Source organism: Manduca sexta, chromosome 28 (assembly GCF_014839805.1).
Source record: "Manduca sexta isolate Smith_Timp_Sample1 chromosome 28, JHU_Msex_v1.0, whole genome shotgun sequence".
In the NCBI taxonomy this organism is placed as follows: Eukaryota; Metazoa; Arthropoda; class Insecta; order Lepidoptera; family Sphingidae; genus Manduca; species Manduca sexta.
The window spans coordinates 3,170,607-3,747,322 of record NC_051142.1 but is presented as its reverse complement, the minus strand read 5'-3'; the positions used below and the strand labels follow the sequence as shown (position 1 = coordinate 3,747,322).

The window sequence follows — 576,716 nt, the reverse complement described above, 5'->3', positions numbered from 1 at the left end:
GCTAACCTCTATAGTAACTCCACATCTACAAGGCTTTTCTTGCATTCTACTTACATATTATTTGCTAATCGGGTGTAACTATAAAATCTTATCACCCGTGCCAGTTAGGAAACTAAGTTTAAACTGTTTGATAAGGATATTATATTTTAGTTGCATTATAAATGCTTTTTGTATTTGATTATGCATAAATAAAAAAATAAACTTGACATAAAAAATCAGTAACTAATAACTTCTGAGTGAAAAACAAAATTATGATATTTTTCGTAGCTAAATAATAATAAAACGTAAAAGCATTCAGATTCCACTTTTGTTTAAGAAAACATTGAGGTCATTGGCGTGTCATATGTAGAAAAATAGTTATTATCATTTATAAATAACGTATCGATTATTCTTAATATATACCTAACACAAATAATATGACATTACAAACATGTGATATTTCATAATGGGTATTATCTGTTTGTCTTGTTACGCGGAGGTCAGGACGGGATCAAGAAAACAACCAGATATCTCTGGACAAGCAAGAAATTTTACAAAAAGTTAAATAAGCTGTAAACGGGGCCCACCATGTGAAAATAATTAACGTCAGAAATGCTTGGTAATATGCAACGGGTGTTATGAAATACCGATACTTTGTTTTGACCATCAAAAAGCTAAAGATAAGATTATTATTAATATAACATTTTTTTATTAGATCATTATTATAACAGTCTCCAAGGAAAATTTTAAAGTAGAGATTTATTGTATGGAGGTAGGATATATTTTATATCCGCAGAGATAACGACCACCGTTTCAATACTGCGGCATAAATTGCTGAGGGATAATCATCTCTCATCAGTTGACATTCTATTGGACTCCACTCCACTTACCATCAAGTGCAGTGAGGTCATTTTACTGTGCACGCATAAAAAAATCTTGAAGTCTAATATTTGCCTTGATTATAAGTCAATAAAGCAATGTAGATTTATATTTAATCCAATTTATCTCAATTAAATAAATATAAATCACATGCTCTTAAAATTGCGCAATCTTATGTCGTCAATCAATAAATTGGACGAATAAGTGTCAGAGATCATAAGCGACGTATACTGTGTGTCGCAGGGATTTAAACGATTAGATTAGATGGCATTGGGATGAATAAATAATACAATATCCTACTGTTTGTATCTTATGATTTATCTGACAATGCCGTTCATAAACCAAGGCTCGTAACTACAATAGTAAGGTAAATAGTATACTTTAAAAGGTTTTAAATTAAATGAAGTCATACTTTTCCTGTTTTTCTTTCAACTTAAGAAACTTCAATTTAACAATTGTGTGGGGCAATTTTTTGACCCTATTGACCATTATTATGCATGTACGCTGCTGTTTGGCGCAAGAAATAGTTATCGCGGTGATAACTAGGTAGCCGTCGAGAGATCTGCTATATGCAAAATAAACTCGTTCATATATTTACCAGCACTGTTTAAGATATTGAAGACTTTAGCGTTGGTCTGGTTAGAGATGGCGGCTTTTCCCTCCATGTCATGTGCTTTAACTCCATCTCCAGCCGTGATCCTATCTTTGTTGATGAGCATGCATTGGTTGGGCACATCTGGCAAGTCGAAAACTTGCTTCGTCTTGCCTTCGATGATGAGCTTACCAAGCTTGTAACCTGCAACTGTTATAAGATAATTGTTAATCACCTATAAAATGAGATACGCGTAGATTGAAGCTATACAGATGTTTTTCGTAAGTATTTTTTAGATTTTTAAGATTGGAAATATATAAACAAGTAATATAAGTAAATACCTCGGTACGAATTACAACGAAACGCATCAATACTACTATTCGCATAGTTACATTACAAGTGTGTGAATAAAAAAATAATATTCTGCGCGTATAGCTGTCGTAGTCAAGTGATTCATTAGATTTAATTAGTATATACGAAAATACGTAATATGTTCAACGCGCTAATGTGTCTTCAACAAGAGAATTGTATTGCTCATGGAAGAAGATATTCGACCATCGACGATTCCTGAGAGGGTAAGACTACGAAAAATGTTAAATAAATTAGAGTTAGTGTCTATAATACTTACGACGGTTTAAATAATATTATCAGTATCAAAAATTATACTCATAGAGTAGAATTTTAAAAGAAAATCTTACAACCCTAATGTTAGTGTCACGTATTATATTCAAATGCGAAAAGTGTCGTGCATTGCGTTTGCGAATTACGAAGTAATGTTTCGAGCGCTGCGTAGATACTGTGCGCGCATGACACCTGTATCCTATATGGATAGGCAATACTCCTTCCTGGTAATAATTCATATTAGTTTATGATTATTTTATTATGTTTTTTTAGATTGTATGCAAGAGAATTTCAAACGACAAAGAACGCGAGAATTAAATTCTTTTTATCGTTTTATAAAGAGGGTAAGTAAAAATAATTATCTGTCTACTTATATTCGTTCCATTAGCAAAAGCAAAAGAGCGAGGGCCACATCGAATAAAATTGTTCAACGTGCAGCTTATTAATAGTAATATTTTTATTAATTTTACAGCGTTTAAAGGAGTATACTAAATAAGTTAGGTATATAAAAACCAAGGTCACAAAAGCAAGGTTACAAGCGAGTGTCCGAAAATTGATACCAACAAAAAGGTGATGATTTAAAAAACCTTCCGTTAGAACTTCATTATTTAACTAACCGCAAACTTAACTTAGCATTAATTAAAAATGTAAGTAAATATTTATGCAAAATAGTTACCTTCTTTCGGAGCAGACATACTTGTAAACAAATACACGTGGTTTCGTTAAAATGCTTGTAAAATACAATAACTTCACATGCTCATCGGCGAACAACTCTGTGGCGTACTGTGGCGGAGCTCTGTCAACTTATATTTTAGCTGATAAACTCCGTTTAAGGCTGTCCACACATTGTAAGATTTATTAAACGCATACCAGACACTTTCCGCATATATCACGCATTGCTTTTGGAACTCGACCATATCTTTAGAATTAATGTCGTTCCGTGTTGAAAACAGATTAAATGCACTTTAGAGAATCTTGAAACTCCATCGACACGAACCGGTTTATTGTTTAGTAATAATATCAATGCACGGACCGGACCTATAGTTTTATTACTCGGTCCAAAGGGACCAGCGCGGCGCGGCACAAATTTGGGAGTTCAATACACTCTATTTTTACCTGGACATTATATTTCTTCTCCGGAGGCTTTGTTTAACAGTAGAGATCTAACAATACTAATAAACTCATCAAACGTTGCCAGGCTTGAGACTGGAAAAAGTGTGATGTTATATATTTATGTAAGAAGTAGAGTAAACCGAAACTCAACGCAAAAACATAACTATTACGTGTTCGCGCGCAGTACAACTATCGCGCTGAAATGTTACGCCTCTGTCTACTCCAGAAAAGGAGAAACGGTGTTTTTAACATAATCTATGGGGACCAACTTGGAGGTATATTCTTTTGTATAAAAAAACAATTTTCCAAATCGGTCCATAAATTACCGAGTTCTGAGGTAACAAACATTTAAATTTTATTCAAAAAGAAAAATGAACATGTCGAATTGATAACCTCTTCCTTTTTTTTAAAGTTAATTAAAAAGAAAAGAATCGTTTTGTTAGGTATTTAGGTTTGATTTTAGAAAGATTTATTTCTTTCTGGAGCATTATATAAGAAGCGTATACTCCATTGAAAAGTTACATTTGGGGTTGCGTTTTTTAGAGGACGCAATTTTATTTTTTTGAAGTGTAGGGGGGGTCAGTCTAAAGCTAAAACCAAGTTTGTGGGGTCGCCACCCTTGTCCCACGGCCGCCATCTTGAAAATAGGGGTTGAAATGGTTTTTACGATGTATCTTTTAAACTATTTATCTGACAAAAAAAATGTACAAACATTTTTGTTGCAAATTAAATTCTCTACAACTTTGGTCTAGTAACTTTTGTCGTAGAACTATAAATAAAAAAGTTATAAGCGAAAATGTTAAGAAATTCAATGTTAAGCAATGTCCATTGCAACGTCATCAGAACGTGTGTTTATAAGGTTCATAATACTTTTTTGTACTTTCATTAATACCCAAATACCCAAGGGACCATTAGGGAACAAAAGAACATCTGCCTGCTATTATTATTATTATTTCTAACCTCTCTTATTGTAAGAATAGCTGATAATATTGTGTTGAAGTTGTCGTGAGTAAGTTTTTTATTAGCATTTTGACTTTTAAAAGTCTTTTAAAAGTCAAAATGCTAATAAAAAAAAAAGTTTTCACTAAAGTTAAAATCGTGTCTAAAATCATTCGAAATCGTCTTCACAATTAAAAACAGAATAAAATACATCCGTACGTACAGTAATATGTAGCACAACTAAAAGATATAAGTTGAACGACAACTTCCGAACACCCATATCCCCCAATTAGTTCATTGTTAGATAGTAATCGACGCTCTACTGTATTACATCAAAAACTTGTAACATATTAACCGTAACTTATCCGAAACTTTTGTAACAGATACGGTTACGGTTATGGATTTATTTTTATTTCGGGTATCCGGTAGTTTCGGTTATGGTTACGGAGCTCCATAACATCCCTGCTATTTTTATCTATTATCCGTAACCGAAACTATCCGAAACTAGCGGATAACCCGAAATAATTACATATCCGTAACCATATCCGAAACCGATATAATTTTATTCCTATATCCAGATTGAAAATTTCATATCCATAACATCCCTGCTCTACTCTTCAGGGGGTTCCAAACCGAGATATTTTTGAATTTGCCGCCAAATTTTTGTGACACGACACGTTGGCCAGACTAGTTAGTTTGGGAAATAATGTCCTGTTTTTCACAAGGAGCATCATGGAATTTTATGACACAAAACGAAGATATTATTTCGCGGTTAGATATGTGTAGGTACCTATTATATTTTGACGGAATTTCATATAAACAACAGCGCCACCAAGCGGGCAAAAGTTTTAATTAATGATTCTATTATGTCAAAACTGCGTCAAACTATAACACGCATTTGCGACTCGGGAAAACATTGTTTTGAATATACATTAGCAAAAGACTATAGTTCTGCGCATAAAAATCGTAACCTAAAACGGAATATTTGTAGCTGACCTTCAACGTCAATTTAAAATAATTCAATGATTACTTGGTATTTAATTGACATCGGGCTCGTTGGTCGCCTCGCGACGTTCGCTACGCGGCCGTGCTGAAATAAGTTTTGGATTGTGTTGTATTTTTGTGAATTATTTACATAGATATAAATTTTGAAATCCACACAACGGGTGAGTAAATATTTATTTAACTTTTAAATACATTCTTGTTCTAGTTTTGTGTGTATACGATTAATAATAAATTATGAAACGTTTGTTTGCTACGGAAAAATTGGTTCGTTTTATTTTATTACAAGCCCGCGTGTTTGCCATGCTTTATATTGTTTGTGGTATTTTTTATGCTATTTCGATTTGAATTTTTAGTATTGGCTATTATAGTTTATGTAAAACAATCGGGAAACTGTGTGCTGTTACAGAATTCTTTATTATTTGTTATTTCTCATGTAGCACACTCCGCATCCGTGCGTAAAACGTAAATAGGTTATATCATGTAGTACCTATTTAGTAAAGATTATTTTATATTTTATTTGCATTTTAAACACTTAAAAAAAAGTTGTGGGAGAAACATTTAATTATCGTAGACAAGTTGTAGATAATAGACAAATTCTATTTTTTTAATTGTTTGATAATTCTATTTTGTTTTCATCTGAAGAATTGTTAAAACATAGTTATTAATTTAACTCATGTTTATGTAAATTAATATGTTTTTCAGCCTTAAAATTTGTTAATTAATTTATAGTTATACCATTTTTGTCTGGTTTGAATGTTAATTTGCAAACGGGAACAATAAATAATAATTATTTACATTATTTTTATTTTATATGAATGAAATCAAATGATTGTGATGATTTAGAATATGGATTCTTGGACATAATTAGTATAACTAATCAAAATGTTTCGTTATAGATGAACACCGGCACCATACATTAAATAAATTAACAATAAATTCTATTCATGAATTTGAAACAAACCAGTCTGACAAGTTGTCATGCATAGACTTCCAGCTACGTACTTGTGTTTTTTGTAAAAAAAAAATATTGGACATGTACTGTCACTCAAAAATAACTAAACATACTTGAATTTAAATATGTTTGTAATATGGTGTCCTTACCAACTTTTTTGTAATTAAATAAGCTTTAAAGGGTTTAAGTACAAAATATTGAAATAAAAAAAATGATCAATAATAACACATATATTATACTTATGTGATTACACATTTTAAATTTTATATTACATACAATCGGCCAGAATGTTTTTTCTGGCTGACTGTATGTAACGGTTTGGCTAAGGGAAAAAGAGCAAGAATATATTTATTAAATGTGGTATTATTAACCTTTATAAAAATAACAAGTGCAAATTGGCTACTATTTCATTAAAGCTTATCTCAGATAGATGACTGCAGAATGTAACCACATCAAAAATTATTATAATTGAAATTATTGATATTAAATGGTACTTTTTAATAGCTAAAAATATACTAACAAGTAGGTGAATCACTTTATCGTAGATTTAACACAATACAGAAGGAATTGTTAGTGTTATTATGGTTTGCAACAATTTGTTAACAGTTTAACTGTTGGAAAAAAATAAGGTATAACTCTTAGTAAAAAAAATATTGCCTTCCCAAGGTTAAATACCCCTGCCGTTTCTCACAATTGTAATATAGTATATATTTGTGTAATTTATGATAAGATATATATTAAATTTATTTTTTAATTAAGCGGCCAAGATAAACTATATATTCATATCATATTTTTTATTTAAATAGTTATAATTTTTAATTATTCAAATTTATATTATTGAAATTTATTTTATGTAGTTATGTAAATTTCTGTTTCTGGTATTGATGAATGAATCCGCTGGATATATACTTTTCTTAGGTACAGGGCAATCAGTTTGTGCAGTCAAGCATGTCACGCGTACGGGTTCCTATTTCCCGGAAGAAAAAAAAGGCGTGTATCTTATTTTGCTGACCCTACTTTTAATATGATATCCCTAGGACACGGCCCATATACTATATTGAAAAATCCGCCACCGGCATAGATATTTACTAAACATGTAGACAAAAAACTCACACCAATGGTATCAAATCGATTGTTTTTTTTCCGTTTTTTTTTATGAAAATCTGATGACATTAGTAGTTTCAATGCATAATAAAAACTCTGTCCTTGAGTAACGTGTCACACCCGCACAATATAACAGTGCGATGCAAAATATATATCTTTTGTAAACATAGGTAGCCATGATGATGCCATGCTACTACAAAAAATTGGCAAAACATCGAATTGGCCTTGACTCGTTCGACTGAGAGATTTTTAGCGGCCAGTTCCTGACTGTATAACTCAGTATATATTATTTGCACTGAGCGAAGCGTGGTGTTGATAGACGTATCGTGATGCATTTCCGGGCCCTTAACAGGAAACTTGGGTAGACGGCCATACCTGCATATCTAGTTGATGGCTTGGAATTCGATGTCAACTACAGTTATCAGTCTTTAAGGCCTGAAATAAGTTATTGCGACTAAAGTTAAGAAACGATGTTTAAATAGGGCAAATAGGTAATCTAAGGAGTTTCCAGAAGACCATAAATGCATTTGTTGAAAGTCCTCTTTACAATGGCAAAATCTTGATACTCTTCTGTTGCATTGTCACCTATCCCATTAGCATAACCAATAAATAAATTAGTACACACAAAATATCCTTCGTGGGTTCGCAAGCTGGAAATTCTCCATAGATAGCGTATGGTCGTTTTTTGAATAAATAGTTACATTTTTATTCACGCATAGAGTAATGTAACTATTTGCTTATATTGTATAATATATTTGCAAGTAAACAACAATAGTCTGTCGTCATTGGCCCAGTTACATTTGGCCCGGCAGTCAATAGGTCTCGGGTACACAGATATTGTCCGGTAAATAGAAAACATGTCCGTTATCAGTGGTGTGACCACGTGTTGATACCGCGCAGGACGGTCCTTTGGTCCTTCGAACCCAGTACTAAAAATAGCCAACATTTTATTTAATAGTTCACTATCAACTTTTCTAAATTACTTCACTCGTTATGTGGATCTATTCCGGAAAATAAAGATATTGATTGGAAGTAAGTACTAACATAGCTTATATTTCATTAAAAATGTTCTTTAGACCATAACCTAAATTATGGAAACATAGTTAACATGAACTACCATATTTATGGAAACATAGTTGGTAGATGAGTGGTCTGCATAGCTTATAAAACAGTTTATCAGGAGAACCAAGTATCTCGTTAATGTCAAATGTCATGAGTAAAGGGATACAATGGCGGGGCAGTCTCCGGATCAAGCTAGCCCATTCATGCTGTAGACAAGTATGTCTATATCGTGGCTCCATTTTATAGAGTCCGCGCAAAACTTCACCCACCAGTGGCGAATATAACTCGATTCCTGCCGGCTTTTCTTCAGTAATTTAAGTAAAGTCTACCTATACATAAGTATCAGAACGATTTGAAGGCCGCATATATGTATTTTATTAGTACTTCTAAATCGAATCAGCTTCCCTTTCAGAAAAAATGATCTGTCGCGACTGCTCCCCACAATATAACAATGATTAGGCTACGTGGGTCGGTAATATCGAAGTTTCGTCACTCTAATAAGATACAATGATGCAAATTATTGCCACACTGTAATAGAAACCTTATTATTTGATACAGATCACGTTTGGTAACAGTAGCCATTCGCGCTGTGGAACGTAGCTATTTCGACAGATTAAATAAAACATATTTAGAGAAGGAAAAAACTAAACGAAAACACATTATCAACCCTTTTATAATAGCTTTTTTTCTTCACTAACCATTATCATTAGTGACAACGCAACGTGCTCTGAGATTGATAAAAAAAAAATCAAATTTATTTCAGACAGCTCGTAGATATTATAATCTTAATACTTTCATTCGACAGTAAATACCTTTAAGTATGTAGAACAATTTGCTGTCAATATCCTACAATAACTATTATTTATATCTGTTTAATTTCCAATACAGTTATCGTCGTTGTTTATGCACGACCCTTTGTGGAAATGTACTCCGAGCGGTGTCAGCCGATAACTGACCCCCTACGGCTCAGTATGACGACATGACGTCGTATTATTGCTATGTTTACATTTTCACTATCGTGCGTACCAAACTTTACATGTTTGTACATTTTTCTAGATAGTTTCGTCATAGGTCCCCATTTTGTTATTGTGATAGCGCGATCTCAAGACCCCGCGATAAGTTTTATGTTCTTCGCTGGGGTGATATGCGAATTGTGATTATTCTCTATACTATGTGCGTCATTTAAATAAGAAATTAGTTTCGCGAGTGATATTTCGGTGAGATCGCTATCCAACGATGTACTTAAATAGCCTATATGTCAGGGATGAGTTAGATCTTAAATCGCATTCCTCAAGTTAAGCTTAACTATCTGTTGGTGTACTGCGTTCCATCTTATTGCCTTTAATTATTTTTAACTCGAGGTATGTACTGGAAGATGAGAAGCGTTAAGTAACTTTGTAACTCAACGTTATCTTTAATTCAATTGCAGTTTAGAAATGGATTGTTGATAGACCGATCTGTCTTCTTATAAAGGAATTCTTACTCCTGTATTTAGTAGTAACACGAAAAAGCACCTGATAGTAAGTATGTAATTTACATTTTTGCAACTGCCATAATTATGCTGGCCCGTCGCTGGGGCCAATTTTATTTCATTAACATGCTCTGACAAAAAAAGTACAGTTCGGCAACTTCATTTAGCTGAGTTCGCGACGCTCTCATTTCAACTCGAACGAGTTTGAGGTAACTCGAATAAAAAATGAGTAATGATAAAATAATTATTGCTGAGCAAGATGAATGTTGTTAAGTTGTGGCGTCTAGACGTGTAAACGAGGATATAAGTGGATTTAGTTAAACGAACATAAAAGATTACGGCCGAATACAACAAAGGTTGAAAAATATAGCTATTAAGAGTTCAGTGTTAATAATATTTTTATAATTACCGACGTTTAATAAACACATGTTATTTTTTTCGTTTTATCGCGTGTTTATAATAAATAAACTAATTGCAGGGAAAAGTACTGTATACGAGCGATGGACGGTCGGCGACAATCTTGGACCAGAGAATAACATTTGGCCTAAATATGACGTCATGAATCTCGCGTAATAATAATATTATTTGACATTATTCGCACATAGCAAAATATTTTGGCTTTAAGTACGTCATTTTGTTTTTGCAATACGAGATTATTTCAAGCGATAAGCACAAAAGTGAACTTGTGTTACTGTGCCATTTTCCTTGTTTGTTTCTTAGGAGTGTGTTAAGAAGGGAAGGAAAACTTTGCTTAGTTAGGTATGTAATTCGGGATTCTCAGGAATTTTTACCTGTTTAGTTAGGAGTGCTGCCATAACAAAGCTCCAGCATGTAGAGGATAGTATCAAAGGCGAAAGGTGAAATTTTCCGAAAGGGATTCCGACGCAACATACAAGTACTAATTCATGAATGTGGTCTACAAATCGTTCTAATGATAATTAGATAGAGATTCTACATAAAGGGAAGCCGGTAGGTATCGGGTTATTTGGATCTTTCGCCACTGGATACTGTATTGCGTTCTAGTATATTTGTAATAATTGCTTAGTAAGTTTAATGATTTTAAAACTAATCGTGTTTCCAAAATGGCCAATGATCCATTTTATAGATTCGGTATTTTAGCCAATGAATGTAAGAGTTATCGTATCTTTAAAGATTATAATGACATTCGAATTGTCTCTTGAAATAGATTAACATGCATTACTCTTTCGATTTCTTTAGAATGTATGAGCAGGCAAGCGTCCGTTTCCAACACCTGGAATTCTCAGTGTGGTCCATAGAAGCCTGACATCATTATGACGTGGGTTTGTAATGTTAGGTACGCGGAAATTGACATCCTTTAATCTAACTTTCATTATAAAATTTCCTATTTTCCTCTAATAGACACCTAGATTTTGTTTGAAATTTTCGAAGCAGTCCGTCTATATATAATATTTGGATGATTTGTACTGCAACATGCCTTCAATCTTGCCTCACGAATTTTATTGTTGCGTAATATATTAATGACTGCACTTGTTTGTAATAATTTACTAGTCAAGAATTCGTGTATGAATTGACCGTTATCGATTGTAAACTCGTTATGCAACTGCATGATGGTAATATGAAATTCTATGAGTTATAAAAAATTGCCTTAAAACATACTCCGTCACTTCTCTAGCGGTTTGGATTATCGTATATTATTGCAGAATGCAATCTATGATTTGGCCAGTTTTGTCGAAAATACGTCAATGTTATAAAGTACCTGGTCTTATAGGTGTTATCTGACTATTGAAATTACCTCGAGTTATAAAAAGGCTAGGAATTTTTCTTTTTTTAACAGTTGTATCAAACATCTTGGTAATAAAGGAATATGAAATGTAAATAGACATGTCGCTTATCGTCGCGTGTAAAAGTATCGTGTGAATTAGGTGATTGTTTTTTTATTGCAATATGCTTATCGAAATCTTTTTATAGATGTCGGTCTAAGGTCTAATTTTAACTGCATGATCAAGAGGTGCATAAATTTGGAAATTGTTTCGCATTTCTCTTTTCCGCTTCTGCGTTATCAGATAACGATGTATTTAAAAAATCCATATAAATAGGTCGTATAAAATTAAAACTAATATACTTTGTACGATTTATTAGCGTGTTTTAATGATTTACGATGACATCGCAATACGCCTGCGCGTAATGTTATGCGCAACTGTGACGTCACTTCATTAATTCATTGAGGATAATCTCAGAAGGCTAAAGCTGTTTGTTGATATTTGCGCTGATTATTCTAGCCACGAATCTGTGAGGCCTGAATACTCATTGCCAAGCTCTAGCATATCTTACGACAGTTTCATCATGCCGTGTTTACAAACAGTTAAAATTAAACATTTTGACCAGCGTGATATCTGCCGTGTTTGTTCGTTTATCAGGCAATTGTAATGTTGTTGGCACGTAGTTGTCACGCCGCTCAATATAACGCTAACAGCTGATGGATCGTGTTTAGTTTACGCTTAACCTCCTACCGGACGCAGTGCTTGTTTTTTTTTTAATTTTAATAAGTGTCCACGACTGTTATGAGTTAATTTTAGTTCGCAACCATCAGTTTATATCGGTATGTCCTTTATTTATCTATTAGGTTATTAAGAAAGTAGAGTTCAAATACGTCTTGAGTTTATGAATACCTGAAAGTTCATCGGAGTTAAAATATCTTTTTAATTATATTTACGTATGATAAGGGAATATCTTGTTTGGATTACGTCAATTTAATCAAAATGAAAATACAAAGTTATAATCTTGTACTTAAACCAGCTGACCCGATAGACGTCTTGTCTTAATGAATTTGCAGCGGGCATTCTGTCAAGCTGACAGTTATTTCAAACACTTGACAATTATGTAAGATTAATACTGTCGTTTAGTTTTCTTAAATTTTCAAATGTTCTGCACAACTTTCTTTTTTCTTTCATAAGGACCTTTTGACAATAATTAACATAACAAAAAAAGAATTAGCGAAATTGCTCCATTCGTTCACGCGTGCGATGACCAAGGGAAATACGAGATTATTTTTTATTTTATTCATTTTACCTTTCGGAATACGGTTCCCAGCGAGTAGATGTTAGTTTACTTATAAATTATATATTACAATTAATGATTATTATATTTTTATGAATGCGGTAGATGCTCATCTGATCACAACTCTTAAAAACTTCCCGAATTTGAACCAAGAAGCCGTATAAAGGACATAGAAATTAAACAGCATGAGTAATACAAGTTCTACATGCAACGGCTTGGCTGTGTCTCTAGCATTTAGTCCATGGGCGGCGGATGCTGCTTAAATCGGCGGACTGTTGGCTCATTTGCCTACTAAGGCAATAAAAAAAGCCTGCTAACTTGTCAAATAGATACAATGAAAAATAATTATAATAAAAATATAAATTTGCATGCTGTGGTCTTCTATAATTGAAGAGGCACGTCACATTGTTAATTGTACAAATGCTACGACATTGTATTTATTATATGGCGTGTACCCTTCGTTGGAGGTCCTTAAATAAATGAATGAGTTCTTCTTGCACCTGCTGCTATAAAGTGGGGTTGGCGCTTCGCAGTTTCTGAAACATGTTCCAAAAACGATTTGGATTATTTTTACGATCGGCACCTGCCTGCCGTCATCCTGTCTGGTTTTTTGCTTTTGAGGATGGAGTATAACTTGATATATACGTAGTTATAAGTAAGTGCGTTGTGTGCCTACATTTAAACATGTTTACCTTTTACTACTCGTTGAACTATTCTCGATATCCCGAGACTTAGAGTCTGATGAGACTATTCATAATGTCTTGCGTATCGATTCCCAAAGTGGTCCAGGGCCCTCAGGGGTCTACGGCTTGAGTAGTGTCTATTGGGAACCTTTGGTCTAGAGTCTTAACCAGCTATTCTCAATCTGTTGCGTGCGCGTGCCATGCGCCTTGTCAAACTCTTGCTAGTTGACAACCAGACTTCAAGCATTTCACTGAAATAAAGAAAGAAACTTTACCGAATACAACTTGAACTGTCATTTTAAAGTATAAAATAATTCAGTTAATTGTGAGTACTTTATATTAAAATATAGAATTTTAATTCGTTTTAGACATAAGCAATGAATTTACGTTGGGGCCCCATGGTACTATAACTAAGACTTGTGTGGCCTGTTAAAGAAAATGTTGGGTATCTACTACTGGTATTATACATAATTTTTCCAGTAGATAATTATTTCTTATGTTTATGCGAATGTTGACGTTGAAATAAAACTAGTACTTGGACTTTATCTTGGTTTTTTATATTATAATTTTCTTCTGACGTTTCGAAGGGTTTGCAGCCTTTATCTACCTACATTTTACAGTTGTACATTTTTTTTTTATTTAGAAAATTGGCTATTTACGTATTATGTAGAATGAGGTCACAATGTTTTGGACTCCGATTTCCGGTAGTTGATTAATTTAGTTAATGCCTGTGAGTTATATTTATCGTTCTATTATGTTAAAATGGCACATGTTTAACAAATGCATGCATATTTCACCAACGCAGCGGTATTTCCGTTCGATAATGTGTCGCCCAACTCTATCACCATATCGAAAATGGAAAAAAATTAAGAGCGACAGATGTCTGATATTCTGTGTGAGACATAAATTATTAATATCTTTTAAAGCGTCGGCAATACGAGATAATTTTATTTAATTCCCTAAGTTCTAATTGTATATCGATTTATTAAATTTTTATATGTGATTATCTACTGTTTTAGAGAATTCCCATTGATGCTAAATAATATTTTGTAAATTCTTTGATAAGTTTTGATATTACTCGAAGTGATCATAATACCTACTGAGGAATATATTATGCACGAGCTGTGTACGCGACTGCCGAGTTTGTTATATTTCCTTACGTATATTCTTGGAATGATTTCACGCATCACGTAAAAACTGCTAAATGTATTTTCATGCATATTTCATTGTTATGTTAAGTAATCTATAGTAAATATTTACTGGCATATATATTATGACCTATATTGTTATATTAACGTTCTAGAAATTTCAAGGAGAGGCGGAAATTACGTATTAGTAAACAAAACTCCTTGCACGTAGTTGCGACAGTTATTAAAAATATCAAATCTTTAGCATTGTTATTTTCATTCAACCGTTACGTATATGTATTGCTGGCTCACTATTTCAAGGCTTTAGAAAAAAATATATAAATAGCATAATAGACAACAACTGTAAAAAAAACATAAAAAAATATGTATTTGTGTAATTGTAAGTACACATACATACATAAAATTTTGTGTACCGTTGAAATGGTGAAAAAATTTGCTCATGTAATCTATTGAACATGATAATTTGTTGTATGTTTTTGATATGGTCTATGTATTTTTAGGTAAAAAATCCCGAAAGGTAATTAAATGGGGAACTATGAATTATTGTCTTCTAATTTCCACCAATATACATATTTTTAAACTAATTTTTGCAACACAAATACCATAGGACCTTTTAATAGCGAGCTCGCGGTATGAATCTATAGTGGTTTATTGGGAATTGTTTTGTTCCAGATCTAATATGGATGGTCCCGCAGGACCATCAGCAAGCGTACATGATGGTGGCGTGAGCAGCAACACAGAAGCCATGGACAGGCTACGGATGGATGACAGCTGTCAGAATAAGACAGAAGTTAAAGTTAGGAGTAAGAGATATGGCAGGGGAGCAGTAGAGTCAGGTAAATAATAGTAAAGAAAGAAAAAAGAAAAAGAAAGAAAGAAAAAACATTTATTGGCCGCACATTGGGTGGTAAACATAATTTACAATAACTTAAACCTATGAGCTAGGGGATAAAAGACAAAAAAAATAAATACAATTGTCTATGCTATTTATTAATATGTATAAATTTAATTCGTATTTTTTGCGTATGGACAACACTTAAAGAATCCAATTGTTGGAATTACCCAGTAGAATGTCGATTTTCGGCGACGTCCATAAAGCTGTCGTGCCCACACAAGTGTCCAGTGAGCGGACTCCGCGGTAATACTAACTGAATATAAAAAAATAAAATATAATATTATTTTAACAATTACATGGTAAAAATTATATATTGTTACGTACCTAATATGTTTAATTCTACGAAAATATGGATTTAAAAAATATATGATCGATCGGTCAAATAAAGATGACCTTATTCTTCTCCACGGTTTCATAACTTATTTTATCAACACAATAAATAATATCAAGACAGAATTCTTACGTTTATCATAATATAGATACCATGTATTTCTAACAGTTTGAACCCAATAATCTCGAGTCGTTTTTAGTAAGGAACCACTATTCCTTTAAAGCATTTAGTGACCATCAAATGTCCACAAAATATGTTTTAAACAGACAGAATAAAGCTGCGATAGTCTAGTTGGGTGTAGAATGGACTGCCGAGACGAATGTCCGTAGGTTCAAAACCCAAGGGTACATGTCTGACTTTCTAAAATTGTGTGTATTCTTTGTAAATTATCTTGCTTTAATGGTGAAGGTAAACTTCGGGAGGAAAACTGTAAACCTGAGTAATTTTCTTTAGAAATTTTGAGGGTGTGTGAAGTCTATCAATCCGCACTAGGCCAGCGTGGTGGACTAAGGCCTAATCCCTCTCAGTAATAGAGGAGGCCCGTGTCCATCAGTAGGACTGATATTACTTTTCAGAATAATAAAAAAAATTATGATCGCAATGTACGAGGCGGACTCTAATTCTCCTAAAAATATACTCTAAAATAATCTAATTACTGTGTGTATTATCAACGCGCAGTTTCACGTGTAGTGTCATGGTCGCGGTTAAGATAATATGTATACACTGACGAAAATAAAATCTTTAGGCGTCAATGTCGTCGCTTGACAGTGATAATTATTTGTTTGTTAATCACAGTGGCGAGGGGTGAATCTTGAAAATGAAGCTTATGCTTTTGGTATTAGAGTATCTTCTCTCTTTTACCCGGGGCGTAGCTATCGTAGTTTTTATGGCCCGCCGTCCGCCTGATATCATGCCTTAATCTTTCAGGACTTGGACCATGGCTCCATATGCTGATGTAATATAAGGCGATAGTTCGAGACTCGTCTGTTGTTCAAAAGTATCTGAATAAAACGTAACTAATATTTGCTTTGAAATCGAACGTACACTGATTGGAACAAATTACTTTAGAGTATATAATCAGAAGATTTGTTCCACGCATTCATATTTAAGAATTATAATATGTATTACTAGATTGCTTGCAACGTTGTTCGTCTTAGAGTTCTTTTTCAGATAAAGCCTCTATTCACCTTCTCGGAATATAAACTTTTAGACCGGATATAACTTCCAATTATAGCTTCGAAGTGTCATAAGTATTCGCGTATACAATGTGGACGATTCACGAGTGCCTTCTCAATGGATTTATATAATACGTTATGATCCCCAGAGGTCGTTAGAGATAAACATCACGCGTATTGCGCCTGCGCACTCTATTGTTGCCGTTAACCTAATATTTCATTTTAAATGAGGTCAATATGCCAAAAATTTGTAATCTTTTTGATAAAGCCAGTTTGATTGACAGAAAAATGGTATATGTGATAATGTTTGAGAAAAAATGTATATTATGAAATAACTGGTTATTATTAAAAACTATGTTGACTTCATAAGTTATGGAAATAAGTGTATTTAATATAGCGATAGTATGGAAAATAAATTTATTTATGTAATGTTTTTTATGTTAAAAGAATGGCCAAGAATTCCTAGTTTGCACAAGTGTAGATACTGTCATGCCAGCATAATATTTATTAATATATTTTTGTAATTATAATAATTATGTTGCCTCGGTGGTGTTCTTGTACTGAATGCGCGGTACGGTAGTGCTCTGAGGTCTTGGGTTCGAATCCCGGTTCGGGCAAAGTTATAATTGAGTTTTTTCTGCCCGGAGTATAGAATTTGTGCGCGATATGGCGTTAGGCTTCTCCCCTATCACATCATAGGACGGAACACACTTGGCGAAAAGTGGGTGTTCTGGTTGCGCCTCTGCATATCCCTTCGGAAATTAATCCGTGTAAGTTTTAATAATGATGTATTTTTTTGTTCCAGGTTTGACGCACGAGTGCGGTGTGTTCGGCGCAATAGGCATGGGAGAATGGCCGACCCCGGTCGACATACCGCAAGTGTTAACGTTAGGATTGGTAGCGTTGCAGCACAGGTGGGTGGGATTTACATAAAGAGTAGGCGCGCTCGGGCGGTTACTTGCCTGTCGTATAGCCGGCTAAGCGGCTTTATCTACTGACCCCCTTATTCATAGACGTTTTTTATCTAAGGTCGGAGTAAAGCTGTAATAACAAGTCTGTTTCTCAGTGCTGACGGCATGGCAGCCTTCGCAGTGCGTAGACATAGGGCCGTTGTGGTTGGCTTATATTGAGATACAACGATATTAGCCAACAACGGCCCTATGGCTACGCTAACAGACTTGTTATCACAGCTTTACTCCGTCCTTAGATAAAAAACGTCTATGAATAAGAGGGTGAGTAGATAAAGCCGGCGGTAGATAAGTTCGTGCGGTAAAAATCGAGGCTAATCGACCGCATTTTTAACCGCCCGTGCGCGCCCGTCTTAAAATTTTGACAGGCTTGCAAGCATAGTTTAAAAGTATAGAATTAATGTTGAACTTGTATACAGGGTCATTTTGACATTGCGCTACTAAATCAAACCACATACTCGGCTTCACCTTTGCTAACATTGCGCCAAAAATCATCCATTATTAACTAATATTGTCGCGAAAAAATCTTATTTTAGATTTCTAATTTTTTATCATTTTGTGGTTTAATGCGAATATGACGTGTGCGTATATACGTATTTCTGACTGAAAGTATGATGTTGCCGCTGCAACGAATTCTGTTAGACTAGTAGTAGAGGCTTTAGGGCGCGTAAAATTAAAATTCCTTTTTATTAATATTTATTTTGTTCGAAACTTACACTTTTTTATTTTACATCTACGGCTCTAGTAACTTATGGTAAAATTTTATTTCCAAGTAGATAAGTATGTGGTTTCGTTTAGTAACGCGATGTCAAAATGACCCTGTATAGAACGGGTTAAAAATCAACAATTTATATCCTTTGTATGTTTTACCTAAAGTAGGCAGATATAATTGTTTTTATTAATAAACAGATTAACCGCGCCTCTGTGCGTACGTTGATACGCCCACTAGAAGGCACGTTTCAAACCAATTTGTTCAACGTAGGCATGAAAGAGTGCAAACGGCAGCAATATCAACGTAGGCATTTTCTAGTATAAATGTAATACCACGAATATAACAATAATATTGTTGTTTTATTGTAAGCGTTTCATGTATCAAGTTTATTGTGTTTACTTTGTGTTAGAACTGTTTTGTAAAACTTTGACTACGTCCGCTTAGATGATTTTGCTGACTGTATTTGTATAGTTTGTTATGTCGCCGCACTGTTCTGATTATATTAAAATGTCACGTAAAAGTATTTAAAAATGTTTACTTTTTCTGCAGTCCGTGTATTCATATTATGTTGCTTGTTACATGACTGCCTCGGTGACGTAGTTGTACTGCGTGCACGGTGTGGCAGAGCTCTGAGGTCCTGGGTTCGAATCCCGGTTCGGGAAGTGATATTTGAGTTTTCTCCTCAGTATCAGCCCTGAATCTGGAATTTGTGCCTGATATGGCAATAGGCTCGCCCCCTATCAAATCATGAGACGGAACACACATGGCGAAAACTGGGTGCCCCTGTATCTCGGGGATAATTGCGTCATGTGTGTTTGTTTGTTTTTTTGCTTGTAGATAAAATAAAGATGATTTGTTACAGAGGGCAAGAATCAGCGGGCATTGTGACGTCAGAAGGCAAAAGCGCCCGCACGTTCAACACACACAAAGGCATGGGTCTCATCAACAATATATTCAACGATGACGCCATGAAGAAACTGAAGGGCAACCTCGGCATCGGACACACGAGGTAGGGCCTTCGAGGATTTATACCTTGACGATGCTAGCTTACTTAGGGGCCGTTCAAGTATTACATAACGCAATTTTAGAAGATTTTTGACCCCTCCATGTAACGTGTCGTAACATTTTCCAGTACGCCCCCGCCCTTCCAAAAGTTATGTAACTTTAAAGCTAAAATTGTTTTCTAATTGTGGTGTCCTCACTTTATGTGTTCTTTGGTAGTGAAATAAAATAATAAAGTAAACAGTAAGTACAGCACAGCACACCGGAGACGTCCGCCCTGCGCCGCCAACGGCCCGGAAGTGTTGCGTTACCGTTGGGCTGTGCTGATCTTTATTATCAATACATCAAAATAATATTTATAATTGTTTTACGCAAAATACCGGACAGTCGTTAAAATACCTTTGATATTGTTTTAAAATAAAAAAAACGATGTTACATAACGTTTTGTGTGAAACCCCCTCCCGCCCCTGTTACGCATCGTAACGTTTTACAAAAAAAATGCGTTACGTAATACTTGAACGACCCCTTACGAAAGTTCTGTAGTTCTTTGCTTGTGGTACTTATACTATTTATTACTATAATAATATATGGATCTAGATAATAGACAATCAAAAATGACAATAAATACTTCAAAAAATTCTTAAAATATATGTTCTGTTCTCCTGTCTCAGTAGAATAACGGTATTGCCTGCCATTGGGGATAAGTTTATTTTTTTTATTACTGCTTGGATGACGAGACGAGCTTGCCGTTCGTCTGATGGTAAGCGATACGATCACTCATAAACAGTAGAAACACCATCTAACACCTTAAATTACAAAGTACTGTTTGGCATTCCACTGCGCTCACCATCCTGAGACATGAGATGTTAAGTTTCATTATGTCCAGTAGTTACACTGACTACAATTTCCTTCAAACCGGAACACAACAGTGACTAAACACTGCTGCTTGGCGGTAAAAATAGACACTGCGGTGGTACCTACCCAGGCGAACTCTTACATGAGAGACCTGCCACCTATCCACCACCAGTACCACCAAGTGAGTGTATGTGTTCCCTCAGGTACTCGACGTCGGCGGCGTCTGAGGAGGTGAACTGCCAGCCGTTCGTAGTGCACACGGCGCACGGGGCCCTCGCCGTGGCGCACAACGGGGAACTCGTCAACTGCAGCAGTCTGAGGAAGATGGTGAGCATCATGCCATTATAGTTCTTATCTATATTTCTATACTATTATATAAAGCTGAAGTGTTTGTTTGAACGCGCTAATCTCAGAAACTACCGAATTGAAAAATTCTTTTAGTGTTGGATAGCCTAGCTAGTATAGCTAGTATCTTTATATGTAAGCTTGAAACTCCTAATATTTTTACGACTTTCTTAGCTAAGAAAAGGGCTAAGGAGCCCCATCACCTTACATTAGTTTAGCGTGTTGTCGTAGCTGCTTTCAACAGGACCGTCTGGAAATCTTTGAGAGAGGCATATGTTCAGCAGTGGACTTTATGTGGCTGATGATGATGATGATGTATTATGGTCCAAATTAAACATAATTATAAAAGAAATTTTTGTCAATCAGTGAATTTTATTAGTATGAAGAGTAGGTACCATTATCATCTGTGAAATATATTTCCATTAATGAAGACTAGCTTTACTATATTTTCTATATAATTTGCCAGGTGCTAGGTCGGGGTGTCGGTCTCTCCACGCATTCGGACTCGGAGCTGATAACGCAAGCTCTGTGCCTGAACCCTCCAGAGGGCGAGACCAACGGACCCGACTGGCCCGCCAGGATCAACAATCTCATGAGGTAACACTAGTCTAACTTATAAACTTGTTTTAGCGTTAAGAAGTGGTTAAGAATAGCTGTTAAAAATATCACCGGTTTCCTAGTTTAAACCTTATTAAGAGACAAGATGGCGGGTTTTGATTTACAGCTGATCGAGTAAATTCGTGTTTTAAGTAAGCATAGCTTTGTGAAATTTTTATAAGACTGTATAACTCGAATAAAAACTCCTTTTTAAAATCTATTAATTATATACAGTCAGATATAAAAGTAGCTGGCTAACAATCGTTTTATCTTTAAAATATAAATTTCAAAGATTTAACTTTATTTTACACACAGAAAAAATAATATTTCAATGTTCAGGGTTATTTTCAAGTTTTGATTTTGTTCGGCTACTTTTGTGGTTAATGGTGTATCAAAAACATTTTCTATATTGAATTAAATTGTAAAATTAATATAACTGATCCTGGGTCTATTTAGTATCTAACAGCCACAGAAATTAATATGAAATGTCCGATATGTTTAATTTTGTCATAAAGTATCCCACATTTGAGCCGTCATGTCACTTTCATAATTTAGTAGTAGCGAATACATTATTGATCCTGAATGCGTTAACTGACGATAATTTTAGTAAAATCTTAAATACAATTCGTGAACAGGCTGGCTCCTCTGAGTTACTCGCTGGTGATAATGCTGAAGGACAAGATATACGCGGTGAGGGACCCGTACGGCAACCGACCGCTGTGCCTCGGCAAGATTCTGCCGCTCGGCTCATCGTGTGAGTATTAAACATTCAAAAAAACTATGGGTGTAAAATGAGAATGATAAAAATAGGAAATCTACTAACAATATATCCTTTTCGATGAATACCGAACAAAAAAAAAGGAAAAAGATTAACAAAACATAGTTTATGAGGGTAATAAATACTTTTAAGCATGCTGGGATTTAAGTTTAAATTATATTGCAATAAAAAAATTGTATGGAACATCCACATGTTTCCTCTCAAATATTAAAAGAGTTTGGTCCTTCAAGCACGTTATGGTGTTTTTACAATATTTTCAATCTACAGTATAATATAGATATCGTTAATATAATGTTATATGATACTCTTTCATGCATTCCTAGGATATATGTAAGTAAAAAAAGTAATAAAAGTAAAGATAATATATTGTAATAATATTTTTTCAAAATCCTTTTTTTTATCGTATTTGAGTTTAAAATTTAAGTATAGACGACCTTTTTATGAAAAAAATGGTAATCTGACTTTTTAAATATTTTCTCAGTATTTTATCTGTGTTACAACAACATCGAAATGGCAAAATGACTTTTTTCATATTTCTTAACTTTTTCATTTGTGTTACAACATTGGTGCACACACGTTTGTTAATATTGTGTGTGGTGACTAAGCCCCTTGTCGCAATGTTCCAGATGTCTACAAACAGTCGTCCTCGCAGCATGCCGCCGGTAACTCATCTTTCGTACCACATCGGTAATTGCACTGTGGAGCGCTGTTGCGTAATCAATAATCGATTGACTTATTGAGAATCGATTGATTTATCGATTGTGTTAAAAAAAAGTTAGACGTGCTTTTTTATTATTTTCATGGTATTTTACTAAAAGAAAAATTAAAAAAAAAGTTTTTTTTTTCAATAATAAATTTGAAAATGATCGATTTTTTTAATACCAAATACATAAATAACATCGCGTCCATCACGTGCGATTACTGAGTAACTTATTAACAGTCATAAGTTTCATCGATATTGATAAATGTTTAACAGAAAATAACAAGGGTAAAGTGGATTATCTCTTTTGCATGATATATAGTCTGGGTATAAATTACTAATAAGGGTTTTGATTGTCAAATGACAAAGTAATATTTATAATGAAGTGCATGGCTTTATGGAAAAACATATTTAGTAAAAGCAATAATTATATAGTATATTTTTATTTTTAAATAGTGGTATTTTTTACTTTTTATTCGGGTGTTTTTTTTTCTAATTTTCTTCTTCGCTGAGTGATATTTGCGTGTAGTTATAATGTTAGTTTAATGTTGCAGTTTTGATGAACGGCTGCGCGAAGAACGGCATGGACGACAAACCCGAAGGTTGGGTCGTTTCCTCTGAATCTTGCGGTTTTCTTTCTATTGGTGAGTATTTTTTTAGTCATTAACATGATAAGTGCGCGAATGGTTCGAATATGATAGATCAAAGAAATAGGTAGAATTATGATTCTTACCTTGGTGGTGAAACAAAATATATTTTGTTGCTGGAGTGAATTATTTGAGTGCCTCGTCGGGAGACTAAAGCCAAACCACTGAGTTCTAAAAATGACTTAATACACTGAACACTAGGTACAGCATTAGGTAAGAAAAACAGTGAAGGCTCAAGCCCGCGCGCGCCTCCACACCGGGAGAGAACTATTTGGACACCGAGGGAGCGCGGGGCGATGTGCGCGAGCGCAATCCCTAGGCTTTGAGCGAGGTGCGAGGACTGGTGGCACATAATGTCGCCGTGTATTAGGGCAGCGCGCTATAATTTTTTACTATATAATTCGATTATTGTATGTGTTTTGAATGTTACTGTCTTCATATTTGTTTTTCTTTTTCGCATCGTTTGCAAGAGGTTAATACCTAGAAGTGATTTTGTGGTTCTAAAGAAACAAGAACACTTAGGTATATCCTATATAGAGGTTTTGTCTCCTGCCATTTTTGCGAGAGAATCATTTACAAAGACACTGTGGTTTAAGAAGTTTGATTTTTTCTATTTTTTTAAAGGGGTAGACTATAGTCACGGGTAGATATATAGCGTATGGGGCATTCCACGTGAAGCGGGCACGAAAAAAAACTCGATGTCTCAGATTTTCGTAATATTTCATTATGTTATACCTGTATATGTCCTCGATCCAGATACAAAATATTATTAAAGTATAAAGCCTGGTAAGCGAGTTAAAGGACTTTGAAGTTTTGACTGGCCGGCTGGTATACGCCACTTCGAATCCAATTATCAAGTTTTTAAATGTTACAATAAAATAAATAAAGCAATGAAATAAATACTTCATTTAATGAGCTTTTTTATTGTATTTTTGGAAATTGAAAAATGATTTTTTTTCTTTGAAAAAAATGTGTTTGAAAGTTTCAAACTTGAATTTCACAAAGTTGGCATATTTATATTTTTTTTTTTCTAAAAATAGCTACTATTGTATAGATAATCCCTGCGAAGTTTCATAATGGGCTGAAAAGTAGTTTAGGAGCTAGACCGATTACAGTGCCGAAGCGCGGCGGTCGCCAGAAAGAGCGAAGTAGTAATAACTTTCAATTAAACGAAATACTTTCGATTAGAGTATTTTATCATGTTTTGCATCGCTCTAACGATTCAATTACATGTGATTATAATATAAAAAAAATATATTTATATTACTGACGGTGCACAACAACATTTGAAATTTGGCAAGGATAATATATATATACAATATTGGCTATTTTAGTAGAAAAAAGTTACTATATAAATATGCCAACTTTGTGAAATACAAGTTTGAAACATTAAAATATATATGAATAATAATAATAAATAGTAGTAGTAATAATAATATGAGTTTGTGGCATTGATGTTCTAGCCTACATGTATAAGCGGTCGGGTATCGTGATGGCTTTGTTTAATGCGTTATGTAAACTAGCCTGTGTCTCCAGGCGTTTTAGGTTACCACCGAGACCGTCAAATTGCCCTTCTGCCATGTGAAGTGGCACGAAAATGAAATTCTGCATCTTTACCACAATCCTGTTTGAAATATAACAAGTTAATACAATTAAATCTTTTAAAATGTTGTTGTGCACCGTCAGTAATATAAATATATTTTTTTATATTATAATCAGATGTAATTGAATCGTTAGAGCGATGCAAAACATGATAAAATACTCTAATCGAAAGTATTTAGTTTAATTGAAAGTTTTTACTACTTCGCTCTTTTTGGCGACCGCCGCGCTTCGGCACTGTAATCGGTCTAGCTCCTAAACTACTTCTCAGCCCATTATGAAACTTCGCAGGGATTATCTATACAATAGTAGCTATTTTTAGAAAAAAATAAAAAAATATAAATATGCCAACTTTGTGAAATTCAAGTTTGAAACTTTCAAACACATTTTTTTCAAAGAAAAAAAAACATTTTTCAATTTCCAAAAATACAATAAAAAAGCTCATTAAATGAAGTATTCATTTTATTGTAACATTTAAAAACTTGATAATTGGATTCGAAGTGGCGTATACCAGCCGGCCTGTCAATACTTCAAAGTCCTTTAACTCGCTTACCAGGCTTTACACTTTAATAATATTTTGTATCTGGATCGAGGACATATACAGGTATAACATAATCAAATATTACGAAAATCTGAGACATCGAGTTTTTTTTCGTGCCCGCTTCACGTGGAATGCCCCGTATGTTAATAACGGATGAGCTGGTGCGTGGTCTCGTGTTGACGTTGCGTGTTGCGGTTGCAGGCGCGCGGTACGTGCGCGAGGTGTTGCCGGGCGAGATCGTGGAGATGTCGCGGCACGGCATCCGCACCGTGGACGTGGTGGAGCGGCCCCACGGCAAGCACCAGGCCTTCTGCATCTTCGAGTACGTGTACTTCGCACGGGCGGACAGTATGTTCGAAGGTATGTGCGGACTGCGGATACAATAATCATAATCTATTTTTTGTTACATCGATACGAAATTGTTTACTTATAATTTTCTTCCTATCAGATATTTTTCAAATATCCGATAAATTTCGGATAATTTTTGCAAATATCGGATAAATTTCGGATATTTTTTCAAATATCCGATATATTTTTTTAAATATCCGATGCATTTCGGATTTGTCCGTTACATGTATACATAGAGTTTGTATGTGCGTGCAGGTCAGATGGTGTACTCGGCGCGCATGCAGTGCGGGCGCATGTTGGCGCGCGAGTCTCCCGTGGACGCCGACATCGTGTCCTCCGTGCCGGAGTCCGGCACCGCCGCCGCGCACGGATATGCGAGACAGGTAAAGTATTTATTGCAACGACAACCTTATTCGTAACTGCACAGAGTGGAGTTTAGGTGAATATACGTACCCCCTTATTCATAGACGTTTGTTTTGTTTATCTGACAGTCATCTAGATTCAAGTTGTACTTCAATATTAGCCAATCACAACAGCCCTAAATCTACGGATTGTGAAGGCTGCCATGCCGTCAACACTGAGAAACATATGTTATCACAGCAATGCTCCGTCCCTAGATAAAAAACTTCTATGAATAAGGGGGATAGTGTATATTATTGTGCCAATTGTTGACAACTATATAATGACGTCGTCAATCACAGTAACCGTAACGTTTGTGTGCAGTCGGGCATTCCGTTCATGGAGGTGTTGTGCAAGAATCGGTACGTGGGCCGCACGTTCATCCAGCCGTCGACGCGCCTGCGCCAGCTCGGCGTGGCGAAGAAGTTCGGCGCGCTGTCCGAGAACGTGAAGGGCAAGCGCATCGTGCTCATCGACGACTCCATCGTGCGCGGCAACACCATCGGACCCATCATCAAGCTGCTGCGCGACGCCGGCGCCGCCGAGGTAATGCGCACGCGCACACCATGTTACCAAATCTAATTTCTATATTGACATATTGATATAAGTGTTACTAATAAATTATATAAAATGATTTTTATGATGGTACCTCATTCGTCCTCTCTTTTATGTACCCAGGTACACATAAGGATAGCATCTCCGCCGCTCAAGTACCCTTGCTACATGGGCATCAACATACCCACCAGGGAGGAGCTCATTGCCAATAAGATGGACTCGTTTAAACTGGCCGAGCACGTCGGTAAGTTCGTTTTTACAGTATTCGTATTTATTATCTTCGTTCACCTTTAAATATGTGAAATGAAAGAGTTACTATCGTTTGCGGAATTTTCTAAATGATTGGCCCAATAATAATTTGTTCAACATTGATAATTGTTAGTTTCGCAAATAATAAAGTTTTGAGGGATATAGATGAGTTTAGTTTATTAAAACGTTCACGTAATGTATGCAGGCGCGGACAGTCTGGAGTACTTATCCGTGGAAGGTTTGGTGAGCGCGGTGCACTACAACATGAAGACGACGCCGTCGGACGGCGTGGGGGGGCACTGCACCGCCTGCCTCACCGGCGACTACCCCGGCGGGCTGCCCGACGTCGACTGGTGAGCCGCTGGTCGACTCACCACCGACACTAGAGCGAGGCGACCGCTTGGTCGACTCAACGCGAGGAATGTACTCAGCTTTTATCGAAGTAGAATGAGACTTTTTAGACTTCGGAATTAATGGCATGCAGGTATCAGGCATGTTTTAGTCGACCTATCAGTGAAGAGAAGTGATTCAAAAGAGTAGTGGTATAGGGTTGACTTGTAAATCAACGCCCAAGCATTTTCATCACCAATTAAAGAAGTTTCGGTCAAATGAAAGCGCTGAATCTGATGGTTCCAAATACCACTTCTCTCTCCGTCCCATGCCGGCCATCGAACTTCAACACCACAGCAAACTACGTGAAAACTATTAATAAGTCTCAGGAGTCCTAAGGCATTTATTTAGACTCTAAATTCTAGAGCATAAATTACAAAATAGATGTAGAAGTGTGTGATATTTTTAATAATGTTATTTGATATTCAAATTCTCGTAATAATAGATGATATTTATAGATGTATCTATATTTCTTTATCAGTGTAGTGACGAGACAGTTCCAACTTACAATAATTTAGTAATCAAATTGCTCAATAGATGGATAGTTTTAATGAAAGCTACCTGCAGATTTACGCCCGTAAACGTTATGTATCTAAGGACGGCGCATTGCTGTGATAACAAGTCTGTTTCTCAGCTTTGTTTATCTGACAGCTTGCTATTTGTTCAGCTATGTTTATCTGACAGCTTGCTGTTTGTTCAGCTTTGGTTATCTGACAGCTTGCTGTTCAGCTTTGTTTATCTGACAGCAAACTAGATTCAAGTTGTATCACAATATTAGCCAATCACAACGGCCCTATGTCTACGCACTGCGAAGGCTGCCATGCCGTCAGTACTGAGAAACAGACTTGTTATCACAGCTTCTCTTCGTCCTTAGATAAAAAACGTCTATGAATAAGGGGGTTAGTCTGTACGTGAGTATGTAACTTTCATTAACATTACCACGCCATTTTTATATAATGTAGTTGTGTACTTTTAGTATCTAATGTACATAGAATTTACCTCGAAAATGTTTAAGCACCGAATCTCAATATTCGAATATAAACTTACAAGCCAAATAATACTACAAAATATAACATAACTTATACAAAATATAGCTTATCACTGTAAGAAAACTCGAATCATTCAATCTGTGGCTCACATATCCAATCGATATGGTAACTATGATATTATTGAAGTTCTCGAATGTTTGCAACGTGCATTCAAATGTGCACTCTAATCGTCAAAGATATGGTTGTTCCTAGTCGACTGTTGAATTTACCTTTATCACGGTTAAAAGACGTCCAATACACAATATTTAGCTTTGGACCGGTGTTTTGCCATAGTTATTTTGGTCATTCACATAAGTTTTTGTAACTGTAAAAAATAAGCTCAATGTACAGTCAGCCTGAAAAATAGCTGAACGAGTTCGAATCACCTTTAAACTTTTGTGTTTTACCAAATATTTTTCACTAAAATAATTTATATGAGATTTAGTTTTCGTTAAACAAAAGAAATAATATTGAAATTAATGTGTACAAATGTACAGCTATTTTTATGCTGACGGTACTGTAATGCATTTTGTATCGAAAGGGAAGGCGAATTATTATTTTTCCATACCTATACATTAGTTTATTAGCAATTAAAATGAAATTCCTAATAAAAGAAATGTAATGCAATAATGGAGAAGCGTTTTAAGCATTTACTGATTATATTATATTTATGTAGTAGTTAAAAATATTTTTATAATATATATTTCGTCTCGATCAAACACAGCAGGAAACGTCGATGTTTACGTGTGGAAATATAGCCTAACTAGGATCATAAAACAACTGCCTTGTGGGCGCCACTGTCGCCTTTTTGTTTTAAAGTTAACATTGTCAGTACAAGAATTTAGTACCATAGTTTATCTCAAGATGGCGAGGTTTTTTATTTTTCTGGTCAGGCTATACTTATTTTATTGCAATGTCTTAATTATGAAAATTAATTTATATTTTTTAAATATGTAGGGTTGTGGTTTAAGCCGAGGTTTATAAATCATAACAAATTAGATAGGTATATGGCTATTACAGAAATTAACTGTCCGGAATGAAGTTAGTCACTTCTCGCCTGTCACAGTCTTGTCTCTAAAAATATGACTCGTAACTAACTTCCGACAGAGTGGATAGATTGGATTAATTATATTGTCTCTCGAATGGCACGAGTTATCATATTTTATATGAAAGTGCTTCCCCTAGCACTAATATAACGTTGTACAATACGGTATAACTGTTTAAATACGGACGAATAAAATAAGATAGTATGTTATTTACACAACTATATGTTAAATTATGTGTAAGAGTACTTTATAAATAAAAATAAGTTGAATTTTATGCATGTGTTAAGAAGCGGCAAAATATTTTAAAAATACAATATTTAAAAGAAAGAAAATTATATTTTCCCTGCATAGAGTCAAAATGACCTTGTATACTTTGTTTAAAATAACATCTTATAATGATTTCTTATATTTACGCGAATGTTAGACATTGACATCTATCGCGGTTTTAGTATTTTATTTTTCAAGACACTGTGAGCTCATTCTGCGTAGATCGGACCACCAACAGCTAAAATTTTAAAAAAGTTGTATAATTGTAAAATGTAGTTAGATATTGTAACTTTGACTTTACGGATGAACAACACCTCAGTCCCCCCCGTGACCATGAAGGCTGCAAAGTCTTCGAAACGTCGGGAGACAATAAAATACTAAAACCGCGATAGAATCCCAAAATTAGTTTAATTTCAATAACATCTTATTTTATTTAGTTAAAGAGTAAAATATATATTTTTTAAATATTTTACTTTATACATTGCTGAAAGAGTAAGGGATAATAGGGGACCGGCCTATGCTTGATTTTGTCCATTATTTCTATATATAATGGTTAATAATATGAAAAAGAAGTCCTCCTGCGAAAACTGCATAAAAATTGGTTAAAAAATGAGCGAGTAATTCATATTTAAAATATTGTAATGTGCAGAAGTGGGCGCGATGTGGGGGTATCGCTACATCTCTTTCTTACGCACGCGTCGTAATTCCCGATGACGTCACATGTGGATATTTCGTCTCTTTTCTGTTTCTTGTTAATTACCCCTTCCACCGAAATTCAAAGACTTATAACTTGTTGATTTTTACCGGATTTTAAAAATTCCTTCTGTGTTATAATTTATATTATGTAAATATTTGATAAAAGTACAGAACAAAAATGAGTCCGGTACCCTATTATTATTTATTTCAATCTGGGTTTTCTGCTCTTAAAAATACATAACGAATTACTAACCCTTTGGTTTGATGATTTTCTATGGGACTCCCTATGACACTTTAAATCTTGTACAATATTAGTCATAAATCAATTATTGCGAATACACGGGCGATGTTATGCGCATGCGCAATAAACAAACATAGATTTAAGATACAATATTTCTCAAGCCTTTTTGCCCTTATTTTACCTCACCAATAATGATTTTTCTTTAGCCAAACAATGTTTTGCTTCTTCTAATATAAAATGCTTGTCAAAGCGTTAAGAAAAATGATTAATTGTTATAGTGGTATACAACATTTATTAGTAGGCTTTAGATGTTTAAGAACTTATATCCTCATTGTTGTAGCTACTGATTTTCTTTATGGGAGAGAGGAGTGTAGTTGGCGTGAGTAACAAGAGCACTGCCTACACAGGTGTAGGTTCATACCCCTCTATCTCTCTGTCTCTAGTTACGCCCATGCACATCTTTTTTTTAAGTTATTTTTTAATATATGAAGGGACTACGTTTTATATGAGATGAGAATTTTCGAAGTGGAATTTGTTATATTAGCACATCTATAGCTGTAACTGTGCACTTTTATACCGCTTTTATAGGAGAGTAAAAGAGATGAAACGAACTTGCGGCCAGTATTTGTCTCATATAATGCTCATTGGTCGACGGGAGCCCCTTGTAGAAGCGAATGCGTTCGGCCCCAGCATAATCAGTGCAGAAGCATAGAAATAAGGCAATTACTAGCTGCACATTTTACAGTGTAAAATTCGCTCTTTCTATAGAGTGGGTAATTTTATGAAAGTATAGCTCAGTTCATTCTCTGAGTCTGTGTTTTTAAGAATATTCTACATTTGAAACCAGTGATTGTGACTTTAAAAATAGGACAAATTAATGTTGGATGATTATATATTGTGACGACTATTTTATAAAAAATTACTGCCTGTATATAATATGAAAAGCCTGTTTTAGTTTGAATTTTATATATACCTGCAATATTTGGTCCGATCCTAGTACATTCCAAGCTAATCGTATAAGTTAGCGATGTAAGTAAATTAACGAAACGTTTGCGTATGTAGTGGAAAGCGAATTTTGAACTAACGTAACGTTTTCTAAGATATATTTGCTGATTGGTCGTTTTCGAAGCTATACTTTTCTAAGATATACTTGGTGTTTGGTGTTTTGTCTTACTACTATATACACGAATGACTCATTTCGCTAATATTGCTATTATTTGTAAGACATCCATTGTATGTAATTATTTGTAAGATTTTTGTCCAGTAGTGCTGGCGACTACTGTTTTGCGACCTATCTCTATATTAAAAACATTTATTATGATGTGTTCTTTTTATTTTTATGTCTGCATCCGGTACTATTTTTTTCGATTATAAGGGCCTGTATTACGAATTTCAAGTGATATTTTCTTGTCAGTTATCGCTAATGAGTACTAATTTTATTTGTATTGTCTCATATTTTGATTTTATAAAAGAGTGTATGATAAATATTAATACCGGTTTTTTGGCTGTCAACTTAACTGACTTGGAATTTTTGCCTATCAAGCAAAATTTATATTTACAATGCGATCGATCATTGCTATCAGTGATGCGATATACCATATCTATTTATTTGAAACATTATTTTCTGCACATAACTTGATTTTTAATAGAAAATGCATCTAACCAATGCTTAGAGAAAAAAAATCCTCATCATATTAAAAGAATTAAGATTCTACTGAACCATTAAAACAAAGGATATATTATTAGGTAGGAAAAAAATAAAATTGATGTATAAACGTATATTTACAACTTGTTACACTTATGTACAAAGGAACAATAACAAATCGTACAGCAACATCGAGTACAATAAATATCACAATATTACAATGCTAACACTTCATTCAAATTATAACCCAATCTATGCCTGTAAATTTTGCTAATTTAAAATGCTTTGACAATTACACTGCACTTCGTAAATTAGAAAATGTTTAATTGATTCGAGATAAACTTACTCAATTACAATTTTATAAATTATACGTAGTAAATACTGGTTTGTTTTTAGGTTATCCAGCTCGAAGGACCAATTTAGACGATTACAAAAGTGCTAACGTTACACGCATAATGCACATTCACAGTTATAGTAACATTGACGAAATGAAGCATTTAGGTATCTAAACCTTTGCTTTACCATCATCTCCGACACTGTATATTTTCATTTTACTGAAAAACTACCTTTCTATAAACGAAAGCATACCCACGCTTTGTATACAGTACTTAATGCGAAACACTGCACTGTATTTGATCACCTTGATATAAATGAATTTTATTAGCACTTCTCAAACTGTTTCTTTCGCCAAATTACGTAGAACCATAAACTCCACACGCAATTACCCAACTACTTTAAGATGTTTTACGTATCTATAGTGTTTCACATCGCCTGCTTGCCGACTATCGCTTCAATATCCCTGACTTCCTTCGCACAGGCCTCGGTGAGAACTAGAGGCTCTCCATCCGTGATGAGCACGTCGTCTTCAACCCTGATGCCGACGCCGCGGAACTCCGCCGGAACTGACGTGTCGTCAGGCCGAATGTAAATACCTGGAGATGGTTTATTTTGGTTTTTAAAGCGAGTGTATATTAGAACAGTCTATAATCCTTAAATTGTCTTTACGTGTGTTGTAATGTGCCAATAAGCAATACGAACTCTTGTGATAGATAAGTCGAATACGGGGTCATTTTGACATTGCTTTAATATTTAAATCACATACTCGTCTTTACCTCTGCTAACATCATGCTACAAATCATACACGAATAACGAATATTTTCACTAACAATTCAACTTTTACTTTTTTGTATTTTTGATCATTATAAATTTGATGAATGTATAATGAAGTCCCGTTCGTACCCGGCTCGACGGTGACGACCATGTTGGTGGCGACGGGCACGTTGCGGCGCACGAGCGGCGAGTCGTGCACGTCCAGCCCGAGGTAGTGCGACACGTGGTGCGGACACAGGCGGTACGCTTTCTGCAACACACATATACCTCATTCCACACGGAGGTAATGGGGGTGTTTCGTGTGCTTTGGGGTGTTTTAGGATAAGGGGACTGATGTAAGCTCATTTCTCGACGCTTTCAATCGTAGTGTGCGTGTGCATTTATATCACTCACGCACACTATAAGTGATTAGGGTCAGTAGTGGAGCGCGTCTTTATGGATGAAATGCTCTATACTATCATGTCTTCTAGCCGCTTTAGGAGTAAGGTAGAGGTGAATCATATCCTTATTTCGTCAGTTACCTGGGGTGTCGTTGCTTCCTTCAAGATTTGTTTCGATATTTGCTGATTTGGAGAATTTAGTTTTTTAAGTTATCACTAAAATTTACATATAACTATTGGGTCTTTTGATTTGGTACTTTTTTGTACTTGTCCAGGCGGATAAGGTTTTACTTGGACCTCCATTAGACAGAAGGATCCAGTTTTTCTGAACGATTATGGTATGGTATAGAAAACAGCTTATTAGAGTGACTCATCGATTTGTTATTTTTCCAAAGCTCTTACCCCGATAAGGTCGTGCGAGTCGATGTTCTTGGGCAGGATGCCCTCCTGCTGCAGGTGGATGCCGAGCAGGCGACACATGCTGTCGAACAGCTGGTCCAGCGGCGGACGGTGCTCGCCCAGAAGTTCTATTAGGCGTTTCTGAAATATCAATAGTTTATATATAGGCCACTATTTCTCGTATAACATCTTACATATTAGGATAATATGGAATATAATGCGAACTTAGAATAAACAAAATGATGAATGTCCTGGTTGCACGTATGCCTATTCCCTTTGGTAATAAAGGCGTAAAGTATATTTTTTAAAATAAAAAAATCTAACATTGAATCTTAGATATACGTGTGGATATCTGTGCGTGTGCGCATGCGTGTAACTATGTGCGTACGCTTGCGTGTGCGTTACCTGTACGTTTAACACCAGCTCGTACAGTATCTTGTGATACTTGGAGAACTGCCCCGAAACGGGCCACGTGCGCGATATGTCCGAGTTGTACAACCATCGCTGACTACCTGCAGGCAATAGAAAAGTATAAAAAATGATTATTTTAATTACAGGTGTTTTCTAATTATGTATCATCATCATCACAATCAGCCCTGTATCATTATATACTCTCCTACTGCTGGGCACCGGCCTCCTCTACTACTGAGAGGGATCTACTACTGAGAGAATTATGTATCAACTACATTTTATTTAAAGGTTGTTTAATTTTGTATATATCTAATGTCTCGTTTCGAATATTTCACACAATTTTGTATTAAAAAAATGTTGCAGTTAAAACAATGGTGGTTTAACAGAAATAAGCATTTAAAGCTAATAGTAGTTTTGTCTCTAGTAGTCACGTCTTTAGTACTGCACCTGAATCAATGAGCACCATCTCCCCGCCCTGAGCAGCTGGTTGTTGGTGACGTAGTGTATGTGCGTGGCGCGCGCGCCGCCCGCCACCACGGGCGGGAACGCGAGCTGCTCCGCGCCCGCCTGCTTGCAGCTGTACTCCAGCACCGCGTTCAGCACGTGCTCCGATACACCTGCACATACAATTCATTCATATTATTAACTAGCTTTTGCCCGCGGCTCCGCCCGCGTTATAAAGTTTTTTAAGGCTAAAGTTTTTCGTTATAAAAGTAGTAGTTTCCCGGGAGCCTATGTTCTTCCCAGGGTCTCAAACTGTCTCCATACCAAATTTCATCTTAATACGTTAGGTAGTTTTTGAGTTTAACACGTTCAGGCAGACAGATGCAGCGGGGGGCTTTGTTTTATAATATATTTTTTAGAACTTTTTAAGAGGAACAAACCCGTCATACATCATTGTTGCATAACTTTAACCGTTTACGCAGCGCACGCAACGGAAGCTCTTAAAACTAATACATTGTTCCCGTTTTGCAACATGTTTCATTACTGCTCCATTCCTATTGGTCATAGCGTGATGATATATAACTTAGAGCACTCCACAAACAAAGGGCTATTAAACACGAAAAGATTTTTTCAGTTCGAATCGGTAGTTCCTGAGATTAGCCATTACTGCTCCGCTCCCATTGGGTATAGCGTGATGATATATAGCCTATAGCACTCCACGAACAAAGGGCTATCCAACGCAAAAATAATTTTTCAGTTTGGACCGGTAGTTCCTGAGATTAGCCATTACTGCTCCGCTCCCATTGGGTATAGCGTGATGATATATAGCCTATAGCACTCCACGAACAAAGGGCTATCCAACGCAAAAAGAATTTTTCAGTTTGGACCGGTATTTCCTGAGATTAGCGCGTTCAAACAAACAAACAAACAAACAAACTCTTCAGCTTTATATAATAGTATAGAAGTATAGATTATAATCAAAAAACTTTATTTGTATTATTTTTTAGACCTCTTTTTAATAGTCATGAAGACAACACCGTTATTTTAACAGATCAATGTTTTTTATGCATTGGGATTGCATTAGTTTATGTTATGAAGACTGCCAATGGTAAAGTATATGCGCTTTTGCAGATGCGTGATGTACGCTAAGTTCAAAGACATCTAAATTCTGAATAGACAAAATCAATTTCAGAAAATTTTTTGAACCTTCAGAGTGACCAATGACTCGTAAAATTAGTACAAAAGTATTTCATACTCCTTACCTGGTTTAGTACACGCCATAGCCATATTGACACTCTGAGAGCCAATGTAGCAAGTTTCCTTCATGAGTTCAACTTCAGCGGGTGACTTGATGACTCTCATGAAGTGGATAGTCCGCTGTGGGTCTGCTAGTGTCACTTGACCGTCTGGCCGCAGCACCGACCGGACAGTCTGGTGGATCTCTGGATTCGCCGGCGCATCGTTGTGGTACCACAGCACTGATGGCTTCGATGATGTTGTTATTCTGTGTGTAAAAATTAGAGAAAATAATTTAAATGAAAAATATTAGATATATCTTATATGCTTTAAAATTGATATTGAAAGCCTCGAAATGATTCTTTCGTGATTAGTTTTACTGTGTCATTGTATTTATCAAATTGATTTATATAAATATTGCTTTTTATTGCTTTTATTGCTTTTTACAGATAGTATAAAATAGATTTAAATTATCTCCAAATGCTAGATTTATCTCTTGCGAAACAAGAGCGGGAAATAAGGGAAATATTAATAGCCCACTTGTTCATGAAGCTGCCGAAGCTTTCGACGGGTCGCGCCTCGTCCACCGCGAACAGCCTTGTGGCAGCCGAGCAACCCGTCCGTGGGCCTTCCCACAGCTCAGCATGGCTGTCCTTTTCATTTACGAATAATATACTCTGTGGAATGTTGTTTAATATACCTGTTAAATGGTAATATAGACACGGGACTTCTTAATAAGTGCATAATTTTAATGTCGAAGTATTTATTTAATTACAGGTATAAAAAAATCATTTTCATTCCTTCATGCTTATTTCCTGTATTATAAGTGTATTTCGATTACCTTAAAACTATCAGTTTGTGCTGGTTTCACCATGACCAATATAGAGGAGGGCTCTAGACATCCTGTAAGGTAAAAGAAGTCAGAGTTCTGTCTGAACACATACGGTATTTTGTCTGACATGTATTGTTTGCAAGCTGCTGGAATTACTATCTGAAACAAGGAAGTACATTTTATAAGACGGTATTTACATCTGATAAATAGTATGAATCTGAAAGTTTATAAGGATGTTTTGACGCATATCCACCAGTAGCAAAGATTCCATTTAACCTGATTTCTTCCGGTGTCCCTTTCATAACTTATGTAAAATATAATTATTATTTAAACAATTTATAAACTACATTTATGCATATTAGTAGTATCTATATGTTGTCAGGTTCCCTTTAGAAAAATGTTATTCTTCGCTACTGATAGCCAGAACAGGTTTTACATACATATTGATTAATTTATGAGGAAAAAGTCCACAGTAGGACTTTTGTACACTTTAACATAGTTATCACAAGCTAGGCTATGGGTCAAGGCTGATAAATACTGAAATAAATATAATAATAATCGAAAATCGCTTACAATATGACTTTTGTGCATGTTCTCAACTTCAGCAACTAACCGGCTGACCAACGTCTCTCTTCGTTCCCTGTACTCCATCTGAGTAATCCCACAGGTCAAGTGGTCTTGTTGTATGAGGTGTGGGTGTGTGTGGCACGTAGCTTGTCCCAGTATGCCCTTGGGTATGGTGAACTGCGGCCGCTGGACCTCTCCGGGAGGGTGGCCCATTGATGATGAAGACTGAGCTCTGATGAGGAGTGGGCAAAGAAGTTTCCTTTCTTTAGTGGCTAGGGAAATAAGGATATTAGTATTGTTTTTTAAGTATTGAAAGTAACAAGGCTCAATGTAATTATTTAGGAAAAAAAATTGTATACACAAATATATTTATTTTACTTCTTTGTGTTTAGATAAGTTTAAAAATAAAACTGATAAGATATTTTATAGTCTAATTAGTTCTTTTTCAGTTTTGGAGCCATGAAACAAATACTTATTAACGTGTAAAACAGAGTCATGTCCATATTACTAAATGCAATCACATACTCAACTTTACCTCCATATTGATATTAATGCAATGTTAAAATGGCCCTGTATAATAAAAAAAATGATTTATTTAAACTTATTATTTGAAATAAAAATATTTATGTGACCAACACTGAATGAAGTATGAAGTTTATATCAGAATAAAAAACAATAAATTGTTTATGATTGATATTATGACTATGCATTATCTCAATGAAAAAGTCTAATAAGAAATCTCTAAACAAACAAATACTCAATGAATTCGACCTTGTATTGTATTTAGTTGACCGATATTATTGTATAAGTATTTGAGTATAATTATATTGTATCAGTATGTATAATATAACCTGAAAACTTACCTACACTAGTTAGTAGTTTCCTGAAATTATGCATTGTATTTCCTCGATGACCTCACTTAATCAATTTGACCAATATTATAATACTTGGATAATTCAAAATAAGTTAATTTATAAACACTTGGCTAAATAAAACACACAAATTTTGACAATTGACAAGTAACAATAATTTGGCCTTTGAACATGTCATCGCGACATTTGGCTTTGACAGCCTTTAGAATGTTGTCAGGATTGAATTAAATTCCTGCAATTCGTGATAAATCAAATATTTTTCATGGTTTCAGGATTCAATGTTGAGTACCAGTATCATTCCACTTATTCTATTAGGAGATAGGTATATATATTTCCAAAAGTTTTATTTAACATTCTGTGTAACTGCTAGCTTCATTTATATTGCCACCATTAGGTAGTAGAAATAATGCATTATGGTTTAAGATCCAATTATTTCAAAATATAATCGTGCAAGATTACAAATGTAATTTATTGTATAATAACGATTATACCTATTTCGCGATTGTCAATTCTTCTAACATTCGAGTTAATTTTAATTTCCTTGTGGTATTACTGGCATTTCTTTTTACGCAACATTTTTGTATTAATGTTGTCAATTGGCGTTAAAAATTTGAAGCTTTTATAAAATAATTCGGTTTCGATGGCGTCGTTTTTTTTTTTTTTTTTTTTATAATTCGTCCTTATAGGACAGGCTATAGTCTTACGACCATACTGCCTAGTCTTACGTAATTCTTTTCTTCAAATTTAAATTCTTAATATATTGTCTTTCGTAAGTATTCCAATTAGTAGTTTTCGTAAGTATAGTCAATTCCAGGTAAAGTATAATCCATTTTTCCAATTGTCAAATCCAGAGTAAATATCAATTCAGTACGATTTTCCTCGTCAGTGAATATGTTTCATACTATCCGTAAAATATGTTTTTACTATCCTCTTCTTAATTTAAAGCTTCATTGAGATATAGAATTTGCAATTCCACTATTTGCTCTTTGCTCCATGTATTGAGCGTGCTTCAAAATTTCAAAAACTTAGAGTAAGTACTTCCTCTAAGTTCAAATATAATCAATGGCAGATATTATCTGTCAGACTCAGCTGTTAAAGAACTGATTATAATACATTTTATAATATATGTCTGAAACCAATATCCTGTAAAATAGTTAATAAGTAAGACTTAATAACAATATTTACAATATTACTACGTAATAGAAATTTCAACGAAACAAACAAAAAACAACTAAATATCATTTACAGTGTCTTTTATAAATTTATACAAGTAAACATAAGTTGAGGCATTCTTAAGCAACTCTTTTAAACATTGCGGGACCTGGTTAGGCTTCTTATAGATTTTAAAAGCTCATCCGCCAACACAAGGCGCTGAATGTTGAAAGATGAACATTCGAAGAAAATGTGATGTAGTGATTGAATTTTTTGTGATTGACAATATTCGCAATAGGGAGAATTAGCCATTTTAATACGATGAAGATGACAATTTAATCTATAATGACCAAAACGCATACGACAAATAATTGAATAAAATTTTCTATTGATAAAATTATTTTTCTTGCAAAACCAAGGAGTGGAGTTTATTTGGACATCCATACTAGCAAACCAGTTTCCTTTATTTTCATGGTGTGTGTATTGATATGAATGTCTCCCCATGCTTGACACATACGCTGTTTTAAGAAACTAACAGCGTCTGTGTGTGGTATGGATACAGTCATATCAATATTGGAATTAGGAATTAATTCTTGTAACTCAACAATTTTTGGCCAGGTAATCTGCCCTTTCATTTCCTATGACGCCAATATGTGAAGGAACCCAAACAAAACGAACTACTATATCTAATTTGGACAGTTCGACCCATAGTTCTTTTATTAAATAAATGACATAATTAGTGTTAGCATGAAATTGATTATTTGCAAGGTTTTCTAATACACTCCTGCTATCACTAACTATTATCCATTTAGTATGGTCAGAATTACAATTTTTATGTGTTTTAAAGCACTGAAAATGGCGACAGCTTCAGCTGTGAAGATACTAGCAGCTTTATCAATTTTTTACCGATGCCTATATTTGATGAGGGCTCATATATGGCAAAAGACACAGCCCTATCATTTTTGGAGCCATCAGTATATATAAATTTATGGTCTGAAAATTTTAAAAGCATATTGATTACTTCTTCTTTCGAGGGCAGGTCCTTTTTTGATTTAAAATTATATCAATAGATGGAAACTTACTAATGTAAGATCCTTCATAGCAAGGCAAAATGTGTTTTGATTGATAAATGTTCATGTTTTTAATAAAGCTCATGAACTCTTGAAGACCTTGTAAAATATAAATTGGTTTAGGGAGAATTGAGTAACAGAATGCAACAAGTTGGCCAAAAGATTATTATTAGTTACACTAAAAAGTTTTAATATGAATCTTTCTTTCAAGTAATTAAATCGAATACTTAATGGTGGGACATTACATTCTATTTGCATTGCATTTATGGGAGTGCTTCTGAATGCCCCGGTAATAATACGCAAACACTTGTTTTGCAAAACATCTAAACTATTTACAATTCTAGCATCTGCAGCAAAGCAATAAAACCATATTCAAAATGACTACGAACTAACGATTTGTACAATAACAACAAAATTTTGGGGTCAGAACCCCAATATGAACCAGACAAGGACTTTAAAATGTTACATGCTTTATTTGCCTTATTAATTATATGTTTTAAATAATTATTCCAGGATAAATTATATGAAATATGGACACCCAAAAATTTCACTTCAGATGTAGTGGGTAACAAACAATTATTATATTGCACAGCAGGTGTACTGTGACAATGTTTACCAAATACAATAACTTTAGACTTGGATGGATTCACACTGAGATCAAGGTAAGAAAAATAGTTGTACAATTTTGCTAATGCATCATTAATTGTTGAAACCACTTGTGATACATTAGTTCCAGATGTATAAACAACCAAATCATCTGCGAATTGTAAATTTTTAACATAAGGGCCCAATATTAGATTTAGTCTACGGATATACAATATGAATATTAAAGGCGACAATATACCCCTTGACAAACTCCTTTTGACGAAAGTCTAGGACCATAAAGGTGTCTATTAAATTTAGTAAATACTTCTCTGTTCATTAAGAAATTTTTAATCCACTTTATAATTTTTTCAGGAATCCCTATTTGTAATAACTCAAGGCATAGAATATCTATGTTTACACTATTAAAAGCACCTGCGATGTCAAAGAATACACCGACCAAGTTTTCATTTGCGGATATAGAGTTTTGTATATCCAGCTGTAACTGGCAAACGCTTTCTAGCAGAACGATTTCTACGAAAACCAAATTGATTGGAAGGTAATATATTATATTTTTCTACATAGAACTCTAAACGATGTTTAAGCAATTGTTCAAATAATTTACCAACACAAGAAGTAAGTGCTATAGGGATGCATAAGAATCGGGTGTAACTTTGGCTTATCAGGTTTTAAAATTGGTACAAGGCAATCCATTTTCCAGTCTTGTGGTATTATGTTATTATCCCAAAGAAGATTCAAGATTTGTAAAAATATCTCTAAACTTGTAACACTGAGCTTTTTGAATAAAATATATGACATTCCGTCGAGACCATAAGCAGAATCTCTACGAGATGAGATGGCTGATATGAGTTCTTTTATCGTAAAAGGATTGAGGAGAAAGCTATTGTTGGTATTTACATTATTGGTAAAAAGTAATTCTGGAGTTATATTGTACAGAGTCCGAGTATATTTCTTTAAAAATCAGATACCCATAAGTCATCTTCATGATTATTAAAATTATAGGTTTTATTAAATTTTCGCATAAATTTCCATATGATAGACAATGGTGTGCATCTATTAAAGGTTTCACAAAGAGAGAACCAACTTTTTCGCCTTTCTATTTTTAAAGTTAGTTTTTAACTGCTCTAAGCCTTTTGAACTGTAAATAAGTTTCCTGTGTGGGATTATTCTTGAAAGATATATATGCAGTTTTGAAATTTGATACAGCCTGTGTACACTTTTGATTCCACCACGGAAGTGTAGGGCTTTTCCTATTGTTTCTCTGACATGAATGAGTTGTAATATTTGAGTTCTCATACAAATATGATCTATTACAATTGGGAATAGAATTCGCAGCTGCAGTGCGCAAAATTTTGCAAAAAAGGAGATATGAGTCAAGAGGAGTTGTATCATCTATTACAAAATCTACTAATAAAACATCAACTTGTTTTCTATACATTTGCCAATCCACCAGTTTGTAATTTGGGTAAATGGGCAAATGTACAGAATTAAAAAAATTTCCTTGAGTGTGAATGTTGGGTTGACTAATCATTACTTTTATGATTATAGGAATATGATAACTAGTACCAAGAGGACAATCATGTACAGACCAGTCACAGTTGAGAGCCAGTGATGAAGATACCAATGATAAATCCAAAGCATTGGGTCGCCATGTTGGAGAACCGATAGTCGTTGCTTGCCCATCATTAAGGAGAACCAAATTATTATCCTCAATAACCTCTAGAATATTTCGACCACGCGGGCTGTCGGAACCACAGCCCCAACAAGTGTGATGAGCGTTAAAATCGCCCGCAAATATGAAAGGACTAGGAATAGACTTAACCAATGTATCAAAATTGTTTTTGCTGAAGACTGGGTTAGAGTTTAAAGGACTATAGAAACTAACTATACATATATCTTTATTATTAACTGTTATTTTCACACATACATTTTGTAAGGAATTATCGAAATAGGTGTTAATTCTAGAATAAATAATGCTTTTATGTATTATAATTGCAACACCATTGTGTTTGTTACCACAATCATTCCTTTCAACATTGTAATTTTTAATTTTAAAATTTTGTTCAGGTTTTAACCAAGTTTCACTGATTATAGCAATATGAATATTGTGTGTATAAAGAAAATTAATAAATATATGTTTGTTACTATTCAGACTTTGGGCATTCCATTGTATTATATTTAAAGTTGATAAATCCATTATGAAGATGAAGGGAATTTATTACTTAGCGTTGCTTTTAAAACTTCTTTAATGGAAGTAGAATTAATAGGGGCATCTTTATTACTTATTATTTTAATAATTGTTTCAACTAATGTGCTTATAAATGTATCCGATTTCATTAAATTATTAATTTGCGTATCTAAAGTACGAGCAGAAAGAGCTGGAAATGCATTGGAGTCAAAAAGTTCTGAATATGTGGCATTTCTAGATTTTATTTTATTTTCTTCAACCTTTTGTTTTTATTGGACATGTCGACGAAATAGCAACGTGATTGCCTTTACAGTTGACACATGTGGCATCTTTAGAGTCAATTTGGCAATTTTAAAATTGTGATTTAATGTACAAATCGAACATACTTCTGCATTACGGCAGAATTTAGCAATATGTCCATATTTCAAACATTTAAGGCATTGCTTAACGGGAGGAATATATTTACTTACCTCGTGTCGCCACGAGTCAAGATATATGTAGTTAGGGAGGATGGTGGAGGCGAAGGTTACAGCCACTGCCTGGGTCGGAATAAATTTTACCACACCGTCGTTCCCTTTCACCCTGCGCATAAAGCGCCTGACCTGCACTACGTTTTTGGAACTACCAATCAACGAAAAGACCTGTTTATTGGACATATCAATAGGAACCGAAGTGAGAACTCCAGTGACCTCTGTATCTCTAGCGGGTATAGTTGCGTTCAGAGACAGTTGGTCGAGCAATTTTTATTTTGTATGAACATGTTAGCATTGTTAGGCAAATCAAATGTTATTCCAACCTTGTACTTATTGATGGAGCGCAAATGCATAACACCTGATACTCCATGCTCCCGTATACCTTTTGAAAGGGCCATGCGATCCCTATCACTGAATACTTTGTTCTCGTCCAGGTGGTTAAGGAAGACTATTAGTTCGGTTTGATTTGTATCCTCGGGATACTTACGTGTGTACCCTTTTACCTTGTATATTTTATATTTGTCTTTGGGATCTTTATGTTTTGATCCTGCAGCTCCAAGAGACTCCGACGAATCCGTGTCTGAAGATCCGAAGCTCGATAGGTCTGGATCCGGAGGTTCAAGTTCATCTTTTCTCCGTCTCTTCCTGCCCATTTTGATGGGCTAACTATTTATGTAGACACTTATTTAATAAATATGTGAAGGCTAATGTACAAAATATACTAGAAAAGCTTTTTTTTAAATAAATAATTCAAAAAGGGCGCCTTTGCTTATTCACAGTTTCCCGCCTTTTTTCCTCGATGGCGTCGTTGTATTGCGTGATTATTGCGCGCTAAAGTCTCAGCTTGGAATCCTGGATCAAGGAAAATGATTTTGGGTTTTCGGAGATAAACGGCATAAATGTAAGTGTATGAGTAAAATAACGCATAATATACGAAATTAATAACTACCTACATAAAATAGTTATTTGTGGTGCCACGTATTTAATTTGATCTTATAAAGCCACTGAATTCCCTTATTCTAAATTCAGTAGATGATTCTTTTAAATCATTTTTTGGGCCTTGGAATAACTGAAGGTTTAGGGTCCAACAGTAAGTCTAAGTAGATAATTATAATTTAATTGCAACAAAATATACGCAGTACTTCAGAAGCGGTCTATTGGTTCGATCGACGTATAATAATAAATTGTTTGAATATGGTTTTTTTTATTGGCTTAATCAAAGACAGATGAGCTCACGGCTCAGCTCGCTAGGTCATCGTCCCCTATGGACGTCGGCAATGCCGGGAGTGTGCCCCAATTTGCTGTGGCCAAGCGGCTACCTACCCTAAAAAACAAGGTACTCCTCATAGCTTCTGAGACATAAAACACAAGACTCAAACATAGTACGGAGATAGGTACTACTTGTGTCATTCTTTTTAATAACTGTTGAGTGCTGTGGCGATTTGGTGTCGGCCGCTGTAGCCTCATTGTACCATCTGCGGTCTGTCACTGCCGACCTTGCTTCTATTTAGTAAACGTCGTACTGTGGTTAAGGCTCATTTTCAATATCAATTCTTATTATATAGGGGCGGGTGGGGTCGTAATGCTTTCGACACGTTCAATGTAAGTAATTACAGCCCCGGGCTTATTTGTCATTAGAGAATGTCCGCTACTGGTTGAGCGTATTTCATTATATTCTTCAATAAAACGTTGTTTAATATAAAATTAGATTCCAGAGTGTCGTCTAACGCTATGATATTGACAGGATGTCGTTAGTTGAAGGATAACGCAGAAGCGTGAAGTCATTTGTCGTGATTACATCGATCATTATGTAGATATTATTATATACTAGAGGAAATACTCCATCTATGAATATAATGTTGTTATGGCATATATATACAGTATCTAGGTAATACAATATTACGTAAGTACTAATTATTAGATGTTGTCCATCCCCTAAGTTTTGTGACGAAGTGAAAGAATAGAGTTTTTTTTTATTTTGTACTTCTAGCTTTTTTTAGGTAGGCCTTGTATGCGAGATTTTCTCTGGATACTTGCCGCCAAACAGGCTATAAGGACATTGCAGCTATAATAATTACGGAAAGTCGCGAGCTCTAGTGTCCATTGGCGTAGCGTGACTTCTTGCCGCCCCAAGGATCCGGGGGAAAGCAAAAAAAGAAAAACATAAACTTTCGTGAATAGGTCGATAGAGTGTTTTAAAGTTTAAAGGTTGTATTTTTGGATCTGCTACCTTATTCATTGGGACGTAGCTTAGTAGGTGTGTGTAGGTGCACTTAAAACCCACAGCCACAAAAAAAAAAACAAAAAACTATAAGTGCACTCACAAAACCAGCAAAATTATAGGATATTCTTTGGAAAAAAACTACGAGTTCAATAATAATATTTATTTATAAATTGTAGTTTATTAATAATATTCCCTATACTGAAGATGCGGAGAAAGAAAACAAAAATTTAAAATTATTTTAAGTGTCATTAGCAAGCACTCATTTAATATTTTATCAATGGCGGAATAAAAGTGGTAGGATGAGGAAAATGGTGACTGGTCAGCGATTTTCGGGAACACGCCGATCGTGAGTGCCTCGGTAGGGTAGTTCTAATGCGTACGCAGTGTGACTGCTGCGTTAAGAGTTCAGATCCAGGGTCGCACCAAAACAGTTGGCGGTGTGATACTCCCTTGGCTTGGAAAGTAGGTAAAGGTCCTGCACCTGGTCTCTCACCAGTCATGTCGGATTGCAATCACACTGGTGACTGAACTATGAGTATACTACAACTCATCCACAATTTCTTTAGCTGTATGGAAGTTTTTGGGATTTGACCACAAATTTGCTACTTTGCATGTTGTGTTCCGGTGTTTTAAAAAGAAGAAAATTCTGATCTCTGTCAGCGATAACGTAAGTAGATTTTGCATTTAGTTATGTTAAAGTTATTTTTAAGAAAAGAAAAAAAGTTGTCTATTTATTATGGGATATTCTATAAGATGGCATAATCCATCTACATAATATTTATAGCAACTTATTCAAGTTGGTTTTGCGTTCTATTCGTTTACTTCTAATAAACAGCGAAACATCTTCACAAACTTTCAGAATATTAGTAAGGTTTAATATAATTTATATTCTTTATTTATGTTTTGAAAACCTCAATGGCGTTGCGGGCGAAGCAGCTATGAACTGAGAAGCCGCGGGCTTAAGTCCCGCATCGTGACAAATGTCTGTGTGTACCGCGAATACTTATTCGCCTCTGAGATTGAAAATATTCTTGTAGTTCCTGAGACAAGGAACTATAATCTTAGCGTGGTGTCAAAGCTTTTAAAAATAGAGAGAAAACTTATATATTTTGTATTGGTACTAATGAGCCAACTTTTTGTTTGGCGGAAAAACTGAAATTTGGAAGCGTGTAGACTTCGTTTGTAAAAGGAACGAGTAACTTTAGCTTGTTGTCGTTACACAATTCTCCGCTACGAAATCTATTAATCAATACAGGCTATTTTCCTATCCAATAAACGCTGCAGTAACTAATCACTGCTACGGTAGCTATACCGCTTTTTTATTTCGCTAAATAATTTACTATCATATGTTTACGCGAATGTTAGACATTGAAATTAAACTAATTTTCGGATTCTATCGCGGTGTTCGTCGTCATGGTCCCCCCCGTGGCCATGAAGGCTGCAAAGTCTTCGAAACGTCGGGAGAAAATAAAATACGAACACCGCGATAGAATCCGAAAATTAGTTTAATTTCTATGTTAATTTACTATTGCTGTCTCGTCGGGCATCATATTAAGTAGAGTAAATATACCGTAGTAACAAGAGAAAATATTATGTCTAATTGAAAATGTTCTTACTATTGAAGCCTTATGAACTAGCATTTTAGCTATTGTAAGTAATGTATCACATACGCGTTACATAAATTACATATCGTCGCTTGAAAGGCAATAATATCTAAGCGACAATTAGGTAACTTTTGAGTAGAGTGCTTATAGTTTTGATTTTAATAAGAAAATTCATAATAATCAAACCATTAACTTCATAAAAATATAGTCTAATAACGTTAAATTTGTTCTAAAGAAAATCTAGACCAAACGACGCACAAAAATCTGGCGATTCCAATTATTTATGTAACTCATTTTTGGTATATTTGTCGCTTGTATATGATTTCCCATCAGGCGTCGATATGTAATTTTCATTTCATTTAACGATTTTTTCCGAGAACAAAACTTTGGATCAATTAGACACACTATACGCATACAACACGTATTTTTTTCAACAGATTACCGGTTCACATGTTCCTTCACAATATTTGGTCGTTTAGATTAACCGTGAAGAAGTAATCAAGCGGTACATAATTATATCGTCGAAAGATGGTCACGCATGTCGATTGATCGATGTCTTCTTTAGATTGTGATTACGGTCTGTTGAGGTTCAATTCTCACGATGTGGACATTTGTCACAAATACATTATGTTGAATAAAAGTGGCACTAATTCCTTAAGCTCAGCATGTTTAATGTGTATTATATGCAACGTTTTTCTAGTACCACCCGCTCCCGATTTTCGATTATATCCTAAGTATTCTATTCACCACAATTCACATTTTCGATATTTGTCGCTTAGGCATGAATATCTACGAGTTGAGAATTACGTCCCTAGTGTACTATATCTTGAATTGTCCATTTATATTTCCAAAGCAGACGCTTGATAGGTAATATAGGGCTGCCAACCAGCCTAATTTACCTCGCTTTTTATTTGCAACGCGGCTTAGCACCTTTCATTATCTCCGCCTTAGATCTGAAGTTTTTAGAATAATAAAAATTTATATATTCGATTTTAAACACGCCGGCATAATTGTATAAACTGGTGAGAGATAAATCACTCATCAGTCGCCACTCTATCTCGAGTTCACCACCACTTAAATTAATGCAGTGAGGTAATTTTATTGTGACGGTATAAAAAGATCCCGACACCCTACATGTCAATTACTTCACCATTTATTCTCTAACCTCTATAGGCGATGGTAGAAACCTTACCGGTGACCCACTTATTCGACTGTCGACTTTCAGCTTTAAAACACTAAGTTCCACTAATAGCATATTACGTCCAAACATCAGGCGACCGCTAAGAAGTCATAACGGGTCTAGCTGAGGTCGACGTCTTTGGCTTTATGTTGTTATGCAGAGGGAAAAGGAATTCCCTTAGTGATTAGTTTATGGGAATTCGGTAGAGGCCCTTTTACGTAAGATTCTTTTTTTTTAATTCGGTGCCGGCTTGGCGTGGGTTTAGTATATTTACAGCATCTTGATTGGTTTTCATAGAATTCTTAATAAGGTATGTATAATATATTTCTTACAAAATATGGAAGCAGCTCATTAGAGAACATTCATGTAGTTTTTTTATGCCAACACATTGTTTTTCTAGAAACGTACATAAGCATTATATAAGGTAAAATTCTATGGAAATCATGATAATTTGCGCTTTCTTTCCTCCAATTTGTAGAGAATAATGAAACGCATCGATGCAAGTTACCGCATTGCTTGCAAAATTGTATATTCTTCAAAGGTCGCATTTTGGGACAAGTGTGTAAAAGGAAAAAGAGGTTCTATTGCTAGGCTCTGTGGGCAGGAAGGTCAAACGACGTTCACCCGCGACTCAACAGTCCGCGCGGAACGGCCTGCGCACGCGCACGCTTCGAACCCGTCGATGCGACGATCGCCCGCGTCGTAAATACGTGCCCGTTACGAACTGTGTTTCATAACTGTGATTGTTTATTTTTCTAATTTACACCATTTCGGACGCACACGGCCAACGACTCTGCATAGAGGTTTGTTTGTTTTTCTAATATTGATCTGTGTTGTGGTCTGTGCTAGGTCTATGGTCGATAGTATCGGCCGGACCTACTTGCCTTTCATTTGCATCGTTTTGTACAACCATTGATTAGCTGTTACGGTCGGTTGCAAGGATTCCTTAACGCGACCTCGTCTTGCAATGTGTTTGCTGTTATATTTTATTTATATGTATATTTTTATATGTAGAACCGTCTTTCCGTAGATATTAACAAATTTTAATACCTACTTTAAATCAAGAACTTGTTTTTAATTAGCATGCTCTAGCAATAAAAATATTTAATGTGGAGAGACATCTATAAATAAACGTGCCCAAATAAATAATTATCAGCCATTTTTTTTAGTCATAGACAATATTTATTTTCAATTTAATTTGTAATGCGGGATTATTTGGAGACCTTAAGATAAAGTCAAAAAGAATTATAATATAGATCAAGTTGCGTGCATTGTATATACTGGCGTTTATTTTCACGAAACGGCAGCCGGCGGGCTCACTCATTGTTTTATTATGTTAACAACCTTCTTTAACGTTATTATAGTAAATAAATATGTTGGATCGCTTATGGGCGGTACCTGAAGTCTATTATAACTTATTTTATTATTTTTCTCGTTGATAATATATTTTCTGCAGGCGACTTTTGATTGTTGTTTGACCTTAGTTTGTTTGTCATATTTGGTCACCTGAGTATGAGATCATCAAGGTTTTATGAATTTATTTTACACGTTGGCAGTATGTTCTGACTGTAAATGTATTTTGAACGATTATTATTTGGTCTCTAAGATCATCATCTGCATGCGGTGTAGTCTCCTCTACCATATTGTCACCCAGCGTGGTGGGTTTTATTTTTTGGTCAAAACCCGACTAGTATTTTTTTATAGTTACGATGTTATCTCTTTTCCACTATATAACCTCTTTGTCGTTGCTAGTAATTAGTTGGTAGCGAATCAAAGTGTTCATATCGGTTGTTTGATCTGCAATCATTAATTCAAGCTATTATGGCACCAAAAATCCATCGTAGTTTTTTATATCCCATCACGAATCAGGTATTAAATAATAGCAAATTAAATAAACCCTTATAAATGAAGGAATCAAACCTGCAACCTTTCATTTCACATGATAAGTTCCACTGCCTTTCGCAGACTCAGCCATTTGGTTTAATGAGTTTGGAACATTAAGTCCATTTTCATCGGAACTGATTCTGGGTTAATAACAAGTTACAACTATCTCATCGCAGAGATTGCATAATATCCCCCGTATGTAATAGCTTCCGATGTGGGTAACACGAGGTTAACTCAAGTTCCACTTTTTAATCATTCTTTTTTCATTGTGGTTCCTTGTGTAGGAATAGGAAATTGTATAGTGTAGGTGTGTATTTTGTAATCTGCAAAATATGACCTATGATATTACGACCAGTTAAGAGTTAAAAACAAAGAAATGAGTTTATTATAATAATGAAGTTCAATTAGATTTTCTAAAATAATAAAGAAATCTTTGTCAAATAATTTCCAAAGTTGTTCTTATTGTTGTAACGTATTATCTTGAGTGACGATTTACATGTGATAATTTTTCAAATAATCAGACTTGTACAACCATTGAGGAATATAAAAATTATAAATAAGAACTGAGATCGTTTTCCAGTAAATGCCACCGATGCATGACACCTAACTAGTGAGGATGTATACACGACACTTACGTGTGAGATCTTTTACTACTTAAAATGGTGTAGTCTCTCACACAATGATTTTAAAATCAATCACTAAAAACAACAACAAAAAATAACAAACTAAAAATTGATCACTATATATCTCATATATACCTTGAAATAAATATTATAAATATACCTTCGGAGAGTCCATGTTTGATAATGAACTGCGATGGTCTGATGATGATGATATATGATTTATCCCATTTTTTAAAATCAAACTAAAGCATTAAGCGAAGACATAATATATTTTACTCATGGCTCTCGCACACAGAAGGTATTTTACTATGAACTTAAAAATAGTGTGGTCTGTCGCATCATAATTCCAATCAATATCTGCCACACATAAGTCTATTACTACGTATTCCATCTCTATCTCAAAAAAATAAAAACACCTCAAAGCTAATCGCGTTTAGGCGATAAACAAAGCCGTATTTCACTGATGGGCATCAACGAAAGGCCGTTAATGGCCGGCCGGCTATTCCGAGAGTTTGACGCGTTCACAGGGCCCACGGTATGCGCCTATTACTTGAGTTCCGGATGCGCCGGAGAATGGCGGGAATCTTCGACTCGAGGTGATGGGATGTGGCGGGGAATTAATTTGTTCGGAGATTGGCTTTAGAATTAGGGAAACGTTTAAATTATTCAGAAAGTCATTACGTCTAAGTTTTATGCTCGTTTCGGTTCTAAAATTTTATAATATTACCTTAAATTTTTTTCCTTGCTATCTTCGTAGAGTTCTAGTTCGTCTAGTTTTAGATAATAATATGGACAATTCCTAAAAGGTTCTGTACCTGTGTATAGGCGTTTCCGTCTTTCCTAGATGCTTCAATCTTAATAAAAATTGTGATAAAATGAGCTTCTCGTGCATACATTTGTATAGTACCGCACTAAATCAAAAATGTTATAAGTTTTTTAACCATAAAATCAGCTCTTATGAATTTTATTATAACTTAGTTTTAAATGAATATTCTACAGAATTAGCAATATATAAACTTGCCATTTATATCTTACGCGGCAATCTGTACAGTGAAAGAGATGCGAACCTATTGTTACTTACCTTAGAGCATCGCCATTAAGGTTTTATTGGTATTAAACCATGTTTGACCGCCGCCCGCTCTAAACTTGCGTTATAAGGTAAAACGTAAAAGCCTCACTATTCCCTCGTTATAACCAAACTAATTCCGAGAGGAGTGAGCCGTTAACCTGGGATGGTAATGAGATTTTTCGGTCCTCTTTTTAACGTGAAATTACTTACAGTAGCTGGTCGTTTTTATAGCCTTTCAGGCCGATGTCAAAGCTTTTTTATTTTATAAATCACTGCACAAATAACTTTTGTAATTTTATTATGTTTAAACGGAACGCACAAGGATTCTTTCTTGGCTTTGCCGTAGTCGTAATAGCTCATAGTTATGAACGGCGGCTTGTGTACGAATACATTTTTTTACCGATGACTTATTTTTATAACACCCGACGTAGGAGTTGTTATAATATAATTAGAAACTAATTAACACAGATCCATTCAAAATATAAACAAAGAGTTTTGAATGCACTAATATCAACAAGAGTATTATAAATGTCCTTTGGCAAAAAAAAAACACACATTTCTCATAAACACACACATACATAACTAGCCTGAAGAGAATTTGTATTGACATCAAATTAACAAGCTTATTTTTTATGTCTTCATAATTATATCATATATCACACTGTCAACAACATTAATAGAGTCCGTAAATAATAGATCAAAATGGCAGCTCGCTCTAATTTTACAAAGCGAGTGCATTCTCACATAAAAGCGTAAAGAAAAATGGAACAACCCGACATGGGAGCCAATAAAAACATGTTTATTATTCCTGCGAATATGATAGTTGATGCATCATTAGGCGCTCAAGAGTTATCGTGCAGGCGCCCCGCAGGGATCCATCGATAGCTTTTTTGTCACCTTTTTTTAGGCCGCCATCTTTTTTAGTTTAGACATCTCACTTCAACGCATGATTCGGTTTGTTATGTTTGTGTAAAAATAATGTCATTGAGTTCTGGCTTTATAAGGCTTTTTTCTGTTGAGACTTTCCAAATTTTTATAGTGATATTTTGCAACGAAAATAAATATATTAGAAGCATTATTGCAGTTTGAGAAATTAATATTTTGAAATATATATCTGAGATAAGTTTTTGCAATACTATTTTATAACGCATAATTTTTATTAAGTATGGTTTTTTTCAATTTAATTTGAAAAATTATGACTTTCTAAACTTTCGGAATGATAATATTTTTTATAAAAAAATATACTTTACATCTTTTTCTTTTGGTAATACTTTACAAACTTATTTCAAATATTTTTCTTGGCAAGTATGACTTATATAATTTAATTATTTGAAGAGCTGAAATCGGCTTTTACTTTTATTCGTGGGTAAAAATTTAACCGATTCATTGTCAGTATCGGCTAACTTGTTATCATAATTATCATTTTAAATATGAAATGTATGAATACCTGCATTTTATTTTTCTTTCCCTAAATCCATAATATCTGTACCTCTTACTATATCCAACCCGACATTAAAGCGACATCATTGCCTCCAAACTTTTTCAACAGGTGGTCGTGGACTTATGCCGCTCCAGCCAAAAGGAACGTGTGTTAAATTGTTATAACGTAATTTTTAAAACTTAATACCAGGGTGGGCAGCGGACCGTGTCGCCGAATTCATTGCTAGAACAACAAAAAACGAGCACCGCGCACCTCACTTCCCGCCTTTTTCAATGTCATACCTAAAGATATACAATAATTGAACATGCGGATTTACAATTTCGAGATATTAGTGAATATTGTATTGTTTCCTAAGTTGAATAAGATTTGAAATGAATATTAGCAGTCTATGTTTGATAACTTTTAATTTACAAATAGGATTTAACTTAAGAATAAAATACGTGGATATGAAGACTTAGTACACATAAGGTCGAAGTTCTCAACATTTTTTTTATACTGGGAAGGTAAAGTGACTACACTGGACCTGATGGTAACTGATGGCGAGAGATGATTACCCCTCAGATGTCGACACAATTATGCCGGTCTGTTGAAACCGCATATGTACACAGGCTGATCTCGAAACACCACTATGGCGGCTTTTAACACCTTGTGAACGGTGTTTGCTATCCGGGGGATATAAAATATCTTACCACCAGAGAGACACTCGCAAAGTTCAAAGTTTAAACTTAACTTCACCATACGGTTCCAAGCAGTACCGGTGGAAGAACAGTTGAGGACCTCAAGAGAATTTACTCACTTATTAGCACATGGTGCGCGGTGTTGCATAATTAAATGGCCTGTGATATAAGTCTTTGTATGGACTGTGTCTGCTATGTAGGCTAGTGAAGGGCATTCGAGGTTTATAAGGCGTTCTGTTGTGTAAGGGTTATGAGCAAGAACAACGAAGTATTTGAATGAATTAACTGGTGAAACAAAGGTGTTTATACTAGAAAATAAAAGGATATATTTTAAACACACGATGAAGGAAAACATCATGAGGAAACCTACATACGTGAGGATTATCCATACGAAATTCAAGGATATGTGAAATCTGCTGATCTGCACTAGGCTAGCGTGGTGGATTAAAGTCTAAATTTTTTTAGTAGTGAAGGAGGCCCGTACTCAGTAGTGGACAGTATATATTATGAAATATAGGGCTCGTATTATTATTATAAAACAAAATGAATAGGACATAACAGTGAATAAGAACGACATTTTTACAGTAAATAATTACAAATCTAGTAATTGTGTTGTAGATAACAAACTACGTTTAATCTAAATCTATGTTTCGCTATTTAAAATAGTACTTTTTGTACTTTGATGTTTTACATCATTTCTGAGGTATTGAATTTGCCTTCGGCATGCGTATTGCGTTCCGTAGAACAGCTATCATTGTTTCGATTCGTCTTATGGCGAATGTATTTATTGACGGCCTACATTCTTCCGATCACCATCGCGCGAGAACCTTCTCTGACATTTATTTATTACTAACTGTGCTAGCGATTCCATCTTTGTGGAATTTACCTCGGCATATTCTTTTATAGCCCTATGTATATTGAAGTTTAGTTATACATACCTAAAATTAAAACTATGGAAATTCGGTCACATAATTTTATGATTAGCTAACGAATTAATAGAATTTACTGTATTATTGTATTTTTAAAGTGTATAAAGTAATACACGTAGTTTATTTATTCCTTCATTTATTGTCTAGTTCAAAGAGCTGTCTAAGGATTCTCGGAGTTCCGAGAAGTGATGTCTAATAACTAAGTTCCACAACGGCTTAGCAATTAGGAATGACTTAATTCTAATCAACTTTTTGTTCCAACAAACTAACTATCGCAGTATAATTATAATGGAATTCCAAAGCGTTTGTCCGATGGCCTGTGCCGATAGTAATTCGAGGCTGAGATTAGACCACGTTTTAGCCCCGAGGTGTCGTGTCCGCCCGACAGCCTGTAACCTACGGCTATTGTTCCTAATTTTGCCTGGGATGGAGTTGGGGAATGAAACGGGGAACTTATTTTTTTTTTCTGTGGATTTAATATTAACATTACGTTTGTACTTCTACCCAATATTATGCACAACAGAATAATAAATCAGTTAATAAGTATAATCTCTTTATAAGTTAACTTATTCAGGAAAATTTGTGTCAGCCAAGAGTATGTAGTCAGGAAAATTAAACACTAACAAAATGTAGAGCTTTACTTGTTCGCGTTGAATTCTTTTATACCACGCGGGCTATAATCATATTATAATTTTTTTATAGACTGTAAAGTCAATAATACCATAATTATTTCAAAACATATAGCTTACAACACATTGATAAAATTTGTTGAAAAAAAAAAAAAAACGGCAATACATGAAACAAAAAAAAAAAAAAAAATTTGAATGCAAACGATTTTACTAAAAGCAATTTATATTCACCATACAGATATTGTCATAGTCCATAAGATCTATAAATAAACTTTGACAGTGTATGACGCGGCTCTTATTAAAAGCGAAATTACACATTTTCAAAATATTATTTTAGGTAAAAAAAAACAAAAGTGTGTGTATTTGATGTTCAAAAATTCAAAACAAAACGTAAAACTGATAAAAATAATATTTTTTGACTTGAAATTAGACTGTAAGCGGTTTAATTGTTTTATGACTTGGATTTACTCTGTTTATAGTTCTCGCCTTGAGTCCGCGCCCGTCCAGGTCATTCTTTCTAACTTATTACCCCGCATCGAACCACTTAGGCAAATAACACGATGTTGCGGGGTAATGGACGGCGATGTGTTTAGTGATTTGTGTGGCTCCACTCTAGCCTTTGTTTTGTATAGGCAGGGGTCGTCAACTATTGGTTACCAATAATGTAGAAGATTGTAGTGGTTTGTAATTTTGTAAGCATTGGTAAATTACTTTGGTACATGGCCCGGTGCCCATAAAATGTCGGCGATGCATAAAAACTTACGAACCCTTATTTTTTAGTATCCATAAAATCTATCTAAGAAATATATGCTAAATACCCAGCCTGAAGCCAGTTCATTTTTTTATGAGGAAATTTTGTTGAGGATAAATAGACGGTTTTATGAATTTCTTTCTATGAAGATTTTTAGAAGAAAAATTTTGAAGAAAGAAAGAAAAGAAATTTTGATTTTTTCTTTAGTTTTATGAAGTTGATGTGTATAATCTCACGTATCAACTGCATTTGGTTCGTAATTTTCCTTAGAGTTATTTGACGTCATGTCTTAATGAGCATGCTATTGTTAATCGTTATAATACCTATAGGTGATTCATTAGACAAAACCTGGTGCCTACCACACAAATATAGTCATAATATCTTTCGGGGTAGATATATTTTTCTAACATATAATAACCATAAACTTTTATCAATTTTTTTTCGTGGCACAGTTTATTTTATATAAATTAATATTAACATAATTATGCATGTTTTTATTCAAGTGTTTTCGTGTGCTACATAATACTGAGATTATTAAGTAAAAAATTCCCAAACGCATAATCCTTATACCTATAACAATAAAATAAATTGATTTATTATAATTCTAATATAAAACAAAAAAATGTTGCCGATCCCTATTATAAAGGGTGTAGCGATCCGCTTACGGAATTTGTTGGAGAGTTTTCGCTCTCACGCACTGAGCTGACTCGGATCGAAACTCGCTGTGAAACGCGAACAAATCTGCAAACGAATGTTTAATTTTACACCGCAATACGAGTACAGTGATTTGAATAAACACGTGTATTACGAGGGAGTAGGGTCTTATATATACTTTGTTAAACTGTTTACTATTAACATGCTTGTGTTATTGTTGTGCTTAGTTGTATTATGGAGATGTATTAACAGCAAATAGTGATTTACAATTGAATATTTTGAATTGTCTTGAATGTTTGATACTGCCAATAATTACAATTAGGTTAAACTAATCGATGTTTTTTATGGTTTCAAATTATTCGACTTAATAAAACTGGTAAAAAATTAGAACATGGTAAACAATTCCATAATCATAATATAATTGGCAATTTTCAAACGACATACTGTGAATTTCGCAACATTTAAAATCAATATCTTTAATACTTCGTGAAGGATTGTCGTAAACCCTAATTAAACATGACGACATGACTCGCCTGTTACTTACGGTACGTGACTTTATATTATACCAGTGGGTCCGGCAGACCTTGTCCTGCCATGGACCTCCTTCTGACCGTTCCGTAGACCGCATTTTATATGGACTAGCCTTTTGTTTCCAATTTCGATAACAGAGCCACCTATTGGGTTCAAAACTGTTATATCTTTCAAGCATCAACTATATTCATAAAATTTATTTGTACAAAGGCCATAAAGAAAAAAATGTATATATTTGAAATTTGTTAGGTGGTTTCTGACATTAGTGCAGACGACAGGCACGTCATCTACTGTAAGTTAATAGGGGACCGGACTCATTTTTGTTCTTTATTATTATCAAATATTTACGTTATATAAATTATAACACAGAAAGAATTATTTAAATCCGGTAAAAAATCAACAAGTTATAAGTCTTTCAATTTCGGTAGAAGGGGTAACTAACAAGAAACAGAAAAGAGGCGCACTACCCACGTGTGACGTCATCGGGCATTACGACGCGTGCGAAAGAAAGGGATGAAGCGATATCCCCACTTCGCGCCCACTTCGGCATACTAATATTTGAAATATGAATAACTGGCTCATTTTTTTACCAATTTTAATGTAGTTTTCGCAGGAGGGTTTCTTTTTCGCATTATTAACCATTACATATAAAATAATGTACAAAATCAAACACAGGACGGTCCCCTATTGTACTATACAACTTTCCGCAAGTGCAAGTAATAATATTTAACGAAATCGAATCGAAGATTTATTGCAAACGCACGAACGGTACGGCAACGCATATAATACGAACAACCAAACATTGATTTTTATATTATATAGTATTTGCCTCCGGCTGCGCCTGCGTGAATTTATTTTTCTGGAATAAAAAGTAGGCTCTGGCATTCAAGAGTAATGTAGCTTCCTGTTAGTAAAAAAAAAATCATAATCGGTTTTAGTAGTTCCCTAAATTAGCGCGTTGAAATAAACTCTTTAGCTTTATTATATCAGAATAGATAATATATTGACGTTTATTAATTACATTACAATATTCTAGATGAATATAATTTAGGGGCTACTTTTTATCTCAGAAAAGTGTGTGCAGGATCTTTTTTAAATTTGTTCTCACATGAGGAATTACCGCAAGTAAAGCCGATCATAGAAACTAAAACACAAAAAAAAACTATCAATTTTTTGTGATATAATTATCAATTAATTTACGCAATGGCCCAGATTATTTTTATATAATTGCACCTACAACTATATATAATAGCTGTTAGTAGAATTTATCCCTTAAAAGGTACGCGTATAATATGTTCATAATGCAACCGGTCGAATGTAGAACAGACTAAATTAGGCAACGCTGGCCACTTGTGCACACACTGAAACGCCTCACATGCTCTCGTAACACTTCACACTATACCACATACCACCTTTATTTGGCTTTGGTCGTGTGAAAGTCCTTAGTATAAACGATTCCACAGAGTAAAAATTATCTTTTTCGGAATAAGTACAATTGACATAAAAAAGTTGTATAGTCTATATTTGTTCCCATTTTCGTCCAAATCTATTCAACCATTTATTCGTTAACTTCTAATACACGTACAAACATCTTTACAAGTTTTCATGTTTATAATAGTGGGAATTGTAAAGAATAGAAAGAAACGTGTTTTAGCGAAAATCCATTATTAATGGACCATTATTCCGTATGAGATTATGATGAACGACCTCAATAAAACTCTGTTAATCTATGCGCGATTAAGCGTAGTCTATGGTTATAGAGGCGTCACAAAAACTACGGATTACTTTTTATAAGATAATGTTTATGTTGTTATTCGTTTGAGAATCTTTAATTTTTAATAAAAACTAGCTTTTGCTTGCGGTTTCAGCCGCGTGAAAAAGTTTTTCCGGAATAACAATCTTGTTTTGTATTTTCGGGGTAAATGGACCCTATATTTTAAGTTAGATCTCTAGCAATACATCGGTAAAAACTACATTCAATTTTGTGCAGTAGTTTTTATTTGATGTGTGTACAAATATGCAGACAATTAAATATAAAGCCCCCATATCAGATATTTTTTTTTGCAAATATACAGACATCCGCGGGTTAGAATTTTATTATATGTAAAGATATTACATGCAATGATGACCCTATGATTGTAAACAAGGGATTGTATGCGATTATTCTATTGACATAGCTATATTAATTGTCGAAAATAGCTCCAATAATTGAATAATTGTAAGTACAATAAACTCCAACCCACGTCCCTACTTATGACATAAAGATACAATTTTTATTTCGAAACAATGCTCAGGGCCTAAATAGTACGATCTCATTGACTTGAAACAGTCTATTCACTGCTAAATAACTTAAATAACATGCAATTATAAAGAACGAATGAATTATTTATGAGCGAATACAAAAAATGCCTGTCCAAAATACAAGGCTGCGCATCACTCGTCTCGCCGCGCGGTGTATACTGAAACTAGAAATTAGAGATTTCAAATATCATATTATTGTTGCCTCGGGCTTTGCTTACGACGTAATTTCTAATGTAAGAAAAGTATTGTCAGCATAGAATACGTTGTTTCTAATTTACGCGTGTCCTGTGTGATTCATGTGTATTCCTGACACTATAATACAAGTTTTGTGTTTTGGTATCAATGGCGTGACTTTCAGCCACAATCATAATTCTAATTGAGTCTGGGATAATCTATAACAAATATTTTTATGGAATGTATTATCAAGTGTTATCATGCGATTGTCGTACCCGCAGCCATGCGATATCTAGTTGGCTGAACCACCGCTACGCTACCGACGCTATCATTATAGCCTGTAAAAAATATAATTCACAAGCAAGACTGACGTCAAATAGACAGTTCGTAAAACAATGGGCCAAAACTTCAGACAGTGTTGATAAAAACATACTGTTGACTCCAAAGAGTGTTTTGAAGTGATTTAAGGAACAAAATAACATTAGCTGGCTGAAGGGAACTGAGCGTGGAGAGTTAATTATTTTTTTTTACAATATTTTTTCTGGCTAAGGTCGCAGGAAGTCGCTGGATGCAGGCCGCTTCCAACAGGTCGACGTGGAGATCCTTGGGGGAGGCCTATGTTCAGCAGTGGACTTCCTGTGGCTGAGATGATGACAATATTTTTTTATAATGCTTGGAAAAAATGTGTGATGATTGTTAACTGCTTGTTTTAAAGGCAAAGGAATATTTTGTTATGAAGCTAACATTCCTGAGAGTTGCCGTTGTTGATAAGTATTTCGAAGGAAAGTCGCACTTATTCGCATTAGGTCTGCGTAGAGCCAAAAGCCATGCCAAACAGGAGGCAAGTCAATATAATCCCTACTTGCCAGCCCGAGCTGGTTACTTCGGTTTGTACCTTGTCTTTAATATAAATTTTATCCCTAATTTAAAATGTCCATAGTTATATAAGTAATTTTAATAGTCGTTTAGAAATAATAATAATTATTCTTATGCTTTGTTTTGACGTATCATAAGTTTTTTATAAGGTTTATTTTATTTCTTTATAATCAATGATTTTTATGTTTCCCCTGTCATCATGATGTCAGGGGAAATATAAAATAGTCTGTTATTTGTAAGCATTACCTCACATAGAACATGCAACTTGAAAGCCGTGTTAACCAAAAAAGACAACTGACAGTCAGCTAAAGTGGCGGATAACATCTTTGTCATAAAGTTACGTTGTTTTTTGGTGAATAAAATATATTTGTAGGAACAGCTATGGGGAGCGATGACCGGGCGATTAGCCGCACCGTTTTTGTACGCGACGCGACTGGCGACCGACGAGCGCCGCCACGTATTGCAGGATGTTGCGACGTGACTTATTCGTGGACACCACGGCTACTTCATCGCGTTACGTGATATCGATGTATAATTGATGGTGATAAGGATTCGTTCCGCAGTTAGATTTTTATGCCAGGGAACTAGAAACGATTTCCCTGGGTTTGGTTAAGCTTGAGATATTATAAGTAAATAAACGATTTGTCTTAAGAAACTAGTAGCTGTTGTTATGCAGCTTAAGTTTTATACATTATTAGATAAGTCTATACGAGAAATTACTATGGGGTTTGTTTTTCATTCTAAATTTGAGCACGTCTGCCAGACACCCGCTCTATATTTTCTGCGCCATGCACTGTAGTAATTCTGTTTGAGGGACTTTGTAGCTAGTGTTATGAACGTTCATTTTTAACACTTTAATTCATAATATGTCTAGAGTATTATGTTGACCAGTGGTGCAATGGACCCAATGGGTTTGCTGTGCCGAGGAACCGGGCGAGACGGGCGATATAATTTTTTTGGTCTCCATTTTTCAGACAACCTTTTATTTTAGTTCCCAAGTGTATATTTGGGACATACGTCTATGTCGCAGAATAGTTAAAAGTTTCGTTTTTCGCATCTTGCCGCCCCCCTAAAAGTACTGCTCGTCGCAGATCACCAAAACTACGCTAAACACTGTGTTTTAAAAAAAATGGCGTAAAGGTAAAGTCACCGGTTTAAGTTGTGCGTTGCCTGTCAGTCAGTATTAAGTAATTTATTATCTTATATATAGATGGAAACGTAACACGACATTACAAAATACGAGACCGCTAAATGAACAGGACAAACACCTACGAACAGAACACCTGCGTTACACAATATACGAGGCAAGGTTTTGGCGCGTTTCGTGGGCGACTCGGCCGCGGCGGCTGGCGCCCACATCAACCTCCATTTTATTTAAATATTGGCGGCAAATACCGCTGAGCGGGAATTATTGTGCCGTTCCGTTTAACGTGCGTCGTAAGCTGTAAAGTCGAAGTTTTATTTGTGTAAGTATTGCGTCGATAAAATCATTTTAGTATTCAGAAGCGGAATGGAGACGTCGCGTTGTAAAACTCCACTTTTGTTTTTTATTCTGTAATGGCATTATTTATTATGTCCCATTGTGTTCTTTGTGAAGTTTGCAAACGGTGGTTTTAGTCTGGAAATGGCCAAAAAATGGGGTGAATGCACTGGTTGCCTTTGTGACTGAGTCCAGAAGGATGAGTTTTTTGTATTCAGTGCTGCCATTTCGGTAACAGCCTACAGCGAATAGCTATTTGTTTAAGATTATTTTAGATCAAATACTTACTAATCTATAAAAATGGCGATAAAAAAATTATTTATGATCGGCACGTTTCTCGAAATGATGAGACTATAAAAATTTTGATAGCCCGATCAAACTCAGGATATCACCTTCGTAGCCAATGCAAGTTGTCAATAGTCCACTGAGACGACATATGCAACTTATGATGTAAATAAACAAATATGTTCGTCTATGTCGCGGACCTTGCGTGCCAGTAACAATGAATAATAAGTGAATAAATAACGCATTCGTGAACTAGTCACATCCGAGTGGTTAGCGAGTTGCTCATGGAATCATGATGAAGTGTTTTCTTATAAATTTGTATTTTAAAAAGAAACAATTAATTGAAATATAGGTAATATAAATAGACTAAGGAAGCTGTATTTTGATGATTTAAGCAATATATATGGAATGTGTTTATTGATTAGAAATATAGTGCTGTTTATACGCGGTTTACAATTTTCGTGAACTAATTGATTCTTATAAAGTTTTGAACTAATCGAATCCTATAAGCCTTTATAACATCTTTTAGAAAATTATCATAAAAGCTATATTATCCTTTTTTTAATTAATTAATCACCTCCATCAATAAACTAAAAAGAGTTATATCCTATTTCGTAGAACAAATTCTTGTTAAAACTTAAAACGAAACATAAATCAAGCTCATTAAAAAATATCCGCGCTAAGCGACGGAGACAAACGTATACCACAAACAATAAGGACAAAAAATAACTGGCCTGTAGTCTCATGCCAATTTCATAGATTCGCTATTAATCGCGCGTATAGGGAGTTGTCGCAGCCTTGCTTGGCTGGTTGGCATTTGCGGCGGTGACGTCATGTGTCATGATTCAACCGCGCGCGAGCCTCCGGTACTTATCTGACATTGTATTTTATATGTTTTAGATAAATAATTGCAATTGTTTTATGCTAAATAGCTTGTTAGTGCAGACTTTGCTGTTCGTTGTTACGAGTTCATTTAAAATGCAGTTTGTATGATATTTCAACTGGCTGTATAGTTTATACCTGTTTGCTTTTTGCAAAAGATAGAACTAAAAATAAGTATTTTATCTCAACCTTGTTGGGGTTTAATATATCCGATGTATTAATATTATTTTCTTTTACGTGTTTTATTGGAAATCTGGTATTTTGAATCTTTACAAGGTTTTTACCTTCTTGTTGGCAGACCTTCGAAATATTCTCGATTGTTAGCGCGAAATGTGGAGACAGCACTGTATTTTTTAATGAGTTATTTTTAACTAGTATTTTTAGGAGCGTGTCTTAGTTAATAATTATATATTGATTTATAAGAGGTTATAGTAATATAAATGCGCTCCCTTTTAAAAAAAATAAAATTAAAATAAACGCTACGAGCAAAGAAAACAAAATCATTCAGCCACATTCAAACAAAAGAAGACACTACCATCAAATATTCAAAATCTCATTGCATCTGATTTATAATTAGTTATACATCTGATAACCGAATCGGGAGATGACTGCGCAGCTTCCTTTCAGTTTATCTCTCGTCGATTGTCTGATCTCATAACGTGATAATCGTTGGTAGCGAAGCTTCCATGATCGTGGCTTTGTGACAATGAAAATTATATTCCAGACATCATTTATTGGTTTGAGATAATTTTAATTGCATTTTAGATATAGATGTAAAAAATGGTTATTATAATATGTTGTAAGAAGTTGATACAGGATATTTACTTCCGTAACAATTAATTTAAATAGATATTGCATGAGTTCAAGTGCGAATGTTAATTAAAAGACAATTATAATGATACATTATATTATTTATTTGTTCATAGATTCTAAAAGTGTTTGTGCAACGATAACCCTTTTTTATTAAAGCTAATTATAATAGCTGAAGATACAAACTTTTAATGTAGGGATATTTTAATTAATTGCGTGGTGTGTCTTTTGTCTTCCACTATTCAATAGTATTAGAATGCTATTAATGCACAGAAAACTACAAATAATACAAACACATTTCATGCTTTTCTCTCCGTAGAGGTAGGCAGAGGTGAAACAAAGGCACTTACTTTTCGCCTGGTGTATTGCATCCCATGATATGATATGGGGCCTATCGCCGTATTGGACACAATTTCCAGACTCTGGGTTAATACTGAGCAAAATAATTCAGCTCGACCCGGGACTCCAGAGCCGTGGTTGTACTGCGCACTCAATATATCTGCGCCACTGAGACATTCAATATTTAAAATAACTTTCTTTATAAAACTTATTTTTGTTGGGGAGGCGTGGATATCGCAGAATATACAGTCTAGGCACCAGTCATGATACCTTTTTTAAGTTTTTTCATTTTTAAAACAGTCCTGTGACTATGCAAAAAGAAATAAACATGTTGCACTCGCGCCAGGCGTAGGGCAGATACTATTGTATTAATACGATAAACCATTATTAAATTAAAAGGAAAAAATATAATGGAATGTGCGCGGTAAAATTTGTTGCCAATCTCGATGGGTTCGTTAGTTTTTAATAAATTTGAATATGGAATGAATACAGAAACTTGGTACTCAATGCAGTAAAAAAAAAATTTGCCAAGCGACAGCTCATATATGAGACCACATCATTGTATATGGAAATAAAATCCATTAGCCAACTACTACTTTATTTAAGTTTAAAAGTAGGGGAATAAAGCTCATATTCGAAACAAAATTCAAACACGCATCAAGTCTTTATCCCCGATGGGGTGGACACAGGTGCAACTAGTGTACTACTTTTCGCCGTGTCATTTGTGTTTTGTCCTGTGATGCGATGGGGGCGTGTCTATCGCCATATCGGGAACTAAGTCCATACTTCGGGCTGATACTGAGAAGAAAAACTTAATATCACTTTATCCGACCCGGAATTCAATCTCGAGACTTCGAAGTGGAAATGAAATAATTTATTTGAACCTGTAAAATGTAAAATTATTTAGATTCCGTCAATATTAACTCTACCACCATTTCGGACAGCAGTTCTCACCAGAGAAAAACGGGCAAGATACTCTGGAAGCAAAACAACTACGTCATAGAAGCATTCTGAGATTCGATGAATTTAAGATTGTAATTTCCTCAACAAGTGCTGAAATTTTGAAAAACACCGTAAAGGTAGGAGCATTTGTTAAATAATAACTTACATAAATAATTCCAATTTCTAAGTAAAGTTTTAGTAATTTACCGTAACCTATTTTATGTGGACGCTGCGTTATTGTCGCGATTGGAATTATTGCGAAGTTGGACGAAACTGGAAACTAGTTTCGTTGTTAGAACGTTACTTTACGTCCTGGATCTAGGTCGATAGCAGCGTCGTAACCCGTGGGGTGTTGCTCAAATATTTGTCTTAAATTTATCACGTAATTTTGAATCATGACAATTGTACATTTATTTCTGTCATAGCGTTTAATGTTAACGTAAAATTGCCATCATTAAATGGAATGAATAAGCATCGGTACTCATCTCACAAAACTCGAATGTTTCGATAAGACGCCTTAGATTACGACTAGGAAGCGAGACTATTCAGCTTATTTATAATTCTTACAACGTTTTAAAGGTTAAGGGTTTACTGCCTTCATAAGAAGTGTTGTGTACGTCTCTAACAGTTATACCGTGTTTTATATTACTATGTTGAGTATCATTTATAGCCCGAGGAAGTGAGAAAAACATTGTATAATATGACTGACGTATATAGCGTTTATTAGTCCCTTAGACTTTGGGCAAACCAAGAGCATTGAAAATCGTACACAAGCATTTTAATGTAGCCGTGTGAGCGAAGAACGTTTGCGACTCTATAACAAATTTATGTTTCACTTGACATGTCGCTAGTAGTCATACAAACACTTTACTATTTCCATTGAACTTATTAGTTCCATTACTTCCACACCCGCATTCACTAAGTTTGCCGCATGAGAAATAGCCTTTGTTACGGTGAAAGCAGGAAGTTATGCAAGTATTAATGCTGGTGTAATTACGTATACATTATACATTTGTCTTTTGTCCGCGATGCTAAATACTGTGCCTTCTAACAGAGGTTTTAAAAGTATGAACGTTTTTAACCATATTGTACACAGGCGGCACTGACGTTACATTTAAATATTCACATAAATTATTTTATTTAGTTTAAGTGAAAACGGTTTTTGGTTATGAGTATATCCCTAATTTAATAAGTAATGCAATAATTGTAGGATTTGTTAGAGACTTAGTCATAGGAAAAAATATTAATAATGTACTTATACCTAAATAGGTTTAATATATTTTGTCACAACTACGTACTTGAGTTTCAAGAATTGCGTAAATATACACACATATACAACATCACGCATTTATCCCCGAAGGGGTATGCAGAGGCGCAACCAAGGCACCCACTTTTCGCCAAGCGTGTTCCGTCCCATGATGTGATAGGGGGCGAGTCTATCGCCATATCGGGCACAAATTCCAGACTCCGGGCTAATACTGATCAGAAAAACCCAAATATCACTTTACCCGACCCGGGATTCGAACCCAGGACTTCAGAGCGCTATTGTACCGCGCTTTCACTACAACTACGCCCCGAGGCAGTCTGCGTAAATATAAATACGGGTAATTATCAGAATTTGTAAACATTAGTTAAATATAAATGAATCCATATTGAAACCGCTAGTGGAATGCAAAATATCCGTGTGCAAGCAGTTTCCTTATAAACCAGCCCCTTTATACCCCTTCAATAAAAGCAAAACCATCTCCTATTCAGAGGTATTGAAAAACGCGCACAATTAGATTGCTTGCTATGTGAATGATCGCGGAGATCAGACGTCATTTCAAAGGGCGATGAATGATGTTCAGAAAGCGGTTATAAACTATCGTAATCTTATTGCCGTGCTAGACGTTTAGAAAAAAACTTCAAGACCCCACACGGATGTTTCAAGGAAAAATGATTATTTTCCCACGAGTATTGATGTACTTAGTAATATATTGTCAAGTTTATTAATGCCCGAAATTATTTCGCTATTCCGTTATAGTGTCTAAAATGTGTCTTACCTAGTAACCGTATAAGTCGTAGGTTACATTGAAACGAATAACTTGCAGTATTTCGACAAATCTATTTTAGTAATGAATAAATGTTCGTAGATTTTAGTATTGCAAAGATTTAAAAAAATCAATAGACAATGATGTCAATTTCTTTGTCGGAGTTCTTTGCCGCGCCAATTTATAATGCATTTTTTTAGTTTCAGTCTGTCAATTCTTTCGCGTAAAGGCGGCTATTTATTGAAGTCATCGATTTAACTTGACCACAATCGATCATTTCACTCGATCGCACCTCCCCACATGTTTTTCATCGTGTTTTTATTGATGACAAGGCTTGGTGTTTTTTATCCCTGCAATGTCTTGTCATGTGGTTGACTGCAGATTGACTTGTAGGCTTATGCTTTTGAAAATAAAAATAACAAATAAACGTGTTCAGATACATGTAACAGGTAGGTAATACTTATGTTGTGGTATAAGTATATCTTTTGTAATCCCTATACTTATTTATGTGTAAAATGAAAATTACGGAATATTTAAAATAACCTGTTTTAGAGTCGTAGAATAAGTTATTTATAAACACAAGTCATATCTCTTTGTTTAAGATGGGAGGAATTTGCGAAATATGAAAGGTCAATGTATGTCCCTCTCACATTTACGGATATGGTTACAATGTGGGTGTGTTGTGTAGGATGGTGGAGGTATCAAAGATGTTTTTATGTACTAAAAATATCCTCTTAAAAGGTTATGTATTTTGTAACAGATAAATTAAATATATACATTTAAATTTATTTACATTGGAACACAGCGATCCAAATATATTTCGTGAAACGGAACGTTATGTTATATGGCGATGTCAAATAAACAGCTGAGAGGAAAAAACGTCAAAAAACTGCGGCGAGTCCGAAGAAAACACGTCAGTTTTAAGTTTTAACAACTTTATTATTTGCCAACGATCAAATAATAATCCCATTTGCATTTAATTATACACCGCGTGTGATACCAACAAGATTTTAATTCAGTTAAGTGCCGCGTGTCGAGAATTATCGGAGATCGATAGAGGTATATTATGTCGTCAATAATTGATTAATTTTATTGCAAAACGACAAATTTATGAATGAAATGTGAAGTGCGAGCGTTTTGTAACATACTTCTTTTAATTTCAGGTGTTTATAACAATGGGATGGTTTAGAAAAAGTGACCTTAAAATTTTAGTAGTGTTTGTAGTTTTAACAACTGCGTTATGTAGCGTGCAGCCACCGGCCATTAATCCGGGGATCCTAACCCAGTCTAAACAAGTCGGCGACTGTCAGGCTTGTAAGATATTCATCGAATCTTTCAAAAAAGGCTTGGAACGTACAGCCAGAGGTAAATATGAAGGTGGGGATGCTGCGTGGGAGGAAGAGAAACTTAAAAAGTCGTACAAACGGAGTGAGATGCGTCTCATAGACATACAGGAAAGTATATGCAAAGAGACTAAGCACTCTAGCCAGTGCCACTTAATGGCAGAGAAAGCCGAAGAGTATATTGAGCAGTGGTGGGCACAGGATCCTGACGAATCAGACGATCTTTTTACATACATTTGTATAGATAACATGAAATTATGTTGCCCAGAACATCACTATGGTAAGGACTGCACACCATGCCCAGGAGACCATGAGAACCTCTGCAACGGCCATGGTAAATGCAGAGGAGATGGAACACGAAAAGGAAACGGTACTTGCCTCTGTGATGCAGGATACACAGGAGAGAACTGTGACCAGTGCACTGTAGACTATTACATATCAAATAGAGACGAGAAATCTGTGACATGCTGGCCATGCCATGTGTCTTGTTCAGGAGGATGTCGACAAGGCACACAGAAGGACTGCGTGGCTTGTAAGACTGGTTTCATCTTTGACGTAGATGAAGGCTGCATAGACATTAATGAGTGCGATGATATAAACAAATGTACGAAAGACCAGTTTTGTATGAACTCTCTGGGTTCGTTCATGTGCATGGCGTGTGATAAGTCTTGTGCCGGTTGTCATGGCGATGGACCGGATGGCTGTCGAAAATGCGCTAAAGGCTATTCGAGGAAGGGAGAATTTTGTATTGAGGACAGGGAGGATGAATATCAGTCTGAAAAGTTAGCCAACACAAGGTAAAGCCATTCATACAATTCTTTTTTGGTGGTTGTTATGATTTTTGTTTAATGTGTGCATATTTTTTACAGAAGTGAGGAGTTGTAAGGATTAACACAATTGCTAGTTGAGTAGGTAAATCAGTTTTTTATTGGTGGTGGGGTATTTTGTACCTAAAATTTAACGTAGTGCTACAGGGGAAGTAAATAACAAAATATTATTAAAATTTATATAAACAGTATATATAAACTTAATGAGGTATTTTGTGCATACATCTTGTGTCCTAACGGTGGCTCTTTCATTAGGACATGTATGTATCTTTTGAGTATGAGGTGTAATTATGAAAATAGGTGCATGTAATCCGAACTATATATTGAATATCTAATAAATAATATGAAAAAAATATTTTCTTGATGTACATGATGTACTTAGTTCTACATTTAATGCTAATAAAGATTATTTTTATTATATTTATATACAAAAGGCAACAATCATAAAATTTATATATTACATTTGCTTTAAGTAACAAATATTTTGTATATATATATATATATATATATATATGTATATTATGTATTTCATACAGTTATAGGTTGAATCTAACTAATCAGCTTTTATAACATGACTTATTATTTTAGGTACATGACCTACGTGGGCCTTCTCATTGCAACAGTCATTCTACTCCCCATGTCCATGTCTCTAGGAGGCATTGTTGGAGGAATGGTACTTGCCTACATTGTGGGGGCTGAGTATTACTGTATGATAAACGGACACAATGGCCTTGTGGACTTAAAAGACTATGATTTGATGCAGTTATTCCGTACATAATTAACTTGTAGAAATTTTACGTCTAGGTTCTGAATAGATGTAGTATTTATTGTAGAGTAAGCTTAGAATTGTGCTCAATTTTTTGATAAGTAAGAAGTGTGAGGTGTGTTTGAAATGGATTTTAATTATCAAATTAATAAAGGCTGCAAAAGCTTGATGTAGTCTGAAAATTTTGGTATGAATATTCATAATTTCTTAATTGGTATTTAATATTTATATGGAGTGTTTTAAGAACTAACATTTTGGAAGACCAATAAAAATTATTAATAAAAAAATTTGAATATATGGAATTAAAAGTATAGCTAATGTTATTTTTCTTAATCACACAGGAAAAATAATTTTGAGGATAAAATAGTCGCCATTTTAGCCTTTAGAATCGCATTTGTTGTTTTCTGAACAGACATTGAAGTAAGTAATTTAATAATGCACGTAAATAAGTATTGATTTGTGGTATCAGTTAAAGAATGAAAGGTAATATGTAACAGTATCTGAATTGATTCTTAAGTTATAGATGAGACAAATATGTCTACTGTTACCACTTGTGAGAATTGTAGTTTGCGAGCTATTATCTCGTCTAAGATCAAAACCACGGTAAGATTGTCATGTTAAAAATACTTAATGGCGCTCTCTTCCACTTTCATATGGGAAATTGCGTGACTAAACATCAAAGTGGTGTTTGTATTTCTAATTTCCTTCTAAGCATAAAAAATATTGCAAGGTATTTAATTATATAAATGCGAAAGTTCTTTTGCCTATCTATTAGACTTTCATGGTTCACACACCGTTGAACTGATTTTGATGAAATTTGGTATGAAATAAGCTCGAACACCACGAAATTACATAGTACAAAGCTAATTTTTTATGTATTTGTCACCAACAGAGTTCTGAAGTGCCAATCGCGATCAAAACATTGTTTATTTAAAATACATTTAATGGTTAGTCAAATTTCTATTTATTTTTATTAGGTAGAACTATTTTATAACATCGATATTTATTGTATATTATTAGGAACATTAGAACGAGATTAAAGACAAGGAATTTAATTATACTTAATTATATCTATTGATTAAAATGGTAAAACTTGTGTTGATTATTTAAATGTTTAATTTTATTGAAGATGTCTGTTTTTATTAAAGCATTGTTATAGAATTTATTTAACATTCTGTTTTAATATTTTGTTCTTATTGAGATTGGTCGCTGCGCAGTGGCGAAAATTTAGCTAGGAGGAATTCATTGTATTTGTATAAAGTTGTTTTTGTTAATTTGTTTTAAGTGTAATGTAATTTATATAAATCATTTTTCTATCAATAAAATAATTTATACGTATTCGAACTTAGTAATTTATTATTAGGTGAATTACGTACTGTAGAAAAAGAAAGCATATTTTAATTATGTCATCCTAGTATCTAATATTTATTTTAAATATAAAACTATTGCAGTCATGACGTGAAAAGATTTCGTTAAAAAAAATGTAAAAATGCAGTGAAATAGATAATGTATAAACATAGTAGACAGTAATCGGGAAATGTAAAGTTTGATTCCTTTACCACGTGGTAAAGGAATCAAACATTGTAATGAAAGTGAGGAACATTAGAATAAGTATAAGACTTAGAATTTTCTTATTAGTGCAATTAGTATCGAAAGTGGACGATTTGTAAGAGCATTGTATTTGTTCACAATTATTTAACTAATCTTGTGTCAAAAATAATTTGTAAACATGTGTTTTTTGCCTGTTTTAAGAACCATTGAAAATTGTGTTTGTGTTGTCTATAGGCGTTTTAAATTCAGTTAGTTTTTTGGACACTTTAGAGATTGGAGATATAACGAAGATTTTATTTAAATAACGATTTTTAAATTTAGAATTGTGTGTGATTTATTTATTGAATTTGTTTTGTTTCTGAAAGTGAATAAGATTCTTACCAATACATGTATTTGGAAAATAACTCGTTTTATTATTTTCTCATATGACGCATTCTTTAAAGGCATTTTTGTTTTATGTACTGAAATGGATGATTTGAACCTTATTGCAATACATCCGATTATTACCACTCATAAGGCATCTAATGAACACGTTACACGACATACATTTCCAATGCTATACACAAAGCCAAAATAGCTCAACGTGGGCATTGTCAAGGTCGACTTGAATAGACTATGTTTTTTTGCCAAATTCAATTATGAAAAAATACAAATGAAATAGTTACATACTCAATTTAGTGTCATAATGACTAGCATGCAGATTTCTTTATACCGAATTAAATAGATACTGAATTAAACAGAGAGTTCATTTGTTTATATTTAATTTTCACGTTACTTGAACATGGCGTGGGATGACATTATCTTACCACGCCGCGCCAAAGCGTAGCCGAGGGATCGGAGCGTCACCCCCCACTCCCGAAATAAAGTTTGTTCAACCAATAATTTAAGATTGATTTTAGATTTTTTAAGCTGAGTTTTTTCAACTTTTTTATCGAATGAATATAAATGTCATTCAATGCACATTTTTGTTGATTTATTTTGTGACATCCTTCGATACTAAAAACTAGCTAGGCCATTGTACCACGCACATGAATTACTGATAGTTGACGACTTCTGCTTTTTGCATCAAATGCGGTGACATACATGACATCAGTTCCAAATAGTACATGAACCGGTGATGGACACTACGCGTCACAGCGCAATTTACATGTAGTCACGCCTATCGACGTATTATGTGATGACCATGACACGGTTTTGTTCGCGTCCGCGGTTCATCGTGTTAATTTATGAACGATTAGCGGTTATGTTTTTAAGTACTGATGTTATGAATAAGGACGTAACCGTAAACTGACAGGTTTTATATGTAACAATTGTTTTTTTTAATCGACAGTATGCTACGGGTTTCAACTTGGTTTGACGGAGTCGCGAATCTCTAACTATGCTTATTCTTTACTAAAATGTTATCTATAAGTATTCCTTCTAAATTGCGGTAAAATATTCACTTTTTTGAACTCAGTTTTTGATCTTAGGTATACACGTAAGATCAAAAACCAAACATATATGTTTTGGCATTTTTGTGGATCGGAGTAAATTAGAGGGCAATAATTTTTTAAGATAAAAAATATGGTAATAGTTTATCGCCACAGCGCGTGCCTTGTGTACCCAAATGTCAATCACAACCCACGCACGTTATGTAATGTTTTAGAACATTTTGTTCAAAGTTTCGAAAGTGGAACTAATTTGATGATGGCATCGGCTTCATGTGAACTTTACAGATGTAAAATAGCATAATTAAATTATTTTTCATTAATCTATCTAGTTTTACTAGAAAATTCATTAAATGATGTCAATCTACAAAATTAACGTATTGCAAAAGCTATTAAACAGTATAGTTAGTTAACAAAATATATTGTTTTGGATAGAAGAGCGTATTCAATTTTTATTATTTTAACTAGAAAATTTTTATACAACCTTGGGCGCACTGTTATCTAACACACATACTATTACTGTGATTATTATTTGCTATTACTGTCTTGCAGAAAGACGCGAAATAACACCATCATCATTGCGATCCTTTACAATCTATCCTTTACAAATTTTCTTTCCCTTAGAGACATAATACCTGTAATTAGTAATCATAGTTATAAACATCAATTCACTTGCGTGTCCATCAGTTTTTTTGTAACTAATAAACAGATGATACTGGCTTCCTTACGCCTTAGTTTAGTATTTCCTCATATATCTGTGGTGGAGGCACCTGCGTGTTTTGCGGAATGCTGCGGTCGCTTCTAATTTTACCTTACACCCACGTATCATCTCAAGCTCAAGTGGTTTACATATATCCTTGAGTATATAACATACTTGTAGAAAATTAAACTAGGATTGTCTTCGGATATTTATAAAGTTATCTAATTCGTGGATAATATGTCTCTAGTACTTTCCACTATCACTTGTGGTAGGATATAATTTATATTCGCCCGGATAGCGACCACTGTACACAAGGTGTTTAAATCCACCATAGTGGCCCGCGTAAGTGTGTCGCGTTCTTGGATTAGTCTGTGTATATCCGGTTCCAACAGGCCGGCATAATTGTGTCGACTGCCGAGGTGTAATCATCTCTCGTCAGTCGACACTCTATTGGACCCTGCTTCACTTATCATCAGGTGCAGTAGAGTCACATTGTCGTGTACGTCTAAAAATTCTCCGAAAAACATTTTCACGCGGAGTTGCGGGTGATTACTTAGTAATAATATTAGCTCTGTATTATATACCGTCCCACTGCTGGGCACGAGCCTCCTCTACTAATGAGAGGGATTAGGCCTTTAGTCCACCACGCTGGCCTACCCGGATTGGTGGACTTCACTTACCTTCAGAATTCCTACACAGAACTTCTCAGGTATGCAGGTTCCCTCACGATGTTTTCCTCCGTTAAAACAAGTGATAATCCACAAAGAATTAAGTAAACAACATAATTCATTACAGCATGAGAATAGTTATCAGTATTATCAACATAGACAATGTGTTGCACGATATAATAGTCGTTACAGTACAACAACGGTACACCTCAACCTGCACTGCCGCAGAGCTATAAACTCTCGTACTTAGCAAGTGTAGATATGGTTAAATGCTTTATTTAACTAGCTTGGTGTTTGTTATTTAAGTATGTTTTTAAGTTGATCCGTGTAAGGTCTTCCTGCTCGTAAGTGATGAGACGAAGGTCCCACGCTTTGTTGGCATATATATTAAGCATGCAATCTAAAACTATAAAATATGAAATATATTGCTGTAAATAATAGTCAGTTTCAGAGATTATAGTTTCAAAATTAACGCATGTCGACCTTTTAGCCGGACTACCTGGTGCTTAGTGAGTGTCAGAGTTCAGCCATAAGGATCTTGCAGTATTGAGACATATATATAATAATACCAGCCCTGTATTCTATACCGCGCACTGCTGAATACGGGCCCCCTCTACTATTGAGAGAGATTAGGCTTTAGTTCACCACCTAGAGCGGGTTGCTTTCTCATACCCTCGTAATTCTAATTTGTTTTAGTTTGCAGAATTGTCAGGTATATTTCCTCCTGATGTTTTACTTCACTGTTAAAGCGAACGATCATTGATAAACAATATACTCATAACTTCGAAAAGGCAGAGAGGTGTGCCTTGGGTTTTGATTCTTTGTATTCGTCTCAGCAGATCGTTCCATTGCCTTAACACAGAAAAAAAGAGTAACTGATTTATAAAGTAATTACAAATCTTGTCTCAAGATGTGTTTTATAACTAGATGCAGAGTATTGTGTTGTTAGAGGTTTTCTTTCTTCATTTAGAATGCGAAGTTTCGTCATATGGTGGAATTGTTTTTTATTTTTTATATACGAGCACGTTAGAATGACCTCACTGTACCTTGATAAGAGGAATTGGATCCGAATAGCATCTCAACTGATGAGAGATGAACGTCCGTCAATACAATTAAGTTTACTTGTTTGAAACCGAATATACACAGTCTGATGTCCAATATGGCGATAGGCTCGCTCCCTATCATATCATAAGACGGCACACACTTGGCGAAAGCTGGGTGCCTTGGTTGCATCTGAGTCTACCCCTTCGGGGATAAAAGCGTATTGTACAGTTTGTTTGTTTTTTTATTACGGAAGTCGATACATTTCGTGGGCCACTATGGCGGGTTTTATCATCAGGTGTGATTGCTATCTAGACTGATATAAACATTATTCTGCCATCTCAAATACCACTTTTTTATGTAATGTTTGGTATGTGGTGATTAAACGTTTGATTAATTCTATGGAACTCTTTAATAGAAATCTCCGTAAAAGTACAGAAATCTAATAATTATACACACAAGTTGGTTTTGCAAAAATATCATTATGAAACAGATTCCCATGCGGCACACAATGGATACGATCGTTACTTTCATTCGCGTCGTTTTGTTTCAGTTTTTTAGATCTTTTGAAAGCTTTGACTACATTAATTGTTATTTTATAGTGTTATTCTTTGTTGATGTTGTGGGATCGATTTTTTATTGAGACAGATGAATTACAAGAGAGTTATTGGGATTGAGATTAGAGGAAAGACATTTTGATTTTTAATATGCAATTAATCGTGAATAGAAATATTTATAAATAATACCTATATTATAGTGCGTACCTGTTGGGCGTATTTTTAATTTCTTTGTACAATATATTGTGTTTATTTGATTATAATTAAATTTTAAAATAAGTAGATTTTTAAATTTTATATAAAATTAACATAAACTTTTATATTTCGACAAAAACGTTTATTATTATTAATTAATTATATGAATTAGTTTTGATAAAGGTTTTCCTCTTACGTGTTTAATTAACAAAAGATGTGAGGTTATGTATACGCGGATGTGAAAGGTGTTGTGGGAACATTAAGTTGATATTGAGAAACTTTAAAATAAGTCACAAATACTTGTGTTGTAAATGAAAGCATGATTGTAGAACTAGCACGCTATGCGAACGTTTCATTCAAGTTTGACAACCATCTCAAATATACCTATAATTAGTAAAATAAAAAAAGATATTCCATGTAAATACATTCATTTTAATTTATTTAGTTCGAAGTGCACACAACTTGAATAATAAAACTCGCACTTTATTTGTTTACACGTTTGTAAGTTGTTTTGATCCGATACTCTCATTGATTGTATGACTTGCAATCTACAGAAATAGCGTAAAAGTCATTCTAGGATTTAAAATAATACGAATAAGGTTTACGGACATAGATTTAGGAATAAAGTGTGTTGCAAACAAGATGTTTTTTTAGTCTAGTATGTAAAATATTGGTAGATGTAACTTATGTCTACGTATCATTGCTCCTTCCAACAACGTCGCAATTTATCATGTCAAGAACGTCTGCTTGTAGCGCGAAAACTTTGTAAATCATAGATCCAGATATTATAACTAATTCTGTGCAGTTATCTCAAAAACAAGACCACATTTAGTTGTAAAAACTGTACAAACAAATCCGTACGACTTTCCGCGAAACCACCAGTTCTATACAAATTAAAAAGATAAAATCTCTGTCACATTTCCACAGTCGGACAGTGGAGAACGGGTGTGCGTTTGTTAAACGTCCACTTAGTGCGGAGATGTTCGCGGAAGGGAAACGGGTTAGACTAGTTCGGTTAGTTGTGCCTGGACCTCGGTGCGTTAGACCGGTGCTAGGGTTAGATAATCATAAATTGTTTTTTTGATAAATCCTATTAAATAAGGAAGCTGTTGATGGTGTTTTAAACGATGAAATCAATGGGTTTGGATTTAATTTGATGCATATAGATCGAGCCTTGGATATGTAGGCAGCGTTTTCTTGAACAAGCTTATACTGGAAATTGAATTCGATAAATAAAGTCCACGCAGGAATAAATAGTGTTTATAATAAATTTATATCAATGGGTACCTAAGTAAACTATTTTTAACTGGAAAAAATTGCGATATTCACTTAAAATAAAGTTAATAAATTATGTTTTTATTGGGTTTGGTAGTAAACAATACCGAGATAACGAAATACTTGACTTTACTTAGGAGCCATTGATGTAATGCAAATTATTTATAAGGGGAGTATACTTATCTTATTGGAGACGGATCAGCGCATTGTTTATTCCTGCCTTCTAGCAGTAATAACATTATTGTATTCTAGTTTAAAGATCTTATTGTTAGATTAACTGTATCCTTTCAAAAACACCAAAATTAACTTGACTAATAAAGTCCAAACCGCAAGTTACAACACGGCCCATAAGAGGTGGCAACAGTGCCAGTGACTCAGTGCGTAGGAGCAGCGAGATTAGAACCCGGAACTTCGGCTATTGGCTTGCGTGTAATTTCATAGGGATTCGAGTTATTAATAACGTGGGTTTATATTTCGAGCTGTAAAGTGGCTCGTTGTGTTTCCTTACACTGATAATCCTCCAGTGGAGTCAAGCTGTGTTTCATGTGAATTTTGAATGGTTTGTTTTTATATGTAACTGCCTCGGCGGCGTAGTTGTATTACGCTACGATTGCAGAGCTGAGGTCTCGGGTTAGATCCTTGGGTCGGGTAAAGTATATAGTTTTGTTTTACTCGAATATCATTTTCGAGTTCGGAATTTGTGGCCAATGGCGATAGGTTCGCCTGTTATCTCATCATGGGACTAAATACGCACGATGAAAATCGGTGCATCAATGGTACCTCTTCCTACTCTTTTCGGTATTAAAAGGCGTGTTTGTTTTACATGTTATTTAGTTCTGCTATCACATTGATTTGATATAGTGATAGTTGAGACCCCGGGAGAGCACATAAGGCTCCTTTATTCCCGGGAAAATAAATAACAGGATTTGCATTCCTAAAAACTCAATCACGCGTGTGGAGAGGCGTTCAAAAGCTAAACTACATAATGTAATTTTCGTGAATCATTGCAACAAGGTACTTACAAACACTCTGTATGGTTGGTTGTACGTATGCGATACGTCTTGCTATGGTTTTAGAAGACCTATTCAGCCGTGCTAAGAAAAAAAGTGTTATCATAAAAAATCTAAATCTTGATTTTTGTGTTGTTAGATAGTTTAAAGAAATACCCATTCAATGAACTTACCTAAATAACGGTATCTTGTTTAGAACTTGTCAAAAAGACCTTAAAAGAGTTTCTCTATCTCAGCTTTACATATAAAACTATAAAACTACAATTATCTCGAAATAAGGTTTCCCTGACATACCGCTTAACACGGCAGCATTCATCTCTCATGTAAATAGTCAACGGTAAATAACTTATTAAGAGGTTAATTAGACGCGTCGATAAATGCCGGCGAAGATTGTAGACGATTAACCGAAGCTATTTTACAATCCACGATTTCAACGTTTCGTCACTACCGATATTGATTAGAACTACCAAATTTACTTAAATTGGTGGTATTAAAATTAAAGAGTATTCGCTTTATAGATAGGGAATAGACTAGAAATATCGTCACGTCGCAGGGGCGAAGGGTCCTTATAATCCGATTCTTGCCGGCTTCCCTTTATATAGAATCTATAGCACTCTTAATAAATTATGACCTATTTCAAAATTGTTAATTTGTGGCAATCGGAAAACAAATTTTAGTTTGCGACCTTTTTTTTTCAAATTGCTATAAAATTGAGCTTATTAAAGATAGGTAAAAAATGAAACTAAAAGGTAAACAGAAATTAGTTTTCCGACTACTGCCACAAATTAACAATTTTGAAATAGGTCATTATTTTATTAAGAGTGCGCTATATTATAACGATTAGCAGACCGTATTACGTATATACTTATTCATGCATATTAGTCCCTGTGTCGGGTTCACTCGGAAAATTCACCTTTCGCTTCTATCATGTCAGGGTGGAGAGATGCGTTGATAAAGTCGAAAGCCGCTGGATTCTGGTCGCGTCTAACAAGTCGGTTTGGAAATCTTTGTAGGATGTCTACGTTTAGTAAAAATTCTGTAGCTGATTTTAGTGTTAATTAATGTTCTCACAAAATTAACTATTTTGTACAAATGGCACAATGATTGTGACGACTAAACTTTAGTTTTCTGGTAATCCATTTACTTGATACTACGATATATCATGTTGTTATCTATTATAGCTTAACCCTTAGGTTGGGAGCCTAAATAACTCTGCCCAAAGTTCGATGCGTTTGTATAATATAAGACGACCCTTGCCGAGTTAATAAAATCAGGTTAAAAAAAAATATTAATGCTTTAAGCATAGTGATTGAAAGAAGCAAGCATTTCTCGCTAGTGTTCATTATTATGCCGGCCACACGCGAGCAGAACGGAAGCATTAAGTACCTCTTTAATTAGCTATTCTTTACAAATGGAGGAACATGTCCTTTACATATAGGGGTATACAACAATTTTAAAATAATCATGCTCACTACAATGTTGGAGACAGCTCTATGATAGGAATCTTATTATTTCAAAGGAATCACAAGTTTTATGATTAATTTTAATTTATTAGGAATATTTATGATTGATGTATTTAAATATATACCTACTTCTAAAACAATTGTAGTTTTCGTGGCAAATATTTGTCATAGACAACGAAATTTATTTTTTTGAATTCTTTGACAAAAGTGTTGAAATTTTAAAGAAACTAGAAGAGGTCAAATGAACTGCTAACTATGCATTAAATATACGTTATTATACAAAAAAACCTTGAGAACACATATTATATATAAAAGTGCGGGTAATAGTGATCATAAAATACATTTTCCACACGTCACTGTAAAAAAATAAAGACGCTCTCTCAAGGTTAACCGAACACTTTCCATCTCAAAGGTATTGCTTATTTACATATTTTCTAAATGCTCCTTCTTGATGCTTTACAATAAGGTGCAATTTCGCTTGTTTTACGAGGTATTTACTCAAGCAGGCTCGGAACCGGCCGAGTAATGTCAAAAGAGTCACATTGGTGGGACCTTCCAGTGCTCCTGGGAACGCTACACGAATAAAAAGTTTGACTTCAAACAATATAATGGGGTGTAGGGTGACCACCGCGTTTCTCTGCAAATCATGTATAGAACTTTGAAATAAATAACGCTCTAAGTCCTGTTTCCTCTGCCACACGTTATTTTAATAGTTTGTAACAAGAACGTAGCGTAACGCGTCGCGTTTAAGAGGAATGAAATTGGCATACAGAATATCATTCCACGCTAATTTCACAAAGATAACGTAACGCGGCCACGTTGGGAGTTTACACTGTCATAGAGGATAAGGCCCCTGTCGGCATTGCGGTGAAATTTGTGAATCATATGTGAATATGTGGTGAATAAAATTAGGAACACTGTTTCTGATTTTATTCTGCAACTATTTTAATTAGAAAAGGTTTTTCAGGAAAAAATGCTAATATTTAAAGCGAATACATAGAGTACTCTAATGTAAGATTGTAATAAAAAAATCTTGCAATATACAATGCAGACCGAAAAATATAATGTCAATGAACGAGAAGCATTAGGACGGCCGAGGTTCATTATAATTTTACCGTCTTATACTGCCTAATAAATCCATAAGAATATTGACAAGAAACTACAGATGTATATGAATATATTTCATTTAAAAGTCATTAGTCCTATCACAGGACTAAGGTTCCAAGCCTTAATGCCTTCCCAGGAAACTAACAGTAAAATTCCTATCACACGACGAATATGAAGCCTTCTAAGGAAATTAACAGTAAAATCCCACAATATTATTCAATATGGTAACAGAATACTTAAATATACCAGTATCCAGACTTAGCACGGCCCATCTGCATTGTTGGGTTTACAATTTAGATCCTTTCGGTTCGTAGAATGGCTTCTTCTCATGGTTAAAATGGATGATGATCTCATACAAAAATACGTCGTTTCCACAAAAAGTATGGGATATTGGTCATAATTGCGGTCAGAATTAGAAATCTGTATATTTTTATGTAACGAACTTTTTTTCTGCTTCTTTTTTAAGTGCCTCTTTATTGTTGAATGTTAGTCGTCAGCTTCTTGTATTTCTCCTTATCATTGAACAGGTGTTCAACGGAGGTGATACCGGTCCACTCTCGGATTTCTCAGACACGAGAGATTATTTTTTTTAAATATTTAATAATTATTTATATTTTAATTTTATACAATTTTATTGTTTTAAAATTTCATACAATTTCAGATTCATGTATCCCTATTCATGTAGGGTAACTATTCAGTTTTCAACAATGAAAAATAATTCTTATTGTCTTGGGTAAACTCATAGTATCACAATTATTCAAAGGCAATGCTCGGGTACAAAATGAAGGAGTTTTGATGCGTCCCCGGGCGACATTCGTACATCCACTGCTTTAGTACGCTGTTATTATTAAAGGTCAACTGTCAACTATCTTTAGTTACCCAGAATCCAGATATTTTTTCTGTAAAACTAATTACCATTTAGCGTTGGATTTATTAAGTCAACGTAGAGGATGGCAGGATAGATCGGTACATTATGTTAGACACGACAATAAGTAAAATACAAAATATTTCTGTCATTTAAGAAAAATATTATACTAATGTTGCGCTGATTTTAAATAAATGTATATATTTTTGTTTTCCATTTGATAGATACTTGTATGATTTTATATTGTTAATACTCTCCTCTGGCAAGTGAGGTCAAATTAAAACATAGGTAAGGTGCCTATTTTTTGTCCCGAAGCGATTATATTCCCACTACAATATTTTTATAAAATATTCAACAAGCTTATTTCCAATATACGTTTATTTTCAATTGAAATCACATTTTTTTCAGTTTTGCATGTACTATCAAATATCAATGACGATACAACTTACTCATTTAGGCATATCTAGCCCTTTTCTAGTCTGTGGTTGGCATACATTACACACTTGAATGGCAGCAGAATTAACGTATTATTCTTTATTTCAGATAACGAACGCAGTCTTCGATGCCGCCCTTGTTAAGGGTGCGTTCCATACGAGACGTCAAATAAATCGAGGTAAATACCGGCTTCACTTTCGCTGTATTGTTTATCTTAAAACATTTCTGATGGTAATGTATCTGGGGCCTGGAGGGCAATAAAGTAACTACAACAACGGGTTCAATTCCCGCAGGTGATTAAATTCGAATGTGTAGTGTTGCTTTCGGGTAGCTATAGTAATGCAGAAATAATGTTCTCAGGTGTTTTTTCTATTAGGAGTATAGATGTTCAGTTTCTGCATGTGGCTTCATGATTTTTTTCACATAGGGAATTTAATTTAAATACTACCAAAATAATTAGAGTTATTTGTCCAACAATAGCAAATTAAATAGCATCTTCTTATTAGATTAAAATGAAAAATCTAAATGATTAGTGCTTGATTACATATTTTTATACCCTTTCTGTATTCTTAACACAAAGGCATCCTCAATAAGGTGCCTCCTAAACTGGTAGTTCATGAACCCCTAGGATACACATCATCTGATATATTGATTCAACGTTGAGATTAAAATGCGAAACCAAGATTAAATATCCGCTCAGATATACACGCGAAGAAAAGGTCTATTAATTAGGGGATGTAACAAGAAGCCACAATATCACCTGACACAGCGCATAAATTGTACATCAGATAAATAAATATTATTTTTAAAAGCATAATTTCTGCTTCTATATTGCATCCAATAAAACGGCGGGAGATTAGCTGATTGTCATCTCTATTTACTGAGAAATACAAACTTATTTATTACAGTTAATCGAAGAAAAATAAGTCTTATGGTAAAATGTTAAAGTCTCTAGTTGTGTCATGAAGAGCCTTGGTAGTTCTCGAGTAAAAAGAACTTGTGATGTGGCCAAGAGACAATATAGAATAGGCGGCCATGTTGGTTGTCTATGGCACGGGATTTATGGTGCGAGCGCAGCTGTAATTTCGCGAGCTTTATGTTTTTTTCTCGATTGTACAGACATTTTTTGTTTAAGATTTTAATAAATATTTTTAAATGAATGGGGACTTTGTGCGGTGCTGTGTAGGCCGATGCATCGGGGACGTGTGTAGAGATAAAAATGAATGTAGAGTTTAACATGCAACGACATGATAGTTGTTTATTTGTCGATTTATGTTTCTGTGGTTTTGATATAACAGCTGAGGTTTATAACGACTGATATAAAAATTTCAGGATTTGATTTGTGGATCGATAAAAGCATTATTATTGTAAAGTGATTGGTTTAGCTTAAATTTATGATGAATTTTCCTAAAATTTTAATCATAGACGCGCAACTTTGGTTGTGACCAGTGGTGAAGCGTCCATATAATCCGATTACTGCGGGCTTCCCTTTCGTAACTTATGTAAAATCGAATTTTCATTGGAACCACTTGCAGACCGCATTTATGCATATTAGTAGTACCTTTATGCTATGTCGGGTTCCCTTATGGAAAATGTTACCTTTCGCCACTTTACTTTATGTGGTCTTTGAGAAAATGTGGCACAACCACCATGGGCCACCGCCACTACAGCCCATATTATCTGACTGAACTAAGTTTTTACTATCCTCAACGATCAACTCTAAAGGAGACCGAGATATGCTCGATTAACAACTTTTTTAATCCCATCCATTATCTAAAACTTTACTTTTTCCACCGCCATCGACAAGTTTTTATCAATTTAACTCGATTTTCTCATATGTCATTAGGTGCGAAGTGCAATAAAAAAACGCGTCAAGAAAAAAAGATGGCGCAGTAAAAATAGACAAGGGCAATATTTCGCAATCCCTGTGTCCGTTTAGTTTTTGCGCTAATGCTCAGAATGTCCGAGCGTGGTGGAACGCGTGTAAAAACTATATAATAACATGCAATTTTTGCGCTTGTGCATGTAAAATGACAGTTTTTCTGTCCCCATTTATTTCTTTAGGTTTTGTAAAAAATTGAATCTAAATGCTGCCTTGGTCATGGTCGCGTCTATGGTATGCGAGTGTTTAAAAGTTTAAATAGGCTTTAATCGTTACGTTGTTTTAATATTATATGATATTTACCCTGTATTTGTCTTTGCTCCGAAGTAATTAAATGTAATTCGCATTCAAATTAGCATTTTAAATAAAAAATAATTGAATTTATTTTTAATTAAGCTTTTATTAATTGGGGATATTTTGAAATGAGTTAATACGTCGATTAACTTATCAAAATATCTTGTGCACTTGATTTATATCCTGATCTGTGATAAAATTAAAATCGACTGGTAGGGACAGACAGGAATGACAGATTTCAGACAGACAGAAGATGCCGTATCGGGAATATAATTATATAAACAGATGGCATAAAAAAACAGATTTTTCCGTGCTCACAGCGTTGCTAATACAAGATATTAGCAATCTATTATGAAGACATAGCAAAATTCTGTATATCATTACGGGTACACGACGGTGACGTATTTACAACTTTTTAAAAGAAAGTCAGCTCGTACAACGCGTGAGACGCGTCCAAGCCCGCGGGTCCATACTTAGATACGATAATTTGACATAACAACGTGTCATGTGCCTGTAATGCGGCGTAATAATGTAATTACATTGTAATACCGAAATTACACTGTAATACGTGTAATAACAGACATACGCATTCGTAGTTTACTTTTGAGGGTGATCGGGGAAACGTAATTATAAATAATTGTAAGTGATCCGTGATCACGTTTTGCGACCGCTGGCGATGTTCTCGGCGAAATAATTTGCTGATCACATGCTGAATATATGTCATTTTCAAATTGAATGCTTTAAATGTCATTTTTGATGAGCTCAAGAGAAATTGCCTTCATTTTGGCACAATTTTGTTGCGTTGGTAACATTTAAATTTGTGTTTCGACTTTTAAAGGTAATGCTATTTAAATAATAATATTTTTTTTAAATATTTGCGATTAAATTATAAATGAAGAGATCTGTAGGAGAACGAAAGACATCAATATAGCCCAGCAGATTAGCAAGCTAAAGTGGCAGTGAGCAGGGCACATAGTTCGAAGAACTGACGGCAGATGGGGCAAAAAAGTTCGCGAGTGGAGACCACGTGACGGCAAGCGCCGCGCTGGACGTCCACCTGCAAGGTGGACCGACGACTTGTTAAGGTTGCAGGAACACGCTGGATCCGTCTGTCCGTCTGGAAATGTTTGCGGGAAGCCTATGTTCAGCAGTGGACTATATGTGGCTGATGATGACTTTTTGAAAACGCTCTAGTGTAGTAATTCACCACCTTTAGCCACATGAAGTCCATTTCTGAACATAGACTTCCGCTACACATTTCAATACGGACTTGTCAATAACAGCATGCATTTAGCGTGTTCTAGCAATCGTTATCAAGTCGAGTAATTAGGTAAGAGTTTTAATAGAAAGAACGACCGAGGTAGTTGGTCAAGTTATGTTGTGATTAACTCTGTCTGACACAATAATAGAGGAAAAGTCTGCTTCTTTCCGGTTAATGAAGTAATAGTAATAATTTTTTTATCCCATACATGTCAAGAATTCAAAACTGTTTTTTTATAAATCCTTAAAAATAATCTAATATATTCTCATAAAAAATTTCAATTCCATCTTTCATTTGTGGCGCGTTCGTTGTAAAACGATGATTTAGTCAACGGCAAAGTAGATAGTCACGGATAAATTTTTACAATTCTAATATTCTCCGTAACTGTTGAGCGGTGTACAAGGTAATGGGAATACAAAATGGTATAAAAATGCCGCGTATGATTAGCAAAAAAATCTATATAGCAATATGAATAGTAACAAAAGGCATAAATATAAGAAAATGAATAGGCTAGAACTTAACAAACTACAAGCTTACATAACACGCAAGACGGTCAACTGACATGAAACCTTCAATAGCTCGACAGGTATGACATAATGCTGTGACGCCTCGAATCTTTGCATAACTGTCGAATACCATCTTTGATTGTTTTTGCGTTGGCCGAAACTTCGACATTTGGGGAGTGTAGGTTGGTAAAAATTGTAGTGGAACGTGTAGGCGAGATGTTCAATTAAGGTCAACCAATATGGCTTTTAATTCTTTTTTAGTATTATTTTAATTAAATTTTTCTTTTTGAAATATTGAATTTTTCATTTGACTCACAGTTATATTTACCGTATTGGCACCCAATGGACCATAATTTAAATTCAATATTATTTTTAATTTTAACTACATAACGCATCAACAATCACAAATATCACCGAGTCCTTACTAAGATATTTTGTTGTAGTTCTTAGGAATAGGAAAAATATTGAATCACACAAAACCGCAAACAAATATTACATATCACAAAGTTTTCACTCTTTTTTACTCCTCTAAACAACGTACTTGACAAAACAGCTGTTAATTTAATATTTCTGGAATATGTAGACAGCGGGCGGAGGCGCCGGCAAAAACTAGTTACATGCCGGACTCTAACGGATTCAGTCTGGTTTTTGTTATCATAGTGCACATACGCCATATTTGGCGACGTTCGCGTATCATATCATAAACAATCGTCTAGCGGGACTCGGTTTGTTTCGACCAGTTCTAGACAATATTCTCTATGGAATGCTTTTGGGCTGTTTTATTAAATATTTTTAACATTCCTATTAAATTATAATAGACGCGAAATATTTTAATTGGTGTGCATGTCACTGGGTCTAAGAAAAATATTCAGTTAGTCCTTTAGATGATTACTAACTTAGCAGCACAACTTTAGTACAAATAATTCTGTTCTACGAAAGAATGCCAACCATTACGTGCAAATGCAAAATATATTGCGTAATGGCTTACTTTGTTGCAAATTGTTTCCACGGAACCCACTTCGTATGTAGATTTTACGCTTAACCTTTTTTTGTATGCCGACCGAACAGAGCTAATATTTGCGTTCGATTTGTTGATTCTACATTGTTGGACGAGTTTGGAATGGTAAAACAAGTAAAGCTGGCATTTCGACGGAATGGGCTGCGCGGGCGCATGTTAATGGAAAAGACTTAAACGCGATGCGGTCGTTGAAGTCTTTTTCACACAAAGACTGCACTAGTGAATTTTATAGTTTATTTTATCTATACTTTTTGCAAGTTCGACATTGATTAATATGTTTTTTATAAACAACTTAATGTTGAATCGAGCAGGTGGTTCGGCTGATGTTAAAGGTTACGCTTGTCAATAAACATTGGCAACGCTTACAAGAACTTTGAATTATAGAGCACGGGACGGCGATGGTCACTTCAAAAGGTTTTTTCACCATCGGTAAAAGTAAGACCTTAAGTCTCATATAATGCTTAAAATACAATCAAATATCATTCGAACGGAGTAACGAATGCAGATTGTTTGGCGATATAAATAGAAAAAACCTACCCTCGCAGATTCTCATACGACAGACTTAAGTAAACAATATAATCCTGTATCCAGTACCACACACATTCCTGTTTTCTCGACCTGTCAAACAATAGTAATGAAACGAGTGGTAATCACACAAGGTCCGCGACGTGACCTCGGGGTCAAGCGCGGCCGCGTGTGCGCACTATGCGAATGTGATGGCTTTATACTATTGACGTTACTTAAGCGCGTTTATTTTTATTAGGGTTAACAATACACATTTATATGGTGGTAGGTCTCTCATATGTGAGAGTCTGCCTAGGTAGGTACCATTGCAATGTCTATTTCTTGGCTCCAAGCAGCAAGTAGCCAGTGTAACTACTGGGCATAATAAGACGTAACATCCCATGTTTCAGGATGACGAGCGCTGTGAATATCAAACAATACTTTGTAATTCAAAGTGTTGGATGGTGTTTCTACTGTTTATGAGCGGTCGTATCACTTACCATCAGGTGAAAGACAAGCTCGTCGCGTCATTCAACACAAAAAAGGCTTATCTTCTTTAGTTTGTAATAAATATAAGTATCTTTATATATGAGGTTGTTTGGAAGAGGTTGCTTTTAAGCGATAAGACGATTGGTGCACTTTTTTATATGATATAATAATTGAATTCATTTTTCTGTATTTGGTGTATACAATAAAGTGTTTTATCATTCATTCATTAAAAAAAAGATATCTGGGAACTAAAGTCTATTAATATACCTTTGTTAATATTATAACTATTTTTGGCCGTGGCGAAGGATGAAATTTTCCGAAAAGGAACACTGCACAACTCATAGATTCTAATAATATGCATAAGCGGTTTGGAAATCGTTCTAATGATAATTAGATTTTACATAAATAATGAAAGGGAAGCTGGTAGGGATTGGGTTATATGGACCCTACGCCACTGGTTTGTTGACCAATAGCATGTAATTGAATAGGTTAAGATAAAATTTTACATACAGATGGATCGCATTTGGATAAATATTTTAATTATATTAATGTAACCCACGAAAGACTAAACAGTTAAATGTTAAAATATAATGGTTATGTAAATTTATTTTTGAGCGAAAGGTATATTATTATGATATTTAAATTGCTTTTAATCCTGCAGGTATTCATTATTTGAAATAACGAAATGTATTATTTAAATATTCTACGTTTCATACATAACCTTTAACCCGTTTAAAACGTGGTTTGTTTCCATCACTGATTACATACTTCTATATATAGAACGAGGTAATAATATTGTTCGTATGTTATAATATTTATGAAATGTATGTATTAAATATATAAAAAAAGTGATTGTGATTGATTATTTAAAGGTCTTTGAACTTATTTTTCTGTTTGATTTAATATGTAATTATAAGCGGAACTTTTTTAAGGAGTATATTTACTTTATTTGTAGTCAGTCATAACTAGATTGTTTGATCGTCGGAATTTCAAACAGACTCGAAATTTTTAGAGTTGTTATACACGTTAGGAAAGTACTATTTAAGTTTTCAAATTTTGTTGCTTTAGTGACGCTTTAAGTACCAAAATTTGAAGTAATTTGATCGCCAAGTTTCTCTCAATATCTATGCGTTACAATTACTTAATTTTATATTACGTAACATACAAATAAAAGAGAAAAAACTAATTTACACTAAGTATAATGTTAGAATGTATAGTTTTCGTGGACTTATATCCTTTTTCGTAGCAAAATATTTCGCGGTAAACGATCGTGTAGCGATAACCCGTGGTACGTATGATTTATGTTTTCCCACAAGTATGGCGTCACCAAACTGACTCAGTTTCCGGTCGCAGTTTATTTAAAGACGACATGGACTTTGCGACTGAGTGTATGTGTGGGTTGTATTGCAAGTTGAGTTTTTTATTTGATGGAATAACGAGATTATAGCTGGTGGTAGATGTTTGCTTTTAAGCAGTAACACTATAATACACATACAATATATTACAATGTTTTTTTTTTTTTTTTTTTATACGCGCTAAGCAATCTGACATTACAGCACGTGATGATGAGTATTGTCTACCGAGAGATGATTATTTCTCCTCAGTCGACACAACTATGCCGGTATGATTGAATCCGGATATAAAATGGTTGATCCAGGAACGCGACAAACTTACGTGGGCCACTATTATGGGTGTTATACCTAACGCACAGTGGTTGCTATCCGGACAGACAAAAATATCCTATTACCAGCCGATGCTAAATAGTATATGTTAAATAAATACATCGGTATTATTTAACACATTTGGCGAAAAGTGGGCGCCCTGCATTCCCCTTCGTGGATAGCATGCATTTATATTCTGACATGTTTAGTGCCATATAAAGCCTAATTCTGACTATTATTCTGGCTAAAATGTGTTTCAAATCACAGTATTGTGTTTGCTAATTTGATTGCAGAAATAGAGAGCAGCGGTCGGGTTCCATATACTAGCATGTAAGCCCTTCAAACTGATAAAGTAGGAATGTTTTTATATTATTTCTTATCCAATTGAGCACTTAAGCCTACATTTAAAAAATAGACGTGGGCTCTCGGGAATTTTATACGCTGGTATAATTTAATAAAGAAAATAAATAATTACTGGCGACAAACAAAATAAGCCTTTTTGGATCTAAATAAAATCTAAATTGCTTACATGCGTTTTTAATTTAATTCATTAAACTTAATCATCTAATTTCGTATCTTGGTTCTCGGAGATCGATTTAAAAATGTAACATCCAGTTCTATACGCATAATATTATAGACCCTATGAGAATAGTAATAAAAGTGCAAATGGTACGTTTTGTGTTTAATTAACTTTTTTATTTGTGTACCTTTGGATGTAATTATGCAATAAATTGGCAGTTACCGCTCGCAAATAGTGGGATGCGTGCGCATTCGAGTTAGCACATTGTAAGAGATAAAATTTAACTCTTAGTTTTAACGAGTTGAAAGTTATGTTATTATTCCCTTTACATTGGTTTTTAGGGTCCAGTTGTAATGATTAAAAAGGAAATCTACACGTTAAGGGCCTGGTTTATCGGATTATATATCAGTTTTAAACATCGATGTACTACGTACTAGATTTGGCGTACCAAACATTCATTGTGTTCAACTGAATTGAACTGCAATCCATTCAAACTAACTTAAGTATAATCAATATTGACAGCTTGTGGTTGTGTGCGGAGTGGCGCTCATGATATAAGTACTCAAGTCTAAGTGTAAACCTGGATTTGAATGAAAAATATTAGTTAATAAGTGAAATTATTTGTTGTTCAAGTGAATAAATAGATTATAACAGTAACGTTTTGGTTGCCATTTTAGTTCAGATTTTGAACAAATAGTTTATATGGATGTTCGTGTCTATAGAATATACGTCAATGGTTTCAAAGTCTACACACTTTATATTGCGTATCTGATGACAGTATTTTGAAATTTATTTAAGAGTGATCATCACCGCCTATAAACATACTACAGGTCATATAGCGCATGTTCGTCAAGAAGGTTAGAAGAAAATAAAAAACGCAATCTAGCAATTTAATTATCGTTACTATGTGTAACAACAATGCAAATCTGGAACGCTATTTTGAAGGGATGTGAGGTCTAAAGCACTCACTCCAAAATCCGGTTTGTTTGTACGACCCATTTCAGGCTAACAATCGTAAGACATGTAAAAAAATGCGAATTGTTCGAGTCAATCAATAGCAAGCAATCTTAAGCTATTAGCAAGTATTCTCATATAAGTGACTTTTCTTTGAGAATAAAAATTTCTTTAAACATACTTCTATATATATCAATAAATAAAAGCTGCCTACTTTCAAACTTTAAAAATCCTTCTCAGTTCCACGCAGTAGTAGTTTATTGGAGCAAGTCTTGCTCGGCGCGGGCGTGACCTGCAAGCGATAGATGCTGACGTGTATTTACGTGACGGCGTTACGCGATTTCTATGGCCTTTGTTTCGTACTAGCGATTACCCATGACTTTTGCCGTACAGTCACGGTTCATGCATTTCAATCCACGCGTTTGTCCTTACTGCCCTGTGCCAAGTTGTGACTAACATTCGCAGAAGCTTCTAGAATGACGCGCTTTGCTCTTCAAGGTACTTAGAATATGATGAAATGAATTCAATGTTCAGTTATTTTGTATTTGTTTACGGAAGACATACAAGAGCTCTGCGATATTCGAAATTGTTAGCTTTAATGCTATCTTCATTAACTAGAATTATTTATTCCTTCGAGTGGTTGAGTGTTAAACATGTACTTCTGCTTTCTTTGTTAAATACAGGACTTAACGTATGTTATGTACGCAAAACACATTGGTATGACTGTTTTTTCATCTATCTATCTAATCAGTCCATATCCACCCACTGCTGAGTGTAGACCTTTTCTTTGTCACGCCACTCTTCTCTATCTTGTGTGAGTCTTAGCCACTGCTTCCCGGCACACCGCGCGAGGTCATCTGCCCATCGGGCTGGTGGTCTGCCTTTACTCCTTTGCTTGTTTCTCGTTTTGTCATTAGTTACCTTATTTCAATTTGATAAAATATTTGTTGATACTACGTTATCAGCAGTTGTAATAGTTTCAACAAGATTACCAAAAATATTTCTTTTTATATATTTTCCCACGAAAATCCAACACTCCCAGGCTCTCCATGTTCTAAGCCACAGGTCATATACTCGCAACAAGTTATAGTTTAGCCGCAACATGTTTTTATGTAATAGTGTATGTGAACGTGCGCTTGCGCAGTTATTTCCGCGCCGCTCACGCCGCGTGTCGTCACGTGCGTACGATACTCGATGGGACAGTTCACAGACTTCTCTAGAAACCAGACAGATAATGAGTATTTCGAAGAAACATGTCGGCTCCAATAAATCTGGTAGAAAAACATACAATCGTTTTTGTATTTTGTAAAAAATATATCAATATAAGAGGTTTGTAATTGCCTCACGTACGGATGACGATATGTGGTAATTAAAATTATAAAAACAAAGTGTTTCAGAATATAAACTGGACTGATAACAGAAGGTTAGAATTGAGTATTTTTTCGCATTTTGCAATGGGCTATTTTATAGGCTATTTAATTTTGTCTACTTCTTAGGAGATAAAGACATAGAACTTTAAATATATCCATGTATATTTATGACTATTTTAGTCATTTAGAGAATACAATTTCAAGAGACAGATCGAGTTATACACAATTTTTTTAATATTCTCAACGTGGTCATACTTCCTTATTACTTACTTATTACATTAAGTTTAAGTTTCCTTTTACGTGTTTCTAACCTATATTTTTTTGACGCCATCTTTATTTTTTCTCCGGCGTCCGTCAGTCTAATCACGGATTCATAACAGCAGCGTAAAAAAGTCCGTGCCAAATCGTAATTTGTGTCTGACCACGTTTCTCCATAGGTGGTCCCCGTTGAATTTTCTTTTACGACTTCTAAAGTTTTACGTGCGTGTCTTTGAATTTAGACGATCAGGTTTTTACTTTTTTCAGTGCAGCATAAATTAGCGGAACACAGGAAAAAAAAAACGATTTATGATCACGATGTGTTATTTTAAAAGAAGAAGGATTTTATGATTGTAATTCCGATTGCTTTATATTTTATTGACTGTAGACTGATGTTCGATATTTGAATTTTACTTAAATTCTTTTCAGCCAGTCTCATTCCATTTTTAATACATATTTTTAAAAACGTAGGTAGAACTATTTAAAATCTATATTTTTTACAACGTCTTAATGAAGCAAGGAATACTAAGAAATATACTTACACATTTTTTATATACTTAACTATCAAATATTAGCAAGAGGTTGAGAATTTCGAGCCATTTAGAACGTGGAAAGGGTTGAGGTCGCAGGACATCTTTTAGTACTTATATTACGAAATAATAGCAAATAGAGGAGCATTAATACCATATAAAATTTAATAATAAAACCTATTGACGTTTATATTTTAACGCGAAACAATCTAATAGTTGTTTCTCTACACACGGCATTTAATTGATGTAATAAAATTTCATTTGTGATTAATATTCTGTTCAAAAATATAAATTCAAAACAAGTTTTTTGATCCCTTTGAACCAAGAGTTTTATATTGGTTTATGATTTATGGTACACTTTCGAATGTGCCGATATAATGTGCAAAATTTTATATGCTTGTAAAAAAGGTATTTCTTTTTAAATCTAAGAGTCGATGTTAATAAAGACTTGTAATGTTATAGGCTGTAAGATCTATATGTCCTTTGTTTAATTTTAGAACGTTAACGCGTCAAAGATTTACAACGAATTAAAAAATAAAAAGCTAGTCTTGTTTTTGCGCGGGAAATGTGGGTGTGACGTATCATATCTGTATGTAATCGAATTAAAAAAAACTTAATGATATATTTATAATTTGGGAGTTTTTACGTAATCAAATGTAAAATGAAAGTTAATTTATATTTAATAATTATGGTGAGTGAAATTTACGGATATCCGAGCATCCCATCTTATTTCTTTATTTTAAGGTGGGCAGTCATTGATTCTTCTGGTTGCTTATAAATTGTTTTAACTTTACTTTAAGTAACAATGGCTCCTTTATTTTCCTATAGCATGAAAAACTTAAAACATATCTTATCACTCATCAGAATATAATTTTTATTTTACGAGAAACGTATATGTACGTATATTTTATTATTCAAAACGTAGAACGATGTGTCGGCGTGTATGACAAATTGTGCGGTGCGTGAATGGAATGTTGAGACGTTCGACAGAATGATTGACTAGTTTGGTATTTTCAAACGCCATGTTGGTTACCATGAATTTGCAGTTGCCAGAATTTGCAGTTATTTATTTGTGGCTTATGTATTTATTTCAGTTAATTGATACATAAAGTGTCTGTTTAATAAACGCGAGTTTGAATTAAATAGTTTTCCTAACTTGGGCTTATATTATAGTTATAAGTTATAATATTCTAATTATTATAATCGTAGTATTAAGTCTGCTGAAAAAGCTAATAATAAATAAACAGTTACAAACAAATGCATATTCTAAGCACAAAAAAATCAAAAACCAATTCAAGTATCAATACCGATTGTATTTTTTGTTATTAATTTCTATTATCCAAACAATGATAGTAAAAAGAGGTCCGTTATACCATCGATGTGTCGAGGGTACAATGGGCGCCGCCTACTGTTCCGTTGTTCTTGTTTTTTATGATCTATAACATGTGTTTTGATATCAGATCATCTTAATTATGCATCTATTCCACTATTTGTTTTGTCATATGAAGTGTGAAGAAGGCGGTAGGCGCCAGTTCGGATTTGTTTTGTAGCATAGAGTATTGTGTAAAATTTGTTGTAGTGATAAATAAAGTATTAGTAATGAGGTTTTAGATATTCATATTTTATTTTTTATTAATATTAATTTCTTGCATAGAGTTTTGTGTAAGATTTGTTGTAGCGGTAAATAAGGTTTTAGGTAATAATAACTTTTTATTTCTTTATTTAAATTAAGTAGAAATAAATTATAAGAGTTTTAATTTAGATGTGTTTGTTTTGCTGGCAATTTTAGTGGAAGATCTTTATCGCTATTTTCGACCCGTCGCGCAAATGGGCTAATGAATATAAAGTTTTTTGTGGATTGAAGCACTAGTTAAGACTGGGAACGTTCATTGAAAATTACCATTTTTCTACTGAGACGGTAATTTATATTAAATTAATTATTAATTAATTCTATGAGATGAACAAGTGACATGCTTAGTTTCATTTATACTTCTGACTCATTCATTCAATTACTCAAGTGTTACTCACGCATAGGTACAAGTTAAAATTATGCGGAAATCTTATTCATTACCATAAGCTATAAGTCTACTGTTAACTAAATGAAGTATAAAGAATTAAAAAATCCTTGTTAAAAATGTTATAATAAATTGGTTTTTAATTCCGTAATTTCTTCTCCATGGTTAAGTTAATATACACATTTTATTTGATTCCAAAATATAAAGCCTAAATACTCGTAAAAAAATAATAGAATTATTAAAATAAAAATGGCAGAAAATCATAATATAAAAAAGGCGATAAAAAATAGTTTTATTTCAAATCCGAAAAATAGTTTTATTTTAAGTCTAACATTCGCGTCATCATAAGAAACCATTAATAGGATTATTTCATAAATATACGACAACATTAATAATAAATTAAGTAATAAATTACACTTCAGAAAATCGCTTCCATAATTCTATTAAACTTGCATTTTCTTTACAATGCCAGTTTTTGCAAGTAACATTAAGTGTCCCGTTTGTTGCAGTTAAGTCGACGATGTGACGAACTGGCCACTCCCGCCGACATCTTCGTTTTACGGCCTATCGAACGTGTTTCAAAAGTTATTTATCAGGTAAATATAGTTACATTAATCATCAGTCTAGTTTACATGTGACAGTATTGTAATACTCTGACTGTACTGTTTTGTTTACAAGATTTATGTTTTAAATGTTTGTATATATTTTTTATTAAATGATGCGATATAAATGTACTTAACATGTTCCAAAATAAAACAATTCGCTACAAAATAAAAGTGGTCGGAGAGGTCAGTGTCATTTACTTGACATTAACTTTGTTACCTTATTAAATATTTTTTATCACCATTATGCACACACTGCATACATTATTTTGAATAGTTAAGGATTCTTATTCCTAGAAATGAATTAAAGTCATTCCGATAGATTTTTCTAAAAAGTACAGTCAGCGTGAATTAAGTTTGGAGTGTTGAACGCCGCCAGTAATGAGCCGACGGTAATGCGGTCATAGTAATGGACCTATTACGTATTTTATTGCGCTAAGATGTTCAAATTGCACCAATCAGAGCGCGCGAGTGATTTATTGACAGGATGTGGGGCCTTTAGTTTTAATTGCGTAATTGCATTGAAATAACTTAAAGAAATGATGATACAGTTAGAAGGTGAAATGTAGGATCTCTATTTTTTTTACCGGCACGGCTAAGTCACTGTCCTGTACCTGATGGTAAGTGGAGTAGGCTCCAATAGAATATCGACTGACGAGAGATGACTTCTATCGACAGTCGACATAAATATGCCGGCCTGTTCGAATCGGATATACACAGGCTGATCTCGGAACGCGACATACTTAGGTGGATCACTACGGCGGGTTCTAACACCCTGTGTATGGTGGTCGCTATCCGGGCGGATATAAAATATATCCGCCACCAGCTTGGTTATGAACCACCAGCTTGGTTATGACAATACAGATAATAATAATAATATTTTTTAAGTTATTATTTCCTTACCTTTTATTTTTCTGGATAGACGATAGGAAATATTGATGGATCAAGTTATATTGGTGGGTAGTCTTAACAACTTATAAGGTATTGTTCATTTAGAAAAGACCTTCGTTATAATCAATTACATGTCATAATAAATTAATAATAATTAATTTGTGTCATATAGGTCTCACAATAAATTATTACGACACTGGTCTAGTACACAGCCTAGATGTCATTAGAGGACACAAACCATATTTGTGTTTTTCAATTGGAAATATGATTAAGTGTGTCAATGAATTTAAAATTTATCCCTGACATCGCGATAAGTTTGTATTGTTACATCTTAGAAAAGAAACTCGGTAAACAGTGACTTACCATACTCAAGGAAGAAAAAAATATAAACAAAGAATATAATTGTAAAGTGTATATAAAATATTTATGTTAGACTGTTGTATCTACCTTTAGACATATTATATATTTTTGTTATAATGGAATACAATAACATTGGGGAAAAACCATAAAACCCGCTAAAAGGAAAACGTGCATTAGACATAAATGGGAATTCGAAACAAGACTTTGCATTTATCATGGGATCTACCACTTAGAGGATTACAATGAGACCATATCGATGTCGTCTTGCCATTATCCAACTTCCACGTGGGATTGGTATTACATCTCGTAATGTAGATTTTTTTATACGGTGGGAGTGGCATCCAATAAAATGTCGACTGACAAGAGATGATTATACCTCGTCAGTCGACACAATTATGCCGGCTTGTTGGATATACACAGGCTGATTTCTTACGCGACAAACTTAAGTAGTTCACTAGTAATATAGTCTTCCAAACCATAAATAGACAAAAAGACAATAATTTAGGTATGATTAAAATAATTTTCCAATCCTCTTAATTCTATTACAAAATAAGGCATTTATTTCTCTTGGATGTCTGAATGCGTAGCATCGCGCCTATTCCGTTGACAATCGGAACTAAATTGCTTGTACTCGGAGTCAACAAGTTAGGTTATAAAATACTGTCTAGTGTTTACGCGACTTAACAGCTAAGAATGTAGGAAACCAAGGGACCGTTTTCACAGACCTCCCTTTAACCGACAAATGTTCTAATTACTAATTGTTACTCACGTGATTTTCACCATTTGAATATTTAAATTTGGAATTTATTTGTTTTTTTTTTAGAATAAATTTGCCATGCAGGCGATTGTACTATGATTTGTGTTTTTTACTATCGCTGGCTTTAAGGCTTATATTTCGGAAAAATGTCTTGTAAAGTAAGTATGTGGACATTGACAATATTTTATTAGTATTTTCCAAAATAGTTTCAAACATTATATTACTAAAAACGACAAACAAACCCGATGAAGCTATCGCAAGCATGTTTTAATTGCGAGATGCAATCGAATTCACATAGTATAACTTAACCGTCCATACACAATAGTCACGCAAACACCAACCTTACGCCTATCGAAATAAGGTCGACATAATCATCAGTTTTATCAAACAGAACTTTTAACAAGCCGTTGGATGCACTCTAGGTATTATCTGGGATCGACTCGTTACGGACGACACTTCAATACTGCTGAGACTTTATATCAGATATACCACGTTGATTTTTTTTAAAAGGTTCTTTACGCGGCCAGTTTTGCAACTTGATTTTGTTGGGACTCGCTTGGATATTCCTTTTTTTGGTTAGATAAATAGGCGTACGTGTTTTTAGCGAGGAAAATAAGCGGGTCCCTTGATGGTTACTGGTCAGTGTTTATGAACACCTACAAAGACATTAATTATAATGTTTGAGGTTTTTTTTTTGTTGATAGCTATCACTACAGTTTCTACACTTGTATAAAGTTTAAAAATGTGAGCAAAACATGGAATACTAATAGAAGTCTGCGATATTTTTTAGCAAAATTAATTTTTACGATTCTGTACCATATACCTATATTATCTACCTATTCTTTTACTTTGGCAAAAAGGCTACCTTGTCCGCATTTTAATAAAAAATAATTGTATTAAAAATATTTCGACAGCGGCCGCGTTGAAGAAACTAGGTCAGTTAGGGCAGAGAGCCTTAAAAAATCTATGGAATGTTTCATAACACAAATACATTTAACCTTAATTAACTACGAGTGTGCATCCGGAACAGTACTTAAATAACCAATTAATATTATAATTAACACTTAATTTATATTTGTTATTGTGAATGTAAGTGTGTTGCTCAACCACGCATAGCGCGCACACATAATACACATTTATAAATAAAAAAATGGAAGTCTTGAAATATCACCTCATCCAGTATCCAAACTTGTGGAAGAGATCATGGAATACACATTTATATATAAAATGCCTAGGTTTAGAAATATCGCCTCATTCAGTATCAAGCATCGGTAACAGATCTATAGAATCTGTTCTCTGGGGTGTAACACCCAGGTCAGGCAATCGAAATGAGTGAGTTTGATTAAAAAATGGCTTCAATTAGGCGTTGTGTTACGCTGATGTTCCAATGTTGTATAAATAGTACTTAAGTCTCCAATATCCGTTTACCTTGAACGTCTTCAAGTAGTCTGACATAACTCTAATTATTTCCATAACTATATAAGTACATACAATAATACGATACATCGTATGCGTTTTTCTTGTGCGATTTGTTCGGGGCTGAATTCTACACGATACTGTGATATCAGTTAGACGGCGCTGTTAGACGTAAAAACTAACTAATTCGTTACCTCAACGTGTTTAAAAGAGTGTGTTGCGTTGACCCCACAACGTTCAAGAGCAGGTGGAATCTAAGAACACACAACAGATCCACATATTCTAAAATAACAAGTTTAATCAAAACAATTACAGTGAACAAGCGATCTCTACTCCTCATTTCAATTCATAAATTCACGTTTCGTTAAACGCAGTGTAGTTGCAAAAACCGCATTATTCATAAGGCTGTTACGTTGGGCCGCAGTAATCAATTAATACGAGATCGCCACCGTGGAGGTATGGACTATGGAGATCCGTCGCGTTGGACTTTTTGTCAAAAATACCTCGCCCAAAGGCGCCGGTTGCAATAAATTATTGTTTTTACAAAATTTGTCGCTGATTTCTTACGTGGTTGACTGTATGTAGTTTTATTTTGTAACTAAGAAATTTTATCGTAAGAAGTCTACGTGTCTGGGATGTAAATGCGATTTTATATTTAAATTTCGAGAGTTACCTCCACTTTTATATTGAATTTAATCATGATAATATTCTTTACAGAGACCGTTGCTAAGATATTACTGAATTAAAAAAAAATATGCCACAATTCAACTTTTATCGTTTTTAGAGTCTTATAATTGATAGTACTTTCCATAATTTTATTGCGTTAGATACCAGGGTATCATAACCAGGAGCTATTATAAATCCACTCTGCACACGCAACGCAGTTTCATAAGCAATATAATATACGCATTGCAATCTGCGAATTCATTTCATTAGACAATACATTAATAACGCTAGAGAGTCTATACATCACAATTTACAAGTACAGTGCAATTAAAATGCAAATATTCGAACAAGTAGAACTTGTTTTGTGTACTAGCCGGTTGCTATTTATCTTGAGATTGCTTAACGATTGCCAATAGTTACAGTAACTAAGACTTGCCTATCTGATGAATTGATCCCTATGCGAAAGGTATGTTTCGTTGCGATTTCAGGAGCCTTATTCTCTATCCCGCACGTTATTTTGACAGTGCGTAACAAGCACGTAACACAACCCATCATGTTTAGTACTATAGAAATTTGGCTTACAGAATACCATTCCACACACATTTCTCGAAGATAACATGACACGGCCGCGTTACGCATTTACACTATCATACAGAATAAGGGCCCAGCTCGTTTCCGCATTTTTAGACTCATATGCCAGAGTCCTGGGTAGGTATTACTGATGTGGTGATCTTTGCTGTAAAGATGTCTGTTTTGATTTATTAATTAACTTTTGCTCGCGGTTTTGCCTGCGTGTAAGAATTTTTCCAGGATAAAGTTCCGCTATGTAGTTTTTCCTGATATGACATCATAAGCCAGAGTCAAACCAAATTTCATCTATTGTGTAGTGTTCGAGTTTATTGCATCTGGACGAATAGACAGATGTGGCAGGGGTGTGTGTTTTAAATTATGTTAGGATATAATTTTACAGCATAGTCAAATAACATCGTAATCTATATTGTATTCCAGAAAGATATATTTTTCTTGTCTCATTTTTTTAAAATAGATGCGCCGTTAATATTTCTGTAAAGAAAGAAAATTATTTAATATTAAAAGTATGATTTTATATGGCACACTATAAAAATATGCCGATAAATCAAAACTCATACGTCATTGACATGCATTAATGATTAAGCACATAGATCATCCTTGCTTGTTGCCACTGGGTGCCATTATAATAGCTTGTAAGTTCCATATCCATGTGTTGGCTTCGAGCAAAAATAATTAATTTCGTGATAGAATAATTAATTAAAGTACGTAATTAATCGCGAAAAAATAAAATGAACATTCAACAACAAACGGCACGTCACCCGACGTCACTTCTTGTCAGTTCGTTTAGAAACTACAAATGATTTCTTTTCACGTTCTTTTCAAAGGAACCAGTCCAATTGGGAGTGCCTAATGAACTCAAACACGTTGACAGCAGGATCCGTCCGGACCCGCTCTTGACCTTGGGGTCCAAATATAGCCAGTGATGGCATAACGAGAAACTTTTCTTTTATTTTCGATAAGTTACGTTTTATGTGCAAGCTGTTTGGTAGGTTTTGTATGATACGAGTATATTGTATATGGGTATTTTTATAATCTCGATATAGGTATTAAGTGATTCGAAACCAGAGGGACCTTTTTTTTTCTTTTTTTTAGTGATCCGAAGCCAGAATATCCTGGCCACGGTTGGTAAATAAAGGCGTGGAGTATTTTTATTGATCAAACCGTTTTAAGGATTAAAAATATTTTTGATCGTTTTGCTGGATATATGTTACTGTAGGGACACACTGTATGTATTTAATAGATTTTGTATTTTGATGAATTTACGTTTTAAAGGTGTACGGGAGTGCGCTCCCTAGCTTCAGTCGATCGTAGTGGCGAACGATAACATTTTTTGAAAAGGAAGCTGATACAAGTACTTATACTGATTATAATTAGGTTTTAGCCCACAGTGTAATAATATTTATTTTATTTATTAATGGTATAATTCATTTTAATAGTTTAAATATATTAAAAAAAGGGCCGCAAGAATCGGGTTATATGGACACTTCACCACTGGTACACAGTACCCTACACATTGCATATGGTATTAAGTGTTAATAATTGTGTAACTTTGGTGACCAATAGTTTTACGAATCAACCACCTCTGCAGTTTATTTGCAATCTCTTGAGAGCCAAGTGAGGGCATTACAAAGAACATTAAAAATAAAGTATTCAATAATTAAAACCCTTCATTCCTTGAATGCTACTGCTGTACCTATATACCTGTATATATAGGTAGATAGTTATTGCAATCATTGGTAGTGATATGGCTCACGTGACGTAAACAGTCTTTGTGAGTTTCATAAGAAATCTGCTTTTAATATTAATTTTCCTTGATGTTTTGCGGTTTTTAATGTATTATTTACCCGTATGCCGACAAACATCAAACGCAAATTGCATACTCGTGTAAATGTTTACAAATCGCTTAAGAAAAAGAGACCGCTAATAATTTAAGTATTGTTTACACATTTAAATATAATATTAGCTTCTCATTTACCTTCATTTATAGTTTTATTTTTCCTCTTCCAGTTCTAATTCCTCTTTAAAGTTCTATAATATAAATATAATTCCTCTGGCAGTGTGCATGGCAGCCAGTAATCATTTCAGCAGAACCATCTACTTATAACCTATCATCTACCAGAAAAGAAAGTCTAAATTCATTACAAATACCGAAAACCAATATATCTGGCGAAAAAGAAGAAAAGAGAATCCAATCCTTCTTTTAGGTATTGATTTAAAACAATTTGCATAAAACCATTCACATTCTGAATTTAATTGGAATTAATGTATAACATTTGTCGTTAGTATTGTAAGATTTATCTACGGTTTAGTTATTCCAGTAGAGAACACAATAAACATAATAATTAGATAACAAAGGTTAGTACTGTTATCTCTGATCGGGGCAGCCTGTTGCGCGCCACTGCCTATCTTATCTATAATTATGCACACGTCGAAATTATTCTGTCCTTGCATTAATGTTGGCTTGGCGGTAATTGTTGAATTATTTGCACTAGACTCGGGTTTTATTGTTATTGTTTGCAACTTGGATTTTCCTTTGTCTTTAAGTTCTTCTTATTAAAATAGTCAGAAGTTAATAAAAGGTTTTTAAATAAATTTAAATAAATAAAAGGTAGAGGTTTTTTTTTAAATTTCTAGATTATATTGGTCTGTTTCTTTTATTTAGTTAAGTTAGTAAAATTGCGTGTTAATATTACTATAGATTACCTAGATACGTGTTGAATAATGCAGATACTTAACGCCATTTTTATAAAGGCATGTGTAGTGTGCGTATCTCGAAGATTCTTTATAGATGTTTCCTACAACGTCAGGGATTTAGAACAAAGGATCTTTCTTTGTTGACGTCATATCGGACACTCAAAGTCAAATCTTTATGTATAAAACACCTGGCGATTCCACGTAAGGAAAGGGATGACGTAAGCAGTGGGTTTTACACAGCAGAAACACGTTAACATTTAGGCATTTCAAAAGAATAAATTCGTAAAATACTTAACGTTAATCACATAATTCTTATATTGCAGCCAACATACTAGTAAATATGCGATCTAAATCTTTTTAGATGACAATCGCAGTTCAGGAATTAAGTTATAATTGGTGTTGGTGACTACGGTCTTGCCGTTTACTTATTCGCCATTAAAAACCTTGCACTCAGACAAATCATAAAGCCCAAAGGACAAAGGAACTATGCCCATACAGCCGCGCAATTCCTACTTAATTTACAAGGGAAGCAAGGAGTGCCCATGTTTAGCAATTCGGTACACAATACCAACCGGATCGTAGAACAATCGAACAAAGCGGATGGCGGTATTGTGGCGAATGTGGGCCAGCCGCGCACGCAAGGACGCCGGCGGTTTGCGCAGATGGATTGTCAGTCAGTTGTGTCAATAATTAGGTAATAGATCCAGGCATAGTTCTGGCCAAAAGTCTTGTAGTATCAAGAGGAATGAGGGGTACTAAAGGTATTCAAATATTTGAAACTTGTAATGTATGAAGTACTGTTAATTAAACTTTGATTGTGTTGCACCCGCGCAACGGCCTTTTTCGGATAAGACTCTCTGAAGAGTCCTTTACCTTTTATTGAAAGTCCGGTTAAAACCAATTATGTATAACAAGTATGTTTGGCTGGAGGTTTAAAATTAATTACTTGACATTATGGGATTTAACAACTTATGACGAGAATATGCACTACTTTGTAATTCAAAATGTGTGATACTTTTTGAGAACAGGTGGTATTTACCATTTAAAAAGCGAACCTGTTTGACTCGTCATACAGTTACGTAAAAAAAAAATGGAAACATCTGTGAAGTTTTCTCAATGCATCAAATGTTAATCAATTTTCAACACTTTCAAAATTAAAAACTATCGCACATTCGATTCCCAATGCAGGTAAATGAAGACAGGTGGTTTTTCTCAAGTTCTGAATGTACCACCCACGACAACCCGACGATCCTAGTGTGGGTGTAATTTATTTAACTTTTATCTTGTTCGAGATAGCGATCAATTTTAACTCTAACAAAAACCAGCCCCACATGTAAGGGACTCGAACCCTGCTCTACAAGTAAACAAACCGACATTGTATCGCATTACTTACCTTCGCAAAAAGTGAAAGTCGCTGCCAAAAACGGCGAAGTTACATCACTTACCTTATGATTGCAATGGTCTTATTACGTGCGACGTAAGGGTGGTTTTGCTATGTCGTTTAACGCATTTTTTAAACGTAATGTATGATAATCGGCTTTTAGCGTTCTGCGGGCAAATCTACGTAACATTGAATTGTAAATTAGTTGTGTTATTTGAATAGTTGTTGATCTGTTAGGTTTGTTACAATTTTATTCGCTCGTCTCGCATTACCTACAAAGTTATACGTCTTTGTATAAGAAATATATTTGACGGAATAAACTTATCTAGTTTTCTGAAATTCAATAAAATTAATTCTCTAAAATTTAAATAATACATTGCCACTAAGCTTAAAAGCAATACAAGACATCTTATTCCATAAAACTAAATAATTTATCATAAACCAACTAACACAACTTAAGACAAACGTTGGCGATTCACGCAAATGTTTGTACCAAGAGAATCATGTTCCCTCTCGGACAAATTGCAGCGATTCAGAACGACGGAACCGTGCAGTTGGAATATACTGCACTTGTCGGCGCCCTCTATCGAGTCGAAGGTTGCGTCAGTGCTCAGGTTTTTAGGCCGTTAAAGGGCACGATGATTGGTGCTTCGTAGATTACGCTATAGTATAGGTATTGTAAATAAGGACGCAAATGAATAAGGCGAGCCTACTTGGAAGAGCGAACTGGCATTTATTAAGTATTTATTTTTATGTCTTGTCACGTGGCTCACTTCACTTCGATGTCGGCTACCATTGTCTTTTCCATATATATTATAATTCTCTTTGATTGTCTTACTAACTCTAGTCACTGATTATTATTTTGTTTACAATAAATTTATTGTTTGTTAAAGTTGTAATCTTAATTTCATCAATAGGTTTTGTTTTTTATAATTTCTTTTAAAACAGGAAACAGGTTTATGCTAATGTGTTTAAAATTATCGTTTCCAAAATAATGTTAAAGGGATCGAAAAGGCACTAAGTAGTTTTTGATTTATGTGTTTGAGTTTTAAGAAGGCTGATGCTCTGATATCTTTTTAATTTTTTTGTTGAATGTCTAATGTATGGTTATTTTAGATTAAAGGATTAATTTATTAGATGGTTTACAACGGCTTTTAATTTTTCGGACTTTTTGTACGAATAATTTCATATGTTTTCGCGAATGTTTGACATTGAACTAAAACTACTAGAGGATTTTTTTGCAATTTTAATAAAACATAAGTTGTACATGTTGAGGTTCAGAAAGCCTTTGTTAACATTTTTAAAGTACTGCTCGATTCGATATTTAAAAAGATTTAGGATAAGAGATGGCTAAATATTTTTTTATTGGTAAAGTGATTTTAGTCCGGAATGCATAAGGAACCCAGAATATTCTCCATTCTGTTTGTAGAGCTGTTAGTTTTGTATAACCACGATATTCTTGTGTGTTCTTATTTGGTCAAGTTCAATAAAATCATTTATAACGGCCAAATAACGCCACCGAGGTTTAAAGAAATAAAAAACTTCTAAAGAACATAAAACGTTGATTATTTAAAATTTACCAAATGTCATTTTAAATAGCTACATTTAATTCTCGATCTAAGCACGAGCATGTAGAGTTCAATGTAGTTCGTGCTTATAAGTAATATAATAATATCGAATGACGTGACCATTTGGATATAAACAATTTGATGGCAATCCGGTATTAATATTAGATGTCTTTTTGATTTATGTCCGTGGCTCTCAAGGAGGACCGTTAATTTCCTACATATTTCTATGGATTTAATATAAAAGTCGCCCTCGGCGAAGTTGTAGTTGTTACTTTAAAGCAGGGATAAATCAAAAGGAATCCAATTTTAATTTCGCAGGCACTTTAAACTGAAAAATATATACATGAATAAAAGAGTTTTTTTTTCGTGAGTTCGAACTTAGATACGAACGTGGTGATTTATAAAATATTTTCAATACATGTAACTGTATAAAAACATATTTAATAATACTTTTCAAGTAATGTCGATTTGCGCAAGGTTTTTATCGCTAAAATACCGAGTAACATTAACATGACAAGCTTTTTGTCTCGATTATAAAGGAAACCTGTTAAAAATGTGCATTTTGACATTGAGATGAACTCACACAATCAGTGCGCACACGCAGAATATTAAACGGAGGTTATTAACGTGTGACAATGCATCGTAGGAGCAGTGTCAACGCCCACCAGAAGCCGATGGCATGCAAACCGACTATAAAATTATACGGACAATCAGACAAATGTTTCTGCTGATACGGTCTTGTGTTTCTTGTAGTTTTTATTTTAGTTTAACACTGTAGATGCGTTGGAGTAAGAGTTATTTTTGGCTTCGTTTTAGTTTGTGACTATAGTCTAACCAATTTTGAAGCCGCTATTATTAGTTCTGCCTAATATTGTAATCTAGATTAGTTAAAAATATATTAGCCGTCAACCGTCAAATACGATAGAAAATATATTTACTCTTTACCCGTACTAATGGTTACCCATTAAATGTATTAAACATTGAATACTACCGACTTGTATTGTTAATAAAAGAATTCCCTAACACGATAATAAAATGCAAAAAATGTCTTCAGTTAACAAAGCTATAAAATCAACATTTCTGCTTGACAGTACAAACAATAGTATATGTGAGTGTGAACCAAACTCAGTGGGAGAGGGCGTTTGTACACGAAGCTCTTATGAATGTGTTAATTAAATCAACTGTACCTGTTTGGAACGTTTATAAACTTAATGTTTCTTCTGTTATGGACACTAGACTGGGTTTTTTGCTTTTATAAATTGTTAGAGGTTCTATGTTCAGTATAAATGTCATTGAAGTGTTTGATGTGGGTCGTTGAGTACAATAGTATTTTTCATTGCCTAAATTTTTGTACATTATAAATATTAGTATCTAAATTGGTAGTTTTAAATACCTCTGGACATCGATAAGGATATCTTGATAAAAAACGTTAAGTAAATTAATAGGATGCTGTATTAAGTGGTAAAAAATACCAACAAAAAATCCAGACAAATTAAGCAGTCCATATTAACCCGTCATCAATTATGAAATGCAAAAAGAAATGATAATACATTCGCCATAATTCGAACCCACTTATCATGATGTCACCGTGCGATTAAAAAACATCGAGTAACGAATATAAACACTATGACATAAGAAATAATTTTCTCCCGAAACCGGTCTCACAGCTTGTTTTAATTCAAACATAAATTTGGAAGTTAATGCATTTGTGAAATGACATTCTGGTGAGTTTTTGTATTGGACCATACCGGTGTAGTGTGGTGGGCGACAAGCGGAGCGGGTAGCGACTATATAATTAGGATACAGGGTGGAATTCAATACACTATTTTTAAGAAAAGTACTAAGTTAATGGTATATAATAATTCCATAAAGAAATATTAAAAAAAATACTAAATGGCGACATGAAGTATATTTGCTAACTAAGGAAAGTCTGTCACAAATTTTTGTAATTTTTATTTTGCTTTCTAAATGCTAAAGAATTTTTTTATATCATTTACCGAGTTCATATTTTTCGAAAAAACAATGAGTTCAATTCCACCGTTATATTATTAAATATTAGACAGTAAATATTACACGTTGAATTTATAAAGAGATAATTAGTCAGCATCGGCTTCGTAGATCATCACACGTTTTTAGCATTCATACCTATGTACTACCATTTCGTAATCCTCTTCCTCAAAGCAAACATTTTGTTGTAGATTGTTGTCATAGAAGTTTTTAACGATTCGTTATTTAATCCGATACTAAGTAAAGATTTTTATTGTTATTTACGCTAAAATCTTTTTGCTTTAACAACGATCTTTAATACATTTGTAAGGTCACCCAGCCTGGTTCGAAAGGATTGCATAGTTACAATATGGATGAGAAAGGAATCCATGCATCGAACTCATCTTGACATTAAATTTAAGATCAAAAGGTTACATTAAGGTGGTTTAAAGGTCAAGGACATCCAGTGCATGTTTTAACATTAAATGTCGATAGAGACATTCGATTTTTCAGTCTATTGTTTATGTCATAGGTAAGCAAAGAAGTTTTGATCACCACAATGTTGTCTTGCTAAATTTGACGAAGACTTAAAAACTTGCAAAGCTTAGCGTTTCAGTCTAGATTCGGGTGTTAATGTTATATATGTATATTACACGTTTTGTAAAGTAAAAAAATTTATGATTACATAAAACATACAAAATAATTGACTCGAAGTTTGCCAAAACTTATTTTTATACTTTATTTACATATATTATAAAATTTATCCTAATTCAAATTATCACGTATATAGAAGCGCATAATTTGATAACATATAAAATACACGCGGTAAATTCGCGCTCCATTTGACCAACCATTAAACCATTTATTTGAAGCTCTGCTCTTCACTAAACCCGAAGCCTTAATATAAAAAGAGAAACGATAATGGCTGACTCGGATTCAGAGTAACATTCGAAGGCGGGGGGCGTTAAGGCGATACGCGATTAATATTAACCCGTGGCGTAAGAAAAAGCGATAATGTCCATATTTATACGTAATTGCGGGCTTCACGGGAGTGTAATGTATAAGTTATTCACGATACGCTGTTTATATTTCCTGGATTTATTACGGGAATCGGAACGCAGCGGGATCTTTTCTTGTGGTCGATATTATGTTTTAAGAAATTGTTTAGTTGTTAGTCTCGGGATGTGAGTAGTTTTACAGCAATAAGCATTTTGACATGCGAAAGTCTGTCTAATAGGCATCATAATTTTGTCTGCTGTCAAGCCTGGTCTCGATTGGAATGACGTTGTAGTCAGCTCTAGATGTTTTAATACAAGTCTCGCATAGTGCGACAGCAATTAATAACTCTATGTTATGAAGTATTCTTACACTTAAGTCATTTTAATATCACATTGCCAAATAGTTGAAAAATATAACTTCTTAAAAGCATAAAATGAGTCGCTTAATCAATTTATGTATCTTATATTGTGGGATAAAATATTTTACTGAATTAGTAAATTTAATTTACAGAAATAGCTTTGAATGACGAGACGAGCTTGCCGTTCGCCTAATGATAAACTACTGTCCATAAACAATATAAACACCATCCAACACCTTGAATTACAGAGTATTGTTTGGTATCTCACTGTGCTCGCCATCTTATTAAAAATATTTAAATATTAAAAATATCCAAGAGGTCACAGTATCTGAATACTCGCCACTAGTTTGAACTATAATCGGCTTACACAAGTCTTTACATTAAATTATCTCACAGTGCCTTCATTCATCCTCTAAAAATAGCCGACATCCATTAGCGTTCGCATTGTATGTATTGTGCTATAAATAACGAATAAAAACATTTTGTCCTGCTAGATATTAAATTAACTGACAGCTTGCACTGGAGTTTTGTGACAACGTGCCTTATTATGTACGGATAGAGTGCAAGTTTCTTCAGCCGTAGGTAGTGAAAGGTTACCCGCACTGGATATCCTTGTACAGATTGCCAGAGCTGAAAATGTTTTATTAATTGTGACCGCATACTTTGAGTTATTAGGCCCTTGATCCATGTTGAAAGATTTATCGAATCCTGTTTAAATTGGTTTTGCTTATTGAATGATAACCTTGTGCGAGCTTGTTGTGAAGTAATTGTTTTAATTATATTCCAGAGGCAATCAGTTGTTAGACCAACAATTATTGCGTTACTTTACTGCGAATTGGTTAGGACTGATAAATATTTTGGGTCATTGAAAAATCAATGTAACTAGAAAAACAAAAATTACATTTTCGATTTTAAAGATTTATTTCATTACATTTTATCTTTGTGGGTGACGAAATGTGTTTTATCGAGTGTGGTTAAACCAACTTAAGTAAAATTCTCCCAAACTTCGACCACCAGGGCTACGGGGCAAGGACAATTAACCTTTATAGTATGACATAATCAATAAAAATTGAAGTAAAGTTGCCATTTTTTTCACAACGGTTTTTTTGAATTAACACTAGCAACTTTTAAGTCGATTAAGGCCAACACAACTATAAAAAAAGGATTTCTGTAATTACCAGAGGTTTATAAAAATAAGCATATGATACGTAGCACAGGCATCAGACTAAGCCAAGCAGAATATTACAAAACATATTAAATGTTAACCAGGGTCGTAAAAAATGAGAGCGCATGTTATCAAGATCCTATGACGTCATAAAGGCAAAAGCTCCCGTTCAAAAACACTTTTATAAGCTTTTACAAGCTTTTATACGTCATAGATTTTAAATATCATAAGATATAGTCTATTAAAATTACTTAATGAGTGGCCTTGAATGCATTCTTATATTGTAATTATATCTAGATTTTGCACACGAATCCACCCGGTATGCTTTTCTATTCTAAAACATATTGTTGTTTTGTAAAATCTTTCCTTTCCATGTTGTCTTTTTAGAAGTTGAATTTTGTCGTCACACATTCTGCAATGCGATAATGAAAACAGTTGATATTTGACCTTGTGTAACACAATTTGCTTTGTCACGAACAGTGTCGAGTTATTAGATTTAATTTCGCGAGAAATGAGAGTTCGATTATTATTTATAAAAAAAGTAGTCTGTTTTTGCGGCTTCTATAGTACCCCCTATTGAGCGTACGGAAGCTGATTTGGTGCAAGGCCGGTCTATAATATCTTTTTTATACCCATACAGCTATAGATAGCCTAGTTGGTTGTGGAACTATTTGAGACGAATGTTCACAGGTTCAAAATTCAAAGTCACGCACATTTGATTTTTCTAAAGTTATATGTACATTCTTTGTGATTTGTCACTTGCTTTAACGGTGAAGGAAAACATCGGGAAGAGACCTGCATGCCTGAGAAGTTCTCTATAAGAAAGAAAAAACAACACGGTATACTAAGGCCTAATCCCTCTCAGTAGTGAAGGAGCCCCGTGTTCGGCATGCAGTAACTGTCATAATTATGAGTAGTGCACTATCGAGAAATTCTACGTAATTGATTAATATTATTTTATACTTAGGTTCACTGTTAGTTTGTCGTCAAAGGGAAAAAATCTCTGTTACACGTTATCCGTGTAAAATACATTTCACAGCGAATTTCACACGTACCAGACAATTTTCCTCATTAAATGACGTCACAGTAAAAGCAATTCTCATTCATTTGCGAAAGTCATATCAAATCTATAACATATTTACGATATAATCTGCGAAAGTGGATCAGCGTCTCGCATTACTTGTGTTTCACCGCGGAAAAGCCGTTTTATTGCTGCGCCCGCGCCGCGTCTGGGTTTCACTCTGCGGCGGATGTGAAAACGTCTCGTTTGAGATGAAAAACGGTGTATTAATTGTTAGTTTATAGTGCTATCTCTATGGTTAGTGACTTTTGTTTCTTACGCAAACATAAATTAACGCATGAACACACATGATGGTTATTCACGTCCAATGTGATGATGTGATAGAACCCATAGACTTATTCTATATAAATTCTAATTTTAAACAACCCAAATAAACAAAATAATACATAATAATTTAGTAGTTTTGTATATTGGGACTTACTTCGTAGAGTTATTGGTATAGTAAATAGTTCCTAAAGTACGGGGAAGGTGTAAAATAGTAAAGGTAAAATTTTCTATTATAACACACACATGCATGCCTTTTATTCCCGAAGGGTTACAGAGGCGTGGCTAATGCACCCACTCCCCGCAATGTGTATTGCGTCATATAATAAGGAGCGATCTTATCGCCATATTGGGCACAAATATCAGACTCCGGGCGGACAGTGAGTAGAAAAACCCGATATCATTGCCCTGCCTGGGGATTGAATCCGAGACTCTGGAACTACAACCGTACCGCATTTCCTTTCCTATTACAAGTTATGAATAATATCTTTCTTTTGTTTCAGAGTTAAAATGGCGTTGTTATGGTGTGTGGTGGCATGCGCGCTGACGGTTGCGCATGCGCAGTCCAATTATGGATCTCAGGCGAACAACATAGAGTATCAGGGTGATCGGCTCCCCGAACAAACTGTACTTGACGGGAAGGTCAGTAGACTAACACGTAACTATTACTTCTCGACCGCTTTGACCTTTTGCTGGGCACAGGAGTTTAGGTTAATCTTCCCATCCTCCCCACCCTCCTCCTTATAGCATTTGTATACCTCTTTATCCACTTCTTGTTAATGTAGTGATAAGCATGCGGATACCTTGTGGATTGAATACCCAAAATAATCTCCCAACCAAGAGAATAGTAATTGCATCCTATCTGCCTCTCTGGGATAAAGACCTGACATTATATTAGAATAAGAAAAGTGTGTCGGTGGCGTAGTTGTATTGCATGTCCGGTACAATAGCGCTCTGAGGTCCTGGGTTCGAATCCAGGGTCGGGCAAAGTGATATTTGGGTTTTTCTGCTCAGTATCAGCCCGGAGTCTGGAATTTGTGCTCGATATGGCGATAGGCTCGCCCCCTATCACATCATGGGACGGAACATACTTGGCGAAAAGTGGGTGCCCTAGTTGCGCCTCTGCATACCCCTTCGGGGATAAATGCGTGATGTTATGTATGTATGTATGTAAGAAAAGTGTCGATTAATTGATAAATAAAATTAATTGCTAATAGGTTAGTTATTTCCAATTATATCTGGGAGTGAATAATAATATCAATCTAGGTATTTTTTCTTTTTAACCTCTCAATCTTAGTACCCCGTTTTGGTATTAAATTATAAATCCATATATATCCCATATTGGTCCTTTAAGTGAGACATGAAGAAGCAATTACGCAGGCGCCGCGCAATTATGGCGGTACGCTGGCGGTTGCGGCTGTCGTCACACATTACGTTGGACTGCAAAGTACAGTCAGCCAGAAAAGTAGCTGAACGAATACAAAGTTCAAATCGACTTTAAACTTTCTTACTTACTTACTACTTACTTTATTCAATGGTATAATTAATTCAAATGAAATTAAGTCATCAAATCACTGTAAAAACAGTATACTGTCTTCCTGTTCGCGTGAGTAACATTAAAATTTTCATGTTATAATTAAAATCATTACCGTCATTACGAAATTACAGTGAATACGGAACAATTACATACCGGTTTGTATGGAGTTCACTCATCGCAAGCGACAACGGTATTGCTTTCGATTTCTATTACACTTAATTAAATCGTTTGATCGCACAATTCATTAATTACAGTTATTCCTTTTCTCATTAATTTTGTGAGGTAATAGTTTTGTTAATCATTGGATTAATAGTATCTTGCATATAGTTGTGGCGCTCTACGGCATGTATGGCTGATTCAATCAGGGTCAGTAACATTGGCAGAGGTCCAAAAACCGCCGCCATCTTTCTTAGTCTTTATTGCATTCTTTAAACGCGTTGACACTGCTAGTTTGCCGTGCTAGGATGAAAAAGTGACGGAGAAATGGTTTATTTTGATCACATTTTCATTAAACATTTGCCTGGTTATTGGTTTTATTTAATTTATGTTATAATAAATGCTAATATTCGTGAAAAAGTCTGTTGAAGTAAACGCAAAAATTGCTGAACCGATTTGGATAATATTTTGCGTACGAATAGGTCTTAACTTGGATTAAAACATAGGCTACTTTTATCTCTGTAATTTGTTCATGCGAGCGAAGCCGCGAACAACACGTATAGCATAAAGAGAAACTTGACTGAGACCCGAATTTTTATTATGATTGCATTAATAAAAATGTAGTGGCCAATAACAAAAAGAAGAATTGTTCGTTCCATTATATCGGTATCGAAATGTGTACCAAGTTGGCATTAAGTGTTCTACATTTATTCTACTTTCTTTGATTAGTGTTATTATTAGTATAATTTGAGAAACGTAAAGTGTCTAGCATCTGTATTGTAAAGTTGAAGTGGACCGAATTACGAACTCTCCATCACCTTTAATATGAAATATAAAAAATGGTTGTTTAAAATTATTTCATTATTTAATTCCCTTGTTTTCTTTTATATTAGGTTTTAGGAGTAAAAAGAAACCTAAGTTAAATTCTTTCTGCAATAAAGCCAAGATAAATTCGCAATAAGTTGTATTTCCATATTGCATAGTTTGAAACTCTGGAGACATAAATATACTAATAAATAAAAAAAAAAATTGCATGCTGCCTCTTAGTATTCAAACGTAGTAATGGAGTCGTTATTTCCCGTTTTTGAACCAAACAAACCTATTTAGCTATAAATTCTATTGAGTATTATACATACTACAAAGCCAATAATTAAAACCATTATGTTATACTAGCTTTTGCTCGTGGCTTTGCCTGCGTGAAAAAGTCTTTCTGGTCTGGGATAAATGTAACCTATGTCCTGCTCAGGGTCCCGAACTATCTCCATACCAAATTTCATCCAAATCCATTCGGAGTTTTTGAGTTTATCGTGTTCAGATAGGAACTTTGTTTTATAATTTCTAATGATATGGAAAGCAAACTTCGTTCAACAAAATTGTCAAGAGCCGTCAGTTTTTCGATTTTTATAAAGGAATTACAACATACTTCGACTAAACTAGTCAACAATAAAAAATAAAAATAAAATAAAATACTTTATTTATCACGTAGGCGAACAAAGTTGCACTTATGATACGTCAAAACAAAGAATAAGAATAATTATTATTTCTAAACAACTATTAAAATCACTTATATAACTATGGAGATTTTAAATTAGGGATAAAGTTTATACAAAAGACTAGGTACAAAAGTACGAAGTAACCAGCTCGGGCTGGCAAGTAGGAGGAAATAGAAGGGTAACGCGTCGCGATCCTCACCGGTGAGGACATGAGCCCTAGCCTAGCTAACCTACCAGCCTTTCACTAGCTACCTAAGTGATGACTACCCGAAGAAGAAAGGCAGAAAGAAACTCCGGGCTTTCTTTTTGTCATCAATTGTTCAGTACTTCTTTTGTATTTTTTCCAAGTCTTTCTTGTACATAGTCACAATAGTTATATAAGCTAATGCACGCACATCACCGTTAACATGGGATAAGATGAAATCCAATCGACTAAACCTGGAGCGGCATAAAATAAAATTAGCGATAGCAAATAAAAGAGAACATAGATTCATACTTAAATAACGGCGTACAGCGTGCATTCGCCTACATTTACAATCATAGTTTTCAATCATGAGAAAAGAAAAAAAATAGTGATATTGAACAGGCAAACACAACATGATCGGGTGGTCGTCTTTCAAAAAGTACATTTCATTAAGATATGATATGATTATGTCAAATTAGAACTATAGAAATGTCATTATTATAAAAAAAAAAGCATGTGAGACATGTAACAAAAGACATTTTAGGCAGTTAATTAATTACTAATGTGTGCTAACATGGTGGGTCATTGTGTGCAGGACAAACTTTCCAAACCGTCTTATCATTAAAGTAATCAGATACAGTATAGTATCCTTTACACATTAATTCACGCTTAACATAACACTTGAATTTTTGTTCGGTCAAATTGGTAACTTCGAAGGGAAGTTTATTATAGAACTTAATGCTATTAACTAAGAAAGATTTATTGGTTTTACAGAGCCTATGATTAGGGACAACCAATTTATTTTTATTTCTGGTATTTAGACTATGCAAGTCACTGTTTTTAATAAAAGTACTAAGGTTTTTACGTACGTACATTATATTCTGAAAAATATATTCGGCCGGCAAAGTCAGTATATTCACCTCCTTAAACATTTGCCTAAGGGAATCATGAGAGCGAAGGTTGTAAATAGCTCTAATCGCTCGTTTCTGCAAGATAAAAATGGTCTGCAGATCTGCAGCAGAGCCCCACAGAAGAATACAATAGGACATAATGCTGTGGAAGTATGCAAAATACACTAGCCTTGCCGTAGCCACGTCAGTTAATTGTCTAATCTTCCTAATAGCAAACACGGCAGAGCTCAGTTTACTAGAATTTTTTTTAATATGGGGGCCCCATTGCAATTTACTATCGATTGAAACCCCGAGGAAGACCGTTGAGGGAACTAATTCTAATTTATCCCCATCTAAATCAATATTTAGTTCCTTTTTTTTTATTCAGTAACGAAAATCTGACACATTTCGTTTTTGCGGCATTTAAAAGTAAATTATTAGAAGAGAACCAGTCAGAAATCAAACTAAGTACTTTATGTGGCTCACCGAGATTCTCATCCCTTCTATTTAACTTAAAAATAATCGAAGTGTCGTCAGCGAACAATACTACATCTGCCATATTATCAACCATGTAAGGCAGGTCATTTATGTAAACTAAGAATAGGAATGGACCCAATATGGAACCCTGGGGAACCCCAATTCTAACTGCGGACCCGGCAGAGGAGACGTTGTCGATAAATACTTTTGATTTCGACCTGATAAATATGAAGATATTAGTTTAAGTCCAATTCCTCTAATACCATAATAATGAAGCTTTAAAATGAGGGTTTTGTGATCGACGCAATCGAATGCCTTGGAAAGATCACAAAAGACCCCCAGTGCATCCTGGGATCCCTCCCAAACATCTAACACAGCTTTGACTAAAGCACGTCCAGCATCTTGCGTGGATCTGCCTTTTGTAAAGCCGAATTGTCTATTATGTAAGATCCCATTTTTATTAAAAACACCAGCATTTGGTTAAGCATTAGTTTTTCAAATACCTTACTTAAGGCTGGTAAAATAGAAATAGGTCTGAAATTAGGGGGGTGTTAGAACAACCTGCTTTAAAAATTGGTACTACTTTACTAACCTTCATAAGATCAGGAAATATGCCGTCTCTGACGCAGCAGTTAAAGATTTCCGCAAGAATTGGGGCAATGTTGTCTATTACTGACTGCAACGCTTTAACAGATAAACCCCATAGGTCTTCAGTGCCTTTTATGTTTAAGCTCTTAAATACTTTTATTATATCAGAGTGCGTGACAAACTCAAATTCGAAATTTGGAATCGACAGATCAACATTTTGTTTTAAGAACGACTCAGCTGCCCCTGGTGAGGATGGCAGACATTTTGTCGTTTCAAAAGGTATGTTAGTAAAAAATGTTCAAAGTAATTAGCTATTCTATATTTATCTGAAACTAGCTCGTCATTAATGTTCAATAAAATCTTGTCATTAGTTTTATTTTTGCCAGTTTCAGTATTAATAATTTTCCAAGTAGTTTTAATTCTATTATCTGAGTTTTTAATATGACTACTGATATAGGCAGCTTTAGCATACCTACATACACGTTTAAAAATTTGAGAGTATGTTCTCACATAATTATTAAATTCGACATTGGGTGTAAAGGACCTTCTGTCATATAATTCATAGAGAACATCTCTACTACGTCTAATACCGTTTGTTGCCCAAGCACTGAATGATATTTTATTTTTTAGTGGCACTGATTTTACACTACATGTTTTATTAAATATTTTTGTAATACCATTTAATAATGTTTTAAACATATTATTTGGGTTGTCTGAACCGCAAGTCAGCATAGGCAACACCAAATTAAGCCTAGCACTAAATTTCTGTAGATTATATTGGGTTAGGGGTCTCAATTGTACTATGTTCTTACTTCTATTGCTTTCACAATTCAGTTTGACCATTTGACATGTGTGGTCTGAGCGAACGCCAGCTAATAATTCTTTAGAGTTAATTTTAAAATTTGAAATAACATTATCAATACAGGTAGCTGAAGTTGTAGTTAATCTAGTCGGCTCGAGAAATTGACAGTTTAGATTAAATGATTGAAGTAAATTCAAAAAAAGTCTTTTATCAGTTGAATCCACTAGCAAATCTATATAAAAGTCCCCACAGACTAAAATGTTATTATTAATTTTAAGTTTTTAAGAATATCCTCCATTTTAGAAATAAATGCCAATATACTTGATGAAGGAGGCCTATATACACACAATATAATATAACCACTGGTCTCTGCACACGCGACCTCACACACTCGTTCTACAGAAAGTTTTACAATATCCTGCCTATCCTTGTGAGAGACACCATCCTTGATGAGGATCATGGTGCCTCCACCTTCTGCTGATATCCTAAAGAACGAGCTGGCGACTCTGTAGCCACTAACACTAAATGCCATTTTATCTGCTTTTAACCATGTCTCCGTAAAACATAAAATATCAATATTATATGTTTCTGCTAATAATTCTATGTCAAGTATTTTGCCAGAGAAACGATTTATATTACCAATACCCACCCTAAAGGTCGAAACTAAACTAGACACCTTCGCACCCGTATGAATCTCTTGTTTTTATTTTCCGTGCAAATGTAGGTAATGGCGTGACCGCAATGTACCGTTGGCAGTTTAGTGTTTACGGACGCAGATAATTCAATGGTCGAGGCTTCTCATCTGAATGCACAGCGCTCGGTCCATTCAAGACGTAGGTTTCACTTGTCCACATTGTACGGCACTGTTTTGATTTTATTGAGAAAAAATCTAGTTTGCGCTTGCGCTTGCTGCTTCGTGTAAAAGCAAAGACATTAAACAGTATAGCAGTGTCGAAGCGTCCCTACAACCCGATTCCTACCGGCTTCCCTTTTAGGTTTATTTACGTTTGTCCTAGTTTTTGTTTTTTGTCAAATTGGCCGCGATATGTTAATTAAGGTAATTTTTTGATGCCTCGGGTTACATTTTGAAAAATTTCCCCCTTCGCCACTGCAGTATAGTTGGTTATATTCTTAAAACTATGGGGACTGAAGTTTCCCGAGAAAACAAGTCTACATCACGCTCCGGTCGATAAACTATCTCTACACACCATGTCATCTGTTTTTCTATCGCTGCAATAAAGAAGGTAAAAATAAAACATTAGGGGTTATATCAATTAACATTTTCAATTATAATTCGTTTAAATTAATCTTTATGGTATAAATATCTCATTTAAGGGTCAAACAGGCAAACGAGTAGTAGGTAAACAATGTATAAGTCGTCAAATTGGTCCCAAAATCTAAGATATAGATCAACATACTTTATACTATTTGAATACGATATTTTAAGACTAGTGTACGGAAAAACAATATGCAATAATATAAACTTCAGAAACCGGACTAGTTTAACGTGTCGAGAAAGAAAAAGATGACATCATTCTGTGTCACATAAAAATATATGAGCAAAGCGAAATGTTCAGCTGGATAAATGCGTACAGGGCGGAATGCGCAACAGAATGGGGGGCAGGACCCGCAGTAAAAAGTTATTTTTGTGTTAAAATATGCCAATTTGAAAACTGTTAAATGGTACTCACCATGCAGTCAAATGATGTCGATGAACATGAGCCATGAGAATGCTATGCAGGCCTTTCTTATTGTAAGTAATAATTTACCTAGTTTATCTATCTTTGAAGAAAAAATTATACAACAACGTATAATTTTTACAACATATGCCCTTTTTATGTCTAGATGAGTTAAAAAAACAAAAAAAAACCTTAAGTATATTTTATTACCGTGTCAAGAAAGTAGATAGGATTGTTTAGGTTAATAACAGACATTAATATGTGAGGTTAATACTGTGGTATTTAGAAATTGCTAAGTAATTGGAGTAGTGCGTTACTGGATGGGTTACAAACTGATTTTATTTTTTGCCACGAATTACTTCACTTTGCATTACCCGTGATTTATATTTTCTTTAAAAATGTGTACCTAAGTGGGTAATATTATGCGTGGATAAGGGCTGACAAGGTAAATGGAGTATAGTTTAAAGTCTTGTATTTTTTTTGTTTTTATAAAATTTAAGTAAGATCTTCTTAATGTTTAAGTTGTTTATTAATTACATTTTAAAAGAAATATACATAATTATTGTATTTTTTGATACATTTATAGAAATATAAACTGATTTATTTACAGGATCTATTCGTTCTCGATTACGTTCCTGTTTTATAACATTGTAGACCATTTTAATAGGTCCGATGTGGAGAAGGCATTGAGAGTGCTATCGTTACCGCGCCGTGAATCCCGCTTTATGATGGATTCGAATAGATAGTCCGTGTACCTTGTGCCCCTCCATTACATACTACGATACGGCAAAAGCCACTCAATAAATATTTTAATTAGGCTAATTCCTAATATGAGCCGTGGCGTGTGTATTTTTGGGAATCTTGTTTTGTGAAGTTTAAGTTTTATTATATTTTACACAATGAATAATTGCTATAGACATGCTTGGTAATTTTTTTCGCTGGTTGGCTTAATAGGTAAAGTGAAGTGAGTTTTCTGCCGACATACGCGTAAGGCTTATCTAGTATTGTCTAGCCAGCCTAGATACTAGGACCTGGGGTATTTAGGAGTGGTGGAAATTAGTTCCCATTGACTGGTTGTTGGGCTCTCTATAATTATTAAAAATAAACAAAACAAGAAGTCACTTAAAGACATGACAGATAAAATGTTACCAATCAAATAGTCTTAATTATCGTGGCCTAGCAAAATGCATTCCTTGCGGCGGTTGCGGGCCTGCCCGCAGATAGAAGGGAGACAATTGAAAACTCAGGGTAATTACGTGGTACGAGCTTTATTTTTACACCTCCGCGTTACACTCGGTACTGGTTGCTGGTGTTATGCAACAAGAGTCACTGGCCTGGGGAACTCCGATCCAGGCGAACGGCACGTAGATGTTGCACGTGGCTGGCTCCGGCGGCAGCTCGCCGGGCAGTTGGAAGGCTACGTAGGTGAGCAGGGTGTGCACGTGGTCGGGGTCAGCTCCCGCGACGTTGGTGGTGTGCACGTGGTCGGCTCCGGCGACAGCTCGCCGGCAGTCGGTCGGGGTCAGCACCCCCGACGATGGTGGTACGCAGCTGGACGTGGTCGGGAGGCAGCTCTCCCGTCCGTGATAGTGCACCGTACAAGCACACGTGGTAGCACCGTGGAAGAAGAAGGCACGCCGTAAAGAAGAAGGCACGCTGTAAAGAAGAAGGCACGCCGTAAAGAAGAAGGCACGCCGTAAAGAAGAAGGCATGCCGTAAAGAAGAAGGCACGCCGTAAAGAAGATGGCACGCCGTAAAGAAGAAGGCATGCCGTAAAGAAGAAGGCACGCCGTAAAGAAGAAGGCACGCCGTAAAGAAGAAGGCACGCCGTAAAGAAGAAGGCACGCCGTAAAGAAGAAGGCACGCCGTAAAGAAGAAGTCACGCCGTAAAGAAGAAGGCACGCCGTAAAGAAGATGGCACGCCGTAAAGAAGATGGCACGCCGTAAAGAAGAACCTGGAATCAGAATCCACCAGGTCGGAATGCAAGCTAGGCTTACATTCCGCGCCAGCGGCTCGTGACAGCTCACAAGCCCTGATTCCCAGAATACATGATTAGCGGTTAGTAAATTGGCACACTCACCCTAGCGGGAACAACGACGTGTGTCAATATGTAGTGCCACGGCCAAAGATAATGGCTCAAAAAGGCTGCGGGTCGCGTTGCACGCCTATTTATGCAGGCGCCATTCGGACGTACGTCAGTGCAATGACAATTCATTGCAATGATGATGCTCATTGGTAGTTCTAATTGCGAGGGCGTTAATCATTCACATTATAACCACAGACTATTTAGAAAGACAATAGTAACGTTGACAGAGTATATATATTAGTATAATTGGTAACGTTACATCCTTTCAAAAACATACGCACTAATACATCTATTTTTGTATCGATAAAATGTCTAAGCGTATAGCAAAATATTTAATAGGCATGCAATGTTGCGTGTTGATAACAAGTCTGCTAAAGCATCGGTGACCGTTAGAATGCATAGGTTAGCCGGTAATAGGTCCCATACGTGTTCCAAGTTTATGCCGCAGTGTGTACCAAATTCAATATTTACATAAAGTGTTTTGTGTATTTTTTTATAAAATCTTTGTTGTGAAAAGTATTTTTTTCTGTTGAAATATTTTGATTAATTTCGCAAATTTCGAAATCTTGACAGGCTTTTGTTTACCTGGTTTTTATTTTTAGTTTCATCTAATTAGAATTATAAAAACGGATACTCTGACCTAAACATTGGGAATGAAGGCTAATTGACGTTAAAGTTGAAGTTTATATTTAATGCACAGAGTAAACATTACAAAACATATTACAATTATTACTTCGACGTACGGTATTAAAAACATGTACCAACTAAAAATAAAACATAGTTTGCGCTACATTTATTTATTGCAGGCGTCGGTGTTGACGTATGCAAATGGAAACGCACCCGAGCCCCCGAGGTAACAATTAGCAATACAGATTTATGTTGACGTTTGGCAACTAAAAGAACTATTGGGATTTATAATGGTGCGGATAAATATATATGTATTTTTAGAATCGATCCTGATTGCGCGGCACGGTCCGAAAGCGATTTGTTAAAGAGTCGAGAGTTAAATCGACCTATGTTCAAACTGAATACTCAAGAATATGTGTTTTTAATGTTAAGGCGATACCTCAAGGTCCATTTTCATACATTTTGTTTCACCTTTAATCTGGGTAACTAAACAAGTATTGGCAAGTAAAGAATTTAAATTCACGTCTAGTTAATGATTAGTTCTCGCAGTTGAAAGAAAAACGTAAAAATAATTAATAATCATGGATATTTCGGCCTTTAAAATTGAATTTGACGAAATTTTAAAGGCCGAAATATCCATGATTATTAATTATTTTTACGTTTTTCTTTCAACTGCGAGAACTAATCACTAACTAGACGTGAATTTAAATTCTTTACTTGCCAATACTTGTTTAGTTACCCAGATTAAAGGTGAAACAAAATGTATGAAAATGGACCTTGAGGTATCGCCTTAAGTACAATTTTTTTTTGTATACCATATAAAAACTAAATAAATGAATAAGACTTAAAGTTTCTAGCCTAAAGTTTTAAAGGTACTATGCAGGTTTAATAAACGTCTCATCATTTTGAGGTGTTAATTATTTTGTCTCATAATAGCTGGTTACCACACTGGTGATAAAGTCTTCCTATCCGGCATAGAACAGTACATTTGACATGCCTATCTTATAAATATTAGATACCCTGGTTAGATATCCCGAACGAAATCAGATAAACTTTTTATGAAGTCAACAAGGCCTGAGAATACAGTTTTATATTGACAAAAGTCAAATAAATACTTTTTGAATAAAATGTTAGTCCATTCTTGCGCGCAGGTTTATTTTATTATGTTGTTTTACGCAACATACTATCGTTGTACGCGTTATGTTATTTATTATGCCATGTTCTCTGGTAGATTTAGATAACGCTTGTTTTTATGGCTAAGCGAGGTAATAAAAATGAGCAGTTCTATGTTCTTCAGTAAACGTGAGACGACAAACACGATTGCTACAACGTTGCTATGTCAGCCGAGCTGTTACTCGGCTTCGTATTTAGAATAATATAAATGCCTGGGTCACTTGTCTGTAAGAGTTCTATATAAAGATTACTAGCAATTTTGTGTTTTTTCGTTTTGGGTATGAGACCCCGCAGTCAAAACCGCGGAAAACTTGCGAATGAGATACTGAAATCCCCCGGCTTAATGATAGCAGGGCCCTGGGGAAAAGTTGGGAACGAAGTGTGGGGGAAGTATAAGGAAATCACTTAGGATTGGCAACCATACAGACTTAACTTTATGCCTAGGGCCGCGCCAAATGTCCCGCTATGCATGTGTGCATTCGGTGTGGAGACCAAGCGCACAAGAATTGCCTCGGGAGTTAATAGTTTTGTGTTAAGATGACGAGCGCAGTGCAGTGCCATGTAAGTTAGTAGTCTTGCTATTGATACATGAGCGATTGTCACTATCGGGGGAGTGATTTGATATTCTGTTCATTTAGTTGTATGAAAAATACTATAAAATACAACTGCATTTTTGCATAGTAGGTTAGGCATCTCATGGGTAGCTATTTATCAGCGCATATTTAAGTGCATTCTACTAGTAACTAGATTCTGACGTAATGTCCCATTCCCTTTACGCTTCGAAGGTTAACGAGCTTCAATAGAAAGATAATAGACTGGTAAATGTGGAGTTATATTTTGTATATAATTGTAAAACCCAGATTGTCAGAAATTGTTGCTTCATTGATGACGTTTTTGGTTATGGTATTCTGACTAGAACGTCTTGCTTGATGTTTTGTAATGCTACTAATTGGAAAAGCCTGCCGCCACCACAATACGTTTTCTGTAAGGAGGTACGCAACAATTTAAGCGGCGTATTCATATTAGGTACAAATAAAACCGTCGCTTATTTTTTTAATAACTTTTATAAAATATGTACGTCGTATAAATTCTAAAACAGAAAAAAAATATGATGAAAAATCCATAAGTTATAACCTATAGAAATTTGGTAGCAGGACTGAATGTCAAAAAATAGAAAAGACTAGAAAATACTTGCAAGTCACGTCAGGGAGCATTACGATGGGTTCGAAAGAAAGAGTTGAAACGATATCTCCAATCCACGCCCACTCACGTAACAATATTTGAAATTTAAGTTACTGCCTCATTTTTTATCGAATTTTAATGCTATTTTCACAGAAGGAATTCTTTGTTGTACTAATTGCTGTTACATACATATTAAAAAATACATAAAATCAAACATAGTGAAATACCTTATTATTACAGTAATTTAGTTTATTAATAAACTGTTGCACTTACTTATTATTTACATACATAATTATTGATGATAATTCGTTCCAGGTGACAAAACTAGACGACTTGAGTCCAGTGATCTTCCTGAACAGGACTAAAGCGGTTCTCAACTGCGCTGCCGGCGCTATGCAGGTATTGTTATACCGTATATTACAAGAAAATCTCTTTCAATAAACTTTTCTGTGTTTTAAATAATCACAGTTATTATTTCGCTTACGTTTTATAGTTTGATAAAGAGAAAACATGGGTTACATCAATCATTTTAATTAAGAAGTAATTAGTCATTCATAATAGCTTAGTAAGGCACACACGTGTTCTCAATTAATTAAATGCATTCAGTATGATTCACAGATATTATTAACATTGTTATAATAGTTTCTCCGTGAAAGTAATATTATACTGTATATAAAGTTGATATTTTGTTAAATTACCATTGTTTTCCTTAAACTCGGATATAAAAAAATGGTAAAACATCAAATAAAAAGTACCGGCATTTTCAAAATCATTCATCAGCAAAAGGATAACAAGCTCTGATAGTACCATTGTTCCAGATCGAGTTAAAGTTTAACGAGAAATTCTACGGCATCGCATACGCGGACTTCGACAGACATTCGGCATGTCAGGTGGTCGGCAAGGGCGCGCTCTCTTACAAACTTGAGCTGCCTTTGAAAGGATGTGGGACGAAACAGGTAAACACAATACTATACTGTATAAAAAAAATATTGCTTAAGTAAGATATGACTGCCCATCAACAGTAGAAACACCATCCAACGCCTTGAATTACAAAGTATTGTTTGGTATTCCACTGCGCTCGCCATCCTGAGACATGAGATGTTAAATCTAGTTAGCTGGCTACATTCCATTACTTACGATTTACTTGTCCTTAAGCTCAGTTATCAGGTATATTGGTATATAAAAAATAACAAAGGTTCGATTCTTGGGTTGTTTAAAGTGATATTGAGTTTATCCGTTCAGTAGTAGCAATTGATGAAATTTGTACCCGATATGGCGACAGCCTCGTCCCTATTACGAAAATTAGGTGCGACTAGCATCTGTGTCAATCCCTTCGGGATAAAAGGCATAAATGTGTGTTTCGTACCATGTAACGAAAATGAGGTTGCAACTGTGCCTACCGCTTCAGGATAAAAGGTGTGAATGTATGTTTGTTTTCCAGGATCCCCTACGCGTGTTCACAAACAACATCGTGGTGCGGTTCCACCCGGGGCTGGAGATGGATGGTGACGAGGTGATCACCATCGTGTGCCGCTACCCGCCGCCCATCGTCTCCAAGCCTATTTTCAACCCGCTCATTTTGCCGTAAGTGCCTGCCTACCATTTCGCTACCATTTTTAGTTTTATATATAACGTTGTCAGTATAAGAACTTAGTTCAGTATTTTACTATATTGCGAGGTTTTGTATTTTTCTCAGGCATATAACCAGGGATTTTTTGTCCGGGAAAGGTTATTAACGCCGGCCAAGAATAGTGTATTTAGGTTCGATATGACTAGCAATTCTATTTCGGAATCATGTACCTTTACAGAGCAGAGAGCGGTCCCCTGCCAGCGAAGGCTCCTCTGGCCGGCACGCACATCCTGATGATAATCTGCGCGATCTTGTTCCTGACGATGCTGCTGCTGGGGCTGGGTGTGTCGTACTTGTGTCTGCGCAGGCGCGCGTTGCCCGCGCCGCGCCGACTCATCGACGATTCCTCCGCCTCTATCATTAGCAGGGAGAGCATACAGGGTTAGTAGTTTGTTTTCTTCTTCTTCTTAAGTATTCCACACTCATATGGGTGCACTTTTTAAGTATGTTGCAAAATTTATTTGAATTAGGTTTTCGGCCATAATCTATATTTGATAAACAGATTATGCATTAAGTTGAAAATAGATTTAATGCATTTGTACATAAATTATCCTTATTTTTAGTTCCTGGTCGAAAAAGAAGGGAATTATAAGTTTAAGATGCGTATTTTTGTATCTGTATATCTGTGGCATCGTAGCTTCCAAACGCATGAACCGATTTTGATGCAATTGTTTTTGCAGCAGATGGTTCTTAATATTTTTTCTTCTCAATTTCTAACGTCTGTAAGTTTTAAGATCATCGGTTTATTTCCTACCTTAATCTAATTCGAGGGCATAACAGTTTGATGTGATTGGTACAGAAGTGAAGATCCCCCGCGCGCACCCCGTGTACCCCGCGGGCGAGGCGGCGAGCGTGGCGTCCGACACCATCCCGTCGGACTACCCGTCCGAGACGCCGAGCGAGGCCGACGCCGCGCACACCAACCACGCCTTCATGATGGACGAGAGCTACCACAGCGAAGGTATACTTACTGTCTTAGTCAGGTTCGATTCCCGCGACGAGTAGTTATTGTATTGTCAGTATGAAACTGGAGTCCGGAACGAGAGCTATCATAACGAAGGTATATTTACTGCCTCAGTCAGGTTCGATTCGCGGGCTGGGTAGTTATGGGATTCTCAGTATCAAACTGAATTGTCTTAGGTAAATGTAACTGCCCGTTGTAGGCTACATGGGAATTTGCATAACTGACGGAATGTGGATGTGGCAATACCTCTGTCTACCCCTGGAAAGACCTGATGCTATGCAGAAGTTTATACCATGTAGAGGTGACAGGTTCATGACACATGACTGTATTGTGGTGATTTGAATGACATGACAGTTTGAGTGAACTGCGAATTTTTGCTGCTTTTTTAAAAAGAAAGATAAAAAAAGGAGCATCCGAACACTTGGGTCTCAACTGCCCATAACTATCCAAGAGACACTTTTATGAAGCATCATAGCTTCATAGTAAAAGACTTTGACTATAAGGTTTCAATTTAGTATTAGCTTGACCTAAATAAAACATAAGATTATGATTATCCGTATTGTGGCATGCTTTCGAGAGCATACCGTTGTTCTTGGATCTATCAATTAGCAATAATTACGTCAAGTTAGAAACTAAGATTTGAAAGGTGTGTTGGGTCATTGTGTCAATACTAACTGCAGTCATGTGGGTCATACATTGGTATCCTGTGTTTATTTGGTTCCAAGAGGACGGCATAATTGTGTCGACTGCCGAGGGGTAATCATCTCACGTCAGTCAACATTTTGTTAGATCTCACTCCACTGACCATTAGGTGCATTGGGATCACTTTGTCGAGCACGTATAAAAAAAAGTTTAAATTGGGAATATGTCACATTCAATGCTACATCATAATTACAAATATATCGCGCCAACTATCATTAGTGTTAGAAACATGACACGCAGATACCATAATAATAATAGTCAGTTTCCTCTGACATGAGTTGTTTACCAACACAACAAATACCCACACATTGCTCAGGCAGATTTTTATTAGCATTTCGCCTTCAATATCACCTTTGTTCACTACCACCACGTCATAATTATTTCACACCATAAAACATTGAATATTATGTGCGGTATGTATAGCATAAACCGTACGACTATGTCAGACGCTCAAAGCGTTTATTAGTTAGGGCGATTATTATCATTGTCACCATTAACTCTACCACCAGATAAACCGTAGGGGGAATTATTAGTGTTGTTTATCGCCTCCATATTGCATACCATCACTTCATCGTCATCTAACCAGGGTACGGGGAGATGGTGGAGACGAGCGCGTCTAACGGTCGCATGGTGTCAGGCGCGCCGCCCGCGTTCGACGTGCGCGTGCGCGTGCAGCGCCCGCCCGCGCCGCCCTCGCCGCACTCCACCATCACGCTCACCGAGACCGATGGAGGCAGCATGAGGTGAGTTGGGATGTTTTATATTTTTTAGGGGATTTTTTTTGTTGGATATTTGTTTATTTTTATGTAGGGTAGAAGATGTTAGATTTCTACGAAATAAGAGATCTTGAAAATAATAATGGAGCTAGAGTTTTATGAGTGCGTTTATTTTATATGTTTGATTGAGAATATTGCAAAATCCAAATCAGAGCATTTATTTACTAAGTAGGCTTCCACGTGTTATTCTTACAAATTTGAAGATTCTCAGTGTTTCCGAAGCCATTTGACGAAAAGTATTAAGAAATATAGTCGTAGATCTTTTTTAAAGATACAGTCTTTGCGAAGATTGTGAACCGCTTGCAATTTTAATATTAAAAACCAATTCTTGTGATATTTATAATTTGTAAGTCTTTGGTTTTTCAGAAACAATCTTTTAAATTTAAATTTCATCCCCCGGTAGGCAGCGGTTTAGTACTGCCCCCGGCATTGTGTAAGGCCACGGGCGGTTAGTACCGCTAACCACCAGGCAGAAATGATAGAGTATTGTCCAGAAAACAAAAATAAAATGTCAGCAACCCTCTTTTTTTTTGGGTTTGAACCTTATGTTGGTTTCACCGGCCTTAGGGCCCAATGTCGACACTCGAGAGTATAACATCATCCGAGCGAGCATTCGACCGAGTCCTTAACCCCTATGTGTACCCTACACCGGTATACCAAACAAAACCTTTGTGGGTTTGGTCGGCACACGGGACGAGCCCGGCGTGTTTTGTTGCACTGAGCCACCCGCTCAGAACCGCCCCTGCAAGTCAGTACTCCGTCCGCAGACACACGGTGGAGGAGCAGGCGCGCGGTCAGTCAGTGCGCACGGTGTCGCCGGTGTCGCTGCCGCTGCCGGCGCGCGCGGCGCTGCTCCCGCCGCCCGAGCGCCCGCCGCGCCCCGCGCGCCCCGCACACCACCCCGCACACCCCGCGCTATACTCGCACGTCGCGAGGGACAAACAGGTGAATACTCTCCTTTCTTTCTCTCTCTTTGGCAAGGCGCGGTTTGCGCATCTGCCAATATCAACGTTCCTTTGTACTGTTATTTGTGAGTTGTGACTAACTTCGTACTGTGTTCATTGGTTTTGTGTTATAAATGTAAACAATCGTCACCGGCTCACTTAGTTATGATTTGCCTCATGACTCTATACCTTTTGAGTAAATAGTCTAATAATACCGATCGGTAAATAAATGGGGAACCTTTAATTACTTTCTTATTTATTTTTTGAATATAAATATTTAGCCTAATGTAGTCGCTTGTCTATTATGTATGTTAATTTTCATATTTGTATAGTTTGGTGTGTTTTTTAAAAACTATAACTATATGTAGTATACTATACATAATTCATATATACATTTTCTTTAAAGCATAGAAATAATAAACTCTCAAAAGGGAATTACTTCAAATTCAAAACTAAGTAGATATTTGTTTACGTTTTTGCCACATAGTTAGTGACCACATTTTACGTTGACAAAAAACAAAACAATAATAGTGTGATTATAACAATTTAAAATCACATTGCATGGAATCAATGTGTGCACTTAAAATAACAAAAATGTTTTACACATTCAATTAATTAGCACAAGTTTACATTAGCACAACACATGACGGATTATTTAATATTCATACATATTGTTTGAATTAATGTTTACCACCGGTCACAATCGATATTTCTATTTTTTGTATAATTTAAAGTCAAAATGAATAATAATTAATTTACTTTAAATTATACAAAATGATGATCATTGTGTTTTAATATGGCATTTGCAACATGGCTGTATGCAGAGATATTTTAGTTTCTTTTATCTATAAATGTCCGTTATGCCGCCATTTTCAATAATCTATTCCAATCGCTTATTTCGATCTTTCTCAAAAATGGACCAATGAAAACAAAGGTTTTTGACATGCTTACAATTAGGTTATTTGGATTGGTTCATTCTCGGAATCGGATTGAAGATTGAGATTGGGATGGTTTAATGAAAACGGGTGTTAGTCGCATATTCTTGATCTTTATTTGAATAAATAACTTGTATCGACGACTAATAACCATTACATAAATATATTTTACTTTATCGTTTAAAAGTTATTACAATTTTAATCAAATATCATTACCGTACGTTAATATTTACTGCATATATCACAAAGCACTTCACGAATACACGTCACTATATATGGTATCACGAACCATCACTGCATACACCCATGGTACCAACATCTCATTACTAACCAGGAGTGGTCTCGGCGCCCGCGGTCCATCGTCTCGCTCAACACAGAGATGACGGACACACACTCCGTCACCGAGGTCACGGACGGATCGCACGCGAGGATGTTCCATCTCAAGGTAAAGCTCTTATTTACACGCTTTTCAGCTCTGATTGAGGTAAATAATTCTATAGGAAGTGTATAATTCTAAGTGATTGTTAGTGGGGAATGGTAATGAGAAATTGCTAGGTGATTTGGTGGTTCTCCTTGGGGAGGAAAAGGTTGTGACTTGTTCAGATTGAAGGGAGAGATCAGAAACTTTCTAGGTTATTTAAAATTAGATGTTCGTATGACTGCTTTTTTATTATTCATGGAAAATTCTGAGGAAATTGCAACATTTTTAATTTTGACAAATTTGTAATAAACTATGACTTCAGCTTTGCTAAAAAGCTTATTTAATGACTTTTATCATGTAGATTATTATTTTTTTGCTTTAACACAATAAATTTCCTGTCCAAATAATTATCAAAATTATATAACTTTGTATCGTTACAGTTTACGAGCATTTTTAAACAAATAGATTTAATGATAATATGTGAATGTGCTACAGAAACCCGCGCCGCCCCCGCCGGTGATGAACGAGCGGCTGGAGACGGAGGAGCACGAGATGATGATGGAGAGCCTCGAGCCGTTGCCCGAGACGCCTATCATGCCAGCCAGGTAACAAAACAATTTATTTATTATAATTTTTTTAGTTTTTATACCATCGCTCGGATTCAATGAGCAATTCTAATTGCCATCTTAGGATCGATCTAATACTTTATGTTATTTGTAACTGATCCAAATTTATCTCGTTTGGTGCATTTTTGCGATCCGGAAAACTAGATAAAGTAGTAGAAATTACGACGACTGAGCTTATTTTTCATAATATTCTTTAGGATGTAGACACAAAAATAGTGTGATAAGATGTGGTTTTATATTATTGTAATTTATTGCAGAAAACCAGAGATCACATCTCACGTGGTTGACGACGTGTTCCTGCGCACAATCACCGAGAAGAAGACTATTGAAGATATCGAGCGTCATAAGCGCCTTGTGACTGAGTATAAACAGGTATAGTTGAATCTACCATCGGTTAATCCGGCTCGAAGGACCAGCGAGTAATGGAATATAAGATTTATTTTAATCAGCTTCAAAAAAGTATTGGGAGTATTATAGAATATCGACCAGTGAGAAAAAGACGAGACAACACAGTTTCTAAGATTTAATGGTTCATCAAATGTTAGGGAAGTAAGAATTTTTTTAATTTTTTTTTCCAATACACGTTAGTTCTTAAGGAGGGTTGATAAGATTTTTTTTATCGACTTTTTAAAACGATCACTAATTTCATAGATGTTTTTATTTGGATGTTCAGCGATTATTAAAGAGTCCTTCATGACCGTAGGTGCCAGCCCCGCCGCCGCAGTTCGACGTGATGATCCGCAACCACACCGTGCCGGACGCGCAGTGGGAGAACTTCTCCGACATCAGCAGCGCCTCCGGACTCACTCTCACGCCCAAGATGGAGCGCGTGCCCTTCTCACTGCCGCCGCAGAAGATTATCGGTATGTTTTTTATTATGGAATATTCAGGGAAATAAAACGGGGCTGTTATCAGAGAGGTCTTGAAAACATAGGTTAGGAAACACTTTGTGTGTGTTGTTGCAATAAGATGTGCGTGGGATTGGATTTCTAAAAGAAAATAACGTTAGGCAGGCAAATGGTCGTAAAAACTGAATAGGATATTTAAAGTCCTATGTTTGTTTCAGGAAAAGGCGGTCCAGATCTCTTCTCTCCAGAATTAATCAAGCAGACGAGCAACGTGTACCAGCCGCCGTCTCACGGAGACCTGCCACTGCTGCCCGAGTTGCCTCCCGCACGCAACCCTCTGTACCGCGAGGAGGACGACGAGGACGTGCCCGAGCCCACGCCGATGCCGCCAGTGCCGCCAAACTGGACCGTGCTCACTAGAGTGCTGAAGACCGAAGCGCAGGACGAGGTATTGTTGAGAATATTGATATAGGTCGTACAAAAAACATCGAAGATTCGGTTTTTTTCAGCTTTGTCAATTATTTCCACATTATATTGTATTTCCTTGCCTTTTATTTGGGATTCAGATTGTTGCTAGTTTCGCCATGTTTGTACTCTGATATAGTGGCAACGTATAGAAATTTAAAAAGGTCTAATTTCTGCTGTATTTGTCTATGAGTGACACGTGCTGTATGTTGGCGTGGTGTGTACAAGGCTCGGTGTACCGCAGGTGCTGTCGGAGTCGGAGCGCAGCGTGCGGCTGACGCGCGCGGAGCGGCTCCGCTGGCGCGCGGTGCTGACGCACGAGAGCGCGCTGCGCCGCGAGCTGGCGCGCTCCGTCACGCGCGAGGAGTTCACGCGCGTCGCCACCGACCGCCGCTTCGCGCAGCTCTACGAGCCGCCCAAGTGGGACGTCATCATCCGCATACTGGCGCCGCCAACAGATAAACCCAAGGTACACGGACTACCGCGTTCTTCGTTTTTGGCCCTTTTTAGTAGCAACCTAAGTAAATATTTTGTTTTAAGTATTTTTATGTTTATATTCAATGGTTCATAAAGAATTTGTTGTATTAGACGATATTCTGTTTACATTATTATCATTCATGTTATCATTCATTTTGTCAGTTTCATGGACGAATATAACTTTATCGTCCTTGCAGTCATCATTAAGTTTATCATCATTATCAATTCGATCATGCTTAGAATCATCATTGGCACTATTCATTACCATCAACACCATAGCAGTTCCAAACTATACAACGTGGTCTATTCCAGAACCGGTACCGCAAGAAGACGGAGTGGGACTCGCGGTCGCGGCGCAGCTCGCTGCCGACGCTGTACGAGTACGACAGTGACGCGGCGTCGCTGCGGGAGCCGCCGCGCTCGCGCCGCTCCTCCTACCGCAGCGACCACGTCGACATGAGGTACACCACCTAGTACTTACCATCACTATACTGCTTTTTACTTCTTTTTCTGCTTAAAGATAGTCAAAGCTTGTATCTCCCAGTCTATTAATACATGGTCTTCTAAGAATACTATCGAAATGAAACTAGATTTCTTAAGAGTATTAAAATATATCATATCTGTAGTTGTTGAATGAATCTTATTAAAGCGCAATGTACTCTTTCCTCATTAAAGCTTGAGAATTCCTTCTTCTTATGAATTTCTTTAATACTAAGTGTGGTTGGTGTTTATTGTCACATACTGAATTATCGGATTCAAATCGTGCATTATCGTCATTCTTTGAGATCTTATTGATAAATATATTTTTCAGGTCAATGTCTGAGATGATGGTGGACTATGCGCGGGAGCAAGCTGACACGCACTCGGAGGTGTCGGCGGGTACGCAGCTCGGCCGCTACTACGACGACGACAGCGACACAGAGCATCCGTTCCACCAGAGCCAGTCAGTATCAGATACATTTTTATTGATAGATACTGAATAACATGGAATAAGTCGGGCGAGTTAGCAGTTATGACTCTAGGTGACGATATTTGTTCACGGAGATGTTTCTGGCCATAACAGTCTAAGTTGTTCTTTCAAATTACATCCATAAAATTATGAATTCAATAAATTATTTTCATAGTTTTTCCTAAATTTGATCAGGTAGATTCGTCCTATGTTTAAAAACATGAAGTAGTTTAGACGAGGCTCGAATAGGTACTAAGTTGTCTTATAAATATGTGAAAGTGAGGTTTAGATTACCGAGAATACTTGCAGAATTCGACCCTCGCAATTAGTTTTTACTGATTGGTCACAGTAAGCAAATTTTTAAGCTTGCAAGATTTGTAGCTTCTGTTCTATAGAATTATTGCACCAGTGTAAACGTATCTGCAAGCTGGGTAATATATTCCTGCAAGAACTTACTACTATGAACTGAGCATATGTTTGTATTGTGTGCAGGCCGTGGTCGCGTCACTCGCTGCACCGCTCCGTGAGCCAGCCCTCCCTCGCGCGCTCCAACACGGAGGTCGTGGAGCAGTGGACCGCGCCTGAGGGAGACGTCACTCCCACCCCGGGACGCAGGGTCAGAGGTACGGACATAGATAGTTTCCCATTCCAGGAGGTAGGAGATCTTGGTAGTGATATGGATTTGATGCATCTGTTCAGATAAGATGAAGGTGGACTAACAAATACGCTTGGATGATTTAATAATTTATCAGCCTTGTATTACCTATATATACTACAGCTGGACATGAGCCCCTTGTCTGAGAGAGTATAGGGCTTAGTCCACCACGCTAACCTTGTAATATTCTCGAAATCCTTTTGGAGAATGTCAAGTATGCCAGTTTCTTTACAATGTTTTTTTTACCATTAAAGCGAATGATAATTGATAAACTATACAACCATTGCCAACTAGGCTATCGTGCACTTGATTGATTTGATATAGAAAATTGGCATATGTTTTGCATATATACAATTTTTATTTTCCTATTAGCATAATAAATTTGAAAATCAATTATAAAAAACTTACCTTGCTTGTTATTTTCAGGTCCTCAAGGTCTTACAACGTTCACAACATCAGAAGTACGAACATTCCAAGCGTCTACCAGAGAATGGCGTCAATAAAACATCGAAATTTAATACAATTATAAAGTAAACCTGAAGTAGTTCGCTCGGGTGCCGCTAGATGGCGGTAAAATAAATTTGTAACAAATTTACAAAATATTTGAATTGACGCGAATGCTCAAGATATTGAAGTGATATTTTCACTGCCTTATGAAGTTATTTCATATGTTTCGTGTTGACGGCAATCTCGTAATATCTTGTGACTAATATTAAGCGATTTAGACGAAACAATTTACTTCAACTTTTGCTTTTATACATGCCGTCTTTACCATTATTATATGAAAATATATAATAATATTAATTTAGTTCAAAATATTTTCAATAGAATTTAACGACTAACATTGTGCCAAAATAATTTTCTAAATATCGCTTCTTAACACTGGTTTTCAAGTTTTAAATTTATTTTAAGCTTTTTTTCTGGAAATGCGAAAATGGCGTGTAAAGTATAAATAATTCGTTACCACCTCGTATAAAGTAGTCGATTGTATCGATAATCGAATAGTAAGATTGTTTTAACGCTTTTCGGCATCATTACTTTCATTTTATTAAAAACACTTTTGCGTGAACACGTAGAGTTATACCTACCTATAATATGTACTCACTTAATTATGATTTTTTAGGAATTTCATATTTCTACTATTACTTTTATGTTTAATAAAATCAACGCGTTCCACCTTAAAAATAAAGGTACAACGGATGATTTTTTTAAATATTAAAATAAAATCTAAATAAATATCCGGCAGTTTACGCAAAACTGTTAATTAGTTGTAAATATAATTAATGTTAAGCGAGTGAGTATTAGCCTAGCAGTCGTGGCAAGGTCGTCGGCGCCGTTGCCTCCATTGCTACGCCGAGCGGGACACACGGCAAAGGGATAAGTGCAAATTGTGCTCAACTAATGGTTGTAATTTTAGGATATTTTCTGACTAGAGATGATTGATATAAATATTTAAAGATTTCCGTGGCCTTAATTTTAGTAAAAAAATATACAAATTCTAAATCATATACCAGCCCTGTAATATACTGTCCCACTGCTGGGCACGGGCCTCCTCTACTACTGAGAGGGATTAGTACTTAGTCCACTACGCTGGCCTAGTGCGGATTGGTCGACTTCACACACTCTTAAAATTCCTATAGAGAACTTCTCAGGTATGCAAGTTTCCTCACGATGTTTTCCTTTACAGTTAAAGCAAGCGATTATTCACAAAGAATACACACATAACTGTAGAGGACAGAGATGTGTGCCCTGGGTTTTGAACCCAACTACTCTATCACCGCTCTATTCAAAATCATAGCCATAGTAAGATTGAACGTTACGCCGTGGCACCTAGTCTTTTGGCCATCAAGTTAATATTTATACTAAAGTGAAAATGTAAAGCCGTTATTTATTTTCAACTCTAGTTAGAAAATAATATATTTCAGAAGCGTTAACGTGGTGCTAGACGAGAAAATATCTAATATTTCTTTTTTATATAAAATTTGAATTTACATTGTAGATTAAATGCTGATTGATTGATGATGTATTTTGACATTTGTAATCAATAAACGTACCTTAACAATTTGTGTTGGCTTTTATTTCTGTACTTAACATGTTATCCTTTGACCTTCGACTCTTTTGCTTTGGAAAAATATGTAAGTGAGAATGACCCTTATTACTTCTAAAACCCGATCATTCAATAGATGGAAGTAGTGTATCATGAAGCATGTTCAGCATAGGTTATAATCAGCATCTTTATCTATATATATAAAAATGAATTGCTGTTCGTTAGTCTCGCTAAAACTCGAGAACGGCTGAACGGATTTATCTTATCTTGGTCTTGAATTATTCGTGGAGGTCTAGGGAAGGTTTAAAAGGTGAGAAAAATTCGAATAATTGCCGGGAAAATCCTCAAAACAGCATTTTTCTATTTCCCATACAAACGTTTTCTAACTAATACGTAGAGTCAATTTGAGCTTTATTGCTATTGTATAAAGTTCACTGTTGTCTAAGCAATGTAGGTGTGTTCCTAACATCAAAGCAGTGTGCGTTGGAGCACAGAATATAATAATGTAATGTCGCGTTCTGAAACTCAACAAAAGTGATATCGCGGACCCGACTAAATTGAACAGTCACAAAATTTAATATATCATTAGTTATTTGGTTGGCTTCACGATATTATTTCTTTTGTTTTACTTTAAAATGCATGTTTTCGTTATGGACAATTTTTGAGCTACTTTTGCATATCTATACTTATAATAAATCTGTAGAGAGGTCAATTCTGTACATGAAATATATTTCCAAAATAAGTGGGGGTGATTAGGGATCGATACTGATGCCAAAAATGCAATTAGTAAATTTTTTTCTGTCTGTCTGTATAACCGTTATAGAAACAAAAACTACTCGACGGATTTTAACTTAACTTGGTACAATTATTTTTCATACTCCTGAGCTGGTTATAGTATACTTTTCATCACGCTACAATTAATAGGAGCATAGCAGTGATGGAAAATGTTGGGAAAACGGGAGAAGTTACTCCATTTTTAAGCTTCCGTCATTTCGTGTGCAACCTTAATGGTTAAAAGTTCCTTCGATTTCACCAGGATCCCATCATCAGACCCTGACCGGACAATCGGACCACCTGCATACCACCATAAATTAAAAAAACATCCCGACAAATTGAGCACCTTCTCCATTTTTGAAACCCGAAATCCACGTGGGCGAAGCTGCGGGCGGAAGCTAGTATTTTATACATATTTGGTCCTTGCTGGGGGTATTGTTGGCAACATCTTATTTTATGTTCTCCTAATATAATTCAACCCATAACTGGGTCAACTAAAACCTTAAAATACAATTAACTGAAACTCAACTTATGTCATTGTAAGGCTTAGATTTGACTTTGTATTTTATGCTGTCTTGACATTAACGATCGAAACTACTAACAAAACACGAGCCTCGAATTGATTAGGATAGTGAAATAAATCTTACACCTTAGTAATCCAGTATGTAAGTAACCTAACCTAACCTTTTTTAAAGAATTATGCATAGGATCAGATAAATATGAGAGGCAATTATTTCTTCCCTAAACACGACCATGTTCATCAGTCACAATACAAAACTTTAAACGTCCAAAAATTATTCTCAGCATATCAATGGGAACCAATTTGTTCGCTTGGTCCCAAGACGAGCTCCAAAAGCAAGAGAAAATTTTGGAGCCTCTGATAGATGGTAGTTTAGTCCAAGCCTAAGTGTATATGAAGATTAATAATCAGTTGAAGACAAAGTCTCGGTGGGTGTTTTAAATAATTTTATTGAGAATTTTACATTAACGAAAGATAAATAAATCATGTGATAAAATACATAGTACACTGGTTGAGTTTAAAATTAATAAATTCGACAATTATTTCTCATTTTATCTACAAAATTCGTAATATTTAAAATATGAAGATAATTCGTCGTTTTAGGAACGTAAAAGCATTGATTTTACATGGTTGTCACTAATACGTATATATTTATTAATTATATTTCCGAACGTTTTCCTAAAAATTGTGCGAAATATATAAATTTAAGCAAAATCTTTTAAAGGATAAAATGGACAAAGATTTCACGTTACAGGAACGGGTATAGCAAATCCTAACAAATCTGAAGAGTTAGAAATCCTATCAGAAATATATTGTCAAAGAAATCTTAGTACTAGACGTTCCCTGTATGGCTAAAAAGTACCAAACTAGTAGAAATGTAACCATAGAAAGCAGGATAAAAGTTACTGTATACGTCCTCGTTCAAAAAAAACACCTATTTCCATCAGAATGAGGTAGACTATGACACTGATCGCAAAATTAATATTTTGCTTCCTAACATTACCGTGGGCCGTAGTTATAAAATTTAAAATATTAGTTTGGCATTATGGCATAATTTTAAAGAATTTAAATTCGCCATACAAATTCCTGCAACATGTCGACGACAATGCATTACAACAGACGTTAAGAAAAAACAATATAGACATACAGTTATGTAACAGTATTAAAAGAGAGCTAAAACAGTTCACATAGTTAACAATCTTACACCGAAGCTTAGAAATAAAACTTTATATATACTGTACAAACTATACCGAGAAACTTTAAACCGTTTTTTTCTATATACAGTCAACAATAATTATCTAGTAGGCCTTACACTGATTTACATGAATGCGACTAAATTATCAAATTTCTCCATTGGTTCTACATACGATATGAATCGAGTCGACAGGTCCCTCTTTGTTATTTGGCATTTACATTCAACTTTTGGCAATCCGTTGTACTTTATCGTATTCTTCACTTACTTTTTACACGTACAACACAGTTTAAGTCCGTTGTATTGTTCACTCATGAATTCTGGTCCAATGTACAAGGACCTTTTCTAAATATGCATATCTAAATCTAGCCTAAGTTTTTACAGTGATTCATCTACTAAATCTTGTTGTCGATTGAACACTTTAATGCGATCATCATAAGTATGTTTGTAAGTCATTTCACTGATTTATAGTTTATATTTGACTGATGGAGCCAAGAGATTGACGTCTTCTGGTCACTTGTTTCCAAAATCGTTTTTCAAAGTGTTTCTCCTGGAATAATAGTAAGAATGAACACATTATACACTAAATAAACTGTTGCAGCTGTCAAAAGAGTGCCTGGATTTGCAAACAATTTAAATTAAATTGTTTTTATTTTAACATGTTGCAAAACTAAATTTCATAAACAAACTTTGCTATCAGCCACGATTCGTTGGAAGTGAGACACAGGAAAACAGCATAGCAAGTTGAAAACAATGTGGTACTTGACAATACAATGTTCATTTATAACAGAAACGCGTGTTGTCACTGATAGATTGAGAGGTAAAATGCAATTCTAAAGTTCAACTATCAATGCACAAGTTGCTGGCACGGTTCAAAGTGTAGACATAAAGACTTAATAAAGACGAAATGTGCGAAAGTTGCAATTTACTTAACGAAGGTACGATAGAGTAACAAATCAAAGGAGGGAATTAGCTAAAGCCTCAGGATGAAGAATGAAAAGCGCAATGATATTTTAATAAAAAATATATTTTCCAGAACATTCGTTCCAATCGAAATGGACAGATTCAATTCAACAAAGTAACAAAAACAAGAAATTTAGCATAATCGAAAAGCTGGATTTAAACGTTAATATCTAAATTGTAATAATATTAATATTAAGAACAAGTTGACATGATTGTTCAGAGACCATCACAATAACAATACCAAGAGGCAATTAATTACTTACGACTTATGTGAAGACATTAAAAACATGGTATAGTTCCGCTAAAAACGTTTTTACGACCTATCACTTTAACAATGTTCTTGTAGATCCTAAAGTTTAAAATTCAAAGGCAATTCGTGGCAGAATATACACTCTTACTAGTTGCCCATTAATTCTTGAATAATTACTTAATTTTCAATAATTGAGACATTTTGACCACGCGAGACGCCATTTACCCCTTACACGGACCCTACAATGAAATTATTTTGTAATTCATATTACGTGTTACTTAGTCATTTTAGAGCCAGCAATTTCAAAATTTGGAATTGATTCCCGAGATTCATAGCACTCTTACCATAACAAGCGTTCATTTTTGTCAATTCAAATTGTTCATTAAAATTTTCTAGTGTAATTTTACTTTTTGTGATTTCTAATGCACACATTGGTTGGAAGTTTCGTCATAATTGCCACCACAATATTACTACAACACTCTTGCTATTCGTCGAGGATCTTAATAAAAATGTTGATTTGATCACATCAACTACGAATACGGAGGGAACCCGAGATGCTTGTACAGGACCAATGAGAAAACTTCCACGAAAGTGTTTAAATCCAGTTGATTGGCACAGGCACAGGGAAGCTGCGGTGCAGTGTTCACACATAGCCATTTACAAAGCATATCTTGTAATAGCCGTTGGAGCTCACGGTCGTGCGGCGCGGGGAGAAGGGCCGCGCTCCCCCCGCCACCCCCGCCGCCGTCCCGCCCGCGCCCCCCGAGCACACCAACAGCGGCTCGCGGCGGGGGCTATCGGACGACGCGCGACGACGCAGGAAACCCATTCTGCGGCCACAATGTTACAAATAGGGGGTGGTAATACATCTTAGCTCTAAATCTTTTCTGTGATTATTATTAATATCAGGCTATTTGCTTATTTTTTGAAGTGCATACTCACATCTTCCCGTTCTGGCATAGAGAGCGCGTCCGCGAACGCATCATCTGAGCTTCCACTCGTGCCAGTTGCTCCATCTCCATAAGTTTCTCGCTTTCTGGAACTAATAAATACATTCACGTATTATGAGTCTAGGGACTTATCTTTTAAAGCACAATATGTTAATTTAATTTACCTTCTTAAAACCTTCAAAATGGGCTCGATTCATTATAATATCAAGTAAGTATCTAGACTCGACCTTCTATATCATATTCTATTGTTACAGCTATAGAGATAACTTTACAATATTATCCGCTATCTGTAGCATCTTATACTAATAGCTCTCCCCGATAGTAGAAATAAAAAATATTATAAAAAAATTGCAGTTCAAGACAGTCTACCAACCCTTCCAAGCATATACAGAACTGCGCGAAGTAGTATGCGGGACGGTGCGGCGCGGCGGCGCGCGGCACAGAGTCACCGCGTCGGCGCTCGCCACGCGCCGGAGCAGAGACCGTTGGCATGCCGCGCGAAACGACCAGGGGTCGGACCCGCCACCCTGGACAAATGTAGACATGGATAAATGAGTCATTTTGTCATTTTAAACTCTAAACTAATTAGGTACAATAATGGATCCTAACACATTATCTCAAATTCTTATTGACCATTAAATACATGTCGTCTGATTGATGGCTCCAATACTGATGTCCAAAACTGGTCACTGCTATTTGAAACACCGCCATTATAGCTAATAAAATCTAGTAAAGTTCATAGAACTGGCACTGTCTCCCTTTTGTGATTTTCCTTTCAGTTTAATTTTTGTGACCCTAACTTACCCAGGACCCCTCCTGTTCTGCCAGCATGTCCTTCCCCTGGTCCAAGGCCAGCCTCATCTCCGCTCGAGGACTGAGTCGCTCCGGGGTCTGTGGTCTCGGTGCCTCCAGTTGTGAAGATGCCTCCTGTGCTTGTGCTGGCTCCGAGGCTAAAACCCAAAAAATACTTATTATGCGTTAAAATATAACCTAACTGAAATATAAAATTCACTTCCGCAATCAGTGGAAGCATCTAACTAGTCTTGACATTCGATTAAACTGAATCTTGCTTCATTTAAATTGTAATACTTAGATAACCATTTATATTCAAGACTTGAAATAGTATTGAAAGAGTAATTACCAGTTTCTCAATACCAACCCTAATCTGTGATGTACCTTGAAAGAAAATTGGTCATGATTACCTTGTGAGTGTTGTAGATGGGTCGTGATAGGGTTGTGTATAGTGGTGCGGTCGAGTGTGGAGGGGGTGCTGGCCGAGCTGGCTGAGCCCCGGCGAGCGCCAGCCGCAGCACCGGCACGCGCCTCCACAAACTCTTTTGAAACTGTAACAGATGGTGTTGAAGAACACAGACAATTATAAAGTAAATGCTGTGACAGCCTGTAATTAAAACTGCACTGCAGCAATTACTTACTGTAATACAAATAGATATGTATGGTGAATGTTTTGTTGGTTGTCCAAATAAATAAATAAATAATGGAGCTCTATTAAAATTTTGATAGCTAGTAGAATTTGTGGAAAACATTTTACAGGGCAAATCGTACCAGATAGTAAGGGCGTCGAGGGCGTCTCGTTGGTGGGCGTCCTGTCTGGGCTCAGCTCTGACGCGGCGCCACCATCTCCCCCCTCCCCAGCATCGGGGTCGTCGCGCGCACCCTCGCCCCCTGCTTCTGTGGAATTATCTACCTTATAGTCACCTTCATTAGGACGATTGTTAAATATGAAAATCACTGTAAATATGTAACGTGTGTCAAAAAGTATGAATATAGGTACTGAGCAATAAAATGCAATACATTTCAATATGTACGTAAATATGAGTGGAGTGCGACTTCTACATACCGTGCTGGGATACACTTAAGGGAATAAAAACATGAGTAACCAAATCATTAGCTCAATTCCATTTACCACATGTTTTAAATTCAAAACATCTCCCGTATCGATGAAGATTTATTAAACTTAAAACTATATTAGTGGTAGAGGGATGAAAACAACTGATACCATGCACAACGTGTACGTGCGTGTAATATGTAATAGTATATCGGCGTGTTGTTTTGTAATGTATCGTAAACATCCGCCTCACCTCTGATATTTTGTCATGCTCCCCATTTTTCTGTCAAATAGTATGCTTTGTTAATTACGTCACAATGAATTAGTGTGTGAAATGTGTGTGCCGCAGCAAATGTGTTCAAGCCAATTTTACCTCTGTTAGCCAATTTTAGGAAGTCTGTCCTGAATGTACAGTTTAGTATGTAACAGTAGAGTGAGCGTAAGGCTCGGTATCATCACCGTCGCCAGATCGTCGAAGTCGACTCACCTGTTTCTAAAGCAGAGGGCGGCCGGTGCGGCGCGTCGCAGCAGTCGTCAGCATCGAGGCCACACGCGCTGCCCTGCGCCAAGCGCCGCACCAGCGGACGAGTCACAATGTGAGATTTAAACTAACTACGGTCTACGTACGCGAACGGGTATAGCCAATTTACTTACAAAACAATTTCAATTTCATTAGCCCTCATATTTACAATTGCTAGCTTATTAATATTAATTATCAATTTACAATTTAGGAACCCTAAATCGATATGTTCTAAGCTACCATCTGATTTGATAATGTTCTCGTGTTTAAATCCTTCCTGAATCTAAAAATGAATGTCGATCATGTAGAACGGATCATACAGGTTCATGCAACAAGCATGCGTCGTCCGATAGAAGTCTTTGTATGGAACTTGTATGGACATGCTATTCGTAATACATTTATCTTACAAATAGAGATCTGTCAAATTTGCGCATTGAAACAAGACGGATTAGAAATCAAATAAAATGTTAATTAATAAACAATTGAAAGTAGTAAAACCATTGATGATTAGTTTTCAAATATAGATTAACATGATAATAGTTTTAAATTGAAGTGTCTGCAGCAAAGCAACGTTGTTATTCATTATTATTCTTTAATAATAATGCAAAGCAGCACCTCAGACTAGCATAAAATGTTAATTTCATTAATTTACACTTTACACACCAAATTTGACAGACATGACACAATAACATTGAACTAATGTATAATGTATTACATATTATGTAAATATAGGATTATTTAGCGTATATGCAGGTATACTGTCAATGATACAAACATCTTCTCATACATTTTATGAACTCTAGTGATATTCACCTGATCGTCAGAGTTGGTGGGCGTCGCTTTGTTGTCTTCGCTGCCGCTGTCCGAGCATTCTTCTTCGAGAAGTGGCTCTAGTCTTCTCCTAAATACATCCCTAGACGGCATATTTCAGGTTAGTATAATAATTACTCAATACAGAACCCTGTTCCCAAAGTCATATGGGTGCTAATAATGTGTTAGAGAAGGTAAAAAAAATCTAGAGATACTCAGAGCTTGTGTATACAAAAAACTGCTCAAAAACAATTGCTTTTAATACCAAGTAACAATTGCTGGAAAACATAAACTTATGGTGAATATCGGGGTTACTAAAAATTGGGAAGAAAACTGCTCACAAACTTAAACATAAACTAAATGATACCTAGGCAGTAAAGGCCTTAGCGTGGTGGGTCCAGTGATGGTGGGTGCCATGAGGAGCTCGTCCATCATCAGCTCCGTGTCATCATCTCCTGCATACGATGATGAAGACTTTGTGGGCGACTGGAAAGATGACGCATTTTCCGTTCACAAGGTTTAACATTAATTTAGTAATATATTTTGATTGTTGTGGAATGTGCTAAGTAGATATTATGTATTTCCCAAAACAACGAACATTTTTTGTTTCTATTTGTTGTATTTTAACTCTGTCGTATACAATTACAGGAGCATCCTCGTCATGAGTTATCGTTTGTTAAATCCTAGTAATGCGATTATATCGAAATTGTCAAAATGTACATCGAATTCACAATTAAATCGCATCGCAAATTCTTTACGAACGTTAACTTACGCCGAGACTACACCCCTAGGTGTACAAACTACTCCTACCGAAAGCGTTCCGTGATCTGAATCAGGTAAGTTGTCAGACAGGTCTCCCGAAGAAGGTGTACCCCATGCTTCTTCTCCACTTGCGCCGCTTCCTTCTCCAGTCTCCGCCGTACCTTCTTCGGTGCCTATAGTTGACTTCCAATCGCTTACACCAAGGCATCTATTATCGAATATAATCGTAAACGTTTTGAACTGATTTTAATTAATGTTTTTTTGGATGTTATCGCAGAAAATATGTAAATAAATATTGTGTGAGTAAGTAATAATAAATTTAGTGTAGCATTATGAAGTAGCGTATTCTGTAATGGCTGGTTATAGTATTAGTGAGATGAAATTATCAGAGATAATAAAGAATAAAATCTATAACTTTTGTAAAATGATAAGTAATGATGGGCTTGATGAATGAAAATTAGACAAAATATTTATATATAACAATGTACAACAAAGTAAATTATGTTGTTGATAATTTGTATGCAATAACATCCAAAAATTTAAACCTAGTAAACACGTAAATACTAAAATTTCTATGATATACAAATGTTTGCTAAAAATTTAAACTAATAACTAATTTGAACAGAGTTATTTTAAACGAAAAATATTAATGTTTAAAAAATACTACCTAAAATCGATATAAAATATCCGTAGCTAATTAAATATTACGGATTACTATCATCTAAATTATTTTAGATCTCCGTACACTACGCCTCTGCCATTAAAGTTATTTTTAAAATTATTTCTAATTTAAAATCTAGCCTTATCACCACAAATATCTACTACGGTAATCAATTCATAATTTCTAATAAATTTTGGAACAAAGGTGAGTAAATTAGCTTTAGGAGCAAACGTAAACTTAATTATCACCCACACATACTGAACGCTCCGATATCTCTCTTCGGAAATGTAGATCACACCTATTAGTTGGAAAAAAATATTATTTCAACTTACCATTTCGTTTTTAAAAACTGCATAATTATGTAAAAATATATATATTAAAGTGTCTTACTTAGTGTAGAAATAAAAACGCTTTGTTCATTTATTTGATATTCTACCATATGTAAATTATTTGGTTAGTGCAAGTTTTGTAAGAAATATCTTAAATGTGCTTGATCAAAAATGAAAAATTCGGACCTTTCCAAAAACGAAGGTTGTTTATGTGCGACAGACGTGTTGGGTACGCTCTCAGTGTAACTGAATATATTCATTTTTTCTACCACGAAAGAGCCTGCCCTAGCCGTCCATCCCATTATGCCACCACTCGTGCCTGTTACTGCTGAAAAGAAAATGATATGTTTAGAATTTTTTTCTTATTTAGTTTTTTTTATATATAGTTAACATTGTACGTTGTAATAAAATTCATTACTTATAAGTTTTAATCAATGAATATTTGGTTGCAAAGTAGTAATTAGAGGTAGCAACCTTACAATGGATCGATTACCTTGGTTGTACGATTTGGACGTTTCTGGTTCCTGCGCGGTCAGTCTTACGTTACCATCGTCAGTCTCATCAGACGGTAGCCTCTCGAGGCTAGACATAGTGCCGTACCTGTAGAAATACGAATTCAACCTTAAAGGGCTCAGTAATAAAGTCTCTAATACTATTAACAGAATTAAGTTCCAACCTTTTAAGCGTTACATACGGTAGGTCTTCTGGGACATCTGGGGATTCTGGTGAATCATCTACAAGATCATCCTGAAAGCAAGAGTTTGTTCATCACATCGATTCAATTGGTTTAGAAATACCACGTACTTCACAACTTACAGTCTTATTGACAGAATTGTAATCCGGTGTTGGTGGGACGACTGCTATGTTAGGAACTGGGGACTCAGACTTAATTGATCCGAGACTGCCCGGCCTCGAACTTGCGTTGTGCAAGTTTGTTGCCGACGATCTCTTGAACGGCTCCACTCGCATCAAGTGTGCCGCCGGATTGATTGCTGATAATCCCATTAACATAAGAGGTCCTAACTCTAAATCTTCATCAGACCCTGCATCATTCATATTAGCGTTTACATCATCAGTCTTTTTGTTTATATCTCCGTTCATCTTGCTGACCGCCGATATACCCATTCTAGGAGATCTCTTCAAACCCCTCTCTATCTTAAAATCTGGTTCGTCATCGTGTATCGAATCATCTTCTAAGAACACTGATGATGTTTGGAGACACGTGCCGACATTTTCTCTTTTAGTTATAATATTCATACCTAAAACTTTGTTAAGTACGTTTTCAGCCTTTTGTCTTGTTAGCTGATCTTTTCTTGCTGTCAGTGGTGAAGGATGATTTGATGATGCTGTTTTCGCCTTAGTTAATGTAATATTTTCTACACATTTAACCTCATTAAGATACTTCTCTTGGGCTATGACGCATTGCACCTGATTGGCTATATTAGAATTGGACATTCTTAAATCATTAGAACTAGAGTTAAAGACCATAGAACTACATGTGGTATGACTGGTGGATAATGGACTATTATTTCTACTACTAGATGACGGACTAGGCGATCTTATTGAAACATCTTTCCTTAACTCCAACTGACTTTTCGTGTGACTTCTTGAGTGAATGCTTGGAGTTAGAATGGGTGAATCAGTTTTAAGTTCATAAGATTTTGACTTGAGCATCCTTTGACTTTGCTCTATTGAATCTATTACTTTCATAGCTGCTTTCGGGCCATCTTCGGCACGTATCTTTATAGCACCTTTTCTTTCTAGATGGCAGATCGGTTTGGGTTTTCTATTACCGCAGTTTGCACTACACGCGCTCGTTGAGCTTTTATTGGAGCTTTGTGGGGACGCTTCTGTTTTCGGTTTGGCAGGAATTACAGGCGGCTCTTTCTGTGATATTAAGGGGCTGTTTGGCTTTGATAAGCATCTTTTATGACACTGCCTGCAGACAGGAATTGTGTCTACTACTACGGGGCTGGTTCGAACCGTTATCTGGAAATTATATTCATACTTGTTTAATTCAATTACATTTGAAGCATGTCAATCTTCATAGATTAATTGGGTTCAATACATACTTGACTACCGGAATTACTGCTTTTTGATGGACTTCTATCGTTATCTTTCTTTTCATTAGGCGAAGCACCTTTGCTTTCATGATTCGATACAAGTTCTGCAACCTCTAAGAGGTTTAGTTCCTTTGATCTCTTTCTTAATTCTTCTACACTCCACATCTGTAAAGAATATTATCTTAAATCTATAGAAATATGTTTTTGACATCATTTTGTTATCTCAAATTTTGTTGTTAATGACTCTAGAAAAAAAGTAGTATGCCTTTTTAGACAAATTTTTTATTATTCAGTGCAAGACGTTATCTCATTCAAACTAACCTCCATGTCAGGTTCCGGCGGGTCTAACTCCTCAGCTTCGGGCAGCTGCGTCATCCACCTCTGCAGATGTAACGTGGATCCTCTACTCCTTGTACTCCTAGCTCCTTCTGTCGCACTGCCTCCAGCCCCTGTCTGTGTTTCCGCTGAGCTACGTCGGGTCTATAATAAACAAATAGTTTCTTTCTTTCTTTCTATAAAGTTCGTATGTATTCAAATGTGATGTATTAGAAATCTGATCTGTATGTCCATTTTTATGAGTAAGGCAATGTGGATATTTGATAAATAAATAAATGTACTTACCCTAGGCACTTATTGGTATTTAATTCACATATTAAAATTGAAATTTATAGTATACAGAGTAGGTAAATCACAAGGTATGCTTACTGCGACGTACAAAATTTAGCATACATTTACAATAATCCAATTAAAGGTAATGTACACAGAAAAATGGTAGACGTTTTTAGTTTCGTTAGCGTCGCAAAATTGTATGTAAATCAAATATCAGTTCATCATTGACAAATCCACTTTATTTACGGACAATCAGAAATATACTGCTCCGATCTAAACATAAACATCCAAATTTCATATATTTTCAAGTCCATTATAATTATGTCACAAAGAATCGAGAGCTATCAGTAAAACGTTTTCTCAAAATTATTTTTTATCCCTTCATACCATCCATAAGACTATATTAAAATTTACACACAGCCAAAGACATCGAAAATTATTGAGTCTATCTACGAATTTGTAAAAAACAAGATTCACAATATACAGACACACAAGAACCCCGGGGCTGATTAGGTTATGTGAACATTTTGCGATGCTAGCGGTACAACACGCGTTACTATAATCCATCAAAGTCTGCAATTACATGGATATTAAAACTAAATTAGTAAACACATCAAATGAAAAGCGATAAACAAATTTTTGTATCACATCGACTACCATTTTTCATTGTAATTACATTCTATGCTAATGGAAACGTGTGCTAAACAAGCGTTGTTGAAACAAAATGCTATGTGTATTGCTACAATGATCCAGCATGATCTGCTAGTTCGCGAAGCTGATCGCCAAATATCCACATGACCTGTACAGTGTACAGTAAGGCTATGTACAGAATACAGATTGAAGTTCTCTCCAATCTGTACACGGTTTACAATAACATTCATTAGTTCCACAATATAGCTAGTTGTTCCTTGACACAGTGTAGTACAATTGAGTATAGCAGAAAGATTTCAAATTAATCAGCTATAGAAAACATCACCGAATGTAAGAAGCATTTTGATTTTAATCTTAATAGAAGGACGGAAGACTTAGAAGCAAACATGTATTCGAAAAGAGTATGTTGTACATTAGTCGCTACTATTGGTACCCTATAGTTACATTTTGACACTGAATTCTATATTGGTAAAACATTGGCATACACATTCCTATCACTCTAAAGCGAGTTGTATAATAATACCCCATGTATAGCGATTTCAGTTCTGAGAAATTCAACATTTCCATATTTCGTCTGAATGATCTTTTTAAATTTTAATTGAATTTGAATTTTTGCAATTTTAGCACATCATAAGTGGGCATCAGACTTATAATTATAACATCATTCTATTGTAATCAAAATACCGAGATTTCTTTTTAATACTGCTAATGTTCGAAAATATGTCTCTCAAAATTTTTTGTTACCACAACCTTAATCTCAACTATAAGCAAATTTCATAACAATCCAACAACGTCGCCCTTGCCGCCGCCAGTCTACACGAAGAAAGCTTACCGATCCGTCGCGGACCGCTCTCCTAACACCAGCTATGAAGAACTATAGAACACACTGTTACATGGTGGGGCTTCACAGCCCTATCTCCAGCTGTTTTCATGTGTCCGGGGGAAGCAGGAATCTACCAACTCCGGATCTGACTCCGCGGATCAAAGTTCCAAGTAGGCGGGCGGCGTCGGCCGTTCTGGCAGGGCCATTTTTGGCAACAGAGGATCATCGGGTAAGAAAATACGCTCTTCAACGGCGTGTTTGTAAGATGGGTCGACATCTAGGTCGGCTAGAGCGAGATCAGCCTCGAAAGATTCCCATCGACAGGGAGACGCTTCGGAGTAATCTTCTCCGCCTTCAGGAGTCAGTTGGGCACTTGGAGAAGTAGGTCTCTCATCGTTCCGTTCGATACTAGATGTTGATACGAAGTGTGAGGAAAACGTTTGGGAGTCAGCTGGAGAGAGATTGGCAGATGGAGTTTCTGGCGTGGGAGCCGTTCTCCACACTGTACTAAGAGGACCTCTAACAGGTTTGGGAGTGGGAGAATCGGAACTAGTTCTAACGTCGAAGCTGACTCTTACTTCTTTCTCAGGTCGTTCCTCGACGAGCATGTTTAAGTGAGAGCGATAAGAGCTGGCCGGCAGAAGAGCTAAACTCGAGTGTCTTTGGATGCTTGAGGCGGATACCTGGCGTTGCTGCGAGTCTAGGGTCGCGAGGGAGAAGGTCAGCTGAGGGTCCGGAGAGTCCAGCGGAGAACCGAGGGGCGTGCCGCTCATTGTGTGCGCTCGGTATCTGAAACAAAATGACCGTAATTAAAATTCTTAATTCGATAAAATACGTATATTCGAACAATTCTAGTGCACTGTGATAAATAGCAAATATTTATAACAAGTATACACCATCTAGTAGGTATTGGAAATCAAGAATCTGTATTTAACTTCAAAGCAACAAAACAGAGGACACTATATTATACCTGAGTATAGGATTACTAATTATTATATCTATAAGAGTAAAATAAATGGAATGGTAGACTCACATCTGCCTCTGCAGCAGGCTCTGCCAGACCGCCTTGAGGTCGATGGAGGGCGCGCGCAGCACGACGGTGCGCGTGCGGCCCGGCGTGCGCGGCGCGCACGACACCAGCGGGGACTCGCCGCCCGCGCGACCCAGGATCAACCGGAACTCTGTCGCTGGAACACAAAAAACCGTAATTGTAACAAAAAATGCAGAGCTATAGTAGTCTTAAGTTTAATAAACAAAATCGTTATTTCCAAGGTAACATCTTTAGTCTCAACATAGTTTTTCTTTCGGAACTACTATAATTTTTTCTGGTCTTTAATATTATTCAAAATATCCACAACTTTAGGAGATGGGCTGGCATTATTATATTGTAATATAGTAAAAACAAATAATCATACGACTGGTTTAACTATGTTTCAAATGTGTAAAGTACCTTTCTTTCTAACATTAAACTGCGCCTCCGAAACAGTTCCTAAGGCCACAGGCTCCTCTGTGACGAACAGCACCCGATCCCTGGAGACAGTGGCGAAGAGTAGCAGGTCACTGAACAACAGCGCCCAGTACGGCCTCACCGCGCGACCTTCCACCCTGGACAGCTCCCCTCCGAAGATCCACTGACGGCCTGCTGTACTTAGCACGAACGGCTGTGAAAGGTAGACTTGGTCTAATTAGTCTGAACATGTTTAATCTTGATAAGAGTGAGGAATGATTTCCAAATTCGTAGTAGAATTTGGAAATTAAATAAAAATTAAATTAAATAAAAAAGCTAGTAGAATAGCTAGAATGTATACCTCAGGTATACATTAAATGTAAGGATACGTTTGACAACCGCTCTTTTTGTGTAATGATAAATTGTTTCTGAATTATTACTGCGTTCCGTTCGGGAAATTTGTGTCAATATTATTTTTGAGTAGCTGCAATTTTTTAAAGTGCTTTTTATCTTACCTTACACCTAGTGAACACGAGCCGACTTTCTAAATCAGCCACCGAGAGTAACGGTTTGCCGTCGCCAGCGAGCCCCATCAGACCAGACCCAGCTGTCACATCTTGGTAACCACTCTGAAAACAATATAATGTAACTAAATTCATTGTTTTTATTCATATAAGATATTTACCTATGTAATTTTCAATTGGGAATATAAATAATTTTTCTAATCAGATTACTGCCTTATTAGAAACTCAAGGTTCAGTGACATCTAATTACTATCTTATAACATCAAATTACTCGGCAATATTACTAAAACCAACCCGCACTAGGTCACCGTGGTGGACTAAGACCTAATACTTAGTAACAGAGGAGGCCCGTGTCCAGCAGTAGGACATAGCTATATTATACTAGGCGGTGCGTATGTCTCCAATCATCACTCACCTGCAACTGTTCCACAATGACTTGCAATTGTTTTTTCTCGAGCTGGTCGTAGGGTCCAGCTCCGTTCGCTGATGCCGCAGCCCGCATCAGCCTCAGCAGTTCCCGAAACTGTTCCAACGGCTTGTGTACTAAAGAGGTTATGTCTGGCCTTCTTCTCGGAATGGGAGGGCTCGTGCAGAACCGCGAGAAGGCTCCGCTTGGGTCCTTTGACTTTTTCACCTGATAATGAATGAGGCAAAAAAGAGAGGTATTCATTTGAATGGAAATTCTAAAATATATAGGTAGGTACAAGATCTTTTATTTTTAATTTCTTAAATTCCGCAAAGCCGCTCTTTCCGTTTAATAGAATTTTTAATCCATATACGTAGTGTATAGAAAATCTTCCTTGAATATTATAAGTCTGTTAAAAATTCTTTGTTGTAAAACCTTATCATCCATAGCAAAGTTATAATTTGGGTTTTCAAATTTTTGTTTGCATTTTCAAATTTAGAATACGCCATGGAATTGTACTTTTAACACCGTATTTTAACGGTATACGCCAAAACATCAATAAACTGACAAAGATATAGTGTGCACTCACCAAAACACAGTCAGCTCTTTTCAGTCCTAGACAATATTTCTTATAAAGGCTAAGGAACACTGGGGTCTTCTGCAAGTACACGGCGACCACGGTCGAGGTCTGGATCTCGCCGTCATCTTGGACAACTTGGTCTAAAATGTCTTCTGATAATCTGAATATCTGTAGAATAAACATTTGCTTTATTTTCTTTACTTGTCTTATTGAAACTGCTTTGTATTTTTATAGTTACCAATTTATATAGAAGAGGAGTTTTTTTTTAAAAAACGTTTCAAGGTAAAAATGTCTACCACTGATGCAGGCGATTAGCCATATTATCATATTTTCTTAAATAACCAGCTCATATTGTATAGTTATATATTTCAGAGGTGTGAATTTCTTATGTTAAAAAAAATTATGGGCTTATTATTGTTTTTGTTCTGTTTGTTTTAATTTTATACAATGCAGGATAGGACGCATGTCTATATTTTAACTTCCTAGACTTTTCATCTAATGTAATATTATTTTCTTTGAGTACACATAATGCATTCGTATTACGTAAACTGCCTCAGTAATGTAATTGTATTACGGTATGACTGCAATGCTGAGGTTTTGAGTTCGATTCCCGGATCGGACAAAGTGATATTGGATTTTTCTACTCAGTATCATCCCAAAGTAAATTAGGCTCGCCCCCTGTCACATCATAGGACTGACTACACATGGAGAAAAGTGAGTGCGCCAGTTGCGCCTCCTCTTGACCTATCCATTTGTAAATAAAAGGCCCGTGTGTGTACGTTCGTATTTCGAATTTCCACAGTCTTGTCCTTTCATTTGTTTCACATCAAATATGTTCTAATTTCAAATTAACGATATTTAAATTATCATATCAAACCTCCTCAATATTCTGGAATAGTAATTGATGGTCGCAGGGCGCGATGAGGTCTGCTCTCTCGGCTAGGGGTGACACGAACCGCACCAGCCCGAACTGCACGCAGGTGGCGTAATGTTGTTCTCTTGCTACAACAGCTAGCAGGGCGCGCTTTCTGCCGTCTCCGGACAACCCTGGCGTCTGGTGGAGGATGTAGTCATTTATGCTAACAGTGTTATATTAAATTCAATAGCTGCTTTACGAGTATTTTAACAGAATAAATTTGAAACTTGTAATTTTTTTTCCTGAAATATTTTATTGAAGGAAGGCTTAGTATATTTAAAAATACACCAGAAGTACTTACTATGGATATTTTGTTTTCGTGGCCGTGCCTAATTAATTATCGTATTTTGATTTAGAAATATGTGATATATACAATTGGCAAATAAAATATAACATAAAAACTTGTAAAAATGAGCCAGCGAGTATTACTGGACACTTGTGAAACAGTGCTTAATATTTTACAATGAATCTAGCTACGAAACCGAATAAGCCCAATATTTATTCACTATCATTTTAAACGCTATCGTTACTGCCCAAGTATCACAAACTGCTCAGTTTGATGCTCTTCATATTTGTTTATCTCGAAAGTACACATTGCAATATTGGCGAACTGTTAATACCAATATGGCGTATTGAGTTCTATATTTGAATTTGTATTGTTTGCAATTGAGCAAATTTGCAACAGGTCTGTTTGTGTTTAGCAATACTCATTCGTACAATTCGTCTCTGACCTGTGTTGGTACAGTCAACCACACAATACGAACTGGATACTATTGTTCATGATGTTAATGATATTTCGTGACAGTGCCCTTAGCGCTTTACACGTCATAGTATCGTTAATGTATTCATTTAAATATATTTTTATTTACTTGCCAATACTTGTTTAGTTACCCAGATTAAAGGTGAAACAAAATGTATGAAAATAGACCTTGAGGTATCGCCTTAACTCAAATACCACAGCGTGAATATCGCGCGTTTAAATTTCGAATAGTAAATCGTGTCACCATAGACAAGCGTGTATCAAAATGTATGGAAAATGGTAGCACACGTCTCTTTTATGATCTTTTATCATTTAACCCATACTTAATACGTTAACTTACTTTAATGCATAAATTCCTACTACATCAGTCTCTATTTAAATTAAGCGGTCTAAACAACACACAAACTACAACTACAAAGAAATAACAGGAAAGGGTGGTGGCATAGGTAAAAAAATCATAAATGAAAAAAAAAATAAAAGCAAATAAATTTATTTATACTTAAATAATTATTAAACATAAATCAGAAACGAAATAAAAACAACAGGAACCAATTTTTATATGCAATTAAAATGAAAATATAAATTAAATTACATTACAAAATCATGTTCGCTTAGTGAACAGATACAAAAAAGAAAAAAAAAAAAACATATGACGCAGGACTATCAAATGTTGTGAAACACGCAAAATCTAAGACAATCGATAATATAAAAAGGAAAACATTAACAAAATAAATATTAACAAAAACTCCAAGCTTAAACGTAACGATTTCCCCATGAGTGAATTTAAATTACTAACTAAATACTGTGCTCGTATATTTGACAAAATGTAAGTATATATTTCATTTTGAAAATCTCGATTCCATGTTTGCGTTATACGCCTTGGGTAAATAATTAATTAATTATATAGCCTACGATCTAATCAAGACGAAGGGTGTGCAACACGCTTTGTCTAAACTTTGAAAAATATGCATTAAAATTCACATGTTATAAGAAGACTTAAAGTGTGTTGAACCTTTATCTCATTTGGCTCTATAAAACATACTTCCTTATTCAGAAAAATAAAAACAAACACACGACGAGCACAGTCGACAAATACCAAATCTACACTAAATAGTGGAATGTATTGTGAAGTCTGTACAAATAAATAACGAAACCAATACACACTATGATACATGTACAAAAATAACAGTTGCTACAATAAACTCGACAAATAGCATTTCTAACCACACTTCTGCCTCACATAGCTTCCACAAATTTGCTCTAACTACACTACACGACTTAAACTATCTCCAATAACTATTTAGATATCTAATAATTTCCATCAGTACATTTCCAATATGTACAAATAATTTTCTAAAATAAAATTTTCAAATGAGGTTACATAATTCGGAAACTCCTTGCTAACTTAGCTCTTACTAGCACCACAATTAAACTGCCAAATATAGAATTCCAAAATTAAAAATTTTAAAACGGATGACTAGTTTCACAAATAAAAAAAGTTATGTCAAACTATGATGCCGTTACCGACCTCTTTGGAGAAAGTCACTTGAGGTAGGTGTAATTTGCGCCTGTCAAGCGACTGGCTGGTAGAGGAGCAAGCTGTTGGAGGGCGAGCGGCTGTTGCTGGTGAGGCTAGCGCGGCTCCGCGGGGTGAGCGGGGCGGTGGAGGAGGAGTCGACTCTGGAGGTGGAATGGTTACTTGGGCCAGCCGCGGTCGAATACCAAGCCCGTTGGGGGGCACTCTTCTGAATGTTTCTAGGTTGAGCATTTGACCTGCTGATCTGTAAAAAATTGAGAATTTAGTTCCATGCTCAGAAGTATCATAATCAACACTCATATTCAATTCTAGGTGTTAACAATATTATCTCAAATCATGAAATTTATGTTTATGTAAAATCATAACTCACTTTACAAGATTCCGAACTTCCTCCTCGGAGGCTGTGACGACATTCTTAGAGCCCACGAACACAATGTAATCCCCTGCTCTGAGTCCTGCCCGTTCAGCTGACCCCCCCTGAGCGACCCTCTCCACTCTAGGAGGTCTTGTCCAAACCACTGTGAAACCGAAACCGCCGCCAGCGCCTCTTATTAATCTGCAAAGGGGAGAAAATAAAGTATCGTGTGAAGAAAAACGGTATGGCAATGATTTTTATTATGTTATACGTACAAGACTTTAATGGCATCAAGAACTATTTACCAAGGCAACAAAGTTTTTTATATTTACTGGACATAATGCGGAGGTAAAAGTGAGTACCTTTGTAAAACATAGATATTATTTTTTTTTGTTTTATGTTGTCTTCTCATCTTGGTAATAGGTGTGACTCTACTTTATTGCTTTATCGATCTACTCACTTTCTGGTGGTAGTAAACGGCGTCCGTCCGTTTCTTTGTGCTCTCCTGGGCGCGGCGGGGTCGTCGGGTGGGTCCAGCTCCAAGTATCGTAGGAAGAGGTGCTCATCAGCCTCCCGCTGTAACGCCGCGGCTACCGCCTGCGCCTGGCTTGCTGTCGTCGCCGCCGCTGGGCCATTTGTGACTCCTGTCGAGAAAGGATTTGTTCGAGTCAGATTTTTCTTTCACAGAACGAATAAGAACAACATTCGATTCAATAATTCTTTACACCTTTTCCGTTTCAAGTAGGATCCTGGTATCTAAGAGGTGCATTTGGAGGTGGTGTGAACTATAAATTGACAATTACAGAAGATGGTGATAAAAAATATTTTACATAGGTAGAGGCAATAAAGAAACCAATTCAGCCAAACCTAAAGAAATCTTAAAAACAGTAGTAAGTACCTTTATCAGTGTGATTGTCCTTGGTGCCATCGTTGGTGCTAGTCTCAGTGTTGTCCGTAGCCATGTTGCGAGCGTCCACTGGAGTCACGCGTTCGCACCGCGCATTGGCGCTCGGAGCAGCGTTCTGGCCGCGCCCCGTTCCCTGCTGCAGGAAGTAAGTGCCACCGATGTCGCACTTAATCGCATCTTTTAGAGGGAACGAAACGCATCCTAGGAACTCGCTCCGACTGTAACAAGAGATAACGAGGTTGATGTAGGTAATATAAATAAAGATGGTGAGACAAATTTTATTCATGTGATTGGAAATAATTATGACGATATTTCGGACCACAGACATATTGTATATTAGCTACAATAACAAGAATACAAAAAAATATTAATTCGGTACATCGAGAATACATGGTTGAAACTTTACACTTAATAATAAAAAATCTTTCGCGTAAGTATGCTCATCCGTTACATCTCCAAAGACTGGGTCAAAATTATTTACGTTGACAATTCAATATATTTCACTAGTATAATGTTGACTCGCGAACTAAGTATTGTGGGCCATTACTGCATGAGTCATCAAAATCGCTAGCCTTAATGCATCGTGACTTGGGACTTATTGACCTACATAGTAACATCTGAAGATACAGTTATCCTCTTGTCCGATATCTCAATTCTCAATTATCTTTATTTTATCTGTAGTACCGTATGATATATTCGAGATCATTTATTGAATGTGTATTTTGTCAATATTTAAATCTTTATTCTGTGCTGTGTAACTTAAGGCTAGAACCTTTTTTGTTGACTTTACAATTGATAAGCTTAAGGTTAAATAATTTGGAGAAATATGCAGGACTAGAACTGTAGGCAGGATGCCCTACATTTTTTGTTTACTATTAGCGTTAATAATTGTAGAAAGGCGTCTTTGCTGCAGCCCCTGATAGTCAACATTCGATTGTGATAGAAAAGAAACTGAAAAATATATAAATCTGATCGTTTGGTCACTATAACTGACAACATTTACAAAAAGATTAATCTCATTATTCTAAAAATCGTCAATGATTTGATGTACTGCGATGTAAATTGTATTTTTTACTTAGATTATTAACTTAAGCAACGTACTGAATGTTTTTCCCAGACAGTTCAATAAATTGCCGCCATACACTGTAAAGTGTGGGTTAGTGGACGTTAAGTGAGCGTGTGCATCGCCAGTTTGCGTGGAAATGTCAACTTCTACGAATATTGTTCTTAAGGCGGCAACTCCAGTGGGAGTCTAAGTTATTTCTTGATAAACATTTTGTTTAAAGTCTGGTTAGTATTTGTAGTGTTAAAAATGTACACAATTGCTTAATTTGTTATATCTATACAAATAATCATTGAATTTAGGTGCTTTCGTTTGTTTGCGCTAGTAATGATTTTACTATATAAACTATGTTTATTTGCAAGTTTTCTTAACTCAACACGTTTTAAACTTTTTACCTTATTTGTTCATGCAAATTTTTGAAACGTCGTTCGTGAATCCCTTTATGTGGGCGGAGTTTTGGAAAAAAAACTAGTTTAACATAAATTACATCAATAAATAATTTACCGCTTGAAAATTAAGCTTATAAATAAACTCCAACAGTTACTTGATCATTCAGTTCCAATACTTTCACTGATAGTAATACAAATTTAGACCCAGTTCCTATAAACTCTGCAAGCTATTAAAAGCATTCCGTTTCCAACATATTTATAAATAGCTCTCCATTCAGTCTTCATAAATCGATATTCCCTTTTGTTCCTATATCTGCTCGTGTGCGGCGAAAGTGGCTACATTGGAATTACAAAAATAACTTCGCGTGTTTGCATTACTATATTTTAACAAGGGAAAGTTGACCTTGGCCAATTGGGGTGATATATGGGTGCGGCGTTCTTGCCAATTCCACTTGGCAAGTTTAGCTTTGTCCAGTTAATGAGGCTTTTATTGAATCCATTGTGGTGTTATTTGATTTCCTTATCATGTCATGTAAATGTACGGACATTGCGAGTGAACAATGGACTACGATGAGCTTTAAGGTAACTAAGTAAATAAGCGAAATTATCTCTTATTACAAACACATTGTCGCTTGTAATGAGATTTGGAGAAAGTTTTTTAAGTGCGAGCAGCGCGGCATTTTTTTTCATCATGAATGAATTGAACACAAAATTGGACGCAACACAATTTACTGTTGCATTGTCTTCTGCTATATCATTAATGTAGCTCAACTATAATATCGGGAATACACACACTACTCGACTGCCTTGGTGACGTAGTTGTACGATTGCAGTGCTGAGGTCTCGGGTTCGATGAATAGGTGGGCAGAGTCATTTTGGGTTATTCTCCTCAGTATCAGCCCGAAGTCTGGACTTTCTACCCGATATGGCTATAGTCTCCCTATCATATGGGACGGAATATGCACGGCGAAAAGTGGGTGCATCAGTTGTGCTCTGCTTATCTGTCTGGGACAAAAGGCGTGATGTGTGTGCGCATTTCTCATCTGGAATTGTTGGCGAATATTGGTAATTACTATTTGCCATATAACTTGTTAGCTCGCCGGACTTCCTATATAAAGTAACGGAAAATTTCGGTGAGAACGTTGAGCCATTTGCGATTATTATTAATAAGTATTATATGCGTTTACATGGCTTCAAACTAGTTTCTTATCTTAAAAATGATCTTTAAAACTGAATGACTTTAAAGTCAGTAATTAATACACTAAATTATCGTGGGAAAGGAAAATGATGTAACCATCGGTAATATCATGTTCATTATGACAATAGAAATTGGTCCATGGAAAAAAATTAAGAATTCATGGTGTACATCGATCGACCTGTAAATAGACGTTTCATAGTATAAGGGCCTTGTTTAATGAGTAGCGAAGGTTGTAGAGTTACTGTTAGGTTCGTATCTGGGAGTGGATGCAATATTGTTTTTTGTAACACAGCACACATTATTATATATTTTATATCAGTCCGGAGAGTGACCACCGTATACAAAGTGTTAAAACCCGCCATAATGGCTCAGGTAAGTGTGTCGCGTTCCGGGATTAGCCTGCATATATTCAGTAGTAACAGGCCGGCATAATTGTGTCGACTGCTGAGGGGTAATCTCTCGTCAGTCGACATTCTATTGGCCCCACTACATTTACCATCAAGTGAAGTGAAGTTACTTCTCCGTGCCCTTACAAAAAAAATAGTAATAGAAATCTGGAGCTATGGTTTTAGGTAAAAGAATATTAGGTAGGTATATTAACTAATAATAATTCGCGGTCTGTGTGACCTCCAGACCCTCCCACGAGCAAGCGGCCTTGAGCATTCGTTTCCATACATTTTCGGTGCACAAGTTATGAGAGGATATGTAAAGATTTACCAAAATATTTCTTATTAAATTGTGTATTTAATAGTGGCGTTGCAAATTAAAATGATGTATACTTTAGGAGATGCACGAAATCATAAATTTTAGTGGTAATTTTATTGTAAAACTAGCTGACCCGACACACGTTGTCCCGTCTTAACTATGAATTTGCATCGCGCATTCTGTCAATCGCTGACAGTTATTTCAAACAATTGACAGTTATATAAAATTAATATTTTCGTTAAGTTTTCTTAAATTTTCTTATGTTCCGCTCAACTTCGTAAATTTTTTCTTTCTTAAGAACCTTCTCCTGACAATAATTAATGCAACAAAAAAAGAATTGGCGAAATTGTTCCACCTGTTCACGCGTGATGCGATGACCAAGGGAAATAGAGACTCATTTTTATATATATATATAGATTAATGACATAATATGACCAACAGCAAAAATTTTAAAAAAGTTGTATAATTGTAAAATGTAGGTAGATATTGTAACTTTGACTTTGCGGATGAACAACACCTCAGTCCCCCCCGTGACCATGAAGGCTGCAAAGTCTTCGAAACGTCGGGAGAAAAATAAAAAACAAAAAACCGCGATAGAATCCGGAAAATTTGTTTAATTTCAATATAAAGTCTTATTTCTGGTATACGCAAAAAAATTGTTTTATACTACAAAACCAAAGATTATCATATATTAAAAATAGAATAATACAATAGAATAGCAGTACTTTTTAATCCACAACGCTGACCATGCGGCGAAATCAAACACTTTGTAGGTGGTTTGAAATTGTGCCACTAGTGTACCAGTCATAAGATATTAATGATTCGTTTAATGATCGCCTACTTCTTAATGATTAGTAAATTACAGTCAATTCTATTACTGATTGCGTAATTACTTATATGGCAATCAACGCTCCAATTTGTTTTATTGATGGTGATTTTGCAACAGCATTTATCGATTGTACAATGATTGTGGCGTTATTTAGCAGAAGGACGGTAAGTGTGGCGACTGATATCTTCACATATAATAAAAAAAATCAAAGGCTGATGTCTGTACATTATAGATATTGAAGAAAAATGTATATAAGGGAAATTTATTAGAACAACATAAGCCAAAACAACAGTTTATAGAATTATTGTCTGTCTGTATTTTTGTACGCACATCACGCAAAAAACTGGTGGAATTTAATTTAGGTTTCACCGATGTATTGCTAGAAATGTAACATAAAATATAGGCTTCATTTTATCCGGGATAAATATAAAGCAGGACCTTTATCACTGATAAACTTTTCACCCGGGCGGAGCGGCGAGCGACACGAAGCTATAAATATTTTTTATTTCTAATAGCTACGGACTTTAAACGATTGATTACCGATTTACTTCATAGACCATGAGTGGCGCAAGATGTTATAAACACCGGGAAAATACCAATAAAAATAAAACTAAATTGAGCAGTAATTTAGCCCCCGTTCGGCTCTATCGTATGAAGTTCTAATCGCCGTAATTTCCTGGCCGGCTCTTGAGGATATTGCTGTAAAGGTTCAATAATTGACTTCATATTTAATGCCGGAATCACACGCTTTGCCAGCCGTACCAAAACATTATGCAGATAAGACTTTAAGCTTAGCTTGCGTGAACTTACAATGGTTTGTGCTGATTCGAGCGAGTGTTAGTCTTTGATGCGTGTTTAATGATGCGTCCGTAATTTTAGAATAAGTAGAAGTTCGAATATTTATGTTTGCGGCAAGTGCAAAGCCTGTGGAGCTGGTATTAGGTGACTACTAGTGGTTTTGCTGTTAATTTATTGTTTATAACAAATAGCCTGTGTAAATTCCATTTTGATTCAGTTCTCTTTACGATCTTCGATGGATTGCTTTTACGGCACGACAGGAACTTTTTTCTTCTTCAGCCTATATGTCCACAATGCTGAGTGTAGGCTTTTTGCATTGCAAACCATGTTATTCTGTCTAAGGCAGATCTCATCCATCCTCTTCTCGCTGCGTAGACCAGGACGTCGGTCCACCTCATCAACAGCCCAGTTTCTATGACCAGTTCTTGATCTCCCGATGACCAAGGAGTCTCTTAGAAGCTGTTGACCCTAAAATATCCAGTCCCGACTCACTAGACAGCCTTTTAACCAGCGTTCTCCTCGAAAAATAAGAAGTTCTACGAAATTTTGTCTCCGGGTATCTTCTGTGGGCTAGCTAGTCATTTTGGCTTTTATCTCCAATTTATTATTAATTTTATCAGGCAAATTACTAGGTAGCTAGTTTGTCACTTTCTGTCCAGTCTCTTTTTCGGAAGCGTCAATTTTATCCAATATTTTGCAATTACCGTGAGCTCCTCAATCTTATTTCATCTCAAGGTGTCCTGTTAGATTTGGTCACAGAAATGGCAAATATTTTACATTCTGCTATAGGTTTCTTGTGATCATGGCATTAGTGCTGGCGGTTCAGGATATGGGGCGAACAACCCACTTTTTCATCAGATTCAAATTTAGACCTTCTAGATGAGGTATAGTCCAATCACATTGCAGTCCATCTTTTGAAAATAATACAAATATTATTGTCGACCCTCATAATAATAATATAGTTATTCGTATAGCATATAGATAGACATAAAAATAACAGATACAAGACAACAAAAACATGATTTATTGGCTTCATAGCGAATGCCTCCTCACTAATCCATCAAGTTTCCCCCTTTTCGAATTATCCTTTCCTCCTTTCTTTTATATGCTATATAGCGAACCTTCGCTTATCCTTATTTATAAACATCGAGTATATACACACATCTATGGGGTCGTGCAAGGTCCGCCCTGAGGGTCCACAGAAGCTGTCTAAGCATGCAAGGGGGCCTGTTCCAGAAAGCCTTTCTTCTCCTGGTGCAATGTGCAGGTCCATGCGACTATGTGGTGGGGGGACACCAATCACTTACTAGGGCGGTTGTCATTCTTCGCTTAGTGGAGTGCCGTGCGTGGGTTCAGATTTGTCGTGGATGTCTGCTGGAAGACTGTTTTTCCTGGTCCTCGGCTCTGGCGGGTCCCATTCGGGCAGGCTGTTCTTCCTGCAGAGCTGGTGGCGGTGGGCATGCTGGTGCGAGCAGTGTTGACGAGGAGGTGGCTCTTCACGCCGCGTTTGGCTCAATCCGGCGACCGTTTGCGATACGAACGACATTTTAAGATTGCTGGCTTACTGAAAACATTAGGTTTGTTATCCTGCTTTAATATCTTATTTGAATTATTTCGTTCATACATTACCATTCAGATATAACATGTAATCATTAATTATTCGAAGTTATTAGAACAATGATATTTGTAATGGAATGAAATATATGCGATATTCGAATTGAAAATGTTTACGAGCAAAACTGGCTACTGCAGTATTAATGGATTGGCAGCATATTAAATGTAGATGAGTGATTGAATGGTACAAATATGAAATTTTAGCAATACCTATGTATTGGATGGATTTTATAGGTTATATACATGTAAAAGAATAATTAAATGTAATAAAACCTAACCCTGCACTAGGCCAGTGTAGTGGATTAAGGCCCAAAACCTTCTCAGTAGCAGAAGAGGCACGTATCCACCAGCAAGTCAGTATATTACAGGACTTGTACTATTATTCATTTGCAACTAAAAAACACAAAGTATCAATTACTTAGGTGGTTTGTTTTCTTGGAAATGGCGTGGTTGCTAAGGGTTGAAAGTAAAAGTGAGCAAATATACGCGAAGCACGCGATCCGGCGCCGACAACTCCTAATGAATTGGCTGAAATTAACCCTTTGTTCTCTATTTTTACGTTTTAGGTCTGAAATTTAATAACTAAATTGATATGTACACTCAGTAGCTTTCTACTGTGGTTAAAGTCTCTGATAAAGTCGTTTTCGAAATGAGTAAAAGTATCAGAACTAGACCAGTAGATTCAAATATGAAGGCGTTCAAAGACTAATAAACTCTTAAGTATCATTTATTAGTCATATGTAATTTTGTACTTCTTATAATAGTTGAGATCTTATTATTATTATAAACATTCTTTATTATAGTTTTTGATTTCCATGTCGATATTGCCACAAACAAGAGCAAATTCCAAACGACCAAATATCAGCAAAGAAGCTCAGATGTTGTATATATTTATGAGGCACATTTACGACTATGCGTGTATTGTCAGAGCTTCCTGTCCATTTGGCCTGGCGCCAGCCATCGTACCTCGCGACACTCATCGTAAGAGTTTGTAGTATGGCTAAATTAAGTTTTTCTAGTTTGTTATAGATTTCTTGTTTAGTATATCAGGAGTGAAACTAATGCTTGGGATAAAAAATATTTCTTTGACCCATGAAGAGCCACAAGCAGAATCTAACGGATAACATATCAATCTGAATTTGGATCATCTCTGTGTGTAATAATTAGTGATTAACAGCCGTTTTCAATAAACGATCTCAATCTCAATCTTCAATCTGATTCCGAAAATAAACATAATATAAAAATAACTCATTTGTCAATAAATCTTTGTTCTGATTGGTCCAATTTGAGATAGATCGAAAAAGGGATTGGGATCGGTTATTGAAAATGGCAGTATAAGAGACTGTAAGCACATTTATTACTTACAACAGTTACAACTGCATTTGATAACTTCAAAAATAATTATAACATTGCCTGCAATAGGCTAATCTATCTTTATTACCAGTTTTCTGTTATTTTTAGAATATAACGAAACAAAATCACTAACTATCTGTCAAAGGTATTAGGCTAAGTAGCCATTAGAATGCTGGGCGTGTTACGTGATTTGCTAAAGCCTTGCATAATGGCTCCCCTAGCGTGACGTCACTGTTCATTGACTAACGCACGACCTTTGAAGGGGCGTGTTTCATGCAATTTGCAAATGAGGGTAGTCTACACGTGGTTAGAATGTAAGTGATTGGTCTTAGTGCATGTGTACTTGAGAAGTAATGTTATTGTATGGAGATATGAGTAGTTATTTATACACGAAAATTTTTATTGTAATATTAGTGTATGAAACTTTGAATTCAAAGTAACTATCGCAATAAAACTCTTCCCTAGTTTAAAAGAACAAATAACTAGAAAAAAAGAAAATGCCAAGAGAATATTAATTTGGGTGACGAATTTTCAATGTTACATTAAAGTTTTCTTATACCAAACCCATAAGAGACGCTGTCAAAATTACATTAGAACTAGCCTTTTCATGTCGTTTTTCCAAAGAGTTTCCAAAGAAGAACAAAAGCAAAGCCGGGATTACTGGCCCGCACACGTATAAAGAGGTGACATACTTCTAGTTTCTGTTTAGAAACGATGCCGTCTTGACGCCGTTTTGAGATGCATATTATCTTAAAGTATAAAACAACTATATTACTAAACTAGCTTCCGCCCGCAGCTTCGCCCGCGTGGATTTCGGACTTCAAAAATGCTATGCTGTCGTGGGATATTTTTTACATAATTTTAAGGAGAACATTTCCGTCATACATGATTTCTGGGTGAAAATGGAGTAACTTCTCCCGTTTTCCCAACATTTCCCTTTACTGCTCTGCTCCTATTAATTGTAGCGTGATGAAAAGTATACTATAACCAGCACAGGAGTATGAAAAATAATTGTACCAAGTTTCGTTAAAATCCCTTGAGTAGTTTTTGTTTCTATAACGGTTATACAGATAGACAGACAGACAGACAAAAATTTTACTAATTGCATTTTTGGCATCAGTATCGATCCCTAATCACCCCCTGATAGTTATTTTGGAAATATATTTCATGTACAGAATTGACCTGTCTACAGATTTATTATAAGTATAGATAGAAGATGGGTACTTAGAGAGGATAAACGATACTAGTTTTCCTACGGTTACTCTTATAGTTGACTGCTTCGATGGCGTAGTTGTTCAGCATGCGCGGTACGGCAGCGCTCTGAGGTCGTGGGTTCGAATCCCGGGTCAGGTAGTGATATTTGGATTTTGCAGCTCAGTATCTGTTTAATTATTCCCTTTGGAGGATAAATGCGTGATGTGTGTTTGTGTGTGTGTATGTAAACTGCCGGATATGTACGGCTGTTTTGATGAGTGACTAATTTGCTTGTCTGCTATCCTACATTTCTTGCTGTATCCATATGCCGGCTTGCAAAGGATATATTTTATAGACGTTTATAGCATAGATGGCACACATCAGCGCAATACATATTAGAGAGACGCATTGTGCTCGCCAGCGGAAGCTATAAATGCAAATTTGAAGAGAAAAATTGTGTAAACACCCGGGGAAATGCGCTCAGCTCTCCCCTTGTTTACAACGATAGGGCTGTGCTGCAGTGACGGAGGTGAAATTTTCCGAAAGCCCAACACAACATATAGGTATTTTGGAGGTGGGAGGCAGATATATTAACTCATTTACCAGCGGAATGTTTGCCGGCAAACATGACAGCTACATGACATTACGTGTGTCACGGGAATATAATCTTATTATATACTACATAATAAGGTTATTTTTCCGTGACACGCGTAATATCATGTTTGCCGGCAAACATTCCGATGTTAAATGGGTTAAATAACGGAACCTCCACCTTTGACCAATTAACTAGAATAATATAAATGTGTTACTGTCATCCAATGTTCTAATATCTTGTTGAATCATTTGGATAGAAGAAAAAAGAAAAAGTAATAACATATAGGTATTAATATGCATAAATACGGTTGCATATCTGATCATAATTTGATTCTACAGAATTTCTCCATAAAGTTAGTTATATGGACCTTTCGCCAGTGCTGCGCTGAGATGAAAACGATAATGGAGATATTTTGTGGGCTTTATGACTTTTGATACGACTAAGTGACTTGCCATTTAGTGTAGAATAAATTGTACAGAGTCGCGGTGATTGTTTGATTAAGCATAGTAAGGCGCATGTATACTTCGAAAAACCTTGATTCCAACTGGGAACGAGTTTATGTTAGTTCATTTCCAGAATGGTTATCATTTCGGATAAAAATGTCCATATCCTTCAATCAGTTTGCAGTTAAAACGGTCTCTCAACAGCCCTTCATTATTTGGATAGGTAAAGTATATTATGCTAATTTATTAACATACATATTTCAAATGTGTTTATCGCGATAACCCTAGCAGTAAACACGAGGTAATTAAGGTAACTTAAAACTCCCCTACGAGAGTTATGAAATAGCTTTTCGAAATTTTTATCCGTCGATTTGGTGTTGCGCAAAGGGAGGGGAACTGCGGAGTGAAATCGTTAGCAAACTGAGGGAGTCCCTCTCTTTTAAACAGATATGAAACCCTGTTCGAAGAGAAATTTAGAGTTTATGATTTGGAGAGATATGGATATAAACTTAGAGTTATTCTTTGTCTAGATAAAAAGCTACAAATCATGCTAAAATTTTGTTTATATAATTGATATATTCAGGATTTAGAAAAATCGTTGGCACATTCATAAGTATTCTTATATAATTGCGAGTTTTGATTAACTGACATTTTATTGCTTTGAATGACGAGATGAGCTTGTCGTTCGCCTGATGGTAAGCGATACGACCGCCCATAAACAGTGGAAACACCATCCAACACTTTGAATTACATCGTATCGTTTGGTATTCGACTGCACTCGTCATCCTGTATTATTATGTCCAGTAGATGTACACTGGCTACAATAAGCTACAATATCTATCAAAATCCTGTTATTTTTATATGAAGCGTAAATCAAACAAACTCTACTAAATCAATAGATTACATAGATTTTAAAAGAATGTAAAACAATTTCATAAAGAAATAATTTCCAACGGACGTCCCATTAAAGAAATTATTTGCCACAGGGCCGCGATAAATCACAACGAGCGCTGGGCATTTCTTCTCACGTTCTCGTGAGAAAGTGATAATGTGCGAACAATGTTTTATACCAATTCATCATAGAAAGTCGATTAATAAGAAACTATTTACTTAGGGCCTTATGTGGGTGCAGTACTTGTATCTCTGCCTATGCTTCAGGGACAAAGGCGTGAGCATATGTTTATATATTTGTGTATAGAACCTTAATAATTAAGCTTTTTATTTATCTGGCACACAAATGATTTTAAAAGGAAAGTTATAAAACATTTTTTTATAGTTAAAGCAAATTAGTAGCAGTTTACAATAAATTTATATTTTAGTAAACAAAAACACGTCTATAAACACCTTTTTAAATAAAAAATTACATCCAATTATTGGAAAACGTCTGCTTCAGACAAAACACTGAAAAGTATTTGAAAAACAGAGGCCAAACGTTGTACACAGCTACCGTAATAACCACAAAGGGAAGGGCTCGTTTGTGGTCATTTTACGGCCATTTTGGAGCTGACTCGGGTGTTTCATGACCGGCCGACGCGACGCCTCTGTGAGAGCAAATAAAATATTAGCCCCAACGTTTACGAGTTTACGAGTATTTATTATGTAGCGGTTGTTTACTCATTTTACGGGAATAAAGTGGCATTCCAAATTTAAAAACGTTCTTTATTGAAGTTTCTGTAGACACGAACGTCCGTATAAACTGTTCAAAATGGAGTTAGAACTGTTCGCTGCAGCGCTGAAACATCAATCGTCGTCTAACCAAAATTAAAACATGCAGTGCTAAAGCGCTTTAAATAGAGTATAAATAAAATCGCAAACGATACCGGATTGTAGTACACTTCAATTGAACACAGTGAGTGTTCGGAACACCAGATGTAGTACGTTGTACATATATATCGATGCTAATTGTAATAAATCACGTAATTTGAATTCGTGATAATCGAATACTATTAACAATGTACGACTATAAGTTCTAAGCAAGATATCGATCATCAACGCGAATAGACATAAACGTTGAATAATGAAACGATGACTGACGTATACCGAGTTCCAGAAATGTTAATACTTAGCTATTTGGTTATTCATAAGGTAGACTGATGGTAGCCCTAATATCTACATCGGAAGATAGAATTTTAAGAAAGTATTTGAATTCTTAGGTGATGTACGAGGCGGTCAATTTGTTTCCAACAAAGGCCACTATTATAAAATTACAGTAGTTGCTAAAGATACTAAAGGAACATAGTATTATGTATAATTACACATGGTCACGCCTTTTATTTTCAATATGGTAAAGAAAAGTGCAACGTGTGCACCCACTTTTCGCCGTATGTATTCCATTCGTGATATTGTCATATTCCAGACTCCGGGCTGATATTCAGAAAAGTCCAACAGCGCTTTGCCCAACCCGGTATTTGAACCCAAGACCTCGGAGCGGTAATCATATCGCGATTTAAATAACTCTACGCCACAGAAGGTGACAGCTTAATTAATTTACATACTCCGTTTAAAATTTTATGTCTCAAGATGACGAACGCAATGACGAAGGTAATGGACACGAATTTTTATATCTTCTGAATGTTTTATTCCAAATAGTTCTAAAGTTATATAGAGCAGACATTGGGAAGATTTATATACAAACAAATCAGTCCATTAATGATTGAATTCTGAGGTAAGAAACATTGAAAAAAAATCGAATTGATATCCTCCTTTTTTGGAAGTCGGTTAAAAATTTGTACTCATGGGATAATTACTCAATGTACCGTGAAATAGAACATCAATGTAAAATACGTCATATTTTTTCCATATCTTGATTTCCACGTTTTTTTAATGGGCATATTTTCTGTAAATATGTTATTTTTTTATCAATATCTAAGGAAGCTGTGACATGTTGTCACACGGACATTTCAAATAAGACAATGACTTATTACAATCGATATATGTTTATGCACTACGTATTACATCTGGCGTTCCGTACACACATTGTGTTCGATTCAACTGTACTGCAATCCGTACAGCTGACTCTTGGAGCACAAATTTGGTCCCGATGTCCACTCTATAACTATAATATTGTTTTATTCTGATTTTAAATGAATATTACAAAGGGTACAAATTATTGTTACAACTCTAATTAAGCAATGAGCCCTTTAAAGTTATACATAAACTATTGTTATCAGATTTTAAAAGGTCAGCCCGTTGTATTTGGAGTCACGTGACCGTAATACTATTGTTTGCTGTACGAATTAATTGTTGATGGTGAGTTATTGCTGATAATCTACAGATATTATCAGGGGCATTAATTTTGTTTAATAATATGAGCCCTGTATTATATACTGTCCCACTGCTGGGCACGGGCCTCCTCTACTACGGAGAGGGATTATACCTTAGTTCACCACACTGGCCTAGTGCGGATTGGTGGACTTCACACACCCTCAAAATTCCTATACAGAATTTCTCAGGTATGCAGGTTTCCTCACGATGTTTTCCTTCACCGTTAACGCAAGCGATAATTCACAAATTTTAGAAAAATCAGAGGTGTGTGCCCTTTGGATTTAAATCTGCGAACATTCGTCTAGGCAGTCCGTCTCACAACCAACTAGGCCGCCGTATCGCCGTTAACTTAATTTTGATAAATCGTATGTCACAAGCCCCCGCGCACTGAAGAACGCTGTCGGCGTCAACGGCAGCATGAGGTCTACCTTCCACGCTGCCGTGCATCCCGGGAAACCCAGTCACGAAGCCTGCCTAGCTCTACACTTATTAGCACAATGTTTAATGGTTTTGTTTTTTTTTTTGTAAGAATTTAGATATTAGTCTCAAAGTCCCATATAGTATACTGCTAATTAGAGATAGAAATATGCCTCAATTGTATCTGACTTGCGCATTTCAAAGACCTAACCTAATACAATTATAATTTACTAAATGTTACTCTATCAACCTACACAGGTATACTCATAAATACTCAGTCACTAGACATATTAATGGACGTTTTCATTAAAAGATATCATCTACAAATGTAAATTCATATCGATTACATTTGTATCATAACGTGTGCCCTGGGGGATAGGCACTAAGGGAGCAGACATTGTAGTTTCCGCTAAACGATTGCCTATCAGTCTATAGCTATTTCACCCAATCTATTTTCAGACGAATCGAGTTTTTGAAATCGAAAAATAGATTCTTTAAATTCTGCCGATAGAGTAGTATGCAGTCTCTCTATTGGCATGTCAAGTTGCTTTGCAAAAAACCCAAAGGCAATTTTGTATAGATATTAAAGTCATTAAATATTTTATATTAGCGCAGATTTTTTAATAACTTAGTTAAATGGGTAGACTTAAATCGGTAATGAAATAAAATGAAGTGAATTTCTTATTTTCTTTTATTAGTAACATCTTTGGAACCCTACATGATGAAAATACAAAATTTCTTATATACTCCTTCCTTTGTTTGTATAAGTGTTGAAGGAAAGTGTGCAATTAAATTCATTTTCTTTTTTTTTCTATCTTATTAAGACTTGACGTGATTTTATTAAGATATTTGTTATAGAATGAGCAAAAAGCGAATCAATTAGTCATTACTATAAAACATGGTCGCCATCTTCAAAACACGTAGATACGTAAACTCTGACCATTTTTAGTCTTAGAGCAAACTCAAATGACTGCTCGTTAGACGCAATATTAATTTTCTAATGAGTGTAAAAGATATACAAGTCTAGTTTATAATTAATGTCCTATTTGAAATCTAGGTCAAGAATATCCACATCTCGTTATGTCCATTTGTTGGTGTGGGCGTGTGTTTTGTCACCATATTACAAGATATAATATTGTTTATAATTGGTATACTGACTTCATTATATTTGGGTTTTCTTACACAATTTTACCTTGACTAGATCTTTCTAAAATAAAAAGACAGTTAAGTGGCAGATCGTAAAGAATCCAAAATCAAATAAAATCCAAATCATTTTGCATCATGCTCATGTGATCTCATATTGAAAGAGTGCAAATGCAATAGAATTAGCTATAGTTTAGTGTTCTTGTTGAGATTGGTAATAGAAAAGGCAAGATAATCAATGAGTAGTGTTCCAAGCCGCCATGAAGTTTTGGATGATGCTCTTTATACGTAGTCTTAGTTATAAGAGGAATGATGCAAAAGCAATAGCAGCAATTTCAGACGGATAGAGAATAAACAATGTGTGTAATTATAATCTTGATGCTTCTTATAGATAATCTTAGCTCTTATAAGGCGAATTATACAGAAGCAATAAGAGGGACTAAGGACAGAAAGAGAATAAACAATGTACTTAGAGATTAAAAGCTGTTGTTACAATATATGACGTATTTATCACTAAAGTTGTAGCTAGAGGCGCAACCAATCCACTTTTCACCATTCGTAATCCGTTTCATGATGTGAAAGTCTATTTTATTGATTGTAATATGAAAATATTTAGGCCTAGAAATGTATATATTAAGGCTTGAACTCATGAATATTTTGACCTAGAAGCAAGTATAATAAATCAATGTCCAGCACCCAATGGGAATACATGATAGGCCGTCAATCAAAGCTATCTGTGCCTTTTAAGCAGACTTGGGTCAATAGGGTCTTCATAGTAGGTCAAGCATGTTAATCGTTAATTCTATTTTAATAATGTCCAAGAAGGTAAAGCGGGTATCGTCCTTTCATATGGTCTAATTGCACCAAAATATCTTGTGTTAGCAATACTCATTTTCAAGCTTGTTGCAGAAAGGATATGATTTTTTTTTAGTAAAAGCTGCTTGCCTTTCATTCTTTGCTGTCTTTAAAGTTTCTAATCATGGTCAAAACATTGTAAACTAAATTATAATTGGCGTTGATTGAGCTAATGATCTAATAGCTACAAACATTTCGATTTCCAGCAGTTGCAACTAGATCAACTTGAACACATAAATATAACAAGGTGTGTAGACTAAAAATGTACCTATTTTAGCTTCTACCTTTACATCCTTATAAGTTAAAAGAGTCCGGTCGTGAATTCAGTTGCTCATTGACAGAAGCAAAACCCTTTTAGTAGTAGCAATGTTTGACTCAGAAGCTTGGCAATGCTATAATGACTGTATGTTCTAACATTGAAGGTTCAGTTTTGATAGTGGAATAAGTTTTATTATTTCTTCTCCATCGCTCTTTGCTTTCCTACCTATCTTCCGTTAACTACGAAAATCTTAGTAATTTTCTTTACCAAATAAACAGTTTTACAAAACACGCTATCACACTTATCATACCGTAGTATATATTGGATAACCCAATCTAGGTATTGAACTCGGGGACCTCAGCGTCTTAGTGTAGTATGCTGCCACCAAACCTATGGGACCGATGTAATGCATGCAGTCTAATAATTCATAATCAAGGATCAACAAAGATTTTATTGCCTCCACTAATGACTTCTTGATTCGCGAGACCGCCACCATCTTACTATAGCTGATATACAAGTGGTCAGGTATTTTGGACCGCTGCCAAGATTTCCTGCAATTGACGCGCTGTTACAAACCTGGGCAAATACCTTTGGAACATCAAAGGATTGTTACGAGACTGGGCTGTCGAAATAGTGCTTAATTAGGGATAGATACCTAAAATTATGATTACTTTGAATACTAATTTAAAATATATTATAATTGATTAAATATGCCTCGTTTCGTGAATTTGAAATTAAAGTCATCATTTAGAGTCAAGTTATTCAAATTTGTTTGACGAAGTAGTGGCATGAGTGGTACATAAAATTCGCAATAGTTGATAACGCAGAGGAAGCCTGGCACAATCGATATAACCATGAGCGGTATTAATTCCGCGGCATTCCGAACGGGTAGGTAGGGGAGATGCAGAATATAATTAATCTCCAACATTTCCTCCGTTTCCTCCACACTCATCAATCATGTCGTATTCGCGCCGCGTGGGGCTGCAGATTTGTTTTACGTGATATATGACTTTAATTTTAATAAGTCTCGAGTGAGACAGCCCTAGAGGTCTACACATTTATGTTAATTAACTAATTAAGAAAAAATATATAGACACAGTAGAGATGAGAATGGAAAACATCAAAAATAATGAAATATCACAATGAAAATAGAATAAAAACATGCATTACGAAATCCTTACCGACATAAAACTCCTCAAAAGTTTGTACATACACGAATAACAGAAATAATTGTAACTATCACAAATAACACTGACACCTCACAACACTACACTGGTACGTTTGGACAGAAAAAAATCTATGCGTATTTTTCTTTAGAGTGGACGCGGCAAAATCCGGACCGCGGTTCGACAAGCCCCGTAACGCGACTGCCCGGGTTAGCGCTGGGCGGCAATCGATCGGACTGCGCATGCGTTGTCGCGCCCCGCGTCACACCAAGCCCCAATATCTTATGTATGAGATTGGTATGTGCCAGAGGAAAAAGTGAAAAATGCTCTGCACGCTACTAGTGCTACTTTAACAATATTTAACAACTGTTTGCAAATGCGGACTTGACTTGCATGCTTGCGTTTGGAGTGGTGTCCTAATGTACCCTGTACATACATTCAACTGTGTAGAATTACATAACTCTACAATTCAGGACAACGTAATTAGCATAATAATATAATAGATAAGAAAAAAAAAACTTAATCAGTACTTAATCTTATTTTTACAATTTATAATGGGTTGGTGAAAGAAATGAACAAAAGCACTGGCTCGCTTTCAGCTCTTTTATAAAGAACACACAAACGCACAAACCGCGTGGTTTTTAATGAACGCTTCTACAAATTATATTTAGAACTCATAAAGTGAAAACAGTGTAAGAATGATGTCTGAAAATTTAATGATAGCCCATATACGTTCGCATAAGTAATCAGTACAAAGGAATGAAAATAAATCAAGGCGGTACACGATTATTTATTCAAGACCCACCTATGCCGTTTCTCCTTCGAAAAAAGAACGTAAAAAATAATGTGGGTCATTTCATGAAAATAATATTATACACAGCCAAAAAAGGTTGGAATATTAGAGATATTACATATTCCATCATTTTATATAAAAAAAATGATTTTAAAAACAAAAATTATATTAAAGTTCAATATTCATAAATTATTGCTTCGTTGATGTAATTGTATCGCGTGTGTGGTCCGTCCACCGTGCTGAGGTCCCGGGACCGAATCTTAAGTCTGATAAAGGGATGATTGTGTTTCTGTCCAGTTTCAGTCCGGAGTCTGCAATTTGTGCTCGATATGGCGATAGGCTCGCCGAGTATCACATAATGAGATGAAATAAACAGGCAGAGTAGGTGTCCCTAGTTGCACCTCTGCCTTTCCCTTGTCGGGGATAAAGGCGTGAACTGTGTGCGTTAAATATGTGTATATCTACAATTAATGAAAGTAGGTACTTGTAGATGTAGTTAGAAACACATTTTCATTAACTCATCAACTATCGCGCAAACACGACCGGATACGTTCCAGTTTCAAACTCTATACACAGGGTGTTTAAAGTTGTTAAAGGAGACTTTAATTAAAATAGAGCCGATACAGCGTGTAACGCAATAATCGGTCCTGCGGCGAAAACCGATAATGCACGGCTGCTGCGCCTAGCGAGTGCACAAACTGGCACAATCTCGTTATTCTATTAGCGACTCGTACGATCCCAGATTGGCATAGATTGCTGGCAATATTTATAGCTTGGGTAATGACAGGATAGCAGCAAAGTTACCCTTTTCAAAGTTTGATCTTTGTATACAAATAAAATGGATATAATTGTGGGCATATTTAGATTTATGATAAGCTATTGGTACCGTGAAATCTGCATCTTAACGAAATGCCGAAAGTTGGCATTTTAAGACATCCTGTTTAGAGGTTAGATAATTTATATTGTGTTAAAAGAAGACCAACATTGTCTTAAATGTAAAACTATAGCCATAAATGAAAACTTAACCTCAAAGTAGAAGTAACGACTCAACGATAGAGAAAGTTATTATTATATAGATTATTTTCTTTTTATTAAAAAATACATTCAAAATTCTATTCATGAAATGCCAATTTTTAATAAAATTGCAATGAATTCAAACTCTAATCTGTTTATGGCATTCCGTAGCACACCTGTATGAAACGTCAAAATTGATAATTTAAAATTTACGCACAGCGGCGGCGCCATTGAATACAAAATTCAGGTCAGAGCAGCACGTAAGAGCCTGTTACGGGGCAATGAAAACTGTTTAAATTCACGATTGACTTTACGCATTAATGGAATTGCTTTCCGCCGGTTCCTGGCACGCTAAAACTGTGCGTTATATAACAATTTGTAGCCAAGTCAATAGTGGTCAATATGGGAAGATTTGAGCGCTTCGTAGTTATTAATTTTGTTTTGATGTTTCATTAAATATCTTCCGGATTTATGGAAATATTTTGTATTTAGACTTGTAAAAATGTTCATCGTTTCTAGTCTCGACATAGTAATTCCACTATTTTATATAGAAAAATATATTTTTTTAAAGTCTACAATATTTTTATAAAATTTTTCGTCATAGTATTCAATCTTCCTGCGTTTCCCCGCTAAAAAAAAACTTTTTTACACAATTAATAAAGCGTTGACTTACCGATATTTCTTGTCTCTGTGCCACACAGAGACGTGAAGCATCTGGTGATCGTAGACGGCGGTGGGCAGCGGCAATTTCAGATGCCTCTGGAATTCCGGCTCTCTTTTCCCGTACAGCACCGACGTGCGTTGGAAGATTGATCTTTGTGAGGGCAAAGTTTGGCTCTCTGTCACACCGCTGATAACCACCTAGTGGGAAAATTTTACTTTATAAATATGAATAAGGTGTGGTGGATTGTTAAACAAGTCTAGAAATATCGAAAAAAATTAGAAGTATGTAAAATGAACTATACTTTATAGTTTCTTTCACAACAAATAATTATTAACGACATAAATAAAGAAACACTAACCTTTGCATATGCATTGATGTCATCTGTTTTACCCGTGGAACGTTGAAGATCTTTGCATCTTATCACTGTAAATTATATGAACACATTTTTGCATTAAATCATTCTAAAGAATGTAATAAATGTTAATAATAAGAAAGAGGCCGATAGTCACCACTCACCGTGCACGTCTATGACGTCATTTCTTGTCATTATTTCCAAATCTATGGTCCCTTTCAGAGCTTGGAAGCGATCGCTGCTACGTTCCAAGCGATTGCTCACAACACTCCTTCTCTTCTCCTCACTGCTTGATATGCTATATTCTTCTGGAGAGTATGTCAGACATCTTCTTATGGACTTGTGCTCTATGATAGGAGTATATCCATCAGAAGGAAGCACGTCTTCATCAAGTTTGCTAGTTTTGTGAGCTCTCTCTTCGCTGAGCACTTTCCCTGGTCTTTTAAGGTTTGGTAAAGGTGTTATCGGACTTGGAATACCATTTTCAAGGGTTAAGCCAAACAGTTCTCTGGATCTTTTATTTTGAATTTGATCGTAATGCATTAAACTGCTGTGGGATACGTTGGATCTTGAGTTGTTTAATTGTTGAGGAAATTCATCACCAGTTTCAATAGAATAACACAGAGGAGAAGCCAAAGGTTCGCATAAGGATACATTTGGAAGATCCATTGCAGGACTTGGTAACCCAACTTCGAGCGTGAGTATTGACTCTTTAGGTTCGTTTATTCTTTGCTTCCATTGACTCTCGTTGCTAGGTGTGGACTTTTTTCTACGTATGCATCCTTGCCTCTTTAGTCGGAGACTCGCTCTTTCTTTACTTATAGAATATAAATCTGGAGTAGAATCGGATGAGATATTTTCTATATTCACTCTTTCAAGAGATGCACTCATTGAATGCGATCTACTAATTGATTCATTTTCGCGTCTTTTACAAATGATTTTAGGTTTAGATTCGACAATATTTTCTGGTGTTCTTACTTCTCGCTCATTATATCCATCTCCGTCGTCCAATATAAAACATCCTATCGGAAGATTTTTTAGTAATTTATCATTTACTTTGTGTACTGGTACTATTTTCTTGGAGGGCGTTGTTTTTGGAGAAACGGAATTTTCTCTGGATAAATTAACGTATTTTGCTTCTTTGATCAAATTTGCTTTATTTTCTGCTAGAGGATTTATAAAAATATCTTGAACTAATTCTGGTTCAGGAATAATATCGTCTTGGCTTATGTTTTGTTCTGTGATTTTATTCAATATTCTCCTCTTTGATTTAACAATTTTAGTACTTTTGATGATATCTTCAATCATTTTTTCAAGAGTAACATCTCCCATTTGTGTTGTTGAGACAGTGGATTCGGTATTACTAGTGTAGTCTTTCCCTAAGATGAACTTATTTTCCATTTCAGTAGAACTTTCTTCGTCTCTAAGAGGAATAGTAAAAGGATTTTCTACCTTAGGAAAATATTCAGTTACATCATTATTAAAAGCTACTCTTTGCGATTTGCTATGGGTACTCATAGTACTGAATCTTAAAGCTGCTAACTTAACCGATAAAGGTGTTATAGAAACAGGAGAACACGCCTCTCTTACTAAGGCATGCGTGTCTTTCTTATCGACAGACGGAGATTTAAATGAACTTTCAAATTCATTAGATTTCTTTCTTGTCCTCTTTAAAGGTCGTATACATGTAGGACCTTCATTCTTATTGAAATATAATGGGTTGTCCATGAATATGTGATGTCCAAATATAGGTAGAGTTGTTTTTTCAATGCTAGATTTATTTATTGTGATTGGTTTCTCAACGCAATTAATTACTAAATCTTTGTCATATTCGATTTCAACTAAGCCTTCACTGGCTGTTTTTGTTGTGCATACCTTGTTATCAATTGCTTTATTATACGAAAAGGTAGTCTTATCATAATTATTTATTGGACAAATTCTATCACTTAATTCGTTTAAAGAAGGTTCAGAGGTGCTATGACTAAGACGCGAAGTTAAAGAATTCCTATCAACGCTCCTTATTCTTCTTTCAGATTTATAAACGGAACTATCTCGCCTAAAGACTTCATTATTGGCACTGGTCATTTCAAGTTTCCGTTTTTTAGCTTCCCTTACTCTTCTGCTGTAAGTCGGCGGAGTAGGGGGTAAATCAGGAGCCAAATCATCTCTTGAACCGTGTAAATAAAATTTTCTTCTTTCGAAAGTTTTTACCGGAGTGGAATTAGGTGTTATATTGCTAACATCTTTAAGAGCAATACCTTCTGCTTTCTTTACAAATCCTTCCTTATAGTAATTCGGCGTATTTCCTATGTAGTTCTCATTCTCCTTGTTAACAGTTTTGATATTGTTTTTTCTTGCCGCATTAGAACCCAGGGACCTTCGTTGATATCTGCTCGGTTTTTTGCTTTTCTTAACGCATTGAGCGTCTAAAGATTTGCGTATTTCGTTGTTGTAGCATTCATTATCATAATCATTGCACCTTCCGCCTTCGAACTCATTGGTAGGATGAGGCTCTTGGGTCTTCTTACCATAGACGGTCCACTTCAGCATTTTTATACCTGTAATGTGAGTCGGGTTAGTAACAGGTTTAATGGTAATCTTACTTTAGGGAGGAGTAACATATCTCAATTCTATTTTCTACTCATCGCATTAGTCTGTTACTTTAGTAATATAACATATATGTACATGTGTATATATCTATGTTCTTTAATTTTCAAGACCATACTTTTGTTAAAATGTTGTGACAAAAATATCCCGCTATTAATAGAAGAAACAGCTAATGACCTGGCGGTTGGATCATTTATCATCGCACGAGTGACAGATTGTTGACGATTTGTCACGGTGACGTTTGTTCACACGCTTCGTACTTAGGAGTGTTTGGAGGCATACAGCATTCTTAACTGCTAGCATGTTATTGTACTTTAATATATTTTAATGTATGATTTTATCAAGCGTCAATATTAGCTCAGTGATGGGCTAATGCAAGTAGCTATCGTCTGTCAGCTGATAGCAATAAATAAACCTCTACTACCTTCGGATCCATAGCGAAAATGAATCAATCTGAATCAAATTTATTTGAATTTACTTTGAGTTGATTTTATTCGTTTATTTGGCATTGTAGTTAATTGGGCACGAGCACGGCAAACTGATCTCACTGCACCGGATGGTAAGTGGTGTAGGGTCCAAAAGAATATCGACTGAGAGATGATTATCCTTTTGCAGTCGACACAATTATGCCGGCCAATTGGACCCGGATATACACAGGCTGATCCCGGAACGCGACAAACTTACACGTGCTACTATAGCGTGTTTTAACTTTAAGTACGGTGGTCGCTATCCGGACGGATATCAAACATATCCTACCACCAGCAAACTTATTATATGACTAGTCGTACGGTCTTGAAAAAGTACGTTTTAGAAATTTAACCGGTACAAGGCTTCAATTTTGTTTCAAATTCGAAGCAACTTATTTATTCATACAGTTTCGTGAGTACGTTTCGGTCTACATTGTAGAGTTGTTTAATTCTTTACGAGCAACACGATAAGTCGAAAACAAGGTTTTGTTTTATGCATGTAGCAGTTCGAAAGTTCTGGCTAGAATTGGTATTGTTTTTAAAATTGCATAATAGCTACAGGATTGTATTGTTTCGTGGGTGTCGGATAAGGCGATCTATTTCTACATAACCTGCAGGCGAATAAACAGACTAAATAACTGTAGGTAATACTAAAGTCTACACGAATCGCAATACTAAACTGTATGATGTATATATAGGGCTGCCATCACCTAAATTGCCGATGCAGTATACACACGGCAAAAATATCGGATATTTGGGCAAAATATGGGGTTTACCCGGGATCGTTAAAAAAAAAATTTCGCAACTAAAATAAAAATAATCCTTATAATTTTTTTTTATTTTTATTCATTTATACATGCGGGTTACTATGAATGAATTTTTAACTAAGACTTTTTTCAATTTATTTTTTTTAAAAAGTGTCCGGGTTTCACTTTTTAAAAGCCCCTGCCAGACGGCCTAAAATAAAACTAGGAAAAATCCGGGGAAATTCTGGCGGATGGCAGCCCTATGTATACATATAATATTATATATTTACACATATGTATAAAAGAAGTCTCAAAACTGATATCCATGATAAGTCTCTACATTCTTCTAATGTGTAAGAAGTCTCTATACTATTCCAAAATCAGTTTATCTTCTAAGGAATTCAGATGCTACTTATTCCATACATAACTTTTAACGATCTCTAGCAATAAAACAATGTGAATTTATATTCACAACTTATGGGTTTGCATGAATCACTGTAGGCATGCGATAACGGTAGAGTTAAGTCGTGACTCTGATTCGATTCCCGACACGGGTATTCTAATCTCATAACATGCCTGTTAGATGCGATTTTATGTTACATTTTATATACGAAGTGAATTCGTAATAAAATAAATTGATTGTTCTTACGCGGACAAACTGATCGCGAAACGATAATCGAATCGCCCGGTATTTGGTTGCAGCGAAACGATATTATAAAACTTGGATAGTAGTGATACGTTTAGATAATCATGATTTATTTGAAATATTGTTTAAAGATAATGAGAGGGGACTTCGAGACATGTTACAAACAAAATACAAAATACTTAAAGAAATAAAAGGTAAAGTTTTCGTTACATAAAACTGCTTTTTCAGAATTATGCATTTTAACGGAAAACGTTAGGAAATATGAACATTGGTACACACATGTCAAATGATAATGTGCAATTAAAATAATTTCAAGCACTTGCTATTGCAGGCGGCAATCAGTTATCAAGTTATTACTTTTTAATTTAATATGTTCATAAATTATATTTTTTAAACGTGCCGAATGTCCGCTAAAGCCTTATAACGTTGTATAATTTATTTTAATCAGCTAACTTACTACATAACAGTTTTAAAATAAAACTAAGTGTTTAATATAATCGCTCTTATTTTTTTTTAAATGATAGAGCCACACTGCTTGCTTTGCTTCGTATTCTATTTTTATGCACTAATATTTTACGGAATCATATTAAACAAAAATACCGCATCAGAATCAGGCAATTCGTTTGTGAGCTATGATGCCAAAGATAGTCTTATAGACACACATATACACAGATCCAAACTTTAACTTTATAATAATGCTCTTTTTCCGTCGGGGGTTAAAAACTTTAATGAGGGTTTATTTCGTATGGCGGGTAGAATTTCCTTCCAGCGGCTACATTACTGTATTGATCTCCTTTCTTAAATATTGCTAACATATCCATATTACTAGCAGTATGGACTATTGATAGGATCTGAACTTACTAACATATCAAATTTCTCATTTGCTTACCTTTTAGAACCACAATAAATTATTGCGTAATCTATACTAATATATAAAGCTGAAGAGTTTGTTGATCTCAGGAACTACTAAACCGATTTTGAATTTGGCTAATAGGAAACTGCTTTACTCCTGAGTTCATTAGGCTACTTATCCCAGAAATATTTTGACGCAGGCGTAGCTGCAGGTAAATGACAGCTATAAGCTACTTAGACGGAGCTGCAGAAAACCTAGCCTTTTAAAAAGATGACCAGCAATCAGTCCACGTTTTTCCAGCCACATTCCATCTCGCGATCTCAATATTGCTCAAACCTGTACACTGCGCAAGTTATTTTGGTTACCCGTTGCTCACAGTAAATGACAATGTAGGGGACCGTGTTTCGAGTTATGAGCACTGTATTGATTGCGATGACTTGGCGGTTTGTTTAACGACGTGTGACTAGGTTTACTATGGTTTGGAAGCAATGTGGTATTAAGAGCGTACGTAGTTGACTGTTTTCGAAGTTTTTGAAATTATAGTGCAATCAATGTAAGCGCGATTTAAAAATTAGTAAGTGCGAGTATGTAGTCGACTACTTTTGAAGTTTTTTTTTTTTATTATTAATGTGTAATCAATGGAAGTGCGCTTATAAATCAATTTTAGATACGAATTTCTTAGTTTAATATCGTGAAAATTTCTGGATATTAAGATGAAAGTTGTCTTTAAAAGTTTAATGGGTGTTTTATAAATATATATAAAACACCCATTAAACTTATATATACATATATATACATATATATACATATATATATATATATATATATATATATATATATATATATATATATATATATATATATATATATATATTTTTTTTTTGTTTGATTTTAAGTATTTAAAAAATATGTGTTAGTACACTTATCGCTTTGACCCCTTTTTTAAATAACGATTTTTAATAATTTATTTTGATTAATTCATTTATTTACAAGTATTTAGAAAAACTGTGTGCTCGTACGCTAATTGAAAGGTTTGTTTTGACTGCTCTCTTAAATAATTAATTTTAGGAAAAAATCCAAACATCGGAATACATGGACACTCTCCACGTGACAAAATAGGATCTAGTCAAGTATAACCTCAAGCATGGGTCTTTGGTATCTATGACATACTTGAAAGTGAAATGTTTTTGAGAATTGGGTTTTATAAAAGTCTAGTGGGCAGTAGCAAAGCGTCCATACAGCCCGATTCCTACCGGCTTCACTTTTAGGTTTACTTATGTTTGTTTTAGTTTTTGTTTTCTGCTAAATTGGCCGCGATAACTTCTGATTCTGAGATTTTGCTAAATAAGTTAACAACTAATGCAATTTTGTTTCGCCCCGGGTTACCTTTTGAAAATTTTTATCTTTCGCCACTGGTAGTGGGTCCTGCAGACGTCCCGCCACAGATTCTATGTAAACCTCATTTGCAACTTTCATCTTTTGGCCTCGACAACAGCGTCACATATCTGGTCCAAAATTATTCTATAATTTAAGTTGAAACTAAAGTCTCACAAAATTTTTCATTGAAGTTAGGTTATTTGGATATTAGCGTGTACAAACAAATATATTCATACAAAAAAAAACATTCATGACGAATTGATAACGTCCTCCTTTTTTTGAAGTCGGTTAAAAATATCCCCATTGCCGCCATTACCTGTCGATTTTTGAAAAACCCGATGGTTTTTAGTACGATTACTACACTAACCTTTTCCTGATAATTAGGTAAATAAAAAGGTATCAACTAAGCCGGTCGAGCTGTTTTCAATAGACGGTCTTACGTGGCAACCATTACTCATATAGATGCAGTAGGCAGTGCAGTAGCTCATTTATACTCAAGTTATGCTCTACTCATATGAGAAAGTTTATAATAGAGCACTAACACCGTAAATTAATTATTAAATTTCCTCCATTATAATTTCCCGCACCTATGTTTTAATACCCGATTATAATTATATCGTAGACAGTAATTATACCATAATTAAAATAAAACGGGGCAAATTACATAAAATAAAACCAATTTAATTAAACTAAATATTGCTATATCGTATATGAAAATAAATTGACCTTTACCCTAAAGGTTATAAGTTCTAAAAGGTTGTAGGTATCGGTAACATAGTTTATTTTGAGTCAGGAATATACTCCTTAAAAATAACAAAGGATAATGCCTGTTATGGCTTCTAAATAAGAACAATTAGTCGTTAACTAGGGCTTTTGTGTTTTGGATTATCAATATGATGTCTTTAATAAAGAGCAAAGTAGACTTCTTATACATCTCGGTTTAATTTATAATATTTTCTTTCTGACCATCTTACGCGCATACAATATAAGTAAAAGAAACATGTATTGAATATCGTGTATTTTTTATTTAATATAAGTACATATATAAACAAAATACAAATGTCAAATCCACAAATCTATAATTTTAGCTGTAGATTCGACAAAGAAACTACGGCAATGATAATAATAGACCTAATAAATGTAATCCAATTTTATAATAAAGGTTAACGTTTTTCTAAACAACAATTTAATCCCTTAAAATTCCCATTTGCTTGGAGTCATTATGCGTCAATCGACGTTGACTAATCACTTGCTAATATAATTGAAATTCGTCTTTTATTATGTTAAATCACACGGCTAACTTTTGAGCCATTGTAGAAATTAAAAATGGCCGATTTCATCTCGGTTACGGTACGGGCAATAACTCATATTTCCCGCTTTACCGACCAAATTGACTGTGTAATTAGAAACTCGGCGGCAATTCATCCCCGGCTGGCTGTGACAAACTCACGCTGCGTTCAGAAACCAGTGTGTACACAAAAGGTTCCCTCGAAGAAATTCGCGAACTAAATACAACACCGCAAAAACAGGGCGTACATGCATTCAATACCAAATTACTATTGAATTTAAGATTTCTTCTCGAGCATTTTTTAATATCGTATACACGTCTCGACTCGCAAAATATGGGGTCCTCGAACAAAAAAGGTTTCTTATTCATATAGGTCTACATAGAATTTAGTACGGTTGGTATTTATTTCAATTTTCGAACGCACATCAATATAAGGTTCAGTTTTGGCGGGAAACGTGTTTATGTGCCGTACGGAACGTGCCAAATGTCAACGATGCTGGCTGAATAGAATGGAACCAGTTATAGCGGACTTGGATTTAAAATTTTAGAACGTTTCATAGTCAAAGAAAACACGATTGTGAGAGCAAGGAGGGAAGCTAAAGACTGCAAGACAACTTTAGGACAACTCGTGCCAAACATCGCCTGCATTTATTCGATGTTTTTAGCTGACGTATAAAGTCGGTTAAATGCCAATTTAATTTTGCTAGCGACGGTTCACCGTGCCTCGGCAGAATTAAATTATAATTGATATTTCCTAAATCGGGAAGCTGGTGAGCTGCCAATAGTCGCCGAGCGACACGTCTGCCATTTAGTGTACAAACATGTGGAAAATTAACTGGGTAAATCTGAGCGAATTTGTAATTTGCGATGTTAATGCTGTGTTATTTTAAGAGCATTCAAGTTTTAACAGCATATTAATTTGATTGCCATCTTGGATATAAACATTATTAATCAGTTCCTATTGGAATACACGTAATTTTATTAATCGATGTTTAAAACACACTAATGTAATTCATAATAATAATTAGGTTTACGAATAGTGTGATTTTTATCTCTATGCAAATTTCAATCGTGATTGTTTTTATGCTAATTCAAAATTCATAGAGTGGAAAAGCAATACGATATTGACAACATGCGTGTACATAAAATTTGTGCGTAATGGTAGCCAAATGTTAGTTTGTCGGTTGGACGGCAGGTGGCGTTCGATCATGAATTATTCACAGAACTTTCGGCAACGCTGTCCCTTGACTACGAACGTTGGAGTTTATGGTAAAATAATGGAATTCCAATTGGGGACAATTCTACCTATAAATCATTCAGATGTGAAAAATATAACTTCTTTGGAATAAAGAATTTAAGGAGTGTGCAGATGGCACGAGGCGATGCGTAGCTTCACCTCGACATCCTTATGTGGTGTTGCGAATCAATATTTTATGCAATAATGATAAAATGCACGAGTTAGGATGGGTTCTTCCATTTTGGATATATAAGACGATTTAAATTCTAATTGGATTTGGAAAATATTTGCAACATATCTTTTTTTTTAATATAAAGTGGTTTTGCTAAAACATAGATGCTTCGAATTTATGTAAATGTAGAGTTGAAACAATTCACTCTTATTCATACACAATAAGATTTTATCTTTATTAAATACAATGAATGGACTTTAAAATTTTATCTTTATGAATTTTGTACAAGAATGAACTTTAAAACAAGGCAGTTTACTAGCTATGATTCACCTACTGATGACATCTCCCGCAAGTGATCTCCCTAATACGGCCAAATGTCACAAGCATTTTCAAAATCGTTCTATTTCACGCCAAGTGCCTTTACGTGACGCTTACTCGCGAGACATGGGACTGATTGCCTCGGATTACGTGTACGCGCCTTTACATGCTCCGAATTCTTTTGCAAAATTATTTCGCGCAATTAATCTAGCATATATTTAAGTCTGGGAATTTCATTTAATTATATTTCTGGTCTTTTGGTGGAATAGGCTTAATGCGCAAGTTTATGTTTGGATTGTTACATAGGTACATTAGTGTGTTAAAAAACAATTTCTCACAATGCCTATCTTACTTAAATGTATAGAACACACATTGTGTATTAAATATAAAAATTCATTGTTTATTCATTTATACGTATTGATATATAAGTATTTTTAATCTGAGTGACTATAAAAATATTTTAGTCAAGAAACAAAAAGCGTCAAACACAATGTAAAACAATTACCATGCGCGCACGCAGCTGTTTTCGCGTCCACCCCCATTGACATGCGCAGGCGCCGCGCTAACTGCCTCCTAATTACGATACAATTATATTAATTGTATTGGATCGAACGGCCTCCTTTGCTTGAAAGAATGACTACTTGAAAGTTAAATTACATGTTTTGCTACTATCTTTATAGCTTGTGTTTTTATGTATTTTATGTAGATTGAGGTTATTTAAAGTTAGTAAAGATTTCATAGTAATGTTTATTGAAAGTAAGTAGTTTATTGACTTTAATAAAAAGTAACAATATTGAACAAAAAGAAAATATTACATTAAAGATGCAACATTATTAGCAAAATAATAAAGTTTAGATTCAATATTCGCACTAGTCCTAATATTTGTATGGTCCATAATTATTCGGGTCTGAGGTTTGTTTATCGAAATCCATCAAAATTCGTGATAACTAACCCAAGAATTTTAATCTTTAGGAATCCAACTATGTGTGCGACTTATCTTACTTACTAATAACTTATTATGATAAAAAATATTGTTATTATTCCTCCTCCTGTCACAGAGCAAAACCATTTAATATTTTCCATAAAGAAGTTTACTTCTATAAGCGAATTTGCGAAAATATACTAGTTGAATATATAAAGAAATTAAATCACGATTCATCAGCTGTTGGTTGGTAATTAGATTGGAGGCCATGACTTCCTTCCAACGGATGTGGAGTCTGCTTTTTCTATAGCCACGCCTTCGCAACAGCCTTGGTAAAAATAGTATTCAATATTTCAAATCGTATCGGTCGGAATAAAATGAATGATTTTTTATGTTGAATTTCTTTTAAAATTATCCTAGACAGTAAATAACGACTCATTAATTAAATTGATAATTGAGCTCACTTTCACAATATAAAGTATGAATACCGAAGGTATGTGAAGTCTGCCGATCCACACTAGTCCAGCGTGGTGGACTAAGGCTTAAACACTCTCAGTAGTAGAGCAGGCCCGTGTCCAGCAGTATAATACAGGGCTGGTATTATTATTATAAGTATTATAAATGATATAATAACGTCGTAATTCTGTATTTCTCCAAACAATATAAAATATAGCCGCTATGTCGGTGTTTCTGTCTATCAGCCTGTTTCAATAAACGATCCTAATCTCAATCTCTAATCCGATTCTGAGAATGAACCAATCATAATAACTTAGTTGTGAGCATGTTAAAATTAACATTGTTCTGATTGATCTATTTTTGAGATATATCGATATATGCGTACGGATTGGTTATTAAAAATAGCAGTAAGGCGTGATTGACACCTAATATTAAATGTAATAATAATGTATCTTTGTGCATTCGAAATAAAATTTAAAGTCCTCAAGTTAATCCTCCTCTGGTCTGTTTGATATATAATGATGTGATAACTCTATTCTTTCATTAAAGGCAAACCATTCACGCGTAATTGTTTGTTATTGTCCCCTGTAGTGGTCGTAATGGATTTAAAAGCTCAGTGGACAAGTGGTAAGGGTATTAGATCTAATTGGAATTTATTCTGGTCTAGCTAATGTCCGGTAGGAGCTGTAATTGTTTTATATTTTCATAAAATATAGGTATTTGTATGTGTAAAAGAAGAACAAATGTCTTATTACTGAATGACATTTTTCATGATCTATGCGTTGAAGAATGCGCATACGCATATGATAAATTGTTCAATAAAAATTTTCGTGCTATCTACTGTCAGATATTTTCGTACACTATATACAAATTCAATTTTATCGTATGAAGGTTCGGAACCACACGTATGTACAAACTTAAAAAAAAATACATTAATAATTTTATATGTATGTATTAGTAGCAAATCAGGATCACGCATTCAAAATCCTCATTCTAAATTTTAATATTTTGTTAATTACTTCAACTTATGGTCTAGGCTATCTTATATTTATAGAGAGCAACCCAACTTAAAGCCACATGTTCTCTTCCCATAATGGATCGATGTTTATCCGACGGGATATTTGTCTTGTCTGAGAGCAGCAGAACTATGTGTACTTAGCACTTACGTACATAAAAGTTCCAATAACTTCGCTCAATGGGACTATAGAAAGTTAAAATGAAAGGATATTTTTGAAACTGGAGAAACAATCTTATAATTTAATACTTATATATACTAAAAACTAACCATTGTTTACTTCTTTAATTACTTTTTCTTAAAATTAATTAATAAATCAGAAATCAAAAAATCATTTGTGTTATAGGAAAGTCCTCTTTTTAAATAGGCATTAATAATAGTTTTTGTTATTCAAAAAGCGAATGTTAACGTCTATAATACTTTTTTTTAATCTAGTGTTTCCAAATTACGCAATAAACATTTGAATTATAAAATAGGTTGAAAATGTATGGCGATAAAATTTAATGAATATTTTTTCGTGTACATACATAATGCATATTTCAAATATCCGTTAGATAGTCATTGTTCAAATGAGTACCTGTACTAAAAATTGGAAAGTTCGCAATGAATAGATACAAAATTTCTCTATCATAAAACTGGTTGGACAATACTTAGTTAGCGCGACAGTACGTTATAAAATTATATTTATTAATATGTTATCTGTGGAATCAGTGACCATATGGTGCTAGCTACCGTTGACCCTATACGGTATGGCCGTACGCTATTTTCACAATTTTACGTTATAATTGGACGCTAGGAATCTGATTAAAACCATTCGTGTTTAAATTTATTTTTCGCGATAAAATCATGTTTTTGTGTAAAGTTGAGACACTGAAATAGTGTCTAGGATAATAATCGGTCAGGTGAATTTATGTTCAAAAGAACAAGTAAGCAATTAGGTATGTGCCGCTTTATTATTTTTTAACGTCACTTCTGACGCAAATGATCAAACAGTTTTCTTTTTAATATTATTCTTTATGCTTAAATTTTCAAACTTCGAAATTAAAAAATACATAGACAAATATATAACGCTGGCATATTTACTTTTAAAAAAAGAAGTTCATGAATGTTCCATTTAAATTATTATTCGCAAATTAAAAATAATAAGACTGGCATCTCAAAAGCCGTGGGCAGATGTGCCGAGGACCCTCAGGGTTGCCAAATCGCAACCATTGTGTTTTACAACCGCTTAAATCTTTAACAATATGGATTGTCATCCAATCTGGAGCAGAAAATCTTCATGCATTGTTGCCGCAAACCTTTAGGAAGTGTGCGAAACACCGATGCACCCTTGACAGAATAGATTGCGTTTCCTACAACTTACTTTGCGTTCTACGTGATAATAAATTCCTTATGACAAACGTCTAAGGGTTGATTTCGAACAGAGGGTTGGCAATACTAACTTTGCCGATTAACTTTGTTCCGATCTAGTTTTTTCATACAAAATAACATGTAAATGGTATGATTTATTTGTGACAACAATGGTTCCTTGGCGCACCGTTGTGGGAAATTTACGAGGCAATATCAAGGGGCGCGTTCTCAACTTTGATTATATTGAATTGTTATAATTTATAACGGGACAGATGGTTTTTGAAGGTATGTGTGAAGGTAAATATGATATAGGGCCGATCGGAATACATAACAAAAAATTATTTATAAAATTCAACAAGTTACTTAAAAAAGTAAACTGCCTTTTTTGCTATTTTTATTTATTATTCATTTTAACATCCGTTCTGAATCAATGATAGTCTTAATACATAAAAAAAAAACATGAGTTTGGCGTAATATTGCAAAACCGAAAACATTACGTTTTAAATGTAAATTACGCAACTACATACTTTGTGTAATACTTAAGGAAGTAACAGGATAGTCTGTGTATCCGAATATTAATAATAAAATCTATAATAATCATTTCCATGTTACAAATTTTATGTAAATCGATGTGTAATTATGTCAATTTCATTAAACTTTTTGATTTATAAATATTAGTTTCCAATTAAGAATTGTTAAGCAGTAATATAGTTAAATCGTTATTCATTTTAAATCCTCGGATTAACCCATAATGTCCATACAAAGAATATGTGAAAACGTGTTATAACTGAGGAACTAATAAATTTTATGACTCGCAAAACTAGGATAGTGACAAGGAACTAAAAAAACTCCATCAAACGTAATAGTGAGTTGATCAAACAATTTTATTGCATCATACTCAATAAAACACAATAGTTATAGTATATTAGTGTTACGATCTTACTCAGCTTCTAGTTCATAATTGAGACATAAAATTTTTATGTGTTAATGATAAAAAGTTATCTTTTTAATAAATATAATACCTCTGCTCCCCTATCCTATTGTCGACCAGGCTGAACGATTTTGTTCCTCGCACTTTTATTTGCAAAAAATAGTTCGAATTTCGAATGTATTGTCTAGTCAAAGAACATGCTCACTTGCGTTTTCAAAATAGCCGTTGCGTATTTTTTAGTTTGAACCGGTTAGATTTACAACGGTTTCATTAAATAAGCTTGATTAATGTGTCATTTTATTGTTAACAATTGACAGGCACTTTCACCGCGTAAGGAATATTTTTGTAGTCCACAAGACAGGTGATATGTTGGTAGCTTTTAAAAGAGGTTGCTTTATTAATAAAAAAATCTGAATATTCATTTTCTATAGTTACGTGAAGGAAGGTAGAGTTTGTTTATTTCCTTAATATGCATCCTCTTTGAAGCACAGTTTACGACTTCGCAGATAGAATCTTATTGTCTATAATAATCCAATAATCTCTAAATATCTAACATATTTAAAATTCAATCAATGAATGATATTAAGCATTTCTCTTCTTTATAACTAGTTTCTTGAACACTTCTTATCTTTGTCTATGACTTACATAGTACAAGCACTGCGATGTTTTTTTTTTAACTAATAAGGTATATAAAAACAAAACAATAGACTAATTAAAATCCTCATAAAACCTCATATCGTGTGAACTTTATACCATAAAAAAGTATTAAATAATAGTTTACCCAATACGCAACAGTCAAGGGTTTTGTTCCATTGGGGCCATAAATTAGTCATGTTCGTCCCCCGGGACCCAGGTGTCTGGACTTATCAATATAAATCAACCTTGCTTGGCCCTTGACCTCCGGATTGGGGTAAGGACGGGGGTAAAAACCTCCACCGAAGACACTTGTTATTAAATGATGGATTTCTTATATTTATGGTTAGTACCTACTAAGTAGTATATGAAGTTTTTGGGGCCATAATGAATATATTCAAAAGTTTAATACTACAAAATACAATAAAGTTGTAATGAAATAAATGTTTTAGGGCAGGAAATACTATATCTTGGCATTTCAAATAATAGACTTTGGTTGTCTTCTCTATCTACCTCTTAGAAGATACAGGCTTGAATTTAAATGTTATACAAAATCAAACCTAAATAAAAAACGTCTCAATTTCAGCAAACAGAATTAAAGTAACTTTACCCCTACCAACCCTTTACTTGCATGTTTTTTCGTCCCTCGGACCGCCATAACTTCGTGAGAACGTCAAAAAAAGTCCGACAAAAAAGTCTCTAACCACCTAACGCATAAACTCGCTAATGGATTGGTTTAGTTCTTAAAAAACGTTTTGACCTGGAACCTGTTTTGAAAATCGAACTGCATTTATAACGATATTCATATCTAAAAAAGTTTCGTATCATTCTGTTAAGTAAAAAATTAAGGTTTATTTTTATTCAAATGTTTTTTCGTCACCCTTTAATAAACAAAACAATGATACAAAAAATGCTTGGCATGGATTTTAGGCGCTGGCAACACTATCAACAAAAGAGCAGTATTTAAAACCTTTCATGCTTTCTGACTTACACACATTAAAATATAATAATATTGTTAGTAATTTACATAAAATTAAAAATTTGTAGGAAAACACTGTCGACCTAATAATTAACTAAAGTGGATGTTATTAATTATTATGTGTAAGCATGGTTACAACTATATTATTTTCCAAAATCCGTTCCATACATTGAAAATCAAATTAATACTTACACATAAAATAATTTGAATCATAATCAATTTGTAAATGCATGCATAATGAGAAAATAATTGAAAAGAAACCTTACCTACACAATTATAAAAACTAATGCAGACAAACAATTATTCGATCTTATCGGGTTCATTTATTACCTTCACCCTCAAACTATCCCTTCTCTAAGATGTAGACACCACGTGATACAATCAAAAAGTCTTTGAAGCACAAATTACTTTAATTCATTTGCATTTTCAAGATCCCATTTTAAATCAAATGCACGTTCCTTGTATAATTTAAATGACAATAAAATTTATTGTTTGGCAACATTCAGGAAGTGAAATAATCTATGGCATATGTCTTGTCTTTGTTTTGCAAAGTGGAACGATTTGTTTGAGGATCAGGGGCCCGTGGGTTGGATCGCTAGAATCTCCGAGGTCATATTGAGGTCTTTTTATAGTTGTCTAGGTATAGTCAGGGGGCTGTTCCATTTACGGCAGCGAATTCGTCTCTTTGAAATTAATACTTTAAATCGAAGGACAGCTTTCATAGTTTTGATAAGAAGTTGCTCAATTGATAATTTTTCGAGAAAATGAAAAAAATGATTTCTGAATTATTGTATATCTATCTCTAACAAATCTTAATCCAGTTATAGCAGCGTTTATCGATGGTCAGCAGAATTCTACCAGATTATATTCATGATATAAAGTACAAAAATATATTATTCCAGCTTAATAAAATATTGCTTATCATAAGAAATAAATAGAAGATCTCCATACAAGGGTAATGCATCACTTACTTTTTGCATTTCGTTTTCGCAGTATTCCAATATTTCGCTAAACAAGCGAATTTTGATAAATTGCCGACAGGGGTCTTAGAATTATTACCGATCCGTTACTTCTTTGAATTTATGGATTAATGTTTTCTTGCCTTAGTTATAAGAAAGAATAAAATGCTGCTCCGCGTTACAATTCATAACATAATCTCTACAATTTTTAGAATAAAAAATTACAACGGCAATTTTTTGTGATGCGATGTTCGTTTTAAAAATGGCGGTAAATTGCAATAACTGAGACCATTATTCGCATACTTCACCTACATTGCTAACAATTACCAGAAGCAATACATGAAAAACGTGATCAGAGAGAACATCTAGCGCAAAGGTTATTTGAACTTTATTGTCGTTGAAATTGCATTTCACAATCGTAACGACAATTCTCACATTTAAAGATAGCGTGATATCTATCCATAAAACCTAAATGTACTAGACTGTAAAGCATTCACATCGAAAAAATCTTGAGCACTGTTTTTGAAATCGTGCAAAAAGTCCGCACACGGTCCGCTGGGTTGGGGGCTTTATTCGATCTGCAATCGTCCCTCCCTCTCTTACTTATTGGATGTGTATATCTCCGTCCTTGTCTACCGTTAATTAAGGACACGACTGACCCTCGAAGGTAGCTGATATTTTAAAGTGTGTAGAAGTGGTTGTTGTGATCCATTGTTTTATTGTGTTGCCCACGAGTGTGTGAGAGCCTTTCAAGGGGTTTACGTATGATTGCTCATTGACTTTAGCCATGAAAGGAGTACTGAGTACGGTCAGAGAAAAAGGATTTAATTCGCGCAGCGTTTGTGTGAATTGTTGAAAGTTATCTTTTGGGGGTATTTTGTCTTCTAAAGTTAAAAAGGCTAGATTATCGCTAACGTAGTAATTTTTCTATATTTTTTTCTAGCATAGAGAAATGTCCTACGTTCATCCGTTTCTCGTAAATAAGGCCATGGATCAATAATATCTTTTCTACAAAAATATATTTCCAAAACATAGTCCCCAAGCAAGAACTTATGGCTCTTCCGTTCCATAAATTACGTCACAGGCCGCCATTTTCCCACAAAATTTACATAGCATTAATATTGATTAGAACGAGCATAACACATGTGCATAATATAGCGCGACAACTGTCAATGTTTTATGTGCGAAAGTACTAATAGTTGCGAATTGAATTCAGTACTTAATTAGTGATATAGTTTTTGCTGCGATAGTCTAGTTGGTTGTGGAACGGACTGCCGAGACAAATGTCCGCAGGTTCAAATTCCAAGAGCACACATCTCTGACTTTTTTAATATTATGTGTGTATTCTTTGTGAATTATTGGTTGCTTTAATGGTGAAGGAAAACATCGTGAGGAAACCTGCATAACCGAGAAATTCTGTAGTACTCTGAAATCTGAAGTTTACCAATTCGCATAAGGCCAGCGTGGTGGACTAAGGCCTAATCTCTCTCCGTGGTAGAGGAGGCCCGTGCCCAGCAATGGAACAGTATGTAATATAGTGCTGATATTATTGTTGTATTTAAGTATATTAAATAGTTTTTAATGACAGCTATTACTTCAGGTATAGATTAATAACAAATGTACGATGGATCTAATGCTGTCATTAATAGAGCTATTAATTGGATTACTAATATAAATAAATGAGATATTTTACGTTACTTCTTATTTCGGACAGCAATGAAGGATATAAATGATTTTTGTAGAGGTTTTAATTTATGCGTTAGGGAATGACTTTTTATCTCGGAATTAAAATATATAATTAAGGTTATTATATCTCGGAAAAAGATTATCTATACTATTATATAAAGCTGAAGAGTTTGTTTGTTTGTTTGTTTGTTTGAACGCGCTAATCTCAGGAACTACCGGTCCAAACTGAAAAATTCTTTTTGCGTTGGATAGCCCTTTGTTCGTGGAGTGCTCTAGGCTATATATCATCACGCTATACCCAATAGGAGCGGAGCAGTAATGGCTAATCTCAGGAACTACCGGTTCGAACTGAAAAAATATTTTTGTGTTGGATAGCTCTTTAATCGTGGAGTGCTATGGGCTATATATCGTCACGCTATGACCAATAGGAGCGGAGCAGTAATGGCTAATCTCAGGAACTATCAGATCAAACTGAAAAATTCTTTTTGTGTTGGATAGCACTTTGTTTTTGAAATGCTATAGGCTATCTATCATCAAGCTATGACCAATAGGAGCGCAGCAGTAATGAAACATGTTGCAAAAACGGGGAAAATTTATTAGTTTTGAGAGCTTCCGTTACGTGCGCTGCGTAAACAGGTAAAGTTATGCAACAATCATATATGACGGGATTGTTCCTCTTAAAAAGTTCTACAAAAATATATTATAAAACAAAGTCCCCCGCTGCATCTGACTGCCTGAACGTGTTAAACTCAAAAACTACCCAACATATAAAGATGAAATTTGGTATGGAGACAGTTTAAGACCCTGGGAAGAACAAAGGCTCCCGGGAAAATATATAGCGTGACTTTTATAACGGAATACTTTAGCCCGAAAAACTTTGTAACGCGGGCGGAGCCGTGGGCAAAAGCTAGTCATAAATAAAAGTTGCATTATTACTTATTAATATAGAGGAATCTTTGTGTCCCGTAGATTTTTTATATCCGACATTCTGTCTGATACTGTGTAACATTAATTATCGAATTAATTAATTTTCCAAAGTTTCGAAACATAGAATAAATTAGAAGTTATAACAATTATAATAAAGAAGTATATATCTATAATACGACAATATATAAAAATGTATTTATATTTGCTAATTTTGACGCCGCATCACACGCCTCTCATAAAAGTTTTAAAACTCAAAAATATTGTTAGTGGATTATCAACGTTATTAGTGACTATACTAAGGTCATCTCATTTAGATTTCTGACGCGATTTTAGTTTTTTTTAACGTTAATTATGTTACTAATAACCCTGTCTAACACGATGACTGATGGACGTTGAAATGGGTTGGATGGCCTTAATTATTTTATAAGTTTAGCCTACGTCTGCCTAAAATATCGGCGAAACTTGTCTCAAAGTACCATATTTATACCATATATATTATGTACTAGTTGACCCGACAAACGTTATCCCGTCTTAACTATGAATTTGCAGCGCGCATTCTGTCAATCGCTAACAGTTATTTCAAACAATTGACAGTTATATAAAATTAATATTGTCGTTAAGTTTTCTTAAATTTTCTAATTTTCTGCGCAATTTTTTGAATATTTTCTTTCATAAGAACCTTCTCCTGACGATAACAAACACAACAAAAAAAAATAGTGAAATTGGTCCAGCCGTTCACGCGTTGTGGCGTGAGCAAGGGAAATAGGGATTCATTTATATATATATATATAGGTAACGTAGTACATATATATCGATGTGTGTAAGCAACTGTCATAGTAAATAATGTATAATTCAATGGCTATAAGGCAAATGGACATAAGCGACATATTTTTGCCACATTGAGTTTATTAAAAGATACAGCATTGGCTTATTCTTCACTGATACAAATATTGTCGAAGCATTCTTACATTGCTTGTAAATCGTATAGAAAAAAAAAATAGATAGCAAAGAAAGTAGAAACCAAAGATGACCTATTTAAAAAGGTTTAACTAAAATCTTAATGTATATGTTTGAAATCAGCGAATTTTCATCCGAAGATATTATGTATTTTTTTTTTAAATAAAATAATGTCGCTTAGTCAATTAGGGTTTCAAACGTCGTGCAGACGTATGTGACGGATAAAGTTCGCTGGAATGTAAAGGACGATGTAAGATGAAAATTCTACAAGTAGTTGAAGTAAGGAAGGCTTTGTCTTGCGACGATAGAATGGGATCAATAGATGGCGCTGTTAAGGTATTCGGGATAAGACAATATGCGATTACCCTCAGGAAGACATTTTTTTATAATAAGTAACAAATTTATTAAATATGTTTTGTCTGATATAGATTTAAGTATTATCATTTACTTACTCGATGAATTAGGTAATTTTTATAATTAACATTATTTTTATAATTTTTAGTATAAATCAATAACAGCTGATTTTTAATTTTTTTTACTAACAAAACTTATAGAATATTATATGTATTTTATATATGTGACAAAAATAAAAATAGGTATAAACGTGGAAGTGACAAAAAATCTTATGTCGCTATATAAAATAACCGCTACATAAGATGTTCTGATCTCAATACAAATGTAGATAATATACACACATACATACAAACGTATAGAAGTTGCAACATGAATGTCTATTCAAAGGAGACCCGACTCACCGTATCCTTAGCTCCCGGCGCAAGAAAAGAAATCCCTATTGCACAATGACACTACTGACAAAAAAGATCCAACTGTCATTTCACTTCACACAAAAAGAACACGTTCCAAAATCATTAAAATTAATAAAACACATCTAAAAATTTAAATTTGATGTGTATTCCATTTTCAAATTCGTATATCGTTCCATTTTCGAATGAAACCGCCGCAGAAGGTGTTCGCGCGCAGACTCGCGTGTTTTCCCGCGCAATGCCCACGTTCGAATAACATAGAATTCCATTTTACCTGGGGTCGGCTTGACATTTGCCACATGATGGGTCTGTCTCTTTTGCTCTTGCGTGAGTTGTATGAATGTGAATGAGAGAGTGAGTGTTGCATTCAAGGCAGAACGGTCGCAAAGATGTCGCAGGGGTCTTTTTTGTGTACCGTTGTATTGTTTTCCCACCTTATCTTGGTGGTGGCGGGTATCACTGTCTGCTTGATAAGGTCCATTGATAAAAATGCCATTAAAAGTTTTTCAGTGTCTGTTGAAAACTTTACTTATCTAGGTAAGTTTGTTCGCGGGTAAGTAAAACATAGAGCTTGATAAAAATAAGTTTGAATTACACTATAATTTTATTAATATTTAATTTAAATAAACACTTATTAAAAGCAACAAAATCCCTCTAAATATCCATTATTATTAATACATCCGATACATACTCAAGGCCTTTTTAAAATGCGTCACAATAACCATATCTAGCTTTCCGTAATTTTTTTTATTCCAAATAGAATCTCAAGGCTCTCTACTGCGTGAACAATAAAAAGGTTAACAAATCTTTTATTCTATCATTTGAAACTCCTTTGCCTAAAATCTCGAATCCACTTTTTTAAAGGTACACAACATTCCATCCTCGTGATTCTTTTCTCAAATAGCTATTTTCTAACATAAAAAAAATATATGAATCCACAACTATTTTCATCACTAATCACTCAAACAAATGTAAATAGTTAAACACTAAACTATATTTTATTACCATAAAACATTAGATTCTAGTAATACAACCGTTCGCAGAAACTGTTTAATTACAGAACGGATTCGAACCCACTGACCAAATAACGGTCTGCTATCGTAAGATGACTTGCGTTTGTTTAGTAAAGTAGAACGTGTGATTTGTCAGATATAGTCTAATTGAGTTAAAAAACTTGATCAAGATGGCTAAGTACTAAGATAGTTAAGGCTGTGCGGATAGTTGCAGGCAATTAAGCTAGTACACAGGAAGTCTCTACAGTAAAATACGATGGTGGTATAGCAAGAAAATACCGTACATAAAAAAAAACGCAATAATTCTTTGTTCCTACATGTCGCGTCCCATAGATAGTATATATCCTCGATCTTCTTTAGAAGAGACGAAGCGTATTGATGATCTATTTTATTTCAACTCCTATAGATACAGTTATTAAACCAGCCAATGGAAATATCCTCAAAAATATATTTAGGTGCAGTATACTTAGAATAAAGACATAATATGATCTAGAATTGACCTCTTTACCTAAATTTAAGACTCTTAAATATCTACTATGATTTCTTAGCTAATTCATAGTGCACTCAAATCATCTTAATCTTGATTCTCGACCCAAATTCCTGGTCATTTCGCAAGCCATACCTACAACTCATTAGCCATACAGAGGCGGCTGAGCATAACGTATTCACCTGTCCACCCCGCGCCGTATAATTATGGATTCGTAACATTTTGTAACACAACATAAATATTAGTTAATACAAGTGTCGTGCAGTGATCCTCAAACTTTACATTCACGTATAGAATAATCAAATATTTACTCATTTTAGATAATTTGTTTTATTTATATTAAGAAACATTCATAATGATTTTTTCTTACTCGAATTTTCGTGATCATTGGTGGTCATGGGGCGGACTAGGATATTCCGCCCTGTGACCACGAAGGCTGCAAAGTCTTCGAAACGTCGGGAGAAAATTATAACGGAGAAACCACGATAAAATACGTAAAATAGTTTTATTTTAATGAGAAAGTTTTTTTTTATTTCTTTGTATGACGAGACGAGCTTGCCGTTCGCCTGATGGTAAGCGATACGACCGCCCATCAACAGTAGAAATACCATCTAACACCATGAATTACAAAGTATTGTTTAGTATTCCACTGCGCTCGCCATCCTAAGACATGAGAAGTTAAGTCTTATTATGTCCAGTAGTTACACTGGCTATAATGTCCTTCAAACCGGAACACAACAGTGACTATATACTGGTGCTTGATAGCATAAATAGACACTGCGATGGTACCTACCCAGGCGGACTCACACATATGAGAGACCTACCACCAGTATCACATAAAAAGGTTAATTTATCGTAAGGCCAACTTATATATATAGAAGCTAAAGTTTTCATTTTATACTGACATTATTTCGGGAAGAGTGCACAGCGCCCAATTAGCACCGCAAAAGACCGCACAAGTTACAAAAATTTAAGAATATAGGATCTGTTAATTCGATGTTATTGTAATGTTCGGCAGTGGACATTCTGATGATGATTAAAGTGATAGGGCTATTTATCGATTTATGAATGCTCTATTAGTTCTCTATCTACCCCTTAGTAGTGTGAGTTTAAAGAACTATTTTATAGGAACATGTAGGTTCTAATGGTTATAGATATTATTATTATTATCATTATTATTCTAGATCGAATCTAAGCTAATCTAAGCAGTTTACTTAACGAGTATAGTGAATACGTGGATATTAATAATGACTCCCCCAACAAGCTCCGCCGAATAATTAGGGGTATTTTTTCGAATAATTGTTAGTAATATTGTCTCATAATCGAAAGCTTACATAGTTGTAATCAGAATTGTCTTCTTACTATGTTTTTTTTATTCTTAACATAATTATTAGCTAGTAAAATATTATTTGATGCATGGTGTATTTACCTATTTTTTTTGTTAAGGTATTAATGTATACAAGCGTTGGTAAATAAGTAAATAAAAAAAATAAAAAAATAAGCTAATGATAGAGTTTTATTCTGGATCAAATATATTAACTATTTGTAAATATTGAGAGCCACTGTCCGTCCCATAGCAGGTGTATAACATACGCACGAGCCGATCTCAAACAATATAAATACCATCAAGTAATTTTCTTTATTCACAACATGTTAATTTCTCGCTCCTGTCAGAATGTTGTTAATAGCACTTTGATGAATGGAGGTGAAAAAACCTATTAACTTGGTGCAATGTTGATATTATTTTCAATACCTTAGAATACAATATAAGATATACATAAATAGTATATTAATATAGAGAATACAAAAAGGTAAAAAGCTAAGATATACACAAATAGTTTATTTATGTAGAATATACTAAATAGCTTGGGTAAAAGTCTCTCGGGAGGTTTTAAGTAGCGATAAGTTTAGAATTGGTTATATCACTTCTTACCTTACTCTGTTACAGACATTTTTTAAAAGATCCCAATCTCAATCTTCGATCCTTTTCCGAGGATTATCCAATTAAAATAACTCATTTCTACGCATGTCAAAAATTTTGTTCTGATCCATTTTTGAGATAGATCGAAAAAGTGATTGGAATTGCTTATTGAAAATTCTATGGGACCAATCTGGAGGTATATTCTTTCGAACAATAAAAATTCAAATCGATTCATAAATGACATAGTTCTGAGATCATCATCATCATCTCAGCCACAGGAAGTTCACTGCTGAACATAGGCCTGCCCCAAGTAGTTCTGAGAAAACAAACATTAAAAATATATATACACGTCGAATTGATGACCTACTCCTTATGAAGTCGGTTAAAAATGGCGGATAGAAGGATGTAAGGCTATATCCCGGGAGCCTATGTTCGTCCCAGGATCTCAAACTATCCCTTTACCAAATTTCTTCTAAAATCGTTAGGTAGTTTTTGAGTTTAAAGCGTTCAGACAGACAAACAAACTCTTCAGCTTTATATAGATTTGTTATGAATTTTGCAGTTAGCTAACTCATGTTTTCTATAAATATAATGAGTAACCTTAGAAGTGTGTGAAAAAGATAAATTTATGCATAATCAAATTATCGTGAACTACGCTAGTAAATAACTATAGTGGATTCACTACCATATCACAGGTATGCAAACAGAAAACACAAGGGACTCTTATTTCGTAGAAGATTAGTATTCTTATATTAAGAATATTATTTTTTTTTATTAATCACCAACGTAATTAAATTATACTACATTACATAATTAAATTATACTATAGATCAGCCTAGCTAAGTGCCATTGTAATTATAAGTAAAGACTCCATGGAAATTGTATATAAAAAAATAATGTATAAAAGAAATCCCTGTTCAGGGAATATAAATATTATATTCACAAGTAGGTAAGTAGTTATTTAAAAGATAAAATAGTATTTTTAGATTTATTTTAAAAAGCGAACGTCAAAGTAAATGGCGTCACGGGATAATTCAACAAGGATCTGATTCGTAACGGTTCCCGATAAACATCAAAATTTCTAAAAAATCGTATACTATAAATAAACGTACTTTGGTATAAATAAGGAGTTGATTTGTTGGTTCTTTTATTACGCGTGAATTTTGAAAATAACAAAAATCTAATTTATTTCGTTTTTTTTTATTTTGAAATAGCCCTATAATAAAAATGATGATGATTGCTAATGGTAAGTAAAATAATGCTAGAATTATATTTCATAATAATCTTTTATCATCATAGTTGGCATATTCTAGGAAAATATTGTCTATTACTTCGCAGAAGAGATGCAGAACAGCATTGGAAAGCATAATTACTACTTTATGCGTAAAATTATATTTTTAAAGCTGTTTTAGATTTCTATATTTTTATGTCTTCAAAATAATTTACTTCACGGATATTTGAACATTTTTCAAAAGAAAATATGCGTAACGAAATAATTTAAACGAAATATTATTTAAAAAAAACTGTCATCTGTTTTTTTCTTTACATTTATTATTTAGTATGGGGAAAAAAACAGATGAAAAATTTTCATAACAATATTTCGTAAAAACCTATTTCGTTACGCGTGTTTATTTTGAGACATACGTATTTATTGAAATAAGTATTACTATTTATGTTTAAAAAATCATAGCTATATAAATTATATTTTTACATATACTTACATATTCTTTGAAATAAGTATAAGTTTTTCTGCCTAAAAAATATATAGGTTTATATTTTTACGTTCCATTCCTCATCTGGTCAAATACCACTCCAAAATATGTACAAACGTATCCCCACTAACAGGTGTGATTAAGCGATCGTATCTACTAATTAAACGTAACATGCGATAACCCAGACATCAAGCAACGCCGGGCGACAAATTAGTAAAGTTCTCACGTGGTTTAATTGGAGGGAATAACCGTAGCGTGACGATGGCCGGTTGGCGCCTACAACTTACACAAATAACTGATCACAACATTCGTGATACATAGTTTCTGCTAATTTGGTTTTGACATTGTGAATTATCGCTTGCTTTAACGGTGAAGGAAAACATCGTGAGGAAACCTGCATGCCTGAGGAGTTCTCTATTGGAATTTCGAAGGTGTGTGGAGTCTACCAATCCGCACTAGGCCAGCGTGGTGGACTAAGGCTTAATCCCTCTCAGTAGTAGAGGCCCGTGCCCAACAGTATACACTACACACACTACACTCAATATCTTACTGATATTATATAATACAAGCAATAGAAATGCTTACTTTTGTTGGTCTACCTTATCCGTGAAGTTTTGCTATTTATCGGAGGGTTGAATATGATTACTGTCATTGGTGCGTTTTGTTGCCAAAGATGAATATAGCGCTATTAATCATTATTATCTATGTAGTATGTTATTCGATTAATCGTTAGTCGAATGTAATAACATTAAAAAGAATGATTAAAAACATAAAAGTAATCAATAAAAAAAAATTAAACAACGTTACTGGTACTCATTGTAAAAATAAAACGCTTCGGTGGGTACACTCACAAGTTACGGGATATTGAAACAGCAGTAACAGTTACCGTAACTTTTACTGTCGAATGAAGCAGCCAACTCCAGTTAAATGTTAGTAAGTTTTGAGACCGGCGGTAAATTAGCTCAATCTATCATCTACAAGGGTTTTGTCTGTTCCTTTTACCGAACTGTGTCAGTATTGTATAATTCCATATTATATAAAAATAAATAATACGAACAATCTTCTTCGATACTTAATAAAGTTTACACATAGTTTTTAATCTCGTACTAGCATTTAACAAATTAATACGAACACAATGACTATTAAATATAATATTTCATTAAGCAACTAATCTACATCGTTAATATCATTACCATATTAAGAACTCTTGTCATCAAAACAAATACGTATCAAAAAGTCCACACAGTAAAATACGAGGGAATTATTATTCCGAACCAAATCGCACGCGTTCAATTAACAAAAATAACAACATTTTCCACGAACACTCAACACTCGAGCACCGACGCGGTGTCAAAAGGACCCATCGATTTTATTAATAGTCATGATTGGACATTTTTTCGAAACTTTTAATTTGAACCTTAACTCTATAATAATAGGAGTGAAATACTATTTAATTGTCACTGCAATGATGCCTCCTGGGAGGCACAGTATATTGATAAATGATTATTTACAAATGCAATAATTAAGAGTGTGACGGATTTTCGTATGTGCAGTATTTCATGCTTGATTGGCATTTGCGAAATTTTTGATTATCATGTCATGTGATTGCATTGTCTGTAAGCAAGTACCCTAGGGTGCGCAGATGGCCTTCTGACTCCTATACACTCTTTCGCCAAGTAAATATTATATTTAAAAGTTAAGAATCTATTTTTTTTTTATATTTCGAGCTAAACGATTGTTCATGTACAATTGACGCTAAGAGATGCTGTATGATGCCCTATGTAACCGGGTAAAATGTAACAGTTTTGCAAACTGTTATTGGCTGCAGATATAAACAAAACTTTAAAGACTACGACGGAGTTTCATATACAAGGTGTCTCTATGATTATTCACAAAAGTTCCCAAATTTAAACAAATTTGAACAAAACAAAACCTTAGCTCCTACTCAAAAACTAAACAACTGTTAAAGTTTAAATTCTTTTTTCTAAACTTCCGCACTCGCGGCTTCATTTAATTTTATTTTTATAGGTCCAAACGATTTGTACAAATTAGATTATCTATCGTATAACAGATGTCGAAGTTGGAACAGTTGTGTTTGAACTGTTACTAAATAAATTCCAACAGCGGAAAATGATAAAGTGCTTACAGGACATGTGTGGGATTTAATTTTGATAATTTTATGTTGTTAAGCTTTTGTTGTGTTTATTACAATACATCTGTTTAAGCTTCAATCCGGAGAATGGTTATTATGAACATTTTAAACAAGTAGGTATGAAGAAATGGTGTGATGTCAAAGCATTCGAGTCAGTGTTAGAGACTTTGTAACCAACCACTACAACTCCTGTGAGCCAGGATCAGCTATGGCACGTATTTTATAACACAGAGCTATGAAGCTCGACAGCACTAATCTGTCTTTATCCTGCAACAAAAAAATTAAATAGAAAGATAGGGAGGAATTGGAAATATTCACTTCCCGCCATAGCAATACGGAATACAAAATAACGTGATTGGAAGATGTGTTAGCTAAAGTCTGCTAATAGTGTTATAATGCCAGTCTACGTAATGGCTTGCTGCAGAGCAATATAGATTAGGTTCTATCACACCTTACATTACCTTTCACGTAGTCAATAAATTGTTTTAAGCTGCAGCAAAAATTCGAATAGATCTCTCCTAAATTATGTCGCATAATAATGACCAAATATTTCGCTACTTCATTATCCAAAACATAAATCAAACATTCCTAATGTTTACTATTGTTTACGTATCGCACATCTACCCGCTGTATTCGCGCCCGAAGCGAAAATACGAATATCTCAATAACATACACGTGTCACAAATTTAACAAAATAAAGTCACAGTGTGTTCATTACACGTCGATTCATTCGGAGCCATTGTCCAGTCATTGTGCGGGACACAATGGCGCCTACACGCTGCGCGCAGTGGGTCGTCTACACCCCCATGCGCGCTAAAGGGTTACCTATACGGAATCAGTGTTGCTGCGTGCCGCCTGATTGTATTAATGGGTGATGATTAAAAAATTTTAATTATATTTTTTTACTTTTAATTTGAATCCCTCCTGTGCTTTGCAAGGTATTATTCGTTGCTAAAATTTATCAGAAATGTTATTTTATCAAAGTTCACCGCATTTGGTAACTAAGAAAACACAACAACAATTAGTGGATCAATAAATTCTATAATTAATTAGGTATTCTAGTTCTTAGTTATTTATTTATACATGTGAACATCGCTACCTAAAACAATAGCATAATCACTTATAATACAGAATCTTCAAAAGCTACAAGTCTATTTTTTAGTCAGGCATCATCATATTAATAATTAGCAATTTTCAATGGGATATCCATAACTTTGAGTCTTGAAAAACTAGACAAAAACGGTTTTGAAGGTGGCTCTACAATAAATATTAATTTAGTTTTATGGTATCATCCATCGTAGAGAAGCTACGACCTTAACATGAAAGACGTCCTCATAAAACGCAACTGCATACTTTAATTGCAAATTTCCCATTTAAGACAATCAATAATGTGGTAAAAAATAAAGGTCATATGAAATATGTAACGTGTTCTGGTGACCTTTAGCTGCGCAGGCGCAACATTAATTAAACGGATATAGGTCGACGCGGGCTGTAATGTATACTTTAGACGTGTGTAATTTTGTGTAATTAGGAATGTGGGAGAATTCGATAATTTAATGTTTAAAATTGAACTTTTAACGATTTTGCAAGAGATTAATATGCTGAGAAATTTTAAAATTACAAATACATGGTATATGCTACGCAGAGCCACACTGACAGACAATTTTGTCCAATAATAACGGGTTGACTTTGCCGCGGTGGCATCACTCTCTCCACTCAACTCTCAACTCTCAAGACGCTACCAGCTTTTTAATGACGTAAGGTCATGGAGAAGTCCATAGACTTAATCCCTTGTCCAGTATATCGCGAGTGAGTGTTCATAATTGACATTTATCATTAACTATTAGGTGACGCAAGCTTGTATGCCTTCGCTAAAATATTATGATTGCCTAACACAGGTTTATTACTTGTTTCCTATTTTTAGATAGCCGGTCCGCCTTGTTATGTAAAATAGTTAAGAATTTTTTTACTCATACATTTTTTATAACTATTTTTATCTCCCCAACTAAATCACTTCACAAACTGGGTAACAGTGAAAATAATAAAAATAAGAAAAAAATCTTAACAGACCCCGAGCCTTACCCACGTTTTTTCAAACAAAAAACAACTTAAGGGTAGGGGTGATACGCTAAAAAAAATTGAATTAATTTGACAGTTATCTTTTTAGAGCAAATTCTTTTATCTGCGATCTCAGAGAACGCCCTAACGATAAACTCAATAAAGGCGTCTTTGAATTTGCTACTTTATTTATGTATCTAAACAAACCATTATTAATTTAACTTCAACTTTGTTATAGTGATTTAGAATATATTTTTGCTTGAGCGCTAAGTTACGAAGATTTTAGGGTTGTAATATAATTTCGATATTTATTGGAGCGATAATTCAGAATAAGCGTGAATGTAGTTTGCATATGACTTGATAATTGGTACAACGTAATTTATTAATCAAAACTGACTGCTAAGTATGTTTTATTGAAGGATGAAGTGCTTCTGTGGGTTATAACAGATTATGGTGATGTCAATTACCATATTGTACTAGGAAATAGTAAATACAAAATCTGGCAATGGAGTACAGATAAAAAATACTATGAACATTTCATACCGAAAGTAACGAGAAACATACTTTGGTGAATACGTACGTTAAATGTCTCAGGATAAAGAACTTAGTGCAACTTTGCCACTGTTAAAGTGAGTTTTTGACCTTTACCACCAGCCGAGCCACTGGCTCGTATCGTCATTCAATAGTAATAATGGTAAGCGATAATGGTCTCTCAATGGCAGACACATTGGTCATTACAATACGGTCCATGTCTGATTTCTTATGATATCGTATGCAATGCTAATGATCACTTAATCACCTTCAGAAATAATTGTAATCTCAAAAGCACTAGGTTTTATTCAAAAAACATGTACAGCGTTCATTAAAGTTTTTAATTAAGCTCCATTTTCGCTGTCGATGAAATATTTTGATACAAGCACTTTAAAACAAAATTTAACAAAGCGAAAACGTGCAGCACTTTACGTTGAACGTACTAATTGCATATTATTGGATACATTTTAATAAAATTCACATGTAGCGTTGATTTAAGTGGTAGTCAAAATGTTATTAAAACTAGATAGATAATATTCAATAGATCATGTTTGATGCTGCATTTGTAGTTTAAATATACATTAAAATATTTTAATAATATTATGAACAAGCTTTTACCTGCGGCTTCGCCCGCGTAAGAAAAGTTTTCCGTGATAAAATGTAGCCTACGGCACTCAAGAATAAAGTAGTTTCCAATAAGTAAAATATTCAGAATCGGGTTAGACTGCCTCGGTGTTGTAGTTGTACTGCATGCGTAATACGACAGCGTTCTGAGTTCCAATCCCGTGTCGGTCAAAGTGATATTTGGGTTTTTCTGCTCAGTATCAGCCCGGAGTCTGGAATTTGTGTCCGTTTTGGCGATAAGCTCGCCCTCTATCACATCAGGGGACGGAACACACTTGGCGAAAAGTGGGTGCCCTCGTTGCGCGTCTGCATACCCCTTCGGGGAAAAATGCGTGATGTTGTGTGTGTGTGGATTAGAAGTTCCTGAGAATAACGCGTTCAAACAAACAAACTCTTTAGCTGTATAGATTAGAAAGTGAATGGTATTTGGATGTTTGTTTATAAACCTTGCAACCGTTAAACGAATTTGGATGAAATTTACCACAAAGATCGACCATGTCATTATTACAGCCAAAGCCGCGCACAACGACCAGTAATAAATGAGATATTTAAGTTAGAGTCCTTCAAAGTCATTGCACCTTGGTTGTATGTCTCTCAGTTAAAGTTTTTCTACGCAATACAATTAAAATTGTAATATCTAGTTGACATTTGCAAAGGCACGTGCCCGAAGCATCTGCCAACGGTTTCACTGGCCAATGCACTAGTATTACTATTTAAGTATTTACTAACCTGTTTAGTAGATTAAAAAGAATGCCAGTTAGTCGACTTTAATGTAAAAAATGCAAATTCTTGATATCAGAATATCAAATGAAATTGAAGGTTAGTTATGATAAAAGAGTCTATATTTAGCTGAACGAATTTAGATACCAGTTTTGCTATAGTAATTGAAATTCCAGATTATCTTGAATTACCTAAAATCAAGAAATACTAATGAAATACTTAGCGGACGGGTTTATTGTTAAAGCGTAATGAAGTGTAACATATTTTTAACTACTTTAATTGAATATTCATAAATCTATGAAAAGCAGTGTAATCCTTATATATTTTTTAAACATTTGAGTTTGATAGATCTACAACTGCACTTTATATAGTCAATACGTCTGCGTAAACACTACTCGCTCTTAAAATAACAAACAAATAGATCAAATACAAAAGTCACACCATCAAACTATGTTCGCGAAGAGTCACACTGACAAATCATTTTGTATGTCCGCCAAGGACTTTAAAATCAGCTATCAAGTTGATAATTATTGATGCAACTGGGTATCGCTCGCGGCTTTGCCTGCGTGAAAATCCTTTCCCGCTATAAAAATCTCTAAAACATCGTAGCCATGCATAGCATCGTCTGTCCGACGTCAGCGCCATCTATTTAAAGAAAGTGATTAAAAAATCCATAATTTTCCATGGGATTAAGTTACGGGATAAAAACAAGGTTATAATATATTAATCTAGGACATGGTCTATCTGAGCGCCAAATTTAATCCAAATCCGTTCAACTTCTAACAAACATCCAAACATTTCCTCTAACATTACATTTATAATATTAGTTATATCGTTATATTTACTTTTTAACTGCCTCATCAACACACTTACACGTGATATAACATCAAACACAAAGATTCATTAAATGATGGAAGATATCTCGTTTCCCGGTATAATTACTTACGGTTTTCCTCTCCCTGCTCCCTCTCTTACCCTCTTTACTTCAGCTGGGGTCCGTCCGCAAGTTTAATTGATCTAATTACGTACTTTTCCGCTAGATCTTCGCTTGGTTTGTTCATAGTATGACCTATTTCGATTGAGAGCGGCGATAGCTTAGTTGGGTGTGGAATGTACTTCCGAGACGAACGTCGGCAGGTTCAAAATCTAAGGGCACGCCTCTGACTTTTCTAAATTATGTGTGTATTCCTTATAATTATCGCTTGCTTTAACAGTGAAGGAATCATTGTGAGGAAACCTGCATACCTCAGAAGTTCTCTATAAGAATTTTAAGGGTGTGTGAAATCCACCAATCTGCACTAGGCTAGCGTGGTGTTAGTACACTAAGACTTCCTTCTCAGTAGTAGAGGAGGCCCGTGCCCAGCAGTGAAAGGTAGTGCCCAGGAGTGCAAGTGCAAGAAACCTATGTGCTCTGCAAGCTATAGGTGGTATTTACTGTGTACGACTATGTGGATTAAGGTGTGAACTCATATTTCGAAATCATACATGTATAATGTATGATTTACAAAATTTTGACGCCTATTTTTCTAGTATTATAGGGGCTTTGGCGATAATGATGAAATACTATCTTGTGGTCTGCTTTCATTTTTGTATATGATAAAAGTGGCTTATAGTCATATTTAATGAACGAACCCAATTGCCTTTTTCAATCTATCTCAAAAATTTACCAACCAGAACAGTCATTTATTGTAATGCTTATAAATTAGTTTTTTTTTCATTGGTTCAATCTCGGAATCAGATTGAAGGTTGAGATTGGGATCGTTCATTGAAAACGGCTGTTAATTTATCAACCCGAAGAGCAGGGCATAATTATTACGTTTACCTCACAAAGCGAAATATATTCGTCGTTAGATAAATTTAGGTTTTGTAGAAAAATTCCTTTTATTGCACTACATTTTACACTAATTAATTTGAGTATATTATATTTAATAATCTGCTATAATCTAAATGCCTTCAACGAATTTTGTTCCACGATTAGTGTTACTATGTAAAAAGCAGCGCTATTGGCAGAACTTGTCTTCAACAATTCTTCTAGATTCTAATCACTCAACACTCCTGTATTTCAAGTCTCAACAAAACTCACCAAAAAATATTACAATAACCAGTTTCTAAGTTTCATAGCTTTTAGCACCAAGACAATGATTTTCGGCTGCCCCATGACCCGTCCTACAAAATATTTTCTTACAAAACAATACCCACAATACGTTAAAAATCAAGTTTTCTTTCTGCGAATTTCCCACTTCATTTCACGTCATTGTTAACTTTAAATTTAAAGCAGTACACAGGGCGTACGCCGCACACCCTGCATTCTCAAGTATCGAGTCTGTAAATTTCCCATGCCAACGACGCATTGTTGACAAAAATAAATCAACATTTACATGAAAAAAAAACTAGTTTCGCGCGGACACTAAAAAAAAATGAAGGGCGAAGGAAGCCATTGTTGCGTCTTCGCTTTCGCACACGGAAGTTCCTGTTTGAATGAACTTTAAGATAACAATACTGTGACAATGCCGGCATTGACAATGGGCCGGCTCAAACGAGAGCACAGCATTGTGCGTCAAGCAGATGTATTGCTTCAGAGGATGCGTAACGGTGATTCAATTTCTCGCAGATTTCTTATTGCTCCAATTTTATTTGAGTTATGTCCGAACACCGGTTGACCCGAAGGCGTTTTGACCAGGTGATGCTGATGAAATAATAATATGGGCTTTGCGTCATCTAAACGCAAGGAAGAAGCATGGACACAAATAGAAAAAAACATGAAAATATATTATACTATATTTGATCACATTTTTACAGGACACCTGACGATTTCAGTCGAGTTTTCTAAATGTTTAAGTGCTGATACACTCTTGTTATCTAGGAGTTTGGTTAGTTGTTTGCCTCATGCAATGCTGTTATATTTTTCTATAATTTTTGACCTCAAAACTCATTTTCTGCAAGTAAATTATTGGGTAATATTTGATAATTAAAGCATTAAATTCGACGAAGGATCGCCAATTCATCGAAAAAAACAAACTATCTAGTCCGCTGTTTTCGGTCTATTAATTTCTTGTGCTTTAACCAAAATGCTGATGAATGAACAATAGTGAATACTGTCTTAGCATAGTACCAAAGATATAAAGAAAGCGTGGTTCACTTCAAATACTCAAAAAAATTATGATCTGATTTCATATCCCGTTTTGGCTACCATTATGCCAATCCGTTCATATCCCCGCCTATTGTTAATTCAATGACAACTTTCATAATTAATGTCTCAAAAACCACTCAAGAACACGACATAAATGTATCAATAAATAATATAAACTATAAAAATTTTAATGCGTCATCGGAGAGTCGTTAACGTCGTGAGACCAACGGGGGCTAATCCCCCAAACCTCGGGGGGTCATGGGTCAAAACAAAGTTGATTTATTTGTGAACCGACTAGGAACTAGCTTGATTTACACTGGTTTCACGGACGGGTTTGTTAGTTTAGTATTAACTACTTACTATTCAAAAGTAATTATTATTACTAATTATTGAGGCGTGAAATTGGAATTGGGCTCTTAGAAGTGAATATTAAAGTTGTGGTAAACATATTTTTAAATTTTAATGATTTGAATATGGGGTGTGGACATTTTAAAATCTTGGGTCAAAACTATAACGCATAATAATCAAGTTGGTTTACGCGCAAAGATGACGCCATGACAATTACCCGAAACGTCAGAAAATACGTTTCCTATTTCCGAATAAGCAATGACGTAAGACGGTTTGCTGGTCCTCTACGAGTTTACTTAACAAATTGTAAAAATCAACTGCTATTCCAATTCGATGCTTCGAGACGAGAATATTACTCATTTTTTCAGATAATTTAAGTGATTGAAATAATTAACCCAAAAGCTGCCCAATTTAATTTTTTATATACCTACTTGAAATATACACTTATGGTATTGTAAACGAATGCTCTGTGACAACATCTTTGTAATTTATTCGAACATGAATTCAATCCCAAAAAAAATTCAGTAGCCTCAATTAGGAGCCAGATTTATGTGCGATAGAGAAAGTTTACATTCTGGTAACCATATTATTATCTCTTAATTTTATTATAAGAAGAACGGAATGCCATAATATCGAGAATAAGTGCAATTCTAGACGATTTAAAGCAAATATTATTTACCTACAAATTTCGTAGAGAACCAATTACGACCTTGCAAGTCGAAACGTACACATCAACGAGGAAGACAATAAAATTAACAAACAAATATAAGCCATTTTTTACATTTACAAGCCTCAAAATATACGTACCACGTTCTAACGACGTCAAAAACAAATTTACATTCCTTAGACATGGAAGTGCCTGACAATGCTCCTTAATTTTAATTGTTACACGTTAAAAAAACAATTGGCGAAGGGTATCAACCCTCATGCAAAACAGCGGTTCACCTTCTAACTGGGCTTATTACAATCAATGTACTTCGTTTAAAATATGGTTGCTATTGTTATTTCTTGGTGCTTCTCAAATCTCAAGTAACCGCCTGCTTCGGTAGCGGTTGTATTGCGTACGCGGTAGGTCTATCGCTCAGGGGTCTTGAGTTTGAATCCCGGTTCGAGCAAAACATTTAAGTGCTGTTTTTTTTTCCAGTATCAGTCTAAAGTCTAGAATATGAATCTGATATGGCAATGGGCTCGCCCTCATCACATCGTGGGACGGAATATTCCCATGCTCGAAGGTGGTTGCAAAGGGGCAAAACTTAAATTATAGCGAAAACGCGGTGAACTAGTTTATTTTTTTTTATCGCTTTGAACACCGAGACGAGCTTGCCGTTTGCCTGATGATAAGCGATACGACCGCCCAAACAGTAGAAACACCATCCAACACGTATATTTTCAAAGTATTGTTTGGTATTACACTGCGCTTGCCATCCTGAGACATGAGATGTTAAGTCTTATTATGTCCTGTAGTACCTACCCAGGCGGACTGTCACAAATGAGAGATCTACCACGAGTAGTTGCGCCTCTGCAATCATTTCGAGGATGAAAAGCGTGAGTGTGTGCCTCTCTTGTATCGTAATGGCTACGTAGAGGATAACAAGAAGCTACAAAAGATTAAAAAAAAAAACAAGCTACGCTTCCATTAAATGTATATTGGTAGAAAAGTAACTTGCAACCCAAACGACATAATATAAAAGAACGTAATACACATGTAATAAGAAACATGGGTACGTGCATTAAATCAATATTCAGTTACGTCGGATCACCTGTCGACACCGCCAGTCACTACGTAACCTGACAGTTATTAACGGACGATATTCGTTCTAGTCGGACTAGCGTTACAGCTTTTCATAATTGACTAATGGTCGACCTAGTCGGAGTTGGAATGTCATAGTATCGAATCTTTTCTTGCCCTTAAGATCACTTTCAAGCTTCTGTAAATATTATGTTGTTAGTAGTTTAAAAGATATTGTAATGCACGTATCCTATATAAAAATAACGTAGTTTTTTTCAATAATGTAGGGTTTACGTATTAAAACAACTCACAATGTTAATATGGATTTGTATGCCATACTACCGTGTTATCAATACAAAAATGTCTACGAGAGTGACGTCTTTTAAGCCCGAGAGGGTAGGCAGAAGTGTAAACGGTGCACTCAATTTTCATCGAGCGTATTCCGTCTCTTAATATGACAGAGGGCGAGTCTAGTATAGGGTACAAATTCTAGATTTCAAGTTTATACTAAGTAGAAAAACCCAATATCACTTTACTCGAACCGAGATCGAACACGACACTAGTGTCTACATGAGACTGAAAAAAATAATTCATCGATGCCTTATTATTTTATTTATCGTTTTATTTTTACAATAATTTTCAACAGTAAATGTAATGAGCAGTCATAAATTGAAAATGTTTTCTTGTAAATAATTATCTAGTATAAAATATAGAGTTGTGATATTAATAACATTCTTATTAGAATATTAGGGATCACTTAAATTTACTTGAAATAAAACTATTTTACATTGTTTTTGTGATGATTTGGTCACTAGGCGGATCACGAAGGCAGCAATATCTTTAACATTAGAGGAAAAATGTAATAAATTATCACGACATAATCCATTAAATAATAACGAATATTCAAGTAAAAATAAGAAATCATTATAAAGATAGACTTGTTACATCATCGCTAAAATTACGAGAAACTAAGCTATGGTTTCTTATGATTACCGCACTAGGCCAGGATAGTGGTCTAAGGCCAAACCCCTCTCAGTAGAAGAGTAGGCCCGGGCCCAGCATTGAAACAGTATATAATACAGCACTAATATTTATTAAATAAAAAATATAATATAAAGTATTTTTAACACACATTATTTATAGTTTTTATTTATAATTACCACTGCAGAAAAATGACATGGCAAAGGCGTTAACTCTGTCAGTCCATGTCAGTCGTGTCAGTGGCCCCTATGGTACCCTAAAACGTGGTTACTGGACCGTGTGCGTTTTATAGTTGCATACGTAAAGCATTGTTTTTGTCACAATAACGCGCGTTTAGAATACAATTCGGGAGTAACTTAGCTTATTAAACCAGGCTATAATGTTAGACATATATATTTTTCTATTTCATTTAGTTTAATTTTTATTCTTTGAGGCTATATGGTTCGTTACATATTTTTTATGTATTGAGCTATCATGAATGCAACTTTATTTTCATTCATATTAACAGTCAATCTCAAGGTAAAAAAATATTATTCACATACATGCACAATAAATTTTTAAAATCCCACCCGCCTTCGGATTCACTTTTATAAAAAAGGGTTAAGTAAACAAACAGAATTTTAAGGATACTTTTTCAACCTTTTTTTCCTCATAATCCCTAAATTAATCTACGTCAACAACTCTATCAACGCCACACCACTAATTAAACTTAGCCCAAAAACCTCTTTAAGATTTTTTGTACAAGGATATTAACACTACGTTTAATTCTACAATAATTACAGGACCCTACGTAATAAGACCTCCGAGTTTTTAACACAAAGTCAAGTAATTTGAGTACTAATTCATTTTCAATGAACGCGTGTAGATTTGTTAAAGGATTGCCAAATTAACTTTGCCGTTCTGAAAATGTAGTTTGGGTTTTATTACGGCGCAATTGGGTCTTTATTTGTGCGAGTAATCATTATATTGGATATGAATAAGATGGTGTATGAATACGAAAAAATCAGCTGCCCATTTCTATTGAAACACAAAACATCTCGGAGGATTTTTCAAAGGAATTGGCGAGATGAAATGCGGTTGCATGGATGTTAGAATTAATTTTAGTGTTGAGGTGTTTGTGGTATCGATAAATGAATATATTAATTATAAATAAACTTTTTATAGTTTTTGATAGTGCACTGGTACACAGCTTTTTGTTCATTTTAATTTCTGTTGGTATCTAACGGATCATCAATGAGGCTCGTCTTGTATTTTAACCGTTTTTAACAGGAATTTTCTTTAAAGTGCAAAGCAGACTCCATATTTTAATCAAAATAATTATTTTAAAATATGCTCTTTTTTTAAATAAAATCGCATATGTTATTACAATACCTACTTGCACAAAATAAAACCTTTACAAAAAGTCCAGAGACTTCCGGCACCTGACCTAACAAAAGGTCGAGTCTGTACAAATATTTGTACAGTTTATCGATAAAATGATTACATCACTACGGTCCAGGTGCGGCGCGTGCGGGAACTTGTTTGCTCTCCAAGACTTGCCGGTAAAAATACAGACCGAATGACGAATTTGTTACAAGTTTATTTTTGGGTCGCATTTGTTCACGACTCGACTAAAGTAAATCTGCATTGTATAACAATAATATGGAAAATTCTGCATCTAGATAACCTAAATGACCTTGTTCCCGATGTGAATAAAGAAAGTACAAAATAACAAAAACAATAAGAAACATATGTCTCTGCATTGTTACGAATTTACAATAAAGTTTTTACACACATTTTTGTTTATTTCTAGACAAAACATGATTACAATTTGCTTATTAGAAAAGACTGGTATGTGGTATAGTGGCATCTATAGACTTATTTTTAGATTAATATATGTCTGCTTAATAATACATTTAAATGTATGGTAATTTCAGTTTATAAATATGAAGTAATTTCAATAATATAAGATATTTAAACCGGCTATAACCTAGTTGGATGTAACGGACTGCCGAGACGAATGTCTACAGTATCAAATTCTAAGGGCACCTCTGATTTCTCTAACATTATTTGTGTATTTTTTGTGAATTATAGTATTCTTTAACAGTAAAGGAAAACATCGTGAGGTTCAACAAATTCTCTATGGGAATATTGAGGTTGTGTGGAGTCCAATTCACACTAGGCCAGCGTGGTGGACTAAGGCCTAATCCCTCTCAGTAGTAGAGGAGGCCTGTGCCTAGCTAGCAGTAAGACAGGGCTGCTATTATTATTATTTATTAAGATATTTACTCGTTACCTATAGTTAATATTCGACGGAATAATTTCAAATGTACTATTCAGATTATTACTTTCATTGACCGTGTCTCTATTTTTCTTCATGCTTTTGATTAAATAAAGTTGTAAGTGAAGTTGTAATGTCTATTTGGCCTAGCTAAGATCTGTGAACTTCGAATTTTGTAGGAGTTAGAAATACAAAACTAAATAGAAAAATGCCTTAGAACGAAAAATGATTACAATTGATCTGAATTCTAAAAATAATTTTCTATTGAGTCGACTTAAATAAATTTAGATGCACCGTCCATTTTCCTTTATAGGTATTATTGCGTGCCATGCGTTACACAATTTGTACTATGTATAAATCTTTTTTGCAATAAATCTGTCAACATACCTTTGTTAAAACTTTATGTAAACTTACAAACCGTCAGTTCAAATCTAACGCTATTTTATCTTCGAGAAACAAGCTTATTTTTACAGTCCTCACATAATCCCTGTCAAACAAATAATATTGGTCTGCGATTTTTGTAACTGCAATGCTAACTTTGTATTCTACAGTAGATGTACAAAGTTTGATTTGCCGTTAAAAAGTGACACAATAGTAATATGTTTCACAGGAAAGTGTTTAAACAACTGCATTCGTAACTTTGTAAAGCACGCAGCTTCTCGAAAGAAAATAATTTTGTGATTGAATAGAATCGGGGGTGGTTTTAAGATTAACAATAGAAAATTGGAGCGATTTTTTATACTTCTATTTTTTATACTTTAAGGCACGTGGCGCAGCTGCAATCTTGTAATGTATACTTAAGCATATTATTACCTATAAAGCTAGTTAGAAATTTGCTTTAAGTGCTTTTAAGTCATCGTATACCTAAGTAAGGTGCTTGGTAATTATGCGAACGTCTTGATCTTGGTCATGGCTATTGCGACGCAACAACATTGACGCTACATTTACTGGACTTGGCAAATAAACTTTTAAAGTTCGTCATATAAATAGATATTTTATTATGTTCCTTATAAAAGTTCTATTTGAGCGGCAAGTGTCCTATATAATAATTTTGTAGTAGATCATTCTGGGTGGTGTTACTGTTTAGCAGTCGTAAAGCTTTCCATCAAGCAGTTAGCTTGCTTACTTTCCTTTCCTTATAGAGTTCTTTTCAGTAAGTATGATTAGCCATGATGTGATTAATAGAGCTAACGTGCTCCGTGAGAAAATATTATGTAGGGGAAAGAAGGAAAATAATTAGAAAATCTGCTTCAAGAATCGTTATAGTTTAGTTATATTTTCGCAGACAGTTGCTATAATTAAACCAGTCTTTATCTCATGTCATAAATTTACTCACTGTCAACATTTTTCCAATTCCAGTACAGTCAATCGAAATGTTATATGTTTACGTCCTCAACTAATGCATTACAATTTACAGTACGCCCGTATACTAGAGAACAATTCAACCTATAGTTTAGATAGGGGCGGCAGATGCACCTTATTTTACGTGTCGCGTTTTATGACTAGCTTTTACTCGTGACTCCATTCGATTAATGGAATGTAGAGTCTTTTCTTATATATATCTTCGTATTAGAATGTAGAGTCTATTAAATGATAGCTTCTTTAATGAAAGTTGTGTTAAGATTATATATTATTATTGTTTATATTTCTTCAAATATCTTGTTAAGTGTATATTTGACGTAATTAATTATTATATTGGAAGATTAAAAAAATTCACTGAACTTTTATGACTTATTTTTAATTTCTTCCATAATTCTTTGCGTAACCCTGTAGTCAATTGTATAATCTACGATTATGGGTTCAACGACCTCTTAATAGTTAAAAGTTATAAAAGTAATTTTAATAGTTGTTTAGAAATAATAATAATTATTCTTACGCTTTGTTTTGACGTATCATAAGTGCAACTTTGTTCGCCTACGTGATAAATAAATTTTATTTTTTATTTATTTATTTTTTTTATTTAAAATGGAGATACTAAATCGGCAACATCATATAACATCATGTATTCCTAAGCGCTGGTAGAGACGTTAAAAACATTATTTCATTATATAAATTTTTCTTAAAAACGACGGCCTACTGGAAATCTTTTCATTAATGTATGATAGGATGGTCATAGCTCACAGCTTTATATTCAGCATTCATTATTTTTAATGACTCACGGGTAAGCGGCGCTTGTACCACGGTCCGAGATCAAGTGTATGAAAAACGTGCATGTGTTATGTTAATTAATGTAAACTGGATATTTTTCTGGTGAAAAAGTACCCAATAATCTTGTGTAATATAATAATATCATTGTTAATTAATGCCCCACTGCTGGATACAGACTCTACCATCGGAGTTTAGGGGTACCACGTCTGGAATGGTAGTTTTCAATTACCATCGATATTCTTAGGTATAGCTATATGCAAAAGTAGGATTTTAGTCCAGTAATTTAGTAAGTTAATGTGTCTGAATACCGAAAATTTTGTAGAGCTGAATAGTTCTCACAAGTTTAGTTACTATTGCAGTCCTAACTAGGCTTTATATATGCAGGAGTCAAACGAATCATCGTATTCCTTTTCAAAGTTTTCCGTCTCTACTAAGTTCTATGTTGTAAAATGTTACTATATTTTATATCAGCAAGTGTAACGCTATAACCACGGCACAGCACACAGTCCCTGTGGCGCAGAGGATAGCGCGTTGGACTTCTAATCCAAAGGTCGTGGGTTCGATCCCCACCAGGGATGCAGAAACTAATCTTTCTTTTATAGAAATAGTTTTAAGATTTTTTTATGTCACTTCAATGGTTATCAGTTGAATCTCTATTGTTTACTCTGTGTAATGCTTAAAAGCCTAAACTAAAAATGATATCCAACAAAATATGTATAATATATTTTTTGAATCTCTACACTTTAAGGTTTTTTAAAATGTAAACAAAAATAATTTTAACGTAAATAGTTCTTAATTTTTCTGCGTAAAATATAATTTTACACTCCAACAACATCTACTTTAAATTGAAATAAATTATTTTGCCCAAATAATTACACGTCGATAAAATGATTGACTGTTTACCAACATTTAGTTAATTTACTATATTTCTAAAAATAATCACAATAAGTAATTATGTACAATTATTTTATTATTTAACATAATATTATGACATTGAGAGTTCAAATTGTAGAAAAAATACATAACAATTTCTTATTTATCTGTCAAAATCAGTTTCAAGTGGTGACTTCAGACGATTTTATACCGAATCATTAGTCTACCCTGCTTTGCTGTAGTAGTAAAAGGGTCTTTCATGCCAACGAATACGCGAACAATGCCTAGTACTAAATAATGTCGTGCAAAACAGTCACAATGCAAAGCCATGTCTGTGCGGTGTGGTCGTGGCTAGCATTGCCCAAAACACCTGCGTCCGGCTTTCACGGGTCATTAGACGCTTGACATTTGTCGAGGCTTCCCGACTTGGGCAAAAATTACATTACGCGATTAGTCGTAATTAGATTTTAGAACATTGTAGTTATTGTTTCATATTATGTGTTATGCAAAACTGAACCTTATTTTTGGGTATTCTTACTAATATAATAACATTAATTATTCAGAGCTGTTGTTGTAATGTGTACGCGGTACGAGTGCGACTACCGCCCTAAGGTCTTAGGTTCGACCTGGGTCGGGCCAATTAGAAATGTTACTGGGTTTTTCTATCTTAAAAATTATTCAGCCGCAGTTCGGAGTTATAAAGTTGGTAGTGTGATACTCCAATGCCTCGGGAAGCAAGTCAGGATAGCCGTCTCACCTGACTATGAAAGAAGGAATAAAAAATACATCTGTGTATTACGCAAACACTTGAGCACTATAATATATCCTGCATACCATGCTGATCTCCGTTGATATGGCCGCCGCAGCCAAAATTCGGTTTGGGATTAATTCCCAATAACATATAAATGTTTGTGTAGATGTTTTTAAGTTATTGAGAAGTAAACGCAGAAAGAGACGGCTCCAGCAGAGATCATGGCGCCTATTAAGTTATTATGGATTACATATTATTCCTGAATTTTTGCGGGATACTTAATTGACCTAACTTTGATCACGCTTGCCAATTTATATGAATTTGGCCTTATTTACTTCAATTGTTTTGTTTAATCCCAATCTAATAATGTAGAGTGTTTGAAGTGTACAAAATTGAATTAAGTATCGCAATCAATCACTTATCTAATATATTTAAGTGATGTTAGGATAAGAAAAGCTACTGATTAATAAAAACTCTGACGTAGTGGTAATTAATCTGCCCGAAAATTTTATTTTTGTACCATAATGCCTAAAACTTTACTGATGAGAGATTTCAGCTGGGTAGGCTACCATGGCAATGTCTATTTATGTCGCCAAGCAGCACCGTGAGTGCACTGTTATGTTCCATTTTGTAGGATAATGCCAATTTATTAATAAGCATTATGAATTTTAACATCTTAAGTCTCAGAATGACGAGTGCAGTATAGCGTGGAAGTACTTTATAATTAAATGGTTTCAAAGGCTTACTATATCCTTGACGTGTTCTTTAGTGACGAGAATCCCTGGGAATTTGTGCTCGGTACGCAAGAAGAAACTTTATTATAATTTACATACGTTAGAAATATAAAAATTATACTGCACGCATTTGTTAATTATCAATTATGTACAGATGACGTTTAAGTGCCTGCAAAGGTAGATTTGCTGAATAAATGATTGAATGTTCTCTAATATATTGCTATTGTTTAAGGGCAGTCACGACAATTACCATCATTTCTCATCAGTATAAAAAGCATCATTATAAATTACAAGGGTTAAACAACCCATTCGACATAAACAAAGCATATGTCACGGCCACAAATAAATTGTACGTAATGAAATAATTAGAGGCGTGTGTCCATGTGCCGCCATTTAAAACGCCATCAGAGGCCGTGCTTCCAATCATTAGGACATGTGTTGTGGACACGGTGCTGTATTGTTGAATATTACCGCAGTGTTAAGTAATATTTTGTTGTTTATCATTGTTAATAAGAAATATGTGTGACTACAGGCTTCTTCTGTTTATTTATTTATTAAAATCCACAAGACTTAACACTAGTGTACAATCTGAGGAATATATCTTGGCCAATAGCGGATTTATTATAATTTGTTTACATTGAATAACAGGCTGTGAAAATGACAAAGTATTTTTAGAGGAGCGTGTGTATGGGCGTGTATATGAGTATATATGTGTATGTGTGTGTTAATGACAAAATGTGCTCTATTTCTCTGATTAAATAATCATTTGCTAATTCCATTTTTAGTCGTAAATTCACTGACGATTAGTTTACCACTGTATATTTTTCTTAGGCAATTGAAGTCACTTATAACTATTGCTACAGAATATTGCTCTTTAAGATAAAAATTCGGATCGACTAAATAAATAATACGCTCTTGATAATTGAAATTCTGAAATGATTTAGATAAGGTGTAATAAGTAGGTATTATGATGGCAAATAGAAGTATAAAACATGCCCATAAAATTATGAATGACACTGTCGAATACTTAAAACAGAGGACAATATAACCTAAGTTAGTGGTCGCATTGTTCAAATTGATGCGGCATATGAAAGAGTAGTAACGTAACCTCAAGCTGAATCCTAATTTGAGGAAACTTATATTTTACATACATTATATTTACATATTTTCAGGAGCGAAAAACTGGAAAAATAATCGAGAATAATTCCACTAGAATTAGAATAAAGAAAAGAAAACTAAAAGCACAAAAGATCTCTATAAAATGAACTATCCATTTGAGTAGTTACCATAGCTAGGTCTACAATTGAGGACCAGCGTGCAAACATTATAATCCAGTTTGAAAGAGAACAAGTTGGAACAAACTGAGCTTTGTAACACTTTTATTTTTGGAAAATTAACGAAATGCAGACATGCCGTATTTTGCAATATAGAGTTCTTTGTGTATTGAAATTATTTATTGGCAGTCGTAGAACACAACATAATACAAAAACAGTTCGTTCCAATTCGTGTTGCTTGTATCATCCGATATGGTCTAGTGGCTAGGATACCTGGCTCTCACCCAGGAGGCTCGGGTTCGATTCCCGGTATCGGAATATGTTTTTGTACCTTTAATTTTTAAGGTACTTCAAAATGAACCCTTATAATTTCATTTCTTGTCCGCCTATCTGTCAAGACCAATTTTTCAGAAACACGTTGAGCTATCAAATACTCTGGACTATGATCTCTTCTAGCTGTGAAAAATCAAATTTGTATGTCAACGTAATCAAAAAATATGAGCCTTTATGTCACATATTTTCGCAATTTTGCGATTTCACAATGGAACCAAAACTTATAGGTATACTTTCCATAGACATAATCATGAAATTTGGCAAGAAGTAATATCTTAGGTATGTACAGATAAAGAAAAAGTCAGAAACCTACAAATATGCACTTTAATCATAAAAAAGCGATTTTACTATTACAAACTTATTATTTTCGGTTGGTGCAATAGTCAGGTCGGATCGGATTGAACGGCAAAGTTAAGTTTACATATTATATACTTTACCTTATCAACAAGTTTGTACGGAGCCCCTAGTGCGTCTAACTCGCAATTGTTCTTTTTTTTAGATATTCATAAAATTTTACAACGTTCATAAAAACAATTGCTTTAATGATTTAAAAATTAAGCCATCCGTACTGTGCAAAATATAAAATTGCGCAAAGGATTTGTAAAAAGTATTCCGATACCGGGAATCGAACCCGAGCCTCCTGGGTGAGAGCCAGGTATCCTAGCCACTAGACCATATCGGATGATATCAGCTTCTACCAAATGTAAAAAGCATTTTTATGTGAAAGAACATTTCTGTGTGTAAAGAATGAGAATTTTATTTAATTATAGACCTACAAGTCTCTAATGTGGGCTGCACACTAAAAGCTCAGCTTAGTTCAGCTTAGGTCACGTAACTGAGATATATTTTCATAGTTGTGTATACAATATATGTAAACTAAGGCATGTGTAACGTTCTCAGCCATTCAAGATAAGCAAACCTAGCTTAGCTTAGTTTTATGTTTGCAACTGGCTTAATGACATAATCATGGCTTTATTCACTTATATATAAAAATAATTCATAAAAGATTACATCGGCCAGTAAAAGCCAAGCATAATCGTATCTGTTAATACTTGAAGTAAATGATTATAGATATTATCGCAGATCAAGAATAAACTTAGTATCATAAAATAGCATCAAAATATTTCCCATATGTGAGTTAAGGTACACCAGCTTAGTTTTGTCTTCGATCTGCAACCCGCTTTAGGGTAGTTAGAACGAAAATAACCATCATTTCGGTACATACAGCAGTGAATATCGTGTACACGATTACGTCTTTTATTTCAGGGGTAGGTAGAGATATATGGTGCATTTTGTTTGTTAGGCCTTTAATCATATAACATAGACTGCCCGTTTTACCATTTACCAGATACAATCTTTCAACCGTACAAATACAATCTTTGTTTTACGTTCATCATTTTTGTATATTCAGATGTGTTTTTGTAAAAAAAATATTCTTATATTAAAGTCAAACGCCCTTGGCATTTATTACAAGTGACTCTACCGAATTAATTTAAGAATGAATATTTGGACACCACATTCAATATCCGATATGGTCTAGTGGCTAGGATACCTGGCTCTCACCCAGGAGGCTCGGGTTCGATTCCCGGTATCGGAAAACACTTTTTACTTATTATTTTTAGGTTTCCGTACCTCACATGAATCCGTTTTTTTCTCTGTCTATCTGTCTGTGTGACAAGACCCTTTTTCCCACGAACGCGTAGTGCTATAAAGTTGAATTTTATATCAAATACGGTCTCTTTTAGCTGTGAAAAAATCAAACATATACGTCAAGGTAATCAAAAATTAATATATTTATTTCGGACGTCCTCCCACGACATGGACAGATGACCTAATAACAGTCGCAGGAGATCGCTGGATGCGATCCGCTTACAATAGATCGATCTGGTAATCTTTGGCGGTGGCACACGTTCAGCGTAGACATTCTGTGGCTGATGATGATGATGATATTTATTTTTGATTTTCCTAAGATTCATAGTTGTCTGAAATGTAATTTACCTTTGTTCAAACCGACATTGTAATGCTATAACGCTGAAATTTATTTTGGAATTATTTAGAAGTGGAGTACAACGTAGAACAATGAAACTACAAGTTCTTAATTTCGTGGCTATTGTGTTTAATATTGGTTTTTACTGTTGGATGAACTTTATGGTATAACATTTAAATATTTAAATGACTATACAGAAATACCATTAGATTCTTCAACACAAAAAATAGAGAAACAACTACATACTATATTATGCTTTATTCATCTATATTTCATTACTTTTCAAACATTACAATTGAATCAAACATTGGTCAAAGAATTCGAACAATAAATTCCATATGATGTAATCTAATTTCTATTTCCATAAATTTGGCTTTACATAAAATTGGTCATTGTTAAAACTGGTTTGCGACCCTTTTTGAATTTGAATATAACTTATATTGCAATAAAAATCTAATACTTGAACAATAAGTGTGATTTTTATTATATAACAAAGTGTTTTTGCAAAGGGAAAGATTATATAGGCTTATTGGTAAATCGGAGTTAATAAGAGAGGGAAAATGTAGATAAATGTAACGGACTGTTGTACTGAGACGAATGTCCGTAGGTTGAAAATACAAGGGCACATGCCTCTGACTTTTCTAAAATGATGTGTGTATTCTTTGTGAATTATCGCTTGCTTTAACGGTGAAGGAAAACATAGTGAGGAAACCTGCATACCTGAGAAGTTCTCTATAGAAGTTTGAGAGTGTGTGAAGTCTGCCAATCCGCACTAAGTCAGTGTAGTGGGCTAAGTCCTAATCCCTCTCAGTAGTAACGGAGACCCGTGCCCACTCAGTGGGACAGTATATAATATTGGGCTGATATTATAAAGCAACTCCAATCGATTGTGAAATAGTTAATACCACAATCCCGATCCCGAATTATTGTTATCCCTTCTACACGCACTGTGACCTGAATAAGTTTAAAATTTCATCAGTCTTTCAAGATATAAGCTTTTGCTTAGTTTGAGAGAATTAGCTTTAGAATTTTATGTATTTTTCCCTATAATTTTTGTGCCTGAGCATGTAAATAAATAAAATAATAGTAAAATATTTTCTATGCTTACACACAAGTACGCCTTTCACTCATGAAAGGGTAGGCAGAAGCTCAACTAATGCACACATTTTTCACCGTGTTTTTCCCGATATGATAGGTGATCTATGCAATTATAACTAATAAAAAAAAAATGATAAGTGTGCCCCCAACTATGAGCGCCTGCTGACCACTATGGAACGAGCCACTCAACCAGTAGAATGCATTAAAATTGTTATTGTCAATACAAATGTACAATATTGATGATATCAACTCCGTCACCCTTGTTAATGATGTAATTTTGTGTAAAAAATTGTCAACACTAGATACACATCTGCCGCCCGCATAGCCGCAGCGGTTACACCGATATTTCGAAAATAGGTAAAATAATGAATCTATACATATTTGGGTTCATGCTTATTAATGTGTATTGACGGATATATTTTTTTTATTTTATTTAATGCTTGTAGAAATTTTATAATTAAACATTTTCACTAATAGGTACATACACTCTAGAATCAAAATATTTTGATATTACATATGTACGAGTTAAAAAGGTTATATTCATTATCAGAATTAATACAACATAATATAGAGCCAAACTCGGAGGACCATCGTTCATAATCGTTTTAAGTCTTGGAATACGTCATGTACAAAAATTATATTTTTGATCTAAACGATATCGTTTCTGCAACATGCTAGAATTATATTTCAACTCTATTTCAAGGCCAGATGTCCATAGTTATATAAGTGACTTTAATTATATTTTGAAATAGACATAAATTTATTTTTCAATGGAATTCGTTAATATTTACACATTCCCAGGGTAGCTCGTGCGCAGAAAATGACGGAATAAATTCTCAAGGTCGTTTGCTCGACGTAGGGTCTTAAATTTCGTTACCTAAGGCATTAAATAAATCTCATATCTCATCCGTCTAAATTTCTAACCATACTATCAGTGCCGGATTTATATTTTTTATGAGTGTAGGCCACTTTATTTCCGCCGCTCCATGTAGGTAGGTTTATGAATGTATGTACGTAGCTTTTTCAAATACTTAATAATTTTCCATTTGTTTGTATTATGGAAGGCACTAAAGTTAAATAAACTAATGTTTAATTAAATCGCATGAGCGTCCTCTGAAATCGGCCGCCCCTAAGAGGCGACAGCCTAGGCCACGATCTATATGGCCTATTTACAAATCCAGGACTGCATACTATACAAACTAGTTTTGATTACTCCAACAGGACAACATATTTACGTATAATGGGGAAGAAGCATCACGATATAATGTCATTACGTCGATTGATTTTAGGGCGTTGTGGCGGGTAAATTACGTATTGTCCTCTATGCTGTGGTCAGTAATTTTTCTATTATTTATTCATGTTATTTTGTTCCGGTAACGGATTTTTGGGGTAAAATGTTCAATTCAAAGTGATTGTGGTGTAAAAATAATGTTATCGCATTAAAATAGTGACAGGCACTCTTTATATCAATAATTATGCTTACTTGAATAAATATCTTCAATACATACGTTAAATTTTGATCCATAGTATAGTTCTGAAAAACATATGGTCAAGTTTTATTCATAGCCAGATCAACATAGTTTTGGGAATTGTTGAGCTGTTGCTCTAGCCTCCGTGTGCGTGATTATTAAAGTAATCAATTCAAAATAAGACATAGTCTACGAAATAAATTATTAAATCCTGCATTAAAACTACGCCGAGTAAACGGCCTTGGGTATTCGTTCCATACTTGAATGAAATGAAATGAATTGATCAGGCCGGTACGCAGGATACATTATAGTGCACAAGTGTGTGCGCAGTACACAGGTGTTCTCTGTTCCTTCACTCTCATAGACGGTGAGATCAGGCGCAGGACCCATGGCTTTACGTGCTTTCCAAAGCACGGGGGTATCACACCACCAACTTCTGGACTCCGAGCTGTAACTGAGTAATTTTTAAGATGGAAAACCCAGTCACAATTATTTCGGCCCGACCCGGGATTCGAACCCAAGACCTCAGCGCGGTAGTCGTACTTGTACCGTGTACAGTTACAACTACGCTACCGATGCAGTCGTTCCATACTTATATAGGATATGAGTTACGTACGGGAATATGCAAACATTTACGAATAATTGCTTTACAAAACAATACGTATTTTTTAAATTATAAACAATCAAAATGATCCTTATTAAATTGTCTATTTTAGATTTTAGTTGCATTTTTATTATAAAATTAATAAAACAACCAAAGGTAACATAAAAACATGGTGTTGATTTTTTAATATATGTATAATGAATTTTGAATAGATTGCTTCTAAAATACGGTAACCGCCCCGTTTTAGTGAGACCACGGCCTCAAAGGCAGTTTTAGACAATATAACTTTTCCGAGTGAGAATTTTTTAAAATAAGTAAGTTATAAAGATTAAACTATACAAACTTTACCTCTTTATATTAGTGAAGACAAATTAACTTACTTCCTTACAGTAAACCTCCTTGCTCCCCTTTTATTTCCGAACACGTGGGAATTGGAAGGTTCATTTTTAATTTACCGATCCGGATCCGGCAGTATTCTCTTTATCTTACTTACAGAATTCGTTGGACCATTACTATTATACATGCCTCGATGGCATAGTTGTATAACGGTACGACTTCAGTGCAGGTCTCGGGTTCAATTCCCGGGTCGGGCAGTGATGTTGGGTTTCTACTGAGTATCAGTTCGGAGTCTGAAATTTATGGCCGATATGGCGATAGACTCGTCCTCTGCTACATCATGGAAAAGAATACGCACAACGATAAGTGGGTGCAATAGTTGCGTCTCTGCCTACCTCGTCGGGGGTAAAAAGCGTGAGTGTGTATTATTGAACCAATGTCTCAGGATGACGAGTTGAACATCTTGCAGTCCACAGATTATACAAGGAAGCTACCGCCTATGCAGTTGTAATTCAAACTTCGGGTAATGAAACAGTAGCAACTGTCAATGAGAAGGCAAGTAATTTACCATCTCACAAGGGATTTGCTCTTTTCGTCATAAATTTATAAAAAAAAATGTAATTTTTTTTTACCTATTGATTTCGAGTTACCTAATGTTGAACAAAGATTAAAAATGGCGGAATAAATTACCTACCTACCTATATATAAATTCATATCAAAATATGTATTAGCACAGAAAAATACCAAACACCTACTTTCCTAACCTAAAAAATCTCATAAACAGTTTTATAAGACCTTTCCAGACACATTTTTGCAAGAATAACATTAAGGTACACAAAATATCCATTGATTATATCAGTAAACACAAATAACAATTACAGAGCGTATAAAAAACGAATGAGTCCGAAAAGGAATATACGCTCGGCAAACCTTTGAGGATAAATAATTCATGGAATAATATGTCTTTCTTGAGGCATTTACGGGATGGAAACATACGGAATTGGAACTGAGCGAGCAATGTACAATATGCATACTTATTTTGTGTGTTTTTATAACAATGTTAAGCATGAGTGCCCACACGGAGAAGCAATATACTCTAGAACTTCATTCGAGAGCCTTTTCTCTAAGTGTAAACACGTAACACGGCCGCGTTTCGTTATCTTGAAATTAGTATGGAATGATATTCTGTATGCCAATTTCTATTGTTTTAAACGCGACGCGGTGTGTTACGTGCTTGTTACGCACTGTCAAAATTACGTGTGGCAAAAGGAATAAGGCCCCTGAATTTAAAAAAGGTTACATCGCTTTCATATGGGTAGCATGGCGTGGCAACGTTCTCACACGACTACATACGTGCACTTACATAAGTCTTGTATGTGTGTGTCCCAACATTCCTTAACATAGTTTAACTATTTGCACCCTGCCATTTATTGATAAAATAATATTGGTACCAAAAATAAAATTGCTAGTCCACGCGTCTCATCATTCAAGCGGATAAAATGCGTGAGGGAATATTCTCCCGTATGTTTCCAATTCATATTCCGTGCGTGGCAGCCCTGACGGTGCCCGCTAGCCCGTGACCTAGAATCCATTAAACTGTATTATTTCTATCCATACACCCTGTAATTTACTCGTAAGCGGTTTTAAATGTTTTTTTATCAATTTGTTCTTTGACCTTAGTATTTGACCGGTGTGACAAGTGTACAATAACGAGGCTATTTTAATATTTCTTGCCTAGTTATGGGTCTGATAGAGATTCGTAAATTAACGCCAGTCCGAGCTGGTTACTTCGGTTTGTACCTTGTCTTTTGTATAAACTTTATCCCTAATTTAAAATCTCCATAGTTATATAAGTAATTTTAATAGTTGTATAGAAATAATAATTATTCTTATTCTTTGTTTTGACGTATCATAAGTGCAACTTTGTTCGCCTACGTGATAAACAAAGTATTTTATTTTATTTTATTTTAACGCTTACTTTTATCTAGATAATTGCGCATTTATAATTATTATGTCCAATAAAATTGATTTTCAAATAGCACTATGACCCTGAATCTAAATTAAGACATGTTGAGATGGTATTTTTTTTTATTTGCATATGATCTCCGCGTCACTTACACCATTTTAAAAATCAGATTCAACCCTATTTAATATAGACCAAATCCACAAAGATAATAAAATTTGTCACTGGTCAACCATAAAAAATATCTATGACCAAGTCACAAACTATCGTAAATAAACAAGATTGCATCTGTCCAACCCTTCAACGGAGCGGGGTATTTTCATCCCAATAGTGAATTTTCGGGCACGCGCCCATTGTCGGCCTTTTTTAATTTTATTCACTTTGTTAACAATAAGCAATTGTTCGATAAACGCTTGACCATTTAAGTAGTGGCCGCGAGCTAATTATATTGTTAAAATAATGATATATGTGGTCGTTTAATGACAATGGCGGCCGTGATTTTCAATTTGGCAGCGTAATTATGGTCGGCTGTATTGTTCGGGCTCCGGTCAACGGTTCAAAGTATATCAAGATAGCAAATGTTAACAATCGAGGGTCCAATTTGCGTGTAGATTGTGATTTCGCGCCGATTTTATACTTTGATTTTAGACAGCTGCCGATTAAAATTATGAAGTTAAATATACAAGATAGTTTTTATGTCAAATAAATAGAGCGTTATAATTGCAATTTACAAGTTTTAAACCGCAGTTGCGAATGAAAGGCACAATTTACACGTAATTTATTTAACGAATTTAAATCCGCCGCGCTTTAATGTAGTAATTACATGATTTACATTTTGTACTTGCAAACAACTGCTTATTTAACTTTTGATTAAATTATTATAAATTATAGGACACATTTTATGTGCAATATGTGTAGTACTTCATTTGGACACAGTAAATTGACGATAATAATACAAATGATAGTATAGTCTCTAATAAAGAACAATATTCTTTAGTAGAGTCTTCCTCAATAGTTACCATTTTTATCACAAATTTGTTTATTTGGGAAACATAGAATACTGTAGTTCTTATAGGCTAAGTACTTTTTTTATAAAACATAATATCAATAAAGGGTCCACTTATAGCAATCTAATAAAAATTATACACTCTGGCAGATTGGTATCTATTGGTTATGGATTATAATTATTATTAAAACCCCTGTATACCCTACACCGACACACCATACGGTATACGGTACAGTCCCGGGGCATCTTGATGCACTAAGATAGCTCAGAACCGTCCCTGCAAAACTTAGTAATAAATAGAGATAATTATAATAATATATTTATTTTTACACCCAATACTAAGAAACGTATCGTATATTTAACATACCAAATGCCTCACATTCGACTAACTACCGATCAATAAAATTAATCGACCGTTCAGTATAACATTCTGAAATGACAAACCACAAAAACAATACGCTCACATGACCACGACACGGACACGAAATAATAATTTTGTATGCAAATACGAAATATCTTAAGTGGGATCGAAATACCCACCGCGCTGTTTACGGTTGAGCGCAGTCGAATACAAAAGTGTTTTAGAGAGAAGTGTTGGCAATACTTTCGTATGAGAAAGAAAGTTTTTCTAGTACTTACGTGTCTAGATCAGTTAGCAACAAGTAGCAGAAAATATATCGTGAGAAGTAATAATTGTGAACTAATATTTTTACTTCGTTTATTGACATTGTTCGCAAAAATCTCAAACGTCATTTATTTTGCTTAGTTCTATTTTTAAACATCGGTATCATAATTTATACATAAAAAATTCTATTTAACCCAGCCAGTAACTTAATTAATTAAAAAATATTTTATGTGCCAGTATTAACTAATAGAAAAAAAAATGTCTATGGTTTTGTATCTGAATGTCCATAAGTAGAACCACAGCACACGTAGAACAGATGTTAAGTGCACCGGCTAATTTACATCCAGCAAGGGTTAGGCGACAGTACGGGTTTGGGGTGGCCTCGCACGTTGCTACTGTTTCAATTGCCTTTTTAGCAATTCTAATGTTTATTTATGGTCATATACCACAAATTTATTGACGTGCATTGTCGTCGTGTTTGTAATATATGAATGTAACTGGTTGAAATAGACAAATCAATGCACCAATGGTGGTAATAAAATATTGAAATTGTTTGAAATTTTTGTCCACGATTATATTATTATATCAGGCAAAAAGTTAATCCGGAGTTCCTTTTTGCCTTTCTTCTTTGGGTTGTGATTACTTAGGTACTGAAGGTTGGTAGGTTTGCTTGGTGAGGGCTTATTAGTCCTCATCCTTGAGGATCGCGACACATCCTTGACATTATTTTATCAAGATATATATTTTCCTCTCTTACCTCCCAGCTAGAGTGGGCTTTTTTAAGTTAAATTATGTTTTTTTAATTTTACTTCTAGCACTAAATGTCCGTAGGTATAAAAGTAACAATTTTGCAATCAAGTGTGTTTAAGTGCAACTTTGTTCGCCTACCTGACTTTTTAAATATTTTATATTATTTTTACCTAAATGTTACAATTAATTGCTGTTTACATAAGCACCAAACATAAGAACTAAAATATTTTCAACCAACGACATACTTATTTTTCGCATCAATTAACTCAAATTGATTTTTATTGTCGTTTTAGGTGATGTGTTAACCCCGTAATAACATATAGTAATGGCATTCGGGGAAGGGGTGCGACCGGCACATTCCGACCGCTGCACAATATTACGCAGCGCAGGAAACTTTGTGAAGTATTTGGAGCTTGGAATAGAAAATAATTGGATACTTACAACGTAGAGTTTACAATAAAGTTTACATTATATATTATTGAATAATATTTGACTCATTGACAATATTTAAACACGAAACTGATAGCTTTGTACGACTGAATACTGTTTTAAAAACTTACAATGTTTAAGCTAGTAAATATATATATGCTTTGTTCAATACCGACCCCAAAAGATGCAATAAGGAACAAAACTGACTACGCCTCAGTTTTCTGTATAGCCTTTCCTCTGAAACGCACCCATACACGAAAACGACTGCAAATAAAGCTACGGTGCTTATAATTGGGTTAATATTTTTTTCCTCTTGCCGTATCCACTCGTAATAACTCTGTGGTGTCTCACACGTGCGCCTTAAGAAGTATGGTTCGGTATACAGTCATTAAGTGAATTAGGTGAGTGTAGATATGGGCGATATGTACAATTATTGTCACTTAGACCACGCAGCGGAACAACCTTATCAATTTCTCTACGTTTGAAATTGGAATTACTTTTGTTTTTTTATTGTGGCCAGTGGCTGTTAAATTGGTTTTAAGGCGATACCTCAAGGTCCATTTTCATACATTTTGTTTACAAATAATATACACCTTTAATCTGGGTAACTAAACAAGCCAATACTTGTTTAGTTACCCAGATTAAAGGTGAAACAAAATGTATGAAAATGGACCTTGAGGTATCGCCTTAAAATTAGAGTTTAATTTATTAGGTCTACTATTAATCATAGACAATCACATTTACATAAAATTTAGAAGGTAATTATAAGAAAGATTAAGTCTAAGTACATGATTTTTATAAAGTAGATACAGCATTTACTAATTTTACTCGATGTAGATACATGTTAATTATTCCAGGGAAAACTATTATATATTAATTACATTAAAATAATGTAAGTAATAAACCATGTAAAAACTACAAAACAACTGCTTGAAGAAAAAATAAAAGGTTAACAGTAATATAATAATGAATTTTGTTTACAAGACATGATGCGAAGTTAAAATTAACATTTAAAGCTATAATATAAACACACATGTGAAAAAAAATTATCTCTAATGATCTCTAGTGGCTCTATTTATGTTTGCTTAAATTTAATTGAAAAAAGAATTGCGTCACAAGTGACATAAATCCAAATCGTTTTTTCGACCTATCTCAAAATGGACCAATCAGAGTAATGTTTTTTTTACAAGCTTACAAATGAGCTATCTTGATTGGTTCATTCTTAGAATCAGATTGAGGATTGGGATTGCGATTGGGATCATTTATTGAAAACAGCTTTAAAATAACAATTGTATTCAGTCTGATATTGTGTATCTGGACTATACTATTTCCTATACCTAAGTGATACAATTGATATTCTATTCATCAAAATCGGTTGAATAATTTAGCCACTGACGTAGAATAGACTAACTGTAATTTCTGTTAAAAATCAAAATCCTTTTTTGTTTCATTATTCCCCACCTTTCCTTTATTTCGGCACGCGAAAATTACAATTATAGTCTTTGATGTATTATGATTTGAATCCACAATGGTCAATCATGTATTACACTATATGGGCACATTTAATTGAACAGATGTCCGCGGGTGCGCTGGTACGTGAACACACGTTTTGTCTGTTAAATGCTTATTGAATAACTATTATAGGAAATTAATACGCTCCAAGGGTTTACCAGAGAGGTTATGTTTCTGTAGAATTCAATGTAGCATAAATGGATAGGTTAAACAAACGCAGTTTGGCGACATCTAAACAATTAAATAATATTTTGTAGTGAATGGTGCCAAGTATGTTAACATTATTTTCGAATCGGTTTATAAACGACTGATTCCGGAGATAATAAGTACCTATAAAGAGATACGCGTAGAATTGAAAACCTCCTCCTTTTTTATCCTCGTTTAATTAAACAAATAATTGCGAAGAAATCAGTTAAGTATTCTTATTTCATAGATTTCATAATATATTTACAAACACAGCTCCGTTACGGTTTGTAAATAGGTGTTTTCGGTCACTTAAAGATATTTTGAAGCCATTATTACAAATTTCTAATACCTTATCATCCAGATCGTTCTATAGATGTCACCCTATACTGTTGTGTGTTCATAACTAACGGGTAATGACATGGCTTTGTTCCCGGTTTAATAGCCTGAAGCACCCTCTATGCTTGGTCACGTAAAAAAATAAAACTTGTCTATGGCGTCGTCATTATCTGTTTACACAGAGTTTTGTCTATGCATCTCTATTGTTAAACAAATAGGGAAGTGGCGGAATTTGTTTATGGGTTCTGCAGTTTATTTAAAATATGGTGTAAATGATGATTTCTTATGTTTACGCGAATGCTAGACATTAAAATAAAAGTATTTTACGAATCGAGGAAAACTATAATACAAAAAATCCCGGTAGTAAAATGTCTAAATTAAAGATTTCTTAGAGTAGATATTTTTTTATTTGTATTTTTGTCTGTTTAATTTAAGTAGTAAGTATCGTAGGGACCACATTATTTTCAATGTTTTACATATCACATAATGTCAATAGAATAATTATTATAAATGAATTTATGAATAGTTTTTATTTAAATATATAAGTTAGTAAGTATGTTTTTTTACTGAAACCATAAGCAAAAATAGATTACATAGTATCACTTTAATATTCTAATTTATTTACGGAACCCTAACACCGGTAATAAACAATGATTAGTTTTTTTTATAAAACGGGAGCGCATTATTGATACGTCAGGATTAAACATAATCTGCATTGTGAAACGTTTAGCAAATATATTTTATTTATACTACCCATCTATTTAAAAGTATTCAAAATAGTTTAGTAAGTTTTAATGAAAACTCTAAAACGTCGTAAAATAAATAATATTGTTTTCCATTTTATTTTAAAAGCTCTTTTTTACATTTTCATATATATCTTCAATAAAAAAAACAATGTGTATAAAAAAATGTGTTATTAAAGGAAAGTACGTGATTTTAAAAATATAATTATATTACAATATTGCACTCTTATTACACCTTGATTTTTCGGTGATAAATTACAAAATTAAATTTCATGAAAGGTGCAACGAAATACGTGGTTGTAGGAATTATGTAATAAAATGTTTAAATGTTTATCTTATATTATATACAGAATACAACATTTTTACTTGAGGTCTATAAGCTAAAATATGGAAATAGTTGGACCTCTACCATGTAGAGCAGACCGGAATGAGCGGTTGATATGAAAAAATCAATTGCTATACTATAAAATACTTATTTATTTATAACATTTAGTATATATATGTAGATATTATATTATGAATTATTCATTTAGCAAAGAGCAGCATTGTACTTTATCAATTCAAAACTATTTAGCGTACCATTGACAATAGATATAGTATAAAAATCACATTGATGAATATAAATAATACCGCATAATATATTACGAAACCATGACTTGACTAGAAAACTAGTTCAAAAATGCATCACAATAGTTTTTAAATCGTTCACCATGATTGGCAAGTTTAACCCTAAAATATATAAAAAAATATGCAAGATAACTAGATGGCGCTGACATATTTTATTTAGAATAATAATATAATAATATTATTATAACTAGTTTTAATATAAGCTACCATGATAATATTATATTTCCGGTATTTATAATATTTCTGACTTCATATTGTACAACATTATAACTCTTAAAAATTCGTTTAGTACTCGTAGCTATGTATATTGATGTAGGTACTTATAATATAAGGCAGACTACGTGTAGGAACATTTAAGGAAATTACATTAAAAACAAATTTATTCCTTATCTGTATCGGCTTCAAAAAACTATATTGCGTTTTTAGACTAAACTCTACAATAAGCTCTACAAATAGCTTTTGAAAATACCGCTGCCATATAATAATATTATGCAAGTACACAGAATGCTTATGTGTATATATTGAATTGAACATAAAAAAAGACAATATAAAAAAAAATTAAAAAATGTTTAACCGCCACCTACACAATTTTAAATAAACTAAATTTGTCATTTTGATTATATAACAGTGACATCTATATGTGTTACTGTGAACTAAAATCCTTTAAAGAACGCAAACTCACATAAAAATAATTCGTACAACGAATCATAGATGGCGCTACAATAAATTTTAACTAGCTCGAATTCGTAATTACATCTTATCACAATTATTTATTAACGTCAATAATTATAAATTATTATTTTACCTGTTGAGACATAAATTCACATAATTTTCATGAATCGTTAAGAACTTACTAGGAGTACCTATAATAGTTACAATATGACACTATTAATTATACACACTGAAAATTAAGTAAATAAATTATTAAGCATAAAAACTATTCTTCCACGTACTAAAGTTTAAGATCTCAGCAAATTTAATGTATCCCCACAAGATATTAAATTATATCCATTGTTATTAAAGTGTTTACAGATAAAGTAGAGACCAACACAGGGTCGGATCAAGAAGGCATGAGGGGACGAACACCTCACCAAAGCAGTTTGGAGTGTAATCGACGCAACCAGTTAGCCAGAATGTCATATTGCAACCTACATAATATTCTTTCATGACATCGATATTGGATCAAAAAAAGTTCTCGATATTTTTTTTATTTACTGATTTTATCATATTTTTTTCTTGAACATTTACTAAAAATCGCAATAAACATCAAAGATCATGTCAGCGAAATTATTTTACCACATAACATCAATAAAAAAACTAATTTCATATTCTATAAATATAAATTTTTACCTTAATATTGGCAAATGCCGTACAATACAACCACGGGAAAATAGATTAACTATATTCCTACACAGAATATATGAATGAAATTACTCCCATCGAAACTTCTAGATACGCCCCCAGATCTCGCCATGGACATTAGACACGCAAGCCGTGGGAACGGCAGAACTGCGAGGCACTCCCGCTAAATCGTGCTCTCATTTCTCACTGACATTTATTTGAGCTACCTTGCAATATCTTTGCACGTCTTGGGTAAGAATATAGAATAAACATATAAATAATTATGTATTTCTTTATTGCCAAAATGTAAGAAAAAAGCACAACTATTGCTCTATCGCTTTACCCAGCTTATTTCGCACCCCAAATAAGATGGTAATGATGATAGGCATAAAGACTATCATAATGATCGTCTAACTGATTCAATGAACACCGGCTTACGGCTAACGTGAAGCCGATGCCTAAACGAGTTGCAATGCCCGATTTTTTACTATACCTATATTCAGTAAATTTCTAGCCAATCAACTCTCACTAGCTCCATAATCATTATCTCAAACGACAATAGTTCCATAAAATAATCCTCCAAAACCGGACAAAAATTTAGAAATAGAACAAAAATAAGACATTAACATACCAATACAAAATTCTTTATCGCTTAGGCGAAGTAAATTACTGAAGAAATTACCACAATCCAGTCCAATTCATTTAATTGGAGCCGGGACGCGGGGCGGTCGTGGAAGCCGACACATTAAAGTAATAGAATACAGAACAAAAGCCAAAGCCGCTGACAATAATCATTAGACGCATGGACATTTGGAAGACACGTCTATAGGTACTTTTTTTAACAATCCGTGGTTAAAGGGTATCAACATAAAAATAAATAAATAAAATAAACATAAGTATAGATATGTTTTTACATAACATAAGTATAGATATGAACTTTTATCAAAATTAACAATGAGAACTAATCAGATTGGATTTCGACAGCGTCCGCTATTGCACGTACCCTTTACAACAACTAATTACAGGCGTAATTCTTTTCTTTTGCGCAGCGCTTTAAATTTTAATATGCTTTCACGTGTATCAGACATTGACCTGTTCTGTTCTAAAACCAGCACAGTGAGGCGGCTTCTAGCCAAATTATATTTTGATACTTGAAAATGATTCTTTTAAAATTATATTCATATCTGTAATACTTCTTATAGGACTATATAAGTAATACTGTTATTTTTATTATTCTTTTTTTTTGGTTCTTTTTAATATCGATATTTGTATACTCAAATGTGGAGGCTAGTTATTAGCAACTTAATTATACATTGATGTGACTTAATTTAATGTTATTAGTCTGTAAGCCTTCCTAAAAAAAAAAAAATAATAAATAAATAAATAAATGTTGTAGCAGAACGAACAAGAACTACATATTTTTTAAATAGCCCAAATGATCGTAGCTGCCAGTACACGGATAGTTTTCTTAGTCATGGAAACGCTCTAGAATATGTCCGGAGGTATTGCAATGCCAACATATCCTGACATACCAAGGCTCCACTGTCTGTCTGTTCATCTGACTTAACTAAACAATAAAACGCTTTCAAAAATTAACTAGGTTTAGAATATGTTTTCTACTCTGTATAGTGAAACCTAGTTCCAATATTTTGCAAAATATATAAGACGTTATCGAACAGAACTGTTTTAGAAAAATCATAGGTTCTGCTGCTATCCCTTTGGCGATAAAGGCGTATTAAATATCAACATTGTCCAATTTCCACCGCTAATAATGCAAATTTATAACCAAAAGTTTCCTAAAACCAGTTCTAAAACTGCCTCTTCGCACTCCATTAAACAAAGAGTGTTTAGCATATTTTCTTTAATACAACACTACGAAAACCTACTGAAACACGTAGTAATACGGTTAAATATTCATTGTAGAATGTATTGGAAAGAAATTCCCACATTATCCCATGCATGATCAAATTTGTAGTGAGACAATCGATTTTTTCCAAGCAATTTGACCGTTTAATGGGATGCAATGTTAACAGCAGGAAAGTAAGCAATAAAAGCTATGCTTTTTTATATCTATTTGATATTTGGGGCTTTGTTTTATTTACTTTGGTAGTTTCCATTTTTTTTAATGCGGATATTTTTTCGTTAATTTAATAATAAAAATGGCACTGAACTTATTGATTCCGTGCATATCCTAAAGTACACATAATTTTAAATTTTAAGAACACTATAAGAAAGAAAATTTAACAAGAAATACTTTGGTAGTTTAAAATTAAAATAAGACCTAAAATAGTTGTTTTTAAAGAAAGTATTCATAAATATTTGCATATTCCCGCCCTTAATTCGCTTTCTGCCAATTATGGAGTGAATTGCTCAAGGCTGCTCGTGAAGAGGCAATATATCTAATTCAAATATATAATTTAATCAATAGAATTTCAATCACAATTTTATTGGAGAATTTATCGACCACTTTCATATACATCACTCTGGTTGCACAAAACTGTACGAATCATTTCGACTTTTTGCAGGTATCGAAGTCGGAACCATTCGTTTCTCAGCCACACGCGCTATAAGCATCTTACGCTGTGAACAGTCCCATCGCTATCGGAAACACAATCAAAGGGCCAATACTTCATGAAACTAGGTCAGACCGCAAATGGTTTACAGTTTAGAACTTTTATTATCGCGCATTAGGGTTGTCGACTGTAACATTTGTGTATTACAATATAATGGTATTTGTTTAAGATTATATTTTGCTTTGAAATAAAAAAAAAACTTCATAAAAATATTGTGCTCTCGTAACAATGTTGTATAAATATTAAAAAAAATGACGGTGAAATGCAAAAATATACAAAATGAAAACTAAATATTGCTTTGACAACGATTTACGAATTTTTAATGTGATAAAAAAAATTGTAGAAATGTATATTTAAGCTATTATTGTAAGTAATATAGATATTTTTTTTATAACCACAGCAATAAAATGAATTATATTTACAACCCTATCGTGACTTTCATTGAGAAACTTCAACTACTTACTAAAATTTAGAACAATTTTTTTTTTATGTGATTAAACAAATCACTCTGATCCTGATCCGATTTGCAAACTTATTAATTTAATACAGAAATCCTAGTATGGAGTCCTATCCATATATCTTGAATAATAAAACAATTCCATAATAAAACAACATGATCGAAATGAGAACAAATCTGTATACACAATCGTTTCCTTTGGAAATCAAAGGCAACAGTGCTCGCGCCACATTCTATGGAGAAAATGACTCAAAGTATTATAGTGCGGAAGACATAAAATGCATTTAGGAAAAATGGTTGCGGGTAACATCGCGGCTTGTAAACCGTTAGTGCATTCTACAAATACAACTTATCTAGATTTTTTTAAAAACCTAACTTATTTTTATACTATACGAACTATTTTGACTGAATGCTTTAGTCGCTCGCAACCCTTTGAATTATTCAACAGCTCCGAAGCAATTTTTGTACACTCGGTCTAGGAAGATGTACAATTAAACAGCTAAGGTCTTAAATTCACGGTTCTAATTAATCAATTATCAAATTAAAAAACTCCTATCAATAATAATATCAACCCCGTATTATAATATACTGCCCTGCTGAGCACGGGCCTCCTCTACTACTGAAAGGGATTAGTCCTTAGTCCACCACGCTGGCCTAGTGCGGATTAACAGACATATCTTCACAATTCCTATTGAGAACTTTGCAGGTATGCAGGCTTTCTTAGGATGTTTTCCTTCACCTGCCTTAACATTATTTGCGAAATGTCTGTCAACTACGCACTACTATCAAGGTCCCAAAATGTCTAGTAGTTACACTGACTACAATATCTTTTAAACCTAAACAAAATAATATTTGCAAGATGCTGGTTAAGCGGTGTTTAAATGCACGCTACAAAATATTTTTGCATTGTCATCATCATCACCAATGGTGAACATAGACCTTACCCAAGGATTTCCAGATTAATCTATTGGAAATGATCCGCATCCAGCGACCTCCTGCTACTTTTATTAGGTCATCTGTACAGCTTGTGGGTGGACGTCCCACGCTGCGCTTGCCAGTTGGTATCCAGAACTTTCCTGCGCCAAATTGCAACAAATAATTTTATAAAGACGCTTTTCTAAAATTTGTCGATACTCAAAAAGAACCACTAAATACAACAGTAAGTAACCTTGCATGACAAGCTAGAGGTATATCAGGACAGGTATGTATTTAGTAATGCTGGAAGGGGTCTAATGGTAAAAAAATAAATACCACTATACGGCTAGTGTAAAATAAATAAGTGAAATTTGTATATGTAATATGCACCGCAAAGGGCTTTCTGGTGTTAGAGTAAAATTTATTAGATATAAAAGATATACACATATAATTATGCATTAAAAATAAATTTAATTTGTCTTTTCATACAAAATATTTATTTTATAAAACCAATGTAAAATAATCTAAACTAGTTTCCGATTTGTATAAAGCAATTTTAGACATTAGTGGGGACTTAGACCCCTCTACTAGTCCTCAGTACTCTTCTGTACCTATCTATTGTAAGTGTGTACAATCATCATAACTAAGTACGCCGTGGGAACATGCATACGCCGAAAGGTACGTATTTTTTATCCCTTTCTAACGTATAATTATTCGCATACATCCGTCCTTGTCATCCGAAATTCGTGACTGCAGCAGTTCGCCTTCGTAAGTCGGCGATTTATATTTTGTTTTTGATTGACGATAATTTAAATGAAAATGTATTTCGGGTCCTATATCACTTTAGTATAAAACTATATTATAAATTCAGTGCTAACAAATTTCATGCTGTTGACATCTTTGTCTACATTACAGTCTACATCATAAGAAAGTCGACAGGACGGATCTCAGGATTTCTAATGATATGCCTTGTGTTAAAGTTTTTGTTTCAGTACATTACACTATCATAAAAATCATTATAACAAATTAACATAAGAATTGTAGGAATATGAAATTCAAAACGTCAATATCTGCCAAATTATAGGCTAATAAATTATTATTAACCGACAAATAACGACTCATTAACATAATTTTGATATATTAGTGGGCGTCAACATGCAGCAATATATTAAAAAAGCGACATCTATTATAGAAAAATATAAACTCAGAATTATGAGTTCAAAATATTGTGATGTAGTGAATTTTATAGCGCTAAGATGGCCATAATTTAAAGCATTTTGTTGTTAAAGTTTTGATTTGGAATCGCCTACGCAACAAAAAATGTTGCATGAATGGTTTGGTCACAAAACAGAGACAATTTGAATTATATTTTAGAGATATGTATAAAATTAACATCTAAAACATAATAACAATAAACTAATATAATAGCTTAAGTGTGTAGAGTTGTTAAGTACAATCTCTTTATACAACAATTATAGTATTTTTAATAACTTAAAAAAAATGTATCTGCTTTCCAAAAACTTTATATTAGTAAGAAGTACTTACCATTTGCCATTTTAAATTTTGTCTACAAGACTACACTCTATAGTTTTACTATTATAGTTAAACGTGCAGTCTGCTTTGCAGCAAATGTAATATTTTACAATAAGATTTAATTTAAATGTAAATTTTATTGTAATGTTATTCTATGTGAATGAAATGTTATATTTATTATATATTGAGAGATTTTTGTAGACATATCAAGTTATCTTGGTAAGATCGAAACTGTCTATTCATATTTTTTTGTTTAAAATATTTTACATTTTGTTTTTATTTACATTTTGTAACTGGTTAAATTTATTATTCTTTTTCCTAATTTGTCAATTCATCATTCCAATTTTAAAATAGTTAACGTGTCTTTGCATGAATAGTCACTTACGGAAAGTAATTTACATCGTTGAGTATCATTGATAGGGCCACGGCTTGGATCGGGACCGCTCGGAGTTCCTACTGCCTCCTTTTATCCTACCGACATTGTTTACGAGTGAAGCCAGGTTACTTTTGTAGTGTGTAGGTTACCCTTATAATAAGAAATTTAGGGAATTCTTCTTAAAAATGGAATACTAAATTATAAAAATATATATTTGAATAGTTTTGTCTACTTTCGCCTATCTAGCACGAGTCGTAAGTAGCAATTCTAGATGACAATATTATTTTTAACTCAAAAAGTGAGAGCTGATTTTTTTGCCTTAATATTTTTGTAAAACCTGTCGGACTAGAAAAGTTTGTCGTCATGATCTCAATTCTTAGATCTAACGCTAACTTTAAAAATATTTATTCTTCTATGATGACTTAGAAATTGTATGTATTCTAAACTTTTCTTTGCATAGATTCAGTGCAATGTAAACTAAAAATAACGAAAAAAAAAAACTTCTTTCGTAATTACAGATAACTAAACAATGTTATTAGCGAATTCTACTAACCTACATACCTAAAGGTTATCTCAACAAGGGTCCAATCAGTGAACTATTAACGACTTTAATTAATCGAAAAGGGCACATTAGTTCAATTACGGCGTCCCACATTTTGGACAACATGGTCACCGTCGGACACCCACCGCTGTAACCCGATCCGGTTCCGAACTGCCGTAGAGTTCAAAATTTATTGTTGTTACAATAAGTAAATTGTACCTTAAATTATTGCTTATAGAAAATGCTTTGTTACATTAGTTAATGAAATGAAGTGATCGGTTTTGGAGGGTTTCATTTGACATTGACACTAAAGACTTGAAGATATATATTTTTTTTAAATTACCTGTGAATTAAGCTTTGCTATTGTTGTTACTGAGATCATCTAATGCTTAACCGACGGACTAAATACATTACATTCTTTAAAGGCAGAATAATTTCGCTGACGTTAAGTTTTGATGCATTAGTCAGCATTTTGCCAGGTAACTCAAAACACATATGCATCAAATCTGTTATTTATTTTGTTTATTAAATCCTTAAATTGACATCAACTTATCCGTTGACAAGGAATTAGACCGGCTCCCTGCCAATACCGGCTAACGTAGTAACTACAGGCCTCTCTTATATAGGTAGTTCCCAATTATAAATCTTTGTTCCTCTGTACATCTTTGATGGGTCTTATACATCTTTGAACAAATTTTCGTAGACTCATTCCCATAAAAATTTTGGTAAGCCTGATCAAGATAACAAGGCTAATAATCCTATGACCCCTTTATAGCAATGGAGGAAATATCTCAACTGGCAAGTCATTCATAAGAACCATCGCACAAACAGCAGTCAGTTTTAAACTCTGACTTATGTTATAATTCTGCCTACCCTAATCGACCAGTTATAGCATGGTAATAGTTAAACTATAGTTAATTCTACGAAACTATAAATGTAGGAACTGGACCGCACGTAACATCTATAAATAAATACCATAAGACGTGGAAAATAAATGTCAACACTCAATTTTCTAAATGTTATTTAACTAAGTATATCACAGTCCGTAGCCTGTTTAGCAATAACTGTCTTTAATAATGACTACCTTTATCATCCACTTAGTAATGTCGGGCATGTCTAGACCTTTCTTAGCGACACTGAGAGCAGTTTTCCGGACCATCCGTGGAAGGTATCCATGCTCCTCGATGCCCATAATTACTGCCAAGGTTCCGTTCGCCTTTAAAATGTAGAGCAAGTTGAAGCTATGAGTTTTAATCACTTTAAAAATTAATATATTATTTTAATGGAATTTCTTCCATCTTTAGCTATATATCATGAAACCAAAAGGTTTTTTTACTACACGACCTATGATTATGCTACAAGGATCTGTCAAGTGGCTTGACATGACGTTTAATACTGCAGCGGTAGGGACTTGAATACAAACCTTGAATAAATAGCGCAAGTGTTAATTCATAACAATCTCTATAATAGAGCCAACGTGATCCCAAATTAAAAGCCTTGTAGCTTGTTAATTTTATCAGATTGCTAAATAGGATACCAGTTATCATAGATATCGTTTGTAAACGATGAATGAGCTCTATAAATTCATAGACAATATTATGAACTTTATTTCGTAAAGAAATATTATTCGAATACGGAACCTTCTGGTACGTTTAATACTTGACCGCGTTGTTTCGCCGGCGAGAACCGACCGGCGCCAAAACAGTCGGTGTGAGACCGGTGCGCGGTACGCATGCGCGGTCGGCCATATTGCCGTTGCTATGGTGACGTGATTCTTACCAAAACATTACAGTACACGGAGAATTTGTTCCCAAATAACTTTTTTATTACGTTTGTTGTGATCTGTTTTGTGTTAAATAATAGGAATGTGGTGAGTATTTGTGTTAGTGTACCGTGTCACAATTTAAAATAGATTTTACTAATTGCGTTTCGAATTATTTTGAATCGCGAATAAGCGCGCAGTTTCTTTAAGGCAGAAAGTTTTTATACTTTTGCATAAAAACTTAACAAATGGTTTATAAAATTAAAATGCACCGTTATTCAAATTACACAAATATTTGTTAGCTTAATGGCTTGCGATGTGCTTGATTGTAAATAAATTAATTAAACACAATATATTAAGTAAATTGGTTTAATACTTTACGTCTATCATAACATTCTATAATATATATGTTTGTGCTCCTGAAATAAAATATAAAAAATATTAATCTTAAAAACTTTGAAATACAGGTTTTTTTTCCGTGAGTTTTGGTCCTTCACGTTCCAACTTCCTTTGCCCCAAATAAAAAGACATTTAAAATTCATTTTGGCGGGAATAAGTACCAAAAGAATATGTAAATTTAAATAGTTGGTACATACCGTCTTTATAAGTCTTGTGACGTTTTTCCTTCACTGCATTAAGGAAAAATCAACTTACGTAAGACGTATGCTATTAGTCATACAGATAGTACCTTGTAGAAAATAGATATTTAAATCGATTCTTTGCCTTAGCCCATCATTCGAAACTAAAATGTGATAAATACTTACTTCGAAAACCGATACGACAATGATATCAAATACTAAGAATAGACTGTAGATAAAGTTAATATTGTAGTACGTGTCTGAAATCAAATTACGGATAGACACTAGCATTATCTGCGAGGTGTGTTTCCCACAGGGGAGTTAGTCACGGACTATGTTTCATTATGTCTATTGCCGGCACATAGTCGGATACAAAATAAATAATGTGATATAAAATTGCTATTTAAAAGGTTTAATTATGTAAGTGATATTAAAATATCTACTTTTTTGCAAGACGCCTGTGAAGGTCGCATGCAAGATTTATTGTTTTAATTTAATCAACATAATTTGCCCAGAAGTTTTTTAAAAAACGGCAAGTTAATTGCCATAGTTTAATGATAGATTTTTTAAAAAGTTATTTTATTTTCAAAGTACAATGTTATATGAAAAATTATTATAAAACAAAATCACTTGCCGCGTCTATTTAAACGCGATAAACTCAAAAAATACCGAACGGATTTCAATGAAATTTGGTATGAAGATAGTTTGAGACCCTAGGAAGGACAGAAAATCATAGAAAAGCATATAACGGGACTTTTATCCTGGAAAATCCTTCCACGCAAGCGATGCCGCGACCAAAGCTTATATTAAATAAATACAAGTATGAATGTTAACCAAATATATATTTAGATCGCACAAACGCGTAAATATCTTCATTAACGGTAACGCAGCATACATTGCGGTGTTAACTTATCTTGCTTCAAATACAATGAGACGCGAATTAACAATGGTTAGAGGCATTCTGTTAGTGAAAGTGTTTCGGTGGCTTATTTGAATTTTGACTGCCATGAATAAAGACATTAAACATAGCTTAGAACTCTTTGGCCATAAAGGATATTATAAATAGAACTATATAAATATAGGTAAAAAGACTGCCTCGATGGGGTAGTAGAGTTACAGTATGACTGAAGTGCTGAGGTCTTGGGTTCGATACCCAGATCTTGGGTGATATTGAGATTTTTTACTCAGTATCAGCCCGAGGTCTAGAATTATGACACACTTGACGATAGTTTCGCCTCCTAAGGCGTAATAGGATTGTGTGATAGGTCACATCATGGGACAGAATACACATAGTGGAAAGTGGGTGCACCACATGCGCCTCTGCCTACCCCTTCGGAGACAAGTAGGTATGTGTAAAAATTCATACAAGTTTTTCTAGCACTCATGTTTTACATTCCACTACTAACTTACTAGACAAAAAGGGATCATACTTCATCTTTGGACTGAAAAACTATTTTATCAACTTTAGACCTCAAGGTTCGAAGTATAACGTAGATTTTCAAACAAATCCAACGAAAGGTCTAGAAGGAAAAACGTTGCCTCGTACAAACCGCGAGACAATAGTCCTTCATTTCACATGTTTAAATTATTCTGTCTTGCAATCTGCCAGTGCATCCTTATACGTTCGGTGGCGTATCGTGTACCTCTTAACCTCGAGTTTATGGCCTCTGAACAGGAAAACCAAAATGGAACTTACCTTATTTTTTTTATATGAAGATTTCGGAGACTTAATGGTAAGTGGAGTGGGGTCCAATAGAATGTCAGACGAGAGATGATTACCCCTCAGCAATTGACACAATTGTGCCGGCCTGTAGAAACCGGATGTACACAGGCTAATCCCGAAACGTGATACTTACGTGTTTATTCTTATTCCATGTATTTGGAGTTGGTTTTAAAGAATTAGGTCGATCTCCGAGTCAAGCAATTTGAAATCGTTTAAGTTTTTTACACACTAGGGCCCTTATCCTCTATGACAGTGTCAACTCTTAACTTGCCCGGTTTACGTTATCTTCGTGAAATTTGCGTGGAATGATATTGTGGGGCCTAATTCGCTATGCCATCCTTTTTTGACACCCTGTTAGAAGCACGTAACGCACCGCATCGCGTTAAAGACAATATAAACTGGCATAGAGAATATCATTCCCTACCAATTTCATGAAGATAACGTAACACGGCCGTATTAACACTTTCATAGAGAATAAGTGCTCAGTATGCCAATTTCTATCACCTTAAACGCGACGATGTGCGTTACGTACTTGTTCGCACTGGCAAATTAACGTTTGGCATCGAGAATAAGGCCCCTACGTCTCTTGATTTTTTAATTTTGCTCCAAGGTCCACTTCCCTTCATATTTCTAATAGCAGACAGCCATGTTGCGGATATACCACAATTGAAAAAAATACGGTCAGGAAAATGATTGTTTTCGCGTTCCGTAAGATCTGTTTTTGTATTCTTATCTTTTTATATCTGATATACGTTAGGAGCCGAGATAGCCTGGGTGGTTGTAGAACTGCCGAGACGAATGTCCATAGCTTCAAATCCCAAGGGCACATACCTCTGATTTTTCTACAATTTTGAGTGTATTCATATGAATTATCGCTTGCTTTAACAGTGAAGGAAAACCTTGTGAGGAAACCTGCATACCTGAGAAGTTCTCTATAAGAATTTTGAGGGTGTGTGAAGTGTACCAATCTGCACAAGGCTGGCGTGGTGTTAGCACACTATGGTCTAATCCTTCTCAGTAGTAGAGGTGGCCCATGCCCAGCAGTGGGATAGTATATAATGCAGGGCTGATATTTCCATTTATATATACAAATTAATGAGATTCGTGAAGATCAGCTCTATGAGATTTGTAATTCTATACTTAACTGTTACTCAAAACCGCATTGTGAGCTCGCACGGTTACTCTCAAACAAGAATAATAATGATATCGTTTATAATTGTATTTAATTAAACCGCAATTTAACCGCCACAAATGTCGTTTACAATCATTAATAGAGTACTGGATAAATATGGGCGGATGCCCTACTAATTTGATAGCTGGTACGTCTCATACTTAGGTATTTTAATCTCAGTTCTAAAGACATTGTATTGTTTGGTCACCGTGCAATGGTTTACGTTTGGTTTGTAAATGTAAATGACTAAATTACGGGTAAAATATGGTTCATTTATACTGAATAGTCTAGTAAAATGGTAATGAGAAAACGCGAACTGGTTGACAATCGAAGGTGAACTGATTGGTAAAATTAAAACAATAAATTCGTGTGCTGTGATGCGATGACAGCGCTGTGCGATTTAGATTGCTTCAACCGCACGTGGACTATTGAAAATACATTAATAATTTGATAATTTAATGTTATGCAACCAAAACACCTATACTTTAGAGTAATAATTATGTTTATTTGGGATATATTGAATTATATATATGAAATTAAAAGTAATGTTTACGATCCAGGCCTATTATGAATATTGCTGTTAAAGAATATTATGTACCTGTAATTCGAATAAATAAATATGACCTTTTTCTTTATTTTGAAAGTATTTTTCTACATTTTTATATATCTTAAGAATATAAATACATAATTTAAATATAAAATCAACTAAACATTATTGTTTATATTGATTTTAAAATTTCACAGTTCCTAGAGGACTTTTCATTAAGAACCATCGGAGCCAAGCCGCGAGTTACAACTAGTACTCCATAAATGACCCCAAATGTATGCAGTATTTGCTCAGATGGCACCGCTAAGCACATGTATGTCAAAATGACTTACGAAATTTTGAATAAATATTTATGCAGTTTTATTTCGATTGAGGTGAAATGTGTCTCAAATACTATATATGTGCGTTATTACGTATTAAACCATTGATTCGTAAAATGGTCCTGTTGGCTCCCAGGGGTCCACGGAAGACTTGTTGAGGTCTATGTATGCTGACCTAAAATTGTGGGTTCATAATTCGTAAGCGGGGGTCCACGAAAATTTATCTGGTTTGATAGTAAACTAAAATATAAGCTTGACTTCACCTATCAGTGTAAGCAGATAATAGTGATAGAGGTCGTAAGAGGCACGGTGACCCTAAAATTACTGTCCAAACACCCGCCACAATAGTTGTAATCGACTCTCTGCGAAACGAAAAAAAAAGGCCAACCGAAACCAGCAAAATTTTGAAAGTCTTGAGAAAAAAAGGTTTGGGAACCTCTGTACTAAATAATATAAGACGAATTGATTACGTACCGAGACACATCTTTAAAATCTAATATTTATCTAAAGTATAGTCAGGAGACCTATTTCCGTCTACGGGGTATATCCGTCTTTTTGCTGCTACAGACTTTGTAATCGAAAGATAGCTTTGGTAGCCGTGAAGTACCTTACTATACAGCTACCAAAACTGTCCATCGATTAGTATAAATTGCTAAAACCGGATTCGCCTCGTAGACGGAATAGGGCCCTCTGAATTGTTATGTTATTTAATAGATCTCTTGAACTTGCCTAGATGAGCGAGGTATGACGCATTTTCATCAAATAATTATCCCACGCTGGTCTCCAGTGGACTTGGAAGGATTCCGAGACCTCCAAAATAACGAACTGAAGCCCTACCAGTGGTTAACTTACAAGCTCCGGGATAGCAAACAATTATTCCCTTATAATATGTAGATATTTACTCCCAGTTATTACTAGGGAATAGGCAAATATCAAAATTAACACTCCTTTAATGATTATTGAATAAAAATGTTCTCTATGCGAATAAAATTTTAATGATATAAGTAATAAGGTATTTTATTGTAAATTTTATGACATTCATTTTGTACACATAGTTAATTTAAATTAAGAATATTAATAAGTATATTTTTTTAATAACGTACAATAATGCAACTACTCATAGCTATCCTACATCTTGTTGTATTCTTTTTGTGCAAAAAAAAACATTTTATTTAGTAAATAATGTTAATACTATTATCAATAATTATATTATCAATAATTAATTAGCTTATAATAAGTTTAACTGGGAATTGCGAGATTTGTTATCTTTTGTTATTTACTCATCTGTATTCCAAAGTAGGTAAGCACTATATTTAGTTATCACCGTCGCGGATTTTATGTAACGAAAAAAAAATACAAAATATTTTTTTACAAACTATACGTCTTTCACGAGCTTGAGAAATTAACTGATAATTTCGCAATCTCTTACACAGTCCCTGTGGCGCAGAGGATAGCGCGTTGGACTTCTAATCCAAAGGTCGTGGGTTCGATCCCCACCAGGGATGCTTAATCTTCACTGAGTTTTTTTTATTTGAATTTTTTTTTAAGAATCTTTATTATTTGTGATAATTATAACTAACATGCATCCTTAGTATTGTTTCTTATTCAGTGATATTTGTGTTTCATCTAACACTTGTAGCACAGAAAATTATTTTTAAATTTTTTCTTATTAAAAAAATTGCTATCGAAAAACTCATTTAAGTATTTAAAAAAAAATTTGGAACCTTGCATAAATTTTTATGGCCAGCAACTTTCGCGCCATGACATTATGGCTTCTTAAACGGCCATCCGGTTTGAGCGGACCGCTTGTTTACTTCCAACTAGTTCGGTCAGTCGGTCAATAAGTCCATTCGTCTGTCGATACGAGGATAAAAATATATCGAATCTGCATTCGGTCAAATCCGAATGTAGTAATAAAACACTTCCTAGTTCGTTTTATATGAATGTAGGTTTACAGATCAAACAGTTTAAATTGAAAGATATTTTCCTGACTTTTCCGTTTGATGCCATTATTAGATTATATTTATGTACTTTATACAAACCACTGTAGATATTGCTTGAGTGGAGAGCTCGTTTTTAAACACGTGAGAAGATGTGAAAATTTTTTTTTTTGGTGCCAGCAAAGAAAACTAAATTGTGAAGAGAGACTTGGTTACCAATGCAAGCTTCACATTGTTCATAAAAGAACCAAACTAGGTTTCCATTTTTCACATACAAATAAGAAATACTCTATAGTCTATAAATATACTCTTCAATGCAATCCAATTATAATTGAACTACTTTATTGAATGAACTAAAACTAAACTCAATTGACTTAACTACATCACCGTGATAAAATGACCCGACTTATTAATTCACTAGAGAATTGACACAGCAACTCTACATAAATATATTTTGTGTACTATAAATTCATTTTGGTACCGTGTGAAGTTCGTATAGCAGTTCAAGGCCGCCATTGTTACGCGCATATTACTAAACGAAAAAACTGTTGTAAATAATAATACGATAATGATCAACCTCGACTCGAGACGTTTCACGAATTTGCTCTATGGATTCTATTTATGGTTATGTTTTATCTTGCGCTATTCGAAATATGAATTTAATCTGATTAGGTGGAATTCTTAATTTAAATTTGAAGTGCATTAAATTTGTTACACTTATGATAACTCTATTAAGTTTCAACGTAGATAGTAATCTGTAGACTTAAATCAGTAATATAATATTATGTAAAAAATATAATAACAAGAACAGTCCATCTCGTCCTCGGTTCAAGGCACTGTAAATGACAACACAAATACCTTATGACTGACTGGTTTGGTCCTTTCACTGAAACATAAAAAGTCCTTATTGCATTTCGGATTTCGTATTTCAAAAAAAATTACCTATAATAATTATTATAGCCTATAACGGCCAGTTACTTCATTAAAAGTACGTCAAAATTACTGTTACTTTTACTCAAATGATGATTTGTCACTTTGTGTTATGACAAGTGTCATCTCTGAGCACATTCCGTCAAAGCTTTTTAAGCATCTTGTGCAGGCGTCAGAGTCCCCAAATTGCTTTGACTATGGAGTAAGAGATGACGTACTTAGTACATCATGTTTTGTCGGAGTGTGTGCGGAGTAGACTTCATACTTTGAGCTTCAATGTGGGCAGTATAAATAGTTTTTTGTCGGTTCCTGTAACAGAAGAGTCTAGGGCTTTATTAAAAAAATATTTTGATATCATCAAAAGTTAGTAGGCACGGGTAAAAGTGGACGTACGGAACGACATAGTCGTGAAATCACGACCAAGCTCCTTAAATAAAGATTTAAAAAAAAGTGTCATCATTTAAATTCGTACGTTTAATTACATTCGTACGTTTTTATTAGTAACTCTTATGACTTTTACTTTAAAATTAATGAACAAAATGCCGTAAGTCATGGACATATCTCGCTATTCGCGTACTCATTGTTTAATCTTGCTTTCATCCACATTGGATTCAACGGAGCGTGGTTCTACCAGCATATTCCAACCTGAGCCATTCTGATTGCATATTAGTTCCGCCATGAAGTAAGATTAATTAGTTTCCAGCTTAATCTTGATACTGTGAGAGCGACATGTTCGTAAAAAAATCATTAGCTAATTGTATATATTCCAATAAATGCGTATAAAATGTTTGTTTATTTTTAAATCGTAAAAAATGATGAATTTAGATGAACATGATAATGTTTTTTGTCACTACCAATAATCGTGTCTAGCATACACAATTCTGCCTACCCCCGATCAATATTCTAGAATGCAACACGCAAGGATGATCTGGCTATAGAGTCGTGCACCGTCCGCATTGTAAGCGAATTGTTTTCTTAAGGTCGGCTTGATTGATTCGACCTCTGTTACGTAAGTGGGGCCGGGAGGGTCTTAGGGGCCATAGGAAAGTATTTTAAAAAGGCTTGGACCTCAATTGGTAATTTTGAAATTAACAACGACTAAACGTATAATTTGTTGTACTTTGAAGGCTATGGCGTCCAACTTGTAATGGAGGTTTGAGACGTGTTGATAGTTTTAGGCTCTTTATTAGACTGCACTCATAATACTAACTTCATACCATATTACATGACATATACTAAGTACACACACTATAAACCAGTGAAATAATAGTTGCCTACATTAAGAACGAATTTCAAACTTAAGCAAAAAACATTTTTCTTTGAATTGAATAAGTAGGAATAAGTATTTTGACCTTAGAATAGCACCAAATGATATTTGAAAACAAAAAATAATTATCGCCCGGCCTAAATTTGCTTTAATAGCGCCGATAAATTTCCTATACGGAAATCTTTAGTTTTTGCACATCCAGTGTTGATAAAAAACAGGCTGTAATCATTGACGTATATTCTATAGACATGAACGTCAGTATAAACTATTTGTTCAAAATCTGAACTAAAATGGCAACCAAAACGTCACTGTTATAACCTATATATTCCCTTGAACAACAAATAATTTTACTGATTTGACTAATATTTTTTTATTTAAATCCAGGTTTACATATTAGACTTGAGTTCTCATATTATGAGCGTTACTCCGCATATAATCACACGCTGTAAATGTTGAAATCGTGCTAAGGTACGGTGTACGGATTGCAGTACAGCCGAGTCAAATAAAATGAGTGTACGGATGCCAGATCTAGTACGTATTACATATATATCGATGGCCGTCATTATTAAAAATATAGGCTTGTCTTAATTACGCAATATTACGGAAGCCAGTCATATACTATATATTGTTAAAAGCATTTATTTCCGACCATCAGATTTACCCAATGGCAGGAAGTAAGGAGATAAAGGAAGGAAACATGAAACCGGTATTTAATGATTGCTACTTTTTTTACATAAGTTTAAAGTATAGATGTTGAGGTATCGTTGTGTTGAGGAAATTGATATTATATAGAACACACACACACTCACACACTCATGCTCTATATGCCCGAAGGGGTAGGCTGAGACACAAATGGTGCATCTACTTTTCGTTGTGTGTATCTCATCCTGTGATGTAATAGGGAGGTGTGCCTTTCGCTATTTAGGGCGCTAATTTCAGACTCCGAGATAATAAAGCAACGATCTAGAAATATAATTTTTTGTGGTAATAATATAAGATCGTACGTTTTTATATTAAATATTTGTGGAAGCATCTATAGTAAGATGAAAGTGAAGATTATTAAAGAAACAATTACATTCGATAAATAAATTTTCTTCAAAATTCCTGTTTCAAAACTGATGTTCTTAATTCAAAATAGGTAATTTATTTTATTCCACTTATTTTTTTCTCTATTAATAATTGTGTTTTTTATCAGTCATAAAGAGAAAAAAATGTATTATCCATGTAAATAGTACATAACATAGCCATGAAATAATATAAGTGCATTCAAAAGTACGAGAATCAGAAATAGAGACCATATAGACTATAAAGACAATTAGCTAACTTTACCCTTATATATTGAATTTTTTATATAAATAAAAAGAAGCTGTTATACAAAAGCAATTAATAACGCTACAATATGCAGGCAGCCAGTATCAGTGTGTAGTGAAAACTAGGAACTATGTGGAACGTTCGCAAGGTCAGTGCAGGCGTCACGGCGAGCGCTCTCGCATCCTGTATCTTCTGACGAGGGGTGGCAGATCTGATCATGCTTATACTTTAACGTTAAAGAGATAGTATTTTATACCCATTTTTTTTTATAAATAATCTTTTTCATAGAACAAAGACTTTAGCGGACTGAGGCCTATTTAAGCAAACCAATACTTTAGTATACGAATGGGTGCAAAAGAAAGTGTCTTATTAAATAAATGTAGAGCTGAACTGTGGAAGTCTATCTATAAACAGCTAGAATTTATGATTATGCACTTATAATCGGTACATGTATAGTGGTGTTAGAATAGTTGTAGAGCCCCCCCCCCCCCCCCCCAGATAAAACATGTAAAAGCCGCTATAGTGGCCCATGTGATTGCTTACGGGGTCCAGCTATATATATCCGGTTTCAACGGACCAACATAATTGTGTCAACGTAATCTCTCATTACTTAACGAATACATCTACACTAACTACTAATAACTAAACATTAAGTACTTAACAATAAACACTATCTGAACCCTAACCATCAGGTGCAGTCACTTATCCAAGCCCTATAAAATAAATATAAATCATAGAGTCCTCACACGTAATATCCCTAAAGGCTTAACTTGTGAAGGTACACAATCATGAGCAGTAATATAAATTCAGTACGGGTTTCCACGCGTTTGTACGCCGCCGTAACTGAAACCTTGAACTAGAAAATAACGAATACATACAAGTGTCAACTGTATTAAGTTGTTTGTAAGACGCTTACATGTTTACTTATTGTTTGGTACTGTTTGTAGTTCAATACTTATAGATTAGTGTTATGGAAGTAAGTTATAAGTAAGTGATTCCTAAACGAATTTCGGCCACGGCGTCCAATCTCAACGGAGATCAACCAAGGTAATATGTTATTAATTATAGTATTGCTTTAGGCGAATATTTTTCAAAAAAAATCTACGCAACGAAATAAAATATCAAATGAATGTATTAAAATAAACAAAAAAATCAGATGAGACAAAAAATACCGTAATATTTTTTTATTAAATTTCGTAATTTATACACACATTTCGCCTTTATCCCCGAAGAGGAAGACAGAGTTACAACCAAAGCGCTTAATTTTCGCAAAGTATTTGCCGTCCCATGATATGATAGAGGGCTAGCCTATCACCATATCGGGAAATTCTAGACTTCAGGCATCAGTCCGGATCACTGTCAACTAAGGACCAAAAATGAATATAACTTTACCCCGAGTGTCAAACCCGAGACGTCAATACAGCAGGCAGTCAAAATAGTTACCGTCATAAAAGCTCTTTGGATTACCCAATTATAAAGAATACAAATTCAAACCCAAGACCTCAGCACTACATGTAGTCGAAATAACTGTCATAAAAAACTATTTAGAGTACCCAGTTATAAAGAATACAAATCTTACTATGACGAGTTAAATCTACAAACCGATTATGAGCGTAAGAGGGAATTTATTTATAATCTATTTATTTCCTAATCTAAGAAACCTAACGTTAACAATCGCCACAATACGTGCAGGTCAACTGTGATAACTCTAATCAGCTTATCAACATTCCACGCTCTATATATACTTACCGCATTTTGCTATTATTTTAAATCCAATGTGTCATTTCCGCTTCCTGCATCCGTTATCATACATTATTTCAGTGATAGGTTAAAATTATTGTTAAATTACTAGTTGTTCTTTACTACTATAAACTGTAGTTATGAAGAAAAAAAAAATGATAACATTAATTATTTTTAATCTATCATTTTAGAAGTCGGTATAAATATTGAAGCCGGGATATACACTTTTTAATATAATCTATATTATGTCTTTTCTAGCAATAATGGCGCTAAAATATCACCTTACAAGTATTTTCTATCTTCCAATGATATGATAAATTCACGATAATTACTTATAAATTTCCAATAATCGTACTATCTACACATATTTCACGGACGAATCAGTACACGGTAAGCCGCGGCGACGGTCGCTCGCGTCTGTCCGCCTCACGATGCGTGCCGTGATGATACGTGATTGTGATTACCGGATTTAATAATAAGTGATTGTGGATTGAAGATTGTGTAATTACTTTTTATTGTGATTGTGTGCGAAGTTGTTTTAAACACATTTAATATTTTGGACATATTGTTATAATTTGTTTAGATTCGTCAGTGGAATATAAGGAATTGTAAACGATTAACTAAGTAAGTATAGATAATAATTTGATTGTTTTTTGATGCGGTTTACGATATTTATATACATATAATATTATAGATAACTTAACCATACCTAAAAAATGCTTGTCGAAAAACTGATACTTATTCCGAATTATTTTATAACTTTTGAAGCCACTATAAATATTGCAACTAAAACGCCCAATAGACGTTGTCAATTTAATACTAAAAATAGAACACTACTATAAAAGTGTAATTTCCTAAAAACTAAGTTTAGAATCTAGTGTTTTTCGACAAGTTGGTAGCGTCTATGCAAACACTAGTTTCTGCATTGTTATTTTTATGGAAACACGAAATATAAATACTTTATTATTTCCATTTATTTTCCGTCTAAAATATTTTAAGAATTATAAACTATTGTTATCTTAATGCAGTCATGAATTTGCGTGCACGAAAATGAGGTAGATATTTACATAATATTGTAAGTAATATTCAAATACCTAATCTCTACCAGTTGGCAGTTTCTATTAATTGCCTTTGCCAATATGGATTGAAATAAAACTACAAAAGCCAGTCATTATAACATTTAAGCAAAATAATAAAAAAGTATGTATGTAGTCTTGTTTGGTATCACGTGTTGTGATCCGGCCAAGAAACCAAACGCCGTAGGTTCGTTCTCCATTCCAGAAGTATATGTGAATCACAATTTTTTTGATCTTACATTTCTGGGCCCGAATGCATAATTTTAAATACCTATATTCCCTTAGGAATTCTAAATATCCAGTAAATTAAAAGTATCCGCATAAGTTTGCATAATCTATTGAGTTTTTTTTTTAAAGTTAATAAAAGTAAATGCGTTTCCCACTATCTGGTTCTTCTTTAAATAAAAATTCACTGGCTGCATATCTATTCCCATAGTCCCTACAGCATTCCTTATAGAGTAAATTTGTCATCAATTATATGTATAGCAATGATTCACTGTGATGATGAGTCATTGTCATTGAATATCGAACAATAAGTATACAGTAGTTGTTAGAGTAAATAATGTTTGTTTTTTAAGACATAGCATGCTACTGCGAAGGTATTTTATGTGTGCTTAATGTTACCACGATAAGCAATTTGCTGAGTCGCAAATTCATATTGACCTTTAAACTTCATTTTCACTATTCAAAGGTTATTAATAATTCATGAGAACAAACTGTCAGTAACACCTATTAACACACTTAAATAATACGTGATGACTTTCTTAGTAATGATTAAGTTAAGTGAAATTAACTAAAAAATATTTTTTGTGAGTTTTTCGATAAAAAACCCTTTGCACTCAACTTCATAGATAACATTAAAATTTCGTCAACAAAAGTGATCTTAACAATAATCATGATTAATATAGACCATATGATCAAAATCTTGTCATATTATTATGTCTTCATATTCAGAAGCACTAAATCTTACCATTGAGTGGTTCTTAGCCCTATACCGCTGACCTGCGCACAAAATGCGCATAAGTAATTAACACCACTCCAAATTTAGCTTACACTGTAAACTGCTGATGCTATTTTGGCGTACACTAAGGCACGAAGTTAATCAAAACTGCATAACAAGGGCTTGTTTAATTTCATTTTATATGCAACAGCAAATATTACAAAGAAATGCTAAAATATACTGCAATGAAATTGATTTTATCAGCACAATCTATATAACTGTCAGCGTCAAAGGGTAAGTAATATATAATCCACTATAAAAAATCTGTTCTAAATCAACAACATTAAACTATATAATCTATATATATAAAAGAAAGTGGTGTTAGTTACACTATTTATAACTCAAGAACGAATGAACCGATTTGGTTGAAAATTGGTGGAGAGGTAGCTTAGAACCAGGAGACTGACATAGGATACTTTTCATACCGTTCCCGTGGGAACGGGATAAGTGACATAAGACGTGGTATAAGAAAGCAAAATTTGGTATGGAGACAGTATAAAACCCTGGGAAGGTTATAGGCTACTATCCCGGGAAAATATATAGTGGGACTTTTATCATGGAAAACTCCTTCACGCGGGCGAAACCGCGAGTAAAAGCTAGTTAGTTATAGACCGGATATCAGGGTAACATTTTTGCTCCAAAAGTTATTACCAATTGGTAATAAGTCGCCGTCCTATTTGAAATGTCCGTGTGACAAGATGTCACAGCGTCCTTATATATTAATACAATAATAATATATTTACAGAAAATATGCTAATATTCGCATTAAAAACGTGCAAATCGTGATATGGAAAATGAAGTATTCTACATTGTTTTGCTGTTTCAAAAAAATTTTCAAATGTCCACTCTATATAATCTTAAAACTTTTTGTACTAAATAAATATTTTGCTATTATGAATATATCATAATCCTTCCTACAACTTGGGGTCCTTCAAGCGGAGCGTGAAGGAGCAATTAGGCAGGCCGGCATAACCGTGCCGGACATCTGGGGACATTTATCTCTTGGCGGTCAACATTTTTGGGCATCTCTTCATTTACCATCAGGTTCAGTGCGACGATTTTACAATGCCCGCAATAAAATAAAAAAAAAGTTTGTGATAATATTTGAATATTTGTAAATAGTAAACATAGTCGTAGAGTAATGGATTTGGGTAAAATTTCGCACACGGATAGTCTCTTGCCTAAATTTTTTTTTTAACTCCAAAACGCGCACCGAGGATTCCGTACAAAATTCTTTGGTTACTTACTGCTCTAAAAAGTAACTGGACAACTTTGACCATCGATCTAATCGCTTTTTTGTTGTTATTAAAATACAATTTACGTTTTTCTGATTTTTCCTGTAAAAGCATGCTGCTTTAAGTCATTGCTTCTTGCCAAATTGCATGATTCAAGTTCAACGGGAAGTACCTTATAGGTTTTGATTCCTTTGTATAATTGTTAAATATGCGACTAAAATTGTCATATTTTTAATCACGACTTATAAGTTTAATTTTTTCACAACTTAAAGAGACCATAGACCTAAGTATTTAATGTAAATTGCAACTCGATACCTCTACACGTTCCTGTGAAAAAGGGGTCTTTGATTTAAATTTCAGCTTGACCCTATACGCTTTCCTGTGAAAAAGGGTCTTGGCCAACAGTCAGACGGACAACAAAAGGATTCTATAAGGGTTCTTTTTGGGTACAGTACATTGAAGTACACAATGGGGCCTTTATTACCCCTTTAGTCAATCAAAAAATACCTAAAAATAAGTAACAAAACCTTTAGTAAATACAATACATAACACTCCATTCTGATATTACTTACGCCACGGTATAACAGTAAAAGTTGGTTCAAACCATAACAATTAATTGGCGATAAAAATTGCGTTGCAAAACAACCGATTTGGCTGTGAAATGTTCGGCCGAATTAGGACTTTCTAAAAATTGTTCTTGCTGTCTACATCGAGTAATAGTGAGCGTAATGTAACACTTGCGTGAAAGATTCATTACACTTTGTATATACGTAAGATATATTAATATCTATATGTTACTTGTGAGAGGCGACAATTTATTAAAATTTTATTACATAGACGCGAAAATTTTGATCGCTGCACTGTCCCTAGGACTCATGAAACGACTGAAGAATATCCTTTTTCTACGTCAAAAATAGGCTATGTGTTAATCCGGGACATGGTCTATCCGTGTATAAAATTACACCCAAATACGTTCAGCGGTTCTGGAGTTTACTTCTAACAAACATAGAAACATACGCAATCGGGCTCAGAACTTCTATACAAAAACTACAGCTATTCTAAACTAATATAGGCAAAATAATTTCAGCAAATTTAAACCACAATTGACAACAGATCAACAATAGAGAACACTAATCAACAGAGATTAGATACAAAACTATGTTACAATCACCATACGATCTAATTCCTGCAAGTCAACGAACTCGCAATAATTAATTGCGACTGACCACTGTCCATTAAAACCGGGTCCCATAGGGCACGTCACGGTTGCGCGTGCGCACAATGAGTGCAACCGTACCTCCCAATGTTCTACTCTATGGTCATAATGTTACAAACCACAGCGTAAAGAAATCTGCAATGGCGATCAGGTGAGTGATTTTGAAAGATCTAGATCTTTTGTACAAAGATTGTACATACCTTAATTAAATGTGACGTTAGCGCAGCATTTTTTTTAAGTATATTACAGAACCTTGCCCAAGGTTAACCCCAAGGATAGAATCTCGTGCAAATCCTTTTAAAAGTGGCACAAAATATTACCCAACCTGGGATTTCAAAGAAAATCTTCCCGGAAATGTCCGAGATCTTCAAAGTTTCCAAATACGTTTAACTAATAGTAAAACATATGATCCTCAAACTTAAATCTTTAAAAATAATAACTGTTATACGGAAATAATGAATACTATATAAATTAGTTAATATTTATGTTACCCATCGCAAAAGTAATAAAATAAAGGTATGTAGAATGAAAACACTCTATTTCATAAGAGGCGCAACTGGTAAACCCACTTTCCGCCATGTATATTCTTTCCCATGATATAATAGGGGGCCATCCTACCGCCATTTCTGGCACAATTTCCAAATGCCGGGCTGATACTGAATAGACGATTAACCATATAAAACATGTAACAATTAGGTTCTTCATAATATACAAGTGAGTGAGCAGTAAATGAAATGGTGGCTTTATAACTTAGCGGAATAAGTACCTAATAACTGTAATAACATTGAAAAAAAACCATTGGAAGCTCAAACACACCGAGTAAAACAGCAAACTGTTGTCAAACAACAGAAAAATCACCCCATGTGTATTTTCCTGCACTGGCGTAGCGCCTCCATAAACACACGTGGTGTGTTGTCCCGCACTTTATAAATTTTTGTCGTCTGCTAGCCACACGTTGCACGCCAAAAAGCGCGCAATTTTTTGAGTAGCAGTTAACATGTTTAAAAAACGATAATAACATTGTTAAATAATTGGCACACAAGATTTGAACCTGTGGCCGCCCGCTTTACCATCACAGCGCCACAAGACGCTACATTTAACTTCCGTCTTTTTGTTCACGAATCAAGGCCTGAGTCTTTTGTTTCTTCCCGTCTTCATATCAATCATTACTGCGTAGATACAATCTCCCTTGTCCGTAACTTAGACCGCCTCAAATAATGTGAAATATAATATTTATTTTCTGTATGTGTGATATTTTGGAGATAGGAACTATTAAACTGTTGCCTTATTTTGTAACTGTGATGGTTTTTAACTATTGAATAACAACGCCATCTATTGGCACTTGAAAATTTTATTAGAACTTTATCTCAGAAAATTTAAAATTACCAAAAATATACCTACCTAATCTTTTTTTGGAATGGTAATAGCTAGTAAAAAAGTGATAATTTATTTATTTATTAGCAATGTGCTCTACATATATTGCCTTAGCGATATGCAACTTTGGACCTATGCTTCATTAACTTGTTTTTTCATATCAGGTGACAGAAAACAAACTTCTCATCATTTCAAGCACGAATATATAGCGTATAATTGACGTCTATAAAGTTACACAATAAATTATTGTAAAGTTACTATATCTAAACGGCTTCATAGAAATTGTTTAGGAAATAATTTTAAAAGTCACCTATGACTTAAGGCTTATCCTCGTATTTTTATTACATAAAGCAAAATTACTGTCAAATGTACTAGAAGTGAATTCCATTGAACTCTCGTATCCAACAAAAATTTTTTGTGTCGGCACCGCGTCAAGATGCGCACGCGCAGCGTATCTCCGGTCACGATCTATCGTTACGAATACTTTTCCACTGATCTTAGATAAATCGTATTGCGTAAGTTTTGTTAGAGAATTTCTTTTAAACTTACACGTTGAATTCTCTATCCTGTGCCGTTTGATACTAGCTATTTCTAGGTTTGATGTTCGAATTTCGAACGTCAAAGTTTTTTAGGAGAGGACAAAAATCAAGTTGTTTTATTGAAATGATAAGTTAAATTGTTATTTTTTTTTGTCACCGTTAAGGATTCAGTTTTTTTTAGTTAGACAGAGAAACATTTTTGGTGTATATTTCCATTAAATTTATCTTTTTTGAAAGTATCAAAACGGTTAAAAAAATCCTAAGTTTTATTACACGCTACTAGAACATAGAAACCATTTTTCTTCACAAAATGTCATGACGATGAGTAGCCAAAAATGCGTAACAAATGAAATTCGTACAGGTTATTATGTTTTAAGGCATAATTGTCGACATATTATACCGTTCATAGTGCATGACGGTTCAAATTCCGATGCGCTGCATATTTAAGCGTCAGACTATGTAAGAGATGCTACATAGGTGGGTAGTTGGTCTACCATGCGAGAGACCCTTTTGGTAGGTACGCATTGTCGGTTTCTGTCACTAAGCAACAGGGAAAACGCGTTATATATGTGTATTACGGACATTGTTGTAAATAAAATTGGATATTTTGTATACGCGTAAAGTGACCCCAATGCACCTGGTGGTAAGTGAAATGGGGTCAAATAGAACATCGACTGCCGAGAGATGATTACCCCTCGACAGTCGACACAATTATGCCGGCCTCTTAGAACCTAGAAGATACACAAGCTGATCATGATAATTAAACAAGTCGAAATTATGATTCAGATATAATAAAATTTGTATGTCAGTATTGTTAAGGCTGTAAGAAAAAGCGACATTCACGCTTCGATAGGTACCGAATGGCAAAAAACATAGACAACCAATACAATTATAAAATTAAAATGTAATGTTCTTAAAACTAGACAAAACCTTTCTACTTTCCGTAGTATTGTAACGCTCTTTGCGTTTTAAGGTGACTACTGGAAAACAGCGTTGTGTTGTGGTTCGCACCACATCACTTTATGCCGAGTGGCCACCTATCGGTCACAGTCACAACCAGCCATTTTTAAGTTTAATTATTATTTGTAACTAGCTGACCCTACAACGTTGTCCTGTCTTAACTATGAATTTTCAGCGCGCATTTTTTTTTACTTATTTAACAAAAGGCATAACACAGAACACAATCATTATAAAGAATATTTAAGCACTAAATTACATTAAGACTAGATTGTATTCCTCAAACCTATGCCCTAACTGAAATTATACTACGGAAACGACTCTACAAAAAACAATTAACAATATAAACATCTGCTAATAGTTAAGGCGATACCTCAAGGTCCATTTTCATACATTTTGTTTCACCTTTAATCTGGGTAACTAAACAAGTATTGGCAAGTAAAGAATTTAAATTCACGTCTAGTTAGTGATTAGTTCTCGCAGTTGAAAGAAAAACGTAAAAATAATTAATAATCATGGATATTTCGGCCTTTAAAATTTCGTCATATTAAATTTTAGATAACTAGACGTGAATTTAAATTCTTTACTTGCCAATACTTGTTTAGTTACCCAGATTAAAGGTGAAACAAAATGTATGAAAATGGACCTTGAGGTATCGCCTTAATTGAGTTATATAAACAAAAATTGTATGGAAACTAAATTGCCCTATAAACTACCTAATTTTCGAATACTATTTAAAAACAGGCATTCTGTCAAACGCTGACAGTTATTTCAAACAATTGACAGTTATATAAAATTAATATCTTCCGTAAGTTTTTTTAAATTTTCTAATTTTCTGCGCAATTTTTGAATGTTTTCTTTCATAAGAACCTTCTCTCGGCAATAACAAACACAACAAAAAAAATTGGTGAAATCGGTCCAGCCGTTCACGCGTGATGGCGTGACCAAGGGGAATAGGGATTCATTTTTATACATATAGATTAAGGTACATTGTGTTTGTTTATGTTGCGACTGTGATTAATACTCTCTGCCTCGGTGGCGTTGTTGTATTGCATGTCCGGTACAATAGCGCTCTTAGGTCCTGGGTTCGAATCCCGGGTCGGGTAAAGTGATATTTGGGTTTTTCTGCTCAGTAGCAGCCCGAAGTCTGGAATTTGTGCCCGATATGGCGATAGGCTCGCCCCCTATCACATCATGGGACGGAACATACTTGGCGAAAAGTAGGTGCCCTAGTTGCGCCTCTGCATACCCCTTCGGGGATAAAATGCGTGATGTTATGTATGTATGTGATTAATAAATCGTTTTTCTTTCTTTCTTTTAGACAGACACGGTAACTAAAGAGTCACGTTAAATAGTTTGAATTTTTAGAGTGCAGCGAAATTGTTTTCATCTCGGCGAATGTAGAATTTTTTATCGAGTACATACCGCTAAAATTAAATACATTGATACAAGACGCGAAGCGGATTGCCTGTCTTTAGTAATTTATCTATTTATTATAACTGAATTAATATAGGGATTTTGAATTTTTATGACGCGGTGGCGTAGTTGTAATACAGTACGACTGCAGTGCCGAGGTCTCGGTTGCGATTCCCGGGCCGGGAAAAGTGATATTGGGTTTTTTTACTCAGTATCAACCCAGAGTCTGGAATTTGTGCCCGATATGGCGATAGGACATCACATGATGGGACGGATATACAAGGCGGAAAATGGGTGCTCCGATTGTGCCTCTGCCTACCCCTCCGAGGATAAAAGGCGTGAGTGTTTTTTAAAAAAGGCCAATAAATAATGAGTAAGTATGTTACACAGAACATCAAATTACCATGGACATCATCCGCAAGTCGGATATTACCAGAGATAAGGATTCCAACGGGCTTCACCGGCCCTTTCTTGAGAAATAAACAAATGTACCCATTATTCACTCATGGAAACCTTAAAAACAGAATTTATTAATCCATCAAATTCTTAAATACGACGTTAAAATAGAAAAGTGAAAACATTTCGAATTAGCAATGAGATACTGAGTCTCCATATCACCCAGAGCTAGTGTACGACGCAAAATGTGGAACAAAACACTTCAAAACATGTGTGGCCAATGTTTGAACTACTTTTAAAAGTGCAAACGAGACCACTTTCCCTCTTGATATTCGCGATATCACAATATGCACCGAATGCAGTTGCTCGTTTGCGCTTGCGCAATCCATTGTATCGTAATACCTGACTGGGTTTTTGAAGATCTGGTATCATTGATCCAATTTATTTTACTTTTAGTAATTTAATTTCTTATTAACAGAGAGCAAAAATTAAATCCCGATAAATAAGGTATACTTAAATACATGCAATACTTACAATTCGAATTAAAATCTAATATATGCTTGAGTAGTGCTTCTACTGAAAAAAGAAGATTTACGCAAAATGGTACGGAAACCTCGATATAATCTGTGGATATATAAAAAAGCGCAATGAATTTCAAAATCCTTTTTGAAGACGATCAAAACAAGCAATTTGGGTTTGAAAAATACCTTGAATTGTTTTCGGAACGACGTTTGTAAGGATAATAGGAAAAATATATTTGTATTGGGAAAAAATACTACTGAATATCGGCCCCAAAAGAAATTTCCTTTGTTATTAACAAAGGAAACATTATACATCAAAGCCTAAAATAACAGGTGAGCGCAACGCTACACTGACCCTTGTGAGAAATTGATTTCGGTCAACAGAGCGGAACGTTATTACGGAAATAAATCTAAATCTACAATCTACACATAATAATCATCTCGAAGGTCTAGCGGCAACACAGGGCTGAGAATCGTAGTTATAGGTTCGAATTCCAGCTCAGGAAATCAAAGTATATGTAAAAATACATCTAAGTTGTTCGTAATCGCCTGTTACTATACTAAATATTTCACACATTTCGACGCTTTTTATCCCCGAAGAGGTGCAACCAATTCACCTACATTTTACCATGTTAATGATGTGATAAGATATGATCTTAACGGCGTATCGCAAATGCAAAAATTCTAACTAACACTGCGCAGAAAAACTTTTACTTAATTAATAATAATTTTAAGAGGTAAACTTTCTAACTTTGTTTGTTATGGGGTTTATCTCTGGAACTATTGAACTGATTTCGAAAATTCTTTCACTAATAGGAAGCTACGTTACCTTCTCCTAAGTGCTATAGGCTACTTCATATCCTGGGAAAATATTTGACACGGAAAAACTTTACAGGCGGAGCCGCGGGCAGAAGTTGGTCAAGAGTAAAAAAACATTTTAACCAAAAATTAAACCGCATTTATAAACCATTGAAAACAAAAAAAAATACATTAACTAGTTACTAATTATGGAGGAGATGTCTACTTCTTACATATAAGAAAAAGACTCAACCAAACCCAACACAACAAGACAACTGAAAAAGTAACAGGAAAACAAAAGTCGCAATTTCGTTTACTTGGAAGACATAATCATTTGTGTTATTTTAACTCATAAACCAAATTACTGATTTAAACCGATTTTGAATGAAATTTTATGAGACCAAAATTACACGTGGAGATAACCTCCACCTTTTTTGAAGTCGGTTAAAAAACCACGCACAGAGGTCAAGCTTGCGTGATTCCAATTGACCTAGCTTTTAAAGTAATCTCGGTCCCACGGGAGAGTTTTTCTAAATCTATGGGTTATTACAAGATATTTATCAGTTAAGTGGAATCTCTAATGTAAACTACAATGTAATGAGTACCTATTGATGGGAAAATAAAGGGCAATGTTCTTTGCATAATTTAGATATCTGGCTCATATACAATTTTGAAATGTATACAGAATGACTTTGACATTGCTTTATTAAATGAAACATATTCGTCTCCACCTTTGCTGATATTGTGCCAAAATCATCCATTAGTAATGAATTTTCACCTAAAATGCTGGTTTTAATTTTCTGATTTATTGATCATTTTGTAGTTGAATGCAAATATGGTGTATGCTTGACTGTATTTCTCACTGAAAGTGTGATGTTGCCGCTGCGACAAATTATCTTAGAGTAGTAGTAGTGGCATTAGAGCGCGTAAAATTAAAATTACTTTTTATTAATATTGATTTCGAAACTTACACTATTTATTTATATCTACGGCTCAAGTATTGTAAAGCGTTATTTCCAAGTGTATAATTACGTGGTATCATTTAGTAACGCAATGTCAAAATTACCCTGTATAAATTCTATATTGACTGCTGAGCCTACGTTCTGAAGGAAATAAGGCTTTCGCCGACAACGAGGTGTCTACATATTTATTTTTGAGTTATTTTATGATGTAAGCACTCTTTAAATTCTTACGCTTTAGGTTAATTCAATGAGTTAGTAAGCCTATTCTTTGTGACCTACTAAAAAGTTTAAATCGAGATTACTTACAAAAATTAATATCAAAATATTTTCAATAATCGATTTTTTTATATAACAATATTGCCATATAATATTAAGTACAGTGTCGATGTTTCTTGGTTCCGCTATTTTATGTAACTCTTTATTGACATTTGAATAAGGAAGTTAAATAAATCTTCATCGTATTAATTAGCATTATTACTCAGAATAGAAAGATGTCAAGAAACAACCTGGTCTGAAAACCAAAAAAATAAAACATTAGCATAGACAAATAATAAACTAGGTACATTTTTAGGTATCCCCACCACTACCACCTCGTGACTGTGATTTTCCTAACACAATTAATCATTTGAGATAAAATTATCTTATCTTCACACTGCCTTATAATTATATTTAATCTTTTTTGTCGTAGACGTCGGTACGCACGCTAGCTCCCGGGCTCCGGACGGTAGCAGATCCCAGCCGTACGCGGCGTAGTGCCAGACCTCTTTGGCGTAGTCTCAGAAGGGCGTAGTCCCCAGCCCAGCCCTGCCCAGCCGTCCCCGTCGACACCATGGACGCGTGGCAGTTATTTTTCTTGGCCTTCGTCGGACTGGCAGTGGCACAGGGCCCGGAGAAACGTAAGTATTTTTAAAAAAAACATAATGCCAATGCTGATTTAATTAATAAAAAACAAATCAATTTTAAATTTAGAACTTAAGTCAATACTAAAACATTGATTTCAGTTTTAATTTGAATTTTTATTGAACATGGTAAGCATTATTAGTTAGTGGTTACGAAACGTTCTTGCTTATTGCAGTACCTAATAAAACGTTACGAACGGTTTTTAATTTTTTAAAGGCCATGAATTCTATTTATTCTTCCTTAATGCATACAATACAATGACATTATCTATTAACATTTTAACGAGAAACATGAAAGTGTTACATAATGTAAACTTCTCACGGATCTGCACAAAGGCATTGTTTAGTTCCTTATTTCTTTATTTACTATCACTTGTTGAGATAAAATTGTTTCAAATATGTACATTGAAAACAGAAAACTTCATACTTTTATCGGTCCAATTACAACGCCATATTAAATAAACCTCAAAAATGAAATGATTTTATTTTTTATTTGATACCTAAAGACACAAAAAGGGTTATATAAATCAAAATCTGTGTCATAATTACATGGTCTCAATCTAAATTGAGCAACTACGTCCTTATCTTATCTTTTTTAAACTTTGTGTAACCAATTTTTAATTATTCATAAGTAGGCAGGTACTTGTTTTCAGAGGTTTTGCAAAATAATTGAAAATCAGTACTAAAACATGACGTATTTTTATGATAAGACAATGCAACTGAGTTCGAAATCTAAATGTTTCGAAAAGAACATTTATTTTGTACCATCGATTTGTTTAAAAAGTATTTTTTGATTAATTATTATTAATCTATGGACCAAAATTTAAAAAAAGTTGTTTGTTTTTATAGTAAAAAGATGTTATTTTCGTACCATTCATTCATTGATAGTGTCTTCTGAAGAGTCTTATCTCCGTATGTACTGCAAAAAGTTATTTATCAATAATTTATATTTACTGAATGCCTCGGTGGCGTAGTTGTATTAAGGTGCGACTGCAATGCTGAGGTCTCGGGTCAGATCCCCGGATCGGGCTAAGTAATCAAACCGAGAAACCGACTAGGGCCTCGCGCGTTACCTTGGACAATCTTTTTTCACTATTCTACCCACAAAACTGTTAAAACTGAGGAACTTTTTCTTTCTACGCCCGGGCCTCGTATGTTTTTCTTTTGCTTTCAGCTGGGGCCTCGCGTTGTTTAGGGCTGCCAATCAACTATGTCTCTAAAATTTTATAAGAGAAAAATAAATCCAGAATTACACTAGAATCTTCTTCATTATTTTAGTAAATTGATAAAAAAGTGTGATAGAGCGGCGTTCTAGTTTTGTCTAGAGTTTGTTTAGTGAGGGATCCAGTTTCATGTCCTGGCAAAAACAAGTCTTACTATCTTTTGTTCTGCGATCAATAATAACACTGAAAACAATAATAACGGAGGCTCCATAGAATAACTTATCCTTTTCTCAAAGCTCGATGCCACCTTTATTTCTCTGTTATTACGTATTTACAAAGAGAGGCTTGATTAATTTACTGTCGCGGTTCATTAACCAATAATCCTCATAATCTTTCCAAACATTGTCTAAGAGATAAGTAACGCCAACAGCAATAAAGCTGATTTTCGCTAATCCTTTTATGTTTTGCAAATGAATGAGTGTTCCTTATTGTTTTGTTGTGTCTGAATGCAGCATGAATCATTAGTAACGTAATTAGTGATTAAAAATTTGCAGATTGTGCAAAGAAAGGTCATACTTATTAAAATAAAACAAATTTTCAGATTTTGTCGCGGTTTTTATTATGATTTCTCCTGACGTTTCAAAGACTTTGCAGCCTTAATGGTTAAATTGGTGGAAATTTATAAAATCCGAAAAATAGTTTTATTTTAATGTATAACATTCGCGTAAACATAAGAAATCATTGTCGTTATCTATCGTTGTTCACGAGAGAATTATCTTCGTCTCAACTATCTGAAACTTTACTGGCATCGTGGTCACTTTGCCCCTTGGACACAGATTGGATAGTTTTGTTAATAAACGAAATTCCAAATCCCGTTTATCCGTTGACTAGTGATGGCGCGTCTGCTTCGAGACATCGTCGCGGATCAACGCTTACCATGTGACGGTATAACTAACAGAAACGGGAAAGATATAAAATTACTAAGTAATATAATATTGTTTCTGATCGACAACACTGAGATTAATTACGGATATCAATCTTCTTTCACATTTATTTGTTCTAATTAAGTGTTAAAGACATGCGACACGCAATTATGTTATAGAAAGAATTTGTCTTATTTCAAGCTTGCCTGATGTTGAAACTGTAAAATATTATACATTATTTAGATTCCGCCATTATTAGCTCTACAACTAATTAGTTCGGATAGCAGTTCTCATCAGAAAGGAAATCGCGTGAAACTCTAGTATTGCTTTTTTTCAATATCAATTTGATTTGAGGTATGAACAGTGCATGATACAGGGAAAAAATCAATTAGTTATTTTTTTATTAATGTTTACAGCACTTCATTCATAAACTCGCAATAAACAAAACAACCTCCACAGGACGTATCATATGTATAAAATGTTAATGTTACATTATCACTATAGCTGTTAAATAATTGTACTTCTCGCCAACAAACTTTTTTGCTCATCCGACGTCGCATAATTCAATAAAAAAACTACAAGTAACATGATATAGCTAGTTATTTTGCAAAGTTCATTATTCAGCACAATAGCAACAGCATTCAAATACGAGCAAGAATGATCTGGGATAACAGCGGGCCGCGGCAAATCGGTATAGTACGTCTTGTTACCATGGTACCGTACACCGTTACGCGAACCAAGTCAAATTTCTGATAGAGTCAGGGCTTATATAAATGTTATTAATATGACAATATATTGGGTTTGGTTTAAGAATGTGCTTTGTATAGTTAATTCTAAAGTTCTAATTTTACTAGCTTTACTACTTACTTTAATGTGTCTAGGACACCAGACTAGCTTGAAGAACATGGTTGGTATGGTTTATCCGAAAGTCCATGTTACTTGGTTTATTTTATATCGTCTTTATTGTTTCTAGAAGTATACCAGCCTACTTTTGCTTTGAAATTCTTTATGCCCTGAATTCGATTAGTTTAATTAATTCTATACGATTCCTCATTCAAATGACACGTTCGGTTTTTGAATTTGGGTCGGTAATCAGCTCGAAGCTTCCAAGAGTCTTTCTGGCTATACTTTTAGAGATATGGGCCTAAATTTAAGGACTTGTAACTTGATGTTGTTTTGATTATTACTACATGCAACATATAGAGCAACATTAGTTTGATATTCAATAAGATAACGGTAAAATCAAATGTATTATAAGATGAATCCAAAAATTACATCTTCATGGCGTAATATAGCAATTATGATAATATCTAAAACATGTCTATGATATTTTAAAAGATACGGCAGTTATAAAAAATCTTTTTTTCTTAATTTTATGTTTATAATCCAATGAGGTGCCCAGTTTTGACATAAAGCCCCACAGAAGTAAACTTACACACATACGACGACGCTCTACAAAGCCGATACTAATCAATCATTGCCTCTTTTTTAAGCTGTATTATTTCTAATATTGTATTTCCTCTCATAATAGCTCGTTTTGTAATATGTACTGGTAAATATTTCAGGTCAAGGTTATACCTTAGTAATAATTAGAATAGGGGTTATTAAGTACCAAAATTTTTCAACCAATCGCGGTTTCTTTGACAATCCCGCGGTACCCAAACTATCAATAAAACGATCTAATTTATTTTTTACCAGCCGCCATATTGCACAGTTTTGCGAGCTCCGTTGCGCGGGAACGCAAATCATTACGTTCGATTTGGAAAGCGTCATGATCTCTTAATAATGGTTGTTGCAAATCTCTTAATGTTGTAAAATGATGAAACGTTACTAATGTATGTATAAATAAATGATATGATCGTGATGGAGTTACGTTTCTTATTGCTAACATCACGCTTATCTCTGAAAGGTAGGTAGAGTAATAAGTAGGCAATCTGAAGTTTGTAGAGTGCGGAAGCATAAATATTTATCCAGGTTAATAATTGTTATAAACTTAATTGCCCAGCAAGAAAATTAACCTAACAACTAGTTGGTGTCAAAAATACGCCAGTCAAAATACGCTCAGTATTTTATTATGATTATTCAGCGCCATTGATCGGAACCAATTTTATTTTCCGTGGCAAATTTTTTGGCGCCGAAGTCTATGGCCCAACTTTAGTCTAACAAGATTTTAGTCAGTTGAAACGAATTAATTGAATTCGAATTAAGCAATTTAGTTTTCTATTGGCGTTTTCATAATTACTTAATTAATAAATATCCCCAACATTCACAACTGATATACCAATCGACAAAACTGTAAAACAAATAAAGTGATAAAAAATGGAACTCATGGCCTGCCTTTCACATTGACTCATAGTCCGATGCACAACAGTATCCAACAACCCGTTCATTTTCAAATTATAATTGAACCTTTTTCGAACTCATGATAAGCAATATCATAGTACCAACATAATAGTCATAAAATATTTCATAACTACCAACATAATAGACGAGGAACCTAAATCACTCAACTTCTAACAATGCGAACCTTGAACAGTTCTAAAAGGTGTAACCTTCAGTGGGTAGTGTCACATCACACGGGCGTGTTGTAAAATAGATAAACAAGCCTCAAGCTGTGTGCTAACATTGTTATCTCTAGTAAAATAATCACCTGTTGAACATATGTAGTACTTAGTAGTGTTGCCAACTAAGTGAATTTACCACTAAAACTGATGGTTTAAACCTCATTTTAGTGGCTGATGGTTTTTTTTTAATATGCTACATTGAATGACCTTACGTTTATTAGTTTAAAGATTATTTCTTTGCTTCGACAAAAAAAGGTTGGCAACACAGATAGTAAGCTATAACAGTTAGAGATATAGGTTACCCTGTATAGTTTGGATTTAAATTAGAGATGCGACCGATTATTGCGATCTGATTCAATAATTGAATACATAATAATGTAAAAATCCCACAATTAGAAATGGTCCTTTCCTATATTTCACCTAAATCAAAGAAATTTTCACCAAAAATGTAGTCTGGAATATGTATCACTATAATTGGGTGCATTTATTTATATCAAATATTGATTGCTTCCTTCTTACAATTAAATCATGACTAATCATTTAGCAGAAAATTAAAATACAAGGACGAAGGCCAATGAAAGTATATTGTAATGGATTGTTTCAGGGTCACGGTTAAATATAGCCCCGAGGCATAAATATAGCCGTTTAACACAATACACGAGTGACGTAGGACGTTATTGATGGGCGCGAAATTGTTTACAAACCTTAAACCTACTTCAGAGAACTGGAATACAATGCCTATATAGAAATTAAGGTTATATAATATCAAAATGTAGCTCAGCGACATTTTAAAATTATGAGATCGGTATTTTTAAAATAAAAACTTTTTGGTTTATGGATATTGGATGCTATAAATATCGAAAAAGTTCTTAATGAAATTAATTATAGTGAATAAATGCAAATTTTAAATTTGAATGTTTAAATGGCTGCAATTGCCTTGCCAAAGAGAGAGAAAGAACCCTTTTTCTTTTTATTTTAAAATCGGAATCATTGTTTTCTTTTTTACATCTTACATGCTCAATGTATGTATAAACTGCCAGCTACTTCTAGATAACAATAACAATGAACATCTGTAAAGATTTCAAAAGCTTCAAACGTTGTTTTTATATTTTCTAAAATTATTTGCAAAAAGATTAGCACGTCTGGTTGTTTATCAGTGTTTACTGTAGCTATGAAGTCGTCTCCATTGTTTGTTATGTCTGCCAGTAAAATGTTTCAAAAATATATATTTCATTACAAAAGTCCGCGAAAATATCTCTTTATTCCGGTTTTTAAATGGAGTAGGGATTTAATTTAAATTTGTTGAATTTGCAGCAAACACACCTGATCTGTCACTATTGCTTTGTACTTCGGCAATCATCATTCATCTCTCAACCATGGTCAACCATTTCATCTCATCTTGAATTTATAAAAAATATTTATAAAGTATAATCTGCGTTTCCAGGAAGGACCGGCAATGTTTGCAACGTAGACATGGATTGTCCAGACAACGCGTTCTGCAAACTGAACAGCTACTGCGTGTGCAAGGACGGCTTCGTCTATGCAGCGGTCAACAGCACCCATAAGGGCTGTTTGAAAGGTAAGCTTTTATTCTCTTTAATACTGTTAAGCCTATAGTTAAAACACATCTTTTTTATTTAAGGATACTTCACTTGTTGAATTATTTTTGCCTTTACGCTTGTGGGAACCACAATTAAGTATTTTCTGTAGGCTAAGTATAGACTAACAAATTCTTGCAGTAATATATTGCGCACTAATATCGAGATATGATAACAGTGGCGGCAATATTTCAATAATTTTATATGTATGCAAATCGCCACAAATCCTGCATGCTTCAAAATTTGCAGCAGTCAAGTTGCCATTATTGTTAATATCGCTTGCGGAAATCGCCTTGGTTTTCTAAACCTCGCTTTATGATTCCAGAGGCTCGCATAGGCGAAGAATGCGTACAACACATACAGTGTCACTCCACTATGGGAGTGCATTCGGAGTGCGCGAACAACGTGTGCGCGTGCACGCCGACCGCGCATTTAGAAGACGACAGATGTTATGAAACCGCTGGTGAGTATCGAGTATAATATTGTCCGGATTAACAGGCAATTTTGATCCCCGAATAGACGACAACGAGGACGTTACGTCTTTATTCCAAGAGAAAAGTTACATGCGAGTGGAGCCACCAGCAATATGGTATTATTATGGTAAAATAAGTTATTCGAGTCACGTGTCATGAGCATACTCATTAGAGACTTTTCTCGCCCTCACACCCGCCACTACAACTCCTGTAAACCAGGTTCAGCAAATATTTTCTGTTTAGGTTTGTGCATTACCCTTTGTACAATATTGCAAGAACTTCGTAGTCCCTGATATCCACGACACGCAGATCTATTAGTGTGGGACCATATGTAACTTTTCAGAATATTTACAACGAATGATTAATAGTTCTTATATACAATCATTAACTAATCGACTTCCGTTTACTTCATAAGGGTATAAGAACGACAAATCCGTATTAAGCGACGGTTAATCTAGCTGTGTCCATATTTGTTTTACTCTGCAACTGAGTCATAGTAAATTAAGGAAACAGCAGTCAGACATCCGATACGCAATATAGATTCTTGTGGATTTTAGAGTTCCGTAGAAGGTTGCCAGTAAAACCTTATTATAAACTGCTACAACATATTGCCTACGCCGTCTCACCGACTTTTAAAGAGCTTCAAACAAAATAAATATTTTATTGAAGGGTTAATTTTGTAGAAATTTCGCTGTAGGTACTATCCATTAAATATATTACTATGGTTACTGTATTAAATAATAGTATTTTAAAAAAAAATCTATACTAAGAATGACTTGGACCCAATTTTTTCGATCTAATATTGATATGCTTAATATTAAACTACGCTTGTTTGCGAATGAAACACATGGTCGGAATTACAACAATATCAAATAGATAAACCGAAGTATCTTTAACTTTACTTATAAGCCTTTCTTCAGCACTACCCACACGTATTCCTTCGACGTCTCCAAGAACGATGTAAATAACTTACCAGCCTTAGTGTACCAGCATTGCTTATACAGTCTTTCTTATAAACTTATTTTAGCGTTAAGAGGTGGTTAAGAATTGCTTAAATAGCTGTCAAAAACATCACCGGTTCCTAGTTTAAACCTTACATGGCGGATGGCGGGTTTTGACAGCTGACGCGAGTCATTTATGTTGTAACTAGGCATAGCTTATAATTATAAGTAAGACTGATGGATACTAAATAATGATTCAATAATCATTCCAGTGATCGGAGAGCGCTGCGTGGTGGACCAGAACTGCTTCATCGGCGAGCGAGGGCCGGAGCGGCAGGCGTACTGCGTGCGCGGGTACTGCACCTGCCAACTACAGTTCAGCCCTAGAGACAACGGCACCAGGTACATCAACACCACGGTCGTAGCAAAGTTTTAGTGTAGGGCAGTAGGGGTAAAAAAATAAAACAACAAATATGCATCGAATGACATTCATATTTATTTGAAAAAATTAACAGATTGTCAGTATTCAACCCACCCTCAAGTGACTACGCCCATGCATTACACTTTTTCAAACATTTCATTAACTTACAGTATTTGTATGTATGTACTATGTATGGTCGGGCCGAATCTTAGCCGAACTGTATTATAAATCAGTTACTCATCTCTATAAAATGACTCGCGTAATACTAATTTTGGGTAATATCAATAAAGCTATTAAATATTCTCGAGAAGGTAAACGTCTAGATTGATTCACAATTTTAATGTTCAATTTATTTTTTTATACACTGCGGCGTTACACTGCCCTGTTCGTGTTTTAGATCGTGTAATAAATTCAAATGTTATTTTTTTAACAATTCTCCAGGAGGCTAATGATACAACATATTCATCAAGACGTTTATTGTTTCCAGATGCGTGCGTGACGCGGTGCTGGGCGAGCAGTGCGAGGACCAGCTGCAGTGCGCAGGCGCCGGGCTCGAGTGCAGAGGCACCTGCCGCTGCAGGGACAACTGGGTCGCCAACAACCTCACCAACTCATGTGTTGAATGTCAGTATATATTGCTTATAAAACCTGACCAGGAAAAAACTTGCTTTGGATACGACACTTTTTTTTATAGTTAACATTGGCAGTACGAGAAATAAGAATATTCTATTCAGGCGAGGTTTTTACCTTTTCGGGGTATAACATATTTAAGTAACTTGGGTAATCACATAATAATCATATTGCTATACGTGTTTATATTTCTTTATGCTACTCTAGATACAATGTTTGACAAGGAAATTTTAGAAACAGTGACAAAAAAAATGTAGAATACCAAGGAGATTTATAAGAAAAATAAGAATGAATGAATGAACAAAATGAAATCAGAAAATGCATAGAGTAATTTATAATTATAAACGTAGTCAATTGTATCCATTTATCGTTCTTACCAAACCAAATACACAAATCATATAGCGATTGTCCGACCAGCAGGAAGTCTAGTTTAAGTTTAAACTAAAATTACACGCTTATGCTATTATAAGTATCGTATGTTATTTCTTCGAATTGGTACTACAAACAAACTTTTCAGAAGTAAATGAGCCTCAGATAGTTACTCTTTACAAAATAAGTCCTTCACCCATTAATTGATAAGACCGCCATTTGGTCTATATTTAATGAACAAACTGTTTTTTATGTCTTTGAACGCAATAAACTCAAAAACTATCTAACGGATTTCAATAAAATGTAGATAATTTGAGACCCTGGGAAGGACAAAGGTTTTATCGTCACTAAAAATCATAAAAAAAATATTTATTCTGTGCAACTATATAGAGACCGGGGAAGAACAAATGTAGGTTTATATCTTGAATATAGAAATAATTATTCTGTGCAGCTGTTAAAGCCTTGAACGACCCGTGCGAGTTCGACGTGCAATGCGACGCTTTAGCCGGTATCCCGGAGGTGCGCCAGCCCGGCGCCGCGCTGTGCCTCGGCGGCGCGTGCAGCTGCGGGTACAACGCGCGGCCCGTCGGCAACCCGCCGCGGTGTTGGCATCGACGCCGGCCCGGCCAGGAGTGCAGGAGGGATGAGGTACAGTCTTCGATATTTTATACCCTTGAAGCTAGTCGTGATGGTGCATATGGTTGTAAGTAACCTTCGCCTATGGACGTCAGCAATGCCAGATTTCATTTATAGTAGTTCTGAACGGTTATTAGGATGCTGTGGTTTTTGTTGGAGAAATTGTAATACACAAATATGTCAGTATTGTACAAAAATTATAGATTGTATTGCTTTACAAAGTCAATTTTCTGAATTTAATAAATATTCAGTCATCGTCTCATATATCTTTGAAATTTAGTAGCTCATACAAAGTCTTTTATCATACTTTTTTCATGATTACAATAAGTCCTAATTGTCATATCTTGTTTTAGGAATGCGTGTCTGAAGAGGACGAGCCCGGCTACTGCCTCTCGGGTCGCTGCACGTGCAAGACTTGCTCCCCCGACGCGAAGGACTTCGGCGGCGCTAGCACGCTGTCCCGCCCGCCACTCCTCGCGGCCGCCATCTTGGCCCTTGCCGCCATCTTGCGATACTAAACCACAGATACAAAATAAACAGTCAATTACAAATAGTACCTATCAATGTAAAATAGTGCACTACAGGATGAAAAAGTTTTACGTTCCGTTCCACGGAATATTTGAATGTTAATTAACTCCATAAAATTAATATATTGCACAAATTTAGTTTAGGTTGTTATATCGTATGTAGTTTATTACAGTTATATTTAAGGATGTAAATAATTGTTGTCTGTTATTTAACTAGATGTTATATGATCAAATCGTTGGACATCCTAGCAAACAGTATTTCGAGAGTGCAATCTATAAGACGGGATCAATTAATGTAACGTGTAGTGTTCATGCCAAAGAAGTGTACACAAAATGTTATTTACTTATGTGTAAATAAATATTATTTATTTTAAACTAATTGGACTATTTAATTCAATTAACAAATCCTCTTAGGATATAAACCTCATATTATATAATTTCAGTCATGACGTCACCTTGCCTATTAAGTACTTTAAGACATTCAATATTTTGTATCGCTTTTGGAGATGTATTTTGCCTCTACATTACCTCGCGGTTTAACCATGATAGCCGCAAAGCCTTCGAAACGACGAGAATTAAATTGTACTCGCGTAACAATCCGTTACGCAGATTTATTAAAATGAAAAAGATTCGCGTTTATATGAAATCATTAAGCATTTAAATTTTCTCATAAATAAACCTATATACATATCGCACCTCCTTCCATACTCACATCAGTTCCCACGCGGACGCGGTCGTGGCGTGAGAGGCAGGTCGGTGGAGCGAGTGCAGGCGGTGCTCGTGAGCGACGCGTGCAGGGCGCGGCCCAGTGCCGGCGACGACGCCGCGTACACCATCGGGTTCAACGCCGAGTTGGTGTACCCAAGCCATGTGCACAGCTGCCACATGCCGTCACGGACGCATTCGCACAGGGAATCTAACAATCAGCGTGAGTAAGAGTTAGAGGTGATATACCTCAATACATTCAACAGGATAAGAGTGAAATAAAGTCTGTCAGTATATTGATCCTAAAAAGAAATCGCCACAAACAAATATTTAGTAGTATTTACTTTTGTATATAAATAATTTCAAAATGTCTAATTTATTGTTTAAATTAACATTAGTTTCAATCTCAGGAAGGAGATGAGGTTTTTCTATTTCTTACGTAGCTCACCCGGTATTTATTTTTAGATTTAGCTCCAGTAAATACAAAGTCTTAATGTTGTATTACCTTAATAAACTCAAGACAAAAAGGCATAGTATTTAAACGAAGTATAGACACTGACACTTATCAACAGTCTTACACAAAGCGACAACATTTAGGAGTAGGAGAGAGGCAGACAGAACATAATTTTAAAGAACAAATATTAAAACTCCATTTTTCCGTATACGTACCTATAGGCAACATGACAAAGAACGGCGTCCAGCACAACAAGAACAAAGCCATCAGCATCACTATGGTGCGAGTGGCGCGGCGTTGGCGGGAAATAATTCCTCCTCTGGAAATACCAACATTCAAATATTGAATACTGTTGCCAAAAAAAGTGTCATTAACTCTGACCAAGAACTTTGATAGTTTGTCTGTGCGTTTTACGGTAGTACATATTAAGTCTATGGCATGGAGTTAATAATAATGTACTACATATGAACCCTATGCCCTATATTCCATACCATATTTCGTGAGTTTAAGTTGGCACATATTAAAAGAAATTTAATGTGAAGAACTTACGCGGATGTAGGGTTTATGTGTGGCGACTCCGGACATGTTTTGTCTGATGATGATGGTATATGGAGGCTTTTACCGTTTGATAACTGGTACCTGGAAATAAGAACAGATGTTTCGATACTATGTCTTTGCCTATATATAACTATGTACTGACTAAACAATGCACAACTTCAACCAGTAACGTTAAACATAATTCGTTCCATAAACTAGATGACCATAAAAAAATCATCCTCTGGAAGAGATAAAAACAAAAGAAAGTTATAACAACGAAAGCAGTATGGTTTACATATGAATACTTACAATTTGTCTGTTTGCTGCGTGTTGTTCAGTCCTGCTGCAGGACAACTGCAAACAGCGTTACTTAATGCTGCATTAGCTGCCTATGAAATAGTTTTAAATTAAGTGTCAATATAATGTTATAATTAAATATCAATAATCTTTTAAATCTGTATTTGGAACAATAAAACAGTTTTGTTTTTTTAAATACAATGTTCGAAAATATCTGCATTAGTTGGGTAACTGTGTCGCAGATATTAACGCCCACCTCCGTAAAGTCGACAGTAATTGTATTCCACAATGTAAAATGCAATCAAGATAAAAAAAAGTCGAGTCAGAGGAGATATGAAGTTCCCATACGTTCTTGGGCGGGATTTGCGAGTGCCTGGAGGAAAGTTGGGAGGGGATAGCTGGGAAGAAATTGTAGGGGAAGGCAGTCCCGGATCTTGAATTTTTTCGAGGCGGGGCAAAATTTTATAAATGCCGCCCCCACTCACATATATTTTTACCTTTGTCATCATCATCATCATTTTGCGCCCAGCGGGAAATAATTTTAATATTGAATGTCTCACTAGTCAAAGTTGTGATAATGATGAGTTATGTATTCGTCTGCCAAGTTTGAATTTGCCGCCCTCTGAATTCGCCGCCCGGGTCATGGGACCTGGGTAGCCCCCCCTTAGATCCGGGGCTGGGGGAAGGACAAGGAAACATCTTAAGATGTGAGAAAGGGAGAACGCCATTTAATATTCGCGAGCCCTTATAGTCTTCATGTGAATTGGCAACCATGAGGTGGACACACTTAACTGTATGCCGTGCCTAGTGCCGCTACAAATGTCTCCCCATGCATTCGGTATGGATATCAAACGCTTAAGAATTGCCTCAGGAAGGGGAGAGGGGCTGGATGGGGGGGGGGCAAACTCCATAATTAAAGATAAGGATATAACCGTTTTCACAGCGCTCTTGCTAGGCGTGCCGCCGCGATGTGCCCGGATCTGCGGCGCCGATGCCAACGCGCGCAATATACGCGAGTAAAGAAATACCATCACGCTTGCCGGCACGTAGAACGACAGAGACATGCTGAAGAATACATAGCTGTAACAACACATATAATATTAGCTCGTTGGCTTGATTTATAAATTAAAGCAAGAATGAGTTGTTATTTGAGCAAAGATAGACTGTCTCGGTGGCATAGTTGTATTGCGTGCGCAGTATGACAGCGCAATGAGGCCTTGGGTTCGAATCCCAGGTCGGTAAAAGCGATACATTTTTCTACTCAAATCAGCCCGCAGTCTGACATTTGTGCTTGATAGGGCGATAGACTCGTCCCCTATACATGGGACGAAATATACAGGCGAAAAATGGGTACCCTGGTTGCACCTATACCTACCCCTTTGGAGATCAAGGGGTGATGTGTATGTATTGATTCGATGTCTAGTTGATCATTCATTTAATACTCAACTTACCCAACATTAGTATTAACAGAGCAGGCCTTAGGTATCTCCCCTGGGAAGAAGTGCTTCGGCGATGGTATAAACGCAGTTGGTAACGCCACACACACAGACACAGGCCATACTAATGCGGCCAGCAGTCTAGCGCGGCGGGCTCGTCTGGCGCGCGCGAACGGGTTGGTGATCCCGCACCAGCGCTCCCAACCCAGGGTACAGATGGACAGGATCGATGCTGTGCAGCAGAGCACGTCCAGGGTACTCCAGCATGAGCAAATGGCCCAGTCTGAAAGAATGAGGAATTAAGTAATTTTTGTACAACCACATGAACTCAAAAATTGTTTGTGTTAATTAAAAAAAAGAATGCCATTATGTCGTTCGAATTTCTTTTCCTGCCTAAAATACTCCTACGCACCTTATCATTCATTCACAGACGACAATAATCACTTAGCAATTGCTTAAGATATGTGACACAATTATAATTGATAACTGAAAACGTACTTACTCAAATGGAACACGAACAAATCTCTAGCCGCAGCTATAGGCAGCACCAGTAGACCGAGCAACAGATCAGCAGTAGCCAGGCTCGCTAGCGGGTAATGCGCAGGCGCACGCTGCACTCGCCGCAGCGCAGTGAGTACAGCAGCATTGCCTCCCACTGTCCCTACTGTAATTAGTGACATCGCTAGGGCTGTCACCCACCACGCTGTCGATAATTCGCCGCGAGGACGTAGTGCTATTACGGAGTGCATCTTGTCTACGATCATTAGTGGTGCTTGAGATCAAAAGTCACATTCCTGTAGATTAGATATGTCCAATAAGGATGGATAAACTACACTATAAGTTTATGTATTTAAGAAACACTTATCAATTATCATACTTCTATGTTGGTTGTGGCAGGGTTGTCATAGCATTGTATTCTGATATGTGGACCTATAAAAGGCATTTACAACGATCGCCACAACAAGCAGTGGAGGGAAATTTTATTATCTTTACGTTACTGAAAGGTATATCAATCTACGGAAGAAAAGGAGTCATTAAGTAGCGTGTAAACCCTTGCTTAGATGTGAACAAACATTTGTTAAATGTTAATACAACTGTATGATGCAAGTAACACGCAGAAAAAATAGTATACCTCAAATGTATCAACACAAACAATTTTACAAAGTGCATGGTACCACGGTCAATGACCGTGGTCATCTAGTCGAGTGTCATGAATGCTATGGGTATTTTTTGGCTTGACTAAATCTTGGAACTCTTGGATATCTTGGACTTGTTTTAACCATATAACACTATACGATCATCTTCATTTTGCAGTACAAAATCTAAACGCGGTATCAATAAAAGAATAAAATATGCTACAAATCGTTAGATGCAAAATGGTCACTTACGTTACAATATACCACGTGAAATTTATAAAAACATCACTTGAAATAACAGGTTTTACTCCAGTATTGACTTTCATTATAACACTTAAATCAATAAAATTGAAAAGAACATGAAAGTCATAAATGTTGCTCGATAACAGTATTTATTTTTTTCTTGTAAATGTAGGTAGAATTAAAAATGTTTGACTTTGAAATATGATCGTTAAAATTACGCAAAGGAGCATAAACTATTCAGCCGGTCTTAAAGTTAATAGGAAAAATCGTTGGTAATATTCAAAAAATAAATATTTGGTTTTCGAATAAACTTAAAGTATTCACTGTACTCAATAGATATATATTAAAATTGAGAATCAACTGTGTTTATTGAAGTAGTATAAAAACATAAAACACGTCCAATTTAAATTTATATTGATGTGAATTGTCGTGACTATTGTTAAATTTTTTATTTGTGTTTATTTTACAAAGTTTACGTCAATCTATTTTAGTTAAAAATATACGTTTCGGGTATATCTTACACAATATAAATAGAAACACAAAATATTTATTTATTTCTTTATTACGGGGAAAATATTTAAAAATTTCATTCTCCTCAAAAATGTTTTTAGATCCTTACAAAGAAATGCATTTCATAAACATAATGATAAAATGTATTTACAGAACTTAAAATTAATTATTCTGAACTATATTTAATAGTTTAAATTACAAATGTCCCTATCTTACAGCTACTTTTAAAGGCACGAGTTTGAAAATTCACTTTCAAAACAAAACTTTGTGCCTTATACAAGCATTACAAAAGCTACTAAATATAACTGTGCCAAATGATATTTTCACAATATACTTTCCAGTCACTTTTAAATACAATACAGTTTGTACTTGGTCCGTGTTAAGGCATTGTGTGTTAAAAATCGTGCCATTACGTTCCCTATTTTACGTGTATATTGTGTTTACATTTGGATTGTTTTGTTTGCTGCGTGATTTGGAACGTAATCCATTTTTAGAGTATCATATCTTCTTACACAATCTGCATTTAAAGGAAGCACGCGTTGCTACACAGAACTCTAAATCTTACAAACTAATTACACATCGTTATCTGTTGCATAATATTTTCAATCTGTCGAAATGACACCTAATTTTTCCGCTCATTGGCACATCGCGATGACACAGAAAAAATATTAAAATTAAAAAACCTGACCACAAAAATAAAAAATGCAAATTAAAAATATCTATTCAAAACTGGAACGTTTTTATTTTTCTGGTCAAAGTCAACAAACTATAGACTACCGTAAGCCTAACGAAGATCATTGTCTGTCAAAATTAAATATTACATTATTAAAAAAATAATAATTAAATATTTACAAATAACGTAGGCGCTTCTCGTATAGGCAGCAGTTTCATAAACTCACTAATATGATACTTATATAAAATATATTACAAATAGTACGGAATTGTATAGTTTAACAATATTGAGCACGAATGGTACCAAGAATAACAACATTTTCGATTAAAGCGACACATGGAATGATGAGATCTTATTTACGATTACACTTAGACGGGAATGAGGCCCAGTGAAAAGATGATATTCTTATGTAAACTTATATTTCATTGCATTGTCACGTGAGGTTAACTTAGAACTTAGAAAAAAATATTGTTACGCACCAAATACTAAATGCAATAAACCTAAAAAAGAACAGTTTAACATCACACATTTATATGCAAGATGAAATGCATAATATATTCTCATTTTTAGCAAATACCGTTTTCAGTGTGCTAAACAAAATTCAATAACTATATTTTGTACATTAAAAATTTAAGACATATGGGTAAATAAAAAAAATTATTTCAGTACCACACGAATACTTCAAAATAATATCCAATCTATAAAAATCTTAAACCTTTACGTAATTTTAGATTACCTGAATATCACCCTTAACACTTCCATGGCCTAAAAATTGGAAGCAAACATGGAATGATTTGGATTCTCCGGAAGATATGTGCTTAAATAAAGGTTGAAATTGATACCTCCGACGTACAAGACTTCTACGAACAGGGTTCAATCTCACACCGCTTACATCGAACTAACAATTTGCGATAGGCCGAGGTTAATAAAAATATACCATATTTGATCCATGCTTAATTTCAGTTTGATTATCACATATTTTTATCATTACTTTATGTTTAATTATTGTCAATCTTAAAATTATTTTCGATATATTATTGGGGATGGCTCATATTTTATTGACCTCGACTTAATAGACAATCAAAATTTGCCTATACACTACAGTACATAAAAAATTATAAACTACAGAATCACACATAAATAATTTCTGTTCACATCGGTACAGTCGGGATAGTAAATTATTTATTAATGTTAATTAATTCATCTAAGTTTTATAATAATAATGTACCATATATATTTTTATCTTATGTTCATAATGGATTGCTTCTCAATGTCACCTGCTTTTAATGTTTTTTTTTTTTTGTTTTAGCTTGTTTGTCACAAAAAAAACGTTTTCTTTCCAAATAAATGAAATACGATTTAAATTGTCAATTGTTTTTTTCTTTACTCAGTTTTTTTTTTATTATTCCTCCCCTTATATAATTTTTATACATATAAAAAAAAACTCTACAAAATCTCCGACTGTACGCTAAACAATCTCATATGCATAAAAACACGTTTGTTTAAAATTATCGATTTTAAACACTGACTTATACAAACAAGATAATAAGAAAGATTTAACAACGAAACAATTCATTTTATAGTGCGTATAATGTCTAAAATCTCCGGGTTTAACGTCTCAAATTCACAATAAAAAACAAAAAAAAAAAACAAAAAACTAAAAAAGGAATAAGTTACATTATAATTTCAGATTCATAGTCACGAAAACGTTGTGTATTTTAAAAAAATATATAAAAAAAAACCAAATAGGTTTAATCGCGTCGCGAGATTGTCTGTTGGGCGTCGTTACGCTATATTACGTTAATATACATCGAGTCATGGCTGTACAAATCAGTCTATATCGGCACTATAGCACCTCTAACTTAACCAAAAAACAATTTAGACGTGGTTCCGAACGGATTCGCCGTTGCGTTCCAAAATAATTTACACGGTGCATTAATATCATTTTTTTCTCTGTACAATTCAACCAGCTTCTAGTTCGCTGCTTCGACGTTACGTAAAATACCTTAATAGCACACTATAAAGTCGAGTTTGCCTCAACTACACTAGTTACTAAGCCGTCCTCGACTTCATCTGCATTGTACACAATAAGATCGAGTTTAGTCGAATAGTTTACAATGTGAGTGTAAAGTGTACATTATTTCCTGGTCCGTAAGAGTGTTATTAAATGTAAATGGCTTCGGTGCCGCCCTTGTTGGTCTGCTGCAGATCGTTCGGCGAGAGCGCGGCGCGGTCGGACCAGTCGGAGTGCGGCGACTGCGTAAGCGGCGTCTGCGGCGACGGCGACGACCAGTGTTCAGGAGACTCGGGCGATGGAGTGGGGAACGTGTCGCCAATACCCCAGCTTCCGTACAGACCTACATACATATTTCCTATTAGATAAGGTACATTTTCTACTATACCAAAGACACGAGATATTTTTTGGTATATGTCTGCTAACAAAGTACAACTGTTTAACATAGGAACCGTAGTCTACATCTCTCCAACACTTTTAGTGCGTCAGGAGTGACAAATATTTTCTATTTGCATTTACGGAACAATACCGCGTGTGATATACTCACCCGACATAATGTTGATGTGTGGATGCTGCGCGGCCTGCACCTGCCCAAGCGCAGCGGCGTGCGTCATCACCGCCTGCAGCTGCGCCGACCCGTGCTGCCCGTTAGCACCTGCAAACAAACCATTATAACAATACTTGCTATATAGAGCTATACAAAGCGATACAATACTCGTCAATTTCATTTAGCTTTAGAAAATTTCGTAAAGTATCGTCGGTCACACTTATGGAGGTTTTATTGTAGCCAATTTTACAACTCAGGTAATATTACTGCAGAGTAAATTTATTCACTGTCAGTACAACAGCCGGACACCAAGACAGAATGCTTTTTATACGGACATATCAATGATTCAACTCCACTGGATGGTAAGCGGAGTAGCGTCTAAGAAATCAATTGACTAGAAATAATTATCCCTTGCCAGTCGACACAATTATTGCAGCTTAGATATCAGTAGATCATCTTCTTATTACGACAAATGTAATTAAAAAAATATTTAAATTAACAACTCTATAACAACAGTACACCAACTGTGTTTTGTAAAATTGATCTATTTTGATTCAATGAAATATATTATTACTAATTGTCGGCCTGTACAATAGCAGATACAGAAATTTCTTAAGTAAATATGACTGACCGAGATGCGCAAGCGTGGAGTACGCGTCGAGCTGGTGCTGGTGCGAGTGGCGCAGCGCCGCCATGTGCGCCGGCGACGTCGGCAGCGACGGCCGCGACTTGCCCGGCGACGGGGACCCTGCACGACAAAATTACCCTTAGTAAGTACACAAACAATATGTTGCTTTTTTATTTTATTTAATATTTTTTATGCTACAACTTGTAATGATAAAAACCTCGATTTATTAGGATACTGACTTTGCAATAGCAGCATATAATATTTCTCACTTTTTTATTTGTATATCTCCATTGATTGACAAATTCCAATTTATACAAAATCACCGAACTGTATATACAGTTTCCTTTCGAAAATATTTCTCTTATGAATTACTTAACTGACCAATGAAAATAACTGAAGATGGAACCAAGAACATCAAATATATTATGTCAGCTATAACTATAGTTGACTCACTGAAATACGACAAAGTCTCGCATTTATCTTTATTAATATTCTAAAGCTTTTGAGTTGACTCGTTGAGTTTGTTCAAACGCGTTAATCTCAGGAACTACTAAACTAATTTTGAAAGATTTTCACTAACTGGAAGGTTACAACATAACATTACTCCCAAGTGCTATAGGGTATTTTTGGAAAAAAAAAATTCACGCAGGCAGAGCTGTAGGCAAAAACTAATATAAGAAAGTAAAGAAGTTTGATACTAACCAATATACGCATGTGGCGAGGCGGTGTGGTTGCTGTGCGTGGGCGAGTGATTGGAGTGTCCCGAGTGGTTGGAGTAGGGCGGCGACAGCGACGCGCCCAGCCCGCCGCCGCCGTACGGCTGCAGCGTCTGACCCGGCTGCCAACAATACTTCATTAAACATCAATTTGGCAACGGCCATCACTACACGCTCACAACTACTTATTATGTACGAGCTTATTGTTAAAATGATTATCAAATAACAGACAAATAAATTAATATGGGTTCATTAATTTGCAAACTTTATTATAGTTTCGTTCATCATGCATGCACGCAATTTTTGCACCTGCAAATCGCTGAAATTATTGCTGTGATACACAATACAAATGTCCCAGGCTACAGTTTACCTGACATAGGGATAAAGCCTATTACTTATTAGAAATCTCAAATAACTTGATCATTATTCTTTATAAATCATATCGAGCCTAATCCTTATTTTTGTTCTAAGTGAATGCTTGTAAATAATATACATAATTTACCTTGACGCAGTCCTCATAGCTGGGCGGCTGCTTGTGCTGCATGCTGACGAACTGCGCCATCGCGTTCGAGTACAATGACGTTGCGTCGTACGGCGACGGCAAGTCCTAAAACACATTTACTTGATGAATGCCTAGGATAGTGTTTAGCAAGGACCAGTGGCGAAAGGTCTATACAACCCGATTACTGCTGGTTTCCCTTTTGTAATTCTTTTTAAATGTAATTATCATTGCAACGATTAATTAACGCACTACACATTAATACATAGTGTTTAAGTGTATTATTTTGTGTCTTTCAAAATATTTCACTCTTTGCCACTGGCTAAGACAAAAGCTTGTCGATAAGAGTGCTTAGTGTTTATTAATTGATGTTCAATATCAGGCACGTGAAAAAGATATTCAAATCAAAACATTTCATAATCTACGAAAGGCGTAACGTCCATCAATAAAAGTGCACTGCATTTACAAGTAGTCCTTCGAGCCGGACTCTAAATTACCGACTATGGAGTATAGTATATCCTATGGATTTTGGTAATTCTAGAGAATAGATATGCCGTAGGTTACTTTTGCAACTTCACCTTCATCTTTGAAATAAAAAGATTAAACTTTTGACAGTATTGCAGGATTGAATAATTTACCTGTAAATTTTGGAGCGGTGATTCAACAGGGCTGAGGCTAGAGCCCAGGCTCTCAACGCTCTGTGGCACTTCCTGTGCCACTTTCTTATTACTCTTTTTTACGCTTGGCTTCCTGCAAACGACATTAAACTCAATAAACACTCACACTAAACACATAACTGACTGACAGACAAATCGATGTACGATCAGCTCACTGTGCTAGTACAAGAATATATAAACATCGTACCGTCTTATTTGTGTTTGTTGCAAGTTGTTGTTGTCGAAAATTTGGTCCTGCGGGCTGTCGGGCCCGGCCTTGGCGCGCGGCTTCTTCGGCTTACCCTTAGCCGCCGACGCGCTGATCACTGTTGGCTGGTTCAGCAGCTGCGGGTGTGGGTTCGGAGATGCTGTCGGGAAAACATACGGTTATTTATTGTTACGGTGGCTATTGTAGATAGATGCATGCATTAAAATAAGCCGTAGTCTCAGAAAGTAGCTAAGATATCTATGCGTACTTTCCTCACAAGTACGGCCGTACTTTAGACTACGATCGAGGAATCCATGTTTTCATTGACTTATGATGCAAACGAGATATGATGATAAACGTGAATTGGTACCCATCCCAGCGTACGTACACATGAGATGGTGATGCTGCGGCGGCGGGCGCGGGCAGTGGTCGTCGAGGAGGCGCACGATGTCGTCGTGCATGCGCTCCTGCGCCACGTCGCGCGGCAGTCGGTCCATGTGGTCCGTGATCTCTCTGTTCGCCATCGCGTCCAGCAACGCTCGGCACGCGCCGTATGAACCTTCTCGAGCGCCCAGGAACAGCGGGGTTTCATCCTGGAAATGAAAACTTGATGATAACGAGACAGCAAAAATTACTAAGAGTGACGATTGAGCTGCATTAACTGACAGACTATTATTTCGTAAAGCTTATCCAATAGCCACCCTTTGATTTAATGCATCAAAAACTTAACTTATCGTCAACCTAATTTTAAGTCTATTTATAAAAATTATAAAGTTCTTAATTGTACCTAGTCATCGTTTACAGACTTTGAACTTTAGTACAATTATAATAAAGTACCTTATCGTCTTGCGCGTCTCTGTTGGCACCGTGCGCGAGTAACACGTTGACGGCGTCAACATTGTTAACGGCAGCGGCCCAGTGCAGCGCCGTCTTGCCGCTGTTGTCCGCCGCGTTTATATCCGCATCGGCGTTGATCAGGTCCTCCACCATTCCCTCGATGGCCAGTCTGGAAGAAATAGATTTTTAATGACTTTATATTATTCGGGTTGCGTTAGTAAGTATTTGTACCTAAGATTTCGAGGATAAACTGCTACTTAAGTTTCGATTTTCTTTGCAATGTAAAAGTTAAAAAATGTCATGGCAACAAAAATATCTATTACGAGCCACATTGTTTTTAATTAGAATATATATTTGTATACAGACATACTTCTTATTATTCAGTTCTAAATATACACCTTCTGCGACATGTTAATCCAGAAGAATATAAAATCAACAATAACACCAAAAATCTCTCACCTAGCAGCCAAAATGAGTGGCGTGGTGCCGTCATGCATCCTCGCATTGAGGTTGGTGGCTCTATTCCTGAGCAGGATTTGGAACACGCCGAGCGCGTCTGCAGCGACGGCGGCGTGTAACGGCGTCCGGCCGGTGTTGTCCTGCGAGTTTGCGTCTGCACCGGCGTCGAGGAGACGTTTGGCAGCGTCCGCTCGCGCGTACCTGGTGAATAATAAGATAATGTTAAAGTAGAATGTATGGTACTGAACAATTTTATTTTTTTTTATTTCTGTTGATGAATAAAGCTTTTGGTTCTTGATGTACTACTGTAATATTCAAAGTATATAGCAAGTCATTAGTGGAATTTAGACCGTGCGTCAAACCATGAACTAGCTCGTATAACGGTCAAAATGAAATAGATTTGTGACAAGGTATGGATTCATAGCAATAATTAAGTTTATTAAAATGCTGACATGCAAGTTTGTGTGTATAAATATGAATAGAGCATAGTGTTGTGTACCTGGCGGCGAGATGCAGACTGGTCTCGCCGGTCTTGTCCATGGCGGCGTCGAGCTGCGCGCCCTGCGCCACGAGCTCGGAGATGGCGTGCGCGGCGGCCTCGTCCTCCGCGTCGGAGCCCGCGTCCAGCCCGCCGCCGCGCACGGCCGCCACCATCAGCGGCGTCATGCCCAGCGGCCCGCGCGCGTCCACGTCCACGTGCCCGTCGTGGATGCCCGGCGGCGTCATCATGCTCGGCGGCACCCTGATGTCCGCCGCGTCCAGGTGCTGCTGCGTCCACACCCGAGAGTCGTGACCCGCCTCCTCGTAGTCCGTGATCGCTGTGTGATCAGACGCGTAGCCTCCCGGAGCGCCATTGGCGTCGCCGGGCCCTCGTGCCCTCTTAGCTCTGGGAGGAGCTGACCCATCATCGTCCTCGTCAGACCAGTGAGGAGGCACCATATGACCTCCGTTAATATCTACATCGATACAACCCATGGACCCTTTGTTGAGGTTCCTCATCTCCTGCCCATCAGGTCCTCGGCGACGCGAACGTCTTCTCGTCGAGGAATTGTTCCGCATGAACCCTTCAGGGAACCACGTCACACCTGCAGCACGCTTCCTATTCGCCGTTACTAACACTCCGATCAAAAGACCAGCAAGAAGGCATAATATCACTCCGATGAACACATATTTGTAGTTGGTTTGGCCATCGTCAGTTGTGGGTGGATTTACGCCTTTAACTTGAAATATCGGAAAGTCCGGTGACAAGGAATGCTTGGACGCCGTAGCGGCCAAGAACTCCGCAGCTTCCTGCGCCGAGAAGAAGCACTCAGAGCTAGACATGCTGGTGCACTTCCTGTTGTCGATCTCTAGGTACACCAGTACTCCTGACTGTCCCCTTTCGGTAAAGACGATGTTGTGCTTCTTACCGAACTCTGTATCCTGGAGACCAACGTCGGTCGATCCCTTCCATGGGTAGACCATATCGTTTCCTAAATGATCCTTCTTTATCAACACAGTTGTCCGTAGTTGGTGCCCCAAATCTCGCAAGAACGCTACAGAGTTTTCTTTGAACGTTCTCATATCCATAAGTAAGGTAACTGACATGACTCCTTCAGCCAAATGAGGAGGCTCACTTTCGCAATCCAGACCATCCCAATTACACTCAGCATTGTTGCAGCCGTAATCGCAGTGACCGTTAGCGTAATGCTTCTGGCAATATGCGTCGTAAATAGGGTTGCATCTTTGCAAGGATTTCTGGCAATCTCGACCATCGAAAAGACAAGCTTGTGTGTTGCAGACTTCGTTACATTCGCCATCCATGAACACTTCCCAGCATTTGATTGGAGCAGTACAGTTAGCCCAAGGGTTGATACCCAATGAACAGTCATTCCCATCAAATTCACATGCGTACGTGTTGCATTCTTCGTCACAGTGGTGGTCAGCTTGTTTCTCTTTGCAGCCCAATTTCACGCATTGTTCCCGTTGGTAAGCCAAATCAAGTTCTTGTAATGTTAACACTGGATTCTTGCTGTTGAATCCGCCGCTACCATACCCTCCTCTCGAATGAGGGTCGTGGATGTCGCAATTCTTGCCGGTCCACTGTCTCGGGCAGTAACAGAGATAGTCTCCAGGTTTGTCGATACAGCGCGCCTCAGGATGTTTGCAAGGATTACTGAGACACTCATTCATAGAATCTACCTCGCAATTGATGCCTGACAACCCTGACAAGCATTCACACACATAACCTCCAATTTCAGACGTGTGGCAATACCCGCCATTCTGGCAAGGATTGGAGTCGCAAGCATAGCCAGAATATTCGCAATTTTTACCGTAGAATCCGTCGTTGCATAGGCATTCGTGACCGCCTTGAATCGCTGTACATATTCCTCCACTCTGGCACGGAGAGTTTGCGCAGAAGTTGACTTTGGCATCACAATGTCTGCCCATGTAGCCAGGTTTACAGTTACAGTGGTAGTCGTTGACTAACTGCACGCAGTCCTGAGTGCCGGGCGCTGAGCAAGGGTTCGAGAGGCATTCGTTGATGTCTCCTTCGCACCGCGGGCCGACGAACCCGGGCGGGCACTTACACTCGAACCCACCTACTTTGTCGATGCATGAGCCGTTGTTGTGACACGCGTCTTGCTTGCAATCATTGACGTTGATCTCGCAGATCTTCCCCAAAGTGCCAAAGGGACAGGAACAAGAGAAGTTGTTGATCAGATCGTGGCAAGTTCCGCCATTCTGGCACGGGTTTGGCAGGCAATCGTTAACGTTGAGTTCGCAGTTCTGGCCCTGGAATCCTTTGGCACATTGGCACTGGTAAGTGCCGACGAGGTCCTTGCACACGGCGCCGTTCTGGCACGGCGCGGAGTCGCACTCGTTGATCTCCTTCTGGCAATAGGAGCCGGTGTATCCGTCGAGGCAGTGGCAGCGGTGGGAGTTGCCGATGTCTTCGCATGACCCGTTGTTACAAAGTTGTTTTAGTTTCACACCTGAAATAATAGAATGCATTTAAGATCTTGAACAAAGCTTTCATATTTTAATAGTCCTACCACATGGCTCAAGAGCATTAACATTAGTTTCTTATAAGCTAAGGAGGCGGCAGTTCCCAAAATGTTCCATAAATGCCAATCGTACCTTTTCTGATGGCAGCATCCTTGCAGGACACCATCTCGACGTCGCAGAGCTTGCCGGACCAGCCCGGCGCGCAGGTGCACGTGTACTGCGGACCCTTCTGAGAGCAAGTAGCGCCGTTCTCGCACGGGTTGCCCTCACACCTGTTAAGAAATAAATCACATTATTATAACAATAAGACTGTGTTCCTAAGAACTTGTCTATTGATATTATAGTGTATAATATATAGTGTATATAAATATGTATATTATAAAGAAACTTAATGTTTTAAGGTTACAAATCCTTTTTACATGAATCTTAATTGGTACACCCGCTTATAACCAATATAGAGTTCTTGATGCATTGTTAATACAACCTTAAATATTTAGCTTTACAACTTAATTTACAATAACTAATTCGTTCAACTCACCAATCGACGTAGGCCTCGCAGTGCTTCCCAGTGTACCCGTAGGGGCAGTGGCAGGTGTAGTAGGTGACGTGGTCGTGGCACGTGGCGCCGTTGTCGCACGGCGAGCTGTCGCACATGTTTATGCGGAACTGGCAGTTAGAGCCCGTGTAGCTGCAAAAAATACGTTAAGGTAGGAACATCGAAATACTTCGTTGGTGGTAAAAAAAATACGTTAAAGTACGAAGACCGAAATACTTCGTTGGTGGTAGGATATACCAACGTAGACAAGGTATTAAAACCCGCTATAGAGGGCCACGTAAATGTTGCGTTCCAGTATCCGAATGTGTAGGTGGTTCCAACATGCCGGCATAATTGGATCGACTGGCGAGGGGTAATCATCTCTTGTCAGACGACATTCTATTCGCCTCCACTCCACTTATACCATCAGGTGAAGTGGGATGCACGTAAAAAAGAAGTAGGCAACAAAGATATTTAAAAAACAATACCGAACCAAAAATATTACTATTTTCTAAAATAACTTCAGAATGTGAAATATATGAATAAAGAATCCAGAACAAAAAAAATCTCTTTAAAATATGAGTATAAACTCCATTACTTCCACGTACCAAACAAAATACTATTTGAGCAAGAATATACCAAAACACTAGTGATTAAAGTTGAAAATAGCACTCACCCAGGCGGACAGGAGCAGTTGTAAGAGTTGATGCCGTCGATGCAGGTGCCGCCGTTCATGCAGCTGGACTCGGTGCAGTCCTCGTCGTTGGTCTGGCAGTTGATGCCCGAGAACCCGAGCGGGCATGTGCACGTGTACGAGGCCACGTACTACAAAAAACCATTTTAAAAATATAACAATATGTCATATTTTTCCTTAAAAACTATATTTGTATTTTCAGCCGATTCCCGGAAGAGGCTAATGGTTTTTCACAAATATTAAGTGGTGACGTTATTGAATGTTATGTGTCTTTAAAAGTTTTTTTGTCCTTGTTTAGACTCACAATGCAGCAATGCATCTATAGTATTAGTAGCCGTAAGGAATATTTTTTTAGATATAGTGGCATAGTATTGCCATATTTAAGATATTGTTTTATATATCCTCATTAAAGAGTATAATTACATAAAATATTTAAATGCATACCTGATTACAAGTAGCGCCGTTCATACAAGGTCTGGATTGGCACTCGTCGATGTCCACCTCGCAGTGCTTGCCTGCGAACCCGCTTGCGCACACGCAGTTGTAATCACCGATGCTGTCCAGACACGTCGCGCCGTTTTGACATGGGACTGTGGATTCAAGAAAATAGTACATTTTTGTTATTGTAAATGTAAATAACATAAAATCAGTTTAATACATAAATAAAATGAAAAAATGTGTGAAAACAAGATCAAAATTAATTAGCATTAACGTAGCTACTTTTTGCTTCAGGGATCATAACAGTAATTAAAAGCCTAAATAGTTCAAAGTTAATAAATGCAATACTCACATGAAGCGCAATCATCAGTGTTGACAGCGCAGTCCTTGCCCTCGTAGCCGCGTGCGCAGACGCAGGCGTAGGAGCCGTCGGTGTTGCGGCACGTGGCGTGGTTGTGGCAGGGCGCGGTGACGGCGCACTCGTCCACGTCGCGCTCGCACAGCGCGCCCGCCCAGCCCACCGGGCACGCGCACGTGAACTCCGCGTACGACGCCTCCGCCACGCACCGGCCGCCGTGGCGACATCTACATACCACACATCTCTTAGAATAGTCCACTTCCCTCCAGAGCAATGCGGGTGACAAAATCATGATGTAAGGAGGCGATTTAACCTCAAGGATAGGGACGTTTACAACTAGATAAGCTAGTTATAAAGCACCACGGATAAAATTAAATGAAAGGGTCCTATCACATGAGCTGTTAGATTTGATTACAATAGGCATGGCAAAAACGCCGAAAAGCACGGAAATTCCGTCTAGTCTCAACAAGGTCCATGTAGTATACAACCCCGGATGTTATTTGCATACTGTTTAACATGATGTTGCGCTCTTCATGCCAGAGACCACACTCCCAAAGTACGTGATGAGCAGATTGTTCAACCTCGTAACCAGGTGCAGAGCATGGGCACGCAGGAGAATCAACCAGTCTAAATGAGAACAGTTTACCCTTAAAATTACCATGGCCGGTAAGAAATTGCGATACACAGTAATCTATTTCTAGCCAAGTTTTAATTAGGCGATCGCGAACGTACGGAAAGTATTTATATAAATGACGCCCTTTCGAAGACGAGTCCCACCTACATTGCCATTCATTTAATAACTCGTTGTGTACATCAGTGTGCGGTTTAAATAGTCTATCGATTCTTAAGAGCTCGCGAGACGTAAGAAACTTTTTTATCAATATCCTCTCTGGTTGAGTAATACATAGCGGCGCGACGCTGTACCTCCAAATCGACAGGGAGTACACCCGCGAGGACAGGCAAAGCTTCTGTACTAACAGTTCTATACGCCTTGCACAAGAATATCAACGCCAATCGTTGACTCTGGAGCAGTTTCCTGCGCACAGCACCGATAGTTGCCCTATCGGCCCATACAGGTGATCCGTATGTAATGCAAGCTAAGTAAGTCGCTCCATAGATGATTTTGAGCGTAGTGAAAGATAGTCCCCACGTAGAGGTCGATATCCTTGTCAAGGCGTAAAAGTTACGTTTTGATTTTTCCCCGACGTTTTTTATATGCTCTAGAAAGGAAAAATTTCGTTCTAAAATCAAACCTAAATAACAAACCGATTCTTTCCTTTTTATAACAATATTATTAAATTTTATTCGCGGCGGTGATTTTAATATACCTTTTAAAAGCAGTTGGAACGTTTTGTGAGGTGCGAATGTAAGGCGATTTCTTTCACCCCATTCAGATATTAACTGTAAACACGTATCCGCCAAACTTTCAAGCCCCGATCTACTATTAGATTCTATTAGTAAGAGGCCGTCATCCGCATATCCGGTTAAAGTGCATCCTACAGGTAAGGGAATTGAAAGAAAATCATCGAAGCTCAAATTCCATAAATAAGGACCTACAACTGAGCCTTGTGGACATCCCATACTCAGCGACTTCGACACGGCATGGTGGCCGAGTTTCAGTTTGGATGTTCCGTACGAGAAGTATGAGTAAATTAGGGAATATATATTCCTATAGCAGCCTCGTATTTTTAACTTAAGAAGTATCATAGGCCACCAAGCATTGTCGAAGGCACCGGAGATGTCTAAGAAGATACCGAGTACATATTTATGTTCCGATATACTTACTGTTCTTCTAACCGATATTGCCGCGTCTGTAGTCGACCTACCTATGGTAAATCCGAATTGATTTTTGTGAAATACTGGTCCGCCCGGTAGCAGACGAGGGACAATGAGGCGTTCTAGAAGTTTACCTAAAGATGGTAACAACGTAATAGGTCTATATGACTTGGGATCATCGGGAGCCTTGTCGCCACTTTTAGGTATTATTCGAATGAAACCGGAGCGCCATATTCGCGGAAATATACCTTCAGCAATACATCGGTTAAAGACAGATAGTAACGAATCTCCGGCTGATTTACACGCTTCTTTAATCATCTTGTTAGACACTTTATCCTCGCCGGAGGCTTTGTTTAACGGCAGAGATGCAACAATGGTAATAAATTCATCTAATGTCGCAAGGTTTGAGACTGGAGAGTTTGGCAATTCCGCGGCCCACATTCTAATTTGGTTGTGATAATTGTTGTCATTAATAATATCATCGGGTATAAGTGAATGCAACAGTGCTTCCGTAGTCTCCTCAATACCAGTCGTATAGCTATTATTAAATTTAATATTATCGATGTAAGATAAATTAATTGGTCTATTTGCTTTAAACTCTTGGTATAAAGGAGACCACGGGCCCTCCTTATCTAACCGCGCGGCGATTTTACGCAATAAATTACCTTTCGATTTTTGTACTGCTGCTCTATAGTGCGACCTGGCAATTTTAAGTTCATTAAAAGCAGATGTAAAAGTGTCACCTGTGACACAACGCTTTTAAGCCTATTAAACCTCCTGCGCGCTCTACGAAAAATTCGGCGTAGGTGGACTAGATTTTCGTTCCACCAATCACATCTACGAGTATTTGTAATTGAACCTCGACCGATAGCAACATCTGCACAGTATGTGAACGTGGCCGACATAAGTTCAGCACATGTTTCAGGTGAGAGATCATTGCGAGTAAAATCTCTGGCATGTCTAGCAAATAAAGAGCTAAAAAAGTCCCAGTTAGCCCCTTTAGTTTTATATCTAAAATCATAGTTGCTATGAATAAAACCTTGTGTCAATCTAGGCAAGAATTCGTACACAATCAGGCGATGGTCACTACATGACGCATCCGGCAGGACACGCCACCTATTGCATTGCTCTGGAGGGAAGTGGACAATTAATATTTCCAACTCCTCCCTATTTTTCTATTTGATTAATTTCGTTGCGGGATAATGACATATTAGTTTTCCCTGAGACTCGCCGAGCTTCACTGCTCGGTGTCACAAAATGCGTGCCACTGCTGATCCTGGCTTACAGGAGTTGTAGTGGTGGGTGTGAGGGCGGGAAAGTCTCAATCTCTTAGAATAGACTGTCTATAGTTCAATTAGTACGTAACGCTATATGACAACTAATAAGTTATGAAAATACTGCTTTGAAAAACAATTACATTTAGTAAAACAATATTAGAATTATAGATTTTTATTTTCCTTTTGAACACTAAAGCGACACTTACTGGTTGGGCGTGCACGGATCGAGCGTGTTTTCGCAGTTCCGTCCGGAGTGCGGCGGTGCGCACACGCAGCGGTACCCGTTTACAAGATCTATGCAGGACCCGCCGTGTAGGCAGGGGTTGCCGGCACAGTCGTCGATGTTCGTCTCGCAATTTACACCTAGAAAAAATATTTATTAAGATACATTTTGAAATAGTCTTTTATATATAACCTCTCTTCATACTTCAGCACTATTATAATTAAATTAAAAGAGTCTATGATTTTTTGATATAACACATTTGAAGGATGTTAAATGTAAGCTTTGTTATAACTGCAAAAAGAAATCAATTTTTGAGAGTAGGCATCATGGGGTGATCTCGTTCGCACCCTATTACGTCATGGTACAGAATACACACAGCGAAAAGTGGGTGCACCAATTACGCTTCTGACTAGACCTCCAGGGATAAAAGACGTGAGTGTATGCACTATTAGGATATACATTCAAATTGAGCGACCACAGAGACGATATTCTATTACGTCTAGTTTATGTTTCAGTATTAAATGATGTATATACCGGTGAATCCGAGCACGCAGTCGCACTTGTACGCGTTGAGCCGGTCGTGGCACGTGCCGCCGTGCTGGCACGGGTTGGAGCTGCACTCGTCGATGTCGCGCTCGCAGCGCTGTCCTGCACCACACACCCGACATTACAACGCTACAGCCTAGATTCTAAATGTAGCTCCGAAAATATTTGAGTATTCAATATTGTGAAGTGAGACAATACCACACTTAAATATGAATGTAGCGTATACCAAATACTACAGTCTAGATACTTGGCTAGATTCTAAATGTAGCTCCAAAAATTTGAGTTTTCAATATTGTGAAATGCCACACCAAATTTCCTCATGTATAAGGTGTATACCAGGGGTGGCCCACCCGGTCGATCGCGATCGACTGGTCGATCAGACAAGTAGAACAGTCCGCGCAACATACCTAATCACTAACTGCTGCACGCATCGTCTTGTATCATTTTTTAATCAAAATAATAATAAATTGTGTGCTGAACTATGTAGTTTCATTTAAGATTTCAAGATGTATGTAGCTTGGTAGATCGCACAAAGTATCATCAGTGAAAAGTAGATCTTGGGTCTTACCAAGTTGGCCACCCCTGGTGTATACCATTTATTAAAGAACTCTATACAGAGTGATTTTATCATCGTTATCAGCCGTAGGAAGTCTACTGTCGAACGTGGTCTTCCCTCAATGATTTCCAGATAGACCTATTGGAAGCGGCCTGCATCCAGCTACCTCCTGTGACGTTTATTAAGTCATCTGTCCACCTCGTAGGTGATTTCATATTCATTGGTAAATATTACACAAAGTATTAAAACACAGAAGCACTTTACAAGGACAATTCAAATTTATCAATAAGCGACCTCTTTATGTAAAAAAAAGGTTTTATTTTAAACCATACCTCCATATCCAGGTAGACAATGGCAGATGAACTGATTGACTCCGTCCTCACAGGAGCCTCCGTTAATGCACGGATTCGAAGCGCACTCGTTCACGTCCGATAAACACCTGCAAATGAAACACATACATTACCCGTTATTCATTACTTAATAGTTCATATTTATAAAGTATTAAAAAATCTAGAATGTTTAATATAGTCTTAAGGACACATAAATTGTCCAGCTGTGTGTGTTTCTGGGCAGTGTTATTCACTTAATCTCCACCAACCAACCTCACCAGTGATCACATGTTTGTATATTGGATCCAACATTTGCCCGTACCTAGCGTCGTAGTACCCGCGGGGACACTCGCAGCGGAATCCGTTGATGCGGTCGATGCACTTGCCGCCGTTGGCGCAGGGATTGGACAGACATTCGTTGATGTTGGTCTCGCAGTGTTGGCCAGTGAAGCCCGGGATACACTCGCAGGTGTATCTGCACATACCAGGGCAGGGGTAAGTATGGGAAGTAAGAAACATAGCGTTGATAAAAAGCAAATATGGGTGCAAGAATAACTACGAAATAAACTTACTCATAATACGTATTGCTGCGTGTAAAAGAAAAGTATAAATAAATTAGAACTAAAAATATATATAAAGCATAAGAAAACAGAAATCAAGAAGCATACGAACAAAACATCAGAAATTTTTAATTTGATTCAAATTATTCCGTTATAGGAAAAAGGCAACAAATATATTAATAAAGATTATTTATAAGGGGACAATCAGTAGCTTCTAACTAGTTAAAACTTAATCAGCGATGTTAACAATCTGGGTGGCGTACCTGTTGATCCCGTCGATGCAGGTGGCGCCATTCCTGCAGGGGTTGGAGTAGCACTCGTTGACGTTGATCTCGCAGTTGCGTCCTGAGGTGCCCGGCTTGCAGCGGCACTGGTAGCCGCCGATAAGGTCCTCGCAATGGCCTGCGTAATTACATTATAATTACATGATTATAGACAAGAATTTGTCGACTTTTCAACTTGCTTACTTTATAAAGTTAGTATTGTACTATATGTTGGGTTTCTCTTATTCGAGAGGCAATCTAAAGCTCTACCATATTATCTACAACTCCCATTAAGCAATATTGTACTGCTCTTAGAAATGTCCTTACAGCTATTGCATAACATTAAATGATTTCATCATTAATGAATAATGATTGTTTTATAATTAATGAGTACAATGATTTTGTTTTCAGCTGTACGTATAGATTGACGACTTGTAAATAAATGAGACTTGTTCACCCTCACACCCTCACACAACCACTACAACTCCTGTAAGCCAGGATCAGCAGTGACACGCATTTTATGACACCGAGCAGTGAAGCTCGGCGAGTTTCCAGAAACATTAATCTATCTTTATCTCGCAACAAAATTAATCAAATAGAATGATAATGAATTGGTGAATGAATGAACGGTGAATGAGATACCTCCGAATTGGCAGGGGTTGGACTCGCACTCGTTGATCTGCGTCTGGCACACGCGGCCCGTGTAGCCGGGGTGGCAGTTGCACGTGAAACTGTTGTCGCCGTCGATGCACTCGCCGCGGTGGCACGGCGCCGACAGACAATCGTTTATGTTCGTCTCGCACGACATACCTACAAACACAAGTAACATAGTAGCAAAGGTTGAGATTTTATCGAAACTGAACCCAGGACAACACAATATGCATCAAAACACTTGCAAATCGTTTGAATGATATTTAGATTTTACATAAATTACGAAAAACCGGCAGGAATAGGTTTATATGGATACTTGGCCCTGGTGTAACAGCATGGTATTATCATCCCATTGTGGGTCAGACCATTACTAAGAGACCTTAGTTCAACACTAGCTCAGTCTAAATGATGAAACTTTACATGCCTTCGAATTTTCATATGATAAATTATAATAGACATAAAACATGAACGCAAATAATCAACAGAGAATATATTTTTCAAATCCATAAAAAATACCTAGTCTAAAGACAGATAAAGGTTTTAACTTACCAGTATACCCGGGTGGACATTCGCAAGTGTACCCAGCGATGGAGTCGTGGCAGGTGCCGCCGTTCCGGCAAGGACTTGACGCGCAGTCGTCGATGTTCACTTGGCACCGAGCTCCCGTGAACCTAGCAACAAAACACATTTACATTATCTGTATATAATATCAGCCCTGTATTATGTACTGCCTCACTGCTGGTTCCAGGTCTTCTATACTACTGGGAAAACTACTAAGTCCATCACGCTGGCCTGGTGCGTCTTGGCAGACTTCACATACCCCCAAAATTCTTTTAGAGAACTTCATAAAGCAAGCGGTAATTCACAAAGAATACACACATAACTTTTTAGAAAACAGAGGCGCGTGCCCTAAGCTTTGGTACCTGCGGACATTCATCTCGGTAGTCCACTCCTTACTAAGTTATCTTAAAATATAATCGTAGATATTGTATGTACAATAAAAAAAAATAAGAAAAATAACCCAAAATTAAAAAAACCCTTTTTAAAGTAACGCAAAGTAGAATAAACAATTAGCATCATATAGTATCACAAACTTCAATGTTCAAAGACACAGTATAACAACAATCGATGATGTAACACACAAAACTATTGATAAGGACATACCCAATAACGCAAGTGCATCTGAACGCGTTGATCAGGTCGTGGCAGACGCCTCCGTTCAGGCACGGGTTGTTCGCGCACTCGTCTATCTCCACCTCGCATTGTGTTCCAGTAAAACCTGAGAAGAAAACATTTATCATGAGAAACAAATACATCAGCTTCATTCTACTTTATTTTTAATATAATAAAAACATTTATTCTACTTTTTCTTTAGACTTTACCATATTTAGAATATGGTAAATTTACAGGTAAAAATAAATATATCAAAAAAATCGTAAACGACAAATATATGTAGTGTGTCAGGAACTACAAGGAAATATCAATCATTAAATAAGCCTTACATAGATACTTCAACCACGGATATTTGTCTAAGTATCTAATACTCGAATTCGAAACCAAATCTATATACTAATATATAATGCTAAAGAGTGAGTTTCTTTGTTTGAACGCGCTAATCCCAAGAACTACTAAATCTATTTTTCACTTATAGGAAACTACATTACTCCTGAGTGGTACAGGCTATTTTATATCCCGGGGTAATATAAATTGGGACTATTATCCCGGAAACAATATGTCACACGGCTTGGGCAGCAAGCAAAAGCTATTCATTAATGTAGTTATTTGGATAACACCCACGCTCCACCATAATCTGATAGTCCCATTACATAATACCATAATTTATATTAATAACTACTCATTTGTTACAAATCTTGATAATACGGATGATCTTATTAAATACGTTTTATTGTGATATAAAAATGTTAGTGGAAGATACAAATAAATTAATATTCTTTAAATTTCAGAGGAAAGGAACATTTAACTATGTTTAAGATTATTAGGGCTTTACTGAGCCAGTATAACATGTGTCTTGTAACTAAAGGAAGGGCAAAGAAGGAAGTACATAGTATATCTGACGGAGGAAACTTCCTTCTCATCTAATTACATTTTTAATAATTATAGATAACTCGTATTTCATTTTATTTTTTATTTTTATTTTGGCACGACCAAGTGACTGCATTGCATCTGATGGTAAGCGATAAAATTTGGAATGGCACCAGAACACATGCCATTCGACATAATCATGCCGGCCTACTAAGATGCTTTTCCACGCTATGATGGAAGGACCCGGGATTATAAGAAGGATGGAGTTTTCTTAGAATCAAAAACTATTATAGATCCGACTGCGAATACAAGCCCTGAATCTATAACAGTCTGTTGAAATTTAATAACAAAGTAAAAACTATCTAAATAAAATATGTGACAAACACTAACAAAACAAAGGACTCATAAATCCAAAAAATGCCACACAAACAGACCCATTTCAAAGTCTAAAGCCATTTGCCACATAACATGTCCATGTGACATTCGACGCTGTAAACTTGTCGTTGTCAAAACGCAACAATTATGCCCTCGGCTGAAATATAGGGTTTACCCTGTCCCTCGTAAAACATCAACATAATGGAGGCAACAATGTCGAAGGAAACTTTGTGGATGCTCGTAAACTGGAATGGTTTAGGGATTCAGAATGCTGATTTAAAGTCTAGAATGATTTGAGATGATTGCTAGTTCTTATCACAGAAGCTTTCAAAAGTTGTACCATCTTATAGTTAATTCTTGAAACGGGTTTTAAATAATATAGATGAAAATCCTATGTCAATGCGTGTAACAAAGAACATATTAACCAATACTGAGATGAATATAATTAACGAAAAAACCGTGAAGAAACATGAACAGTAGAGGAAATCCGAACCGTCGTTTAGAGGCAATTTTTGCTTGACAGACAAGTGACAATTCAATCCCAATATGTTTTACTGATTCTTTAATTATTATGGCAATGAGCGGCTTTCTAATACAATAACATTGGGATAAGTATCAGATATATTCAAATCTATAAAAACTACCGTTAAATCGATGGTATTTACGGCAGAGTCGAAATTGCGTTCCGAACTTCCGACGCATTCCTCTTAAATATTAATTATAATTTTATGATTACAAATTTACAACTATGCAAAACTATATCTTATTACTTATACCGTATGAAATGCTTAATTGAGGAGAAAAGAAATGCATACGCATTCTGAAAGTTTGTATCATGTGAATTACAGTAAACCCTTTGAATCTTACCCTATTGTAGAAAAAGGCAAAAATTTAAGTGTCCATAAGTAAAGCAAACTATGGCAACTAAAATGTCATCAGATTTCATCATTTTTATTCAACCACTAGTCTAGAAACACAAGAAATACCAATCACTATTATTACTCTTTAGAAAATCAGTTAACATAGTTACAATAACGGATTCATAGTCTTCATAAGATTTACGTTCAACATCGCTCCATTTACATCTATATATAAATTAATAGGAACATTTGCTTTCCCATGAAACACTAAGGATTTCACTTTATGATGGACAAAACGGATTTTATGTTTATGCCATAGTCGACTCGTCTCCATAGAGGAATGCTAATTGGCGACAGCGTTCCAGACGCATCAAATTCATGCCATTTCGTTTGCCACACAATAAATATTCTTATGCTCAAAAGAATAACAAGCATACTCCGCTGTACTGACGAAGCTTGATCCGGGACTGGAAATCATTGTTAATATAATTGAAAATCATCTTTATAACAATGAATCAGAGATGAAAATTGTATGATATTATAACATGTAGCTTCGAGCAGGACAATCCAGCTCGGGCCGGTATCCGCGGTGCCCATTTAAAGACGCGAAATGTTGCCGAGTCTAATTGGACTTTATTATGAAGCGCATAAGCCCGTTTATGGTTTGACAGATGGACTTTGACAATAATTTTCTTCGGAAATCACTGTCCCGCCGAATTAGGTATGTTGTTGGGCGAGTGTAAAAACATTGGTTGCATTATTTGCGATGTGTTTACGTAAATATGTTTTATATTTCATTTTTCTGTACATTATAACTTCCAAAAGGATCCAATATAGTCACAAACCGTTAGTTTCCAAATGTCAACTCACGGGTCAACAGAGCAGGTCTATGTTGAAGCCAAGCCCAAGAATACGCAATGTATCGGCGCATAATCAGTTATTTAGTTAATTTGGTATATTCTAATGAAATTGTGAAATTCCTACTTATTAACACATTGATAGGATACCATAATGATTCGATTATTTGAATTTATAAATAATGAACTAATAGCGATCAGAAGCTCCTCAGTTGCAGTCTTTGTGACTATAATTATTTCAGACGGGATTTTCTCGAAAATAGATCAGGAACTAGTAACATTATTTTATTTCAAACAGTATTATTAAAAATATTTTATCCCTCTCTACAATTAACCTATGCTTCAAAACCTCCCTCAAACCTCCTTCATGTCAAAATCTAGACCTCTCATCTGACTTTTTAAATCCAAAGACAATGGAACACAAAAGTCCGCGCCAACTATTCATCTCAACAGGTTCAAACGTTGGCACAATGAAGCTAGGACAATGCCAATAAAGCGTTATTGCGCAAGAGCACTCGTATTTCTATAACCGACATGGCCTATTGAACGTTTACAGCACCAAAATGGTGGTCGGGGTGGGGAGCGGCCCCGCCCCCGTGCGCGAGCGCATGTTACCGACACTCGCGGCGCAAGGTAATAGAGATGAGCGGGTGAATAAAATACTATTGAAAACTTTAATGTTATGAGAATATAGAGATGTAGAAGACGGAGCTAAATATCTAAAGGAAGTCGTAAGCTACGATCTTTGAAACATGATGGTTCTTAATGGCAACTAGAGCGTAAAATTTATTAAACATAATTCTTAAGGAAAGGAGAGTTAACAATGATAATAAATTCCAGTTCTTTGTGCAAATACTATCCCGAATGACGCAGTCGCTTTTTCCGTGGACACACATTGAATCCCTTTCCTAGAAATGCTAAACTCACAGCCAATGCCACTAAGCCATGAGGCGTAAATGACAAAATATTAAAATCGCTTATAATATGTGCCGCTGGTGCTATCGTCACGATTTCGGATCACAAGCCACAATGGGAATGCCCGGCGCATGCTAATGTCGACTTTATGCGCATATTTGTATGGTTAATGCCGGTTTAGATACACATGACCAGCTGCCCGAGGATTGTTTAAATTATAACATGCCAAGATGACCAAAGCTTATCCTTTTGTTACTTTGTGATGAGGGTTTTGTGCTCGTAAGACGTAAGGGGCATTTGAGAAAGACGCGAATTATATGTATTGCGAATTTAAAAATTTTCTAAATGCTTTCGAGCTGTATTTTGCCAGTTTATATTTGTAGAATAGAGTGAAGAGGCTAAAGGCAGACGAAAAGTTGCGAATTGATGAATAATAAAATGATCCGATTTTTTTTTTATTTTTTTTTAATTGGCTTTGTAAAATCTAAGGATTTAAGATCTCACATACCCTCGTCTCTTAACTATTATAAAACAATTAATAAAATAAATTATTTCCTCCATTACTTTATAGGTAATAGACAAACCTGTCTCAGTTCACAAAGAATCCTCAAACCTCAACTTTTAACTATCTGTTACATTAAATCAAACTACAGATATAAGAATATCAACTATTGTTTGTCATAGTCAATTAAACCGCTGCCCGAAGGCGGTGCAGACCGCAGATACAGCCGTGACCTAGCGTTGCAAAACTGAGGCGCGGTCACCTCTCCACGAACTAATACATTTGTATATACGGAATAGTTTTTGGGTTATTTAAATTTAGTAGAGATTTGGTTCATATAGATTTGTCTCCAGAGTGCATGGGTGGGTTCGATGAAATGGTTTCACAGAAATCACTGATATTTAACAGCTTTCGTGTTACGTTTTGTACGATCATTCAGATTACACGAAGCATAATAAAGTCCATGGGCTTTGGACAATTGTGATGCGCTAGTTTATTGCCAGCTTGTGCCATAAAATGGCCTCTGTAGTTATTTATATGTGGATAAAGGATATTAAATTCTAGTTCCTTATAGACTGTGGCCCCAAATATATACTAATATATAAAGCCGATTAGTTCATTTGTAAAACGCGCTAATCTCAAGAACTACTAAACTGATTTTGAAATCTTTTTCACTAATAGAAAGCTACATTACTCCTGTGTAGGGCTAATTTTAATCCCGGTATAACTTTTGCATACGGAGTCGCAGGCAAAATCTATCTTAGATATTATGTTAGTAAGTATCCGTTTCTCTCAACTGACAAGTCAATAAACCTTACAGAACTCCAACCTCAATCTGAGACTAACCCCACAAACCCATAAACAGAAAACCACACGCACACCTCCTCAAAAACCAATAAACGACACAGCTCTTCAAACAGAACTATCTATTCACATGAGGTAATTACCGCATACAATGTGGAAAGGTACCGCATTATTACGTCAAACGGGGACTGGACGTTCCGCAAACAGGTATGGGTGATTGTGGTTTGGTATGGCGAAAAAAGGAATAGTGCGGGCGCATTCTACGCCCGTTTTGACGGAATGCTGACTGCGAGAATGGGAAATAAGACGGATCTACGGAACGGGAAATAGCTGCCAATAACGTTGTATAAGAGGCAACTGCTGCCTCGTTCTGTATAACTATACATTTTGTTTTTTAGGTTAATTCAATCGATAGCTATTTTAGAAGTTGATGTTATCAATTTTTAGTCAACCACACTCAATTCAATAATTAATAGCAGTCATATTTTCGTTCATATATTAAGATGGATTTCTAAATCAAGTTTTTGTTGATACAGTAAGATTCAAACAGACCTGCACACGCAAAAACCTACAAATAACACCAGAGCAATAAATTGTGAATGCAATATATCTCCCTTCAAAGATCACACAACGGTTACACGCACAAAAACTAAAGAGCAAAGACCTAAAGGACATATTCCATAAAAAATTATAATGCTGTCATAGCGAGTTCCCTTGCATGCCCTTATTGGAAGAGCCGGGCCGCGCTGGGAGCACTCGAGCGTGCAGTTAACCCTACCAAATGTAAACACGACTACGATAGCACGCATTCTCATGACGATTAACGTTTACAATTTGGTCGGATTATACGTTACAAGGATGTCTACGGTAATGCGGATAAATGGGGTGGACGGTATTGACGGAAAGGCTTGTTGGTTCGTCAGAAATTTTAAATTAAGTCGCGTTATATCCACGGCCGTTCGGATGAGTAGTCCGGTACGCACTATTGCGTCTGTGACATGTTTAATGCACTTGACAATGCTTTTTGTGATAATACACTGTAAAGGGTAATATGAAATATGTGGATATGCGTTTTAAATTCTTATCGTACTTGAGATGGCTTAAAAGTTTTTCCAAGTACCGCCTACAATTTTAGTTGCACTTTTGTTATAATTTAACGTTCAATACCCTTTCAAGCGGGTATTTTTTTATACTTATGCAAATCCAACCTTCATCACGCAAAAAGAAATAGGTAATCAAATATGATAACCCTATTATGCAGATATCAAAAATAGTATCCCAATTAAACCTGAACTCAATCCTAGCCAATATTGTAAACGTTTTACAGCACAATGTTTATACGCTAATAAAATCACTATACAAACCACTTAACCGCTGTATCCAATTATAAATAATCGCATAAGACAAAGTAACATTATTTGGAATTGTACGCTGTAAATTTTTTACAATTGTTATAAAAGCCTGGATGGGACGTTATTGGGTCAAAGCAATTTCTTTACAAAATTGCATATGATCTTGAAAATTAACTCTTTTATTGACTTACTTTTTTAACCAGTGTCTTGTATTTGTAAGGGGGGTAACCTTTTATAGGGAGTATGTGAGTGTCCCACAATAATATAATTATGTGTGAATAAAAGTTTATTACAGGAAACACATTTTACATAATTATTTATACGCGTGTACACAGTACCTGACTCCACGTTACACTACTCTCTCCCGACCGACTACACTCCGTATACATTACGCTTACAAAGCAATATGGCCGTTACACCACTCCCCCCCTTTTAAAAATATTTTGGGGGTAAAAATAGGACAAATTTTAATACCGATAGTTAAACATAATACAATAGTACAATATTATACCTACAATAACAATAGCATACTGAATACAGCAATAAATGTTAATATAGTTGCAAAACATAAATCAAAAAAAAATCAAAATATTGGTTGTATATAAAAAAAAAATATAAGGGTTGTATTACCCATTCATAAACTTAAAATTTTACTTGTACGATTGCTAACGAATCATCTCAGTATCACCACTGTGAGAGAAAACACTGACACTTTTACACAATATCAAGTTTAGTAGAAACCTTGCTTGAATTGGGGGTCTCTCCCTTTTCGAAAACTAGCTCTTGTTGCCTCTACCGATTCCAATACTTGTACTTGTATACTTCGTACATGATCATTCAACCAGGTCCTAGCCTTCGACATACAGCGTTTGATCACGAAATACATGATTATGCTCAAAACTAAAAATCCGACGATAGACCAACTGAAATAATTGTTCCAAGTTGTGTCTTGTAAGTTAGCAGTTGCCCCGTTTTGGGCGATAACAATTTCTTCCTTTGATACAGCTTTACCCATTATTATATAATTGTTCAATGCGTAATATAATTGCACGGGTGTTTAATCGTAATTATAATACAAAATATATGTACGACTTGCCGATGTGGAAACTTTATACTTACCCAAGCTCACAAATTGAAACGTACGGGCTTTTTACTTATTCGGCCGCTACGCGTAGTGTAGCTGAGCGTTTTTTTATCGCTCTTCGCTACTCTAGTCGCGTTATGCTGTTGACTATCGCTACTACTAGTAATATTATCCTTCTCTTTGTTCACATAATTTTTATTATTAGTATCTAGGCAAGTTTTTTTTTTAACTTCAACCTCAAAAGCTGGTTTTAACCTATCTATTGATACGTTAATTACGCGATTCGGAAGTTGAACTACGAAAACTTTATCGTTTCTCTCTAGCACTCTAAATGGTCCATCGTAAGGTGGTTGTAATGATTTTTTAACACCATCATTACGAATGTATACATGACTACAATTGCTTAATTCTGGGTACACAAAAACTGTGTGACAAGCCTTATGTGTATTCGGTTTCGGTTTTAAATTACGGATTAACGAACGTAAGTTGTTTACATATTCGCAATAATTAGATATCTCTGTGTTGTTGTCATAGAAATCGCCAGGTAGCCTTAGGGTTTGTCCATAAGTCAACTCGGCAGCACTTACACTAGTATCGGTGCGCGGTGCTGCTCGGAGTCCTAATAACACTGTAGGTAATTCTTCAACCCAAGTCTTCGAGTCTAATCTGGCCATCAAAGCTGCTTTAAGCGATCTATGCCACCTCTCTATCATACCATTGCTTTGAGGATGGTAAGGTGTGGTACGTTTTTTGCATATACCTAAATATTTCATGAGTTCCTTGAAAAGCGAACTTTCAAATTGTCTGCCCTGGTCGCTAGTAAGTTGAAAAGGACAGCCAAAACGTGAAATCCAACCTTCATAAATAGCTTTCGATACGGTTTCCGCGCTAATATCTTTTACGGGAAAAGCCTCCGGCCATCCTGTAGCTCGGTCTACGATTGTAACTAAAAACCTGTAATCGTGCAAAGAAATCGGCAATGGCCCTACTATGTCAACATGTATGTGTGTGAAACGTTCTGCCAATGGAAATTGGCGGTATTCCGATTTAACATGTCTATGTATTTTTGCACGCTGACATGCATTACAAGAACGTGCCCATATACTTATGTCCTTATTCATGTTGACCCAGAAAAATCTTTGTTTAATTAATTTACCTGTAGTACGAATGCCTGGATGGCTAAGGTTATGTACAGACTGAAAAGCTAATCTCCTAAACTGTTCTGGTAAGTATGGTCTAGGCTTTAGTGTAGTCATATCACAAACAATGCTAGTGTCATGTCCCGGTAATACTATCTCTAGCAAATTCCACTTACCGGTCTGCTTACGCAGGTTGGCCAGTTGCTCGTCGTTTCTTTGAACACGAGCAATGTCAGCGTAATCCAAATGCAATGGGAACAGAAATGGATTCGACCCGTGATAATGCATCCGCTACTACATTATTGTCACCTTGAATGTGTTTAATGTCAGTAGAAAACTCACTGATAAATAATAATTGCCTAACTCTACGCGGTAACTCGTTGCTACTACCTATTTTTTTAAAGGCAAAAGTCAAAGGTTTATGGTCGGTATAAATTACTAATTTTTGTCCTTCAATCATATTCCGGAAATACTTAATAGAGAGATATATAGCTAAAAGCTCTCTATCATAGGTACTATATTTTTCTTGTGCAGGTGTCATTTTCTTAGAAAAATATCCTAACGGCTTCCATACATTGCCTTCGCGATGCTGCAAAACTGCACCCACACAACTACTCGATGCATCCGTCATTAGTGCAAGTGGCATATCGGGTTTCGGATACGATAAACCAGGCGCACTTTGCAAACTTAACTTACATTGTATAAATGCTTCATTTGATTTATCGTCCCAAATAATCTTACTTTTATCCTTCTTTTGGAATCTTTTAAATATTTGTTTAATTCTAATTGATACTCTACTGCGTGAGGTAAATGTAACCGATAAAAGTTAACCATTCCTAAAAATCGCCTTAATTGGTCTACGGTTTCAGGTTTGGGAAAAGAGTTAATTGCATCTACTTTTTCTTTAAGTGGCCGAATACCATCAGTGCAAACTTCGTATCCAAGAAAATCAATTTTAGTTTTACCAAATGAGCATTTCTTTAAATTAATAGTAATACCGAATTTGCTAAGTCGTTCAAAAACTTCTGTTAAATGTATTTTGTGTTGTTCCAAACTCTCACTAGCTATTACTATGTCATCTATAAACGTATACAAAAAATCTAAACCATGCAAAACAGAGTGATTCATAAAGCGTTGAAAAGATTGCGCTGCGTTGCACAAACCAAAACTCATGCGTGGGAATTCGAAAAGTCCAAAAGGTGTGATTATTGCGGTCTTTTCTACGTCCTCTGGAGCAACCATTATACAATGATATGCTCTATTAATGTCTATACGAGAAAAAACTTTTTTATCTGCAAGTATGTAGGTAAAATCGTACAATCTCGGAATAGGGTATCTATCCGGTTTGGTGATTGCGTTAAGCGCTCTATAATCACCACAAAGACGTAAATTACCATCTTTTTTTTCCACGACATGTAATGGGCTTGCCCACGCGCTTTTCGACGGTCTACAAATCCCCATCTCCTGCATGATTTTAAATTCTTCTTTAACTTTAGCGTATCGATGCGGTGGCAACGGTCTCGCTCGGCAATGTACGGGTGATCCGACTGTCTCAATATGATGGTACACTGAATGTTTAGGTGATTCTTTAAATGATGCGGGTTGGGTAATATCCGGATATTTCGCCAGCAAATCGTAAAATGGATGACTTATATCTACGGTTTTAATGGTCTGGCTAATGGGCGAACTTACAATTGAAGCTAGCACGTTTAATTGCGTTAATTGGTCAATAAGCTTACGGGAATTTAAATCAACTAATAATTGGTAATATTTTAAAAATCGGCACCTAAAATGGGTTGGCTTACCTCAGCTATAACAAAAGTCCAACGTAAGGATCTTCTTAAACCTAAATCTAGATTTAAAGTTTTAGTGCCGTAGGTTTCTATAGTCGTGCCGTTAGCGGCATACAACGTATAGTCTGATTTATTTTTACTTAGGTTACTCTTACTAACTACATTGCGTGGTAAAACAGAAATGTTCGCGCCAGTATCCACTAAAAAATTTAGGTTGCTACATCTATCTCTTATACTAAGGCGGTAATTACGCGTTCCGATGCAGCTGTCGTCCGCCGCTGACTGCACGGCGCTCAGTTTTCCGTATGCTTCTGCTGCTTGTTGGCCCAAGCACACGGCGGCACGCACTTACGCGCTTGTTCCTTGAACCGGTAGTGATAAAAACACATCCAGTCGGCACGAGCTGGTGTACCACGAGGTGTAGGATTTCGACGCCCGCGGGAAATGGATCGCGCCTCTCTACCGTAGCGCTCTCGAGTCTTGCGTGCTGAAAACCTGCTGCTTTGTCTCGGTGGCCTTGACTGCATCTCATCGAGCCGGACATTGATTCTGGCTATTTGCGCTGCTAATGAGGTCGTATCCGATGTGCTGACCTCTCCGACGTTGATGGGTTTGACGGTCTCCATCACTTTGTCGGCTACTGAGGCCAACGTATTCAAATCCTTGCTGTCCGTAACTATAAGCACAGCTCGAACCGCTGTCGGCAAATGATTTTGCCATAAAAGAAGTAACGTGTCATCCTTGATTTTGTCTCTGGCTAGGTCTTTCATCCGTCGAAGAAGTTGTGACGGTTTCTGATCGCCGAGTTCCATTTCTCCTATTAACTTTTGCAGCTGGCGACTTTCCGACTCTTCGTATACGGCTAAAAGTCTAGCCTTAAGGGCATTATACTTATTTTCTTCCGGCGGATTGAGTAAAATGTCTGTTGCTGCCTGAACCACATTTTTACCTAATTTTGCGATTACTAGGTGATATTTCGCCTCGTCGGATAACTTACGGCTGAAAAGGACCGATTCCACATGGATAAACCATGTTCGAGGTTGATCCTCCCAAAATTCTGCAATTCTTGAAGTAATGGTAATTTGATCTACCTCACCCTTTACGTCTTTTTGTTCATTTTCCGCCATTTTTCTATATAGCACGTATAATGCACACACTCCGACTGGATACTGTTATTTTATTTGCGCAACACTTTTTATTGTTATATTATTTTCGGCACTGCACAGGGGTCACCATTGTAAGGGGGGTAACCTTTTATAGGGAGTATGTGAGTGTCCCACAATAATATAATTATATGTGAATAAAAGTTTATTACAGGAAACACATTTTACATAATTATTTATACGCGTGTACACAGTACCTGACTCCACGTTACACTACTCTCTCCCGACCGACTACACTCCGTATACATTACGCTTACAAAGCAATATGGCCGTTACATATTCATTCCGCAAAATTATTTGAGAATGAAAAAGATAAATGTTTGAGTACCTAATTAAATATTATTTTTTATAATTTTGGCCCTAGTATTACATCCGTCTTCACGTCCATGAGCAGTCTCTTAAAACAATAGCTATCAAATCTTCAGCCTGATTATAAAGATTGAACAATAATCTTACAAATTAAAGCCTCGCTGTATTACGTGGAATTCTTAATTTGCTTTCCACGCCACTAAACTTCTTCATATAACAACGTTTTATAGCACAAACAGAACAAAATCGAGGCGTCCCTACAGTATCGTCGATCAGCAGTGATACTTATCGCGGGTCAGAGCTGTCGGGCGCGGAGCAAATTGTAACTTCGCCATGTCAGGAGTTCCGACACCGTTTACGGCATCTACTCTGCTTAGAATAGAGATCGGTGTTCGAAGGGTTTTAAGAAGTATACAAGTAATTAAGCCCATCTTTCTTGATCTATTCTGCATCATAAGTCGTGATATTGAGACATATATTCCAAAAACTTTGGACCTTTTTTCTCTTGAAGCCTCCTAAATTAACCAGGGGCTGATGACTATTTTTTCGCACGTCAAATAATTTGAGCAACAAAAAGAAGAAGAAGACTTCATTCTTAACTTATTAAAACAAAAACGTTTCCGAGGTTTTGTCACTATTTCTATCTATACACCCAAAGCTTCAAACACACCGACTTTATACAGAAAACCATTGCTAACCCGTGTCTATCCCTCTCTCACTCACTCAGCCCGTCCTGCTCTAATAGTAATGATAATCATCAAGCACCGCGTCAGGAAAGCAAATTGTATCTTCGCGACGTCAACCATTGTGCCATTAACGTACTGTTTTGTGGGGAAACGTCGTAAACAAAGCAACATGGATTTATAGCGGTGATTGTAGATTTGTTGTGAAAGCAGGTAATGAAATTGAATTACTCTAATACTTATATGGGCATTGGACATGTCTGTTGATTTTAATTAACAGTAGCAAAAGGATAAACTAAATTTATGTTATGCTCTCATGCACTAATATATAAATTAAAAACGTTATACACCGTCTCCAATAGAAGTGACATTCCATAACTACCAAATCTATGCACTTTAATTGATTGAAAGTTATTAATTATTCAAATTAAGTACTTAATAGACACTGAAGCTATTTTTTTAACTCTAACATTTTTTTTGCCAATTTAAACAAAGCATAGTAAAAAGCTATAATAATCATGAAAAACTAAAATATTAGCCACTTAACACAATAAAAAAATAAACTACAACTCACCAGGCATACAGACGCAGCGGAAGGTGCCAGGGTCATCGAGGCAGGAGCCGTCGTTCCTGCAGGGGTGGCTCTCGCACTCATTCACGTTAGTCTCGCAGCGCGGGCCGGTGAAGCCCACAGAGCAGTTGCACGCGAAGGAGCCGGGCGTGTTCACGCAGATGCCGTCGTGTTCGCAAGGAGATCCTGGGAGAAACCGTTGATTTAGGGAGAATTCTAATTGTTAGATAATAGATGCGGAATCAAGGAAGCTTGATTATTGTCAGGTCTGAAGGTTACTTAAATGCCAGTCAAATACACAATCGCTAATGTTCATGGTTTTCTGACGACAAATAATTTCTCTATTTCTTCGAGTCTTAGTTACTAAAAAGACTATATCCAAATCAATAGCACGTTTTTTTAGATTGTATACATACAATTTATGTTATTCAATATTATCAATAATATACAAAATGAAAATCACTATAAATCAAAGATGTACAAAGATCTGTGTACTTACCTTGTTCACACTCGTCGATATCCTCAGAACAGTCCAGCCCCTTGTAACCAGATGCGCATGAGCAGGTGTAGGAGCCGTTGATGGGGCTGGTGTCGCAGATGGCATCGGCGTGGCAAGGGTTGGAAGTACAGGCGTCGTCCAGGTGGCAGAGGAGACCTGAGAGAAGGGACAGTATTACGAACATCGGAAAAGCTGGAGTGCTTCAAGCAAGTCTATAGCCCGCGTATAACTGCTGCAGAACATCAGGAACAATATGGTTTTGATGACTTACACTAAAATTCTGTGGTTTTGAAAGCGAATAAGATTTTAAAATCTGTACTTAACGATAAGTAATGAAATTTAATTAATTATAGAATTGCATATAAAGGCTGTGTCAATAAATATATCCACTAAGTTTTCAAGATGGAGATTTGATTCTGCATGAGAATGCATTGCCTGGGGTAGACAGTAATTAATGAAATGTAATGAATGATGAATCCGCTCATCCATCTCGCTGGGTATCAATTAAAATAACTACAAAATACGTCAAAATCGATTGGTGTGTGGTTGTGTGTGGTGTGTGTGGTCTTTATATTGATAACTTATTAAGTACAGGAAATTGGAGGAAAATCGTATAATGTAAATACATTGTCGATGCGAATGATCGTTTGAATCGATACGTCATTAATCAACATCGATTGTGGCACGCTAGACAAGACCTAGTGTGATGCGTATAAATCGATTTACAGGGAATAAATCATTTTCAGGTATGACATGATGTGCCTAAATATGTCAAATGTTTGACGCAGTGTTTTCCTTCACTCTACGGTAATCCTTAAACGTTGGTTTGATCCAAATGTATGCAATTATTTTGATGTTAACATTTTAAATATCTGGTCAATGGTCAAGATTAATACTTCAATTATTTGCTAAGTCGTTTCTCGTATATAGATTTCGACATAGTCGAAAAGGTAGAGCATTAGAATCTCATTCGTCAGTAGTGAACAGCTTCGTATGAAACTGTGCAGTTACTGACATCCTACGTAATTATTTCGTCCTGTGGGCTTCCTAAAACGTGTCATATATATAAATTCAATAAAACTTTGCGTAAAACAATTTATGTAATAGCGTCAAGTATAACATTATGGGCAATATAAAAGCTCTATAAAGCGGTTCGTTCACTTTGCCTAATCCAGTTTTTGTGCAAATTTTATCATTGTTGGTTCAACTCTAACATTATAAACGCCACTATTTAATGAATATTAAATAATGTTTTACACGTGCCGTTATTAGCGTGTCGTAAATAACCAATTTTATTTACATTAGATCGGTGCATGATTTTAGAAATCAATACGTTTGTACTGGATATTATAGAATAGCTTATCCCCTCAGCTTACCAGTCTTCCCAGGGGTGCATTTACAGTAGAACGACCCGACCCTGTCGATGCAGGTGGCGCCGTTGAAGCACGCTGCGCCGGCGCAGTCGTCGATGTTCACGGAGCACTCGGGCCCCGTCCAGCCGTTCACGCATATACACGAGAAACCACCCAAGGAGTTGGTGCATGTCGCCCCGTTCTGGCACACAAGTGGTCTGTGGACAAAAATAACAATAAAGTAAACCATGTAGTAAATTAATATTTTACCAAAGAGTTCTTAAATTATATAGAGCGGACGTTGGGAAGATTATCATACAAAAATATTACACTCATGCGATGATTACTTGACCTACGGTGAAATAGTAAAAAACTAACGTTAAATACTTCACATTTTATGCTGGAAATAGTAATAGTAAATGACCTGATTAAGAAAAATATTGCGGTCTTCGAAAGCACAATAATGTACCATTGAGGTAAAGATAATAGTATGGCTTAATATAGGGTCTGTGAAATATATTAAACCCTGAGTTTATTAATAGGTAACGTACGTAAGTTTTACATGATATCAAACAGTTCTTTTTATCAATTTTACATATTAAAGATTATCGAAACTGACTCTTACATTCGGAATGTCCATAAACGTCAATTACGAGCCAATTGATTGGAGAAATGTCTCAATCTACGTCCCAAAGGGTAATGGAATTTGATAATAAGAAGCTTATTTAAACAATGACAAAATCTCCAATTAACAGTACCCGTTCCCGACCACGCATCACGTGCAGTTTTATAGGATTTTAAAAACTTTAATGGCACCTATTAACGCATTTAGTGGATGTTTATGTGAGACCATAATTCGGAAAGAATTTTGGACGAGACAAAGGCTCGGCGGTGGTTTAAACGAATTTTCATTTACTCTAATGTGACGTTTTAAATCCACTTAAGAGCGGGTAATTATGAAATGCTTATTGTGGCTCTTGAAATGTTTATCTCATTAACCACCCAACAAAAAATTATGTGAAAACAGTTTGGATCGGAATTCTCATATAACTTCACAATCGACAGTATGCTAATGGGGCCACACCTTAATCAAGAGAAAAATATATCACAGCCATATATCACGGGACGCGATTCATGTGCACTCACATTATCATAACCATTAGTTCTCACCGTACCAGTTGATATATTGTCCTATTTAATTATTATAAATTATAATAATTACAGGTAAAATGATTTTCCATTAACGTTAAATGTTTAATCACGCGTCCCCATTTCATAAGATTTATGCGGTCTGCGCGGGCGCAATCGGGCGCGGATCGGGACCGGCCGAGGCACGAGCGAGACGCTTATCTGATCAGACCCTACCTTGTATTAACAAGCCATTTGGATAGGATATCTGCGAAATTGTGGATATTGTGTTGCACTAGTCCAAAAGTCCGGTGTCTGCACACCGGTCACTTTCGCCGTAGACTGAGTGAGTACTGCCCGCTTGGAATAACTATTCAAAGCATTAAAAGGAATAAATGACATACGAATTGGTATAGGAGTCAAATTGATTCACGTTGCGGATTTTTCAAGCAAAATCTAACTTTTGGCTTTACACGGACGTAATTCTCATAGAATTTTAAGGATCAATTATATATCATGCCTATTTATCATCAACTAATGAACTTGTATTATAGGACTAGGAATATAAAATAATCTAGATTCTAGACATTACAACATCAATTGCTGGGTATGCAAACAACGAGTCCCGTAACACCGTAAGCGTTTTTATCTGTAACCCTCCTCGGTCAAGTTGTTTGTGATGTATTGTGTATTGACCGGGCCACCCACGGCACCGGAAATCATTTTACTATGCAGCTATGATTACAGTGTAACATAATAAACCTTATAAAAAGAAGAAATGACGTACGCAAGTATCATTGTATACAAAAAGTGCAACAAATCATTCAATTCAGTTACTAAAAATATGCAATTCATTTTGTTTACTTTGTATGGAAGATTTTGTTACATAAAACAGACAGTAAAGGGCACGATGTCTCTATAAACGCTGATCTTGGAATACAAGGCGACCAAATACATAAATCAAACTTCTATATAAAAAGTAGCCAAAAGAATGCATTCAGTATATACGTTAACTAAACGATAACATTTACTTGAACACTGCCAAATTGACCATAAGAAACAAATACGAACGTAAAAAAATCCTTATATTTCCTTTAGTAATATCATTACAACTTCGATTAACAATACACAAAATTAAAATCGAGAATAAGGCTTAATGATTACTTATGTTTCCGCGAATGTTAGACATTAAAATAAAACTATTTTTAGGATTTTATCGAGACGGTAAATTAGAGATGATTTTAAAGAGTGTAATGCTCTCCTTATTTAGAAGTATACTCAAACATCACCATCATCAACCATCACCACGAGTATTACCATCGATGGAGAAAAACATTGTAAATCGACGATCACGCAATTTATAACAGTAAGACCGGTGGCATTGAACCCGCGTGTACACGGAAGGCGTGCCCTGTACGAGATGATTGCCTACTCGGTCATCATCATTAATCATTATTCGCTTTGTAGGATAACCGGCGGCCGGTGAAAGCTCCAGCTCCGATTCAACAGCGCCTTTTTCGTGTTGTTTTATAACGTAATCAATCTAGTGTTCATTAAACAGATGGATTTCAGATGGTCAAATGCGCTTTAATTTATTCGCTGATATTATTTTTGTACGGCCGTGAAGATTTCGAGGGATTGGAGGCGGAAAGGCCACCGCACTAGTTGTCGAAACATAGAAGAGGTCTTTACTTAGCATTGAGTAATAAAAGCTGAAGAAGAACAAATGAAGAGTCCGGCTCGTGGAATGAATAATTATTGACCATGAAGGTCTTACTGACGTCTTTTTTAAACGTGGTTTACTTGATTATTACTGACTAATTATAACTGCAACTGAGAAAAATATTACTAACCATATTTCTTAATTTACTCTATGGAGACAATCACGATGATTACTTGATTAATTTATCTATGACAATTTTTTGGCGGGAAAACTCTGTTCTATCCTCGATCTCGATAGTTGCTTTTCACCGTCTTCCTCAATGAGTCATGAGACGGTCTCGCCACAGCCCTGGTCCTACACGGCGGTGTGATCAAAGCCCTGAACACACTAGGCGTAACCTCATGATGAGATTGATTGATTTGCTTGATGTGTTGGTTTTTGAAAATAAAATTGTGTGGCGCAAACTGACTGCCTGATTAGTGATCTTTTTGTGTAAAGTAGACGGTTATAAGACTAGATAGGAAAGTGGGAGTTTTTCTGCATTACCTCCCTGTTGAAGAGGACTATTAGGTTTATTGTTTCTTGAGATTAAATAGTTATAAGCTGATGATTTTTGTGCGTTCCCTCCCGGAGTACCGAGTGGCAAGTTCAGGCAAAAATATTTGTTGGTTATTTAGGGTTTCTAATCGTAGTAGTATTACTGATAAACGCAATATTTAAATTGTTGTTAACGATTAATGAAATACCAATCAACCTAACTATAATATGTACACTAACAAAGTATACCTAATCGACTGTTACTCATACGAAAATCGCTACGAGCGTCGCGACACCGCTATATCCTGCCACACCAGTCGCGCGCCGCGGTACCCGGTAGCATGGACATGGGCAAGCGCAGCTTTTGTTAATGATCCTCGAGCGCAGCGTCCTCGCTTTATGCGAGACGCAATTACATCGTAAAATTTTAACATCAACTCTTATAGGTACCAAAGAACGGATTAAGAGCGTCATAAAATCTTATTATTATAATTAAATTACAATACGCTTGTATACTTTACATTGTTCATAATTTATGTTTACTTTTAATGGTCTAAAGATTGGTAAAATTGAAACGCAACGCAATTGAGTTGTTCTCTGCTACAACAAATATCTATAAAGCCAAATACGTAACTACTTAACCAGACAAAATCGAACAACGGAAAAATTCTTGTTGTCCATAAAATGGATCATGCTTGTCTACAGGTTAAAATTTTTGCCTCCATTTTTGACATTAACTTGTCGGGCTCTTTACCAGTCAATTTGAGAGTCAACTATTCGAACACTGAGTTTTTTCATTCACATGACAGGAGTCAAATTCATAATAACACTAGAATTGCAAACCATAAAAATCGTAGTAAAAATCATTAAGCAGTAAGGCCTGCAAAGCAGTTATATGTCACAACGTAGCTTCATTCTTATTCTTGTGTGAAAAACATTTTATTCAAAAATCTGTAAACTTTATCTACACGACTAGCGAGTTTAATAATGACAGAATTAATAATACAAGTAAACTTGTTTAACTGGCTACTAATGAAAGCCCGGTTAGGAACGACGTAATACAAAATTCTATTCAAATTCACATTCTGAATTAATAAACTGCAACTAAAATCTTCATTTGAGGGAGCTGAATATGTGGTCAGTTATATTATGCAACTGCAACTTCTTTCTGGTCTTGATCCATTGCTTGATGGTAACCGCAACAATTGTTGGTGGTAGATTTTTAGCCGCCCGCATAGCGACCAACATACACAACATACAAAACCCGCCAAAGGCCAACGTAAGCTTGTCACGATCCGGGTTCAGCCTGTGTATGTCCAGTTCCAAGAGGCCGGCATAGTTGTGTCGACTGTCGAGGGGTAATCATCTCTCATCAGTCCACATTCTATTGGACCCCACTCCACTTACCACCAGCTGAAGTGGGGTTAACGGCGAGGGACAATCATCTCCGTGCAATCAGTGTTAATTTCGCCGTACCATTTCAATATATACCAAAGTATCATCGTTCTACAGTTGCTAACGGCAGAAATAGACAATTCTTTAGTAAACAAACGGTCACATAACAGATATCGCTTCGTTAACGTTAAACCAATCAAAAGGTGAAAGGTCAACATTAAAATTTCATATTAAAACGTCTAATCTATTAGCTACTACATTTCATTCGCCTATCACCGACGGCAAAGCAAAACCATTGATTCTTGTTATGGATGGATTTTAATTTCATCAATTGAATACTTGACACCATCAAATTAAAAAGACCTTTCCGCTATAGCGAGTTGGTGCAATCAATAGGTCTATTATTACTGGTCTTTCCTGACAAATGATGGCATCTCGATAAAGAAGTTTCGCTTTTTACACTATTTATCTTGTATGCAAATTGGTTTGTCGAATATTTTGATAACTGGTTCTTCGGGACAATATGTGATTTATGGTGTAGATATTAATGCATGCTATTTATTCTTTATTATCTTTGATATTATCTTCGTATTGCACGCCATAGACAAATGGGCATAGAAAAAGTTTCGTTAAACCTTTTTATAACGGTTCTACTTATCTATGGTCAATCTAATCCTTATTGCACACTGCATAAGATTCAGTAGTTCGAACCAGATTAAAAATGAATGGATATCATTAGGTAATAAATGCTGTGACGTATTTAGATAGAACTAAAGATAAACATACGCCTGACGTTTAAAATACAGCACAGAAGTCGAAACAAAAATTTTAAATCAACAAGAAGCCTAATTACTAACAAGCAAAGACCAAAAGGTCTTACAACGCGTACATATCTCATTTACAATAAGACGTTTACTTAGTGGCTACCAAGTCTCCGCATATTCAAAAACCGGCTTCCGTAGACCGTAAGAGATGAAATATACTCATCTCTCTCACCATCATCAATCCACGAACGAAAGAAAAAGACAACAACATCGACACGGTAATTAAAACTCCCGCGTATAATTTTAAATCTGAGTGTTTAAGGTCCGAAGCTAATAAATATACATGTATTCTATTCAAATTATGTACCGTTGGAATTTCTAAACGTTTGTAAGAAAAATTTTAATTGTAATAAATTTTGATTGAATATCAGCCGATGGTTAATTTGTTGGTATTTTTAAGATAGAATTGTTGACATATCTTTCTCAGATAAATGCGTAGATGTTACCTGTTAATATTGGGGCTACACGTGGCTTCGTATTATCATTGAATTTAAAATTGAAATGTCGTGACTTTGTAACAACATTCATAGAATCATACGGTATTTTAACATGTATTAATATTATCGCCAAGAGGGACATGCGCTCGTACTAATATTATAGAGAATACACGAAGTTTGCTCTTCGCACTGGAATCGACTGATACATTTGCCCTAAAATATACTTAAAATTTCTAAATTGTATGATGAAAATTCTTACACAGGGAGACGAGGTATAAAACTATCCTTTATATTACACTTATTTAAAAATTAAAGTAGAAGGTAACAGCGATATGAAAACCCCTCTTTCTCCAAAGCTCCGCGCCAACATCGAGCAAAACCAAAAAGAACCACACCCACAGACGTAATACGATATCGGACACGCATTTATCTGTTTCGTTTCATGAGCCAACGAGTCGGATAGTATGACACTATCCCATGAACAAATTATACGGGAGAAAACGTACCTTAAATCGTGGAGGTTGGGTGTAAAATTGAATGAGGAGACGAAAGCTTTTAGAACGCAATGCATGTAAAATAAGAAGCAAGAGACGACGCTAAGCGGTTAAGACATAAACCCAATATGTCCACAGATATGCGGCGATGTGGATATTTTCATATTTATAATGGATGGTGAATAGAAAATACCTTGGAGATTACAATACTACTGGTAACGTGCACTACAAGTTATTAAATATACAAATAAAAAGTGATCTAAAATGCAATGATATTATTAAAGATTGATGCAAGGATTATAAAGAATAATACTTGTCTTAATGTAAAAAAGGACAAAGCTAAAAAGACTCATGCGCCTATCCAAAAATAAAAAAGTCACCGAAACCGTACAAAATTTCAATCGAAACAAAACACATTCTATTTTTAAATATCTTTACAGTTTCAAAAATAAACCTTATTATATCCGAATAAAACCTATTATTATACAAATTAAAATTTCCTTTGTCCCGTAATGGGCGTTTACAGCAGGGGTCCGAAACTATTCGTGGTCGGTCAAAATTATTGATAGTTCAATACAAGGACAATAAATATCATCGTACAAAATAATGATAATGACATTATAACTATTAATTTTTATAATTTTATCCACGAAATACCTGTGTGACAAATACACACTGAGTTTGGATATTTGTCTAGTTTAATGTTAGATCATTATCTCGCATTCTTATATTGACAATAACTTTATGAGGCATAGTATGGATTCTGGGGTATTCATGTAAAACATCTCTGGAACGGTACAGATAATATATCTAATAGAAAATTATTTCTGTTTTAATCACTCGAACAAAATTTAGTAGGTCATAAAAATTGCCAATTAACCTACCAAAAAAATAATTAAAGAAAATCACAACTCAAATCGTAATTCAATTTGTATCAAGCTTAACACATAGTAATTACAAACATATTCACAAAATTAATTTAATTAAATTAGAAATGCAATGTCGGCTACCTAAAAGGTTACAGTAGTTTTATTTTGTCGAAATCGTGAGAGTTCCGGCACAATGAAACCCGCCAAGATCCGCTAAAACTGAGGATGTGATGTAACGTTGTGGACGACCTGTCGACTTTATATGGGCTCCTGGTTGCGAGAATTGTAATGATTAGGTTCCTAGTGACCGTGAGGCTGAATCCTATAATAATGAAGCTACGGTCGAAGTGGCAGTGGTCAAACAACATCCAAAATTATTGCTTAAAAATTTCGATTGGAGTAAATTAGCGGAGGTATATTTATTTATAGCGATTTTTTATTCAATTAGACTTCAAAATTATTACTTGAGATACTGGATTAGTATCAAACAGCGAGACAAGTCTATTTGCTATTTTTAACAACTTTTTTTATTACTCAATTAGGACATACACATAGACATGTTTATCGTGCAGAGCAATAAAAAAAAATTTAAAGCTAGACTTCCAACATGTTTACAACCAATACTTTTATAATTATCTTTATTAGTCCAAAGTTAACGTAAATCCTAATCCATAAAAATATGTAAGCTATTTTTTTCGCGTAAGTGGCATACGACATTGGTCGCTGTTACCGTGCGAACAACCATCCCAGAGGTTTTTATGGTCTATCATTAGCTAACAATTAATGAAGCGACGTCTGCGCAACGCGCGGTGACGTAGGACATTGATCTCGAGCTAAAACGTTAGCTTATGGCGGGTTTAGCCCATGATTAAATAGTTGATGAGTATTCAAATATAGATTACTAGCTTTTTCTCGTGGCTTCACCCGCGTGAAGTTTTCCGGGATAAAATTCCCGCTTTATATTTTCCCAGGATATAAAGTAGCCTATAACCTTTTCAGGGCCTTAAATTATCTCCATACCAAATTTCATAAACATCCATTCAATAGATTTTGAGAAAATCGACAACATACAGACAGACAGAAAAGCGGACTTAGTTTTATAATATGCATAAACAGTATTTTAGGTGAAGTTGAATATTTTGTTATTGTTTGTATGGCATTTCGTTGGTTGTAGTTGTTGCAAAGTTCAAGATTAATAACAATTGTAATGTATAAACTTGATCGATTCTTTTTTATTTTCACAAAAAACTAAACAGATGAAACTTATCTTTATCTTAACTTATCAAGCTCTGAGAAACTAACGTTGCTCAGAGCTTGATAAGAATTTTCACCCTTAACTATACTAAAGGCAAATTTACATCAAATAATTTTTCGAAGCCGAACGCTAAATGAAATGTGTTAAAGCGGAACAATATTAATTTGAAATAATATTTCCCGCCCTGCTGTCATCGCTTAAGACGGGAGGCCGTTGACTTGACGGGTTGGATTGTAATTAACGCCCGATACATTGCCGGCCGTAGTAGCGATCTTACATAAAAACACTACAATACAAATGTAGATATTATTAGCTTATTACGCCACCATATCGGTCATTTATCACATTCTTTTGTGAAACTTTTTGCATGACAAGATGGCGGACGCATTTCGACGCAAAACGGCGCACTCCAAATATTGAAAATGAATTCAAACAAGGAACTTACGCACGTACGAAAAAGGTTCGTTATTGATTATCAAGTTTTTCTATAATCAATCGATCAGTTCCAGACTTCAATGCAGATGCCTGGTTAATTGGGCCGAACATATTTTGACAACCAAATAATATTGAACGGGGTCCGAACTAATTAAAAAGTTGTTAATGCTTTTTATACAGAAATACTATCGGACCATAAATAGGTTTTATAATCTAAAATACTAGATTAGCAAAAGGAAATTGATAAAACATTACTTATAACTAAAGACAGGCTATCGGTGTATAACATTAAATAGCTTTTAAGACCTGTGTCTCAGCAATCCCTAACGGTCTTGCTAGCCTACCCTGATGAGTCCGCCCCGTGACTAGGCTGTAGTCTTGGAAACGCTGAGAGAAAATACTTAATAATATAACAACCGCGATAAAATCCGTAAAATAGTATTAATTTAATGTCTAACATTCGCGTAAACATAAAAAATGATTACACCATTGCTTAACATATTTTGTTGGTAACAGCGTATGACTTACCTGAGAGCGCACTCGTCAACGTCGATCTCACAAAGCGTGCCGGTGAAGGTGGGAGGGCACTCGCAAGTGTAGGAGTTGAGGCCGTCGATGCACGTGGCGCCGTTCTGGCACAGGTGGCCAGGACAGTCATCGATGTCGATCTCGCAGTTCTGGCCGCGGTAACCTGCAGGAGATTAGTGTTACTTAATGATAGAGCATGAATAATTTTACAGTAGGATTAATAACTGATAGTGAAAGGGGTTCTGATTTTTATTTAACTGATGAAGATTATACTTTATAACTTGTAAAAGCAGTTGAGTTGAAAAACCTTAACAATCTTAAACTAAGCAAGACTAGATAAAAGTATATTGAATCATATTAAAAAATCAGAAAAAAATCGTTTAATGAATTACAATTTTGATAATAAAAAATACATTATAAGTACTCAAGTATATCGGACACTTTCAAACATCGGATATTATTAAACAAGACCATCACGGCGGAATATTTAATCAGCTCGCATTGGCAAAAAAACTGTTCCGAATAAAAGTTATAATTATATACAATGATTCACCACTGTGAGAGGTTGTTACATTGATAGTTCCCAAACTAATTAAGTTTGGACTTAAAAAAATTTACTACATTGTTGACAGTACCATCTGGATGCTATTTGCGAAGCCATCGTTGTCAAAATATGGATATCTGTGCTATTTAATATTCATAGAGGTTCGTTCTCGAACGTTTTACTGTATCGTGTTTTTCTGGTATTTCGAATATTATTACTGGAATTATTCAAATATCAATAAATCTCGCAAGAGGCGTAGCGCAATGAATATTGAACTTAAATTTAAGTATAAAAGATCTTAAAATACATTAGTTATTTCCTCATACAAATATCTTACAATTAACATTTTTTTTATTGCTTTGATTGACGAGACGAGCCTGCCGTTTGCTTGATGGTAAGCGATACGACCGGCCATAAGCAGCATAAACACCATCCAACACCTTGAATTACAAAGTATTGTTTGGTATTCCATTGCGCTCGCCATCCTGAGACATGAGATTTAAAGTCTCATATTCAGTAGTTTACAATTAATATTCATCAGAATCAAGCAAACACGCCGACAAACAGTGGAAGCGTTGGATCGACTCAGCAGTATAGACTACAGAGATCTGTTCGCGATCGATTAGCAAGTCAGTAGGTCCATTACCTTCATTAGCCAAGCGTGCCGTTCCCACGAACACATGTGCTCGTGTTTACGTTTGGTTTGAATCTTTCGACGGTTTTTTTGCGCGTAAAAGTTACTGTAAATATTATTGATGGGAAGCTGTAACGGTTTGGTTTATACTTGTTCAGTAGGACCAGATGAAAATACAAAAACAAACTACAACCAGATACAACAAATTTTGAATTGGCACCTCTTTCAAAGCGTCCTATCTATATGTTATATATCTATATGTTTTCATACAAATTGTATTACAAATTTTATAATATGATTAAACTAAAAAATTACAATATTCATACGAACATTATAGATAACTTTAATATCTTCAAATAATATAACGTCTTATAAAAGATAACATACTCAAAATAAATTAATAACAAAATAGCCACAAAGCATAAATTATACCACAATGTAACTTCATCAATATGGAAAATTATACAAAAACAGTCAAATATAACTTAGAAATCGTAGAAGTCGTAAACAAGTCTTCAAGATTTGTGACCCGAACTTTATAACAAATTAATTGCCAAAGCCTATGGGAATGTGATAATACAAAACATTCAACATTACCTAACACAATATATCAGATTTTATTGTTCTATACGGTATATTGACACGGTTAAACCGCACAAAGATTTTTTTTCGACGGTAAAGAACAAGATGCTTATAAACGATCTTGATTCAATATACAATATATTGGCTCATTCAGCAAAAATCTTCAAAGACGACAAATTGTCGTTTCCTTGAATATATAAATCTTACTGCGAGGCCTCTCCCAAGGGAGAGTCCGCCTCGGTAGGTACCACTGCAATGTCTATTTCAGCCGCCAAATAACAGTGTGTTCTGTGTAACTGTTGTGTTCCGGTTTGAAGGACATTGCAGCCAGAGTAACTACTGGATATAATAAAACTTAACATCTCACGTCTCAGGCCAACGTAGTGGAATATCAAACAATACTTTGTAATTTAAGGTATTGGATGTTGTTTTAACTGTTTATGTGCGGTCGTATCGCTTACCGTCAGGCGAACGGCAAGCTCATCTTGTCATTTAAAGCAATAAAAAATATATACATCTATTTAATAGAGTATTAAGATAGTATTCAAAACGGCATCCAACTTGAAGTACAATGTTGCACCGAGTACGAACACGATTCAAACATTTAGTTTGGTTAAGTCCAAAATTATGCTGAACAAATTCCGCGTGGAGTCATATTTGCCCGCGCATGAATAGTCGATTGGCTTCATACAAATAGGAAACAGACGTGGAATGTAAATTAACAAGACGTTATGTGTGAGACCCTCGTCTCCCTCCTTTCCCATTGGGAAATATTAATTATCGATGGAGCAAATAATCAAATCATCAATGAGCATCTATCTTAAGACCGGAAGCCGTTTAAACAATCTCAGACGAAAGGAAAATTAAAACTAAGTATTGCTCGCGGATTCGCCCGCGTGATGGTAACTTTTTCTCGCTACAAGGCTCTAAACACAATAAAAAATAGCCCATCTGTTAATCTAGGATAAGCTCTATCTGGTTGTCAAATTCAATCTAAATTCATTCAGTTGTTTCTGCGTTCATAATTTACAAACATCCAAACATTTTCACAATTTTTTGTATGTATATTAGTAAGAAGTAAGATTAACTTGCTATCCAATAAGTTCATAATGAAAAAGTTCATAGTTGCTACTAAGGATCACAATTATTCCAATACGCTTAGCTGGTATAGATAAAAAAACGCATAATAGCATAAAATGATGTCTTGAATTCATTGATGGCAAGTAAACAGGAATTAAAATTAACTGCCATTGCAAGTTCCATGATTGATCTGCATATATTGCCGATATTTAAAATATAGAGGAATTCAAAGGCAAAATAACATTAGACGATATTAAATTCCCGCTTCCACTAAATCAATTGACACGTCCTTACGTTTTATTAACACTGACGATAGACGAGCACCCTAATTTGTTATACGGAAGCTATTCAGAGTTCTTGAGCAGATGTCAAACCGTTCCAACATGTGTTAATCAAGCGAAGCGTCAGGGACTACATTAATAACATTAATGTGTAACCTATTTAGGGCTAGGAAATGATCCGAGTTTATTAACAGTATGTCATTAACTTGATTTACCAATTTCTTATCTGTTTCATCAGAAATATCTCTGAGATCTATGATTGTATGTGTTTTATGTATCCCTGGCTACGGTATAATTAACTCGTTAAGATTCTTAATTTTTGAATTTAGTTGTAACTCTCCTGTCGCTGCGGCTTCATGCGTTTTATTTCTTCATAAAAGTATTAATTCAATATAACCTATATCGCTCAGGGTCAAAGTAACTTTCTATTTCTGATTTATATTGTTACAACTGTCCAATTATAATTCCCGAGATTACAAGCAAACTGGCAAAGTTACAAACCTCTTACTAAGATTACGAGAATGTTTCACTGTCTTTATGTCGAACGGACTTCGTGTCAGCGCCCGCGGCTTTGCCATTGAGCAACATTATGGATTAGTAGAATCTGGATACTTTATTGTTCCAAGAGCTAAGTATCAAGCTCTTATCAAATATACTACTACTAAGTAATATTTTGAAACCAATACTGTTCCTTAAAATGATATCACCATTTGACATCCAAGCATCATCAGCGAGGGCATCACCAAAGCCGTAACCACCTTAATCATCAAAGGTTATCAAAGCTACGAGCTCCTAAAACTTAATTACAATCTAATTACATTAACTTGAGGCAATAAACAAATACTGCGAGTTAATGAAGTGGCATTCAGTTCCCACACTGGTTCTGACGTCGATGGTTATTTTAAAAGTCTCCTGACAGATTGATATGTCCCTGTTTGACGCATTGCTGGATATTTCTCAGGGTTTGTCACTGTTAATTGAGTTTTAAAGTTATTTTAGGTGTAGGGAAGTTTGAGCAGCACTTAGATTTAAGTGGTACTTCTCAAGCTTCAAATGCGTATGACTAATTGGCAAGGCAATGTCGTATTCAAGTCGAAATTTAAAAACAAGATGCAACTATTGTTTAGTAAACCCATATCCACGCGATGGATGGCACAAATCCCACGCGACTCGGAGGCTCTTAAATTTTAAAGCTATTTAGAGTTTCTTAATTGTTTTTTTTTTTTAGTCACCTCACTGCACCTGATCATAAGTGGTGTAGGATTCAATGAGAAGTCAAATGACGAGAGATGATTACCCCTCGGCAGTCGCAGTCGAAACAATGATGGCGACCTGTTGGAACCGGATATACACAGGCGGATCCCCGAACACTCACTTACGTGTGCCAATATGGCGGGTTTTAACGCCTTGTAAAATGGTCACTATCCTAGTGGATATAAAATACATCCTACCGCCAACGATTTAAATTCTAACAGGGAATGTAAAAATATCTCCGATTTCGGGGCATAAAACACTAGACTAATGAACCGAGAAATCATTTTTAAATTACAACAAAAATCTTACTAACCTCTCCAAAACCTTACACATACCGGAAACAATCATCTTAAAAAATCACGTACATCAACTTCTAAAATGAGTGAGACGTAATATATTTTTTACACTAGTTATTTCACTAACCCGACGTCGATTACAGCGATTACCGAGACAGAAGCTAGAGTAAACAATTTCCCAGTACTTTCAATCCGCGGCACATTTCTCACTGGCTTTCGCAACAGTTCACCACCGTGGCGCAACAGCGCAATGAAGCTAATGAATCCTAAGTGGACTACATAAAAAATGTTATGTAATGCGTTACTTCACTGCGAATTATAATGTTACTTTTGTGTTTGAAAAATAGGTGTTTAGGTAATATTAGCTTTTGCTTCGCCCACGTGGAGAAGTTTTTCGGTATAAAAGTCCCGCTATATACTTACCCGGGATAGAAAGCAGCCTATCCCTTCCCAGGGTATTAGTCTATCTCCAAACCAAATTTCATTAAAATACGTTCAGTAGATGTTGAAAAAATCAATAACATACAGACAGACAGAAAAGGGGACTTTGTTTTATAATATATTAATATATAGATTTGAGTAACCGAGAATAACATCATAGCTTTTATTTTGTAGGATCTTGTAGTCCGTTCTTACTGATATATTGGTGAACTAATGGCATATGATTCATTCTTAAGACTATACTATGTTAAAAACAAAGCTCCCAACCTGTCATTATAACGTTTAAGATGTACAAGAGCCTCGAAGTGAGCATTATACGCCTACATCAGTGCAGATTCAGACAGATTTACAGATCGTATCTCCGTCGTTACTCAAGCTAATGTTGTTTATTTGTATACGTGTTTATAAATACAACGGGGCCATTTTAATGCAATGTTGACTATAATAAATATGAATAAACATTAACAACGCCGGGCCTAAGCGCAGCTTTCGAACGCCGGTCGTGGTCGCCGCGGGCCACGGACCACTTCCCGAGCCCAGAGTACGAAATAAATCAGACAGGCGACTCGATTCATTACCGTCATATCTGAGGAATGCGCATTTCGCACATGCAAACGAGTGTCAATTGAAAACTGAATATATTGCGATGGGAAAGCCGATGTCGTTTACATTACATATTTTACACCATAATAGACTGGATATAGTTTATTTATGTGTATTTTATGTTGTGCTTAAAGATAGCGGTGAACGAATTTATGGAGGCCGTTTTCCGCTTATTTGTACGAGACATAATAATTCTTCATTTTTACCCTTGATCTTTAGAATTATCACTTTGAGTTGTTTTATCCATCATGAACTCAAAGAGGGTAGCAATAAGTGTTTCAATCATTTGCAATGAAATGAACAAGCGAGCAAGTCAGTCTCTTATTTTTTAAGACTTTATCCATAAACAGCAACAAAACTAAAGCTTAAAATACAAGATTAGCTATCGTATCTGTTATTTAGTTACTCTCTAGCCTGCACAAAGCGAATGTTAGTGAACTATTAAAGTATATTGGTTTGTTTCTAGATTTAACAATTTGATACGCGTTCCAGGCCGTTTGAAATAATACGAATTCGCGAATATGTTACTCCTTGTCGGTATTTTAGTAAATGTTAGAACTTCAAATTAAAATTTCACATAGACCAGGAAAATAAAAACCTCGCCATGTGGTAAAATATAAAACTATTTTCTTGTACTTACAACGTTTATTTCTAAAAAAAAGTAACAAAAGTGGCGTCACTAAAGCAAGCTTTATTTTCTTAGTCAAGCTAATATACTAAAAGCAGTAAGGCATTAGAACCCTTCTTAGTAAAGCAAGCAAGCAAACAGTTCAGTGATACCAAAAACCTGCGGGCAAATTGCTCGTTTCGTAATAAATACTACATCCATGCTTGAAAGAAAAAAATATATCTAAGCGACAATCAGTATATGTTAGAGTAGAGTAATTAAAAGTTTTGATTTTAAAAAGAAAATTCATTACAAACTATTTGCTTAATAAAAATATAGTCTAATGATATTAGAATTGTCCTAGAGTTATTAAACCTATTAAAAATCTAGTAATTTAAAATTTTCAATAAATATTTTGCAGTATATTTGTCGCTTAGATTAATTGCTTTTCAAACTTCGATATCATTGTTCTGAATATGAATATTTACAATACTAAAAATCAATGATCAGCGTGTATAATAGTCGCTGCATTAGTTAATTGCAATTAATTCAGATGCAAAATATTAAATATTTTATCTTGAATGTCCTTCAATTCTCCTTATTCTACAATTATAGAGCTGATACAATTTAACTTTGTGTCACACTGAATTATAATATTCTGTCTATCTTTTATTCCAAACATAGCAGATATCACTAATGTAAATAAGACTAATAACATCTTTACGCAGACGATTCTAGTCTAGAAAATATAGCGATTATGAAGCAGTTACATCATTTCCTAGTTTCCACGATAAAACGGCAAACAACTAAATATTATCATGCTTGAGCACGGATAAATTACTACGACGAGTAACCGTAATATGTAAAGTAGTGATCTACAACATGAATATTGCATTTTATGGGGACAAACTTATTTACAAATGAATAATAAAGATATTAAATTTATTTGACCAGCCTCAGCTCTTGGCTAAGTGGTTCTACGATAATAACAAAGATAGCAATTGAAAAATCACACTAATTTGATAAGTAAGTGATACCTATTAAACTCGCTTTGAGAACCACGTCGACAAGTATGGAAACTTGATGTGGCGAATCGCACGAATCTATTTAACCGTATAAATTGTACTGTTCCCAGCCCGGCACTTAATAACCAGCCTTTATCCAGTAACATAATGATGTGTGAACGTCCCACGCTATTTACGAACAGAGATATCGTTTATAAACCATAAATCATGAATGTAGAACTTGTTTCGAAGAATTTGGAGATATATTGGATGATTTATGCAAATCTATTAACGATTTTAAGTTGTATTTGCCAAATAATAAGGCATAGAAAGCATCTCGTCCGTGGCCTTGAGATAAACGATGTCTATCGGGCACTCACACAGAATTAATTAGGATTTTTCTACTATACCATTCTATGTCATCTGTACATATTTGGAAACATAGAAGACATTTTTTACTAATTATAGTCATTTTCTCCAAAATAATCCGTAAAAAGACTACACAAACAAAATCACTTACCAGGCGGACAATCACACTCGTATCGCAACGGATCCAGGGGAGTGCATCTTCCATCATGCAGACAAGGGGATGGTTCGCACGGCACGTACTCCGCATCACAATCCCTGCCGGTGTACCCTGGCTCACACACACAGGTGTATGACCCGTGGGTGTTGAAGCACCGGCCGTGATGGCAGGGGCCGGAGCCGCTGGAGCATTCAACGACGTCCTCAGTGCAGCGGGAGCCGGTAAAGCCAGGGGGACAGGCGCACGAGTAGCCCGCAGTAGTGGTGTTGTCGGCGACGCATCGGCCACCATTGCGGCAGGGTTGCGACGCACAGTGGTCTTCGTGCGAGCATTCGTCTCCTGTTGACAAAGGAAATGTTAATATTGTCATAATAATTGGTAAGCAATCTATGATAAGAAAATATAACAGACAATGTGGATGTTCTATAAATTGTGATCTATAAAAGCTAATATAGTTCGCTCAATATTAAAAATAACTTCAGTAAATCAAATAGGGATTTTACCATTAATTTGATCGATAACTAACGTAAAATCTACGCAAGTTCAATTATAATAAGATACAAACTGTAAGATTTATATCGGAGTAGATTTCTCAGTTTCTTGGAAAATACCTTTACATCGCAAATAAATGGCTTACATTGGATTTCTAAAGAACGTTGGTATCAAAGATGTTGGCCGTAAAATTAATAAGCTATGTCTTTACTCCAACTTGCAGACATTTCAATTTCAATTTGAATTTAAAATTGCGATCCTCTTACCTATCAGCTACATACAATTTAATTCCGAATACAAGAAGCTAGCGAGAAAATTAAGAACATATTTTGTTTATCATGATGGCAAATTCCGTACATACGATGCATTTCACTACAGCGGGTAGTTTGTGGATTTCAATCATGCAATAGATACACAAGTAATTTCGGTGACTATCAAGGAACTTATTCACTCATAAACTGTTTTTGACTTCACAATTCCGGCTCCCAATTACTTTACCGGTAAACAAAAGTTGTCATAAAAACAATAAAAGCTCAAAATTCAAAACAAATTAATTTAGTAATACACCTAACTTTAAAAATAGTACGAATTGAGCTAACAATATATCCGAAGCTCACGTGAAACGAATAGAAAGGTCAAAGACACCATATTCCATATAAGATGTGGAAACAGGAATCTATGTGAAACAACGTTCTAAATTAACATGTTTTTGCATAACATAATAAAACAGTTCTGGAACACGTTCTAATGGCTCATCTTCTCCGTATATGTAATCAAACACGTGTTTGTCGCTATGTTAAACGAGATTTTTTTAAAATGACGATACGTTTGTTACGTACTGATGAACCTACGTACTAATAAAAACACCGGACTTTTGGGGGAGTGCTTTAGGCGTTCGCAACTCTAAACGAACCCTTGAACGAGTATGTTCTTTTTTCAAGTTGTTTTAATTTTAGCCACTGGATTAACTTGTAATTCAATTAGTAATATTATTTAATAAATATAAGCAATAAGTTTGCTTTAGCATAAGAATTTCGCTTTAAGTCACGAAGAGTTTACAGCCCACACTGTTTCAAAGATATTTTGATCCGCTATGAGATTTGGAATCGTGATGTATAGTTTGATCTGCTGCTGTAATGTTTAGTCATAATACGCAATCTAACAAAATAAAATTCCGATACCGGGAATCGAACCCGAGCCTCCTGGGTGAGAGCCAGGTATCCTAGCCACTAGACCATATCGGACTTGCCGATTATTTCATAAATTGTCATTCTAAACAGAGAATTAAAATATTTCGTAATTTTTATATTTTTTGCAGTTTATCGATGAGCTTGTCAAAGAATGGCAAGCATATTCATTATTTAAACTTTACAATTTCTAACCAGTGTTAATAAACACAAAATGAAATAGACAGCCGCGCACGAAACTAGTATACGAAGACAAAAAACCTTATTTACATAATCAGCCGTTATCAATAATGTATGATAGTCGGAACGCTGAGTCGAGAATGTTGACGCCTTCTTTTCACTCGATTTCCCACAGTAAATTATATTTTATTGCCTGGTTTTCCATACTACGAGAATATTATGGTTTATGAATGTTCTAGGCTCGGTTTTGCGTTATCAGATGTATGTCATGCAAAGGCAACATATTATTGTATTGAGCAATGTAATCTAAATCAAAGGTCTCGAAACTTAATTGTCACCGTCGTGCTGCCACTTTGAAGAGGCGAAGCTCTGATAATGTGGTATTCTGGGTACTCAAGTCGATGCCGCATAATACCATAGGTAGTAAATGGAAGTTCATGCACAAGATATTTTTCAAGAATGTGATAGTTTTTTTTTTTTTTTTTAATGCGGCTATAGCCTATTTGGTTGTGGAACGGACTACCGAGACGAATGTCCGGATGTTCAAATCCCAAGGGCACACACCTCTGATTTTTTCTAAAAAATTATGTGTGTATTCTTTGTGACTTATCGCTTGATTAAACGGTGAAGGAAAACATCATGAGGAAACCTGCATACCTGAGAAATTTTCTATAGGAATTTTGCGAGGGTGTGTGAGGTCTACCAACCCGCACTAGGCCAGTGTGGTGGACTAAGGCCTTATCCCTCTCAGTAATAGAGGAGGCCTGTTCCCAACAGTGGGACAGTATACAGGGCTGATATTATTATTACATTACTATTTATTTTATTTTAGCTACTAAGATTTATCGACAAAGGATACATTTATTTATATGATAATCTTGTGACTTATTCTTGTATGAACTGCTTAAAATATTTCAAATTCTTTACAACTAAACGGATCCTACTGTAACGCATTTATTTTATACTTTATTTTACCAATCACTGATTTGTGTATGACCAAAATAAAATCTTCATGCTATTGTATGTAAATAACTATAATTGGACGCAAAAACTTAACCGTCTGCCAAGTTTTTGCTGGAACCTGGAATCACGGCTGCATATTTGTTTCATTCCACTTAAATGACATAAAGAAGTGATTCAAGCAATATTTGGATGGTTAGTTTATCTAACTTAAAATTCATAGTTTTGAATCTGTCTTCATTGGTACCCAATGTTATATACAGTGTGAATAGACCGCGCCCTTTTGACTTAGTTAGTACTATAAGATTTCCCACTATACCAATATTAAATATTATTGGTATATTGGTATCTTCACCAAGGGTCTAAACAACGAAACCCTCATTCCTTTAAAGATTGAGGAAGCATCCACCATTTCTCCCGAATTTTCGTCGTGATCAACTAAGGCCAGGTGCTTTGCCTACTCGCTTGCCAGCCCGCTCCTACACAAAACTTGAATGAACTTTAATAACCTCTATAATAGGAATTTGTTACTAAACAACGCTAATAGGCGCCCAAATAAACTCATGATTGGACGAAACTGGCTCAATTAATGTTGTCAACACTTCTATAGTATGCATGCTATTCAATAAAGCAACGTTGGTTAGTTTTTAACATATCAAGGGCTGTTTCGGATATATCTAGTCCAAAAAATGTTTATAAAACAGGGTGTCAAATTCCTTGAATCACATAAAAAAATATATAAATTGATATTTGAGAGAAGCAAACTCAATTGAATTCAAAAATACAAATACTTTAATGTAATTTTTGTCATGGCCGTTGGTACTACGCACCTAATATGAACACTCTAAATATGACGAGTTTCAAGTGACTTGTCCCAATTTTTTATAAGTTACTTGCGAAGGTAATCGCTTTTTAGACATGAAGGAATGGTACGTGGTCCAATAACAATTAGATAGAAAAGAATATTGAAAAAATTACACGCTAACATAAGTAACACATCACAGTGAGTAGGGTGGGAAGGGAGAGCAGCGCTCCCCGTGAAAAAAAATAACATTAAAGTTATGCTGCGTTCAATTACCACTAACAAAACGAAAGCCAAATACTAGAAGTCGCCGTTGTACTTCTCAACCTGCGATTAGATGTAAGAGACCTTCTTCTTTAGCTTTTGCAAGTCCACTACTGAAGACCTCCCCTAAAGGTTTAAGACCAGCCTGTTAGAAGCGGCATTAAAGGGCCTAATTTCACAGTAGCTACTCGTTACAATAAAACAATGCAATCGATATATCAAATCGGTGAATCCGAAGCTTTTCAATAAGTGAATGCTCAAATAATTGTGATTTATATGCTTTTTATCTCAAATGTCGGCGTCTTTTATGTGTTCGTAGTTAATAATGAAAATGTTATTATTGATGGTTGTCTTGCGTATCTATGTCATTCATATATTGACACCGCAGCTAAAGAATTGGTTAACCCATGAAATTATGAAAGGAGGAATGAATTGTATGTTCTAATTGAAATAATGTGGTTAAATAAACTTCTACAATATTGCGGTAAATTTATTAATCCTCAACAGTCGATTTTGGAATTAATGACGCTTATGTAATTTTCATTATGATTTATAGTTCGATTCAAGAATAAAAGTGCAGGGGGAAATGTCCCAAACTATATTGTCAACGAATGTAACTTAAATTGAGTTATATAAAATCCAGTTCTGTTTTAGCATCAGCTTATCCCTACTTATACCTGAGAAATTCTTTGTATATTCCTAATTCAAAGTACATTTGAATAATCATTGATTCAAAAACAAAATATTACCAAATAAATAAATTCGACACATTCACACGGCAATCAGTCAAATTATACGCTTGTGTGTTATTACGCGAACACCGGCTGGAGTGTACGAATTGTTACTTTCTATAGTTTCACAGGCTCCCGCGATAGCGACTGCTAATGGTCGTTGATAATTTGTACCACTTTATGTCTAATTAAACAATCGAACACAAAACAGTATATTCCTAGTGCACGCGATCGGTAAGATCAAAGAGTCGAAAGTTGCGTCGCCACGTTATATTAAAAATTCATTCTGGCAAAAATTTGTGGCGAATGATCCCGTTTAATTGGTTTTCTGACACTGATTCCTGTTGCTAATAATCAGTAGCAAAATCCAAATAGAACTCCAAAATACGAAGCGCTGCTTGCCGTAACGCTTGCCAGTGATATTAGATGCTAATTCACATTGCCCAATAATTGCATTGGCCAAATCCCTAAACAAGAACATAGAGTTTACAAATTGCTACTTAGCATATTACATATCACTGGTACCTAGACAGACTGACATAAAAATAACCTACCTAAGAAACGTATAAACGGTAATTTAAAGCTATGTTCTGAGTCATTCACTAAAGCAAACGTTGCCCAACAAGGATGGGTCACTGGTTAACATATTTGGATCTCAGCAACGTGTTAAACGGCGTACAAAAAATGCGTAACTGCTCTGAAAGGCTCGTTTGCGCAACCCTAGTGTGTCGTATTTCTAAGTTTTTCAACAAATTCCCACTTTAGGTAATGTCCAGTTGGTTTGTGTCATTGGTTTAACTTACACGGGATTGGCTATTTGAAAACAGAGACGGGGATCAACTAGCTTGTATGAGATAGGTAATAATTTAAACTGAATTGTAGTATTTTGATCGTCTTAAAATGAGTGGTATAAAATTCAAAATTGAATGGCACCCTGACGTTAGAGAGCTCCTCTCTGACATATATCTCGTATTGACACATAAAATCTGTGATAGTTACTGCCTAGTGAAACTGGTGAAGTTCCTATAAATATTCTCGCCTTTCCTAATTGGCCTTTCCTTAAAAATCAACAACTCACAGTACGTTTACCTGAGTGGATGTAAGTAGGCAATGATTAACTACATGACCCACTACTAATTTGCTTCAAAAAGTCTCTCCTCTCAACCTGTTCTACGCTCAAGAATCTAGATATACGCATGCGCAAAGCCTAAGTGTAATTACAGCCAGCTCATAACTTACTCCAGTAGGGAGTGTTCGGTACCAACTCGGTGATGCAACCAAATTATCCGGTTTTAGTACACTGACGAGCTTCCGACCAGAGCGAGTGTTTACTGGTGTCTTATTTCTCATTTAATTTATATGTTATTTATTAAAAATCGTTTGTGTTTTAATGAAAGTGTTACTAAGGAAACGGCAGTTCCACAATCGGCCCGAATAAATCCACGACCACTCCGTCAGGAGTGTACAACTAATAAGAGAAGAAATACGGATTTGAAGGCTTCAAATCCGAAAAGTAGTTTTAGATAAAAACCTAAAAAAAAATGGGAAAATATCATATTATAAAAAAGCGCAATAAAATCCGAATAATAGTGTTATTTCGATGTCTTACATTAGCGTTAATCTAAAAAATCATTAGGAAATTCTATATTAAAATGAAGCGATAATTTTACGTTAATATTTCATGTCGTAAAGATAAGTTTAGATGAGCTAACTTAGTGAAAATCCAATAAGATTCTTATCATATGTATATTTATTTTATTTCGACTCCATTTACCAATAATAGGCCTGTTGTATGATGTATCCGCAGAGACAGAATTACAAAACCTACGTTACAAATTCTAAAACTTTACAAAATACTATTGGCCGAGATTATTGGCGGTATATAAATCATTTTGAAATTATTTAACAAGTTACGCCTTGGGCGCCGATTGGGTTTCGCTTTTATATGGCCTTCTTCACGTATGTAAATGTCAGGATTTTAGAACTGCTTTTATGACTGTTATTCATCTCTTATCTGTTATTTATTGATCGGAATGTTCAGTTTGTTGAACAATTAAAGTATGATGCAACGCTGGACTGTACCCAGATATTTTAGGTAACAAATCATGGATAAGATTTATTTATTTTATTATTAAAATAATGTAATAGAATATTGTTAAAAAAAGTTTGCGAATTCGTGTACAAGATTAACCTTGCTTTTCGTTTAAATGTTCAATTTAACCAGCTTGTTGCAAAATTTATTTTTAAAAAAAGAAACAAATATTAATAGACCAAATAAACATACTTTTCTAGAAAATTCATTAAGAACATTTACTCTATATTTAAACCGAGCGCAGATCCAACAATGCATTAAATTACATGAATCGCAATGTGAAGATTGCGGACATCCTTATACGTTAACGCAAAACAATAAATCATACAAAGTTTCATCGCGTTGAATATTTATGAGGCTCATTGATCGAACAAAGCCATCGATTATGAATAAATGTTTATGCGTGATTATTGGCTACAACGTTGTGCCGTTACACCTGTTTACTCATCAGAATGGTAGAGATTTACAAATAAATAGCACTAGGTATAATCATTGCGAATAATAATTGTATTAGTAAGTTAGAAACAATTGTCCATAAAGTCCACATTGCGCTGAATTAACTTTTAGGTATAGTCAAAAATATGCATCTTCATAGCAAAGCAAGTAAGTCGGTCCCTTGATGGTAATATCAACTACTCACAAACAGATTACTGATAATTATTCGTCGTCCTGAATTTGATAACAATTTTCATGATTCCAGGAAGGATAAGATTAAGGATCCTTCAGCCAGAACACAAAAGTGCTAGTATACTGTTGCTTGGCGCAAGCAATACATTGAAACCTACTCATACGGATTCTTACATACCGGATATCTATCATCTTGTATAATCTGTAGTTATGATGAATACACGCGATGGAAGTTTTAAAAATATTGTTTATGTGTACAGACGGGACGTCCCTTACAATGTTATACAATCCTATAAATTACTTAAGATGATATCATTGAGTAATTATAAACCTTGTATAAACTCAGAATTTATTGCATTTGTTACAATGAGAATCGTTTCTTCAGTTTAGGTCAAGAAGATAAATTCAAAGAAGCAACACAACGCTTAGTAGCAATTACATCGAAGTTTACAAACAGATAACTACAAGAACACAACTCATACAAACTAGTACTATACATGTTGTGTATGGAATGCCTTCTCTCATCAAATGTTCATACATCTTCTCGAACACCTAATCATTGAAATCTGTCATCTATACTACTAACGCTGAAGCTTATGAGTCATTGTAAATGTATTTCTCTTCCAAGTGCTGATTCATTCCCCATGTACACGTATGCACTCCTTTTAGGGAACACTAATATACCAAGAAATAACTCGACAGCATACCATGCCGTATAAACCATACCTTCAATATTGTGTACTAAAATATAGCCTGTGCATAGGAAGTGTTAGTTTGTTACCTGTATACCCTGGCGGGCAGTCACACTCATAAGTATCCAATGACGTCAGCCGACACGTAGCCCCGTTGAGACAAGGCGCGGAGTCGCACGCAGCTGGCACTCTGATCTCGCATAGTGATGCGCTGTAGCCGAGAGGGCAGTCGCAGGCGAAGGAGGGCGAGCCGCCGCTGGCGCCGGGCCGGACGCGGCACGAGCCGCCGTTCTGGCAACGCGGCGACGACTCGCTGTGGCAAGGGTTCAGGTGCTGGCAGAACTCGCCCGCGTACCTCGATGTGCAGCTGTAACAAAGGAACATTAATTAATACGTGTATAGCGAACTCGTTTATACACTGGAATAATTCCGCAAGAACAACTCGCAAGATAGTTACATCCACGTAGACAATTTAACATCGACATATAATGAGTCCCAGTTTAAAAAAAGATTTATCATCAATACAAAACAGAGTTTTTCATGAAAATCTTCTAACAGCAATAAATATAACCGAAACACCTCCCAAACAGAGATCGATCGATAAACCCTCACGAGTCTAAATAAAAGAAATAACATAATCCCACGATAAATAACAGATACATGATGAGCAGCGCGAAGTAAATCATTGTCCACAAATGATTTATATCCATCTCCATACTGAAAATGGACGTTTAGTTTGACAGCGACAAGATGCATGTACGATCAGCAACAAAAGTCGATGAACAAATACTAATTTACAAAACACCTAAACATTGAAACGGACCACAAATCACTTACCAAAGACGAGTACAGATTAAGGTTATCATTTCAATGTTACAAAAGTCGCTAAACATTTTATAACTTGACAATGCATTAGTTGATGAATCTCATTATTGAATCTATACTTCTATACTATTATATAAAGCTGAAAAGTTTGTTTGTTTGTTTGACCGCGCTAATCTCAGGAACTACCGGATTAGACTGCAAAAATATTTTTGTGTTGGATAACCCTTTGTTAGTGGAGTGCTATAGGCTATATATCATTACGCTATGCCCAATAGGAGCGGAGCAGTAATGAAACATGTTGCAAAAACGGGCAAAATTTATTAGTTTTGAGAGCTTCTGTTGCGTGCGCTGCTTAAACGGTTAAAGTTATGCAAACATGATGTATGACGGGATTGTTCCTCTTAAAAAGTTCTACATAAATATATAATAAAACAAAGTCCCCGCTGCATCTGTCTGCCTGAACGTGTTAAACTCAAAAACTACCCAAAGTATTAAGATGAAATTTGGTATGGGGACAGTTTGAGACCCTGGGAAGAACATAGGCTTACGGGAAAATATATAGCGTGACTTTTATAAGGGAAAACTTTAGCCCGAAAAACTTTATATCGCGGGTGGAGCCGCGGGCAAAAGCTCGTACATCATTAAAAATATGAAAAATAAACTGACGTTTACGTTGAAACTTTCGAGGAGAATCTCCTGTCAGAATAATTTTGAATTTACACATTTGTTTTTAAACCGGCCAGTGCTCTATAAAATAGGATGTTTAAAATGTAATTAACCTATTCCTATTAATGTTATAATATTACTTTCTAATATATTATGATGTTTTGTTCATACTTAAAAATTTATAATTCTGGTTATTAACTTCAATATATACTATTATATAAACCTAAAGGGTTTGTTTCTTTGAATGCGCTAAACTCAGGAACTACTTAACTGATTTTGAAAATATTTCACTAATAGGAAGCTACATTACTCTTAAGCCCTACACGCTACTTTCTATCCAGGGTAAATATAAAGCACGACTTTTATCTTTGAAAAACTTTTTCACGCGGACAGAGTAGCGAGCCAAAGCTAGTATGTTATAAAATAACAATTTAAATAACATCCTGGACTGTTGTATTTATTCGACAATGTTTTGATAGTAAAAAACGCGGTGCGCTGCGCTTCGCGATATTGGTGTCTTGAAGCTTGATAGCTTCAATTTAACGAAGAGGAAAAAAAGCTTGTATATAAAACAAAGAATTTGCTAATTTCAGCCACATTTGTATTTATTACAGATCATAAAAAATTGTCGCTAGTAATGTTTAGCAGTTAATGGTTTGACAGCGTTCAGCTACTTTTGTAGTTCAATTATAACAAGTTGTTTTGTTTTTAAATTAATCAGCAACTTATGGTAAATGATAATGATTAGGAAATATTGGAAACAAATTATGTTCAACGACTTCTGTTGCTGACTGTACTTAAAAAACTGAGAAAAATAATGTTGCGGACGTGATCGCCACCTGCCACGTCTGCAAGATTCATGGAGATCCGTCAGCCTTAGGACTACAATGCGAAGAAAAAACTGATTTTTTAGCTGTCAAAGTTAATTTTGAGTAATAATTTTCAGCTTCATAATTAAGGCTGGATTTTAAAATTAATTATTATTTAATCCAAGGACCACATCCTCTTGATTGTTATTCATAAAGAAAATAATATATGAATCCTATAAATTCATAAGTTAGTTGTACCAAAGTAAGTCCTCGTAACCTATAACCATATACCAAAGGTACACATGAACCAAGAAATTGGATAGAAATCCATAAACCTTGACCTTGATACAATAAAAATAATGATCAAAGTAGAATGAAACATGAAATGCCTATAGTACCTTAATAGAAACACTTTACAACGAATCAGAAGGAAAACTACAGGCAATTAGACATGAGCAATCAAGACAAAATGGATTTAAATGATGTTTATATATGGTTATAAATTATAAACACCAGCAGACAGCCGCGATGGCAACTGGCATCAGCAGAACGCACCAAAACAAGTGTGACAAGGAAAACTGGAAAACCTTTACCATATACGACGCAATTAGTCATTAAGTCATAGTGGTTTGAGTATGTAACTAAACCTGGATTGTAGAGGTTTTAAAATGAGATGTTAGTTTCTCGACGGGCGCTCAATGCTGGTCTATTAAACATTTGGTTGATCCTAAAACTAGATTGGTATCCATTTAGTAGGTTTTCAAACTGTTTATGGTAGTCGCTATTGAGAATATACGATTTCATATTAACAAGCTGTGCGAATGGTCGAGTGGAATGGTGTGATTTCTTTCCTTTTCCTCATTCTTTCCTTTATAGAGAGCAGGTTCGTGGAAAGTGTTTCTAGCCTATAGACTAGAATAACGCAATAATCAGAAACGATGATAATGATCTGCTGGACAACATTCTTATAAAAATGGGCTACCAAAACAAAACCATAAATACTCGAAGAATTTTGTGGCAGCCCTACAAACGTGGCCGGCCCAAATGTTACCCACCTACGTGTATGCAAATGATCCTTTATTAATGAAGTAAATCTCATTTATTACCGCACGCCGATAGCGACACTATAGGTGTCTATGGGAAAATTGTTGCCAGCTCACATATTACCCCGATACAGTGGGAAGGTTTAATCATATTGGTTTCTCTGATTGTAAGTTAATGAGTGTTTCGGTTGGATATCGTATGACGTTTGTTTAGATTTTTATCTGTTATTTTTTTAATAATGTGGTTTTAATTATTTTTATTGTAATTATACGCATGTTAATGTTTATTTGTGATGCGATAAGTGATTATATATTTTTAAATAGAAGAGTACTCTTATCTTTAACATCAGTAATGCGATATTAATTTTGATTTTCACTTCTCTGCATACTACTTAAATTTACATAGAAATATTGATTACAAAGTCTTACAATTATTAGGTGATATTATTAAAATACATTTATATCAACGTAATGTGATGAAATTAATACAAATCATAACAGCTACATAAAATTTTTGGTCCTTCAAGCAGGATGTTAGTTTGCAAAAGATATCAAAAATTAAACAAAATTCAAGACATTTATATAAAATTGCTTAGCAAGCTGTGTGTCGAGATGCATCTATTGTACGCTAACATTAAACTTGAGTCGCGTGTGGGCGGCGCGCTCGCTGCGCCCACGCATCGACCCAGGGTGGATGCACCCGTGCCAATGCGAATGTTCACGTTTTGTTACCTTATTTATGCTTAAACTCTTCCTCGAAGGAACTTTCATATGTATTTCGTGAATATAATGCAATTATATATTCACAGTCTTTTTATAAGATGGAAAAGAAATTAGAAGTTAAATATACAATTACTGATTCGCTCAAATACAATGTTAATTTGGTATAAAATGTAGTGTTCATAAATAAAGAATTAGTAAAGACACGCAAGAACGCGTCTAAAAACAACAGAGCGTCATTCGACGTCGTCTCGATTGTAGACAATAAATCAAGATTAACGTCCCACCATCGCGCACATTCAATGAAATAGAAACGGGCTTAATTGCTTAGAACAATGGCGCCTGCGGGACGCTGCAAAAAGATGACACGGCTACCTACGCCAGAGATTATCTCACAAAATTATAACCGGCAAAATAAGGTTTTTGTGAGAAAAAATATTTTCCAGAAGCTAAATCTTCATTAGAGAACGGTCTATAAATCGTGGCGACTATCGCCGATCTAATTACGACGTTGTTGACATCGCCCTTAACAAGTGTAGGGTTCTAGCAAAACGGAGGAGACCACTAGGACTTGCAGCCTAAACGTCCAACTACCGGGCATGGATTTTTGACTTCTCATCAAGAACTGATCTACAAAGCGCTTATTTCAACATGTCTGACCTATTGGTAAATATAAGACGACTGAATACAAAAGAAATGCTCCTAAATACATATAAATAAAAGGAGTGCTATTCACATTGGCTATCTAATACTAATGACGTTTACTTGAACATTTTGAACCCTTAAACTGGTATAATTACTACATTAAAAGGGATCATAACAAAGTCTTTAGTTATCCTGCAATAAACCGATTACTAAACGATGTTTTAAAAAGCAATCAGTTATCATTACGCGGCCATTATACAAAAATGAGCCGTGATCAAACTCAATGGAAAATGATTAAATAAACTGGTGCAATTAACCTAACTACACACAAACACTGACTTTAGTGACCGTTTATAATCAGGAAGCAGGATGGAACTTGGAAAATGAAAGAGATATTTTGACTCCTTTAAAAAAAATATAGTAAGCTCTTTTTTGTATGGAAGAAGCAATCATATTGAGCAAATACCAAGGCAAATAGTTCGCAGGTCTGGTTGTATAAGCCACGCCTGCATATACGTGCTATGCATAACTGTATCATTGTATACGTACAGCATTCGTCACACTGTGACAGAAGATGTTTCTAAAGATCTTACAGTGGCTAAAAATATAATAAACGTGAAGCAAATATCACTGAACAGACAAATAATGTCCCTATTAAATAGAGTACAATTACTCGCCTGCTTTTTCACAACGCCACATACCAGAGAACCCTAAACAGATAATCAGGTCAGGTTGTAATCGGAACCAGGTACAAAGCCCATCGATGCACTGTACACAGTCGGTCGTGTAGTTAGAAAACGGTTTGATCAGCGAGCAATAATTTACAATGAGGTGACAGGAGACGCCGTGTCGCCGTGTCGCCGAGCGGCTCCGGGCGCTGGCGAACTAAATAAACTATTGCGTGCAACAGGCTGCGATACGATAGGCCCATGACCAACTCTATACTACAATGAGAATTGTTTTATTAGCGAAATCGAGAAGTTTGCTCGACGTACTAAATGAATTTACATATTCACAGGTGCGTTTCATATAAACAATATTTTTTCAAGTCTAGTTTAAATTTAAACTTCTTAGTTTCCATATAAACAGTTATAAATGTATGTCCATTCAAAGTGACCGTTATTAACATAAACTAGACGATTTAAAATTTCATAACATTGTAACAGTACAAGGTAACAATTCCTTCACGAACGGTCATCTACATGCCGACAAGGAGTGCGCGTAATGTTACGACGTCACACGAGAAATATTTGGGGCCGCGCGCCGACAGCGGGCTTCGTGGAAGCGCGCGTGGCACGGTGCAAGTTGGATGCGTCTGAGTTAGTACGCGGATGTGACCTGTCTAGTGTCTAGGCTTAGATGAAATAGCTGGAATGAAACATTAAAATTATTCGTCTTAGATTTCATAGAATTTTGATAACATTTCATTACAGGTGCAATATGACAAGTATGGTCATTTCATAATTTCAGAGTCCACGCAATTTTCAACACAATGAGATTAATAGATGTTTATTACTGACGCTTTGTGACTATATCTTTATTAGATATTCAAGTTGGCGATGGTGATATTTAACATCAAATCAAACTGTTTTACATTGCAGTCGATAAATTATAGCTCTACAAAGTTACAATTTGGACTACTTTATAAAACTTACGATAGATTTCACTTTACCAACAACACGTTCAGAATGCTAATACAATAGGAAAAAATCTTAAATATGAACCTCAAATCCCACACACTCACATCAGTTAATCACCGTGCACAAACGGCGAATTTTCCAAAACCGATGCACATTAAAATTCCGTTCCCAAGCCACTCGGCCGCACACTCACAGTTACTTGGTGAAAAAGTGTTATACACCTTGTTTTTTGGTCCCGAGAAAAGCCTAGTTTGTCATTAAGGCAAACTCGAACAGGCCAGTTGCTCGGCCCTTAAGGGGCGGCAGATAAAAATTCAATGTACTTGTTTGCGAGATTGATGGACCGATACCGGAGATACTGTTGATGGCTTTCCGTCTGTGATATGATTACGCTTGTTACTTTGTTGAATAGACGCTGTTGGAAATGTAGGAGCTGTACGATCTCATTGAAGAATGTTACTACACGGCAGTACTTGAGAAATCCCGGTTTGGTTTATAATAATGTGACCAGGCGACTACGGGAGCTCTGGCGGCGTCGCTGACTATCTGTCAGTACTAAGTAGACACGAAAATGTAAATAAATCAATTTTCATTTATTGAATAGTTTAAACCACGTAAGAGATACAAAGACTACTCGATAATTAAAGTGAAGAACAAATAATACTGGCAATAAATCGCAGGTGATCATAAACGAAGCACGGTAGCGGCCGTAGCTCATGCGCGGGCGCAGCTTACCTCGTGCGCAATAAATTTGTCTTCTTTTCTTCCCTTTGCGACTACTCTTTGTATGCAAATGTATGATGTCTCATTTGTTTTGTTTTTTTTATTCCTACAGATTCTATAACGTCATGAATGTTTGTTATTTCAGTCTGTGGTTAGAGAGGTTAAAAAAAAATATGATCTTATGATTTTTATTATTTTTAAGTTAATGGTAATTTTTCTGTATTTTCTAATTACAATACTTAACCCAGCATACAAATCTTAGAGCTACAAAATAAATACATAACACCTATTTTTATTTCCTTTTCACTAAACGACGCATCGCCAAATGGAAACTCCGCAAACCGTCCAAAACAAAAACCCATATAAAAATCACCACACAATCGATGTCGCTGGTCGTAAGACCGTTGTACCGATACCCCGGCTTTCTTATTACGTCAATTACGAGGGTCGTGGGCTCCTTATCTGCCGGTGTCTCGGCCACTATCGACAAGATTTACACCGAGCGGGAGGTCCGGCTCGAAGGACCCACGATAGCCGCCTAGCTCTTCGGATTCTTTTTCGCCTATCGATTTATGAGTAGGCAATAGTTGCGAATTGGATATTTTTGACTTGTAAGACTTCTACATCATTGTGGAAGCGCGTAATACATAATAATACTATTAAAACAATTCATTCTGTTCACAACTGACAGATCTGTTACATTTACATAAAATGCGCGACGAAAATAAAAGGCGTAAAATAATAGCAAAAATATATTGATGTAATAAGTCTACGATTCACGTTATTAATGATAATTAAAAGGATACATTAGATTTAAGTCCCATAAAAATGTAATATAAAATCCATTTGTATTATATTTACCACTATCTTTAGTCATAAAGGTTAACTTCTCATTTGCATTTCCGATACATAAAGGCTCTACACGTACCGGTCGGAAAATTATCCAGACATACTAGACCTGAATCCGTCTAGATTTGTGTCTAGTCCAGTCTAAATTCAGGTACATGTCGGTCGGTGATTGGAGTGAGCGGCGCGGGCGCAGGCGGACGCAATTTGCCGTGGGCGTGGTCTGCGGTAGCCCGGGAGGGGACTGACGCGTGTGCTATGGTTGTCAGCGATATGCCGGAAATATCCGGGATTTTTATTGACTCACCGTGATGACTTGCCGATTGTTTCGCATCGTTTAGACGGTGACAATAATCTCAAATGGTCTTTTAAATAAACTTGTAATGGTAATGTTATTCACACAAAGGCGGTACGCGAAAAGTATTTATCGAATTTCATCTAACGACCAGGTCGTTGACCTCCATAAAACTGTGGTTCCTATGAATAAATCATACACAAACATTGATTATGACGGCAGATGAGGATATGTACAGCCTATCTGTCTGATGTTAAACGGCATATACATCTGAAATGCCCATAACTCCAAATGAATAAATACAAGCCACTCCACTGCACTTATACCATTAGTCTTTAAAGCTCAATGCCTAGTAACTTACCAGTAGGGACAGTAGTAACAATACACACACTGCTACTTTACAGAGATACATAAAACTCAGCTTATATGAGAAATCTACTAGTTCATGAGAAACACAACACAGTTCCTAACTAAACAAACAAAAGTTTGTATACAAAACTACTAATTCTTAATAAATACAATGAGGCTAAACATTTCCCTGGCTCAACATCACAAAGTCCTATGTAAATTTTTATTAATATTGAAAATGACTTAAAAAATAATCATATTGGTAAAAATTAGAAAAGACAATCAATAGTTCCCCTTTAATTTATCTTTCCAGATTATTAGAAGTGTATACTAAGTAAGAAAACATGTGATATATATAATTCAATTTGTGCAAAAAATATCATACAAAAAATAAAATAAATAGAACGTTACAATAGTGACAACCCTATGGCACACATCACGGCTAATACTTGCACCTTTTTTCCACAATAGACCACACGAGAAGCTATCTATTTGCGATTATAATTGTAATGGCAGAGTTTATAGCGTCTTGCGATCTAACGTCGGATTCCATGACTCATGATTTGTTGATGCAAGAATAAAACTACAACTTAAACGTTTGTAATACGTGGGTATTATTTTTTTATGAGAGCAAATGATGAGAGCAAGTTGCTCGCTTGACCATGAAGAGAACGTCGAATCGAATGCACGGCATTGCGCTCGTCAAACATATTAGATGTTTAATGAATTAATGGTTATCATTTACATTGATTACAATGTCGTTCATGTCGGGACAAAGCAAGATTTGCGAACTGCTGCCGCTACAGAAATAAAAAATGCAGTATTTCCCAAAAAAAATGCTTAAACTCGCCCATGGTCATATACTTACTAAAACTACAATTAAATTAAAGAGACATATTAAAAACAGTAAATTAGATACTAGAATGAATTTCCTCGCAATTTACACAAATGAACTCCACACAAATATCTTCCAAATGAAAAAACAACTATTCCAGTCAGTCCTTCACTTATCTATCAATATCACAATCTAATCAATGTTTATATGAGAAGGACAGATCTAAATAAACCTAACAATTCCATTCCAAGTCTAATCTAAATATACAGACAGCAAAAACGACTATAACCCTGGGGCTTATCAATAAAATACATCGCATCGTTAATAAATACATAAAGGCGATTATTTACGTACATAAGGTTGAAATGGCGCGACTGCAAGGACTCTAGCCCGAGGACATAACGCTATGAACGGTATCGGTAGGGACAGAGGATAAAGGCGTGAGTAGATTATAGCGATTTTTGTCGATAGCACAACGGACTAAGTCATTTAGCACCTACCAAGTAATATTGATTTTTGTTGAGATACAGATTTGCAGAAATTTCTCTTAAGGGATTACGAGCAAAATTATACTTCACTTTGCACCGATAAAAATTATCGCTCAATTCTCGTACGATTTCAAGAACGTTCCAATGATTTAGATGTCACACCAAAAACGCCTTGTATTCGTTACAATACCCTAATCATCGCCATAAGTAAACCGGACAAGTATCAAGACGTGGAAATCATAATAACCAGCGTACAAAGATCTCATGGAAATTCCACGCGCACGTCCATAAGGTCGTAACTCAACGATGACGCGAGTCCAAACTGTGTCCATTTAAAAAATAAATAATGCACAATACATATCCGCCAGTGTGCGGGGCGCACGCGTCCGTTCCCACGCGCACGCACACGCACGCACACGCGCGCGCCGCTGTGTGCGTGAAGCGCGCGCAGCCTGCCCGCACAGAGATTTATCTCAAGCTTTGCGCTGTGGACACTATCTTTACAACCTTTAATGCGGGGTATGGAGATCGGGTTTTGTGTCCGTTTTACTATTGGAATTATAAACGTTAGTTTAAAACTGGGACGAATTCACACTAATGATCATTGCGTGGAGTGAATGAACAAGACATTTATACCTATTGTGTACTAATGGAAGGACACAGTAATAAGAATGTCAAGAATGGACGATGTCCTCGCATCATAATATCATACATATTATGCTCGTAGAATTCTAACACCGTATATTGATGTATAGACAGTCGACGCCCAGGTTTCATTATGTACTCGTATGTTTTACATCGCGAATTAGCTCTACAGTGACTCTGAAATAGCAGCTTACAAAAACGGTTTCGCATAACTTTAACGATTAATCAAAATCGTCAGATTAACGTTAAAGTTGTCGTGTTTATTTTTAGAATTAATCGGTGATCAATGATGCGCGGGGCGGCGAGCGGGGTGCGGGGGCCGGCGACCAGTCGGCACAAGGACGCCTACCACCGCGGCTACCTGCGCACGGCACATGGTCTCGCGGACCACGCATCTGCTTCACACCTAACGGATCTTCGCTTACCCTTTACCTTCTCATTGGTTATTATTTATTGCTCGACATTCAACTTTTATCAATTGATTTATTCTGTGGTTGCAAATGTTTTACTTTAAAAAAAACTCTATTAATTTTATTAATTTCTTGTAACAGATAAACAACGTGTTCCACACGTCCGTTTGAATTAAATTAGGAAAGATTAAATAACACGTTACGAGATATATTATATACACGATATATATTAATTTCTAATTTGTCACAGATATAAACGGAAAAACTTGATAAAGGTATAAAAACTGAAACCAATTTGTGTTGCTATGGTGGAAAAGACCTAAATTATTTTATTTTACAAAATATCAAGGTGTCATAGAACGGCTTAGTATAATCCAAGAATTAATATTTAAAAAAAATAAGTGACTTATTGCATAAATATAAATAAATCAAGCAAAAAAGGACCTTGTCTTAAATTGATAATATTCACAATACAATCCTTACGGAACCTCGTGTATATTTAATTTAACATATTTAAAAATGTTTAGCGACCCCTCCGATAGCACGAAATGAATGTATGAGTGAATGAAATCTGTCCCTCAGGTGATGTCACAAACGTTACTGCAAGGTGATATGTCAAAGTAATCAGGGGGACACATTGAACTATTGTGTGTGAAGGGCGTTTGCGTGGATCAAAAGGTGCATTTGTAAAAATCAATACACGTTTATGTTCGGTTGCTGGGTGCCTATTGTGATATCGCAGCTTGTACTTGAGTAGTAGTAGTAGTATGTAGTTCTTTATTCTACATCCAAGGTCTAATTGATTATTTTTCTCTTTCTATATTCCTTCTCCTTAGGAGTCAATAGTGCTATTCCTTTTGTAGTATAGACATTATTTTTCTCTTTCCCTATTCCTCATCCTTAAGGTTCTGCAAAGATATTCTCTTTGTATAAACGAAATCTGGTGGTCATTTCTTACCATCAGATGGCCTAATACCTTCCCGTTAATATGAATTATCAGAATCACTCTCCCGCTGAATTTTGAACGCAAACATTACATCTACCAGTAGAACTTAACTACTTCCTCAACTACTAATTGAAGTGAAAGAGCTAACAGCTAGTCTAGATCTAACATTTAATGTCTAATTGCGAAGTGATTAAAGCGAACCATAATTTGTCGGCTCATAATGAGATGGAATCAAATACGAGGAAATAAGAGTTCCGTTAGACAGAAAAGTAAAATGTCTATTGCATAGAATTATTAAAACTCTGCATTATAGAAACTAGATCTGGAAGTTTCTAGAAGCTTTAATACTGATAACAGTATGATATACATAATGTATTTATAATAGCATAATTAGCATGTCTTATGCAATTATGTATTTATTACCGACATTGCAAGTGGTAGGATATAATTTATATCCACCCGCATAGCGGCCACCGTACACTAGAGTTAAAATCCGCTGTAGTAGTGCACGTAAATGTGTTGCGATCCGGGATCAGCCTGTGTATATCTGGTTCCAATAGACCGGCATAATTGTGTTTACTGTCATATCAAAACGTTCCTGTATAAGCTAGGTCCGTTATGTTTCGACATAAAACCGTATAGTTCAATTAGTTTATATAAAGCTCACATCGCAAGAGAAACAACTCACGGTCTTCTAAGAAAATAGTCATTGTTTACACAAAGAGACGGATCAAATTATCTTTACACCACATGGTGGTAGGTCTCCCATGCGAGTCCGTCTAATCACAACAGTTTTATTAATTTCTGCTTATGTAAAAGTTTAAACTACATTATAGCCAGTCAATTACTTTATTTTAAAAGCCAAACCGCCTCGTTGGCGTAGTTGTATTGCGTGCGCGGGATACAGTCGCTATGAGGTCTCAGGTTCGAATCCCGGGTTGGACAGGTTAGGTTTTCCTTCTCAGTAACAGTGAGACGACTGGAATTAGGGGGCGAGCCTGGCCGTATCGGGCATCACATCATGTGACAGAACATAAATACAAGTTTTTACTTAGTTTAGGAAGCAGAACTGCACAGTTTTGTAACCAATTTTGTGTCTAATAAATAAATTATTATTATTGTTTATAAACGACTAAATTGGAGGGGCTTATTTGCATCCCTTCCTTCCTCCTCAGGGTTAAACGCTTTTGTTAAAAGGTATACCTATATCTGATGAGTGCAATATTGTAATTTTTTATTCAATATTCTGGATGTTTCTATTGTTTATGGACAGTGGCATCAGGCAAGCGACCGGTTATTTCATTCAGTTGTAACTAAAAAAAACAAAGAAAAATATGTATGGCGGTCATTGTTCGCAACACCACATCCAGTCATAATTTATTATTACGTGAAACTAGTTTTCGGACCATGTCCGTTAGACATTACGAGATTTAAAATAAATTCGTGTGAATTGTATTTTTGTTTACCAGATGTTGCACATATTTATTTACGTTTATAATGGTTGGTCTAGAAAAATCAACGAGACTAATGGCAGTACGACTGCCGCCATGTTTCCGGGCCATCTAGAAATATATAATAACTGTCGTCAAAATCCTTTTTAAGCATATTAATTGCTATGGATTTATTTATTGTCCCATTCCGAATTCTTATTATTATTTACAACGGTTGTAATATTCTCTCATCAATTTGTTTATAGATGATAATAATTATTAATATATCTTGTTTATAGATTACAGTAATGATTTACATATCTTGTTTATTTATTAAATCTGCTATAAATTTTACCACAAACCCGTCAAATGTTAATACGACAAAAATCAACAGAGAATAGACAAAGTCCGTTACCAAATATTGACGCCGGAACAAACAACCGCGCGTTTACTTTGGAAAAATTAACGAGACATAAAAGTCTGGATGAACAATGTGCATTCACCCCCTCCATTGTGGAAGGGGCTCTTGGAATCCAGCCGGAGTCGGGTTACGTCACACGTGCAGGCTTGCGTCTTTGTAGGTAGCGTCGCGATATTACGATGCTTCGATATATCGAAGTTATCGATGTGAAAACATTGTTAAATTGAAATGTGGTACTTTTCGGTTACCTTTTACGGCTACTATTCCTACTGCTGGGCGACGACTGTTCTATTAAAGGATGTGTGGACTGTTCAATTGCAAAGCCCTCCAAAGCTAGTGTTTGTATCCTTCAAAAATCTTTTCCATTGAAATAAAACTTGGCATGACTTTAAGTCCGTCTGTACTTATACCTTGTGTAGGGTATAAAAAAAATATATATTATTTTCTCCCGACGTTTCAAAAACTTGACTGCTGGACTGGGGTGTTACTCGTTCAAAAAGTCAAAGTTACAATATTTATCTACATTTAGAATAGTATAATTATAAATAGTTTTAAATGTCTAACATTCGCATAACCATAAAAAAACATTATCTTTCCACTCTCAGGCGAAAGCTAACGTATGTCAAAAGACCTTAGCAATAAAATATTCAGTAATCGAGTCATAATATTTTACAATCTGACAGAGATCCACTACAGTAACTTCTCAAAATGCCTTCTAAACGTCAAAATGGACATAAATATTCAATTTCACGTACACATTACCGTTCAAAGTACATCTGCCATCATACCAGTTTCTATAAGTTATCTCACATTCAAGTTACTTGGTATTGATTGAATATTCCATTTTAATAACAGTTCCAAACATAAAAAGCGGCGATAGCCTAGTTGGGTGTGGAACGGACTGCCAAGACGAATGTCCGCAGGTTCAAATCCCAAGGGCACTCACCTCTGACTTTTCTAAAATCATGTGTGTATTGTTTGTGATTTTATCTTTCGCTTTAACAGTGAAGGAAAACATCGTGAGGAAACCTGCACATCTGAGAAGGTCTCTTAGGAATTTCGAGGGTGTGTGAAGTCTACCAATCCGCACTAGGCCAGCGTGGTGGACTAAGGCCTAATCCCTCTCTGTAGTAGAGGAGGCCCGTGCTCAGCAGTGGGCAAGTATATTATACAGGGCTGATATTATTATTATTATACCAAATATAAATATATTTTTATTATCGCTTATATCAGGGTGTCAAGAGTTTTCAATTGTACAATTTTCGTCCTTAGATATAAAAAGAATTGGTTCTATACTTAAAACCTTCTTTTATACGTGCACGGCACGATAGATTACCCCTCGGCAGTCGCCACAATTATGCCGGCCTGATGCAACCGGATAACGGCTGATCCCGCGACACTTACGTGGGGCACTATAGCGAGTTTTAATACCTTGTAACTACAACGATATAAAGATAAAAATGAGGTTTAAATTTAAAATTTAAGATAGAAAATCTTTAAACCTCTGAACAGTTTCTAACAAAGTAAAGTCTGTCTACTGGAAGTGTCTCCTCACCGCTTGAATGAACTAATTTGATTAGAATACACAGCTAATCAAAATATCAAATTAAGTTAAAGATCAACTTACGGCGCATTACCGTCTGCAGAGTTGCTAACGAGGCTCTAAATATATATCAACTAAAATGCGCTTTACGAACGTAGACTTTTGTAATAGGTGGCTTATTACTTATTTACAATAGAACATGTTAAACATTCTAGAACATAGTGACTTCTTCGAGTAACCTAATTAAATTCTTATGTTTACGCGAATGTTAGGCATTGAAATAAAATATGTGGCGGACTGTGACCATAAAGACTGCAAAGTCTTCGAAATGTCAGGAGAAAATAATATAAATAACCACAATAAAATCTGTAAATAGTTTTATTCTAATAATTTTATCTGTTCCGGACTTCTTTATGATACCTAATTCAGCAGACTAAATAATAAATACTACACCTTTTTTGCGTAAAATATCCCAAAGAAAACATTAATCAGAGATAACTTAACATTTTTTATTCCTGTAATGTTTTTATCTGAAATCTGAAGCATAATAACGTGATTGTCGAGGGCCCAACGATCCCATCACTACAAACACCCCGCACAGTTTGGCGCAAACCATGCCTGTAATGATATTACTGCACATCTCATTTAACAGACAGACGCGGTGGGTCCCACGCGAGATAACATCTGAAATAACACTCGATACCATCGCGATATTGATCCGATCTATGCGATGGAAGCTTTACGTCACCTTATGGATTTCTGGTGATTTTTCGATCTTAGTAGATTAAAAAGTTAAATATCTAAATGGATGAAAATAAATTAATAAATATACTTAATATGAGTCAAAATTTGCTACAATTATATTAATCGCGTAAGATAACGATAAAATATTCCGATGGTCTTGTATCAAAACACACGATCGGCATAAATTTAAATGTATATATAAGCTGCGATTCACTCGGAAGATTAACGCATTTGGCTTTTTTCACCAGCATTTTACGAACATTTTTAAGAGGCCGCGCATGTAAGCAATTACCGCTGAGTCAATAGGACGCGAGCATTTGATCGTGATAATGGTGTGACAAACGCACGGACTCGCGCCGCGCCGGCCAGCCTCGCCGCTCCCCGCCACCGCCATAAATCTAAAAGCCGGCCCGAAAGGACCGCACAACCCTTTATTATAGCGAGACATGATTGCCCTCGGGCGCTCACCGAACAAAACGAATGCCCAGTAACGAGCGAGGCTCGGTATCTCCGCGACTTCACTTTCCGAAGTGGTCGCGTTATTTTTTACTTTTTAAGGGCGGCCCGTGATTAATAGGCGGGAGTTCAACGTTTCGACGGCACCAAGGTCACATTCTAACACAATAGATGGACTGGCAACATAATTGTTAGCCGAGCACCGCGGAGCGCGACGTGCGACGTACGATTGTAAACAAGCCGTGCGGGCCCGACGCGACGCGAATACAAATCGGACGGGGAAACACGCGACGACAACATTGTCACACTTTTTTGCCGATATCGAATTCCATAGAATTCGCTGTCGGATTGCTCGTCGAAGCGTCGGGATGGAGGTGTAGAGCGGGCGCGGGCGTGGACACGGCGCAGCGCGGTGCGGCGAGCAGAGCGGTCGAGCGGCGAGCGGCCGTCAATCACGCGCCAGCTAGTAAATATCTCGAGAGCACGATCTCTATTGAATGCGCCAACGAGAGTACTAAATGTAAATCGGACATGACATCCGGGTGCGGGTTCACGGCGGAGCATCATACGAATTCAAAATGGAAACGTCCACGGCCGCCGCTTAATCTGATGCCGCATCGTCTATGGCAGCGAGCCGCGGGTCGGACGGCAGGCCGTGGCACCGGGTCGCGTCGCTACACCGCGACAATACCAATAACCGACAGGCAAAAAGTCAAATACGTGGTACACCACAACGAGCGCGACCTCGCGACCAGTTCTCGCCGGATTCAGCGGCGCTCGTCTATGATTCGTAGCTATTTGCTCTGGCTAAATCATGTCATTATTTCTAAGTGTATGGCTCAATAGAATCGAGAATGGTTATATTTGTAAAACGAAAAGCCGTTAAATGCTATCAAACGTATGAGTATACGTGTGCAGTATAGTTCTAAGTAAACACAAACGTGGAATTGAATCGTAGCAATCAGCAAGTATGATGTTTGGTCGGCCGTTCGCGAGGGTTCGGTCGCACGCCTCGCCTCCGATCGCTGCTCCAGATCTGGCGTCGTGGTCGCAACATTCGAGCATTATATGCAAATATAAAGCCGTTCGCTGGATCAGTTTTGAATGTCGGTTCATTGCATTACTACATTGACGTCATGAATTGCCAAAATTGCAATCTCTTCAACGGATATGGAAAAACTGCACTATAAGTATTTTCTTACACAATCGTATCATTGCTGTGAAGCCTGTCCATATATTAACGTACCTAATTATACCCGCTTAAGCGTTATTGGTTACGTACAAATATCAAGACTAACATAATCTTAAAAGAATCTAAAAGTAAAATATGACTGCAATCAGGATGATAATTAAATTGCATATATCAATCCTTGAAGTCTCAATCCCAATGTGAAAATATGTGAAACAAGAACAAACATCACAGACACATTTTCGTAAAACAATACAACCGAAGTGACAGACCAGCAAAAAGTTCCCAATATAAATTAATATGAAGCCGTGGAGACGCGTTACGTTGTAAGGTGACATGCATAAAGATTGCATTCGAACACGTTTGCAATCTTTATGCATGCGACAAAACGGCGAAAGTTGTATGCTCTCGTATTAGTCACAACTAAACTGTTTTACGTGCTGCATATGCTGAAGGCAATTTCAATTTTAAGCTGGTTAAAGATGAATGTATACCTCCTCAAACGCGATATCATTTGGCCGGTAAAGAGCATATTTTCAATTGTAAAAAAAAATCTAAACACGTATCAAGTTATGTTATACTATAATTGCTGAAGAACCTAAATTTGAACACGTTTCACAGTATCCAATTTGCAATTTCGAAAACCTAAGTTCTCACGGATTAACCAACATCGAAAAGTACCTAAACAATATATAAACCGGATATCTATTTAAATGCAAAGAACTAAAAAGGATCAACAAATAGAGATATTAAAGTAGAAATACTTGCAACAACTCGCATCGAAGTAAACCCCGTTATTTTCATATATTTGTTTATTAATACTGCAGGGCGAAAGCTGCACTCATTAACTTAATGGAGTCAGTTCTTGTGCAAATGACATGAATGTTATTGGAAACGCGCAAACTGACTCGGTTTCCTTTCAATTTACATACGTAATACTGTTATAAATATGTATGGATCTTTTTATTTATTGTTTAATCAGATTTTATGTATGCAAGGAAAGAGTAGAAATGGAAGATGACGCGAGTTTATCTTAACATCTAATTATGTGATATTCTATAAATCTTAAAATGAATAACATTAGCTTCAGATAATCTATACTTTGCATCATAATCTTGATGAATCACATGCAATACCGTAGCCGTAAATGATATTCCCATGCATAAATAAAGTTATTCATTCATTCAGTTTTATTAATATTCTAGCAATAATTCCTCAAACAAGTTCCTTAAAACAAAGAACTTATTCAAACAATTTCTAAAATACGGTACCGAAACAGCTACGTCTATCTAGAAATAATTTAGAACAATAAGGATCCCGTAGTGAGGGTTGTGGGAAACGGGCGCGGCCGCAAGCCCTCCAGGCTTTTCCTCTGAGATCTAAGCCATTCGCAGCCAGCGCCCGAGGGGCACATAGATTGCGTTGCACGTAATGCGATGGAATGTTGCGAAAATCGTACACAATTGCAGAGGATTGTTTGATATTGATTAGAAATTGGTCTTGTCCTGGGGCGGTTGGTACTGCGGTACTCACTTAAAATCAATAAGCATGTTAGATTGAGTGGTTAGTGGTTACAATGTTAGATCTTTGAGTCTATATTGTAGGAGTCAAATCCAAGGTAAATAATCTACAAGAAAAAATCCGAGTAATTCAAATCAAGACTAATCTTAACTTAGCTTTACTTTAAGTTTCTATGTTAAATATGTAAGCCGTTGAACTATACAACTTAATAAGATCAAGTCTCCCGATAATGATGTCAAAATAGATTGTATTGTATAACAATAAATACATTATACGAGTAATACAATACGAAAATGCGCGTGCATCGTTCACGCATGCGCCTACGAGGTCGCAAGCGCTGCACGTGTCGATCTGAGATAATGTATTTATGACAGGCGATCTCTTGTTAAATACCATGTAATCGATTTGATATATATAGTTAATGCTGTAGATTAGTTGGTATATATTCCAGGTCTGTTTTCAATTATAGGCAATGATGGGCACAATAAGAACTCTAAAGTTATACAAGCTGTTTAAGGATTTATAGATCAAACAAAAATTAAAAATGTTACGATATTTAGAAATCATGAAGTTAACAAATAAAGTATGAGACAACAAACAACTTAGCTTGTTTAATAAAAATTCTCTAAGGCGAATACAACAATGATGTAATCAACACCAATATGTATAAAACTACATCGATACAAATATAACGAAACAATAAAGCCAAAAGAAGCATCGATACAGCCGTTGAAGATCCATCAACACAAAAGACAACAAAAAGATACTATTCAAGACTGACGGGAGATGAAATCGGTAGCAGATCAAAGAGTTACGAACATACATCATTATACATATCGCAATAGTTGCTAAAACAACAAAACCAAGGTACACGCACACGTACATGCAGTTTTTAATGTAAACGTGACGTTACATTATCTCAAATAAACTATAATACTATTGTATTTAAACATACATAAATACAAAACAGCAACAGCATCAAGGCAACCTAAAAATCTATTCTTAGAACCAATAAATCACAAAGTACACGTTAAACATAACAACAAAAACCAATCACACCCACAAAGACAAAACAAAGGAACAAAAAACAAGTCGATATTGACGCGAGATGGAAATCGGTAGCAGATCAAAGCGTCGACATTGAACTTCATCACGACGGGCGCATTACGAATCGATTCGGCAGAGAGCCAAGCTGACGGTGATGCTGAGCAAACAACGCGGTCGGTGACCCCGCTCTCCGGGCCGATTTGCATACCTACTAGTTGCATCACTGACCAGCGTGTATGATTCCTATTTGATGTTTGTTTGTTCTGGCGTTGTCTTATTGTCTTATTTGCTCTTGATGGTGTGTTTATTTAACTAACTACTTTCTACTACTACTAACCATTTTCTATACTATTGCAGTAGACAATTTCTTGCACTAATTATATTGAGCGTCAATTCAAGTAGCCTTTTTTAAGTAATAGTATTTCATGATCTAATAAGTCCAGCACCATAATCTACGACGTTAAGAAATCAAACTGTAACCCCATACGTTCCTAAACTGACAGAGCTTGTATGGTTTCGAAGAAGGCTGCCCGCCCACACTTCAAGTCGTCATAATTACATCGACTCGCCGAGATGTAATTAGCACGTTTTTCAAGCGGTATTTTGTGCCCAAATAACAGTTACGTATGATACGACACGCGAATTGTAACTTTTGAAACATATTTATTTTTTGAGGGCGCGATATGGTAATATTAAAATTGGAGAATGTGAATGTGCTGGAATTTGGAACAACCAATATTATATTTACCGTGATTGCCGTTTCGACACTGCAGACGAGCGTATACCAAGCAGTTCGTACGCTATATTTTTTTAAAAGAATACTTTATGATACCGACGAGAAAATCTAGAATTTCGATTCTGAAGTAGATCAGCACGCAACAAACTACACGCATCAATAATCCTTATTTAATTACACTCAAAACACATAATCCTGCAGCACCCCACCCGCAACACAATTACACTAACACGCATAATGACATCGTATCCACACAAATTAAGAATTATGAAATAGAGTCCATCGTAATGCCGACATCACACACCAATAAAGCATATCTGTTAGGGGCAATTTGTGCATGAAACTGGTTTGAAAGCAATAAACTCTTTTAATGGATCGAAATTAATAAAAGCGGCGCACAAAAAGCCAAGTTCGGTTTATAGCCGACAACGATAAGTCACCGTGAATCTAAATAACGTAATAACAATCAGAGGAATAAAGTTTTACAACAGCTTTGTATCGCAGCCGATGTAAAATCTTCAGTATATAAAATTATAAATTGAAATTTGCCTCTTGGCAACGCCAGTATTGGTATACGTAGATGTGGAACATCTGCCGCGTAAATTATTTGATTTTAGTCAATTTTAGGAATAAATTACATGGAATATAATTTGTATATTTTGATTTATAAATGTAGTATCGACTCATCATACACGTGGTTCTATGGTGGTATAGGAATGTGGAAGACCGCTGGGTAGCATCAGTCACTCGCCAACCGCCTAAATTATTATGACACTACCGCCCTCACATGGGTGTGACTACCACTCCCACTACCACTCCTGCATGCCAGAAGCAGCAGTGGCATGCGGTTTATGAGACCGCGTGATGAAGCTGACCAAGTCTCATGGAGCATTAATCAATCTATCACGCAACGAAAGTAATCAAATAGAAAGATAGAAAGAATTTGGAAATATTAATGGAATTATTAGTCAGTCAATAATTGTATCAAGCCGTGCTCGCATATCGATGATCACATAGAAGTTCAAAGTTCCTTATAATCAAGAATGACGACTCCCCATCAAACTGTGGTAACAAGCAGAGTTATAAATTCTCACTTACATTGATTCTTACACCTACATGAAAAAAAAATGGGTTTTAGTCTCTGAATGTTTACATAAAAACAATCCAATAGTTGTCTTTATTCTCCAAGTAACCAACCCTACTCCCAAACACACAATAAGTTATCCTAGCACTTGGTACAAACATCCTCGATAAAACCTGCCGACACATACAATTTACATAATAATTTAAATTTTTAATTGCTTTAATCTCTGTCAGTCAAATCTTTAGACAAATTGAAATAATTCATGGAAAATTCTATCTACACCGCAACAATCATTTCAATAATTGAATAATTAGAACTATAAGTTATTCTGACCGGCCTCTAGGCTCATTGTTGGTACTGGCATTCCAGATAAGGTTCTATTTATTTTCTATTTTTAATACAATTGCGGGGGCTTATTCAAATGAAGCGGGTAATCGGTCGTCGGCACCGTATTAACGCTTTTTATGGTGTTCTCAGCTTCCGAGTTACGAGAGACCAGCGGGGTTAAAATAAGATATCATAAAGTAGAGGAAAAGACGTTTACGTGAATACAAGATGCAAATTTAGTTAACATTTTTACAAATATTATTTACTTCGAACTACCTGTATCTACTTTACTTTTTCTACTGAAGTTACAATTGCCTTCTTATCTTCAGTATAGTATTTGCTGGTGGTAGTGGCAGTGATAGCGACCACCGTACACAATATATTAGAACCCGCCATAGTGGCCCACGTAAGTGTGTCGCGTTCGGCGATCAGCCTATGTATATCCGGTTCCAATAGGCCGGCATAATTATGTCGACTTTCGAAGGGCTACCTTCTCTCGTCAGTCGACACTCTATTATACCCCACTTCACTTACCATCAGGTGCAGTGAGGTTAATTTTGCGTACTCGTATATAAAACGAAAGAATAACACATGGGCAGCCGTATCACTTACCATCAAGCCAACGGCAAACTCGTCTCGTCATTCAAATCAAAATCTGAAAACCCTTCAAACCGCTCCATCCCGTGAACTTAAACCAAATCCCAATCATCGGTGTCTGTTGGTTTACCGAAACTCATTTAAATTTTATTAATATTCAAGAAAGCCTGTCGTTTAAGACGACGACTATATCGTGAATACATAATCGCTAATGGGCATTCATAGCAAATTAGACACCAATTTAATAACAGTTCACACGTAAGTTGTTTTCAAAAATTCTTGATTGCGTGGAACATGTGCTGCCATTAAAACTCCTCTGATAGGTAGTAAAATATAATTATACACGACTTATCCCATAAGAATAAGACTTGCTAATAAAATGAATAACTTTTTTCCAATCGGCCTTATATTTACAACATAGCCGAATCTAAAACCGCATTTTATATCCGCCCGCATAGCGACACGACACAAGGTGTTAAAACCCGCCATAGTGGCACACGTAAGTGTCGCGTTCCGGGATCAGCCTGTGTATATCCGGATCCAACGGGCCGGCATAATTGTGTCGTTTGCCACGGAGTTATCATCTCTCGTCTTTCGACATTCCATTAGACTTCACTTCACTTACCATCAGGGGTTTAATTATTCCCTTCTCGTTTGTCTTTTGAAACATTAATGGTACTGCAGTGACAGATAATTAGTACAAACACTACTGTTAATTACTCTTCCGAGTCGACAGTCGACCCACTTTTGTCCTCACCATCATTAGTCAAATAGAATACTATTAACTGTATGGCACCAGTTCTTCCCGTTAAAATCTTAGCCTCCATTGAGATTCCTAATCGTGTCGAATATGTATCGCTTTCCTCCGCTGTGTGAGGTCTTTCTCCTTTTATTTTTCTCCCTATCAGCAATGGCATTAGTACTCCTAAGTACTCATTTCATACGGTTCACATTCACGGACATCTGTTGCCTTTATAATTTTTTTTGGCGGACATTCTCTTTATTGGTCTGGTCCACAATCTCCATATTCCCTGCTTACATAAAAATTATTAACTTTAATAGCTCTTAAGAATTCATCGTTTCAACAACAATATTTTTTGGAATTCTGAGGATAATTACTGGCGACCATACCGCGGTATACTGAGACCTCACAAACGTAGATTACTTAATAACAGCTCGAAAAAAACAAATTATAAGCAACAAAATCATTGAGTTTATTCACGACCGCCAACGTCACTACCAATATCCGGCGAGACCAGCACGACTGGGCCCGATCATCGAACGCACCGTGAACAATTATTTTTTTAAATAAACACTCATCGGTGACGCTTGAGAATTCATCTCTCGCTGTTTACTTAGTAACACTCCGTTTTCAATGAATCGATTTTGTCTGCAACAAGTCATAAACGCCTTTATATTTTCAACTGTGAGTTCGAATTGCTCTGCATCTGCCAGACCCAAATCTAAATCATTGTTACGAAGCAAAAGAGTTCCTATTCACACAACATAAGAAGCTTTTTTGTTTGTTTGAGTTGCTGGTGTTAAATTTGAGACATCCGCCGTGTCAAGTTGGAAGTTGTATTTTGGACCAGTGTAACACGAAAACGATAACGCTAATTCGTCCACGACAGGAAACTAAAACAAATCCACTTTCACATTAAACTTTGCCATGAGAAAGTAATACTAATTCTGATATTTTACGAGTCCAATTAATACGATGTTAAGTTATTCACCAAGAATTTTGTCCATTCAATACATAGAAATTGATAATTACGATAAAATAGTTTACCGCATATGGTGTAAAGGTTATTTGAAACTGGCAAGCAATAATTAATAGGACATTCAAAAACAAAACATCCGCTTCTACTAATCGTCTGTAATCATTTGAGATTCAAAAGATAACATATTCTAATTACTACAAGTAACCAACATAACGGAATGCAAAACACAGGAACATTTCACATGGGCCTGCGCATGCGCATGCGAGCCCCGTGGGCGTGCGCCCGCGCACCTACGTCCAAACATTAAAGATAATGGCCGGTTGAAAGCCATTCAGTCGCCGAACGATATATTACCGAGTTTACGACCGCCGTGTACTTCACAAATGCATATCGCTGTGTTCAGCTGAAATTGCTAGGTGCGCGCCTATTGTCTTCACGTTCGGAGAACTTTGCCGCACCGTCTGATGCTGAGGGCTTCATTACGATAACAAATAAAAGCTGAACACAAATGAAGAGAATTCTTTTGACACGCCTATTTAATAATATGTCACAGTTGATTATATAAAATTTGTTATTTGATATTTTCCTCCTTTCACTATTATGTGTGAGTATTTAATAATTGATCGAGTACATGCTTTCGCTGATGGCATCTAAAGAAAAGTTTTAATAACTCAAAACACAAATCGATAAATTTGTCCAATTCGTCACAAAACACGTCACAGTTCAACATTCCATAACACACCACTCATAGTTCCTACTTCCCAATGAAAGCTACACGACCATAATTCCCGCGATGAGACAATTTTTTACGATCGCATACCACGCCAAGTAATACATCACTAATTATAAACGCCAGCTGGACATGCTTCCATTAAACTGATATTGAGTTAAATACTACTAAATGTGACACCACACATCAGTTGCGTAGCCCACAACGATTCCTTTGAGACGTTACCCCACTGTTAATTGACTTCACTTACCGCCCCGTTGTTAATACACTCCCTTCCGTTTCTTCCACGATCTAATTTCATATTTGTTTGAGCAACTTTCTAATCAATCTGGACGTTTCTATTTAACTGTCAATTATATTTTCAAGCATGAAGAGAATGAAGAAATGAGATAGTATGGGCATAGTAGTCTTGGACAATATTTGACATGTAAATGAGTGATTATCTAGAAAAATAACAAAAAGATTGTTGGAAGTAAATAATAATTTTAAATTACCCTAAAAATATTACAAAGAAAATTTCTAAAATTTAAACAACTTTAACAAATATTTTTCATAGACAAGATAAAGGAGCGTAACTTCCTGCTAGCACAACAAAAGTGTCTAACGAGGCGGAAGGATTTATGGACTCAAAGCTAACAGAAGCGATGGATATTTATAAAGGCCATAATCTAATCCGACTAGATCTCAACACTTGAAAGCAATCAGTGTCGGACGCTGCCCCGCCGGAGAAATGCATTCGCCATTAAGCGGCTACTTTATTGATGCAAAATATTTCCTGAACGCCCACAGACGTTGCAAACTGTAAAGTATCTACTGCGACAATGTTCTTTATTGATGCTGGTGTATTTTTCTCATATCCATCTGCTAAAGACGTAACTCCGTTCCATATATTGGTCCAGGTTATCTAACTTCAGTTCAGTTCTAGTTCTTACGAATTACCACGGCTCGTAAGGGAGTTGATCTTTATCTCTTGAGTTTTTGCTAACATGATTCTTTGTCAAGTCCACATATCAAAGTTAATTGGGAATTATAGCGCTACAACTGATTGGGTACAGTGAATTATGATATCGACCGAAGAGTTAAATCACTCTGATCAATCGTCGACGGACAGTAAAATTGGTAGCAATGCGTACACGCACATTTTAATTGCAGCCACGTACTCGTAAAGTGGGATCCAATTGGGTAAGAGATTAATTCTTTTGATGGCTTGAAGATATTTCTTTCTAAATTTATGTTTGTGGTCCGGTTGACGCTGGTGATAAACCACAGCAAAGAAATAACCCAGAACATTAATCCGTCGTGAAAAAGAAATCATACTAATGTACGTGAAAATAAAATCAGGTCTCTGAAAAAACAATATAAGTATACATAATAATATAGCAAGATTGTAACCAAAAATCGTAACAATAATGTTCAATAATAGATCAAACTCCAAAATCGATAACAACGACAACCACGACTTCTGTCAAAGATCGTGCGTAAATAAACGGTGACGCTGTGTAAACAGTGTACAAGAGGTTTTGTTACGCTCAAACCGGCGTAATTTAAATCCTAAATTAGTTTGTTTTTTGTCGCGGGCTGGAGATGCTGAGCGGAATGCGCCTCGGTCACGTCGCGCGTTCAATAAAACATTGGAAACGCAAGCGCTGGGATCGACGCTATGCTTTTTAGATAGAACCTTTGAAAAATGTGAGGTCAATGCCCATAATCTCATGCGATTTATGTAAATTGTATCTTCATACGATGATTGACAAATGACGAAATGAAGACCTGACGTTTCTATTGCGGGTCAGGGTTCAGGCTTTTTATTGAGTGTACAGATGTAAAATGGCCGCCGTACCACAATAGACGTAATGCCGTTCGTACTTTTTGTGAGTCATCGTGATATGTTGACACGATGCTCGTGCTGTACAAAATTTTGAAGGGGCTATCTGGCAATTTTTATTTTCGAGTTGATTGACCGATTGTTACTGGCAAATTAGGTACGAGTAATTTTAAAAAACTTTACGTAATCTAAACAATGCTAATCGATGACAGACATTAAATTACAAGACAAGAAAATGACAAACTTCGTACTACTATATTAGACATTAAAGCATGCAATTAGCTGATTAATTATGTAAAAAACTTACATGAAGAACTGAAACCCACGACCTTCCACCCAATGGCGTAAATCTAAGACCATTGTTCTGAATATGAGTAAGATATTGCGAGGCTCGGGCGCTAATTGCGGGTGGAAAGTGGGTATACAAGACCTCTAATTAGGAATTAACACGAAAATAGAACATTACGATACAATAGATGATGTAGATTGTATTATTTGATACTGTTTTCGCGAATGTTATGAGGAAATATCGTGTGACTGGTAACATTATTTATTATTATTTTAACTGGCTAATTAAATAGAATTCAATTATGCTTTTCTTTTAAAATTAGGAACCTCTATATTATTTTTGCGTCATTACATACGTTTTACTGCGGCCGTAATATCTTCCTCTACTTATTCTGATATGTGATAAAAAAAAAATTATTTATTATTCTGATCTTAAAATAAACGCAAAATACCCGTATAAGTATTGTTGTACCAAAACCGATGAGCACATAGTAATCAGCATCTTTTCTTCTATTCATACGTGAATTAATGATCTTCGGCCTGCTATTATTATAGCAACAATGTCTCTAAAGGTTACTATTACGAGATCCATATTGTTTTAATTTTTTAAAGGTCCATTTATATTGTTCCATAAGTTATCATTGTTAAACAGTTTTCTCACGAGGAGGCCAACAATAATAGCAAGCGAGACCAAATTGGGAAGAGTAATGTCAGTTTTAGTAAAAGTCTTTGCAAATTTTGAATCAGATTACGATTTATGTAATGTAAATCCGTGCCGAGAAACACGCTTTTGTTTCGCTCCCGGGCATTGCCAAATAACGTTCATGGAAGCCAAAGAAGAAACCCTATACAAACAATCATTTTAAAGCAATGATAATATTGCAGTATAAGGAAGTATTATAATGAATAAAATAAATGATATTGTGGTTTCTTAAAAAAAAAAAACGATATACAAACCAACATCAAGCACATAATACAAATTGCAAACAACCACCTTGAATGAGAAGGCCCCGCCCAAAACCTCTAATGACAAAGAAACGCGCATTAAAAAGCTAACAAACACAGTGACGGGTATCTCACGACTCGCTCCAGAAACGTTCATACAATATTAACAAGACATGCGCCAAGTCTCACAGATCCGTCATACACTTCGTGATGTTCCGTTGCTATTATTTCATTAGACGAATAATTGATAGTTTCTTATGTTGTAACGTTTAGATTGATAGCTCGTGTTACGCTTCAGTTTTACATCGTATCGTGGGTGGCTGTGTTCCTGTGTTATGAACTAGTACCGTTCTGAATGATTAAAACTATCGTTTCGTAACATCGAGAAGTTCAAGTAGGCTATTAGTGAGCCGAATGCGGTGATCGGTCGTTAGCTTTACACATTTCTGACTATCATATTTCAATAGCCGCGAGTTGAATGCTGGTTAATGTTATGTTGGCTGACTCCACCTCCGAGGCTGTATGCGGTTATATACAAACTTAACTATCATATTTTACGCTGTATTAAGTATTCCAATTAGACCATATTACATGTAAGACGTATGTAATTTATTAATATATTTTATACGAATAGATAAATAGCTCTATAAGACTCAATTAACCCATATAATATACCAATAAAGATGCACATTAATTAGAGTTCATTATAAAACCATAAAATCCATGTAAATCACGCTAACAGGTCGCATCGAAACTGGTCTAAAACGATTTGAAACTTTACTAAGTTGTTTTATTAACGAACTTTAATTATAAAGGTAGATGACATACATCACCGGACGACATATTAAAAACGAGTTACAATCGTTAGTGATGGGTCAAATGCGTGCGATCGGAATGCATCGGTCACTTTAATGACCCAGTTCATTATTCAGATTTTAGTACATTCGCGTTCGGAGTTTTTGATCTGTTGTATAGTTTGTGGGATTTGGAAATCTCTAGAGAAAGTTCTTTAAAACACCGCATTTTTTTATTTTATGACCGTGATGTTAAAACAGAATCACACGAAACTTGTTATGCTGACCGTACTTAAAGGAGAGCGGTCGATATGAGAAACGCTTATCAGTGTCAATCGCTGTGCCGGCCTGCGAACTAACTGTATAATAGTTGATCGCAAATCTCAGAAACGAGTCGCTGACGTGTTTATCTTCGCCTATCTGGGCTTCAGTTCTTTAGGTCATTTATTAAGGAATTTGCTAACGAACGAGATATAGCTGATAGAAAATTAGGAACAACGTGCAAATGTTTAGATACATGTCAAATTATAGTGGGACAAATTTATTGAAGTGGTTAAGCATTACAAGGATTTTGTCCTATTGTGTTGAGGTCTTGAATAAAACCGTTGTTTGGTATTAATCTTCGCCTACTTCAGAATTCAGTTAGCATTATTAAAAATAATATTAAAACTATATTCACTGTAACTTCAAAGACATTTCTCGCTCCAGAATTTCATATAAATTGAACATCACAATTCCCATTAGCACATCGCAAATCCGCTCCATGCCCGTCACTAGTGGAACAGCCGACGAGCGAAATGAGCCAGGAAACACGTGTCCTAGTTAAACCTTCGTGCACAAACCCATGTGGTCTGCGGGACCATTAGGTTTGAGATAAACTGGCTGAAGAATGAGACGTGCTTCACGGTATCACGATACGAGGAGACAGGATATGCACCGCCGCGGCTAACCCTTATTGTGTGGTGGTATGGGCTATTTCGGCCCATCAACCAGACAGTAGAGATGAAACTCTTTATTACCCAGTATTGTCATCAAGATTTGTTGCGCGATATGATATGTACAAAACAAAGGTAACCGAGTTCACGGACACATGCTTTTTGTTACTTAGAATCGTCAGTTTTGTGTATTTCCTAGAATTTGATAGCTGTTTTTGGAAGATGTCTGACGAACGTTGTTAAACGAGAAATGTAATGGATGCTGTGTAATATAAAACTTGTTATTCGACTATGACTTGTCCCATCCGAGATGCATGGACGTACTTAGGATTTTGACTAGAGATATTGTAATAATCGTTAATATCTCATCCTCTCCCGCTGACCGTCCTAAGCCGAGGTTCGTATCCCGTAAGTGGGATGCCTTCAACATAGTCGTTTCATTTTCAAGGGTTGCGAGCGCCTAACGCCTTCACCCAAAATACCAGTGTGTTTGTATAAGCCAGCACTTTCCAGGCCAACAAACGCATTGTAAGGTTTAAAAAAAATGATATTTTTTACCTTAATTGTGACAGTACCATTACATTCCTACTAAACCCAATGCCATATGGGCGTAATTTCCATACCGCAAATTCACATTACAACCGTTTATAATTGCCCTGCCCTTATAGAAGGAAGTATGGAACTCATACGAATCTATAAAAACCAGCATACGAAATCGAACTTTCTCAACACGAAATAGATGATGCCTTTTCCTATAGCTTCGAAGGCCTATTAAGAGACAGTGCATAATCTGAATAGCATTGCATCGTTAGCAACGGTGATATTTGATAGAGATACATTCTGCCGATCCGAAGAACAAACGAACGCCATATACGGGCCACGACCGTTCATTAAATACTGAGCGCTTTGAGCGGTCTGAGCGCTCTGAGCGCTCTGAGCACTGTCCGGAACGTCGCTTGATGTCCATATATTTAAATTTCGTTTACGTTCCATTGATTTTATGAGACAGTGTTTAGGGGTACGAACGTTCGTGAGTTCTTTTTTCAAATTTTATACTTGTTATTTTATTTATAAACATTTTATGTACAATTTTATCGCTATATTAATATTTCTAATTAAAGAAAACAAAATACTAATTAGTTATGCTAAACTTCAAACTAATTCATGTTATAATTAAAAACTACTTTTGAGTTTCTTTTAAAAGCCTTTTAAAAGAAACTCAAATTATATTAACCAAATTAGAAGTCACATTTCTTTCGTAGAAAGTAATCGCTCTAAAAACAAAACATATTACCAAAATTAACTTACAAATAATTGTGATAGTAATGAACTCAATAAATCAAATTAACTCTTCACATCTCGAACTGTAATTATAACACTAATAACTTCCATTCCAATTAACACATAAGCAAAAACACTCATCAAAGGCAAACAAAAAGATCACAGCTACTGCGCTGTACTTACAAAATCTCATCAGTAAAACCGCCACCAACAAGCATAACCATACTTTAACTATACTATTGTAAGAATCTATACTTAACAGTGGCGATGGCTGAAATTTTTGATAAGGATGCAATGGTACCATACCTTATTTAACATATTGCGGCCTATTTAATAGAAAACTAAGACAGACGAACATAAATGAACCTAAAAGGGAAGGCGGTAGAAATCATGTTGTATGGAAACTTCACCACTAATACTTAATCTAGGTTACTATGTGTGATGGATAAACTACTACATATGTTCATTTAATGTATGGAGTACGCTTGACCTGAAGTACCCAAAGGTCTTAACCATTGATGTTTTATTCTCTCCCAGTGACTGTCATGAGCCGAGGTTTGTTACCCATTAGTGGAATGCCCTCAGCATGGTCACTTAATTTTCCAAGGGTTGCGAGCACCTAGAGCGCTCATCCAAAAGTCCGGTATTTGTATAAGCCGACCCATGTCAGGAGGGGTGGGATGAATTACGTATCAAATAGCGGAACCTCGCCCATGTGAGACACAACTTTCATATGTGAAATATTATGAAGCCTATTTTTGAATTATTAAAATAAATAGACCCATGTCAGGATAACAAACGGATGGTAAAAAAAAAACTAAAGACAAGCGACTTGGTAATTAGCACAATTAAAATGAAATCACGAGCAAACAGACGCTTTTATAGATGAAATCAGTTGAACTACTACCAAACTGAAGAAAAATAATCATTTAGTTTAACGTAACTCATGCAACAATGAAAAGGGCACGCAAGTGTAGTTTACCAGTACTTATAAATACATGGACCAAACATATTTGTTACCGTTCAGGACCTATTCAAATTAACATTGTAAAATTTAAATGTTACAAACTGGTTTTCCTTGCGACTGTTGTGAACTGTGTGAACTGATCACACCGGCCTAATCTAATGTCCAGGTGTTGACAAACTTATTCCTTTTAGCTCAAGTCCTCCGTAAGGTCGGCACAACCTTTAAGGTATATTCAATTACTATATGTTCAAAATACAAACTAAAATGGCAACCAAAACGTCACAGTTATAACCTATTTATTCACTTGAACAACAAATAATTTTACTTATTTGACTAATATTGTTTATTCACATCCAGGTTTACACTTAGAATCGACTTCTTATATTATGAGCGTCACTCCATAACCACAAGCTGTCAACATTGACCATACTTAAGTCAGTTTGAATGGATTGCAGTTCAATTCAGTTGAACATAGTAAATGTTCGGAATGCCAAATCTAGTACGTAGTACATATATCGATAGGCACAGCATATTCTTTAAGCATGTTCCAGAAGACCATTGTTTTTTTATAAATATATCTTCACACACTACATGATCTCAGCTCCAATTCCAATGTAGCTTTACTAAAGCTTTTACGGTCAGGCGTGAATGTACTGTATTTACCAATATAAATATCACTTGACAGTGCTTCTCTTTGGGTCAAATGAAATAGCAAAGGCCTTAAACCATCATGTCTTTTCATAAAACGCTGCGTGCCACGCTGAATAATTCACTTACATTGCAGACGTTTCGTTTCTGAATCTTTACTCAGTTGCATTATTAACAAGATATTATATGAAATCATAAAATATATGATATTTGTAATAAATATTGATGTAATCAAGTTAATAAATACTTTACAGTTGTATTCAGGTCAGAAGTGGCCGCACAAGACGTTTATAAACATTGCTAGCTAAATGTCTATCACATTACTATCTTCATTAGACGAATTAAACTGCTAATCAATCGAGCAATATAACGGGACATTATGTGTGCCAGGCTTTATCAATATTTGTGACAATGATAAGATACCAAGTATGAATTTACTTTTTGATCAGGTATTGAGTAAGCACTACTGGATTGACAGTCTTCTTAGCGGCAAAATGAGTTCGAATATAAAATTCTAACTGTAGTTTATACCTTAAACTGATTGAAAAGAGCAACACCAAAGTTTTTCTTTCTCTGGTGAGAACTGCTTTCCGTGACCGCGAAGGCTGCAATTCAACGAAACGTCGGAAGAAAATTATAATACAAAAACCGCGACAAAATCCGCAAAATAGTTGTATTTCAATGCAAAATATAAGGTTATTTTTTATCTATATATTAATGTAGGTAATATATTATTTACTTATGATATTTGGGTGTTTCGATCCCATTTTCTATCCATTAACGTATTCGCAATGACGCAAATGCAAATATCAATATTTATTTATGCCGATATTAGTCGTTTAATATTAATTTCCGCCGACCAATATACAAATCTTCTTAATTTAAAGATTACTGAATTAATTTTCACTAAGCTAATAGCAAATAGGTAACAAATAAAACTTTTAGAAATATTACGAAACACAATAGTTTTGATTCGCGCAAAATGTCGGATCATAGAATTGAAATCGTTCCAAACTATGCCAACCTAATTCAAGTTTTTATGTCGATGAGCCATCTGCCAATGTCGAGGATCACAAAGGGACCCATTAGCCGGTGCCAATCGACTGTGGCACAAAAAATTTGGGTCCGCGGCCCGTCGACCACGCGTCAAAATTAACTGCGGAATTCGGGCTTAAAACTTAGTATTTACTTTAGAATAATCTCTAACTTTGGTTTCATACATTGACAAAAAAATATGGCTGAATAATTTTTGTCCTTAGCATACCATTAAAATAAATCATAAAGTTTCTAACTCTCACGCAAAAGAGGGATGTAAACCTATGTTTCTATGATATCATAGCTCTCAAATGAACCGATTCAAATTTTTTTTTGGACAATGAATTGAACTCGGTGTAACATTCAGTGCAAAATATCGGAATTAAATCTATTTAACGAAGACGAGTACAACTTAATACGATGTATATCTCGATTGGGCCTCTGATGACCCTGTCATAATGGAGATATACGGGTTCAAATTCAATTCGGGTATCAGCAAACGATTCAGTGAGATATCTTGCGAGTATTTAGATCAGACGTATTATGTCATTGACGTATATTCTATAGACACGAACGTCCATATAAACTATTTGTTCAAAATCTGAACTAAAATGGCAACCAAAATGTCACTGTTAGAACCTATTAATTCACTTGAACAACAAATAATTTTACTTATTTGACTAATATTTTTTATTCACATCCAGGTTTGCACTTAGACTCGCGTTTTTATATTACGAGCGACACTCAGGACACAGCCACAAGCATAAATATTGACACCATACTAAAATCGGTTTGAATGGATTACAGTTCAATTCAGTTGAACACAGTGAATGTTCGGAACGCCAAATCTAGTACGTAAGAAGTACATATATATCGATGTATTATGTAATTGTTTCGTAAATAATCTTAATGCTATGTATTCATGGCGTAAAGGATCTTATTTAAAGACAAGTTCTAAATATTATGGCGGACATTGGGAAGATCGTCATACATAATTTTTGCGGGATGATAACTCAATCTTTCGGGAAGCAGCGTAATATCAATTACAAATGCATCGTATTTTTCCATATCATGACTAGCATTTTTTTAATGCGCATATTAACATATTTCATGTATTTATGTACATAATTATTTTAAAATTTATTGCAATTTTACTGTTAAGTAATAAATATTCAGCAAATAAAATGCATATAATTTATTAAAGTGTAAAATGCAAAATTGATTTAATACGAGGGAATTGTTCTTAAATATTAATTTAAACATAACCTAACCTTTAACAAACTGTAAAAATAACATTATTATAATAATTTTATTAATAAATTCATACATAAGCATAGATGACCTGCACAACTTATAATTATTAACAAACCAGATCTCTTTAAAAACCTATATATTTATGAACTATTTTTCACTAAAACAAGCACTCAACGCAAATTTTTACAAAATGAAACTCCTGAAAATAATTAAAAGTAATACGGGCATCAAAAACACAAATTCAATCAACATCAATAAACGAAAAAAACATAAAAGTAAGCCCTTATAAACAGTGACATTGATATACAAACAAAGTATACTTAGTATCATGGTTTAATTGTTTTTCAAAAAGTTAACCTATTACAAAAAACTTGTGATCTAAATTCAATTGCACGCTAAGGATCTCGTCTCATAAATCATTGTATATATCATAATACGTATTATAATTTACTTTTTTTATGTGAAGCTATAGGCTCGCCATATATCACATTATGGGCAGTAAGTAATAATTATAATAATAATTTTATTTACTTATTCCTTAATGATTAGGTACAGGACCATGTGAAAATAGAAAAACAAAGATTCACAATACGTGGTTACAATAGTAGAAGAATCTAATATATCTAGATTGACATAATTTATTAACCCTGCCTCTCAAACTAGGCAAGCCTGTATCTAGAGAGACAGTATTCAGCTCTTCAGTACATCAAGTTTGGGTACTAATTACAGTCTAATAGTCAATCTACCATTACATAAAATTCACTAAAGAAAGCTATGACAGTAAGAAGGTGCATCAGTTGCGTCTCTGTTTACCCTTTTGGGGGATAATAGAGGTGAGTTTGTGTGTGTTTATCTAAAGCGTAACCAAACCTATTAAAATAAGTTACCCATCTTCGTCCCTATTCTTCCAGTATCCTGCTGGTAGTAAACGTCCTGACGCACAACTAACCGTGGTTCAAATTCACCTAAACATGAGAATTCAGGAAAGAATTGCCTTAGTCCAGATCAAACTTAACTAAAAAATATATTCTGTTTTAAATCGACGAAATATCATAACATTGCACATTCTGAATATAAAATTTCTAAAACTGGTTATTTACTCATCATGATTTAATCATCAAGGAAGTAAATATCTAGTAAATTGTGACACTAGAATGGATACTGTCTCAATTGCATCGAATCCAAGAATGAAAAGTCAATAAGATGCCGGTCGATCGCAGAACTTAGCGTGTTCAGTTTTTGAAAGTGACGATTAAATGGATAGCGAGATATGGTTTACTTCTTTAACGTAGCTATAGGTAGATATATATGTAAAACACCGATTTTCAACATGTATACATACAAAAAATAGATTATTAAATACTCCTTTACACTTCTTCACATTATTTCTAATGGAGGTAAATTAGGCCACAATAATTATAATCATTAAAAATATTTAATATTTCTATAGGAGCGTCATTTTTATTCATGACAGCAGGATTATTGGCCGTTGCTTTGTCCTTACCAACAAATACATTATAATAGTTTCGAGCAAAGATATGAAAGACCATACTATCATTGCTAATTCCCAGACACCCTCCTCATCATCAGTGTAAAAACTAAACTTGCAGCAAAGTAAACATGTGTGCAGTCCTAAGTCATACCGAGAGCAGATTGTATCTCATTATTTATTGCATGGAGTCATGGTTCAATACCTTTAGGCTTATTATTATTCATGGAAGCCGTATAGGAAATGTTTAGCCGAGCTATGTAACGACAAATCAACTTATGAAAATATTCATACAAGGTATTATGATTTGAGTTTGTTTTGGGAAGATATTGTAAAAGATATCAGTTTTAGTATTGCTTCTCTACAACTAATTAGAGGAATACATATATATACATGTATATACTTCTACATTCCTCTATTTCCAAGTCTCAAAGAGATACATCTAGAATAATGATTTGCTTCATCGGCCATTCTATCATCTTTGTTAGTATTCCTTCTTTTGTATTCATATACCTTTAAGCGGTCATTGTAATTTTTAAGGTCACTGCTAGTAGACTTCTTACAAAACTAAAAGCTTCCTGACTTTGAGCAGGAAACAAGGGGATAATTCCTTAGATATTAAGCATACAAAGTCTCTGCCAAAATATTTGCATTAATTTATCAAAACACGCGACATAACACGAGCGTTTTGAACGTTCACGTCGGCATGATGTATTGTTCCGGAACAATGCGCGAGCGCGGGTACGAGCGCCATTGTGCGGACCGGTCGCGAGTCGCCAGTCGCGCGGATAATGCTGAACTTGATATAGATACATTTGAAAATTGTCAAGACAAGAGTTGATGACTTATTAAAGAAACTTTATTCTCAAAAGAAATTACGTTTCACTTTGACATACATTTTTTTCGTACGGAATAATTTATAATTTAATTGTGTGGGTAAAACTGTTCACTTCGTTACTAATATCTAGGGTAACAATATTAAAATACCCAGAGGGCAATTCACAAATTCATTTGCTAATTGGGACACATTCAAAGCTTCGATTTTTGAATAAATACGTTTAGTTAAGATTTGAAAAGAGTTATATTGGTAAAATGTAGGTAGATATTGTAACTTTGTCTTTACGGATGAACAACACCTCAGTCCCCCCGTGACCCTGAAGTCTGCAGTCTTCGAAACGTCGGGAGAAAAGTAAAATATTAAAACCGCGATAAAATCCGAAAAATAGTTCAGTTTAAAGGTTATAAAGAGGATAATATTAACACAAACTGAGGAATAAATTTCAATAATAATAAACTGAGCCACTCCTGGACAATAGATCTATTTATTTACGCTTCCTAATTTTGAGACACTCACGTTTCCCAAAGACCATAAAAAATGCCGAAGTCTGAAAAACTTCCCCTTTTTCTCAATCTTCTTCCTTTCCTTACGATTAGGCGTCACACTTAAGCGTTTATGGTAGATGATGATCACTTACCACGAACACCTTCCCCGCATTCTAATAAAGACGTATAAATGCTATTTATCGGTAAAGTATTATTAATTGTATAGAGATGCCTGCATTCGAGTTTTACGCTAAAGATTTGCATGGCGTTGTGAAGATCTCGTGATTTACGAGGTCGTATTAGTTATAGGATGTATTAAATTCTTGTAAAATATTTCGACGCTTAAAGGCAATCGTATCTAAGCGACAAATATACCGAAAATGAATTATATAAATATTTAGACCATTTTTTTCTGCGTCATTTGATAGGTTTTATAGGTAGGGCAATTTTAATAATATTAGACTGTATCTGTTGTGGCTTGGTGCTGGTTTAGACTTATTTTGAACTTTGGCTCGTGGGATAAATGAATAGACAATACGTACAGTACATGTTTATTATATTCATTCATTAATACTTATTCCTGCGACAAATAATAGATGTCGCCTATAGTTCTCGAGGAATACAATCTTGAACGGTATCTATATAAAATAAAAAGTTGAATTGTTGTTTTCATATTCAAATCAAAACTTTAAAGCACTCTACTCATAAATTTACTGATTGTCGCTTATATATAACTGCCTTTCAAACGTCGATTTGTTGTTTTTAATGTTAAACTGATTGTTACGTCCTAAAACTACTAGTAAAAAGGTTATTTCGCTCGAAACAATGATTCAAAATGTCCCAAATTCCATCGCAATTAGCATCGTATCTACAGTCGCAGCATAACGGATACAAATGATTTCGTGCATGAGCCCTGACACTGATTAAATCCGCCGATTTTGGCTCAGATATACCTTAGCTAATAAGGCCTTGGAGGCAAAAAGAAGAGTTGTGCTTTCCGACTGTCCGCGCTCGAATGTCTGAAGCCGCACAACACGATTATGAAGCGTACGTTGATAGTGATAAAGTACAAAATGGAGGTGTAATGTGAAATCTCAGTCCGGGTGCAAGCTGGAACTTTATCGCGAGATCCGTGAAAAGATTCCTTTCATGTTTTTATAAACACGTACTCGGATAGCATAAAAGTGTGTTACGATAGACCATTGCATGTGATGGCACTTTGATGTGAAATATTGCAACGTTCGAGAAAAAAGTAGATTGCAACAGCTTCAGAGCCAATTAGATCGTCATAACCATAAGTACTACCTCTAATATTGACGATATATGCGATTTGATTTTGTTTATTCCAGAATTAAATTTTGCTTAGTAATACAGCTGCATATAATTTATTCAGTCCGCCCCGGGACCACGAAGGCTGCAAAGTCTTGGAACGTAGGGACGAAATTAAAATATAAAAACCGCAATAAACCTACTACACATTTTTTTTCACTTATAGGAAGCTACAATACTCCGAAATGTTATAAATTACTTTGTATCCAGGAATAGGGCGATAGCCTAGTTGGGTGTGGAACGGACTGCGAAGACAAATGTCCGCAGGTTCAAATCCCAAGGGCACACACTTCTGACTTTTCTAAAATCATGTGTGCATTCTTTGTGAATTATCGTTCGCTTTAACGGTGAAGGAAAACATCGTGAGGAAACCTGCACATCTGAGAAGTTCTCTATAGGAATTTCAAAGGTGTGTGAAGTCTACCAATCCGCACTAGGCCAGCGTGGTGGACTAAGGCTTAATCCCTCTCAGTGGTAGAGGAGGCCCGTGCTCAGCAGTGGGACAGTATATAATACAGAGCTGATATTTTTATTTTATCCAGGAAAATATAAAGAAGGGCATTTATCCCGGAAAGACTTGTTCACGCAGACGGAGCGGTGAGCAAAAGCTAGTGTTATAATTCTTATTTTTCCATACAATACCAGTCCATTACATTTCAATATGCCCGCGATGTAACGCTTAGCTGACATTTTATCCAGAATGCGTAGTTTTTTCTCACGCTCGGCGTCGACTCATCTCGAAACGAATTTGAGGAACTGACCGCGTTTATCTTCTATATATAAAAGACAAACAAACCAACAAATGCATCTTTTAGGGGCCAGTTATGTTAAACTTCAAAACCCATTCTAGAATTATAATTTTTTTATCTTGATGTTTAAATTATTAATTTGTATCCATATCAGTAGATCTAATATTCGTAAGATTGTTATCAAATATTAATTAAGTCACAAACAAAATTATTATTATAATGTTATTAGTTTTTAATATTAATATTATCATTTTCCAAAATACTGATTGTCAATTTATACTCCGGTTTTGTAAAATTAACTGTCTATAAAAATTTATAATTATATGATTGTTTTAATTTGTTCTTGTGCAATAGAAAAAATAAATTAACATTAATAATTTTAAAAGTAATTAATATTTTTATTTGCATTGTTTTTATTAAATATATATAAATGTAAAAAAGAGCTTTAAAAATAAGCAAGAATTAAAAATAGAATGAATCCAACAGAACCCCTAACTCGGAACCATGTCTCACTATTTTTTCCTTTCTCGATCCAGTTACGTGGTCGGCGTAACGAGGCAGCGACCAGCGAAGTAGGGTCGATTAGACTAATGCATTTCTTACAAGACACACATCCTTTTATTATAAACGCATTTGTCGATGGCGCTCCGCTAACAATCAACGGGTTGCAGCCGAAAAACTCGCTTAAAACACATTAAATTGGACTGATGACATTTTGTTTGTTTGTCAGCATCCGTCATCAATTTCGCGCTGATTATAATAAGAACACGAAATTTTATCTGGAAGTAAATCTTTTTTGAAACTCGGACCGCAGTCGACGGGTCGATCACCTATGTGGATTGGCTACGAAGATGATTTCCCTTTTTTTATAAACACATATACACAATAAAATCGTAAAATAATCAAAATATTATCTATAGAAGCATTTATTTATTGCCTACGTCTATATTAAAGATACACTTTTTTTTTACTATAAATTACAAATTCTAATAGAATTTTGACGAAGCCACCTCACGCAATTCTTACCACATCACTTCCTTATACATCCAAGAGCTGTTAGCCGACATTCGACCAACGCATAATGACACTTAAACACAAACTTGAGCAATTGTCCTTGCTACACATGTTTTGGCGTCTTTCGTAATCGCGTGTGAAGTTCTGAGACTCTGCCGTAACACTTCTGTATTAATGTGGTAAGGAAACGACAAATACGAGTAAGAGACATTCAAGGTCGTTATCCAATTAGATAGTCTTTTAAACTAAAACAAAACAAACCTTGACTGTGTCTAAATTCGAGTCAATAAAAACGTTTGTAACGACAAAAAAATATATTTTTAACTTTTTTTCTTGATTGCTTATTTTATTAATTGCTTAAATTCTTTTTCTTCAATATTTAAAAAGTACTCGCTTATATTTTTTTATTTTAAAACTGATTACTTTATGCTTCATATTTTTTTAAGATTAATCGATCGAAAATGTTAATATTCGTAGTAGTGGCTATCCTATAGTGTCACGTTGAGCAATCATTTAAAACAAATTAGATGCAATAGTTGCAATAAAGTGAGTGTTTGAGTTTTGTTGAAGCCGGTAAGGGCAAGGTCAACAACCTGCTATAAAACTATCGACTACTCCAATATATAACAAAAAATATACACGCCTTCTGTTACATACAAAAATTAAAAACATTCTTTTGGCTTCAGATATACGAAAACAAAAATATTAAGATGTCAATCCACAGTTCACAATTCTGACACCCATTCGTGTTAGAGAAAACATTAATAATAAATTTTATCTCAATTGAAGTCGTTATTTAAATTGTTGTATATTGTATAATATATTTTTTAAATTAACCACCTATACACTTGTTAATCTACAAGAAATAAACAGCTTCATTATTATTAACATTAAATTATTATCATAGCAAAAAAAATATTTAATTAATTTTATTCGTACAAATAGGCACATTCAAAAATATACTAACATACATGGTTTGTTTACTATAAGTGAACAAACCATTCTGTAATTGACATATTAAATAATTGGTGGTAGGTCTCTGATATGTGAGAGTCCGCCTGGGTAGGTACCACCGCAATGTCTATTTCTGCCGCCAAGCAGCAGTGTATAGTCACTGTTGGGTTCCGGTTAGGACATTGTAGCCAGTGTAACTAAGTACTGGACCTAATGATTTAACATTTCATGTCTCAGGATGACGAGCGCAATGGAATACCAAATACTTTGTAATTCAAGGTGTTATATGGTGTTTCTACTGTTCATGGGCGGTCGTATCGCTTACCATCAGGCGAACGGCAAGCTCGTCTCGTCATTCAAAGCAATAAAATATATATATATGTATATATATGGATGTATGTATGTATATATATATATATATATATATATATATACATATACACATACATCCACACTTTTCGAAAACACGTTCAACAAATGATTTCAATGATCAAGCCGTGTTACGATTACTCGTGTATAGTTCAGTACGTGTTTCATCACATTACAAATAACATTTTCGTGAGCCGTGCGCGGGTCGCCGGTTCATGCCCGTGCGCATAATTCTCGGAATCCACGCCACATTCGGTATATCGCCGTACACAGCGGTGCTTTTGTTAAATTGTCCGATTAGTTTTTTCATGCATACGTGAATGTAGTTTTTGTGAAAATTTTGCACTTTACATATTATAAGAAATTATAGCACTGTTTATTCATAATAAACAGTGCTCTTCTTTATGGTCTAAGTAGCTTTTAAATTTGGCTAAGGGTAATTTTTTCTGAAAAGTAATCCAACATTAACTATAGGTGACACTAATTATAATTATATTTTAGTCCAATATACTATCATCATCAGCCTATATCTATGTCCACTGCTGGACATAGTCCTCCTCCAATATGTGCCATTTTACCATGTCTGACAGGGTAAAAAAGACAGGGCAATATGCTATAAATAGTAATTAATAATCATCATCATCTCAGCCACAGGAAGTCCACTGCTGAATATAGGCCTCCCCCGAGGATCTCCACGTCGACCTGTTGGAAGCGGCCTGCATCCAGCGACTTCCTGCGACTTTAGCCAGGTCGTCCGTCCACCATAATTAATAATATTTAATAATAATTTATTTTAATAGTTTGCTTATATACATTAAGAGTAGTCGGCAGGAATCGGATTATATGGAAGCCATTGAAGTTAGTTTCCAATGAGACGAAAAATGATAAGATCGCATTTAATATGTTGCGAGTGTAATGAAACGGAACCATTGAATGTAACATTCATAAAATAGAAACAATAGCAGACTCTCGGCTTCGAACCGTAAACCAAATCAACTGCCGTAAAGGAGAAAGCCTTCACTTGTCTAAATAATTCAATGATGCCTCAAAACGGGTATTTAATTACAAACCCTGAGTATTTACGATGCGTTTAATACGATTGAAAATAGTTGTTATTTGAATATATATTCTTTTATGTTTACGCGATTGTTAGACATTGGAATTAAACTATTTTAATTTGCTCCCGAGAGAAAATTTTCAAAAAAATTATACTTAATAAAAAAAAAGCGATAATATCCATTTTTTTTTGTTATTTGTGCTACTGTTGTGTAGATTTCAATAAAACAATGTGAATGGTCATACTTTTAATATCATACTTAATGCTTCTAAAGTTTTGAATATTGTGCTGTTCGAAATGAGATTATTAAGCAGGGAAGTATTGGATTACCAGCAAACATTCCGATGAATTTTATTCGCAATCGTTCCTGCAAATACTAGTCTCTAACAAATAAACCATAAGCGAATCAAAACGCAATCCCATATAGCATATACTTTCCCCTTTCATGGAGGGATATTGAAATAATACCATTTAGCGCAGATGGTAAAAAACAAACAAACGCGCCGTCAATACATACAGATGAAAAGACGAGACGGGCAATCCGTTTTTTATATAGCTTTGTTCATTTTGTAGGCGGCGTTCTATGTGAATGATTGTACGATTTCAAAATTGATCCTCGAAAGCGATGTCTGGTAATGTGGAATAATTTCGACCGCAACGACCAAAATGTATGGTTATTAACGGACAAATTGAAAACGATAATAGATTTTTGGGAATAGTGTTGTGCTATTACAGAAATCGTGACGTTCTGTTTCAACAATCCATAGACGTATCGATAAAAAATCGATCATTTTTCCTTTGATATTAATTGATACTATAGCTAATTTTGGTGCAAACCCATAATGTTACGGACAACAAAGTTTGTAAAGAGATATCCGGAACACGTGTCGTGACGGACCCCTGCGAGAGGGGCTACAAATTGTTATTTTTATTCAAGCGTCGATCGGGACCCTTTATGGAAATAATAATATAACGTTATAGATATTCAGTTTGTGCATTTGACGGAAAATAATTGTTGTGGCGTTAAAGTTGTTAACATTAACCGATAGATGGAACTAGTGAGATCAATAAAAAATTTACACCACAAAATATGTTTTATGAATAAAATATAGAAGAAATAATAGAAAGTTATCTAGACAATTCGAAGCTACCTCCAAAAATAAAAATCATATTAGAAATAATCTCAAGAATAACTAGAAACATTATTTTTATCATTAAAGATATTTTTTTCTAATAAATAAAACCAACAACATTTTTATTCGATGCACCATATACAGACTCAGTGAAGTCTCGGAATTCTGTGTTCCATATTCAAATCTTTAGTGAATCTAGTCCGTGGACAATGACTGGAGATGACATCAGCAGAATGCCGCCCACCTCCATTACCGAGTGGACAATTGTTATCGCTTATCTAACCATCTCATGATTTAGTATTTATTGTGGATTTTGACTTCGGTGAAACGTTAGAAGTATTTGAGTGATGTTGATTGTGTGTAAAGCCAAGTCATGTATATTACTGTTCATCTATACAAGTTTATATAATAGTATAGTTTGATTTTGATACAAAGACCTTTATATTCGTGTGTCAATAAAATTTTAATTGTTGTTTTAATATTTTAAACTTCGAAGACTTTTGCACCGTCTCAAATACGAGCAAGAACTGGTTAAATAAAAAGGTAATCCAAAATATTTTTTAATTGTATTCAAAATAATATGATGAATCTGGCTTTGAATTTTACAATATGAGTTAAATTATTCATTTAATAACACGTAAATTATAATCTATTTTACACCATGAATGTACTACATTGCAAGATTATGTTAAGGTGGTAGCTCAAGGTCCATTTTCATACATTTTGTTTCGGCTTTAATCTGGGTAACTAAACAAGTATTGGCAAGTAAAGAATTTAAATTCACGTCTAGTTAGTGATTAGTTCTCGCAGTTGAAGAAAAACGTACAAATAATTAAGAATCATGGATATTTCGGCCTTTAAAATTTAATATGACGAAATTTTAAAGGCAGAAATATCCATGATTATTAAGTATTTTTACATTTTTCTTTCAACTGCGAGAACTAATCACTAACTAGACGTGAATTTAAATTCTTTACTTGCCAATACTTGTTTAGTTACCCAGATTAAAGCCGAAACAAAATGTATGAAAATGGACCTTGAGCTACCACCTTAAGTAATGTTTTACAACTAGGTATTCCAAATTCAAAATTAATGAATAACAATTCAAAATATCACGGCATTCGAATTTCAAATTTCCGTCTATGAACTATCATAAGGTATAGATAATCCCATCCAGCCAGTGACACGAAGCGTGGCGCGCGCACGTCGCGTCGCCTCATCGCGCGTTTGACAAGCCCTCACGTCCCCGACGAACGATTTGTTAGAAATAACAGCGCCGCGGTTTAATGCACATTCATTTACACTTCAACTACTCTAGACGGGTTCATAATATTTTCAAATGTAACTCTCGTGTGTACAATATTTTTTTATTGAATCATGAGACGATCGCCGCGAACAGCGGCTGTAGGATTAAAAAAGCATTTATTTTATTTCTTGATCTGTTGGTATGTCTACTAATGCAGCATCTCATATGTCAATATCTATTGTCTCGAGAGGTGCACGCTATTGGACACTGCTACGTGGACGAAATATATAAAAATCAAGTCATATGCGAATTATAAATTAAGGAATCCTATCTCAATTATTTTCACTGAATAAAATGATAAAGCATATGATCATAGGCTATTCCCTATCAATAAAAAAAAAGCTTAATCTACACTTTAAACCGTAGCTCTTAACGCCTCACGACTTCCCATGACCACCGTCAACTACAATTATTTGCACAACATTTCCTATATAACGCACGTATCGTTTTCCATATTGTCTGTTCGTACAAATAAAGCAAAGCGAACGCCTTACAAAGACCGAGCAAATATTTCGCGTAGTACTTCCGCGCGGCGGTACAAGCGTCTTCGCGCCCTCCGTATCTGCTCCCTCCATAAAGGGCTAGTTGTTTTAATGAGCACCACAAATGAGGAAAACAAAGGGATCCGCTGTAACGCGATCACCGCTACCACCTGCGCACGCGTGAGAATCGATCGAGCTTATAGCTTATACTTGGAAGAAAATCATAAAGCCTATGGGAAATATTACGTCATCTTGGTAAATTAAATGTTGAAAGCGATTATTAATTAGCGGGTGCCGCTGTACTGTCTACGGCTGAGTAGGGAAATAATCGAATCTTAGCAGTTTTAAAGAGTAAACCGAACTGCGCTGTGGTTAAGGCTGTAGCAGTACTGTTTACGAAAGTGCTCACCTAACCCTCAGCATAGGGCGAACTACGTATCAAATATCGTAACCTCATCCCCCCCTTCGCCCTTCCTGGTAGCCACAATCTCTTGACTGATGTCTTGCGAAATATATGAAACACGTTGTTGAATCATTTGGAAAAATACCCTCAGTATAGTAAAAGATAGTGATGAATATTTTGGTTACGTTATATAATTATTATTAAAAGCCATAAGCTAACACTTCGAGGCTATGATTAGGTACAGTTTCCATGCGAAAATAACCTTCATGGAGCACAGAACGATCTCTCGAATTATTATCTCTATAAGCGACAAATCGTAGGGGCGCCTAGCACACATTACCCGTTGACATATAAGGAGATCTGATAGAGCTTTAAATGCAATATGGTTGTGCAACTCACATATCTCAGGAATGCGTTGATATCTATTTTTATTTATGGGCCCGCGGACGGTACTAACAACGCTTCATAGACAAGAAGTATGGTGTAACCTCGGTAAAGTTTATATAATAACAACCCTATAGTATATTACCATATAGAATAATTTGAACATTGCATTACTAATTCATACCACTTACTTAATTGAAAACAACATTTTGCAATTACTCGAACCGTAGATGTAAAAATGTCAATAAAAATTTATTTTAATTTTATATGCACTAATGAAACTCCAAGTTAAATTGTAGCAGTGTCATCATACTCTCAATCACAAATACACTCATGTACTCGCCATATTTGCACCAAACTACAAAATGATCGAAAAATCGGAAGAGTAAACTGGAATTTTCGGTTCAAATCTTTATTCATATCGGCGCGATGTTAGAAAAGTTAAATACGAATATTTCGTTTAATTTATTAAGCAATATCAAAATTACCCTGTATTCTGTCTCATTTCTGAGTATGTCTCTATTGTACTTAGTGTGAGTGTTTCTTCTTTAGTCCACAACGTCTAATGCACGTTGGCCAAAGTCGTTTACTCGAAATTAATGATCCTATTACAAATAAGGAAAACTTCTATCTTCAAATTATTACTAAAGATAATCACTTAAGCAAACAAGACCGAGTTTTGAGTGTTATTATTATAACGAAATAAGTCTAGTAATTTTAAAAGAGACGCTTTCCGACCGTCTGCTACACAAGATCTCACGCGATCATTACGTCTAAGTAGATTATAATAACCTTACGTAAACTTTACGACATAAAAATGCAATTACAACGCAAACCCTCAGCTACTACTTCTTCATTTGCGTAGTTACTTCAAACTGTAATTGGGTACTTCTTAAAATACGTCATTTTTAATGTCCATTAAAAATGTTTTATTATTAATTTGACGGTGCGGATCGCATTCCTAATACTAAACAATATGCTAATTTAATATTGTAACAGCAAACGACATTGAATATTCAATGATATCGAGCCTACAAGTGGTTCTATAGAAAGCATGAACACAAGCTAACTTAATGACATATTTAATTTTTTTTAGGATTCCGCACGATATAATAGAAAACTTAAAACCTTTTTTGAATGTAACAATTTTTTTTCTTGAGCATCACTTCCAAAGGAGTATTAGGTTTTAGCATTCTCCAATGTCATGCCAGTACTGTTCATGACTTCTTGTCAATAAAGAAAAAAATATTCCGCAGTATTTAGTAAGTATTATTACAAGTTTTATTCTCTTTTTGCACATCATTTTATAAAATGTGAATGACATCGGTTCGGCATCGTATCCGCGTGTCTACCCACTTGTTGGAAACACGATGTAAGCGATAACGTTTCCTCTATGTAACGATGCTCATCTCGTGTCGTTGGCCAAAACTTCCTAGAACTCGTAAAGTATAAAACTTTATTATGGAAGTTTGACAAATATTTGTGTTTTGCAAATATTTTTATGGCTTGGGTGTTAGAACTGGATTTGAGTTTTTATTAGTTTTTATGTTTTGCGAATAATGAAGATAAAAATAATAACTGCAGAATTTATTTATTCCGAGCATTATTAACTATAAAGCTATTCTCTACTATAAAATGCCATAAATTGAAGGAATTCTTATTTAAGAAGAATTATATGTCAACGCTGGAGTCTACAAAACAATACTCATTTTTCAAAATTCCTAACCTGACACACTAATAATTTTGTACAGAACCATAGATACTTTCTCGAAATGTCCGTTAGGAAGGGTGCGTGCACATCTGTCCCTATAGACAGGGGCCGGTATGCGCCGGAGCATACAGTAAGGGCCAGAACAGGCGCGACCCAAACAACCTAACGGTTTTGTGACATGTGGAGTATACTTCAACTTAATTAATAAAAGGGATTTTTTGCGAATGAATAGAGAGTATTTTTATGTATATAATGTCATATGTTGCGTTATTGATCGTTGGCATACTTGGTGCGGGATTTAATTCTCAGATCATGAATTGAAACTTAACCGCGTTTTTCGAGTTCCGCAACACGTATTAGTTGTCCTTATGCAAAATTTCAACCATATCAATACAGCGGTATGCGTTAACTTTTAATTACTAACCATAGGTCTAGGCATCCAAATATAAAAGCTTTTAAATTAGAAAGATAGGAATGAGAATATGAAAAATAAGAGATAATGATTTTTCCTTCTATTAATGAAAACAAATTAAAAAAAATTACAGTACTACAAATAACTAATGTTACTAATCTTTAAAAAAAACCGACGTCAAGTTAATTTATGACTATGTTTTGGACTTATGAAATAGCAAAATCCCGCGTGCAAATAAATTTGTACATTAAGCAATGATTTAGTGCTTGATAAAATCAAAAAGTCGAAAATGCTCACTTTCCGAGTGACCTTATTTATATAAATGCGTCAAATATCAAGATAACATTATACTACCATGACTATAATTATATTATATAATTACTATAATTATACTATAATTATTATACATAAGGTTGAGTTATTGGTGCGACGGCCTGTCCACATTTGCAGTTTTAAAATATAATAAAAAATAGCATATAATTAACATAGATATATAGTTTAGATTTGAATGCGACTGACGAAAATGTAAATAATCAATAATTATTATATAATATTATTCTCTCATATCATGTATCGAAGTGCATTTCGATGTATTTATGCTATTTAACTGACAGCTTAACCTTTATTTTTATTGTTTCAACTTTTAATTTGTGGATATTAGTGAAATCTTGATTTAAGTTTTTGAATAATCATTAACAAAATATCAACTGATATTGCGTTAACATTAAAATATTCAGCTAGAACTCATTTATACGAGATCCTCTTAAGCAGGTAAGCTAAAATGCTAAAACTTCTTAAACTTAAAGCCATATACTTCAATAAGGTTTTAATACATAACGCCTACACATTATTAGTATCAATAACAAACAATACGAAAAGTTGAAGTGCTCGCAACCAGATGGCGCTCATACATCACTCAACTCGTAAATTAACATCCAACTTACTTGCAAAAGTATTCGCCTCTCGGTGTGGAGAGACAGGTACCGCCGTTTTTGCATGGCGACGGCGAACACGACACAAATCCTGCAACAATAACAAAAACATTCATTAGCCTTTAATGAAACAGTCGGCCATTGTTGGAAAATAATTGCAATAAAGTTATGTGCAAGGTTTTCGACGCCCCGTGGTAAGTATCCAGCGGCGAAAATGGTGTAGGTGAAGCAACCACCGGTATCTCTGGTTCATTAAAAGATTTTTCATTATTTTTAGGTCTTGTTGAGCAAAAGGTAGTTAAGAATTAAACGCATTTTTTATTACTCGTATGTGCACACGCCTTAACATTTATCGCCATAATTTTTTTTAACGTCAACCGATTTAGTAACGAATATTAGGAGCGTAAAAGCGTCATACATTACAGCTCTATAAGGCTATTCGGGTCAAAATAACAATTAAGAACATAATAAAAACAACGCGCGATCAACAGACTTTGCCTTAAACAGTAAATTGCTAAAGCAGCACCATATTTTGCTACGAAAATAATTAATTCAATTGAGAGGAAATCCTTAATAAAGTTTAATAGTTAGAAAATAATCAAGTCAAATGTTAATGGGCACGTTAACGTGAATGCGAAAGTATTATTGTACAAAGAAATTATTTATTCCAAATTATAGTCTATTTCTGCCGCCAAGCAGCAATTTAGTCACTTGTGTTCCGATTTGAAGGACATTGTAGCCAGTGTAACTACTGGAAATAATAAGACTTAAAATCTCATGTCTCAGGATGGTGAGCGCAGTGGAATACCAAACAATACTTTGTGATTCAAGATGTTGGATGGTGTTTCTACTGTTTATGGGCGGTCGTATCGCTTACCGTCACGCAAACGGCAAGCTCGTCTCGTCATTAAAATATATAGAAAAATATCGGAACGTCGTTCAAATATATTGATTGGTGTAATTCTAAACATATCAAGGATATTAGAAGCATAACCGACGTTTTAACCAAAAGCATTATGGCTCCACTGGAGTATAATATTAAAAGCATAACCGACGTCTTAACTAGTTGCGTTTTGGATCTACCGTAGTATAATCTAGTGTTAAATTATTCCAAGAGATTCGACACGTGATATTAATTGAGTTCGCTCATATGTGATGTCTTGGAAATGTCACATGAATATTTAAATGCTCTTATTACTTATTACCGAATACTGGGCAATAAAACACGTAATATGCGGATATCACTGAATCTTTAACAACAGAGTGTGGACCTGAATGACTACAATCAACGTGATTAGTCTTAGGAAACTGACAAGTATTATTATGAAGCAATGTATAACTCAAGGTAATGCATAGTTTTCTTTATATTATTATTTATTTCCAACAAAAAAATACTATGATACCACTTACAATTTATATGCTCAGTTTTAAAATGAACGAAAATATGTAATAGGTAAGTATATTATAGGTATATTGAATAGTTATGTTTATAGGTAAGGGCGGCATACACAATGTCTTAAAAAATTACAAACCTGAATCTATCAGTTACCCATATCTGACGTATCAACACTGCACGTGAGATGTAATCAGAAACACCAATCATTCGACATCTGGACCACCCAGACGCCGATTGTGCCGGCAAAAGGAAATAATTAAATCACCAAACATAGGGCCCGCAAAAACTTCAATCGATTTGATCGATTCATTTTGTGCTGCGTTTTAGTGTTTTAGTTGCTACGTTACTAATTTGTTGAAAATGCAATGGATTTGGAATAGTTTAAACATTAATATAGAATCGTTTGGGTAGAAATTTCCAGAACAGTAACGTGATAAACTTCAAAGATGTAAGGAACCAAGGTGTAGATTAGGGAATATACATGTAATAACTGACAGTCCCTTTCAATAAACGATCTTCTTCTGATTTTAAAAATAAACCAATCATGATATCATTTGTGCGCATGTCAAAAAATCTTTGTTCTGATTGGTCCATTTTGAAATAGATCGAAATATTGAATCGTTTATTGAAAATGGCGGTAAATTGTATCTCAAGTTTCCGTATTTCTGTTTGAATCTCTTTTTGGTTATGTCGGATTGCCATCTCACCAGACTATGAGAGAAGGAACAGAGTGCATTTGTATTGCGCACACACTTGTGCGCTAACCTCCTGCATACCTGGCTCAGCTCTGTTGATTAGCCGTCGTGAACGAAATTCGGCTAGGAGAGGTTCGTTGGTTTAATTTCATTTAATATAGAAAATAATGCCCATATAAAATAATTAGAATTAACTCAAAGCTTTTTATTTAACAATCTTAATTTAAGATTTCGAATTGCAATTTTCATTTTTCTCATAAATTACTATGTATGCTTGCAAAAACGTCATCATTCTAAAGAAATTACAAAACAAACCGCATTATATTTTACTAAAGCTATCTACGATGAAGGCAGACGCCTCACATTTACACACTCGTAAAAATGCAAATACATCGAAGCATTCCGAAACTTAGATAACGAATGACGATGTTGATTAAACGCGTTATACAAAAATCTTATATATTACTTCTTTTGGACATACGCTTGATATATGAAAGGTATCTTTATGTTTTCAGACTTTAAAGTGAAAAGAGAGCTTTGGACGCCATCTGCAATTGGTAATAAGTAGAAATGCTAGCATGCGGCGATGAGAAAATGATCAAAAGATTGTCTCCCCGTGGTTTTTACTAACGTTCCAGTTTTTTAAAAACCTTCCTATTACTATAAATACTAAAGTTTATATTATATAGTTAGAATGTCAAGCAAGCAGAGCCGTGAACAACACCTAGTCCTTAATAACGTTTTATTGCAACACTAGATAATTCAGGGGGGAATAACCTAATAAAGTTACGATAAACTTATCACAGAGTATTAGGCACCTAATTCTTGAGATTTGATGTATCGTGGGAACATTCCCGATATGTAAATAATGATAACAGACACGCCTTAATTTTCTTTCGTATTTATATTTCAAATATTTCATAGGATTGTAAATATAGGATATTAAATAATATTCGTTGTTAATTTTGTACTATAAAGCTGTAGACACAACCTGAGATTACAAACTCTAAAATTACATTATTTATTCAAATGTTTATCGAATTATTGCTCAAGAATTATATACATGTTATAAATGACATACGGGAAATATACAATGTTGAAACTGGCCACACTTCCACCGAAACGAAAACAAAATATCCCCGGTCTTGTGGGAAAAATGACGCGAAGGCAAATAAGAACAAAAGAATCCCGCTCTTTTTCGTTTAACCCAACAATTTCTGGTTTCCACAAACCTGTGTGTTGGACAAAAAGCGAGCCAGCCGACCGGCATCTCCTTATAAGGGTCACCCATTGTTTTTGCAAAGATCGGCATTGTGCCCAAACCCAGCATTTAGGCGGACAGCGCATGACATTTATTTAATTCCTAAATTTTACCTAATTGAAACATGTTTTGCATTGTACTCACTTAAATACTCAGAATATTTCTTAGCGCTTTTTTCATAAATTTCAAGCTAATTTTATTTTAAATTTATCTGAGCAGCTAATGAATATAGTACTCGTTTAATAACCATTTATTTAGGAGAGTAAATTAGTGTGAGTTTTTTATTTGGTCGACTTATAGATTTATTAAGTTCTGCAATGGGCGATTAGTGACAAATAAATCATAGACTGCATAGGCATAAAGTGCATTTTATTACTAAAAAAAAACTGAGAAGTGGATGCAATAATATTTTCTATAAATTTTGTTTTAATTAAATCTTTATTAAATGCTCTAATAATTTTAATGCTCTATACAGAAAATTTTAATAATCTAAATATTCCAGGTGTAATTAATATATTACAGGGTTATGATTTGTATAATAATTTAAGTACAAAACAATTACAATGTAACATTTTATTTGATTCTGCACCAAATGGACCTTGACCACCATCATCAATAATATCAATAAAAATACCTTGATGTCATCCCTTAGGGGACTTTGATAGACGTCCGTCCATCACGAATTATAACCAACATAATGACAACGGTAATTCATCGAGTTGACAACTTCCTCGGTTTGGTCGGCAAGCCGGGCCGCGTGACGTCACCACAAGTTTGTGACAAATGCATTGGCTATAATGCTATGTTTACTTTTTTTATCCCAGTTTTTATGTATAGTATATTCATCACATTTGCAGGTTATATTCGGAAACGTTGCGTGGTTTTGCCTTGCAAACATGTTTAGCATTACCTACTAATTAAATTGTACATATTTTTTAATAATTGCAATATGAATTCAGAAACCGAGTACCATTTCCGATAAATCCGATAAAAAACTAAAAAGCCTACGCTTCGAAAACCATGTAATAAAAATACATTGCAACATAAAAACAATCGTTTTTGAGTCAGAGGAAGCTCGGATAGGGTTATCTATCGACCGTGGGAACGTCACCGTAACCGATAACACAAAATTATTTATAAAAATATACGAGATATGTAATTCGCCTACGAATCGCCTTCCATTTCCGCAAGCCGTGAGAAGGCTACAATCTATGTGGACGATAATAGACGATGCCCTGCGCCTTAGGGCCATGGCACACGTTGTTGGCGTTTTGCGACTATTAAGTGCTGTTTATTGCGTTTCGACATTGGTATCCGATAACGAAGATTCCCGAAATATAAAGATGTTTCGATTGCAAAACTGCCTCTTGATACCTACGGCTTCATACTTGAAGCTTAGAAACAATGTGGGTATTTAAATTCTTATATAATTTATTCTTTAAGTTTAATTTCAAATTAGTGTGATGTGTATCATTTGGTCAATACTTCATCTGTATTCCGAAAAATACTAAGCCTATCCTCCTTCGATAACTTCAAAATTCGAACACGCTGTTCAATAAAGAAACAAATTCGCCGACCAATCATGCTAACGTGTGCTGTGGCCTTTATTCCAACTTGATAACGTAGCGTGACAGCCGCGAAGGCCGTTTGGGTACAGATTACGTCTTCTTTTGGATTATTTGACACATAGACATTGCTAGAACATATCCTGCATGACCACATAGGTTCCTATCAATTAACTTAAATGTATCAAGAATAATTTTTCACACAAGCAACGTTGCAAATCTAGTATTTTAAAAATAATGCGTAAAAATATGTCTAAAATCCGATGAATACACGCACGATAGCTAATAAAACCTGTTGATGTATGAAAATAGAATAGACCGTCCATACATTTTTATTGTTCGCATAAAAAAATTACCTTAATTGCTTATAAAATCTTGCCATAATGCTAAACACGACGATCTTCAAATTTAAATAAAGATACGTTATGTAATAAAACCTCATTTTAAATTTTACTTTATTTTTTTATGTGGATCGGCAAAGCGAATAACGTCGCAATACCCGATGTTAAGAATAGCGAAATCCACGAAAATGTCTGAGGATGATTTTGAATTATACAGACTTCTAATCCACTTCAGGACTACATACAAAGGTATTCTCATTCCACCATAGCGTGTCATACACACTTAAATTCGTTTAATATCACTTACATTGAACATGAATAATTATTTATATCGAAACCGTATAATTAATGTTTTGACAGCATTATGAGATGTCGTGCTGTGGGCCATGATTTTTAGAATATTATACTCTTAATGGGTTTTATCATGCAAGTCGATTTGAAAGCAGGTGGAATACAAAATACCGCTTCCAGACCTCGTACCGTCATCCATCCATAATGGTACATTATAAGAGTCTTGAAATCGTCTAGTGCGATTTGAACTGTTTTGTTAAGCCTAGCAATGTGAGCAAGAATTACATTCAAATGTGAAATGGTATTGATATTTGCTTTATTAAGACGTCTTTCAGTTGTCCATGTTTAAATTCATGTTGAATTATAATGTGAATATAATAGTGTCATGAAATCCAGTCAAGAGAAAATAGTCTTTGTGTTAAAGAGGAATAGGAATGCATGACTTGGGTTGGAAATCGCTTATATTACTATCTTTCTACAGCTTCTTATAGAACATAATTTACATTAGTACTATCTTATCTTAGTTTGCTGGTGGTAGGATATATTTTATATAAGGTGTTAAAACCCGCCATAAGTCACGTAAACGTGTCGCGTTCCGCGATCAGCCTGTGTATATCTGGTTCCAACAGGCCGACATAATTGTATCGACTGCCGAAGGGTAATCATCTCTCGTCAGTCGACATTCTATTAAACCCCACTCCACTTACCATCAGGAGCAATCGGGTCTTTGCCGCGCACGTATTTAATAATCTCTCTACATCTTACAGTTTCTAGAACAAACCTAAAACAAGTTAATCGACACGTAGAATAACTTTAAACCCTTAGCTAATCATAAAAACCACTAGCCGAGTGCGCTTGCGTGACGCGCCGACATCAAAACGAACGCCATGTATAAACTAAACAATTAAAGATTTCACGCTGAATGTAAATTGTTTGACAAGTTGTACACTTGATTACTGGTGAATTTCGTGTGCGATGGAATTTAGCGCGCGCTCTTTCATGCGCTGTGGAAAATCCATTTACTATGTATGGATGACAGAATACGTTTTATTTTTGTGACCGCTGGTTACTCAACACGGCAGGTGTATAAGATAAGAATCCAATGGTAATTATTCCAAACTATGCACATAAATATAAATAACATACATTCCAGTCAAACAATGTACCAGATTGCTTTTGTAAAAAATGCTACCTCTCCGCTTACCCATAACTCATCGTCGATTCATAACCCGACCGAAATTAAAGTGCCATTAATTGTTAAACTTAATTACTGCGGAGGTCGGTATTTTTATCGGCCGCGTTATACGTGGTAGCTCCGACGCCTACGATACGACGTTGTCACTAATAAAACTCTGTAACGGTACCCGGCCGTGGTCAGCGGGCAGTTTGTTTTTATTGCCTCGGCCGAATGACGTAAAAAAACATTAATTAGTGAGATTTGCTTTGGCCGTGATTGGTTTTAGTGTTTATGTTTGTAACACGGTAGCTTTTGGAATGTACCCGCTATTTAAGATGTTTTTATGAGTTGACGGTTTATGGAAAAGACATTTTTAAACTGCTATTTTACATAGGCTAACATCTGTTCCCAAAGCCATAGATTAAATATTAGAACTTGATTTCCTTATTGTATCATTGTGAGCCTACCGGCACAATATTCAAGCTAGCTATAGCCCACCGTGTGAACGACATGGCTTATAATGCCACCACTTATCATAGGAACCCAAACTCGAGCAAATTCATATCTTATCTCGGCTGCCATCCTAAATCATCTTTAACTGCTACTTAGCCTGAACCACCGTTATAAACAACGCCATCTAGCGGTAGTCCGCTGTAATGGCAACTAATCGACAACAAACAAAAACTTATGAAGTGAACATTAAGAGAAAGCCAAGGGAGTCATTAGAGATGTACGCATTAAAATGTATTTAGTTTTTGATACTATTTCTCTGTTAATTAGTTGGTTGTAATCCCGGCTCGTTTGGTTATCTTGTATGTAATTAGATTACATTGTAATGAGCGAGTGTTTATGGAGGTGTACAGGAAGTTGGGTCAAAAGGTTTCTCTATCGAGGAAAGCAAATTACTATTGAGTTCAACCGTACTTGATATAACTGATAAAAAGCTATAGGGCTCATAAAATCAATATCGAAACGAATATTTCAGTACCACATTTTATTATTATATTTATTCGATAAATAACGCGTGGCGGAGATCTATGTTGAGGCAACTGGACATCGAAAAGCTTTTACAAAATAAATCAAACATATCAACCTGTAACTAATTGTCATAACACATCGCTTCTGTCTGTGTTTCACTTAGCCCAACTGACGTTTAGATAACATTATGAATTATATGCCGGAGTCTATGATTAATCGAGTTCTGGGGATTGCATGACGAAAACTTACAAATATTGAAAATTAGAGATAGTCGGTGCTGAGATGCTATGCCTGATACTAACAAGAATATATTTCCCCGCTATTTCAACTAAGTTAAAAATAACAAAATGTCGCACAAAATCGAATAGTGGGTCACTTTATTTTTACTAATTAAATATAACTTGTTTATAGAATTGTTTAAGAAATAATCTGCATAATGATAATCATGTTGCTACGCCAAAGTAATTTAATTGTAAACATACAAAACGAATGCCTATAAAAAATTCACGCTCCGGTTTTGGAGGTTTCATTGATTTTAAAAAGTATTTTTTTAGTGAATATAAACTTGAATCTATTTCAATCAACACATATTTTTTACGTAATTTTATCGATCGTTATTATTATTACCGGTACTATGGTGAGTTTATTGCTTGCGTTGAAAATGCATAGGGGTCGTGTTCACCCTCCGTGGCAGTGCGCGCGCGCATCCCGTGGAATATTGCGAATAAACAATATAACGTTAGGGAGTTGATTCTAGAAAAAAAACGACTCAGACGTATTCACTTTTAATGGCTATTCCGAATCTGAAATCTTCCACCGACAATATTGCATTATTACTAAAATGTTTTGATTTAGCATAGATTTCTAAAAAAAAATACATTTACAAATTTAAAATGCAAACGAAAACGATTTCAAACAAATACAACTCAAATGCATTAGATACTTTAATCTAAATCATTATTTATCGAATACTTAAAATTCAACGGCTATACATTAAAACTAAACTGGATTATTACGAAATCACGTCTGCCTCGGGGATGGGGCAATCTTTAATTTGATTAACTACAAGTGGCTTAATTTGCATCGACCTACTACGACTGCTCCGATACCGCTCTAATTAGACAATGTCCACCTAACATAAGGTCAGGGATTTAGTACTCATCTACAACATTAGATTAGACCTATCTAAGGTTTCTTGTAATAGTAAATCATTTCCGATTTGCAAGCGTGGCCATCATTATTATACTTATTAGATGGCTTGATTTTTTATTTATATATTTATTAGTATAAATGACATATAACAATGTAATACATAATGGCTTGTTCTAACTCATTGTCTAGTAGTGGCTATGTAATAGTACCTGGGGCATAAAAAGGAAAACCTGAGCTAGCAATATTTGGTATTCATTCACATTATCTTGCTGTACAACATCCAAAAACAATAATCGATTATCCTTCTCGCAATCGATATCCATCATCCGTTGATCACCCTTCCTCAAAATCCCTACCAAGGTCACAGCGCACCACACGTTCAACACTGTAGGTAACCGGGCCCTCGAATCAACGCAATTGAGGATGCCGCGCCACTAGAACTCATATCCGCTACTCTCATTGCTCTGATCTCGATTTCACTACGAATTTTGTCAATAACCGAACGGGTTTTTTAGGAGTCATCGGGTCGACGTTACGTAACGCAATTAAGAGTTAATTTTCATCTTGTGTTAAAATACTTGTAAATCAATGGTTGTTATAAATCATGAGGTTTCCACCTAATTTGTAAGTTATTTGGAATTGATGATAAAATTTTACAAGTTATCTATAATAAGAACACTGAAGCTTCGATTCCTAATCTAGATGAGGCCGTAATATGACATATCAAAATGTTGGACAATTTACGTAAAACGGCTTTTTAGAAACTTGTTTTGTGGCAGAAACGACGCTATTCAGCAGCCTCTGTCACGGGCATTTATATTCTGAACCTTCTATCTGCTATTTATCATCCTCCTGGTACAGTTTACGTTTGATTTGATCATTCCCATCTTATGAAAAATCCTTTTTTTTAGAATTTATTTCCAGAACATTATGACCTCACCTGAACCTGTTCACAAGACTTTTTCATCATCAATCTCGTACACATTGTTAACTTAATTACAGCTCGGTCGTGTGACAGAGCCTCTAGCGGTATTGTGTCGTGAATTGATGGACAATACATTGATGGGTACACACAATGCATGACGGAACGTCACCAGATGTATGGATAGTGTGTGCTTTGATTGGCTTTCTCTTTGTTAGTTTTTGTTTAGTTTGTTATTAATGAGTGTTAGCTTGTCTTTTGTCGGTTTGTGTGAAGGTGAGAAAAATGTCAGTTTCGAACGATTAGGGCCATAGCCCGTGTGCGTTATTAAAAGCTTTTTATTCTAAGACTCGTTTACCTTTATCTGCTTTAACTCAGTAAGACGCACGGTACTCTAAGAATTACATAATTTCAAACAGCTAAACTATATCCTCAGACATTCGATTGTCTAAAAACCTTCCCAATTCATTCCTACCTCCTGAACACAAATCGAAACTAAGACAATCCCAAGTGTAATCAGATCTCCATACAGGAACCGATCACGGTACGTTTTCGGACCACAATCAGCCCCAAGCCAGTTCAGATTCAAAGGATTATGGTACAAAAGGAGTGAAATGATCTAGCCATTGTTGTCGAGATAATGAGCTCGCTGCGCGCTCACTCAGACGGAATTGCCTTTTCAGGTTTTAACCCATTTACATAAATATATTTCCATTCGATATAAACCCATCTTATTGTCTCTGTATTTTATGTGGGTTCGATGGGGCCCTTGTCAAATGTCCCTTTGGCTTAGTAATTGATTCATTTTTACTAAACAATGTTTTGCGACACAATACTGTGATACAGTTACATTAATTAAGCAGCATTCACGAGAAAAGTTAATAAAAAATCACACGTTAACCGTCTACCGCAGTAAGATGCAATAAAATTAACAAGGAAGTAATTACTCACTTAACTATCACTGTTGGGCAACAGCAAAAAGTACCAAAAATTTTTACGAACCGGATTCGGTCGGAATTAAGATCTCATCAATAAAATAAACGGGTTTCAATAAAAACCGCTAAATACATTTTTCAATTGCATTGAAAAACAGGTATCCGGACACATTACGGTTGCTACCTCAGAAGATACTTCCATTTTTCATTTTGCCTTTTTAGTATGATAATTTATTTATCGCTTTATTTATCTTAAAATAAATAACTTTATGATTACTCAATGTTAATATTTTAAATACGCAATATCGATAAAAATGGTGAAACGCTTAATATTTAAAATAATTGGTGATATATTATGCTATCTCTCTCACACATAAGCAAATCATAACAATGACGTCATTCACGCACCAGTTCAATCTTTTTTGTTAACATAAAGCCTATTTTTAGAAGCTGAAAGAACTAAAACTAGTAAAATCCTTGTAATACAAACAATCTTAACTAAACTTAAAAAACAATATTGCAATAGAATAAACCAATTCAAAAGCAAGAATCAAATGTCCACAAAACAATGCACCACAGAGCAAAGCCACAAGTAAACCAGCCGGAGACATTTTAATTTTAATTGCCCAGTGAAATCTCACGGCCCGTTTCATATTATATCACCATAAAAGGCGCGGCGCACTGTGTTTATTCGGATGAATGTTCAATACGTGCTAGGTACTTCGCCTTGTTAGACGAGAATCCCGTCCAGCCGTTAATATGTTGATACGTTGCCATTCCGATGATAAAGATGCCAGCAGGTATGTTTAGTTAGAAATTGACATGAGAACCTGGAATGCATGATTAATGTGTTTCATCTGAAAGTTGTTATAACCGTATGCGTCTGGTGGTATTGTTAATGCTAATTTCCTAGGTCTAGTAACTGCTTTTGATACTGTAGTTTGTAATTGAAAAAAAAGTTCTCCATAATTTAGACGCATATCAATACTTTAATAATATTCTCTATAATTCAATACTTAAATACGGTGACATTTACAATCAAGTATGAAAAAACCCTTAAACATTTAAAATGGCTTCATATAGCAATTATTGCACGCGCTATGTTAAACGTTACAACGCACGGTTCACATCAGCGCGCGGGGACGTTGCTCGGCCACGATTAAATAAATTGCCCCCAATCATCCACCCGCGTTTTTCTACACCTCACCCATAATAGCTAGAGAACCTGTTATTTATCTTAAAACTTCGTCTCCATCAAGATAACTCCCAACAATTTTTTCGGGAATTAACACTTTCAAATTTGTTTCTAATTAACGTGACTAACGCGATGTCGTAACATGGTCCTTCGAGCCGGATCGCTTCAATTGGCGCCAAAAAAGAATGACTCACGCACGAGTCTAGAAACATTACAATTGTCTCAATTGACCGACGTACAAGGCAAATCTGGATGTACTATTAGTGCTAACAGAATATTTCCTGATTAAAGAGGATTGCATGATTACAAACGTTTATTCAGATGAAGATCGCTACTGTAATATATCGATTACATACTCATCGTACATTAGCGGCTTATCGATTCGGTCCGAACGAGACGCCGCTGGACCAAAACGCGTGGGCTAGCGAGATAAATAGTTGAAGCAATTTACAACACTTGCAGCTCTGACTAATGCTGCTCTAATGAACTGGTGACATTTGTACGAGCGGTACCGCGCCGCAGGTACCCAGTAATGACGCCAGACGCGAATGATATACAGTCCCGAACACAATATGAATATATAAACGGTCCACACAATTTATGGGTGCAAACAATATTCCGCGAATGGTGCGGAGAGTGCGGTTAAGAAATAGCCGTAATCCTTTAACGAACTCCTAATCCTAAGTGCCACGTAATATAAATGGATTGCCTTTTACAATATAAGCTTAAATTTTAATCTAGTAACGCTTAGAAATACCGTTATTTCATAACTGTCAATTGACTATAGTTCAAAAATAACGTTCGAAATTTAAAATACAGTTTGCAGATAGAAACAAAAACAGATAACGCAATGTAAATTCGCACGTATCGGCAAATGTATTCCGCGTCGGTTCTTGTTGAGCCCATTTTATGAAACACTATGGAGATATTGTGAATTTATCGTTTGACCAGCACGATACTTGTGACAAATCGTTATGGCGGTCCGGCCGGCCTCACATAAAGTATCGGTAGATAGCTCCCGGGGTGAAACACGACAACGCGATTACCGGTACACGCGGCCCGACGGATCCGATGCGTGTGTAATGATTCCACGTGATTGAGCTCCGACATGCTCTCTCACTATTTTTGTTTATTACCGGTTATGAATATGCTGAGACTTACGTGCCAATACCTTATTTTAAATGAAATCTTTTTTTTGCCAAAGGCCTGGTAGCCACAACGTAAAACTGGAGTTAATAATTCATATTATGTATATTAATTTAGTTTTTATGTCTGAAATTGACATTGATCAATCACACAAGAACAAATTGCAAATTTTAAATAATTGTTAATTAGATTCTATTACAAGAACTAATCACAGAGTCGACAAATGTAGTATGAAACAATTATAAAGTATGATATTAGCATTAATCAATTAAAATAACGGATATTATTAATCAATCAGCGGCATTGGTCTCATGATACGGACACTATAAATAAAGCCTGTTTAGACATTGATACAATCACGACAAAACGTGACGAAATGAGGTGAAAATATATTCTCGTTGACTGAGACCAGTCCGTCCGGCAGCATATTGATTCGCCACTCCTGTTTCATAACGCGATCAAGTTATTGCATTATTACATTACCCGTCAACAACTCCAGAAAAATCTTTGCATGTTTTAAACAGTTCTTTGCTTGAGCAAATCGCTCTGCTGTTGGCAGCTACGCACGAACCTAACCAGCCGCAATACCAACCAGAACAGCACTACATATTTGCCAAAGATTCTGTAATTCGGTATACCAAACAAACATTTATGCATGACAATTCCAATAATGAATGATCAAACAACGAAGTGATTGCATCCATAAACAAACAAAGCCTGATACTCCTCAAGTTTGATACAAGGAAAATCAACCATTAATCGATCGGGAATTCAATTAGACCCCATCAAATTAGTCCTGAGATTGGCGGGACACATGAATGGCCGCCTGTCCCCGTGCGTTGAGCCATAATGGTTGTTTAATAAGCTCAGGTAAATCGATACATAAATCGGCTGTAGCAGAATAGAACTATTAATCAGATGCGCCCAGCGTTGATCTGAACTGATGTTATCGAGGTACGCATACCCACAAAATATACTGAAATCGTAGCATAGATAGGAATTTGAATTAATTGCGACGTATTATGAGCCCGTATACATAATTAAATAAGAATAGTTATATCTAATCCTTTGGAAGGAAGAGAACATTTAATCGCAAGTTGTTTTGATTCTGTGGTAATGAGCAGACTTTACAACAAACAAAATTAAAATTAGGAAATGCTGACAAGAGTTGTTGTTCTTCAAAAATTGCAAATCGATCTACTCCGTCTAGAATCTTAAAAAAATGCCATTCCAATATATAGTATGTGATAAATATCCGAAAATGATAAAATTATACCGGTACGAATCTAATTTATTTACAAAGTCTTTTAAAATCAACTAAATTATTAGGTTTCTGTTATGCAAAATGAAAAATCTTGAACAAATCCTCCTTCTATCCGCCATAGTAAATGCGATAATTCGAAGAGTATGTATACCCCGAGCCCAGCGCACATCCCAACCACTACCCACGCTCCACAATCACTCCGATCGACTAATTAATGAAATTGAATCGAGTTTTGTTTAATTAAGCACAAATTGGACTGTATTGAGGCTAAGCATGATACCTTCGTATACGTAGTAGTAGCAGAGATTGTTACAGAAGAAATACATTGTCCCTACAACAGGTAAAAACACAAGAAATATTTGTTCTGAGGGAGTCTGCTTGAGTTATAAGAATTATATTTCTTTATAAAAACGGAATCAAACAATATTTTCATTCATCGTTAAAAAATACGATACAGAAAGGATGCAGAATATACCCGTCGAAGCGGAGCAATAAATATCAATTTTTAATTACATTTCCAAATTGCCACATTCAACTCTTGAGATCCTTTACTTAATATCCAAGTACTGGACGTTAATTGGTACAGAAGCGATCAAAGGCGCCGCACACTAAAAATCCAGTATGAAACAAAGTAATTGAAATTCGTCATGCTATCAAACTAGAAAATGTTTCGAACAGTAGGTGATTATACGATAAAATTGAATACACCGTTATATACGGACACTGAGATGAAATCGTATACCTTTTATATTGAGTTGCGTAACATAACATCCTGTTTCCCATAGTGGAAGAGGAAAGTCGACGGTTACGAAACTTGTTCATAAAATGGAAGTTAAGCGAAATCTATATTATAAACCAGTACAGTTCAGTTTACTCTAAATAACTACAAAAGAACTTTAGAAAATTGTATAATATGTAGAAACCAAACATTATTAACTAATCAAAAATAGTTTGATCAAATTCAAATCATTGCTCAACGAAGAATCTTGACTAAAACCACTATTAAATAAGAGCATCAATATATCGTAACACAGCTAACAAAAAAATACGAAATCCAATATCTCGTACAAATAAATGTTGTATTTTAAAATAGCATGGAAATACAAATCGTATTATTCAGCTAAGTGCCGGAATTAAAACCAGATCGGCCTTCTGTGTGGAACCGATTATTTCATGGATAATAGCGGGTATGACAAAGCTGACGGTGATTTTGACCTTCGTGTACTAATGGGCACACGTTTCGAACTTACAACGTTGCACATAATGTAGAGATATCATGCAACACGCTTTTTGTTAATATGGCTACTGTCAATGATTTAGGCTTTATCAGTTCTCGCGTCACGAGAGTAGGTTACTTTCTGAAAGGGTTTTAGTATAATTTTGCCTTAAGTTTTTAATACTTTATTATAAATTGATAACCTTCATTCATCTTGGGTGACATCGCGAGCAACCGGTGCTTTTAAATTAGTAAATATTAGCAGTTTTAGATTTAATACTATGTATGCTATATTATTACTGAATTAAAACCACATTTAAATTCTTTAAATCAAGCATGAAAGGCCCCTAAAATCCGGAACCCTTGCCTATTCGTCTTACGCCACATAACCGCGGGACGCCTTTATAGCCGGGCATAAAATTTATTCCAATATAAGCCGCTTATAAAATTCTAATATAATTGAATACGTCCTCCACGCATTGGGATTGGAGAAAATTGGTAATTTATAAATTTGTTGGTACTAAACCAATATTGTCGCTTTGATTTAGGGGTCATTTGAGGTCTTAATCCATAATGAGTATGGAAATGTATGACGCATGCTGTTTTAGAGTTTTTAAAAATGTTATCAGATGTTTATTCTTTCATATTATGTTAATGTAAGGGAGGGCATGTAACTTGCGTATAATGAGTATTTTTTTATAACCCAAATGAGTTTGTACAATCTTATTTTGGGAGAAACAATCACAAGTTAAAATATTTAATAATATTTCAAATTATAATATTTTACCAACAATGGGAACCCACTTTCAGTTCCTTAATGCAATACAACCTAATCGATACTGCAGTGTTCAATTACAACAAAGGACCCAGGTGACATATGGACACTAAGTCGGTTATAGATAATTTTGATATAATTACTTTTATGCCACAGCTTTCACACGTCCAAAACCACAATAAATCAGAAGCTGCAAAAAATAGTTCAATAGCTAAACAATGAGCTCATCCTATCCATCCTATACACAGCCGATGTTTTACGAGTTTAACCGAAAACTAATGAACGTACACATGTGATTGTACGAAGATCACCAGATGCGGTGCACTTGAACGTTTTTATCGAAGGGTGCCGGTGGGAACTGCGACCATGTGGTGCTAGTGTACGGCGAATTCCATATATACAGCTTAAAGCTTATGAGGTCCCTGAACTCGTGTTTTTCCGTTCGCAAATTACGCAAAAACTATTGAAACTAAAGGAAAAAGTCTCATTTGACTGTAATCTTCATTAGATTTAGTGAGGATCGGATATACGGTTTGATCCTAGACTGTAATCGAAAGATATGTTCTTTCCCATAAAAATATAGCTAATCAGAAAAGCACTTAACATAAAATAAAAACGTTCAAAACAAATAACCCTTCCACAAAGCGTTGTGAGCATGGCATAATACATTGAATTATTAAAATGAATACTAACAATTTACATACTTAATGTAAGTATATTAAATATACAGAATCAGTAATTGTTATAATGAGCTAAGCGAGGTATTCTCACGGCGACGTTAAAAATAACCAAACTAATTAAAGTTACGTCCTACGGTTAAAGAATTAAAAATGGTTATTAATTTATAGAATTTTTACTGTGTGTTGGTTTCGGACATGCGCTGGCGCAGCAAGACGTCTTTGAAGAAAGTTACATAATATTTAAGGACTTATAAAACATTGTTTTTTTTATAAGAACATTACTACGTTCTTGTTACTGGGTAGTGGATATGTATGGCATAAACAGTTTCAGATTATTGTCACCAGATGGCGCTGTATTTATTCCATACAAATCACAGCAACGTTAACACAATCGATTAAGTAGAAAAACTCGCACTAAGCACTGTTGTTAATACTGTTTTCTACACTAGAGAAAACATTATGTCAGAAACTAGGATGAACAACCAACAGTATTATAGCATAGATCGTGAGAGATGTAATGATAAATACGTTAAAGAAACGTTGACGGGTCACAGAATTATTGTAGACGAACCATCTACTACTAGAAATGTCAAGCTTCTTGCAAAACTGCTTTACTTTACGATTGCTAGTAACTAAATTGTTTTTTAAAGCAAACAATGTCTTGATTATGTTTTTATTTACGTTAATAGACACTCTTATATGAATTAGATCATTAGAGTCCATGAACTCTCATCCAGCACTTGTAAACAAGCTAACAAAGATACGCACCTTTTTCATATTCTCTCACCCACGCTTTTGATTCACGCATCCCCATTAAAACAACATTAAGTTGTTAAGTAATACGCTTAATACGTTTACCTCTTCCGTTACGAGGACCAGGTGACGATGGTTCCTTGCCCCCGCGCGTGTCCTTTACAACGCCGACATCAACAATGGACAGTCCAACTTAGTTAACAAAATAAGTTCACGTATATAAAGTAACATTAAAGAATCTTCATCTTTGTAAATGAATAAGGTAAAGGGGATGAATCATATAAGTAGAATTAGATTCTAAAGACTCTCATGTTGTAGGTATTAAGAAATAAAAAAGTTTTCGTACAAGAACACAAAGAAAATAAATTATTTCAAAATATAATAATCGGAAGTAATGCTGATCTCTACAACTTACTCGTGCGTATTCCAGAAATCATTGAGCCAATTGATCATTTACTGTCTATCAAAAAATTACTTATTCTAACAGACCTAAATGCAGATATATTCAACGTTCAACACGTGGTCGTCATCTAAAGCCTACAAACTGCTTACAACATACGTGTAAGTTCCTGATTACATATGAGTTCGTATACAAAAGGAACGCACAAAAAAATGTTACAAAAAGTTCGGATCGGGAACACGTGGCCCGTATCCTCTGCATAAGGTGGCTTTATTGCAACGGGGTCGTTCAGATAAAACGAACCTTAATTTGGAATGGAGTTAAAGAAATGAGGTAACATTTTGGCGCCCAAAGCAAAATATTTATAGAACATAATTTAGTTGTAAATCGTCGATGTAAAGGCATTACAATTTATAGGCGAGATTTTTATTTACCTAAGTGAGACTACTATTGAATACTGTATACCTAGGTTTCAAAAAGTATAAGACAAAAATACGCAACAATGAGGAAAATACAGGCATGAGTGTGTTGTAGTGAACACAAACTCCATATTTTACATCAAACCTGTACAAGAAGTACATCAACTATTTTCAACAAAATAAAAATAAATATACAATTCGAGACAAAAATCGATACAGCACCCGATGAACACTAAGCTGACCGGATGACAGATATGCATTGGCATGACAAGGAGAGAAGATCATATCCACGCGTTAGAGCGAGACGGGTGGGCAGAATACGTTAGTTGCAGCTGCCGTTTACGTCACCACACTCTAGGGAATTATTGGACCCGCTCGAGCGGAGACCGAAAACGACGGTGCAGTTGTCTATGAATATTGTACTTGATATTGGTTGAATAAGCTTTATGTGGAAAAGATGTTTGCATTGGACGCATTTTATGGTGGAAATATTTTTGATCATGAATTTTTTATGAACTTAATATTATGTCCTTTTACCAAAAAATATTTAGGATTTCTTTTTTTGCTGATGTAAAAAATCAATCGTTCCTGATGTTAAGTGAACGCTGTTCATAATCAATAAAAAGATTGGAAAGAAATTCTCTGCGCGTTTATATATTAATTGACTTTAAATTAAATCAAATTTATTATACGCTACAATACTTGTAGGGTCTATATCATTTTTGGTTTAAGAATATGATCTGTGAAATTTCATGGGCCGATTAAGGGATATTCACATGGTGGGTGGTATCATAATTCCATTGAATATATGGGATGCTGCTGCCCATTACGGAACAGCAGGGGGCGTATTACCCCGTGCCCTCTGTCAAGTGTCTGAGGAAAAATATTATTTATCATGTTTCGACCAGGAAGACTAGCTGTTTCGTCATATGTCATTAAGTTAGAATATGGAAATGAAACCTACAGCAGTGCAGGCCCTAGGCACAACTTAGCAAAGCCTAATCTCCATACAAATAAATAATGGGACATGCATTTTTAAATCCACATAACAAGTACAAAATAAAGGCTAGCCCCAGACAATTGGCTGGCCTGCGGTCGCTCGTGCAACATTTGTAGATAAGGTAGCACAATAAATAAACTCTAATTACTTCCCTTGTTCGTTTCGCTCTTAGAATTTTCAAATGCCAATTAGATTGTGGCCAAACAATGCACTTTCCGCGCCGGTGTCATCTTCGGTGCACGAATATCTGTAAAGGAATAAATTATCCGCGCCCGTAGGTGTCCGTGGCAGTGGGAAAGGCGAATTAGTGCCACAAGACCTGCCAAAGGTAGGTAAGTCACTTGTATGCCTAAATCCGACGGTAGGAACAGAACAGAACGCTTTGAAAGGCATTATGGCCAGTATAGTTACTGGACACTACGAAATTCAACACCTTATATTTCAGGATAATGAGTTGTTATAAAGCGACGCAATTGCAATTCAATATTCGGTGCAGTGTTATTGTTTTTGACAGTTTACAGTCCATTCATAGAATTGCTGGTTTCAATCAGTTGTATGAAGATTTAAATATAGACAAACAGCGCGCTTGTAAGAATAAACTTTGTACCAACACCTATGACAAAGCATTTGTTAACAGCGAAGTAATTTAAAAGGACAATAGTATCGACGCGTCATAGTCTAGCACTCACAGTACATTCCTATTTGTCTGTATCATTTGATCCACAATTACATTCCATTGTACATTTCTGTCTAACTCTTTGTTCGTTCGTCTTTACACCATGCGTGTTATTGAAAGTTTTTTAACTGCGAAAATAGGATTTTAATCCAGTAAATAACAGAATACTGTTATTTCCCGATCGACTGTCCGATTCAACCTAAACAATCTAACCAAATCAGATCCGTGCAAACCGAGAACGACTCGGGAACTCAGCAATAGCATTACGTCTAAATTGTTCGTCTGATCATTACTTACACTACAATAGTGTCTATCAACTCGTGGAAAGCCGTTATCGTCGACGTGCGGTTAACATCTACACAATATTTATGGGTTTCCGAACGAATTTGTGAACATTACTCGTCTATTATGTGATTCATCTTCTTTAAGATAAGCTAAGTGATTATAAAGGTAATTGATTTGAGGAAGAAGGGATTGTTGGATAGTGATAGAGAGTACACGGTGAGATAACACATTACTATTACATAAAGACATGACATGTACAGTTTAGATTAGTACAATAGTATTAGAACTTATTATCTCCTAAATTACGAACTAATCTGTCTATTCTGTCTCGCATTCAACCAGTCGCCTTAAATGGCATGATAACCAAATCCTGGAAGAAGCATTGGAAAGACATTTCCGAAAGCACGAAAAAGTCTAATAAAACACCGGTAACATAACAAACCGTGCAAATTAAACATGCAATGGAAACACCACACAACATTACAAGACAAAAAGCTAGGATAAAAAAAACCGCAGTGCGAACAATAACGCCCATCAGCACAGCTCTTAGATAGCTGGTTTCAATTCGCAATGAATCCGATCGGCCGATTCTTGCGCCGATCGATATAATTGCACACGCTCTTGCAAATAACGCAATCAAATATTTGTAACGTCTGTTTGGTTCCCAGTTTATTGTTCATTTTGGAACGTGTAATTTACTCTCGAATGTATTTTGTGAATAATGTATTTTAACATGATCTAACGCAATCGCACTAACAGTAAAGCTTGCGGTACTTTAGTTTCTATTATAGTGTATTCAGGATCATTTGAAACAATTTCGCAAATAAGTTTGGATCCTAATAACTTAGATGTACTTTCGTTTATATATTGTTAGACACATAACTGTTATAGCAAAAGCTATTTATATAGAATTACAAGTGATTATAAACCAGGAAAACTTAACAAATAATATGGAAACATGCCGTGTGATCAATATAAAACAAGGAATCTCACGACAAATTGATCTTGTCAGAAATGGGAACCAATCATTCTAAGGCCGTTATCCCACACATAAACACTGCATTAACAATCAAAACGCTAATTCATAAAATACCCCATTAACACTTTAAAATAACGTTCGGAAATGTGACTGCGGACCAGCTAAATGGTACACTCAGTTTAATTGTCCCATTAATTACGGGCACATGTTAATTTACGACAGCGGATAAAGACGAAGTGCGTTCGGAACGGTTTAGTATGCGCCACCGAGATAACTACTAATCGGTTAACATTTATCCACGTCGGGCGTGCTCCTCAAATGCGCATGCGCAGCATACAATACACTCTTGTTTGCACGCTCTGCTCTCTTTGGGCATAAATATTGCTGTGATATTTCCTTAGAGTTAATCTTGCATGTTTTATGAATTTGCTGAGAATATTGCCATATATAACTTTTTATTTGGAGTTTTTCAAAAAAGTTTGATATCTCTGAATAATTTGGAATTTTACTGGCCTCGAATGGTCAGTCGACGGCGAATGGTGTTCAGATCAGTGATGCGACGTATACATTCGTAGCAGACGAGGTGTATCTAACTGGCATTAAAGCTAATCTCATTAGCACAAAGCAAAATTAGAGCAACTTGACGGATGATCGAGAAAATTTTAAGGGATTTTTTTTTAAATGCCTCTATGTTTATTAGCCGTGCAAGGGCCGGCTTAGACAAACACACCGGGCATTTGGGTGAGAGCTTTAGGCACTCGCAACCCTTGAAAAATTAAACGTCCATGCTGAGGGCAAACTACTAACGGGTTACAAACCTCGGCTCAGGACGGTCACTGGGAGAGGATGAGACACCAACGATTATCGGAGAGGGATTAGTGTCGAATTAGAGGCTACCAATACGTTCAGAATAAGTGGGGCTTATGTGATGTAAAATATTTCAACCAACTGACAACATTGAGCAACATCAAAACCCGTATCGCTCCATTGACGAAAAGCAGTAAATTGGAAAGCAGAAGGCGGTGCGGGCAGTGCATTATTAATCACTTCTCGGATAACACCCGAATCGGATTAGACTGCCTCTGACCATAATGGCAGGCCATGTACCCGATTTAATATACATTTGTTTGACAGCCTTATATATTTCTACTTGTAGAGACTAAGACTGGGTCGTTTACTTTAATAGGTTATATACATCAAACAGACTCAATACTATTTGTAAAGACTTGGAGTTGAGTTTTATAGCAGGAAATCCACTAAATCTATGTTCTTATTTTAAAACTATGTTAAGGTCGAGTTTTGGATATGCTTCAACGCGACATCTTTTAAAAGATTAAAGACTCGGACTTAAAGCGAAGTTAATTCAATGTAACAACAAATCAGCGGCAAAACGTTTCCCTAAATTGGAAATCCAAAAACTATCCACAAAGTCCTTCACGTAGTAGTAAATTTTAATAGTTCATTCCACGAACAAAGTTCATCGCTCGCATTAATTTGTGCGACCTAGAAATGTTTGTATATATTGATTTGTTTTTTGTCTTTAGACGAGAACTAGTATTTATATTTGGCCTCTGACATCGAGTATCCAACTTAGATTCATATTATAACCAATTCTGTTTTAATGTGTTTGTAAGACGACAAAAAACGTGTAAACAGCAAATAGCTCTCTGCTGTTTGTTTTTATATTTGACATTAAAGTGATTGCTTCTATGAAATATAAAACAGAATTTTCTATATTATAGTCCTTTAGAAGAGTAGATAAACACTTATTGTTTCTTTATATTATGTTATCTACTATAATTTATTCATTTATTTTACTTTCGCCTAACAATTAAAAGATACAACATCCATTACTCACATAATTGATTTTGTCACTTTTGAACTTTCCGGATATGGAATTCAATATAAGGAACACAAAATGAGAATCTCATCAGCCTATTATCGCAGAAATCCTTTATCCTTAGCTGTATAATCACCATTTATGGACAGTTCGGAACAAAAGCCCCATTTGATTATTCAATGGCCAGGTCCAATTTTGTTCAAAAGGTCTCGATGCGGCCCTATAACCTACCATCATTTGGATTGTTAAGGTTGAATATCCCTTTTATGTTCGACCTGCATAAATAATTTTCGAAGAATGAAACAGTTAAGTGAATTCTTTATAGGCAAACTATAGTAGAAAATATGGTAAATAGTTAAATAAGACTGTTCCAATCATTTACTTTCAGAAGCATTTTAAGAAGTGAAAACAATTACAGGATCTTAAAAATTCCCGTTTATTCTCCGATGCTTTTTTCTATAGGTTTACTGTATATAATATACAAGATAACAGAAGGTGAGCAAGATGCTAATTTGCTAGCCCGAAAAGTGGAGAAATGTATAAAAGATTTAAAACATAACATTAACTAACACAACAACGATTTAAAAACATTTAGATCAATTCGCTGTTAAATGACGGCTTGCGAAATGTGTTAGGAAGGCCACTAAATTTAATGACCGCCTGTTTAGTTTGACAAAGTAGTTTTGCCGGTGTTTGCTAGACCGCAATTTCAGAAGCAAATATAAAATATACTAAATATCGTAACAGGATTTAAGATCACGCCTATATCTGAAAAGGGTAGGCAAAGTAGCAAATGCTTTTTTACAATCCGCACGACTTTTTATCATTATATCATTGTGATAACAGAGAGTCTCTTGCTAATTAAAATTTCAGGGATAATGATAATGTTTTCTTTCTTTTAAGGCATAATTAAAATTTCCGAGAACACATTTCGCTCTTATAAAAAATATAAAAAAAATTCCAATCTCACTCTTACAATTAAGACAACTCTAAATAAATCTGATGACACCAATACCTTCGGTTGCAAATTCTTTCGCTCAAAATCATGTATTAACGGGATATAACGGTCTTTTAAACAAAATGAAAACAACCGATGGACACGAATCATTTCCGTTTAAACACAAAACAGTTTACGATTAAAAATAGGAAGTGCCCGATCAACACGGGGCTAAAGAAGATTTCCAAAGGAAACCGGTCCGAAACCGAGTGCCGTACTAGTCAATCATTAGAACGCTTAAGGCTTCCCGAGGTGTGATCGTTGACTCCAAATCTAGGTCAGGCAAATTGCCAACATCCTGCCATAATCAACGAGAGAATTTTACCAAAACCAATTTGGAAAATGATTTCAAGATACACAACAAAATGTGTTGGTCACCCAGCTCTATGGCTATCATTTGGTAATTAAGATCTGCAAAATATTGGTGTGATGATATTTTTCTGTTTTGCATGTAGTAGTAAATACATAACATAATATACAACAACAGATAAGCATAATCACCAAAAAGGGCTGTTTTTAAATTTTAACCAGCGAAGCAGTGTAAAAGCATTAATGATAAAATCTGATAAAATTTACTGGACTCCACATCTTTATAATCCCTAAAGTAATCCACGTTGGCCGTTTTCTCTCTGACATCGTTAAACTATTATATTCATTATCTCAGACATTCCGTGACTTATGGTAGTGAAAGCTCACTAAATGATAAATTTAAATGCCCTTTATGAAGACTTAGCCGACGTGGCCATGCATTATTAAAGTTGAATATTAAAAACCGTGTTTTTAATCGCATAAAACATTCGAGTTTGACCGCAAACAATAATCCACGAATAAATCATAGAATCTCTCACGCGACGTGAATCACAGCGTTCCGAGAAAGCGGAAACTGCCGAAATTCTCCGTTCGTTTTTATAGTTTAAGCCGGCCGAGTAGAGTAGGACTCTGCTGGCGCGGCACCCGGGCACTTTTGTTGTTTTTACAAAATATTCGGTTGCGTTGGTCGTGCGTCGTGCACCTGCGCCCGCACACCCGGCGCAAATCTCGGAGGGTGCCGCTAGGGATCGCAGGGGCGCAGGGGCGCGCCACCGAGCAGGTAAACGGTCCCCAGACAAACTCTAACAAATAAAACAGTGTCATATTCGAACGTTACTAAAACTGGTTTTGTTACTAACAGACTCGCAATCGTTTTTGGAGCATGTGTATTTTTCGAAGTGTTGATATTACGAAAGTTCATCGCATGTTGGCTCGGGACGGCGCGGCCGGCGGGCCATGTTCCGAACGGTTCGCTCGGCGTTCTCAGCACAAATCATCTACTAGACAGACAAAAAACGAGCCGAGGAATAAGTCAGAGGTATTAATTAAGGCGGCGAGTCGACACGATAGCCGCGCGTATTATGTAATTATCTATTGCTCACAACAAATCTGACTGTGTCGAAATAACATTTGGTGGGCATTTTTCTTTTACTTTACAAGTTTAGATTACGTACAATTTTATGAGTTTGTCCTTAACAAAACTGAGCACGAAATATACATACAGAAACAGATGATATTCGCTTTACGTATTTGGAATTGCACTAAATCGTCGGAACGAATTTATGTATTTTTTGCGTGATCACGAATTACGACTAGCTCCAAATGAACTCAAAAACATCAACGGATCCATAAAATTTGCATTTCTCAAATAAAAATTGATTTGATTAAAACATAACCACTACTGCATATGAAGAGACAAAACTGCGATCAATCACGCGATATTATATTTTCAAAACTAAAGCCGTGCTAGAGAATAATTGAAAAAAAATGTTAATTTAAATGGTCTCGATAGTAATATAATGATAAGTGTGTAAACGGTCTTCTGAATTCAGTAGCTTTATAATGTTTAAGTAATTACGATCGGAGCCGGGCCGAGTACCAGATGTCAGCATCGCAGACTCCGTTATTACCACGACATGCAAGTCTGAGCAAATCAAAAGGGGGTGTAATCATTGTAATTAAAATTGCTTCATTCACATAGAACCAGATTTAAAGCGTTTGCATTTAGCGCTAAGAGCTGAGCTCAATCAGGATTCTGCAAAACAGGGTTTTAAACGTCTTAAGTCGTAACACAACTTGCATCTGAAGTATTTACTTTAAATGTAACATTGATGCCTTTTAATATAGTTTTATTAATTTAGCATTTTCTATATACTAAAAACACTGGAGTCTATCTTCCTACTTAATCTTTAACACTTCACCCGACTTGATTCTCAAAACTGTTAAAAACTCTATTCCACCCTTTTTTACTTTATAGCACTTTTAACACCCCGCATAAACTTAACAGGTAGAGGCTTAGAACAAGTGTTTATGACGCTCTTTGTTTAATAGGAAAGGAAGGTTCAACAGTTTCCGGGCTAAATGTTTTGTTTTTAAAATCAAGTGTCCACTTGTCATTAAAGCATCGTAAGTTTTTAACCGCCGCGTGGACGTGGAAATGGCGCAAAATTTACTATAGTAGAACTTTAGTTTGTATGATTATCCCTTAAGATACTACTCCGAAACATAAGCATTTAATCTTTAATAGAAAGTTACATTAACCCTAAATTATAGAAACTGTTTCATTGTAGAATTTATAGATTAATTCTGACAGCTTTCTTATCATATAAAACAAGAGGACACATCGATTTAACGGCATTGGCCAGTTTAAAAATAGAATCATCGGGCTCAAAGGCACCTAGATGTCAGTCGGATCACTCCTTATTCTCAAGGATCAATTTCCTCTCAAGCGAATCAAAGGCTTGTAACTGCGCGTTACTTTTGTATTCATCAGAAAAATTGAAATACATAGATTTCATGTTATGTGTTACACTACTATACAGTTACATTATTATACATTGGGTACTTCTATTACTATGGAGTGTTTTTCCAATATTTGACGATAGTTAGCAGTATACTTCTATTATATTACAGCGTTAAGAATAATTATTCAATATATGGGTGTGTAACGCCAAATTAAAGCATTAGCACTCTCAAGTATCAAATCGCACTCATAGACTAAAGTTTTGAATAGAATGCTAGGTCGTCCACGTGTACTTGATATTAGTAAATCGTGACCCGCGACGAATTTAACCACACCTCGCACTACCCACGGCCGAATCCGGAACCGCTCACTCGCATTATCGACTCAAAAAACTAAAGTTATAGCGTCGCCGCTCTGTCGAGGTCAGTGTAACAATGGCATGGTGACAGGGCTGCCACTTGCCAGCGATAATCTATTAGTAAAAAAAGGGATATGCCCTTGAAAATCCTGCAAACTCGCCTCAATCAATTAGAAAGTAATACTTATTATACTATGCTAAAATGACGTACTTGACTTTGTTCATCTGTTATTGATATCGATAGTTACATTTAATGACCCTTTTTCTGACTCTCCGGAATAACATCACACATACATCAAGCCAAGAAGCAACTTATGAAAATCGTAGGCGAGTGTTTAAGGACAAGTTTCGCCCTTAAGAGGTTAGTCTACCTACCATCTGGTGACAACCCTAAATCGTTACGATAACGCGGTTCACACGGTGATGGGCGAGCTTCCGAGAGCGGTCGCCTTCCGCTGGCGACTTGTACAGACCTGTCCGCACCCTATCGCGCCACCACTTCCGGCGGACACCGCAAACTTGTTGTCTAAATGTCGCCCTGATAATGAAGCTAGTGATAACGCATGACCTAAGCGACTACGCATACATTACGATTCATGTTTTTTTCAGTGGTAGAATGAGAGGTTCACATTCTCGCCAGCTAGGTTAGTAATACTAACCTCTGGCACGCTCTAGGCTTATGTTCAGCAGCGGACAGTTATAGCCTGATGAGAGAGTGAGGTTAGTAATATACCTATTGCCGTTTACTGGTCCTGATACCTTCAAACTAGTTCTGAACGGAAAACCCCAATGTCACTATATTTAAATTAGTCTATCTATCTGTCTAATCAGCCCGTATCCAACCACTGCTGCTGCCACTCTTCCCTGTCTTGTCCGAGTGTCGGCCACTTGCTTGCATGCTCACCGGCATACCGCGCGATGTTATCTGCCCGTCGGGCTGATGGTCTACCTCTACTCTCTTGCCCGTTTTTTGGGTACCATTCGGTGATTGCCCTGGTCTAAGCTGCCGTCCCGTCTAGCCAAGTGTCCCACCCAATTTCAATTTGATGATGTGCCAACGTCTTCATCATAAAACGGGTAAACATGGTTAAATGAATCAATAGCTTAGTTTCATTAAAACTGTTCTCAAGGGAATGCAGCTCGGCGCGCGAACTGTCTCGGTCCAAACAATCACACGATGATTGCAGACTTCGGATTATCATCGTTCACATGGATTACTTTGTGAAATCATTTAATACCGAGCATGTGAAAACATTTTAATTTCAACTCGATTGAATTTGTATGCGTGCTTGTACGATGAGATAAGCTTGAGGTCGACTGTCTTTAAAGTGAGGGAAAGTGTAACGTTTATTGAGTGAAGAAATTTGTAAAATCAATGTATTAGGTACTGAGATTACTGGCTAGAAACATAAAGTTTGTATAAAACTTAGATAAATAATGTATAGCTAAATGGACAATTTTATTTCAATAAAATTCGAAGTGGATCAGCTATCGAAATTCAAAAGCGTGAACCCATTCTAAACCGCACACAAAACGAACATACACAAATCCAAACAAAAACTAGTTAACATTATCGCCAGACATTACGCATCACTGGAACTGAATTATTCCATAATCCAATTACGTAGACAGACAGCGCAGCCTTGTCACACCTGCGTTGCTGCTGCGCCGGAGCGACATATCAACAAGATAGATACACTATATTTATCTCAGTTAATAAGTCGTGACCCAGATGGAATATTCCATTAGGTTAATCGTGTATATGTCTTGCTCATGGATATTAGCTCAATCGCTTTAGTCTGGCGGAATATAAATACTAAAACTAGATTCGATTTCTAGTTTGAGCAGTCAAAATAGGATTCAAGTTTAATCTTTATTAGCATGAATAAAATTTTATTTTTCTTAGTAAAGTACAATAACAATCCAAAGCTGAATCCATATTACATTTTACCCAAGATCTGAAGTCAAAGCTTTGAATAAAAACTACAAAACTACATTTAATTGCTCCCTTTAAGCTATAACGGCGCAAGGTTTAATCTTTAGACTTATACTCTGTTTACCTTAACTCAACTTTCTCAATAACCAAAGATTCACTCGCTGCACTTAAATTACTAGTAATGAACATCACTACGAGCAATCAGTGATGAGATAGAAAAAAAGTAATTTTAGCATCATCACGAGATATGAAGTGTCAAGACTCGACACAACCTAATCAAAGCCAATTTACTATCGAGATAAACTACATAGTACCACACAGATGAAAAGTCAACTAAAGGTCAATTTTCCATTATGGAACTTGAGGTCGAAAAGCCAACAGTTCACATACCTTACGTACAATAAACACCCCTTATCATTTACAAGCTTGATAAGAGAGCCGGGACACGTCGTAAAACGTCCAAGGAACGGTGTTAAAGAGAAACCTATGGATGTTAAACTCATATCTGTCAATCCAACAAGCATTTGTTACAAGCGACTGATAAAGATTTGTTAATGTAAATCCGTGGGAATAATATAAAAAAGAATAAATTATGTAAATACGCGTTATGTAGGTAAACAAGATATAATTTATTCCGGCAATGGTGTGGTCACAGTCTATGGTATTGTGTCCTCTATATTTTCGAATGAAGTTACATTTTATTTCGTTCTAGAAGAAATAAGAACGTTATTACCGCTCTTCGCCAGTTCGTGTCTAGAACATTTAACATAAAATTGGCATCATAAAAAACAAATAACACTTTCATAATGATTATTTTTGTATTTTCCCCGCGGCGGCCATCTATTCGGACCGCAGTCGGACCGTTACCACCACAGCGGCTGTAGTTCACGACCAGCACAACAAAAACAATGAAAGGTCACCCTAATCCATCACAATAGATGGCTGATTGTTATCTGATTTTAATTCATTACTCATTATTGTATTTGTTTTATTTTATAACACTTTCGGTTAGCCATGGGGAGTTCCTAATATAGATTGTTAATTATTTTATCTCATATGAGATATTCTTCAACAGAAATATACTTTCAATTTGCGAGTGGCTAATTAACACCTTATAGAAAAAACTATTGTCGTATAGTTTTCAATAAAATTGCCATTGTTAAAATGTATTAAAAAAATACAATCAAAGAACCGTTAAACTCTAATTCACATAACAATTTAATGGACCATGGCTTCAGGCAACACAAGGCAGTGCGAAGCATGAATCATAATAAGATTTTTTTAATCCTGTCCGCTAAACACGAGCAAAAGGTCGTAAAGCCTTCGAATGTTCCAAGAAATAGCTTAGTACTTAATCTCGGATAAGATGTTAAAAGATAGAGATGGCGAATCCGAAAGCATTGTTCTAGTAATTTCAATGGAAGATCTTATCTTAGGCATAGAACTGGATATAGGATCGGCACTCCACAATGGAAAACGACATCATAGAGACTGCATTAAAATGATTAATGATTGTACAGACAACTAATAATGCACAAAGCATTCATACTTTCACGTTAATGATTCATAACAAAAATAAGAAGACAGATGTGCTTGATGTAACAGAATACCGCGGCTAATGAACAGCTTGAAATACAGGCACAGGACGAGAAAGAGTTCATACTTCTAATAACATTGCAAGAACGAGATTGACTTTAAATAGCAGAAGTGATTTTTATGATAAAAGATATATCGACGGAAACAAGTAAAAAAAATACCATAATTGGAAATATGTATACAGAATTTAGTTGTTGTGTATACAAGAATACAAGCCAACTGAACTATGACATCAGATCACAAAGCCGACATTGGTACAAGTAACATTCTTATACTCCATTAACCGGAGGCACCGAGGAATTTCGAACCAGACCTAATTGATTTTAAATTATTCGAAAACGCATTGTACCGTGTCGATATACGTGAAAAGCATTCGGATGATCTCAGATAACTGGTGGGTGTAATCCCGTTTCTTTTTTATTGAAGCTATAATATGGATCACATTGGCCCGCCTAAAACTCGATATTTATGGCATCACACGGCGACCTATCGGGGCCGTCTGGTGCAACAAAATAAAAACATAATTTGTGAACAGTACTTAAGTAGCTTAATGTCATTCAGATCCCAGACATTGATTGCTATAAATCGAGATGCAGATAAAGATTTGCTTTCTCGATCGTCTGGAGTGCTCCGTCGCAATTAGGCTGCGCCGGTAGTAAGTGACAGGTTGGAAAAATTAAATGTTAAACGAACAAGTGCTGTAAGTCTATTGAGTACCGTCTGTCCGGACGAGAAATATTAATTGATGCAGACGGTATCGTAATCTATAAATATTATAAAACAAAGTCCCCTTTTCCCTTTGTCTGTGTTATCGATTTTCTCAAAGTCTACTGAACGGATTTTTATGAAATTTGCTATGGAGATAGCTTAAGACCCTGGGAAGATAATAATAGGCTACTTTCTATCCCAAGTAAAAATAGAGCGAGACTTTTATCCCGGAAAACTCGATCAAGCGGATAAAGCCGCAAGTAAAAGCTAATAAAGAATACAATAAGTTTTTGTGCAAATATATTTTATATTTCCATTCTAATTGAAACATAGATTTCCTAAAACAACACAATAGCATAAAAATTAACTTGTCAATAAGAAAAACATATTCTGACACGTGTGAATTAAATAATAAAGCTATTTAAACATAATTACCATGCTTCGGTTTTCTAAGTATCTGCAGCAATCATGAATACGCACTTTCCCGCCATGTTACAATGGCGTCGACAATTATCATATTATGTGGACAATAGCAATCCCGAGAAACCGTTATCTAAATAGGTTCAAAGAAATATCGATGACAAATATGTAATTAATTTATCAATGGATTCAACAAACGTACAACTAATAAAATGGTCTAATAGGTTATCGTTTTGATATTCATTTCCATTCAGAAAGTATAAACGCAACGCTAGCGTAGAATAGAAATTTGGCTGTTAACGTTATCGATTGTCAACGGAGATTTATTGTAAATGACTCTATATCATCAAAATACAGTTTAATTTTGTATGACAGATATTGGTTTGAACCGTTTGTCGGTCAGTGCGTGTGGGAGAGTATTAAGACATTCGATACTAGGAAATTGAATCCTCAATAACCCTTCAAGTTAAAACTTTAAAAGCATGACAAAGAGATATATTTATTTTGTGAGTTTGATATAATCATAGCAGTTTATTTGACTTTCCACTGGCAGAGATGTACTGGGAATGTACACCGAAAATTTGGTTGGAAAACAATATGCTAGATCATAATGGTTGCAAGCTTTGTTAGAATCAATCCTATTATAATGTTGGTCAGTTTATAGTTGAGGTAATTGAAATAACCTTGCCAGTATTTTTTCTATGCATATATTATTCAATATAAATTGCCATAATTGTAAACATAGATTTTGTTAATAATACTTTATTATAATTTAGTATAATTTTAATTATCTACCCTCCCTGAACTGCACATTTCTTATTAAGACAAAATCTCAAAGACAAATCATTGTTTATTTACATTGTAAATTCAATTTGAAATATTCTAACTCTGTAAATACTCCCTTTAACTTCATCAAGTTATTTGTTTAACAAGATTATTTTTAACGCACATAATTTAAAGAGACGTGGTATTATAAGACAAATGACGCTTTGTCAGTGGAAACATCGTGAACGAGTGGACAGCAGTAGAATAACAATACATGATCATTTTTTACCCAACCTATATTTAGCCTGGAACTTGAAAAGCGTTTTCATATTAATCATAGCATAATATGCGCCAAAGTGATGAATAGGGTTTCTTTTAGTATTGCATTATGCGATCGAATACGGTATACTAATCCGGTCTTATAAGATCTGTGATAAGTTAGCTGCTATGTGTATGCTGGGGGTGTCAACTATGGTTCCTTTGACGCTGGGAGGTGGCTGAACTTAAGATTAAGCAGCCAACCACGCTCTAAACTCAGGATCCCTTGAATATTACAAAACAAAACTTAAGAATCCAACCCAACAAAAAGTATTGACTAAGATGATCTCCGGTGTAACTTTTACCATCGGCACTCAGACGTTTTAACACTTTTTAATTTTTGTAACCCCATACCGGCCGGTTAGCCCGCGGCTATGTTTGGAGTTCGTGACACCGGCGCAAGCGCAGGCTTATTATTAAAGCAAACGGACGGACGGCCCGACGGGCTGATAACCACTTGCGTATATGTAAAGTGTGTAAACACTAGACGGTGCGCTCACATTTCTACGGATCGATGGATGAACATGGAGGAAGATGCTTGCGCAACTCAATGGTTAACTTTGAGAATGGATTTTTAACTAATTATAGACATCCTTTGAGTTTTTGTCTTGACCGAAACAATGAGCATATTGTGTACGTATGAGCTTTTACATTCATAGACAGATGATAATGCAACTATCGTATTCAACAATCGATTATTAAAGACATTTTTACAACGAAGCAAATAAATATTTTACAATTTCTTCATTAGAACAACAAGTCGAAATTTCACAATGCATCTGACACAATGTGGAACAACGTTATCTACGTTTGGTTGTTTACCGACAAAATAAAGACGACGGACCTGCTCAAACACGAAGCACGGATGCGAGACAGGTTTGTTGGTAAACGTCACGTTCCGAAGGCTGATCGAAGTTTGGAGATTTTTCTACGTACAACCAGACCACCCATTATAGCAGTTTGGGTTTTAGACAATTCCTTAGATATGCCTTGAAGGATATTAACAGCAAAGTAGGGAAAAAAAGTATTACTTACACTCCTTTATAATATCGTAAGGCATGCTAACTTATTATTTTCTTTCTCATTCTTCTTTTTAAAGCAGTTGTTCTTATAAACGCATAGGAATCGCTATAATATCTCATGTTCTACAATGACGTACTACAAAAATCTGGGATATACTACAATTAAAGTTATCAACAGCTAATGCGGGAGGTATACCGTATACTGCAGTCCTAATTATGTGGCTTTTAATTATTCACCCATTTTTAGTCTAAAAAATATATAGCTAACAAGGATTGACCGACGAAGCCTTTTGCCTTCTAACACGCGTCACGCTAAATTAATCTCCCTAACATGACATGCCCGTTCTAAATACTTAATTTTACCTAATAAACACAAGTGTTGTGCGAAGTTGGAAAAAAATAAACAATGGCAGACTTTCGCATGAGAAACTAACATTTCCCATACAATACTGTGGCGAATGAGCAATAAAAACATCACAGCCTCATTGGTGATGTAAAAACCTCAAAACAATTATTTTACATAATGCTCCCGCATGTGTTGCCAGCTCTTGTGACAAATACCCGCTCACCAACTTAATAAAAATACTTTAAGATGCGATGTTTGAAACATTGTAACGATGTTTTTCTTCCGATCCTTTGAAATTATCTATCAATATTACACGGTTATAAACTTAAGAAAGTAACAAAATTGTTCGCCTTTATATAATGTCCGTATCTCAAAAAATCAAATTAAAACAAAATTACGCAATCAATTTCGACACACCTTTCGGCGTTTAAAACTGTAACATTAAAAAACGTACACGGCGCCCTATGATATTCAAAAGCGCCGTTCCATCAACTGCCATACCTCATTTTGAATTAACCAAACTGCATAAATCTTAGATCGTACAATTTTATGTGTGTACCAATTGCGTTAATAAAATTACGGAAGCACACACTTAACGATATAATAATTAAGTTGTTAGCTCACAAACCAATCACGAAAAGTTATAGCTCTGTGAACCGTAAACTGCGAACGAGCGCACTTATTTGACTATCTAATTATGTCTCAAACTATTTAAATGTACTCACTTAAATTATATATTTATTTACTAATGTTTGTCAATTAACATTATAAGCGACATCGGCACTAAAAAAATAAATAAAAAATACATTATGAGGAAAATTAAAAACTGTTTATAGAAAACCGGGTTAGGAATTAGATTTGAATCACGGAACATATGAATGATTTGATAAATACCAAATTGGCAAAATAATTTATTATCTATTTACATGTTTTTGTTTTATATAAATATTTTTACATAATAAAAAGTATATAAAAAATTGCATGTTACTCTTTTTAATGGCGCAATTTTATTGACATTCCAAATTGTCGGCAAACCCGCGAACGATTTATAGTCGGAACTCAAATGCCAAGGTAAGTAACGTAAACTATATTTGATACATTAAAAATGTGCTTAGCAATATATCATTATCACATCTATCAATTATTTTCAACCTAACAGATAATATGTTCATTGATCCATTGAGACGAAATATAAAATAAAAGGTCAATATGATCTGAATATTTGAAACAACTGGTAATGTGCTTTACAAATTCAAAAATGGCATGTTGTTGATCTATTTTGAATATTATGCTACACTAATGTTTTAAATATTGCCAAGCTGACCTCTTAGTAGATAGCTACGCCGCAGCTTCAATTATTGTTCTTATTTGCCCCAAAAGATACAAGCTAAATATTATATCAGAACGAATAAAATCTAACGTTAATTATATTGGCCAACAACATACCAGCATCAAACATTTTGAACTAAAATAGTATTTACACGGATACGGACAAAATGTTTTCTACGGATTGTGTGGTCCAAATACTCAGACTATATATGGAAGGCTGGCTTTACGATATTAAATTTGTTATCGATATATGGCGAAAAAACGAAAAAATCTTTACGAAATTACCGAGCAAAATGTTCAAGTCACCTTTCCTGTTTCTATCATGAAACCGGTTAAAACAACGTTTAGTTTAAACTCCAAACACGTTAAATCTCCCGCGCGATTACATCGCATTTTGCTTAAGTTCCTGTAAGCTGCGATTTTAAAATACTTAACACTAAATTGGCTGTTTAGTTTTCAGCGTACGTCATATAGGACAAGCAATAAAGCATCATTTGACATGGCGATCGTCTTAAAATTCATGCACCCAGTGCGTAACCGATGTTACTGTTCAAATATTCAGTGTTTCTCAGACGGCCGACGTTACAAATAAGTAAAGGCAATTCTGGGAACAATTTCTTGTCGACGACTCGATTGAGCGAAACACGTTGAGATGTTACGAGTTATGCAAATGTGTTACGCAGCGCACAGATATAGTCTATGGTGATGACGTTTAGTAAAAAGCGCGGGAAGCATTTTTTTCTTTTGAAGTTATGCAAGGGCACATGTAAATGTTATGCCAGCATATAAATGTTTTAGTTATCCTTGACACGATAAATATATTTTATCAACTGTGATTCTTGAGGTACAACACAAAAGTTGCTCAATAGATTGTACAAACTTTATAAATTACTGCGTCCTACATAACTAGACCACATGTCATATCATCGTAAATCAACGAAAACGTGACAAAACAACTGTTAAACAATATTTGCATACTACAAGGCGCAAGGAGTCGATTGCAAATGGAGATAAGTGGGGAATCATACGGAGGCCGTTTAGTTGAGATTTATAAGTGACGGCGAGTGTGCGATGAACTCCGCCGGGACCAATCGTCTCGACGCTCACAATTGACCATTAATTGCTTATGTTTATACAATTGGAACGATGTCCGCGTTTGTACAACACGCTCGCATGTGTCGTCTATTTCAATACAATTGGACTGTGGTGTTACAAAGAAATCATGTACTATCACTTGTCTTCAGTTACATTATCGGTTGTGGATGTTTCATGGTACAGTTTGGGGTAGGTTTGTGAAGTCATTGCTATCTAAAGTACTTATAGAATATTTGTTTTAACTGCTATTAGTACATTGTTAGGGACTCACAGGATTTGTTGTCCAAAATAGGAATTATTTTTGAAGAATAACTCATTAAACTAAGTACTAAGATAATGCGAGATGGAAGACGCATTTACAAGCCCATATATTTATATGAATATTCTAAGAAAATATGGCAAATAAACAATAAGTATTCAATTATATAATTCCAGGAACTACGTGTATAAATAGTATTCTTTTTCGCTTACACACTAGAGACGTCTGAGAGGCTCATTGCACGTCCATGGCTCAACGTACTTTGCATAGAAAACATTTTTATAGCATTAACAACAAATTTATGTTGAATAAGCACATTATCAATGCAACTGGCATACAAAACATATAATTTAGGATGAAATTTTGTAATTTATGTAAAAAAAACTTTCCCTAAAAGTGGCGTTTTTATCAACATTGTCCCTTTCTCTAAGCTAAATATAACGCGATGGTTGATCAATATTCAAAAAGTCCCATCATGGTCCCGACCACAGAAATCGTGCGTAGGCGCAGCGCATACAAAATGTATACTTGAGGCATTTGTATTCACACGGCTAGGTTTAGACGAACACGCAGTGGGATATGTATAGAATAAAACTGTTCTTTCTTATCTTGTACAGATCTGGGATACTTTAATGTTTTCATTTGTACATCGTTCTGGGAAGATAGGCTCGCTTGCCGCGGGCACGCGTGCGAAATTATGAGATTACCTGAGTTGGGTCGCTTCTAATGGGTTTAACGAAGATAAGGCAATCATTATTGTTTATTACAGACGCTTTCGGACATTCTGACTATAGTAGGTAGTCGAACTAAGAACTTAATCGCCATATTTTATAGAAATGTTAAAGCTGCATGTTTTATTATCGTTGCTTGTAGGAATAATCGTCAGTTTTTCTAAATAGGTTAAAACTCCATAACGCAGTTACTAAGTGCTTTACAGAATAAAAGCTAAGAAGGGAAGGCCTTTAGTAGGGGAAGATATTATCTGATCGGACCGATGTATTTTCGCTGTGGGATAAACACGGCTATTGAAATTTTGTACGGAATCCTCTCATATACTACAATCTGATTGGTAAATAATGGTGACTAGTACTTTTAAAATCTAAATTCATGTGTTAGCAATTAAGTAAGATATCGTGGAACGTTAAAATAAATAGGCGGTAAAAATTTAAAACATGCTTTCTTATTTTTTTCTATAATTCAATTTGCTGAATACCTTTAATATCTATAGTATAACAAATGGAGCGAGCCAAAGGCGCAAGCAGTTTAATCTTGAATTTTGTATTTATAGGGTCATTGTGACATTACCGTATTGAATGAAACCACATATTTATCTTCATGAATAATGGCTTTTTGAAAAAGTTAAAAAAAAAATAAAATATTATTTTATTAACTATTCACGCTCTAATGACATTATTACTAATCTAAGAGAATTCATTGCAGCAGCAACATCAGATTTTCAGTCAGCAATACACTCACGCACACGCCACATCATGCCAAACTTTAAAAATATCAAAAACTCACAAGTAAAATTAATTTTTTTGTTTAAAATATTCGTTACTCATGGATGATTTTCAACACAATGTTAGGAAACATAAAGACGCGTATGTAGTTTCTTTTATTAACGCAATGTCAAAGGACCCTGTATAAATCCTTCGGAAAGGACTGTTTAAGCCTAATAGATGGTAGAAATTATACTACTACTACCGACAAGGCATATCTATCTCTACATGGTTATAGATATTAGGTAAGCACATTTGCTTTACATTCAGTAAGCAGACGGCAGTTGAAATTGGAGTCACGTCTAATAAAACAACATCTCAATTAACGGTTTACTAAGCACAAGCCATTTGATACACATATCGGTAATTATGCACTGTAAAGACTGATATACATGGAAATCGTTTCCAAAGATGCTGACTGCTGAGGCTACAACAATGCGCGTAAACAACGTTCAGTTTCGAGAAGTTATTAAATGCACACGAAGCTGTGCGCATGCCGGTGTCACAATACAATCCGGACAATCCGAGCCGACATCAACAAACGCGGTACAATTAAAAAACATTAAAAAACGCGATGCGTTGAATTCACTCCAGTTTTTAAAACGACTCGTTTCACAAGTCCGTAGTGTGAGAACCGACAGGTAAGCCGGCCGGTTGCGCGCGACACCGCTTCGAGGTAAGCTTCTCGTGTCGCAACACCACCCCGCCGCGGCCGTGTTATCGTCTGGACCGCGCTTTCTTAAGCTCGCCAACAGATCTTAAACTATCGCAACTGGCACTTACCTTCGACGCGTTGGATCCTGGTGGCCAGCGTCGTCGCCACAATGATGAAGGACAGCAATTTAATCCCATAATCCGGTATAAAGTTCCTCGACCACATTTTGTAGCACAACATTCACACATGGATCACACACATTTGTTTTACTCCTGCTGTCGTTATAACACAATACAATCAACACTCACGGAACTAAATGTAAAAACTGACACTTCATTTTGTTTTTGAACTGTTGTTACGTCGAAAACATTTGTTTATTGGACATTTTAGCGGTAAAACACGTTCAAAAATAACGTAAAGCCCGGTAGGAACATGCGCAGCCGCGTCCTGCTCACATCTGACGGCTTTGTCAGTAAATACACAGCGTACGGTAAATCAAAATGGCCGCCGCTATCCCTGTGTGCGTTGAGGCTACTTATAACTTTACGTATTTTCAAATATATTCCTCTAAACAAAACAAAAATAATAGTTTTCGTTCTATTACAACAATTCACGCATTATTTAAGTCATAAATAAGTGAATTTACGGATAAAAAACCGTGAGAACATAAATACGCACACATACACAAATACGCGGAGGAATGTTGAGTCAATGGAGAAATCAAACGAGACTACAGTGCTGTGTGCGCGCAACCAGTTGGGTGCTTTTGAACTTTGTCGTTTGACAACCACAACAGAGATGGCGCTAAAAATAAATTAAACTAAAGTTGATTTCAGCGATGCCTTTTATCACAAATATACATTTAATTTATAAATAGTACATGAACGTATTTTTGATAAAAAAATGTGATATAAAATAATCATTATAATACATTTTACTAAACGAGGAAGGCATAAATAAAAACATTTTTGAGTTATGAATAAAATATTAGGTTGATTATAATTTTCCAGTTATCAAAACTTGCGCAAAATGAATTAAACATGTGTTGTTTAATCGATATCCGGTTGCTAGACTCAACACGCGGCTCCAAAGACTTTGTTTTTAAATCATTTAATAATAATTAAGCCACAATGGCGACGTGTTATGAAAAACATCCATTTGAAATCGAAACAGAAGACCGGCTGACCACTATAAACACGAAAATATTTGAAATTAAAAAGAAGATACAACTCTCAGGTTTGACTTAGTATACATTGGTTTTTGCAATTCATGTTTTAGTCCTTAGTTAATGTTTAGTTTTATTAATATTTCCAACTCCACCCTATCTTTCTATTTGATTAATGTCGTTGCGGAATATTGACAAATTAGTTTTCCCTGAGACTCGCCGAGCTTCACCGCTCGGTGTCATAAAATGCGTGCCACTGCTGATCCTGGTTTATAGGAGTTGTAATGGTGGGTGTGCGGGCAGGAAAGTCCCTAAAGTTTTAATTAACTTATCTAACAATATTTTTAGTTTTCACAAAGAAAAGAATATTACTCCCGTATCAGTCAATATAACCGTGTGAGTGTAATACATGACAATATAATTACGATGCAGCTATTGTCATTAGTTTATAAATATGCAAATTGAAAAGAATTGTAGTTATACCCGTCTGTAATATACACATGGGCATAGTAGTAATCAATTAACACATTCTAGTTAAATAAATAAAATACACACAAATAAATATCAAATATAGACGCTCTCTAAGTCGCGCTTAATAAATTATATTTAACACATTTTAAAAATTGGTTTCTCAAAACACGAGCTCAGCCTTATTTGAGAACTTCTGGCAATTATTTTCTATACTTTTCTTTCGTTTAAACAAAGATCATTTTAAATTTAAATATTTATATTGGGATTCAATAAAAGCGGTGTAAAACATCACTTATTTCCAGAGGGGCAAAGGAAGTCACACTACGAAGAGAATGAAGCTGAGAAACAACAGAACAACGATCTGATAGATACGCTGAAGAAAGAAATAAAACTGAGATTGGCCGAACTCGCAGAGGCGAGGGCCGTGATTGGTGAAGAAGAGATCCAGGTCAAAAAGTATTTGAACAACGTATGCCCTATCGGCAACAAGAATGCTGACCAGGTAATATTTTACAACAGTAATGGAGATTGGGGAAAAGATTTAACTAAAATATAAGGTCAGACGACCCTATTCCGTCTATAAGGGCACATCCGCCTCTTTTTCCCATTACGGGCGTTCTGTTTGAAGGATAGCTTCGATAGCCGTATAGGGATTTACCTATATTGCTATTAAAGCCGCCTTTCGATTAGAACACCCGCAATTGCAAAAAGACTTTAATATTTTATAGAGTTTAAATAATGTAAAAAAATGTCGTTTGATAATGAACTTCTAGTCTATTATGTCTTAATTACTTATCTGTTTTTAAATACAGATAATCCACAACCTTGATTTAAAAGTGATAGAGCAGCGGAAAATGCTGGACCTGTTGAAATACGAAAGGCGCAGTAAAAAGAAAAAGTTAACTGAATTAGAAAGAGAATACGAATGTTTGCTCATAGAAAGTACCAAAAGTGATCTCGTCAAATCGAAGATCACAAGCAGAGCTCGGAAGGTAGCCATATTATATTTAGTTACACTTTAATTATAATTATTTCAATATATATTGTTTTATTGCTTGAAAGATAAGACCGATCATAAACATGTAGAAACACCATCCAACAACTTGAATGACAAAGTATTGTTTGATATTTCACTGAGCTCGCCATCTTAAGACATGAGATGTTAAGTCTTATTATGACCAGTAGTGACACTGGCTACAATGTTCTTACGATATCTTTAATATACAACTATAAATAACTCTTCTTTCCCCGAAGGGATACGCAGGGACACTATCGGGAGTACATACAAGGATTACGTATATATTATTTCCATCCCAAATAACGTAAGGCAACCTATTGCGATCAGACATTATCAAAAAACCTTTACGAATTATTCTTACTCAGGCAATCGAACTTATAGTCAACAGTTATATACTTGATTCGTTATCTTAAAACCAAGGAGATGAATGTAGTAAGATTTTTATATATTATTTATAAACATAGTACATTTTTGTTTAGCACGTGTCACATTTGGAGAACGAAATTCATAAAGTGTTGATACAGTGGACAGAAGCGGAATTAGTCAAGAAAAAATATTTCTCTATCAGGTACATATAATATTAATATTAATATATATTTCTTCGTCACTTATATATCACTGGCTCATTATTACAGAACCCTATGTTAATTTTAATTTATACAGGAAAAATGAAATAAAAATTTTCATGTTGGTAAAAATTTGCAGACAATAACTCATGGGGTTCTTCATATATCTTTCGGGATTATTGAAAATGTTAACCGAAAATATCTAGAATTATATGTTCCATATATAATTCAATTCGTGCAAAAAATATAACATAGATCCTTGTAATAGTTAGCCAGAGATATCCTTTTCTACATAATTTAAGAAAAAACTGTTCAAATTATTAAGTCAAACCAACTTATCACACACAAAACCTGGAGTGCTATTAACTTAAATAATATATTACAGACAAGCTCTAATAGACGATTCAGTGAAGTTTGAAAGCTCACTGTCTCGGATCGAAGAACTATTAAAAAAACAGAAAGAAGAAATTATGAAACTCGAGGTAAGCATGTGCCTTTGTTCGCCGTTATATCTATGTGACTAAGATCTATTGACATTAACGAATGACTTTAAGTATCAAATTCAGAAAAAAGAAATCACGTCGAATTGAAAACCTCCTCCTTTTTTTTGAAGTCGGTTAAAAACTAAAAAAATACGAGTAGTAAATACATATTTAACTTTAAAATTGTTTTTATAATATTAAATTATTTTGAAAAACTGGCTTCTCACCATATATGATGCTACAAACTCCCTAACACCTACATCCAATCCAAATAGTGTTAGTATTCATTTAGCCGTACATGCTCAGCACGTTCGTGAAGAGGCGGCGGATATGCGCGTGCGTGCGACAGCAGCGACGGCGGCGGAGGCGGCGCGCGCGCACGACGCGGAGCATGCGCGCGCCTCCGAGCGGGCGTACTTCTCGCAACGGTTTACAGAGAGGAAAAGGGAACTGGAAAAGTTAGAAAAGAGGGTGTTTCCTCCACAGAGTATGGAATAATTATACAAAACTCTTTAACCAATTAGCGACTTCACAATGATAAATATGCAATGTCTGTATTATTACAGCAAGATCCGTAGTCCGTCAAGAATCGACAGGATCAGTGGAAGCAGAAGCGGTCGTCGAAGAAACCTCAGCCGCGGCGCAAATGGAAGAAGTATTCCAAAGACTTATGAAACTTACAGGTTACACATTTTACACCCACTTTAATTCTGCAGCTATAGTTCTACGAGACGCAAAAAATTGTGAGGAAGGAGGTTGGGTAAAGCTATTGACACAATAATAATTTGACTATAAAAATACGCATAACTCTATCTGTCATTCTACAAACTTACAGAAAAGTAAATTATAAAAGTCCCCATCAACGCTTGCAGGAGTTACAGAACCAGAGGAGGTGTTCGACAGATTCCGCGCCCAGCGCGAGACGTGCAAGCGACTCAACTACCTGCAGCAAACAACGGAAGAAGAGAAACTCGATCTAGAACAAAAACAAACCACCCTCATGGCTGAGCTGGAGGCGTTCAAATTCGCTTCCGTTAAGGATAAAGATGAGTAAGAATATTATCACCCTTTGCTCAGGAGTCTAAAGTTCATCGCGTGGAAGATTTTCTTAGATGAGTGTTCAAATCAAAATAAGATATAACTTATGTTTCTCACATGATAGTAGTGTAATTGGACGTAAATACGCAAAAAGGATCGAACCCATAGTATGGTCGAAAATAAGCTAAGTATGCCAAATTAGTTCTAGTCTATAAAGTCTACATTTTCCATTGGTAAAAATATCTTAGTCAAAATATATTAATTACAACCTTTTATTAACAAAATATAAAATAGAATATCAATGAGCAAGATCCTTTTTGCGTATCTACGTCCAATTGTAAGAGAATTTTTAGAATCGGTTCAGTGTTTGATTCCAGAGATTACTGTTTACAAATTCGGAAACTTAACCTTCTTGCAGTAGTAATGAAATATGTTATGTTTTAGAGGACAAGACCAAATAAATGAGCTTAAAGAAGAAATTCAAAAGGAAGAAGTAATACACGAAGAAGTAGCAAAGAAGATAGAAGAACTCGAAAACTTTCTATTAGATATCAAACAACTGCTGTACGATTTGTGCAAGCTTCTAGATGTAAGTTATAATAAATTTCTAATATCTTAAGATGAAAAAGACTCGATATCACAAATCTATGGTAATTCATGTGATATACAAATGCTTATCGGAGTTATAGGTCTACACATAGATATGTACATTTCCATCAATCGCGTAAAAAAATAATGCTATTTCCTTATGTACTGACTCGGTATTTTCTCGTTTTACCTACACGAAAAACATTTTTTTTTCAACCATAGATTTTTTGATATAAATGTATCTTACAGCGACATCTATCGTCATAAATTCTCACTAACAACTAAATCTGAAAAATACAAAACATTTTAATTTTTTTGGAGATAATACCAGATCCCAGCATGCCCGAATGGACAGCGGAGGCACGCGACGTGCAGGAACTGGTGATGGTCCTCACCACGAGGTATGAGAAGGCGCGGGTGCGGGCCGACGATGTCAAGGAGCGAAACAAAGATGTCACTACTATCATCGTACCATCTAATGTGAGTGTTTATACTCAACCTTTTTTTAAAGAGGCCACAAAAACGTTTCGATCGTGATGCGAGGGCCGCAAAAATTTTTTGTTAATAAAAAACAAAATTCAAAATTGGAGATGTATTAATTATTGAAAAAAAAGCTGGTCACAATAAAGCCAGCTATATAATATATGATTTTATGATGGGTTCGAAATATAAAATCTTTGCCTGTAACTCAAGATGGGCCAATCACAAAGATCCGGCGGGTCGCAGGTTGAGTATGGCTGCATTAAACCATCATCACTACATAGTATAAAACAAAGTCGCTTTCTCTGTCCCTATGTGTGCTTAAATCTTTAAAACTACGCAACGGATTTTGATGCGGTTTTTTTAATGGATAGAGTGATTCAAGAGGAAGGTTTATATGTATAATAACGTCCATTAAATAGTGGAGAAATACTGTTATTTTGTTATGTTATAAGTACCCGTGCGAAGCCAGAGCGGGCCGCTATGTTTTTTCATATACAACGTTCACAGTTTTTCTGTAGTGTATTTAGTATCAGCATTGCACTAGTGCGAAGCCGGGGCGGGTCGCTAGTTAAACTATATAGTTAGTTATAGACCGGACATCAGAGCTAAATTTTTGCTCCAAAAGTTATTACCAATATGTAATAAATTGCTGTCTTATTGGGAATGTCCGTACGGCAAGATAGTCAGTGGCCTTAGGTATTAATACAAAAATAATATATTTCCAGAAAATATATTTGCATTATAAATGTGCAAATCATATGGAAAAAATATCAATTTTACATTGCTATTTTGCTATTTCACGTTAAATTGAGTGACCATGGCTTCTTCCCAATGTCTGGTCTATAATATATTCTCAGAACTCTGGTTTTTATAAATCCATTTAATAATGTGCACGAGTGAAGAGTTGGGTCAACTTGACTATCTCACATTTGATAGTTTATTAAAAGAACAGGGTAGCAGATATCCAATACTCATCGTATATGGTCTACATAATTACACATAGTGGCGGCGATAGCCTAGTTGGTTGTGGAACAGACTGCCGAAACGAATGTCCGCAAGTTCAAAACCCAAGGGCACACACCTCTAACTTTTCTAAAAATTATGTGTGTATTCTTTGTGAATTATCGCTTGCTTTAACGGTGAAGGAAAACACCGTGAAGAAACCTGCACATCTGAGAAGTTCTCTATAGGAATTTCGAAGGTGTGTGAAGTCTACCAATCCGCACTAGGCCAGCATGGTGGTCTAAGGCCTGAGCCCTCTCAGTAGAAGAGGAAGCCCGAGCCCAACAGCGAGATAGTATATAATACAGGGCTGATATTATTGTCTACTTTACAGTGGCAAAGCGTCCATACAACCAGATTCCTAGCGGCTTCCCTTTTAGTTTTATTTACGTTTATCTTTATTTTCTGTTAAATTGATCGCGATATGTTAACTTAGGTATGTTTTTTAACCTCTGGTTACCTTTTGAAGCATTGCACTCTTCGCCACTACTACATTATGTATTTGCCTCAATGAATATAAGGCGGAAATCTTTCGCTACTGTTACTTTGCTTTGGTGGCCTTTAGTAAAGCAAGGAAACAACAGCAATAACAACTAGCACCCATACGCTAGTATTTAGCTGAAACCTGCAACCTACTACGATGTTTTTAGCCAACAAGTGCCGCTGCTTCGGTGGCCGGTATCAGCGTCCACAGCCAAAGCACCCCTAAAGAATCTGAAAAACCACTCCCTACATACAAGGAATTGGTACTAAAGGAACCAGTGAAGGCACCACGTAAGTATATTTTTCTTGATAAATTTTCTCTCATGCAACCATCATCATTAAAAGATTGACTTGAATCAGCCGTAATTATAATACACACAGAAGATCTAGCAATGACCTACCGCCTCATAGGAATACAAGAGTTGCCCATTTCATAAGTTAAATTTAACGCTATGACCAAATAGGAGCGAGGCATAAATGTTTTTGCGACATTTATGCGTCGCTCCTATTTGGTCATTGCGTGATGTTATATAGCCTATAACCTTCCTCCATAAATGAGCTATCCAACACTAAAAGATTTTCTCAATTCGAGCCAGTGGTTCCTGAGATTAGCGCGTTCAAACAAACTCTTCATATTTATATAATAGTATAGATTATAATTTCACATTTATCGTAAACCAAAATCTGCGCCTAAACTGACCAGAATGGCACGGAGTTACTGTCAGCCAAACAAAACATCTCAATAAATATAGATATTATTGGGAAGGGAAACATGTATAGACATTGACTTTATTTTTTGATATTTTAAAGCGTCGGACGAAGAGGAAGACATACCATCGCGATGCTACCTGAAGCGGCAAGCGCAATTGATAGTGGACACCAAGTGCAGAAGAAAAGGATATAGAGCATACCCGAGAAGATAAAAAAAAATCATTTCCATTCCAAATTAAACAAAAAACAAGCACCGAAACAATATGTTATTGAGAGGATTGTGTTTAATTATAGGATAAAAAAAAAACAACTAGTTATAGGAAAAGGAATTCTGTGAATAGAATTTTAAAATATATTACCAATGTAATATAATGAATTACAAGGCTAATGCTTAAAAGCTGTATTTTCTTTTATTTTAATAATACAGGGAAAACAAACAGAAACGTACATGAATACTTTATCTAAGTTTACACATTAATAACGTATGCTAACTACATTTTCCACAACCTACAATTCAAAATTAGATGTTGGTATAGGTAATTGTTGTGAGCAGACGATACATATATACCTATAGAGACTCTGTGCACCTAAAAGAATATAATCAAAGTTATTGATAAATATTTTTATTATTCTTTAGGATGTTCAATAACATCAATCATCCACAGACATGAGGTTTTTCATAATTTTAATAAAAAACCTGTCTAGATTTTCCATATATATATTTAGGGTTTTTACATTTATTTATTTTAAAAAAAATAACATGAACCAAAAATAGTAATTATTACTCATAACAGAAATATACAAATTTACAAAAGATAATTAAAAATAATTCAAGAACACAAAAAATATAGCTAGCGAGCAAAAATAATGTGAACGTCCGTCCGATCTAATCTCAGAGCAAGAAAAAAAACAAATGACAGCTAAATAAAGAAAAACATATCAACGACGCAATGGTCCGCGCGAGCTGGCCGTTGCAAACCAAAGAGGATATAATCCTACGTGTAAACTAAGCCACGTCTCCCGGTCTTCTAATTATTATGCTAATTCGGCCTTTCCTGAAGAAGGTGCGTCCTCGCCCGTATTGTGGCTTGGGCTGGATGACCGATGTAAATTGTCAGCATGGACCCCAACTTCTTGCAACGAATTTTCAGCGTTACTTCCACTGATTCTGTGATCTTTGATCTCATCCTCGTCACCTTTAAAACACATTTTTATATATTAGAAAAGTCAGTCAATAAATGGTTAAAAAGTAAGAGACAGAGCCCTCAGGTTATCTCAGAACTAAACTAGCAGAGCCCTCAGGTTACTAGATAGTATAAATGTACAGAGCCCTCAGGATATACAATTCAAGAAACGCAAAATAAGAGACAGAGCCCTCAGGTTATCTCAGAACTAAACTAGCAGAGCCCTCAGGTTACTAGTAAATATAGATGTACAGAGCCCTCGGGATGTACACCCAACAAACGCAGAGCCCTCAGGATGCGTTATCAGTACTACATCCGCCGCCCCCCTTGGGGTGCGGAGCGTACCATGAATGCAGAGCCCTCAGGATGCATTCTGAGTAGAGCCCTCGGGATACTCAACATACAAGTACAATGTACACATAAAATACTCACACTCAAAGAACGCCATACATACATCTGGGGTCCATTCCCCACGCCATGGCACTATGTATTCGGCCGCAGCTTGAGTGGTCTTGCCATACGAGCCAGACACCAACTTTAGCTCATACCGGCCTTGTGGTAATATTTTCGTGATGGTATAAGGCCCTCGCATGCTGGAGTCCAATTTTCCGGAAGACTGGCTTGTCTTGCGTACGAAAACCAAGTCGTTTAACTGGTGCGACTTTGGTGGCTTGCGACGCTCGTTCACGCGAGCATCCTGTTGCAGGCGGTTCTTGTCCAAGAGTTCAGACGCACGTTGCCGTGCCAGCTCGCGCAAGGACTCTCGGTTAGGACTGCTTGCTTCCAAAGCAACATCGCGTACTATGGATCGTATGACGGGCGTTACACCATCGCTGCCAATTAACAAATTCAAAGGTGAGTATTGCGTAGATTTTTGTTTCGTAATGTTCAGGTTGAGCTGCAGTTTCCAAAGAATACTCGACCAATTTTCTTTTCTAAAATTAGTTTCAATTCTAATCATATTCATAACTGTTCGACAATACCGCTCAACCTGTCCATTGCTTTGATGCATCTCCGGAGAGATGAAATGAATATTACATCCTAACTCTCTAATCCAATTAATAAATAAAGAACTTTCATACATTCGTCCTCGGTCCGCTACAATAGTCTTAGGAGTACCGAATAAAGATATCGCGTTTTCAAATATTTGTTTTAATTTAATAGATTCCTGCTTACAAATAGGATACAACAGGCAATATTTTGTGAAAGCGTCTACAATTAAAACAACATACTTATAACCATTCGAGTCGGGCAGGGGCCCTAAAACATCAGAATGAACAATATCAAATGGAATACCAGGCTTGTCCCAAGACTCGATCGGTTGTAAGGGCTGACGCGGTGTTTTTTTATAAGCTAAGCAGACAATGCAATGCTGAACATACTTCTGAACAAACTGCCGTAGTCCAGGAAACCAAAATGTTTAAGTATTAAATCGGTAGTTTTCTCTATACCAATATGTTGATGTTCATCATGAAAAACTCTTAGTAGGCTCAGGCGATGACCTCTTGGAACATAACATAACAAACGAGACTGTTCTCCGATAGTATCGAACCTGTAGTACAATACATCTTTGTGCTTGATATACCTTTTGGATCAAGTTCACCATCAATAAGCTTTTGCAATAGAATTTGAACTTCTTCATCAGCGGCTTGCGCTATCTGGGCCCAGTTATGGGACTTCGCGATCTCACATACATTAACTGCATTACGACTCAGGTAATCTACATGAGATAGCGCAGTCCCCCTACGATATTCCAATTCAAAATCATAGTCCTGTAAGTACATCCACCATCGAGCTATTCTCGGTAATAGATCCTTCTTACGTTGAGTGAGTTTTAAGGCATTGCAATCCGTAACTACTTTAAATTTATTACCAATTAAATAATGCCTAATGTGTTGAAGCGCTTTGAGAACAGCCAACGTTTCCAACTCGTAGGAGTGGTAGCGAGGCTCTGCGCCCTGAGTTACTTTGCTAAAGTATGCAACTGGTCGCTTGCGCCCCTTAGCATCGATCTGAAGTAAGACCGCCCCATACCCTCGTGATGAAGCATCAGTGTGCACTTCCGTGGGTAAAGAAGGGTCATATATAGCCAGGACCGGTTCATTAGTTAATCGATTAATGATATCGTTACGAGCCCGTTCATGTTCATCCCTCCACTGGAACTGCACACCTTTGCGGAGTAGATCGGCGATACATCCCGTTCGCAAAGAATATCCAGGTATGTATCTTCTGAAGTAACCAGCGAGACCTAAAAATGGGTCTTACCTCCTTAACGTTATTAGGTATACGAGATTTAACTAAAGCTTCGATTTTATACGCGCTCGGCTTTACCTGACCGAAACTTATTGTACGACCCAAATATTCAATCTCCTTCGTAATAAAAGTACACTTCTTAAGATTTATTGAAAAACCTGCAGTAGTTAAAGTCCTTAATACCTCTCTGAGAGTTTGCAAACCTTCCTCGACCGTCATGCTTGGTACTAATACATCATCGATATATACAAGCACCTTGCCAGATTCAATAAAAGGTCGTAGAGTATTACTTATGATACGTTGGTATACAACAGGGGCGTTGGCAAGTCCATATGGCATTTTAAGATACTCATAATGCCCTTCAGGTGTTACGAAGCCCGTATATTGAATTGAATCGCTATCCATTTTAATTTGATGAAAGCCTGTAGCCATGTCAAGGCTAGTAAAATAGACGGCCTTGCCCAAACGATCTATATGGTCTTCAATAAGTGGTAACGGATAGCGATCCTTAATAGTATTTGCATTTAATGCACGGAAGTCCACACACATTCTGTCACTACCGTCTTTCTTCTTCACAAGAAGAATGGGACTAGAAAACTCAGATTCCGATTCTCTAATTATACCTTTGTCGAGTAAATCTTTAACTATTTCTCGGACTCGTATTTTCTCATGATAGGACATTTTGTATGGTCTATACACTATGGGTGTTTTATTGTGCAATCGAATATGCATTGATCCAGTGGTAACGGTAGTAATGGCTGTACCAGTAACGAGAAAATTTGAAAATTCATTAATTACAGAAAGCAAATGCTCCCTCTCAATACCAATAACAGGAGTATTAATACTGAATTGATGTACACTCAATTGTACATCAAAAACTGTTTTAGATCGCGTTAAACTTTGAGCACCTCGCATTCGAGTATAGACCACACCCTCTCTATTAAGTACATCGGTACCCAGTATTACAGGAATACTCAAATATCGATCGGGCACCACATGGAAATCTACTTCAAGTGTAATCTCAGGAAATTCAACAGTTAACGTGAGTAGAAAAGCTAGACTCAATATGATCACTTCCAATACCACGCAATGTACAAAAGAAGGAGTTTGGGTACACTGAAAATGTTTGGTTACTGATTCCGCTATTAAAGAAATTTGAGAACCACTGTCTATAAGAATATCTACAGGAACCCCTTGAATCACTGCAGCTGCAATATCATTAAACTTGTATTCATTTAAAGCTTCGCGACAAAAATTTACATTAGATTTTCCGCGTGATTCAATACGCTGTTTTGCAAAACAATCTTCGATCTTATGACCAATCTTTTTGCAAAAACCACACGGTTCAGACCTTGATACTGAGCTATCTGTATAAAACCGCTTCGAAGTTGACGACTGATTTTTATCAGATTCATTATTTTGTTTAAAACGTTTAGAGCAAGTGGTCTGTTTATGTCCAAACTCCCCACAAGTAAAACATTTTGACTTAGCACCTGAATAACCTCTTTTGTGCGGATAGTTTTTATTGTTAGGATTGTTATTAGGACGTGATTTGATCTGTGCCTTCGAATAAGGTTTAGTATAAACTGACAAAAAGCTAACTATATCACTAGGTAACAAATTCGCATTCATAGCAGCTGACCGGACTTGAGGCTCGGTTATGCCCCGCACTATAATCGCAGAAATTAGTTCCTCACTTAACCCCCGAACAATTCTTAAACGCAGTAACGAACGTCTAGCATATTCGGCATATGTGGAATACTCATCTGAGTCAGTTTTTAACATCGAAAAGAATATTTGCAATATCTACTCGACGCGGGCACAATGACTGAAACTCTCGCTTGAAATTCGACCAAGAGCGATCATTAGTTGTCCACTCAGTAAGCCAAACACGAGCATCACCCTTTAGACAATGACCTATACGCGCTAAACATTCACGGTCGTCCCATCGGTTAATATTTTGCAGATGTTCTACCTCATTACACCACACATTAAAATCATGTAAGGATGGGTCAAAATTCGAAATAAATATTTGATTGGATCTTACCGGGTTAAGCGCCTTGATGACTGTTACTAGCTTATTTGTCACCTCATTCATAACACCTTCGGTGGTGGAAGGCGGCACGCACGCATCCACGCTACATGCGCGGGATACATTGCTCGGCGGTGCTGGTAGTGAACCTCCAGCCTCAGGTACTCCAGGCCCGCACGGCATCGGTGGTGTAAGCGAGCGTGCGGTTTGTCCCGGGGTAGCTGCAGTGCACGCGATGTCATTGCATTGTGAATCCTGGAATCATTTTGTTCAAACACATTTAATCTAGAAATTACAGATTCAAGCTGTTGCTCAATTCTCGAAACGGAAGAACGTTCACGACTCCTAGCTCCACTTTTATTTTTAATCTTCGGCATGGCGAACAAACAAGAAAGTAGGGATTTAAAACAAAGAATTTAAATTTTATACACGTCTTAGAAAATGGCGTCAGAATGTGGCACAATCCCACTTCTGAATTTAGGGTTTTTACATTTATTTATTTTAAAAAATAACATGAACCAAAAATAGTAATTATTACTCATAACAGAAATATACAAATTTACAAAAGATAATTAAAAATAATTCAAGAACACAAAAAATATAGCTAGCGAGCAAAAATAATGTGAACGTCCGTCCGATCTAATCTCAGAGCAAGAAAAAACAAATGACAGCTAAATAAAGAAAAACATATCAACGACGCAATGGTCCGCGCGAGCTGGCCGTTGCAAACCAAAGAGGATATAATCCTACGTGTAAACTAAGCCACGTCTCCCGGTCTTCTAATTATTATGCTAATTATATTATAATTCTCTTTGGTTTAGATTTTGTGTCATTTAGGCACTGTCAACATATATTTTGTAAGTTATACATAAACATTTATGAATTATTTAATTTTGAAAATTTTACCGCAAAATGTTTTGTTCGCACAAAAATTCTTACCTGCAACTGGTGTGTTCCGTGAATCCAAGGGTCATCAATAAAGCCGTGGACCGCGCCATGAGAAAGAAACACTTCGATCCTCATACAGGTAAGTGCTGCTGAATACCTAGATATCATTTTAATGACGCTGCCGTCTTTAGCCAGTATCATAACGGCTTACATCGCCGTCACACAACTATTATTCAGATTCCGTCTTTCAAGCCTTTTTATATTTTTAAATTTAAGGTAAATTTTTTTATTGCTTTAGTAGGCAACGAGCAAGCGGTCCGCCTGATGGTAAGCAGCATCTGCCGCCCATTAACTTTACAGTTCCAGACATACAACTAAGCCGTTGCCTACCGAATTGTTAAAAAATCTCTATGGTCTGAAGAAACAAAAAGCCTTTTTATCTGGTATTTTCTCCATCAATTCATAATAGTAATTTCTCATTTTCCTTAATTCATTAACATTCTTTTCCCCTATATTAGAACTCCCACCAGCTCAGCGCTTGGAGTCGATGCAACCGTCCCTGTACGCGCCGCAGGTGGACATCACGAGGGCGCGAGTTGGCTTCGGACGCATCGGCCTCAGGGTGCTCAACCGGGAACTACACTCGCCAGACAATCTCGTGCAATTGCAAGCGCTGCATAGCATACTGGATCAGGTATTTGAATATGGACTGTTATATTCTATGAGATGGGTTTTGATGGTTTACGTATGTACGTAATGGTAGAAAATGGCCATATGACTAGCAATGTTATAACAAGACTTATTAAACATAAAAGTTTTCTGGCAGCGTACATACAAATATAGAATGAATGATGAAAATTATAACTTGCCTTTACAGGTCCAAATATCAGAAAACGCAATGTTCCTCATCAATTTACAAATTGTCTACCGCCTCATCGATCTGATGCTGGACAGAGACCCTGTCATCAAAGAGAAAGTCTGCATCATACTCACTCACCTGTGCAACTACTACCAGGGCAGGAAGAGAATCATGTCTCGGCCCATCGTCATCGATAACCTCATGAGATTGTTCTTAAGGGATCGTAAGGAGATACGCTACGCCGCCGCTTACACACTCAGGACATTAGCAAGGGACAGATGCGCCTGCGAAATGATCATGGAGAATGAGGAAATTATCGAAAACCTCTTGAAGATGATCAAAAACGACCACACGGGTATCGTGCTACTGCATTTGAAAACACTAGCAAATCTGACCGAATGGAATCCTACGAGACCGTTAAAAGCAAACGCGTTTCAAGTAATGCTGACGCTGTTTAGAGACCCGGACCCCAGGATCGTAGCGAGCGCTATGGACTGCATGACGCAACTCTGTAAACATACTGTTGGAAAGAAGCTAGCCGATAACTACGACTTGACTTTCGTACTAAGACCGTTCTTAACTTCCCCGCATATAGAGGTAGTTATCAGCGCAGTCGGTCTTTTGGCTTACACGACATTGACGACGCGTTCAAAATGGCGCGCAAAAGAATGTTGCGTGGAGGTGACAAGACGTCTAGTCGACTTATGTCACACGCCAAACAAACCCCTCTTACAACTGAGATGTATGCAAGTGTTAATAAACCTTTGCGACTGTCCGGACATAAGGTACCACATGAAAATGCACTGGGAGACAAGAGTGAAGAACGTCAGGATAAGGACCCACGAGGAATGGGACGGCACCTCTGAGACCACCACGTACGGCCTCGAAACCGGCCACAACTACAGGACCATGTGTATAGAACGCGTCGAAACGATAAAAAATGACATGGGAGATAACCCTGAGGTGGTCAACGTGTACAGTTATCTGAGAAGACTCCACAATATCAAAGAGCGTTTGATAAAAGCCATTAACTGGAAGTGTTACAGAGACTAACCGACAAAGCATCATAGTAAACATTTTAATATTGAGCATAAAAATTAGCAATAATAAAACAACGTATGTAATTCAAGCATTTATTAAATATTTTTTAATATCAATAAATCAATTACATGACATTTGAGCTACACATTTGGTTTCAATTTGACCAGAGACAATGTCTCTGCTAACTTAAAGCTACGTTTTCAGTCGTTCAGACTATTCTAATCTATGATATAGATTCGAGAGGTATCGAGACGTGCGGATTGCGTACACTACACTTTTCACATATCGATATTCTACGGACAGTACGTAAGAATTAAAAAACGTACCATACTATTTCTAATAGTCTGTCTACTTATAGACGTGAATAAGTATTATAAACTTCTACTTTTAGAGAAATCCTAAAAGCAATATGCATAATATGTGGAACCTTATACTGCCACATTAAAGTCTTCGATATTTTTTGTAACATTTTATACATAAGTACGCGATAATATAATAAATATTTTCACTGGATAATTACCAAATATATCGAAATATTACCTAAAATCACAAGAACCACCAAACACCGTGTTCTTAAAATCCTTTAGGACTAATAAAAATGTTCAGTAGTCGGGATCCCGAACTGTTCCGAAGCAAAGCGCGTCATATTGCGAGCATCGCAAACACAGCGAGATATGAATCGTATAATAGTTCCTTAATTAATGCTTAATGGCACTTATTACTAATACTTTACGATCGTTTGTTCTTTGACATCTTATCACATTGTATATTAAAATATCTACGGGCAAGATGTGGAGATACACCTCTATAAATGTTTAGACACACGTCGTGATAATTCAAACGCTATTGCCACGTTAAAAATCGACTCAAAAAACTTAAATAAAATGACATATCAACTAAAACGTAATTTTTTTTTATTAAATTTAATAATATGAGGACAAGTTGATAAGAAATAATTAAGGTACTTGAGATGTCATTTTAAGCAAGTTGAATTATTTTTCTTCCAGTCTAAACACTGATATCAAAGGTTATTTACTATAAGGAGATAGTTCTTAGTTTTAAAGATAGTGAGCTGCACTCTGTTTAGCAGCTTTGCGTTACAATATTGTATAATATGAATACAATATAAAGTACTGAGTCTAGAAGCAGAATATAGAAGCCAGCGACAATCACAAACTTCATCATGACCATCATCATAATTAAGGAACATAAAGTCTATCCCAATATATTGTGACTTACATATATATATATATATATATATATATATATATATATATATATATATATATATATATATATATATATATATATATATCAGAGGAACCTGATTAAATATCAAATTATTGCACTAAATATTACTTTACATACGATAATTTAGTTAACATTAATAATACAATTTTAAATTATTATAATTTGTTTTTTTATTTTCGATTGATATATTGTGAAATGTTGAAACTGTGAAGTCTTGTAGCATACATAAGTAATGACCTTGCGGTTTTGTTTCGAAAGATGGCATTTAATTTCAAAATAGCATTAGTAATAGTCCATTACAAATTCCTTTATTCTGTCAATAATGTTAATAAAAACATACATAGCTTCTCTATGGTTCACTGAGGTTTTCCAAACAAATCCAAAAAACGATTATTTACAATTTCCATAAAAATCATAAATTTGTCCGAAAAGTTTAAACTTGGAAGTTTTTTTGTCAGGAATGTAAACGGCAGTGTTCATATTTCTTTTTTATTCATTTGCATTTTGTTCATAAGCTGAAATTGTAGCCTCTTGCAATACATGTACTATTTATTTTGTAATATTTGACTTACATTTAAATTCTTATCGGAAGCCACATTGTAAAAACGTTTAAAACATTCATAGTATTAACAAAATCAGAAAATCGAATATCATTCACACTAATCTCGATAACACATTAATCATCGAGACATCGATTATAATTTGTCACCACTGAAAGACACAGTTTCCCTCCAAACTACCGTCATAAGTATCTAGAATGTTCGTTTTAGTGTCGCTCGTCGTCACTCTGTACGTATTGGTACAACGCCTTACAAAGGTCGTATAAAGTCGGGTCTCACCTACTCCCACCACGCTTGTTCAGAGGGTCATACACCTCGGCCTCCGAGTCTACCTCGTCTTCAGACAAGGACAGGGACCCTCCCACGCGCCTCGCCCGAATACCCTCCTGGAAATATCGACTTGTCAGTTTTTAATCGATTGTGTAATCGATATGGAGCTTTACTAGACAATGCTAAAAACGACCATCCACGGGTTACAAAACAAATTACTTCAAAATGGTGTATACAAAAAAAGTTTTTTTTTTTACTTTTATAAACGTTTTACTTGGTTATATATTGCCTTAGTAGATGCTCGAATGATCGGTATACATGTATCGTCGCTTTCAGTTATTTTAAGTCTATTAAAATTGGAGACAGTAAGCATAGAAGGCGTGTTACAAAGGTGTTTTAAATGGCAACCGAATTTAGAACATAGGTTTAGTGTTAAGATTGTAAGCACTTAGATAGAATGGGAAAATATTACCAAAATAAGTAATGAGTAAGCCCCAAGAACCTACTTCGGTACAATTGTTGAAATATCGATAAAAGAATCTATTCAATCAAAAGTTAAATTGTAACGTTTTTTTCTCACGAGCGCGAAATCGTAAGCAACACTTAGTTTAATATAAAAATAAACAATTCTATATTAGCAGTCTTAGTGTACATCCACAAACTAAAATACACTTTATCGATATTTCATCACAAATAGCCATACATAAAGATTAATAAACATGCACAGCAAATACAGTACTAAACTAACGGACCCCGAAGCTCAGTGGACATCACTAAAGGCCTGTGCTCCCAGACATAAAACAAAAAAAAAATAAAAAATTGTCTAAACCCTTGCGGCCAAACTACTGTGTGCAGGTCAATATTTGCCAACCAATTCTGTGTCACTGATCCACGCGGCGCCCTCCTCTAAGCTCGATGACATCTGAAGCGACAGTGTCGGCGTTTAACTTAACGCTTACAATAAACAATTCCAGGCTTTCTTTGTCGATCTATCGCCAAAATGAACCAATATATATTTATTGGTTTATTGGTCACAAAAGACATTTTGATTGGTTTATTTTTGGGATCGGATCGAGGATTAAGATTGGGATCGTTTATTGAAAACGGCCGTTAGTGCCGAAGTAGGCAACTGTACTTTGTACTAAAATTTTGATACTAAGAATTAAGTACCAAAGCCAGAGAATTCTCAAAGTTTGGAAGTACAGAATTCAACTATAATATCGATACTATAGGTGAATTCATAGTTTTTTTTATACCAATAGGGCATTGACACGCAACATAGATTTCGTTACCAATTCATACACAATTATAATTACATTTAATACCAATTACCAGACTAATTAAACACACATTTTTTTCATAAAATTTTTCATAGTGATGTGCTAGAAAATATTCATAAAATTATCGACAACTACAAACTCTTCGATTACATCTACATTTTAATACATGGTAATTTTCTTACAAATCTTTATTAACCTCTACCGACCCGAGTTTAAACTCAATGTTTGGGTTCATAATCATGATCATCCATAAAGAAATAGGTGTTTGATTTTACCCAAGCACCGCGTTTAAACTCAATGGATTGCCCATCTTTAATCACAATATAATATCTCAAAACATGTTTCTGTACTTACCTCTAGTATCCCAGCGCTGGGCTCGGACGCGTACCCCTCGAAGTGCCGCTGGTCCTCCTCATAGTCGGAGGACGAGGAGGAGTCGTTGTCGACGTCGCGGCCGGTGCGTACAGAACACACCATTTGAGCAAGGTCCGTGAATGTGTAACTGGAAGGTACAAATAATGTAATCGATATTTTTCATTGTTCTGGTTTTGAAAAATTACTATACTGATCCTTACAATAATTACAAGGTTGTCTAAATAGATTCAGCATTTTATAAAGCTTATTTCGGAGAACAATAAGCAATAAAAAACCCAGACACTAATCGAATGTTTAAACTATAAATACACTTATTTTATCGAAGATATTTATTATGCTATTGGTGGGATATTTGTATACTTCTAGATAGTGACCGCTTATACAAGTTGTAAAAGAGTCGCGCACCTAAATGTACGCGATCCGTGATCAACCTGTTTCAAACGGGCCGGCATAATTGTGTCGACTGGCGACGAACAATAATCTCTCGTTAATCGATACTATTTGAAACCTACTTCACTCACCTTCAGGTGCGTGGTCACTTAGTCGTGTCCGTTTATAAAAAAAAAATAGTTAGAAGCTTATTCGTAATACGTACTCAGTAAGCGAGGGCGCGGCGTCGGGCTTGCGTCTGTCGGCCGCGGCGCCGCTCACTCCGCCCCCGCCGCCGCGGCGCTGGCCCTCGAAGTACGCGGCGCCGTGCCGGTAGCCCACCTCGCGGATCTCGTCGAACGAGCCGAACTGCAAGGTTTTATACGCGTCGATGGGGGGCCGGATGTACTCACAGTAGTCAGACTTTTTCACCTCCTGCAAATGTTAACAGTTACTTTAAATACTGAAAAAATTATATTTTTGTTAGTATATCTGTGACATTTTTTGCTATAAAAAGGCCGAGCGTATGACAGCCCGAGTCATTTGTTAATTGACAGTCGTACCGGTCGATTGGTTGGTGAAGTATTTCTGAAGTTAAAAATGGTTATTTTTATTTTAAAGCGTCTATTATTTGTTAAACACCCAATATTGCATAAGAAATAGGACACGAACGTCCACATCGTTCTGTTATTTTTCGTAAAGCACACGTTAGGGCGCTGGTCATTAATTGAATTACTATGTACAATCAGAAACCCACCTCCAGCTGTCGATTGCAGGACACGTACGCGAGTCGACTCTGTATGTCCGGCAAGTTGGGCACTTTGACAGGTGTTGTGAACGGGTTCCATCTGGAATACAACATTAATTTACTCATGACTGCCTCGGTGGTGCTGTAGGATTGCCGCTTTAGGTCTTGGGTTCGAAACCTGGGCCGAGCAAATTGATATTGAGTTTTTCTGCTCAGTATCAACCTTTTGTCGGGAATTTGTACCCGAAATGACAAAGGGATCGCCTCCTATCTTATCACGGGGAAAACTGTTTCCACTATTTGCGCCTATATTTACCCCATCGGAAATAAAGACCTGAGTGTGACAAATGTTCGCATTTATAATATAAGCAAGATGGTGAGATATAAATATGGTATAGATGGTGGTAATATGGATGGTGAGATATATATAAAAGCATATAAAAATAACTATACCTCTTCCACAATAACCACCAGCCTGACAGGTCGTCTCCGTAGTTGGTGAGATCGGTGTCGTCCTGAGAGCCCACGTCGATGGCCAGGATGTGCTTCGCGCCCAGAGACCTCATCACGTCCGCTGGAAAACAATGTAGATTAATTTGTGACGATTCTACAAAAATCTTCAAGTTCTGACTGCTTACTACCCACATTGGAACACCTAGGAATATTATGCTTAGTGTCCGTGTTGAAACACCTGACTATATTGTGTAGAAATCCTCATTAAATTAAAAATTAGAGGAGGCCTTAGTCAAGTGATGAGACATATTACATAGAGCAGTAAAAATTGCTTTACAAAAGAAAACTTTTATTGATTGAATTAATTCTCCTATCAATTAAAATGTCATAGAATATCGAGCTTATTTCCATCCATTATGCATCGGAGTCAAGGCTATCAATATATTAGACTAAAACTCCAATACTGGGCAACTCGTGATTCCTCAAATTCCTAATAGAAAAATGAAAATAAATAGAGAAAAACTGTCTCCTATAATTACCTGGAAATTACTAATTTATGAATACATTACCAGGCACGTTGTTGACGTAACAGCCGTCGAGTAACAGATGTCCGTCGATGGGGTCGCATATTGGCGGGAATATGCCCGCGATGCTCATCGACGCGCGACAGTAGCGCCACAGCACACCTGCGGGCGGCGGCCGCAACCGGGCGGAGTCAGACCGACGCGCCGCCTGGTGTTGCCACTACTTACCTTCTAGGCTGAGTGTAAAGTGTCGATGGACGTTCAGTGCTCAGTTTTAGTTGGGTTAGAGTTTCGTGACAAGCTTGTGGGAAGAATGACTACTGCTGTGTCTAAAGTAAACCCCGTTTGTAGTCACAAAGCATAGAAATTATTATATAGAAGTTTGATTAGTGTAAGGTGGAATTCAGTATACGACATCGATGAATGTTCGCGGTAAAATTTTCGCACTTAGAAGAGACGACCTTTCTACGTTCATCTATGTTGCCCGACGATATCACATTAAGGATTTGAATAAATAAGTACTGTGCATGTTCTGAATATGAAGGATTGAACTTCAACCGTTTGGGACAAATAGAACGAAACTCGTGTGAGATAACGTAGATTTACACTCAGCCTATAACGTCCATGTGGGGGTGACCGGTACACACAGACACACACATAGTGTTCCGCGCTGTGATTGGTTTACCTGGTAGGTTGTTGACGTAACCGCCGTCCAATAGGAGGTGGCCGTCTACAGGGTCGCACAGCGGCGGCATGTACCCACTCAGCGACATCGACGCGCGAATGTAACGCCACAGCGAACCTGTAGCGCACATGCGTCAGATGTCGTGTGCTTGCAACGTGCATCATTTCAAATTTGGAACGGTTTGACAGCTGTCATTTAGATTCTTTTTTTAAATAGCGCAAACAGTTAAACCATACTGCCTTTCATTTGTGTGTAAGCTAATCAACACAATCCATGGAGAGGAAAACGATGATGAAGTTGAAGCCATCCCACAGGTTATAAAAATAAAGAATGTGCAGATTGTCTCAGTTTTTAGAGACGTCTTTACCAACCCAAAAGAAAGCAATTTGCGTGGAGGGTAATTTAAGGAAATTTAGTCGTCCATGTTCTTTTTTTTTATTCGCATATTATGATGAGTCCTTGCTACAGTATTGTTACATGCATAACATGCTACGGATGAGTCTAACGCGCAGTGGAAACGCATCCGTCATGCAAACACAATAAGAGAGCAGTTGCGTTTCACTTACACGTATAAGTAAATAAGTTCTAAATTGGTACAACAATGGAAATGAAACTATAGAAAAATTAAATTAACTAAGAACCACACTCATGCATATACATGAAGACAGGATGAAGAGAGGTGTATGACAAATGTATGGTGAACATTTAGTAAACATCCAACCCGACATAAGATGCAGCTATTTGCTCAACAATGACTCCCATACAGTAAGCGTTATAGGTAAACCAATCACTGGCGCATATATATTTTTTTTATTTACAGGTAAGTAATGACAACACCCCAAAGCAAATGTCGGATTTGTATACGTTGAAAAACAAAATTTTGATCATTACACAGGTAATTTATCGATTAAAAAAAATCAGCAAAAAAGTGTAACACATGAATACTTCCAAAAGTGGCACACACTTGTACATATCGAGACGAACACATAAATGCAGGTGAGTGTGGTTGTATAGGGTAACACATAAAACACTGTAGCGGACGAGTTCAATTAAAACCAAAATCTTAAAAAAAAATCACAACTGCCTCCTTAGAATGCGGAAAAACACGACACGAAAATCCTTGTCGTTGAGTATGATTGGTCGAGAGATCAACACGTTAATCACGCATTGATCCCCGACCAATCACGATCAGACGACACACATGATCGTGTCGTTTTGTTTCGGCACATTCTAGGGGCTGGCTAGCGAGGCGAGTGTGAACATAATGGGATGCAGTAACCCGTGACGTCATCACCGCCAGAGATATCTCATCGTATGACGGCTCAGACATTCCGCACATTGGACAATACACACACCGGCCGGCACAACAACAATCATTAGCAATTAATGTAGACAAACTACGAAACATCTGGTCGGCAGATTATTTCTCCTTTACCACATATATTCGACATGCAACAATAAACATATATATTAGTTCTTTAATATATTAATTCGCCATATTTTTATTCGGTTTTTGAATCGCCAAAATTGAATTTAACGTCCAAAAATAATCTTTGGGTTAGTAAAATGTGCAAATGAAGCCGTTTATATCGAAAATAATATAAAATATACAATATTACATAAAATTTTCCTGTCCATGAACGTGTTGTGTTATTGCTAACTACTATTGTATGTTATTGTGGATACTGTGGTATATTTATAACATTCGTGATATTAAGTTTGTGTTTTTCTTTGTCATTCAAAATGTTTTGTTAACACAATAATAATCAATTTTTGGATTACTATGGTTTTTTTTTTTCAGTTAACAAATGTTATAGACAAGAGACTTTATTTAGTTTTAAAAAACAGTAAAGTAGTTTTTTTTTAAATAAAAAGAATTTATCGCTTCTCCAAAAATTGTTTACATTTATAGAATAAAACCTTGTAATAATATAAATGTTTCTATGCCTAGAAATTTTATCAAATTACATTATTATAAAATAGCCAATAAATATATGACTTTCATATGTCATCTGCGATTCGTATATAATTTAAAAAATGTTACTGTAAACAAAAATTATTCAAAATATTTTTCTACAATCATCAGGTTCCATTTCCAATCAAAACTAATACTATATTTTTACTTAAATATACCATACTACAGTTTTTATAACTTGACCAGAAAAATAAAAAACCTGCATGAAAGCTCCACTTTTACTTTCTCGTTTTAAGGTTAATGTTGTCAGCACAAGAGTACCACGGCATGACGATGTTTTTATTTTCCTGGTCAGATTATATATTTCCATGAGTGAAAGGCTAATTGACTTAAACGACATTGATTTTTTACACATATTTGGATTAAGCACATTTTTATGCTTTTTGGACCTAATTATTTTTGTACAAAAAATACTATCGCTTAAATCAAATTAACTTTTCACCCATCGATTATGAATCCTTTCCCCCAAACTAAGCACAAACACACAACACGAACTCACCGTGTCTATGGACCCTCATGCAGCTGGAGCTGATGTCTGTGGTGACCGTGAAGTACGGCAGCCACAGGTCCTCGATGTGCACGTCGCCGAAGGTGGCGCGGATGGTGGCGTTGAACTGACGCCCGGAAAACATCGACGTGGCTGGGTACGTGAGGTCTAGGAGCTGGCGACCCCACTGGGTCATTTTCTGGAACGAGTTAGGTTAGGTTATGTTGGATTTTTTAGGCGAGTACAATTTTGAATTTCGCAAAAATTATTCGTATGGGTTTAAATAAAACAAATATTTTCGCTTATTTGAGTTGAAAAATAAATGAAGTTTTTCGATCTAAGTTTAAGTATGATAAATACGTAATGATTAATTAATATGATTTTTGAGCATAAGGATCATTTTCTAGTTGAGTAAACGGTTCGGGGATACACTACTAACCTGTGACCACTCTCTAGCCTTCTGCGTGACAGTCGTGATGTTTCTCTCCATGCACCAGAGCGCTCCCATGAACGCGCCGATGCTCACGCCACCCACCATATCTATAGGGATACCGGCTTCCTGGAAAATGAAAAGGTATTTTTAACATTTGTTATCGATAAATATTTCAATATTACATTGGACAATTAAATATCGATAACTTATATTGTGATAAGTTACGATTACGAAGCCAATGTTGGTTAAGTAATATATATTAACTCAGATAGATAATACACCAAAAAACAATACACTGCTTATCATCAGGTTTGATAGTTATTTCATCGATATGGCATTAAATAATCCGACACTAAAAAATATGTCGATGCTTTTGCACTTCTCAGGATAGGAACAGGTCCTATTTTTTTTTTTTTTTATAATATTCTAGCACCTTCAAAAATGAAGAAAACTAAAGATGAAGGTACGGACCTGTATAGCGCGTATCATGCCGACGTGTGCGGCGCCGCGCGCCCCGCCGCCGCCCAGCACCAGCCCCACCGACGTGCCCGTCACCCAGCGCGCCAGCCGGCTGAAGTCGGAGTGCACGCTCGCCTCCGACATCAACACCTGGAATGGGACCAGATACAGTTAGTATCATCTGTCAGTGCGTAGATTCAACTACAGATAAATTTGCAAAAAAAAAATCAAAAATGCAATTAGGCCTTGTGGTTGTGACACAATTATTTTTATATTATAATTCATGCGATAATAAAACTTAGTGTCAGATTAAAAAAAAATATGGTAAAGTGAAGAGTGAGTGAGTGATTGAGTGTTTGAGTGAGTAAGTGAGTAAGTGAGTGTTTGAGTGAGTGTTTGAGTGAGTGAGTGAGTGGGTGAATGAGTGGGTGAGAGAGTGACCTTGGAGTAGAGCTCTGCGATGCGGTACTGGCTCTTGCGCGTGAACATGCGGTGCGGGCAGCGCACGTGGTGGTGGTGCGACACCCAGGAGCGCATGTTGAGCCAGTGCACGGTGCCGACGGGCGCGGCGCCGCCCTCGCGGTGCAGCACCACCAGCTCCTTCTGCGTGCGGATCGCCAGGCGCTCGATCTCCTTCTCAATCTGTTAGAAAAACATTTAACTAAATTATTTCTACTTATTTTATTTTCACACTTTTTATACAACACTATATAAAGGCGGGTGCGATGCTAATAAAAATATGAGAAAGTAAATAGGTTTCATATAAAAAAAAAAACATTTTAAAATAAGAGATTCTAGAGCTTGTTATTATGGGAGACAGAAAAGATTACTACAGAAGACTTTTTAGGATATTGTATTTTTTTTTTTACTTTTCTTCTACAATCTTACTGTTCTTAGTGAACACACAAGCAACAGCATTAGACCAACCTTCCCAATACTCGGTTGTTTATCTCCCAGTGCTACGATGAGAATGCAGTCGGCCTGTCGTATGCAACGCTGCGTCCACTGCGTCAGGCTGGGATCACACTGATACAGCGCCACCTGGCGGAAAATATTGTATTTTTAATTAACTTTAATTAATAAAACCTATAAGGATTTGTACATCTTTGCTTGTGGCACATTTATGTCACATCTATAAGCAACCAATGATATAACGCATTTACTGTTAAATGAACCAAATTTTTTATATACTATTTTCTATCTATCTAATTGACATCGACATGCTGACCTTATGTTTGTCTTCCTGCTGCGCTAGCCACGAGCTCAGCCGGTACTCGTTGTTAGGGTCCATGATCGTCAGACCGAGGAGTTTCCTAATCACGTCGGATGTTAGACGAACCGTGGGCCCTAGAAAAACATAAAAAACTAGGTGTATAGTCTTCTCCTAAAAGAAATTTCTCACGATAAATCATTTGGCTCATATTTTTATATCCTTTTTGCAACGTGTGCAATCTCGGCGGCAAATTCCAATCCGGAACAAATGAGACATGCTTTTTCGAATCGAAATACTGAAATTTATTTACGGACTAACCTAACCTAACCTAACCATGTGAGCGCCTCGATATAACAATAGGGGACCTGACTCATTTTTGTTCTTTACTATTATCAAATATTTACGTTACATAAATTATAACACAGAAAGAATTATTTAAATCCGGTAAAAAATCAACAAGTTATAAGTCTTTCAATTTCGGTAGAAGGGGTAAGTAACAAGAAACAGAAAAGAGGCGCAATACCCACGTGTGACGTCATCGGGCATTCCGACGCGTGCGAAAGAAAGAGATGAAGCGATATTCCTACTTCACGCCCACTTCAGCACATAGTAATATTTGAAATATGAATTACTGGCTCATTTTTTAACCAATTTTAATGCAGTTTTCGCAGGAGTGTTTCTTTTTCGTATTATTAACCATTACATATAGAATAGTGTACAAAATCAAACACAGGACGGTCCGCTATTACCTATAGCACAGAGCGAGTGGTAGAGCTCGTAGGTGAAGGCGGTGAGCGGCACGTCGTCGCTGACGGGCACCACGGCCACGGTGGAGAAGTTGTGCTGCGACGGACGCGACTCGATGGCCGGCGCGCCGCCCAGCCCCGCCGTCGGCTTCTGCCATGAACCTATAACGATATAGGGGTATGTAACTGACAGTATCAAATCATTCATATTTATGTAATTGTCCCGTTGTAATGTGTGAATTTAGTGAGTGCAGTTTAATAAAGAGTCTAAAACCATCAGCACGTCTTTCATCCTCCATTACACCATAAAGTATTTTAATACTTCATTATCAGATGATTTCAATAAATAACCGCTGCTATTTTCACGCCGATGGGGAAAATGGACCAATAAGAGTATAGTTTGTTTGACATGGTAATAGATGACTTCTTTTCATTGGTTTATTATTCCACTGGTTTGAAGTTAACAATTCAAATCGTTTATTGCAATTGACAACATTTTTTTTTTTTAACGTACTCATATATACGGCTCAAGACGAAATGACCTTTGCTTTGTAGTAAAAAAGAAGTGAAGTGACAGTTTTTGTTGTTCCTCTCTTTCTCTTTGATAGTGACAGTTATGTCGTAGCTATTGTAATATTGACGTTTGACATTGTCTTATTCTTTAAATAAATAGTAAGATGGACCAAGGAATTACTTTATTCAACCGTATGTATGACGTCATCAAACATTTTTCGGTTCTTTATTTTTTTCTTCAAAATTAAGTATTAAAAAAATATTAAAAATACATAAATATATTGAAAAATTAGGAAACGGTATTTTTGTTTTAAGCACGTTTACATTTTGAAATGTTGTCAATTGGCCGTAAAAGTAATATTTATACTCATTGTGAATATGAACAATGAAAAAATGAAACTACTCACCTAAAATCCTATGTCCGAGCAAGTTGATGAGCCTCGTGACGACGACCGGGAACCGCAGCTTAATCGCGTTGAACAGCCCCTCGGGCAGCTTGGCCAGCTCCGAGTCGCGCACCGCCATCACCGTCGTGCTGCGCCGCGTCTGCGTCACCATCTCCACCTGCTCACACGCATTGTATTCCAATTATACCATTGGTAGTGTGTTTCTCATATCTGAGGGGCCGTCTGGGTAGGTTCTAACGCAATGGTCACAGGCATTGTATTCTAATTAAAGCGTTGGTGCCATGTCTCTCGTATGTGTGGGGCCATCAGGGAAGGTTCTAACGCAATGTCCATTTTTACCGTCAAGCGAAAAGTGTGCGTGCAGTGTTATGTTCCGGTTTGAAGAATATTGTAGCCAGCATAATTACTGGGCATTATGGCATTGTACATTTCAGGATAACGAGCCCAGTGAGATATAAATAATGTTGTTTATGGGCGGTCTAATAGCTTTCCATCCGAAATCTGTATTTTACTATATTCGATTTTGACAATTATTCGACAGTGCTATAGCGTATAATACGAAAAAAGGAACACTTTTGTAAATTTAACAGAAAAATTGCTAAGAAATATTGCAATGAGCACGTAGTGGGGAAAACGCTAACTCCTCTTTTCATGCCCATCGTAATACTTGATGACGTCACTACACATCATTGCGTCTCTTTCCTTTTTTGACATTTAACCCTTTCATCGGGTCGCAAAAACTGATATCTAATATATGGTTTTCTAACAGATTTTGATTGCGCTTTTAGTGTTATTTTTTTATAAACATAGTAAAACAATGGAAATAAAATAGCGCAGAACTAAAAGGAAATTAAAAATCACACTCACAATGCCAACAAGGTCCCCTTTCCCGTACTCTCCGACCAATTCCTTCTTCCCGTTGGGATGCGTGATGACTGACCGCAGCCGGCCGCTCAGCACGATGAACGTGGACCCTGACTCCTCATCCTGCCGGTACACCGCGCGACCAGACTCCAGGAACACCTGGCGACAATTGTGATAGAGATTATTGTATGGAAACAGTCATTTGCATTGTCTTACGATTGCATACAATTATAAAATAAAATGCTTTATTATCACGTAGGCGACCATAGCTGCACTTATGATAAGTCAAGGTATATGAGATTATTTAATTAACGAAATGTAATGAAATTATTTATTTGAATCTGTAAAATATTATACATTAGTTAGATTCCGTCAATATTAACTCTACCACCAGTTCGGAAAGCAGTTCTAAATAAAAGTTCTGATAAAGAGAGAAGAGAAAAAAGAATACAAATGGTTTTTATTATTGTTTAGAGCAGTTCATTTATAAGCTCGTAAAATAAGGAATAAATTAATTTAAATTTTCATATGACTGCACAACCCTCTCAGGAATCATGAAATTTCTCTATATAATACTTAAATAAAGTAGCTTATATAAACCAAAGACTATGAAGGAAACAAGAAGCCAGCTCGGGCTGGCAGGAAAAAAGAAATAAATAAGATGTAAAAAGATAAAGGGAGAAACGCAACGCGATGCTCACCGGTGAGGATGATGAAAACCCTAACCTAGCTAACCTACCAGCACCTAAGTGCTGTGTTTCACTAGCTACCTAAGCGATGACTACCCGAAGAAGAAAGACAGAAAGAAACGCTAGGCATTTTTTGTCATCAGTTGGCCATTGAATCTTTTGTATTTTTTTGCCAAGACTTTATTTGAGATCTACAATTCTGAATAGCTCTTGAAATATTACAAGCCTTTTTTTCGCGGGCAAACAACGCTTTATCCGTACCATCACTTGGTGTGTGGAATGGTTATGTTTTTACCGATCTTATGGCCCAATGTCTACACTCGTGAATATATGGAATATTATAAACCTGTGTCTACTGCTTTAGTCTCTATAGTTTAGGCACAAAGACGTGTGCTTATGTCTTATTCATATAATTATTTCTGACTTTCACAAGCGATATTTTATTCTCCTCAAAATATTTTTATTTCACGAAACGTTTCGCGAGCGGAGTCACGAACATAACTTAGTATATACATGAAAGCACAAATAATTAACGATAATTTTAGCTCATTAGCAGCTATCAAACGACGCATAGTCAGGAGACGAAAACAACATTATCGTAAATACGAGGTCGACAATCGATTTTAAAAACAAATACACCGTCCGATAACACACGCTCTCTTCCCAACTAAAAGTCTAATAAGAGTGGTATCCGCTAAACTTATTATCTATACAAATATATACAGCTGAACAGTCTGTTTGTTTGTCTGAACGCGCTAATCTCAGGAACTACTAAACCGATTTTGAATATTAATTCATTGTAGAAATTAATTAATTTTTGGAACAGGTCTTAGGAAAAACAATTTAGGGGATCCAAAGTTCATTAACTCATATGGGATTATTCAACCTGATAATAGAACTTTAGTGCGAAAGGAACTACTTCAACATTCGACTACACAACATCTTAGTCCAAAAATATTATGTTAGGTATAACACGAGCATGATAGCGGAAAACAAATTAGTTACAGCTCGTTACACGCTCACCAATTTCCGCCACGCTGATCTCTTAGTCATCCGAAGAATAATTATGATGATTATGACAGGCCAGCATAATTCTGACGAAATACATCTCTTGTTAGTTATGCCTGATAAAATAAAAGCATGTTTGGGATCGCCACTATAACTTGTTTTTCATTTTAAAAACATTACCGCCATTACCGGTGCAAGAAATTAGTTTCAAATTTTACCAGACCGTGGCGAGGTTTTTTATTTTCCTGGTCAAGCTATAATCATTTGAACTCAATAGTACCTAATAGGTACAATTTTAGGATTTATATACTACCTAATATTAGATTCGATAAAGTTATCACCCAGATTGATACTTGATATACTATGTATAAAACAGCTATATAATCCCCAAGGTCAAAATGTAGTACCCAACAGAAATTCCACAAAGCACAGATCGACATCCTCAATTAAATCAAATGAAATACCAATTGATAAGTGTTCAAACAAACTATGACAATGACGCACGGGTCGGAGGGCAGACAGATAACAAGACTTAAACCTCCTACATTAATACACTCACTTGTTATTACTAAGATTAACAAAGAGACGTGTAGTGAGCATTCAACAATGAACCAAATAAAAAGATACGCAATATTAACTATACTATCTGTGTTAATAGTTGAAAATCACGGCGGACTACTGAACAATGTTTTTGGTACATTACACAACACCACACACGATGTAGCTACAGGCGTTGGTAACATACTATCGTTTGGAAAAGGTATAGTTTTGGGAAACCGTGAAACACATGGAAACGAGGTCGTCGGTGAGAAGAAAGGTATAGTTACTGGTATAATAGATACAGTGCATCAAGGCGTCCACGACATACATCAAGGAATACGCAATGTCATACTAGGTGAAGACAAAAATAATACAAAAGGAATCATCGAAAACGTATACGACAAAGTGAAGAATAAATTTGTGAAAGTGAAAGAATTCTTAGGAGACGGTGAGAAGCGCAAGGAAATGATACATAATTCCCGCGATCACGTAGTGGACACGTATAAAAATTTAAACCAGCTCATATTCGGTAACGATACTAAGAAACACGGTTCTAAATTAACAGAGGTCATGAACCATTTTAAAGATAAAATCAATTTAGTAGTACACCATACTAGTACAGAAAAGCCTCAACCTGACAAAGGCGAGGATATAAACACAGACGGAACTGGTCTGATTGACATAAGGATGGCTTCTGACAACCTCGCGAGGAATCTGGATGAAGATATGGCTAAAACTACAAAAAGATTCCATCAAGGGCTAGATGAGTTAAATAATAATGCAATCAGGAATAGAAACTATATAGAAAAAATTGCGAAGGAAGCTATGGATAAAGAAAAGGAATTAATGGAAGCTAGTAAGAAGAAGACTGAAGAGGGCGCTATAGTGTTTAAAGATTAGACATTTATTAATGGTAGAAGAACGACAATTAGCCTTATGTTTGAATATAAAATGTGATTGACGCATCGTTTTATTTTAAAAACAAGGTAAAGGTTAGTTAGTGACTTCGAGCTGTGTTTTCTCTTAAAAATCAAAACAATACAACATCAAACACAATAGATAAATATTTTTTTTAAATATCTGTCTCCACCTTATCAAAATGTATCACATGACAGCCAGGCATGAAACTAATTCACAACAAATATCCTGCATACTATCTAAAATCAACAAAAAATATATTTTGACAAATATTCTAGAAAAAAATAGCCTATGTTCTTTCTTGGACTTTACACTTACTCCATACCAAATCGCATCAAAGTCGGTTCAGTCGTTTACACGTAAAAGCGTAACAGACAGACACACCTTTAGTTTATCGACTTATAAAGGTGTTTTGAATACTATTTACATCTAATAAAAATGGATGACAATAAAATGTAATAAAAACTCACCCAATCAAGTGCGAAGTCGACCTGCCTGACGAACGGCGAGAGCCTCCTCACCACAGTGTTGGCTATGTGCAGCACGACGGAGGGCCGCTCCCTCATGATGCTGTACACCGTGGTCTTGGACAGCAGCCCGATGCGGGAGAAGTGCTTCGCGCGGATGGAGAAGAACGACGGCTCGCCCGTCAGCACCGCCAGGCCGCCTTCCACTTCGCCTAGGATTTAACATGGTTACTATGTACAATTAGAATAACGGGGTTGTGTATGTGTGCGAGAGCGAGAGTGTGTGTGTCTCTTGCATTCTCTATATGTGTGTCCGTATGCATATATAATAAAAATATAATTATTAAAATATTTTCAGTATCTTATCGTAACTTACAAACAGCCGTTTTAATTAACGAGTGATTAAATAATCCCTAATTCTAAACTAAATACTCCTTGAAACCGCAAAATTCAGTGAACTCAACTCACTAATCACAATACGCCGATTTGACATACTTTTCCTGTATTTGGAAAGTAATAAATAAAATACCTGGATACGCGGTGAACATGTGGACTTCGCCGTCACCTTCAGCTACTTTCTGCGACACCAACAGAGCTCCGGACAGAAGGTAGACCAAAGCCACATCCTGTAACACAAAACAACTGTTTATTTACAATAAAAACTGACCAAACAAACATACATCATACCTTTATCGCCAAAAGGGGACGCAGAGGTGCAACTAAGGGACCCAATAATCGCCATGTGTGTTCAGTCTTATGATGTAATAGGGGGCTATATCGGGCACAAATTCCAGAGTCTAGGCTGATACTGAGTAGAAAACCCAATATTATCATCTTGTTTGACCCGGGCTTTAAAAACTGTGCAGTATCGCATAATACAACTACGCCACAAAGGCGGTCTTTAGTTCTATGTATGTATAAATACCATACTAAACCTCTAGTGATGTTATTAAATTTACAATACAATGGTTATACTGCAATGGGTCGAGTCACACACAATGGTACATAAATTTATTGATCAAATGTTTCAGCAGTGTATTCCACATAACATAGAAAATAATAAAAGAAAAATTAATACATTTTCCAATATATTTATGTCGATTAGAAATTAAGTTTCAAATAAATGAATCAATATAGTTTATGACCAACTACTGATTGCTTCCTTTCCAACCAATTTTAATATTGTTTTCACTGAACAATTTATTTTTCGTATATATTTTTGTTGATGCATATGCAGATATGAACTTCGAAAATTACCCCATTTCGAAATGGTATATTAAGAAAATAATAAACGATAACACTTTAAATTATCGACAATACTTTACGATATTTCATGCCATGATAATCGATTTATTTATCGATAAAACTAAAAATATCGAGTAATGAGTCGATGACCACACAGCATTCTTACGAATACACATTCATTACCTGAACAATTTCTGGTTCACCTTTGATACTATAATACAGCTTAAGGGAAGAAATTAACACTAAATTAGTAGATAATAAATAAATTAGTGTGATAAAGTAAGAGAAAACGATAGTAGCATATTTTCTAACTAAAGCTTATTTTACAGTTTTCATATTATATATTAAAAAAAAAATATTTGATTACTAGTATTATATAGAAAATATAAATTGATGTTAAAATACAACTGCCTCTTTTTTAATGGGTATTCAAGTTTCTAATTATAAAACAACATTCTTGTATTTATTGCCGAAATATAAAAATCAATAAACATACAATCAATATGACAATTTATTACAGTTATTGCACCCATCTAAAAACAGATACAGCCAAGCTTTATGTTACATCTTCAAAAAACAAAGAGCTGTATTACTGAGCTCTAATAGAAAATTTATATGGAATTTTTCAAATGCCAAAATGGTCTAAAAAAAATTAAAAGCATCTACCCATATACTGTAACTGAAATGTAAGTACCTTATGACTCTCTTCCTTCATAATGTATGTGCCAGCGGGCAGGTCCCTCACTTGCACATTGCCCTTTAGTATGTTATCGTTATCAAGTCCCAACTCTTTGACAAAAGCCTCTGTTGCTATTTGGATTAGAGCCTAGAATAAAATTAATATATTTGAAACATACGCAAAAGTGTCGCGTTTTGGGAGCAGCCTGTGTATATCCTGTTCCAACAGGCCGGCATAATTGTGTCGACTGCTGAACATCATTTTTCGGATACGGATACTATTGGAACCCATACCACTTACCATCAGGTGCAGTGGAGTATACTTTGTCGTGACGTATAAAAAAGACTGGTACAATTCTAAAAGACGAACTAAGGAACATCCCTCGACTGATATTTAGACTACATGGATCTTAACATCAAGGTCTTTTACTAAGAAGCCAACTCCATCCACATCTGTCCACTTCTATACCATATTCGCCAATTCGTAGCAGTAATATAAACAAATACACCAATCATATGACTATCAACTTATAAGCGGCTGCCGGGAGTCCTTTGAGAACGACTTTAATGAACATAAAATAAAGTCTATTTTATTAAAACTATTATTGAGAGCCCGGACAATTTATGGGTATATTATAGACTCAAAACTGTTAATAAGTACAGTATACTTAAGATCATAAAAAAAACACAAAAGAGGGTAGATACATATAAGCTTATATTTATGAAACTGGCTGGCGAATACACTGCGTGCAAGTATTTCTATGTGATTTAATATACCCATAACTTAAATATAAATATAGAAATAGACGTTTAGTACCTGTTCGTCGAGATGATCGGTGCTGTATTTCTTGTACCAGGATCCTTCTTTGTTCCTCGGTAAAGATGACGTCGGTTGCACGTCAGGTTGCTGCTGCAAATAAGTATATATCAGATAATGTGTGATATGCAATTTATATAGTGTAACAAAAATATTCTGACTTGACATCGGCAGAATTGTAAAAACGATACTGTCTGTAATCAATTGGATTGGAAAATATTCTGAATTTATAATGGTAATTTTGACAATGTACATTACTAAAGGATACATTTATTAATGTGTCTAGAGTCTAGACCTTTCCATTGGAATATTAACTTAATCGCGAATCGAAGAAATAGTAAACGCAGCGAGGAAAGTTACAAATAAATACTTTGGACATTTGAATCAACATAAAATTCTTGTTGGTTATTTTTAGCAACAATGAACTTCGACATATTATCGAACTCTTAATAAAATAATGACCCATTCCAAAATTTCCAATTTGTGGAAATCATTAAACAACCAATTTCTGTTTGCGACCTTTTTGGTTTTTCCCTTTTTTTTCATGCTATAGGTTTAATTTTTTACCTATCTTTAATAAGCTCAATTTTATAGGAACTTAAAAAAAAAGGTAGCCAACAAAAATTTGTTTTCCGACGACTGCCACAAATTAACAATTTTGAAATAGGTTATTATTTTATTAAGAGTGCGTTATGGCCCTATAAGTCTGACAATCGGCACAACACAAAGACTTGGTAGGCAGTAGTAGTAAATACCTGTGGCGTGTTGGAGGTGACGTCGGGCACCATGTCGGGTCGCTGCCGCCGGCCCTGGATGTGTATGGGCGACGACACCTGGTGCCCGCCTTCCTACCGCGCCACGCAAACGTGTTAGTCACTCTCACACATACAATACTATTTTACATACATCTATTTTGTAAGATATTATGAAAAAAGTATTTTTATATAACCAAACTTAACATCTAATTTAATGAGTTTGCGAATGAGGAAATTTTAAGTCATAATGTTGAAAAAAAAATCATGAATTATGAATATTGATGCTATTTTAAAATTTAATACTTAAAGGGGAAAACTATTTACAATAATTAAAATGATAATCATAACGATATTCAGGGAAAATCATTCCAATATCAATCATCAACATATACATGCAAGCGTCCACTCACTAAATGTTCGGTGTTGTTCCTGTCGTGGTGCGGCGAGTGTGCGGGCGCGTGCGCGGGCGCGTGTGCGGGCGCGTCGCTCGCGAGCTTGCTGGACTTGCCCGGCGACGACGACACGGTCGTCGGGCGACGCTTGTCGCGGCCCTGCGAGATAATAATTCAAACAGTTATCGACGGTTTTTTGTAGCGCAGATCAACCAAGTAATTAAGTCCGGTAATGTTTAGTGGCCGTTGGGGCGGAGAAGTTCTGGAGTAGCGACCCCGAACTGGAAGACGCAGCGTAGGCAGGCCCACTACGAAATGAACCGACGACATGGTTAGGGCGGCCCAGAACCGGTCCCTATGGCCCTCAATGGGGGAGGCCTATGTCCAGCAGTGAACGATTCCCGGCTGAAATGTTGAATGTTTAGTAAACTAACTCCACCACTTACCGGGTTCACTAACTCTGCGCTGAGTCCGAGGTACTGGTGCAGTGCGGTGAACGTCACGCGCTGCAGCCGGACCATGATGATCTGCACGAACATACATACAGAAACAAATATATTCAAAAACTCTTATCCAAAACCAGCTAATTTCAAATACACATAAACCTAAAACCCTAATTTAGACTATCGCCTTGTATGTCGCATGAAGGCAGCACACATTTACGATAGGCGACTAGCGACCAGGTTTTAGACACGCAATTTTGTTACTTACCACATATATTAAAAGGTTAAAATTCGCGCGTGCGTTTAGTTGATATAGATATCCGATTCTTCAAGGATCAATTTACACGCTAATAAAGCGCGAGACAAATGGCCGCATCTCTACATACTCGTCTTGTGATGTGTAAAGGAGTAATTGTAATTAATTGTAATCAAAACGTAGTGAAATACTGACCTGTATGACGCGTACAAATATGTCAGGATACTCCTTGAACACCTCCTGAAACGCTCGCATCGGCAGCTTGATCACTTGGGAATCTTCGAGAGCCTTCGCATTCACAGTCTTGTACGGTTGTGAGCGACCCTAGAGTTACAAATTTAATACAATGTTATACAGTAGAAAATAAATGTTTTACAGTTCCATGGTGTTAAATAATTTTGAAAATAATATAGTTTATCATGTTGCCACTAAGGTTCTATATAATTCACATATTCAGTTTTAACCAATATGATAAGTTGTAACTGTAAGTTATAAAAATGTGCTGGTAACAAATGGCAATTAAAAACATTATCGTACGTTACTGTAAAAGTACGCAGATGCGTTACGGGCACGTGTATGTACGTGCACGCGTGCGTTAGTACGTGCGCATGCGCGTTAGTACGTACGTGTTTTAGTCTAATTGTGTAAATGAGTGCGTGCGTGTGTGTGTGTGTGTGTGTGTGTGCGCGTGTGTGTGTGCGCGTGTGTGTGTGTACGTGTGTGTGTGTTTACCGTGAGCACGTCGGTGAAGCTGAGCAGCGAGGTGACGCTCTCGCCGGCGCGCACCACCTTGAGCGACAGGCCGCTGCCGTCCTGGTTCGTGATGTACACGTTCACGCGCCCGTTCTGTACCACGTACACGTTTTCATCTGTGTCGCCTGCAACGGACCAACACAATCACTTCATGTAAGTATATACGGTTATTATTAAATCAAATTTCATTAATATATAACATTGGACAGAATGTAACTGCAGGCAGGTGTGAATAAATATTAATTTGAAAATTTAACTATTATCAAAATATATAAAACTGTATTAATTCGATGACAAAGAGTGAAGAGAAAAAAACAAAAAATTGTAGCAATGAGTCTATTCACACCCTCATAAAAAATATTCCACAACACTAGGTCCAAAAAATACCTTCCAAACCTAATTATTTGTCCCATTCAAACCCAGACATGCTTCTCACAGAATTGTAAATGTAAAAATAGATCACTTAACATCGAGTAACCAAGTGCTCCTCCACTAGCATTTTAAGTCAAACTAACCGACTTTAAACAGGAACGCTCCAGCAGGCAAGTTCAATATCTCCGTGTGTTTGCACAGCATCAGGAACACGGGCTTCTCGAAGTGTCCGAACACTCTGATGCTGTGCAGCATGTAGAGAGCGTCTGGCGGCACGCGATCGTCACTCGTCAGGTCCTCCTCGAGGTACTCGGCTGGAGGCTCCAAAACCTATATGTGATGTGATATTTATTAATTTAATTATTTGTTGAAAAGAATTTATAATATTTTAAACAGTTCATACAAGAAAATAGTCACAAGATTATCATATACACATAAAAGTATCCTTTCTCGATAAACCCTTACAACTAAAAAGTTCTTGCAATAATATATTGTGCAAGAACTTCGTGATATGTTTATAGTAGCAGTAATATTTAAATATGTAGTCTATCACAGGAGCTGCTCAAGTAATGCGTAACGAAATTTGAATGGGACGGGGGGTTCGAACAACGAGTTATCTAACATTGGATTTTTTATTTTAAAACAATAACAAAAGTATTAGGACTGCCTCGGTGGCGTAGTTGTATTGCATGTCCGGTACAATAGCGCTTTGAGGTCCTGGGTTCGAATCCCGGGTCGGGCAAAGTGATATTTGGGTTTTTCTGCTCAGTATCAGCCCGGAGTCTGGAATTTGTGCCCGATATGGCGATAGGCTCGCCCCCTATCACATCATGGGACGGAACATACTTGGCGAAAAGTGGGTGGCCCTATTTGCGCCTCTGCATACCCCTTCGGGGATAAATGCGTGATGTTATGTAACAAAGGTATTTTAGCGATTTTCCGGAACTTGGCGGGGGCGTACAGGAAAATGTTCCGGATCGTTACATAGGGGGCGGGGGGTCACTCGCCGCATGTCGCCGGTGGTAATATATTTTACATACGCACGGATAGCGATCACCGTATAAGGTGTTAAAACCCGCCATAGTGGCCCACGTAAGTGTGTCGCGTTCCGGGATCAGCCTGTGTATATCCGGTTCCAATAGGCCGGCATAATTGTGTCGACTGTCGAGGGGTAATCATCTCTCGTCAGTCGACATTCAATTTGACCCCACTCCACTTACCATCACGTACAGTGCGGTCACTACGCCGTGCTGGTAAAAAAAACAAACACAGACACCGACTACAAAATTCTGTAAATATTTTTTTGTTTTTAGTTGTTATTGAAGGCGGTACTTATAATTTTCATTAAATACTTTTCATTTGTTGTATAAATGCTGGTATAAGGGCGTGTTCCACATCTTCTGAGCAAATGCTACTCATCACAAATATATAAGCCGACCATATACAAAGGCACACTCTACTATACGCTCCGAAATAAATAGTAATAAAATGAGTACCATTGACATTAGCTGTTTAATACAACAATTATAATATTAACTTGAAACTCTTAAATCAGGCACACAATATCGTAACTTTATGTAATTATTATTATTTTGACGCATTATAATATTAAATACGATAACAAATGCGGCGATAGCCTAATTGGAACTGAAACAAACTGCCAAGACTAATATCCACAGGTACAAAACCCAAGGGCACGCAACTCTGACTTTTCTAAAGCTATATGAGTATTCTTTATGAATGATCGCTTGCTTTAACGGTGAAGGGAAACATCGTGAGAGAACCTGCATACCTGAGAAGTTCTTTAAAATAATTTTAAGGGGATGTATTCTACCAATCCGCACTAAGCTAGCGTGGTGGGCTACGGACTAATTCCTCTCAGTAGTAAAGGAGGCCCGTGTCCAACAGTGGAAAAGTATACAATACAGGGCTGATATTATATTATATAATCGCCCGGTTGTTTTTCACTGCCCATAATAATGACGCGCATTTAACGCTCGTCATCTGAGAGAAGTGATTGTTTACCATTGTGTAGATACTATTTTCACGCGCATATTTTTTATAAGTAATACTTTTATAATCTTTAGGACGCATATGCCCATACGATAAGTCAGAAACACTGCCCCACACCATGATAATATTGTCTGCCTTCCAGGGGATGTTTTCTACTTAAAAAATTTTGTAACCAAAGGCCAGAAAGCGTAGCATCTACTATATACAAATTACATACACGTGACTATTTACGATAAACTTTAATTATTATAAATAAGTATATAATGATTTATGTAATAATTATTATTTATATAATAATTTTACAAGCGACTATTTATGATAATAATTTGTCAAATTAACGTAGATATACTTCAATTTTATTTTGAGTGTATCATTTGATTCCATTAAACAAGAACTATTTAGACCATATATTATTAACGCGTAAAATAATAACAAAGTAAATCTGTCCGTAATTCTTTTGTAACATACAATTACTATCACGATATCATAACTAAATGAACGAGTACATTAGCATCAAATGCACAGAAGAATGTGCAGAACTCGTATTGTTTCTGTCAATACGACTTCTGCATAAGAAGCATGACGCCCAGAACCTACCTTGAGTTGTTCAGGAGCTGCCTCCTTCTTCAGCTGCAGTAGTTTCCGTGCGAACCTCATCACGGCGCGCCGCTTGCGTCCCTGCCCAGAGTTCGATATCGACTTCACCTTCCGCAGCATCCTCCTGCCGTAGAACAGCATCTTGTCCCGTTTCCGGAACCGTTTTGCCGGCTCGCCAGCGGCACCGGCCAATCCGGTGCCGCCCGATAATTCTGACGAAAAATAACTTTTATGAAAATTTATCGATATAATTACAACACTGATGCCCTGTTTCGCATCGTTCAAGAATTTAATTTCGCCAGTTAACATGTAAGGCAATTAATGCCTGTAAGAATTCTTTTGTTGACAATTTTTTTGGAAACTGACTTTTGTATTTGGTCCCCCCATATTATATTGGGCTATCAACGTTTAATAAGGCAAATGTGAAACAGGCTCTGACAGCATATTTCTTCATTACTCGTAAAAGTAAATTAAAGTCATATGAGTTGACACAAAACAAACGGCGTAATTTAGTCAAAAATACCACTAATTATGACTATTACCATGAATAGAGAAAGTGGACTAACTTTCATACAGATAAAAACAAGCATAACTCATATAATGTTAAAACTAAGTAAGAATAAAAACGTAACAGTGATTAGAAAGAATGCCATTTATCGCACTAGGTAAACCAAAAAAACTACAGTCGAAAAATTAGGCAAGATACTGTTACGAAATTATTTATTTTGGTGTTAAATTCAACAACTAACTTAGTCGATATTTAATACATTTTAAGTTCAATACACGCATAAATTATTAACATTTAACTCAAAACCAGAAAGGATGACATTAATACGCGGAACTGTTACAAATTAACAAAAGACCTTGATAATTCACATTTGCCATTTAACTCGGCTACGTGATAATTTTCGCAACGCATTGCTAAACGCACGAAATGCTTTATGAAAGCGTTAATTAGTTACCTTTGGAACGCCATCTTCTATAATAGTAGAAGAACACGACCAATAGGGAAACCAGTAAGCAACCGCAGAAGGACCACAGCAACTGTAACAAACATAAATACTGAGTGTAAAGAAACGTCTTTGGAAACGGAAATGGAGTCGTATTAGGTGTGTCGTATTTCTGATGATTACAGGTTAAAAATAGCAAAAACATAGACTGTATGTATATTACAGAAATACAATTTTGTCTTTTTGCATGTTATGTACGCATTACGCATGTTGCTAAATGGATTTAGCCGAGTTTTGAAACTTGCGTGACGTGAAGTCCTCCGGAGATCTAATCAGTGGCAAAAACGCACAAAATCAAAAAAAGAATAGAGTTTAAATAGTTGTAAAGAAATCATTAATATCGTTTATCTTCGGCTGCGTCAAGCTGTTCTGTTTTGGGTTGACGGGGTTGTCGGTCTGTCAAAACTATCATTAGCCTAAATAACTTGAAACCATATCACAATAGTATAAATTGTATGTTCCCAGCTTCATTACTTTATTATTTAAATGGCTTAAAACAATCTACTGAGTGACAAACCTGAACTACACCAATACTAGTTAACGTTTTCCTCCTTAAGGGTCCATTCACACGTACTAAAACACACCACATCGCAGCGACAAAACGTGTTCAAGCAGTTATTGTGTTGTGGTTACGATGCTGTCGATATCGTCCAGTCGGTTAAACTCTGAACCAAAATTCATCATCATCAGCCATATTAAGTCCACTGCTGGGCACATATGCATAGGCCTTCCCCAAAAACTTCTAGACGGACCTGTCGCAGCCTACATCTAATGTGTTCCTGCAACCTTCATCGTCTGTCCATCTTGCAGGTGGACGTCCAACGCTGCGCTCTCCAGAATTTAGTCCTTGTTAGTGGAACTACCAATTTTTAAATAAATTATATTAACGTTGATTTCGGCCACATCGCGACTGCTCGATCACATTTTGTCGCTGTGATATATAGTAGTACATGTGAATGCACCTTTAGCGATCTAAAAATGTCAACCACTCAGTATTAGGGAAACCTTGTAATAAACTTTATTGCAAATCAATTTTACGATTTCAATCTAATTAAACAGCTGTGTGACATTGCAAAGCAATGTCATTGATTTAATCTCAACGTTTATCTATGTCCGCATTTTTTTCTTTGTGTTATAATCTATTATTTATACAAGTATAATTCTGTAATATGCACGTAATACCGCACATTGTCCACAGACCTCTAACACGGATGATCAAAAATTTAGACCTTTCCATCACGCTAGTCTAGTACGGTAAATTCAAAATTTTATCGAGAAACTTAGACGATGTAGGTTCCCTCACAATTCCCGGCGCAAAGTAACCTTAAGATAATAATTATTAACAAATAAATCTCACGCAACTTGGAAAAGTCAGTCATGCGTGACCTGAGAGCAGCGAGCGAACCCACAACTAAAGTCTTATCTCCGCTAGACTATCGCTACTAGTTACTACTATGGCATTTTTTGCAAACATTTTACTTCGTTCAATAGCTTAAAAATAATATAAATCCAACATTATGAATCACAATACCAATTCGCGCCAATAAATAACACATTTACATTTATTATATTAAAAAAATAAACTACATACCACAAAAAGCGCGTCAACAGCAAAAACCACATACATTTTAACAATTATTTTACACAAACGAGATCAACGACATTGCAAAACAAGCGTAAGCCTACGTAATATATTCAGAGAGTGTTTCCGAAATAGTAAACAAGGCGACTCGCCGGACGCTTGATAACCAAAGATAAAATCTACACAATCGTACTAGATAATATTAGGACGCGTGTTCTCCTATATGCTTTTGCGTGTTTTCGGTCACTACAATGGTAGACTAATCTGTTTCGTGATTAACGTCTTAGGTCGTCGGCTTTAACGTCTTAGACGAGTTATCAGCAGAGGCGGCCTTTGGAGGAGGCGAACCGGGCAACCGCCCGGGGCCTCGCGCTTACAGAGGCCTCGCGCGGTGCCTCATAGGACCTTTTTTTAGGTTCTTACCGACGAAACTGTTAAAACAGGGGAAGGTTTTCTTACTCTGCGCGGGGCCTCGCGTCTGTTTCTTTTTGTTTCGCTTGGGGCCTCGCCTAACCTTTGACCGAATGTTTCGATCTTTGCCCGTATGGCTTAACGTTGGGACGGAAGACTAATGACTCTAAGTTCAGCCATTCTCATAATGGGTAATAATAATCTAGCTTTTTCCGTGAGAATAATAAAAATAGTGTCGACGTCACACACATTAGGCCTAGAAAAAACGATTTCAGCAATTTTTTGTAAGAAACGTTGCGCCGACTCCTCCCCAATGTAGGTTAAGGACAAGAGAATGATGATATAGCAATTCGTATGTACATCGTGTGGTAATCTTTCACAGAAAGCCTGGCTAGAACGGTGCCTTTTTAGAATATCCAAATACCTATTAAAAATATAAAACCTCAAAAAATATTTTACAGTCTGTAAAAAAAATTATATTAACAAATTATGCCTGCAAATTTTGAATCCCTCTTAGGCTTAGCCGAATTTTGACCATGGCGGCCAATTTCATGAGAGATCAGCCAAGTACGCAGAAGATATTATAGTATACAAGTGCACTCTGGTAGTCCGGTGACAGGGCAATCCAACATGACTGGAGGAAGATGAGGTACAGGACCGATGGCTTTACATGCTTTCTGAGGCATGGCGACATCATACTGCCAACTTCCTGACTAAGAACTGCGACTAGGTAATTTTTAACATAGAATAACAAAGTCATAATTATTTTAGCCCAACCCAGTATTCCAATTTCAAACCTAGGTCCTCTGTGCTATATTCGTACTCATACCGCATAGGCATTACAACAACAGTACCAAGGTAGTCAGTGCATAAATACTGTCATGTTGGTTTGCTGTCTCACCAGACTATGAGAGCAAAGGAACAGAGATTGCACCTCTGTAATGCATATAAACTTGTACACTGTCCTGCTTACTTGGCTAATCTGTGGTGAGATTGGCCAGTGGTTGACATTCAGTTAGAAAAGAATTTATTTATAGCAGTCATGGATTATATACCTCACTATTAGCAGGATAATTTTCAGAATCAAAGCCATAGTTTCAATTATTAGCTTAGGCTGGCCAGCATGTGAACCATATTTGACCATCAATTTAATGATATAAAACATAGTTCATAATAGACTTAATTTTCAAGAATGCTCTATTCTAATAAATTCAACACAAATTAAAATATACTGTGACATCACAGTTTAAACAAAAAAAAACAAAGCATATTTATGTAATGCAAAATGTAATACAAGTGTATGAATCACATTTAATATATATTTTTAAATATCTACAAATGCTGTTAGTCACATTACTGCAGACTAAATAATTATTAATTATCAACAATTTAAATTTTATTGATCATTGAATTTGTATAGAGAGCACATGGTAGTCTTGTATCATCATAAAAATAATAAATATTCATTGTATAAACTGTAAACGACTAGGTTTAAGTCAGAAAATACATTGCGACACTGAAAATTTAACCTTTTGTAATTAGGCACGAATTCGCTTCTAATCTAACAAAACATTGAACTCAAGGATACTGAGTTTCTAATAATAAATCGATACGTTACCTCCATTATCTAATGAAACAGTGTTTTTTAAAACCATTTACGACTTCTCCATAAACGACTGTTACATATGTACAGAAAATAACACACATTCCGATTGATGTAAAAATCAATATTGAGGTACTCACTTGATTCTCTTGAAAATTATTCGACCACTCCGACGTCCACGTTGTGACCGCGAACATGTTTGTTTTGTCGTTAATATTATTGAGAAGCCCAACCACGTCCATTTTAATTGAATTTAATTGCTTAAATTAATTTTTCCAGCATAAATCCTCACATCTCGAACGGAAAGTCAGCTGTTTGACAAGTAAATAACAAACTTGGAATTACACAAAGGGATTCGCGACATTCTAAAGTAGCGCCATCTCTTCTGCGCTCGATACAATTAATGTTTTAGACCGGCCATACACGTTGCGATATTTAAACCCACGGATTGACAGACGTCGAATTTTATGCTATCTTTCAGACTGTCAAAAAATAAAGGATAAAAATAGGCTTTATTTCATCCCCATTAAGATCGTTCTTAAAAGGACTGCCAACACCCAGCAGCTTCTTCATGGCGGGCAGAAATTGACAAGCCAAAATGTATTTTTTTTAAAGTACGACCCCGCCGTCTACACCGAGGGAAACCTGCGAACGGTATACTAGTTCCCTCCGGCTTAGCGACTACGGGGCCTTGGAGGAAGAGAGGAAGAGGAGAAATAGGGGAGAAAGTGAAGGGGAAGGAAGAGGACGTATTAAGCTGGGTGGAGTGAAGTGGGGAGGAAATGTTCACGAGTTCCTCATAGGCATATACTTATAACCATGAGGTTATAAGTATATGCCTATGAGGCACACTAATGTTTTAATTATTTTTTAAAATAATTTTGCACGTATTCGTGTGTTTAGATTACCACAATAGTTAGCGTTATAAAAAAAGCTGGACAGCTTGCCAATACACTTTTGGATGAAGGTACTGAGGCAAGCAAGATATAGAATCTGCAAAAGGGATGTATAAAACCGTTACGTACAGTAATCTGCTCTACATCAGTCGGTGGCTATGACAACTTAGAAAGGTCTCATCATGTGCTTATAACATAAATAAAAAAATAAAACCTTTCTACATCGAAGTACAAACTAAACCGAAAGTATAATGTTCAAGTCGTATTATGTCTATATGAACGCATACATATAAATATCTTTAGCGCTTAGCACTTCTATACACATATGAATTTATAAACTTGGGCATCATATTTTTAAATTATACTTAATTACCTCCGAAAGAAGAATCGATGATAAAAGTCGCATCCATTATATTTTGTCTAAAGTCTGAATCTATGGTATAGACTTTACAATTCTCAAAGTTCAAACCTCAGAACTAGAACAAGCATTGTTCTGAGGTTCAAACCAATCAACCAGTTTGTTTTTTTTTACCATAATAATTTACTTTTTACATTATAGATGACTTTTGTGGTGCAATAAATTGGCAAATTGATTAAATGTATTCTGAATCCCGGTTTCTGGTACAAAAACATAATTATACGACCTAACGTGTGCGGCCCGTATAAATAATAATCTCATTCGTTCTTTTTAACACAGTTCGTCACTCATTCATTCCTAAATCCCTCCCTCGTTCCATTCTACCATTCATTCTGTACTGAATACCATAAGTGAGAGCACGTGAAGTTGTGTCCGCAATTTAATTTAAAATAGAATCAAAATTTTGAGATCAATACATACTTTAAAATTATTCAAGTCACTTTCAGTTATTATTTTTGAAACGTAAGTAATTAATGCAATTGAATACCAACATTTTCTACGAAATGTACTTGTGTCAAAATGGCGTCGATTACACGTTGTCTTTTTTTAGATGTCTAGATACCGTGAGTGGGACCTATCTTGCAAAGTTTACGTTGGCAATCTCGGTACAAATGCATCAAAATATGAAATAGAAAAAGTTTTTTCTAAATACGGCAATATCAGAAATGTATGGGTTGCGAGGAATCCACCCGGCTTCGCATTTGTGGAATTTGAAGACCCACGTGACGCTGAAGACTCTGTGAGAGGCTTAGATGGAACGTAAGTAATGCGTTTTCTTTTAGAAAAATAAAAATCTATGATCATATCGATTGATGCTCGAGGGGCGTGTTATGACGCAGTACGCTTGGCAGCAGCCATCTTGGTTTCACTTGACCTATTTCTACTGCATGTTGTTTATTTTTAAACTTCAGAAATCTATTATATTTTTACTAGCCCTTACATTTTATCAAAGTCATTTATCAGCCTGTCAATATAATGAAAAGAAAGAATGAAATTTTCACATTTCTGTAATTCGCTAGCTACATTTAAGTATAAATAACCCCAATATTTTCAGTTTCCATACCAAAGGAAAAAATCTAAATTCAATGTATGGTAAATTAAAAATTTTTGAATTAAATTTAAATAAGTCTGACTACAAAAACCACCTCTAAAAAAAATAAAAAATACAATGGGTTTATCCTATAACTTTTATAAGTATCTAGTAATATTTTAACTCATGCATACTCACATCAGGGGACCTTCAAAGAAGTATTTTCATCCATCCAGTCCAGGGTTTTATTTGGGTTGTTTATCTATAACTTATTGATTGTGTCTCTATCATATCCACATTTCCTGTAGTTTCAAGTTATACTTACACTTGAGAATATTGACATTTATAAATAATGACCATATTTTGTGAACTTATATTTTTCCATAACAAATGACATATATGGTGGTATGGATTGCTTGATGTCTACTTAAAATCCTTGTTTGTAATGCATAATTATAATTTTGCTGTTTACAATTTTTATTGAGTGTACCTATTACTATTTAAATATTGAGTATAAATTAAGCAACCATATTATTTAAATGTGTCCCATATAATTTTGTTTGCGAGTAATAAATTTACATTTTATTATTATATGCATATTTATCACTATTTCAATCAATGTCGACTTTAGATTAAGTATAAAATATTTCAAAACTAAGTAATTATGACAAAATTCATGAATATGATTTATTGCTACAAAAACGAGTCTGATATAAATTATGAAATGTAATATATTGTTTTGATTAGAATTTCACTGTAATTGCATGGATTATAATATTCATTTTATGTTTATCTATATATCTACAGTAAGTTTATATCTGCTAGACTGATTATAACTAATTAGTAAGTTCTTGAGAGTAATATAACTTTATCAACATTTAATTCGCACGCTCCTTAGATCCGTTTCATTTTCAATGTGAAACGCTTGAGTCATAAGTGTGCAAGATCATGATACCTCCATTCTGGGACGCAGATGTGGTATGCTTATTTAGCATATCACCAGTCCTGGAATGGGGAACATTCACATTATCAAATCGGATGTAGGTGATGAAGTGGAGATTGACATAATGATATTATCTAAATTTTAATTTATCTTGTTGGAAAGCCCGTTGTTGAAATGTGCTCTATTACCTACATATCAATATATGCATATTCTAGCAGCAGTAGTAGTAATACATATTTCTATAAATTATTAATTTGTTTAAATAGACGGTGCTGCGGGACGCGCATACGTGTTGAGATGTCCAACGGCCGCACCAGAAGAGATCGCAGGTACTCCAGGTATATATATAAATACATGTTATTTACATTATTTGTATTCGCAGTGATGTTCACACGTGCTGCTTCCATGTCTATGTTAATTGGAGTAGATTTTATTTGGAAAATAATAATCCAATGATATTATCTCAGCTACTTAAAAAAATATAACCTCTGCTGATAATATACATTAGCTTATCATTGTGTAAACATCAGAATGGCGTATAATGAGGCATACAATAAAATGGTATTATATCTTGGTACTATGTATTTTGAATGTTGTAAACAATAAGTAATGTGACATTGAGATAATAAACGTGGTGGGTGTTGGAACGTTTGCAGGTCCATTTTATCAACCAACCACCAACACACCAACGACCTCACCACATCTCTTCACAACAACTACGGCTCGTTTGCCAATATGCCATCCGCGAACGCCGCTCGCAACAACATCCCGCTCAACTTCTGCGGTCGGCTCTCCAAACTTCTGCGCGCTGCTGAAGTCTCCAACAACTGCGTTCCTATAACTATACTCCTTACAGCTGTTACCTAGTCCTTGACCATATCCGAATTTGGACCGACACAAACCGTTGAGAGCCGCACAATGTAGGAACCGACAACCATCCTGAATCATTGCAAACTCCTGATGCTTCACCGACTGCACACACTCGTCGTCATCGTGGCACCAAGCTACACTAACGGCGATCGACTCTCCCCGTGTTACCGCAATTTTTCTCAAAACTTCCGATTCACCGTTCGACGGAAGATAACACTGAAACTCGCCTCCGCCTCGGTTAAATCCCTTCAGCTTCACAGCAGCCGCACAACGGTCAACCTTCTACGCAGGCTCACCATTTCTCGGTACTTTTTGAATCCTATACTTAGAACCTTACCTTTTACCTATAGTATTAGTAAATATCGTGTTGGCATTAAATGTATAACTCAGGATTTGTGTAACGTAATAATTGTGGGAGCCTCTACAGTATTTGATGAGTCGAGTTAATTATTTATTAACGTTAAGTAAAATTAGAAATAATTATCTCCTTGATAGTAGGCGACATATTGAATAGAGAAGGGTTGAACGCGGCGCACTGTACAGTTGAGCAATACGTGTCGTTTTGTATTGTTTTCTCGTTGGTGGTGGCACGTGTGGCTAGTAGTGAGACGTATGGTTATGTGTCGCCAGGTCCCGCAGCCGCAGCCCGCGGCGCCGCTCGTACTCCCGCGGACGCTCGCTGTCTCCGCGTCGCTCGCCGTCCGTGCGCCGCCGCTCGCCCTCGATCCGCCGCTCCCGGTCACGCGACAGACGCAGCCGGTCCGATAGCAAGAGCAGGTTGGTACTGTTTCTTCCTCTTTTTTACCTCATCGCAATTTATATTAAATTGCCATGTGTTTGTTACCAGTATTTCCAACTCGATAGTATTTCTAAATACCTGTTTATTATTTCAGGTACTAGGATCGTCGCCAACGCGTGGCGAAAACGCAAAGGACATTGTACAAAATGAGTAAACGTTAATGTTAACATGTGAAGTGAATGTGAATTAGGAATGCGAGTTATGTACTGAATTAATATTATTATTTTTGTATAGGGTTTCAGAGTAATTGCAGCTTTCATCCGTTTTATTACCTTCACTTGTAAGTTGGTATATTGTTGTATAAATTGTTTAATTATAGCTAAATATACCTTATTACATAAGTAACGAGAACTAAATACATACATATTGTAGTAATATTAAGATGACTTTTAATATAACGAGATATAAAGAAAAATTGTTTCATTTAAACTACAACTACATAACAATATAAAAATTTATTATAAAAAATAAAAATATTTGAACATCCCAGATCCGAGCAATAAATAAATCTATAATTTCAGTATCAATTCTCTAATATAATTAAGTAACTAGGTATGTACTATATTTAAAATAAATTATCATTTGTCTTTTATACTAACTGGCCTTTGTCTTGTGCCAGTAAAATAATCAAAATACACATAAGTACCAACTGCTACAAATAATGTGCCCGCGACGTGGAATATTGTCAAATTATTCTTAAAAACTATGGACGAAATAAGTAGAGATAGGAACTTTCTTAAAGTTAGTATAAAGGTGACTGTAACGGTCGTCTCTTTGGTTGCTAGGTTATGAACGGAATGTGTGCAATAATATTGTGATAATATATTCAGAACTACACATATCCATAGGCCCCATGTCAGTTTTTGGCTAATATCTACCAACTCTGGGTAAATTCCTATGAACAACGGCATCGGGATTGCATGAGTGTAGAACAGCATCTGTAACATTTGAAATATAAATTCGAGATGGTGTATTGGATGCTAATCTACTCTAATAGGAAACAATATATCGGGGCATCGAGTTTAAGAATGAAGGTAATTTGATCTTTGGAAATACTCAACTCTTCTCATAGTATTATATGACGTCCACAGATTACCTTAATCACTAAAAACCATTGGTATTTTATGAGTCACATCAAAACCTAGATGAGGTATGCAGAGTGGGTCATCTAGTTGTCGCGGTGAGGACATGATATCGGTATTAAATGTTATAATGGGTTCCTCTACAGCGACAACAATTTTGTCTTTCAATCTTTATAGAAATATAAAACTACACTTCTGCTATCAAGTAGACCATCCATATTAAATTTATTTTTTATACGAATCGCGAATACTTTTTATGGTGCCATCAGCCAAGACTCAGGCATTGATCTACATAATAGTCTAAAAATGTAAATAAAATTTAACGAGTCATTATTTTAATTATAGTGTGAATATTAACTTAATTAAGAAATTAATTATATATTTAGTACTATAGTAGGGCTGTTATACAGCTCAAGTTATCTTGGGTAAATTTTTAGTTTAAGTGGAAATTTTAATTCAGATGGGCCGCAGTGGATCGCATATATTTTTTTATTCTGGAAAAGCTAGTGTGAAGCATAAGAAGAACTATAAAGATTTTCCTAATTTATTTGTTTCTATATTTGCCAATCGGATTTTAGTATTCGCCTTAATTTTCAGGTTACTCTAACATGTAACAGATCTACATAATTTAAAGATAGTTACCACAATCCACAATCTAAATTATATGACTAATTTCAATCGATAAATAAGCTTATCAACTTTCTTTTGTAACGGTTTATTACATCTGTACGTATAATAAAATAATAACAGGTCGATGTCTGTATATTATAGATATTGAAGAAACACTAACACAGGGATTTTTTATTAGAGCAAAAAAAGCCATACCAGATTTTTTTTACCACATTTTTTTAATATAAGAACTACATAATGAAATTGAATGCAGTTTTTGCGGATGTATTGCAGATGTCTAACTTAAAATATAAACCCCATTTTATTCCGGTAAAATATAAACGGGAATTTTATCCCGGGAAACAGTTTTTCCGGCGTACGAATCCGCGAGCAAAAGCTATTATAAAAAAAGTAACTTATAAAACATTCTCTGTTATGTACTTTTAAAAATTGACAAGAGACGACGCCGAATGTACCAAGGCAGCGCCGCGTCCCTCGTATATTTGTTCAGTATTATCTAAATGATCCATTTTAATACCAGCTAAATGTTCACATTGAAGTGGTAAAAAATAGCTGCTAAATAATTTAAATCGTACAGTAGTTTGGCTATTTTGGATATATAAAAATACGACATTGTTTAGAAAGTTGTAATACATTTTAACTAAGATTTTGAGAATATAATATATTTTAGTGTATACACGCAAAGTGTTATGTGAGTTCAAGAAATAGTGCACATAAGCTGGAAAATCAATATCATGGATTCAATGCTCTGAATCTTATTCTGAGTTTTTAAGAGTTATACATAATTTTCCCACAGTTGGACATTACGCGCTATGGCGAGTGCCGCCCCCTAAAATACGAGGCAGTAATTGGCTCTCTGTACAGAGTTTACCAATACCTATTCAAGGAAGTAAAAATAGAATGATTATTCAAACAAATATTTGCCTCCTTTAGTTATTATAAATACTGTATTCGATGTATGATGCCATTAGCAAATAAGGACATCACAATAGATTTAATTTAAAGAAGTTATATTTTGTTTCTTTTTATTTACCTTTCCTGAAAATGACAGTTAAACATTTCAAAAGATTTGACTGCACTTCGCCGGAATGCCTTATGCCAGTTCTCCTGTTGCAGTCGCTGCAGATGTTACTTACGAACAGGCAATAACGTGGTCGTTTCGTCAGTCAACTCTTAAAAAAAAAACCTAAAAGGCCAGATGCAATCAAGCCGCACGAACTAAAATATTTTTTTAGTTACCTCATTCGGATGTTTCCCGTATTTTGCATACAGCATCTCTTGCTGAAGACCAGTAAATGCGCCCGTTATTAATGTGGTGAGTAATATAGTGACTCCTATACACCAGTATAAGAATATTCCCTTCTGTTGCGCGGGAGGCGCTCCGCCGTACATGGCTAACGCTACACCGACACTAATCAGAACTGAACCTACAGCATTATTCAGTTTGGGAAGTTGCTTCTTCATGCAACAGTAGACTAACATGCTTGCTGGTGATGAAGCAGATCTGTAAAGGAGTCCGAAGTTTAATAAAGTTAAATGCCCTTTTATGGTTTGTCGTGTTTACCAGTCTTTGTGGGTTTTATCGCGGTTTTAGTTTTTTTATTTTACTGTCCAGTTTCGGAGGGTTTAGACTCACGTTCATAGTCACCAGAGGACAGATGAGACTGTGCGACTCAGGTGATATTAAATGATTGAAGAATAATTATTTTATTTATTTATTCAATAATGGACACAGTAAATACTGCCCATCCACTAGGAACTTAGTAAATTTAGGGAAATCTCCAATTCTTTTACTTAAAGGGTAATCTCAATCTGTAAATTACCAAATTTTGAAAATTAAGATGCTAGTTAAAATTTACATTGTCTTCGAGTCACAAGGCCTACTATACCATCTATTTTAATTCTCTGGCATGACAATCAGTGGCGCAGCGTAGTCGAGGGTTAGTGGAAGAGGGATCACGTCGGCACTTTTTAGGGGCGCGGCAAATATATAAAAACAAATCTTTTCTCGTATATACCGGTGGGTAGGAGCGAAGCACTCCTATTTCTTGAAATAATCTTTTTTTTGCTCTCACTCAGTACCTTGGAGTGACGAAGTTTTGGAGTAAAGAAATCAAAGGACTACCATTCACAACATTTTACCTTACTTCAAAAGTGTTTTTTTAAAGTAGATAGTAAATATTACCTTATGATCATATGTAGTGTGGACGGCACATGCAATGCATAAACATAATTATTTGCAACGCTTGTTAAAAAAAATAAAGTCACCAGTATTGTGTATTGTTTAAGAGGTATTTTTGGAGATTCCTGAAAAAGAAAATGGCAAGTAACGATTTGAATTCAAGTATACACCTAAAAATAAAAACTTTTGTTGTCAAACTTGTTAGTGACTTGTTTTTGTAACATAAAAATTATATTTGAATAAACTGAAGTTCTTTATTTTAAATTATTAATTTCTTATGTAATATAGTTGTTAGCAGCTGCATACAGAGAATCAGTTATTTGAAACATTACAGATGAATACTTATTTATATTTTTAATATAAGAGACCATGACCTCAAGTATATTACTAATTAGGCATGTTCAATTGCCATTAATGATAACAAATTCTTTATACTGATAATTATGACTACCTATTATTGGCTTAGTTGTTTTTTTTTAAAGCTAGCTTAGAGTGGATTATAGTGGAATAAGTAAATTAAATTCATTTATATGTACATATGTAAACTGGTGTGTTTATACAAAACTTACTAAACTGAAATAATAAAAAAGAATCAAAATTGATGTAACAAGAAGTTAAATGTCATAAATAACATTATTGGCATCTTAATAAATGTATAGGTATATTTTTTAAGCTTTCGAGTATATTGTGATTTTTTTATTTCACTTTTGACCCATCATGGTAGATGTCATGGGTATAAACAAATACCACTGTACTGATGGTTTGATGTATTTTCTCATAACTATTTAGTTGAAAGTTGGTTCAAACGCTCGTCAGGTTTTTTTTCTTTAGATCTGTATTACATAATGCCTACTTCAGAGCATGGGCCTCCGCTACTACTGAAAGGCGTTAGTCCACTTTTTTGGCTTCATGCTGGCGGGCAGATTTTGCATGCCCTTAAAATTCTTATGAAGAATTCTCAGGTATGAAGGTTCTCTTATGTTTTTTTTGGCACCTTCATTTCATTCATTTAGATTAAACTTAACTTTATTTCGAAAGCAATCTTCGCAATTTAAAAACACATTTATTATTTTTTTTTATTAAATGTGTTTCAAAACCTTTATTAAATGTGTTAAAACCTTTTGTGCTTAATTTTATTAATATAAATTTAATATATGAGTTGTATAAATTTAATATTATATCTAGTGTGTAAAACTTTACATAAAAAATAGTTTATGATAAAAGTTTTAGAATGCTTTATTAATAATATTTTTACAAAATTATTACAATTAAAATATAAGCCTTAGATTGCCACAATAACTGTACCAGCAAGCCGTCGCTATTGGCTGTTCGTAACACTGCCGAAACGAGGAAAAATATATTTAAAAATAATAACAAACGTCCTTTTCAATTAAGAGAATGAAGTACTAGGTGATATAGAACTTACCGTACCAAATTTCGTTGTAACTGCGAACCCTTGTAAAGTTATAAAGAAGAATTGTAAAAATGTAACAAAGTTTGCACTTTCCGGCGTGTGTGCCATTAATATTTCCATAAGAAAAGCGCTCAAACAACATCCTAAAAAAACATTGATCGTAGACTGCGAATGCATTATGGTATAATTATTTACTACTTAAATATTTTTAATATTTATTTTGTATTTTATTTTAGAAATTTAAGCTGACACACAAAACTAACTTCGCGGCGCTAGCGCCGATCTGAGAGGCGACTGAAAGTGCCAACACGAAATACGAACCAATACTTTTCAGATGTCACTGCATGTCAACATTGTGAGAGCTGTGCACACAGACTACTATTATAGATGCTACGCGCTGTGCACCATAGATATAAAATACCTTCAGAGAATTCCTAATTATAAATTATCTGTCGGCGCGGCGGCGACGTAGCGTGTTCACAATATAAAATAGAAGAAAATGATTGTAATAATAAATATTCTATACAATTATGGCTACGTCATCTACATATTATAAAGTCACCCAAATACGAATTTTACCAAATATAAGAGAGATTTTGTTGCGAATATCCTGTTTTTTAGATGCCTTAATTTAATTAAGTATTAAAAAAAATATTAAAATACCCAATCGAACTCAGAGTAGGAAAATTAAGAAACGGTATTTTTGTTTGAGGCACGTTTACATTTTGAAAGGTTGTTTTTTTTTTTTTTTTTCTCTCTCTCTCTGGCAAGGCGCGGTTTGCGCATCTGCCAAAGAAACGTTGTTAATTCACATTTCACATTGAGACGTAGAACTGCGCGCGAACAAGCGCCCTGCAGTTGCTAATCTGGGGGATTCACATATCCCATTCGCAGGTTTGCCCCGGTGTTGACTGCGGGGTCCGGTATCCAAAAAAAAACTCTCCATACCAAATTCTATCGAAATCTGTCCGATAGTTTTGAGTTTATCACCTGCAGTGCGTGGCGGGGGACTTTATTTTATCATACATTTTTTAGAACCTTACATTTCTGTTATACATGTTTGTTGTAACTTTAACCATTTACACAGTTCATGCAAGGGAGACTCAAAAGGAATACATTTTCCCCGTTTTTGCCACATTTTACATGCACCTATTAGTCATAGCGTGATGATATGTAGCCTATAGCCATCCACGATAAATGGGTTATCCAACGCTAAAATAATTTTTCTATTCGAACCAGTAGTTAATGAGAATAGCGCGTTCAAACAAACAAACAAACTCTTCAACTTTATATAAAAGTATAGATAATTTAGTGTTGTAAAACTTACAACACTAAATTTGAGTTCCTCTAGTTCTCAGCTTAAAAAACCGGCACATACTGCAGGATGACAATAATATCATTCTATTCTTCTTTTACAACCAGTATCTATATAGTACCATTCCTGTCTGAGCGAATGAAAAGGAGGATAATATACTTACTTTACTCTGTTTACGCTGCACACATATTGGGAGTAGCAGTGTTACCAATATTAGTGAAATAATATAAACTACATAAAAGGTAGGTATGATATATATAAATATATAAGGAGGTACGTCGCGTAGTGAGCCTATTATCACTTCATGAAACAAATTCCTTGGGTATTGATTTTTTATATTCAAGGGTGAAAATTAATGAGTAGGTTTTGCTAAAAATGTGAGTGCAATGAAGAAAGTGGAATGTTACATTGCCAACTTGACGATTTTGCCGCCATTTACGGCGGGTGGGCGGATAGAATACACTCAGGATTATGTCTAAATATCTCAGAAGACAGGAAACATCTGCGAGCTGGTGGATTTCTTGATGGATTCATATGTATTTTAACAACACTATAGTAAATGAATTGAACAGCTGACCAACAAGTTTTGATGCTGTCGTGCTAACTGAATCGTCGTTGCTGTTTTTTTTTTTCGTAAAAATAATTATTTAATTACAGTTTATTAAAAATGCTAAAATAATAAAAGTACTTTGTGTCGAATGGCTAATATTGCTATTTAGTTCATAGAAATACTTGGGCGGACTATATTGACTGAACACTGTAAATAGTAGATTATTGGTGGCAACACTAGTTTTTGTATTCAAATTAGTTACTTATGAGTTATGAATTATGACATCATTCAGTGATTCACAAACTTCATGAGCGAATGAAATGTTATCCTTTCTCGATCGATATCTTAATAGCTAGATACAATTACAATATATAATTACACGTTTACGTAAAAAAACAAAATAATGAAACATTTAGTCGTCTTATGTTCCGTCTAAATTGTTTATTTAGACTCGCATTCGCTGGTTCCGCGGCTTGCCGCTATGGAGCGTCGCTTCCTGCTATATATAGGCTATTTATAAAAACTTGAAACGTGAAAAAAATATTTTATTGTGACATTATAGACAGGTAGTATCTACGTATTCATAATATTTACTTATAAGTTGTAACATTAAAAGTGAACAGGTAGGTAAATAATTCAGTAAACATTTTTGTTATTTTTTGACATATCTGAGTTGTCGTTTTTTATTCTTTTTTCTAACTATTACCTGAACTTCGGATTGTTCAGAACCAGAATCAGAATCGGAACCAAAATAATTACTAAATCTAGTGTGATATCTTTTTTTCACATAGCCTTCCCGTTTTCGTGTATTATATGGGGTCAATTTCGATGCAGATTGTGGACACATTTTTGCTAAATGACCTTTTTCTGTGCAAATATTACACTTAAACTGTAAATAAGGACAGTCGTCGGGTTCTTCATCATGTATACGTCCACATCTCCAGCAACGCGAACTGCTCCTTCTTGCCGATTTTGTGCTGCTAGTGTTTATTTTGGCTTTATTGTCTATAGTATTTTCCTTTCCTATCTTACAAGTATTCGCTGCAGCTTCCATATTCAATGCGATTTCTTTAGCGCGTGTGAAATTCAAATTCTTTTCCATGAATAAACTTTGACGGATAGCATCACTGGCGACTCCTGCAGCTAGCTGGTCTCTCAAGTTTTCTTCAAGTTTATCATCGAATTCACATCTTTGTGCCAGAAGCTGTAGCTGGTATATAAAACCTGTGATGTTTTCATCAAGCCTTTGTTCTCTTTTACGAAATTCATATCTTGCAGCAACTACAGAACCTTTTGGTCCAAAATGATTTGCAACTATCTCAACAAGTGCTTCAAATTCTGTATTTTCTGGTTTGTTTGGATGGCAAAGAGTACACATGAGTTTATATACACGATTACTGACCGCGGTAATAAGGTGCGCTGTATATAGAGTTTGATCGCACTTCTGTGATATCATATATTGCCGAAATCGTGCAATATAAGGTTTCCATTCTTGTGACGATTCTAAATCGAAGCGTTCAAAAGTATTTGACGCCATTTTGTTACATAACAAACAATTATTTAACTAATAATAATATCTGTCGATATCTATCCCGCCAATATCGCGTCAGGACGCGCGGGCGATAACAACGCCACTCAGGCCAGAGACAAATTAACACTGATTGGCCGGTAGTCAGAGTTACCAATTCCCACAAATATTTACCCTGAACGCTGAGTCAAAAAATCCCTAAAATAGCCTTTGCTTGGATAATCCCAAAAAGTTTTCATTTTAATCTTAATTTTCAAGCATATATTTGGCTATTGAAAATACTTAAAATTGTAGTTGACGATATGAATGATACGGGTTTTCCAAGATTCTAAAACAAACAAGGACTAACGTATTTCCAGGTAATTACCTTGGCATAGACAACGTATATAGACGACAGCGTGAAATTAACAGTTCTGTATTTATAAAATGCTTTTTTTTTAAATAAAACTGCTGACGTTTGCTTTTTATTTTACTTCTTTTTAGTAGCGAGGTATTGTACAAGAAATTGCTTTTAAATCGCTGTTCGAATAAATATAATTGTAAAAATAAATACTTATCCCATCAAAAACATAAAATGCAAAAATAATATGTCTCGCAAAGTATACAATAAAAAGGTTGGGAATTATCATGTAAAAACAAGTCAGTTATTTTTTGTTAATATCTATGGAAGAACCTATTCAACTTCTTTGAGATTTGAGGTACGCTTTGGTATGATTGGCGCCGTGTGTAAAAAGTAAAAACCTGAGCGCGATTTAATTCGATTGTGGCGCCATCTATAGATCGCTTGGTATAAACGTGAAAGAGCTTAAGATTAATAAAGGTGGCGCTGTTCGTTTTGCTTTAGTTCGTTTAGTATATTTTTTTTTTAAATTTCGGGCTTTTAAAATTTTTCCTTCTTTTATAGGCTCAAAGCTTACTTTAAATGTTGTGAGACTGCTAGGTAAAACCTTAGAGTGTAGATGATCGGTGAGTGTGTCACAAAATAAATGATTTGTGCGACTGCGCCACGCTGCGCCGCGCCGGTGTGAATTTTTTTTCAATTTGTTTGATTGTTTGACAAATACGATTGATAAATCAATGCTATACAATATTTTTATAACTGCTGTATTTTAGTTATCATATTAACACAGAGTATGCTCACACGGCCACCTAATTATTGTGGTTTGGACATTGAATATGTTGTAAATAGGTGCTTATTGTCTTTTTCTTTTTATTTATAATATCACGAGTACGGTGTATAGCGATGATAAATGATTCGTTTCGTTGAGCATGTACTGTAGTCGATGCAAAAAAATCAAAACGGACTTGAAAACTGTCGTACGTATATTACAATAATCCCTTAATTCGAGTTTCATTGGATGAGAGCGCTGAGAGCACTACGGAGCAAGTGAAGGTATGACATAATATAAAAATTATACTGACAATAGTTAAAAATGCTTACGGTTACAACTTTGATATTATCGCTCACATATAATAAGGTAATTGCGGTTATAATTTTGTAAGGAACTTCCGAATTCTTTAATTCTTTCTTACTAATCTAACGTTTTACTCTTACTTTCTATTCTTAGGTACTTATACTGACTAATATTATAAATGTGAATATTTGTGAAAATATATCGTTAGAATTTTTTTTTTACATTGAAACGCAAAAACAACCGGTTTGGATGACATTTTACTTGGTAATTTGCTCCCGTGTAAAGTATTTGAAATTTTCATGTTTTTTTAATAGATGGCGTTGACGTCATATACCTACTACTATCTATGCGTACTAAAGCCGTCGACAGTTGGAAGCCTTTTTCTCGTGGAATATTACTGGACGATGATGCTGGAATCACCGGTTTTACCATAGACCACAATATGGATTACATTCTTGAGCTTCGTGGGTCTTTGAATCCAGCATTCGACCGCCCGGGGAGATGGTAAATTGAGCGACTGCTGCGCCGAGGCCCTAATTTATACTTTACTGTGTCTTATAAAATAGGCTACATTTTATAATCTAGTTTCTTCATGACATTATTATATCAATTGAGTACACAATACTTTCACTGTTTGTTGTTGACCACTTTACTATCAATATTTCAGTTAAGTATTTACAAATTAGTCTGCCCGGATGTTTTACTAGGGAAATAACAGAGTGCAGTGATGCAATAAATGGTTCCAAAGCTTATTAGCAATATTACTTTTATGTAACAGGCCATCTACATTCGTCCGCAGGCTAAAAATACACACTGTCTTTTTATCATGTAATGTGACATTTGATTTAGTTATCCTGGGCCTATCTCTGTTTAGATTAAGTACAATATTTATTTTGCGTTTTATCTTGTATAAGTAAGTGGAGGATTTCAGTTGAAATAATGCGGTTAGTCCAGTTAAATCCATATATATATATATAAGTACTTTCCTTGTTATCTCAGAATGTTAATAACTACTTAATTACATGATAATACAAATTCAATAGACGCTTAATAAATAACAATGTTTGTTGTACGGAGGCCATTGCGGAAAAGTGCGGTAATGAGGCACTGGGGTTCGCAGGACGCACGTGAACTCGAGCCTACGCCGAGCACCAATGTGCGCGCTGCGTAGACTATGGCGCGTAATTCAAATGCGTGGATGTACGCCACACAGGTTTATCATAAACTAACTTTTGCTCGCAGCTCCGCCCGCGTGTTAAAGTTTTCCGTTATAAAATTCACGCTATATATTTTCCCGGGAGCCTATCTTTGTCCTAGGATCTCAAACTATCTCCATACCAAACATCTTATTCCGTTAGGTAGTTTTTTTAAATTAACGCATTCATGCAGACAGAATAAAAAGCGGCGATAGCCTAGTTGGGTGTGGAACGGACTGCCGAGACGAATGTCCGCAGGTTCAAATCCCAAGGGCACACCTCTGACTTTTCTAAAATCATGTGTGTATTCTTTGTGAATTTATCGTTCGCTTTAACGGTGAAGGAAAACGTTGTAAGGAAACCTGCACATCTGAGAAGTTCTCTGTAGGAATTTCAAAGGTGTGTGAAGTCTACCTATCCGCACTAGGCCAGCGTGGTGGACTAAGGCCTAATCCCTCTCAGTAGTAGAGGAGGCCCGTGCTCAGCAGTGGGCAAGTATATAATACAGGGCTGATATTATTATGCAGACAGATAGATGCGGCCAGGGACTTTGTTTTATAATATATATTTTTTAAATCAATAACAGTAACTGATTTATTATACGAACGAGATGGGGGCACTTTTGGACACTTTACAAAAACGAATTATTTTTAATTTTCATTTAAAAACATCTGCTGTATGTAAATACAAGAATGGCTAGAATAATGCATTGTGTTTAAGAAAAAAATATGAAATTAATAATATTTATCGATCACCGCATCTATACGTTTTTTTTCTATTTTAATTATTTTTGTCTTAATCTGCCCTCTTGGAACCCCCAACCAATACTACTGCACTAATAATGCTTTAACCTACCCATTGGTGCCGTTTAGGACTGATAATCAAAATACCAATATAGTAAATTATAAACATTTATTCAATGACGTTCATCTTAGCATTTATTAAACAAAATCAACATAAAAAATCTGGTTGTCTAAAAATAGAATAACAGTAACGAGAGAAAAACTTTTAACGTGTCCGTCAAAATCCCGGGATTTCCTTTGGTTCTTCCTCTTGAATTACTTGAATTTTCAGAGAAGTGGTTTTGGCTATGTATGGCATAACTAAACATTGGAATCCTCAGTTAAGTAAAGGTCATAATAATAGTGTAAAATAATAGGTACGAATATACAATGTGGTTAACTGGTGATGTGGTGGCAGTGAATATTGAACATAAAATGCTAAATGGAGATGGACTGACGAGCGAATGTTTCAGAAGGCGGAACGGTACGAATCATCGCCTAGCGCCGACGGCGGGCGGCGTGCGCGACACGAGCGAGTCGTCAGGCAAGCGTTCAAGCCAGCCAAGTCCGCTTTGCCGTGTCGAAGCGTGTGGTCGTGTCGTTCGCGCCAAAAATGTGCAGAACTCGAAATTCGAACGTGAATAGTGTCGATACAGTTTATACCCGACTTGTTTTTTAACTGTTATTTTTACTTTGTATAAAATACAACAGTTGTCCACGTGTATCGTGCCAAAAGCTGTGCTGTGTTGCTAACTTGTATTACATTTGTTTTAAAATGCAACGGTTGTGTGTTTTATGCATCAGGTGTGCGGTTTGGTACTAATTGAAAAATGTGGAAAGGGTGCTTTGTGATTTCTATTCTAGTATTAAACATAATCCCTTTGGGTGAGTACAAAACTACTTTACTTATTAACAAATAAATAAAATATTTATTGGCGCAAAATATTCTAACTTATGTTGTAATTTACGTGGAATTACATTATAATATTTGATTTGATAATGCGCGAATTTTATTAAAGTTATCATAAATAAAACAAATATTATTAATGTATAAATAAAAAAAAAATAATCCAGAAGATTCTCATACCTATGAATATCTGTGGATAATATAAAAACCTTATTCGCTATAAATATTAGGTACATAAAAAGTGCTCAAACAAAAACTGACTATTCGCGTCCTCTCATGTGTTATTCAACCATCACAACATACGTCATAACAGAAGATGATTTTTTTTAATCCACGCTTATCATAGGTTCACAAACATGTTTTAGGGTATATGAACCTAGTAATACCTTAATACTATATTAATATTTATTTAAGGAAGTCAATATCTACAATATTTTGCCATATGCAGGAACATGAAAGGGTCTGTTAAGGTACAATTATAAGGTCTACAACTGTTTCGCTAAAACCAGATCATCATATTATTATTGAGATACTGAAATAGAAGATGATGTGATTTTACAACGTTTGTCCTTGTTTGGTTCTTCCATGTTAGCCGAAAAAATTATAGGGGAATAAAAAAAAATGTGTAAAGTAACTTCTTCGCACCATTGTGATAAGAAGTTTGTGTGCTTTGTAGTTAGAATAATGGCGGGATTTTTGTATCTGGAATTGAACCTCGCTGGCCATTGCAGAGTAGTTTCACGCAAATATTTATTTTTTAATTTCAGTATCACCTTCCGAAAGCGAAGGAGCGATAATATGACCACACAAAACTATTTAAGAAAATAATTCTACAAAAGTTTCGACCGTATCCAAATTTATAGTTAGTTAGTAGTCGTGTTTATACCATATACACGCAAAACACGTCTTCCTCATTTCTATATCCCATTTACAGACGCTGAAAATATTTAAGGAAGAATATCCTTTTTCATACACTGATGTTCGTTAACGCCTTCTATGGAAACTCACATCCAACTCTATAAAACATTAGAGTTCAATTAGATAAAAATATTTTATACTCACAAAAGACTAGTGACCTCGTCCGACGAATATAATCCTTTTAGGAATAATCCTTTCCTAAACATACCATCAAATAGTACCAGAGTACTATTAGCATAAACGTATAGTTATAACACTTGAGCTATCAACGCGAAGAAAACCCGGTGCCCGTCGGCGACATCGCCTTGCTCTGATGTAATATTAAAAAGTTAGAAATGAAGGAACCGGCCTCAGCGACCGGTTTTGTTAACGGCTCCAAATGCTCGTAAGTAAATGTGGATTGTTTCATAATAATGCCCACCTACACTCATGTTTAAGTTAAAATTAAATATTTGCTAGTCTAGTTAAATTCAAAAGTTGTCACTAAGAACCCATTAAATTTACCTAATATGGAAGAGTTATATGAAGAAATATCGATAAACTTCGTTACGTACAAATTAGGATTACAAAAGTTTGAAAACTCACGCGGTTTTTTTAAAAAAAAAGACAGCATTTTTTTTTAAACACTTGTAATGATTTCTTTTTTCTGCAATATCTGTAATGCATTATCGGACTTTCTTATAAGAACTTCTAGTTCTGTAAAACTAATGGTTTATAACTATTTTACAACTGGAACTTACATAAGGTCGATGTTGTGTCTATTTATAGATCTCAGGCCGTATCTAGCGCTAGTATCTTAACGTCTACCATGCAATAAATATAACAGCCTGTTTTAAAAGGTTTTTGAGGCTGTCTTCGCTTGCCAATCATTTTCCACGAAGTTAACAATGACAAAAAAGAAATATTTCCATAAAGATGATAAATCTAACTGTCAGAAAAGTAAAATCACAGGTATAAATTCGTAATTTTAATGATACCAGCGCTATATTGTGCATTGCTAAGCACGGACTTCCTCCACTACTGAGAGGGTTTAAGGCTTTAATCCACCATGCTGGCCTAGTGTGGGTTGGCATACTGCATACATTTGCTAATTTCTTATAAATATATCTCAAGTGTGTGCGTGGTTTGCTCAAGATGTCTTCCTTCACCATTAAAGTGTACGATTATAATTATTAATAACCAGTACTTACGTGTAAGTCCCTTCCATGCTTGAAGAGGTTCTCAGGCACTTGCTAAGATGCTTCATTGAGCACTTGTCACTTTAAAGTCAAAACAGCTGTTACTCGTCGATAGATTGGTCCTTAAAATTATAAGCAAATAAAATTAGCCATGGATCTATTTGCATTAAATAGCTAAACGATTCCAATCTCAATCTTCGGATCGATTTCGGAAATAGGCCAATCACAATAAAGTATTTTTGATTCGCTTACAAATTACTTATTATGATTGGTCTATTAGGAAGGAAGCGATGGCCGTTAGTTGCGAAATATATGAATTTTCTTACGCCCTATTAGTATTAAATGTAGCTGGTATCTACAGCAATCTATACATATTATAAAACAAAGTCACCTGTTCTGTCTGTCTGTATCTTATCGATTTTCTCTAAATCTAGTGAACAGATTTTATGAAATTTGATGTGGAGATAGTTTAGACCTTGGGAAGGTTATAGGCTACTTTCTATCTCTGGAAAATGTATTGCAGGTTTTTTTATTCCGGAAACCTCCTTCACGCGGGAAGTCGCGAGCAAAAGCTAGTTATTTTATACAATACCTAAGTACTTCATATATGTATAGTTTAATATTGTTATTAATAGCTTATCGGTTGCAGAAAGTTAAACCGCGTGCGTGTTGTCATACGAAGATTTTCCTTATTTATTACCCTAAGCACGTTGAAACCATGCGTTAGGTTTATATACTCATAATCCATGTATTATATGTAAATTTGTTAGTACTTAAATCCATTTAATATGCACATATATCTGGTAAGATAATCTGTGCATAATATAATAATTATTATGATTTTTTTTAAAAATATTAACATTATGCTCCTTCTTGAGCACATGGGTAAAGAGAAAGAATATATAGACCCTTGCACAAGAACGAGATAACGCCAAGTAAAAGAAATATGAAGTAAGACAAAAAGTGTTCCCCCCAGCAAAACGACACGTTAACCATATTTCTAGAATGCATATATTCGAAAATATGAATTATAAATCTATTTTCATAATGCAGTAGTTATCAGTAATTGGTGTTGAAAGCCAAAACTAATAAGAGTGGAAATAGAAAAGAAAATTACCTTTTTTAATCCGCCATTTGTCTGACAAGCTAATCCATCTTATGATGTAATTTCCGTGGCCAAGGTCGCTAGATAGTGTGCTCCAAAACTTCCGAACAAACATAGGTAATATTCTAGAGTTGGGTAGGACATGACATAAAAAAGAGTTTGTAAGAGTAGCCTCTTTTTAGCATTGAGCCGGTACAACGTCCTACTTCAAATGAGGCGAGGCGTAGTGAGGCTCGGCGCTTCAATGCGTATCTTACAGTATTTTGTAATGATAACCCTCAAAATATTTCCCTCTCGCTCGCGACTCGAAACGCAGTAATGTAATGTCCATTGTAAAATAACGTCTTATTGTAATTTGTAGCATGCGGTTCGCTACCTCACTGTCCTCGTCCTACAGTTTACCAGAGACGGAGAATAAGTAACACGACTGCCGCGACATAAAATTTGAAGTAGTACAATATATATTTTTGAGCCACTCTTACATTTTGACGTCATGTCCCGGACAAATGTACCGCCTCTTTTATGTCCTACTCAACATTATAATATTCATTTTCAACAGTTGCTTGCGTAAGTGGAAGCGTTTAGATTCCAATTTTTTTTTGCATGCCGGCATCATTTACTGACTGTTGAGAGAAGGAAGGTGCACAATTTTTTTTTTTTTTTTATTAGATTTCCTGTCCCTTACGTACCTTAGGTAACTAACGAGGTCTGGTTTTTACAAAAATAATGCATGCTCATTTTACAATGTGTAAACTGTTTGTAGATTTTTTTTAAGCTATACCAGAAACTAACACTGCTTCCGATATAAAAACAAAATGGAATTATTTAAAGCCGGTTTTGCCGATTTTGGAGCTATCATGATTCTATAGTGTAAGCCTATATCATCCAGGAAGTAGAGGTAAACGCTCTTCCAACGAAACTGGAACAGACAACAAAGCAACTAACAGTGGTTGATCTTAAATTGATAACTTGTCCGTATATTCGTGCAATTTAGACAATTACGTGCCGACCTCATCTCGTTTGCTGTTTTGACGTTTGACAGTTTTCGGTCCAATTGACACCTTTATTCGTGGGGTCAATTGGAAACTATGATTTGTAACGATCGTCATAGAATCAGAAGGTCAACGTGTTGTTGACTTTGGAAAATTCTAGAAAAATCAATTGTTACAGGAAATTCCATCAAACTTGCCACAGACTTGGCCGCAGTATGGTAATTAGTTTTAGGAACGTTAATTATTAAGAATATTTGTAGACTTTACGTAAAATTTATTTATGGTTTCCTATAAGTTATGTGAGTTATGTTCTCTTTGGTAATATTGCGAGTAATATTAGTTTCAAGAATGTTAAGGCTCTTTATTAGCATTATGAAGAAATGATTTTATTTAAAGACATAACCAGTTAAACGCACTTGAAATATGTAAATACTTACAATAAACAAAATGATTGACCAAGTCAATAAAATTACAAAATAACATTGTCGGTAGGTTAAATCAGCGAACATGCAAAAAATCCAATCTATAACAATCAACAATACTACTGTATTGGTATATCGCATGTATTTCTCTGCAAAGGCATTTGCACATTAGTGATATCTCTCATAGAATTACTTCTGACTAGGTCACAGTTTAAGTACGCCATAATGAGATCTAAAGTATTCTAAGAAATGAGTAAGTTGGTTTGTGAACCGGGCTTGCTCCCGTGAGAATGGTCTCGGATACGCAGAGGCCGGGGGACAACCGTTTGATGGCACACTTGCTCACTGCGGATACGAAATGTAATACTTTGTGATCTTCAGTCATTCGGATTGGACTAACTTGCTGTTGGTAGGATATATTTTATATCCGCCCAGATAGCGACCACCGTACACAGGGTGTTGAAACCTGCCCACGTAAGTGTGTCGCGTTCCGGGATTAGTCTGTTCATCCAGTTTCAACAAGCTGGCCTAATAGTGTCGGTGCGGAGGGTCAATCATCTTTCGTCAATCGACATTCTATTAGACCACTCCTCTTATCATCAGGTGCAGTAAGGGAACTTTGCCGTGCACCTTAAAAAAAACTTGTGCCAGCTGCATCTATTCTCTGGACACCCTGTTGACTATACTAACATTAAAGTCAAGCAGTGTTCATTGATCCAAATATTTTTGATTGAGAGATGTATCTCCATTTATAACGTAAAATAGAGATGGTTACTAGAATTATGCCTGTCTTAAGATAATTAACTATAAGTGAGGTTACACCTTTCGTCTGTCGTTCGTTACATTGTTACTGAGTTTCTCATCACCTAATTGGAACTGTAAAGAAACACTTCTGTTAGATTTATTACATCATAATTACTTTCATTGTACACAAACTTATTCAAATTTGCTTTAATTTCATAGGTACATAAAACTTCGAAACCTGTAATAAATAAGTCGCATCAATTTGTTGAACGAAATTCATCTTCATCTATTAATTTAACTTCATAAATTTTTCCTTGAGCCACAAGTTATTGATCATAAGGAACATCAACTGATTGTGTACGGTAAAAATATGATTGATTGAGATCAGACTATAGACTTGGACATAACTAATTGTAGCAATTACCTATCCATATTAAATACATGTTGCGATATTGCCATTTAATGTCTACATTAAGTACCTCCCATATGTAGTAGCACGAAAGGAAGCAGAAGGTTAGCAAGTATTACCGAAAATATACTTCATGCCTACTCCAAATTCTTTCAGCAACATATGTCACTTTGAGTCGAAATTAAGTAACGGGAAAGAGGATATTATTATGATTTGATCTGTTACTTAATTTGGATGCTTCCACGGTCCGATGATCTTGAATTTGTTCATCTTCCAATGTCAATGTCGTATGTTAAGGACGATCTTCGTAAAATTAGGTAACAATAAAGTTACCTAATTTTATTTATATTTTGAATTCGTCTTATTTACATATTATTATAATTTTGTTTAGTGTATTCTGTATTCTTTCATAATATGTCGTAGAACACAATCACATTTGGCCCAAATTTAATAGGTATTATAGATATTTGCTTCGATCATAGTCCAATACTTTTTAAATATAGAACTAAGACGAGGATTTCATGAAAAACTTCCAATAGTAAGTGAACAATGACAGTTAACGTTAACCATGCCAGTAGCTTAGTAAAAGACTTATGTGTTCCAAATAGTAGGTTAATGGTTCGACTATAACTCAAAACACTTTCACCTAATGCATGAGATATGAAAGTGTTCTCCATAATTCGTCAGGGTCGTTTGTCTGACGAGTCTAATTTAGGTCGAAAATTTATAGTTAGATCAGTTTGTGTTATTGAAAATGAGTTGTTTCAAGAGTTATACCATGATAAATATACTAATGATGCTGGAACATATTTGGATGAATAGTTTGGTTTAAAATACTAGAATGTAAAGAAATTGATTACAGTGGCGTGCATTGAGACAGTTATGTCTAGTAGTGGAAGAATACAGACAAGTCTGTTTATTATTACGTGTAGAAATTGGTGGACAATACCAATGCTATTAACGGCGGATTTCAGTAAACAATCCCAATTTTAATCTTTGCTCCGATCCTAAAAATACACCAATCAAAACAAAAATTAGTCCTTTAACGCGATTGGTCAAAAAAATGTATCATTTATCGAAACGGGAGGCGAGAATTTTCAAATTCTCTTTACAAAATTTGGCACATTGTCGGTATTATCATATGAAATACTTTCTTACCTCCGCTATTAAAAACGGTTTATCGCGTGAATATGCCACATAAACGGATACTCGGTCAAATTTGTGCGTGATCAAAGTTGTATTATAAAGGCAATCCATATTATTGTCGGAATAAAACGGAAAGGAAGATTTTGTATGCATGATTAGAATATTATTAACGGCTTAGACGGTCAAGTTTTTTTTTGTAATGATCGACTAGGTCTCTCTCGTTTCCTCGCCGGTATCAAATAATATATTTTTATATCTTTAACTATTAAACTTTGCAATTACAATCTTCTTCAAAGAATTAAGAGGTCAAATATTCTGAATTTGTTAAATGTTCTTAATTATTTTAAAGTTGTTCAATAAGTTATTTTGATCGTCTTTACAAGAAATGTATGTTTCCTAGGAAACGTTCCATTCATTGGCAATGCTAACAAAATGGCGGTATTTGTTAGAATAATAAGTTATGAAGGTTAAATCCTGCTGCTAAATAATGCTGCTTGGCTCTTTACGACTCAAAGTGAATCTTTATGTTCATGTAAATTCAAATATAACCTGTGTCATAATATTTTCTACAATGCTGTACGTTTTTTAAAGAATGCAGAAAATGATAATTATTTGCAAGGTTTGTGCAATAAACAGGCATAAAGTACATTGTTATACACCTGGTTACATAAAAACTAACGTGCCGTCGCGTATACGTTATATAAATGATTTTCTTGTAATATAAAATAAATTACTACCAATTAGTCAGAGCATTATTAAGTTATGGGACGCATTACTGGCTATATTGGATTTTCTTATTACTATGGGACTTACTTGAAGGTTTCCTTCGCTTGGTTTGTATAATTGAACTTGCATCCTCTCTATTAATATATCATATTTTTTACTGGACTATTATAAATCCGTAAAGAAAACAGTCAAGTGAGAGTTGAGCGCACCGAGGGTTCTGTGCAAACTTGTAGGTAAGGTGTTAAGTACATACATAAGTTCAAACTGAACTCTATTATGGACTTAACTCATTTATTGCACGAACCGCACATAAATAATATGTTTGTGATCTTGTCTTAAAATATATCATATATATAGGTTTTGAAATTTTTTCCTGCGACATAAACGGTCCTATCTTTTGATCCCGATTACTTTAATTTTGTCACAGTTAAAAAAGACTGACCCGAGTTTTTAATATAAATTTCTTTCCATTTTTATAAGTTCCTGAGAAAAAGTTCTTGACAGACAGGTCAACAGTGATCTTATAAGGGTTCCTTTTGAGGCACGGAATGCTAAAAACAATAATATATCTCTTGCATCATAAGGCATGTCTTACACATACTTATCGTGAGCGATGCGGATGATATCAATTACAAAACATTTGTTTATATTTTTTTCATCAACCATCTCATTCTTCCTTTCCCCTATCTACTTATCAAGTAAATTATCATATGTCTTTATTTAAACGCGGGGAAGTAAACATTGCAAGTGCGTGCAGTGGTGTAGTCGGCCAACGTACTTCATTGCATCTTGTAATGACTAATGAATCATTACCCTCGCTATTTTTAACAGTAACTCTTTTATATGCAAAACGTATAATGTTTACTATGGCTGATTGTTACGTCGTTATCTGCAAGTAAACATTCGCAAGGTGATTTTAAAATAATGTACTATGTATAAATTGAGAGTTTTTATTCTTTAAATATTTCTGTGTGTTTTTATGAGTGACGGTCAGTTATTGTTTAATTAATTCAAGTAAAATGATAGGAAATTTGGATGGTGATATTCCTGAAAACGATTTCAGCATCGATAGCTTGTGGTTGTGTACGGAGTGCCGCTCATGATATAAGAACTCGAGTTTAAATGGAAACCTGGATTTGAATAAAAAATATTAGTCCAATAAGTAAAATTATTTGTTGTTCAATTGAATAAATAGTTTATATAGACATTCGTGTCTATAGAAAATACGTCAATGCTTTTTGCCAACGCACTTTTGGTTAAAAAAATAATAGAAAAACTTAATTATCGCACATAAGTAATATCTCCGAAGTTTTATTAGATGCACAAATGAATACGTAATACTAAAAATATTCACTTAACAAGGTATGATGTTCATTTAAATATGAGTTCTGTATTATCAACTTTCAAATTGCTGTGCTCGGGCTTCCTCTAGCACTAAGCGAAAGTTTGTCAAAATGTTTGAATATTTAGAAGTTAACACTGAAAGAACTGAAAGGATTTTGATGAACTGTGGTACTCGGGTAGACCATGTCTTAATTAATACTTAGATAATTAAATGTCTTTACCCCGGTATTGTGCTCCGAAAGATGATGAAAAAGATGTTTTCAATGTATTATTTTAAATAGATGGTGTTGTCGTTGTATAGCGTTTTAGAGATTTTGTGGCAAACGCAAGCGCACTTGAGCAAGGCTGCGAGCAACGTCTCGTTATAACTAAAGTCAAAATGCCACACTGAAGAACTCGTCCATCAATGCACAATAAACCCATATATGTACCTAACATCCTTAGACAGAATAATATATCACCAAAAAATAAAAAGAAGCTTCTGTCTGAACGTGATATTCATACATGAGATGGGAGTGAATGGATAAGAAGGTACATTTAATTAACCATGCAATCTACCCAGAGCTCGTATTGACCATTTGCTCCATAGTTCGTTTGATGAAGTGTGATTAGTTGACTGTAGGAAAGTAGTAACTTATTTGTATGTGTTTGCGGTTTTGCGGTTAGGATCATTACTGTTCTAATCACTTTATCTACTATAACAATGGGATATTATCATAATGACAGGTACAACTATATCATGCCTAATGTGCATTCTAATGGGCTTCAGATGTCATTGGCTTAAGCTAATAAAAAAATCTAAAAGGTTCTTCAAAAATACCACCTAATTAAAGGCAGAGTTTGTAGCAAGTCAGAGATTTTCCATTGTAGTTGTATCTGGGTCTCTATTTGCATTTACCCTTCTGAAGCGAGAGCCTCTGAAATTGATACGCAATTTTCGACTTAAACTTGTCAACATAAAGAACCGTATTTATATACATAAATTTATTTTTCAGTTACTATATTTCTTCCTTTCCTTACGTATTTCTGATTGTTTAGTTTTGAAAACATTTATTATTTTCGGCGCACTTTGCTTGCACTTGAATGCACTGTCGTACTGTGAACATCACTTCGTTCGTGAAGTAACTAATTGCCCCCACTTGTCTTAATGAAGGAACGCATTAATTTTTTTACGTCCACGATGATTTACGCAGTTGACATTGACTCATTGAGAATTATAATGTTTGTTCACATTGTTCTGAGCACGTATACTTTGTTGAGACTTGTGAGTATTAAAACTGATGGCTCGAGTTACCGTCCAATATTTATAACAATGAATAATTAGTTACTGCAAATGCCGTCAGAAATTAGTCATAATGTAAGCAATTACTTGTTCAGATCCTATTTAACTTTCTAGTAGGAGTGTTGGATTTTTGCTACCATGCAGACGTTTTAAATTAGTATAACTACTTTTAATTTTTGGAAAATCCAAAACTTTTTTCGTACTTACATAGTTTTAAATATTATGCCATCTACCACAATGACTTTAAATACATCATTAGTGTTTAATTGATTGAAGTTATAATGATAATTCTGGGTGATAAGATCGATGACCTCAGTTCTTAAACGTCCAGACACCACTGAGGGAGACTGTGGCTGCAATTACACCTCGCGAACAGGGAACTTGATGCACATATGTTTATTTACTAATATTTGTCTCAAGAATATCTATTATATCAAATACCTAGAGGAACAGGGAGTACAAAAAAAAAAAAAACAAAAAAACCTATAAAAAAAAAACAAAAAAACGTATAAACCTATACGTTAAACATTTGTTATTTAAGGACGTCGTGTTTTTCTGCAAATATTTTAAAATCCAATCTTAAAAATATGAATGATTCAGTTCTAAACATAAAAACTAAACCTAGCTCGTATAATTCAACGCTAATTCAAAAACTTGCAATAGTTGCGGAACGTAAAAGTAAACGAGCAAGGTTTCCAACAGAAACAACACTGTGATACATAATGCAAACATTGTATTCATACGTGAACCAACTCGGCAACGGTTTTCACTGCATTTACTCGAGTAAGCAGTATTTATTATTAGACCTTAGGGTCTGTAGATTCAATTTGATTGTTGTGTTTTTTATACAAACTTAACTGTTTTTAACCCGTGGTAGGTCCCTCATTTGTGAGAGTCCGCCTGGGTAGATGCCGCCGCAATGTCTATTTTTGCCGCTAAGAGGCAGTGTGTAGTCACTGTCTCCTGCAAAAAATGCGTCCCCACATTAAACGGTACTTATCGAAAGCAGTCATGAGTCGATGTCATGGTGGCGGCTTGGTTCCTCTCATCTTAACAGAGAATGGTAACGAAAACAATGAGAAAACTATGGCTTCTCAAGTCACACATTAAGCCAGTTACATGGAAGACTTCTAACTTAATACTGTAGGCATTATCTATTCTTATTCAAAGACTATTGTGATGACGTCATTTATGTCATAACCCGATCGTTATACCATCCTCTATTTTTTCCTGACACTCAACTCGAACTGATAATGTTATCCAAATACGTAGACAACCAAGAGACGTTTCGCATCGTTCGCCAGAATTATGCTGGTGTGACTTTCTACATTTTTCCGGCAGACCCTAGTGTTCTATCTTAAATCGTATCGCTTACCATCAGGCGAAAGGCAAGCTCGTCTCGTCATTCAAAGTAATACAAAAAATACAATAACGTACAGTCAGCCTCAAATTAGCTGAACAAACCCAAAACTTCAAATCTCGTTAAGTTTAATCGATTTTTTCCTTTGTGTAAATTAGAGTAAATCTCTTATATTTTCGTAAAAAAAAGTCGGTTAAACCGCAATAGTTTTGAATTGTTGTGGTACATATGTGATTGACTGTACCTACTCAATACTGACAAACCCATATCAAACACAGAAAAGACTCAATAAAAGACTTACTTAATATCAGTAACTGACACATATTAGTACAAATGTAACACCACTCTTAATCTTTCTAGGGTTTCTGGCTTAGATTAAAGATTTATAACTTGGCATTCAACAGAGATTAATGTGATAAATTGACCTTAGAGGTATAATAATATCAACCCTGTATACATATACTGTCCCACTGCAGGGCACAGGTTTCCTCTACTGCTAAGAGAGATTAGGAAGTCAGAGATGCGTTTCCTTGGGTTTCGAACCTGCGGACATTCGTCTCGACAGTCCATTCCACAACCAACCTGGCTATCGTGGCTATTATCGCGGTAATTTCGAAGTCTAGACATTTATATGCACTAATTATTAACTTAAGGAAAGGCTTAAAATAGATCTGTTCGAATTTATTTCTGAAAATATGGATAAAGAAAAAATTTGAGTAAATTGGTGGGAAATGTAGGGGACAATTTTAGTATTAGGTATTGCACGAACACTCCCGGGTGAAAAACATTTCCCGCTAAAATATGTAAGTCTCCAATACACTAGAGCGAATTGAACAGTACTTATTAATAGAGGATATGGGTTCTCCATGTGCCCAACTTCATCCCAATTCATGCAGCTATTTCTACGATTACTTCTAACAAATATTCAAACATTTTCACAAACTAGTGAATATATTGATATTACCAACTCCATCCTATCTTTCTGTTTGATTAATTTCGTTGCGGGATAAAGAAAAATTAGTTTTCCCTGAGACTCGCCGTGCTTCACTGCTCGGTGTCATAAAAAGCGTGCCACTGCTGATCCTGGCTTACAGGAGTAGTAGGGGGGTGTGAGGACGGTATAGTCTCGTTAAAACTAGTGAGTATTAATTAGATTTCGATTTGCTTATCAAAGATAGCTTATGTTTCCAGCTAGAAAAATCGTCTTTAAAATAAATTTGTAAAGGCTGTTTATTTTTAGACTAACCTCTTACTAGCTACCTATTTAGGAATTTATTTTAAACATCGATGTTCACACCTCAGTGCATGGTGTCCTAAGTTGGATGCGATTGCTCAAAAACTGGTTATGTATTTATAGTTAATCTTACCAGTTCCGTCTAAGTCTGCTTGGTATTTAGTTATTTGCATCTGAGTACTAAAAGTCTATATGACCGGCACCAGAGGTGACTGCCGATACTTCCATATAAGCCGTGCAGCGCGAGTCAAAAGTTTCATACTATGTACATATTTGTTGTTACTAGCGGTCGAGACCGTCAAATAATATATTTGTAACAAATATTATATATAAGTTATATTTTTCTATGCCCCTTCTTAATAAGAACTTTAATTATACCAAATCTCATACTCCTCCGTACGCACAATGTTCTTAAAAAGGGTTCAATTTCTTCCTTACGTAAAATTGACAATATTTTGACTATCTCGTTTACATAGACACATTGCGTACGCGGTACTGCTCTAAGGTCTCAAGTTCTTTCCGAGTTTTCTTCTTAGTATCAGCTCGGAGTCTGGAATTTGTGCGATCAGGCTCGCTCCTATCACATCATGAAACACATGGCGAATATAAGATGCCCTGGTTGTATATCTGCCTACGGTTTCCGTGATAAAGGCGTGATGTCTGTATGTGACAATGTTGTTTTATTAGTCCGGCAGATTCCTTGGCGTACAGTATAAACAAAATGCAATAATAAAAAATATACACAAAACACTTCCTTGTTTGATTACAATTATATTCATAGCTATACCGCCATTTTCAATAAACGATCCCAATCGCTTTTTCGATCTATCGCGAAAATGGACCAATCAGAACAAAGTTATTTTTGAAATATTTACAAATTACTTATTTTGAATTTATTATTTCGGAATTTCGGTTTATTTTCAGAATCGGATTGAAGATTGAGATTGGGTTTATTGGAAACAGCTGTTGATCTTATTTATTTTACGCAGTAACATCCCTCTAAAATAAGGGATGTGTAATGATTTGATTGGAAGCTTCACAGTAACTTCATGGCTATTACTCATACGGCATGGCAAACCTACCACAAAGAGTTAGTAAACAAGTCATTGGTCACGATTTAACTTAGCGATTTCGTCACATGATGTTATACGTGTTAATTGAAGATATCGAAGTGCGAATGAACTATTCGAGTGATTTTAACAATTCTTAGTATCTAGAAGATCCGGTGTACCGACCGATCGATTATGTAACTACATGTGTTGACAGGGCTTTATCAGATTTACTGCTCATAAATACTACGATGATGATTCAATCAGCTATCATTCATTCATGTTTACTGCCACTTAATTTATTATGATATATTAAGCTTTCCTTGTGACTAATGAACGTGCAATAACATATTTAAAATTAAATTGTCGAAGTTGGCAGAATAAAATTTTTCCTTTGATTAATATTAAACGTGTACTCGAGCTCGATGCTCAGAATCTTTCTGAGGAATCTTTATTGCTTGTATTTGGCTCCTTAAATATTTGAATTTCGAACAATATAATATTTTACAAATAATTTTTAGTTCTGACCAGAAAAACTATAAATCATACACTAAAACATATACTATACTTACTAGATATGTAGCAGAGACCTCGTACAAGGACTTTTATATTTTTAAAATTATTTAAAAGCAGGAATATTTTAAAACGAGTTAAACAAAGGAGGAAACTCTCAATTAGACGTGTATTTTTTCTTAATGTTTGTTACCTCAGCCATAGTTTACTAATCGATTTGTAAAAATGTATTTTATTTGAAATTATATACTTTCATGTTGGTCTCCGTTTAATTTTTAGTGTTCCTTACCTCAAAAGGAACTCTTATAGGATCACTTTGTTGTCCGTCGGACTGGATGTCGGTCATGAACTCTCTCTCAGAAACGCGTAGAGGTATCAAGTGGAAATTTATATCAAATCTCTGGTCTAAAGTCTCTTTTAGCCGTGAAAAAATCAACGTTATCAAAAGATATTATGATCGTTTATGTCGCACATTTTGTGATTGGCAAAGGAATCAAAAGTCAAAACCTTTTACTTCCCATTAACCTTTTTTTTTTGGTTTCGCGGAGAAAGTCCCTTATTACTACCGCCCAGCCTTCGTGGGGGGCGACTGAGCGGTTATGCTGGGGTAACCGTGCCTTACGGCCCGGCGTTGAGCCGCCCGGATTTGATGACGACCTTCGGACGACCGCCGGGCCGAGTCCCTAACCCTATATACAACTTAAACCTATGCACGGCCTACCAGCTAAAACTCCGCGGTGGCCCTCTTCGGCGCATTAGGGATGGCTGCGGGCTTCCTCTGACGTTAAAGTGTCTAGTCTGCGACCGCAGCCGCCCCTGCGCGGTGCCGCCTTGCGGCCCGTCTCCTATGGGGGGGACTCAGAAGCCCCCACGCACCGAACGACGCCCTCGGCGTCTACGGCAGCGTGAGGCCAACTACACACACTGCCGTCCAACCCGGGGGTTAACCGACAAATGTGCAAAGATGCACAGAAATGCACTAGGGCGGACAGCCCCCTGCTGCCCGCCGACGACCCCCTTCGTGGCCCCTATTAGTCGCCTCTTACGACAGGCAGGGGATACCGTGGTGGAATTCTCCAAACGCCCCCATTCCACAGGGCGGAAACTTCCCATTAACCTAGAATGATGAAATTGGGCAAGAAGCAACGGCTCACAGCTCCTGAAATTTAAAAACCCTAAAACATACTTTAAAAAATGCTAGTTTGCACGGAACCCTTGGTGCGCAAGTCCTACTTACGCTTATTCGGTTTTCAACTTATTTAATTTCTGTAATCACTAAAAAGACCATTACACATCCATTACACAATTAAATTACGAAATCAAAATTAACTATAATTGAAATGAATAATATACAAAATAATCACAGATATTATAATTTTAATAATTAAAACTAGTTACGTATGTGATGTTACATAATAATTATAAAATTCATCGTTGTTTTAAAATCTATGATTTAAACATAATATTTCTTTGTTTTAGGACTGTGTTCTAGTCTACTATGCGGCCGCACCAACAAGAAAGAGTTAGGGCTGAACTCCGCAGCAGGGACAGCCCTAGCATTGGCCCTTGTCCGCCCCCCCACTGCCCCTAAAGCGCCGTGCCAGCTCAGTCTATCATCTCCTAACGCCACAGCCTTTGCTATCCGTCTCATCGATGTTAAGGTAAGTTTATAAACAAAATCATCAACTTTTCAACTGGATAGGTAAAATACTTTCTATTGGGCAAAGACTAATTATTCTAGAACATTCGATAACAAGAAAACCTATGGACGTGCTAATCGCCTAAACGGATAATAACTTAATTGCATAACGCTAAATTACCATAATTATATAATTGATTGAACAGAACGTATTGTTTATATCACTTACTCGACAGAACGGCATAATTTTTCCACGAGTCCACAAATTAATTTGCAGCCGCGGCAAGGCCGTATACGCCGCGCTTCCGCCGTCTGCGAAATGTATTTTTTTCTGAACTTCAATGATTTGCGTAAAGGCCGTATGCGGCAATTATTCTAGATGTTAAATCACAAGCTGCCCAATGCTCCTTGTTATCCTCGCAAGTGAAAGCCGAGGCCAGGAACTTTGGTCCGATTCTAGGACACCAATTAAATTATTTCGAAATTCCGTATTTTTATTCATTGCTCGGTGATATAATATCTTGTCAAGAAAGCTGCGTATCCGAGATAACTTAGCAATCTTAGATAATTGATTTCTAGCAATCCGAATTTAGTTAGCCAATGTGGTATGTAGTACTTAGCCAATATAGTATGTAAAGATTTAATCTCTCTTAACAATAGCTGAGCAGAAGTACCAAGAGTCACATGTCAAGCAAATTTAAATTTAAATACAGGTCCATATTATTGTTTTGTAAATTATCAAGTCATAACAAAATATTGTTTTATTAGGTCAAATTACTTTAGGACTGATAACGACTGCAATGTATTTTTGTGTTCAACACACCTGCACTATAGTAATTAATAACTACCAATTATGTTGATACAAGTGCACTTGATGCTTTTTTAATTAAATTTTATATGTTCAAACATGAACGTGTATACACAATATGTATTCATTGAATACGTCACTTGATGCCAAGTTATCTTTCCTAGTCAAATAAATGAATAACAACTCACCAATAGTCTTGTTTTTATTAATTGCTTACCTTTGTTTATTTATTTTTTAGCTATGAATAATGAGACGAGCTTGCCTTTTGCCTGATGGTAAGTGATACGGCCGCCCATAAACAGTAAAAATACTGTCCAACAGCTTAAATTACTAAATAATGTTGGTATTCATACCACTACGCTTGCTATTCTAAGATATTAGATGTTTGGTTTTATTATGTCCAGTAAACTGGCTACAATGTCCTTCAAACCGGAACATAACAGTGACTACACACTGCTGCTTGGTGGCAGAAATAAACATTGCATCGGTACCTACCCAGGCGGACTCTCGCATGGGTATGAGAGACCTACCACCAGCCATATTATTGTTTGGTTTATGCACTATATCGCATTGTTGTGGTTTTCTTTAGTAGAAGAACTCGGTCATGATACAGTTCGCATTGGTGTCCGATTCATAATTGCCAATTTTGCGGTTTTCCTTCATAAATAATAGTCGTGGGAAAACATTACTGTATTTACTCTATTTCAATATTCATCGCTTGTTTTGTATATTACAAAGGCAAATTTTGTTCCAATTTCTTGACTTGAGACGGCATGAATGTTGTGTAGTCCAATTATTGGAATTATGCTTATTTCATTAATATATTGTCGTAAATTACGCGCAACATATTTTGTATAGGTAACTGCAGTGTTCAAAACAGAAACTTATATTAATTTGGACATTATATGTCTAAAATACTTCAGTAAAACATAGATTTAACTTCATTTTAGATACTAGTGCCGCATGTATCAATTATCTATAAGCGACTATCATGATATAAATATTTGCATATCACACACGTGTGTTGATGTGATGATCAAACTCTAGCATTGTTTTATAAACGACTTCTCGCCTGCTGCATTATGGAGACTGACGAATATTTAACATAATTTTTTATCAAATAATAATTAAGACGTTATAGTTATAAATTTGTGATTTTATAGATGTTCATTTTAGGAGTAAAACAATGTTGAATATTGCTTTACCATATTAATGGTTTTCTAGTTATTAAACTAGAAAACTATAGTAGGCTTTACAAAAGAGTTCATTTTATGTTATTACTTTTAATTCAAAATTAAGGTTTGGCGGGGCTATGAGGAAAATCTATTATTTATAGTTTATAAACAATAAATTCGCCATGATCACATGTGGCTGGTTATCGGCGTCACGGTAAATCTCTGCTTGCTCACTGTTAGCGTTATCTTCATATTCAAGCAAATCGATTTCAACCGCTTTATTACACGTGCGATGACGCATTCTACCAGAAATAATTGAATTTCTACCACCGTGAGGCGTGAGCGTTTGTTTTACCGTGATCCCGGGATTGTCCCGGTTTGAGTTTCCGGAATTTATAAAACAGTCTATTGTAAAGTATTCCTCAATGATTCAACTTAAATATTGATTAAATCGTTACGAACTCAGTAACTTCTTAGTATTCAAGAAAAGAAAATTGACAACATTTTAAAATAAGTACATGTTGATATAACTTAGTTACTTAGATAGAATACTTTATATACTCAAATCATCCATATTAATATAGACGTTGGTATCCAATAAAATTTTCAATACAATCGATGCCCGTTAACTGTTATGGGAATGATTTATCAGGCAACAAACCTCTAAACAGGTTTGTGGAGATCAGGTGTCTCGCATCCGTTACATGTAAACAGTAAGACGCGAAAGGTTAAATTGGTGGGCTTTTCAAACTTCCTATATTTGTACGTTTTGATAGAACTTCAAAGTATATTTGTCTTACAATCTTCACCAAAAGCAATTGGATCTTCAAAGATAGTCGTAAAAGAAATCACATGAAAAAAGATGCCATATTTAGTTAATATGGATGAGAGAAGTCAAGAATACGATTCAATCAAGATGTGAATGAGACAAATATTTACAAGGTTTGAAAATGTCCTTCCGTGTTATGAAATTTAGTTCCACTTACCATTTTTACATTTAATATATTAATAAAGCTTTTGAAACTATAAATAAGTACAATCTCAACTAAAATTATGAGCTGGTCTCTATTAGGCTTCTAAGCTACAGCTTTGTCAGTATTAGCATTACAAGGTTTCCTTTGTGATGCATTATTAATTAGTATTTCGATTGTTTTCCTAGTGTTGTTGCGTTGAGCACGGTGCTTCTATCATTACTACTTGCGTAATCTTATTACCAGTTTTATGTCATCAATGCAAATACGTGGGAAGGAAATCTTGATGCTCGTGTGGCGAATTGGTTTCAAAAGGCAGTTGTGTACTCATTTGTCATTTAAATAACGTGAACCAGGAAAGTGCGCTTGCGCATATAAGCGAACCGTGGATAACGAGAAAATCACATGTGACATGATGCGCGAATTTTCATTTTTTATTAGGTTATTGTATTGCTGTACTTTTTGTTGTAATATTCTAACAAGTAACGTTGCAATCACGGAATACTATGTTTTTTATTATTTTTCATATTAGATAGCTGGTCGATACATTTTATTGTATCATATTTTTTTTTCGTCATAAACACCCCAGCAACCGTGCACTCAAAAAATCTTTTTGATTGACTAATTGTAGGTCGCTTCATGTCTATGCAAACCCATAATCGTTCATGTCTCATCCTCTCCCAGTGACCGTCCTGAGCCGAGGTTCGTGACCCGTTAGTGGGTCGCCCTCAGCATGGTCACTTAATTTTTAAAAGGTTTCGAGTGCCTAAAGTCACCCGAAAGTCCGGTGTGTTTGTATAAGCCGGCCCTGCCAGGCTAACTAACGTAGTGAGGTTAAAAAAAACATACTAAGTCATTGATAAGGTTAATGTTGCAAGTTAAGTTTTTAATTTCCTGCCTTAGTATATATTTCAAAGAATATTATATTATTCCTTCATTATTCTCTAAATATTAAATAATATGCAATAAAATTGATTGGGTTTTCTGGTCTTGTGATCACAACACAAAAATTTTAATGAAATTTCGTTAATAATTATATATTTTTTGAAAACGTTCATATTTAATCGGCTCAGAACGAAGACAAATAGCTATTTATTTTTTTATAATATATTTAAAAACGTAATAAAAAAACTTATTGAGTTCCAACTTCAATAGAAGTGCAAATTAATTTTCTTTAATTTAATAATAAATTACTTGATGAATATTGCATGATAGATAATTATTGCTGCTTCTCAATCATATAGCTTTACGAAATAACACTCAAATAAAAGACTCTAATACCTAGAGTAAAATCAAGTAACACAAATCAAATCAAATTCAGTAGTGATATGGAAAATAAAACAATGTGAAATCACTATAAAATTATTAGACGTGTGTTATTTAATTAATTATCGGATATGATATATTAATGATTGTAGTCATTATAATGCAATAAAGGAATTTTATGATGCTCCAACAATGGAAGTGTGTTTTCACGAATTTATTTATTATGATTTCATATTATGCAATCAAATAAAAATAAACCACGCCATAGATCCCACCTCAATGTTTTCGTGCAGAATCTACGTGAGACTTAAGATTTGAATGACCTCAAACAAGAAACAGTATACCAAATTTAATAGACACCATCGTCATGGTAGAAAACCTTCTGTTTATTGCTCTCAAACACGAAATATTATATAGCCAGTGGGATAGACACCATCATCATGGTAGAAAACCTTCTTTAGACCCATTCTAATAAGTTGCGTTTCAGCATTGGTGGTAAATATGCCAAAAAAGCAAGCATAATTTTGGTGACCGATAGGCAGGCAATGATATAATTGATTTTGTACATATTATATCAAGACAGTTTAATCAGGACGAATATAAAGATTATAGACTCGCAGTGGAATGTAGGAACTAGTTGGTGTCCACCCCTTCGCAGATACAGTCAGTACTAACAATAAAAAGGCATTTACCTCAATACTGTCTAATAGCTATCTTTTTATGAGCCAATGAGCTCTTTTTTATCAATAGTTAAGCGAGACTCAAGGGCGTTGTCTGCAGTCGGGGTCGTTCACCGGGACACCATGTGTCCACTGTCCAGGCCACTCACCTGGCACAGCTGGGCACGTATTGTTACCTCGCTATATGTGTGTTCAGGCTTTGGGTTCAAAGTATTGTGTCTGGACGCAGCTTTAGATATCTTTTTCCATACCTCAGTTATCAAAGGATCTTTAATAGTGAATACGTACCTTAATTATGTGATGACGATTACCCATATCATTCTTATATTACTAAACTAGGACAAAAGAATTGATGTCGACCACCAAACCAATTTAACCAAATCTATTTCGGAACTAATCAGGTTTATTTTTATTAAATCTGTTAGATAAGATTATGGATAGTAGGTCCGTCAACTAGCCTACAATATACTCCAATCAATGGCTCTTTTACCCTATTGATGTTTTTTTCTTGCCTATTATTCTCTAGCGCTTTCATTGAATGTTTCAAATACAAAAACAATTCATTGCTTCGGTCACGTGAAGCACGTTTTCTCTTCGGATTTTTTTTTCAATAACATGATAAAGTAATTTGATCAAAAGCGTGTCTCTTGCTGCGTTAATTATATAATTAATATCGTAATGCGGACGAAGAACAATGAATAATAGTATTGGGACCTTGATATTTCAGTATGAATTAAATTCACTTTTTTAACTCTCATGGAGTGAAGGATAGCCAACACTGCCTTAAGAAATCTGTTTCTAAATGCGTGAAATATTGCACACGACTTCCATAACATTTAAGTAAGAAATTAAAATGGATTATTTAAGAGATCAAACTTTATCAAGACTAGTCGAATAATAAATTTAAGTGACAGTTTGAACTTGAATCATGTTAAGATATGCTTAAAGAAATTTATAAAATAAAATGCAACATATTTTTTTTAAAAATACTGTGGGTTGTTGCCATGTCGAAAGATCAGAATGCAAATTATATAAGAATAAAAAATAACAGTCGCGTCGGTGGAAGGCTCTTGTCTGGTTCGCTAAACCGGTTTGGCAACAAAAAACCAAGGACGTTAATGTCACACGGATTTGGATGACAAAGAGGCCCAGAACACATGGAAATAGATTGGACAAGGCGCGGTTATTCCGTGACCAATCGTACTATATTGCTAAATTTGGATATTATCTTACTGACCGGTCAAAATTAATGAAGAAAAATGTATTGTACAACATTTACGATGTCCTTGAATTTTAACGAAACCCATGAAATTAACATACTTTGTATCAGGACAAAGAAATGTGTTGATACCGGTTTTAAAGTTATGCGTCAGTGCAGGAAACCTTTTATAATATCGAATTCAAATCACGAGTACGTTTTAAATTATAACGGGATTGTGGAATTCTTAGCGGTTAAGTTTTGGGTTGTTTTTGATTTTGTATTTTTCGTCAAAATGTATTCAGTACGGAAAACCCATTGACCCCCGGATTGTCAAATTCCAAACTGACTACTACAGTAGTCTCCTCACCACAGTATTTACAGTTGATTATTTTTTATATAAAAATTAATAACCGAAACAAATTGAGCTAATTGAAAAAAAATCGATATTTTTTGTCATTAAAAAGAGTGTTTAAAATAAAGAAAAACCTCGTCGCATCAACAATAATCTCCAAAACACGCAACAACAAAATGGCGCCGCGTGACGTAAAACGCGCGAAAATTATCACTACACTAATTGCCGTAAAATAAACGCTATCACGATAAGGAAAAAGTGCATAATCGTGGGAAACAAAAACATTCCGCTGGAGTAATCGGAGTGCCCTTTCCTCGTGATTGGCAACGTGATGTCGAAGATGAATGCCCGCGTGACGATGCCTGCTTTCATTAATGACTACAGTTTGAAAAATACGACATCTTTGTGCTCCAAGTGTGAATAATGAAACAATAATGGCTAATGTAGTATCAGGTTACGTATAAAGTATGTAAAGTTAGTCGAGAAACCTGTTTGGAGGAAATAAACTGTTCGATTCACGTCCCAAATCTATATAAAATATATGACCATATTTTTTTACACAAATTAATACACCTAGGATATTTCCCTATCCAAACCAGGATTTCAGTATGAAGGCAAAATGAATCATACTTAAAGGTCATATACACTCTTCATTTCCCTTTCTTTAGACATTTCTTCTGTCTGCTGACATATATAGTTCGAATTTTCGTCAGTTTATATTATCGAATTCGAATAGAAAATCACGAAGTTTAAATCCGTACGCCTTTCCTCATGATTATAATTTATCATTAAAATTGCTACGTCATCCGCTTGAATGCAACTTGCGCTTTGGACGAGTGGGTAGAAAATGGTTGTTGGTTATTCCTGCCCTGTCCTCTACTTAAATGGTACTAGTAGCTTTAAATATACTATGTTGGCATTCGCCGTAGTCAGTATTGTCCGTATTTTGCTACATCACATTTCTCTGTCCTCATCTAATTAGTCATTTATTTATTTAAATATTCCCTTACATTGACTGTAAAACTGAACATCTGCTACTCAAGTAATGAACAATAACATATCAATGTAAGATTACAGATATTAACAAATTACAATAAGATCCGAAGCCCTACTCCGTCTGTGGGGTTATATCAGTCTTTTTGCAGTCATTGGCGTTGTAATCGAAAGACTGTAATAGCAATATAGGTAAATAGGGCATTTGTTTACTCGTGTACCTATAAGGCTATAGAAGCGGTCCAGCGATAGGAACGCCTGTAATCGCAAAAAGACGGATTTGCGAATAGGACCCCTGATCTTATAGAACTAATAAATAAATATTTGTAGTGAGAGAGAGTAAGTGGAGTTGGTATTATACTGGATAATTTTGACATTGACTTACTAAACTAAACCATATACTCGTCTTCCCCTTCGCTAACATTGTGCCAAAAATCATCCATTAATAAAGAATATTTACGTCAAAAATCTTGGTTTTAGTTTTCTGATTTATTGATCATCATCATCAAATTTACTAAAACGCGTATATTATTTAAAATATGTGTTAAATATCACGTCATAATGGTTCAATTTACAATATGGACAAGCGATGGTAAGTTTTGTAATATATTATAAATAATTAGATTTCCTAACTGATAAAATAAAACAAATTTACGATATTTTAAAGCATTTAGATCCTGTTAAGATAAAGATAAAGATAAAGATAGATGTTCTCTCATGTAGCTTAAATGTATAAACGTTGTTTATAGAACAAGATAAAATCATTATTCATTATTCTGACATAATAGATATCATCAAAAAGTGTTACTATTATTTTTTTAGGATTCTAATAAGTGGCCTATCATTTTAGCTTTATATATTTTTTTAATTGTATGTTTAGCGGATAAAACTGCGAATCTAATTCAAAGGACTTAGGAATTATTTCTAGAATATCAATTGTTATTTATACAATTCAAATTAATAACGATTTTATTTAATTTTTTTTATTATTTTTAGTAGTACTTCGTTGATATGCTATTCTTCTAGTGAACTTAGAGTCTACAGATGATAATTTTTGATAAAATCGTTGTGTATTTTATCTAAAGATTAATTTAAATTAATATTTTAACTAATATCTATATCACTCCCAAAATAATATGTTGGTTATAATACATCCTTCAACAAATATAAACAAAGAAGTTTGAATTTCTTCACCGTTCTCTATGGTCCACTATTTATTATAGTTATTCTTGACTAGTGTTCAATTTATATATATTTATATTTATATATTATATATTTCTAATACTTTTTACGCAGGTTGTTTTTTATCACAAGGTGCAAAACAAGCTACATTAACTGCAAACATCTGTAGTCTATTCGGTAGTACCTTTGGGTTCGTTGTTCCAGTGAATGCCGCAGTGTGGTTAAGTACAGTTAGATCCCCGTAATGTCGTTTGAGGTTTCCTCCAAGTTGGTTCATGGATGGGCAACGCTTCAAATTTTGTTTTATTTCCTCACTGCCCGGACTACCGTTAATGTAACTGGTTTAAAACAACTTGCAAGATATTATAGAAAATAGAATTGATAATTTGTTTTTTTAGATAATTTTGAAATCAGTTACATTTTTAGTTTTGTTAGTATAATATCAGCCCTATATTATATACTTTTCCACTGCTGGGCACGGGCCTCATCTAATACTGAGAGGAATTAGGCCTTAGTCCACCACGCGGACCTGGTGCGGATTCGTAGACTTCACACACCCTCAAAATTCCTATAGCAAACTTCTTAGGTATACTGGTTTCCTCACGATGTTTTCCTTCACCGTTAAAGTAACCGATACTTGACAAAGAATATACACACGACTTCAGAAAGGTTAGAGGGGTGTGCCCTTGGATTTTGAACATGTGGACATTCGTCGCTTGTTTTATTAAAGTGTTAAATTTCGGTATAAGTAATCTGTGATCGTTGATGGCAATTCGTCTTAAATCGGTTTCATCATTAGTATTAAGCAAAACAAAAACAAGTCTGCAGTAGCAGTATCTTTTTCTTCTTTAATCTTCAGTTGGCGTAAATCAACGAAACCATCGAAAGAGAGTGGGCATAAAATTTGGGTTTCATGATTATGCATGTTGCGATCCGGAAAACTGCGTTTTTATACGACCAATTTAACACGTAGGTTGCCATAGATATTGCGAGCCAAACAAAGCCGATTCGTGAATTGAATGAACTTCGGCTAAACCTTTTGCTGCTAGTAACAGAGCTCAAAATAACTCGCATGTTGAACAAGGACGGCGTAAACAAGTATTAGGAAACGTTAAAATATGGATGTGAAATAGACCCGCTTCAGAGGATTATAATCAATTGGTCTTTTGAAATAAAAAGATCGAATTGATGATATCATCAGAGAGAGGTTTGACACTTGCCCTACAGCATTTGGATGGCATAGAGACGTATGTAGGCTGTAACGGGCTGTTTCAAGGCGATGTGATGGTAACTGTTGCGAGACGCAGCGTGAATCCAAATCCAGTAATCGTGTTGTTTGTCGTAATCTAAACATGTATTCTATTGCCATGTTCGGAAAGCTTATTTATGTTAGTGCATATAGTTTCGCCATCTTGTATGTTAACTTTATGTGACCCTATCTTTTTACAGATGCATGAAAAATCATATGACATAGCAGGTAATAATAAAAGGTATGAAGTTTCCCGCCGGGCTTTTTCTATAGGCTTGCATTGTTACAAGAATAACTGAGATGGTCACGCGATATGACAATACGTGTATAGGATGAAACGATTCATCAGTTGTGTATGACGATGCGTGACCAACTTCAGACGAACTCGCACGATCATTTGCAAATATACTAAGAAATGTTATAAATTGTTTCAAAAATAGAAATGGAGTTCGAACAAACTGGAAAAACACTGTCAAGGAAATAAAAACTTCAATGACAAAATGTCTAACGAGTTATTTGGAAAGGTCGTACAAAGGTTTACTGTTGTAGATTCGGTGTCTCATTAACACTTTTAACTCGTTTATTGCAGCAATTTTTTAAACATCACAAACTATAAAAACGTGTTATGTAATAGATAATACGCGATCTCACATTTTCTTAATTTTTTTTCTAACAATGACAATTAAAGGCTTACGCAAGAGACATTCTTTTAAGTAACATATAACTATGCATACCGTTTACAGTGATATAACAGTAAGAAAATCACTCTAATTACATTGCTGTTATAGATAATGAATAATGCAATGACTGCCACATAAAGGGATGGGCAAAAGAGCATTTACTTACATAGACTGAAATAAAAAGAGTTGTTGTTACTGAAGGTACTAAGAATCAGAGAGCAACTAATTCATTTCATAGTGTCCAGAGAAGCCTGCAAATTATTCGTCGACTCCAAAAATATAATCTTTTACAAATTTTCTGCTACGGATACAGGCAATCTTATTAAATAAAATAAGAAAGCTAATAGTGCTGACAAAATGTTTGAACTCTAAGTTCTAGTGGAAAATAAATATGGATTAAAAAAATATCAGGACATTAGTTTAATTGATATAAAGTCGATTACAAAGTCGACACTAGTAACAATATTAACTGAAACGCATGGGTTTTTCCGAGTACATTATTGATAGGGTAACTGGCTAGTACATTCTGCTATAATTGTTAGTTATGATACTTCCCCTCTTATATAATGTGTATGTTCATTGTAGGATTTAATAGTACGTTGTTTTGTTTGTTTGTGCTTATTTATGCTGTAATTATACGTCTAATAATTCGCTTGAGGAGGTGACGTATTACGTTTCAAAATTGTACAGTATTAGTTTATAGCATTTGTATCATATGCTGGGTGTTGTTTGTAGCTTTGCCCACGTGAAAAGTGTTTCTTGCTCTAAAAGTCCCTAAAAAATTTAGCAATCTATGACATCTGCGCCATCCATTTAAAAATGAGATTATAATGTTGTATTATTTTCCACAGGAGCAAATTACTGGGATAAAAAGTCTATGTGTTATTGCAGGAGATGGTCTGTTTTTGTGCTAAATTTCACTCAAATCCGTTCATCATCAAACATCTAAACATTCAAACATTTTCACATATTTTAGTATTTATAGCGTCAGTAAGAAGTAATTTTACTTTTATAACATTACGTGAGTTGAGATGAGTGTTAAGTATTTTTCTGATTCCTTTGAAATATTCTTTATTAGTCTTTCCCCTAATTATATTATCATCTATCATCTAATTCGTGAACCCCTAAATACTTATACGTGTTAATAAAGTAGTAAGGTAAGAAGACAAATTGTTAGATATTCATTAGATGCCTTGTAACTTATTTTATTTTACCGACATACAGTATCATAAACTCATCCTAATTAGTCGTGCCATACCGTGTTAGTGACTTCAAAACTAATTTTAAGTTAACCGATTGATGATTTTCTACGATAGCACTAAGTGATCTATTAAAAGTAAAAAATAAAGAAAATATATCAATTATTGTAGAAAGCAAAAAAATCATTTTAGTGACGCGATTGGAGAAATTTCAACAAGTAATTGAAATGTTTTGAACGTACATGATGATTTCGTACCAATGTATTACAAATACCCGTTCATGATTCAGCAAATTAATGTTTACCGTGAAGTAATTGGGGTCAATTTCTTCTCAGAAGCGACTGTGATTGGTGAATACAGGCTGAGCCTCTTGGGAATGTAACCTGACGAGATGCTTTGTCCTTTTGGTTTATTTATTATAGCATGGCACTCCTTTCATTGGGTATGAATTTCCTTACAATGTATTACTTATGATTAACTGCAAAGAGTTTTGTTTAAAAAACTTATTTCAACCGGTATTTTAGTATTATTCTGTATAGCACCATGATGCCTATAATTATTTATTTGCTGCCCTGGGCCCTTATTCTGTATGATAGTGTAAACGCGTAACGCGGCCGTGTCATGTTATCTTCGAGAAATGTGCGTGGAATGGTATTCTGTAAGCCAAATTTCTATAGTCCTAAACATGATGCGTTGTGTTACGTGCTTGTTACATACTGTCAAAATAACGTGCGGGATAGAGAATAAGGCCCCAGTTGTTGACGTATGTAATTGCTAGATCACGGCTAGATAATCATGTAGAAAGGTTTGTGGCCTGAACAATGATCACCTTAATTTCAGTTACGTAACATTCAAGTATTTACCTACCTACGTTATTTTAAAACATTTTTGGAATCTTCGCTAGGAGATAACTGACATTTACATGTTTTCTGATGAACTAATAATTCTATTTTCTATGCGATTAAATACTACGTCATCTTTCTTAAAAAACCTGTCTACCATATTTAACCTTATATCTTTGAACATTTTAAAGTTAGCAACAAGCAAAGCCTTATGACTCATGCGCTAGCAACAATAAACAAGTTTTACGGCCAAAACAGGCAGCAAGCTAACCGATCTATGTAAGTCTAAAATTGGCTGTGGTTGGAGCGGCCGAGAACGCAGAAGCCGACTGGTCGAGCAGGTTGTGAGGTCCGAAAATAGCCTCCGTCGCTAACGGTCGCACGCGCAAGTACACACGTACACATTTCTCCTTTCACTGACAACGAATGATCGTACTTAACATTCTCAAACAGTAATTATCTTATTGGAATTAATTTTATTTTATTTATACTTAACATTCTCAAACAGTAATTATCTTATTGGAATTAATTTAATTTTCATTTTTGTTTTACAAGTTGACTGAATTGTGATATGTCTTTTAATGTATCTCGTCTCTTTGCCGGGTAGAGACCTCTTTGTGATTAATCTTTGGACGGTTACACCACATTGGTCTAAAGGGTTGTTTAGACACCATTGCCCCTCTTGATTGGCAAAATATTGTTGGCCTGAAAAAGTTGGGCTGGTATTGAAAACATGTTAGTTGACTCATGGTCCCATATCTTAGAATCTTATGTGTAATTATATTCAAAAGAAATTTTAAAAAGAAATAAGGAAATAATATTACTGCGCAAAAAACAGAAATGTCAATAAATTATTTATCGTGTCATGGCTGTGTATTTAATTACCACACTCGCATGAAAAACCAAACTAATTTGGCTGACATTGAAAGTGAACCAGTGAACATTGAAAACATGAAAGTGTACATTTTACGAAATCTGATAGCTGTATGCAGAGGGTGATCGGAAAGAACGCGAAGCGTCCATGGCTTGCGCTTGCGCAACATTCGATGAAACATACGCGTCTGAGTGTTTTCGAGAATGATGAGTTATTGGAAATCATGACAAATATGCAAAAAATATGAAGTTTAACATTATTGCGCGACGCAAACTGAAATATTGACTTTCCAATATTTGCAATGCAACTAGTTTTGGTTACCAACTCAAAATCGTCAGGCTTTCATTATTTATGAAATGGTTATGTCACAAAACAAGTAATTCTACGATTGAAATAGATGTTTCTTACAACGACCATGTCGAATTACTTTTTTGCCTTTTTGTGAAATCCAACGATGAGCACCGTTTATTAACATTGTTGTTTAAAACAAAATAAACGGCTGAAATACGCCATTATGCTAATTAAATGTTAATTATATACACAAATTGGTCATGGATTTTGGCAGGTCTTGTGAAAGAAGACGGATATCTATTATATTGTAAAAATACCTCTATTTAGTTACCTCACATGCTAGTATAATGTTTTGGAGAATATAGTTGTAATGTAAAACTGTTAATCAAGCAGAATTTATATATTTAAATAGTCAATTTTATTTATGGATCAATATTTTTCCTTTATTTGAATCTACTAACAGAATACAAATTTCTTACATTACTAAATTAGAGGTTTTATAGCTAGCAATAATATAGAAATTAATTTCTTGAACAAGCTGCACAATTGCTAGAAGGTCTGAAGAAAGACAACTTACCCATTTCAATAAAACTAGAAACACAAACAAAGGGAACCAACGTACAGAATACACACACATACAAGCATGCATATATCCCAGAAAAGGGTATGCAGAGGCGCAACCAGGGCACCTAATTTTCGCCAAGTGGGCTCATGATGTGATAGGGACGAGTCTATCACGATATCGGGCATAAATTCCAGTGGTTTCCGTCTAATGACGTGATAGGGACGAGTCTATCACGATATCGGGCATAAATTCCAGACTCCGTGCTGGTGCTGAGCAAGAAACCCCAAAAATCACTGCTCGATCCGGGGTTCGAACCCAGGACCTCAAAGCGCTGCCGTACCGCGCATTCAGTACAACTACGCCACCGAGACAGCCTACAGAATACAAAACTTATGAATTAGTGCGAGCTTACTGGAAACGCCTTTGTCTCCGTTAATCACTGGTCTACCACCGATTAGTTACGTAACAATGAAATCGTATCAACGTTGTTATTCCGACCACAGCCCACCATCGAGTTCGTATTCAGGCCTCATATGATTGCATGGTGCTTACATAATTGTCAGTAATTATGTCATTAAGAGACCTTCAAACGTGTCATACATGGTATGGACTAGGAAAACATGATTTATTCTCGATTTTTTTCTGTGACGTATGTTGTTTGTTCCGAAGACCGATACGCAGTGTAGTACAAGCCATAAGAAGTTGTGGTTAGGTCATTGGAAACAATGTTGTAAGTGTTCACCCTGACGCTGCTTTAATCATCTTTTTAAATAAGGTTTGTTTTATAATACCAAACGTGTTAATGGGTAACTGTGAATAACAGAGTTCTATTTCCGCTCTGGGCATATTCCGACAAATATGTTTAAGCATCTTATGCAGGCGTCAAACTCCCCAAACTGCTCTGACTGTGGAGTAAGAGATGACTTAATTCATGTTTTGTCGGAGTGTGTGCGAAGTGGGCCTCATACTTTGAGCTTTAATGTGGGCAGCATAAATAGCTTTTTGTCCATTCCAGTATCGGAGGAGGCTAAAGGCTTATTAAAAAAATATTTTGATTTTATAAAAAAATAGTAGGCATGGATAAAAGTGGACGTACGGAGCGACATAGTCGTGAAATAACGACTAAGCTCCTTAAATTAAGATTAAAAAAAAAATAATAAAAAAAAAAGCAGAGTTCTATCATCATTCCTAATTGACCTTCTTTAAACGAGGTTTAAAAAGAGTGTTCACCTCTCGGTAGAGAACGGCTTGGCTGTGCCTCTGGCATTGCTTTAGTCCATGGGCGACAGATGCTGCTTACGATCAGGCGGACTGCTCGCTCGTTTGCCTACTAAGGCAATAAAAAAAAGTCCTCTCCTGATTTTGTAAGACCTAACACAGGTTTTGATTGAATCCTATTCGCTGTATTTGCTACAATATTTCAGATGTCTTGGCTCAAACTCCATTTCATATTACATTTTTACATTGTAAACTAAATTACTAATACATAGTAAATTATAATGGAGAAAAAGAACATGACCTCATTAAAACTGATTGCAAATGCTTCAGAAGTATGTTGTGTACGATACAGGGGAAGTTTTCTGAAAGGGAACTTAACACAATATATAGATACTATAAATATAAATGCGGTCTGTCTGTCTGTCAGATAATTCTTTCGCCCGAAAGAAAATAAATATAGTTTGGTATTTGTATTTAGATACTGATATCACTAATAAAAGAGACGTATGAAATGCAAATTTACAGACGAATAAACATTTTAGTTTAGATTATTACTTATTAGGTACTAAGGAACTCTAAAATGAAGTTACCGGCGCCTGGTACGGTTCCACTTATAGGCACATCATATTAACACTATATTGATATGCCCTTATAAATATTTGGATCACGTAGTTTGTCTTAGGATTTGTAAGGTAATGTAAACGAAGATATGCCGCTTCCTAAAATGGCCATTCCTATTTCGTTTATTTTTTGTGTTGTATTACAAAAACACGGTGTTTATGGTAAATTCTTTTCTAATTAAATTTCATAATTTGTAGTAATAACTTGCCATTGATATTACTTCATGAAATGATTTTATGAAGATGTTCAAATTATGTAGGCCATCAATGGTTCCTTTACCTTATGATAAAGGTAGTTTTCTCCTACCGTGTTAATATAGGAACTTCAACACCTGTGTAAAGGGAAGGTGTTTCGTTATTCTCAAGCTTCAGTTTATGGTCAACTAGATTTTGATCGCCGCTCCGTCTGTATACCAGGGCTCTTGTAGGACCAATGGTCCGTTATGAACTTTTCTGGTATAAAAGAAGCCTAAAAGTTATCTTAGGATATGATTTACTTGTATACCTAATTTTTACTAATCCATATTAATGCCGTTTCTTTAATTATATTTGTCATACTAAGGTTCCAACATTTTCAGATTTTTTGCGTATTAGTAGGGAATGGGATTGTTTGACTTTACGTCGTTCCTTTAACCGTTCCTTGGTTCTTCCGAATTAATGTTATTCCATGAATAAACAAACAGCAATTTGTTATTTAATTAACCTTCCGGGTTTTGTCTCTATTTACATACGGCTTTGAAGTATTAACAAAAAGGAAAAGTAGAATAAATGAATATTTGTTTTCAACAGACGATGTAATACTTTAAACCGTGCTGTTTGCGTCAATACCTCAAACATAACCCTATTTTAGTCGGCACAACTGGAATTACATAGAACAATGAGCTTGCTTTACAATTTACTTTCATCTTTAAGATTATTTATGTAAAGTTCATTTTTATTGCACACAACTCGATAACCCGGTAAGATAAATCCCACGTCACTTGCACCTGTTGTAACAGAATGTGCCATACGTATTATCTCTGTTTAGTCCAAGTTTATTTGCTATAGATGATAAAAAATCCAATTAGTATTTAAGTCAAATTAAACGTCCACTGACTTCGGTCGAGTATTTCATGATACAAAAATAATCTTAAAAATTAAACCTGATTAATAAAGCTCTCTGTTTTTGTTGATATTTGGGTAAACAACGTTTCAATTGTCATTTGTTTAAAGATCGTTCCAATTTCAAAACTCGCCATGATTGTTTTTGAATCAAAGACAAAAGTGACACTTTGAATTCCCAACAGCAAAATCAAAGCCGGACTTAGCGCGAGAACTCGAAGAATGTGGCCAGTTTCATGAATAATCCGTCACAACGAACCGGCCCTTAAACTGATTGTTTAAATTTAGTGTAGTGTAGTAATGAAACAAAATTTGGTTGAGATGGAAATTCACATAATTTTAAGTTTAAAAATAATGAAAGTAGAAACTGTATAATAATGAATAAAAAATTAAACAACATTGTTTTGACTGTCTCAGTGGCGTAGTTGTATTGCGGTATGACTGCAGTGCTGAGGGCTCGGATTCGATCCCAAGTCTCGTAAAATGGTATTGGGTTTTTCTAGTCAGTATCAGCCCGGATTCTAGAATTTTTACCCGATAGGTTCACCCTCTATCACATTATGAGACAATACACGGCGGAAAAGTGCACCAGTTGCGCCTCTGCCTACCCCCTTGGGGATAAAAGTCGTGTGTGTACATTGTTTTAAGCGTACATACGTCTTGTGTTCAATTACGGTGTTGTCACTTCAAGCAATGAACATGTTGATTGAAGTTGTTAAAATAAAACTGGTTTTATTATTTATGATGGCTTCGCTAAGCAAATTGTTTTCGTGAATAAAATTTTAAGACACGTTTTTTATTATAATGTAATTAGGGATATTAGAGTTTTATTTACGTCCGACTTTATAACTTGAATTTGCAATCCACGCCAGTTTTATTCACATACATACATTGGCTTTATCGCAAAACTCAAGGCAACGTTAGATACTTTATGAATGCTGGCCCACATAAATCATTCTAATCTAAATTCAAAGTTCATTCATATGTAGTTCAAATGCTAGACAAGACACCGAGAAAGTGGCGCCAGCGCAGCCCGAGGCACATTTTGACGGTGAAATCGCGTGACTCGAGTTTATCTCGAGTACTTTAAGCACCACGTTTAAAACAATTACCTCTTTAACTAATAAAAATGTTTTATGATTTATTATGTTTACGCGAATGTTAAGTCATCGAAATAAAACTAGTGTTCGAATTTTATGAGACTTTTATATTGTAATCTCCAGACGTTTCGAAGATATTGCAGCCTTCATGGTCAAGGGGGCTGAAGCATTTGTCGTCCGAAAAGTCGCTTCACCCACATTTTACAATTATCGAAAAACTGTTGGTTCTATCTGTGCAGAATGAACTCACAATATCTTGAAGTCACTCAAGAAATATATTAAATTTTTTGATTTAAATTAAAGGAAAAATATACTAAAAGCGGACATCTTCATTTGGCAAATAATGGCGGCAATAAAAAACATATGAATTGAAAGATTCGCCGGAAGAGCCAATTGTTGTCCTCGCCATCGGCTCGTATTTTCGATATTTATTCACCAAACAATTTTTATTTAACTGGATATTGGACGATGTATCTAGAAGTGGAAATAACCTCCACAGGATGTTTTTAATCCTCTCGTACTGACGCATATGTACTGTTTGACGTCAAGAAGTCATGACTTTTCGTCAAGATTACTATTAGATTGCGAAAGATTTAATTGCAATTGTAGTTTAAACGTTATTCTGCATGTGATGCAATCTTCACAGATTTTATCATAGCTTCTAGAACTTTACCTGTCCATTATTTTTTGTAATACTTTTTGTAGTAACACGATATTGGACACCTATAATCTTTTGGACTTATTTGAATAGATGACGGTTTGAGGTAAGTATATGTTATTATATGTTTTCTATACTGAGCATCTGAAATAATAGATGCCGTATCTGTTTACCACAAAAATCTTTAAAATGTTAAAATATTTACATACTGTTTTACTTCAGACGATGTAAATTTTAAAGGAGATGGAATATTTTCAAATAAATTAATAGAACCCATGTTAAAAGTTAATGTCACAAATAGTCTAGTAGAATTAGAGTCTTACATAATTTTAGCTTTAACGGTGAAGGAAAAACATCGTGAGGAAACCTGCACATCTGAGAAGTTCTCTATAGGAATTTCGAAGGTGTGTGAAGTCTACCAATCCGCACTAGGCCAGCGTGGTGGACTAAGGCCTAATCCCTCTCAGTAGTAGAGGAGGCCCGTGCTCAGCAGTGGGCAAGTACAGGGCTGATATAATTATATTATTATTATAATTTAAAGTTTTGTGTCTAGTATAGCTAAACAGTTTAACATATTTATTTATTTGCGTAAAAGCAAGAGTGTCAAACAGAACATAACTTAAAGACATAATACAAGTGAAATATGGAATTATTTGGTATTTCCACTAGTAGGAAAGATCAGTCGGATATACAAACAGCTACGTAGTAACCGTTAAGCCGCCGCTCACGAATCAATGTCGTGTAATTCTAATTTGTCTGTTCGGGATATATACTCACCAATGCAAATATAATTAGATAGCCTCATCATAGCCGGTTAGACGGTGAAGAAACAGCAAATATTATCATCGTATATGCTTTTTTGATCTTTCAATAAAGGCTATTTTTAAACCAACGTGGCGTAAAGTAAAACCGTGCCGTAAAACTTTTAAAAATAGGTACTTACGTAAAAAAATGGATAATATGTCTTAATTAGTAAATACATTTACAAGGTTTCCTTAGAAGACGTAAATTAAAGTCGTAATAAACATGAGGTCAAATTCATAGGTCATAAAAAACTTCGGCATTGAGACAACTTAATTTCTCGAAGAAACTCATGTTTGTATGATCTGTAAATATTTGCAGTGTGTCTGGGTACTTCCACCAAAAGAACTTCATAGCTTATGCGCAGAGGAATTTCATTTTACTCCTGATTTAGATATTTGTCGAGTGAGGACGAAAACTCACGAATACGATTGTGGAAACAGCTCATTTGGATGAATTTGTTAGTCATAATTCATAGTCATATATATTTGCTATGTTATTCGACGAATTATTGGCCAATAGTCAAATTTCGTAGCCATTAACTAAGATTCGCACCAGCAGTTGGATATACGAAAAGAGTAAAAAAACAAATGCACTGTTTTACCTTGACCTATTTTGTACGATAACCAAACTGACAGACAGCATTGATGTTTTTACGATTAGTTCTTTCATTCATTTACATTTCATTGACAGTTACAATCACATTTATAGTTACTTTTTCCTTAATTTCGATGTTAATACCTTTTGTGGCTCTTCTCATGGCTTTTACTTTACAGTTCTTATGTATGGCTGTTAGTTGACAGATAAAGCCCAGAGTCGTCTAAAATCCCACAATGCATCATTCTCTACCCTTGACCCGTACAACAAGCAATGTATTCGCGAACGGTATTGAGTTAAACGTAATTGGAGGGGCTTCTTTGCACTGCATTGTAAATTGAATAAACCTTGATGGTGGAAAGTTCACTACGGTCAATACATCTGAAAATTAATTGCAAGATTTCAAATAATTCCTCCGTCCGTATAAAAGGACTAGAATGATTCTTAAACCTTAGAATTTTATATTTTATAGTTAAGAGGGTAAACTAAAAAATCCAAATTTTCTTGTAATATGCAAATTTTCCACGTTTTATTAATTCATTGTCAATCTTGGAAATTTATTGAGCTTGATATAACATAGGTACATTTATCTTCCAAACTTAATTTTTTATAATCATAAAAGTCGTTGTATGCCTTCGACTTCCATGAATCTCTCAAGAATTCTGCTGCAAATCGTAAAATAAATTTAAGTTTAGAAGTTTACGGGATATAATTCTTCAATTTATACATATACTGACTACATCATATTTCGTTACCATGATCTTGAATTATGTTTGTTCGACTTATCTTATTAGTATGAAACAAGTATTACATGTTCGCAGTCTACACGCATATGACCTAAAATTAATTACAATCAAAATGTCAATGGCGATCAAGGAGTTCATTGAGACTCCATCAATGAAAACAGGTTGAGAGATAATCTAATTGAAGTTGGCAACACAGAGGATCAAAGTCGTGAGCATGATACGGTTAAGAAGATAAAGTTCAACATAAGGTTAATTGTTTGTTCATGGGAAGAATATAATTCGTTGAAATGTAAAGTTTATTTTTAGATCCGGATTTATATTTCAAGGTTAATTCCATAAAATAACTACATACGTAGTTATTTGCGTTAATATTTACTTCAAATAAATATTTTCAACATATTACTTCTCTGGTTCTTTTAACTGAATAATGACGGAGTAATAGAGCAGTCACCAGGGTAGAGGTGACGCGTGTTACTCTTCCCATCATTTTGGTCATCCTGGAGTTCGTTACTGCGACCAAAATTTGTATGAGCAGGCAAAATTTTGTAACAATAAAGAACAGGTATTTCCAATATATTTTTTTTTACTTGTATCACTTATTTAGGAAAGGAACTCTGCATTGTAATTCGTAGATACAGTAACAAATTGATTCATATGTTGATGAACGTCATAATCATCATGAAACGGGTATGTTTGTTTGACCCGCTTCGTGAATGGGTCTTCCCCTATGTTTATCGATTTCACCAATCAGTCAAACTGTTATAACTAAACTTGAATTAGTAGCTGTAATTAATGTATTTTCTATTTCTATTCGTGGGTTGTGATTTGTAGTATCGTAAAATGATACCATTGGAAAAAGAATTTTGTATTCAATGAATTACGGGTGATCCAATTACGTAATATGTTTTAGATGCCTTATTTTGTAATGGGGGTAACATCTTTTTAGGTACTGAGTACTGCTGGAGGCGAATTAGTAATTTTTAGATGCTCTCCATTTTATATGAAACTCACTTGTTACTAATCTAACTTTCTGTTATTAGATACCAATTCTATACGTACTTAATCGTTTTTCGTGCAACTTATACCGAATATTTAAAGTAATTGATCCCAAAAACTAAAGGTCTAATCGTGATTTTTTCTTTGGCAAAATCGTCTCTCTAAATACTTTGGTAATGTCATGGATAGACTGAATAGGCTTGGCAGAAGTTGCATGTCGTATATCGGTACATTAGTGTATTATTTCCACCACTTTTTGTCCTATGTCTGGCTCTTACTATATCTCCATTAGCCTTTTTATGGCTATAAGGAAAGTCCGGTCTAACTAAACTTTGATACTAGGAATTATCATTTTAATTCTCATATACACGCATAAAATTTAACCATCAAAACAGATTTCCTCAGAATTCGTTATAGATTTATGGATCTATTAGCGGAATAAGGTAATCATCAGTATGATCTAGGCGACGACCTTCAAAGCTAAAAGACGAATTGTGTAAATTTTCCTGTATTAAAATCAATATTGACTGACAGCACAAGTTTTGCCGTGATCATTGTCACTACTATGACATTTACAACCGGTTGGAGTTCATGATTTTAGAGGTGTTACTCGATAAAGGCGTACCATAAAGTAAATAATTTTCCTTCTAGAAACTGGCGACTTTTCTAACATTCGGTAAATGTATATCTACCAACCATCGCTATGATCCGAGGACTCAATATTTTCTTGGAATTAGTTGGTTTGCTCTATTCACGTCGAGTTCGGGTTGATACGCATGTAGGCAAAGACAGCTTAGGTCTCAATTTGAGACTCTCAAAGACCTCAAGGAGCTAATCTATTGAAATGGAATGGAAAATAATGGGAACATGCACGAACTTCTCAGAAATGGTTATCATATATAGGAATAAAAAAGTCTGAGGCATTTGTGATGAAGTAATTGAAATTGTAGATCAAGATATCTTGTTCTTCGACAAATTGTGGCCGACGGCGCCAGATAATCCAGACTAATAAGTCATCAAGGTATCATCAAATACTTATTAGTTATTGCCATCACGCGACGGCGCCTGCTAAGCGTTCAAACGTGTTCATGCTTCTAAGGCAAGTAATTACAGTCTACAAACTTTGAACTTCGCTCGGGCCTGATAGCGTTGCTTGGAAATGGGTTTTCAAGATTTATTCCTATTCCAAGAAATTCATTGTTTATTTATAGCTTTTGGTTCCTTAAAATTTTTACGAGTGAAGTTTATTTTGTCGTTCTCTTAATAAAATAATGACCTATTCCAAAATGGTTAATTTGTTGGAATCGTCAAAGAAACGAATTTATGTTTGCGGCCTTTTTTTTAAAGTTGCTACAAAATTTAACTTATTAATGATAGGTCAAAAATTAAAAAAAAGTAAAGGTCGCCACCAGAAATTAGTTTTTTGACGATTCCCACAAATTAACAATTTTGAAATAGGTCAGTATTTTATTAAGAGAGCGTTGTATCAATTTAAGTCCTTAATATCATCATAACATTGCTTAAGATTCTGAAGATTCTAATCGTAAAAAACAATGATAATGTCTTGTTATAATTTATCTCTTTTACATCTTTTACATGTAATTTCCTTAAAATAAGTTTATCGTGCGTTTCACAACGACAGTATCGATTGTCGTATAACCGATAATTTGTTATTGCATTAAACTTACACCACATGCGTGCTCATAATTACATTATTGTGCGGAGGTTACTTTTTGTTATATTTTTTACCCTTCTATTTTATGTTTTATTTATGATATTTACAAAACCTTACGTACTACCTATACCAACAATTAAATAATGCTATTCTAAATTTTTCTGCGTCGTTTATACAAAATATTATTTCGTATTTCAAATATTAGTCGAATCATCTATATTAGAGGTTTCCAAACATTTGTCTCATAGAATCCCTTCAAAATTTTCCTGGTTTCGGTGGGAATTTTTTTCTTTTAGGGTTACTCGACACTAGACCATTAAAACAGCATTTATAAGTTTACAATAACATTACGAACGCGTTTCACATTTTAACTTGAAAAATATTGTGAAATAATCATTAAACAGACTGTTTAAGTGCCATTATTCCATGTTGAGCATAAGGTAGGTCTTTGCCCTTAGTTTTGATTTGTTTAAGACATAATATAATATAATAACTACGCTGATTGCATCAGTGATTTAGAATGATCTATCCTTGACACAACGCGTACAATAGTTATGCAAATAAAACATATTATTATAGGTAGACACTTTTTATAAAGGAAAATGAAGTTGAGTAAAGGTATACTCAACCTTGAATTTTGCGAAGTTACATTAGTGGCGAAAGGTGACATTTTTCGAAAGAGAACCCGACACAACATATAGGCACTAGAATAAGGAATATGATCAGCAAATCGTTTGAATGATAATTAGATTCTACACAAAGGGATATATGGACCCTTTGCTATTGAGTCGCTTACTGTATTATAAAAAAATAGGTGTCATCCAATATTACAGAAAAAATAATGATTTAATTCTTCCCTGTAACTTTTACGTTTACTCATGCGATGTTTTGCAGAATATGACTACAAATCTACAAATACATTCAATAGTCTGTGTATGAAGGAAATGACACGTCAAATATGGCAGGACACATAATTAGCACTTATTTGAGAAATAGTTAATATTCGATGATGACGTGAGTACGTCGCTCGAATCACGTAAGCCATACTGAAGCCGGCTTGGAAATATTATTGCGAAAAAACTGCGCGAAAGGGCAAAGAAGAGGTGAATACTGCTACGGTTTTTGTTTCGATGGAATATTCTGGAAAAAAAAGATGAGAACTTACACACTAGTTAAATGGACGCCGCGCCTGCTTGGAAATATTTGTGCGAAAAAAAAAACTACGTGAAATGGCAAAGAAGACATGAAATACTACTACGGATTTTGTTTCAGTAGAATATTCCGGAACAAATATTCCAAAAACATGAGAACTTAAACTTTTGTTAAATACTGTACACATATTCATTTATGTTTGAAGGATAAGTAAGTGATCATTTTCATCTGTGTCAAGGGGATATGATATACTCAATATCAACATAATATGTTAACACATTTTCGGTGTGATATTGACGATTTTTATTCGTCACAGTTTATATCTGAACTAAGACTAAGATATCTCCTAAACATTGAATTGTAAATTACCCATTTTCCGTTTAGTTATTTAGTTCTATTTGATGTTGTCTTTGGGCTTTCGGCTGTTCATATTTGCCTAATCTCAGTTCCTTTTGCTTTACCTACTTATCTAAATCATAGCCGTAATTTTACTGTTTAATTGTACTAGATTTCATCACCAACATTATAAACGCTACCTTGTACAGTTATGTCGAAAACTTAGGCATCAGCATAATTTAAATTCAAATCATCTTAAACAATGGCGCAATTCCTTTCGTAACCTCCTCCGTGCAATAGTGCCAAGTTTTCAATGGATGCTTAAACTCGTAGGACTATTAAAATGAGTTGGTTTATAATTTGATGGTATGGAAAGGATGTCAGCGAAGGCGTGGAGGTATACGCTTGTTGTGAACGCAAACCAGTTCTTGTTTACTCTAAAGCACAATGAGATCTGGTTGTAGTTAACTATACATACTTCATGCTTCGAGTGTAGGATGTATGCTATGTGGAAGCGTAGGTTGCCTTGGTCCAAAGTTGTTCAATTAAAAACTTTTTTATACAAATTCCACAAAAGGTAAGGAATTCCTGGTTGTTTTTGTTATGAAACACTGATAATTAAATTAGTCTTGCTTGACCGGTCACAGTTTTTGTGAAAAAATTGTTTGTCCTTGTATCGGAACTTCGGTGTTATTTTTGCAACAATTGTAATCATCAAGCGAAATGACAATTGAAATGCAACTAGCAACTTTAGCTTCGAGTAGCCTGAAAACGTTAGTAATATTTTTTATCTCGGCTCATTCTTAGATTTATGCAGTGTGTAATTTTTCATCCATATTTATTTTGCGTGAAGTAGGTAACATTGTATATAATTCTTCGTAAAGGCTGTACGTCAATAGATCTCTAGGAAGTCTTATGATTGTTGCTATCTTAATAAAATTGTAATAATGACATTTTGTAACAATCATAACTACGGGCTGTAAAATGTTTAAATATTTCAAATTAGATAGAAGTGTGTAATTAGCAGATATAAAATTTAATAACCAGTGGAAATATGTGACCAGACAATGTAACGTCTCGTCGAACACGAGCCCAAGTATGAGCAACAACGCGTACGTACCGGAATTCGTTTGTTGCGGTACCAGCTTACGTTGCGACATGTGACCCATCCTGAACTCCGGAGGAAGTGGTCAAACCTCAGATTTATTACTAAAGCTATTTTGTTCTGAGGATCAAACATGAGTTTCACATTTATAGTGAAAATAGGATTAATTAAATTCCGTAGGTGATTCAATATTTCTGCAATGCAAGTTATATTTAGCACTCCCGTATACTCGTAGGTTATAAGCTGACCTCAGGTGAGATTTATTGAAGTCCACATTCTAAGAATAATACTTCTGATTGCATAGATGTTAAATGCAAATTAAATTGTTGAACTGGGAAATAGTTTAGACGTAACAGGCAGTAGAACAAAATTTTCCTCAACTGATCAATACATATAATAAAATTATAATAGTCCCATGTCCGTACATTATAAATATTGAAAAACTAATATACGAGGATCTTTATTAGAGCAAAAGAAACCAAGAAAAGATCTAATCGAATTTTCGTCTCTATGTACTACACACATCATGTAAAAACTACCGCATGAAATTTAATGCAATTTTCACCGAGATATTGCTAGAGATCTATCGTAGAATATATGCATCATTTAATCTCTGCAAAATATAATGCGGGACTTTTATCCCGGAAAAACTTTATCACGCAGACGGAGCCGCGAGCTAAAGGCAGTATTAACTAATCTCATAAAATAACTCGTTAAACTTAACAAAGTTTTTAGATTTATTGCGGATAAAAATGTATTTGTAGGGAAATATTCTTGGAACAATTATGTACCGCATCCATAAAATGGTGATAGATAATTATGCATGCATGGACAATTTTATCCTGCCGTGTCATAGCTTCAAACTCCATGCAAATACTTGAAAACATGTTAATTAAAACTTGCAATTACTAAATCACTTCAACAAATTACATTAATGCAATCCCATTCCCACCACACCTATAATGGAAATGCAGTGTTCTAATATCCTTAATAGTATTGACGTGCTCGATAAATCATGAGATAGACATCCCTCAGTCGGCCTCAAGCTGCCAAGGTGAGGTGGGTGTGTCGCCGCGTCATTCTTGTTTGCTCCGACTTGATGAGGCTATTGATATTTGATTAGGCCGTGCATACAACCCTTCTTTGAGGCAGGTATTTCAGCGTTTGCTGGGGTATTATTTGCCTGGATTACGACTGTAGGCCGTTGTGTATGTTGCGATCATGTAGACGTATGCTTCAGTTTTATTTGAAAGCTAAAGTAATATGGTTTGTTTACTGCGTCGAAATATATGACTTCACTCGTCCCATTCATCTGGTTTTACCCATTTAGCACTCCCTTAGTCAGGGTACTATAAAAAGCGCAAAATAAGTCATACACCTCCTTACTAGGTTTTCCTCATTATTTATGATACCCTTTAAACTATAAGTACGGGACACTATGACTAAGGGGATATGAAAAAGCAGTGCGAAAAAACTAAGTGATGCACCAACTTCCTTATTCACAGATCGCTTCTCATCATTTGTGGTCGCATTGTATTACTCAAGCCACTTGTAACGTAAAACCACGTTGCATCGATATTTTTCCACGCTTCTGATAACCGCATTGAATAACCAACCAACAGTAACATTACCAGAATAGATAGGCTCTAGGTGTAGCCTTGGTTTTTAAATAACACAGACGGTACACATGGTTAAATCCCGCCATATTAGCCCACATAAATGTGTTGCGTATCAGCCTGTGTATAATCGGTTCCAACAGGCCGGTATGATTGTGTCGACTGTCGAGGGGTGATCATCTTTCGTTAATATACATTCTATTGGACGCTTCCTTACCATCAGGTGTACTGGGATCACTTTACTCTGCCCGAACAAAAAAAAAATACGTCGTCGCTATTTTCAAAGAAAGAAAACTTGGAATTAAATTTGTCTTGACACCCTGAGAGTTAGTAGATGCGTTATCAATGATGATTTGCAAGGAAATGAAGGAAGAATGGAAGTGAACGAATTTTCGTGGTAAAGCGGTCTTTGACGCCAACTCGCAGTATTTTAAGCACCAGTTACATACAAAACGTTTAAACATATTTAAAAATCTATAAAACACAATGTTTACATCGACCCAGGGTCACAGATTTGCTAATATGCGTAGATTTATGACTTTTACGCCTCGGTATGTTTTTAATTTCAAATTCCTCTGAGCCGGAGATGTGACTAATGCCTATTTTAGTATTATTGTAATGTTTATAATGCCAGTTTCTACAAGTTAAACCATTGCGTGATTATCATACTAAACCTACTAGTGGCACCCATTTACCAATCCCGTCTCGTCGGCTTTCGGTATACCATGAAACCGTAAAATATCGATGTCATTAATAACTACCACGTATTAAGTATTGCTTTAGTATTATATGCAGTTTTCAGAACATTAACTAGTGGATATCAGACTTTTGTTGAATACGTTATTATTTCCTACCTAATTCCGGTTGCAGTATTTACATAATATAATTCTTCCTAGTTCCTAACAATGTTTCTTTTGTTATTGAGTGATAGAGCTCCGTTATAAACATATTTACCTAAATCATGAATAATTTGCTGTCGCATTTCGTTTTGATTCGTGTTGTATATCGTGACATTTTCGGAGGATCAACTACTCTCACCTTTCTCTAATCCCATTCCTTTCCTTTAAAGCTATTAGGACCTCCCTGATCTCATATTTATGAGGGAATTTAGTATCAGATGACGTGGTCCTACGCCGGTCTATGCAATAAAATGCTATATGCAATAATTTCGATCATTCTAAATACGCTTAGCATCTGAACGGTATATACTTTATCAAGATAGCACTGTATGCAAATAGGTTCAAACACGTGCTGGTTTCTTGTCTATAAATATAGCAGGTTTGACCTGTTCACTAGTCATTTGAAACTAAGAATTATTTTCCTGAAGATTAAAACCAGGCGCGTACTGAGGTATGAGAGAAATCGCATAGTATAGTTAAGGACGGCAGAAACCGCTGAAATCTTACATAAACTATAGATCCCTTCTTACGTCAGGTATCTCTGAGCTCGAATATCACCAGACGATCAGGTATTCTATCAATTAGTCTATCGAAGACGGCTTAGAAAGACAACTGGTGGTAGGTTTCTCATTGGTGTTTCTATCGTTTATGGGCGGTCGTATCGTTATTCCATGAGGCGAACAAGGCTCATCATTTCGTATCGTATCATATCTGCCTATAATGTCCCTATGTTGGGCAAAAGCCTCCCCAAGGTCCTTCCATGAATCACGATCCTGCGCTATAGTGAACCAGTAATTTTTAAATGAATCCATTTCGTCCCGCCATCTCTTTGGTCTGCCGCGACGCCTACGAGCAGTGTCAGCGCTCCATAAGGTAGCAATCTTGGCCGAAAATTCGTCAGGCATTCGACGTACGTGACCAGCCCAGTTCCATTTAAGTTCATCATTTAAAGATATAAAACAAAATAACTCTAATACTAAGGCTCTATAGATTTTAGCCTCATCTAACACTCCCAAGAAGAACTCTTCTTTATATTATTCTTTCGTACAATATTTGTTCAACGCAAACGTGCCTTCGTACAATATTTTATAATGCCTTTTATACCGCTACTTGACTTGTCAATTGAGTAATGTGTACACTGTTTCATAATAAAAAGATAGTGCGCAACCGAGTCCTTAATCTGTTCGAGATAACCACGGCAAACGAGTAGACGGTTTAATTAAAAAAGTAATTTCCCAGTGCTGATTAGAGAATTAAAAGTTATTTTTTTTTTTTAATTACTAATCCTATTTTGATATTCGGAATTAAAAATTTTAAGCCGATGTTCACTGCCGTGCTAAGCTCGAAAGCGGTATCTCAAAAAAAAAAAACGAAATCTTGATTTTTATGTCGTCAGATAGCTTAAAGAAATACCCATGCAATGAATTTACCTAAATAACGGTATCGTGTTTAGAACTTGTTAAAAAAATCCTGAAAAGAGTATCTCTATCTTAATTTTACGTACAAAACTATATTTATAAAACTTCGATTATCTCGAAATAAGGTTTCCCTGACATACCGCTTTTGCGCTTAGCACGGCAGTAGAGTATCCCAAAATCACACTACGGCTTGTTCTTGGCTTGGCTTCCCAGTTTTTAACGAGCTTTTGGTGTTGTTTCGCGACGTTTGAAGGGCACTGGGACTTACAACTCGTAATTCTAAAATTGGCTGAGCGTAAACAAGTCGGGAAAACAATGGGCGTACTAAAAATAAGAGACGGTTTCGTTTTGGCAGACATTTGTTTTTCTCGACAATTTATTTTTGTTCATGCAACTGACGTCCCGTTTTTTTGCTGTAACATTGTTTTTATGGTTTCCGAGTTCCGACATTTTGAGTAATAACCAGGTATCTTGAACTACATATACGAGTTCAAGTCGAAAAAAACTGAATTGATCACGGATCGATAGTAACACCGTCGAATTGGACGAGACTGGAATAACATTAACTGATGAATCGGTTTGCGCCAACGATCCATATCGTAAGTTAGAAGAAACATTCTCCATAAAGATTAAAACACGCTTATCAACACGCGTCATTAATCAGTTATAAAAGTTATTGTTTTACCATTCTCTCCCTTATATCAAGACAATTAAAGGCCAACAACAAAATACTTAGTTTGATCACTGAAATATTTATTATAACGTCTAAATGTTTAAATATTCAGAAGTCACACCTCATGTACAAACTCGTAACTTGCCTTCTGCCTGCATCAAATACATCATTTACTTCGCTTACGATAGATATAACCTCTGTTTTATAACTTAACCAACGGCCATTTTATCGAGTGAGGCTGTCACGTCGTTTGACGTGCGGCTATTTTTAGCTGACCAGTTCCAAGTTACATTATGACTCCAGAGAGAAAACCGCTTGTCCGCCCTGTGATGGATGTTTTAAGTCGTTTAAATCGAAGGTTTTGTAGCGAGTTTGAGCAGGATTGCGGTAAAAACTGTTATTACATTTTTTGCGATGCCTTCGTGGTTATATTGATCGTCCCCTTATATTATGTTGTCTTATAAATGTCTCGAACGGTTTTAATACGGTAATTTAATAATTGTGATCATATTTATAGTAACTAATATATTTGTTGAAGTGTTTTGTTTAAATGAGATTATCTATGTTCTTCCGGGCTTGGAAGTTATGTGATTCAATTAGTTTCTGATATCTACAGCTCAGGAAATCCGCCTACATTAAGGGTTACGATCAAAATGACTCTCAGATATGTATATTTATTCATTAAAATGCATTGCTAATAGGCATACGAATGATGCACTTTACTTTAAGTGGAGGTTAATAACATAAGAATAATAAATTATTTTAACTTTGCATAAATTTATTTATGCATAAGCATTAAATTCCCTTAAGTGCCTCAAAGGCACGTAGCAAAAACTTGAATGGAAGTAAATCATGGTACATTTTTTCAGACAGCCTTCATTACGTCAATAGTTTCTCGTCCATTACTATTATTTACCCTTTGTGGGCATTCTGAATCAGACAAATCACGTGCCACCACGGATAAAGAGCCTTCGTAACGCCGAATCAAATAACATCAAAGGACCAGATGCTCTAAATTGGAGGATGGTCATGTATAAAAGGAATTATATTATTTATTTATATATCACAAAGGAAGTAGCGGGTGATAGGTCATTCATATGTGAGAGTTCGCCTGGGTAGGTATCATTCAATATGTATTTCTGCCGCCAAGCCGCAGTTTGCAGTCACTGTTGTGTTCCGGTTTAAAGGACATTTTAGCCAGTGTAACTACTGAACATAATAAGACTTGCGCTCGCCATCATAAACATGAGATGTTTCTCATGTTTATGATGGCGAGCGCAGTGAAATACCAAACAATACTTTTTAATTCCAGGTGTTGGATGGTGTTTCTACTGTTTATGGGTAGTCGTATCGCTTACTATCAGGCGAACGGCAAGCTCTCTCATCATTTCCAAATAATAAAAAAAGGAAGAGAAGCATTTGGGTCATCTAATCGCTATCATCCGTGAAAACGCCACTAACTAGACTTTTTTGTATAACAGCACTGCAGGTTTAAGTGAATTAACACATATTAATATTATGTATGTCTATAACGCAACCTTGACCAAGAAACTTTAAAACAAGAAAATCGTTTACCTGTCGACCTTTAGTTAGCTATTCCAACGCCAAACACGGCGTATTACAACATAAATTACTCAAATGCAACACATAACGTGATTTGCATCATTTTTATGACTAATTCCGTAAAGATCTGTCAAGAATCTTTGCAAAGGTCGATTGCATGGAAATGATATGCCGTTTATCCTCAAAGGCGTAGTCAAAGACGCAACTGATGCTCCCACTTTCCGCCGGGTGTACTCCGTCCTGTGATGTGCATTATCGCCATATTAGGCCGAAATTTATGACTCCGAACTGATACTAAGTAGAAAAATCCAATATCGCTGCCCGACGCGGGGATCCAACCCGGTACGTCAGCATCGCAGTCTCACTAATTTTTTTTTTTAAATAGCTCCCGGAAAAGTATTTTACAAGGCCTTAATAAATCTACATATTACTAAAATATTTTTTCTAGTCATAACTTTGTTAAATGCAAGTACTTTTTCAATAATTATTGGTGCAGTAATACGGGTTAAGAACTCTTAGTCATGATTATTGTTCACAGCTTCGGACCGCTAGCGCAGCATCCACTGTACTTAAGCAATTACCCTCTATTATCGTTACTTGTACATGGACGTAATTGAAGACTTCTCAAGGAGAAATATAAGTAATTCCTGCACACGTACTTTTCTATAGAAAACCTTTTTGCAAAAACTTTGAAAACAATTTTTTTAGAAAACTTATTACACTACTAAAACGATAAAAAAAATCAAAATAAAAATGTAACATTGTTTATAAATTATTTTATTTCAGCAAAAAGCCGCCTTAGAGTCAAGCAAAGCTGGTTTTCTTTTAAGATAGATTTCATAGCATAAGAACAATTTATTATAATCAATTTCATACATAGGTAACTATAATAGGTCTAATCGTAATGTGACCTCGTTATTAGTACGTCGGGTCACGATTTTTTTAGTTCTTGTGCCCCAGGGCAACAATAAGTCTTGAATGATAAATGTCGCAATTTAGAACCTGATTTCAATTTACCCGTGTGTTGGTCCGATATTTATAATATTAAAATTTATGAGAATGGACCCATCTTTATTGATATAAATGGGGTTATAATTTACAATATTATTTAAAATTTTGTTGACATTGGCAAAATATGAAATATTTTAAGAGATGCATCAGCGGAAAATCCTTTTTATTAGCTTACGTACTAATAAATACCACTTAAAAACTCGGAGTCAACGAAATCCAAACTTTTACGCTTTTTAAGCAACCACCATTAAGAGCAGGTAATTATCAAAAAATACAACAAATCCCATGGCATAATAATTACAAAAATAAAACTTATAACAGCCGTCTTTCTCTAGTCTCAGAACTTACCATAATTTTTCTTACCTTACTTTTCCCATTACATAAACATACCTACTAAAATAATTTGTTACTCCTAAAGTTATTTTATGAAGTAGCACATAAAATAACATTTGAAACGCGGTCAATCGTTATGAAGTTGTAATTTTATGTGAAAATGGTTTATCGCAGCCGTTTAAGCTCAAGGTCTGCACGAGTCGAGATTGTGTCGGACCTTGCGTTTGCCTCGCTCCTGTCGAGTACACTGTATCTCCTATACCTTAGGTATTTACCTAAGGAATTCATTATCTATACATATTGTAAAACAATGTCCCCTTTTTTGTGCATCTGTATGTTATCGATTTTCTCAAAATCTACTGAACGGATTTTTATGAAATTTTGTATGGAGATAGTTGATCCTGGGAAGGTTATAGGCTGCTTTCATACCCGGGAAAATATATAGCGGGAATTTTATCCCGGAAAACCTCTTCACGCGGGCGAAGCCGCGAATACAAGCTATTTTACTAAATACCTACTACAAACAATAAATGAAAATAATAAATAATAACAAATATTTTCTCGTTTTTAAATTCTGTAATGTGTCTATTATATTTGATGTAATTTATAACCTCTAGTTAAAACATTGCTCGAGTGTTTTTACTTGGTTTACTTAATTAACCCTCTAAATCGAACACTGATCTTTTTTTCAACAGCGGGCTTTCGCATATTATAGGCCAAATTAGTCTGCAGCAACTTGCGTCGCAAATAACAAGATGCACCGAATTTTCGTAGCGATGACATCAGATATATTTTGTATTGATTAAACATTTTAAAAATAAAACAGATTCATTTTTATACGACTATACATACATTATAAAAACGTGCAAACCGTTTGGCCTTTTCTAGTTAAAGACTAAACTGCATAATATTATGACAAATGAGAATGAGTATAATTCCATATATTATCAAGTAATTTAAAGTTTTGGATATTCAGTAAAAAGAAAGCACATCGTTTTTTGCAACCAACACCTTATAAAAACTGAAATACACTTCTAAAAGCTGCTTTTTCTATACCTACAAAACAGAATTATATTTCTAGAAATATACTGCGCATAAAGGGCGAGCGGAAAGACACCAATGCAGGTGATAACAATGACCTAATAGATCAATAGATAATTGATACGTTCTAATCTAACATTAGGAAGTGCTGGCGCGTGACCGGACGTGCGTGCGCTGCGAAATATAACATGGATTTTTACTTAATTGATACCATATCTAGCTTTACTTGTGATAGGTCGTGGCATTGTTTGTAGATTGAAGTTTCCGGTTTACAATTATAGTGAACAGTTCTAGCAAAATTAGAAATTCTTTAAAGTCTACATTACATACCATAAAGTATTAGGAATTATATAAGAAAGAAAGGATTAATAAATTGGAGAACTAACACCATGAGTTAAGATTAAAATCAGGTTAATGATCGTAGATTTGCGCTTAAATATTCGTACCACTGTCGATCAAGGGTTACAGGAGTTGTAATAGTGGGTGTCATCATAATCTCTATCTTAAAACATCTGAGCCATGTAAACCCTTCCACGATATGCACACCGTGATGCAACGCGTTGCCACTTGCACGAACAATGTAGTAATTAGGTAAGAGCATTGTTGCTTTTTCATAATACACCATTGTTAAATTTTTATCGGCGCATTAATTGGGCTGCTTGCAGATTTGTTAAAACTACGTTGGGTATGGTGGGAGCATTTTTATTTCTTGCAGAGTTCAAAGATGTCCTGATACGTTAAAAGTGCATTGCATATATTACTGTCACGCACAATGGCCCGACTACTTTACGGGCTAAGTACGAAAAAAGGAGCCCATAACCATAACGTTCAAAGTTCAATACACCAGTAATATTGCGCTTTTTATGCCATTTCCATGCAATATTTTGTGTATAGCGTCATGTCTATCATAAGACGAACCAGTAGCTATCCTCAGCATCTTCCATAGATCACAAAGTGGTCATCTTGGTTTTTATGTATTGGCAAATATATTATAATAAATATATTTTCCAGTGATAGGATTTTTATATCCGCTCGGATAGCAACCACCATACATAAGGTGTTAAAACCCGCCATAGTGGCACGTGTGTCGCGTTCCGGGATCAGCCTGTGTACATCTGGTTCCAACAGGGTGGAATAATTGTGTCCACTGCGGAGAGGTATTCATCTCTCGTCAGTCGACGTTTTATTGGACCCCACTCCACTTACCATCAGGTGCTGTGGGAACACTTTCCTGTGCCTGTAAAAAAAATACAAGACATTTAAGCAACGCCACAACCAAACTTGGATTGGAAGTGTGAATCATACACACAGAAGGTAACTATGTTACTCAAGCAAACTAAAAAATATAAATAACTAAAATTTTATTTATATGTATATGAGACCTTAATCGTACCTGTATAATCTTTTTTTTCTTAAAATTATAAGTAAACACATGTAAAACACATCAATATTTAAATTTATTTACAAGGAAAAGTATAAAAAAACGTATTTAATTACATCAAGGAAACCTGGTGACTTACCGATATACAACATTATTTAACACAAAAATATATGAATCACAAATACTTGCATACAAAACCGCGTATTGCGTGCGGAATACGAACAACTTTACATTACCACAGAAACTCACGTGTTTATCGCTTTTGATTGTAGAATTAGAGCATTTCGTTATTGCGAAGTTACATAAAACTTTATGTGATCAGACGAGTTGCTCACAGTGATTAGCCTTGTAAAATGGCCCCAAAGTGATTTTTGTATTTCGTGACTGGAGTGAATGAGAAAATATTTTTTTTATAACTAGGTGTTTTACGGCCAAGGCTTAAGTAAATTGTCGGCGTTATATTTTCGGGTGTAGAATCATAATTACATCAACCCTGTATTGCATACTTTCTCATTACTGGATAGACTTGTTACACCTTTCGTTTACTATTTTAATGTAGTTAGTTGGCAGTCTTCAAAGAACTTCAAAATTCTAGTAAAAATCTTTCAGAATTACTAATGTCATCATGATGTTATTTTGTTTTAAAATTACACATGATATTTAATTGGAGAACGTGTGCCCTAGAATTAAATCAGAGTCCTAAATCCTCTGTTTGCTTTTTGTAATATTGACAATACTATAACAATAAGCTTTCTAACATTTAACTTCGACAATACAGCGCCTTCCGAATGATTTTCGCGATTATAGTACACAATAGCGAACAAAAGATTTAACTTAAATAATGTAACGCAACAACAATGATTGTATTAGCGATGCGAACAGCGTTTGGTAGACATAAATATTAAAGTTTTAGACCATAATTCGACATGGAATTCTTCGCGTAGCTCGTCGATACGTAGCCGATGGGAATAATATTTGCATAATTTAATATATTTATTCACGTCGTATAGTTGTTTTAATTGGGAGGTAAGATTTTAGACCACGCAACGTTCGTTTTGACTGTTTGATGACTATCATAGATAATAATAACCCATGATCTACGATTCTTGGTACACAAAGAACAAAATAAAAAATTATAAATCTCAACTATGAAAACAGAAAATTAAAATTAAAACAGACCTATACTTTAGAATAATACATAATTATTTTTATATAGGATAGATTTGCCTGTGGCTCTGCCCGTGTGACACAAATTTCTGTTTTTTTTTTTAAAGTAGACTCAGACTCAGAATCAATGAAAAAAAAAAACAACAAAATCGGTTTAGCAGTTCCTCAGATAAGTGCGTGCAAAAAAACATCTACAGCTTTATAATATTAGTATAGTTATATTAAAATAAATAGGTATGTAAAATTAAAAACGATTTGTACATACATGCACAGCTTAATGTAGACATCATTATTAAAACAAATTATACCTATATATATTGTGGATAAAAATAAAAAGAGATATGTAGAGTGAATTAAAACTATTGTAGCTATAATACATAGTACTTATATTGGAATTGGCGGGCTTGAAATGAAGCTCGTCGTAGTGTGAGTGCTCACGCGCAGACCAATTTAGGTTTAAGTGGTGATATGACATTGTAATAAACTGCAGATATAAACAATAAAAACATTGTTATATATCGACTGGCTGCGTACCTTTAATTACTTCATCGTACATTTGTTATGTGAAAAATCATCTGACTCATTGATTATTAATATTATCGTCTTTTTTTATTTATTGACAAACAAGGCTTTGTCACTGTGCTTCCGCATTGCCCAATCGGAGAACATAACAGTGAGACAATCATATTATCTTTCGTCATCAGTTGATATTTGTGATCCCCCATGCAAATAAAAAAGAAAGTGTGTTTAGTCATTTTAAGTCAGTCAATTTGAGTACTTACTAATTTCATATTAATATTGCTTATTTCAGTTTATAATGCCTGTCACTTCTTTTGAAATAAAAAAAAATTGCTTTCCAAATCAGTTAATAAATGACTGAGTTCCGACGTAACAATCATTTTAAAAACACGTCGCATTGAGAACTTCCCTTTTTTTGAATTCAGGTAAAAATATATGTCATTGAGCAATTGAAAAAATCATACATTTACCGCAAACATCGTATTGGCACACAGCCTTATCGACTGCGATTGCGATGCAAAGTAATGAGAACAATGCACCGGCCAATACTATGGCTGACGTCACTAGCCGCTCACACGTCTAACGTAACGCGACACGTTAAGGTTTTGACAGCCTTTATACATTCATGCTCGGTGAGTGCTCAAAAAGGCATAGGGTATTCATAATTCGCGTTATTGTTAGCTGATTCTTGTAGAGATAGTGCTCACAGGAAAATAAGCCTGCTTACGCCAGGATACTGCCAGTCCCTTATTAGGTTTATACAAATTGATTGATTTATAGTAAAATACGGCTTCCTGTCTAATGTCACTAAGATTTTATTCATTTTCTTTTTCCATTTGCTCCTATACCGCTCTAATGTGGAATCCGCGCAACACATTTATTCAAACATTTTACAGAAAGAATTCGATTTAGTTTTTACAACCGGCCGCCTGACCGCAACTCCAATCGAAAGAATTAGAAATAGAGTTATAATACATTTTGTTGAAGGTTGTATCGAGACTATATTTCCTGATTCGAATTGATCGGTGATCGAGCTAACTACTTCCCCTTAACGCTGTTCACCCGTAGCCATACGTTTTATGACGTCGAGGACAACATACAGATTGACAACTGACATACTAGACTTGAAAACCGTGACAGATATGTGAACACATATCTCTTTACAGTCAGCATTAACACTACGCGAATTAATAGCATGATTATTGACAGGGGTTTCCCCTACTTAACGACTTCCTTATTAATCTAACGAGATGTTATTCTTCTTAGGAATCTCTGACGGATTGGGAGCGGGGCTTCACTGATGTGCAGGCGCAGGCTGGCGGCTCTGGGCGCAAGTGGAGCGCGAGGTCGCCTGGCGCGCAAGACACAGCTACCGACCAAAATGCTCCTGTCAACAACAGCAGTGACGCTTGCAAGCTGCTTATTGTAAGTTTCGTTTTTTATCATTATCTAGTAGTTACCTTAGAGTTTGGACTGCGCGGTGGTTCAACTGTACACATTCTTTTTTATGATTCTCTTAGAATGAATGATTTTCTTGAAGCAACAGTATAATAAATCTGTAAAAAATCAGTACACAGATTTACGAATATAATCTTACTGTTTCGAGTCATTAGGTTCTTACAAACTTTATTTATTAATACTAATGTGGCTATAAGACAATTTTATGGTAACAATATTTACGTCCCAAAATAACAAACATGTCACGATATTGTGTCCGTTTTAAGACGCTTCGTACTTTTATAACCCGCCACAGAATTGTGAATGAATACCCCAATTCTCATTTTATGTCACTCAGATTTGTTAGTAAACATTGCGGTCGTAACCTTTGGCGCAGTCGTTCACCGATACTGCAATAAAAGTGTCGAGCGTGTTTGCGTGGGCCGACTGTCAGCTGTTTCTTTTTAGATTTTAACGCAGAACTTTCTCATTTATATTCTGTATTTATTAAAATAGAATTTCCCGGCATTATAGTATCGCTTCTGGATTTTATACCCAGGTCTAGCAATAATTAGGTATTAGTTTTTCATTAGAGAAACACACCAAAAATGCCCAGGACTGTATGTAATTTATTTCTTATTGCTTTGCTTGCCGTTTGCCTGATGGCTACGAGATGAGAGCCCATAAACAGTAAAAACATTATCTAACACTTTGAATTACAAAGTATTGTTTCGTTTTCCACTGCGCTCGCCATCCTGAGACATGAAATGTTAACTCTTATTATGTCGATTGATTACACTGTCTACAATGCCCTTCAAACCGGAACACAACAGTGACTACACATTCCTGCTCGGAGGCAGAAATAGAAATTCCGGTGGTACCTATTCAGGCAGACTCTCTCATATGAGAGACATACCTGCTACTACCAGTAAATTTGTAACTATAGGCTCACAGCACATAAAAATTCTCTGAAGAATGAAAGCCCTTGTCGCATCATCTGATGATAGGGCCTGAATATATTTTATGTAATGTTTAAAATAATAATTGACATTAATATGTAGTGTTATTTGTTTCCCTGAAATGATATGATAATCTCATAAAATTAGAGATGTAAATATTTTTTCGTTTTACGATTGTAAACAAACATCTGAATTATTGTTTATTACACTTGTCCTTCAGTCGACAACCCAGGCGTCATATGTTGACCGGATAACAGCATTATTTTTAAATATGTCACGATAGTACAGGAAAATAGGCGAAAATATAATTATTTTTTATCCATAAGCAAAAAGGCAGAAGATTCCTAAGCAAGTTATACTACATACATTAATTAATATAAGTTTTATAGGTATTTTACGTTCATGACCCCATGAAAACAGCATTCATGTTATTTCATTTTCTGGTCATCTTGTGATAAGACCGAGTCCAGAGCTCCGTTGCCTTTAGAATCCAATCCTACGCTAGTAGTGTGCATTTTTTAAATATGAGTTTCGATCTGTCTCAACTGCTTAGTTGTATTACCGTACGATTGCAATGCAAAGGTCTCAGGTTTGATTAAAGTGATATCGGGTTATTCTATTTAGCATTAACCCAGAGTGTGGGATTTATGCCTGGGCTCTTCCCCAGCACATAATGGGAAGGAATACATGTGTGAAAGTGTGCGTCAGTTGTGCCTCTGCTTACCCTATTGGGGTTATAAAGCGTGAGTTTGTCTGTAGTTTCGATCTGGTAATGAAATACAGAAGGTGACGAACCAAATTCACTGTCATTAATAATAATAATAATAATATCAGCCCTGTATTATATACTTGCCCACTGCTGAGCACGGGCCTCCTCTACTACTGAGAGGGATTAGGCCTTAGTCCACCACGCTGGCCTGGTGCGGATTGGTAGCCTTCACACACCTTCGAAATTCCTATAGAGAACTTCTCAGATGTGCAGGTTTCCTCACGATGTTTTCCTTCACCGTTAAAGCGATCGATAAATTCACAAAGAATACACACATGATTTTTTAGAAAAGTCAGAGGTGTGTGCCCTTGGGATTTGAACCTGCGGACATTGGTCTTGGCAGTCCGTTCCACACCCAACTAGGCTATCGCCCGCTTTTATTACTAAGAGGTTCACTGTCATTACTAAGAGGTTATATAAAAAATATGTTCTGCTGACCCCACATGGGTTTTGATGATGACCCCATGTAGTTAATACATAACGATAGATTTTAACATCTAGGTTCAAATGTTAAGCTGATAAATTGTCGAGTGAAACATAAAACGCGTTAGATAAACCGTTTGCACTTCGATGGGGTTACAGGTTAATTAACGTTAAACGGTTAAATGAACTTAAGTTGCGTTTATATAGAACATGTCTAACTGGATATTTCGACTTGTATGTAGGTCAGTTTATGTAACAGCTTGCGGCAATCATTCGTAACTAATTTGTTTACTCTAATAACGGTGGCCGATCCTTGATGAACTGATGATTACAGATCAGGCTCTTAAATTAATGAGAAAGAATTGTGTATTAGATTAAACCGACGTTGGATTGTTTTTTTACATTTTTATTTATTACGATGCTTAGTTGACTACTAAGCATTTCTCGTTGAATGAACCCGAAGCCATCCTTAATGTGCCAAAAGGAATGATTAAAATACGTTATTTTTAGTAGGCTGTATTGTAAATTAACTTGTAAGTTTAAATTTTATTGGTTGACAAAAACTTAGAGCTAATTTTAATAATAATAGTGACAAAAGGCCAGTAAAATGTTTTTACGGATAAATAGGTACATTCTAAAATAGATATTTAAATTTTGTTACATATTATTATTATATGATATTTGATATCAATATTTCCATAACCAAAGAACTTGTACTGTTTGTTTCGACAGCGTGACGATTAAAAAGACTTTGATTTTGCAACCGTCTGTTGAAACAAAAGACGTCACCTTCCATTTGTATCGTGTAACAGACTGTTCAAATATTTTCGGACTGGGACGAATTTGGTACTCGTTTCGCATAATACTCAAAATGTAGGTATCCGTAACGCTGTTCCGTTCACTCTTTATTGTGAGAATACTTAAAAATGTCTCTTTCTTTGATAATATTATGCATGATCTAAATTCTGTAATATATGCTTTATAAAACTGTCAATATATAGTATCCGTGTTTTCACAGTTTTCCTCAGTATGTCTGAATATTATGCAAGATCTTCATTCTAAAGTATATTAGGAAAATAAGTTAAAAATCCACACAGTTATACAATCGGTAATAGCCTAATTGGAAGTGGTACGGACTGCCGAAACGAATGTCCGCAAGTTCAAAGACGAAGGACACGCACTTACAACATTTATAAACCTACCTGTGTATTCTTGGTAAATTATCATTTGTTTTAACGGTCAAGAAAAACATTGCGTGGAAACCTCTTTATAAGAAGTTTGAGGGTATTTGAAGTCTTCTAATCTGCATTAGGCCAACGTAGTAGACTAAAGCCTATTCCCTCTCAGTACTAGAGAAGACCTGTAGACTTGAGAAATTCTTTATAAGAATTTTGAGGGTATGTGAGTTTGCCAATCCGCGCTAGCCCAGCGTGGTGGACTAAGGCTTAATCCCTTTCAGTAGTTGAGGAAGCTTGTGCGTTGAACGGTATTTAATACAGAGCTGACATTATTATATTATTATTAAAACATGCAATATAAATAAAATCCGTGCCACACCACTTTCTCGTAATCCAATTCCACATAATTAATTCAGTTCTTCATTTTCCAGTACGTAATGGACACGAAGAGTTTAGCATGGCGGTTGTCGCTATGCGGCGGTAATGCGGCCGGCATTGCATCACGAGCCGGCACCAAGCTGCTGCCGTCCAAGATCAAGATAGTGTGGAACCCGCCTTCCTCGCCCTACCAGCACACGGAGAAACTGAGGCTCGTTGTTACTGCTGTTTATAGTGGTAAGTGGTATAATGCTTAAAGATAGAAACTGAAGTGAAGTGACTATAGATTTGTGAAAATGTAGAATTAGGTTTCGTGTTTTTCATTTAAATTGATAGGGAATAACTTTCATAGAATCATACATAAATCCGCTGTAGTATCTTATACTGTGTATGTTGTAAATGAAATCCACATTAATCTAGTGATCATCTTATACAGCATGCCGATATGAATCTGGCGACCTAAAGAGACGCAATTATAATCATCATCATCAGCCGTAGGACGTCTACTGCTAAACATGGGCTACCCCCAAAGATTTCCAGATTCACCTATTAGAAGCGATATAATAAATGACTTTTTTCATCCAGTTTAGTGCAATATTTTACCGTGAAAATTCCACAAACTTTACGACTACTTACATTCTCCATTCCCGTATTCCAGGTACAATATGCAACGAGTCGTCCCTGTTCACGTGCGGGTCGACCAGCCTGTGCGTGTCGTCGTACCTGGTGTGCGACGGCGTGCGGCACTGCCCGGGCGGCGAGGACGAGGACGCGGGCGCGTGCGCGCACCGGCGCGACCCGCCGCTGCTCGAGCTGCTGCGACGGTTCGCCGCCAGGAACCAGGAGCTGCTGGGACTCGACCAGCCCGACGGCATGACCAAGCCTTCAGTCATCAGTGAGTTCTTGTTCTTTTAAAAAATATGTCTCCACCGTTTCATCGATGATTTTGCCAATGTCGAGTGCGTAGGAGTTTAAATAACTTTCGACCCGAAGTTAACTCAACAAAACTACACCAACGACAAAGATGAGTTCATGTTGCTTTTATTTGATGTACAATGCCAGTTGTCGGCCTATTGATATGTCAATTGGACGGGTTATATGAGCTGTTTGGTGTACGATAAGTTTACAGAAGAAACCATTATAATATGACGGTTGTTTCTAACTATCGACATTAAGGCGTAAGGACGCCTTAAATTTTTTTCGAAATATTTCTATATTACATTCCAATTTACATTAAGCTAATTTACATGTTGTTCGCATATGGTGAGTGAGTGACGAGGTTCCGCTATTTGATACGTAACTCGCCCTAGCCTTCAATATTAGGTCTAATACAAAACGGACTTGTCCCTGTCGTATATGGAATTGCCTAGATTTTAATAAATAGTTACAATAGATATGGAAAAGCAATGTCTTCTAATACAAGTATTGCTTTAAAGAGACGCCAAACCTGTTACTGTTTATATTTAGTTCGTCCATTTTTTTATTTTTTACTAATATAATCTATAAGATATACGTTTGCACTTCCAGTGAAGATCAGTGAAGGCGAGAAGTCGTCGAACGCGTTCATGGAGTTCGCGGCGGCGCTGAAGCCGTACGGGCCGTGGAGCTACCTCGTGGTCGGCATGCTCGTCTGCGCCACCATACTCATGTTCTGCTTGGCTTGGGGTGAGACGATCCCACTTTATCTATATATATTCGTTGAAAGATCTGCCTTGGTCTGGAGAATTGCAGTTTTACTTAATACTATATAGAAAAGTTTTTCCGGGGAAAGTAACCATTCATCAATATAGCTTCCTGTTAGTAAAAAAAATAGACTAACTGCTGAGACTGTACTGTCAAAATCTTTTTAACACTCCTGAGATTAACGTGATAAAACAAACAAACTCTAGCTTTATATATAAGCATAGATAATTAAAGTTTATTTAGGATCAAGTCACTTACCATCTAGCATCAATGAAACTAGCTGCAATGCGTTGTCCATGGACTAATTTGCAGTAAACAAACTATGGATCTTGAATATATTGTATACTTATAAACTCAACACAATAACTCAGTCTTCAATATGTTTCCAGAATGCTGCTGCAAGCGGTCCAAGCCGTCAGACACTCCAGTGGACATTCCATCGTCATGCATCGGCATGTCGCCGTCAGTGACCGTCACAGCTGCGTCGCAACAACTGTTCTCACAGCCGCTGCCATCCTCACCGCCGGAGTACGAACCTCCACCCTCCTACTCATCACTATTTCCAAGAAACAAACCATCCCCCACAGCGATACCTCACTGCTCACACCAAGAGCCGCCAGACTGAATATAAATAGCTCTAGACCGATATCAAATTTTGTACTTGTTACTGAGAATGGAATTTGTTTATGCCAAAAATTATTATTGATAGGTGTTACTCCCTCGCTTAACGCGGCTAGAAGATTAATTTATAAAAGACAATGTTATCAGTTATCACTCAGTTATTGTGCACTGTAGTGTCTTGTATTGGTGCTATGTGGCCTCGGTATGCGCGGTTTCGTTATTCGCGATGAGCGAGGGATTAAAAAGTAAAAAATATCGATAAAAGTAGGTAATTTACCTATCTGTATGTAACATTTCAAATTATTACAATTGAAAATGATTTAACGTGATTATGGCATGACCCTATAGACTTCCTAATGATGTAGATTTTTTTTGGATGTTCTAAAGGAAAATACTCTTAAAACAGCAAAACTTTTTAATATGTTTTACATTAATCTACAAGTAATTTTTCCATTGAAATAGTGTTATCGCATTAGAAAATATTAACATTGAATTGCATTCAAATACTTACTTCGGTATATGAATTTTTTAAATGGCTAAATTTAGCTAAATTATTGTTTGTCAAATAACGTATCTGATACATTAAATAAAATTAGCGAGTATTGTACCAATGCTTAGTACTATTTTGAGTGAAGCTCTAATAGTTCTTCGTGACTATTTTATTAAATGTATTAATACTAATCCTGCACTCCACAGTCAGTAAATCCAAGCGATAATACATATAAAACCTAAAAATCAATGCAATAAAGCCATGCAACGAGTACAATTCCACTGAGCAAAGGAACTTCATTATACAGTCTTATTGCGAACATGCTTATTTTTTGGGACCAAATATGAGATTTATGTTAAATATACATCATATAGTATTTGTATGTAATCAATAATAAAGCGATCATTTTTTTATAAAAGACACGAATGTCATACATAATATTATTTACAAGTTGTAAATTAATAAAAGCGCCATCTATAAAGCGTAATGGATAACTATTCTGTAAGAAGTATTCGTTCAACATTTTACAAGTGTGTCTGAGAAATGTGCCTTTTTGAACCTTTTTAGGTTTAATAATTATATTGTGTATATTATAAGGGATGGAAGTGTTCTTGCTATTAATGTTTCTTTATTTAGGAAGTACAGCCAAAATGTGCAATCTAATTTAAGATACTTATCAGTTTATATTTCGTTCGAAGCTATTATTTCTGCTCGTAAAGTAGAAAGTATTACGCCTTTAGTATGAACTTAGGTCTATTTGTGTATAAAAGTTGTATTCCTATACAAAGTTCATTTACAATATCGAGGCTTAGTATTTACTTAGGCTGAGATATTTATAGTCAAATCCGTCATAAGAATAGTGAATTGTCAATTTTTCAAAGAATCTTAAAGAAAATTTTCACCATAGTTTTTTTTGAGTGATACAACTCATGCCAGACGATTAAAGATCTCAGCCTAATACTATTAATATTTACTCATTATTGTACATACTACGATGAAATGTAACATCTGTAATGACAATTTTAGAATAGACTATTTGACTGAGAAATATGGGATACATTTTTACAGAAAGAATGTTCAGTGTAGAATATTTTTCCCTGATTATTTTATCAATTAATTATAATTGATAGAAAATTAGAGTCTGTAGTCAATACAGCCAATATATTTCGCATAAAATATATTACGCACTGTAGATACAACGTAATATCGTAATTGTTAGAAACAAACAATTCGAGAAATCATACATTACAATTTAGATCCTATACGGTATACCTATAATGAGCGGCCATTGTTCTGTTTTCCGGTCGCAATGCTCATTTCGTCGGGGAAAGTGCAATTTTGAACTAGTACTGGTGAATACCGCATAAGTGACAAGACAAATTTATATTCGTTGATAAAAAAAACAAATATCGACATAATTCTTTTTGTAAATAAATAATTACACATAGGCAGCAAGTATTTACCAATGTTAGATATGCTGTATTGTACTATCTCCGACGAAAATATAAAAAAAAAACCATTTAAACTGCGCCTTATGCGACGTTCTCTTGGTATTATAGTTAAAATAGTACTGTGATGTAAATCTAATAACAATGTTTATATTTGTATAATTTAATATTACCCTTCAAATGTTATATCAGTTGGTTATTTTTCTCCGCATCTCTTGTTATTACTAGTCTTCTCTTGGATTTGTTATAAATAACAAAACTATTTCTTTGGGTTAATATTGTTACTGTAATGCAGTACTTTGTACTTTATTTGTCTAAGACTAGAATAGAACACTTATGAAATGTCTTGAAAAATAATAGTGATGTGTATTATAGTGAAATATTAATAAACAATAAGTAGGTATTTATTAAATATTTGTGTTTTATTTAAAAGTACGGGAGTATTTATCACACTGGTAGTGTTTATATTTCAACAGAAGCCATTATTGGGTTGATATTAGATTTGAGTTATTTAAACACACAATGAAGGCCGAGTAAGATATTTGAAAGGACAAGAAAATTAAAGTATTAAATGTTATATTTGGATGACGGTTGTGAGCACATTTGACACGGGTAAAGGAATTCGAATTTGCGTTTTTGATAGTCTCGAAACCTAGGCTAGCAATTAAGTCGAGCTTCAGATGGTATACTAATTTTCATCAATTATATAATAGTGCCATCTATTGACTTACATTTACAACTAAAGAATATTAAACTGAATAACCTATTAGCTTAGCTAACATTTTGGTTACTATACATTTGTCCCCACCACTTTATCCCCGCCTGTCGGAAGAAGAAACTAAATAGGGTTTAGAGAGGTCTCGGTGCGAACAGTATGGGGTTGCTCGCTCACTTACTCTAATTTTAAGCGACTCCGAAATGGACACCTATGCGGGTGGTTGGTCTTCAGCTGTCGCAGATGCAAAAGACGTTCTTAAAAGTTCGAAGCAGGGCCGTAGCTAGGGGGGGGGGGGGGCATTGTGGGGCAATGCCCTACCTTAAAATACCAATGCCCTACCTTAAAATAGTAATGCTCGACCTTAATAATTAACAAAATTGTACAGTACTACTGAATGAAAATATATGGAGCAGCGTTTTTTTTATTTTACGATTTGGAAGTTGGTCCCATAGTAAGAGTTATCCGTATTGATGGGTGAAATAAATCTCTTTGAGATTTATGGGAATTTTGTCACAATTTGAATATATTACCTTAAGAATTACCTAAGCATAAAACCTTTTTTTTTTGCTCACGTTAACGAGTGACGGAAACCAAAAATCGATTGAGCAGATCAGATTTAGTAACATTTTTATTTCCGCCCTGCTTGTAACAACAACTGGCCTACTTTAAATTCAAGTCTAGCTACGACCCTGGTTCGAAGGTATCTGTAGCCCCCTCATTTTGAGAGACGCCGCAACGCGGCATCATGCATGGACGGTTCCAAGTATCTATCTTAGTGCAACAGGATATCCCTGGCCCGAAAACGCGTTTGTTCCCACGAAAAAAAGGCTGTCGAACGTGTACCTATGTAATGTTGCAGATATTCATATTCTTTATACTTATGTCCTATTTATCTATTCGTTCAGAAATAAATGTGACAACAAAATCAAACTTTATGTCAACATTAACTCATATGGCAACATTGGTTTGTGGTTTGACATTTGTGTCAAAAGTTGTTTTTATTATATATGTAATCTGGTTACAATACATACTACATTTATTATTAGATTCAATTATTTCCAATTTAATCTCGAAAGTATTACAATTTTAACAAAGATATTATACCCAAATATGGACGACTACGAAAGCAAAAGTGGTGTGATCTGCCGAGTTTGTCTACGTTATGATGTAAATAAATGTATATCATTGTTTGAAGAATACAATGATTGCTTAATATCCGAAAAGATTACCTCCATAGCTAATGTTCATATACAAAAAAACGACGGTCTCCCAAATAGGATATGTCCTGATTGTCTTCTAGAACTTGAAAATGCCATCAAGTTCAAACAAAAATGTGAGAATTCAAACGAAATTTTACATTCAGCCTCCATCACTAAACCCGAAGTTCCATTGCTTGTAAAAGTAGAAATATCTCCAGATTTTGTGTCAACGGATGGGTACCTCGAATCGGATTATGAAAATGAAGTGGATATAAAACCTGCTGAATTATTTTTACAAAATGGCAAGAAAAGTCGAGCTATTGATTTGAGATTAGAATGCCACGATTGCGGTGGTTTCTTTAAAAGCAAATGCAAGTTACGAGTTCACTGGAAGAGGGCCCATCAAGCAAGTCAGCTTGTGTGTGATATATGTAAAAGACAGTTTAAAAGTTACAAAGCCTATCACTTACATAAAAAAAGAAAATCAAAAGCTTGCACGGAGGCGGCGCGAACACGTATCGAAGGCCAGGGCAGAGGGCGGACATTCCATTGCAAGGAATGTAATTATCAGTCCAAGCGTATCAAAGACATGGCAACTCACTCAGTGCTGCACACAGGACTGCGACCGTTTGTATGTAACATATGCCACAAGGGTTTCACACAACAGAGTTCACTTCAGTCTCATCAAGAAGGTAAACATAAGGATTACAAGGTGGAGGCCACCTGTGAATACTGTGGGAAGCATCTCAAAGGACGAACCAGAGTATACAGACACTTAAAAATGCATACAGATAATCAAGTCCAATGTGAAGTATGTAAAAAGACATTAAAATCAAAACAGTATTTGAAACAACATATGAAAAGGCATAGTAATATCAAAGCATATGCCTGTGAAGTGTGTGCGTCTACTTTCTACACATCCGCTGATCTTGCAAATCATAAAAGGAGTTTACATAACAAAGAAAAAAAATATAAATGTGAAAAATGCAATTACTTGTCATACAGAGCTTGTACAATAAAGAAGCATTTGGCCAAACACACAGCTACTAATATACCATGCTTAATTTGTGGTATGTTTGTAGATAATGCTGAAGAATTTGTTGTGCACCAGAGGAGACATTTTGACAAGAAATATGAATGTCCACATTGCAATTCAAAGTTTTACAGTAAGAAAAATTTAGGCCGGCATGTGCGTGTGAAACACAACTGTACAATGCTTGTTAATAAAGTGTCAGTGAGACCGGCCAGTGTGAAGGCTGAAAGCCCCAACAGTGGACAATTTGGTGATGCTAGATCACCTGTAAAAATCGAGAAGCTGTCTAAAACTTGAACAATAAGACCATGATATTGTTTAGTTAAAACTATAGACTTCAATTGTTACATGGGACCTGCATGAATGGTGTATTCTATAAATCCTTAATAGATTTCAAAATTTGATCTGATTAGGCACAGTTATTTATTTGTAAAAATATTGATTTCATTGAATACTATAAACCAAATTGTTGGCATATGGGGTCGTAATGTTTAGCGTTAAGTTCAGATCACGGAGTAAGACCTCTAAAAACTAATTCAGTGGCAAATAATTTGCATGCTCAAAAATAGACTGAAGTAAAAAAAATCAGGGAGTCCAAAGAAAGTTTTGCCAGCCATGATTTTTCTAACAAAACAAAATAAAACTAGATAAAAATAAACATTTTAAAATATGACGGAAGGTAAAAATTGTTTATGAAGTGATTATAATTGATAAAAAAAAATTGATGGGTTTGAAATTATGTTAAGTAAATATCAAAAAGTAATGTGCTATCAATCTGACATACCTTAAAATAATTCTTTGTTTTATGAAATATCTGGGCCAGCTTTGTAATTTCTACATTTTAGACCCAAATTGCGATCAATCATTTTATTTTTGAGCTTGTAAACTAATGTGGTATTACAAACTAGAACTTCATACTATTTCATTAGTATTAGGAAATATTTTATTTCTCAGGTCTAGCAACAATTTGAATGAATCTCAAGGTCTCATCCTGTGATCCAAGCTTTCCTCAATATAATTCTATATATTAAGATTGTTACACTAGCTACCTACCTAGGTAAAAATCCTATATACTAGAAAATATGTTCTTTCAGATTTTTACTGCATTTTTAAATTTCTTACATTCTATTATTGTTTTAATTCACATTTATAGTTGAGCAATATCAATTGGCATCTTAAATTAAAATATAAAGAAGCTATTTTATGTTAATATTTTGATGTTTATGTGAGTGAAAAGTAATTATAAGGAATAAAAAGATTTTATTACTAATTGCCAATTTTATTTACCATTAGATAGATATACTTATCTAAAATATCAATAAATTCAAAACTACCTATACATTTTTTTTATTGTCAAGTGATGTAAAACTTTTTATTTAATTTTTGTAAAAAAAAAAATGGTAAGTAATCACAAAAGTGTAAATTTACTTCGACGGTCCCGGAAATTTGCATTTTGCAGATGCCATACTTTACGTAGGGGCAGACGAATATATGTACATCGCTTATTTAGTGTTATATTACCATGGCAATAAGCACTTCGATCCTTATTGTCTTAAATAAATGCCGTTCATTTTAATAAGGACCGTTTAAATATCGACGCCCCTACGCAAAGCATTGAATCTACAAAATGCAATTTTGCAGATTCGATACTTTACGTAGGGACCGTCGACTTAAGTCTTATCTACCTACGAGGGGAGGCCAGTATCATCAGGAAAGACAAGTAGCGTTATTATAACTCTATATTCGGTATTATGCGATCGTAAAATTGTTGTCAGTAGAGAACAGTCTACAAACATAAAAATAAAAATATATAATAATTGGTTATAACAACTCATTTCAATTAAATTCGTTATAAAATGGAGTCATTATACTACACAACTATTAAACTTTCATTACGTAAAGATGAACGATTACAGAAATATCGCCAGAGAAAGCGCAGTCAGATGTCCGTATTTAATAAAATGTGAATATAAAACGAAATCGAATTTTTTCGGCAATTTGAATCCATCAGACCATGGCCGAAGCAACAATGTAGTCGAAAATAAAAGTCATAAAACAGCGTTTATAATTCAAACACAATTACTTGCTGTTGGTTTTGTCATTATGGTGTGGCAAAAGTCGGGGTTCAGTCAACAATCTTACTCAGTCCAATTGCGAACACTAGGACCCACGCTGATGGCGTATTTTGTCGGCGCCGACGATGCGCGTCTTCATTGCTTACCTTTGTATAATACTTACATATACTTATATTATAATTTACAAGCTGCTTTAGCTAGTGGTAGGACAATCGAATCCACCCGGATAGCGACCAATGTACACAAAAGTGTGTAATCCGTCACAGTGGTCACATGATGTGCCACGGTCCAGGATTGACCGGTGTTTATCCGGTTTCGAATAGGCCTAGAATATTTTCTGTACTTAATCTTTTTTTACGTTATTGTTACCACTAAGGTCTGCCGTATAAGGCATCAAAATTATTAGAGGCCTCTCCGCATTTCTATCTTAAATATTTTTTTCCTGGCACCGAATCTTACTTTGTAATAAGTAACCTCTAAACAAGCTACTTTTTAATTTGTAAAAAAGCCTTTTTAATTCAACTTCCCTTGATTATACTGAAGTTTAAGCCGAGTCTACATGGTTTTAAAATTTATTAAGCTTTCTTTGTATTTAACGATTTTCTTAAATATTTTACTTAAGCGCTCTCCACAAGTCTAATGATTTACATAAATATTTTACTGTTGTCATAGATTTTTTTCTAACTAGCTTGGTATGCCAATTGCTACAGAGAATAACAATCCACACCGTTTAAAAATGGTCTATATCACATTGGTTCTAAATAGAATTGAATTAAATAGTTGTATTAATGTATTAATATTAAAGCGACTAATTTTACAGAATGGGTTATACATGAATATGAAAATCAATAACAATAAGAAATATTCGCTGTTAAGCGAGTATGGAAGCGTACTGTACAAAAAATAGCGCCCTATTTTCTTAAATTTAAATGAAATACATAAGTGAACTACAAAACATATAAGTAACCACAAACACATAAGTACATTTTATGACATATAATTTAAATAACAATGGACATGATATCAGTGAGCACCAGATTGTTGGGCTTGGTCGGAACAGGGGCCCATCCCCAGGCGAATTCATAAGAATATAGACGGGCAGGGGCGGCATTTTCCAGAATCGGCCCCGCCTCAAAAAAGTTCAAGATCCGGATCTGATTCTAAATGAAATCCGTCCTGCAACGGCAGTATAAACTGCAATAACCGAGAGTTACAAACCCCTTGAGTAAAATTTAAAAAACTTAAAAGATTCTTCATCAAACGGTGGTTTGCAAATTAACTTTCGAACTCCAGTTAGTACCGCTCCAAGTTGGGCGAATTGGCAAAGTTTTTCATGACCGCCATTAATGCATAAAGATATGTGAACGCCGCCTTAAACTTGTGCAATGAATAAAGCTCCTTCGTTCGAGATTAAAACCAATAGCCTATCGATATTCGCCGCTGTTATTAAAATATGAAACTATGTACGAGCTCTTTATTTGAGTATTTAGTTTAATTAGACTTTAAAATAAAATAAAATAAAAATGCTTTATTCATCACGTAGGCGAACATGGTTGCACTTATGATATTTATCACTTTTCAAAACTGAAACAACAAATATTGTAAAACAAAAGCTTATGCAGATCTTTGAATGTTAGAACCAGGTGATAGCAGAAACCACTGAACGGATTTTGGATTGAATTCTTGAATAATTAGGAAGGCAGGTACAACGTGTGTCCTCTTCTTCTTCTTCTCCAGGTAAATCTCCATTTCTAAAGGTTTAGTATTCATTTCCTTGAACCTCCCCTTATTCGTGGCTAATCGGAACAGTTTCTCTACCGTTTTTATTCCGATCCACTTCTGTCTATTGAGGAGTTACGACTTTCCTTCCTATCCATCTTTTTCCAGCTATTTTCCTTTCATGATGGTTCACATCGGATAGTATCTATCATGTCTTAAAAATATGATTTGGGGATATGATGGGCCGATACTCATGTCCTGATTGATTCCATAAGTCAATCCAGGACATGGTGTGTATTATTCCAAGAAAGTATCCGGTAAGGTGCATTCGGCTAAGTTCGACGGCTTATGCATGAGTTAAGATGCCGGCTAAGTTCGGACGGCTTATGGATGAGTTAAGATGCCGGCTAAGTTCGGACTTGCTTATGGATGAATTAAGAGGCTCAAAATATTTTTTCAAAAAAGACTTTAAGTACCTATAGTATATTTTACTGGATTATTGAACCCTACTTTATGTGATATTTTCATCTTTTTTCAATTTGTGGGGCGTAGGATCGGCACAGGACGCCTTTCCGTCCCCACAATGAGTGCTGGATTGCGTGAGGGGAAGTGGCAATGCCAATTAATAAGGCCCGGAGGTTTTATAACGTATATTCACTATTCACACGTAAAAAGATACAATGATCCGGCGGACACACAGTAGCGGCGTACGTTTCGCAGTGCGGCGTGAGCGGTGCAGCATGCACGTCGCTCTCTCCTTTCTTGCACTGTTTTTCCTGGCTGGAACACTTCAGGGCTTGTTTTCTTCCTTTTCTTGACTCGAACTGAACTTGCTGGAACTCGAACTGCCGAATGCCAAAATTGCATTCGCTTATATATAACCCGGCTATCCCGTAGGGAGAGCCGCCAAAAATAGAGCCTTTTTGCAGCCTCATTTTCACTTCCTAGCTATCACTATTTTATAAATAAAAGTTGGACCTCTGGAGTCCCCTATGAAATTTACACGGTTTTATAGATAAATCAATTACCTATAACTATACATAAAAATAATACGCCTATGTGCGATACCGAAAAAAGTTATAACAATAAAACATAAGAAAATTGTCTACAGACGACGCACAAAGGCCTTAAAAACGCTATTTACTTTGATATGAACTTATATACAATACCCATGTTTACGGCATGGGGTAGGCAAAAGCAAAACTATATCTACGTAAAGTTTCTACACTGTCACTTCAATATCTCGGTCGTGAGATCGCTTTATAACGCACTACTAAAAACAGTCACACACACGTGCGCGGGCGCATTGTCTGTCCCTTCTCTGCGTGTCGTTTCGCTCGACACACCTACTGCGCATGCGTGAATGCGCTGTCTCGTTTCTTTTAGTGTGTGCGTCCTGCACATTTTTCCCGCCGTGTATCGCCCAGCGTCCAGGGGCGATACATTATGTAGACGTGTAGGACGTGCTTCGCCGATTTGCGGCGCTGCCTCTTCGTTGCCGCTGCCTCGTCGCTCGGGTGCCGCAGGGTGCAGGAGGACGATTTTCTTCATGGGCGTCGTAGCATCGCCTCCCCCCGCGTGGTTACGTCCACTGTGCGCGTCACGCCGTCAGGTCCCGGATGCGTAGCACAGATGCGGCCACGCACCCAAGTGTTTCGTGGGAGCGTCCCGTCCACGATGCGCACGACGTCGCCGATGTGTAGCTCTGTCCCTTTTGTTGCGGCGCTCCCGCCGGTTGCGGAGCTCGGGAAGGTACTCGTAACTAGCGGCCCAGAAAGCGTCGGCCAGCTGCTGCGACGCTCGAAGGTCGGCATGTGTGCCGTAGCCGTGTTCG

The 576,716-nt window shown here is 35.4% G+C and overlaps 18 protein-coding genes, 2 long non-coding RNA genes and 7 other non-coding genes across 55 annotated transcripts in view; 16 read left to right on the top strand and 11 right to left on the bottom strand.

The window, feature by feature from the left end:
• The window catches only part of LOC115450465 (multifunctional protein ADE2), a 5,894-nt gene extending 2,891 nt beyond the window's left edge, over window positions 1-3,003 (bottom strand). The window contains exons 1-2 of the mRNA XM_030178491.2: window positions 2,748-3,003; window positions 1,457-1,660 (exon numbers count right to left, since the gene is read on the bottom strand). Of these exons, the coding sequence (XP_030034351.2) occupies window positions 1,457-1,660; window positions 2,748-2,766 (223 nt within the window). The 5' untranslated portion in view covers window positions 2,767-3,003. The remainder of the gene's footprint in view (window positions 1-1,456; window positions 1,661-2,747) is intronic.
• A 2,006-nt stretch (window positions 3,004-5,009) lies between these two features.
• Window positions 5,010-30,045, top strand: LOC115450464 (amidophosphoribosyltransferase). 3 transcript variants are annotated; one of them, XM_037444918.1, is made up of 14 exons: window positions 5,010-5,289; window positions 15,260-15,423; window positions 17,794-17,902; window positions 19,531-19,677; window positions 20,729-20,852; window positions 21,337-21,467; window positions 22,103-22,221; window positions 22,872-22,907; window positions 23,500-23,589; window positions 25,934-26,092; window positions 26,336-26,463; window positions 26,804-27,025; window positions 27,158-27,278; window positions 27,489-30,045. In XM_037444918.1, exons 2-14 carry the CDS (start codon window positions 15,267-15,269, stop codon window positions 27,638-27,640), a joined length of 1,695 nt encoding a protein of 564 aa, XP_037300815.1. In that variant the 5' UTR covers window positions 5,010-5,289; window positions 15,260-15,266; the 3' UTR covers window positions 27,641-30,045. The 3 variants fall into 3 exon arrangements, with proteins under 3 accessions (XP_037300815.1, XP_037300814.1, XP_037300816.1); XM_037444917.1 differs by lacking the exon at window positions 5,010-5,289 and adding an exon at window positions 12,100-12,298; XM_037444919.1 differs by lacking the exons at window positions 5,010-5,289; window positions 22,872-22,907 and adding an exon at window positions 12,100-12,298.
• Window positions 30,046-32,714: 2,669 nt separating this feature from the next.
• LOC119191061 (xaa-Pro aminopeptidase 3-like) lies at window positions 32,715-39,041 on the bottom strand. Its single transcript, XM_037444920.1, is given in 11 exon segments — window positions 32,715-33,528; window positions 33,836-33,956; window positions 34,489-34,626; window positions 34,891-34,997; window positions 35,344-35,376; window positions 35,379-35,513; window positions 36,603-36,844; window positions 37,117-37,253; window positions 37,418-37,567; window positions 37,982-38,247; window positions 38,839-39,041. Coding segments are annotated over 11 exon segments (1,533 nt in total). The 5' UTR covers window positions 38,873-39,041; the 3' UTR covers window positions 32,715-33,358.
• A 535-nt stretch (window positions 39,042-39,576) lies between these two features.
• Window positions 39,577-44,119, top strand: LOC119190997. 5 transcript variants are annotated; one of them, XR_005113329.1, is made up of 4 exons: window positions 39,577-39,877; window positions 41,583-41,731; window positions 42,027-42,210; window positions 43,221-44,119. It is a non-coding gene; the product is annotated as an uncharacterized LOC119190997 (long non-coding RNA). The 5 variants fall into 5 exon arrangements; XR_005113333.1 differs by having other exon boundaries at window positions 39,579-39,616; XR_005113332.1 differs by having other exon boundaries at window positions 39,643-39,661.
• Window positions 44,120-49,960: 5,841 nt separating this feature from the next.
• On the top strand, window positions 49,961-138,560 carry LOC115450468. Of its 4 annotated transcripts, none has more exons than XM_037444430.1 (21): window positions 49,961-50,144; window positions 83,987-84,056; window positions 97,650-97,736; window positions 114,423-114,561; window positions 127,110-127,193; window positions 127,613-127,750; window positions 128,236-128,378; window positions 128,603-128,805; window positions 129,224-129,385; window positions 130,728-130,833; window positions 131,634-131,811; window positions 133,080-133,190; window positions 133,662-133,771; window positions 134,050-134,164; window positions 134,496-134,655; window positions 134,859-135,088; window positions 135,350-135,574; window positions 135,895-136,043; window positions 136,394-136,525; window positions 137,024-137,154; window positions 137,613-138,560. In XM_037444430.1, the coding sequence occupies exons 4-21, from the start codon at window positions 114,430-114,432 to the stop codon at window positions 137,687-137,689; spliced, it is 2,586 nt and encodes an 861-aa protein (XP_037300327.1). In that variant the 5' UTR covers window positions 49,961-50,144; window positions 83,987-84,056; window positions 97,650-97,736; window positions 114,423-114,429; the 3' UTR covers window positions 137,690-138,560. The 4 variants fall into 4 exon arrangements, with proteins under 4 accessions (XP_037300327.1, XP_037300323.1, XP_037300324.1 ...); XM_037444426.1 differs by having other exon boundaries at window positions 130,677-130,833; XM_037444427.1 differs by lacking the exon at window positions 97,650-97,736 and having other exon boundaries at window positions 130,677-130,833.
• LOC115450469 (cysteine-rich with EGF-like domain protein 2) lies at window positions 69,505-73,539 on the top strand. 3 transcript variants are annotated; one of them, XM_030178500.2, is made up of 4 exons: window positions 69,505-69,707; window positions 69,812-70,788; window positions 70,861-70,899; window positions 71,407-73,539. In XM_030178500.2, the coding sequence occupies exons 2-3, from the start codon at window positions 69,824-69,826 to the stop codon at window positions 70,874-70,876; spliced, it is 981 nt and encodes a 326-aa protein (XP_030034360.2). In that variant the 5' UTR covers window positions 69,505-69,707; window positions 69,812-69,823; the 3' UTR covers window positions 70,877-70,899; window positions 71,407-73,539. The 3 variants fall into 3 exon arrangements, with proteins under 3 accessions (XP_030034360.2, XP_030034359.2, XP_030034358.2); XM_030178499.2 differs by having other exon boundaries at window positions 70,861-70,903; XM_030178498.2 differs by lacking the exon at window positions 70,861-70,899.
• A 4,165-nt stretch (window positions 138,561-142,725) lies between the features above and the next one.
• LOC115450467 lies at window positions 142,726-202,025 on the bottom strand. Its single transcript, XM_037444750.1, has 31 exons — window positions 201,778-202,025; window positions 180,661-183,054; window positions 180,503-180,567; window positions 180,154-180,341; window positions 160,380-160,606; window positions 159,942-160,125; window positions 159,497-159,682; window positions 159,118-159,370; window positions 156,791-156,967; window positions 155,923-156,081; window positions 155,343-155,561; window positions 154,919-155,032; window positions 154,407-154,617; window positions 153,990-154,143; window positions 153,640-153,745; window positions 151,195-151,353; window positions 150,883-151,038; window positions 149,627-150,799; window positions 149,487-149,557; window positions 149,304-149,410; window positions 148,997-149,138; window positions 147,869-148,028; window positions 147,426-147,544; window positions 147,062-147,161; window positions 146,216-146,288; window positions 145,446-145,571; window positions 145,085-145,225; window positions 144,687-144,832; window positions 144,256-144,409; window positions 143,875-143,974; window positions 142,726-143,762 (listed from the first exon to the last, which is right to left on the bottom strand). Exons 2-31 carry the CDS (start codon window positions 183,044-183,046, stop codon window positions 143,576-143,578), a joined length of 7,743 nt encoding a protein of 2,580 aa, XP_037300647.1. The 5' UTR covers window positions 183,047-183,054; window positions 201,778-202,025; the 3' UTR covers window positions 142,726-143,575.
• A 22,080-nt stretch (window positions 202,026-224,105) lies between these two features.
• Trnar-ucu lies at window positions 224,106-224,178 on the top strand. The gene has a single exon. It is a non-coding gene; the product is annotated as a tRNA-Arg (tRNA).
• A 3,300-nt stretch (window positions 224,179-227,478) lies between these two features.
• Trnae-cuc lies at window positions 227,479-227,550 on the top strand. Its single transcript has one exon. It is a non-coding gene; the product is annotated as a tRNA-Glu (tRNA).
• A 625-nt stretch (window positions 227,551-228,175) lies between these two features.
• Window positions 228,176-228,247, bottom strand: Trnae-cuc. The gene has a single exon. It is a non-coding gene; the product is annotated as a tRNA-Glu (tRNA).
• Window positions 228,248-229,090: 843 nt separating this feature from the next.
• Window positions 229,091-229,162, top strand: Trnae-cuc. The gene has a single exon. It is a non-coding gene; the product is annotated as a tRNA-Glu (tRNA).
• Window positions 229,163-256,505: 27,343 nt separating this feature from the next.
• Trnar-ucu lies at window positions 256,506-256,578 on the top strand. Its single transcript has one exon. It is a non-coding gene; the product is annotated as a tRNA-Arg (tRNA).
• Window positions 256,579-262,638: 6,060 nt separating this feature from the next.
• On the top strand, window positions 262,639-285,274 carry LOC115455213 (prion-like-(Q/N-rich) domain-bearing protein 25). Its single transcript, XM_037444603.1, has 8 exons — window positions 262,639-262,885; window positions 274,440-274,647; window positions 280,745-280,879; window positions 281,224-281,361; window positions 282,585-282,714; window positions 283,221-283,357; window positions 284,184-284,380; window positions 284,722-285,274. The coding sequence occupies exons 2-8, from the start codon at window positions 274,581-274,583 to the stop codon at window positions 284,884-284,886; spliced, it is 969 nt and encodes a 322-aa protein (XP_037300500.1). The 5' UTR covers window positions 262,639-262,885; window positions 274,440-274,580; the 3' UTR covers window positions 284,887-285,274.
• Window positions 285,275-285,582: 308 nt separating this feature from the next.
• LOC115454030 (tyramine receptor 1) lies at window positions 285,583-289,865 on the bottom strand. Its single transcript, XM_037444602.1, has 8 exons — window positions 289,713-289,865; window positions 288,827-289,118; window positions 288,340-288,607; window positions 287,821-287,968; window positions 286,901-286,980; window positions 286,604-286,693; window positions 286,270-286,373; window positions 285,583-285,811 (listed from the first exon to the last, which is right to left on the bottom strand). Exons 2-8 carry the CDS (start codon window positions 289,086-289,088, stop codon window positions 285,609-285,611), a joined length of 1,155 nt encoding a protein of 384 aa, XP_037300499.1. The 5' UTR covers window positions 289,089-289,118; window positions 289,713-289,865; the 3' UTR covers window positions 285,583-285,608.
• A 384-nt stretch (window positions 289,866-290,249) lies between these two features.
• LOC115443316 (neurogenic locus Notch protein) lies at window positions 290,250-440,919 on the bottom strand. 4 transcript variants are annotated; one of them, XM_037444301.1, is made up of 32 exons: window positions 440,384-440,919; window positions 400,851-400,929; window positions 350,479-350,756; window positions 342,357-342,701; window positions 334,511-334,673; window positions 324,970-325,163; window positions 323,594-323,749; window positions 323,098-323,280; window positions 309,809-309,923; window positions 309,194-309,315; window positions 308,636-308,803; window positions 307,994-308,132; window positions 307,493-307,645; window positions 307,174-307,280; window positions 306,274-306,387; window positions 305,723-305,879; window positions 302,458-302,690; window positions 302,112-302,257; window positions 301,650-301,798; window positions 300,977-301,126; window positions 300,571-300,710; window positions 297,950-300,425; window positions 297,451-297,651; window positions 296,992-297,160; window positions 296,543-296,747; window positions 296,155-296,314; window positions 295,929-296,040; window positions 295,294-295,398; window positions 294,778-294,925; window positions 294,079-294,195; window positions 293,448-293,555; window positions 290,250-293,243 (listed from the first exon to the last, which is right to left on the bottom strand). In XM_037444301.1, the coding sequence occupies exons 1-32, from the start codon at window positions 440,493-440,495 to the stop codon at window positions 293,050-293,052; spliced, it is 7,398 nt and encodes a 2,465-aa protein (XP_037300198.1). In that variant the 5' UTR covers window positions 440,496-440,919; the 3' UTR covers window positions 290,250-293,049. The 4 variants fall into 4 exon arrangements, with proteins under 4 accessions (XP_037300198.1, XP_037300199.1, XP_037300196.1 ...); XM_037444302.1 differs by having other exon boundaries at window positions 294,778-294,913; window positions 440,384-440,917; XM_037444299.1 differs by lacking the exons at window positions 400,851-400,929; window positions 440,384-440,919 and adding an exon at window positions 350,847-350,923.
• On the bottom strand, window positions 344,027-344,098 carry Trnae-cuc. The gene has a single exon. It is a non-coding gene; the product is annotated as a tRNA-Glu (tRNA).
• Window positions 440,920-441,286: 367 nt separating the features above from the next.
• Window positions 441,287-448,638, top strand: LOC115443317 (cytospin-A). Its single transcript, XM_030168674.2, has 12 exons — window positions 441,287-441,491; window positions 442,194-442,393; window positions 442,704-442,883; window positions 443,389-443,477; window positions 443,861-443,957; window positions 444,264-444,444; window positions 444,524-444,640; window positions 444,830-445,007; window positions 445,440-445,584; window positions 445,905-446,063; window positions 447,719-447,842; window positions 448,362-448,638. Exons 1-12 carry the CDS (start codon window positions 441,386-441,388, stop codon window positions 448,472-448,474), a joined length of 1,689 nt encoding a protein of 562 aa, XP_030024534.2. The 5' UTR covers window positions 441,287-441,385; the 3' UTR covers window positions 448,475-448,638.
• A 463-nt stretch (window positions 448,639-449,101) lies between these two features.
• On the bottom strand, window positions 449,102-450,857 carry LOC119190920. The gene is made up of 2 exons (XM_037444298.1): window positions 449,879-450,857; window positions 449,102-449,458 (listed from the first exon to the last, which is right to left on the bottom strand). The coding sequence occupies exons 1-2, from the start codon at window positions 450,528-450,530 to the stop codon at window positions 449,298-449,300; spliced, it is 813 nt and encodes a 270-aa protein (XP_037300195.1). The 5' UTR covers window positions 450,531-450,857; the 3' UTR covers window positions 449,102-449,297.
• Window positions 450,858-454,395: 3,538 nt separating this feature from the next.
• On the top strand, window positions 454,396-456,664 carry LOC115443318. The gene is made up of 3 exons (XM_030168675.2): window positions 454,396-454,758; window positions 455,138-455,313; window positions 455,497-456,664. The coding sequence occupies exons 1-3, from the start codon at window positions 454,644-454,646 to the stop codon at window positions 456,529-456,531; spliced, it is 1,326 nt and encodes a 441-aa protein (XP_030024535.2). The 5' UTR covers window positions 454,396-454,643; the 3' UTR covers window positions 456,532-456,664.
• A 1,392-nt stretch (window positions 456,665-458,056) lies between these two features.
• Window positions 458,057-487,065, bottom strand: LOC115443341 (neuropathy target esterase sws). 7 transcript variants are annotated; one of them, XM_030168702.2, is made up of 29 exons: window positions 486,821-487,065; window positions 483,037-483,118; window positions 482,075-482,286; window positions 479,608-479,794; window positions 479,072-479,217; window positions 478,535-478,663; window positions 478,087-478,167; window positions 477,659-477,799; window positions 477,249-477,341; window positions 476,494-476,586; window positions 475,693-475,824; window positions 474,283-474,379; window positions 473,757-473,965; window positions 470,135-470,290; window positions 469,268-469,424; window positions 468,351-468,509; window positions 467,617-467,735; window positions 467,316-467,429; window positions 466,830-467,030; window positions 466,401-466,538; window positions 465,936-466,055; window positions 465,509-465,695; window positions 463,035-463,151; window positions 461,826-461,946; window positions 461,382-461,472; window positions 460,851-461,059; window positions 460,235-460,382; window positions 459,430-459,522; window positions 458,057-458,716 (listed from the first exon to the last, which is right to left on the bottom strand). In XM_030168702.2, the coding sequence occupies exons 1-28, from the start codon at window positions 486,920-486,922 to the stop codon at window positions 459,457-459,459; spliced, it is 3,807 nt and encodes a 1,268-aa protein (XP_030024562.2). In that variant the 5' UTR covers window positions 486,923-487,065; the 3' UTR covers window positions 458,057-458,716; window positions 459,430-459,456. The 7 variants fall into 7 exon arrangements, with proteins under 7 accessions (XP_030024562.2, XP_030024557.2, XP_030024558.2 ...); XM_030168697.2 differs by having other exon boundaries at window positions 459,472-459,522; XM_030168698.2 differs by lacking the exon at window positions 463,035-463,151 and adding an exon at window positions 462,395-462,511 and having other exon boundaries at window positions 459,472-459,522.
• Window positions 472,309-473,329, top strand: LOC115443342. The gene has a single exon (XM_030168704.2). It carries the CDS (start codon window positions 472,318-472,320, stop codon window positions 473,266-473,268), a length of 951 nt encoding a protein of 316 aa, XP_030024564.2. The 5' UTR covers window positions 472,309-472,317; the 3' UTR covers window positions 473,269-473,329.
• Window positions 487,066-488,281: 1,216 nt separating the features above from the next.
• Window positions 488,282-492,051, top strand: LOC115443344 (RNA-binding protein 1). 8 transcript variants are annotated; one of them, XR_005113357.1, is made up of 6 exons: window positions 488,282-488,456; window positions 488,545-488,753; window positions 490,234-490,296; window positions 490,624-491,142; window positions 491,468-491,614; window positions 491,731-492,051. XR_005113357.1 is itself a non-coding variant. In XM_030168711.2 (5 exons), the coding sequence occupies exons 2-5, from the start codon at window positions 488,545-488,547 to the stop codon at window positions 491,735-491,737; spliced, it is 426 nt and encodes a 141-aa protein (XP_030024571.1). In that variant the 5' UTR covers window positions 488,282-488,456; the 3' UTR covers window positions 491,738-492,051. The 8 variants fall into 8 exon arrangements, 5 of the variants coding, with proteins under 5 accessions (XP_030024571.1, XP_030024567.1, XP_030024566.1 ...); XR_005113355.1 differs by having other exon boundaries at window positions 490,234-490,305; XR_005113356.1 differs by having other exon boundaries at window positions 490,234-490,305; window positions 491,468-491,618.
• On the bottom strand, window positions 489,698-497,261 carry LOC115443345 (UDP-xylose and UDP-N-acetylglucosamine transporter). Of its 2 annotated transcripts, none has more exons than XM_037444829.1 (4): window positions 496,957-497,261; window positions 495,534-495,655; window positions 494,588-494,852; window positions 489,698-490,029 (listed from the first exon to the last, which is right to left on the bottom strand). In XM_037444829.1, exons 1-4 carry the CDS (start codon window positions 497,119-497,121, stop codon window positions 490,021-490,023), a joined length of 561 nt encoding a protein of 186 aa, XP_037300726.1. In that variant the 5' UTR covers window positions 497,122-497,261; the 3' UTR covers window positions 489,698-490,020. The 2 variants fall into 2 exon arrangements, with proteins under 2 accessions (XP_037300726.1, XP_030024573.2); XM_030168713.2 differs by lacking the exon at window positions 489,698-490,029 and adding an exon at window positions 492,128-492,574.
• On the top strand, window positions 489,909-490,045 carry LOC115443351. Its single transcript, XR_003938611.2, has one exon. It is a non-coding gene; the product is annotated as a small nucleolar RNA SNORA53 (small nucleolar RNA).
• A 7,002-nt stretch (window positions 497,262-504,263) lies between the features above and the next one.
• On the top strand, window positions 504,264-568,550 carry LOC115443311. Its single transcript, XM_030168667.2, has 7 exons — window positions 504,264-504,615; window positions 520,539-520,720; window positions 560,019-560,177; window positions 563,950-564,133; window positions 564,555-564,791; window positions 565,424-565,561; window positions 565,969-568,550. Exons 1-7 carry the CDS (start codon window positions 504,561-504,563, stop codon window positions 566,202-566,204), a joined length of 1,191 nt encoding a protein of 396 aa, XP_030024527.1. The 5' UTR covers window positions 504,264-504,560; the 3' UTR covers window positions 566,205-568,550.
• On the bottom strand, window positions 564,724-565,929 carry LOC115443312. The gene is made up of 3 exons (XR_003938598.2): window positions 565,838-565,929; window positions 565,410-565,613; window positions 564,724-564,804 (listed from the first exon to the last, which is right to left on the bottom strand). It is a non-coding gene; the product is annotated as an uncharacterized LOC115443312 (long non-coding RNA).
• A 1,280-nt stretch (window positions 568,551-569,830) lies between the features above and the next one.
• Window positions 569,831-572,155, top strand: LOC115443337 (zinc finger protein 28). Its single transcript, XM_030168694.2, has one exon. It carries the CDS (start codon window positions 569,967-569,969, stop codon window positions 571,383-571,385), a length of 1,419 nt encoding a protein of 472 aa, XP_030024554.2. The 5' UTR covers window positions 569,831-569,966; the 3' UTR covers window positions 571,386-572,155.
• The last annotated feature ends 4,561 nt before the right edge of the window (window positions 572,156-576,716 follow it).

Bases quoted from the DNA above. Each gene is read 5' to 3' on its own strand.
- LOC115450469 (XM_030178498.2), top strand. From the start codon at position 69,824: ATGGGATGGTTTAGAAAAAGTGACCTTAAAATTTTAGTAGTGTTTGTA. The intron at 70,789-71,406 runs GTAAAGCCATTC...TTATTATTTTAG, and splicing joins GAAAAGTTAGCCAACACAAG to GTACATGACCTACGTGGGCC.
- LOC115455213 (XM_037444603.1), top strand. From the start codon at position 274,581: ATGGACGCGTGGCAGTTATTTTTCTTGGCCTTCGTCGGACTGGCAGTG. The intron at 280,880-281,223 runs GTAAGCTTTTAT...TTATGATTCCAG, and splicing joins CCATAAGGGCTGTTTGAAAG to AGGCTCGCATAGGCGAAGAA. The intron at 284,381-284,721 runs GTACAGTCTTCG...ATCTTGTTTTAG, and splicing joins AGGAGTGCAGGAGGGATGAG to GAATGCGTGTCTGAAGAGGA.
- LOC115454030 (XM_037444602.1), bottom strand. From the start codon at position 289,088: ATGATCGTAGACAAGATGCACTCCGTAATAGCACTACGTCCTCGCGGC. The intron at 286,981-287,820 runs GTTATATCCTTA...ACTATTTCATAG, and splicing joins GCAAGAGCGCTGTGAAAACG to GCAGCTAATGCAGCATTAAG. The intron at 286,374-286,603 runs GTAAGTTCTTCA...TGGTATTTCCAG, and splicing joins CACATAAACCCTACATCCGC to AGGAGGAATTATTTCCCGCC.
- LOC115443345 (XM_030168713.2), bottom strand. From the start codon at position 497,121: ATGCATTCGCAGTCTACGATCAATGTTTTTTTAGGATGTTGTTTGAGC. The intron at 495,656-496,956 runs GTAAGTTCTATA...TTTCTTTTTCAG, and splicing joins TTACAACGAAATTTGGTACG to GAATCTCCAAAAATACCTCT. The intron at 492,575-494,587 runs GTAACTAAAAAA...CAAATGTTACAG, and splicing joins ACGGGAAACATCCGAATGAG to ATGCTGTTCTACACTCATGC.
- LOC115443318 (XM_030168675.2), top strand. From the start codon at position 454,644: ATGTTTTGTTCGCACAAAAATTCTTACCTGCAACTGGTGTGTTCCGTG. The intron at 454,759-455,137 runs GTAAGTGCTGCT...CCCCTATATTAG, and splicing joins ACACTTCGATCCTCATACAG to AACTCCCACCAGCTCAGCGC. The intron at 455,314-455,496 runs GTATTTGAATAT...TTGCCTTTACAG, and splicing joins TGCATAGCATACTGGATCAG to GTCCAAATATCAGAAAACGC.
- LOC115443342 (XM_030168704.2), top strand. From the start codon at position 472,318: ATGACAATGACGCACGGGTCGGAGGGCAGACAGATAACAAGACTTAAA.
- LOC115443317 (XM_030168674.2), top strand. From the start codon at position 441,386: ATGGCGACGTGTTATGAAAAACATCCATTTGAAATCGAAACAGAAGAC. The intron at 441,492-442,193 runs GTTTGACTTAGT...ACTTATTTCCAG, and splicing joins AAAGAAGATACAACTCTCAG to AGGGGCAAAGGAAGTCACAC. The intron at 442,884-443,388 runs GTAGCCATATTA...ATTTTTGTTTAG, and splicing joins TCACAAGCAGAGCTCGGAAG to CACGTGTCACATTTGGAGAA.
- LOC115450464 (XM_037444918.1), top strand. From the start codon at position 15,267: ATGGATGGTCCCGCAGGACCATCAGCAAGCGTACATGATGGTGGCGTG. The intron at 21,468-22,102 runs GTAACACTAGTC...ATTCGTGAACAG, and splicing joins AGGATCAACAATCTCATGAG to GCTGGCTCCTCTGAGTTACT. The intron at 27,026-27,157 runs GTAATGCGCACG...TTATGTACCCAG, and splicing joins GCGACGCCGGCGCCGCCGAG to GTACACATAAGGATAGCATC.
- LOC115443341 (XM_030168697.2), bottom strand. From the start codon at position 486,922: ATGGACGTGGTTGGGCTTCTCAATAATATTAACGACAAAACAAACATG. The intron at 466,056-466,400 runs GTCCGTACCTTC...TTCATTTTCCAG, and splicing joins GCATGATACGCGCTATACAG to GAAGCCGGTATCCCTATAGA. The intron at 463,152-465,508 runs GTGAGTTCGTGT...TGTGCGCTACAG, and splicing joins CATGAGGGTCCATAGACACG to GTTCGCTGTGGCGTTACATT.
- LOC119190920 (XM_037444298.1), bottom strand. From the start codon at position 450,530: ATGTATGAAAGTTCTTTATTTATTAATTGGATTAGAGAGTTAGGATGT. The intron at 449,459-449,878 runs GTGAGTATTTTA...TGTGTTTTAAAG, and splicing joins ATGTATGGCGTTCTTTGAGT to GTGACGAGGATGAGATCAAA.
- LOC115450468 (XM_037444427.1), top strand. From the start codon at position 114,430: ATGGCGTTGTTATGGTGTGTGGTGGCATGCGCGCTGACGGTTGCGCAT. The intron at 128,806-129,223 runs GTTAGTAGTTTG...TGATTGGTACAG, and splicing joins TAGCAGGGAGAGCATACAGG to AAGTGAAGATCCCCCGCGCG. The intron at 137,155-137,612 runs GTACGGACATAG...TGTTATTTTCAG, and splicing joins CCCGGGACGCAGGGTCAGAG to GTCCTCAAGGTCTTACAACG.
- LOC115443344 (XM_030168706.2), top strand. From the start codon at position 488,545: ATGTCTAGATACCGTGAGTGGGACCTATCTTGCAAAGTTTACGTTGGC. The intron at 488,754-490,233 runs GTAAGTAATGCG...TTGTTTAAATAG, and splicing joins GTGAGAGGCTTAGATGGAAC to ACGGTGCTGCGGGACGCGCA. The intron at 491,619-491,730 runs GTACTGTTTCTT...TTATTATTTCAG, and splicing joins CCGATAGCAAGAGCAGGTTG to GTACTAGGATCGTCGCCAAC.
- LOC115443311 (XM_030168667.2), top strand. From the start codon at position 504,561: ATGTGGAAAGGGTGCTTTGTGATTTCTATTCTAGTATTAAACATAATC. The intron at 564,134-564,554 runs GTAAGTGGTATA...CCCGTATTCCAG, and splicing joins TGTTACTGCTGTTTATAGTG to GTACAATATGCAACGAGTCG. The intron at 564,792-565,423 runs GTGAGTTCTTGT...TTGCACTTCCAG, and splicing joins GACCAAGCCTTCAGTCATCA to TGAAGATCAGTGAAGGCGAG.
- LOC115450467 (XM_037444750.1), bottom strand. From the start codon at position 183,046: ATGCTGAAGTGGACCGTCTATGGTAAGAAGACCCAAGAGCCTCATCCT. The intron at 145,572-146,215 runs GTGAGTCGACTT...ATAATTCCACAG, and splicing joins GCCCTCTGCTTTAGAAACAG to AAGCAGGGGGCGAGGGTGCG. The intron at 144,833-145,084 runs GTAATCATGACC...TTTGGGTTTTAG, and splicing joins CCATCTACAACACTCACAAG to CCTCGGAGCCAGCACAAGCA.
- LOC115443316 (XM_037444301.1), bottom strand. From the start codon at position 440,495: ATGTTGTGCTACAAAATGTGGTCGAGGAACTTTATACCGGATTATGGG. The intron at 400,930-440,383 runs GTAAGTGCCAGT...TTATTGTTGCAG, and splicing joins CAGGATCCAACGCGTCGAAG to GATTTGTGTCGTGTTCGCCG. The intron at 294,926-295,293 runs GTAAATTATGTA...TGTTTAATGAAG, and splicing joins GCTATGAGGACTGCGTCAAG to TATTGTTGGCAGCCGGGTCA.
- LOC115443337 (XM_030168694.2), top strand. From the start codon at position 569,967: ATGGACGACTACGAAAGCAAAAGTGGTGTGATCTGCCGAGTTTGTCTA.